The sequence below is a fragment of the Vipera ursinii genome (genome assembly GCF_947247035.1).
Source record: "Vipera ursinii genome assembly, chromosome: 14".
Classification (NCBI taxonomy): domain Eukaryota; kingdom Metazoa; phylum Chordata; class Lepidosauria; order Squamata; family Viperidae; genus Vipera; species Vipera ursinii.
Window position 1 is genome coordinate 11,157,106 of NC_139527.1, and position 503,192 is coordinate 11,660,297.

Sequence of the window (503,192 nt, forward strand, 5' to 3'; positions counted from 1 at the left end):
AAATATCTTTATTATATTTCATAAACATTAAAATATAAAGATAGAGATTATAGAAATAACAGGCAGATTAAAAAGTAACAAAAAATCAAATAAAAATAAAAGTGACCTTTTTCATATACAGATAATACAATAACCTCTCTATATGAAAATCCAATATCTTAAAATACTAATAGTCAGTGCTCTTGCAAAACATAATCTGACATCTGAATTAAAGTCTATTCTCTGATGATGATGCCGCAGTATGATATTTTATAAAACTTAAAGAGAAAGTATTAACGCATTAACCGCCTGTTTTGGAGATATTTCAAATTCAAAGATGCTTCAAGAGGCAACTGGACATGTTTTTCTTTGAAGACATTTCGCTTCTCACCCAAGAAGCTTCTTCAGCTCTGACTGGATGGTGGGGCGTGAAAGGATTTATACTCCTTGCAGGCAGCTGGGCATTTGCCTTCTTTTGGAGAGTTGTTGAGACCACCTGGAGGTTTACCTGTGACCTCAGGGTTACCTGAGTGGTGCAAATGGGTGTGCAGCCTTCTTGGAACGGCTCAGTGGCACAAGGGACTGCCATTTTTCTAATTAGCCTGGTCTCACAAACCCACAGGACTTCAAAATGCTAAGGTGTCAATTGCAAGATAGAATGGCTTAACTCCTCCATCCAATCACGGCTATGCCCACTAAGGTGGAGGTGTATCACTGTATAAGATGAATGATCATTACAGGTAGTCAGAATAATAGAGTTGGAAGGGATTTTGGAGGCCTTCTACTCCAACGCCCTGCTCAAACAGGAGACCCTATACCATTCTAGACAAATGGCCGTCCGATCTCTTCTTAAAGACCCCCAGTGATGGAGCACCCACAACTTCTGAAGGCAAGCCGTTCTATTGGTCAGTAGTTCACACTGTCAGGAAACTTCTCCTTAATTCCAGGTTGCTTCTCTCCTTGATTAGTTTCCATAAAGAGAGACATAGAATCAAAATCATATGAAATATTAGTACCGCTTTATAAAAGCTTAGTGAGGCCACATCTGGAATACTGCATCCAGTTTTGGTCACCATATTATAAAAATGCTGTTGAGGCTTTGGAAAAAGTGCAGAGAAGAGCAACTAAGAAGATTAAAGGCCTGGAGACAAAAACATATGAAGAATGGCTGCAGGATTTGGGTCTAGAGAAAAGGAGGACTAAGGGAGACGTGATAGCAGTGTTTCGGTATCTGAGAGGTTGTCACAGAGAGGAGGGAGTCAGGCTGTTTTCCAGAGCACCTGAAGGCAGGACAAGAAACAATGGATGGAAACTAATCAAGGAGAGAAGCAACCTGGAGCTAAGGAGAAACTTCCTAACAGTGAGGACGATTAACTATCCATTGCTTGATGTCCTGCCTTCAGGTGCTTTGAAGAAAAGGTTGACCCCTTCTGCTTTGTTGCAGCCCCTCAAATATTGGAACACTGCTGTAAGTTCTCAAGTTATAACCATTCATTTAGTGACTCTTTAAAATTATAACAGCAGTGAAAAAAATGACTTCTGACCATTTTTCACACTTAAAACCACTGCTGCATCCCCATGGTCGCGTGATCAAAATCTGGATGCTTGGCAACGGGCATGCACTTATGACGGTTGTATTATCCTGGGGTCATGGGATCACCATCTAGAACCTTCCCACCTGACTTCAGACAAGCAAAGTCAATGGGGAAAGCTGGATTCACTTAAGGAAGGCATGATTCACTTAACAACTGCAGAGATTCATTTAACAACAGTGGCAAAAAAAGGTTGTAAAATGAGCCATGACTCACTTAACAGTTGCCTTGCTTAGCATCAGAAATATTGGGCTCAAGGCAGACAGCAAAACTTGTCCCAGGCAGCCTCATGCTCACATAGTCATCTTTTTGGTCCCATTCCTCCCTTTTTGACTTTTATATTAGTAGTGTTGAAGGAAAAGTCTTCATCAGGGTCCAGTCCAAGGCGGGAATAAACAACATGGCGACTGCTTTAGAAAGAAGGTTGCAGTTTATTAAAGAGGAGAGCCGGACAGGAAGATGGCTCTGGAAGAAAAGAGACAGAGCACATGTAGGAAGTGGGGTTGAGGTTGTTTCCTGTTCCTGTTTGAGGCTTTGTATTTCCTGTGTCACGTATTTTGACCTAAGTCTGAGTGTGCCCCTTTGGCATCTGTGGGTGAATCCTATTGTGTCCTGTCTTAGAGTTTGGGTGGGGTATGTAGATTTTAGGTGTCTTCGTCTTCCTAAGGTTCTGCCTGGAGGGCTCCAACCTTCCTGAATGGATTATTATATCTGCATTTCTACAGGGCTAGTTTCTGGGGAAGGGAGATTATTAAGAAAAAACTGGGCATGCTTTTCTGCCTCTTTAAGATCCTTTGAGGAAATATAATATTCTGCCCTTTTAATATTTCCTTCTCTTGGGGGGGCTGATTTCCCACCATAGATTTTAGGGATATCGTATTTTCACTTTATGAAGAAAGGGAGAATGTGGTTTTCTGCAACAGGGAAACAGCAGGTGGCTCCCAAATTCAGTTCTTGTTGGCTGTTTCCATCATGAGGTTTCAAACTCAAAAATATCTGCCATTCCATAATCCCTGTCTAAAACTCACTAACTAAATCAGAGGTGTCCAACCTTAGCAACTTTAAGACTTGTGGACTTCAACTCCCAGGATTCTCTAGCCAGCTTTGCTTGGCTGAGGAATTCTGGGAGTTGAAGTCCACAAATCTTAATGTTGCAAAGGTTGGACATCCTTGGCCTAACCCAATATTGAATTCTCTCTTAAAACTTCTCTCTAGCGAAACCCAAGAATCAGCTCTCAAGTATGACATTAATCTGGAGCTCATGTCCAGCAGACCTTTATATAGACCTATTAGCCACTCCCCTTCTCCCTGCACCAATCAGGAGGCAGTCTTGGCCACGCCCTCCACCCAAAATTTACTCCCTGCCCCATATAAGCTTCCTGGTGGGCATTATAACTAGCCTGAGTGGGTGGATTCTCTGAAGGTTTTGGTTAGTCCTGGGACACCCGAATAGAGCCTAAAATATGTGAGAATTCTGATAATATGAAAATCATCCTTATGACTGGTTGCTTAGAGACTGTTTGACATTACGACAGACCCTCCCTCTTCAAAAAGCTACTTAAGACCCAACTCTGAAATTCCAATGGTGGGCCCTCCTCCCCCCCCCCCCCCCCGTGATGTGACTGCATAACTGGAGCTTGGCCACCAGCCTGCATTTACAACGGTTTGGGGTGTCCCATGATCACATTTTACAATGTTTTTGCTGAAAGCAGGCAGTTATTTCTGGTTTTCAGCAAAAGGGAACAATGGGTTTGTTTTACAGCCATGGGGTTCCTTTTATGACCGCTGCAAAAAAGGTTTTTAAAAATAGGTCGAATCATATTTGCAGCCATCGTGAGTTATAAGGACTAGGAGGGGACATGATACTAGTGTTCCAGTATCCGAGGGGCTGCCACAAAGAGGGAGTCAGCTTATTTTTCAAAGCACCCAAAGGCAAGACAAGAAACAGTGACGGAAGCTAAGGAGAGAAGCAACCTGGAACTAAAGAGAAATTTCCTGGTGGTGACAACAGTGGAACAGCTTCTCATCAGAGGTTGTGGGTGCTCCATCACCGGAGGTCTTTAGGAGGAGAGTGGACAGCCATTTGTCAGAAATGATACAGGGTCCTCTGCTTGAGCGGGGCGGAGGGGGGCTGGACTAGAAGACCTCCAAGATCCCTTCCAACTCTGTTATTCTATTATTCTTGTCAGGCTCTGTTACAGACATAAGTCAAGGACTACCTTGTAAATAAAATAACTTTTATTCATTGTTTTCTTTTTTCTTTTCTTTAGTAGGCGAAGGGAGGCTTATCAGTAAAATATCCCTTTTAGCCAAATGCCTCCTGGCAATTGATCGTTGCACAATTAATTGTTAACAATCGTAATCATAACATTCATTCTGAAGTCATTGTATAGATGCTTAGTAAGAGAAACTAGATCAAAAGAAAAACACAATTATTACACAATTCCAGCCAATGCTATTAGTTCACAAGTTAATAATCAACCTGTAAAACTAATATTTTGAACTAAAACAAATCGAACATGTCTTCTTACTAGCTCTCAAGGTGCCTTAGGACTATGTAATGTGTTTGTTGTTATTGTTGTTGCACCTCTAGGCTATCTTTGAGGACAATAAGAGCACAATTATGCAGTTCCATCTGCCACATTTTGTGAGAAAAAAGGTAGCTCAACCCCGGCTCCGTTTTTCGCAGACCTGGAATGGAGAGAACATGATTTTTCTATGACCCATGACAGAACTGGAATGAAGCATGGTCCAATGTTCTGTTGGCTGCAGTCCTTTTACCCTCATCCCTTATGTGTGGGCAGTGGTGGGATTCAAATATGTGAAGAACCGGTTCTCTGCGTGGATGCCGTGGTGCGAACCGGCTGAATCCCACCACTGTGTGGGGGGTTAAAACTCTTTCTTTGCCTTCCCCCAAAGAGGAAACGGATGTTCCTGCTGAAGTCTGGTTGCCAAAGAAGGAAAAAGACCAGCAAGTTCTGCGAAGCAGCCTTCAGCTCAAAGGAGAAGGTCCCATGGAGGAGGCAATCAAGAAAGTCACACCAAGCAGGCAGCAGAGTATGGGACATACTCCTTGTTGTGCTTCGTCCCAATGCCTGTCCTGCAACGGAGCCATGCTGGAGATGGCTCTCCCTTAACCTCGAGGAGAGGGGCTCTGGAGGGCCCATCTGAGATATCAACCTTCCATAGAGCTTATGGAGATTCTCAGTCATCCAGGTCATAGTTATCCCAAAGGTGCTTTTTCACGAGGCAACTGAACTTCCTTGTTTTTGTTTTTCTTTGAAGACGTTTCGCTTCTCGTCCAAGAAGCTTCAAAGAAAAACAAGAAAGTCCAGTTGCCTCGTGAAAAAGCACCTTTGGGATTCCATAGAGCTTCTTAGATGAGGTCCCTCAACTTCTCGCCTTGACTGGAAGCGCCTTTTCCCACAGATGGAAGAAGGTCTTGCTGGGAGGTCCTTGCGGGTCCCTGGGCCTTCTCTCCGCCAGCCTTCCTCCTCTCTCTTCCTCTCCCCCATTTTCGCCCTCCCTCCCTCCCTCCTAACGCACTTTGTGAACTGCTGTCGCAATGCCGAAGTCCAAAGTTCAGCTACTTGCCTAAGCACACAGATAAATATGAACCTTGGAGAATTTGCATTGCTCCAATGTAAACAGAGAGGCGAGGGTCCCTTTATCAGGACTGCCTCAGGACAGTGGTGGGGGGCCTAAGGCAGCTTTTTCCTTTTTTTTGGTCTTGGGGAAATTGGGGGGGGGTTGCCAAGAGAAGATCTGCGGCCATTTCTACTCTGCTGACGGCTGGACGGCTGACTTTGTAAGCATGATGTAGCCCCAAAAAGGCAAAGGGCATTGAACGTGTGGGTTCCAGACGAGGAGGACCGTCGGGACCATGGTCTCCAAACTGACCCATCTTCAGGTGGAGCTGCTGGGAGCCCTGCTGGAATCAGGGCTAAGCAAGGAGACCCTGATCAAGGCTCTGGCAGAGTCCGATCTGCACCGCAGGGAGAGCCATCAGCCTGGCAGAGCCCTCCAAATGGAGAAGGGGGAGCCTTGCGGTGAGATCCCGCTTCTCCCCAATGGAATGGGGGAGTCCAGGATGTCAGAGGAGGAGATTTCGGATGATGGGGAAGACTTCACTCCTCCAATCATGAAGGAATTGGAAAACCTGAGTCCTGAAGAAGCTGCTCACCAGAAAGCCGTGGTGGAGAGATTATTACAGTAAGAGCCTCTCTGCCTTCTTCCCGCCCTTCTCTCTCCCTTCGTCCATGGCTCTGTCTTCTTCCTCCTTCACTTGGGGACCCCTTCCCCCAAAAGGATCCCTCTGAAGGAGGCACTGGCTGGGGATGATGGAAGGTGCAGTCCAAAGTGTATGGAGAGGGGCCAGGTGAGAGAAAGAGGACCCCAGGTAGTTTAGGGATCCCAACTAACCTGAACTTCAGAGGTTTATCCCAAGGCCGACAATGAGATCCAACTTCTACCATTCCATGAAATCCCGAAAGAGGGTGGAGGGACCATGGACATTTCCAGCACATCTGGGAAAAAATCCTTTCTCGGTCAGAGCAGAAAAAACCTTCCCACATTCTGTTTTTTTTTTGGGGGGGGGGGGCGATTTCAAATTTTGCTCAGAGGGAACTGCATGCAGGAACCCCATTGAGCTAAACGGGGAGCAAACTGTTTATGAAGGTTGGGTGCTATGAAGAACTGTGTTCATGAAGTACTAATTGCAACCCCTGGCACAAGGTGAAGCGAGTTGCACAAACACACAACTTACAAATGATGTTATTCTGCTCCTAGCCGGCTTAAAAGCTGGTAGTTGAATTGTTGGAGTGGGAATAATTCTACACGATTAATTCAAGTCTTTGTATGAAGCCCCCCCCCTATTCTTAGGCAATGCATTTTGGGGAACACATTTTGCTGCCCGACATTAGCACTGTGACTGCTCCCCCACAGTGACGACTCCTGACAGTTTCTGTACAGGGTGGAAGACCCCCCGCCACATCAATGCCTCTTCCCCACTTACGCTGCTTTCATTTGCCTGGATCTTAATTCAGGGGCTGTTTTCTGACTCTGTTTTCTGCTGATTTTTTTATTCTTTTCTAAAGGGTTGAAGACGTGGCTAAAGGGTGGGTTGTAGGTCTGTCTGGACAAAAAGTGAGGAGTCTCCGGCTATGCCATTAATGAAAGGCTCCACTGGAAAATGTGAAGCCCACCTGAGCCCATCCAAGTCTCTTTCCACATGAGTGCAGATGCAGAGGCCCCTCTTCCAGAAGGAAGGCGGGATAGACACTGCAGGGCTCTAGAAGCTCTTCTGCCCTAGAGACTGAGGGAGCAAAAGAAAAGCGTGCCCTAGAGGGACCCTTACCTGTGGGGCGAAGCAGACGGGCTTCTGGGCTTCTTCCTCTCCCTCCTCGTCCTCTCTTGCAGCTAGGAAGACCTTCCCCACTCCTCTCCCTTTGCCAGTTCCCCTTCTGGGGTCCAGCTTCCAAGCTACCTGCCCTTCGGATGACCCCTTCTTCTCGTCCCCCAACTCGCCCTGACTCTGCGTGGAGATCTAGGGTCAGCTTGGTTTCCAACGTTTCAGGACTGGACTGGTTACTAATTATCCAGTGGCTTTATTATTTCTCTTTTGTCTTATACATTTATAAACGAAAAGGCTCAGATAAGCCTTTTGATCATTAACTTCTGATGATTTATCAGGTGTCTCTTCTTAGAGGACAGAGCAGAAGCCGGAGAACACCTGTCCTGCAAAGGGTCCTGGGAAACCTACAGAGCAGAAGGGGAGGGGAAGGGCGTGGGGGTCTCTGGCTGGGGTCAGCACTAGACTAGATGTTAACATATAGGAATACTTATTCTATTCTCATGAGCCAACGTATTTTAAAACATAACCTATAACTAACTCTTGAATTCCTCATATCTTACAACATTGATTTTGGAAAGTCCTTGACTTACAACCATTTGTTTAGAGACCTTTCAAAGTTACAACAGCACTGAAAAAAGTGGCTTATGATCATTTTTCACACTTACGACCATTGCAACATCCCTGTGGTCATGTGATCGGAATTTGGATGCTTGTCAACTGGCTCATGCATTGTCTGGGGTCAAGTGATCACCTTTTGTGACAAGCAAAGGCAGGTTCACTTAACAACCATGTTGCTTACTTAACCCTTGCAGTGATTCACTTAACAACTGTGGCAAGAAAGGTTGTAAAATGGGGCAAAACTCACTTAACAACTGTCTCACTTAGCAACAAAATTTTTGGGTTCCATTGTGGTCATAAAAGAACTTAAGTACTTATGTACATATTTCCTTCATTCATGTACCATAATATTATGTGCTTCTTTTATATATTTTTACTATATTATCTGTAAACTCTATGCCATATGATAGATAGATAGATAGATAGATAGATAGATAGATAGATAGATAGATAGATAGATAGATAGGTAGGTAGGTAGGAGGTAGTTGGATGGATGGATGGATAGATAGATAGATAGAGGATAGATAGATGATAGATGATTAAGATAGATAAATGATAAATAGATAGATAGATAGATAGATAGATAGATAGATAGATAGATAGATAGATAGATAGATAGATATAGGTAGATAGATAGATGATATATATGACAGATAAATAGATATAGATGATATATATGATAGATAGATAGATAGATAGATAGATAGATAGATAGATAGATAGATAGATGATAGATAGATAAATATAGATGATATATATGATAGATAGATAGACAGACAGACAGACATACAATCACTCAGACAGACAAACAGACAGAACTAAACTGGAGGTTCACCTGAACTGGGTGCCCAATCCCCAAGGAGAACATTCTGGCCAGTTTTGCAGAAATATGCCTCAGCTACAATATTGGCCCTCTGATCCGGCATTATTTCAGAATTCAGAACATCTCACGTACATTTACAGAATTAACTCATCTAGGATTTAGCTGGGTTATCATAAAGCCGTACAAGATGGCTCTGTGGCTTTATTAGAAAACCATAGTGATTGACTTCATCGGGTTTCCCCATAATCAAGTCAGATCCATGATAAGTTGGGACACGGAGTGCAGCAGCCAACCTCAGGGACCTCCCTTTAAAGGTGGGAAACCTGTCAGAGCCCATCATCTCCAACTGCTTTTGTTCTCTGCAGAGAAGATGAGGCTGTCCATAGCCTCCTCCAGGCCATAGCAACCATCTCTCTCCCTCCTTTTCAGAAAAAGCTCCAGAATTATGACACTCCAGAAGTTCTGGATGGGCCACCTAGAACATAGGTCAGAAAGTGTCTGGAAACACCTTTTAAATCGCTTCTCAACCTTGGCAACCTTAAGTATATGGATGTCAACTCCCAGAATTCCCCAGCCAGCTATGCCATGGTTAAGAACCACTATTTTGTTAGGAGCCACAAAATGCCTCATTGTAAAACCGATGAGCCTTAAAAGGCATTATTTGGGGCTACCAGAGGCTAAGGGGGCTCTTTTCCTACAACCTCTTAGAGCCAGCCTGTGGTTCTTCTACTCTCGGGATTCTTCCTAGGGAGGGCATTTCCTTATTATAAACCATCTGGCCACTTAGTTACAGGAAAAACCACTTTTTCCTTCACATACTTTCCATTCTGGGATATCTGTTATAGTTTTCCCAGAATCCAAATCACGATTCATCGCCTGGATTTTAGTCTTGGGTAGAGGGTTGGGAGGAATTAGCCAGGAATATGAAACTGTAAATGAAGTCACATCTAATACTAAACCATAGCTTGCTGCATCCAGGTTTGTTTAAAGAGCCACAATTACCTGGAGGACTCCTCATGTTAAATGAGGGATAGACAGCTAGTGGCCTGAGGGTCAGCTGAGCCCTTCAGCTAAGTTCTTCCGCCCCAGAGCCCCTGAGGCTGGGCTGCTGAAATTCAGCACCAACCAAGGAATCTGTTTTCAAAGGATCCCAGCGCTAGAAGAGACATTAGTGGTCCTTTAGTCCAGGGCTCTCCAAACTTGGCAACTTTAAGACATGTGGACTTCAGTTCTGAGAATTCCCCAGCCAGCATGGCTACCTGAGGAATTCTGGAAATTGAAATCCACAAGTCTCAAAAGTTGCCAAGGTTGAACACTCCTGATTTAATCCAACCCCTTGAAAACCTCCAATGAAGAGAAGATTTCTTCAGTGCTCCATCAAGAGAGAAGCCCACTATTAGGAAATAGCTTTTCACATTTAACCTGAATCTATTTTTCCAAAATTTCAGACTTGTGGGCAACAGAGAATAACACAAATTTGAAGACTGCTATCACATTTCCCATCAGCCGTCTCTTTTGCAGACCCTTTAACTGTGTGCATGTAGCTTCCAGGGCAAGATGAAAAGAACCCACAATATGAATCAGCTCCAAGGCTCCCTTGATTAACCGCTTGATCTGTAACCCACAAGGTGGGTCCACAGGGTACAGTCAGGAAAATCAAGATGGCAGCCATAATGGAATCACTGAGTCTCCGCTGGTCTTTATATGCAACAGCACAAAAACAGTTTCTATCATGCTATCCAAGCCACCATCTTTGCTACATTGACTACACCCTGTGGATACCCTGTATCCCGCCAAATCCAGCCACTTTGACCCCAAGCCACCATTTTGCATTTGGCTCATGGCCTAGCCCAGGGGTAGGCAACCTCGGCTCTTTTATGACTCATGGACTTCAACTCCCAGAATTCCTGAGTCAGCATAGCTGGGAGTTCTGGGAGTTGAAGTCCATGAGTCATGAAAGAGCTGAGGTTGCCTACCCCTGGCCTAGAAGCACACAGTGGAGTTTTACCCCAAGTATGTTCACACGATTCTATGCAAATCAGAATCTCTAATCTAGAAGTTGCTTTGCAGCTGACTGAGGAATTCTGGGAGTTGAAGTCCATGAGTTATAAAAAAGCCGAGGTTGCCTACCCCTGGCCTAGCCAATATTTTGCATCCACCTCTCCTAGAAATAATAGTAAAAACGACAGGACCCTTGTGCAACACCCAAAGCATTAATAGACTTGATATCCCTAATTTTGCAAAACACTATTCTATTTAGAGTAGCATACATTTTATGGCACTACATCAGTGGCTCTTCAGTTAGGTTAGGGTTAGGACCCCCCCTCCCCATAGATTAGATACTCATTTGGATGTTTAGAAAATCATAGAATAAAATAAATTCGATCCTGCAAGGATGAACTTGACCTTTTCCACTCTCTTGTCAGGTGACTGAAAATGTGGCATGCCAGGAATCTGATGCAAATCTAATCTGCTCTGATGAGTTAAAAATGTGTATTTAAGAGCCCCTTTTCAAAATTCTTGAGAGCAGCGGTGTCCAACTTTGGCAACTTGAAGACTTGTGGACTTCAACTCCCAGAATTCCCCAGTCAGCATGCAGGGAAGTTGAAATCCACAAGCCCACAAGTTGCCAAGATTGGACACCCCTGTTTTAGAGCAGCTGATTGCACTGATTTTCACTAGTTTACACATCTGTGCAGCTGCCACTGGCAATAGTACTCTTTCTTGGTGCCTGTTCTCAACCAAGGGAGATTCTGCCTAAAAGAACTGAAAGAAGAAGTTTCCCTTGCTCCTCTCCTCTTCCCCGACCATCTCAAGGTGGCTTCATAAACCACTCCTACTATCCTTTTCAGGACCGCCAGTGCTTTTTTTGTAAAAGAAAAAGGTGCAGGAACTCACATATGTTATACAACTTGCCTTGCCTACCTACCCTACAAGGTTCCATCCAAAAAAGGTGCCAGAACTCCCTTCTGAGCGTTCTATGAGGAAAAAAGCCCTGAGGACAGCAAATGACTTCTTACAGGAAGATTTTTCCAGTTCTCTGGAAAGTGGAAGTCTACATTCCCGGGTGCTTTTTTACCCAGGAACCAAATCTTAATTCTGTTTGCCTTCCTTGGCTAGTAAGGTGGTTACGGCCACTTTGGGGATGAGGGGAAGAGACCTTGAAATAACAGGCCTGGAGAGGGATGGAGGAGGAGCAGGGAAGACACCAGTGCAGTCAACAGAAGCTGCACCCCAAAAGTCTGGCCACCCTTTTGCCTCTGATGGCAGGATAGATTTGCCTTGTCTTGTTCCAGGGCCATTTTTGGACTACATCCAGGCCTTTTTATTGCCCTTCTGGGAACACATTGTGCTCTTTATCTTGTAAGGGAGGAGAGAGTAAACATGGTCTCTTGATAATTGTGGAAGCACTTTGGACTTTGGCCTTAGGAAAAATACTGGGGACTGCAAAGGCGTAGAAGATGAGGTGGCCCTTGCACAGCTGCACAGAAACTCTTCCAGCCAAGACAGAAAGAGAGAGAGAGAGAGAGAGAGAAAGAGAGAGAGAGAGAGAGAGAGAGAGAGAGAGAGAGAGAAAGGGCCCTTCCCTTGCTCCCAGGGCTGCTGTAGCTGCCCACAAATGTTCGACTGATAGGCAGAGGGCCTGGGTTGAGCATCAAGCCCTTCACTGTGGAAGCTGCTACTTCCTGAAAGAAAATTCCAAGCAAGAGAAGGAAGGCTGGGTGGGAATTGGAATTCCATTCCAAAAATAAGAAAACCCATTTCAGGCCACTAGACGCACGTTGTGTGAAAGGAAAGTCGGGTCCCTCGCTTCTTCCTCGCAGACATTTGGGCCCACGTCTGAAAATTGCAACATCTCTTGGTGTTGCCTCAGAGAGCGCAGAATCCAGCCTAAGCCAGGAAGGGCCAAATCCATCCAGAAGAATAAAACGCATCACTGCGCACCAGTCTTACCTTTTCTCCTGTCCGTCCCCACAAAGGCAAGAGAGAAGTGTGGTCCAGGGTCAAAGGACGGCAGGGATGGCAGCATCCTTGGCACGCGTGGCGATCCGGCCCCCCGCTCGGTCCTCGGCAGGGAGTCTCAGGGAGGTTTCCCAAGAATCCAAGGTCCTGGCTGACCTAGGCTAGACTGGCTTGGCTCAGCACTGGGGGAGGCAGGGCTGCAGGACGGGGGGCATCTGGACGTGGAGAATGAAAAAGAGAGAAGGAGGAACATGGAGTCATCCCCCCACCCTGAAAGTTGAATTCCCTGTTCTGAGGACTGGGCTTTCTTTTAATGCGAACAACTTGATATTTACTTTCCATTTAAATTTGAGATGCTGCTATAAATTATCAACCAGGCTCTTGTTCCCTTTGAGTTGATAACTAACTACCTGGGTTACTTATTGTTCAGGTAACAAAAGGGAGGCGAGGAATAACCTCAGGAGCGAGCAAGAGAGGAACTTGAACCCCAGGGGTGATCCCCATGGAGAAAAGCAGGACAGGCAGAGATCGGAGGTCAGGAACTGAAGCCCATGGGCAGAAGGGGGCCCAGGGACCCGTCCTCAGCTGTCCCACCCCCCAGAAGCCTCCTGCAGGGAGAGGCCACCAAAGCCTCCTCCTCCTGCCCCGGCCAGGGAGATTAGGGTGACCTTCTGAATGTCTAGGTTTCCTCATGCTTTTCTAAGGACCACCTTGGCGCCCCAACTCTGCCCCACATCAGAAGGCCCAGACCGGGCCTGGTCTGAGCGCTCCTTTCAGCCTCCCTTCAAGACATCGGAGAGGAAGCGGTTGCTCCAGGAAATGGTTACTCCCAAGAACCCCACATTTCTGGTTCTACCAAAGGAACTGAAATCATTCTGGGGACAGATGGCCAAATGTTATGTGTTCCCTTTCCTTCACTCAAACCTATTTCCAATTTTCTTCAATTGCGCTATGAGTCACTGAAATATTGGACATTTTTCCCAGAGCAAAATAAGCCATTGTGGCCACCTTAAATTCATTTGTCTCTTTATTTCTCATATGTATATGTTCACATAAATCTGAAATTACATAGTGTAAAATTAAGAAAAGAGATGGAAAAGAGAAAAGAGTAAGTAGAAAAAATAGTGAGGAAAAAGACTTCCAATATTCTTTACACAAAAAATGATTACATCTCTTCTCTCTTTAAAGTTACAACGTGGCTCTCTTCCTCCCACATTCAACCCTTTTTAAACAGCAAAACTATAAAATACCACTTCATTTTTTTCCATTTTCAACAAAAAGGCCATCAGGGATATCCAGTTTTCACAAACGTTCCGCTTGTCTTATCCCTGATCAAAGAGGTCAATTTCACTCTTTCTCAAATTCCGCCATGTTCACGATCCTTGCCTTTGCTGTAGCTTTTTCAGTTCCCCTCCCCCGCCCCATCTTTGTGCATCTAAAAGTCTCACTCTCTCTTTACTTCTTTTAAAAACAGGTTGTACAGCTGTGCCAGAATAAACAACACAATTCAAAGAAACTGTAAATTCCCCCTATGTGATGCCTTTCAGGGGCTTTTAATTGCTGCTGAGGAGATGAGTCCCTTTGTACCCCTCAAAATCCTCTTGAATCTTCATATTGTCATCTAAAACAATGTTTCTCAACCTTACCGACCCTAAGACGGATGGACTTCATCTCTGCTGGCTGGGGGATTCTGGGAGTTGAAGTCCACCCATTTTAAAGTTGCCGAGGTAGAGAAACACTGATCTAAACATAGCTAAATGTCTATGGAGATTCTCGGTCATCCAGGTCATGGTTGTCCCAAAGGTGCTTTGGGACTGATCTAAAGACTTGAGTTTTTCCACATCTTTGTTGTGTTGTTTGCAAATGCGACAACTGTATTTTCTAATCTTTCTTCCAAGTCACATATAAATATATTGAGTAGTAGTGTGGGAAGTCAGCTCCGCAGAGAAGGAACTATTAAAAGGGCAGAAAAACATATTTCCTAAAAAGATATTGAAGAACCAGGAAAGCACGCCCAGTTTTCTTCATAGTCTCAGGTCTCCTCCCCGCAAGCAGAAAACCAGTTCTGTAGACATGCAAATGTAAGCCATCAGGATGGTTGGAGCTAGAACATTAAGAAGACAAAGACACCTAAAATCCACCTACCCCAGCCCCACGGAAGCAGGACAGGACCTTTGGACATAGTAGGATTAACCCATCACCATCAGAATACCAGAAAGGCACACTCAGACTCAGGTCCAAAGTTCACGACACAGGAAATAGCCTCAAACAGGAACAGGAAGCAACTCCAAACAAAAGGATCCAGAGGGTATAGGAACCTACTCCCTACATGTGGTCAGCCCTTCTATTCTGCCAGCCACCTTCCTGTCTGGTTCTCCTCTTCAATAAACTACAACCTTCTTCCCAAAGCAGTTGCCATGTTTATTCCCAGCTTGGATGGAACCATGATGAAGACTTTCCTTCCAACAGTAGAAAATCTAGAAAGGATTCCTGCCCCTCCCTGCTTTACTCGCGGATCAAACCTACTGCTTAGTCATCGGTTCCAGAGTTTGGGCCAGGAATCATGTGGAGCTGGATGGTGCTTTGCTCTCTGTTCTCCCCCCCCTTTTGAAAGTGGGGCAGCTTTCGCCTTCTCTGAACCTCTGAGGTTCCGCCTTCCATGCTTCCTCAGAGGCCACCAAAAAGTCCTCCAAGACACACACACACACACACACACACACACACACAAAACCCGGTCCCTTTGTGCCTCCTGAATGGTCTGATTTTGCAGCCCTAAGGCCATTTGCGGCAGTGGGGCAGCCCTGCCTTTTCTTTACCACTCCCTCCTTTTGTCCGCCATCCTACTTTGAGCCCTTTGAATGCAATTTCCCCCCCCCCCAGAGGAGAAGCCGGAAGCCACGTAGGAATTGTGCCCCCTGCCCCCCTTGCCCTCCCCCCTTAGCAGCCGCCCACCCCTCCCTCACCCACCCCTCACCACCTTAGAGCCCAAGGGCGCTTTTGTGGCTTTCCCTTTGGAGCTCTGCTCCGACTTCCCGCATCAGCTGCTGCCTGACAGGCCTCCTTGGGATTTACACCCGTCTCCTTGTCCCTTTGGCCCTTCGGCACCTTGGCTGGTTCCTGAGCTGCCTGCTAGTTCCTCCCTGGCTGGTCGGCATCTTGGTTTTGAGAGCTTCTCTTGCGCTCCCTTTATCTGAGAAATTTTGTCCATGGGATTCTGCCTATCATTTCTCTAAGCTTGTTTTTTTTCCTCCTTAGTGTTTTTCCCACAAGTGCCTTTTGCTTGTTTGTTTGCTTGACCAGTCAAGTATTGATCCATTAGTTGAGTAAGGAGAGGATTGACTGGCCTGTCATCTGAGCCTGATGTCTTGGGCTGAGGGTCTGGCACAGAGTCACCCAACTGGCTAAGGCAGGACTAGGACGCCCATCTCCCGGTTTCTAGCTGTGTCCTTGACTGCTAGCTAGGGGTTGGCAACCAGGGCAACTTGACGACCTGTGGACTTCAGCTCCCAGAATTCCTGAGCCAGCGTGGCCAGTTAAAGTCACAAGTCTTAAAGTTGCCAAGCTTGGAGACTCCTGACCTTGAGGAACAGGAGGAAGAGTTGTCAACAAAACAATGGTCAGAGAAGAGAAATCTGGGCCGGAACAGAAACATGCAAAATGTCTCAGACAAGACCCTCCTTGGTTCTCTTGAACAGGGCTTTTCAATCTTTTCACCCATTGTACCACTTTTAGGATATGGCAACATCCGAGTGCCACCAGTCGCCTAGCTCCAGCCATCTCTCACTTAGGCTTGTGCGGTGCTGCCACCGGTTCAGCTCATTTCCCTCCCCCGCTACTTTTCTAGGATGGTTGCGTACCACCTGCCAGGTGCCAGTGTACCACAGGTGGTACCCGTACCACTTGTTGAAAAGCCCTGCTCTTGAAGATAATGGGAGGGAGGATTGAAAGAAGGGGCTTCAGACTTGCAGGATTCTCTTACTGTAACGTCAGAATAAAAGTAGTCTTAGCCTGCTTGATGGTGGCTTCCTAGTCTGGCCTAATTTGACATCACTGGGCTAAAACAGAGTTGTGAGCATGCAGCTGGTGTCTCCACACGTTCCAGGAATTAGAGAACCTACTGTTATCTCTAAGATTTACTCATTTGGAGGCAACACATTAGGTGAATCCAACAATTCTGGATTGTTTATCCTTGTAAGCTGCTTGGAGTCACCAAGAGTGAGTTGGGTGGCCGTGTACATTGTCTTAAATAAATAAATTGTGTCTCAAGATTCAGAGGGGGACAAGGACCCTTCTCTGAGGCATCCGCTTTCGGTCTCTTCCAGGGAGGATCCCTGGAGGGTGGCAAAGATGGTGAAGTCCTACCTCCAGCAGCACAACATCCCTCAACGGGAGGTGGTGGACACCACGGGCTTGAACCAGTCCCACCTCTCCCAGCACCTCAACAAGGGCACCCCCATGAAGACCCAGAAGAGAGCCGCCCTGTACACCTGGTACGTTCGCAAGCAGCGAGAGGTGGCCCAGCGTAAGTACAGCAAACCGGCAGCAGGTCTCTTCCCAAGACCCCTCCGTGTAGACCAGGGGCGGCTGGGACTCTGGGAGGTATCTCTGCCTCAAGATGCCCAGGTTGGGGGCATTCCTCCTCTGAGCAAAGTTTCCTAGCTCAGAGGTGAGAGATGGTGCCCTAGGCAGACCCCACCTGGGATCTGGGCAAGTCTTCCTCCTTCTGGGGCTGAGGGCTGCTGTGGGCAGAGGGCTGGGTGGGCCTGGGGGAGGCTCGTGCTTCAGGGCCATGAGATGCTCTGAGCCAGTTCTGAGGCTCAAGGGCTCTTTTCTGTTAGCTTCTCATTTCAGCAGGAAATGGCCAGATGTTAGCCACATCTGCTAATGGGTGGGGAGTGTATTATTATTGCCCCCTCCTGGATTGCAAGATGGGCAGAAAATGTTTCTTGTGGAAATGCAGTAACATGCCATCCTCTGGGTCTGAAATCCTGATCCTTGCAAACTTGGGGGGGATCTGCAAATGTCACTCCAGAAGTCTGTACCCCACAAAAAGATGATGGGGTCAAGACAGAGGAATAGGCAGCAAACCCACCACACTTAGGTTTAATTTGATTTAATCAAATTGTACATATACATGTAATTAATTTTTTAAAAGAGCTAACACGGGGACTCCATAAGCATTTGTTATGTCCTCACTGTCATGTGCGTAAAATTGCCTAGCGTCGCTCATACACCGCAAGTTGATGGATTATAGAGGCGGGATCTAAATCAGGGCTCCATCAGCTCCCATTATTCCCAATTTATTATTGGGGTGGGGTGAAATTGTGAATTTTAAATCCTGAATAATTAATATTGTGCACTGCCTGGAGTCTCTCTGTTGAGCTGGGCGGCTATAGAAACGTGCTTAATAAATAAATAATCATGAGCGAATTAGTCCCAGCCAGCAATAGCCTTTGGTCTTGGAGGGAGCAGATGGGGGGGAAGCTAGCTGGGAATAGAAGCAACTGGAAAATAAGATCTCAACTCTCCGGCTCAAGAAATCTGGCAAAGGAGCCGCTTCTGCTCTCTTCTCTCCCAGCCATCTTTTGTGCTCCAATCCTCCCCCATCCCTCCCTTCACAGGGTCCCTGAGGAGCCCAACCCTCTTTTTGCCTTTCCAGAATTCACTCACGCTGGCCAGAGTCTCATGGGGGAGGACCCGATGGGAGAGGAGCTGCCGGCCAAGAAGGGCCGGAGGAACCGCTTCAAGTGGGGCCCGGCCTCACAGCAGATCCTCTTCCAAGCCTACGAGAGGCAGAAGAATCCGAGCAAGGAAGAGAGGGAGGCGCTGGTGGAGGAATGCAACAGGTACTGGGGAGACGGACACGGCCTTGTGCCTGTCCTGCGGCCACCGGTCCCGGGAGAAGGCCTTGGGAGCCTCCCATAGGCCACCACTGGAAAGGCCCTGCCAGCCAATCGCCCCACAAGATGGAGTCTTTCCCTTTGTGGTCAGCAAGTGAATTCCTCCTCCGTACGCCACGTCCAGCAGTCTAGATACCAGCTGGGAGGGAGGGAGGGTTGAAGTGCCATTAATTCCCCTTAGTCGAGCAAGGCAATCTGCCCCACGAAAAGGGAGCGAACGCTCCTTCACGCTCCCGTCTCTCTTCTGCTCCAAATTCACCCTAAACAACCAACCAAACCTGAGCTTGAGGCAAAAAAGAAAAGGAGGACACTGGGAGATTCAGCACCATCGCAGTTAGATTACAATTAGCACAGTGCAGAATAAATACACAAGAGCTTCCCTGGGCTATTCGTGGCAAGACCCTTCAAACTTATTTGCTTTTATTTGTTTTTTTTTATATCCTGCTTTTATTATGTTTACAAATAACTCAAGGCGATGAACATATCCAATACACCTTCCTCTTCCAATTTTCCTCACAATAACAACCCTGTGAAGTGGATTGGACTGACAGGGACTGGCCCAAAGTCACCCAGCTGGCCTTTTTTTTTAATTGAAAAGTTTTAACATACATTTTATCTTTAACAATCCCCCCTCCCCCTCCCCTACCCATCCCTCCCCACCCCTCCCCCTCCCCCCCCCCCCCGACTTCCCAGAGCTAAGTACAAGGTATAAAAACAAAAAAAACAATCATGAACATCCATATGCTAACAACCATAAACTCTAAAATCTATCACTCTCTAGCTCGTATAGGATAACTACAAACACTATTAGTATTAAATATAAAAAAAGAGAAAAGAAAAAGAAAGAAGACTTATTCAAATGCTACATGAAACTTCTTGACCCTATACTTGTTCTGGATATACTCAATCCATTTTCTCCACTCCATAATGTAACGTTCTTGCGAGTGATCTTTCAAATAAGCCGAGATCTTTGCCATCTCTGCCAGGTCAGAAACCTTTAAAGTCCATTCTTCTATAGTCGGCAGTTCCTCCTTCTTCCAATATTGGCCTATTAAGAGTCTTGCTGCCGTAGTTAAATTCAACATCAACTTAGTGTCCACAACCGTAGCATCTGTAATTATACCCAACAAAAAAAGTTGCGGACAAAACTTTATCCTTTGCTTGAAAATCTTCTGCATATTCCACCAAATTTTTATCCAAAAGGCCTTAACCTTTTTACAAGTCCACCATATATGAAAATATGTTGCATCTTCATCGCCACACCTCCAGCACTTGGGCTGATAATTCGGATACATACTTGCAAGCTGGCCTTTATACTTCAGGCAGGACTAGAACTCCCAGTCGCCCGGTGAATGGCTCAAAGTCACCCAGTCAGCTTTCATGGCTAAGGCAAGATTTGAATTCATGGTTTCCTACTTTCTAGCCTGGTGTCTTAACCACTGGATCAAACTGGCTCTCTTCCTAACTTTGGAGAAACATTTCAATGACAATTTGTCTGTTCTGAAGACCCGAATCTTGCGAAATATGCTGGGCTCCTACCTGAGCATTTGGAGGTTCATCAGCACCTGTTCTGGCGCACAATACTCATCTGCAGTTGCACATTGGGCTGAATAAACCATCTTTTGGGATGGTGGTCACCATGATGTATATTCCTTTTGAGGACTCGTTTGAATAGTTTGCTAAAGTGAGGCACCATATGTCTTGAACCTGCTTCACTTATCAACTGAGCATAAAACTGTTTTCTGGGTTTGGTTTAATGTGCTATGTAAATCCAGCCATTGCAGCTGATTACTCGTAATTTATGGTTTAGCACAAGTGAGGAACCTCTGTTGAAGGAAGCCAATTGTTACAACCTGGGGTGTGCTTCGCCTGCTGTGAACTGTGATCCTTCTGCCTTGAGCACACCAAGGTTGCATGAGATACCAACCAAGTTATCAAGAGATAACCACCACATATTCTTGGAGGTCACTTTAGCTTTCCTAAACTTCATCATTATTTCTCAACCGTGGCTACTTGAAGATGTGTGGATTTCAATTCTCACAGTTCCACAACCACAACCTTTAAGGGGCCAAGGTTGAGAAGGTTGAGAAAATTCCCAGTCACTTGCTGATCCAGGAATTGTGTTTGGCCATATGGGGAACATGTCCGGGTGGGGAGGCCCCGTGGTTGCCCCCGACCTGACCAACTGTACCCTTCCTTGGCAGGGCAGAGTGCCTTCAGCGCGGCGTCTCTCCATCCCAGGCCCAGGGGCTGGGCTCCAACCTGGTGACTGAGGTGAGGGTTTACAACTGGTTTGCCAACCGCCGTAAAGAGGAAGCCTTCAGGCACAAGCTTGCCATGGACAGCTACAACGGCTCCCAGCCCAGCTCCATGCCCACCTTGGGCTCTCATGGCCCGTCCTCTCTCCAGCCAGCGACTCCTCTGTCCCCAGGCAAAGTCCACGGTGAGTGCCAGGTGGGGGGTGGCAAGGCAGAGGGAGATGTTCAGGGTCAGGGACATATGAAGAACATGGGTAGAATGGTTGCTGGAATTGGGTAAGTCTAATTTAATAAAAAGAAAGACTAGGGGGTGACATGATAGCGGCATTCCAGTATTTGAGGGGCTGCCCCAAACAGGAAGGGGGGGTCCACCTCTTCTCCAAAGCCCCTGAAGGCAGGACAGGAAGCCATGGATGGAAATTTAATCAGGGAGAGAATCAACCTAGAACTAAGGAGGAATTTCCTGACAGTTAGAACAATTAACCAGTGGAACAACCTGCCTCCAGAAGTGGTGAATTCTCCAACACTGGAAGTTTTTAAGAAGAGACTGGACAGCCATTTGTCTGAAATGGTATAGGGAGTTGTCTGGAATACCTGAACAGGGGTTGGACTAGATCTCCAAGGTCCCTTCCAAGTCTGTTATTCTGTTGTTAAGAAGTGGGTATAATATATACATATGTGGGTATGTATCTATATCAATGTATGTGTAGCCCTTGCCTTATTATCACAATTGGGACCAAAATTCCCATCGCTAAGCAATGTTCAATGAATTGAACGCTAAGTATGTTCAATGAATCACACCTCACTTTACAATCTTCTTTTTGCCATGCTTGGCCAGGGACAAAACCCCCTTTAAATTACTATAATGATCTTGTGGTTGCTAAGCGAATCTGGCTTCCCCCGTTGACTTTGCTCATTGGAAACTAGCCGGGAAGGTTGCAAACAGCCAGCACGTGGTCTTGGGACGCTGCAACGGTCATAAATGCATGCCGGTTGCTAAGTGTCTGAAATTGTTTTGATAATTTTTTATTTTATTTCCAAAGTCAACAACAAAAAAGAAAACAACAAAGCAAAAACTAAACAAGACCAAAACATGTGAATTAAAGTAATGCACATATATTATCCCCCTAGTTGAGTATTGATAAATATAAGTGTCTGAATTTTTATCACTTTTCTATCACCCATGTTACCACTGGGATACTGTGATGGTTACAAATGCGAGTAGTTCAGTTTTTCCACTTTCCTCAGTAACTAAATGAATGGCTGGCTGTAAGCCAAGGAGTCCCTATATATTCACGTGTAAAGTTCCATTTCTTAGCGAAGCGGGAAGATCCTGGAGCTTTGCTACCTTGGAGCATCCGCTTTGTAGCCTCGAGTTCTGCCAAGCTCTGTGGGGAGGGGAGAAGGAGGTGAAGGTCTCCTAAGACAGGTCCCCAACTGCCCAGTCTGTGGCCTGCTACCGGTCCGTGGCATGTTGGGAACTGGACCACGCAGGCAGCGGGCAAGAGAGCAAAGCTCAATTTGTGCAGGCACAGGATTAGGTTGCACACGTGAAACCATCCCCTCCCCCCACCGCCACCGCTGCCGGTCCGTGGAGCCAGAAAAGTTGTGGGCCGCTGCCCTAAGGGAATTAATAATAATAATAATAATAATAATAATAATAATAATAATAATAATAATAATAATAATAATAATAATAATAATAATAATTTTATTTATATACTTCCCATATAAAAAATTAAACATATTGAGCACCCCGGTGCTTAGTTTCCGAATACCGTTTGCTTTGGCGGAGCAAGAAGACACAGGTCAGCCAGCGTGCCGAAGCGCTATCCTGGGGACAGAAGCAAGTGGCAGGAAGCCCCCTCCCCAGTTCGCCTTCTGGGCAGAGGGGTTTCGTCCCCGGCCATGCTCACCAATGCACCGGTTGGATGAGGCTTTCTTGTTGGTGTTCTCCTTTCAGAACCTTCTCCTCTCCAGCAGCAGCAGCAGCAAGGACTCGCCTTCTCGGAGGTGGGCATGAGGTATGGCCAGCAGCCAGTCAGCGAGGCCAGTTCTTCCAACAGCAGCCAGCACAATCCCATCGCAACCACCCAGACCATCCTGCACCAAGCCTCCCCCACCAGCCTCTGCTCCACCGGGTCCAGCTCAGGACCAGACACCAAGCTGGTGAGTGAAAGGTGCCCGAGACCCTGGCTGGATTCTCAGAGCCGGCCAGTGGGAGAGAGGCTGCCCCCCCCCCCCCCGGGGAGGAAAGCTGGGAGGACGGACTGCAGTGAAGCAGCAGCTCCAGGGAAGGGGGGGGGGAGACAAGAGGCAGCCCAGCCCGGAGCTGAAGAGGAAGAGAGTCAGGATAGCCACTCCCTAGAATCTCCCAGGTACATCTGCTCCAGTGAGAGTATCAAGGTTTAGTCTGGCAAGAGTCTGTCTATTTGGTATGAGCAAATAAAAAAGCTGAACTCTGGCTGGATTGTTCAATGGATGCAAACTTATCAAGGAGAGGAGCAACCTCTATATCCATCCATCCATCTATCTCTATATATATCAATCATCTATCTATCTATCTCTATATCTATCTATCATCTATCTATCTATCTATCTATCTATCTATCTATCTATCTATCTATCTATCCACCCATCTATCTATCTCTATATCTATCTATCATCTATCTATCTCTATAACTATCTATCATCTATCTATCTATCTATCCATCTATCTATCTATCTTCTCTCCTTCTCTCCCTCTCCCCCCCTCTCTCACACTATCTATCTATCTATCTATCTATCTATCTATCTATCATCTATCTATCTATCTATCTATCTATCCATCTATCCATCCATCCATCCATCCATCCATCCATCTATCTATCCATCCATCCATCTATCTATCTATCCATCTATCTATCTCTATATCTATCTATCATCTATCTATCTATCTCTATATCTACCTACCTACCTACCTACCTACCTATCTATAAGATCTCCTGCTTGAGCAGGGGGTTGGACTAGAAGACCTCCCTTCCATTATTCTGTTATTCTTTTCCCACATCATTCTTGGGCTTAGCTTGATAGCCAGGAAGCCAAGGGGAGGGTCCTAAGCCAAGGAGAAGGACCCTTGCAGTTTCTGCCATCCTTTGTGGCCGCATCTTGAGGGCTCCCCTCCTGGGATGTGCCATTTACAAAGGGCAGATTATTAAAGGAGTATTACCTCTATGCTCTGATCACCCAGCACAGTTATGTCCAAGCCAGGTGTTGACTCTAGCGTGAGAGGAGAAGGGCCAGACGGATCAAGCAAAGGATGGCAGAGACCATTGACTCTGACCACTGAGCTCTCCGGGCACTACTGTGGCCCCCAGACACCTGCTGGGCTCCAAAGGGCCCTGAGACCTTCTGGCCTCCTTCCTGTCCCACAGATCTCTGCTCCAGGGGGCTCGCTCCCCCCCGTCAGTACCCTGACAGCGCTGCACAGCCTGGACCACAACCCACACGCTCTGAGCCATCAGACGCAGAACCTCATCATGGCCTCCCTCCCGGGGGTCATGGCCATTGGCCCTGGAGACACACCTTCGCTTGCACCAACATTCACCAACACGGGCGCCTCCACCTTAGTCATTGGTAAGTGAGGAGCCTTAGCTGTGGAGAAGGGGTTCAGCAGAGGCAGCATGAAAAGAGCTGGTCCCCGAGGGGGTGCAGGGCAGCTCCTTCTCCAGGAGCCAGGTCCTCTGCTGCCCAGCTGGGCATGTCCTTCTTACTGACAGGGGCTTCCCATAGCTTGAGGCCTTCCAGCCGAGAGGATATTTTTGGGTGGAAAATATTATGGCCAGAGGACCACTGAGCTCAACCTTTATCCAAAAGAACCAGTGAAATAGTCAAAGGTGCCGCATTGAGATTTGTGCCCCAGGTTAATAATAGGTTTGCATATGTGGGTGTCTTTTACATTCCATTAAGCCACGATTCATTTTAACCAGCGTTTGAGTATGTCCATGTGCATAACAGAATCCTATAAACCATGGCTTATCAATCAAGAGCATGGCACTCTATGAAAAGCCATGTGTTTCAGCTCCATGGCTAGACTCTCAAACTACACTAAGCCAATCTTCATGGTTGGTTGAACAAGCCATCATGTAGTCAATAAGCTAGTCATCCCATTTTGTGCAAAAGAATCTGCTAGGACAAAACCAAGCAGATTGGTTAGCTTAGGTTAGCATGATGACGAAGCCCCCCGATTGTGTGGCACTATGCATGAGGGCTGTGGGTTTGGGTCTAAGGAGGCGTCTCTGGGGGCTTGACCGCCAGGCGCCCGGGTGCTGCTGCCCAGCCTGAGCAACGCTCTCCTGTCTCCCAGGTCTTGCTTCCACCCAAGCGCAGAGCGTCCCTGTGATCAACAACGTGGGCAGCAGCCTCACCACCCTCCAGCCGGTCCAGTTCTCCCAGCAGCTGCACCCGTCCTATCAGCAGCCAATCATGCAGCAGGTCCAGGGTCACCTCAACCAGAGCCCCTTCATGGCCACCATGGCCCAGATCCAGGCTCCTCACGGTAGGTTCGGAATGGAGGATGGCCGTCCTGGGAAGGCTCCATGCCAGGCACCCTTCCTGCCCCTTGGAGCCGACGGGAAGGGGGGCTTTCCAGCCCGTCCCTCAAGTCCTCCGTTGCTCACGGTGCCTCCGTTATTCCCAGCTCTCTATAGCCACAAGCCAGAGGTGACCCAATATGCGCATACCAGCCTTCTACCCCAGACCATGGTGATCACAGACACGGCGAACCTCAGTACCTTGGCCAGCCTGACGCCATCAAAACAGGTGAGGGGGCACTGTGGGGGAGCACAGCTGAAGGGATCCCAAGGGGCCAACACCCAGGTGGCCCAAGCGGCAACAGAGAACAAGCTGAGCCGAATCACACGGAGTCTGCTTCTGCAACCCAGGCCCAAGAGCAGGGGTCCTCATACTCGGCCATTTCATGACTTGTGGACTTCAGCTCACAGAATTCCTCAGCCAGGTACGCGTGCCTAGCTGAGGAATTCTGGGAGTTGAAGTCCACTAGTCATAAAAGGACCAGGTTTGAAGACCCCTGCCCAAGAGGCAGGTATCTCCGGAGGGGGGGGGGAAACTAATCCTACGGTTTCTTCTGCTAAAGAAGAAACCAGTATGTGAACCGAGAGCAAACCCCATTCTCTTTTAGCACTGATAAAGTTACCTAGTTAGGTAACAAAACATCTGTGAGAAAACAAGCTGAGAAAGCACCAAAGTTCTAACAGTTCAACCCTGAGCTGCAAACACCCCCTTTTATAAGAAACTAGTGGTTTGCAAAAACAATTAGATAACACTGCTAGCCAAACACAAGTGTGAGTTTAACAACCTGAAATTAAATCTCTTGTTCCTGCAAAATTTTGCATCCCAAGTTTCAAATGGCAGAATTTCTGGTCATTTCTGGAGGGTTTTCTTAGGGGATGAAGCAGAAATGGAAGCATTTTCCCTCCACACAGACCCTGCTCTCTCCTTCCCACACTTAAGGTTAAACATCCTCCCCTCCCCCACATTGGTCCTGCTTTATCTGGCCAGATTGCTTTGTTCCTGCAAGGTATCCTACTATTCTTTGGTTGGCAAGGGGAGCAAGTTGTATTTTATTCGTGTATTCAATGTGTATGCTGCCCATCTGACTGTCAAGCCACTCTGCACTCAGCAGCCAAGAAAAGGTGGCCTACTCTTGCTTAAATGGCTTGTGTGAACCCAGGAAATTTGCCCAAGGCAGGTTTTCCTTGGCCATAAAAAGCTGAGATATTGCTAGATGGAAGGGAAGAGAAAACGGAGCCTCCTCACTAATGCCACCCGGTTACTTCCTGTCTTTAGAAGGTTTCAGAGCTTCCTCTTTCCTAGCTTTATGGCCAGCTTTGTCCCTTTGATCTTCTCCTCTCAAGTTTTAAGATCAAAGGCCAAGGTGGCAAAATTGCCGCTTTTTTTTACTGATTTTATGGTATTGTGAAGTTTAATTTGCTTTTTAGGTGGAATGCTATTTTAAGATCTGTGCACGCTTTCAAAAGGATGCAGAGGCCTTTGCAAGTGGAAGCAAAGCTCCTCCTGATTATTCATTCAGGCTGCAGTCAACTAGTTAATCTGAATGCAATTCTTTAAAGCAGGTGCTACTTTCCCTCCCCCCCCCACCAAGCTGAGGGAGGGGGGAGGCAGAGAACCCGGCTGCTTTAAAGAAGAGGAAGTTGCTGGATGAAGAAGCAGGAAATGTTAAGTGGAGCTTGCCTGCAAAGTTGGGGGCAACAATTTCCTGGCCAACCAAGGTGGGATTTCTAAAAGCAAATTGTAGATGCTAAAAGCATCTTGCGAATTGCAGAGGCACCAAAGGCCATTAATGGGAGCTCCAGCACCTCTTTGCCCTTCCAAGACACCCCAGGCTTCTCTTGCTGACCACTCGCTCCCGGGGAAGTCCAGCAAGGCAGCTTTCCTGGACTGCATGCCAAGCGATAAGTTTAGCTGAGGCGATGGAAGCAGCAGAAAAATGAATGGAAATGGACCGTTTAATGCTGGTTCCTGATTTTAACAAATAAATCTGAGCACAGGCAAATGTGCTTCTTGGGCTTTAATGAATTTGAACGTTGTTCAAAATAGAACAATGATAAATAGGACACGTAGCAGGAGAGAGAAATGGGAAGAGGACTTCGGGATGGACAGCTGCTCCTAGCGGAGGAGATTTTGAAAGTGCCGTTACAAATAAATCAAGTGAAGGAAATAGAAAACAAGAAGACAGCCCCACAAAAAGCCCGAGTGAAGATCTGAAGAGAAAAAAGACTTTCGGGAAATGGAGAGGCCGGCAATTCTCACGGAAGAGCTGAGCCGGGAAGCCTCCAACTTTAGAGAGAGGAAAGTGAATGCTCCAAATAAGATGAGCTTTAGTGAAGGACGAGAAGGACAAAAAAGGCCTGTTTGGGTATGTTGAAAATAAAGGAACCGGGTAAGAATAAATTTAACAGTTGCCCAGATGCTGGTCAACAATGAAAAGCTTTGGTTCGGTCTTTCTCGACAAACAGCTGCGTGGAAATCTGAGGAGCAGGAGGGGTTAAAAGGGGGCAGGAAGAAGTCCATAACCTAGAGAAATATAACCTGCTACAGGGCATGAGTTGCAGTCGCTGGGACCAAAGACGGTGCACCTCTGGATCCTGAACAGCAGAGGGGCTGTCACCCTGCAAGATTCAAAGCATTTCTTCTGAATGTTTGGGATCTATGTTAGTCTCTAAGCTAAGCTTGACTAAAACAATTTTGCGGTTTATCAAAAATTTCTTCTACTCTGCTGCACCTTGCGAGTAGCTTGGGCAAGCTTTGTCACTGCCGTTGCGTTGTTTCCCCCCCCCCAGATCTTCACGTCAGACGCAGAGACTCCCACGGAATCTGGGATCCCAACCAGCCAATCTTCGGTCCTCCTGCAGAACCAGGAAGGCTCCATCCAGGCGCACCTTCAGTCGGGCCCCCGCATGACCTCCAGCCCCTCGGGTAAGTGGCAGCTTCTGCTAGGGGACGTTCCATCCCTTAGTGCAGGGGGTCGGCAACCTCGGCTCTTTTATGACTCGTGGACTTCAACTCCCAGAATTCCTGAGCCAGCATAGCTGGCTCAGGAATTCTGGGAGTTGAAGTCCACGAGTCATAAAAGAGCCGAGGTTGCCGACCCCTGCCTTAGTGGATCCCAGGACATTTTATTCAAAGCCATTTGCACTTAGGACCGTAGGGTTCGGTTAATGACCCCTGCAAAAAAGTTATAAAATTGGGTTGACCCATTTTATGACCATTATGCTGTATGGCCATAATGGACAGCTTCGTTATGGTCATAACCCGAGGACTACCTGTGTCAGCAGTTTCTATTTCATAGGTGGTGAAAGGGTGCCCGAGCGCCAAAATATTTTCAAAACTCTGTTTCTGATCCCTTCTCAGTCGAACTTCACACCTTAAAGTGCAGTCATACAGCACAAAGGCCCAGCAGAGAAATGCTACATTTGGTTGTCTTTAGTCTTGGAAAATAAATTGTGGCTAACCAGGCGGAACCCCAGCCATCTGTGTGTGTGCACACGGCCACTCCGTCCTGGTCTTGACCGAGTGTGCAAATAAATATACGCAGACAGCTGGAGAAGGTCTGCGGAGATAAGGCATCCCCACCCCGGGTCGCTGGCAGCCCCCTCCCTTCGGAGTGCTCCCCACAGCACTAGAACAAATGAAAATGGGCAAGCTTTTGCCTTCAGCAGCCTGGGACGAATGATGGCGATGGGGACCCTCCCTCGTTCCTTGGGGAGCATCTTCTCCGAAGAGTCACCGTCACCTGCCAGAATGGGATGTTCAGCTTTTCTGATGCCACCAACAGTCAGCCATCAACTCTGCTAGGAATAAAACATGCTGTCCTTCACAGGGGTCTTAAAAAATAATCTGTGTTTTTTAATTAGCCAATTAAATGTGACTTGGATGCTTTGTGGGTAGGGAGTTATCAGCCCCTCTGGATTGTGCAGGAGTGAAAAGCTCCTTGTGCACCGAGTTCACGTACTTTTTCCGCTCCCCCTTACCCCCATTCTCGCCCCCAGTCTCCTCTGGCAGTTTGGTGCTTTACCAGAGCTCCGATTCCACCAACGGCCACTTGCTGCCCTCCACCCACGGCGTGATCGAGACCTTCATCTCCACCCAAATGGCTTCCTCCACACAATAACCTGGCTGGCCACTTGGACCTTCAGCAGCCCTTGCCTGAAGCTCGGAGGCCCTCTCCTGCAGCCGCTCCTGGGAGGGAAGGCCAGTCTGGGCCCCCCAGCTGCTTCCTCTGCCAGGATTTATATGCCTGTTTCCCCCCCCACACACACACACACACTGCAATTTCAGAACTCCAAGCAAAAATGTGCACCAAGCAAGGAGGCGGCAGAGATGGAGCTTTTGCGCTGCTGAGAAAAGCTAGAGAAAGCAGAGAGGAAGAGTCTGCAGTGGGCCACCTTCTTTGATCTGGCTGCAGAGGGAGGAGTGATGGCCGAGTAGAACATGGAGGCTCCTTCGGCTCTTCCGATGGGCAAGTAGAACATGGAGGCTCCTTCGGCTCTTCCGATGGGCTCCCAGAGCAAGTCTTGGAGGAAGGACAAAGCAGAATTGGAGCAAGGAGCGAAAAAAGAGAGCACTCCTCCTCCATGAAGGATGCAGAACAGGTGCACACCCGGGGCAGTGAGCCTTGGGGAACTTGCTCTCCAGCCAGACTCAAGATGGCTCTGGTTGCAGCGAGCTCCTGGCTGGTCCTTGGCCCACAAGCTGCCCCTCAGGGTCGGCCCCAGGTGGAAACGGCAAGAGCGGTCCCGTTGCCAAAGGTCTGAACCAGGCAGGCGATACAACAATGAATGAATGAACCTTTATTGTCAAAGTACAACCATGTATATATTGAGATTGGCTGAGCCTCCCTTCATGCCCACCCCCCGCAACTCACAGTGACAACAAACCCTCCATCCATGCTTGCGCATTAGTGCAAGGCCCTAGCAATCTGCTCTGGCAGCAATTGAGCACAACAGCTGCACCCCACCTCTAAGCCCCCATAAACAGAATACTGTTTTCAAATTTAAATTAAAAGACATAATAGAGGTAAGAGCCTAAGTAAAACATGGGCCTTCAGTTTAAATGCAGAAGGTATTGGCATGTACGACAGAGGTCCCCAACCTTTTGGGCACCAGGGACTGGTTCCATGGAGAGGGTTTTTTTGCCGACCGGAGGGTGCGTGGTTTTGTGCCGCCTCCATTCCGTGGATGGGGCTTTGCTTGTTTGTGCGGACCGGTTGCTGGCATGCCGTGGCCCAGTACTGGTCCATGGACTGGGAGTTACCCCTGATGTAAGAGACTCATCTCCCATTTTAGAGATGAGCAAACCAAGTAACTTGTCCTCGTGATGTTAGTAAAAATAACAATAAATCCTCAAAGAGGATGAACGTCGTTTCTATAAATTGCTTAGAAACAAAGGCTCTTGCTGCTACCCCTAGTCAAAGAATTTGAGACCACCTGCCTTCCATTAGCTTTTCTCCAACTGCATCTGATCTGCCTCAACCCTCCCTTCCTGGATTCAGAACCCCCCCACCCCCCCAGGTGCTAGGTTAGTTATGTAACACAGCCTCTGACTGGGCATAATTTGAACCAGTTGCAGAAACGGGCATTTCTTTTCACAGAGGGATTATTTTTGAAGCACAAAACAGTAGCTGTGAATGAATGAACCTTTATTGTCAAAGTACAACCATGTATACATTGAGATTGGCTGAGCCTCCCTTCGTGCCCCCACCCCCCAACTCAGTGACAACAAACCCTCTGTCTTATTACACCATGTGAGCTAATTGCACAACGCAACAGCCTCGCAAGTCAATCATACATAAAGTTTATAAAATTATTTCCCATTCAAGAGCCTAACAGCCCATGGATAAAAGCTGTTCTTCAGCCTGTTGGTGCGGCTGGCTATACTCCTGTATCTCCTACCGATTGCTCATCTGGGAAACAGACACTGGAGACAGCTGACCAGTGGCCAGAGGCAGATCTGCCATCACCCGCAACAACTAAGACAGCCAATTAGGCCACTTCTCAAAATGCACAATTCAAACTTCCTTCGTAGTGAATGTTAGGGGATCTTATACTTGGCCTCACTGGAGATCAGCGTCTCCACACAACACAGGCAAAGCCAAGATCTTTCTGTTGCTAGGAGAACCACAAATTGTTCACATGGAAGAAGCTAGGGGGGAAAAACCAGAGGGAAAAGGAAAATCAGAAATTAACTAGGCCTAAATCTAGTCTGCGCATCCACACTGCACTTAGTTGAGGCCCGAATACTATTTACTGAGCTTTTGAATCTTGTGGCTGGCATAAACGTAAACTGAGAAGAGGATTAAACCTACAAGAGAATGTTTTTCTCCTGCTATTCTATCCGCAGTTTGGATATTTAGCAGCGGTTAAGGAAAGCTTCTGCTTCTTTCATACTTGAATTTTATAGAAGTGTTTTGACAGAAACTTCTCTCTCAAATCAGGGTTTTTTGGCAACAGGTATTGCACACACATTGCTTTCTTAACCTTTGTTTAAGTTTAAAGTAGTAAAAGATAAAACAACCTATAGTCGGATCCTGTCCTGTGATCCTGGAAACCGTACATCGGAAGACGGTGGCTCTTTTGCTGCTCATCTCTGCTTCCTAGGTAACTGAATTTGGTCTGATTACAAAAAGTTTGTCGTGGGTAGGGAACGTCTTTAACTTCTGATTCCGGAATTTCGGTGCTCCCAGACGCAGGAGGGAATCGCTCAAGTCTCCTGGATTTCTTGGGGGGGGGGACTGTAAAGGGGTCAAAAGTCGCCCTAGAGGGGCGATGAGCGGGGCAGAGGCCTCTCCAGTCGGCAGTAGAAGGGCAGTGGCCCTCCCGTAGGCCTGGAGCTACTCTCTGAACTGAAGAAGAAAGGATCGGCCACTCCCATGGCCCATCATTTAGCCGCTTCCTGCCGGCCACAAGCACAACAAAGCACTTGAAAACTGGGTGAGAATTGCCTTCTTGTTTTACTAATTGTCTACTTTCCCTGCCAAAAGCTTCTCCCCGTGAGAAGAGGGGGAAGGGATTTTTTCCCCCACACACATTGCTTTCTTAACCTTTAAAGTAGTAAAAGATAAAACAACCTATAGTCGGATCCTGTCCTGTGATCCTGGAAACCGTACATCGGAAGACGGTGGCTCTTTTGCTGCTCATCTCTGCTTCCTAGGTAACTGAATTTGGTCTGATTACAAAAAGTTTGTCGTGGGTAGGGAAGGTCTTTAATTAGCATAGACAGGGCAGTCAGAAGCAGAGGTGCCTCCTTCAAAAGTTGCCTCATTCATCGCCTTCCGTGGACAGCCTGCAGCAGGCTTCGATGAAGGGTAAAGGCAGGCAAACCCACAACAGCTTTCACATTCTGAACTTGTCTGTGGAGCCTGCACAAATGCTGCAGCGGGAGAGTGTCATGGCTGTAATCAAGCCCTTAGATTTGCTGCTGCGTCAACTGTGGATCATGATTACATTGCCAGCTGATCATTATACAGTTGCGGCCTCTTCTGCAGAAGATGAGCTGGGGAGGGCAAAACACTCCCATCAGAAGTCGTAATTTGGGGTTTTGTTACAGAATGGAAATGAAGCATCCATTTGGATATTTTATGCTCCAGGTGCTGCTCTTAGGCCCCAGAGCACTCTGGAGATTTGACTTGCAGAATCAAGAACCTCGTCAGCTCTGTTTTGTACATATATTTAACTTTTGGTCAATCGAACAGGGGAGATGCTGTACCTAAAATATTGTCATGTATATTGGCTATTCACAAAATAACCATCTCATAGAAAATGGAACTATATCTGTAAAAGAGACTCATGTTATTCCTCAGACAGACGAGGTGAGGAAACAGAGAAGATCCTGTGGCTGCTCTCCAGGGGACCCACAAAAGTTGTCAACACTGGCCCCCCACATCCTGCAGCTGCAAGAGCTGCTGGGGCTCGCCTGAGAAAGCAGCCATCAGGGGCGTCCACTTTGATGGGACGCAAAGGATGCCAGCCCGCTCTTCCTCCCAATTTGTAATGCTACCCAGGAGCCCCAACAGCCCTCCCGATCCATCCCAGCCCCACCAGCTGCCCGGAGAACAGTGGTTGGAGCAGCTGTTTTCCATCACTGAGAAAGTCCCTTCATTTTCCCAGGGTGCACAGCCAAAACAGCCCCCCCCTGCTCTCTGTAAGTAACTCCCCCTGGCACATAAGTATGAGAGCAGGGGCGTCAAACTGCCTGCCCGCGGGCCACGTGTGTCATGGTGAAACTGCACCCACCCCATTGCCGGCAACGGAAAAAAAGACGCAATACGTCGCGACACGTCACGTGACATTGCAAGTTGCAAGTTTGACACCCGTGTGTTAGAGGGATGGTTGTTCTGTTCCTGCTGCTGTTTTCCTCCTCTTCGTCTTCCTCTTCCTCTTCCCCGTGTCCATCCAACTGACGGCCTCTGGACTGCTGGGACACGAGGGGTCCTTGTTCTGGCTATTATTTGCTGCTTCGGTGGCCTCTGGCTGGCCAGCCGCCTCACTTTTCCCTTTCTTCTTCTTCTTCTTCTTCTTCTTCTTCTTCTTCTTGACTTTTTTCCATCCGGCCTCTCTTGTACGGCCAGAGTCCTGGGCCACTGGTGGTGGCAAGCCACTTTGCTTCAGAATGTCTGCTGCCGTCACTGCAGCTTCCTGGCACCTCTGCCACTCTGGGTCACTTTCCAGGCCACTGGAAGAATCACAAGCAACGCTGGAGAAAAAAACAGAATTACGTTTTCTCCTGTGCTCAGCTAACCTATATAAATTTATTAAAGTTAAAAGTAAAGGTTCCCCCGCACATGCGTGCTAGTCGTTTCCGACTCTAGGGGCCGGTGCTCATCTCTGTTTCAAAGCCGAAGAGCCATCGCTTGTCCGAGGACGTCTCCGTGGTCATGTGGCCGGCATGACTGGACCCCAAAGGTGCACGGAACGCTGTTACCTTCCCACCGGAGTGGTCCCTATTTTTCTACTTGCATTTTTTACGTGCTTTCGAACTGCTAGGTTGGCAGAAGCTGGGACGAGTAACAGGCGCTCACTCTGTTATGCGGCCCTCGGGATTCGACCCACCAAACTGCCAACCTTCTGATCGACAAGCTCAGCGTCCTAACCCACTGAGCCACTGCGTCCCTCTGTATATATTTATTAATGGCTTACAATTGAAAAGGTACACTATTGTGAAAGATCCAGATATACACGGGGAGGGGGGGTATATTAATTAAACCATATTAACAGCTGGAAGACCAGCTGTTTCATTCCTTTATGAGTGAGTCATGCTGACATCTTTAATCAGGTTATTCAACCAATATTCTTTGTACAACACCTAAACTCATGCGCTGAGTTTGCACAATAAGCTTGGCTAAAATGTGCTTGTTATCCTGGGTGGACACAATCCTCCCATGCTGTGCTAAGCAAAGGTAACATCAGACTGGCATCAGTTAAAATCTACTGCCTTGGTTCACATCAGCCTCTAAGCCATGGCTTAAAAATGACCAAGGCTATCTCCATTCAGTTAAAGATTATTGCTTAACACAGCATATGACTCAGTTTGGTTTAGTGGTTAAGGCACCAGGCTAGAAACCAGGAGACAGTGAGTTCTAGCTCTATCTTAGGCACGAAAACCAGCGGGGCGACTTTGGGCCAATCATCAGCAGAGAATCCCTTCTTAGGCACGAAGGCCGCGTGGAGAACTTTCGACCGATCACCCAGAAGACAGCGACTTCTAGTCCTGCATGAAAGCCAGTCATTCGCTCTCAGCCCAACGCACCTCACAGAGGTGGTGGTTGTGTGGAAAACTGGAGGAGGAAGGAGTATTAGTATATCTGCCACCTTGAGTTGCATGAGATATAAACAAACAAACTAAAATGAAGCCAGGAGGGCAAGGTACTCTTCAGCTAGCAGGCTGCCTGAGCCAGCCTCAAAAACCGACTGAGGCCCATTTGCAAGCCAGAAGGCGTCAGTACATTGCAGCAGCCGTTGCCTCTTCCCCCCTCCCTCCCATTCCCATTCCCATTCCTCACCTGGAGCTGGAACGCTGCAAGGCAGGCCGTTTCTGGGGAGCAGATTCTGGCTCCCCACAGTCTCCCGGAACGGAGGAGGAAAAGAGGCGAAAGCCTGCGCCATTTCAGGAGGAAAAAGAGGGAAGGTGTTGTGTGAGTTGGCTGCTCAGTCTAGGCCGGGCAGCCCTATGGCTGCTTTCTAGAGTGAAAAGCTGCTGCTGCCTGAAGGAGGGGGAGCCGAGCCTCCTACAGCCCAGACTGCAAGCGTCAATCTCTGGGGTCTAAAGAAGCGCCCTTTGAAAGGGGGAGAACCCCTCAGGCCCCCAGCAATCCTGTGTGGCTCAAGCATCCCTCTGGAGCAGGAGTCTCCAACTCTGGCAATTTTAAGACCCGGGAACTTCAACTCCCAGAATCCCCCAGCCAGCACAGCTTCCCTGCTCTAGGCTAGAGCTCCTGACGCAGTAGGCCGAATGAGCAGGACAAGTTTACTCCGAGGGATTTTCTCTAGGCTAGCGGCTCACCACTGTCTTCTTCCGGGGAGGCTCCGTTCTCACGTCGCTGGAGTCGCAACGGGCACCTCGAGAGGGTGATCACACTGAAAGGAAAGGCAGGATCAGCGCAATGGAGGCAGAGAGGAGGAAGCCACGGCTGCCGTTGAGCTGGTGCCAAAAAAAGGCTAGCAGTGAGTTTTCTCGCAGCCCCTCCTGCAAACACAGGCTGAATCTGCAACCAGGTGCTTGCTGACCATTAACGCTCCCAGCTGGCCCGAGTTCCCAGAAGAGAAAAGGCCCAAAACCAGAGCTATGGGGCCAGGCCAGCAGAACGGAGTCTATCCAAATGGCTTCCAGGAAGCGCCGGTCAAGTCCCATTTTTCCCAGAGCAGGCATGCAGGTGGAAACAGGTAAGGAGCAAAGTCAGGGGCATCCAGGGATGTGTCCCCCTCCTCCCATACCGAGAGAGAAAGGCATGTAGAAATCTAGGACTTTGGCCCAGCTGATGGGAGAAGTAATGGACCTTTTCACCAAGACTGACGGTTATTTTGAAATCAGTTGTCACTTGGTTAGTTTCAAAGAAGGAAAGTCGGGTTAATAATCTCTTGTTTCGATACATCCATTCAGGCTACTTAACTGAATATTAAACTGCCCAGAGTCGCATACAAAATTTTCCCCCCCTTGATTACATTCATTCAGAATGTTGCATATTTTGCCCACAAATTCATCTTCTTCCATTATCCCGTCACTGAGGGGTAACATGCAAATACCTCCAGGCTGGGGACCCCTACTTTCCTCTGCAACCATCCCAACTTGGGGCCTGCTTTCTGGCCTGCATTTCAGCCTTCCTGTCCATAAGGAAAGCTCCGCCTTCACGCCATCAACTCTAGTCTGCAAGACCATCCCTTTCTTTCAGATTTGCCATATCTTGTTATTTTCTCTCAGCTTCACAGACCTGTGTTATATCTACAGGAAGTCCTCGTATAGTGACAACAATGGGGACCCAGAACTCAAGTTATTAGACAAAGTGGCCGCTAAGAGAAACTGCAACTGTGCTGATGGTTTCACTTCAGCTTTCCTACAACCTGCAAAGACGTAACTGCAAGGATGGGATGGAAAGTTACTGTTTCATCACCATCATAACTGCGAACAGTCACTAAGCAAGGCAGTTACTAAACAAGGACTATTTCTTTTCTTTCAGTTGTTCCTTCAAGGTGTCTGCCATTCTCTCCTCTTATGTGCCAAGTCGCCATCTCCCAAATGCCACTCTCATCATTAATCCAGATATTTATTTTAAACATTCATATAATTGCACGTTTTTACACACACACACACACAATTTATATATTGACCTCTGCTACCCATCGAGATTTTCAAGGAACATGCTGGTTCAAAAGAATGTATAAGTCAGACTACCAGCTTTGGTTTTAATGTGAAGCATTTCCTGCCAAGGACCAACCAGGTTGGCACAGTTAGGCCAGAACAGGGGTAGGCAACCTCGGCTCTTTTATGACTCATGGACTTCAACTCCCAGAATTCCTGAGTCAGCATAGCTGGGAGTTCTGGGAGTTGAAGTCCATGAGTCATAAAAGAGCTGAGGTTGCCTACCCCTGGCCTAGAAGCACACAGTGGAGTTTTACCCCAAGTATGTTCACACGATTCTATGCAAATCAGGATCTCTAATCTAGAAGTTGGTTTGCAAGCCAACCATACAGGTACCTGCGTATCTCCAACTAAGAGGTAAAGCCCTTAGGGTGGGAATGTAAAATGCACAATTCAGGAGCCATGGTGGCGCTGTGGTATGAATGCAGTATTGCAGGCTAATTCTGCCAACTGCCAGTAGTTTGATTCTCACCGGCTCAAGGTTGATTCAATCTTCCATCCTTCGGTAAAATGAGGACTCAGACTGTTGGGGGCAACATGCTGACTTGGTAAACCACTCAAAGAGGGATGCAAAGCACTGTGAAGCGGTATATAAATCTTAGTGCTTTTGCTATTCAGAATTCTCTAGGAAAAGTGCCCACCAGGCCATACCAAAGGGAAAGCGTTAATAAAATGCTTATGCCTACTTGTCCAAGATTGCGTCCAGTTTCTTTGCAATGTGTGCTCGAAATTCTGGTGTGGTCTGCAGTTCATTTCCATCCTGCTCATGGTGGCAGATCTTCTTTCTGTTTCAGGAGAATGAAGATTCAGTTATTCTCTGAGATTCCCTTCGCCATAGGAGTAATCTCTGGAAGACTTCAATCAATCACTTGCCATTCAGGTCATTCACCTTGAGCAGAATCATTTCAATGTATTTGGCGATGCCTGAGAATGCTGGCAAGTGCAGTTCACGTCACCCAGGGCATATCATTCGTATGAACTACGGCTTCCAGCATGCTCTGAAATGATTTTGCTGGCTAGGGTGCTGGGAGCTGAAGTCCACGCTCCTCAGCAGATGTCCCTGGAAAGCTGTGGGAGAAGAAACACCATACCGTGTTTGCTTCTTACGGCCTGGTATGGGATTCGCCTGCTTTCAGTGTAGTAGGTCTCTCATATCTAAATGAGGCTTGCAGGAAATGATCCCCAATTGAAGCAGCAGCCTCCTCCCGAGTAAGTCCTGCCTGCACCAAGAGCAGCCCTATGTCTCTTCAGGCGCTGTGCTCTCTCCCCCATCCTCCTTTTTGGAGGGGATTACAGCAAAGCAACGGCTGAACATTTTGATTCTTGCCTTTGAAAAGCTAGCATGTCAGGAGTCGAGGATTTCAGCCTACGCTGCTCAGCCTTCCTCATCCAGAAACATATGTTTCTCTTACTTGCGGAGGGAAGTTCTGACCCTCCATGAAGGGACGAGGTGCCACTGTTTAAGAATCGTATTTATGTCCAGTAGATGCAATTGGGGAAAGTTTAATTACCTGATGCTGGATTCCCCCGCTTGCTGGTTCTTTTTCAAAGAATTCTCTGAAAACAAAAATCCAAATTAAAAAAACCCCAAAAACCTTCAATGCGAATTCAAAACAGTTGTGACTAAAAAATATAGATGGCAGAACAAGGCCCATTCAGAATTTGACAGAAAGACGAGCTTAATTGACCACAGGGATGCAGTGCACACCCCCGCTTTGAACTTCATCCAAGCCCTTGACAAAGTCTCCCTTCAGAGCCCAGCAGAGCAAAACAGTTCCGTGAAAGGATGCCACCCCTAGACAGACACCCCTGGCTGAAGCACCGCAACCGAAGAACGTTTTGTGGCTGTGTGTTTTGCTGGAGGGAAGCATCCAGGGGCGGATGGGAAAGGCTCTGTCTGATAAATGGCTTTGACAAGGAACTGGGGAAATGGCTATCAATTTACCAGGGCTACCTTGAGCAAAACCCAGCAGGATGAATGCAAACAGAGACAAAAAGCAAGCTCCTATACCTAAATAAGAAAAATAAGGTGTATATATATAAAATACAGGATAGATGAACCAGACACATGCAAGGGGATCTGGATGTCTTGATGGATCACGAGCTGAATATAAGCCAACAGTGTGATAGTGAAGCAAAAAAGACAAATAACAGCTCGTCTTCCACTTACAACAGTTCAGTGATCATTTGAAGTTACAACAGCACTGAAAAAAGTGTCTCATGTCCATTTTTCACAATTACGTCCCTTTGCAGCGTCCCCAGGGTCACATGATTTACATTCAGATGCTTGACAACCGGTTCGTATTTGTGTGTGTGTGTGTGTGTGTGTGTCACGTGATCCCCTTTTGTGACCTTCTGACAAGCAAGGCCAACTGGGAAACCAGATTCACTAAGCAATTGTGTTGCTAATGTAACAACTTCAGTGATTCACTTCTTGCTACTTTGCTACTATAGGGATGCGATGGCTCAGTGGGTTAGGATGCTGAGCTTGTTGATCAGAAGGTCGGCAGTTTGGCGGGTCGAATCCCGAGTGCCGCGTAGCAGAGTGAGCACGTTACTCGTCCCAGCTTCTGCCAACCTAGCAGTTCGAAAGCACATAAAAATGCAAGTAGAAAAATAGGGATCACTACAGTGGGAAGGTAACAGTGTTCTGCGCGCCTTTGGCGTCTAGTCATGCCGACCACGGAGACGTCCTCGGACAAGCGCTGGCTCTTTGGCTTTGAAACAAAGATGAGCACCGGCCCCTAGAGTTGAAACAACTAGCACACATGTGCAGGGGAACCTTTACCTTTATACTTTCTTGTGGCAAGAAAGGTTGTAAAATGGGGCAAAACTCACTTAACAAATTTCTCACCTGTCCTGTGCTGATCAGATTGCTATTGGTATGTGGATTCTAGTCCTGGATACTGTACAGGTATCACAGCAGTCCTGAAAAAGAAGGCTTATAATTGCTTCTAGAAATTGTGGCTGTCACAGCATCTGTGCAGTCCAGGACCACCCTTGCAACCTTTACTGCCAGGTTCTGACAAGCAAAGACAATGGAAAGCTGGCAGGAAGTCACAAGTTGTGGTTCACAAAATGTCATGCTTAACTAACGACTGCAGACAATTAACAACCAGAGCTGGAACTGATGTTGTAAGTTGGTGCAGTCATTTGATGTCACCCTTTACAATCACATCACTTAACAACAGACTGTCCCAACTGCAGCCAGCAAGTGAGACTCCTTGTACTGCATTTGCCAAGTGGAGGCAATTAAGTACCCGGAAGGTGAGGAATAGAAGATTGGTGGTGGCTGTTGGTGTTTAGTCTGGAGAACTCTGACCCATTTCTTTCCACAATTTAATGCTGAATTCTTTGTTCTCAAGATCTTTTCCTGAGGCCTAAATGTCAGATCATACAACACGAAGACAGCCAAGGCCTGTTGGTGCTGGGTGAGGCTACAAGCTCTACAAAGGAATTTTTTCCGTTTGGGAGGCAACTCCCGTTTTTAAATCCCTCTGAAGCTACATTTACTTGCATTAGACTTGTTTCACAAAGATCTGCTCATGTGACACAGCTCTCCTCATGCTGTTAATTGATCCACTTTCATGAAGTGAGTGGTGGGAAGTACCTCCCAGAGAGCCCGGCTAAGTCATGGGTAGGCAACCTTGGCTCTTTTATGACTCGTGGACTTCAACTCCCAGAATTCCTGAGCCAGCCATGCTGGCTAAGTCCTTTGCACCAGCTCTGTCACAGAGAGGTGATGGGTTTTGAGTGCCCCTTCTTACATGACTCTGTTTGTAACACATATATTTTACGGTATATTACACAGAATTGTACATACACATACATACAGGTAGTTGATGATTTATGACGACAAAGCCCAAAATTTCCCTTACTAAGCAAGACAGTTAAAATGAGTTGTGCCCCATTTTGGTTCCTTTCTTGCCACAGTTAAGTGAGTCACTGCTGTTTGTTCAGTTCATAACACGGCTGTTAAGTGAATCTGGCTTCCCCATTGACTTTGCTTGTCAGAAGGTCACAAAAGACGATCCCATTAGCCCAGGATGCAGCAACCGTCATAAATAGGAACCAGTTTCCAAGTGTGTGACTCCTGACCACAGGGATGCCGCAACGGTCGTTAGGTGCGAAAAACGGTCCTGTCTTTTTCCAGCACCGTTGTAAAACGAACTGTTGTTAAGTCGAGGATTATCTGCACGTCTGTGTGTGTACCTGTGTACGTATATAAAAACATAGGCATATTTTATGATACACACACACCAGAGACTCCCAGGGCTCCTGAACCTCGGCCGCTTTAAGATCGGCGGACTTCAGCTTCCAGCTGGCTGAGGAATTCTGGCAGTCGAAGTCCGCCAGTCTTAAAGCGGCCGAGGTCGAGGACCATCCTGGCAGCTGCCTTTCGGGGCCGGCCAGGGCACTGAGCTCCCTGGGCAACCGGGGCGCCGTCGCCACCAGACGGATCGGCGCGCCCTCCCGGAGGCCGCCGAGGAGCCCCGGCCGCTCGGCCCTCGCGGGCCAGGAAGCCCTACCGCCTGCAGCCAGGGCGGCCGCGCGACCGAGCGCCGGATCCCAGGCCGCCTCCCGCAGGCGCCGCCAGGCCGCCGCGTCTTCCTCGCTGTCGCTGTCGCCGTCGCTCGCCTCGGGCCCGCGCGCCGCCATCCCCAAGCCGCGCCGGCCGCAGAGGGCTCTGGGAGTTGTAGTCCGGGGCCGCTGAGAGGGCGGGCGCCAGGCCCTCGCGGGATCTGGGTCGGGAAAGCCCGCTGCCCCGGGGGCCGCCTCCAGGCCGCGCGGACGGATCCACCGCGGCGGCGCAGGGGGAGGCGCTTCCGATGCAGGCCTCGCTTCCGGCCGGGGGAGGAGAGAAAGCTGCGCCGTCCGGGAAGAGCGGCGGCTGCGGCCCCTTCCGGTGAGCGGGGGGCCGGGCGGGCCGGGGGGGTCCGGAGTCGGGGTGGGGGGTCCGGGAGGGGCGGGGCGCTTGAGGGGGAGCCTCTGGGCAGAAAGAAGCCGCCTCTCCCCCCCACCCAGGCCGGCCCTGCGGGGGGGTCCTCTGCTGGGAAGGGCCCGGAAAGGGGGGGGGGGGTCTTTGGGGGCGGGATGGGGCAAGGGCGCCCCCAGAAGAGGGTTGGGGTCGATGGCTGGAGTCGGGGAAGGAGTCGGTGGGAAGACGGCGCATGCGCGGGACGCAGCTTATGATCTTTGCTTCATTCCTCGGACCTACGACGAGGAGGAGACGGTGGCAGTCAGTGGGTCAGCAGCCGGTGGATCCGGGAAAGAGAACCGACGCTGCCCCTTTTGTGGAAAATGTATTTCGGAATAGAGCTGGAAGGGACCGTGGAGGTCATCTAGTCCGGCCCTATGCTCGCGCAGGAGACCCTCTGTCATTTCAGACAAACGGTTCCCCAATTTCTTCTTAAAAACCTCCGGTGATGGAGCACCCACACGCACCCGCACAACGTCTCAAAAATGTTAGGAAGGAGATGATAATATAACATGTAATACGATAAAGTACCTTATATTCTCACTATATGTCTTACTGTTCAAGCGAGGGAACATTTCATTCCATCAGCCACAAGCCTAAATCCTGCTGAGAGCTGGTGAAAGTCCCTTTTCTAACCTTCTGGGACTCCTGGGGTTGTCTCACGGCCGATGGGCTCTTCCCTGCCTCAAGATGGGGCTTTGGAAGGGAATTTTCTGGATCTGTTTGGGACTGTTTGTCTTGACGGATGGCCGTGCACGGGCATGGCCATGGGCATCAGCTCCGGGTCAGACAGGCTTCGCGTGTTTTGGTGGGAAGTGGTTTATAGGCATTGTCTCATTACTGCTTAATTTTCCAGGTTAACATTTAGAATAATTTTGCGAGTGAACGTATTAGGATTTTTTTAGAATATAGTACAATTTATGACAAACTAGGATATTTGAATTTCTAGGATTCACTTTAAAAATCCAGTTGCTGTTCATGTAAATCATTGTTTTTTGCTTTCCTTTTTTGGAAACTACCCAGAGTCAGGTGGTGCCTAAATATTTGAGCACTATATATTTCCAGAATAAAAATTTTAGGTGCTTGTGTGCCATTCTAAGATTTTTCCAGTCTTATTCTGAAAGTTAGCTGGCTTGCTTCTAGTGAGTTGTACAGGGTTCACCTAATACAGACATGTCAAACTCGGGGGCCGGATGCGGCCCGCAAAGTGGTTTCATGCGTCCAGCGAAGCCATCCTGGAAACAGTGAGGGAACGGCCCCCCGCTGCCTTGGCCCTGGCCCAGAGACCCTCCTCCTGCCAGAGACCCTCAGATCTGTCCCACTCCTGCCCAGGCCCCCATAGGCACCTTTGATGCAAATAATGTAGAGCTGGCCATGCCCACCCAGTAGGCCACTCCCACCCAGGCCATAACCCCCCCCTCGCCAGGGCAACCACAATGCTGATGTGGCCCTCAATGAAATTGAGTTTGACACCCCTGACCTAATACAATGTTTTGCTGCTGGTAAACAAGTGATCGAATTACTGTACATCAATTACTGCTAATGTAAAGATTACATTTAAAGAATAATGCCGCTTGCCTCCTCTTGTTTTTTTTAAAAAACTAAGCTCCAATGAACAAATGGAATTTATTTCCAAATATATATCATAGGGTTGCATAGAAAATGATTTTAATACTCATTGCTTGAAGGGCTATAATTTATTTATTTATTCAGTTTCTATAGCTGCCCATCTCAGCCGAGGGACTTTGAATGGCTTGCAATAATTAATGTACCAGAGTCAAATAACAGTAACATAGGTGTAGAAATTTCACATTGGGAGCTTCGATCACAGAGACAAAACATTTAAATTAAATATGTAATTTTTTTAAAAAAATATCTCCCATATCTAAGGTTAGAGAATATTTTTCTGTGGAGAAGAAGCTCAAGATGTCATGAAAGTTGTTGCTAATGTTTGCCTACAGTATTGCCTTTTTTTCATTCAAATTGCATACTTGTGACGTCATTAAAGAGCTCAAAGCTGGGTCTGTTAGATGCTTGCTAGCAGACTGTGATATCCTTTGAGGGCACCCTGTTGCATGATGTAATTGAATGAAAAAAATCTGTTGAAATAGAGATCTTCTCTGGATGCTGTGGGCATGAAGTCTCCCTGGATTCCTTGTGGCTGTGTGTGAACATTTTTATCAGAGCTGAGAGAAGATACAGATGTCTTCTTTGCTATTTTTCTTTTTCTTGGAAATATTTGCATAGGAGGTGAGCAGAGACTGATTCAGGTGAGTCAGGTCAGAGGAGGGATTATTGTTATTACTGTATTTATTTGAATATATTAAGACAAGATGAAGGAAGTACTTCATATCCCCAAGTATTTTATGACTTTAAAAGGTTGTAGATTTAATTTGGATGTCACCTAACTAAGACTTGAGCAGCAGCCTTGTTTCAGGTGATGTAGCAAAGTCTGAGGACGCCCTTCTTTGACTAGGTTTTGATGTATTGTCGTAAGCCAGACTGGGAGTACATTTGTGTTCTCGAAGTGAAAACTAAATATATCTTGCAATAATTCTTGTACCAAGCAGGATTGCCTAATGCAATCTACGCATCAGAAGAGTAAAACCAACCTGTCTTACGACAGCCTAAACCCAGCTCACGTTTCCTATTAGTGAGTGGGTGAACAATCCAACTGTAGCTCTGTCCCAGCGATCCTTTACATTGTCATGCTGTTGAATTGAGAAACATAATATGAATCTAGTTTCTGAAATGCAGCTTTCCTCTGTAGACAGAGGAAGCAGTAGATTTAAGCAGTATTTTTTTTAAAAAAAAACCCTTTAGCAGCATTTTGGCTTTCTCATGAGGTGCTTTGTTTATTTATATAATTTATATGCTGCCCATCTCACTTACCGAGGGATGTGTTCCTGTGTGTTCTTGAGCATTTTTTGTACTTTCACATTTTATTAAAAGGCAGATGCTTGGTGAGCTGCAGCTTCATTAGAGGCATTGAGCGCGTAAGACGTTGGCGTTCTGTTATCAGTCAGCTGCCGTTTGGAAATGATGAAGGGAGATGCAGCTCGATCAAATTTTCTGCTTTTTAATTAGATGGGCTGCTTGGGAAAAGTGCTCCGAGGCCTCACCTGATTTCTTGATACAGGTAGTCCTCGACTTACAACAGTACATTTAGTGACTGTTCGAAGTTGCAGTGGCAGTGAAAAATTTGACTTATGACCGTTTTTCACTGTTGTCCCTTGCAGCATCCCCATGGTCATGTGATCAGAATTCAGGAGCTTGACACCTGGCTCACATTTAACAGAGTTGCAGTGTCCTGGGGTCATGCGATCACCTTTTGTGATCTTCTGACAAGCAGTGTGGAGTCCAGATTCATTTAACAACTGCAGCGATTCACTTAACAAGAATCGCAAGAAAGATAGTAAAATGAGGCAAAATGAGGCAAGAAAGACAGTAAAATGAGGCAAAACTCACTTAGCAAATGGCTTACTTAGCAGCAAAAATGTTGGGCTCAATTGTTGTAACTTGAGGACTACCTGTATTTGCCTTTATCTTAAGCCCCTGCCCTGAGATCATTGTGTAACAAAGCCTTTGTACCTGATCACTTGTAACACACTGGGGTGGCTTGCCAGAGTAAGATATATGGATATTGGCCTGGAAAAGTAAAAAAAAGTATTAATTAACTAAGGTTAATTAATTAAGTGAAGGGTCCTTAAAGTTATACTAAGTCTGTATCGAGGGCATTCTTGAGAATGCAGTGTTTCTAAGTGTAACAACTTCAGAAATAGTTATTTTATTATTCCGAGGTAGGTAAAATGAGGACCCAGATTGTTGGGGGCAATTAAGCTGACTTTGTAATAATGCCGCTTGGGGGTGTGTGAAAAAGCCCTAGTAAGCAGGCATATGCATAGAATGAAGGCTACTGCTAAGTTTGTAAGCCGCCCTGAGTCTTCGGAGAAGGGCGGGATATAAATGGAATTAAAATAAAAAAATAAAATAAATTATTAGAAAAATCTTGGCTTTCATCTTCTTTCAGTCCTTCTGTATGGAACTCAGATCTGTCAAATGCATCTGTCACTGTAGAAATCCCTATGAGGAATTTCCTCAATCCAGAAAAATACAAAGAAGGGTAGCCTATAATTTAGTGTCACGGTCTTCTCAATTTAGTCTATTTTCTCCTATTTAAAGATCTGTTTCCTGCTAGAAAAATGTTAAGACCTGACGGCTGTGTTCCAGCATAACTCTGTAAGAATTTATAATCATTCTAACATTCATCTTAGGTCAGGGGTAGGTAACCTCGGCTCTTTTATGACTCATGGACTTCAACTCCCAGAATTCCTGAGCCAGCCAAGCTTCCTTTTGTACAACTGATATTCCATCTCTGCTGTTTTCCCTTGCTGAATTAAAACAGAAAAGGTGGAGGGAAAAAACCCGATGCAGATGTTTGTCTAGTAGAAAATCAAAAGATTTCCTGAGCTACAGCTAGTACCGCTTGCAATTCTGTTCCGTCCCTGGAGCCGAGTGTGTTCCGGCTGCTCAGGTTTAGCATCCTGAAACTCCTTCAGGCCAGAGCATTTCAAAATGGAGACTGGCTTCATGACACTCCCGTGAGAGTCCAGTCCAGGCCGTTTTAGAAGGCAGGAGCCCTCTCTGGTTTCCTTCTATCTACCCTCGGGGCAAGCAGGGAATACAGAAGGGAGAGCCACCATAACTTTCCCAGTCTGCCGGGAGACAGATCTTTGGGAACCTAACAGTTTAACTGGCGTTGGCTCCTACCTATGCGAACTGTTCAGGATGGTGGAATTTGGGTTGTTCCTCCAGCACTCCAAGAGTCACCCCTAATGATCTGATGATCTGGGCTCCTTCCTGATCTCCTGCCGCCCTCCTCCTTTCAGCTGTTGACTGGGGTCCCTGCCTAACAAGTTGTTTACCTGACTCTTTCTCTAAAGATTTCTGCATATCTTACTGAATGCTAGGCATTTTAGAGAATTTATCTCTTTTTCACGCTGCTTTGTTAAATCTATATTTCAGCTGTGTTCTGTCACAGATAAGCTCTGCTGGGCTCTCTGGAAAGGGCAGCAGACGGATATGTAATTTTTATTATATATTTATATACCAGTAATGCAGGGACTCTTGATGCATACAACGAAATTTAATGAGCATTTAGAAACTGCTGTGTTCAGTGTTGTGGCAGAAATTACCTTGAATAAAAAGCATACACAAGATTCTTTTTTTAAAAAATCCCATTTATATCCTGCCCTTCTTCGGGCGGCTTCTCAGGGCGGCTTACAATCTAAGAAGCACAAACCAATGTGCTTAGCAATAGCCTTCATTCTATGTATATGCCTGCTTCTTAGGGCTTTCGCCCCCCCCCCCAAAGTGGCATTATTACAAAGTCAGCTTATTGCCCCCAACAATCTGGGTCCTTATTTTACCTACCTCGGAAGGATGGAAGGCTGAGTCAACCTTCTCACATTAAGACTTGATTGTTTCTTAATCTGTCAGGATTTCTCTTGCCTGTTCTAAAGTCACAAGATCTGTCATCAGTGCTCTTATTGCACAAGTATAACCATAATCCTTGCAGACATCTGGTCATTTGCATTCTTTTAGAGAGTAGTTGAAGCCACTCGGGGATTTGTCTGTGTCCTCAAGGTCACCTGAGTAGTGCAAATGGTGTGAAGCCTCCTTGGAACTGCAGAAAGGGCTGTGTTGTAAACTGGAGATAGATAATGTTGTATCCCTCCCCCTCTGTTGAGGGCTCTTCAGTTTTGACACAGATGGCCTCTTTGACCCCTCTTTCAAATCAACAATCTTCTCTGTCCAAAACATGGACTTTCCTGTCTTCGAAAGAGCGGCCTTTGTCTTTTAAATGCAGATGGACTGCTGACTCTTGTCCTGATGGGTTTGTTCTTCTGTGTTGTGCCGTGTGTTTATGAAGTGGCTGTTTTGTTTCCCCAATGTGCAGATCTGCACATGGCTCGCTGCATTGCACTGCATGTACCACGTTGCTCAGTTTGTGTCTGGGTGTTTTATCCATGGGGTGGACAAGCTTCTGCTTTGGTGTATTCTTGGGTTTAAATGCGCACATATGTTGTGTTGGCTGAAGATCCTTCTGAGCTTTTCAGATATTCCTGAAACGTATGAAATGACGACGTTGCTTCGTTTATTGTTCTGTTCTTTTTCTGTAAAGGTGCTTGAAAAAGCACCTTTGGGACAACCATGGCCTGGATGACTGAGAATCTCCATAGAGGTGATGCTCCAGATGTTTTGGGATTGCACCCAAGGCACTTATCACTTACTATCTTTGCTTTATTTTGCCACGGTGGTTCTTCTTTTTGCGGATCTTTGTATTTTGTTGGTTTCCCCCCCCCAGTCCTTTCTCCTTTATTCTGCTGTTTCCAGGTTACTGCCATGTCCATTAATAATATTAATATTATAGTCTGTTCACAACAAGCTGAAGCGACAGCTGCTACTTCATTCACTGATGTTGGCCTTTGTACACATCGAGTTCTTCCCAAGAATCTAGGATGTTACAATGAATTGGCATAGTACATCTGTGGATCCAGGGAGTGTGGCGTTTTGCAATTGACAGATGGAAATTTTGTCAGTGCACAGATTTTCTAAGTGCCGTCCAAGAGTTTGGCTATGGTACCACAGTGTGCCAATAATCACTGAAATCACCACAGCTGGTTTGTGCCACCATCTTTCAATTTCCATTTTCTATTTTCAGATCTTGATATATTGTGATCTTCTCCGGTCCTTTGTCTTTTATTCTACTTTCCTGTGGTATTGCCCCATCAATTACCCCCACTCGTTTTCTTTTCAAATATAGTTAACTCTGAACTGTTATGAGCTAAGATTTTAAGATTTTACAAAAACTGCACTTTGAATCATTTGATTTTTTTTTCCAGTTCTGGTTCTTACTCTTACTTATTATTACTATTTGCTTTGCCAGGATTCAGCTTCCCACCGACTTCCTAACTGGAAGCCAAAAATGGCCAGCAAAGGACCTGCAGCTTCAGCTTCCACAGAAAGCTCCAGTGCGGGTGGGACCAGTGGGAACAGCAGCAACGGAGACAGTACCGGTCAGGACAGCACATTTGAATGCAACATCTGTTTGGACACCGCCAAGGATGCTGTGATCAGTCTGTGTGGCCACCTCTTCTGGTCAGTATCACCCCAGTTTTCAGCAGCAAATACTTGCTTCTGCCTCACGCTTGCTTCTTCCTCCCCCATATCATCCTTACCAGGCAGGTGAGAATTGTAAAGCTCAAGTCTGAAGCTCATTATTGATTCTACATCAGGGACATCTAACCTTGCCCACTTTAAGCCTTGTAGACTTCATCTCCTAGAATTCCCCAGCTAGCATGGGGAATTCTGGGAGTTGAAGTCCACAAGCCTTAAAGTGGCCAGGGACGGACACCCCAAGCAGTCGACTTGCTTCCCATAGGGCTGATGACACCATTCAATCCTTGAGAATGCATCAAGGGTGGAGCTGTGAAAGGAATGGGCTAAGGAAAGAGAAACGATTTCTGGTATTAATCCCAGCTGTGGTTCTGGATGTAGCCCATTTGCCGTGTCCACAGAACCAGTGGAATTGTATCTCCATCCTAGCCCACCTTTTCGTCTTGGAATTGTTTTAAGGGTTGGATGCTATACAGTTCCTGGGAAACCATCCTGTTCAAGAACCCTTGAACACAGACCAGCAACTTTTGCTGCTTTGTCAGTTGCTGTAGAGAGAGCTTGGGCTGAAATGTGAGGATGTGGGGTAGGCACAGACATGTGCAGATGATAAACTTGCCCGTCCATGGCTAGAGGTGCTGCTTTGCTTCTAGGAGCCCCTGAACTCATCACATTCATCATCATCTAGTTCTCCAAGGCTCTGGGCAAATGGTGGCCTTCTGTTTGCAAAACCTGCATTTCCTCAGTGAGCTGTGAGCTGCCATCCTGTGCCCCTAATCTGTTAATTACTGGCTGGATGTTTATACTATGCCATAGCATAATGTGGCTTGATTGACTTTGGCTCAGCCTATTGTGCAAATCTAGCTGTTTGTAAACCATGTGTAAGCACAGCTAATTACTGTTCATGCAACCAGGGTTAAACTGTAGGTAAATTAACTATGAAATTGGGACAGCGTTGACAATAATGGGGTAGGTAATCCAGTAGTTGAAATTAGAAAAAGAGGGCTTCCTCCATTATTTATTTTATTTTTATTTATCAGATTTAGATTCTTGGCATTTTTTTGTCACATCCTCAGAAATAGCTTTGTTGGGAATCTGAATTTCAGATGTTGCTTAGTTGCAGCCAAGAGGCTTTTGACAGCATCCATACAATTGTGATTGCATTTATTCACTCTGAATTAATATTACAGTTTACATTTGTCTCTTATCTTTTCTAAAATAAAACTTGTTGAATTTAAAGCAGATGGAATGAACCATCTTGTCTTGTACCCCAGCTGCAAATCCAGCCACGAAATCTAGACTTTTTGGTTTTCTCTCGGTATAATGGCCCTGAGCTTCAGCCACAGTTATGAAAATGTGAAGAAGACAATGGGCCAAACTCTGGGTTACAAAACAGGAGTTCCTGGAGGGCATTTTTAATATGTGCATTTTCCACCAGGCCAGGGTATAACATTTCACATAAGTATAAAAACATCCTATCTTAAATAATCCTGGATTTCCATAAGTAGGACCTGCAGTTAACAGGGGTGGAAATATCTTAAGTGACATAAGTGGAACAGCTGTAGGTAATGTGAGAATGCATCCAAGAATCTGCCCAGCTGATGATTCAAGATTTGAGACCAACTGTCTTCTGAGACTTGGCAGAGCAAGAAATCCTGTCTTCTTTTTCTGTGTCTGCTGTCATTTTGTTATTCAGGCTGTGTCTCGCGCTGCATTTCCTGGGGATGGGACTTGTTCTTCAGTCACGTTCTTTTCTTTATTCCACAGAATTTAGTTAATTCAGAATTCAACTATGCGGAATTCAATTCATGCTTTCTGAGTAAGGGGAGTTCCATTTTAGAGTCCCTTAGCTCAAGAAATCTCTACGCTGGTTTGTGTACATCAGGGGTGTCAAACCGCCGGCCCATGGGCCGGACGTGTCATCCAGAAGCTACACCCACCCCATTGCCGGCAATGGCAAAACCGTCCCAATACGTTGCGTGACTTCACGTGATGTCACGAGTTTGACATGTCTGGTATACATGTAAAGACCAGCTATTAAAAAAAGCAGGAAAATCCGCTTTTGCTGCTGCCTTTTGAAATACTGTAGTATTGTCTGAGAGTCGAATCTGTATTGTCTGAGAGCTGGCTTCCAGGTTTCTGATTGTACACATCTAATTTGTGTGTGTGTCGATCTTTCTCCCCACTGCTACCTCTGTGGACGTTCTACTTTATGAACAAATCACTTTGGGAATCCCTGCAGTTGGCCTTGTTTACACCAGGTAAGTCTGATTCTGCTTTGCTTTGTCTTTCATCAGCTTTGGTTATTACCCAGTCCACCTTCTTGGTTTCCCAAGGGACTTTGAGAAGGTGCAATATGCCTCTCCATTTCTAAATGGATTGTGCGTCCTCCCCAAGGCAATTCTGTTTGGTAATTAGTGTTAACCGTGCAATTGTTGGCAATCTTCTGTTTGGGGGCTTGGTAGGAAAGGGATGAGTGGCAATGAGACCCATGGTTTAGTCACAGCAAGCATTCAAGATCCATACTGGCTATCCTTTCTGTCACTCTGTGAGGCAGGTTAGATTAATACCTCAGATGGCAGATTAGATGGTTTTAGGGGACTCCTTTTAGAATATATGGTGGGCTTAAGTCACATTTCCCAACCCCGGCAGATAACACAGTGTTTTGAAACATTGGATCTTTGATGAGATTTTGATGCTCTCACGTAAGGATCTTGTGAACTTTCAGGTAAGATAGGTGAGATACTGTGGTGGAGTGTGCCTATGGAGGGGGAGGGGGTGTGATGGCCTACAGTGAAGCAGCAGTTTCGCAGGAAGGAGGGAGGTAAGAAAAGAGCTCGGAGATGGATAGGAGGCGAGGAAGAATAGCCGCTCTTACCGTGTTTCCCCCAAAATAAGACCCGGTCTTATTTTCAGGCGTGTGGTGTGTGTGTCTTTTCCACTCCCCTCCAGCACCAACAGCCCCGCCCAGCCAGCCAGCCAGCCCACTTCTTCTGCAGCCGAAGGAGCAGCTTCATTCTGCAGCTGAGAATGGAGCTCCAGCCTGCATTACTCCATCAGGCCTTTCCGGAAGGCTTCTGCAGCTGAGAAACGAGGTATGGACTGAATCCGTAGTTTGGTTCTTGGCTGCAGAGGCCTGTCCGGAAAGGCCTCTGACTCTGAAATGCAGGTCTGGAGACGCTGCAGAAGACGTGGGCCGGTGAGGAGAGGCAGGCTGCAACGGTAAGCGGGTGCTAGGGCTTATTTTCGGGGTAAGTCTTATATTAGGCCCATCCACCCCCCACCCCACAAAAATCAAGCTAGGGCTTATTTTCGGGGTAGGTCTTACTTTCAGGGGAAACACGGTAGTAATGTCCCAGAATACTCGGGTGCGAGAGAGCAAAGATTTAGTCTGGCAAGATTCTGTCTATTTGGCATGAACAAAAACAGAACTTTGCCTGGATTTGTTTTATGTCGTTCCTGGGCTGGGCCTGACAGACATTGAGATAGTTGGTGTCTCTTGATATTCAATTTGAAATGTGGGAAAAGGTGCTGACCCATCTCCCATTGAACGGGTGAAAGGCTTGAGGACGAATCATCTCCATAATCCCAACAGTGTAAAATTGTGGAAGTGCCAAGCCTCTGTCCGGGATTATTTTACAGTGCTGGGAGCTCTGTGGGAGGGGAAAGAGCTGGACACTTTGGGCCCTGCAAATGGCCATTCAGTTGCAATGTAAAAGTAACTTTGTGACCAAAGCCCATATTTATGATCTCGGTCCCTGTTCACCATTACAGTCAGGTAACACCCATTGTCCTACGCCTGACCCTTTTTTTCCTTTCCCCCCACCCCCAGAGATTGTCTAAAGCAGCTCTCTCTTCTTGAGCTGCTTTTCTCTGCAGTGCAGCAAGTTAATAAGCTCAGCTCTCTGACCTGCAGCTGCAGCCTGAAATTGACAAGATCCTCCTCAGTTTCACACTAAAGGCTTTTGTTTGCCTCCTGAACACCAGTGCATTCCTTTCCACGTGCGTTTCTATTGTGTGCTGACTTAGTCTCTTGTAATCCCTTCCTCTGCATCAATTCTCTTCTTGCTACGTATCCCAGCACCGGGATGAGCCTTCCAAAGAATGGGGGAGTGAGAAAAAAAGGGCTTTAAGATTTGCCCTTTTCTCAGCCATTTGGGCTCACCCAGCTGTTTGAAATTGTATCTGATGCTATAAAGCAGAGGAAACCTGAAGTAACATCATAAAGGGCAGTCTTGCTTAAGGACCATGTTGCCGGTCCTAATTGTGCTCACTAAACAAGGATTACCTGTCAAGCCAATATCTTGGCATCTTTGCAGAACTCCATGTTTTATTTTTATTTTTTATTTAGTAAATTTAGAAGGTCCTGAATTCCAAAATGACTCTGGATGGCCCCTAAGTGATTATGCTTAAAATAGAAAAGTCAAGAAAAGTCACCCAGGTGTCCAGACAGGCCACACAACTAGCGACCATGCCAGAGTTCCACAGACTCCCTACCCCGAGGCCTGGGAGGCACAAGGCATTCTTCTGCTGTAGTCCAGGTTTTCACCAGATGCCGTTCCTCTCTTCTGCCTTTCAGTGGCTGGAGACCAGGCCAAACAGACAGGTGTGTCCTGTATGCAAAGCAGGAATCAGCCGTGATAAAGTTATACCACTTTATGGAAGGGGCAGCACCGGACAACAGGACCCCAGGTAAGACCCCAGATCTCTCCTGGGAACAGTCTTTTGCTTTCAAGGTCTACTCAAGTGGAATTCATGGAAGAAAACCTGTCTGCCGTCTCTTGACTCAGGTTTAGTCTTCAGGTTTCGGCAACCTTTTTTTCTTACCTGTAAGAATCTCACCATCCAAATGTTGGTTACTTGGGGGGGGGTGTCCTGTGCAGCTTCACATGATGCAGCTGGAGTTGGGAAATAGTGTTCCAGATCTTCATTTTGGTGTGTCTACCCAGGAGGCTCACAGGCCAAAAATCAACAAGCAAAGATTGATTCTGGGGATTTCTCCTCCCATCCTCTCCCTATCTTGGTAGGCTAGACAAGAAGGAATCTTAAGGATGGACAAATTTAGCATTACGTAAGCTTTACAGGTCATAGTCCAAGTCTGCCATAGGCAGCTGCATTACTGAATAGTGGAAGCCTTCTTTGGAACTTAGAAATAATAACTGAAAAAACTGGTATCCAGGAGGATTTTTCTCTTTTTAGGACTTTATTGGGATTCTTTCAGAAGACAGTCAGTAATGGCTTTTTTCTAGACATTACTCCTACGTAGCTCATACTAGCCTGTGTAGGGTTCTCATGACCGGGGTCTGTTGAAACATGGAGGGGTCTCCTGGCAGATGCTCCAGTAGGCTTGGAAGCTGCTTCTGCATCCCTGCAGTGAACTTTGCTGGGTTTCTGTACACCTCCAGGAAGAGCCTTTTCAGGACGTGGCTGTCTGCCTGTGACTGGCTCTGTGGCAGCCAGGTCTGCAACTCTCTTGAGGAACATTTGCATGTTCTTCTGCAAGGTATGCAGAATGTTGTAATGTTTGGGCCATTATTCAACAAATTACCTGCCTGGACAGGTTGCCATTCCCTACTCCGGGTGTTTCTGGAACAGCGAGAGGGTGATCTGGCGTGTCCGACCAGACATGTTGCTATTAGTCGATCAGCCACCTTCAGTGTGATAGTTCCCCATTCAGGCCCCAAGTCGACTGCTAAATGCCCTCACTGAGCCCCATAATGAATTGTATCTTGCAGGGAGAAAACGCCGCCTCGACCTCAAGGCCAGAGACCTGAGCCAGAAAATAGAGGGGTGAGTAACAGAATTTGGGAGAGGCTTCTCAGAATTACGGAGGGGAAAAATGCTGCGAGTCTGGAGCCCTTCAGGCTTGTCCACTGCAGGTCTTTGTAAGCCAAATTAAACCAGACCAATCTTGGATGACCATTTCTGTAGAGAGAGTGAAACCGCTGGTAGAAATAATGCTTTGGTGTTGATTTTGCAAACTTCCAGCTGCCGTGCAACTGCCCTTAAAACAAGGGTGTCCAGTTCTGGCAAATTTAAGACTTCTGGACTCTAACGCCCAGAATTCCCCAGGCAGCAAAGCAGTTCTGGGAGTTGGGAGTCCATAAATCTTAAAGCTGCTGAGGTAGGACACAGCTGATTTATGCAGAGACTTTTAGACAGGGATTTCAGAATCCTGGGAGTCTACAAGTTTTAAGGTTGCCAAGGTTGGAAACCCAGCCTTGAAATATGGTGGGTATCAAGTTACCCTGCAATTGCAGGAGGTGCAGCAAGTTGTGTCCAAAGAGACTGTGAATGCTGATTTTACAAATAGGAGACTCTGGAGAAAATGGGCCATTTTAACTTTTCGTAGCCCCAGGTTGGGGAAGAGTACCTGATGAAAGAGTTGCCTGTTTCCATGCAAGTCGGCGGGAGCCTCCAGAGGCTGCTCTCGGCTCTCTTTTCATCAAACCAGCAGCTCTGCTGGGGGTGATTAAGGAGCACTTTGTTCTTCTACTCCCCGGAGAGCCAGTGCCTTATTGAATCAGGTGCTGAAGGTGGAGGCTTTTTGGCATGGCTTCTGCCTGGAGCTCTCGTGGCAAAGTGCACAGGCTGCCTTGCCCAGCCTGGAGGTGATCTCTCATCCTCGGACTCTTTTTGCTATGGGGATAGGCTCATGCAGGTTTCGTGACCTGTGACCAGCCAAGAACTATCTTGCTCATCTCTTAAAATACTGGGCGAGCTAGCAGTCTGCCAACTTGCTAAATTTAAGTTGGAAACACGCTACACTCTTGCACCCAAAAGATCATACGGGGAATAAACTAACAAAGCCATGAAAATCAGAAGTCTGGTAGCACCTTTCACAGCTAACTAATTCTGTTAAAAGGCATAAACTTTCATGAGCTGCAGCTCAAGCATCAGGAGTGTGCAGCACCTTTTCTGAAGAACCCATTTAATGAAACAAAATTTAATAAAATATGTTGGTTGAAAAAGGGATTACACACTCCTAATGTTTTGCTACCGTGGACTAGCACAGCTCTCCTCCTACAAAGCCTTGAACGATTCTCCTGTCACTGTATTTCTGTGGAGGTTCTTTATCCAGAGACAATCTGTCTGGATAAAATCTCATCTCTGCAAGGCTACAGTGGAGGATGGCAGAAAAAAATGGCCGCTTGGCTGGAAGGAGGCAAGGCCAAAGAAGCACTGATGATGTTCCCTAGTTGGGCAATGAAATGTCTGCAAGCAAACCCCCGAGCTTGAAGAGCAGCAAGAACTCCACAGAGCTATATTTATTCCCTTCTGTTGGGAGGGAAACGGAGCCAGGTCCATAAAGTAGTCTGGTCTCGGGGTGCTGCTTTCAGCTCATCACGTTCTCACAGTGCACCGTTGGAGGTCCCTCTAATCTGCTGAAAGAGGCTGCAGCCAGTCAGGTTTTAGTTTGTGAACTAGGACATCTCTCTATGCAAGTTGATCAATTTTTGTTTCTAGGGTTTCCAGGGTTTTGGCTTTGGTGATGGAGGCTTCCAAATGTCATTTGGAATTGGAGCGTTTCCCTTTGGCATATTTGCTACAGCCTTCAATATAAATGATGGCCGGCCCCCTCCAGGTACGGAATTAAATAAAATTAGCCTGGCCAATCATCATTGCGCTGGCGTTGCATTCTGATCTGTTTTGCTTAACTATTGATCCCTGAATCAATGCTCATCTACTCATTTTGCCCAGTGAGCATCTCTGTTGTATGTGACCTTCTTCAGAGTCACCATCTGACAAGTCCCAGCAAGCTCTACAGAATGGGGACATCCCCTTTGGGAGATCTTTGCAAAACCTGAAGAATACAAAATAGAGATGGAAGGAACGTTGGAGGTCCTCTACTCCAACCTCCTGTCCAAGCTGGAGACGCTGTACCATTCTGGAGAAATGGCTGTCCATTCTCTCTTTAGAAACCTCCGGTGTTGGAGCACCCACACCTTCTGGAGGCAGGCTGTTCCACTGGTTGTTTTTACGACCTTCCTGAACAGCTAATGCACAAAAGCCTGGTCCTGCCGAAGTGCATCTGTTTCAAAGAAGACAAGACAGTTTTAGGGACTGTCCATTTTAAAGATTCTGGGAAGCTTTCTAATAAAAAAAGCTTTAGAGTCTGATTCCACACTTAGAGCGCCAAGTCTGGAAAAAGATAACATTCCATTTGTAAATTCTGACAGAAAGGTGATAACTGTGCCTTGTTTTTTTCTTTCCTTAGCTGTCCCAGGGACTCCTCAGTATGTGGACGAACAGTTTCTCTCTCGCCTCTTCCTGTTCGTGGCCCTGGTCATCATGTTCTGGCTCCTGATAGCTTAACTTTGCTCCATATCTTGCGGAGCTCTGAACCGGCCACAGACTGCTGCTTGTCTCCCTCTCGGTGTCCAATTCTGCAGCTAATGATGGGTTCCTGAAAGCCACTGGTGTCTTTGTGTGAGACGGAGTCTCTCTTATTTTTCCAGAACTATGGTGTTAATATTTTGGGAAGTTCTCTGAAGCTCAGCTGTATCTCACACAGCCAGGATCTGGCTGGAACTGCAACCCTAGCTTTGAGCTCTGTATCTCAGTGCGGAGTGTTTGAATCTTGTGCCAAATATCTGGAAGAGATGCTGCTCCAAAGGGAATTGGAAATGGTGGCTGGCAACGGAGCCCCTTGCCACATGCCCCACTATCTTGTCTCGAGCAGGGAGAGGAAGGAGAGCAGTGGACTTCAGAACCCAGCTGTACATCTTGCTCAAAAGCCAACTGACTCCAGGTAATATCTTCTATAAATAAGACATCTGGCTGAAGAGGATTGTGTCCCATTCCTGCTGTTACATACCCAAGTGATAAAAGACCATCTTTGTTTTTCCAGCAATCACAAAAATGAAAGGATAAAAGACTTTTTAACCTAAAACAGTAGCATATCTAAATTTACTGGAATTGGGCGGGGGTGGGGGGGTGGGGGGGTGAGAGGGAATCTCATCTCAGGGTTTTGGAGGGGCTGCTGGCTGTCATGCAGCACACTTCCTTGCTGATAAAAGCAGTGTTTTAAAGGGTTTGTAGCAGCTATCAACTTTTAATTTAGCTAGACATAATTTCAGCTGTTCTTATTTAGATGCATCTCCTCCTCGAAATGTACATTTTTTCCATATTTGGGATCGGTTAACTGGGAGGAGTGTAGGACAGTCTCTTACAGGGGTAATTCACTGAGTATTTGAGGTCTCCCCAACTCACAGTAATGATTATTACACAAATGGGAACACACCTGTACATTTTTTACAAGAACAAGGAATTCTGCTTAAACAGTTTGCATGTGGCCAAGGGGCCATTGGTGTGTGAGCTTTTTCAAATTACCAAAGACGTGATTTTTTGAAGGGTAATCATGGGCTTTAGCTACACAGCATCTCACAGGATGGTACTGGGTGCATTTGGAAAGCTCTTTACAGAAGCGGTGCAAGAGGAATCACGCTTTAAAAATGTTGTGGGCCCACAGGATGCAAACCTCTCACTTGAATGACTGCCAATATTCTTGTAAGGGTGCCTCTCAAGGACTTATTTTGCAATTCTTTTGATCTTCTGGATGTTACCGGAGACCACTGATGTTGAGGTTTTATTTTTCTGTAAGAGTGATGTGGGGGGTGAGGTTGGCAATCTCAAGAGCAAGATGCATGTCACCACCATTTCCTTTCACCGAAGTAAGATACCAAATGTGAATTTTCTTGTGGCCCAAATTCTGTCCTGGCTCTTGGTCTTTCAGTACAGGAGGCAGACCTAGCTTGACAAAGGGATGTGCTCTCTCTTATCAGCAAAATCAGACTTGTTAACAAGACTCCATCCCTTGAATGGAGATCAGCGCCACCTACTGTCAGCAAAAAAGCGTTCAGTTGCATTTTAATACAAATAACACTTTCTCCCTTTCCTAGAAACTGGAAAAGCTGTCTTTCTAAAATCAGTCTTATCCAAATGGTCAAATGGCTGGGATAGTGTTGAAATGTCAGGCATTGACTGTTGGATTGATTGTGCTGGCCAAGGTCCACTGTCTTTGGTGGTGGGGTTATTCCCGCCTTGTCTGCCTTTGGGGGGAACAGAATTGGTGGCATCTGAAAAACTTTTTGGCTGAACTGCAGCAGCTGATTCTGGGCTTCAGAGAGCCACTGGCCCCTCCAGTCATGGTTGCTTGATAAGCAGACCCACCCCGACTTCCTCTGGTCTTCCTGCCCACACTCTTTGTATCCCTTTTTCCCTCCACACCATCTATTCAGATTCCTCCTCGTTTGTGGTTAGCAAAAGTATGGTACCACTGTGCAACACTGCCGTTCACTAATTTTCACTGTTGTGAAAGTCAGAATAAACACCTTTTTACATTATCTTACTGCTGTGTGTAGAGTTAATTTCCTGCAAATTGGAGAGGTGCTGCCACCGTGAAAGTGGAGCCTCATCCCGTGGCTTGACTCCCTGATCATCGGGTGGACGCCCGGGCTTCCCATTGCCATTCACCTCGGACCTCCAGCCGAACCTGACTTCAGCCAGGCGGCTGGAGCGCAGAACCAGGTACGCCCCCCGACTGGATCGTCCAGGTTCCGCGGCGCTGCAACGCCGTCAGAGCTGAAGCGTCCCGGTCTGTCCCCTCGCCCCTTGCTTTCCGCCAGCCAAGCAGGGCCGTCGCAGCGACCGTTGCCCGCTTCACATTGCTTCATTCTTGGGCGGCGGAGGCGAAAGAAGCCGCTTCGTCGTGGCTGGGCACGCACCTGGGTTTGCGGGCTTCGCGAAGGCGCGAGAGCTGCTCAGCAGCCCCGCTGCCTCCCTCTCTCGCAAGCTCCGGGCAGCTGCCGAGCGTGTTCCCACGACAGGGTCTCTGGCAAACGCGAGTCGCACCCGGCGTCCCGTGGCTTCGCCCGAAGAATCTCCGCCACTGGAGCGAGCCTCGGGCTGGACGCTCCCTTCGGGGAAAGCCAACCGAGGCTCGCAGAGCCCTGCAGCCGGCGGCGCCTGAACCCGCATCGTGGGAACTCAAGCCGCCCGGAGCTTCCGCGCTCGCTCGCGAATTGCCGTCGGTCGCATCGCAGCCACGTGCGGCGGGAGGGGGGGGAACGGCAGGCGCCGATTGGCTCCCCGTCTGAACGAGGGGCGGGGACAGAACGGCGCAGGAAGAAGTTGAAGCGGAGGAGGCGGGCGGCCAGGGCTCATTCCGCGGCTCCATTGGTCGGAAGCGGTGGGCGTGGAAGCGGGGCGGGACCGGCCCGAGACCAATCCTTGGCCGCGCGCGGGCAGGGGCGGGGCGCGCCCGGAGGTCCAGGTGCGGCGTCGCTCGCGGTGTCCGCTGTGCTGGCGCGCGGCGTGGGCTGGGGGGGGGGGGGGCGAGGGTCCCTCCTTGGCCCTGGCGGTGACGTCACGCGCGCGCGCGCGGGGCGGCTGAGGCGGCGCTCGGAGGCCATGGACGGCGGGGGGGCCGCGGCGGCGGGTAAGGAGGCGGCGGCGGGGGAGCCGGCTGGCGCGGCGCCAGGGCTCGGGGAGGGGGGCGCGGTTTCCCCGGCGCCGCGTCCTCCGGTGGGATCCGGGCCCCGGCTCGGGACGCCCCTGGCTGGGTGGGGGCTCTCGGCTGCAAGCCAGCCTGGCCGGCGAGGGGGGAGTGGCGCGGAGGCCGCTTCTCTCCGGCGGGGGCCTCGGAGGGCGCCTTGGGAGCCCGCCCGGGAGCCTCTCGCCGGAGGGGCGAGGCGGGGAGGATTTCCCAACGGCAAAACCAGCGGCCTCCTGCAGGCGGTGGTGGGAGCCCGGGGGGGGGGTTTGGAGGCCCGGCTGAAGGCATGCTGGCCCCGCGAAGGCTGCTTTCTCCCCCTGGGCGACCGTAAGGCCCGGCAGGGGAATCTTGCGGGTTAAAGTCCGCACGTGTTTAAAAATCGCCGCTTCCTAGCGTAGCTCAGGCGAAACGGTTGGGTTCTTAAAGAGTAGACAAAATGATCTCGCTCTTAGGTTAAAAAAAAGATTATGTGGCCTCTGTGTTGCTCGTGGTTGTTCAGAGTTCTTTGGAAAGTAGCCGAGTGTTGATTGAACCCAGGGCTTTTTTTCTCCTTGAACGCTCAGAACGGAGTTCCGGCACCTTTTGGGGATGGAACCTTGTAGGGTAGGCAAGGCGGGTTGTATGACGTGTGTGAGTTCCGGCACCTTTTTCTTTTACAAAAAAAGCACTGATTGAAACTCTGAAATATTTTCATGCTCGGTAGGTCAACGCTGCTGACATTGGATGTTTTTGCATTGACAACAGATGGAAATGTAGCCATTTTCTTCCCTTGGCTTTCAGAGTTAGATGATGCTGGGGAGGGGGGGATGTGAATGAGAGTCCAGCTAGACTTAACAACACTGAACCTAGCCTGAGAATCAAGGTTGTTGAAATCAGAGCTGATAAAGAATTGGTGGGCTGGAGAGCTGGAGAGGAAGCCCGCGCTTCACACTAATTGGGGAATGTGATTTATGACTGTTCATTGGAGGAGGGAATTGTGCTTTGATACTACGTGCCCAGGGGAGGGGAATTCAGTTTTTGGCTTTGATTATGTAAGTGCCGATATTATGCTACTGGAATAAAAGATCCTTTAAGGTAAACAATGCCTTTCTTTTGAAGAATTTCGTCTGTCAGAACCATGAGGTAGTAATTGGATTTCACCTGATCTGGGTTCTTCACCGTTGGGTGCCTCTGAACCCAGGTGATCATTTTTACAGCTGTAGAGGGTGGGCTTTTGCCTCAGATTTCTTTAGAGAATTTAGAGGCTGGAAGTCTAATTTATTCTAGCCCCTTTCTAACATCTTGGTATTTTGTTCTGTTTGAGGTTTCGTGGTCTGTGAACCCTCCAGGAATGTGACTTAGCCAGCAAAGTGGGAGTACTAACAGAATTTAGTAGTTCGACAGAAGGAGTGCAGAAGAGTAACAAACAAGGACTGCGTGTTCTACTACTGGGGGAAAGCCCTCGTCTGGATATGATTGGGAAGGGGATACCTTGGAGCCCGTTTGATTGCCCACTGTGGGTGATTAAATGACTGCTTCCTGCTGAGGAAGCAGAGGCCGCTGGAAAGACTGCAAGGGGAATATAAAATAGCCCGTTTCCAAGAAATGAGCTCACCAAAGTGAGTGAATAAAAAAGCTTAAAAGGGTTTGGGCAGGAGAGGTTCAAAAGTATGTGTTCAGCTGATTTTCAAAGCTGAGAAGGAAGCAAGAAGAAATAAATATCTGTCTCCGGGTATACCTTAAGAAACTGAAATAACAATCAGGGAACATGACACATGATCTCTAATACTTATGCCATGTTTCTTTTCCTTCCTGAGTACAGTCTGGTATGAATCTTGCCGCAAATGCAACTTTATAGTAGTTTGTGAGCAAAAATAATACCAGGATTGGAACAATGAGCCAAGATTCATTTGGCCAAATAAAAACTCTGTACAGTTAGAGAGCAAATGATAGCTGATGGAGGAAACAACTCTCCCTAAGGTACACCAAGGAAAGAAAACATTTCTGTATTGGTGGAACCTAGAATTAATTCATGCAGAAAAGTTCATATGTGAAGGACAAGCTTTGGGTCTGTAGGGAAAGAAAAACCCTGAATAACATTTGCTCTTTGCAGAGCACAGGGCAGATTATTGTGTCGAGAGAAGATTTGTGATGTTAACAATTGACTACTGGGTCCCAGTCATATCATTGACTCATGAATTCATCCATGATCATGGATTAGGGATATTGCAGATAATGTCGAAGATGTAGCAAGTCCAGCAACAATTTTTCAGGTCGGCTAATCCATGGGAACAGATGATGTTACCAGAGCAGCTGGGGAATGCCTGCTCATTTTGAGCTCCCTTCCTTGCTTTTCCTGCCATGGAATCTTACTTATTGCTCTCAATTGACCAACAAATGCTTTCTTGGAGTACTTACAATGGTGTTACAAGATGGACAAGCTCTTTGGGCAGGACATTGGCTAACGGGTTTAACTTAGGGAAGGCAGATTTTTGACTGATTTGGGGGCAGGCTTTGGGAAGTCAGCAGCTGAGTCATCTTTTCTGACTGGTTTCAGCTCCAAGATGAGCATCTCTTGGAGATGCATTCATTTGAATTCCTTCTCTTTCAACTATCAGATTTCTTTCCAGGGAAGCAAGAAGGAATATATTCTGAAAATTTACATTTGCTTCTGTGGAGTTATGTCAAAATGTATGTTCAGGTATTCATACACATTTTAAATATTTCTGTCATATCACATAGCATTAGTCTCATACTTGAGGAGGAGAGAACAGAAAGTAGAGAATGTAACTAAAGGAAGAAAGAAATATTAATAATTACAGGGAAAAGACCACCCTGTGAAGGCTACCCTTTGGGTTGGACATTGAGATTGCGCTTAATCAGCATGCCCAGTGTTCTCATGAGTGACCCACTCGTGGGATCCCACCACACCTCCCATGATCTTGATGTCTTCCTGCTTTCCTCAAATCTCCCCTACCCCTTATTCTCCTGCTCTTGGTCAAGGCAGCCATTCACCCCAACTAATCACCCCAGTGCTCACCCCCCTCCCCCAGGCTTGCATCCCCCTGAGCCTTCTCTGTGGCCCAATGACCTGAAGCTGCACCTGCCCTTGGAACTCTGGCCCAAGGAGCAAAATCCAGCTACTGAAGAAGGTTCAGTGGTTGCAACTGAGCTTTCTCACTTTGGGGTAAGGCAGTAACATGGCCGAAGCCTCCAACCGCTGCTTCGGCAAGAGCTACGAGTCCCAGCGTTCTTGTCCCAGAAGAGGCTCTATTCATATGCACCCTGAGTAAAATCTCTAGATTGATTTGTTCTGTGACCCATTGTTTTCTTGGTTATCCATGGCATTCTCAGAAGTCTTGTCCAAAGCCAAAATTCAAAATGATCTGTGGCTGTTTCTCCAGAGATCCTTTCACCTCCATGAAATCTCACAAGGAAAACCACTGGCTGCAGGATTCCGATCTTTGTAAGCGTAGATATATCCTGGGATTTTCCCCGAGGCCTTTATTGTACTAAGTACTAGACTGTGACGTATTTTTTGACTGGTGATTCCTTTGATAGGCGATCCTACCAGACGAAGCTATCTGCCATTTCAGTGTTTTCATAGTTGGCGTTAAGTATTGGTCTTCTCTTTATTTAACCTTAGTCCCCGTTTTCCACCATGCTCCTGAAGTTTGTAGTTTTATTTGCCTTTTTAGCATCACATGGATTATTAATGGTTCTTCCTCCAGTTTTAAAAGCTACTCATCTTCCAATTCAGCCTCCTTCAGTAGGTTTTCAGCATATAATATGGAAGGTAACTCACACAGTATTGTAAGACCCTTTCCTTTGTATGTCTCCCCAATCTTTACCATCTCAGGATTCCTTTCAGCATGGTGATGATGATGATGATGATGATAGAGTTGGAAGAGATCCTGGAGATTTTCTAGTCCAACCCCCTGCTCAGGCAGGAAACCCTATACCATTTCAGACAAGTGGCTGGCCAGTCTCTTCTTAAAAACTTCCACTGTTGGAGCATTCACAACTTCTGGAGGCAGATTGTTCCACTGGTTAATTGTTCTAACTGTCAGGAAATTCCTTCTCCTTGATTACTTTCCATCTGTTGCTTCTTGTTTTGCCTTTTGACCAGACATTCAATAGTATCTCTCAAAATCTGATTTATCTCTAAGACTGGCTATTGCCATCTTGAGCAATTCTGCACAGGAATTGATCTTTCACTGTGTTAGATTGATATCCTCCTTGCTATAAAGAGGAATCTCTTCCAGTGAACCCTTCTCTAATTATGGATCCAGGATGTTCTGTGTCTCAGTAAGGTTTCTGTTATACTGACTATATCTATACATGCATTTGCAACTAAGCAACCAACTTCCTAATCTGAGACTTAAAGCAGTGATATGGCATCATTATCTTGATTGCAAGCCACCAAGATGTTATTGAACCTAAATCCTGCAGAAGAAAAGCCACCTTGGGATATTCAGTTACAAATTGGAACAAAATCGGAGACCGTGCCCTCTATAGCTAGTAATTTTCTCCAATTAGTTTCTGTTGGCTGCACAAAAATAGATCACATAAAGAGAAATGAACTTGCACATTTATGAAGCCAAAGTATGCAATATTAAAAAGAGGCCTATTGTGGGAGCTTCATTCACTGAATTCAATTTGGTTTTTCGTCAGAATACTCTGTTTCACAAGGCCAGCTTTCCAGTGTTACATAACAGCAGAGCTGTAGTATCAATGATAATTGGTCTGTAGCTTAAAGGAAGCTTGCATTTCCCTTTCTGAGAAATCGTCCACTAGTATTACAACTCTAGGGAAAATCTTTAGTTGAATTAATACTTGTATAATCCAGCCCTAATGGATAATGAGCTTTTAATATTGTATTGCAGAAATTTCTTCTGAAATTGTGCACGGGCTGATTTCTCACAGCTCCCTGTGGCACAGCCAGGGCTCGTCTGATGACTGCACAGCATAAGAAAGGATTTCATGGGGCTGCCTGCCTCACGGCTCTTCCTCCCGTTCGCTTTCATGCATGGCAGGAGATGGCCTGGAGGGAGCCCAGCAGAAGGCTTTTTTCTGAACCAGCAAAACAAGCTGGCATGATGAGAAATAATTGGTAGACACGGATCAGCAGATTAATCATTTATTGGCTGCAAGCAAATGAGAGGCATCTGCAGAGAAGTCCATTTTCAAAATCTTTTTGTCCCTCACTTCAACATTCTTGACAATGTTATTGAGCTCAAATAGTGCCCTGTGTTTATTTAATTATTTATTAGATTTGTATACCGCCCTTCTCCCGAAGGACTCAGGGCGGTATACAGGGCAATTAAAATATGACATACAAAAGTTAAAAATAGATTAAATTTAGCCCCAAACAAAATAAATTAAATTATGAAATTTAAAACCCCAGTCCCTCAGTCCAGGCCGGCAAGCTCGAATAACCAGGTTTTCAGGTCACGGCGAAGAGAGCGAAGGTCGGGAGCCATCCGGAGCTCCACAGGCAGCTGATTCCAGAGGGCATGCGCGCCCACAGAGAATGCCCTCCCCCTGGGGGCCGCCAGCCAGCACTCCCTGAGGAGACCCTCTCTGTGGGAGCGCACGAGGCAATGGGAAGTTGACGCTGGCAGCAGGTGGTCCGGTAAATTGTTGCGTTTCAGGGTTTAGTGACCATGGTTTAAAAAAACATTTCCTGGTGCTTCACTGGTAACCTTGGCTGGCATCTTCAGAGGGAGGAAATCTCTTCTCTAGACCACGGTCTTTAATACTCTGAAGTCCAACATTGCCCAACAGCTACTAGTCATGAAAACCACCATGGGTATAGTGTCCATAAAAACTGAGTAGGCTAAGAATGCAGCCAGTGCAGGAAAGTGACACTTTGGGAATCACAACTTTGATATCAGCAGTTTTATCAGCAATAATTTTCTTTTGGCAGTCTTGTGTTCTGTAGGGAGCTTTTAGTTCCAGCTGCTAACCATGGGCTAAAGTAGTTCAAGACTCTGGCCAAAGGTGATTTCCCCCACCCCCACGCTCTTAAGAGTATGTATGTATGTATGTATGTATGTATGTATGTATGTATGTATGTATTTATTTATTTATTTATTTATTTATTTTGATTTATATACCGCTCCTGATTAAGGAGGGAGCGAGTGACCCTAAACAGGGCGGCCGGGCGATTATCTGCAGAAGCGATGAGGGCAACGAAGTAGTTAGACTTCGCTGCCTCCATCGTGGCGAGATAAGACCTCGTTGAGGTTCTTAACCACAATCGATCGGATTCGGACCAGCTGGATCTCCAAGAGCTCTCCAGACCCTGTCTCCGGCGCTTCATCTCCACAGAAAACCATGGAGCCCAACAGGATCTGTGCCGGTTCAGGGGTTGGAAGGGTACAACACGGTTGAGCGCCTCGGTGGCCGCCCTTTCCCAGGCATCCACCAAGGTTTCAGCCGGGCGGTGAGTGAGGGAGATAGGTATAGACCCAAGCGCCGTCTGGAACCGTTCCACTGTTCCTCAGATAGTCGGGTGTGAGTCTCTCTTTTTGAGGTTTGGTTCGGGGGCGCAGTTGGGCTTGCTGCTGGTGTACATTTCGCCTAGTCACACAGCGGCAGCCCTGCCCGTGCTACTCGATGTCCTCTCCGGTTTGGTGATTGAGTTCCCCAAACTTTTAGTTTTGGGTGACTTCAATCTACCATCCCTGGGAGGGTCATCTGAGTTAGCTCGGGAGTTCATAGCTTCCATGACGGCCATGGACCTGACGCAGGTAATTTCTGAACCAACTCATGAGGGAGGCCACACCCTTGACTTGGTTTTTTTATCTGGACGGTGGTTGGATGATCTTGGTGGGGGCTCTCCATTTATTATGCCCCTGTCATGGACCGATCATCACCTCCTGCGGCTGGTCTTCCGTCTTGCCACCCCCCACTGTGGGGATGCGGAACCAACTAGATGGTACCGCCCCAGACGCTTAATGGACCCTCTCGGGTTCCAGGCAGCGCTGGGATCCCCACCTGCCTCCGTCGCTCACAGCTCGGCAGATGCCTTAGTGGAAGCCTGGGAAAGGGCAGCCACTGAGGCACTGGACCGAGTTGTACCCCTGCGGCCCCTGACCCGGTGCAGATCCCATCGAGCTCCATGGTTCTCCGCGGAGCTCCGGGAGATGAAGCGTCGGAAACGGGGCCTAGAGAGCTGCTGGAGGTCCAGCCGATCCGAATCCGACCGATTGCGGTTAAGAACCTATATTAGGTCTTATCTCGCAGCAATGAGGGCAGCGAGGTGCAATTACTTCTCTGCCCTCATCGCGTCCGCAGATAATCGCCCGGCCGCCCTGTTTAGGGTGACTCGCTCCCTCCTTAATCAGGAGGTGAGGGAGGATCCCTTGCAGGGTCGTGCCGAGGAGTTTGGTCAACATCTGTCAGATAAAATCGCTCGGATTCGGACCGGTTTGGACTCCAGCTGGGCAGAGTCTGACGATCAGGACACGGGCGGTCTTGTCAATGTTATCTGGGAGGAGTTTGATTCTGTGACCCCTGATGAAGTGGACAGGATTATGGGGAGGTTGAGCTCCACCACATGTTTATTGGATCCGTGCCCTTCCTGGCTGGTTTATGCAGCCAGGGAGAGGACACGAGGCTGGTTCCAGGCGGTGATATCTGCTTCCTTGAGTGAGGGTAATTTCCCCACCGTCTTGAAGGAGGCGGTGGTGAGACCTCTCCTCAAGAAGCCTGCCTTGGACCTAGCTGTTTTGAACAACTTTTGTCCAGTCTCCAACCTTCGCTTTCTTGCGAAGGTTGTTGAGAGTGTGGTGGCGCATCAGCTCCCTCTGGTCCTGGATGAAGCGGATTATCTGGACCCTTACCAATCGGGTTTCAGGCCTGGGTACAGCACGGAGACGGCATTGGTCGCTCTGGTGAATGATCTCTGGAGGGCCCGGGATAGGGGATATTCCTCTGTCCTGGTCCTATTAGACCTCTCGGCGGCTTTCGATACCATCGACCATGGTATCCTGCTGCGGCATCTCAGGGGATTGGGAGTGGGAGGCACAGTTCTTTGGTGGTTCTCCTCCTATCTCCTGGGACGTTCGCAGTCGGTGTTGGCAGGGGGGCAGAGATCGGCCCCTAGGTCTCTCGTTTGTGGAGTTCCTCAGGGTTCGGTTCTCTCGCCTCTCCTGTTCAACATCTACATGAAACCGCTGGGTGAGATCATTCGTGGTTTTGGAGTTGGGTATCATCAATATGCTGATGATACCCAACTTTTCATTTCGACCCCAAACCACCCCAGTGATGCCCTCGCTGTGATGTCCCGTTGCCTGGAGGCGGTTCGGGTCTGGATGGGGAGGAACAGACTTCAACTCAACCCTGACAAGACTGAGTGGCTGTACATTCCGGCATCCTGGGACATTCAAAATGTTCCATCTCTTTCTATGGGGGGTGAGTCTTTACCCCCCGTAGATAGGGCTCGCAACTTGGGAGTCCTCCTTGATGCACGGCTCACCTTAGAAGATCATGTAGTAGCCGTGACCAGGGGGGCTTTCGCACAGGTTCGCCTGGTGCGGCAGTTGCAGCCCTATCTAGACCGGGATGCCCTGTGTACGGTCACTCATGCGCTCGTGACCTCTCGTCTTGACTATTGCAATGCTCTCTACATGGGGCTTCCCTTGAAGACCACTCGGAGGCTCCAACTGGTACAGAATGCGGCCGCGAGAGTTGTCTTGGGAGTTTCCCGGTACTCCCATGTTACACCTTTGCTCCGTGAGCTGCATTGGTTACCAGTTGTCTTCCGGGTGAGGTTCAAGGTCTTAGTGATGGTTTTTAAGTCCTTACATGGCATGGGTCCGGAATACCTCGGGGACCACCTGCTGCCGGCGTCAACTCCCCTCCGCCCCGTGCGTTCCCACAGAGAGGGCCTCCTCAGGGTGCCTCCAGTCAGAGAATGTCGGCTGGTGGCCCCCAGGGGGAGGGCCTTCTCTGTGGGCGCTCCGGCTTTGTGGAACCAGCTGCCGGTTGAGCTCCGGATGGCACCGGATCTCCGCTCCTTCCGTCGCGGGTTAAAGACCCATTTATTTGAACAAGCTGGCCTGGCCTGATGGGGAATCACTTAGGGTTTTAATATTTATATATATTTTTATTGTTTTTATTGTGGGCAATAATTTAATTCTTTTTTTAATTTTTGTATTTTTGTAGTTTTAAGATATGCCCTGTTCACCGCCCTGAGTCCTTCGGGAGAAGGGCGGTATAAAAATTTAATAAATAATAATAATAATAATGATCGGTCCATGACAGGGGGACAATAGTTGGCGACCCCCCTCCCAGATCATCAAACCACTGCCGAGTGTGTGACCCCCTCCATGAGTCGGACCCTGAATTATTTGGTTCAGGTCCATGGCCGTCATGGAGGCCATGAACTCCCGAGCCAACTCTGACGACCCCCCCAGGGAAGGCAGGTTAAAGTCCCCCAGAACTATAAGTCTGGGAAACTCAACCGCCAACCCTGAGTGGGCGTCAAGAAGCTCGGGCAGGGCCGTTGCCACGCAGCTGGGCGCCTGGTACATTAGCAACAGGCCCAACTGAGCCCCAGGGCTGCACCTCAGGAAGAGTGACTCACACCCGACTATCTGAACGACGGCCTCCCGTGGACATAAGGTCTCCCGTATAACCACCGCCACCCCACCGCCCCTGCCCTGAGCCCGAGGCCGGTGAAGCACACGGAAACCTGGAGGGCAAAGTTCAGTCAGAGGGACACCTCCCTCTGCACCCAACCAGGTTTCCGTAATGCATGCCAGGTCCGTGCATTCCTCCTCGATCAGATCCCGAACGAAGGGAGCCTTATTCACAACGGACCTGGCGTTAAAGTACACCAGCCTGAGCTCAGGGGCCTGATCCCCCTCACTCCCGGATAAACGGGTCTTGACTGGAGGGTTGGAGCGCGCCACCGCTTGGAGACAGCGGGGGCGTACTCCCACATGTTGATGTGGCCCTCCGTGTAATCGCCTGCTGCCGTTCCCAATTGTCGGGATTTGAAACCCCACCCCGCTGCTAGGAAAAGAGTAGAGTTGACCAGGCACAAAAGTCTATGGGGATTTCAACTGAAGGGATTGCCAGTAGGTTGTGTGGGGAGAGACAATCCAAGTCATTGTCATGAGTGAAGCTTCTTGGCTATTTGCTGCTTCTGAAGAACCTGTGAAGCACCTCATTCATGGAGAAAGTCTTTTTTAGCTGCCCGATTGTTTAAGTAACTGTTTTACATCTCTTCATTGGGTTGCCTTGTGATGCAGCAGTGGTAGGGATAGGCTTTGGCCAAGTTCCTCAAATTCAAGGATTAGCCTATAATTTAGCCTATGCAGTTGTGCTCCTTGGAGACCCGGTTGTGGTGAATATTAGTTGTTAGAAATGGACTTCTTGCCCTCATCTCCTGCTTTTGGTCTTCCTAGACCTAGAAGCATCTGGCTGATTGTATAGGAAAGAGGTTGTAGAAGAGCCCCACATACAGTATTGGGGTTTTTCCTAAAGCCGGAATTTCTTGATATCCTGTTCCCATATATCTGCCAGTGAAAGAGCCTCTGCTAAAGTGTCCATTTTTTGTGTTCCATGAAGGTGAAGAAGACTGGAAGTGCCTGGGATGCGGCAATAGCATTGCAACTGGTCAACGCCTCTTCAAGACTCTTAATGAAACTTGGCACATTTCCTGTTTCCGGTAGGTCAAAGGGATCCCGTTGTCCCTTCTGGGTAGCCCAAGGCTGGAAATCTTGTACTGGACTATAGAAATTCAGAACATGCAGCTCATTAGATATGTTACAGCATCTGTCAATGTCTGTCTATCTGCCCATCTCATGTTACGTGACTCATGTGACAGACCTTAAAAGACTATTTTAAAAACTTATAAAAAGCACAAAAATTAATAATATCATGGAAGGGCTAATAGGGGGGTCAAATTATAAAAAGGGAGCCAGCTCATCAGGTTATCATTCCTCGAGACCCTCCCTCCCAGTATAGTCTGGGCTCCTCCCCCAGTAAAACAAGACCTCAGCTGAAAGAGGGAGATATCTGGTACATCTGAAGTTACGTCATCTTCGTAAATCCGGATAGTTTGCATAGTTTCATACTTGGCTATTTATGTCATGGGTTAATTTAAAACTTTTTTCAGTGGGGCACATGATGTAAAAATGCCAATTGCATAATTACAAATAGAGGCAAAGTCAATTATGTAATTATGGTATGCTGATGGTGTAAATGTCATTGTCCAGACAGCTTTGGAGACAAAAGAGCTATTGTTTGGTGGCGAAGCCTAGAGCAAATTATGTCTGTGGCTTCTGAAGTCTGGAGAATGGATTTTTATTATCTCCCTTTTTTTTCTCCGGGAAAAATGAAAGATAATCTAGACATTTATGGAGATTTTGGTTTTACTTTTCTGTTCCTTGTCCTTGCTCTGTGTTATTGTAGTTTATTCAATATATCTGAATTGCACTAATTCAGTACCGGTTCTGTTTGGAGAAAATTTAGTGCTTGCTGTTTTGATAAGTTTTCATTGCAAAGTGGGGGAAAAAATCACAGGATTTATTATTTATTTATCACTAAAGTCGACTGACCTTAAGCTGTGATGGTCTGGTCCCATCTTGAGTCCTATGTTTTTTTTTCTGGGTACCAATGTGTAAGAAGAATTCAGACCAACTGGCTTGAGTTTAGACAAGGGAAATAAGAACAATGGGGAAATAGAAGTGAAGCCTGGTAAAGAAAGATTGACAGAATAGATATATAGGCATGTCTGGTCTTGAAGAAAGACAGCTGGGTGGCGCTTGGTAAGGCTCAGGTATCTGAAGGTCAGGCCCTCTTCCCTGTCAAGCAAAGCTCCAGGATCTGGAAAACATTTTGAAGTTAGATGCAAAGCACAGCCTGATTAAATACCAAGAAAAAAAATCCCCATGCAACTAAGTCCTAGAGCAGGGGTAGGCAACCTCGGCTCTTTTACGACTCGTGGACTTCAACTCCCAGAATTCCTGAGCCAGCCAAGCTGGCTCAGGAATTCTGGGAGTTGAAGTCCACGAGTCGTAAAAGAGCCGAGGTTGCCTACCCCTGTCCTAGAGCCTCTGAGGCAGAGAGTTGCTGAGCTCCCTTCTCTGGGTGCTTTTGAGCAGAAGGCAGCGGGTGTTGCCAGGATGCCTGCCTGCATCTGGGCCGTGCCCTGAGGTGGCCTCTTCTGAGTCTGAATTGCAAAGCAGGACAAATGGGCAGAGAAGGGCCTGGCCGAGTCAGTCGAGCAAGCAATGGCCATGTTGTAGCCTTCCTCTCTGATGCTCACTGGACGCTGCCTTCAGGGCTTCTGCTTGGCCCAGCTGGGTTCCCCCGTTGGTGCCCAAAGCGATGGCTCTGAAAGCCATTTTGGCCTTCAAGGGTTTGGAAGCGGTAGAAATGAGAGTATCCGCAGGGCGCAGTCCCCCCAAACCTAAGATGGCAGCCACAAATGATCTTTGCTCCTGTGTTTCGTGCTGTAGCTATAAAGGGACAATTCAAAGGGCACTAGTAGTGACCTTGCTAGAGATTTACTCTTCGACCTGCACACGAGAGCTTGGAAGGAATTCCCAGGTGAATGGTTGGGATGCTTTGGGGAACTCTTTTGCTGCTCTGGGGAAGGGCTATCCCTGACAGAGGCTTTTTTTTCATCGGGAAATGGCTTCTTCCTGATACTCAGATCCGGTTATGTTTTTCTGGTTTTGTCCGTTGCTGTTTTAAGTAGATCCGGTTATGTTTTGCTGGTTTTGTCCGTTGCTGTTTTAAGTAGGATGTGTGTCGCCTCTAACATCTGGTGGATTAAAAGGCAGGAGGAGGAAGAAGGAGGTGACCCGGGGGCAGTGCAGGGGGCCAGAACTATTCAGGGGAGCCCCCCCCGGGTGACTTTGGGCCGGTCATCCTCAGCCCTGCCTAACTGACAGCACCGTGGGGAAGATTGGAGGAGGGAGCTCTAGGCAAGCTTCCCAGCACTCCAGGCAGCTGAGGTGGAGGGTGGCCTGTTTGCCAGGAGCTGATCTGTTTGGCTTGTCAGAGGAGCTGGAAGCGGCTTCATCTTCCCGGGTGTAAGGCGGCTCTGCCCTCTCGCTTGGAGGGAGGGAGGGAGGTTGAGTCCTGCACTGCCTGTGCTCCTTTGTGAAAATGGCTTGCGTTTTACTCTGCCAGCCGTTTACAGGTAGTCCTCGACTTACAATAGTTCATTTAGTGACTATTTGGAATGACAATGACACTGGGAAAAGTGACTTATGACCATTTCCCCCACTTACAACCGTTGCAGCATCCCCAGGGCCGTGGGGTTTACATTTGGATGCCTGGCAACTGGTTCACATGACGGTTGCAGGACAGGCAAAGTCAGTGGGGAAGCCAGATTCACTTAACAACTGTGGCAAGAAAGGTTGCTGAATGGAGCAAAGCTCACAACATATTTTTCACTTAAACAACATAAATTCTGGGTTCAATTGTGGTCGTAAGTCGAGGACTACCTGTATTGTGGAGGGACAGTATCCAGCCTCAGCTGAATTTAAAAAAAAAGAAAGAAACCTTGCACCCAAGGCTGGGGCCCTGCAGTTGGACCCCCCCAGTACTTGCTTTCTGGCCAGCTATCCGAGCCAGGACCACAACATTTCACATTTGCGGTTGAACCGATGTGTCACTCTACCTGCATTTTTCTTCCACAAGAAGCCCTCCTTTAAAAAAAACCAAACAGAAACCCAAAGCCCCCGGTTGCTTCTGTGCCAATTTTTTAGGAGGCCACTGTGGGTGGAGAACCTCTGGCTGCCGGTTCCAGCCATGTGAAGGCTGCTGACAGGCGTCCTGCGGATTAGCCGACTTCCTGGCCTGCTGGGTGACTGGCCATCCTCCAGGCAGGCTCTTTGCTCAGCCCGAGGCAGCACTCAGCCCTTGGACGGAATCTCCTGGCTTCTCCTTTTGGCCAGATTTTTCTCACTCTTGACACCCCTGAGGTTGAAACCCAGCACAGCCATTGTGTGAGGCCATTGCTGGGATCCTTCTGCTGCTCCTGTGAAGCTCTGAAGCTCCGTAACCTCGTGATTTGTCCACAGCAGGCAGTCCTGAGCCCTCCTTACGTTAAGTCTTGGGTGGAGGTTCACCATTACTCCACACCGGATGGGGCTGGCTGGAACAGGATCTGGCCTGGAGCCAGTAGCAGGACGGTTGCCAATTGACTGAGAGCTGGTGGAGGGCCATCAACACAGCCTGGGGTTGAAACGAGCAATAGCAGTAACAATTAGACATATATACCTCTTCACAGTGTTTTACAGCCCTCTCTAAGCGGTTTGCAGAGTCAGCCTCTTGCCCCAACCATCTGGGTCCTCATTTTACCCACCTCGGGACGGAAGGCAGAGTCAACCTTGAGCCGGTGAGAATCAAACTGCAGGCAGCGGGCAGTCAGCAGAAGTAGCCTGCATTCTAACCACTGTGCCACCAGAGATCTGTATGACGTGGTGACCGTCCCTAGCCTGATCCGAAGCGAGGTTCGTTCTCTCCACTCAGAGGGAGGAAAGAGGCACTTTAGAAGCATCATTTTGCTCTTGGGCAATGTAAGTGGGTTACAAACATGCCAAGGGACCAGTAATGCCCCAGGATTTGTTCTTCTGGGTGGGCTGCCCTCTGCTTGCCTCCCGTCACTCTGCGGGCACTCGCTGCGCCCTGATGAAGGATGTGCCCGGCAGAGCCCCTGGGCTTGGCTCTGCCCTTCACTTTTGCCTTCAAGCCTTCCCCTCCCCCGGGAAAAATGTTAGGACCCTATTTCTGTCTTTCAGGCCACTAAGCAGATGTGAAGAACATGGGAGCATAATCTCACACTGACAGGAGGGAAGTTCAGAGAGAATGTGAGAAAGTCTGACTTCACACGTGGAGGAGCGGAAGCTTGGAAACAGCTTCCAGCGGAAGATCTGGTTCAGTCATCAGCATTTGAGTTTAGAAGTGCTTGGGATAAACATGTGTCCATCATTTGACAAAAACTAAAAATGAAAAATTAATAACATGTAAAAATAATTAAAAATGTAAACAAACTCTAAGGGCAGATTTGGTGGACCGCTAGATCATCTTCTGCCGTCAGCTTTCTATGTCTGGCTTTAAACTGAAACTTGTCCCTTAAAAATTGGAAGTGCTTCCTAGAGACATCTCTATTCTTCTAGCGGAAAGTGAGGCAGAAGTGTTTGCGACACGTGATGGGGGAGAGAGTTTGTTTGTGGTCCGACTCCTGAGTGTCACTGTCTGGGATCTGGACCTGGGCCTGGACATAAGCTGGACCTCCACCTCTCTTGAGCCCCCTCGATGGCTTCCTTCCCTCTCTGTCCTCCCCCACGGCTGCTGCAGGCAGCAGGCTCCCTCCCAGGCGGGCGGCCCCTTCTCAGCAGTTAATGTGTCACCAGAGGCCTGCCAGGAATGTGGCTCAGGTCTCCGTGTCAGGCTTTCTTCGGGACCAGCCCTCTCCCAGGAGTGGCGCAACCTGCTTAATCTCAGTGACAGTCCCCGAAGAGGCACGTCGCCTTCCTCCCCCCTCCTTGGCCGAGCCCCGAGGGCAGGAAGGGCACGAAAAGGAAGACGCCTAGCTCCTGGTCTCTGCTGCCAAGCCCAGCCAAGCTCCAGGTTGGTTCTGTCTTGGGAGGATGTCATGATGCATGAAATCGGGTGCTTCTGAAGTGGCTGGGGAATTCTGGGAGTTGAAGTCCACAAGTCTTAAAATGCCGAGTTTGGAGACCCCGGCCTAGCACAAAGGTGTGCAACCCTTTTTGTGCCGAGCAGGGCCCTGAAGCTGCCTTGCAAATACCAAATTGGATTTCATTGCACTAAATTGTGTTTAAATGATTTGTTGTTGTTAGTTGCAGTCGTGTCCGACCCATTGCAACCCCATGGACAACGTTCCTCCAGGCCTTCCTGTCCTCTTACATCTTCTGGAGTCCATTTAGGCTCACGCTTGCTGCTTCAGTGACTCCATCCAGCCACCTCATTCTCTGCCATTCCCTTCTTCTCTTGCCCTCAACCTTTCCCAGCATTAGGCTCTTCTCCAGTGAGTCCTTCCTTCTCATTAGGTGGCCAAAGGATTTGAGTTTCCACTTCAGGATCTGGCCTTCTAAAGAGCAGTCAGAGTTGATCTCCTCTAGGACTGACCGGTTTGATCGCCTTGCAGTCCAAGGGACTCGCAAGAGTCTTCTCCAGCATTTAAATGATTATGCCCTACTATTTTTCCTCTTCCACTTCATAAGTGCTCACGTTGAATTCCTTTTGTATTCAAGTTCAGAGTCCAGCCCTTGCCAGGCTGGGTGGTCTCCAAATACATGGGCTTCTAGAATTCTCTGGAATGGCCAACCTGGCTGCTGGTTCTGAGAGCTGAAGTCTACATATCTGGTTGCACTGCTTGGAGAAGGGACCCAGTTCCCCCAGAGATGGTGGTATCCGAGAGAAGCAGTTGGTGGTATCCGAGAGAAGCAGTCTTTTCTGCTGTCCAGAAGTCTTTGGAAGAGACCCTTTGTGGTCCTTTGTAATAGGGAGGTTGCCTTTAAAAGGAGAATAGCATGGCATAGCCTTATCTTCCATTATGGATGGATGTCTTCTGAAGGGGTTGGTAGATATGTTTGTAAATACGTTAAATGCTCAACCACAGTTGTCCTGGAATCGAAGTGCACACCCCTGGAAGGGATCCACCTTGCGGAAGGCTGATTCAAACGTTCCATTGAAAAATTTGTGATTAGGCAAATGTCGACAGAGATTCTCAATCCTCCAGGTCCCGGTTGTTCCAAAAATGGTGTTCAAAAGGCAATTGGACTTTCTTGTTTTTGGTTTTGGTTTCTTGAAAATGTTTCGCATCTCATCCAAGGAGCTTCAGGCCAGCACTGAAGAAGCTTCTTGGATGAAAACCGAAACATTTTTACGGAAAAAAACAAGGAAGTCCAGTTCTCATCCCAGAAGCCTTTTGAACGGCACCTTTGGGATTGTGATTAGGCAGCCCCTCTGCCTGCCTGCCTGCCTGTCTCTGTCTATCTCACATTTCTACACTGTCGGCTTACCTAAGTGACTCTGGTCAGTTTACAACAGCAATAGCTCCTCTTGGTGGAGGAGCTTAAGAGAGCCAAATGGCTCAAACGTGAAGTATACTAAATCAGAGTCACTTTGTGACCAATTTAATAAATGCAGGTGTGTGAATCTCTCTTCTGGGCGGCATTTTATCAGGACTGCCGTATTCGTGGCTGAGCAGTGAAATTTTTCCCTTCAGTGCTGCAAAATATCTTCTGCTGGAAAGGATAACTTTTGTTGATTCCTTGCCAGACTCTAATTCAGAAGCAGACCTGGGTTTCACGAGAGGTTTCCTGTGTAAAAGAATATCCTAAATGCTTTGTTTGGCTTTAAAGGAGTGTCCGGATGGAATGCCTTAAGAGCGTTGGGCTTGGTGGGGCCCTTTGTACTTTTATGCTTCAAAGTTCCTTAATAATCTGGTGGAAAAGGCAAGGCAGCTCCGGAGGGGAGGGCTGAGAGCCGGTGCTTTATGGCATGAGGGAGGAATCCAGTTTGCCTGACTGATGTGTCCCACTGAGGAGGGCTGGCAGAGATTTAAAAAATCCCTCGTTGTTGGGGATGGGGGTTGGCTGAAAAGTTTTACCCTCCCCTTTATGTGTAGCCCTGCCCTGAAAATCCCTTGAAGACAAAAATAGGGTTTAAAAATAATGTTTCTATTGATATGAATGTAGCTTTTCTGACACTGAAAAAAAATAATGAAATTAATTAAATCCATAACACCACTTCCTCAGGGTGATTGACAGCAGAATCAGCCCTTTTTGTCCCCGCCCTCGGGGCAACAGCCAATGTGACAAAAGATAAACAAAACCAAACTTTTTTTAAAAAAAATGTAAGAACTCATTTTAATGTACCGGTAGGTGGTATTTATGTCCTCCAGCATTCTGTGTTGGAGAACGTAAATACCAAACTGTTCAGGTCATGGAGATATAGCAGTTTTAAAAGGGGATTCCAAAAGAAAATACAGTATTCCAGAGGGTCCATACAGTTGCAATAAAAGGTTCCAAAGTTTAGTCAAAATTGTATAAAAAACCGCTGAAGAGAAATTGACTCATGCACAATGTGAGATATGCATAACAGGCTAAACGCATACAGCTACTAATTTGCACAGAAAAATAGAAAAATTATGCACCCAAAGTTCTCCTGATCATCTTAAGTTAAAGTGTTGTTTTAGGAAAGATGGACAGAAATGTATGCTTTGAAATGATTAGCAGAAGTTGACATGTCTGAAAACCTGTGGGTGGAAATTACAACTGTTTGAAAACAGGCATTATATTGCGTCTCTGCGTCGTCCCTGTTAGCCGTCTGGCCACATTTTGAAATATCTGAATTTTGTGAAGCATCTGCAAAGGTCGCCTTTCCTAGAATGTCTTGCAGAAGTTAGTCTAAAGAGCACCAGTTGATGTGCCACTGCTTTGCGGCTCTTTTCTTCGAGAAATAGGCAGGGCTGTTGTAGTAGTCTCAACGGGTGAAAAGGCAAGGTGGCTGGCGTAGCTGTGCTTCCTAGAAGCAGTATAAGCCCACCCAGAATCGGAGCACCCATCCTCCTCCAAATCACCATCTTCACAATGAGCACTTTTGCTGGGATTGGATTCAGTTCTAATTTCTTACCTCCCATCAACCTCTCTTGGGACATGAAACTCTTCAGATTCTTAAAAATGCTTCAGAGGGGGCAGGGACCCTCAAATAGCCCCTGCCGCGCAACTCTGTAAAGTTGTTTCATCTTTTTCCTCAGAACATGTGGCTGTGCAGCTACTACACAATATTGGGAAAATGCTACAGTGTTCCCACACACACTGAAACTCCTTTTTGAATTGGAAGCACAGCCCTTCTGCTGTAGGTGTTGAAGATTACTTGAGGGGTAATAACATGGAAAATAAGTTAGTGTCGTTGGCATCTTGATAACACCAAGATGATCTCACTCGGCAGTTTCATATCGGTGACAAAGTGGAACCCAGAGGGACTTCATGTAAATTTTGAGGACTGACTGTGTCACCAAGCACCCATTGAGTTCTACCCGTAGGATAGGAATGGAACAGGGCAGAACTTCAGTTCCCCAATCCCTTAGTCCTCAAATCTAGAAGACACCTTCCAAGTCCAGAAGATACTATCTGGTATCAAAAGTTCTCAAGAGATGCAGAAAAACTCAACAATGATACTCTCTGGACTAGTCAAGGTTATCTGTCAGGCTGACCAAGGCTGTTTCAACCCCATAGCTGATTTTGGAGGCTGCTTAAAATGCATCTAGGTAAGCTGGTCTTCCAAAACACTTGAAGCTGTTTGCTACCACCTTCTCCGTCATCTCTCCCAACCAAGGGAAGTTGAAGACTGGCCTATAATTTTTCCTCATTGAGGAAACCAAGGTAGGTTTCTTAAAAAGAGACCCAAATGTTGCCAGCCGCCCTGCTGTTCCCCGGTGAGGCTTTGTGGAGCTCAGCAAGACCAGTTTCCATAGCAAGCTTGCACAATGAAAACAGTTGTGCTGGGCAACTGTCCAAAGAGCGGAATCAATACCAAAAGGACAATAGTCTTGCTGCAGCTCTTAAGCTCAGGAGTAGCAAATAACACCCAGTTGGTCAACACACCATTTCATATCTACTTCGTCTCTCCCCGCCATTGGAGGGTTCCTGCCAAAGCATACATTCCTCTAATTCTTCCTCTAATGGAAGCCGAAGCTTCCATTTCCTTTTAGAATACTACAAAATGTACCTTTGCATTCTTACTGGGAGGAGGGGTGGCTTGCCTGACGATGAATTTCTGCACTTTGAAGACTTAGATGTATTTTAAAGCAAGGGTGGCTCTTCTTCTTTTTTTACTGCTTGTGCCCAATATTTATCTGATGTTTTTAAATTACTCCCGTGCAAGGAGAATGGCAAAGCTCCTTTTCAAATTGAAGATTAACAGTCACCATCTTGCTTTCATGGTTGGGTCGGTCCATAAATCTTTAACGTGGCATTCTTGACCTCAGAATTCTTCATCATTCAGTAATGTAGAAACAGGGACAGGAAAGAACTGGAAATGCCAAAATTTGAGCAGATGTTTCGACTGTAAGGTTCGCAGTTGAAAATCTGCCTGAGAGTGGAAACAGTAGACTGGATGTTGTATAGCTGGTGGTAGGTGGTGTGTGTGTGCCAGATTCCTTGGCGAAAATGATGGGTTGCCACTGCAAGAACTTGAAGGCCATTCTACTATTCCTCCTGCCCTAAGGGATCTGCTGGCAGTCCTCTTTGCAGACAGTCCTTAACTTACAAGCACAATGGAGCCCAAAATTTCCCTTGCTAAGCAAAGCTATTGTTAAGTGAGTTTTGCCCCATTTTATGATCCTTTTTTGCCACAGTTGTGAAGTTGCCATTCAAATTGTTAAGTGAATCCAGCTTCCCTCGTTGCTTTTACTCGTTAGAAGCCAGCTGGGAAGGTCACCAGTGGAGATCACCTGATCCCAGAACAGTCTGACCGTTATAAATATGTGACAGTTGTGAAGTCCCTGAGTTTCGATCACATAACCTTGGGGATGCCGCAGTGGTCATAAATGTGAAAACTGGCCATAAATCCACTTTTTTCAGAGCTGCTGTAACTTCAGATGGTCACTAAACAGTTGTAAGCTGAGGACTACCCGGATTTACTTTCTCGGTTGTGTGTTGCCTTTTATAATAATAATAATAAGTTGGAAGGGACCTTGGAGGTCATCTAGTCCAACCCCCTGCTCAGGCAGGAAACCCTATACCATTTCAGGCAAATGGCTGTCCAGTCTCTTCTTAAGGAAGTTTGAGGAAGTTTTCAGTGACAACATAGACAGAGAAGTCTGACCCAGCCCGCACTGCGGTGCTGATATGTGGCATTGGTGCTGCACAGCAGAGCAACTTCTTCCCATCTCAGACGTGGAATGAGAAGAGAAGCAGGATCCAAATCCAGGGAGGATGTGCAAGCCAGCCTGATCCAGTTGTCTTCTGGAATAGCACAACCAGTACGGTCCAGGGTGAAAAATGCAGCATTTAATTATATCCCAGGACTGAGTTCTACATGGAACAATTGCCTAATTATACTGAAAAGCAGGAGAATCCGGGCAACAATAAGTCCTGATTCATGTATCCACACAGATAATCTCCTAAATCCATTCCAAAAGATGTTGTCGTGGCCACGGGTTTGGATGTCTTTTTAAAAAGGAAGGCTGATTTCTGGAAGATGAGACTGTTTGTAGCCACTGGTGGCTGCATTTTTCTTCCAGAATTGAAGGTAGCAGTTGAGAAGCTTGTGTTCAGAAGGGCTGTGTATTTGTGTTGGTATTTCCTGATTGGCCTCTGTGACTGGGCCAGGCATGAATTTGGACTGATGAATCAAGTACCTGCCCTGCGATGTGAAGTATAGACTACCTCCGCAATCATCCACCCCAGCAGTGGTCTGTCACTAAAAATTGAAAACCAGTTCCAAATATGATGCATTGCCATAGTCAAGATCGGAAATTCCCAACACATGGAGCATCAAAGCAATAATATAGCATCCCTGTCATAGGAGTGCTGTAGCTGGAATTTCCACCTATTATAATAAAGGCTTCTCATAATAAAGGCTCCTGCAGATGCTCCAAAAAGAAGGGCAAATCATGAGCACTTTATGTGCTTCTAGGAGATTGTTTTTCAAGAAGTGGGGTCTTCAGCCTTCCATAGACTTATCATCAGTTATTGGGCAAATAAGCTATCTATCAAATACTTTCTCCTCAAAGTATGAACACAAAGAAGTTAAACCATCGAATGCCACCTTCTGAAATTAACCATTCAAATAACATTGGAACCATCCAAAAGTATTTCCTATGGCCCCAACTTTCTTAACTTTAAAGGGGAATATTTGTAGCCCAGGGTTGAAATGAGGGCTCCTTGGTGCTTCAACCAATCAGAATAGAGCTGGAAGGGACCATGGAGGTCTTCTAGTCCAGCCCCATGCTCAAGCAGGAGTCACTGTATTATTTTAGGCAAATGGCTGTCCAGTCTCTTAAAAACCTTGAGTGAAGAAGCCCTCACAACTTCTGAAGGCAAGCTCTTCCACTTGGTGCTGTTTCTGCTACAGCAGTCTGTCTTCTTTGCCATTAACTTCATAGCCCTCTCGGTTACCTCACAGCACTGCAAATCAATCAGTCAATCAAAATAGAGTTGGAAGGGACTTTGGAGGTCTTCTAGTCCAGCCCCCTGCTCAAGCAGGAGATCTTATACCATTTCAGACAAGTGACTGTCCAGTCTCTTCTTAAAAACCTCTGAAGGCAAGCTGTTCCACTGGTTAATTGTCCTCATAGTTAGAAAGTTTCTCCTATTCCTGCCAGCTTAGTATCATTTGCAAATTTGATGAGTTCCCCTTCTATTCCCTCATCTAAGTCTTTGATGAAGATGTCAAAGAGTCCCAGGACTAAGACGGAACCTTGTGGTACCCCACTGCTTACTTCCCTCCATGTAGATGTAGTACCATTAAGGACGACTTGTCGAGTGCGACAAATCCATCCAGGAGGTGATGCTGTCTTTCCCACATTTTTCTACTTTACCAAGAAGTAGGTTGTAGTCTACTTTGTTGAATGCCTTGCTGAAGTCTTAAGTATACTGTGTCCACAGCATTTTGCTGGTCTACTAATTTAGTCACTTTGTCAAAGGGTTAAGCAACCTCAGTGTGCACCAAGAAGCCCTTCCTTAACTTTCCAGAAGGGTCTGATGGTTGATAGCGTCAAATGCTACTGAGATGCCCAAGGAGAGCTAGCAGGATTATGTTTCCTCTGTCTGCCTCCTAGCAACCGTTTCACCCTTGAGGCAACAAGAGTCAAAAAAGCTGCATGTGGAAAGCCAGTACCAGCTAAGGGTGCCGCAAACCATTTGCCCAAAACATGTTGAAGAAAAAATAACAGATGCGAAAGAGAATAACTCAGAAAAACTACAGGATAAAGAGATGAAGGAAACCGCATCTGATGCCAAAATATAAAGAAATACTGTTGAGAACATAAATATTGTTGAAATACTGAAAAAATAAAAATGGGGGAATTATAAGATAGGGATAGCAGTTAGTGGAAATATTAATGATAAGCCAGGAGAATGACCTGGGAAATGATTATATTCTGGATTTATGAAACAGGGCCGATAAATCCCAGAAGCTTTTTAAGTAACTGAGGAGAGATTGAATTCTATGATAGCACCTGAATAAAGATCAAGATTGCTAAAGCAAGAGAAAGGAGTAGAAAGTTGGTTTGTTTGGCCAAGCTTGAACTAGGACATGTTACTGTAAAATTCTGAGAACTCTTCTGGGCATTTTGCTGATATGAGAACGGCAATGGTAATGATATATGAGTTTGTATATGAATAAGAAGGGAGGCGGTGGCTCAGTGGGTTAGGACGCTGAGCTTGACCAGATGGTCAAGCGCCTGTTACTCGTCCCAGCTTCTGCCAACCTAGCAGTTTGAAAGCACGTAAAAATGCAAGTAGAAAAATAGGGACCGCTACGTAGGGAAGGTAACAGCGTTCCGTGCGCCAAAGGCCATTGCGTCTAGTCGTGCCGGCCACATGACCACGGAGACGTCCTCGGACAAGCGCTGGCTCTTCGGCTTTGAAACGGAGATGAGCACCGGCCCCTAGAGTCGGAAACGACTAGCACGCACGTGCGGGGGGAACCTCTACCTTTACCTTGATATGAGTAAGAGATAGGCTATGGAAGGAAGAGAGAGACTCGCATGTAACCTCTAGTGTGTCTGTCTGTGTTTTTATCAGAAGCACCTACAAAGTTACTAAATGTGTGCTTATTGTGAAGATTGAAAGCCACTTCTTTCTCTCTCTCATATTTTTTTGCTCTTTTCTTTGAGACTTTGTATTCTCTCTCTGTTTTTCTTGTCTTCCGAGTTTAGTTTGTATTGCCTTTTATTATTGTTTTCTTAAAGACTTTCAACAACATTAAAAAGAAAATAACGCTAGGTGTCATCTCTGCCAGGCGGCTTGATTCTGCACCTTTTCTCCCGGAGGCAGCTTTTCCCTTGTGCAAGAGCATGCTGCAGTTCCACCCAGTGCAGAGCAGTTGCTATCTCCTGATCATTCAGCCATCCACCTCTCTTCTGAAAAGGCTCCTCCTCTTCCACCCTCCCCGGAGAACTGCAAAGGGAGGAAACTCGGTGCCTCAGCCAGTCTGGATTTCCTTGGGTGGCCCCTCCGCAAGTACGATGGTCCTCCTGTACGATCCCTAGTTGAGGCGCCCTTTGGTCAGTTCCAGGGAAGGAGACCATGAGTGCTGGGTCAACTCCACCGAGGAACCCCTGCTGGCCTGGCGTCTGGCATTCCTGTGCTAACACCTGAAAGAGCAGGAACCGAAGGGCACCCTTGCTAGGGCTGAGTAGACGCAGTCGGACAGATTTGCTGCTGAGCTGGTTTGGCCAGTGCTCTGGAGATGGGAAGCTACTTGTCTGCCTCGGCTTATGTCGCTCCAAGGAAGCCCTTTTGGTAAGTCTGCCCTCCCATTTGCCTCGTCTGCCTAGTGGACCTTGTTTGCGAAGAGAGGCAACCATTTGGGAACCTAGAAGCCCTGCCCTCAACCAGTCTACCTTCTGCTTCGCTTGGAAGCTGGGTGATGGGAGGATGACCCCCCCTCCAGGAGTCTTTGCCTGTTTTGCTCTGAGATAGGATTTTCTGTCCATAGAGCAAAGGCAAAGTGGAAAGTAATAATTTATTACCTGAAGAGGCGGCTGAAACTTTATACGTGAACTCCATACTTGATTGAACTCAATATATGGTTGGAATATAGCACTGGTCCGTTATTCCTGGCCTGATGGTAGACATCAGTGGTCGGCGGTACGTAGCGTCTATGAATATTAGTATCCATAAATGCCCCCCTTTGTATTCCCCACGAGCCCCAGATTGTTAGAAGGTAAAATTGGGGGTAAACCCTCTTTCTTTCAAAGTTCTTCTAATAATCTGGAAAAAAGATAAAGGTGAATTGAGATGGTGCAGAGCATTTTTGGTACTGGAGCGGTGGTGAGCAGTTTTACTGGTTGACTTTGAGGTAACCATTTATTAATGATCTTTCCCACATGGCAGCCTTTCACTCTTATTCTCCAAATTCTGTCTGTTTTTGCCTAGCTCAAAAGGTGGCCTTTCTCTGCTGCAGGAAAGAATATAAGGAGCTTACAGGGAACTGCTGATCAATCAGCTAGTAAGCAACCACAAAAATATCCACTGATTCTCTTTAGGGGTAGAGTACTTCGAATCTGGCTTTGAAACTTAACGTGCTGTTTTGTCAGTTCTATGTAGCTTGCAAAATGCACAACATTTTGAATCAGTTCATGACACCTTCTAGACAGAAGTGATTTTCTCTTTTATGCAACAATAGAACCTTGTTTTAAAATAAATAAAAATTGTCACTGAGCATAAGGAAAAGTGACCTGGCCTGAGGCCCATTTCCAAAACACATTCCTTGGACCCCTCAGGTAAATTTAAAGCGATCTGAACAATGTGATGCCTCATGGAGTGAATTTGCTGTATCCTCCAGGAAGAACTGAAAGAAAGAGGCCAGTGGGAGCTATTTAGTGTGGGGCAGGATAATATTTTTTTTCCTCAGTGGAAATTCCAAAACTCACTCGTTAGGTACGTGGGAAACCGTGACGGTGAACTCACTTCAAAGACCACTTTAAAGGCCCCTCTCTCTGTTTGCCCTGAAACCTGGATCCGCATCCCAGTTCTTTGACCAGCCAGAGCCAAAAACAAAGGCAAAGTGTTTCGGAATGACAGACTTTCAATGGGGATCAGATTTCATGTTCGGTTGCACAATGAACAAGTCGGGTGGGTGGAGCTCTCTGTGCAAAAGCTCACCTAGTGAGTGAAGACCGTGTGGTCATCGCATGTTTTCTCTTGGGAAGGTGTCAAGAGTCTGTAGCTACAAGCCGAGGTACATCCTCCCATGCAACAAATAGGTCTCTGCTGCAAAGCTAATGAGTTTTGAGGGAGTTTTGAAATCTCGCCAAGGATCAGGTGCCAGTAGCGTTTATCACAAAGTGTTCAGAGTCACTGCAAGAATTTAATTTTTGTTTCCATTCTGGGGTTCTTTGGAATCTTCTTGCTCAGTGATACCTTAGAGTTTTCCAGCCTCTTTCCTTGCTGCTCAGGTGCAACTGTGGCTGCACAGACTCCAAGCTACTTTCATCGTGGCCCATCTTCCAAAAGATGCTTTTCGGTTCCCAGCAGATGGAAAGAAGCCTTGGCTGTTTCTGTGACGCCTCACTTTGCCTCTGGTCAACTCTAGCTTGAGTTTTCTTTTTGGATTCTCCTTCATCGTCTCTTTCCCAGGCTGAAGAGATGGAAATAGCCGCAGGCTTTCTCTATTAAAATCAAGCAACATTACTAATTAAATCAGTTTAGTACATAGGATTGTGTCTGTCTGTCTGTCTGTCTGTCTGTCTGTCTATCTATCTATCTATCTATCTATCTATCTATCTATCTATCTATCTATCTATCTCACTCCATCCATCCATCATATTTTGAAACTGCCCATCTCCCTCATAGAGGAATCATGGGTTGTATGTGCAAATAAAATGTTACAAATAAGAAATCTGAATGTAAAAATCTTAAAATAGAGCAAGAGTAGTTAAAAATCTGACTTTAAAAGTTACTTAAAAGACAGGGCTGGGCTTTCAGGCTGCTAACCAGCCCACAACTTTGTGCTCTTAAATCTTAATCTTCAGAGTAGCCAATCACCACAGATGGTTAGAGGTGAGTGAGCCTCGGCGTGGCTACACCGTGGCCTCTGATGAGCAGGAAGCCGCCTCTCTAGGGTCCTCTTTGTAGCTGTCTCAGAGCACTTGAAGGGCTGGAGAAAATGGACCGTCCCAAGGCTGGAGCCCTTAAACTTACCAAATATAGCTGAAATAGTCCACTCCATCCTCATAAGTTACTAGCCTATTTCTCTTTGGAGGAGCAGACTATACTGCCATAGTTTTGGAACAATAACGATGTCCTAGTTCTGATCTGAAAGAACCTGAAAAGATAGAAGAATCATAAAGCTGTAAAGAAATGCATAATTTCTTCCCTTTTCTACAAATTATAACTCTGTCCTCTTGCAGTTCATCTTCCGTTGAGGTTTCTCAGAAATAAAGCAAGATACCTTCAAAAATAGATTCTAGCTTGACTGTCGCATTTGAGCTGCTACTGTGTAGAGTCCCAGCTGTGACGGACGGAAGCAGCGATGCTGAGAACATTCTCTCTCCAATACCGCACAATAGTGAACTTCCATTTGAGGTGAAAAGCACACAGAGTGGCCTTGCTGCTCTCAGATGGCCACATGTGATGATGGGTTTTGAGGTTCTTTAGAAGAGCTCCAGGTTAGAGTTACTTCTCACCTGACTCAAGGAAGCAGTTCAGAAGCAGCTAGGTGTCATGAACTCCTAGCAATCCTCTAGTCCGGAGGTCCCCAACCTTTCGGGCACCGGGGACCGCTTCCGTGGAGAGAGGTTTTTCCGTGGGCCAGAGTGCGTGGTTTTGTGTGCTGCCTGCATCCCATGGATGGGGCTTTGTTTGTGTGGACTGGTTGCTGGCATGGCGCAGCCCGGTTCTGGTCCACGGACTGGGGGTTGGGGACCCCTGCTCTAGTCATTTCAGGACAGCTTGACCAGCTTGACCATTTTGTCATCACAGATAATAGCTAATACAGATAATCCCTGGGTCCCAGGGGTATTAACCTCTTGTCACTAAATCCTAGAAGGTCCAACAGCTTAATGACCACCGTTAAGGGTTTTTTCCCTATGCCTTGAATCAAAAGACAGGTTACGGTGACAGTTTTGGAAGCCACTGTTTGCCGGTCAGCTGTTCTTCAGGGCTTCTGGTCTGCCGGAGCCGCACTGCCGTATGGCTCTTTATCGGTTGCTGGCTCTTCCCTCTCCATTATTTCCTCTGTGATTTCTCTACGTTTGCTGATTAAACGGTGCCCATTGGGTAGCCGGCAAATAAAACATCCGGCCCTCTTTCTTTTTCCCTGCCAGCTGCTCCGAATGCCAGGACCTCCTCACCAACTGGTACTACGAGAAGGATGCCAAGCTGTACTGCCCCAAGGACTACTGGCGGAAGTTTGGGGAGTCTTGCCACGGCTGCTCGCTGCTGATGACGGGGCCCGTCATGGTAAGCCTCGCCCCGTGCTCTCCCTGGCCGTGGCCAGCTGGCATCCCGGGCTTCCCTCGGGGAGAGGCAAATTGCCTTTCTTCGCCACAGAGAGGGATCGCTGGGCTTCCCTGCCTGAAGGGCCATATAAGCACACGCCTTCCAGCAAGCAGGGTGCCGTCCTTCAGGGTGGAGCAGGTAAAACAGGAGAGGCGTCTGTTGAGATTCTCAGTCCTCACGGTTGTCTCCAAGGTGCCTTTGCAAAAAGCAAGCGGACTCTGGCTTCCTTGAGGAAGAAGAAGACGTCATCGATTGTCACCGAATGGTGAAGGATAGATTCTGACAGGGTGTGTGTGTTTGTGTGTGTGTAAGGATTGTATTTCTTTGCAGTCATCTGGTTGTTAGCGCTCTCTCTGAGAGCCGTAAATCACTAACCCTAACCGTGTCAGCACTGAATTTTAAAACCCCCAATTGCTTCATTTGATGAGCTACAGCTTCAGACGTTTGGCCCTTTCAAGGATTGGGTGAAGGGACACTTGGGGGTCCAGGAGGGACACACTAATTTCATCCCTTAAGCTAGTGTTTCTCAACCCTGGCAAGGTTAAGACTTCACCTCCCAGCATTCCTCAGCCTTGACCCCGCCCATTAAAAGCCAGAAGATTCTCTGGGCTTTTTAGTGTCCTGGAGTCAGGTTTCTTATTTGGTTGGGGGTGGAAGACCCTTCTTGGGGGGGGACACATGATGTCAGGGAGCGTGGCAAAGCCAGGTCGCCTGCATGGTGGGGGGCATGTTTTCTTATGTTTTCCTAGGCTTGGGAAAACTTTTAAATAACGCTAATCTCATCCGGGGGCTTTGGCTGTCGTTTTCAAGCGTCTCCAGTCTCAAAAGTGGTGAGAGACCTCAGGGGACCTCAAGGGGCCTGAATTCACGGAGGAGACTGGCTGAGGGCTGAAACCTGGCAGTGGCTGGGGGGAAGCCAGAGTTGGCTTCCACGCTGGCCTTGTGGCTTGAAGACAAGCTGCAATACGGAGGAAGCCCTCCTCGCTCTACATACAGCCGGTAGATGCTCTAGCTGGGTAGACAAATCTCCTGGCTTTATTGTTTCTTTCTTCAAAGTAACTGGAAGACGTGCAACAATTTCAGGCAGTTGAAAGATGGGGGGGCAGGGGGGAAGCTCCAAGTTCTCTCTCCCCCCCCCCCCCGGGTTTCCTATCTTTGCTTTGGTCCTGGGATGGAGGGCAGCTTCCCTACTGTCTTCCCAAGGGCACCTCCTGGAGACACAGTCTGGCAAGCAAGAAAGGCTTTCCTCCCAGATGCTAGCAGTCCGTAGGAGGCTATTTAGTGAGCAAGAAGCCAGATTAAAACCCAGCAGGGCCTGGCAAGGTGATTCCCCCCAGAGGGTGCCTGAGGTTTTCCTTCCTGGAATCCCCCACCCTTCCTTGGTTCTTGTGCTGGCTTGCCTCTGTTTCCCAAGCAGCAGCAGACGCCCCCGTGGCTTAGCTCCTCGTTTCCTGCTGTCAGCTGAGATGGCCCCTCCGCCTTAGCCCAGACTGTCCTTGCCAGCTGCCTTCCAGCCCCACCATGTGGAAGCAGAGGGAACCAAGCTGTCGCCAGCTGGCTCCTCGCTCTCTTCTGCCCTGGAAGCGTCTCTGTGCAAGAGCGCAGAAGGAGTCCCTGATCCTGAGACTCTCTGCGGCTGGGATTTCAGACTGGGACAAAATTCTGTATTCAGGAAAAAGTCAAAAACATCCCTGGGATTTCTAGAGCCTGCTCGTTTTCCTTCTTTACCGTCCTGCCCGTCCCTCTCCTTGGCAGGTGGCTGGGGAGTACAAGTATCACCCGGAGTGCTTCGCCTGCATGCAGTGCAAAGTGATCATTGAAGACGGCGACACCTACGCTTTGGTGCAGCACTCAGCTCTTTACTGGTAAGGAGCAGCGGCTCCCTCATAGGCTTGGATGGCTCTATGGGACAGGGTAGGCCTTCTGCTCTGTCCTGAATGGCAGGAAATGTTTGTGTTTTCCCCCACTCCACTCCCCAGAGAGGGGGGGGGACCGAGAGTGCGTTCTGGTCCTCAACCACTCTGGCTGGGCATCAGGAGCACGTGGAGTCAGTGGGTCTTCACGGCACCAGGTTAGGAAAGGCTGCATGAGATGAGATGGTTCCGCTTTTCTGCTCTTCAGACCTTCTTTCTTATCCACGTGCAAGGGTGGAACAGGCCCTGCCAAGGCCTGGGATTTGGGAACAGGAACCGGGAGACCTGTGCTATTTGTAGGAGACAATGGTTAATCCGTTGGCCAGCTGCCTTCAAGTGGTCGTGCAACCCAGATCTCCGAGTGACTACTAAAGGGGAAGACTGGGAGGGGATGTCTGTCCACGTGATGTCTTGGAATTTCTTCGGAAGAAAGTGGAACAAGGACCACATGTTTCCCCATTGGCCAGCCAAGCTGCCCTTTGGATCGCTAGCCTTGGAATCTTGATGCTTTCCTTCTCCCTAGCCACCATGGTCCTATGTGGGGAGATAACCCTGAGGGCAAGAGGGAATACCAAAAAGTGAAGGTTGGAAGCAAAGCCGTCTGAATATAGGCCTTGTCTTCGCAACCAGCAGCACTGTAGGGAAGGTCAAGGGTTTCGATGAGCTGCGTCCTAGCTGACAGCCTGGGCATGGGAAGCATACACGGCCTTTTCTGTCCTCCGGTCTCAACTAACAGCAGAATTCTGTTCTCCTTTTTCAGTGGCAAATGTCATAACCAGTTCGTGGTGACGCCAATGCTAGAAAGACTTTCAACAGAGCCTCTGTGTGAACAGCTGCCGTACACTTTGACGCTTCTATCCATCCCTGCCACCACCCAAGGCGAAAGGGGGTTTGCTGTGGCTGTGGCAGGGGGCTGCTCACCCTATGCTGCTACTGTTGAAGTGAAGGAGTGAGTATGAAGCTCTTGTAGCTATGAAATGCGTGGGGTTTTGCTCCCATCCAGGTATTTAGAGATCTAAAGTCATCGTCGTGTGGCTTTGCGTTTTCATTCAAGCTTTGGCATGGATATGGTTCCTGTCACCTCGAGCAATGATCTCCATTGAGAAAGTGGTCCCTTTTGATCCTCCTGTCTCTCTCTCAGTGGCATTAATGCCAGTGGCCAAAGTGTCTTTCTCTGTGTCTTGAAAATTGGAGGCATCGTGTTGAAATTGTTCTGTTTGCGAATTCTTCCGAAAGGAGCCCTCGAAAGGACTAAAGTACAATGCATTTTAACGCGTTGCCATTATTAATTGATATGGCACTTGTGATCTGTCTCACATGTAACCTGCATCTGCGTAATCTTTGCCTCATCCCAGTTTCAGTCTTGCATCACTCTGATACAGCAGATGTCATGCAGGAAGCGTCTACCTTTTAGAAAAAAAATCTTAGAAGAAGTGAAAGTTTCTTTCAACACATAAATAACATGGAAAAAAAGGCAAGGAAACAGTCAGTCCACTAAAGAGAGAAGATGGCAAGGAAGTAACAGGCAACAGAGAGAAAGAAGAACTGCTTAATTCATTCTTTACACCAGTCTTCACACAAAAAGAAACTATAGCCCAACCTACAAAAACCTAACTGTAAAAGACAGACTAGAAATAAAAATTAAAATAAACAAGAAAGTGGTTAGAGAACACCTGACTGACATTGAATATAAATCACCAAGACCTAATGAATTACCCCCCAGTGTTCTGAAGGACTAGCAGATGTTATCTCAGAACCATTTTACCATAAATTTCAAAGATCCTGGAACACCAGTGAAATACTAGAGGTTTGGAAAAAAGCTGATATGGTTCCCAACTTCAAAAAAAAAGGGGGGGGGAACCGACCCAGGAAACTATAGACCAGTCAGCCTAACCTCAAAACAGATCAGTGAACATATAGAAACAAAATTATAACTAGTAGCCAGCATGGGTTTGTTAAAATCAGATCATGCCAAACCAATCTTTCTGTATTCTTTGACAAAGTGACTACATTAGTAGACCAGCAAAATGCTGTGGACATAGTATACTTAGACTTCAGCAAGGCATTCCACAAAGTAGACTACAACCTACTTCTTGGTAAAGTAGAAAAATGTGGGAAAGACAGCATCACCACCAGATAGATTTGTAACTGGCTGACAAACCATACTCAACGAGTAGTCCTTAATGGTTCTACATCTACATGGAAAGAAATAAGCAGTGGGGCACCACAAGGTTATGTCTTAGGCCCAGTACTCTTCAATATCTTCATAATTGACTTAGATGAGGGAATAGAAGGGGAACTCATCATATTTGCAGATGACACTAAGCTGGCTGGAATAGCCAATAGCCCAGAAGACAAGCTCAGGATCCAAAAAGATCTTGACAGACTTGAACAATGGCCCTGTCCAACAACCTGAAATCTAATGTGGAGAAAAGCAAGGCTTTATATCTAGGCATGGAAAACCAAAGGTACAAATACAGATTAGGCAAAATCTGGCTCAAAAGAGGACAGTCACTTAAACGTGAGCCAGCTGTGTACAGCAGCAGCCAAAATAGCTAATGCAATCCTTGAATAAACAGGTATAGAATAAAAATCACACAAAGTATAAGTACCACTTTATAAAGAGGGACGCGGTGGCTCAGTGGGTTAGGACGCTGAGCTGGTCGATCAGAAGGTCGGCAGTTTGGCGGGTAGAATCCCGAGTGCCGCGTAACAGAGTGAGCGCCTGTTACTCGTCCCAGCTTCTGCCAACCTAGCAGTTCGAAAGCACGTAAAAATGCAAGTAGAAAAATAGGGACCGCTACGGTGGGAAGGTAACAGCGTTCCGTGCGCCTTTGGCGTCTAGTCACGCCGGCCACATGACCACGGAGACGTCCTCGGACAAGCGCTGGCTCTTCAGCTTTGAAACGGAGATGAGCACCGGCCCCTAGAGTCGGAAATGACTAGCACACATGTGCGGGGGAACCTTTACCTTTACCTTTACTTTATAAATCCTTAGTGAGGCCACATCTGAGATACTGGATTCACTTTTGGTCACCACATTACAAAAAAGATGTTGAGACTTTGGAAAAAGTGCAAAGAGCAATTAAGATGATTAAGGCCTGGAGACAAAATCGTATGAAGAACAGTTGCAGGAATTGAATATGCCTAGTCTAGAGAAAAGAAGGACTGGGGTGGTAGCGGTACATGATAGTAGTATTCCAGTATTTGAGGGGCTGCCACAAAGAAGAGGGGATCAACTTATTTTCCAAAGCACTAGAAGGCAAGGTGGGAAGCAATGGCTGGAAACTAATCAAGGAGAGAAGCAACCTGAAATTAAGGAGAATTTTTCTGACAGAATAATCAACCTGTGGAACAGCTTTGCCTTCAGAGGTTGTGGGTGCTCCATCACTGGAGGTTTTTAAGAAGAGACTGGACAGCCACTTGTCCAAAATGGTATAGGGGCTCCTGCTTGAGTTGGGGGTTGGACTAGAAGACCTTGAAGGTACCTTCCATCTCTTTTCTGATTGATTGATTGATTGATTGATTGATTAAGAATTCTGAAATTCTTGGTGAGGAATAAAATTGGATTTCTCTGCTGCTCGAGGAATTGGATTTGCTTGTCTCTGTGGTCACTTTCAACTCTGATTTTTGCAAAAGAGGAAAAAAGAGAGAAGCATGTGGTGGAGCATATTACAGCAGCCTATGTACACCAAGAAATCTTTTTCTATATCATCCAGAAGTGCAGAGGGCATGGTTAATTATGTAAATTATAAAAATTACAGTGCCTCTGTTGGTTGGTCTCATTTATTTCTTGTGACAATTTTGGAATTAAGAAGTTGCATTCTAGTTTTCTGACCAAAACATTTGCATATGATTTAATTTGGGTGCGGCAAACTTCCCAGAGAGATTGTCCACCTGTGTAACTGATTCTGTATAAATGCTCGTAGGATGGGATGAACTCCACCTGCCCACAGTCTCTGTTCCGCTTTGCATTCCTTCCACCTCCTTCATTGATCTTTTCTGGAAGTCAAGCATGCTTCCTTCTCAGCTGGAAGTCCTTGCAGGACCTAACTGCTGGAAACTGGGACTGTTGGAGAAATGTGAGAAAAACCTAGTGAAAAACTCCTGTGACTTTTCAACGTTGAACTGAGTGCAGTGGGAAATGAATGCAATAAATCAAATAAGTATGTTCTACAGTAAGGAGCTGTGGGACTTGGAGAAGCCACAGATGCTCCATCTTGCAGAAATGGAGGTGAAGATGGCAAATGTAAAACGGGGGGCTTCCTGGCAGACACCCGCAGCTTTTTGAGATGTCTGTTTAGAAGACCTGCAAAAGCGTAGCCCTTCTGGAGCAAGCAGAAACAGGCATCTCGCATCCCTAGCTTGGCTTTGGCTTCCATTTAGTGACCATTGGTTTCGTGACCATTTGACGTCTCAGTGGCATTGAATGAATGGTAGTTATGCACTGCCCCATTGGTCATGTGATCAAAATTTGGGTACTTGGTAGCTCACGCACATCTGTCTGTCTGTCTAGCTATCAAACTAGCGATCAGACTATCCAGCTATCACATTTATTTGCTCCCCATCTCGCTGTGGGGCTGATCTGGGTGGTTTACAACAATTTAAGACCACAGGATGCGCTTCACTTCCCCCTAGCCCCATCTCTCCTTCCACCTCTCCCCTTTGAGCTGTCCTGCACTCCATTGCCACCAACCCTGGCTGTCCCTTTCACCGTCACCGTCCCAGCTGCTCCAGCTGAGGCAGCTGCTGGCCCTCCCAGCAGCAGCAGCAGTGGGAGGGAGGGAGGGAGAAGATAACAAAAATCAGCTGGGGGTGGCAGGGGTAGGTGGTGATGGAGTGTGGGGTGTCCCGAAAGGCAAAGATAGGGAGAGAGGTAGGCAAGTAGTGGAGGGGCCTTGAAGCCCAGCCTGGGGTCATAAAGACAGAAGCACCCAAATGCTGGTCATTTGTGCCCAGGAGCTCTGCGACAGCCGTAACTGGGGGCTGCTCCTGACTACCATTCGTTCATCGCCACTGTCACTGAACAAAAGGTCATTAAACGAGGACTACCTGTACTTGTTCCTAGGAGGAAACGCTTGCTGGGGTGTCCTCCCCAGCTGGTACTTTTTCCTCTCCCCTTTGCTATGAGGCTCCTCATAGAGACTCATGGAGGAGGCAAATGTTTTTTTCTTCATTCAGAGTCGACCGGACGCACATCAGCCCTGACGTCCAAAATGCCATTCACCCAGGAGACAAAATCTTGGAGATCAACGGAAACCCAGTCCGCACACTACAAATCGAAGAGGTACATTCCTTCCTTGTTTCCTGACTTGAGGAGGAACCCAAGGCCTCTTGGGGCAGACGTTGGGTTTCTCTGAAAAGTGAAGAGCAGCTGAGAGAGAAGAGAAGAGCAGGCTGGCTGAAGGGCCCTGGGGGGGGGGGTTGTCAGAAGACCTGGCTGCTTCTTTAAGGTGGTATTTTAAAACAAAAGTAGGGGTTTCATATTCTTGTCTTCCTGAGTGCCAGTCGAAAAACGTGCACCTGTTATTTTGATTTTCATCGCAGATTCATATGACATCAACAAAGCAGCCCTAGATCAGGAAAAGTGGCTTAAACAGCCAAGACACGCTTTTAATTGAACTCAGCCCAGTTGCTTCTTAAGAAAATGAGCAGGCAAAGAAACGCCTCCTTCAGCTAACCCCCCCCCCACACACACACACCACATCCCAGGCTGATGGAGGAAGTCTGTGCATCTGTTCTTTTAGAAACCTTTCCCCAGCACGGCCCAATTCCCTGACTTCTTTCCTTCTCAGGTCAAAGAACTGATTCACAAGACAGACCAAACCCTTCAGCTGTTAATCGAGCATGACCCGGTCTCTCAGCGCTTGGACCGGTTGCGCCTGGACTCCCGCCTGTCCGGGGGCCGTAAGAAACCCTCCACCCCTTCTATTTCTGCCTTGGCGCTCAAGGAGAATCTGGAAGGGACCCTGCGGCGGCGCTCCCTCAGGTAACGTACCTGGACTCCAGAACGGCCTGCTCGGCTCCAGCTGGGCAGTGGAGCACCAGCAAGTGCTGCCCTCTGGCCGTAACACCAGTCCTTTGAGGTGGGCAAGCCAGGGAACTGACCAGGGCCGGTTTGGCTGGAATGCTGCTTAATTGACCCGGGTTCGAGTAAGAGAATCTCGAAAGCCTGACTGGGTTTGCCCTTCTCTCCCTCCTGCAGCGCAGGATGGGCTGGGTCCGAGTTTCTTGCTGGTGTTCATTTCCCAGGCTTCGGTCAGGTGGCTGAACACGTTGCTGGAACCGTCTCCACTGTGTAGTGCCTGCAAGGCCCTTCGCTGGCTCTCCGCAGGGCTGGCGCTTTCCCCGTCCACGTCTGCTGACCACGGCTCAGCCTGCTGTGGCTCCTCGCCTTTATTGTAAACTACCAGCCAGCCATAGACAGGCAGCCTTCGACTTACCACCCCAATCGGGATCAGAATTTTCGTTGCTAAGCAAGATGATTATTAAGTGAGTGGTGCCCAATTTTACAGCCTTGCCACGGTTGTTAAGCGAGTCACTGCAGTTGTTAAGTGAATCACATGACTGTTAAGAGAACTTGGATTACCACCATTGACTGCTTGTTGGAAGCTGGTCGGGAAGGTGGCGAATGGCCGCTGTGTGATGCCAGGGTGCTGCAGCCATTGTAAGTACATGCCCGTCGCCAGACTCCCAAAGTTTGCTCACATGACCTTGGGGATGCTGCAACGGATCAGTCATAAGTCGCTTTTTCAGTGCCTTTGTAACTTCAAATGGTGGCTGAACATGGTGGCAAGTTGAGGACTGCCTGTATAAAGCGTAAGAAATAAGTGAAATAGGCTAGATACCATCCCCTGAACCACGCGTTTCCTGACACAGCAGCTTTGCCCTGGTCGTCTCTCTGGTCGCTGAGCTACAAGGAGTAACATAGGAAGCTCAGAGGTTCTGTCCCTGAACCCTTGGCCTGCTCTCCAACTCTGGAATGCCTCCTTGTTGCTTCTGCCACCATCTGCCTCTGCCTGGTGCTTCTCCCTCTGATCCTGATGTGTGAGATCAGCACAAGCATCCTGCAGCCTCGGCACCTTACTGGCAAATGGAAGAAAAACAGATGAGAACAATGGGATCAAACATCTCAAGCATTACCCTTTAGTCCAGGGGTCCCCAACCCCCGGTCTGTGGACCGGTACCGGGCCACAGCATGCCAGGAACAAACAGGCAAAGCCCCATCTGCGGGATGCAGGCGGCGCACAAAACCGAGCACTCTCCGATCCACGGAAAAACCTCTTTCCACAGAAGTGGTCCCTGGTGCCCGAAAGGTTGGGGGCCTCTGCTTTAGTGCTCTGAGGGTTTGACCAGGAAAATCACCCCTCCCTACTTTGAGGGTTAGATCAGTCACGAGGTATAATTAAAATCAACATTGGGAAAGGGAAAATATATAACAGTTACTCTATTTGTATATAGTCACCTGTAAAAACAGTTGTTGGTAGAAGAAATAAAAAAAATGCTGTTTGAATCCCAAACCTGAACTTTAAGGGATTTCTTATAAACTTGGAGAGGTTTATAATCAGTGGTGAGATTCAAATATGTGAGTAACCGGTTCTCTGTATGGATGCCACTTCCGGAAGTCCGTTCTGGGCCTGGGCAACGAAAAATTAGCTACCAGTTCTGCCGAAGTGGTGCGAACCGACTGAATCCCACCACTGGTTATAATATGTGATAAATCTACTGCTCAGAGATCCCAAGAGGCATCAAACATACTTAGGACCTCATTTATAGTACACTTCAAAGACAATGAAGATCTTAATTAGCACATAGAAAATAAAGGATAATCTTAATGCAGTACTAGCTGGGCATTAACCGGTGTTCAATACAAACTCGGCAACTTTTAAATGTGTAAACTCCCAGAATTCCCCAGCCAGCATCCAAACCACCGCCATGCAGCTCAAATTTCTTTGGGTAGAACAGACTGAAGGCCAGAGACCTGAGTCATAACAGGGGAAGCCAAAATTACCTGAATACCCAGCAGGAATAGGTGGGCTATCGGAGTTAAGTGCGGGAATAAGACTAGGAAACTTCCAGTCCACCTTCACTCCTGCAAGCTCCATGGGGGACTCTGGGCCACTCAAAATCTTTCAGCTCAACTTGCCCCACTGGGTTATTGTAAAAAAAACCTCAGAAGAGGGATGCAGGAGACGAAATCCACAGCCATGTGGACTTCAACTCCAAGAATTCCTCAGCCAGCCAGATTGAGTTGAAGTCCACGAGTCTCCAAGTTGCCAAGGGTGGACACCCTTGCTGGGTAGAGCAGTTGGCTGTGCACAAAGCATATAGTTTGTGTATTATCTCATATACAGCACATCCCACTAAACAGATTAACAGAATACTATTGGTTGGTGGTCACCTACATCTCACAGCCCAAGCCACTCAAATCCATTAATGCTGCACCAGAGCCATACCCAACAATAACCCTGTAGCTTCATAGGCCCTAAGTGGCAGCACCTATAAAGACCACCACCCAGCCTGAAGCAGATTCTCACAAGCAACAAAAAACCACAGGACAGTGAGGCTAACAGGAGACCCTTCAATAAATCCAGCTCACTAGCGTGCCTCTTGGTGGAGCAGTGGACTAATGCCTCCTTAAGTAACACCAGCTGCCTGCAATTAGTGCAGGTTCGAGTCCCACCAGGCTCAAGGTTGACTCAGCCTTCCATCCTTCCCAGGTAGGTAAAATGAGGACCCAGATTGTTGGGGGCAATTAAGCTGACTTTGTAATAATGCCGCTTGGGGTGTGTGTGAAAGCCCTAATAAGCAGGCATATACATAGAATGAAGGCTACTGCTAAGCTTGTAAGCCACCCTGAGTCTTCGGAGAAGGGCGGGATATAAATGGAATTAAAATTAAAAAAAATAAAAAAAAATTTACACCGCCAGCAGCATATCAGACCTTGGCAACCTCACAAATAAGACTGGATGCACACAAGATCACGTGCTCTTCTAATGCCATCGTTTGCTGGCAGTTCTCCTTTGGGTTCTGTATAGGATGAACAGGCCCGCTATTTTGGAAACAGAAACTTTGTCAGCACAATGGACCACAAGGCCAGTGGATTCACAAACATCAATAAGTTTCGATCTATTTCAACAAACAATGATTTTTAACACTTCATATCTGTTAACTGTTCTTGTAATCTGTCTCGGATGCAATATGCCCAGCCATTCTCCCACTTTCCTCTACCTCACCCCAATGATGAAATGAGCTGCAGCTCATGAAAGTTTATACCTTTTAATAATAAATTTTGTTAATCTGAAAAGGTGCTACCAGATTTTCTGACGTTTGGCTAATGTGAACAAGGGAACAATAGAAAACCCTAAAGTAAATTGCCGTTCAGGAGCAAGACCCCTCCTAGTCTACTTTTTCTGGACTGATGGAGATATTTAGTAGTGCATTAATTGGATTAATTGGGTGTATATGTTTACTTTGTCATGTTCTCATCATATGCTAGACAAATAAATAATTGGATCTGTTCCTCCTGTAGAGGCCAATTTAGGGACAGGATTGGGCAAACTAACAGATATGCAAAGGGTTAAAAGGAGGGGGCATTGTTTGGTAGCCTGGATCCTGGTCTGGCTCATGAATGTTCAGCCTGACCCTGCATGGAGCCAGTTCTCGCTGTGGCTCCTCTTGGCCTCTTTCCTCAAAGGAAAGGGAGCACTAATGGCACCTGCAGTCCTGCCAGAGGCGGCACCTTCTGCATGTGTGTTGTATTCCAGGCGCAGCAACAGCATCTCCAAGTCCCCCGGGCCCAGCTCCCCCAAGGAACCACTCATCCTGAGCCGCGACATCAGCCGATCGGAATCCCTTCGCTCCTCCACCAGCGGTTCCCAGCAGATCTTCCGCCCCTGTGACCTGATCCACGGGGAGGTGCTGGGCAGAGGTTTCTTCGGCCAAGCAATCAAGGTGAGAGAGCCAGCTTGCCTGCCCCCTTCCTCAACACCCAGGCTTCACGTGTTAATTTCATCCCCCCCCCCACTCCAATCCTCAGGAGCCTTGGAGGTGACCATGAACTTGATGAATTGTAGAACTGAATACATAAGAGAGTTTGCCACTTCCACCCTTCTTCCTGTGCATCAGCAGAGTGCATCTGGAGGGCAATTAGCTCACATGGTGTAATAAGATGGAGGGTTTGTGTCACTGTAAGTTGGGGGCACGAAGGGAGGCTCAGCCAATGAAGGAATGAATGAACCTTTATTGTCAAAGTACAACCATGTATACATTGAGATTGGCTGAGCCTCCCTTCGTGCCCCCACCCCCAACACACAGTGACACAAACCCTCCATCTTATTACACCATTTGAGCTAATTGCACAACACACCAGCCTCACAAGTCAATTATACATAAAGTTTATAAAATTATTTCCCGTTCAAAAGCCTAACAGCCCATGGATAAAAGCTGTTCTTCAGCCTGTTGGTACGGCTGGCTATACTCCTGTATCTCCTACACGATGGTAGGAGAGTAAAGAGATACCGTCCAGGGTGTGAGTCGCCCCTGAGGATGTTCCTCACTCTTCCAAGGCAACGAGCCCTGGCAAGGTCATCCAGTGGTGTCAGGGAACAGCCCACAATGTCTTGTGCTGTGCTCACTACCCTCTGTAATACTTTCCTGTCCGCGGCTGTCAGACCAGCATACCAAATCACGATACAGCGCAAGAGGACGCTCTCTATAGTAGGCCGGTAAAAGAGGGTCATTAGCCGTTGTTCTACCCTGTTCTTCCGCAAGACCCTGAGAAAGTGAAGCCTCTGATGGGCCTTTCTGGCCACCTGGGTTGTATTAACTTTCCAGGTAAGATCTTCACAGAGGTAGACTCCCAGAAATTTAAAGGAGGAAACTCTCCACACAGTCCTCCCCAATGTAAAGTGGGGCAGGTTCCTCCTTTTTCCTCCGGAAGTCTAGCACCATCTCTTTCGTCTTGCCGATGTTCAGGTGCAAGTTGTTGTTACGACACCATATGGATAGTTTTTGTACCTCCGCCCTGTATGCTGTCTCATCCCCACCTGTAATAAGACCCAACACGGTAGTATCATCTGCGAACTTAATTATCGCAGTAGATGGGTCGGATGATACACAGTCATGTGTACAAAAAGTGCAGGTAGGGGCTAAGCACGCAGCCCTGTGGCGAGCCAGTGCAAAGCTTCAGGGGGGTGGACAAAGCAGACCTGACCCTCACTGTTTGAAACCGGTCCCTGAGAAAGTCTTGAATCCAATCGCAGATGGAGGGGGAGAATTTCAAGTCAGTCAGCTTCTCGATGAGAGTGCTCGGCAAAATGGTGTTGAAAGCCGAGCTATAATCAACAAAAAGCATCCTGACATAGCTTCCAGGTTTCTCAAGATGACTTGCTACAGATTATAAAGCAGTAGCTATGGCATCGTCTGTCGACCTGTTCCCCCTGTAGGCAAATTGATGTTTATCGAAATCTCAACGTATACATGGTTGTACTTTGACAATAAAGGTTCATTCATAGAATACAGGTAGTCCTTGACCTGTGACCATTTGTTTAATGATGATTCAAAGTTACAAAGTTCAGTGGCTGTGAAAAGGGACGCATCCTCAAAGTCACAGCCATTGTACATACCATTGCAATTCAGGCACTTGCATTTTACTGTGGTTGCAGCATTGTGTAGTCACATGACCACAATTTGCAACCTCAATTTTGAAGACCATATAGGAGCCGTGACCAGGGGGGCTTTTGCCCAGGTTCGCCTGGTGTGCCAGTTGCGACCCTATCTGGACCGAGATTCCCTACGCACAGTCACTCATGCGCTCGTGACCTCCCGTTTGGACTACTGCAACGCTCTCTACATGGGGCTGCACTTGAGGACCACTCGGAGGGCAGGATAGCAGTCTTCCAATATCGGAGGGGCTGCCAGAAAGAAGAGGGAGTCAGTCTATTTTTCAAATGATCTGAAGGCAGGACAAGAAGCAACGGATGAAAACCAATCAAAGAGAGAAGCAATCTAGAACTAAGGAGAAACTTCCTGACAGTTAGAACAATTAACCAGTAGAACAACCTGCCTCCAGAAGTGGTGAATGCTCCAACACTGGAAGTTTTTAAGAAGAGACTGGACAGCCATTTGTCCGAAATGATATAGGGTTTCCTGCCTGAGCAAGGTGTTGGATTAGATGACCTCCAAGGTCCCTTCCAACTCTATTATTTATTTTTGATGATGATGATGACTGGAAATGCCCTTAACCAAAGACTGCCTTCTTCCTTTCTTTGAAGCTCTGAGGTAACCTCTAGACCAGACATGTCAAAGTCGCGACGTCACGTGACGTTGCGCAACGTATCGGAGTCTTTTGCCATTGCCGGCAATGGGGTGGGCGCAGCTTCCGGATGATGCGTCTGGCCCGCGGGCTGACAGTTTGACAACCAAACCTGGCCACTTTAAGACTTGTGGACTTCAACTCCCGTGCTGGCTGAGGACTTCTTGTTCTCTGTGAAAACCCTTCAAGGACTGGATGAGGGTTAGCAGATCTCCCCTCAGTCTTCTTTTAGCCGTTCCTCATAGGATTTAGACCGCTTAACACCTTTGTTGTTCTTCTTTGCACTCTTTCTAGAGCCTCTTTATCTTTTTCCTATGATGATGATCAGAATTGGATGCAGAATTCCAAGTGTAACCAAATGCAGTACAGAGTGGTACTATCATTTCCCACTGTTTTGGTAATCTAGGACTGCATAGTTTTTTGGCAGCTGCAGCACTTTGCTGACTCATACTTAAGTGGTGATTCACTAGGACACCCAGATCTCTCTCACAGTACTACTGTTGAGCAAGAAACTGCTTATTCTATACCTGTGCATTTGGTTTTTCCTTGCCTAAGTGAGGACTTAATCTTTTCTTGTTGGATGGGGCCCAACATTCAGGTCTGACAAGAATCTTGAGTCTACCTTCCAAAATGTTAGCAATTCCCCCAGGCTTTGTGTTATCCTATCAGGCCCCAAACCAAGAATAAACTTCGCCTCACTTTGCATTTGCAGTCATTTCCTTGATTGTATTCCTTTACATGAATTGCACCCAGCTAATTGGTCTGCTGTAGAACATTCCACCCTGAAGTCTATGACAAGTGAAATTATGTTGTCAACCTGAGGCAAACAGATGTTATCACTTGTAGCTTGTAATCCAAATATAGCAGCCCCCAGTTCTAGAGAAGCTGTGTCAAAGCATGGTGGCTTATTTACCCTTGCTACCTCTTGTGCCTGTAAATCAGAGTCTTTATAATAAACACTTAGATAAGAAGGTTTCAACTGATAATTTCCCCAGAGGGTCTTCAATAAAACCTACAATATGAGGGTGATTTAATAAAGAGGTCATACCTAATTGTCTCGTCACAAATACTTTGTTCAAGCTGGCTTTCATGGTGAACTTTCATGCATGTTGAGTCCTCTGTTCTTTGTAAGGAATTTTGAGATGAGTTTAAACTCGTCTTCCTTGCCTGGAGTGGGTCCTAAACACGGGGTGTGACAAGAACATCCATCCACTTGCTGGCGTTAGGAGCAGTTCTTTGGGGTATCATGACTTGGGTCCCAATTTCCCCAAGGACCTTCCCCTTCCGTAGATCGGTGTTCACCTGAGAGGTTCGGCTTTCAAAGGCTCTTCTCACACCCCTGGCTGGCTTTGTTGAGATGGAGGGAATGAAAGTCTCCTGATCAGTAACCTTCCGCAAATTACTAGGGGGAAAGAGTCCTATAGCGACTGCTCGGAAACAGAAAGGTTAACTGGGGCAGTGCGTGTCAGTATTTTTTTTCTTTGAGATCTTGGATTTTTTTAATTAGCAGGGAGTGACTCAAGTTGGCAATTGTCTTTCCTTTTACTTTAAAAGTCCATTCTGGATTGACTCAAGAGTTATTTTGTGATCCTGTTAGAGTTGCCAAAGGTTTTGCTGACTCCCAAATCTGCAACGTTGCATGTCTGAGATTTTCTCTCCTGGATAATAAATACATCTTCTGTTTGCCTTTTGACATCTGGCTGTAGGAGGGTATCGATCCTGGCTCAAATGGACCAAGCACAGATTCTTCAGTCTGCAGCAAAAGTGGGGGGCGGGGGGGGCTGATTGGCATTTTCTATCTATTCCCTATTAGAGGTTTTGTGTAAATCCAGGAGAAAACCCCTTTTCTATTTGAGAGAATTCTCACATTGCATAGACTCACATAGGGATAATTCCAAAGAATCCCAGACAGATTCTCATCCTTAGTAAGGTTGTTGGAAGAGCCAGATGGTTAATCCTCTTTCTGCCTTTATAGCTGGGAACCCAGGTGGTTCTTTTACCGCCAGTCCCTTTGCAGTTGGTAATGAAGTTGGCTTAAATTAAGTTTAGCAGATACTAGCACTTCTTCTGTTACTTGCTGTGCACAGAACAGCTTGCTTGTGTTGATAGGCAGAGCACCATCTCTATTTTTGCCATTAAGCAATTTGGGTTAAAGTCAAATACAATGTTTTTTATAAGCCCATCAAAAAAACTCTTTAACTCTTCTATTTTTGTTGAAATTACATTTGGATTTTACTGTCTGGGCTGTTGGAAATAGTTTTTAGGCACTGTGTTAGGAGTTGTAATATTAGGAGATATATGGTTCGTCACACGGTCAGCCAGAGGTTCGGACTGGATTTGGCATTTTTGTCTGCCCCATCAAGTCCTTCCTAAGGACCTGGGAGAGGCAGATGTTGAAGTTTGGTGGTTTAAAAGCGTTGTTGCAGGACGGAAGAGTTGTACCCTTGCGGCCCCTGACCCGGTGCAGATCCCGTCGAGCTCCATGGTTCTCCGCAGAGCTCCGGGAGATGAAGCGTTGGAGACGGGGCCTAGAGAGCGGTTGGAGATCCAGCCGATCCGAATCCGACCGATTGCGACTAAGAGCCTATACTAGGTCTTATCTCGCTGCGATAAGGGAGGCGAGGTCTAACCACTTCGCTACCCTTATCGCGTCCGCAGATAATCGCCCGGCCGCCCTGTTTAGGGTGACTCGCTCCCTCCTGAATCAAGAGGTGAGGGAAGAACCCTTGCAGGGTCGTGCCGAGGAGTTTAACCAACATCTGTCGGACAAAATCGCTCGGATTTGGACCAGTCTGGACTCTGACTGGGCAGAGTCTGGCGATCAGGACGCGGGCGGTCTTGTCGATATTACCTGGGAGGAGTTTGACTCTGTGACTCCGGAGGAAGTGGACAGGATCATGGGGAAGCTGAGCTCCACCACATGTTTATTGGACCCGTGCCCTTCCTGGCTGGTTTATGCAGCCCGGGAGGGGACACGAGGCTGGTTCCAGGCGGTTATATCTGCTTCTCTGAGTGAGGGTAGTTTTCCCGCCGCCTTGAAAGAGGCGGTGGTAAGACCTCTCCTCAAGAAGCCTGCCTTGGACCCGGCTGTTTTGAATAACTTTCGTCCGGTCTCCAACCTTCGCTTTCTTGCGAAGGTTGTTGAGAGTGTGGTGGCGCATCAGCTCCCTCTGGTCCTGGATGAAGCAGATTATCTAGACCCGTACCAATCGGGTTTCAGGCCCGGGTACAGCACGGAGACGGCATTGGTCGCGCTGGTGAATGATCTCTGGAGGGCTCGGGACAGGGGACATTCCTCTGTTCTAGTCCTATTAGACCTCTCAGCGGCTTTCGATACCATCGACCATGGTATCTTGCTGCGGCCTCTCAGGGGATTGGGAGTGGGAGGCACGGTTTTACAGTGGTTCTCCTCCTACCTCCAGGGACGTTCGCAGTCGGTGTTGACAGGAGGGCAGAGGTCGACCGCGAGGTCTCTCGTTTGTGGAGTTCCTCAGGGGTCGGTTCTCTCGCCTCTCCTGTTCAACATCTACATGAAACCTCTGGGTGAGATCATTCGTGGTTTTGGAGTTGGGTATCATCAGTACGCTGATGATACCCAGCTTTTCCTTTCGACCCCAAACCACCCCAGTGATGCCCTCAACGTGATGTCCCATTGCCTGGAGGCGGTTCGGGTCTGGATGGGGAGGAACAGACTTCAACTCAACCCCGACAAGACTGAGTGGCTTTGCATACCTTCATCCCGGGTTTATTCGGATATTCCATCTCTCTCTATGGGGGGTGAACTATTACCCCCCGTAGATAGGGCTCGCAACTTGGGAGTCCTCCTAGATTCACGGCTCACCTTGGAAGATCACATAGGGGCTGTGACTAGGGGGGCTTTCGCCCAGGTTCGCCTGGTGCGCCAGTTGCGGCCCTATCTAAGCCGGGATGATCTATGCACGGTCACTCACGTGCTCGTGACCTCTCGACTAGACTACTGCAACGCTCTCTACATGGGGCTGCCCTTGAGGACCACCCGGAGGCTCCAACTGGTACAGAATGCAGCCGCGAGAGTTGTGTTGGGAGTCTCCCGATACTCCCATGTTACACCTCTGCTCCGTGAGCTGCATTGGTTACCAGTTGTCTTCCGGGTGAGATTCAAGGTACTAGTAATGGTGTTTAAGGCCCTACATGGCATGGGTCCGGAGTACCTTAGGGAACACCTGCTGCCGGCGTCAACTTCCCTTTGCCCTTTGCGTTCCCACAGAGAGGGACTCCTCAAGGTGCCACCGGTCAGAGAATGTCGATTGGTGGCCCCCAGGGGGAGATCCTTCTCTGTGGGCGCCCCGGAGCTATGGAATCAGCTACCGGTTGAGCTCCGGACGGCGCCCGATCTTCACTCCTTTCTCCGCGAGCTAAAAACATACTTTTTTGAACAAGCTGGCCTGGCCTGATGGGGGACTGGGGGGGTCGTTATTGTTATTTAATTGGGGTTTTTAAGATGTATTTTTAGCATATGGGCATGTATTTAATTATTTTTTAACTTTTGTAATCTTGTATTTTTATTCTTGCCCTGTTCACCGCCCTGAGTCCTTCGGGAGAAGGGCGGTATAGAAATATTATTAAATTAAATTAAAATTAAATGTGCTGGAAGGGCCTGGCTTGCAAGTTGCCAGGCTCGATTTCAGATAGGAAAGCACAACCGAACTGGCTAAATGTGTTTGTGGTCTGAGCAGTCTTCTTCTACTTTGTTGTAACTTGTGACAGTCTCTGAAGCAGTGCAGAAGCTTTTGCTCTCCACCAGCTTCACAGTTCCTAGGCCAAAAATGTCACTGTCGCTGTGGCTCGGGTTCCTTGGAAAGGCTCTCCTGCACACTTTCCCAGCGTGAGTTACCGCTATTTTTTAACATAAATAAATAAATAAGCGCGTAGCCAAACAGGCACTGTGGATGCAAATAACATTGGCAAAAAGCTACTGGATGAAAGGTCACAGACTTCTCTCCAAGTTCTAGGAAAATTCTTCTGGCTAATGAAATTTGTGGTGTGTCTTGGTGCATAAAGGTCCTTGAATCAAAGGCTTCTTTGAACGTAATTATTTCTGCACAATGCTCATTTGGAAAGCACTTGGCTTGCACAGGCTTCTGGGCGCAGGAGAGAGGGAGGGAAGCGAGCGCAGAGAACTGGAGTAGCCAGGCTTCCCTTCCATAGATTGTCAGGGCATTTTACAAAGGCTGCTTTCAAAAGGCAAATGCTGACTCTGCAGCTCCAGCTCCAGAACCAGCTGGAGCTTTCTGGCCGGTTTGGCCTCCCAGCTGAGCCACACCAGGCAACCCAACAGAAAAAGAGGAGCTCTTAGGCGAAACAATAATGCTTGAGGTATAAATTCTTTTCCACGCTCCTGTTATGAGTGCCACCGGTGCTAGTGTGAAAAGTGCCCCCGTGTGTGGATGGTAGATAGGGGAGTTTTTAAGCAGAAAGCAAATTATTTCTTTTTCTGTGGCCACCAAGGCATTTAAAAGTCTTCCAGTGCACCACACGAGCCCAGGAGCATCCTAGGCCTCCCTCCCTGTGCCCAGCGTGGTGGGGAGTTTCAGTGCAACACAGAGAGGCCAGTGCTTGCTGCCGAAGGCTTCCTGGAAGCAGGCGTAGAAGCTGTTTTATTTTCAGCTTGAAAAGCGTAAAGTCCTCTTTGCTCACTCAGAGCAACCTGCAGTTGCAGAGCAGAAAGGAAGAAGCTCTCCCCAGTGCCAGCCCACCCCGGATTTTCTTGGCCAGGTTCACGTTGAATCTCTCCCTTGCTTGTTGTTTTGCCTGCAGCCGTAGCAGCAGATCTTGACTCCACCAGGCAGCAGCGCTTTCAAATCTTGGAGGAGCAGAAGGCAACCTTGGTCACAGCTTAGCCGTTGATGGGAGGGAAGAACGTCCTCAGCTTCCAAGCTTGGCTTCCTTCCTTCCCCTCACCAGCCTGTGGACGGGCTTTTTCTCCAGGGCTCCCGGCAGAATTGCAGGGGATTAAAAGTGATTCAACTGGGCAAAGCTAGAAGAAGCCCTGTTCTCCTCCAGTTGGGCTTCTTAATGGATGTAACGCTCTTCTATTCATCAGGTGACTCACAAAGCCACCGGCACGGTGATGGTGATGAAGGAACTGATTCGTTGTGATGAAGAGACACAGAAGACCTTCCTAACCGAGGTGAGCACCGTTTCTGGAAAGGGCTGCACTTCCTTTCAGCAGCCTTGTGGCTTAAGGCCCCACCAGAGGAAAGTGACTTAGATCTTGGACATCAGCTGATATTTTTTTTGGCACATCAGTTATTTTGGTGTTACTTTGGTAGTAAAAGCAGGGTCCCTGAGGGAGAGGCTTCACTTTATTCCAAGCTCGGGAATTTCTCTCTCTTGCAGGTGAAAGTGATGCGCAGCCTAGAGCATCCCAATGTCCTGAAGTTCATCGGGGTCTTGTACAAGGACAAGAAGCTGAATCTTCTCACCGAGTACATTGAAGGGGGGACTCTGAAGGACTTCCTCCGGAATGCGGTGGGTGCCGTCTCTTGCAGCCCCCATAGGCTGGGCCAGGGGAAAGAAGGTCCTTGTGAAAGAAGCAGCCAAAACACCACGAAATGCAACCCCATCCCGTGGCTGGCTCATGAAAAAAGGGTTTTTGTATCTGGCTTAAACAGGGCAATGGTGACCTTTTCAACAAATCTTGGCTTAGCATGGTGTGTGAAGCCCACCAACACCTGATATCGCTTTGCTTCCTTTCAAATCATGCATTTTAGAACAAGGGTAGCCCTTCTGGACTGTGTGAAATTTGATAACAAATCCTGGACCTTTTACAAAACGGATGACATTGTCAGCATTAGTAATCACAAAATGCCCACTTACTAAAGGAAAACTGAGTCTCTTGCCCCCTTCACCAGCCCATTTGCTCTGGGCCTTCGGTGTGCCCTTAGGGAGACTAGGGAAGGTGGCCTTGGTGGGGCAGGACCTGCTGCCTGGGTAAAAGGGGCTGGATGGGGCCCGTTGGAAGTCCAGAACAACAGCACAACAGCCAGAAGTGGCTCAGGCGGACCCCTCTCTAGTTCATTGGCAAGGTCCTGTTACTGTAACCCATTTTGATAAAAAGCCCGTTTCCAAGGAGTTGATTTCCTGGCTGGCCTACCTGGTGGGATTGTCATCAGTCTTGCAGATCTGATTGGAGCTTCAGCACCTCCTTAAAATCCAGTGAATTGAGGAGACACCTGCCTGAACTGCTTTCAAATGTTGTTTTGCGCTTTTTAACTTTAAAAGAGCCTCGGTGGAGCAGTGGGCTAATGCCTCCTTAAGTAACACCAGCTGCCTGCAATTAGTGCAGGTTCGAGTCCCACCAGGCTCAAGGTTGACTCAGCCTTCCATCCTTCCCAGGTAGGTAAAATGAGGACCCAGATTGTTGGGGACAATAAGCTGACTTTGTAATAATGCCGCTTGGGGTGTGTGTGAAAGCCCTAATAAGCAGGCATATACATAGAATGAAGGCTATTGCTAAGCACATTGATTTGTGCTTCTTAGATTGTAAGCCGCCCTGAGTCTTCGGAGAAGGGCGGGATATAAATGGGATTAAAAAAAAACAAAACAAAACACTGTTCCAGCTCCTTTTACCTACATAATGGTTCCTGGGTTTTTTCATCAAGGTAATCTTGTTTTTCTAAAACACTCATTTGAGGGTTCGTTTGGAGCCCAGAAACATTCCTGGGGGGGGGGGGGGAATGACTCTGGACATACAGTTTTGCTCTGCAACCTGCCAGGTTATCATTAAGAAATTTCTTCAGTTAACAAAGGGAGACACGTTAACGAAGGGAGCCTTTTTTCCTTGCAGGATCCATTTCCTTGGGAGCAGAAGGTCAGCTTTGCCAAAGGAATTGCCTCTGGAATGGTGAGCCCCCTTCCCGGACCCCCTCCTGGCCTTGCGAAGGGGCAGTGGGTGAATTGCCCAGAGGAGAGAGTGCGGGCTCAGTCCACTCAGCTGCGGTTGGAAGGTTTGCTGAAACTGGTGTGGACTCACAGAATTTCCTGGGGGAGCATCTGAGGTTTTAGTGAGTCATGTGTTTCCCAAAGCGAGGGTGACACAAGAGTTGGTTGTTTGTGGCGCCTTTTTTGGAAGTTTAAAGCACAAAGAATGAGATCTGCCTGCATTTTAGCCCTACTGCAATCTGATAAGGAAGGTGAGGCCCAACCCACGGCTTCTCCCCCCAGCCCTTGGGGCTCCTCTTGGTGTAGGGCTGCTCCCTCCTCTGACTTGCCTGAAGGCCTCGGCCGCTCCCAGGGAAGGTCTCCAGGGGCCCAAGTTGCCCTTCGGTTGCTCAGCGGCAGCACCAAAGGCTCCCAGGACAGCAGCTGAGGCTGAGCACCGAGACTGATGGCGCCTCGTCTTCACCTCTGGCTTCTCCCACTTGCAGGCTTACCTGCACTCCATGCGCATCATTCACCGAGATTTGAACTCCCACAACTGCCTGATCAAACTGGTGAGTACTTGCATTGCTTGGAGTGTGCTTGGCCAGGTCTGCTTCCTGCTCGGCTGCCGAAGTCCTGGGCGGCTGGGGGGTCTTTGGGGGTCCCGCCTCTTTCCCCGGGAGGCACCTGCCTCAGGTTGGAGTTGCACAAAGATCTCACCGTTGGAAAACTCACCTAACAATGCACCAACCATTAGAGTGGCGCCCAGGAGAGTATTATTAATGTGTCAGCAGGTTGCAGCAACTCAACTCCTCTCCTGTTAATAGCAAAGAGCACCAAAGAATGGCCAACCCAGTTCTTGATTGGGGCTGAGCCCAAAATAAGCACTTGACCGTTGAGGAATTGTTTTATAACTGATAATGAATTTGGGGATCCCTGTCTCCAGAAAAGAAGAAATTCTTTAATAGGGCGCTTTAGTCTTTGAGAAGCATGAATGCCAGTCAGTCCGATCGTTACTATAACTAGTTTGATCATGGGTCCCACTTTGAATGGAGAATCGCAAACTCACCCGCAGTCACTTTCCTTGAGAATGTTGAATGTGAATCAAAGCCCGTTGGTTGGTTTAACAACTCAAGGAAGATATAAATCAGGGGTCTCCGACCTTGGCAACTTTCAGCCTTGTGGACTTCAACTCCCAGAATTCCTCCACCAACATAGCTCAGTACAGCTGACGGAGTAATTCTGGGGGTTGAAGTCTACAAGTCTTAAAGCTGCCAAGTTTGGAGAGCCCTGAAAAACGAGACCATCCTTTGCTACTTCAGGGTCCCAGATTTATATCCCCCTTTTATTTTGCTTTTTTAAGGCAAACAAAACTTGTAAAATTCTTTGAGGACCAATGAATGGAGGCGGCCTAAACTGGAGATTTTTCATTGTTTTATGTGTACTTGGATAAAACAAACCTAATTTCCATAGAGTTGAAAAACCTTCACGCCTGAGAGCCCGAGAAGCGCTGGCAGTTGGTGCAGGCCGGAAGGGCCAAGGGGAGCTGCCTGGAGAAGGGCGGGGGGAGCTCTTGTGCCCCTGGGCGGTGCTGGTGCCACGTGTACGAAATGGGTCCCCAGAACGTGGCACAGCGGTGTCTGCCCTCCCAAATGGCCTTCCCCGCAGGGCTTCCTAATTCTTGCGGGTTTTGCTTCGCCTTCCTTTGGCCCAGGACAACACGGTGGTGGTTGCTGACTTTGGCCTCTCTCGGCTGATTGTGGAGGAGAGGAAGAGGCCCCCCCTGGCCAAGAAGCGGACGCTGCGCAAGAGCGAGCGGAGGAAGCGCTACACTGTGGTCGGGAACCCGTATTGGATGGCCCCCGAGATGCTAAATGGTAGGAGCCCCCCTACTCCTGGCGCCACGGAGGAGCCTGCAAAACTCGCCATTGGGGAGCCCAGCCGCCGGGCTGAGGTCTCTTGGTTGTGTGCATTTGGCAGCGGTTGGTCTGTCCTATCATGGGCTCTGCGCAGGTAGTCCTTGCCCTAAGACCGGAGTGGAGCCTGAGATTGTGGTGGTCCTTAAGTGAACCTGTGGCTCGCTGTGGGTGCAGTTTTGCTGAAAAACTGGTGTTTGACAAAACTCTTGTGAAACTTAGGCACGTAAATGTGGAATGCTGCAAAGAACTGTAAATGTAAGCTGGTTGCCGAGTGCCCAAAGTTCACTCACATGGCTGGGGGTGGGGGGGGGGAACTGTTGGAACTTCAAATCCAGGTCATAAGTAGCCCCAAGGTCGGTCCGTCCTAACATGAAACAGTTGCTAAGGAATCGGTCATAAGTCGAGGACTGCCTAGTGGTATGCAGCAGTGATCTGCATACCAGACAGGAGGTAGAGCCACAGTCAGATGGCATCCGACAAGCGTTCTCTCAGCCCAAGGAAGGACTGGGGGCACAGCAGGCTTCTTGGAAGGGACCCCCCCCTCGTTCCTTGGAAGGGAAGAGTAAGGGAGGGGGACATGCTGTCACACTTGCAAGATTGTGTTACTGTCCTCTTACAGTGGAGGTCACTTTAGCGCTCATATGGGTCCTTCTTCACTGGACCACCTGACTGGCCTTGCCTCCCTTCTTCTCATTTCCCACCCCTCCCCGCTTGGTGGGGGAAGCACATCTGGCCTGATGTTCTTTGGGGGAGCACGACTTCCAGAAGGGGTACCCTGATACTGATGGGGAAGCTTTTTCTTTCCTCTCCCTCCCCTCACAGGCTGAGTGGGGATGCCCTGCGGAGGCTCGCGCGGCTCCTTGGCAGCTGGACACCAACAGGATACTTGCCCCCACCCCTCTTCTTCCATGCCCCCTTCTGTGTCTGGCTACCCACCCACCCCCCCACATGTTGGTTTTCATCCGTATTTTCTCTATTTGACTGACGTGCCCTCCCCTTCTGGCTGTTTTCAATTCTTGCAGGACAGAGTTACGATGAGAAGGTCGATATCTTCTCCTTTGGAATAGTGCTCTGCGAGGTAAGCTTAGCCCATTGAGGGGATTGGGGGGGGCTTGAGGATCAGTCCCGTTTTGGCAAATGCATCAATATAATTTTCTCTTACTGTGGGGAAAGGCGGAGACAATAACAGGCCTAGGAATTCAAATCTTTCAAGGTTGCCTCTCCCACTAAGTTCCGGTAGGGAAGTTGCCTGGCCTGAACGGTGCCTGTCAGGAGGGGCCCTTGTGGCAACCGATCTGCTTAGCAAAAGCCAAGCCGGCAGGAATACTGTGGCACCCAGTGAAGGTTGCCAAGAGGGGGTGTCGGGAGGGAGCCTGCTGCTTCCCCGCAAGTCTTGGGGTACCTGGAGGCGTGCAGTTGCCTCCTGCTTAGGCCTCCTTCCTGAGTCAGCAGAAGCAGCAGGTAGCTGAGCCAGGCGTCCTGCTTCAGGTGCCGGGGGGGGGGGGGGAATGATGGGCAGTTGCTCTGCTCCAGATCATAGGTCAAGTGTACGCTGACCCAGACTGCCTGCCTCGCACCCTGGACTTTGGCCTCAACGTGAAGCTGTTCTGGGAGAAGTTTGTCCCGGTGGACTGTCCTTCGGCCTTCTTCCCTCTGGCAGCCATCTGCTGCAGGCTGGAGCCAGAGAGCAGGTCAGTCTTCGGGGGAGGATGGGGGTGTCCCTTTCTGCCCCACTCCCTTGGGGGGGCTGAAAGCAAGCCATTTAGGAGAGGGGAGGGGAGGCAAGGCAGCCCCGTTGCTGCATGTGGCTGGCCCACCAGGTGCCCCTCGTTCTCTCGTGCATTCCCAGCAGAGCAGACCACTCAGGTTCGGGGCCTGATCCTCTGCTGTGTTTCTCAACAGCTTAAGAGGCTGGGGCAGGAGGGATCATTACCTCGGCAGAGAATGGAGTTTTAGGGCCAGCTCCGTTTTGGAAAAAGGCTTGCGGTGATGCTCGGAGGTCTGCTAATGGCTGCTGCTTTTGGGAGGGCCCCATTGCTACCTTTCCTTCTCCTGCGTTCCCTCCTAGGCCCCCGTTTTCCAAACTGGAGGATTCTTTTGAAGCCCTTTCTTTGTACCTGGGAGAACTGGGCATTCCTCTCCCTTCAGAGCTGGAGGAACTGGACCACAGCGTGAGCGTGCAGTTTGGCCTGATTCGGGACAAGCACTCTGGCAGTCTGACCTAGTCCCACCACTCAGCCATCGCTGCGCATCTTCTTTCCACGAATTTTTCCTGGAGGCAGCAGAAAAATCTCCGTCCCATCCTTTTGGTGACCACAGGAAGAAGTCCTCCTCCGCCTCGGTGCTTCTGTCCACCACGGCCACCTCCCGTGGGCTTGTGGCCCTTCCTGAAAGCACCAGCCTCTTCTGCACGCCACTCACTTCTCAGTGGAGATGCTCTGTCTTAGGAAACACGGTTCCCAGGATTCGGGGTGTGGACCTGCCTTCCAACACAATACACTACAGTTTGTGAAGGCTCCTGGTTGGGCTCACAAAGCAGAGACCAGCCAGGATACAAAGCTTGGGGTTGCCTTTCACTGGGACTCCCTGTTCTGCTAGACCAGGCAAGGGGAGGGCAACCTGGAACTCTTTATGTACTGCGTGGTATTTCATCTTCTCTGCCCCATTGGCCCAGGTGCTGCAGGACCACAGACTGGGCAGCTTCCCCATTTGAGGGAAGGGATTGGTGGAAGTGGTCCTCTTCCCAAACAATTTGTAGCTGACCAGGAGTGGAGCAATCAACCTGGGCACATTATAGAGTCACTACCTCTGTCCTCCATTTCAGGCCCCTCTCCTTTCAGAGAAACACCTGGCTGGGGCCACCTTTCCCCTCCCTCTTCCAGATGCAGAGAGGAAGCTGTGCTGGTTGCATCTCCCCCCTCTCTGCAAAATGCATTAAGAGCTGCTGAAAGGTGGGCAACATTTAGACCCCTGGATATTGAACATCTCCCAGCAGGCCTGGCCGCACGTCCCGAGATTGTGGAATGCTGTACATTGTAGTTCAGTGGTATCTGGAAGGTCTTCCATCCCTTTTTCACGCGCAAGAACTCAAAATGCCGGGCCCTGGTATGGCAGGTCTAGGCAACTCTGCCAAGCCCACCGCGTTTTAGACCAGATTTCATTTCATTCTGAAAAGGTGTGCGTACGCACACACACACACACGTGCTATAAATGGGCCAGCTGCAGGAAACCTGGATCATGTGTTCAAGAGATGTGACCCAACCGTTGTAAGCGCACATCAGATTTTTTTGTTTAAAAGTAATAAACTTTGTTCTAGGAAGATGAAAGTAGTTATTTCTTGAAGCCATGTTCGGAGCTGACCCCCAAGGGCTTTGGTGGGTTTGGTCCATATCCTACTCCGGGTTGACAGTACTTGCATTGCAAAGAACAAGAGCACTAAACTCCTGCAAGACAACTGTTGAGTTTGTGGTTGTGCTGCCAGGGCTTGTGTTGTTGCACAAATTCACTTGCTTTTCTTTGCAATGCCCACTGAGGGAAGCTGCTTTTAATAGGACATTAAAAAGGGGAATAAACAGACCTGCTCTTGAATAGGGAACTTGGGGTGGAGGCTTTCTTTGGTGTCTATAAAGGAGTCCGCCAGAACTCCAGAAGATCTGCTGAAGAGACTCTTGGGAGGACTGGGCAGTTGGTAGAGCAAATCCTAAGTATTGGCAACCTGAGAGCGGCCGAGCCTTGGACAGGAGGCAGCTGGAAAGAGAAGGGAGGCGGTACGTGCGCCCCCAGGTGCAGCGAGGTGAATCCCACCAAACAAGACACTTACAACCTGAAATAGTTTTATTTTTAGGTATGAGGTATTCAAAACACTTAGAAATAAACTGTATCCAAAGGCATTTAAAAGATTTTAAAAAACCTCCAAACCTGCATAAACAGAACTCGTAAGAAACCTTGGCTTTTGGCATCCAAGTCCCAGTTCCCTCCCTCGAGTGGTAAAAGGTAAAAAATAAAATAAAATAATAGCCTACCTGGAGTTTTCCTCGCTGGCACAAAAGACACCAACCCGCCACTTCAGCCCTGCCCAAAGCCCTTCCAAGCCTTCGGTGCTGCCCCCCAGCCTCTCCCCTCTGCTCAGACCGGCCTGGCCACCTCCGCCCCTGGGAGCAGGGAGGGGGTTTCTGTCTGGCCATGGCCACTTCCAAGGGTGTGCAGGATCAGATGCTTGCACAAACACTTTCAGTAAAGCTCCCCATTCCTGCATCGCCCTGCTCAGGCGACGGGCAGGCCCCACAACCAATAAAACGGAGGCGGCAGCAGACCCTCCCGAAGCCCGATCCGGCCCCTGGCCTCAAACAGGCCCCCTGCAGAGCCACTCCGGAGAGCTGGTGCTAGGCGCTTTTTCTGTCCGGCTGAGCTGTCTTCAAATGGAAAAGCAAAATACAAATGGATCCTGGGGGTAAATGGAGAGGCAAAGAGGCGTCCGCCTCAGAGGTCCGGTGGGGCGCGTCTCCCTCAAGCCCCCGGAGTGCCGGCCTGGCCCATGAGTGGAGTGTTGCCCTCCTGAATCTCCTCCACCGGAGTGGGGTTTGTGTGCACCACAATGACGTTCTCCTCCACCAGCTCGCAGGCCGGGTTGCTGAAAGCCGAGAGGGGCAAAGTGATCCGCTGCATTTCGCGCTCGTTGGCTTTCTGCTCCCGCTGCTCTTTTAGATCTTTGCCCCTGGAAGAGACCAAAGAGACGGGGGTGTCTGTGTGTGTGTGTGTGTGTGTGTGTGTGTGTGTGTGTACCTACAACTTCAGCAGGTGCTGTTTTTCTCAAGCCAGTGTAGGAAACCTGAACTGCCCCGTGGCACTGGTGCCCCAAGAAGCGCGTTCGGGTGCAGAACCATCGCAGATCCAACTGCTTCCCTGTCTGTAGCAAGTGCCAAAAGGGGGGAGGGGTGTTTGACCTTCGATGGCCCCCGAGAAACAGCAAAGGCTGCTGTTGGAGATCACAGGCTGAGTTGGGACAGACTTGCTGGACACATTTCAGGTTCTGAGTGCAGATTGCAGCTGCACTAGCAGAACTAAGGAGAGAAGCAAGAGAAATTCAGCCACTTGTCTGGAATGGTAGAGGCTCTTCTTGAGCAGGGGGTTGGACTAGAAGACCTCCAAGGTCCCTTCCAGCTCTGTTATTCTGTTAGTGACTGCAAGAGGAGTGGGTTTCTGACCAATTCCCAAAGGTCCTGCCTCAAGAGAGAACAAAAAAGCCCCCCCACCCGACTAAGTACCTGCCTAAAACCAAGCTCCGAAGCATGGAGGAGCATTAAGAAAAAGACCAAAGTGGGTCTGAGCCCCAACGCAAAACCTCAGAAAACTCAAGGAAACTATTTAACCAAAGGCAAGTATTGCACACAGGCACAACAGACCTTAAAACAGGGGGAAAAAAGACACACACCCTGTAACCCACACGCACTTCCTTTCCAGACAAGATGGATGCTGAAGCTGAAGTGTCCATTTATTAGGTGCCCCCCCATCCCAACCCCCTGGGAATAAAGGGCTGCTCCCCAGTACTTGCCTCTTGTACAGGTAGCCCACCACAATCCCCACTCCGATGCCAATGAGGACGACCACCATGATAATGCCCAACACGTAGCCTGTGGTGGAAAAGAGAAAGCAGCGAGGAGGTTAGTGCCTCCCAATCTGAGCCTGTGCACCTTCTCTAGGTCGTTCCCCTCCCCCGTCCCGCCCCAGAGGGCAAAATGGCTCCGCAGGACCCCCCAGGCGCGGCTTCCAGCAAATCCAGGACCTCGGAAAGCGCTCCCGAAGAAGACAGGAGCGCAGCAGAGCCTCACGGGGTCCCGGGAGCCGCTCCAGGGACGCCCCCCAAGCGCCCCGCTCACCCAGCGTGCCCAGGTCCTTCTTCTCGCTCGGCCTCATCTTGACCCTCTGGCTGATGCCCACCACCGGCTGCACCGCGCCCGCCCCGCCCCGCGCCGGCTCGAAGGCTTCCTGGGGCGGCTCCTGGGCGGCGGGCGTCCGGGCGGGCAGGGCCGGCGAGCCCGGCGGGGCGGCGGTGGCATCTGCCGAGGAATCATGGAAGAAGAAGGTCGGGAGGGGCCTGGGAGGTCGTCTAGTCCAGCCCCCTGCTCAGGGCGGGAGACCCTCGGCCCCGTCTGGCAAAGGGTGGCCCAGGGAGGGCGGAGGCGGCGGCGGGAGTCCCGCGGGGAAGCCCCGCGGCGCCCCGGCTCCCTTCAGCCGCGCGGGCAGCTGCCCCTCGGGCTGCCCGAGAAAGGCCCGCGACCCCCGGAGGAGCCCAACTCCGCGCCGGCGCTGCCCGGGCTCTTTCCAGGCGGCCGAACCGGGGAGGGAGGCCACCCGGTCCGCAGGGCGCCGCCCGGCTCGGCTCGGCTCGGCTCGGCGGGTCCCGGCTGGAGGTTCCGGGGCGGCCGGTCCAGGCACCTGGGCGGGGGGCGGGGCTTCGCCGCGGAGGCCCCGCCCCACAGGGCAGGCCACGTGCCGGGGGAGGGGCCAGGTTGTTTACTCCACGGAGCGCTGCGGCTACGATGACATCACCCCGAGGGGCCCGTCGCGAGGCCGAGGGCGGGCCTGGAAGCGGCGCGCCAATCCCGAGCCGAGGGGGCGGGGACTCGGGAGAAAAACAGGCACGTAATCCTGCCCACCCCGCCCCGTGCGGAGGGCCGCGCATGCGTATTCGGGAGCTTTCATCAGGGGCGGGGGGGGGTCGTCGTGTGCCTTCCGCGCGGGCTGCCTCTGGGCGCGTGCAGAGTGCACCCCGTTCTTTCCTGCGTCGCTCTGTCCGCCGCCCCGCGCCCAGAGCGCTACCCGCAAGTCAACCGCCCGGGCCCAGCAGCCCACCTGCCCACGAGAGCGCGTCTGGGAAGGCCACGCCGCGCCAACTGCCAGACCCGTGCAAAGCGCACGTGCGAATGGGGGAAGTGGCGCCCAACGCGGGCAAAAGCGCCAGCACGAAAGAAAGCCCGCGCCAGCTGGCCGCGTCCCGGCCCCGGAGCCCCCGCTCCGCCCGCCCTCCGGCCCGGCCCGGCTCCGCGCAAGCGACGCACCTTCGGCCGCGGAGCAGAGGCTCAGCAGCGCCAGCAGCAGCGCCAGCAGCCGGGCAGCCTCCATCGGGCGGCGAGGCGAGGCGAGGCGAGGCCGCTCGGCCAGCCCGCCCCGCGGCTCGTGCTCGTGTTCGGGAGTGCGCCGCCGCCGCGCAGCCGCCTCGACCCCCGCAGGCCGCCCTCCCGGCGCGCAGCAGGCAGCCGACTGGCGCGGACCTCGGCTCCCATCCTCCGCAGCCGGGCAGGGCCGGCCCATCTGGAACGGCGCCGCGGGCGGGGAGGCGCTCCGGACCAGCTCCGCCTCGTGCGGGGAGGGTGCTCGGGCGGGTGGGTGGGTGGGTTGGGCCCGCAGCGCCGCCGCCCGTCTCGGGGGGCGAGTTTACACACCCCGTGAGCTGCCGTGAAGTTTGACGTTATGCAATTTAGTTATTGCTTTGTTGCATTGAGCTGCTGACCGTGGTTCGTCAACTAGTTTCTAGCACAACGCTGTGTGCAGCTGACAGGTCTGTCCCTTCTGTAGGTGAAAACGGTGGGCTACTTCACAATTTTCCAGACTTGGTTTACAGGATCACAAGCTGCCTGGCTTCCCAGGAGTTATTCTTGTTTCTCCACATTGGCACACCAAGATGTGCGGTGAGCTGAATGGGAGAACTGAGAAGACCCCCTTCGGTGCTGCTGGGGCCAATGCTCGAGCCAAGCTTCTCAGCCCCAGGAAGAGGAGACCCGAGTGAGCGGCCGGGGCCATGGACCCTCCAGGATGTGCCAGGGTCGTAAGAACTGGAACTCTGCACGAACGTAACTTGGGGACCTCATGACCAGCCCAGGGATGCTACCGTTTCGGCTCGTGCTATTTTTTTCTGTGTGATTTGTGGGAGCTGCTTATGCCCCCCTCCTTGCGGGCACAAAGACGGAAGCGTCTTCAAGGCTGGACTCCATCTCGTCTCCAGCCCAAGATGGTTCAGATCTTCTAATGTGGAAATGTTTCCTTCTACCAGCACTTCCACCTTCGGTGTGGACCCTCCAGGGCCGTGGAAGAGGAGTCTGGGATGGTGTTTCTGGACAGCTCCGCAGGAACAATCCCTGGGTGCTGAGCCTGCTCTGCAGACTAGGAGGATCATGCTTGGTGCACTAGAAGTGATCACCACCAAGTTGGATGCCATTAGAAAAGGGGGTGCTGGACAAAGTCAAGACAGCTACTACAGTGTGGTAGCTACTTTCCACCTACACATCACTGCAGGACAACTGGCAGGAGGGTGTTCGCACCCATACCTTGCTGGGTGAAGATGCCAGGACTGATCATGGTCCAATCAGGATGTTCCTTCTTTAGTGCTTGGGGTGGGGAGGGGGCTCTGCATGACAGTCATCCATGCAGCTCAGGGGCTGGCATGGTCTGAACTGGCTGAGTGTAGCTAAAATTTCACTTCTCTGCCCATAAGTTCCATGGAGGTTATCAAATGCCTTTTTGGGCTGTCCTTGGAGGTAGCAGTAGAAAGTCGGGGGGGGGGGGGAGGAAGCAGGAGAGAGTCAAGGAGAAAGTGCCCCGTGACCCGTCTTTCTGCCAAGCCCCAACTGTGTGCACTCCCAGCTCTTGTTTGGATGCCCTGGAGGAGCGAGGCCTTGGCTCACCACACTAAAAGCCCAACCCACCCCCAAAGAGCTATTTTTTGAAAGCCGATGACAGATGCCTGAATGTCCACCCCATCTTGGCTGGTTGCTTCTGCCACAGAGACACAACTGCTCAGACAGCCTCCTTCTTGAAGCCAAATTTTGGCCTTGGGACTTCGCCAAGCTGGCGCTCTAAACAGAACTACCGCTCCTGTGCCAAGCAAGCTTTTAGCCTTTCAGTTTAGAGTAGCCACAGGGCTCTCTCCCCACCCTCCTTAGTGGCAGAACCCACCAAGCAGATGTTCTGCCATCTTTCTGGGGCTGCCAAGATCTGTGCAGGGTTTGGTAGTCACGACACCCCCCCCACCCCCAACCTTTTCCTATTCCTAGCTTAACTGGAGTCCTGACTTAAGTTTTCAGAGTTCCCCAAGATGTCCCACACCTTGAGGGCACAACAGGATGGAGCCTATAATAAATAATAATAATAATCCTTTATTGTCAAAGTACAACATCTGTACATTGAGATTAGCTGAGCCTGCCCCCCCCTGCTCTCTCCCCCCAACACACAGTGATAACAAACCGTCCATCCCACCACACTCTGTGAACCAACTACACCACACACACTATTTACAAGAAGGCACCCAGGCCAGCTGGCCAATGGGCTGGCAGGGGATTGCCTGCCTTAGGGCTCTTCCACCAGGCCTGTTTGGCCTGGCAGCAGCTCCCCCCCCCCCCAGCTGTTCTGAGGGCAAGAGAGCTGCCTCTCACTCTTCACCCCTGCAGATTGGCCTCTGCTGCCCTTTCTCCTTTGGGTGTTTTTTACTTCTCCTGCACAACTTGTGCAAATGTGCATTGGGGGAGGGGAGGAGGGGGCTCCTCCTTAAATCCCAGTTTGTTGGCAAGTCCAAGAAGCTAGAACCACACGTGCTTCCTAGAGGCATCTTTAATTCCAGTCAGGATAAAAATATTACCTTGAGAGGTGCAATAGATTTTGAGGCAGACTTACAGGGAGTTAATTGAGGCAACAACTCTGAAATGTTTCCTTTCTGTGTCCCAAGGCTGCTGGGCTCGACTGCTTCTTCTCACCCCTCTGAACCCAGCCTGCTCCCCACCATCTCTATGCACTACAGGAAGTCCCCCCCCCCTTGGTCCTTGGGTCCAGGGCCATTTGTCTTTGACAGCAAGAAATGGCAGGGACTCCCCCATGCCAGAAAGCCCTCCCTCTTGCTCCTCCGATCCACCTGGGGGTGCAGAAAGGGGGGGAATGGTTTTTTGGGGTGCCACTTTCTCCATAGAGTGGCCGAAAAGCATCTCGACGGCTTCACAAGGTCTACACTACAGGAACGGAATGGAACCTCTGGCAGATTTACGCCAAGGTAGAGCTGAGCCCTCTTCTCAGCGTCCGCCCGGTGCTGCCCTGGGATTCCTCTGGCGGAGTTCTCCGCGGGGTCCGGGAGATGCCGACGTGCCACCCTCCGTGCGGCCCTCCGGCCGGAGCAGCCGATGGGCCCGATCCCCGCCCGGCTCCCCCAGCAGCCCCGCCCGGAGGCGGCGGCGAGGGCTTCGGGGCGCCCGGCGCAGACGTGGCCGGAGCGAAGCGTCGGGATCTGCTTGCGGGGCGGCCACGGCACGGCCGAGAAGGGGCAGGTTCAGCAAAGGGCGCTTCCCCCCCCCCAAAGAGGAAAGCGGCGCCTGCCCCTCCCCGCCGCCTTGGCGGACGCCCGCCCCCCCCCGCCCCCCGCCAGCGTTGCCCCGGGGAGGCGGCTCCGCTCGCCCGCCACCCGAGCCGGTCCGGGCGGGGAGGCAGAAGGGGCTGGCACGGCTCGCGCGAGGAGCCCCCGGCTCGAAGGGCCGCCTTCTGGGCGCTCGGCAGCCTCCGGGGCCCGGGCGGGGCGAGCAGGGCCGGCCTTCGTGGAGCGACGGGACCCGCCGCAGGGAGGGAGAGCCGGCCTGAATCGGGGGGGGGGCGCTCCGCGCGTGAAGGGCCGCCCGGGGAGGCTGACTTGGCGGCGGAGCTCCGAGGCGAGGCGAGGCGAGGCGAAGGACGCCGGAACGGAGCCGGGCGAGGGGCAGACGGGGCGATCCCCGCCGAGAGGCCGCGACGCGGGTCTGTCTGGTCCGCGGCTCGACCAGCAGCGGGAGGGCGACCGCCGAGCAACGGGGCAGGAAGGCTTGGCCGTCGGGCGCGCTCGGCCCGCTCAGCGTTGCAAGGAGCAGCCTTTGCCCGACGAGGCCCCGCGGGGACCGAGCCGCAGCCGGGGGTGGCCCGCCTGCCTCGGCCTCCCCCGTGACGGGGCCAACCGCATCCCGCCTTTTGCAGAAACGGCACTCAAAAGCCGAGGGGCGGAGGAGGAGGGAAGCGCTCCAGCTGCTGCCTCCCAAGCCCCCCCCCCCGGTCTCTGCCCGGTCTCGGCTTCTGCGGGGTCTCCAACTTGCCCCCCTTTTCTTGCCCAACACAACGCCTCCCAGATCTCAGCTGTTAAGAGGAACACTTTATCCATGTTAGCAGCATCTGCCTTTTGAGATGGGGAAGCCCTTAAATGACCTGGACAGCCTTCCTGGCTTGTGCTTCCCGTTGCCCTCTGACCTCTTCCTGGGATGTCAGAGGAACCCACAACCAACCCCATTGCAAGGATCAGGTTGTGGGGAGACTCTCCTGAATGAACTCTAGAAATAATTTCCCAAATGAATGTTGGTGGCATCACCTGTACCTTTTTCCTGCTGAGGGATCATGCTGGATTTTGGGGCTACTGAGCACCCCGAGTCCATCAGGGAGGCCTTGGGGTCACCTGGCTGTGGAGAATGGAAGGGCTGCCCCCCCTTAAGATCCCCACTTGCAGCCAGTTTCATCAGTTCCCAAAAGAAGGGGGGGCTGCTATAGCTTCTGCAGAAGCCTTTTCTGATCGGCTTCTTTAATCTGTTTGAGGCAAGGGCTGTTAGCAGAACAGCATGGTCCACCCTGCACCCCATCTTCACAAGGGGAGCAGGGCAAGAGACCCCTCGCTTCCTTCTAAAATGGGAGATGAGTCACATTGCTACGCCAAGACTGTCTAACTTTGGGGCCTAAAGGAAGCTTTGCAGGCCTGTTGCATCTGGATTTCAGAGTGGCTAATTGCACGCACGCGCACATGCGCACGCGCGCACACACACACACACACACACACGCCAGTTCCAAAACTGACTAATTTGGGCTGGATTGCCTCTGCTGTCAAAGCATCAAAGAATGAATTCTAGATATACTTGATTTGGGTGTGACTTTTGATGTTTGGGATAAATGTACATTGAGCTTCCCTGGGAAATTAAATTCTGGAGTTAAAATGAAAACACTTGAGTTGCTCAGCAAATTATATTCACACAAACAAGCCCTGGATCTGAAAGTCATGGGAATGGATATGCTTGCAATACATCCCATCAGGATGAAGCCATAGGCTGACCAGAAGCCGACTGGAGGAACTAGTGGCCCCATCTTTAGCTCTGGGTGGGATGATGGTACCCAAGAAGGACCAGATGCACAAACTGTTGGGTTGGACTACCACAATTTGCTCTTCAAAAGACTGCCCTGGAAGAAGGTTCAGAAACCACCGTGGGTATAAAGTTCAGCAGCCTGCTTGCCAACAGATGGAAGGGCACTGATCCTGTGGGAGATGCTCCAGTTTCTGGTTGGCTTCTGGGCTCAGTTCAGGAAACGGGAAAAGTTGTTGATTGCTAGCTAGTTTATGCCTTGGTATAAAGAGGACTCTTTAATTTTGCAGGATTTACCTGTCTGAAAGATGGTTCAGCAAACAGGCTGGGCAACCCCATGGTGCCAGTGGCATACACCAACCAAAAGCTGGGATTGCTTCCACACCTCTCGTTCACACTTAATGAGGCAAAACCAGCAGCAACCTGGGCCACCATAATGTGGGCTCCACGATTGTCTTCTAGAAGATCCACATTCAGAGGGAGATGGGGTTGGGTCCCTATCCTGGCTGTTGGCACTGTTGCGCTGGTGTCATGTCTTTCCCTACCACCTGCCTGCAACCACAATCTCCCCACACTTCACAAGCTGCCATTGTCTCTGCTACTACCCGGCTTCACCAAGCTCAGCTCAAAAGAAGGGGTTGTGCCAAGGGGTCACATTTCCCGCTAGGAAATGGGAACCTGAACTCTCCGAGAGGACCCCAAGGTGCCGGGGGAGTGGCTGGTGGTGTTCCTCTGAGTCAGGGGTAGGCAACCTTGGCTCTTTTATGACTCATGGACCTCAACTCCCAGAATTCCTGAGTTAGCATGGCTCAGCTTGGAAACCTCTGGCTTTCCCCTCAGCATGGCTGACTCAGGAATTCTGGGAGTTGAAGTCCATGAGTCATAAAAGAGCCAAGGTTGCCTACCCCTGCTCTGAGTGAACAGGCCCCCCAACCTCTATCTGTCTCCTGGGGCCTCGCACAATTCTCCCCTTCCTTCTGCAGCAACATTACATTTCTAACGTGGCATCGCCTCTAGATGTGATTGGAAGTAGGCTTGCAAACCGTGGTTAAAGCTAACCCTGTTGCTGTTAGCCTCAATCAGTGACGTGGAAGGAAACCAGGTTAGGCGATCGAATTGCAGATGGCAACAAAGTCACTTTTGAAAGGAAGGTGGGCACACTGTTGGTGACCGGGCTCTTTGGGGCAACTAGTCTCAAGGGTGGCATATATTCTGTGGAATCACAGACCGTGGCATGGCGCCGTGGGGGAAGGGGGCAGCCGGGCCTCCAGGCTGATCTCAGGAGCCCTTGTGTTCCCCTAAGCATAGAGGGAGAGGGTGCAGCCCCAAAGGGGGGCGATCAGAAATGGCACCTTCCCACCAGGAGAATCTCTCTTCAGCAATCAAAGCGCAGAAACACCTTTCAATCCCTGCACCAAACAAATAAAAATAAACTAAAACATTTAAAAAAGACAAAAGAAAGTTTATAAAGTAACATTCTAACTTCTTTAATGCAGTCCAATCCAATAATTATTTTCTGCTTTGAAATCACTCTGTGAACTCTCTATTTGCACAGGAGGTTGGTGGTACAAAAAACGTTATCACCTAATTGAAAATGTTAAACTTCTGGGGGTCTTTATGCATCAACCAACCAAGAGTGCCCTCTTACCTTCTTTAAAAGTTTAAGCTTATTTCTCCCACCCCCAACTTTCTTTCACTTTGCATAACTATATTATCCCGTAGACTTAAAACAATCAACTAGGCAAGGTTTTAATTATGATACATCTAAAAAAAATGAATCCTATCCTAACATGACTGCTGCTTTAAGAGCTCTCTGTATAATTGCCCTGGAAGGCATCTCAGTAGCAAATCACTACAACAGGTCCTAAAATCATAAATGTAATAATAATAATAACCATAATTATAAGAGAGGAGAGAGAAGAGAGAGACAGGAAACCAATGGCCAAGTGTTGAGGATCAGAGAAACAAGCCAACCATGACTGAGGTGTCCCTGCACAGAGTCCTCTGGGAAGCCGCTGCCATGCCCTGCCCGTATGTGTGTGTGTGTGTGTGTGTGTGTCTGTCTGTCTGAGGCAGCCTTCTGGTCATCTCTTTGCTTCTTGCCAACTGCCCTGTCTTCTTTAAAGGAAAACCATGGCTGGCTTTGAGAAGTCGGCCTCCCGTGGATTTTCCCTTCCACGGAAACCATCATGCTACCTACCAGGTAACATGGGGGATGTGTGGATGAGTAGACAAGATGGCTAACGTGGGAATCCTGAGCAGAGAGAAAGGCCGAAGGGCAGAGGAGCACTGGACTTGTTGCCAGATGAAGCGGGACATCTCCAACCTCTGGATCCAGCTGTGGGGCATCTCTTTTGTTCACGGGGTCTCCCAGCCGGGTCTCTGCCAGCCTTCTGCTCAAGTTCCCCCATCCCCTACATATCCACCCTCAGGCGGGGACTCTGCAGATGGTCAGCTGAAAACTGTCTCCATCTGGGGAAGGGTTTGGAGAGAAAAGAAAGGGGAAGAAGGGTGGGCACCTCAAATGAATTTAAGTCAACCTCTCCCCACTCTAAAACTGCATCTGGTATCTCACGGCCATCTTCTATAGAGGAAAAAACCCACAGACTGCTGCTTCTGAAGAGCCAAGGGCCTCACTTTGCATCTGGCCCCATCGGTTGCTGGTCGGCTTCTGGATCCACCAGAGACGAGGCAAACGCAGACTGCACAATCTGAAACCCAAATGATTCCAGGAGAGACATGTTCTGTTGGGGGGAGAAGGGGGACCCCAAGGCAGAGGCCAAGTCCCCTAAGGGGACCCCCAAGGAGCGGACGTGAACTTTCTGTATGTGTTTGTTGAGATAGGACTTGGATCTGAAAAAGCTGCCACATTCAGGACAGGGGTACTTCCTATCCCCCTCTGACTCCAATTTGTTTTTGGCGACCACCATGTCACAGGAGAAGGAACCGTTGGCGTTCTGCTTCTCGGGCGTCTTGAGGTCGCTGGCATCAGAGAGGTCTCCGTAGGAATCTGAGCTCTCAATCTGGTCCGAATGTGAGCATTTCTGGCCTTCTAGGAGGAGAGAGAAAACAGCAGTTTTCAAATCCGACGGTGGCCACCCGTTTCCCAGGGACGCCCCTTCTGTTTCTTCTATCCCAGGCAGTGGGCAGTCTAGCTGACGAGTGCAAAGCATTAGGCCAGGGATGTCCAACCTTGGCAACGTTTAGGTCTTGTGGACTTCAACAATTCCCCAGACGGCACAGAGTTGAAGTCCACAAGTCTTCAGGTTGAGCACCCCTGCATTAGGCCCCAAGGGACACACAATGGCCCCAAGAGGCTGCCTGCTAAACTGGCCCGATTCAAGTCCAGGGCAAATTCCAAACCTGGGCTTATTGTCCTTCAAGGTGGCAATGCCATCAACGTGCAACAAAGCGTCCCACACCCCGTTTCAAAACGTTTGTGACGGTCTCATCCCCTGGACTTAGCCACTCCAGCTGCTGGCACCTTTATGGACAAGGAGGATGTGTTCGTGGTGTGGAAGTGCAACGGAAAACAAGAACATTCCCCCAAGTCACCACAGAGAAGCCGGTGTCTCCCAGAGAGGTGCAGCATCCCAGGCCAAGCCACGAGGAGAAGCCCTATGCGAGAACCTGCGAGCTGCAGAGGGGTGTTGCATGCAGACCCCCAAAAGCTCAGCCGCTTCTCTGGCCGGAAGTCAATCACACCGAGAGATGCAGCAGAAGGCGGACCACCCTCTGGGCTCCCCCCACTCCCCCCCCCACCTCTGTAACCCATAAAGTAGGAAACAGACCTACGAGCCCTTCCCGCCTACAACTGCATCCCTTTGTCATGTCAGGAAAGGTGTGGGTGGGCCCCCAGCCGGGAGGCTTGCTTCCCTCTGCCCAAGCTGATGGCTCCTCCACCCAGCCCTCTGGGCTCAGGAGTTGGCCTGTTTGGGATCCCGGCCACCCTCTCCGTATGCGGGGGCTGAAGCAGGCCATGCGGTCGAGTCTCCTGGAGTCTATTTCTTTGGGTACAGCACGTGATGTGTGAACGCAGCATCTCTCTTGTGTGAACTCTGGCTTAGGGCTTACCACGGTGAATGGGCATGGCCCAACTGGGAAGCGGCTAGCCTACGTTGCTGTGCCCCACGTGGGGGGCAGGGGCCCTGCAAGACTGTCCAGTGCCTGAGGGCAGAGCTGGCTCAGGAGCACATTTTTTGCACCCAAAGGAAAACATCGCACGTGAATGAAAGCTCACCACGCCATCAATCAGCCTCAAAACAGGTGGGGCTGTTGGGTAGCAATGCCATGACGGCCAGAGATGATTTGGAGGCCCGCTCCAGGTGGGGGACCCGGGAGGCAGTTGAGAAGGCGCAGAGTGGAGAAGAGGGTCCCTCAAGCAACAACTACTAACTGCTTTCCTCAGCAAGCAAAACCAGATTCCCCCAGCAGACCCACAACATGACAAAGGGGTGGGGAGGAAGGTCCACTCCCCCTCGGGATAAAAGCCCTGGTGGGCAACCAAGCCCGGAAGCTCCGATGGCCACTCCAAGCACGATGCAACCGTCTTCTCAGCCTGCAGAAGCCAGGACCTTACGCCCACTCCCACTGGGCATGACTGCCTTCAACTGCTAGCAGGACCTGCAGCCAGGAGCCTCCCTGCACACCAACATGAGATCAGCTGGAGCTGCACCGCCTCCCGGACATCCACGGCTGACCACCTCTCTGGGGGCCACCAAGCTGCCCATCCGAAGGCTAAGCTGTCCTCACGCTGAGTAGCCTCCCCACCTGCCCAGAGGGCTCTCCTATTTCCCTGCCATCCTGGGAAGGTTTGCCATGAGGTCTGAAGCACGCGTGAAGGGAGGAGGGGGAGAAGGAAGCCCCTCACCCATCCAGGAGGCAGCCTGAGCTTCCTTGGCTACCCTTCTGGGACAGGTGGGGAGCAGACACCCTCCCTTGCCTGGAAAATGTCAGTGGCTCACGGTGAGGAACACACTGATTTGAGGGTCAGAAGGAGAACATCGGAAGACGTGCTTCAAAAACTGCTCTCCATGCAACAAAACCTGTGGAACACAATTCTGGGGAATGGCCCCGAGCCCTGGGAGGACTGAGGAATGGGAGCAGCTGAGCTGTGTCTCTCCAGCATGACAGTGAGGCAGGACCCCCCCACACACACACTTAGAGACAGCAGTACCCCAGAACCCAGCGGGGCCTTCCTTCCCAGAGCCTCTGGGTGCCCCGGGCGGCCTTTGCTCTGTCCTGTCCTCAGCCATGCAAAGGGCCCCTGGCTGCCCCCCGCCCCCCGCCAGAGTCCTACACCAAGATCACGGGGGAGGGGTCGCTTGCCTTTGATGCCATAGGTCCTGACGCTGTGGAACGCCGCTCCCCCATTCGGAATGGGCTCCGGGTGCCTGGAGACCTGGGGAAGGGGAACACCGTGGTGGGTTTTAACATGGACCTTTAAGTAGGAGGCAGAGGAGAAACCTAAACAAGACAAAAGGAGATGAGATCCTGCCACCAGCACCGAGGCGCCTCTGCCTGTCTCCCCTCGGACCACTCTGGCCACTCCCAGGACTGGCGCGACGGGTCTTGGAAGAGGCAGCAACCTTTGTGCCCCTCCGGTGGGGGAAAACTGCCCAGGAATGATGAGGGCAGCCAATAAAGGAGAATATTTGTACTCAGGGCTGAAATGAGGATCCTTGGTGCTCTCTGAGCAATGTTGTTTTCTTGCAGACGTTTCATGACCCAACTAGGTAACGTCATCAACGTTAGCACTGATGTTACATTCATTACCACTTATGACCACAATGGAGCACAAAATCACCATTGCTAAGCAAAGCAGTTGTTAAGTGAGTTTTGCCCTATTTTACAATCATTTCTGCCACCGTTGTTAAGCAAATCAGTGCAAGGAAACAACCAAGCTCAGAGAGAGCTTCTAGGCCCAGCAGATGCTGCGGCAAGACAAGCCAGGACTCTAGAATCCATTCAAAGCTGCGTCCCTTCCAGAAAATCCCATGCCAGGAATACCTTTAAACACTTAAGTCTGCTCTGCTCTGGGGGGAACCTAGAATGTCTGGTTGGCAGTTCAGAACAGTCCAAAGTAAGAAACTTTGGCCAACACCTCAAGACCAAGGAGATGCCTTCTGGTAGAACAGAGGAAAAATCTCCTGTAGTTCTGCTAACCTGAATCCCACCAGACAGGGAGGACAACTTATCCGGAATTCCCCACCAGCAAAGCTGCAACTCCTGACACACCAGGGGTGTCAGGTGGGGAATGGCACGGAGAAGACCCCACCTTCTCCAGATGGCTGTTGGTCAAACACCACTAGACCCCCCAAGAAGAGCCAGGTGGTATTTGGAAACAAGAGTCGCCCTACACCCATCCACTCCCATCAACGGAGGACTCTGGTGACGTCTTGCTCGCATTTCCTGCCTTCCAGGGGGTCTCTTCTCTATGCCAACAACTTTAAGATGGGTGGACTTCAATTCCTGGAATTCCCTAGCCAGCAAAGCTGGAGTTGAAGTCCACCCATCTTAAAGTTGCCAAGGTTGAGGGACACTGCCCTGAGCCAAGAGGCTCACATGCCATTCTCAGGTCTTTATATTTAATTATTTGTTAGTGGAGAAAACCAGGCCGAGTCCTACATTTAGAAGATCAAGAAAATAGAGTCCCTCTTGTTTTCCTGAGAAAGAAAGCCACGCAACGTTACTTCGGATAGAGTGATTGTGGTAAAACTTTCGGGGCACCAGAAACCCCGACACCAGCTGTAGGGCTTCCGGATTAAATAAGACAGTATTACCTAGTAGTTTTTTACCCTGATTTCTGGCTCTGAAAAGCTGTGTCTGCACAGAAAGCCTCCAGACGGCTGCCGTTTCAGGGCCACGGGGTGGGACATGCCTGCAAAGGCTCCACTGTGCTAGGATCCCTGCAGAAACTCTGGCTTGGGCTGGACCTCTTTTAAGGAACGGATTCGGAACTCACCTTTGCAGGCGGTCCTCAACTTATGACCACAATGGAGCCCACTATTTCCATTGCTAAGCAAAGCAGTTACTGAGTTGTGCCTCATTTTACGACTATTCTTGCCAGTCACTAAGCGAATCCCTGCAGTTGTTAAATGAATCTGGCTTCCCCCATTGACTTGGATTGTTGGAAGCCGGCTGGAAAGTTTACCAACTGAGGTCGCAGGATCCCGGGACAGGGCAGCCATCGTGAATACGTGCCGGTTGCCAAGCAGCCGAATTTGGATTGTGTGACCACGGGAGGCGGCAACGGTCATAAGCAGGAAAACCAGTCACAAGAAGTCACTTTTTTCAGTGGCACCTAACTTTGAACGGTCACTAAACAAATGGTAGTGAGTTGAGGATTAGCTGTACTTTGAAGGCAAGGTAGAAAAATGGTGCCAAAGATGCAAATTGAAAGAGGATCATAAAGAAAAGGGGGGTCAAATTATTCCCCAAAGCCCCAGAGGGCAGGACTAGAAACAGTGGCTGGAAACTGACCAAAGAGAGAAGCAGCCCGGAATTAAGGAGAAAGTTCCTAACAGTGAGGACAATTAAGCAGTGGAACTGCTTGCCTTGGAAGCAATAGTTGGGGATGCCTTTGCTGAAGCGGTTCACATCCTGATGATTTTGCTAACCAGGCCTCCCTTTAGCTATTTGACCAAAGGCTCACAGGCCTTTGGGCCCCAGGAGAAACTGGATTATCCTGTGGTCTGTTCGATAATGGTGCCAGATAAAGGCCATGAATGTGGAAACTGGTCAAGACCAGCCCTTAGAAAGAGGTAGAGCAACTTAAGACAGGAGTAAAATCGTTTCGGAAGCAGATGAAGAGGGCTAAGCAGGGGTCTCCAGCAGAATAACTGCAGCCATGGGCGGTATCCGTGGAGAAGCGTTAAAACATGGATGAGGCTTGCATATGGAGCAGCCATGTCTTGCCTCAGAGGCCTGTGAAGGCTACTTCTGGGCTTGACACTGGAAGGAGGCTGGGGAATTCTGGGGGTTGAAGTGCACAAGTCTTAAAAGTTGCCACAGTTGGGGACTCCTGCCCTATATGAAAGAAGGGGGGAAGGGGGGGGCAATACGGAATGTGCAAGTGACGGGGACGTGTGTTTGGGTGATGAAAGGGGGCAAGAGATTTAAACCGGAGAGCCCGGTCACCAATAATGTGCCCCCCCTCTCCTTTTAAGTTGCCCTGAGAACTGCAGTTCCATCCCCTATCCTGGTTTCCTTCCACGTCACTCCTCGAGGCCAACAGCGGCAGGAGGAAGTTTGCACGGTGGCTTGCAAACCTGCTTCCAAGCGCTCCTAGCGGTGAAGCCACAATGTAAGTGGGCTGTCACTGGGGAGGGAAGGGGAGAATTGTGCGAGGCCCCAGGAGACAGACAGACAGAGGTTGGGGGACCTTGCTCTGCTTAAGGTTTGCTCTGGCCGGTCTTCCAGCTGACTCACGTCGAGGGCCTCCTGGCGGGAAGGTGCTTGTTCACTCAGAAGAACACCACTAGTCCCCCCCACCTGCCTCTGGAACTTTGGGGTCCTCTTGGAGAATCTAGGGGTGAAAGACTGGACCCCTCGCTACAACCTCTTCATTCTCTCCTTCAGGAGCCCAGATTTACGCCGTGGTGGTGGTGGTGGGGAGTCAACCAGATTGACGTGGACAGTCTGAAGAAAATGCGTAGGGGCAAATGGAACGTTCTGGGTTTGTAAGAGGGGGGGGGCGTCTGGAGAACGAAGAGAGGATCAGCCCAGAATGAAGGTCAGGACAGAAGCTGGGACAAAAGGAGAGCAGCGTGTTGGGCCGCCAAGCGGGAATGAACAAAGCCCAGCACATCTGTCACCGGAGGGGGCCTGAGATGGTTGTGGCGGCTGCAGGCGAGGAATTCCTGGCAGGGTTTTTGTGTGTGTGCTGTGCGCAGGACCCCTTTGCCCCCAGGCCCTGCTCTTTAATGGGACCGTCTTATCCACAGAAATGTCAGACAGTCCCATATTCCGGATGCTTTTCCCCTGTTTAAAATTGACCGGCTGCTTAATGTGGCTTGTGGAACAAGCTTTATGGTTCAAAGTAGCCTCGCATGCCTTTGCAAAATGTCGCTCCTTCAGATGCGCTAAATATAGCAAGCAAGATACTCCTTGACTTACGGCCAAAATTGAGCCCAAAATTTACGTTGCTAAGTGAGACAGTTGTTAAGTGAGTTTTATCCCATTTTACGACCTTTCTTGCCACGGTTGTTAAGTGAATCACCACACTTGTTAACAGTAATAAGGCTGTTAAGTGAATCCAGCTTCCCCATTGACAGAAGGTCGCAAAGGGGGATCCCATGACCCGGGACATGGCAACCGTCACAAATATGAATCAGTTGCCAAGGGCCTGAATTTTGATCACGGGACCGGCAACAGTTGTGTGAAAAACAGTCACTTTTTTCAGTGCCGTTGTAACCTCAGTCATTAAGTGAATGTACGTCGACTTAAAGAAATAAGCCGTTGCTTCTCACACTGAAAGAAAACCTGTTTTCTCTGCGAAGGCCCTGGTGCCCGCTCAATGCAGCTTTAGCCCTGGCACCCGGGGGGCACCTGCGACAAGAGCCTGGCCTTGCCCTGGGGGTGGGTGGGCCGGGGCCTTGGGGGTGGCAGAGGCCAGACCTGAGCCCACCCTCCGGAACGTGCAACTCCAGGAAACTCCAGCCACCGGTCCAGATGCAGCCGGAGGGGAAAGGCTGAATGCCGCAGGCTCCCCTCCCGTTCTGGGCCTGCAGAAGCAGCAAGAGTGCCTGCAAAACGTGTTCCTGAATGCGAGGGAAGAGCTGCGGAGCTGCCAACAGGTTGGGTGAGGCCAGTCACACCTCCGGGTGGGCCCAACTTCAGGGCATTTGAATGTTTTTTGTTTTTAACCACAACTTGCCTGTTTTAGGTCCTCCACTGCCGTGTTCCTGCATTCCTGAGCTTGAAATGGAGGGAAGCCATTGCAAGTTGCTTGCAAATGGGGGGTTGAGGGTTGCCAGGCCCAGATAACTGGCAGCCTCCCCTTTTTTCCAGGGCAGGTGGCTGGGCTCCAGCTCTGCCAGGATCCCCTCAGGGCCCCCTTGGCAGAATCCAAGTGGGTGAAGGTGGCGGGCACGGAAAGGGCCGGCTCTGACTGGGCTTCGAACGCAAAGGCTTTTTGTGCAATGCTACCCTAAACACACAATCTGGTGTGACTCGCAAGGCAAACACACCTGGCTCCTGAAATAGATCTGCCCCAGGTTTCTGGCCAAAAGTCTCCTTCAGAGGTCAGAGGTGGGGCATTTTCTCCTGCTGGGGAAGGAGAGCAAAGTAGCATCTGTGGGACAACCAGACACCCCCTCCCCCAAATTGGATCTCTGCCCAGGAAGCCTGTTAAGCTCAGTCAAAAGCAGGAGGGGCCCAGCTGGGGGGGGAGGTGGGGAGAGGAGACCATCCAGCCCAAGCGTAGAACAGCAGCTGAAGGAAGCTGGACTGGGGACTTGGCAGTCTTTGGACTGGTCCTGTCCCAACCAGGTGGTAGCAGGGGGTGCCAACTCATCCGTGGGGGGGGGGGGGGCTGGAAGAGGCACAGCAGAGGGAAATGGGGTGACCAGAGGGGCAATACCTAGACTGGAGCCTGTTCCTCAACCTAAGTGGCTCTGCAGTTGTCCCTTGGGGTGTTTGGCCCACAGGAGGGGGTCCAAGCTGGTAGGGCACCAAGGGGGCACCCCGAAGTACCAGCCTCAACCTTCCTCAACCAGAAAACCAGAGGGGCAAGAGGCTGGCCCTATTGAAAATGAGCAACGTGCTGTCTCTGCATGTCCACCAAGCAACCCACCCTGTCACTTGTGTCTCCGGGCAGCTTTTTCCACCCCAGATCAGCCTCCGGAAACCCCAGTTTAGCCACCGTTTCCTCCCTTCTCAGCCTCAGCCGCCTCCCCAGGTGGACTTCCATCTTGCTGCTTGCAAGTTAACCTCAAATAGCGAACACTATCAGCAAATCCAACCAGAAGATGCATCTGAAGACAAGGATGCCCAGCTTCACTCAGAGTGGTGGCTCTTGAATGCCTAGGAAGCTATTCCTGCAATCAGCCACAATCAGCTTCCCTGCAATTTCAGCCTATGAAGCAAGCTATGTCCTCTACAAAGCGGGGTCTCCAAACTTGGCAACTTTTAAGACTCTAGGACTTCAACTCCCAGAATTCCCCAGCATCAGCTCTACAATATGGCAAGGTTTCCTCTGCTTTTTAGTAGAGTGCTGTCCTTCTCCTTCTCTGGCATGTTTCCTCAAGGTTAATCATCCCCAATTCCTTCATTTTTCCCTCACAGGACTCCTGTTTTTGCCCCCTCCTCCTCATTTCCCTGGTCTTCTACTTCAATCCTCTGCTTCAGTGCAGGATCTCTGACAGAGAACCATCCAGTCTCTGTGTGAAAGCCTGCAGCAAGGACAACACACACTTGACAGAGCAGCCTGCCCTGCTGGATGATAGTTTGTACACTTAGGAGGAGCCTCTTGATGTCTAACCTCCTACCCTGGTTAGGTTCTGGTTCTGGTCTTCCTGCCGAGGGAACAAAATCTACTCACTCCTCTAAGTGACAATCCTTCAGATATTTCCAGACCTTCCCTCATCTTGGTAGCCTCCCTCTGAACCTGTTCCAATTTGCCAGGGTGCCCAGAACTGGAGACAATACTTCAAGTGGGATCTGACCAAGACTGGGTAGAAGAGAGCAGCTAGGCCCCACGGCCTTAGCTCTCTAATCCTACTAACACATCCCCTGTGCTTTTTTTTAGCATCTGCACCGCACTGCAGGATCACGTTAAATACTAGAATGCCCTGGATAGATCTTTTTGAATTGTTCTCTTTGATTTCTTTTATCCATCCCTCCCAGTTCTGCATCATCTACAAACTTGCAAGTTCTCCCATCCAAATCCATGATAAATGATAAAAGCACAGGGCCATCCCAAATGTCCCTCAACTGAAGGGGATCTATTAAGTACAATTATCTATGTCATAGTAGTATGGTCCAGTTCATACATTACCATTTTATTATGGAGAAAATTATGAGACTTTCTGGCTATTTTCCTAATCTCCTGGTATACTATGTCTACAGCATTCCCTCGATCTACTAAACTACAGATCTCTATTTTTCTTGCATATCACAGCCCCACAAATGGAGCAGGATTCTTGGAGAAAGATCATTTTGCCCTTCCGGGATATATTATCCACAGCTGATACCGCTGATATCACTCACAGTCTTTATTTGCGACATCCAAACCCAGCCATCTTAAGAATTAAACAGTTTTAGTCCTTAATAATTTCTCTTTTGGCTACGGCTGCAATCTTACGCGTGCTCACTGAAACCAGAGGGACTCCCCGTGGAAAAGGGTGGGGAAGGATGTTTAGAAACTTAGGTCATGGCCCTGAGGCTGCAATGTGGTCTGGGGAAAGATTCTTCAGGACTCAAGGGATGCCTTTCTGAGTAGAGAAAGACACACCTTGCAGAGCAAAACACCCATCCATTGCAAAACCTGGGAAGGGACTTTGCTGCTATGCCCTCCCTTGGCACAAGGGCTTGTTTGCCCTGCACACTGGGAGGAATGTGGGGTGCCTCTCCCCCATGCCAGCCCCCTTCACCTTCTTGGAAATGCTGTGCTCTGGGCCTCCTTGTGTTTCTGCTTGGAAGAATGGGGGCAGCTTCACCCAGAAAAAGTGAGAAGCCAGTGGCAGAGGCCCAGGTCCTCCTCTTTTGAGATGATTCAGAGAGCATGCATATGTGGCCCCTACTCTATACCCAGACACTTAATCTTTGACCCCTGGAGCCTGGAAGGCTGGAAGGAATGCTCAGAAGCACCAGGGCTGCAGCAATGGAAGAGGGGGTGCAGGGCCAAACCTGGGGCTCTCTTGTGCCTGAGAGTTAACAAACAACAAGCTCAAAAGGAACATCCTTTTGCTAAATGGAAGAGTTGCTTTCCTCCTCCTCTTCCTCCTCCTCCAGAGACATCAATCAGCTTGAATCAAGCCCCCCACGCCCCCACCCCCACGCCAGCAGCAGGAGATCCATTACCTCTGTTGCAGATGGTGCAGAAATTGCTTGGTCCTTCGCTGTGTTTCTTCAAATGATCCGCCATGTATGCAGCCCGCAAGTATTTCCCACAGACCTGGCAGGGAACTTTGTCTTCGTGGCAAGCCAGATGAGAACGCAGGCGGTCCCGGGTGGCAAAGGAAGCGTTGCAGGTCTGTGGACGGCAGCAAAGGGACATTAGCCAGGCAGGGGCAGAAAGGGACCAGGTTCTGCTGGGGTTGCTTGACCACAAGTTTTTGAGCAAGGCAGTTGGCTGGGCCCACACAGCCCCACAATGCCCAAACCCAAACTATGCCACAGCGCTGTTTCTGCCTCATCTGCCCAGGAGGCTCCAGGGTCCAAGCTCAGCAGACTCACCCACCACCCAACTGTTATGAGTCAAAGGATGACCAGGGCTGCCCTAAGCAAGTAGAACCAAGTCTGAGCAATGAGATCCGGCTGCATCACGGCTGACTCAATCAAAGCCCCATCAGGGAGCGCCCCTCCCTAGCGAGAGATTGTCACTCCATGGTCCACTTTTTTTCTTTTTCTGCTCAGAGAGGAAAGACACAGCTAGGGAAGCCAAGAAGCAGCTGGCCACGAAGGGAACATCTCCAAATCATTTCCCACAGGCACACGATCAACGGCCTCCTCTTTCTTGATTTCTTCCATAAAGCTGCCAAGAAGACAACTACGTATACTTGAAGGGAAGGATAACCTAACGTGTTCCCATTTGGGTGGCCACAGTGGCGATCCCTTTGCACTTGCTCAGGACTTTTCACCCCACCAACTGGGGTGGCCTCAACAATCCAAGGGGTTTTTGGAGGGGCCAAAGGACCGGCTGGGAAGCAACTTTCCTCACTTGAGATCCCCTTCTTCAAATCAAAAGGTCTCCCAGAACTTTTAGGGGTCTTTGTTGGGCAAACAATTCTGCCCCTGGAGGAGCTGCACTGCCAGCCAGGCTCATGTTGTGGCACACGATGCAAGGACACAAAGGGGGAGGGCTGTGCAGCAAAGCTGGTAGCCCAGCCTCAAAGGGAAGCCTTGGGATCTTCTGACGCTCAGCTGAGGGTGCTGCCCTGCTCCTGGAGAACCGAGGCCTATTAATAGCATTTGTGTCTGCAACACGGTGCAACCTAGACTGCTAATGTTGCACGAGGAAAGGATTCTGGGATTTCAAATGATGACACCCTTTTCAGGTAAGTGAAGGGAAGACATGGCGCTGAGCCAAAAAGCACACAGGCGAAAACATCAAGAGATCTCAGGAAAAATTCCGGGGGTTCTCAGGACCTATTAAAAGTGCCGTTTCACAATAGATGGAAGTGGAGCCCTTCAGATCTGAAGAAGAAACGGCTTTTGAGGGGGGGGGCATAGGGGTGTCCCCCCCCGAAAAAAAGCATCTCTCTTGATTTGCATGTGAAAGCTGCTCCTCCACATCGTGATGTCTTCCCACGCCAAGCAATGTCACCCATGAAAAATAAAAGGCGGTGATTCCAGTGGAAAGTTACCAGTCTGTTGGTCATTAAAAAAGGCCTATCAATTATACGTGGCAGAGCTGCATTATAGCTATCATCATGGCCATACGGGAAATCCTCAACTAACAACCACAATTGGAATGGGAAAATTAGTTGCTAAATGATGCCGTCACCAAATGACCGCATCCAATTTTACAGCTTTGTCTGCATGTCTACGGAGATTCTCAGTCATCCAGATCATCCCTGTGGTGCTTTTTCCACGAGGTAACTGGATTTCCTTGTTTTTCTTTGAATATGTTTCGCTTCTCATCCAGTCAGAGCTGAAGAAACCTCTTGGATGAGAAGCGTCTTCAAAGAAAAACAAGGAAGTCCAGTTGCCTGGTGAAAAAAGCACCACAGGGACGACTTTTTCTGCATACGCAAATCACCACCACTGTTAACCGAAGCATCACGTGATCATGATTTGTGACCTTTCCTGCTGGCCTCCCTATTGCCCAGGCTTGTCAAAGCCGCAAATGGAGATCAGGTGACCCAGGGATGCTGCAACCATCGTGAGTGCAAGCTCGTTGCAGGTGACCAGGGGGATGAAGCAACGGTGGCGGGGGCCAGGAGCCGTCATAAGTCACTTTTTCAGTGCCGCCCTAACTTCTAATAGTCATCAAACGAATGGTAGTACAGTATGTTGGGAACTACTTGCAAAGGGGAAAAAAGTATTGCTTTATTTAATTATTTATTTATTTATGTATTAAATTTATATGCTGCCCATCCCCCCACATGGTGACTCTTATCCTACACTTGTAAGCAATTCCATGATCTTGGGAGGGTTTGGGAGGTCTGCGTAAGTCCCACCCACTTATTTCCCTCTCTCCTTCCAGAGAAATTCCCAGTGACTAGTCCTTCAAACAACATTTGATTGGCTCATATCTCCTGATGCCAAATCACAGCTTATTCCCAGTCAAAATTAAATTTTAAGAGAAGCCAAAATATAAGATCCAAAATGCAGAGGTCAGCTATCAAGCAAGACCCAGAAAATTTAAAATAAACCATAAAACGTTAATGCCTTTTAAAGAAGAGAAAAGCATTACAGGAGATCACTGTTGTTAACAACAGTGGTAAATAAATAAAAGGTCCAGTAGTTTCCTGTCAAGCATGGCAAATAGAGTAAACAAAGAGAAGTGTGTTTATATTTAAATAATAAACAGTGTTTAAGAAATACCTCTTGAAGTTTCAACTGCTCTATGGATGTAGAGGTCTCTGAGTTTATCCCCTGGAAGCTGGAATTTTCCTGCTAACAGGCAGGAAGTAAGAGAGATTAGAAAATGAAGACTAATTCCTACATCAGCATCACTGGGGGAGACTATCAGTCCTCACAACCCACCCTCTCGAGTCTCCCCGTTGGCTAGAGGGGAAGAGGTGCGGGCGGAGGGCAGCGAGAGGGAGAAGACCGCCAACTGGGTCCCCATTTCTCTAGCCACTTCTGGGGGTTCCACCCTTCGATAGGTTTACCCCCCAAACAACACTTTTGCTGCAATGTCTGAACCAGACCCTCTAAGAAGCTTCTGCTCTCCAGTCAGCCGTGCTCGAAGGACCGAACTGTGACTGTGATCTGCGCACATCCATCAGTCACAACAGCCGGCTGCTCTGGGAACCGCTTGGCCTCTGAACAAGGGAGCGGCCAGATGGACAGAAAGCAAGCAGGAAACATCTCTGTTTCGATCTCAGCTCTTGTTAAAGGAAGCCTACTTTCCTAAGCTGTGGCTCTACTTTTCAGTCCTGTGGCATCTTTCCTGCAGAAGAGGATCAAACTGCAGCTGGACCTGAGATCAAGACAGTCCCCAGACAGAACGGGAACCGAGTCCTAATGACGATGCTACGTTTCTTTCCTAAGGTGCTGATTATCAGGCATAAAATATATCATCAGGCAGTTTAATATATTTGTCGCTTCTTAAGAGAAGCAAACTTGAGATTATTTCTTTTTTCGTTGTTGCTTCTTAAAGGAAGCAAACTTAATTATTTGTTAGCATATCTTGTTACACATACCAGAACAAGGTATTCTAGCAAAGAAGCAAAAAAAAAAGAATAAATATCACAAATATATATTTTTTTACCAATCATTCAGCCAAACTCTCAGCCACACTGTGAGACTCCCCAGGCGTGGCTATCCATGGCCATCTCGGTCTTTCCCAACCCAGCGACCTGCAGACCCAGCCCATCTGGTGCTGCCAGCCATGGCAAGGTTGCCCACCCTTGCTTCTCTGGCTGCTCTCCAAAGTCACAGGGGCCGGCTGATGAGCCAGGCAGGACGCTTGGAGGGGGGGTGCCTCCCAACATTTGGATGGGAGGCAAAAAGGGGGTCTGGTAAGGAGAGCTTATCCTTTGCTCATCAACAGAGCAAAGAACACAGAATAACAGAGCTGGAGGGGGCCTTGGAGATCTTCTAGTCCAACCCTTGCTCAAGCAGGAGATCCTATACCATTCTGGACCAATGGCTGTCCAGTCTCTTCTTTTTTTGTATAAATTTTATTAGTTTTTAATCGGGTTAGGAATAAGGTGGAGTCAGGGTTTGGATTTGGGTTAAGGTTGGGGTTTTTCCAAATAACATTCTCAATATTTGGCAAACAGCATAATCTCTGGGTTCATGTGTTTAACAATAATAGGTAATAGTTGATTATCATAAACAATGTTGATTAATCACTCAGTAGGCTTCTTCTTACTAATATATATTCAAGATTACGTACATGTCACATTCCTTTCTCTCTGACTCATTTTTCTAGCCATTGGTAAAAATTATCTCAAATTATCTCATGTACACTGAGTCTTCTTTCTCGTTACTCTCTGGTCAATCTATCCATTTCTGCACACACTAGAATTTTCTTAATACTTCTTCAGCTAGAAGGTTTTCATTTTTCCAATGTTGGGCAAATACAATTCTTGCTGCCGTTAGTATGTGTAGTATTAATTATCTGCAATCCTTCTCATAATTAGCTCCTATTATTCCTAACAAAAACAATTCTGGTTTAAAGTCTATTTGTTTTTTAGACATTTTCTCCAACCATAAATATATTTTAACCCAAAATCTTTTTGCTTTAGGGCATGTTCACCAGATATGATAATAAGTACCTGGTCTTTGTTTGCATTTCCAACAGTTATTTGAAGTATTGTTAAACATTTTTGCTAATCTCACTGGTGTCATATGCCATATGTAAAACATTTTATGTAAGTTTTCTTTATATGCCACTGCTTTAGTTAATTTAATATCTTTCCCATAACTTTTGCTAATCTTCTAATTCTATATTATATCCAAAGTTCTTTGCCCATGTTATCGTTTCTTTTACTTGTTCTTCTTCCATCTTTAAATTTAACATAAATCTAGTTTCTTAAACAACTTCACGTGTTTTTAGCAGTATCTGATCAAATTGTCTGTTCTTTATAAAATCTTTGTTTTAACATCTTTTTCATATCTCATTTGAATTTGCAGATATGGCCACCATACTAAATCAATACCTTCTCCTTGTAAATCTTGTCTGTCTTTCAATTTTCCTTCATTGTCCACAAAGTTGTGACTTTATAAGTCACAACTTTATCGTAGTTAATTAAATTTGGGTAAGCAAAAGCTTCCATTGTTGAAAGCCATTCAGGTATCTTAATATAATTTTTTCTTTTATTTTTCCCCATTCTGAAAGAAGTGCATTCCTTATAAAATGGTTTTGAAAGTATCTATGTATTTTATTCTTCCCATAACATAGAAAGGTATGCCAACCAATTTGTAGGTCATGCCCCTCTAGGTCTTTTGTCTCTTTTATCTCTAAGCATTATCCATTCTTTAAGCCATGTTAAAATAGTTGCTTGGTAGTATAACCTCCAGTCAGCCGTCCAAATCCTCCACTTTCTTTCGTTTCTTGTAGCATTTTCACTTTACTTTTAGCTTTTCTTCCTTGCCAGATAAAATTCAATATTATTGTATTTAGTTCATCAAAAAAGGCTTTTCTCAGCCTTACAGGAATCGTTTGAAATAAAAAGAGTATTTTTGGTAAGATATTCATTTTCACTGTTGCTATTCTCCCCAACATTGAAAGTTGGAAGTTTTCCACCTTTTCAAATCCAATTTAATTTGTTTTAGCAGTCTTACATAGTTATCTTCTTTTATTGTTACACATCTTGTTGTTAGATAAATTCCCAAATATTTAACTTTTTTAACTATTTGAAGATTTGTTTTTTGTTAGTTGATTTTGTTTTTGTTAGATTCTTTGTTAGCACTTTAGTCTTTTCTCTGTTTATTGTCAACCCTGCCACTTCTCCAGATTTTTCTATTTTCTCCTGAAGTTTGGGGCTTGTGGCCAATGGATCTTCCAATATAAAAACCAAATCACCTGCAAATGCTTGTAGTTTATATTTTTCATCTTTTATCTCCAGTCCTTTAATTTCTATATCTTGTCTAATATCTCTATTCAGTACTTCCAATGTTAGTATAAATAGTAATGGAGATAGTGGGCATCCCTGTCTTGTGCCCTTTTTAATATTGAAATTTTCTGTATGATCCCCATTTACAATGATTTTGGCTGTTGGTTTACAATAAATTGTTTTGATTACATTTATAAAGTTTTTTCCAAAGTCCATTTCTGCAAATTGCTGAAATGCTGTCCAGTCTCTTCTTAGAAACCTCCAGTGATGGAGCATCCACACACAACAGCCTAATAGCCAAAGAGGGTCCCTGCCAAAAGCAGGCAACAAGAGCCTTGTGAAGAAAACCTCCCTTTACTTGGAGAATCTCATGGCTGATCTCAAACATCCTATTGTATTTCTGGCTAAGTGACTGAGAATGCAGGGGCCCTATAGCTTCAGGGCACCTGAAGGACCATACAGCTGCTCCCTCAGGTAACTTGTGCTGGGATTTGAATGTGAGACTTCAGCTCTACCTGTTCTTGGACCTCCCAAGATTTCAGTCCCATCAAGCACGGTATCCTGCGTCTCAACCCCCTGGCAGTCTTGAGACCGGGGCAGTGTTTTAAAACCAGCCCATCTTTCCTGTTGGGTTACGATACCCCTACCGGAAATTGTTACCTAATTTTGCTCTGTGACGCTCCACCACCTTGTTTCCCGCATTTGTGAACATCTACACGAGACTAGTGGAGCCCTAAGGCCGAGTCCCAGTTGAATGGGGTGAGACCCAGCTGTGTTCCTGCTTCCCCACATCTGAAAGGAAGCAGCTGATTTTCCTGATGCTACCAAAGTCTGCCAGGGCTGAACAAAGGCAAATAAACTGAGGATAAGTCCAGACAAGATGGAGATGCTGCTAGGATTGTGGCTCAGCTTGTTTTGGACTTCCTCGAAAGAGCGGATCTGCATCAAGAGACCCCTTGGCTGTCGCTGAATTTACAGCTGATGACAATGGCAAGGAATAGCTTTTCCAGTTATGTCTAATGCATTGGTTGTGATTATTGGCAATTCCTAGAAACACTGAAATCGGCTAACCTGGAACAACAACTGCGCCTAGCCCTGACACCCCCACCCCAACCCCAAACAAGCAAGATGGTGGGCGTCCTCCAGCTCAACTCATGCCAGCTTCAGCATCTTTCAAGGCCAAACCCCATCCACAAAAAGCCCACTGCCCTTCCTGGGAAATGTTCACCACTTCCACCAAGTAAAAATCTGCAGACCATTCCCATGACAATTTCCTCCCCAAAACCCCCTGCTTACATTTAATGTTGTCAACCTCCTTGGAGCCAAATTAAAAGAATTTATCTATTTTCCATTGGCAGGGTGGCTGGGGGTGATTTCCTCTCTCCCTCATTCTTGGCTGATTCCAGAAGACTGACCGAGGCTGCGACATCAGATGGCTACAGCCCATTTCTAACAGAATATGCTACAAACCCCACAGCGGCTTAAAATAATTTCCCCTTTTCTAACTTTACTCTTTTTAGGCTCTTTTGAGACCCCCAAACCTGCAGCTTGTAGACCTTCCAATCTTGGTTTGGGATTTATTACAGGTAGTCCTCAATTTATGACAATTGGGACCAGCAATGTGGTTGCTAAGAAGGTCATCATGTAACTGGAACCAATTTTAGGACCGTTTCTTTACCATGGTCATTAAGTGAAGCTGCCTCCTCAGCTGACTTTGCTGGTTGGAAGCCTGGAAGGTCACAAATTGTGATAATGTGAGCACAGGACACTGCAACCCTTGTAAATGCCAAGCCAGTTGCCAAGCGCCCAAATTGCAATAACATGACCATGGGGGTGGTACAACCATCCTAACTCTGAGGACAGGGCATAAGTCACGTTTTTAAGGATTGTTGCAACTTCAGACCATTGTTAAACAAATGGTCATAAGTCAAGGACCACCTGCATTATTAATTCTGCCAACAAATCCCAAAACGCAACCCATTTTCAGAGGATGCTTAATCCCCTTTAACCCCACCAGAGTTCTGGGGCTCTACCAGCCTTCCCTCCCCAGCCGATGTGTGCCTTCCTCTCCCAAATTCTCAGCAGCAGCAACGCTGAAGCCCACCCTCCTGAGAGGATCCAGGCTGGAAATGGGTGTGTGTGTGTTTGCACAATTGTGGGCAAGAGAAAAAAGACCCCTGCAGCTGCAGTAAGGCCCTGGGGCATCCTGACAGCTGGACAAGAATTTCACCGTTTGTAAATTGCTTTGGTTTTAGCACAAAGGGGAAGGACGTTTTTTCCTTTAAATCCTATTAAATCAAAAGTACAACAAAGTTCTACTTTCAGTGGATTATCTCGGTGCTTTAAACTTCAATTGCAAAGAAGTTTAGGCCTCCGGAAGGAAAACTCTGCATATGCTTTGCCTGCTCCTGTTCTGCTTCGGCCACAAGAAGCCTCGAGAGAAAGCAAGGAAGAAGCAACCGACTCCCAACCCTCTGAAGGCTGTTTTTTTTTTGGGGGGGGGGGATATTTGAGAAATGGTGTTCAGGGGCTAGTTAGCGCTGCCCTCAAATTATGGCCAGTTCTTGGTGGACAGGCAGAAGAGACAAAGGAAGAGTGTCTAACTGGGAAAAGCCAAGCTGTAAAGGCTGGGGCGGGAGAAGGCAGCTGGAGAAGCCAAAGACAACATCAGGAAGCGGCCAGGAGGTCCAACAGCCTCTGGACTCTACGGCAAGAAACGGCCACACAGGGCCTCCACCTCCACTGCAAGCGCATGCTTTGTTTTATCCTTATGAACACCTCCGCCCCATCCCAGGATACCTACCTGACATTTGTGAGGTCTCTCTGAGGTGTGCACCTGCTTGATATGCCCATTCAGATGGTCAGGCCTTGGAAAGAAAAAAAAGGACAAGCGTGACTCAGTCTGCAAGCCTATTCCTTGGACACAAAGTTCAACCGCCACGCTCCAGAGGTGGGGAGGCACCACAGTTAGAGATCCTGCCCACCCGCCAACCTACTGAGGAGCAAGGAGGCCATCGCGCCCTGAGTGAACAGGAACTGCACAGGCTTCCAAGACACCAGTGGCTTCCAGGCAGGGCTGCAGCCAGAAATGGTCTACAGGAGACCTCTCGGCCACCTGAGCTGGGCCTGCATGACCAAAGACCAACGTGACAATGTAATGGTCCAGCCCGGGGTCCCTGACAGAACTCGGGTCCCCTCAATATCAGGCAGGACAACCTCATGGACAAAGCCCATCTGCCTTTGTGTGGTCCACTCTCATCCAGGCAGGAGGAGAATGGACGGCTGGGACACAGCCCTGCTGATCATCTGCCAGGCCAACAGCAGCGACTGAATCTCTGCAGGAGAACTGGCCCCAGCCCCCCCCCTCACCCAACTCCTCCGCATTAGAACCCCTTTTCTAATTTATGTTTATTTATTTGTAGTTTGTGTTCCTAGATCCCCCCATCTCCCTCAAGGAGGGGTTCTGGGTGTGTGTACAGTTTATTTCCACATCTAGAAATTGGTTATCTAAACATAGTTTTTTTTAACATCCATATCTTACTGTTTTTAATCTAGGTGAAATGCTAATATATGTTGAAACTCCATGCACGTTAGGCCCTAGGTTAAATAAATTCTACATCTAAGTGCAGAGATTGCACACCACCTTCAGGGAAGCACTTCCCCCCCCCCCCAAAAAAAAATCTTTCTCCGGACCTTAAAAAAAAAGTTGCTATTTTAACAGCTCATAGGCAGGTTTACGCACATTTTATCCATTAAAGATTTAATAAGTGACCATCCTTTGTATGTTTAAGCATCAAATGGCACCTTGAAGGGCTTTAAATACCTAAACCACGATTCACCTTCATTTGTGATTTAAAATACATCTCTATAATTATTGTTTAACATCTGAAATCTTCCGCAAACTGTCTTGAGTGCCATCGCTCTGAAGGAGCCCTCATGCCACTGCAGAATCCAGAAGAGCAGACAGAAGGTAGGATAAAATAGTGGCATTCTCTGGGATGCTTCCATGAAGATAAACAGCATGGAGAATCGTGTGGCTTGGAGAGTCACTCGGTGAAACAGAACTCGGTTATGGCAATTTGCTCCTGCAGGATCTGATGCATGGCTAGGAGGTGTGCATAGGATGGCCTCCTGAACAGACCACTCAGTGCTTGCAGATCCCATTCAGCAGGCAACACAACGCAACGCAACCACAAACAAGAGAAATGATCCTCTCCCCCTCCCGGCATTTCTGTCCTCCGCCATCGGCATGCAGCTCAGTGGAATTCACCCATGGGGCTTGCAGTTCAGCTGAGGCAAGGGCAGGTGGGCTACGGTCCTGGTACTGGGGAGGCCGTTTGGTCCTTCTAGTAGCCATTCCTGGACTCCGTGGCCTCCAAACCAAGCAGGTCTTCTTTTCATGCACCGGCACAAGGCAGAAACGGTTCTGGGAGATCTCAGTCAGAAAACACGTTCCTGGGAAAACCAGGGATGGTGGCCAGATGGCGCTCAACGAGTCTGAGACTGGTAGCCCCAAGGGTTTTCGCTTATTAGGATGAGATTTCACAACCATCGCCTGTATGTAGGGTTTGGGATTCTTCTCACACAGTGCAACTTTAATTACCAGGTTTAAAGGAAGATCTCCCTCTCTTCAGTGGAAGCTTACTCTCTTGTAGTTCCTTGGGACCAACATGATCAAAGCTGAGTGTGATCACTTTCTGCTGGGAGACAGACCTTCAGAGCGCCTTGGGGAAGGTGGTGGTGAAACACTTCTGTAAGTTCAGGAAATCTTCAAGGATTTTGCTTGTCATGGTCTTGCTGCTTCTTAAATTACACCTCATGTTCAAAGCTGATGAAGACCCCATCCTGTTCTGAGTTTGAGCTGCAAGACTGGGCCAGAAGACCCTTTGTGCTTGCCATAAAGGGGCAGACTTTGTGCAAAAGCACGAGGTCCAAAATTCTTTGGTCATGATGTATGATCTTGCCTGATGGAACGTAACACCTGAAGAGCTCGCTGTGGGAGACACTTTTGCAGCAGGAGTCTCCAACCTTGGCAACTTTAAAACTTGTGGACTTCAACTCCCAGCATGGTCATTAAATTACCAAAGTTGGAGACCCCTGCCGCAACAGTGTTCCCCACAGTGAGCTCTTCAGGTGCTGTGTGCCACAAGGCAAGATCACACATGGCACTGCAGAATAACATTCAGATTAAAGGCAGGAATCTCACCAACAAGATCTCAGGTAGACTCATGCAAAAAGGCCCAAACGAGAGGTCTCCAAAGCTGGCAATTTTAAGCCTTGTGAACTGCAACTCCCAGAATTCCCCAGCCAGTATAACTTAGCCAGAGTTGTTCACAAGTCTTAAAGTTGCCAAATTTGGAGACCCCTGGCCAAAATCACCCGAGCCCTGCCTATCGTGCAATATGGAAAGCTCAAGAGATGTGGTAACCTCCTACACATTCTACCCACTTCTGATTAAAAAAAGAAGCATGGTTGACATTTGGTGGGATTTTCTGGACTGCCGTAGGCACCTCAGCAGAGCTGCTGTACTCTGGCTAACGTCAACTACCCCCTTCCACCTTTCTTCTAAAGACAGCAACCCTCAGCCCACTTACCTGGGTGGAAGCTTTGCTAAACTCAGTGGCACTTACTTTCATCTATACCGCTGCCCCCAAGGAGGCCGATGCCAGAGCCTTCTTGTGGACACTGAGCAGCCCAAAACGAGCATTCCCTTTCTTCAGAGAGCTGCAAAGATGCCAGGCTACAAGGCACGGAGCTGCTCCCACCTCGGTTCTCCAACATGGGTGGCTCAAGAGTAGTGCCCCGTGCCAGGCTACGCCCCTTGCCACCGAGCTCTTGGGAGTGCCACTGCCGCATCTGAGGAAAGCAGGCCAAATCCAGGCTCACCAGAGGCCGTGCCCGATGCTCATTTGGCCAAAGGAAGGAAAAGGGGCCCCTCGCTCCGCAGAGGCAGGGGGGCTGCCAGGAAAGGAAGAAGACGTCCATCTCTGTGACTGTTGGGTCATGAAGGGAGGCCTGGCAAGAGAAGCTCCTCAGACTGAGGCCAGAGGGCTGCCAGGCACTTTTTGAGATGCTGAGGACTCTTCAGAAAGGGGAGCCTTGCATGTGCGGGTCACAGGGTGCCCCAGTTGCCATCTTTCCTCAAGCTCCTCTGTGCCAAGGCAGACCAGGCACGCCAGGAGGAAACACAGCGGCTGGGCCACCTGGAAAAGGTTCCTAAGGCCGCCGGCTGCCAAGCAGGGCTGTGGCACAGATTCTGACTGCCCGCTCCTAGGCAGATGCACACAAGGCTCTTGCCAGGCTCAACGAGGCTCTTTTGCCCCTAAAGGGGAGGGTCCTGAATGGGGGGCTTTGTTGCCCTGTCTGGACAGGTGGCGCTCAAAGGACTGTGGCTTTGGAGACCCTCTTTAATTAATGTCCTCCTCTCTTGCTTGATCTGAGTAGCTCACTTTGGTTGAAAGTGAGCTGCTCAGATCAAGCAAGATAGGAGGACATTAATTAAAGAGGGTCTCCAAAGCCACATTTTTAAAAGATCCACAACTGCCTAGATTTGGCCACCCCTTAACTTGTCAGCAGTCCTGACTCAGAGCTGTCTGGGGACTGGGCAAAGGGTCTGCTGTGGCCTGCTGCCCACCCCTCAACCTGAAGTGGAAGAAAATCGCACTATGATTGGTTGACTGCGTAACGCCATGCAAGCCCCAAATCCGATTAGGCTCAGTCTGAAATGTGAACTTGGCCAGAGTCATTTTCGCCCTTTAGACGCCAACAAAAGTCAGTCCTGCCAGGCTGGTCGTCTTGCCTGGATTTGCTCTCGTTACCTTAGCAGGGCTGAGAGGGCCCGGGAATCTCCCAAGCCTTCAAGCAGTAATTTAAAAGTAGGAACTCTTCCGTAAAAATACGATTCCCCCTAGCAGAGAGATCTGAATCTAAACTTTTACTCAGGAGAATCCATTGGGAAACGTGACCTTTGAGCCAATGTGCGCAAACCATAATAGTAGCCTTGGAAAAAGAGAAACAGGAAGGACAGGGGCCTGTTTTAGGGGGGACTGGTGGCAATGACAATTCCCCCCCCCTTTCCCAGTAAACCAGAGCTGTCCAACCTTGGCAACTTTAAGACTCCAAATTCCAAGCCTCCCAAAATTCCAAAGCTGGCTCGGGAATTCTGGGAATTGAAGTCCATAAGTCTTTAAATCACCAAGTTTGGACATCCCTGCAGTGGACTGTGGGCCATCCTCTTTAGGCTGCAACCCTGTGGAAGCCACTCACTGAAGAAGAGGCACCGTTTGAGGAGAGGGCAAAGCAGTGAGTTATCAAAGGCTTTTTGTGCAGGTGCCAGAAGCAGGCTGAGCTTTGGGGGCTCCTCTGAAAAGGGGCATTGTGGGGGGGGGGCAGGAGAGTCTCTCTCCAGGAACAGAATCCAAAGCATTAAATCCACAAGCCTGGCTGGACACAGGCCATAAAAAAGGGCCCAGGAGACACAAGCTGAGGTCCCCAAGCAGAGCAGGTCCCTGCACACCTGGATGGCTTCACCCCTCCTTGAAGAGGTGATAAAATGTGCCTTACTGGTGAGGGTGGATAGGTGTCCTACTGAGAATGTCGGGGGGGGGGGAACAGAGGTTGGGCCTCCAACTGCCTGCCTTTCTCCCTCAACCTGCCACCCCCGGGGCTGTGGGGTGCCCAGAGGGAGCCAGGTTGGGGGGGGGCTGGATCTCAGCATCTCTGAACCCAGCAGCGCCTCTCTCTTACCTAGAGAAACCTTTTCCACAGCTCTGGCAAATGTAAGGCTTCCCCACCGAACCGTCGTGGGAGCGGACGTGGTAGGACATGCGGTCTTTCCTCTTGAAGCGCAGCCCGCACACCGGGCACGAATAGGGCTTCTCGCCGGAGTGCGACAGCTTGTGTCGGTTCAGGTGGTAAACATCCCGGAAGATCTTGCCGCAGATCTCGCAGGCCACCTGCTTCCTCGTCCGGCTCCTCTTGCGGGGCGCCTCGGGGTCATCCAGACCGGGCATGCCGTTCTCGCTCAGCCGCGGCGGAGGCAGGTCGATGTAGCCCAGCTGCAGGCTGGTCACCCCGTGCTGGGCTTCGTGCTGCCGGAGCCGGTTGGCGTCGGTGAAGACCTTCCCGCAAAGGCCGCAGGGCAGGATCCCGGCATCGCGCAACCCCCCCGGGGCGCTGAACATGACCGAGTCCAGCAGGTTGGCCTTGCGGGGGCGCCCCCGGCCGCGCTTGCTGCCAAGCGAGGGGCCGGCGCCGCCTACGCTCTGGAAGGGCGAGGCCAGCAGGGGCGGCGAGAGGGGCCCGGCCACCATGGGCAGCCGGTCCACGCCCTGCAGCACAGGCAGCGAGGCCTGGGCGGCGGCGGAGAGCACGGCCCGCGTGGCCTCGTCCTCGGGCATGCCGGCGATCCCGTTGCCGTTGGGCGCCAGGCCGGCGCCGTTGGTCATGTCCAGCGGGAAGCCCAGGTCGGCAGCGGCGCCGGGGCGGAAGAGCATGACGTCGGGCCGGGCGGCGGGCGGCACCAGGATCTGCACGTTGGACTGCTTGATGACCTCCTGGCAGATGTCGATCACCGAGCGCATCAGCAGGAACTTGGCGGCCGTCATCAGCTCGGGGAAGCTCTCCAGCCGCACCACGATGCGCGACGTGTAGGCGAAGTCCAGGATGTCCCCGAAGACCTTGGAGCTGATGGTGTGCATCTCCAGCTCGCGCGCCCCGCCGCCGCCGCCGGGACCCCCGCCGGGGCCGCCCCCCGCCTCGCCGGCGCCCCCCTCCGGCGCCCCGGCCACGCCGCCCTCGCCGCCCAGCCCCTGCGCGCTGAAGACCGACTCGAAGTATTCGCTGCAGGCGGCCAGCACGGCTCGGTGCGCGGGGAAGCTCTCGTCGCCCACGCGCAGCAGCACGTCGCAGAAGCGCCCGCCGTTCTTGCGCTGCTGGTTCAGGCTGTGCAGCAGGTCGGCGCTGTGGCGGCTCACCTGGTAGGTGTAGCAGCTCGGCGGGGACGCGCCGCACGGGTTGTTGTTGGCGGCGGCGGCCGCCTCGCTCACCCGCTCCATCGGGGCGGCCGCGGCGCCGCGCTTACCTGCCTGCTATGCCCGGCGGCGGCCGGCAGGAGGCGCGCGCCCGCTCCCCCGTCGAGGGGCCGGCGCGCGCGCCCGTCAGGAGGCCGCCCGCGCGCCGCCCGCGCCCTCCAGCAGCCCCGGGCCCGGCGGGAGCGCGCGCGCGCCCGTCCCTCCGCCCGCCCTTCCGCGAGGCCGGCGGCGGCGGCGGCGGCGGCGGCCGCGAGGAGGAACAAAGGCCCGGCCGGCCGAGCGGCGGCAGCGAGGGCGGCGCGGGGGGGGGGCGCCAGCAGGCCCCGCCGGGCGGCTTCTCCTCGGGCCCGGGCGGCGCGGGGCGGGCGGCGGCGGCGGCGGCAGGCTCGGCCGGTGGCTCTCGTCGGCCGTCGGCGCGGCGGGCGCGGCGCGGGGGGGCTCCCTCCCTCCCCGGGTGTGCGTGCGTGCGTGCGAGTGTGTGTGTGTGTTTGCAGAGGAGGAAAGATGGCAGCGGCTGCACTTCCTCTTGCACTTTCACCCCTGGGGGGGAGGAAGGGGAGGGGGGGCCGTCCCCCACCCCCCCGCCGCGAAAGTAGGCCGGCCGCCTCCCCGGGGTCGTCCCCGGGCCGCCCCTCGCAGCCGCCGGGCCCCCCGCGCCCCCCGCGGAAAGCCCCCCCCCTCGCGAAGCGCCCCCCGTGCCGCCGCCGCCTCCCCGGCCTCCCGAGCGCTGCCCCCTCCTGGCTTCCTGCCCCCTCCCCTCCCGGCGCCTCCGCCAATGCCAGCGCGGCCACGGGCGCCGCCGCCCCCCCCCCGCCCGGCCCCTCGCCTGGCTCCCCGCGCCCCCCCCCCCGAGGTCCTGCTGGACTCCCCCGCCGGCCCTGCGGCAGAGCGCCCCTCGGCGGCACCAGGGCCCAGGCGGGGGCTCGTGCTCCCGGAACCCCCCAGGGCAGCCGCTTGGCCCCGGAGCCTGCTTGGTCGCCCAGAGACTGCGGGGGGGGGGGGAAACCTGGCGGGGCTTAAAGGTGGTATTTCAAACGGAGTAAAAGAGAGAACCCCCTCCCCCCTACCTGGGACCCCTTTCATATTCTTGTCCCCCCACCCAGACTGCCAGGTCGCCCCCAGTTTTGCTCACCTGATTTGGTTGCTTGCTTGCTTCCTTCCTCCTCCTTCCTCTTCCAGGGCATCTACTTAAAGCATCTGTTGCCATGGCACCAGCATCCACATTTCCAGCCTCCCTCTCTGAGAGCAGAGTGGAGGAGGCCGCCCCCAAAGTTGCCAGAGAGCACAGAGGGCCCAGGCCTCCCGGAAGCCTGGCCTGGCCTCTGGTGATGTTTGGACAGCTAAGGACCTGCCGGCATCCCTGGGGAAATCAGCCTCGGGGTGGATGTGCGTCCCTGGGGCTCCCAAGTGTTGGGGGGAGTGGGGGCTTTTGTGAAGGTTAAAAACAATGTATGCGCAAAGTTAGAAAACCCAAGTGGTGCTGCCCGTGGATGCTCTGCCAGGAGGGGGGCTGGTTTCCTTGCACCCCCAAATCATAGTGAGCCAGGACTGTCTCTGGGAGTGACCTTCAAGTAGCTGGTGATGTTCCCAGAGTTGCCATTTGCCCCTGGCAAATCCTGTCGGTGCAGCTCCCCCAACCCCAAGCACCTTCTCAACCCCAAGGATGTTGCACCGGGAGAAAAAAAGCTGCCTCGTGCAAAGGGGGACAGCGGGACAGTGGAGTCTCCCAGGGGGCTGAAGCCTTCGCAGGGGGGTCCCAGGAGCCCCCTCCCAAGGAATGGCAGCAGGAAGAGGGCCCAGATGAGCAGACACCAGCACCTGCCTGCCCCTCGTCCCTTGGGTCACAGGCCTTTTGACTGCCACGCTGCGTGCTTCTGGGCCATCAGTTGGTGAGAATATGTCCAATGAAATCAGATTAGTGGTACACAAATGGCTGAGTTTTGCATCACTTTAAGGCAGAAAGTGATTTATTGCCTCTTGGGTAAACATACCCATTGTGGTTTCTTAACCATAGTTTGTGGAGTAGTCTTTGGTACCTCTGAAGAAGGATTTTGCTGTGATTTCCTATTAAACATCTTTGAATTTTGACTATTTGTTTATTTTGCTTTATTATTTATTTATTATATGCCATCTGGAATTGCTGTTTAAGCTGGGTGCCCACAGTCTTTAAGTAAATTCCAAGCAACGCTCCAGCCTTCTTAGCAATATGTATAACACCAGCAGGGGTGTATCTGGAAATGCATCAGAATATAAATTATAATTCTCCCTCATTTCTAGTTGGACTGCTTGACTTGAGAGGGTTTGATATAGAAACCCAGGACTCCTGGATCCTGAATTGGGACATTTCCAGAGAAATGAACAATCAAATGACATCCAAAGTAGCTGGGAAGCTTTAAAAAGAGGCTTTTCCCTCCCTCCCTGAATTGTAAGCTTATTAGCGTTCTTTCTTTGTGTGCCTTTGAAATAAGGATTTTAACTGAATTATATCTGTTATTATTCTATTTGTTTAAAATATGCTGCTTTAGTATACAGGGTATACTCACGAACAGCAATGACCATTTTCAAAAGAACATCCTAAAGTCACTGGACTAAGCCAACTGACAGAAGCAACTTTCTCCGATGCTGGAAGCCTGTCCAGTTTTTCAGGTTTCCCTGAAAGCTCATTTCTGGAAGGAAGGAAGGAAGTGCCGTTGTTCCTGTGAGAAGGGGTGAAGTTGGGCACTCCGCTTGAGCAGTTTATTAAACAAGCGTGGAAATGGGACTCGGCTGGGGTTTGAAGGGAAGGCTGCGCCCCAGGCTGCGTGCTTACACTCGATTCCCTCCTCCAGGGAAGCCCTACCCTGAGCAGCCACCGCCGGCAGATCCCTCTCCCTTGGCCTCTGCTGATACTCGCGCCTGGAGGCCAACTGTCCAGCCACGCGGGCCTTGGTGCTCTTGGCAGGCGGGAGCTGGGTTGGGGCCGATGCGAATGGGTTCTTGCAGACGGAGCGGAGGAGCGCGCTCACACAAGAGGCTCCCGTCGGGCACTACGCCCTTTTCCCTCCCTCCCTGCCCCTGGCCACGGGGACGGGTCTGTCGCCCGGCTGTGAGCGGGCTCCAAGCTGCCACCGTCCGCTCCGGGGAAGCCAGCCCGGGGCCGCTTTGCGGGCTTCGTACAGAAGCCGCTCCGCTCGTTGGCGCTGCCAACCAGGCCCCGCATTCTGCCCCGGGAGGCGGCGCCCTCCGTCCCCGGGCTCGGCGGGCTGCAGCGGGAGCGAGCCAGCGCGGGGTCGGGGCTGGCGGCGAGTCGGAACGCCCGCGCTTGGCGGGGCTCGTTCCGCACGGCGCCCCCCGCGCTCCGCCCGCAGGGGAACTGGGGGCTGGGAAAGGACCCCGGGCGCTCCGCCGCCGCTCCAGCGCTCGGCTCCAGGGGGCGCCCTCGAGTGACGGAGGAGGAAGGAAGGCGCTGGAGGGACGCGTGCCGCTCTGGCCTCCGCGCTCTATGGCACCTTCGCGCCCTGCGTCAGGGGAGGAGCGCGGAGAAATCGCGCGCAAGCCCGGAGTGTCAATTCCCGTTCGTTTTTGCTCCTCCCCCGCAGGGCTTTTGTCGGAAGTCGCGCGAGGGTTGTGTTCCGCGCATGCGCGGCTGCAGCCTGAGGGGCCCAAACTCTGAAGCGCCGCCGCCGCCGCCGCCGCCATGGCTACGACGCTGGCCAAGATCGCCGAGATCGAGGCGGAGGTAACGGGGGGCCGAGGGGCCGCTTGCGCCCGGGCGGGGGCGGGGGGGAGCCGTGGCGTCGCGGTGGAACCTTCCGCACAGCGGCGGTCTACCGGGCGGGAGTCCGCCGGGCGGAGGCGAGGGCGGGCCTGCGGAACTCCCCGCCCGGCCTCCGGAAGGGCTCTGCGGCCTCGGGGCTCGTCAGCCGCGGGAGGCAGGCCGGATGACGACGAGCTGCGGCGGTTTTTACGGGGGAGCCCTCAAAAGAAGAGCCGAGCGACGGTGAAGATTCGCTTTTCATCCTTTCTTTTGCTGTCGGCTCCAGGCAGTGAATTGTCCCCACAACCACAACAACCCTGCGAGGTGGGCTGGCTCCGAATCCCTCAACCGGCTCTCGTGCCCGAGGCAGGACTAGAACCCAGACCCGCCTGGCTTCTCGGCCGGCAGCTTCACCGCAAGGCGAACTCGGTGCTTCCCTAGGCAGGAACGTGGGCGGAGACGCCCCCCTGGCGCTTTCCACCCGGCAGCGACGCGGCGTGGCTGGGCTGGCTCTGAGCTGGGGTGGGGGATGCATAAAAGGGGCAACTTTCCTGAACCCTCTCTGTACAGAATGTACCTGCTGCTCTCTTCTCTGATGACAAAACCCATTTTGGTTTGTTATCAGTAGGGCGGGACGAGAAACAAGGGTTGGAAAATGACCAAAGACAGAAGCAACCTGGAATTAAGGAAAAACTTCCTAACAGTGAGGACAATGAACCAGTGGAACAGATTGGCTTCAGACGTTGTGGGTGCTCCATCGCTGGAGGACTTTGAAAAGAGAGTGGACAGCCACTTGTCGGAAATGATATAGGGACTCCTGCTTGAGTGGACGGCTGGACTAGAAGACCTCCGAGGTCCCTTCCAGCTTTATTCTATTCATTTCTGCCATAAGAAGCGGGTCTGTCTTTCTGAAACCTCAGGTCACGAGGTTGGCCCTGCCATGTCTGCGCCAGTCCTGGAGCCGATGGATTTACCTGCTGGCCCTGATGTGTTTTTCCCCCCCTCTCTATTCCAGATGGCTCGCACCCAAAAGAATAAAGCCACAGCCCATCACTTGGGGCTGTTGAAGGCCCGCCTGGCCAAGCTGCGTCGAGAGTTGATTACCCCAAAAGGAGGCGGAGGGGGTGGAACCGGAGAAGGTGCGTGTGCCCTTTCAAAAGGATGGAGGAGGAGGAGAGTGGCGTCCCTTGCTGGGGACGGGAATACACTTTCAGAGTCCTTTTTGGTAGCCAGTGCAGAATCAGCACGGTGGCACCTGGGCAACCCCAGGAAATAGAAAGCAAGCCACATTTTGTGAGGTGGGCGCACCATGTTTCATCCTGCTCTCCATACCTTTTTTTTAAAAAAAAACCCAATAGAGACTAAACCAAAATAGAAGTAGTTGGTGGTCTATTGGAATAACTGCCCCTGCGGGGCAGCCAATTCTTTCTTTTTCAGTTGAATGTGTCAAAATGTCCTTTTTGTCCACATGTAAATACATTCAGATTCAGGTGTGTCGTGTCCATACAATCCTTTTGTCAGCTGAAGTGTGAAATTATTGCCAACGTTAATGCTAGTATAAATTGTAGCAACACATGTAAACTGTGTTGAGTATGTGCCTGTTGATTTATTTGAAAAACTTAAGGGTGTAGAATTTTAAATGAATTGGGTGTTGTACTTCTCTTCTGGCTTCAGCAGCTCAGCTGTCCTTTGGGTGTAGGTTTGAGAAGTGGGCCCCCAATATGCTGGAGGGAGGGATAGCTGTGGGCCTTCCTCTTGCCCAAGAGAATACCAAGGTGGAAGCTTCTCTCCTTTGACTTTGCTGCTAGAGGCCTTCTGGGGCCTATCAGTTACTCTGAATTAATGATCACTTCTTAGGTTTTGATGTGGCAAAGACTGGCGATGCCCGGATTGGTTTTGTGGGCTTCCCTTCGGTGGGGAAATCTACTCTGCTGAGTAATCTTGCTGGTGTTTACTCGGAAGTAGCTGCGTACGAGTTCACAACTCTAACCACAGTTCCAGGAGTGATCCGATACAAAGGAGCCAAAATACAGGTGAGGCCTATGAAGCCAAGACTTGTGCCTGAACCAGACTTAGCTATATTAAAAAGAAGGACAAAGCATGTTTGACAAATTGGTAGAAAAATTATTACAAAATCCCAAGAGTGTAGGGCAACCTGACTGTACAGTATCAGCCAGAACTGGTTGGAATCATGTGTAGGAATGTTTCCAAATGGAATTACAAGAAGTATCTCTCAGAAACTGAGAGCCTTTCAAATCTGGTCTAGTGGGTTTTGAATTGAATCCTGTGAAGAAAGAAGATCACCCTCCCCTATAAACAGTGGGATCCCTGGAAGTGCAAGAGGCAGGCAGAATGCAGAGGGACTAATAAGGGCTGGAAGGAATGGGTCACATGACCCATTCATAGGGTCTGCATGCAGATTAGAAAACCATCCTGATGCATAAGGAACTTTCCGTTGAGCTATGAATTAAAAGGGATGTTCTAGGAAAGAGAAGATGGGTGCAATCATGCAGAAAGTGAAGGTTCAAGCACAAAAGGAACTTAGGTTTTGGGCTGTCAGCAGAAAAGGAAGGAAAATTCAGTAGTCAGTGTTACTGCTAAGAGAAGATGGTGAAACAGGAACGGGGTGCATCAGTTTGTGAATCCTTCTAAATTTTCAATATTTCCAATAAATGTGGCCTAAAACATGATCTGTTGTCCACGCAAGTCCCAAAACTGGATAAAGAGAGTGCAATTAAATGAGTTAAAATATTGTACTTGTTTGTTAATTTATTAGGAAAAATGATCCAAAGCTACATATTTGTATGTGGCAAAAGTATGCAAACTTCTGCTTTCAGTAGCTCCTTTGCTCCCCTTGGGCAGCAATAACTGCAGCTAAATGTTTCTGATAATCGTTGTCCAGTCCTGTATATCAGCTTGGAGAAATTGTAGCCTCTTCCTTCTGCTCAGGGAGGTGGCTAGGCTTCCTCGCGTGAATTGCCCACTTCAGGTCCTTCCACGACGTTTCTCTTAAGGCTAAAGCTCGGCAATTTGACCTGGCCATTTCACAACATCAACTTCTGCTTTAAGCATTCTTTGGTCATGTGACTCTGTTTTGGATCTCTGCCTTGCTGCACATCCCACTTTCTCTTGTGCTTGAGTTCACGCCTTAATGTTTTCATTTAGAATTTACTGGTACAATTTGGAATTCATTGTTCCACCAATGATGGTACGCCGTCCAGAGGCAGCAGAATAGGCCCAAAGCATGATACCGTTACCACCGTATTTCACACAGATGAGATAAAGTTCTTATGCTGGAATGCTGCGCTGGCCTTGCCCAATGTAATACTTTTCATTCAAGGCAGAAAATTCTGTTTTAGTCTTGTCCATTCACAGAAAGTCTTCCAACAGCCTTCTGGGTTATTCATAGGGGCTTTCACAAACTAGATGGTAGCAGTGTTATTTTTGGAGAGTATAGATTTTGTGCACACAATCTGCCTGACAGCGGACTGTTGGAGTCCAAAACTTTTGGAAATAGATTTGTAATCTTTTCCAACCTGGTAAGTATCAATTGGTTTTGAAGGTCCTCTTATTCAAGCCGTAACATCCCTGTGTGGAGATCAGACATTTATATCCTGTTCTTTAGATAAGGCAGAGTTTTGCATATGTTTGCCATACACCAATATGTAGCTTTGGTTCACTTTCCTCAATAAGTCAATGAACAAATAGAATTTTTGGTCTCATTTCTTTAACTAGGTTCTCTATCTAGTTTTAGGATATGTGGAGGTCACATTTATGCAGAAATATTGAAAATTCAAAAGTTTCTGCAAATGTTTTAAGAACCACTGTAAGTGTAAGTGTTAAGAGAAAAGAAAAGTTATTGTTCCTGTGTTCTGCTGTGGTCAGAATATTGTGGCCAGTTCTGAGACCGCATTTTATACAAGACAATAAACTGAAGGTTGCCCAGAGGAAAGTAGCCAAGGTGAAAATCCTGGAAGGTAAAACTTAATAGGAACAGTTGGAAGTGGTGTGTTCTTTTAATTACTGGATTTAAAGAATGGGTTTAATCGATATTTGTCCCTTGCTTGGTTTGTTCATGTACATCTGTCAGATCCATGTGTCAAGCCCATTTTTAACAGCTTCAGGTGATCAGCTTTTTCATGGTATTCCAAAAATATTGAAGATCATCCAGCTCGTCAGTCCATCCAAGATGATTTGCTTTGGACAATACTAGAATGGAATTACTTTGTATTTACTCTCAGATCATCCCCAAAGCAGATCAATAGCTGTTGCAGTGAGGTTGTTGAGTAGAGTTTTGGAAGCCAATCCTGGGTGGAGAACAATGCAATGGATGCTGAAAGGATCCATAGGAGAAGAGGGCCAGAAATCCTGATGGTCAGCAAAGCATGGCTGAAGTCTCACAGGACACAGGGAGACAGGATAACAGCTAGTTGAGGTGTGCTGTCTGGCTTCTCCACATCTCTCTTTTCTGATTTGTTTTTTTCCACAAACTTTGCAGCTTCTTGATTTACCGGGAATTATCGAGGGTGCCAAAGACGGGAAAGGCAGAGGTCGCCAGGTCATTGCAGGTGAGTGCTGGTGGTCCCAGGGCAAAAGGGGAGATGAGGACTGGCTGGTGAAGTGAAGAGAGTAGAAGAGGTATGTGCTTGGTGCTGTTTTTGCCTCTGATCCCAAGAGTATTGCATCTAGGAAAAGCTTACTTTCAATAAAAGTGAGTGCGTGGCTTTTTCTTGCTTCCTTGACATAAATTTGATTAAAAATATGTTTTGTTTATTACTCCGGCTTGACCTAGGAGATTATATGACCGTGAAGTTTTTCGTTGTTGTTTAGATGCCAGTTGTTTATGTTTGGCTTTTTAGAAGAGACTTGATGGAAAATATTTTCAGATTTCACCCCCCCTCCCTTTTTTCCCACAGTTGCCCGAACCTGCAACCTTATCCTGATAGTTCTGGATGTTCTGAAGCCTTTGGGACATAAGAAGATAATTGAGAGTGAGCTGGAGGGCTTCGGGATACGTTTGAACAGCAAACCTCCCAATATTGGCTTTAAGAAAAAGGACAAAGGAGGCATTAACCTCACGGCAACAGTAAGTAGAGGTGTGGGTAGGATATTTCCTACCTTGCTGTGCGTAAGAAATCTGCCCTGCTGAATTTGCCAATTGCTGTAACTGAAGGAGTGTCTGAAAGGGCAACGCCCCGAGTCTCAGCAAGGGCTCCCTTTGAAGTATAGCTCAAAATTTGGGTTCATTCGTGACAGCAGTGAGACAGGAAGAGAAGCAGGCCATGCTGTTTGGTCAGGACACTCTTAGGGTTCTGGAAAGGGCTTCTGAGGACTTCTGTGCAGCATCCCTGCTCTCTGGCTGTGCTGTGGCCCTCTCCAGTCCTGACACGTGAAGCTCCATAGCAGCAGTTGCCAGTGGGCACATTAACCCCTTCCTGCCATATTGCTAAGCTACCAGCCCACGTGCTTCACTCCTGATCCAGTCCCTATTGTCTGTAGGGTTCTGTGTATCATACTATTTTGTTTGATCAGTGTCCACAGAGTGAGCTGGATATCGAAACCGTGAAGAGCATCTTGGCAGAATATAAAATCCACAATGCCGATGTCACCCTGAGGAGCGATGTGACTGCAGATGACCTCATTGATGTGGTTGAAGGAAACAGGTAGTTTTCATGGGCCGATAGAGGAGGGAGGGAGGGAGGGTCTGGGGGTTTTTCATGTTACATGGCAAAGAACTGGGGTGTCTTACAGCATGGCTGATTTTTTGGCAGAGGCCTTGCAGGAACAGCCTGTGCTCCTCATCCAAACCAAGTTCCTTGGTTTTTTTGCTCTTTTGATTGCTTCTAAGCACAAAGGATTGTTCAAGAAAGGGGTGTTAGCTGCAGTGAAGGTTGCAGAGGCTCTCTTGGCAGCTGATCAAATGCCAAACCTTTCTACTCATTAGGACTACAGTAAATAGGCTGGATGTATCTTACAGGGCAGTCTCTCTTGCTCTACCAACTTGATTACTGTAACTACGTAGAATTGGGAGGCTCCTACCTCTCAGCAAGATAGGAAGGAGCTCTGTCTCTCTTACATTTTTTGCTCGCTTCTTCATCCTTGCAGAGTTTACATCCCGTGCATTTATGTGTTGAACAAAATTGATCAAATCTCCATTGAGGAATTAGACATCATTTACAAAGTGCCCCACTGTGTTCCCATCTCGGCTCATCATCGGTGGAATTTTGATGACCTGCTGGAGAAAATCTGGGACTACCTTAAACTTGTGCGGATGTAAGTTTTGGCTTGTCAGAGCTCAAAGTCTGCGTCGTTTTGGGTCCTTTAAAAATGCTCCCTGGTCTCAATTTCCCCTCAACTCTGAAATCTCTTGCCCCTCCTCAATGTTCCTGGTGATTCTCTGGGGCCCAGAATTTTGGCAGTTTTTCAGACATGCAGGATTGTAATCAGAAAACAAATGTATGTTTTAGAATCATTCAGTTCCGTTCTGTAAAAAGGTCCATGGCATTTTTAGGACTCTGAATGATTTTTTCCATGAGATGTTGGAGGACGTGTTCCAGCACTTATTTGTATAGAGAGAGAGAATGGGTGTGTCAGAGAGAAGACCATCTCAAATCTTTTTCACTGACACAGAGTTGTCTATCAGGGAGGGGCCTTCCTTCCTGCTCCCTCCATTGTTGGGGTGTGCTTTGGGCGACCCCCTTTATTTGCAATAACAACTAATCAAGAAAAGTAATCTTGATTTGAAAGGGGGCTTGTCTGAAAGCATAAATGCTTTGTGTTTAATTGCAGTTATACTAAACCCAAAGGGCAGCTCCCAGATTATACTTCTCCCGTGGTCCTGCCTGACTCTCGGACTACCGTGGAGGATTTCTGCATGAAGATTCATAAAAACCTAATTAAGGATTTCAAATAGTAAGTGTGGTCTGCAAACAGCCAATTTAGCTCCTTTAGGACTGTAGTAGAGGTGGGAGCTGTAGTCCTGCTTTGGGGGGAGGAGGGGGAGGTGTTGTTATTTATTTTTATTATTATTATTTTATTAATTTAATTTATATACCGCCCTTCTCCCAGGGGACTCAGGGCGGTGAACAGGGCAATACATAAAAACTAGATACAAAAATTAAAATTATTAAAACATGATTAAACAATGCCCATAAAATTAATACAAATTTAAAATTAAAGTCGTTTATAAAAATCCCACCCCGTCCCATCAGGCCAGGCCAGCTTGTTTAAAGAGATGGGTTTTAAGATCGCGCCGGAAGGAGCGGAGATCGGGCGCCATCCGGAGCTCAACCGGAAGATGGTTCCATAAATCCGGTGCACCCACAGAGAAGGATCTTCCCCTGGGGGCCACCAGTCGGCATTCTTTGACCGGTGGCACCCTGAGGAGGCCCTCTCTGTGGGAGCATACTGGGCGGAGGGAAGTTGACGCCGGCTGCAGGTGCTCCCCAAGGTATTCCGGACCCATGCCATGAAGGGCTTTGTAGGTCATTACCAACACCTTGAACCTCACCTGGAAGACAACTGGTAGCCAATGCAGCTCGCGGAGCAAAGGTGTGACATGGGAGTATCGGGAAACTCCCAGTACAACTCTCGCGGCTGCATTCTGTACCAGTTGGAGCCTCCGAGTGGTCTTCAAGGGTAGCCCCATGTAGAGAGCGTTGCAGTAATCAAGACGAGAGGTCACGAGCGCATGAGTGACCGTACGTAAGGCATCCCGGTCTAGATAGGGCCGCAACTGGCGCACCAGGCGAACCTGGGCGAAGGCCCCCCTAGTCACAGCTACAATATGGTCTTCTAAGGAGAGTTGTGAATCTAGGAGGACTCCCAAGTTGCGAGCCCTATCTACAGGAGGTAATGACTCACCCCCCATAGTGAGGGGTGGGATATCCTGAATATCCCGAGATGCCGGTACGCACAGCCACTCAGTCTTGTCAGGGTTGAGTCGAAGCCTGTTCCTCCCCATCCAGACCCGGCCCGCCTCCAGGCACCGGGACATCACGTCGAGGGCATCACTGGGGTGGTTTGGGGTCGAAATGAAAAGTTGGGTATCATCAGCATACTGATGATACCCAACTCCAAAACCACGAATGATCTCACCCAGCGGTTTCATGTAGATGTTGAACAGGAGAGGCGAGAGGACCGACCCCTGAGGGACTCCACAAACGAGAGGCCTCGCGGTCGACCTCTGCCCCCCTGCCAACACCGACTGCGAGCGTCCCAGGAGATAGGAGGAGAACCACTGAAGAACCGTGCCTCCCACTCCCAATCCCCTGAGAGGCCGCAGCAGGATACCATGGTCGATGGTATCGAAAGCCGCTGAGAGGTCTAATAGGACTAGGACAGAGGAATATCCCTTGTCCCGAGCCCTCCAGAGATCATTCACCAGCGCGACCAATGCCGTCTCCATGCTGTACCCGGGCCTGAAGCCCGATTGGTACGGGTCTAGATAATCCGCTTCATCCAGGACCAGAGGGAGCTGATGCGCCACCACACTCTCAACAACCTTCGCAAGAAAGCGAAGGTTGGAGACCGGACAAAAGTTATTCAAAACAGCCGGGTCCAAGGCAGGCTTCTTGAGGAGAGGTCTTACCACCGCCTCTTTCAAGGCGGCGGGAAAACTACCCTCACTCAGAGAAGCAGATATAACCACCTGGAACCAGCCTCGTGTCCCCTCCCGGGCTGCATAAACCAGCCAGGAAGGGCACGGGTCCAATAAACATGTGGTGGAGCTCAGCCTCCCCATGATCCTGTCCACTTCCTCCGGAGTTACAGGATCGAACTCCTCCCAGGTGACATTGACAAGACTGCTCGTGTCCTGATCGTCCGATACTGCCCAGTCGGAGTCCAAACCGGTCCGAATCCGAGCGATTTTGTCCGACAGATGTTGACTAAATTCCTCGGCACGCCCCTGCAAGGGTTCCCCACTCACCTCCTGATTAAGGAGGGAGCGGGTCACCCTAAACAGGGCGGCCGGGCGATTATCTGCGGACGCGATGAGGGCAGCGAAGTAGTTAGACCTCGCTACCCTCATCGCTGCGAGATAAGACCTAATATGGGTTCTTAGTCACAATCGGTCGGATTCAGATCGGCTGGACCTCCAAACGCTCTCTAGGCCCCGTCTCCGACGCTTCATCTCCCGGAGCTCCGCGGAGAACCATGGAGCCCATTGGGATCTGCGCCGGGTCAGGGGCCGCAAGGGTACAACTTGGTCAAGTGCCTCCGTGGCCGTCCTTTCCCAGGCTTCCACTAAGGCATCTGCCGAGCTGTGAGCTGAGGAGGCAGGTGGGGACCCCAGTGCTGCCTGGAACCTCTCAGGGCCCATTAAGCGCCTGGGGCGGAACCATCTAGTTGGCTCAACAACCCCACGGTGGGGAGTGGCAAAACGGAAGACCAGCCGCAGGAGATGATGATCGGTCCATGACAGGGGCATAACAATTGGGGAGCCCCCACCAAGATCATCTAACCACCGACCAGATAAGAAAACCAAGTCAAGGGTGTGGCCTCCCTCATGAGTCGGTCCATGAATTACCTGCGTCAGGTCCATGGCCGTCATGGAAGCCATGAACTCCCGAGCTAACTCAGATGCTCCTCCCAGGGATGGTAGATTGAAGTCTCCCAAAACCATAAGTTTGGGAAACTCAATCACCAGCCCTGAGAGGATATCGAGAAGCTCAGGCAGGGCTGCTGCTGCGCGACTAGGCGAAAGGTATGCCAGCAGCAAGCCCAACTGCGCCCTAGGACCAAACCTCAATAAGAGAGATTCACACCCGACTATCTGAGGAACCGTGGCCTCCTGCGGGCATAAGGTCTCCCTCATAACCACAGTCACTCCCCCACCCCTACCCTGAGTCCGAGGCCGGTGTAGCACCCAGAAGCCTGGTGGGCAAAGATCAACCAGGGGGATACCACCCTCTGGGCCCAACCAGGTTTCCGTGATGCAGGCCAGGTCCGCATGCTCACCCTCGACCAGATCCCGGACGAGAGGAGCCTTGTTAGCAACGGACCTGGCATTCAGGTACACCAGCCGGAGCTCAGGTGGCTGCACATCCCCGCTCCCAGAACCTTGGGTCGAAGACAGAGGGTCGGAGCGCCTCACCGCTTGTAAATAGCGGAGAAGCCCTCCCGGAGGTCGATACGGCCCTCTGATCTTACACCTGCTGCCATTCCCTATCGTCGTGGGAATTGGCAATCCCACGACCCGCTCCAGAGCTCCGGAGATGACTGACCCCGGCTCCCCCTCAACGCGATCTGTCCTGGGCCTGGTCTGAACAACAGTTGGCGGATTACCCCCCATCTCCAACCAACCACAACCCTCCCCCCTCCCTAACCCTACAAAAAATTTGGCTAAAAAAGTAATCAGGGGCCTCTTATTAAATTTATATCTAAGGCCCCTGTTCCTTCCCGGCCATCTCTCAGGGTCCCAGCAATCGGGCCCGTCATCAAGAGGCAGATTAAAAGGTAAGGCGGGTCGCACCCAGGATGGGGGGGCACCCCTGAGGGCGAGTAAAACCGTGCTGGAGTGTCAGGAGAGGAGGGGGCAGCTTGGGCCAACTGCGATGCAGGAGGAGGTACTGAAAGCCGAGCCTGCCACCCAGATGCTTTATTTAAATCAAGATATAATTCATCTACAAATGTAGCGTCATTTTTTTCTTAACAGATCCATGGCATTAAATCTGTGCTAACTCTTTTCTTCCAGTGCTCTCGTGTGGGGTTTGTCCGTCAAGCACAACCCTCAGAAAGTAGGAAAAGATCACACTTTGGAGGATGAAGATGTCATTCAGATAGTCAAGAAATAAAAAAAAAAATCCATGTGGCCCATCAATCGTGATTCCTTTCAGAAAAGACTAATTATGGAACTTCCCAGCCTGCCAAATGGTTGAGTGGATGCGAACATAACTGTGCAAATTTGTGGACTAATTAAAATCTGTTTCCTGTGATGGGCATGAGAGCTTTGCCAAGACTTGGCTTTGCACCGCTGTTTCATTGAGTCCACATTTTTGGCCTGGGAAGAGTTCAGTCCACGGAGTTTTTGTGCTGCCGACATAAATTAGGATGCAAATGTAAAACTCTCCATTATCATTTGTGGATTTGTGTACGAAAGTGGTGGTCCTGTCCTTGTTACTGATGTAAATAAAGTCTCCAGGCAAAAGCTCGGAGAGGCCATTCTCGTCGAAAGGGCTTAGGTGATGCTTTGAAATAGGCAGGCTTGACAATTGAATTCTTTGAGCATGTTAAGATTCTGCAAGATTGCAGTTGACATCAAGAAAATCACTAAAAAGGTGATTTGAAAGGGATCGCTGAAAGGAAAATCGGTGTCAGATATTTCTGGATGACTAAGGAATTATTACAACGGATCAGAAGTTTCACCAAGTCTACCAGTTTACCAGCATTGGCTTTCTTACACAGTTTATCCAAACATGGAGAAAAATAACCCATGAACTTACTCAACAGAAATAGAGGATGTAAAAAAGGGCTGACTTGGTGTTATTAGCATCAAGAACTGTAAGAATTTGGTGAGAGGAAGATACAAATACTCCAGTAGAACTCATTTGCCCTCATTTGTCTTCTCTGCCACTGTGGAAAATAAGTGAGTTACCTTGATTGATACTTTCAAGACCTCCCAGCCACGGAGGCAAACGGTGATGACAAATGAAGTTAAGTCTTGGTGAGAAATTGAAACGAAACCAAGAAAATAAATGATCAGTCTTGATCTAAATATTCAGTTCTCAAAAAATAGATGCCTGAGAAATACACTTAAAAACCTAAACATCTTACATCTATTTTAAAACTAGGTTAAACACATTTTTATAATCTTTTGAATAGAATTGCAAAAACCTTTAAGACGGCTAAAAAGAAAGTTTGTCCTAATTTCAGGGAGGGAGGCTGCTTCTTAAAATGGAGACCGTAATTGAAAAGCAGCCTCTCTGGCCCTCACGCATTTGGAAACCACAAGCAGTTTCTTTTTAGAAGTTTATCTTAGATAGGTAATTCCAGCTGGAGAAGACCATCTTGCGAGTATTCAGGCATCGGGTTGTGCAGTTTTTACACTGATTTGCTGTTGGAAATTTCACAAAACTTGTAAAAACCACTTGCAGCACTGTATGATCTCCATTGCTGCATTTTGCACGGATGGTGATTTCTGAGCATGTGTCGGTGGCGGCCTTACATGGAGCCCCTCACGCTGGATGGTAAGGTAGCTATTGCAAGGACATCTTGCTCTCTGTAGGCCTGCAGCTGCTCCACCCCCCCACCCCCACCCCTCTGCATAGCCTGAATCCAGGAGGACCCTTGAGAGCCAACCGTAGAGCCAATGGAGAAGTCTAAATGCCATTTTGCCAGGGTCATCCCATCCAAGCCAACAGCCTCCACTTGCCTTGGCAGCATCTCCAAACTAGGCTGGGATGATGATACAACCAGTCTCTTGACCGGGATTGTGAGCTAGCAACTCCCGGCAGCCTTATGTAAGCATTAAGCAGCTAGTGGGGAGAATCCTGAACCCCACAGAACTCCACAAGGGAGTGAGTGACCAGCTGGCTCCTCTCCCTCCCTACACCCACCAATTGGGATGAGGTGCCAAGGAGCAAGTATGCTTGCAATCCCAAACCCTCATAAGTGGTCAGTGTCAAGGACTGGGAAGAGCTACAGTAGGACCAGAAGATGCGCAATGTCCCCCAATGGCTATTAGCCAGATTGATCTTTCCATCCCATCTCTGGGTTTGGGTAATCCACTTTTTCTTAGCTGCTAATCAACTGCCCTCCCTACAGCCTTCTTCTGAAAGACAAAGTTGGCACAGGCATCCTTCAAGACTTCTGGCATCAGCCCGTCCCACAGTGGGTTGGTTGGCATGGTGGGAGGGAAGAAACGGGCTAGTTAGGTGCTTTGTTCAGATTGATGGAATAACTGTGCTTGCGCACGCAAGGCATTTAACGGGCTGGTTCTTTAAACTCTTCCAATGCAATCCCGACTCTTGCAGCTTCCCAAGAAAGGAAAAAAAAGTCAGCCCCACTTATATAAACCAACTCTACAGGAATGCTAGAGCTATTGAACATCCCTCCCCCAACACCAAAATTCATGAGAGTTAGGTGTCTGCCTCAGCCATTTTCACATTCCTTCTGCTTGTTTGGAGGCTTCGCTGTGCTTTTCTTTGTTGCTTTGGTAATGGATCTGGCCCACCTCTGTCAAGGTCATCTTTCCTATTCTAATCAGAGTTACCAGGAATTAATTTGAAGCTAATCTTCCAGGAATGAAAAAACAGCCAGACACAAATAATATCTGTAGGATTAAAAGTGCAAGGAAACAGTTAAAAACCAATCTGTTGCAAATCTCAACCTATCTTAAACTGCACCTAGCTCTGTATTTTTTCAGGTAGCCATTCCTTCCAATTCTTCAGCCCCCACCAAGTTGGGATGCGTTTCCTAAGTGGTGGAGGTGAGGCTTGCAAAGCCACATTGCAGAACCAAGACCTAACGCCGCACCCATTCCTCAAATTCCCTGCTTCGTAGTCCAGGGAAACCTCCCTGCTCAAACTACGGTTCCTCGGCTTAAATTTGATTCTGATCTCAGAAGCTCTTTTCTTACAATGTTCTAGAGATAAAACTGTCAACATCTGCTGTCTTGAGGGAAAAAAATATCATGAAGCTTTTGATTCAGTATCAGCAAGACAACCTCAATCTATCAATGAACTGAAGCAATTCCCAAAAGCAGCAACCACATACCAGTATTTCCAAACCATCATTGCTGCTTAGAGAGGCACCATCAGATATATTTTTTTTACACATTTTCCAACAGTTTTTTTTTCTAAACCAATACCCATTGCACAGTTCTCAAATCCTCAAGAATTTTGAGTTATCCTGATAAAAGATGGATATTTCACAATGAATCTTGGAATTTCTCATGGGATTTTTTTTTGCTGAAGTCAAATTTAGTAAATATGCCCTTGCAAAGAGTATCCCTTTACACAGTGAGTCAGAAAGCTCATAGAATTGACTTTATTTACAGAAAGAATTCTGGGGAAATTTTCATTTTAAAAAAGTTATGTAACAACCTTACAGGGACAACACCATGACACTTGCACTGAGTAAGTTTATGTTACAAAATCTTTAAGTGTTCAGTCATTGATGGCCCACGTAGATGTCATGGCACAATTTACAGGTCATTTGTCCAAACTGTTCTGGGTCATCAATGCCAACACAGCATGTCACCAAGTGAAACAATTCAGGATTTGATTTGGACTGAAGATGTCTAATTTAAGACTGTTACTTCACAGCAGGGGAGAACAAATTACTATAACTGCTAGCAGTTGTAGACCCTCAAGAGTAGCTATGTCTGACTTTTTAGTGGACAGCAACACTGAAGATAAACCACGCTGCAGCAGAGTTGACAGGTGCAAGGTCTACGGTACCTAAATCTGTGTGTAATTATGGCCAGCATCTTGCAGCCCACTTTTCAGGCGCTTAAGATCCCAACCCAGCAATTTCCTTTCCTCTGGACTGCAAAAATATACAGCATGTACCTAGTGGCCTTTTCCCACTTTTGTGACTTGCCTAGAACAGAATGTAGAGGAGTAAGACTGGAGTACACAAGAGGCAAAGCAATGTCAATCTGGCTCACGCACAATTGACTTCTGCGGCACCTTTAATGCACATCCCACATGTACAGTGAATAGATCCAAACCAGAGGCACACAAACTAAAGCTTAACTTTTTACTAGCTACTCTTATGTACAGCTGTATAAGTTCAAAAAAGCTCTTCCGTGGATATATACAAAAAAAAGATGTTCATACATTGGTCTGTACATAGAATTTCCAGTGATGAACCCTTAAGGCTGATACCTCTGTCCCAAGAGGTCACCAGCACTTCATTCCTACATTTTTACAAAAAAAAAGAAAAAGAAAAAAAAAGCCAAAGAAAAAAGGTAGATGCTTCCAGAATTCTTCTGGTACTGTCTCGCATCCAAGTTTTTTCAGGGTTCACTATTCAATCTATAATAAATTCTTTCCATCTTGATGTAGACGCAGGCGCCGTGTGCTTTTAGCCACTCCAAAAAGAACTCTGCGCGAAGTGCTGAAACCAAAGCAGCCCAAAAGAAACAGGAGTGAAGCACGTTAAGAGGCAGCTGCCCGAGGAGACGCGGGTCTAGTCAAAACCAGCGCAGATCCCTGCTCTCCAACAAGGGTCCTCACTGCCGGTATTCCAGCTCGTCCACGCTGATCACTTTGGAAGGCATGGACGGGAGGGGCTGCTGCAAGACGTCGGAACCAAACCACTTTGCCAGGCCGACGGGAGAGCTGCTTCGCTGGGCAGCGGCACGATGGTCAAGCTGCGAGTGCACATGAGGCAGTCCGGTCCGAGAGGACACAGGGGGAGGAGTTGTTTGCACACCAACAGCAGATCCTTGTGTGCCAGCACCTGAAGGAGAGAGAGAGAGAGAGAGAGACCAACCACCTCGTGTTATAGATCTGGGATGATGGTGGTGCATGATGGGCCTTGGCAAAAAGAACTTTTAGGACTCTTCCAAGGGAGACCTGTTACCTGAGCGCTGTAGCTGCTGCTGCATCATTGCCAGCTGCAAAGGTGTCGCTGAACGAGGGTTCAAGAGAGGGTGGCCAGCCGTGGTTAGCGGGTAGCATGGTTGACCAAGGAGCGGAGCAGATACTCCCTGTAGGTGAGCGAGGTCAACTCCGGGAGGGATCATACCTGTTGAACGGGATCAGACCATTTTTAAGCAAGGAACCTCCACACACAGCACTTTCACACTGGAACCTCTCGGGGGCCCTTTGCTCCCCCCACGATGGAAGGATGAAAGGCAGCAGCCCTTGAGAACAAGCGTCTGTGAGCTGAGAACAGCAACATTCTTAACTGGTGGCCATTTCAGAGACAGGTAAACATGAATCATCCACAGTTGCTCAGGACCCTTAACTGCTCCCTGATGGTTATGAAAATCAGCATAGTATGCTCGCACTATTACACTCCCATCAGAAAGCATGGCACTCTAGTAGATAACGATAGAAAACATTGGGCTTCCTACCAGATGCAGCTGTTCAACTTTTATACAACTCAAACAATTTCCAGATATGTGTAAGGCTAAATGCAATAACTGCTCTTGTGAGAAAACAAATCCCTAACTTGCAGTTAGAATAAAAGACTGTGTGTGTGTGTGTGTGTGTGTGTGTGTGTGTGTGTGTGTGTGGGTGTGCGTGTCCATTTGTGAATGCTAATCTTTCAGTCTTTCAGCAATGCCTGAACAGCCCACATAGCAAATTTTGGGCCTAAATGAAGGGCTGACCGGTCAACCAGGAGTGAAAGTGAAACTTACCTGCTTGCAGCAGAGGAGGAAGGTGCTGTGGATGAAGGCCTTGTGCCAGCATCCTTTGGACCAATCCTGGGGGCAACTGATGAGCAGGTCGTACCATTGGAACATGAGGAACCAGAGGAACTTGGTGGATTGGACGGAGGAAAGTATTCCCTGCAACTGGAGAAGCCATTGTAGGAGTTTTTCTCCCAGTAGTTTTTGGCCTGTAGTCCTGCTCTTTGGTGCAACGGTTGGCTTGAGAAAGCGGGGTGGAACATGTGGAATGCTGCAGGGATGTTAGTTTGGTAGCTAGGGAGGGCGAGTTCTCCTGGTCAACATGATCTGTGGACCTGGATGGCAAAAGGCTCTCTGCAGGGGAACACAAAAGAAGTGGAGCTCAAACATCACACGCAATGATCTACCCTTCTGTCAGCTTGAAGAAACCTTCTTGGTAAAGGGAAAAGGTGAGGGACAGAAGCCAGCTCAAGAGCATAATGACTCCACGTGGTTGCAACCCTTCCTTGCCTGTAATTGCAGCTTGGCAAGAAGAAAAGCAGTTGTGCTTTTCCCTTACATTTCGTCTCTCTTCTCTGGCTGTAAGAAGATCTATTCCATGGACAATTGTCTTGTTGATGGAGCAGCCAGAGCGATAGCCTTGTTCCCAAGTCCAGGAATAATTTACCAGTATCTAATGCTTTTATCTAAGCATTCCTGCAAGCCTGTAGGGGGACTGCAAAAATCCACATGATATTTGTTTAGTCTCCCTAATCACTCTGGATCTTGATAAGAGTGGCCAAGTCTGCCAGCAGCTCTCCTCCTCTTAGATAAAAGCCAGAGACTCCTTAACTTTAGGAAGACCCGCAGTCAAGAGTTTTGTGCGAGCTCTTCCTTTCTGGTGCCTCTTAGGCATCATCTCTCTTTGCACAGATGTGGACAAACATACCTTCGGTTGTCCTCGGACCTTCTTCTCTCTCGCTCGATTTCAACTTGGCTGCATGGGGCTCATCTTTGCTCTTGTCTTTGCTTTCATACATCTTGCGTATTACTGAGGTAGGAGTAAAGGAAGGAGATAGCTGCAAAAGCATAAACCAACAATTAATATTTAATACATTTGCCCCCAAGTAACCAGTTTTGGTTACAAATGCAAAAATAATCTAAGACAAAAAACATCAATCATCGGGGTGATTTAGAACGGACAATCCTGCCAGTCCCCTCCCCCAAATCACACTAAAGTAAATCTGTCTTCTATTCATCTAAACTTTTCAAATTCATCTCGCATCTGTCACTCAGAACTTGAAAACAAAAAGCTCCCACATTTCCGCCACGGCCGGGTGCAACACTGACCATGCTAGTGATGGAAGCAGCAGTGGCGGGAGGAGAAGAGGCGTTCCCTCGGAGCCCCAGAGAGGCAGGAGACTGAGTCATGCGCGGCTGCCTATCAAACAGAAATTCACATTAGAGTATCTTTCTCTGCCTGCAAGGAAATAAAATCCTGGCTGAGGGTTTTCCAGCAAGGAATGGCAGATTTCTCCACTTGCTTCACTTTACTTTGAAGGTGGATAAACCGAAGGTAGGTGGGCAGGCAGTTTGACATTTCTTTAGTTTTCCAACTTTCAGCCTGAATTTTAAGCTCACCGGTTCCTGAAGCCATCTCGGTTTTTATCCATCTGTAGTTTGCCAAAACCTGGTTGGTAGAAATTTGGCACTTGCATAGCTAAGTCATGTGGAAGAGAGAGACCTTCTAACGCAGCTTGCTGCAACTCAAGAGGATTCATCTGAAATCAAGAAGGCATCAATCAGCCAAGATGCTAACCAAGAGGGTGTTTCACTACTTCTGTCGACTGTGACTGCGGACACCAGTCTTCTCTGCCTTCAGATTTCTGCTACTTCGCAGTATTCTTTTACGAAGGAGGCATGCCACTTGCTGCTAGTCTCTAGAGTGTGTCACGCTACACCACACTCTTGTCTCTCCTTTATTAACTTCATCTGGTGCACTGCAGGATTAACCTCCATTTAAAAGTAGACCCCCCATGTATATAGGTTAAACTAAACTAAAGGCTACTTCTCAGAGCTGTGGCACTGAGAATGCTATCAAATACACTCTAAATAAGTGTATTGCAATGTCACAAGCGTTTACATAGTCTACTGTAAAATATCTTCCCCCCCATTGTTTCACATTTCCTGGATCCCGTTAAATGTGGTTTTCCCCACTGTCACCATCCTCTTAAATAATCAAAAAAAAAAATGGTTACTGGTGTATGCCTAGCATTTTCCAAAACATTGGTCTCCCAGAGCAAAATGCTCTGACCTCCAGAATTAGGAAAGGCATGGCAAATTGTTCTGTATATAATTCAGGAGGAACATTTTAGCTGCAGAATTTTCACACTGAAAGTGCAACATTTTATTTAGTTGGATGGAAGTGTTCCCTCTAGAACACAAACTAAATGGTTTTGGCCTTGTGCTTCCAAGCTTAAGGCCAAGAGAGATGGAGAGGAGCTGGTTCCTTCCCTTACCTGAGCAGCAGTAGCAGCAGCTGGACTCACCGATTTCCGAATCCCCTGAAATGGATCAGTAAGTAACTGCTGCGCCCCTGATCCAAAACCTAGAAAGATAATGAGTCATTTCAATAATGGGACATGAACTCTTTTGTTCTATGGAAAATGCAGTTTCTGTATGATTTTGTTTTATAGAAAAGCATTTTTCACTGGAGTAGATCAGCACACTAGTCTGCTTAGCCGAGAAGAATAAGAGCTACCGATTGTAGGAAACAGAAAAGGAAGACATAGGACATTTTAGCAATTAATTCTGGTAAGGATGGCCCATTTGCTCAAGTGAACTCCTTTTAAACTATAGTTCTAATGCTTTAAAATGGTAAAAAAACACACCCTCTCCGCCAATCCCCTGAAAGCCACACACAGTGAGACCAGGCAAGGGGTTTCTTCTGCATTTGTGTTTAATGTTGATCTAGACATTGTTCAGAACCTGAGACCGGCTTATTCCAATCGGAATTTTTCAACTACTCTGGACCTGCAGCCTATCGGGATGCTACGGCAGCAGCAGCAGTTTGGGCGAGGGGCCGGATCAGATAAATGCCACGATCCCATCCATTCTATGACTTGGGCATGCTCCAAATACAAAAACTACCTGAGCAGGAACGTTTCTCACCCACTGGAGATGGGACCCGATGCCTCAAGTAGTCAGCTGAAGCAGCCCGAGTGGGAAACGTCTGTGAGATGGGAGGCTGTGGCGGAGAAGAGGCTCTCTGGGCAAGGAGGGAGGGAACAGGCTCCAAGCCCCCCATCAAGGTGCTGAGGACATTGGATGACGTCTGTCTGCAAGGGGAGGGCCCCAGTATCTCCTTGGGAAGAACACAGCTCTTTTAAACTTCCAGTTACGCAGTCGGCATTTTTCTGACAGTGTAATTACAATTCCTACAAATACTCTCTGCTTAGGGCATTGGAAACCTCTGTCAATAAACATGCAACAAAACAAACAGATATTAAGTTGAGGTGTGGGGTCTGTTGTAGACATTTCAAACTCCCAAGAATGACAGTTTGCTAACTGTGTTCTTTCGAGAGGTCTGTTGGTGGAGCCTGGATTAATTCTAACCTCTGCAAAAGCGGAAAGCGGGAGGTGTTCTAGCACCACTCAGTCACGTGCAGTCAGAGTCATTAAATCAGTCTCCAAATGCTGCATTCTTAATTTAAAGGTGTTACATGGTTATTTATGCATCTTGTAGACCATATAAAAAAGATTTTAGAATAATTAAAATGTTCTGTTGATGCTCTAACACTATAGTCAGAAATGTTTTTAACAGGAGTCTGAGCAAAATAACAGACTGTTATAATACCTGCAAGATATTCTTTGTAGCTGTCTGGCCCGGCATCTCAGAAGGTGGCATGAGTGGGTTTTCAGAAGTTTGCTGAAAGGAAAAGAACATGCTGCTGGTCTCTCTCTTTTGTCTGATCCAAACTCAACCAGTGTCCACGACCACATGCAAAGGGAAGCGCCCTTCAACCGATGATGTGCTAAGTGTCTATTTGGCCACCAGACTTAGGCAATCTAAAGGCCACGCGGCTGGGTTGCTCCCAAACGCACATTTGGACGATTTAATCCAAAGTAACAAACCAGAGTTATCATCATCAAAGTGTTTGGACAATATTTAATAGTTTCTGATATGCCTGATTTGGATCTTAATACTTTGTTTGCATATGTAAAATTACTAATCTGGTCTTTAATTTAATAAATTCTATTGATAACAAACCACAGAGGAAATAGCTCTGCAGCATTTGCGGCTGAAATTGCCTGCTCGCAAGAGTCCAGATTAAACATTAAGACGAGCCCTCCCTCCTGAGTTTTTGTTTTTTTAAAGAAAACATTCATATTCGTCCAAGGATTTTGACTGTGCAAAAGCAAATTATGTCATCCTTTTGTTTTGTACCATAGATTGTTCGATTATGTCAAGATGCAGACTTAAAATCCAGACAATTACAAGTTTATTGCCCATCACATTTTATAGCCAGACTCTTAGATCTGGGTGTCAACAGCCTTCAACACCAGGCAGACCTCATTCCTTCAAACAGTGAAAGATAACAAATTTATGTCATGCTAACAAATACATTTAAATCTGCCTCTTTTCTCTAGCCTAAGTAAAGAAATACTCAGCTAGTCTCCAACTTGAGCTTATGGCACATTTGGGATTTTGGAGTCGTATCACACATTTTCAATTGCAATATGTTTTCCTTGGTGGGTGCCGTCACAAGGACCTACTTCTCAGAAAAGCAAATGAGTGGGAATAATTTGCCCAAGAACCTCAATAAAAGGTAAAGGCAGGCCATGGGCTGGGATTGCTGTTTATTTGAATTTACCATACTTTTCACCACATGCTCCCACTACACATGATCCACTCTTCCAGGTACCTTCACTGTCTATTAGGGTCCATCCCTCTCTTCATTCTCCAACAGATATTCCACCCATGCCACCGGGCACCCCCAGTGGGAGATCCCTTCCCCGGATGTGTTCCAAAGCAGAACAGCTGGTGGGAGGCTCCACTAGGAGGCTGGATTTGATGACCTCAGTGACCCCTTGTCAGTGACTCCTATGACTGTAAGGTTACAGGTCCTGGTGACCTATGCGTTTGGAGGCCACCAACATTTTATTTAAGGAGACCACAGAAATATACCACACCTCTACCAGGATGCGAGATTTGCTTTTCTTGATGATTCAAGGTGCTAGTTGGCATGCCCAAAAAGGCGGCAGCCATTGCAGCTATGGGCACAATATTCTCTCAGCAGTTTCAGCCTGAACCTCTCCCTGACCTCTGCTCAACCCTCTCACAAAAGTTATCTTGAGTTCAAAGGATATTTATGTCCCTGGACTATTTTCAAAGGAGAGTTTTCTCCTCCTGAAGATCAGCCAGCCAAACAGCAAGCAAGCTGTTTCTGCAGGAGAACCCAGCGGGAGCTACAACTGAGGACATTTCTTTACAGAATATTGCATGGAATGAGACCTGCTCTTTTCAACAGACGTATCAACTGTAAACAGACTTCAGAGCTTATAAAAAGAGCACCATGAAGGGTACTAGAGAATTTTGTTCAATTTATGCATTATAGTCAACTCTTTTTTTTTACACGTGGTTTGTTGAGGAAGACACAGCTGCCTGCTTCCTGGCATCAACACTAAAGCATTAGCCATGGTTTACAAACCACTGTGGCTGGATTCATCTATCATACAAAACCGCCAAACCAAGAGTAGGGACAGCTTTGTGAGGTACAGTAGTGCACCAATGTCCTCAGACAGGACACATCTGAACTGTACCTGTAAAAGGGCAATGATGCTTTTTTCCCTGTCGTTCAAAACAGTCATCAGCAGAGTGATCCAAATTAGATCAAGCAAAAGTTCGATATACATTTTGGGCCACTTCCTAAGTGACACTTGCAGGACAAATTTTCCCCAGAATAAACACCTCACTCAGGTGCAGGCCTGAGAATGTGGGGCTCACCCTTGGAGTGGAGCATTTTTTAAATTGCCAAAATGGGCACTTTAATGCTAAGTTACATATCAACGCTGGTGCGCTAAAAAGGTGGTGCGTAGGGAAACCAAAAGTTTATTATATAGATTGAGCACGTTACACATCTGCACAATGTGGGGTTAGTCTAGTACAGCCCCAGACCAGGCGGGGTGGGGTTCAGAACCTGGGTCTCATTACTTACGTTGACTTTGGGTTGTGATGGTAGGGTTCCACTCGCCTTCATGGTACTGACTAACTTGTTGAAGGCAGACATATCCCCGTCTTTAAAGTGCCGTGAATCAGCTACGTTCAGGGGCTCCTCCACCCGCTCTGCCATCAAGGGGGCTGCGGTTTTCCCCTCCTGATCCACTTTCAGACCTTTCAGCCCAGCTTCTACTTCCTCCACTGAAAGGACGACCCCCGAGTGTGCTAAAAGAGAAGAGGGGGGGGGGGAGGATGGATAGTGAAGAACCAGGTGCAGATTTGGGACCTAGAGAGGCTGTCAGAAAGCAGCGGCCAGAGGATGGTTTAAGCAGGTTCCACCTTTATTCAGGAGGACTGTTGAAACAGCAGGAATTCCAAAGCCATGCTAGGAACTAACAACGTTCATGCTGCAACTCAATCTGAAGTAAATCGTCCAGGGCATCTAAACGGCAAAATAAGCAAATAAGGGATGGGTTCATGCAGACCAAGCAAATCAAGTGGATTTTCAGGATGCCAAAACTTCTGAATCTAAAGTGAAAAAAAGAAGGCAGCAAACAGGTTTGCACAATTTAATGCACACGCAAGGGAAGCAAAAAACAACCAGCTATACACGCTCATAAGTACACAAGCCTCACTGACGCAAGCACTTTCAAGTGTATCGTAGCCCCAAACATCAGACATTGTGAAATCTGCCAGTGGAGCAATGCACTTTTTGAACAATAATATCTTCCAAGAATTTTTTAACGGAAATTCAGTGCTGGTGTATCTGAATCATTGAGGCTTCTAATGTATGATGCACTGGGAGAGATTAAAGCAAAAACAGAAGCCTTACTGACACCGATTAAGCCTGCGTCCTCTCTCTTATTTCCACTTCTGAGCAGCTCACATTAGGAAGCAAACACTCTGTTGTGCCGTTTGCAATCATTTGGCTACAAAAACACTAACTAGGGTGCAATTAAACTGGGTCAGTATTTATTTAGCCATTTATATAGCGGCCCCTTTCCCCAAACAAGCAATTCTGGGCTGCATACTTGTGCCTTGCACATTTTGCTGCTAAGTAACACAATGGGAACCCACAAGGTCTTCATAGGCTTCAACACATTCCTTTCCACTGGCCAGACAGGCTCGCTTTGGAATGAAGAATGAAGTACACCATTGGAGTACGGTACTTCCCAGTCTGGCTTTGAAAGTCAGCTCTTCCATCCACGAGGCTTTTTCTATTCTTTCATCATTTCACTTGGGTATGATGTACAACAATCAGATGTGAGAAAGAGCTATTTCCTCTTGCAGAAGCAGCACTTGAATTATTCTCTAGCCATGGAGGACAGGCAGTGTCAAAACAGCTGCACAAGCATGCCATTCCAGAGTTCTGCTTACAGGACACAACAAGTCATGTCCGCTAGAGAGAACTGCCAGAGAAATCTGTTTGGAGGCACGGAAGTGGCTGGCAAATCCCAGCCAGAGAATCCCTAAAGAAAATCTCTTGCACTAAGAGCAGCTTGCCTTGGCCAGACAGCTCCAGGCAGCAGCAGGTGAAGGGACCCTGAAGCAGAAGGCCCCCTTGGGCTGGATTTCCTCACAGAAACCCTGGGACAGACAAAGCTGGTGGCTAAGGCGGCACACGAGAGGCACCAGCATCCACGCAAGGAGAGGCCTGGTCTCAATTTGCTTCCATTTGTCTTTCAAACACATTCAGCAATATTTCAGCAGGAAGCCTGAAGCCTGCAAAATAGGCTCGGGGTTTATTTAGGAAGACGCCCTGGTTGCAGGACCAAACCCTCAGTTTTCCAGCATGCACATTAGCCAAGCTGCGAAACAAAAAAAAAAAGTTCTGCTCTCCACGTAATTTGGATGCACAAAGCAAAAGATGCAAACGGGCGTTCAGCACCGGGCACACACCTGTATCCATTTCAAGAAGCCAACAAACTTTGTCCTGAAACCCAGCCGGGCTGCTTGGACGCCCATATGCCACATGCAGGTCTTCCATGCCAGTTGCTCACAGGTAAAGGTGGACCTCAATAATCAGCAGGATGGGATTCCAGCAGGAAGACTAAGAGCTTGTGCACTTCTCGTAAGTACGGCTTGCCACTTGTGCTAGATGGTTTCCCAATTTTTGAATTTTCCTGTTTTATAGCAGATCCAGAGATGCCTCTGGTAGCTGCCGAAGCTTTACTAAAACCGTTGAGGCAGTGGAGGCTGGAAGCAAGTTTGCAAAGCTTATTTTTTTATTTAGCACATGGTATTGGCAAGAGCTGCTCAAGAGGCAAGCATCCGAGTGCTTAGTAGTTTCATCATGGCCTTAGATGCCACTCAGGATCAGAGGGGAGCTTCACCCACACCAAAAGGCCCAGGTCAGGCAATTGCAAGTCAACAAATACCCCGGAGGACTCCAGAGGTGAGCCTTAGCGCTTCCTGCATGGAAAGGAAAACTTGGCCCTTGGCCCTGTTTTGGTCAGAGGTGCCCGAAGGCAGAGGTACAACAGCAGAACGGAAGACTTACTGCTCTCTCTCAGCTTCTCCTTGTTGGCTGAGAGACTCGAGAGGAGGGGCTTTAAGTCCACTTTAGCTTTCTGTAGCATCTCTAAGATGTCCACTTTGTTTTCAGAATGATCTTCCAAAGGAATAGGAGCAAAGTAGTTTCCAGAGTTCTGACCAGGGGACAGAATGCCTTGCTCTAGACCTGAAACAGTAAAAACCAGGACTGCCTTGTAAGTTTTGCGGCTAAGTAGCGCCACGGGAACCCAGCAAGACGTTCACAGGCTGCAAACAGCAATTTTCAAGACATTCCTTTCCATGGGCGAGATGCGACCGCTTTAAAAGGAAGAAGCAACCAGCAACATGAGAAGCTCACAATCCTACAGCTCTCTACAAGGCATGGAATGGCGGCTGAAAGGACAAGACACAGTTACCTGCCAGTCTCTCCAACTCTTCGTGGGGCGTAGATCTAAGACTACTTGAGCGGCTTCCAGATCGACTAGGATTAGAAAACCAGCGGCTGAACCTGCTGGCAGACACAGAGCCTTCCCCCAGCACATCTTCTATCATCTATAGCATGAGGGGAAAGGAATATTATTTCAGACAGTGGTAGAACAGAAGTCTGAGAATTGTGAGTAAGAGGTAGCACTTATTATAAGCTCTGCAAAATCCTTTCCCCTGTAGCAGATGGGTACTTCCTGAATTTGTGGCTCTCAACTGTCCTAAGCAAGTCTTTCTTGTCCTTCCGAAAGCTATTGTCTAAGATGGATCCCAGTCATGTCTCTTTTCTAAAGTTCTGTCCATTTATGTGCTTGATTCCAAAGGCACTTGGTTCAAGCAGCTTGCGTTTCATGTTTCAGCTGCAGAAACAGGACTTTTTTAGAAGTCCATGAAGGAGTGGAAACAGGATTTCAGTGCCATTTTCAGGATTTTCAAGCATACTACCTTAATTGAGGAAAGAAACGGGGGTCACTATGCTTCCCATTATATCTCATTACAGAGCTCTCGAGATTATAGTTGAGGCAAACAGTTAATATGGTTAGCTGTTCTCTACATCTTTTCTGGATGCTTCATCAACTATCCAAAATGAACTGCTAAACTATAGCACAACCAAGAGGCGTTACTGAGTCTACACAGGGACATCGAACCAAGGTTTGGTCACCTTCTTCTAAAGCCATTTTCCTTTAACAAGAACACAGACATCCCTGGCCTCTTACCCTGCTAAAGACTCACAAAAAAGAGAACCACGGAGACACGATCCTTACCTCTTAACTACCTTGTTTTTCTACAGGACAAGCAGCTGTTAGCCCAATGTGTAAACTTAAGTATTATTATCTTAGCTCTAGGTTTATATTATTTTAAGCTCCCGTTTTTCTTTTAAGCCAGATTGTTTAATTAAGGGGGAGGGGAGCAGAATTAACTGGAGAGGCTGTCATGCTGCTACCAAGTGAAGTTGTTGCATCCAGTGACAGGGTGAAGGGATTCTCAGAAAGTTAGAACGTGAGTGACTGCTTTTTAAAAATGTACCAACAAAGAAAAAACGAAACAGATCAGGCAAATGATAGGAAGCATCCTAGAGGGCTACACTTGGCAGAGGGCAGAGAGAGTTGGGAGGCTGCAGCACCAATTTTTATTATACATTTATTTTGTTGTACTTTTGATCCCTTCCCACCACTTTGAGCCTAACTTCTTAGCACTACCCTGCCTTTAAGCCAGGACTGTATTAATCACTGCAGATGTAGGATTTATTATTTTTTTTAAAAAAGGAAACCAGTTTTAGCTTTGCTATTCTGATCCACATAAGACTCAGCAACAACCAAGCTGTTGGAAAGCTTTTGACTTGAAATTCTGCAAACCAGCGACAGCTGTTCAGGGCCATCTGAGAAATGGATTGCTCAGTCTGAGCCCAGGGAAGGATCTAGTGCTCTGGGACCAGTCAGCAGAGAAGATTAGTCTGAAGCCAGCTTTTCATCACCTGTTAATTATTTAAAGGCAATTGGACCAGGAGTCCAGATAGGAAAATTATTTAAAATGGGACACTAACAATCAATTGGTTCCTGTTAAGTAGAATCCTTTCTGTCTAAAGGCAGAAACTCCTTGTGGTAATTTCCTGGAAACAAATTACACCATACTTCCCCCCACTCCTTTTTTGCTCTTTTAAACTCAAGCTGCACTCATTAATCAACAAGGAGCATTTCAGTCACATCAAATTAACAGCTTGGACCACGTATTAGTGATGTATTAAGTCTTAATCACAATTCACTTATGATATTATACCAAACCAGTTTATAAACCATAGTAGTTGAGTTCATACAGAAAGAAAACTAAATCACATTATAGTTTAGTGCAATACATGAAAGGATCTGAAGCTCTTTCACCAAAAACAAAACTAAAAAGGTTCTTTTTTTAATTTCAGTCATGTCAATTTTTTTTAATCCCATTTATATCCCGCCCTTCTCCGAAGACTCAGGGCGGCTTACAATTTAAAGCACGAATCAATGTGCTTAGCAATTTTAAATCCAGATTCACACTCCAGGTCCTAGACAAATAGCTGTCAACTTGGTTTCCACTGCATGTTATCACAAATCAGCTCCCTATAGATTTGCAACTAAGAAAATGTTTAAAATGCTTTGTAACTTCATTGAAACGTAGTTTTGATATTTGCAAGATTAATTGAGGCTGGTGAGGTCAACCTTCTCCTTGCTTAGCAACTGCAATCTGTTCCTTAAAACCTACGTGAAATGATTGCTAAGTAAACATGAGCAAGCCCTGGTGGCTGCTATCTTATTCAGATAAAGTTCTCTCTCTCACAGTGTCCTATGCCTAACCATTTTTTCTTTTATATTTTTGCTCCCTAATATGGGGGCTGGGGGGAAGAGATATTGCTTAGGTATCTCTTCCTCTTCCCTGCAAAGTGCAGACCACAAATTAACAAGCTCAGCTGGGACCATAATTTGATTGGAATTTTCACAAATGACAATCAGTTTCACACTAAAGGCTTCTATTGCCAAGCACACAAAATGTGTTTGCTGGAAAATCAATTTTTTAAAAAATTACTGATCTATTTGTAAATTGTTGCTAAATAAATTAGCCGCTAAATGAGAGGTTGAAGAACAAACTAGGTTTTTTAAAAGCAGTGGTGGCCACACCACCGTAGTTGGCGTGAAATCAGAAAGAGAAATAGCCTCTGGGGATAGTGTGCCTCCCAATATTTGCCTTTTTTTTTAAAGGGTCCCCCATGCCAATATTTGGGGAAGAATCTGTGTCCCAACATTCCTAATTCCATCCCATGCATCCTTACCAACCAGCCTAGGAGAGCACTGCTCTTTCGTTGGGAGAAGCCAGATTATCATTTTGGAGGAAAGGAATTTACTATCTAAGGCATAATTTTGGCCCTATAAGAACTAATGGTAATCCATCCTATAAAAACACTTTACGTGCTTGCGCTTTCTGGGTAAAAACTGAGACTTCTATTAAATTCAGCCCTTGAGAAAAAAAATGCCTGCAATTACAATGTCTCATAGCAGTATCCATCTTCTATCAGACAAGATTCCCTTTCGTGTCTCTCCACGTTCAGAGAACGGTAGTCAAATGTCTCTGATGTGCAGGTTAAAAGCATACTGCACGTTCAGTACAAATGAAAAATTTCTCTAGGTGAGGCCCTGGAAACTTCCCGTGAATTTTAATAAGTGGGATCTACACTGAAGAGTGGAAGACATATTTGCTTAGGGCAGGGATAGGCAACCTTGGCTCTTTTATGACTTGTGGACTTCAACTCCCAGAATTCCTGAGCCAGCTGGGAGTTGAAGTCCATAAGTCATAAAAGGGTCAAGACTGCCTACCCCTGGCTTAGGGTCTCAACCAGGCCTCCAAGCATGGCCTTTCATTCCATCCCTCCTTCCCACCTGCTCTTCTGCTTTCCAATTATCAACCTGCATTTTGAGTACTAAGCAGGCCGAGGTCTCAACAGGCCAACGTTAGGTTAGCTCTATATATCTAATTAAGGGACTTGGTGGTTCAGTGGGTTAGGACGCTGAGCTTGTCAATCAGAAGGTCGGCAGTTTGGTGGGTAGAATCCCGAGTGCCACGTAACAGAGTGAGCGCCTGTTACTCGTCCCAGCTTCTGCCAACCTAGCAGTTCAAAAGCACGTAAAAATGCAAGCAGAAAAATAGGGACCACTACGGCGGGAAGGTAACAGCGTTCCGTGCGCCTTTGGCGTCTAGTCATGCCGGCCACATGACCACGGAGACGTCCTCAGACAAGCGCTGGCTCTTCGGCTTTGAAAGGGAGATGAACACCGGCCCCTAGAGTCGGAAACGACTAGCACGCACGTGCGGGGGAACCTTTACCTTTACCTTTTATATATCTAATTAGGTTTTCTCCTGCAAATCTCAGCAAAATCTAGGACTGATTTTGGTTATAATTGTATAACCAAAACCAATTATGCATCCAATATATTTGGTTATATCTGCTAGTCAGATACAAATATTCTGTGGAGTCGCTTCCTTCCGCAGCCTTTCAAGAGAACACCAGTCGGTTTGCAAGGGTTTATGCGATTTCAACCACTAAGGGCAGAAATGAAGTTCAGTAAAACTCTTTCCTAGATGTTGATCGAAAAATCTATCAGAGCAAAGGACTGGTAACGTGTTACTGAAATGATTTAACATTCATGTTTTTAATAGGATTTTCAGTATTTATCCCTTTGCAGGATGTCTGTGTAACTGTCATCAAAAGGAGGAGGCCAAGAAAGGAAGTGAATTGCCCCAATAGCCAGAGAGGACATGCAACTGATCCAACCAAATAGGCTGTTCTGCAGTTTTAAAACTCCCTATCCCACTGACCAGTCTTACCCAAATTTTCTATGCAGCAAAAAGAACAAGCTAAGTTAGCTTCTTTCATCAGAGATAAAACATCTGGCTTTCAGACGTTCCCCACTGCAGTTGGTGCTGTTTTAGTACTCACTGAGGCCAAGCCTGGAACGCTCTTATCCAAGTTGAAGAACTCGTTGAAATCGAACTCTCCCGAGGCCGATTCTGGCAGGACCATTTCCCGGGGGACTTCCTGGTCAGCTGCCCTCTCCTGGCCGAGAGCCGTCTGCAGTTCTTCCTCCTCAGTTACTCCACCGTTGCATTCTATTCCTTGGAAGAGTAAACCCCAAATTAGTCTGGCCACAATGATTTTCAGGATCATCTCAAACCAAATATTTGGCACCAAATGGCTTAGCTGCTGGGTCTGAGAACTACAGTTCGGTTCATAAAAAGCTTCTCTCCATTAGCATATCATTGTTTCGAGGTAAAAGTTAAGAGCCCCTCCGCTGAATGTTCAGGAGGGAAACCAAAAAGCTACCTGCTAAAGGCTCTGTCCCAATTTTGGCGGTCTCAAGTGTTTTTTACTCCATACTTCAAAACTATTTTGTAGGAAGTCCTGAGACCTCTTAAGGCACATTCAGCCATTGGTTGGTGAGCACACAGTCTCTTGAAAGAGCCGGCTATGGGGAATGTAGTTCAACAGGCAAAAAATACAAAGCAAGCAAAGATCTTATTGGGAAAAATTAAACACATAGCCATTCCCCCCCCCCAGGATCATATTAAGAACTTGTGATATTTTCCTTCCATTCAGTATCTGATGAAGATCAAAATAGTTACTGTTATGAATTTATCTGTATGTGTGAGACTTATTATTTGGCTTACTGTTGTCCTACCACACTGGTGATCTAAAGTACCCAAGCCTGCTCATTTGTCTGCCCTTTGCATTAAATCCTATTTATCCTGGACCTCATTCTAGAGTACAAGAAAGGTAAACATCATAAGTAAAAGTAGAAAGTTGATTTTACAGCAGAAGAATTTCAGTCTAATTTTACTGGCTAACATAGCACCTTGGAAATGAAATTTCAGAAGATGAACAAACCCAAATGATAGTTTGGTTTAGCGGATAGGGAGCTTTTCTCCATGTAACCAAGACTGTGGTTTTCGGCATCAAGTACCTCCTTTTAAAGAGCCCGTGCGGCGCCTGGTTCGTTTCCGTCCTTTATGCTCCTCCTCTAGGATTTTATCATCAAAGCCGGTCAGTTCGATGGTTTCCGACTGACTTGTGGGGCCGGCAGAGAACCACTCGGGCTCTTCCTCGGTGTAGGAGTCGTTCCTTCGACGTTCCCCAAAGAGACGCTTGCTGTCCCCATATTCCCTCTGGGGGCACAGGGAAGGAAATCGAGTCACAAGAGATACCAGGTCTTCTCCAGTCTTATCCAGTCTTTGACTTGGTACTCAGCAAGGAAGAAATTAACAGGGGAAAAACTGAGAGGTGAGGATGTTTTTTTAAATTTTATTTTTATTTTAATTCCATTTATATCCCGCCCTTCTCCGAAGACTCAGGGCGGCTTTACAAACTTAGCAGTAGCCTTCATTCTATGTATATGCCTGCTTATTAGGGCTTTCACACACACCCCAAGCGGCATTTAAGGATGTTCCCTTAAAGAGGCCAAGACTACAACTAATTTTCCTTTTACATATTTTGAGTACGGTTTCTCTTAATAACCAACAGACTTGATCTGACAACCGAACAGAGAATTTACAAGGACGGAAAAGTGCGATGTTTATCCCCCCCTCAGAGGTTTTAGGGAAAGTGCGACGTGTTCCTATACTTAAAGGCAAATTCACCAACTCTTACGGCGGTCCGAGTCACTACCGTCTGTTTCCAACTAGAAAACAGAAATTGTAGTGTTTTAACAGGTTCAATAATTTGAGCGTCCCAAAGTTTGTGTCTGAAAAAACATTAGCATTATCTTATCCAAAGCCCAGGCTGCAAGTATTGCCAGCATTTGAAGATGCACAAGGAACCTGCAATTTGCAATTCCTGCATTAAAAAAAAAGGCTAACCCAGAAAATAAATACCAAATCCAAGCCACATTCCTACTTCACCCACTTTTGTACTAACCCTGAAGCGCTTGTCTTTGTATTCCCTCTCACGGTCTCTGTCTCTCACGTCTCTTGCATCCCGGGAGTCCTTTTCACTGCTTCGGTGGTCTTTATCGAAGTTTCGTGCAGAAATTATTCTTCCACTACCAATTCTACGCCCGCTAATGACACGGACACAGTCGTTTTCTTTCTCCAGGGGGCTCCCGGCTCGACGTGCACCAGGTGCTGCAGTAACGTGACAGCCTCCTCCAAAACTTCGCCTCTGAGGACTCAGCACTATATCCAATTCATCTTCTTTTACTCGTTCTCTGGGATCTGCAGGTTTGAAAAGAGATTTTAGCCACAGGCCGAGGTGGATGTAATAAATACAAGAAAAAAAACAGGAATAGTTCCTACCTGTTAAGCAATTCATTTGCATGCAAATGACAACTTAGTACTGTTTGCAAAACAGTAGATCCCCATTATAAATATCCAAAATGAGCACCACCCACAACAACGTTTGGACTACTGTAACGCTCTCTACATGGGGCTGCCCTTGAAGACCACTCGGAGGCTTCAACTGGTGCAGAATGCGGCCGCGCGAGTTGTAATGGGGGTCTCCCGATACTCCCATGTAACACCTCTACTCCGCGAGCTGCATTGGCTTCCGGTTGCCCTCCGGGTGAAATTCAAGGTGCTGGTTATCACCTATAAAGCCCTACATGGCCTGGGTCCGGGGTATTTGAGGGAACACCTGCTGCCGGCATCAAATGCCCTTCGCCCAGTGCGCTCCCACAGGGAGGGTCTGCTCAGGGTCCCGCCGGTAAGAGATTGCCGGCGGGTGACACCCAGGGATAGGGCCTTCTCAGTGGGGGCGCCTGCCCTCTGGAACCAGCTGCCAGTGGAGCTGAGGACTGCCCCCGACCTCCGATCATTCCGCCGGGGCCTGAAGACCTGGCTCTTTGAGCTCTCGGGCCCAGGCTGAGGAGACACTCATTTTAATTGGGGTTTTTAATAGTACAGGGTTGATTTAATATTTTTTAAATTGGGTTTTAACTTTTGTATGGTTGATTTTTAACTCCCTGTAAACCGCCCTGAGTCCTCAGGGAAAGGGCGGTATATAAATGCAATAAAATAAATAAATAAAATAAATAAACAAAAACAAGATCTGCATTGGTTTAGTGCTAATCCATTCTATTGAGGACAGAATCCAAAATTAGCACTTCGTGGCATTGAACATTTAAAATAGAAAATAGAATAGAATTAACTTTATTGTCACTTTAACTATACACTAATCAGCATACTTTAACTTGAAATTTTGTTGCATTCAGCTCTCAAAGGATAACCACCTCCAATATGCACTACTATATATACACTATATTTGCCATTCAGTTTGTAACTCGTAATGAGTATAATACTCACCCGCTATTCTCCGTATAAGGGCAGGCCGATCTGCGTCTAATTCCTTTTTTAGACTTTCCACCGGCGAAGTCTTTCCAGAATTTGGATACAGTGATGCATGCCATTTCTCGGGGTCCCATACCCCATCACTGCAATATTGCAAAGGCAGAATCACTTTACATTTCACCTGGCATTTGATAATCAGCGACAGACAGAGGTTAAGCCAAGACATGTTCCCGAAGACTCCATCAAAGCTATATAATCAATACCATTCAGTGTCAGAAAAGCTACTCTTTCCAACCCAAAACCAAACACAGAGGCAGACAAATGTAATGGGCGAGATATATAAAATTAAATAAATAAAACCCAGTAAAAACCCAATAAATCATGAATCTGTCCAAATCTGCTCAACGAATGCCTGCAGGTACAAAGATATCAAACACCAATTTTAAAACAGAACATTCAAAATGGATTCAAAAAGAACCCCTCTTCTTGAAAACAGGAAGACTTAATTGATGACCTGAGAGAAGAAGCAAATCCATTGGGAGAAATGCTGGAACTCTGCATTTTAAGGGAAATTAAAAATGAGTGAACTGTACATGAACAAGTATATTAGATTTTTTAAAAAGTGAATTAATAATCTCAGAGCAACAATAACTGAAATTCAATAGAACTTAATTAGAAAAGAAAATGGATTCAAAAAAGAGGTACTGAAAGCATGTCATAAATAAACAAACGGACAGATGCAAGCAGTGGAAAGAGGGAACAAGTCATGAAGGAGTACATATAGGATAAACTGCAGCTGGTGAAAAATGCTAGAATGTTTGAAATCAAATAAAAATAAGAAACAGTATACCAGTTCTTAACAAAGATACGAAAATAATAACAAAAGTAATAAAAAAGAATTAGAGCTTATTGAAACCTTATTAGGCCTTTACTTCTCCAACAATATTTATTCATCTAAATGTACATGTCCACCCATCTCACACTCCCAAGCGGGGGCATCCAAACCTGGCAATTTTAAGATTTATGGACTTCAGCTCTCAGAATTCCTCAGCCAGCCATGTTGTATTCTAGGAGTTGAAGTCTACAAGTCTTAAAAGTTGCTAAATTTGGAGAAATTTACAGTCAGATAGGAAAATGTGGGAAGATTCCAGAGCTAAATCATATGCAGTCAATCTGCAATCAACTTGAAAATAAATCAATTACCAGTAGTCAGCGTGTATTTGTCAGGAAGAGTCTTGTCAATAACTTCCTAAAGTTTCAAGTGAAGAGATACTGGGAGTCTTGACTTCAGCAAAGCATTAGATTCTTATTAGAACGTTACTTAATGTGAGCTAAGGCTCGATAACCACACTAAGAGAATGCTTACTAACTTCATCAACCGAAGAAAAGTACTCAGTGGGTTATCAAATGTTTGAACCTCAGCTGCAAACTCATCAACACTATATTGAAACTTGTTTATATTTAACATTTAATAACAAAATTCAAAATTCATTCAGTTTCCATAAATTGTAAGTTGCCAGTATTAGACCTATTAATAAGAGTAATAGCTTTAATTTTGGCAAATACTGTAGTTTGTGGAAACTATGAATTAATTTTGATTCCTAAATTCATATCTGGAAAAATTATGTTGATATCTTTCCAGATCTGAATTTAACTCAAAAGTTACCAATAAACTTCTTAATAAGAGCAACTGACTATGCTTTATTACGTATTTTTCAATAGATAAAGGTTTTATTTTGGCTTTTAGTGCCTGTCTTATTTGGAAGCAACAAGCCAGGAATCCCAGTTAGGAAAAATATGAACGAATCCTTGCTAAAGAATAATTCCAGCTGCCACTAGTAGGAAGAGTACAAGACTCATAAGCAATAGATAGGTTTAAGAACCAGAAGGATCTGGACAGACTGGAACACTGGGCGCTATCTAACAAAATGAAATTCAATGGTGAAAAAAGTAAGGTTCTACATTTAGGCAAGGAAAACCAAATGCACAGGTATAGTATAGGTGGTACCTTGCACAATACTAGCAACTGTGAGAGGGATCTTGGAGTCCTAGTGGACAATCACTTAAATAGGAGCCAGCCGTGTGCTGCAGCTGCCAAAAAAGCCAACACAATGCTAGGCTGCATTAACAGAGGGTTGATAACAGTCTTCCAATATCTCAGGGGTGGCCACAAAGAAGAGTCAAGCTATTCTCCAAAGCTCCTGAAGGCAGGACAAGAAGCATCAGATGGAAACTAACCAAAGAGAGAAGCAACCTAGAACTAAGGAAAAATTTCCTGACAGTGAGAACAATTAATCAGTGGAACAACCTGCCTCCAGAAGCTGTGAATGCACCAACACTGGAAGTTTTTAAAGAAAAGACTGGATAGCCATTTGTCTAAAATGGTATAGGGTTTCCTGCCTGAGCAGGGGGTTGGACTAGATGACCTCCAAGGTCCCTTCCAACTTTATTGTTGTTCTTGTTGTAGTAACTAGGCCAATGTTTTGTAACTTCTAAGATGCTCAGTGCTTTTGACCAAAGCAAACATTACACCCTCCTTAATTAAGTCCTAGCCTTGGAAAGTGTAGCATATCATCCTTAATTTCACAACAACTCTGAAGTGGTTCAATTGCTTTGGAAACGTGAATGCAGAAACACAAACATTTCAGAAACTTGACATTACAAGAAACTTTTTTCAATATAGCATTTCATATAAAACTTTGGTAGTCTTATTTCCATATGGTGCTTGGGGTTGCAAATTCCCACAGCAGGTTTAATTAGCAACCAAAAGATCAGAAAGATGATTTTGCCCCTTGAAACCCAGCATTCTGAATTTTGGATTACTACTGAAGCCAAGCCTAGTGGGGTTCAATAATAGAACATCAAACATGTTGATCAAGGTAATATTTTTGTTCTTTTAACAAAAATTAGTACTTTAATATCTGACTGGATCTTTTGTAAGTAACCCTGACCTAGCCTGGGGAAAAAGCCAGTTTTTTAAAGACTGTTTAAACAGGCCAGGTCAGGAGCCATCTGGATTTCTGGGAGGATGCTGTTCCAAGGGCAAGCAGTGTGATGGAAAACACCAACTTCCTGCTTCCCACCTGGTGACACTGTTTAATTAATGGAGCCTGTAGCGTGCCAACTCTGCCCGATGGTACCGGCCTGGGAGAGTCTACCAGAAGTGACAGGCACTCGGGAAGGAATGCTCCCGAACAGAAAGGTAAGAATCTTAGAACAAGAATCTTAAGAGACGCAGCCCTGCCTTGACAGTATGGACAGAGGAGTTTTATATAGATTTTTCAAATGAATTTTAAAATGACGACTTGGAAGGGAAATAAATACAAACTAGTAGAAGGAGCCATCAACAAAACTACACTTTGGAAACCAAGTACCTTTTCAGCCAGAACTGGGAAGGAAAATATGAGACAGCTATGCTTGCTTTCAGCAACATTGTTCTAATAGAAATAGTGAGTAGGGGAACACACTGAGCAGATCGTTAATGCTAGAGGAAGCCCTGGTTTTCTCTGCTGGTTTTCTCTACCAAAACATTTTTGTTTTTTAAAGGTGGGCTAAGGATAGCCTGCAGACATTTGTCTACTGTACAAAAGAAGCTCAGAGGAGGACTGCAGGGCCCTGCAATATATCTATCAAAATTTAAGTTAATCAACATGCAGGTTCAGAAAATGCATGGCTGAAATGGAGAGAAGAATCATAAGGACACTGAACAGGAAAACATTCTCCATTAATTAGGCAAGAACATATCCATACAGTCCCTCACATGGGCTAAAATGTGATGCAAAGCCAGAGGGCATTGGGCAATTTCCAGCACCAAGCAGCTCTCTGTGAGTCAGGCATATCTCAGCCCCTCTATTCCAAAATTCACACTTCCACAAATCCAGGAAGGTCTCTATATGTTGACACACCCAGTGGAAAAAAATGAAACTATCATTATCATCACCTCCTTGTACAGTTAAGCTGAAATGGATCACTGAAAAGGTTAACTATGGCGTTAAACAGAAAGCCTACTCAGAGACAGCCTCTGGACCATGGAGATGGCAAAGAGGCTGTCTCTGAGTAGGCTTTTCTGTTTGACGTCACAGATAACTTTTTCAGTGATCCATTTCAGCTAAACTGTACAAGAAGTGATGGAAATGGCCAAGACCAGCAACCACTGCAGGCGCCAGCAGTAGATGCAAGGTAACAATGCCAATCAACCAACCAAAACATCTCATCAATTTTGCAGGCTGCTCACAGGGAGGTGGAGTACCTGGGACTTCTACCTGTAATAAGTTGCTTGAGCAGTTAAGCAGGAAGGCTGTTGTTAAAATCTCTGTCATTTATACTTAGCTCCCACCTACAAAACCTTCCTTCAAAGTGTATACTTGGGTGTTACAATCTGCTAAAGTAGGAGTCCCCAACCCCCGGTCCATGGACCAGTACTGGGCTGCAGCATGCCAGCAACTGGGCCGCACAAACAAGCAAAGCCCCATCCGTGAGATGCAGGCAGCACACAAAACCAGGCCCCCTCCGGGCCGCAGAAAAACCTCTCTCCCTGGCGCCCAAAAGGGTGGGGACCTCTGTGTGCTAAAGAATAACTTCCAGGTCAGTCAGTCCTCCTTGTGTATATTGATAGGTTTATAGCTGCTATTGCATTAAGCCTCTGACATGCAAAGCAATGTTAATAAAAATCACACAGGTACTCTACTATTTGTACTGTTTAATATGTGCATTAAAAGTAATATAAACTAGCTGCATGAAAAATGTTACATCACTAACAATGCAAACAATGTTGCAATATTCACAAGCTGTCTGTTCAGAGTTCTACCCAATATTCAGAAGAAAATCAAATTTCTTTTGAGGGAAACAGAACTCCAGATAATCTGTAAATATATATAACGCAACCAAAATGTGCAGGACTCCTAAAATTGTCTGCTTCATTATGTCACAGCTGATGCGATCCCATTGTATGAGAAACTGTTTCCTCTACCGAGGATGTGATGACCTATGCTCCTCCCCATCACACACCCAAAACTCCTGCTTTTTTTCTTTTGTGAGTGACACCATCGTAGCAATCCTATCTGGTACAGGCCCCCTTGGCAACCACCACACGCTCTCCAGTAGCAAACATATAAACTGGCTTCAAAATTAGGACCTCTCACTAGTGCAGGAGTGTCAAACTCGCAACATCATGCGATGTGTTGAGAGATATCACGATTTTTCCATTGACGGCAATGTGGTTGGGCACAGTTTCGGCATGACGCATCCGGCCCGTAGGCCGGCAGTTTGACACCCTTGCATTAGTGCAACCTAGGGATAAAATACTGAATTTGAACCATTTCATTATTGTTTATAATTTGCAGTGAATTAGGCAAACAATGCTAATCAAGTTGGAGATCCCTAGAATAGAAAAAAATGGTTTTTGCTAATTAGCCTTATCAGTTTAATGGTCCCCACATATATTTTGTGTTATATTTAAATTGCATATTAGCTATTATCTTTATAGTCACCTTTTACTAACGGCTAGTCAATAAAACATCACAAAAAAAATTAAGATGCATTCGCTATTATTCCTAAGTGAAAAGTACAGACCTCTAGGCAGCTGCGTTAAACCCAAACTTTACTAATGTATAAAGTATAGTATGGAATGCATGCATTTCCTAGTTAGTAAACTGGGATGCCAACATTCAAACTGCCCCATGTTGTAGGCATAACAGAATTACCTGTCATATTTTTCAGAGAGACATGATGGCCTTTGTTTAGACTGAGGATGTTCTTTAATGTCCAGGAGCTCTTCCTGAAAAAGAAAAAAACAGTATCTAATTCACTATGACATTCAATATAAATATATTGCCTGAAAGTGTTCCAAAGAGTACAGTATTGTTAAAGTTGGGATATTCTGGAAAGAGAAATTGATCAAGCTATTTTGTAGGAAACTAAAGGATTTAAAACCATGTCAAACATTTCTTGCTCATTGGCCCAGGCTTGTACAACCCTTTACAAAGAGGGATGTACTTTCTTAAGCTTGTCTTAGGATTTGGGGGGAAAAAGCTACAGCGGTTAGTGAATTTTTATGAAATGTACTTTTACTTAAAAGCTTCTATACTTATTGCCTTACTTAACAAGTAAAATGATCTTACACAGCTCGGACAAAGAATCTGACTGAAGACCATTTTCATTTAACCCATTTTTATCCCCCTTTTATTATTTTTATAAATAACACAGTGAACGTACCCAATACACTTTCCTCATTCTATTTTACCCACACAACCACCCTAGGAGATGAGTTGGGTTGAGCAAAAGTACTGGCCCAAAGTCACGCAGCTGGCTTTCGTGCCTAAAGTGGGAAGGACTAGAACTTGCAGGGTCCTGGTTTCTATCTTAGCCACTAAACCAAACCACTTAAGTACACGGAATATGCCAAAGATCAGTGTAAATATTATTGGCGTCAATGGGACTTGACTGGGATAACAAAGATTCACAGGAATGCAAGAGCTGTATTCACAGCATGTATTCGGAGCCACTAACTTTTGAAATTCAGATGATTTCAATAGTCGAAAGCATTGTTTCCCAAAGATAACCTTTATTGTCACTTTTTTCATGAACACACTGGCACACATTAAAAAATGAAATTCTGATGCCCACTCTCAAAAGAACATATGGGTGTGTGTACATGTATGTGCATTTCATGTATGTGTGTATATATACATACATATATACATATATTCATACATACATACACATATAATCATAGCACTTTAAGATATGTAACAATTCACAGAAATCCATACTCCTTAAAGTTTCTGAGGTTAGGAAATGCTGGTTCAAAAAAGTATAGCAATCAAAGAGTAACAAGTATCCAGGTCTGTGACATTTGTCTATAGTACAAATTGTACATTTAGAGATTAGCCAGCACTGCACATAGTTCCATATCATAATTTGTCATGTAATTTTATATTACTGTACAGTATAACACTTGATGTCTATATTTCAATCTGAACAATTATACATTTACTCTAAATGTATAGAAATAAGAAAAGCAGCATAATTTAAATTGATAATCATTATTGTAAAAGTTGATTATGTTCACTATTCAAAACATTTAGTAAAATAAACTGACAGCAGTAATAATTACAAGAGTGTTTTGCAACTATGAACCAATTCATCTCTTTACATCATACATTACTGTGATGACCAATTGAAATTTACTGGGCCCAAGATGCTTGTTGTTCAGCATGGGGGGCATCAGTTTAAATGGCATTTCAGTAATGCCTTATTATAGGAAAAGGATGTGAAAATCAAGTTCCAAACAAGAAAAGCAGTTTCCAAATTAATTCTATACTTGCAGAAATAGTCTTGTTCTGAATACGGGCGAGACACATTGATGTCCATTTAGCTACACTTTAAAGCTCAGTAAAATTCTAGCTGCTTACTTTTGTGTAGCGATGAGGGAACTTCATTGTGCTGATTATGTTCACGTTAAGCGAGGCGTCTCCATTCACAGCTTCTGCCAATCCACCTCGTTTATCCATAGTTGAACTAGGAGGAGAAAAAGAACAGATACAAAATCCAACGTCGCAGCTTGTCTGAAAAACACATGCAACTAAGTTTCACTTCAAGTATCACAATGTGTGCAAGTTGAAAGGCTCTTTAATCCAAACCTCCCTGGGTGGCCCCTGACATTCCCAGTTGAGCAATTAAGGCCAGAAAATTCCTGCTACTAGTCAAACCTGAATCTCCTTTAAGCAGCGCAGCCTCCCGCTCCCTGGCCTGCCCTCGGCTCAACCCTTCCCTGGCCTGAGGGCTCCAGGAGAGCAGCCAGACCGAGAGCGGGCAGCTTCTGCAGACCCTTCGGGGGTGGGCAATGCTTCACCCGCTCCAAGGCCAGCCAAGGCAGCCGGGACCGCTCAGAGGCATCAGCTGGCCCGCTAGGACGCCTACATCCAGGCCCCCAAAGCCGGGCCACTCCGGACTCGGGCCGGCTTTGTGCGTGTCCCGGAAGGCGGCCCTTACGCCGGACATCAGCCAGCCTGCCGGATTTAGCCCCACCGTGGCTTCTGCTCCGAAGACCTAAGCGAGGCCGGGAGGGCCCTGGGTGGCAGGGAGAGCGCCGGACTCCAGCCGAGCCTTTCCAGCCACTCGGCTGCTCAGAGGGCGCTCGGGGGCTGCCTCCAGAGGGCCGAGGCGGGCGGGCGCCGCCGTTCCACGCAGGAGCGCCGGAGACGGAACTTGCCCGGGACGCCTGCCGGGGGGGGGAGGCGGAAGCGGCGCCCGGGCAGGGAGCGAGCCGAGGAGGGCCCGAAGGAAGCGGCTCCTTGGCCGGGGGACGCGCGGCAGAGACCCCCCTTCCCCCGGCCTGACAGGGGCCGTGGGCAACGCTCAACTCGCCGCGGCGGCCGGCCTACCTGGCAGGGGCGTTGTGAAGCTATCGCCGCGCGGGGCAGGCGAGGCGAGGCTGCGGGGCCGAGGCCGGCCCGACGGAAGGGGGTTTCCGGCGCTGCCGAGCGGGGAAGCAGGGAGGCGAGGCCTAGGCCGCCCGGAAGACGGAGCGCCGCCCGGCCGCTGACTCAGCGGGCGCCTCACCTGGGCCCGGCCGCCAAGCGCTCCCGCCGCCGCCGGGCTCGCTTCACGCGCTCCGGGGAGGCCGGCTCCGCTCGCCGGCCTTCGCCCCCTCAGGCTCGGGGACCGCGGCTGCTGCTGCTTCTGTAGTCGCTGCCGCTGCCGCCGCCGCGCACGACGCTCGTCCGCCCCTCCCGGGCCGCGCTGGGCTCGAGCCGTCCGTCCGTGCGCGGCTCCCGCTCCGCGTCTCCTCAGCCGCCGTAACCGGGGCCTCCGTTACCCGCCCCTCCCCCTTTATAGGCACGGCGCATGCGCCAGGCACGCGCCCCTTCCTCTCCCTCTCCGCCTTCCGCCGCGCGCGCGCGCAAGCGGCGCCCTTCTTCCGACACCCTGCGCAAGAGGAGGACCCCGCGCGCGCCTGACGGAAAAACTTGGCTTTCCGGCGATTGTCGGCTCAAAACGCGGAGCGCGACCGCGAGAAGCAGCGTTCGGCAGCTTTGTCGGCGTTGAGGTGTACGTGACAGTCGGCGGGCGGGCGTCCCGGCGAGGGGGCGCGGAACAGGTCCTTCAGGCGATTCGGAAGGCAGCCTGCTGAGGGCAATCAGAGAAGGCGGAGCCTCGCGCGGACGGACGGCGGCCGCGTTGGGACCGCGCTCCTCCGGCGCGAAGACGCCCGCGGAGACTCCCCGCGGGTCAGAGCCGCCTCCTCCTCCTCCTCCTCCTTCCCCGCAGCCCGGCGCGTCCCCCGGGCCGCCTGCAGGCGCTCGGCCGGCGGGGGAAGGTGGGCCGCCTCGGGCTGCTTCGCGCTGCGGGTCTTGCCCGGCGTGGCCCCCGGGCGTCTTGCCGGGGCGAATCAGGCGACCCTCCCGGGCGCACTCTGCGGACGCCCAGAGAGCTCTCGCCGCGCCAAGCCGGAACGGCCCTCTGGACGGACCTCCTCTTTCTCCCCGCGACCCTCTAGGAAACGGGCTCGGCCGGGACGGGAAGGGCGCCCGATGGAGAGGAGGGGCCGCGGCAGGTGCGCAGGAGGGGCCGGCTGCGCTCGCCTGGCTGGCGGGGAGGGACAGGCCGGGCGGGGGGAGGAGCGGCTGGCTATTGATTCTTCAGGGTCCCGAAAACGGCCGAATCGCGAAGGAAAGCGGGCTCGTGGGACAGAGCAGCCGGGCTGGGGGGAAGAAAGGCTGCCGCCGGCGAGGCCGGGCTTCGGTCCGGGCGTGGCGCGGAGGTTCAGCCGTGCGGGCAGCCCTTGCTTACCGGCCGCTCATTCTCTGACCGGTCAAAATTACCCCTGAGGGGAAAACAGAGATTTGCAGCCGGTGGTTGAGCTGGCCGCGGCTGGCCTCACCGTCATCCCCGCTTCGCAGCCGGTTTCCCGGTCAACGGAGAAGCTGGCAGGAAACCGAGATCAGAGGGGGTTGCCCTTAATTATTGGGCGACAACTGAAATCATTAGTAGAATGCCGTCACGTGGCTTAGTGACCAAATTGCGAGTCCAAATTGCAGTTGGTAAGCGAGGACCACCTGTAGTGATTTCATTGAAGAAAAGGTTGAGGGACTGATAGCTTTTACATTTGGCTTCTCCTGTTTTGTCTGTCAAACTCCCTCCTGCTCAACTATCTGAATGCATTTTTGCAGAATTGTACAAAATGTACAATTGTGTTGCATTTGTGTAATAATTGTTTTTGTATTGACTAAGTTGAGCCTTTGGTTCCACTCTCTTGTTGGCTCAGGAATTTTGGGAGTTGAAATTCACAGGTCATTAGGGGGCCGTAGTTGCCCGCTCTGCTTTAGAAACTTAGTAATATTTTCTAGGTTTGCATATTTTACTAAGCTATAGTGTGGTTTGCTTGGTTTTGGTTTGACTAATTTAGGCAACCCAGAGGTTGCATTCTATCTGCACTGGAGTACAAATGCCCTTTTTAATATCAAGAGACCCATTCCTTCTAAGGTAGTCCTTGACTTACAACTGGTCATTTATGACAGACCTACTTTGGGGCTAGTTACCGCCCAGATTCGAAGTTTGGATCCTCCCCATGGTCATGTGACCAAACATCAGGTTCATGGCAACAAGGCCTCATCCATTTGCAGTATCCCCTGGTCACATGATCATATTTTATTATGGTTTTGCCAAAACCTGGCACTTCTAGTGTTTGGCAAAACCACGCCCATAGTAAAACAGGTTTATTTAATGATCATAGCATTTGCTAATGACCTTAGCAAAACAGGCCATAAAGCAGGCCAGTCACTTGATCGACTTGTTTTAATGACTGTCATAAATGTGACCATGATGGACAGGCTCTATTGCAGTCATAAGCTGAGGAATACCTGTTATGTCTATCTTAGCATTAAATTATGTGGAGCCTGAATTTCAGGCAGGTTGGTTTAAAAAAGCCTGATTTTTCTGCAAATTCTGTCAACATTAGAAACAGGAAAATTTTGCTATTGTAGCAGAAAAGGTGCTGCGAAGAAATAACAGCAGAGTTGAAAGGGATGTTGGAGGTCATCTAGTTCAACCCCCTGCTCAGGCAGGAAACACTATACCATTTCAGACAAAAGGTTGTCCAATCTCTTCTTAAAAACTTCCAGTGTTGGAGCATCCAGACCTTCTGGAGGCAGGTTGTTCCACTGGTTATTCTGTCAGGACATTTTTCCTTACTTGTAGGTTAATTCTCTCCTTGATTAGTTTCCATCTGTTGTTCCTGCCTTTGGGTGTGGGATCTCTGAAAACATGGCTCATTTCTGAAATTATTGGTGTTTCTGTATCTGTATAAAATAGTGTTAAACTATATTTCTAATGAAAACAGTTATGTTTTTTGTTTTAAAGTTCAAAGTTTCACAAGGCACAGAAACCACAAAAAGAATGTGTGGGCTGTCGACCGATACCTTCTCATACAAACAGAAATTTGGGGCAAAGTGGGAGTTGTCGGATCTTATATCGTGTGACGTATACCTGGAACCGAGGTGGGAGGTTGAAAGAACTTCGTATTAGGTAAGAATGAAATTTGGGTTACAAGTATTTTTTGCTACCCTGAATGATCTATTAGAAATGGCATGTGTATGCAAGAATTAGGTCTTGAAGTGTGACTTTTGAAATGTGTCTCCTGCTTTGTCCACCTGGTTAGCATCTTTCAGTGATTTATGTTTCAAGCGTAAGTCACAGTAACAGGAATACATGGAAAAGTACATCCCAATAGCATAGGTTCAGAGAAAGTATGACTTAGAAGGGATCTTTTTGTATCTAAACCAGGGGTGTGCAACCTTGGTAACTTTAAGTCTTGTGAACTTCAACTCCCAGAATTCCCCAGCCAGCCATGGGAGTTGAAGTCTTAAAGATAACAAGGTTGAACACCCCTGATCTAAACCAACTTGTTGACTATGAAAGCATTCCTCAGTAAGTGACACAAATTGTTTTAGCAGATGTGAAGGGTATTTTGCGTTTGAAGGTTTCAAAACAAAGAGGAGTGTTGTTTAAAAAGACCTTTAAGCATCTTTTTGTACAAGCCAGACTTCCTGACAGTGAGGACAATTAACCAGTGGAACCGCTTGCCTCCAGAAATCATGGGCGCTCCAGCACTGCAGATTTTTAAGAAGAGGCTAGACCAAGGCTAGGCAACCTTGGTTCTTTTATGACTCGTGGACTTCAACTCCCAGAATTCCTGAGCCAGCTTGGTCTAGTCACTTGTCTGAGATTGTATAGGTTCTCCTGCTTGAGCAGTGGGCTGGACTAGAAGACCTCCAAGGTCCCTTCCAGCTATTCTATTATTCTATTCTAATGCACCCTGGTGGGATCCACTTACTGCAATCAACTGAAAGTGGTTTAACTACAGTTAGTTGTATATGTTATAGTCCAAAGCCAGCATGTTCAACCATGTTTTGTGTAATCAGGTACAGTTTAAATTAAGCCATTTCAATTACAAATCACAGTGAGTGGCTTCATATAAGATGCTAAGCAAATTAGTCAGTGCACAGTGCGAATCAGGTATCAGTTATATTGTCCTGCACCTCTGGAAGCAAAAGGAGTTTTATAATCAAGTAAAACTGTGCTTCCTTGTGCTGATCTTCCCAAAAGGATGCTTAAAACCACCACAGAAGAGAACTCCTATGGCCATCTCAGGGAGGTTTGTGATCTAAGGGGGTGGGGGGGGGAGAGTCTGATTCCGTTTAATCTGTTCTTATAAATAGATGGCACTTTTTAAAAATGGCTGTTGGCTTCTGTGATTTGACAGACTTGTTTAGCTTTCTTGAGCACCTGGATATGGAATGCCAAACTCAGAATGTTTTGAACAGGTAAAAATAAGCCATCTTGCAGCCAGGTTTCATGGAAACTCCATTTCCCACCCCCACTTCGTCTCTTCCCTGTAGCTGCCGTGACTCTGTTAGAGAAAATGGAATATCTTTAAAAATAGGCTTGACATGGAAAGCTGACAGGGTTTATTCAGGAAGGACCGGGCAAAGGTTCTTAGAGAAGGAAAGCCTCCCCGGAAGCATTGCGCTCTCCCTTTCTCTCCTAGGCACCTGGCAAGGAAATTTTTTTATCTCTGGAAGAAGAAGACGTTTGGAAGAGTCCTGCCGTCCAAGGCCAGGTAAGCTTTTGCCTCAAAGATATTTACATTTCTGCAGGGAGATACAAAAAACGTGGTCAGGAGTGATTATATGCTACTAAAAATCGCACTCCCATAACCTTTAACTGGGCGAAATGGCATGATGAGGGAAGCATTTCTGATCTGGGCTAACTTACAAAACGTGTCCAAAATTCCTGACCCATGAACCATGAATAGAAATTTGGCAATCGTAAAAACGTTGTATGACATAAACATCATAAAGCAGTTTATGACATAATACAACATCAAACATTTCCTGTGCTGATGTTTGTGCTGTTCAGTTCAGTACAGAGCCACCTCTGAAGGGCTCCTAACTCTCCTAGCGAAGGCAGGACGTTAGAAGTCCTATCGCTGTTGAAGGCTTTGAGGAATCCGGTAAGGAATACAGCAAAAGAAATAGCCCTTAGACTTATATACCGCTTCACAGTGCTTTACAGCTGTCTCTAAGCTAGACATGTCAAATTCGCAACATCACGTGACGTCGCACAACGTATCAGAGCTTTTTCGCCATTGCTGGCAATGGGGTGGGCACAGTTTTTTCATGACGCGTTTGAGACCCCTGCTCTAAGCAGTTTACAGAGTCAGCATATTTGCCCCCTAACAATCTGGGTCCTCATTTTACCGACCTCGGAAGGATGGAAGGCTGAGTAAACCTTGAGCCGGTCAGGATCGAACTGTCAACTGCTGGCAGCCGGCAGTCAGCAGAATTAAGCCTGCAGTGCTGCCTTACAACCACTGCGCCACCTGGGCTCTCTGAGAGGAGGACTCAGCGGGGCACAAGAGTCTAGTCTAGTCCTGAAGGCCTTGGTTGAAGTTGCTTTTTCCTCCTGATGTTGGCTGTTGTGTATTCAACACCTGCGGAATGTAAGTTTAGGGACAGCCTGGAAATCTTTCCAGCTGTTGAGAAAGAGCCCTGCTCTGGATCATGTAACTGAGAAGGAAGCCCCGGGAAGGGAGGGGGGCTTAGAATTTAGCGGCTGCTGACAGTCTGAGATGCTGCCCAACTGTAGCACACACACAAACACACACACACACACACACACACACAGACCAGGTGTGGTGGCTTCCTGGACTTCTTTTGCCCTTCAGTTTCCTGGCCCCACCCAGACTGTTTCCAGATTTCTTCTGCCAGCTTTTCCCCCACCAAATTTGCTCCACTTTTGGCAGAGCTTTTCTGCTGAAGGAGAGACCGGCAGAGTCCTGCATCCCTCTAGGGATCTTTTTTTTCCAAACAATCCCTCTGTAAGAACAAAAAGAAAGAACCTCATACTTTTTTGTACTCCCCCTGGTCCTGGCCTGGGGTTGGCTGGCTGCCCTTCCCCTCTTTAGCACAAGAGATCCAGGCCGGTCTGTGGAGGAGAGTCCCCAGTGTTGGTCTGAGAAAGGAGAGCTGCTTCTCGGCTCCCTCCCTCCAGTGAGCCAGCCCCCAAGGCCACGTTTTCCTAAAATGCATTTCTCTATTTCTGCCACTTCTGCTCCTGCAGGTGGACACATGTTAGATATTGTGTGTGCGGTGGAGCAGTGGGCTGGAGATCTGGATGAGGAGGGCTTTGGCAGGACCAGAGGGCTTCCTGGCTTAGCCGACTTTGGCTGCCCTCCAGGCCTTCCATTGGGCGAATGGGCTGATTGGAGGGTCCAGGAGATGTCAGGACCCACCTCAGTCCCACATCTTAAGAAAGCAGAACTCTTGGAAGTGATTTCTTCCAGCAGGAACTTTTATTAAGAGTAGTTGATAGCAGGCATAATAGACAGTATCTGAGATTTCCCACGCAGAGCGATAGATTAAAGTATCCCCAAACAAGGCCCCACCCCATAGTCCGTCCGCCCCGCCCGACGTGGGACAGCTGATCCCCAGGTGTTAAATCCATTGGGGGAAAAGGGGAAATAACATCGGCTGGTCTCCAGCTCACCCAGCTTCACACCTTCGTCTGAGAGCGTAGACATAAACCAGAAACTGAGGTTTCATTCCTAATTTCCTCCTTTGTTCTAGCCGACAGTTTAGGAAGATAGAGTTCAGAGGGAGAGATAACGCAGGAAGCAAATTGTTACATTGCAGCGGGCGGGTAGAGGACACAGAGGCAATAAAGGAAGCAAAAGGTTACATTGTAGCGAATAGAGGAAGCAAAGGCAATAACCCCGCAGGCACATCCCCCCTCCCCCTTGGGAGTATGGCAGAACCCAAGGAAATGTGAGATTTGATTTTGGGTCAGAGGGGATAGACAGAAGTGAAATAGGAATGGGTTCTGACAGGATGTGGGCAGTTCTCTGGAATGTCTGATTAGCTCCAGATGTCCTTTGGATGCCCCGGCACACACTATTACTATTTGGTGTGTTTTCATCATCTCTGTGTAGGGCCTTTTTTGTTCGGAAAACGCTGCAGAAAACCTTTGGAGCGTGGAAGGAGGAATGGTGGGTTCTTTGCAGAGAATGGAAGTTTACCGTCAGAGCTGACTGCCATTACAGGTCTGTGCAAGAGGCGTTCTGATGCCACCCTGTTCTCTGGGCCAGGAATCTATTTGAGGCTGTTAGAAAATTGCTTTCATTTCCCAAACTTATTTTGTCTTTCCTGCATCCTAGTTTTAAAAAAAAAAGAAAGAAATGGTTCTGTTCAGACTAAACCATGATGCATGAGAGCTATAATTTAGATCCTAAACTATCTTGAGCCAGGCAGACCAGCTCAGAGCTGTTTATCTGTGTTTAGTTTCCATCTATTTAACATTTATCTTCTGGATCTCTGAAGATAAAGCAAAATCTATATTCTACTAAGATTCTTGTTCATATAACCTTTAACAAGAAAAAATGGCATCGTTGGGCAACAATTTTTCAACCAAGATACCTCAAATGGGCTAACTTACAGAATGTGTCAAAAATCTGAGACCAGTGACTCCCGTGGAGTTGAAATTTGGCAAATTTTATAAAACACTTTATGACATAAAAATGATCATAAAGCAGTTTATGACATAATACAGCACATCATCAAACATTTCCTGTGCTGATGTTTGTGCTGCCCAGTTCAGCCATAAACTGTTTTCAAGCCAGATGCATCTTTGAATAGATCCCAATTTTTCCCTTAGAAGTCTTGTCATTGTTGAAGTTATTGAGGAATCTGGTAAGGAATATTTCTGAAAGAATGGCCAATATATCATGGGTTGTCTAGTATGAAATAATATTTTGAAATGTTAAACCATAGTTAGTGTCCAATCTCCAATGTTAAAATATTTTGTTTCATCCTGTATTAGTAAGTCAAATGTTAAGTGCTCTCCTTAAGTTATTTTAGTACCTTCTGGTTCCCGCTAGTGTCCAATCTTTAAAGTGCCTATCATTAAAAATTAAAACAAGGATATTTTCCCATGGCAAGTATTCTGATTAATTCCAAAATCTTTTCAAATTTATGTAGACCTTTAGTCCATTTGTAACTTTCTAAACCCAAAATTTTGATCACATTTTTGCTGTTTATTCCAGGAAAACAAATGGTCCTTGTATTTCAATTTTCTTTTGCTAGGGATTGAAGGAAACTGAGCAGGTGCTGAAAAATTGGTTGGTCTAAAGATTCCTAATAACTGAAAAATTAATTTCCAAAAGTGATGAAAAAAGCAAGCATCCAAACAAACCCTGTGTCCTTTAGAGGGTACTGACCACGTGAGCAAGAGCCCACAAGAGTCCGCTGTCTTACAGTCTCCTGATGGGGAACAGTTGTCTGGAGCACACGTGGGTGATCTCCAGGTCTCTCCTTGCCACTAGAATTACGACGAGGCTGCTTTTCATTCCACCACAGTCATCAGTTCCTTTTTTAGTGGAGCCACTTCGCCATTCTTTCCCTGGAAATCCGAGTTTCCTGTTCTTTCAAAAAAGGAAACCTGTTGGTTAAACTGTAACAGAGACCAAATTTATTTAAAAATATCCCTGTTCTCATTCCGCCTGGTTAAATGGAAAATCAGCCCCTTCCACGAAGGCTTCCTCCCGTTTGGCTTTGTCATCCTGTCATCCATTCCCTACGGCTAATTTTAGGGGCCTCAACTTCCAAAAAGTTGCCCACAAAGTTTCTTTGAAACAAGAAAGAAAAAGAAATACTCTGAGCGTTTTTACAAAGTATCTGAAGAGAGAGGAGAGAGACTTATATAAAATAGGGTTGTTTTTTTTTACCCAGAAGCGTTCAGTATGCAAGCATTTGCAGAAATCCCTTCAGCACCTACTGTGTTGTGCTGTAACCAGGCGTTCTCTTCTCCGTTGCTCAGGTATTTTCTCTACCACAAGGTCTTTCAGGCTTGGAGGTCCTACCTCCTCCAGCGACGCGCGAAGAAGCACGCCTACCGTGTTGCAGCGGCCCATGGTGAGAAGGGGGGGCTGGGCAGGGGGCTGGATTCTCAGAAGGAGCCTGGGGAGGGGGGGAGATGAGCTCAAGGCACCCACCCACCCGTTTGCCCCTTCATGCTTGTGCCCGCCCAGCTCCTTCTGGGCTGCTTTTTAAAAAATTCCTTTCATAAAAAAAAGGAAGGCTGGCCTGTGAACAAGCCGAGTGCAAATCTGGCGTTCTCACTGCAGAAAGGCTTGCGGAGCGCCAGGAGGCTGAGCAAGCCGCTTCCGGGCAGTTTGCCGTTGGGTGGGAAGATCTCCCCCGACGGGCTGCCTACCCAGAGCAGGGGCCCTGCTTGGTGGCTGCGCCCACGGAATCTCCCCCACCCTCTGGAAACGCTTCTGGGCCAGGGCAGTTTTCTCCTCCTGACTCACAACCGCTGCTGCTCTGCTGGGGTGGGGGCGATGGCATGGAAGGCGCGGGGCTTTCCCCAGGATTCTGAGGGTCTCCTGCCTTTCCTGGAAGTACCTCCGCTGCTTCAGGGAAAGACAGGGCAAGCGGAAACTCTTGCTCTTTAATTTTGGTTTTTATTTTGACTTGCAAATTTTGACTCTCTTTAATCTGTGCTTTTATCCATGTGCTTATATGATTTTATTACATTGCTGAAAACCGCCCGGAATGACTTAGATGAGATGGGCAGTGTAGAAATTTGGTGCAAAGCTGGCATCCAGTTTCCACACTGCATCTTCTGCCATGGTTGAGTTCTCCCCCGAAGTTCAGTGAGTTCCTTCTGCCCTTTCAGAACCCCAATTCAAGCGTTCAGCTGTTACGGAAACAGCTGGTGCAAAGAGCAGTGAAAGCAGAAAGACTTGAGGAGGAGTTTGGCTTCATTAGCATGCTGTATTAAGAAGAACCACGGTGTCTCTCTTCCTCCTTGCAAAAGAGTGACGGTCTTTGTGTATCGCCACTGGCTTCTCTGCTGCTGCTTTTCCCACCCCCTGCTTGAGGGGAAGGCTGAGATTCTTAATCAAACACCTTGTTGCTTCCAAAGACCCCCGTGATCCAGTAACTCTTTGTAGATCAGGAAACCTGGTGTGTGCATCTGGGTCGGGTTTGACCCTCGTTCTTCCCTGATGCTTCTGTTCTTCCCAAACGGGTCTCCCTCTGCAGCAACTGCCCTGGGTGCCAAGAACAGCCCCCCACCGCCCCTTCTGGTCCTCATCCGCTTCATCCAGTGTTTCTTCAGTTGGGAATGCTGGAGGTTCTGCCTCTTCCATGTCATCGGTTCACCAGCTGGGTTGTGCTCCTCCTAGGAGCGCGTTCTGCAAAGGAATGAAAAATCACATTTTATCAAAATATAGGCGGGCTTGACTTAACTAAACCATGATACCACTTGCTTGGCCTTGGCTTGTGTGTTTGGTGAGCCAGACTTTGTATTTGATTAGCAAACTCTGGTTAAAGCGTAGCTTAGCATAACGCACGAACCTAAGCAATATTCTGTGTTCTAACGACTTTGCCAACCATCTTGTGCAGCCACCAAGCAGAAAACCCTCCGGACCTGGCAGCGTTGGCTGAGCTACCTCCTGCTCTGCCGGATGAAGCACCGGATGCTCTGGGAGGCGCAGCAGTTCCGGCAGCAGAGCATCTTGCGGTGAGAACTCGGGGGCTGGATGTGGTGGACCGTAGACTGGATTCCCAGGAGGGAGGGGCTGCATTCCAGAGGCCCAAGAGACAGCCAAGTTTGGATACTGGTCGTCCTCAACTCACAGCCACAACTGAGCCCAAAGTTTCTGCTGCTAAGTGAGAGTTAAGTAGGTTTTGCCCCATTTTATGGCCTTTCTTGCCACAGCTGCAGCCGTTCAGTTAGTAACATGGTTGTGAAGGGAATCCGGCTTCCCCATTGACTTTGCTTGTCAGAGGGTCACAAAAAGTCATCACGTGATCCTGGGACACTGCAACGGTCATAAATGCCTGCCAGTTGCCAAGGATCCAAATTTTGGTCACCTGACCGTGGGGGTGCTGACTGGTCGTAAATGTGAAAAACGGTCATAAGTCACTCCAGTGCCGTTGTCACTCTGAAGGATCGACCGACGGGCCGTGGTAAGTGGAGGATTACCTGTAGTTTGGTTGGCAGGAAGAGGCGCAAGTCAGCCCCGTCCTAGGAGCTTCCAGACTTTGTCTTGACGATGGAAATTGTTTAGTTGAGTTTGGCAAGAAGAAAAGGGGCTTCATGGCCTAATGGAGCCCCCCCGGCCCCCTCCCCCCAGCTTTGTGAACTAACTTTGCGGCGCCCGTGACATTCGCCAATCTCTTCTCCGGGAGGGAAGCTACGTTCTGAGGCAGGCTGTGGCTCTTCTCTTTCAAGCAGGCTCTCGTGGGGATTGTGGCAGAAGCGATGGTGCCAGAGCCAGGTTTACCGTGGGATGGAGTCCCAGGCCCTCCGTCAGTGGGCGCACAGCGTGGAACGTGGCGTGAGTCCAGAACCCTCGTGGACTTTGGGCCCGCAAGGAAAGGCTGAGCCCCCACACCCTATGAAGCTGGGGTTTTGTGGACTGAGGGCAGTGGCCTGGTTGGTCAGCTTCTGTCTGACCTTCCCACCTCTCCGGTTACTCCTGTCGTCAGGCCTGGCTGCAATGGAAGGCCCTCTACGCACGACTCCAGCGGGAAATGGCCACAGCGGGCTGGGCAGCGAGGCGCCTGCGGCACTGGGCGATGCGGAAGGGCTTGAAGTCCTGGCTCCAGTACGTGGACCAGCGGAGGGAGAAGCAGCGCAGTGGCCGTGAGTGCCCCAAAATGAGGCCTTTCTCCGGCCTGGCAAGTGCGGGGGCGGGGTGTGTGAATACAAGGCATGGCCTGGTGGGCTGGGGCAGGTGACCCCTATAGAGGGGGGTTCTCCAGGCCAAGAACATTGATGGAGGTGTCAGTGGACGGGCTTGTGGAAGTGTATTGTCCCCACACAAGGACCTGAGGTCAGGCTGGACAATTGGTTGCGCGTTTTAGGGTTAAGTGGCCGCTCCAGGGCAGGTGATTCTTTTGAACAGTTGGCAGTGTGTTAAAGCTGCTTTTCACTCCAGGATTCATAGATGAACACATCCCTCCCCTGACTGGTGCAGGCAGTCCTCAAATTACAACAGTTCATTGAGTGACTGTCCAATGTTACAGCGCCACTGAAAATAGTGACTTACGACCATTTTTCACACTTACAACCATTGCAGCCTCCCCCTGGCCACATAATCAAAATTCGGATGCTTGGCAACTGGCTCATGTTTATGACGGTCGCCATGTCTTTGAATCAGGTGTTCCCCTTTTGCGACCCTCTGGCGAGCAAAGTCATTGGGGAACCCAGATTCACAATCACGTTACTAACTTAACAACTGCAGTGATTCACTTAACAGCTGTGGCAGGAAAGGTCGTAAAATGGGGCAAGCTTCACTTAACTATCTTACTTAACAACTGTCCCACTTAGTTTGGGCTCAGTTGTGGTAGCAACTCCAGGGCTTCCTGCCCCAGAACATCTCCCTCCAGCCTTTCCGCCGACCTGCCGTTCTCTTTTCCTAGGGCTGGCTTTGCAGCACCATCAGGCCCGGCTGCTCCGGTGGCACTTCTCGGCCTGGCAACTGGCGTGGAGACACAAGAAGCAGTCGGAGCATCTTGCCCAACGGGCAGCTGGCGCAGCTGTGCGAAGGGCTTTTGCCCAGTGGAAGCTCTGTATCCTGGGCTTTCTCGCTGCCGGGGGCCGCCCTGGGTGGGGAACAGAATCCCCACAAAGGCCCACATTTGTTTGTGAGCTACTTTTGAAAAGGAGGTCTGTGTTAATGGTCTACAGAAGAAAACAATCCTTCGGTTGAGTAGAAGAAACAAAGATTCATCTGCGTTATTTAGAAAAATTGGAAATTTATATTAGGGGTTAACCTTAATCCTTGTGGTGAGATGGGGGCAAATAAATCTAATAATAAAGGAGGAATGTACGGGAAGGAAAGTTGTATGCAAAGACGAGCACAAAGCCCATGGGGCTTGGCTCCAGAGAGCCTTCACAGAATCTGCTTGGTTAGTGCACACATGTGGGAGGCACATTGGAGGGTCTGGTCTGTGTGAGAAGCCCCCTTCGCCAGGTCTACCTGACACCTTCCCCGCTAGCCTTTCAGGGTGGGGCTGTTGGTGTGAGGGAGCGGGGGGGCCTTCGGAGATAAATCGTGTGATCTTACTGCTGCTTTTGTTTTTGGTGCAAATTACCTGGAGTCCTTTGTAATAATTAACATTAGAACAGTGGTCCCCAACCCCCAGTCTGCAGACCGCTATACCAGTCCACAGCCTGTTGGGAACCAGGCCGTGCACTTGGCAGGCGAGTGTGCAAAGCTTCATTTGCGCATGCACAAAATCTGGGTTGCATGCATGAAACCATCCCGCTGCCACTGCCACCAGGCCGTGGAGCCAGGAAGGTTGGGGACCGCTGCACTAGGAGTCTCAAGACGGATAGAGGGGACAGAAGGGCCACTGTCTCCTAACTCGGACAGTGACTGAGGCGTCCATCCTGTTTGGACGATGAGGATAAGATGAAACAATGCTTGAGCCACACCAATTAACGTTCTGAAACGTCGGATTCTTCCTTTGAGTGATAAACAACTGCAGGTTAGTCTGGTCTGCTGCATTTCTTAACCCATCCGCTAGATGTGGCATTGTGTGCCGAAGAAGCAGAGCGCTACCGGCTGGCTCAAAGCCACCATAACCACCACCTGCTGGTAAGAGCTTTGTGGTTTCTCCTGGAGAAGGCCAGAGGCTTCGGCATCCTGCTGGTGGCTTCTGAGCAGGAAGAGCTGCTTTGCCTGCTGCATCCTCGCTCTTGCCCAGGCAGCCGAAGGCCCAGGCTGGAAGAGCGCGGGTTCTACTCTGCAGGCCGTTATCCCACGGCTAGCAATCTAGAGCCTTGGTGGAGCAGTGGGCTAATGCCTCCTTAAGTAACACCAGCTGCCTGCATTTAGTGCAGGTTTGCATCCCACCAGGCTCAAGGTTGACTCAGCCTTCCATCCTTCCCAGGTAGGTAAAACGAGGACCCAGATTGTTGGGGGCAATTAAGCTGACTTTGTAATAATGTCGCTTGGGGTGTGTGTGAAAGCCCTAATAAGCAGGCATATACATAGAATGAAGGCTACTGCTAAGCTTGTAAGCCGCCCTGAGTCTTCGGAGAAGGGCGGGATATAAATGGGATTTAAAAAAAAATCTTGGGCACTTGCAGCTTGACTAAATTGGGAAGATTTCCCAGGCTCTGCACTCAGGACACACAGGCGCGCTCCGTTGCAATGTCTTGCCTGCTACTTTTGGCCTCACCAGTTGTGTTTTCACAAATGACGCAAAGGGAGGGCTGTTCCAGAGATGCACCTTCCCTACATCTGGAAGTCAGCTGTTCTTTCACTTTCCACAGAGTTGTGGGTTTCGGGTCTTGCGGAGGAACGTCCGGGAGGCTTCCCTCAAGCAAGTCAGAAGGAACTTGGCTTGTCAGCAGCACCGAGTCACGGTGAGCCTGCCTCGTTTCCCTGCTGCATCTGTGTTGGCCTCAGCCCTTACCCTTTTGTGGTGTTGAATTTCTTTTCTGCGATGCAAGAAACTTGGAAGGGCGGGGGGGGGGGACAAATTATAGATTGCAACTGATCTGTTAGGGGTTGTTATTAGAGACCATTTTTATGCATCTGTGTCAACAATGTTAACTTATTGGTGATGACAAATGAAAATGGTGGATAGTTTTGTCTTGGTGGGCTCAAAGGTAGCTGAAGATACGCAGGAAAAGTGAAAACAACTCGGGCACGTATCCTAAGCAGGTCATGCTCTAGGACAGGGGTCCCCAACCTACAGTCTGCGGCCCAGTACCGGGCTGTGACCTGTTGGCCACAGGGCCCTGTGAATACCTGGTGAGGCACCCCACCCCCCGCAGTAACACCGCCACATGGGTGCTAGCAGCCCCATTTGTGCATGCGCGGGGATGCTAACACTGCTGCCAGCGTCACACGGGCACCAACAGCCTGTTTGTGCATGCATGCAAGCACCAGCGTGCACGCCATGGGTGCATCAGCCCATTTGTGCATGCAAGCTGGTGCCAGCATGCGTGCCATGGGCGCACATGGCCTGCTTGCAGATGCATGCACACACACCTCCATTGTGCACACACCCATTTGTGCATGTGCGCACAGGGCCGCACGCGTATACATTTGCCTGCTGCTCCCTTTCCTTCCGAGCCACCAAGCCGGAGAGATTGGGGAGCTCTGCGCTAGGAGAAGGAGGATCCTTACCAGCAGGGAGGGAAGCAGGCAAAGGCGGGGAGAGGAGACAAGGCGGATGGATAGATGCAGTCGGAGAGCCCCTAGCCTTCACCGCTAGAGAAGGGCAATCAGGTTGAGCCCAACTTGATGGCACCTCACTAAGGGACTTTCCAAGAATTGGGGTACCTGATACCACCCAGGAGGGAAAAAAAGTTCATTATATGGAGGGTAGAGCTGGATGACCGGTAAATGTGGGATCCGTCACCGGCGGCTGTTGTTTGGTGGTGAGAAAGTGGGTGCCTGCTGTGGAACCCGCCCCTCCCCCCTGCATCTTGTGGATCGTGTCACTATTTATTTGCTTCTCTTCCAGCTGACATCCAGGTTCTGGACTTGCTGGAGGTCTCGTCTGGAGCAGAAGGAGGAAGAGCAGCACCGGCCCCTGATCCTGGCAGCCGTTTCTCACCACAGGTCCTTGCGGAGGGTCCCGTGGCTCCCTCGAGGGCGTGAAATGGGGGGTGGGTGGGCTGGGGCTGGGTTGGTTTCCCCCGCTTTGCTTACATGCTGCTGCTGTTGGAGCCTGCAGTGAGATGGAATAGAGTTCCTTGTGAAACTCCTGCGCAGCGTCAGAGATGGGAAGGCAGCACTGGAGGGGCGGGGCTGGACAGGCTCCTCTGGGTGGGGGTCACTCCCGCCCGGCGTGTCAGATTCGCCCTTGAGGGCACTGGCTTGTGCCCATCGTTTCTCCGCAGTGAGGCCCCCTCATGCAACAGGGCAGTAGAGTAAGCGGCAGGGATTTGTAGTAGATTGGCTAGAGTAGTTCCTAGTTCTTGTTGAAAATCCTAGGTGTGGGGTGTGGAAGGATTTTGGGATCCCAGTTCCAGCCAACTCTAGACTGAACCTGAATGCTTGCAGGCACCCCTTTTGTCTGCAACTCCAGCTGGTGAATTTTGGGGTGCTAGCAAAAGACAGAGATGCACAGCTTTGCCCTTGCAAGTTGGGGTTTGTTCGTCCTCTGCCATGCTGTGCCACTCAGTCTGGCCCAGGGGAAGCTTTTGCCGGCCCTCAGCGTCTAGAGCTAGCTACCGAGTGCTGAAGCTCCCCCTTTGCCTTCCAGCCAGAGGCTGCTGCAGAAGTCTCTGCGGACCTGGAGACAGCGGGCCTGTGGGGAAAGATGGCAGAAGGTGAGCCAAGAGAAACAAGCCCTGAGTGCCAGTCGCCACCTGGGGCCGAGGGACACCTGAACGTCACTTCAGGGCCCCCGTCTGACTGCTCCCTTCCTTCCTTGCCTTCATTTGGGCCCTACCCTTCTCTCTCAAAAGCCCACCGAGGAGGGCTTGTACTCAAAGCACTAAAAGCAAAGTGGTCTCCATCCTCAGACTTTGCAAGGTGCCCTAGGGGAGAAACAGGTTGGGGGAGGGGAGCTGGAGGCAAGGCTGCCTGGCTCCGCTTCCTCCTGTTTCCTGCTTGCCTCGAGGGAGGGCTGGGGTGGTGGCAGTGGGTCTGCTTCTGCCTCTGGACTGCCGCCTCAAGCAGCCAGGCCTGGGGAGGCCAAAGAGGGAGAGCCGTGAAGCCCCAGGTCCTTGTTCCCTGTGCTTGGGAGGGTTCAGCAGGGAGGGGCCCCACCCTCCCAAGTGCCACGAGTGGCCTGGTGGAGTCCACGGAGGATGTGGGGGGACCCGCAGCTTACATTGGAAGGCGCTAAGCCAGTGAAGACGAACGTTTTGGGATCTCTGTCAGAAGTTCAGAAAATGCCTCACTCGACATGCTGGTGTGTCATGTGCGCACACACACACACACACACACACACACACCATTAGACAAAAGAGAATTCATAACAAAAGAGTAATACATTATTTAAAATTAAGTGTATTATTAAATAAATAAATGTATTTTTCAAACTGCCTATCCCAGGCAGTTCAGGGTTTCATGCAGCCTGGGAACCTCAGGCAACGCTCTTCCATTCCAGCCTCCGGAATGAGCGGTGAAGCATGTGCCGTTCTCAGGTGTTTTTTGGAGGCTCCAGAGATTGCGTGAGAGCGGGACCCTCTTGCGCGGTTTCCAGAGGTCCCAGAAGCCTGGCACATCTCCCAAAATGGCACGATGTGTCGTCACCTGGGATGCCTGTTTCTTAGGCTCACCATCACTCTGCTAAGCAGTGCACCAGGGACACCTAAGGCAGCTGTTCCAAAGCAAGGAATTGCTAAGAGCCTTGGGGGGGGGGAGTTTAAGCCCTGAAAAAATGTACTTGGGGGGGTGTCTCCCACTTGAGTTACATGCACAGGTTCCCATTTTTGGTTGGCTGGTGATTCCTGCAAGGAGATTGTGGTGGAGGATCAAAAATTCCCATTAAGAGCCTCTTTTTGTCTTCAGTTCCAGAATGCCAAAGCCGACCAGCACCGCCAGGCCGCCCTCTCGTCTGCCACCTTTCAGGCCTGGAAGCTGTTCAGAGATCACCAGCTCCGGTGGAGGGAGATGAACCGGGTGGCCCTGGGCTGCCACAGGTGGGCTGGCTGGCAGCAGCCTCCGGGTTAGGGGCGAGGGAGCCCCTGCTTTCTCGGGAGGACGGGCCTGATGCGGATCTTGGCGCTGTCTTCCCTTGAAGCAAAGCTGGGCAAGGCTGGTAGCTTAGTCCTGAATGTCAGGGTGCTGAATCAGAGAAGCTGTTGAGAGGATCCATCGTTGAATCATGGCATCACAAGAGCTAGAAAGGGTCTCGGAGGTTGCAGAGTCCCTCTTACAAGTCTGTGTAAGATCTACTACAGCTTTTGAGAGAGATTCAATACAGTTTTACGGTTTGAACATCTTTCACTGAAAGGAATGCACCATTTCGCGAGACAGCTCATTCCTCTGTTACCTCTTTTACCATCCTATCTAAGCCGAATCCGCCCGTTTCGGTCTGTTGGTTCTGGCCTTAGATCTCTGAAGAGCGCTATGCTAACTCTCCCCGGCCTTCTGTGCTGCACGCTGCTTACTCGGTCCAGCTCTGGATTCCCTCATGCCGCTGCTTTGCCTTTTGAACTTCAGAATGTGGGATGTGGAGGCCCACAGAGGCCAGGCTGCTCTCTCAGGGGTCTCACGCAGCCCTCTTCCACAGGGAGACGTGGACCAGGCGGGTCTTTGAGTGGTGGCAGTTGAGGCAGTGCGAGCAACAGGAGGAACGGGCGGCAGAGATGACGGTAAGCGTGGCCAGGCCTGTCCGCGTGGAGGAGTGTCTGTGCGGCCATCGTTGGCTCCTCAGTCTGGAGGTTGTGGGAATTGAAACAGGGCCCGGATCTCAAAGGGAGGCTTAGTCTGGGGACACAGCAACCTGGGTTGTATCCTTCCTGGTCCTGAGCTTGGTCCTGCACCAGAGGCTTTCTTTGCTTGCTTGCTTGGGTCCCTGACAACCCCCCCCCTCAGCTTTTCGCCTCCTGAAGCAAGAGGCTGCCAAGGCAAGTGCCCCAGCCACAGCCCCCACCTCTGGCCTCTCCCTTTGCAGGCCACGATGCATGCTGAAGGGCGACTTTTGCACCAGTTCTGGGGCCGGTGGCACAGGGCCACCCTGGCCTGCCTGGAAGAGCGAGTGGGTGTCTCCTTGGCCGAGGGGCATCGCAGGCGTCGGCTCCTCTGGGCCACTTTGCACCTCTGGAGGGAGAATGTCCGGGAAACGAAGAGAGGGTAAGAAGCCAGAGTCCCAACGGCAGCTGCGTTCCCTGCTGCTCTGGGTCCCCGTCTTCGCCTTGGGGGGTCCTGATCTGACAGCAGTGCCCTGAAAGGGCCTCTCTGGAGGGGACTGGCTTGGCTGGAGGGCAGTGTTGTGGGTGCTGTCACAAAATGGCCGGTGGGTGGGGTGATACAGAACAAAGAAGTTTTCCCTCCCTCCCGCTCTCCCAGATTCCTCCCTGCAGTCCTGCTTAGAGGGCAGATCAGGCGCCTCATGTTTAATTTCTGAGAAAGTTTGCAGGGCCTCTTTGGAGCCCAGAGAGATTCTCGGCAACAGATGGACTTTGGGCTTTGAGTGAGGACACCCTGTGCCAAGAGCCGGGGGGGTGGGGTGACTCTCTCCTTGAGCTGCTTGGTGCTTCAGGGGAGGTTTGGGCCCCACCCTTGCTCAAGACTTCATGGAAGAGAGTTGCTGGTGGTGGAGGTTCCTCAAGCTGGGCCCATCCTGGAGCTTCCTGAGGTCTGCATCTTTGCAACCAAACAGAACAGGACTGCTTGAAGGTGGGGGGCGGGGGGGCTATATGCATTGCTGTCTTCCATAATGAAAGTGAGCCAAGAACAGAGGCGGGGGCAACACCACTGTTGCTCTAGGTGAGCTTCTGACAAGGATGAGCAGCCTGGGGGAGGCCCCAGGCCCGTCTTTAACTTCCCAGCGGAGTCTCCTGGAAGACGGAGGAGTCTGCTGCTTTTCCAGGGGTGAATCATTCAGAAGAGCAGAGTTGGAAGGGACCTAGGAAGGTCTTCCAGTCCAACCCTCTGCTCAAGCAAGAGATCCCATTTCAGACAGTTCAGTGGATCTCGGCTTTTCCTGGGCTAAAATCTGGGCTTCCTCCCTCGTGACAAGCCCGTATCTTGGCCAAGGACCTGCCGTCACCAAAGCCCGCGTGCCCTGTGCTTCTTTCAGGTGGGCGAAGGAGGCAGCGGCCTTGAACTTCCATTCTGAGAAGCTCCTGCGCTGTTCGTGGAGGAAATGGCGGCAGGTGAGAGCACCCATTGATGCCAATCCCATTGATGCCAATCCCTCGTGAGCAAGGGAGTGGTCTGGGTCGGCAAAAAGCTGACTGCTGGAATCGGGAACTTTTCCCTGCTGTTAAATATTCTACCAATATGGTTGAAACTCCTTAAGAGGCTTTGTTCTGGCCACAAAGGCCCTGCTGCCGCCTTCCTTTCTGGCTCTTTTTTTTAAAAAAAAAAAAGCTGAAAGCTGCGACTCTTACGATGCGCGTGTGAAATGCCCCAGGAGGCAGTTGGTGGAGCCAGGGAGGTTTCCAAAATTGTCTGCTGCTTTTTAAAAAGGAGATAAGATGAAAGGAATATTTAAAAAATGGGTGTTTTAATAATTAAATGATTTATTGATAGCCGGTTTATAGAGATGCCCTCTCTCCATATGCCTCGCTCCTACTTCTGTGCACCATGGTTCACCCTCCCCAGCCCTTGCCGTGTCTCCTTGCACCCCCCACGCCCCCTCCCCAAGCCTTGCCACACCTGCCTTGCCTCCTTGTGGACCCCTTTGCACCCTCCCCCACCTGAGGGCAGCCACTTACCTTCACATACACACACACACACACACACACACACACACACACACACACACACACACGAAACCATTTGCTCTGGGGAAATTCTGGGCTGTTTATCTTGATGGAGTTCTGTTCCCAGGCTGTCATTGTTTGACTGCCTTCGCCTTGGACATCAAGCATCAAGCATATTCCAGCTGAAAAGCCCAGCCGAGCAAAACACTAGAGGCTTGATGACTTCCAGTGTTAACTTTAACTTTAACAGTGTTAACTTTATTAGGCATAAAACAATCCGGCAAGTTTGAAGAAAAGCTAACTCTGAAACTATGGTGGGAAAGAGATAATTAAAAGAGTAAAACTTTCCGATCCCTCTCTAACAGTTCAGTCATTGTCCAATATACCTTCCCGTAATTATGATGAGAAGAAACTTTAGCTGCCAAAACAACTCCTCACCTCTCAGGTTGAAAAGGAACACCTGTGGATTCAAAGCTTTCCCCTCTTCCCCTCCTGCACTGTTGGCAAGCTGGAAGCAGGCAGCGGTCCCAGAGACAGGAGGCTTCGCTGCTTGACCCCTGGATGTGGAAGGAGCCACGTTCCAGGGGGGCTGGGGGGCTCCTTGCAGAAACTCCGCATTCAAAAGAGGAGCCCCAGGAGAGAGGGAGGGTGGCAGAAATCCCCGTGGCAGGGATGTGTCTTTGTGCACCTCCTGTAGGAGGAAGTCTGACCCAGTTTTCACCCACCCTCCCCGATGGCTACTTTGCAGAAAGCCCTCTGTGTGTGTGTGTGTGTGTGTGTTAGTGTGTTCTGGTTTCTGGACTGTCCCTGCAAGTCCTGCTCCAGGGTCCTTTTTCCTTGCAGTACCAGGTGCAGAGGTCTGAGAAGTGGAAGGAGACGGCCCGGGCCGAGGGCCACTACCAGCAGGCCTTGCTGGGCAGGGTCATGGCGGCTTGGAAGGTAGGCTGCCAGGCAGAACCGAGGGAGGGTCTTTCTCCCACTGTGAAGAGAAGGTGGGCCTGTCCCTGTCTCCCTAAGTCCTGGTTTGGAGGCTGGAGTATTGTTGGACGGTGAACGTTCCTTATACGTGAGGGTGTAGGTCTATACGTATGTTGTGTAGGTTGTGTTCTAGATGTGTGTTATGTATGTGTGCCCTTTGAGAGGAAGAAACTAATTTTCATTTTTAAGGTGTGCCTTTGGCCCCCCCGGGAAAAAGTGGCAGCAATGGCGATCTGATCTGATCTGATAAGGCTAGGCAGACCCAGCAGGGTGGGCGTCTAAGGGGCTTGGAAATCACTTCAAGCCTGGGAAGTTGAGACAAAGTGAAAGAGGGAATGAGGGAGGCACTGAGGGAGTTAGTCAAAAGAGGAAAAAATGGAAAAGAGAAAAAGAAAATGTTCATCAAACAATGGAGTGCGCTTACAAGTGGTTCTCAGTTAACGACCAGTTGTTCAGCCACCATTCAAACTTATAACGGTGCTGAGCTGGGCCTTGTCACAGCATCTGTAAGGACCCGCCTCCGTTTCTCTACCAAGAAAGCAGAACTCTTGAAACTGGCATCATTTGAAAAGGAACAGGTACAGAAAGCAGGAAAGCTAGGCGGGATCTGAGGGCTTCCCGCCCTAATCAGTAGGTTAAACCTGCAAAACAATAATCCTACCCCAGCTGTCCATCCGGTCAGTTCAAACAGGCCAATCCACAGGGGATGACGGTTGCCGGAAAGCAGCCAACAAAGTTGTGAGGTCTTCTCCAGTTCCTCCCTGTGCGCTGAGATAAGGCAGATGGCCCCGAGGCATTCCTTTCGCACCCCGTAGAGGATACATCAAAGCAGATGGAGGAAAGGGAGAATGGCAGAACACGAATAACCTGAGCCCAGAGAACTGCATGAGTAATAATAATTGAGGGTTCTGACGGCATCCCATGATCGCACATGCACCATTTGTGATCTTCCCTGTCAGCTTCACACAAAACAAAGTCAATGAGGAAGCCGGTGGGAAGTTGGAAGTTGCGATCCTGTCGGGTCCTTCTTAACAACAGTAACCAGGACTGCCAGAACTGCTGTCATTAAGTGGTGTAGTCCCGCAGTTTGTCAATGCACTGCACTGTTTTGATTAAAAGTTCTGGAGAACATGGAAGTTTGTGCACTCTTACGCCATTTAGTTGGACCAAGAAAAGTAAAGTTTATTTTTTTCTTGATGATCAGTTATGTCCTTAAGTGGCAAGGAGGGTCTCTGCCCAATAATAATTAAAAAGTTACACATTCAAGCCCTCCTTCATGCAAAGAAGACAAGAATTTTGGTCCTTCTCTCTTTCCAGACATACCAAAAGAACATTCGGTGCATCCTTCACCAGGTGGCCAAGAAGGAGAGAGACCATAATCGGGGGCTGCTACGGTAAAATCCCCAAGACTCAGAGTCATGCTGCTGGGGATCCCCCTTCCTCAGCTGGATAGGCTCCCCTGGGTCGCTGTGAAGTCTCCCCAAAGGTCAGGCCAGGCTGTGGGGAAGCCCTCCGGGCGCTTTGAGGCATCTGCTCCCCTCTGGTCCTCAGGCGGGCGCTGCGTTCCTGGAAGGAGAACACTGCTGACCTCAGGCAGGAAGCAAAGGCAGCCGGCCTGGCTGGGCATCACTGCAGACAAGTCCTTCTCTCCAAGGTAACCTCAGGCCAGGGGACTCTGCCACGGACCCAGCAGGGACCAAGCCGGGAGCCCTTGGCTTCCCGGCCCTCTGTGTTCTGTACCAGCCTGCTACCGGCCCTGCAGAAAAGGCAGAGACAACCCCTTTTACAAGAAGGCAAGAGGCTGGAATTACGCCTGCCAAATTTATTGCTACAAAAACAAATAGAACAAGACACAAACCAAGAAACAGGAGCTTTTCAAGCGGTTGCCTTCAGCAAACCAGCCCTCCCACGCATTCCCCCTTAAATACAGTTCAGGGCGTGGCTTCTCTCTGCCTCCTTCCGAGGAGTCCCATTGCCTTCCTCTGTTTACTCCTGATTGACTGCCTCCTGCCTCAGGCGTCCTTGAACAGGGCCAGCTGTGGGTCATCTTCATCCACACTGTCAGGCTCACACAGCTGGGTCTCCGTCGTGACCAGGTGGGAGGGGCCTGGCTGAGGGCTCTCATCAGCAAGCTCTTCAACACCCCCTTCCTCCTCCTCTGAGTCCTCCGACCCAACTGCCGAACCCACAGGCTGACCCTGAATCCCAACACTCTGCACGTGGGCTGGGTTTTGGGAAACTCAGTGAGCAGCTGTGGTGGGTGTCTTGGGGCGCTTTCTTGCTAGTAGATTAAAAGTCGCCCTGGAAATATTCAAGCCCCCCCCCCCCCCCCCGTTTTCTCAGTGCAGGTGTTGCTCCAGTGGAGGGAGGCGGCTGTGCTGCGTGCCGATCGCCGAGAAAAGGCGGCTGTGGCTGTGAAGGATGCCCAGAGGCACTTGCAGACAGGTGAGGGGGGAATTCTTTGGAGGGCTTTCAGCAGCCGTGGCACCTTTTTGGCAGCTGTGTCCTCTCTCTCACTTGCCCGCGGCAGAGGGGTGCCAATGCCTGGCACTTCCCCTCCAGCAATGAGCTTAAAGTCCATCATGATTGCAGCACAGTTTTTCTCCTGTGGAGAGGGACAGGATGTGGTGGCCGAAGGCAGAGCTGCTGGAGCCTCGGTCAATGCCTTTGCAGAATGAGAGTTGCTTCTCCATTCCAGTCCAGCTGGAATTTGGGGCTGTGTCTGGGTCTAGGGAGATTCTCAATCATCCGAGTCATGGTGGTCCCTAAGTGCTTTTCCAAAAGACACCCGGACTTCCTTAGTTTGATTCCTTGAAAATGTTTTGCTTGTCATCCAGGAAGCTTCTTGGAAGAGAAGCGAAACATTTTCAAGGGGAAAAATCCAAGAAAGTCCAGTTGCCTTTTGGAAAAGCACCTTTGGAACATCTGGGTCAAGAAAACACAGTTGCTGTGTTGGCCTAGTAGGAGACACTCCAGGAGTAAAACATCTGCCTTTCCAAAACAACCCGAGAACTTTTTTTAAACAATACTTTATTAGTTTTTTTATTTTACAATTAAGTATTTAAAAAGCAATGTGGTGGCTGGGTCAATCAATAGTTCAATAACATACATAAATTTTTAATACAAATCTCAAGTTACAACATCAGATATTTCCTTTCTTTTTCCCTTAATATCTATTATCTCAGGCTAATACAGTTTTTCTTGTTCTTCTTCTTATTATTATTATTTGGATTTATATACCGCCCATTTCCTGAAGGACTCAAGGCAGATTACAGGGCAATTAAAACAATACAATATACAAAGTTAAAATAAAATTACATTAAATAGCCCCAAAATAATTAAAAATTAAAACCTTAACCCAAAACCCTCAGTCCAGGCCGGCAAGCTCGAATAGCCAGGTTTTTAGGTCCCGGCGAAACGAGCGAAGGTCGGGGGCCATCCGGAGTTCCACAGGCAGTTGATTCCAAAGGGCAGGCGCGCCCACTGAGAATGCTCTCCCCTTGGGGGCCGCCAGCCGGCACTCCCTGACCGGTGGCACCCTGAGGAGGCCCTCCCTGTGGGAGCGCACAGGACGAAGGGAGCTTGATGCCGGCAGCAGGTGTTCCCTCAGATATCCCAGACCCAGGCCATTTAGGGCTCTATAGGTCATCACCAGCACCTTGAATCTCACCCGGAGGGCAACCGGAAGCCAATGCAGCTCGCGGAGTAGAGGTGTTACATGGGAGTGTCGGGAAACCCCCATCACAACTCATTATCAACTAAGTAACGTCATTATTACATTTATCAATATTTTTAGCTTATAGGTATCTTAATTGTGTTTACATTCAATCCTTATATAGAATCAATGACCGGTTATTGCTTTTTCCCCAAGCTTTAATTTCCCGTCAAGTTCAAATTAACATTTGATATTTAAAATATCCAAGCTTTAGGTAACCAAAGTTTCCCTTATCTCAACTTCTTTTTTCCCTTTTCATAACAAAATCTAATATTCTAAATAAACATCTTATCCATTTGAGTATAGTCTTGTTCTGTTTTCTAAAAGTTAACTTTTAGAAGCTTTTCTTTGGACCTTGACTGACAGCAAGGGGCAGAGGGCCGGGGGGCATCCATTGCATCATTTTCGTGCCAAGCTGACAGGTTCTGCCCGCTCTCATCTGTAACTGCCTTGTTCTCTGTAAAGTATTCTCTCGGAAAAAGAAATGAGCCAGGGGTCTTTCTTTGCTAATTAAACCAAGTGGGGTGGGTGACATTAGGCAGAACCCACCCAGCTGGCTAAACAGCCACTTGATCCTTTGCAAGCCCACCCCGGGGAGCGGAAGCTGCTCTGTGTTTGGCTTTCGCATGGATGAAGTTGTGGAGTGAAGGACCAGCTCACCGGCCCCCACTCGCTCTTCCTCTCACCCATATCTAAGTTGGCAGTGGGGTGACACCAGCGGGGCACAGGGCAGCGTCCTGGAAGCAGCCACCAAAGGCTTGCCACTCTGTTTCTAGAGCAGGGGTGTCCAAGACTGGTGGACTGGGAGTTGAACTCCACGAGTCTTAAAATTGCCAAGGTGGGTCCCTCCTGGTCTATGGGCCTCCCCAGCCGAACGGGCCAGGGGGCTGTCACAGCAGCCGCGTCATCCTTCCTCCCTGTAGCGAGGCTGCGGGGGCCGTTTCTCCGCTGGAGGGAGGCCTCTGCCAGCTCTTCCCGGCAGAGGGGACGGCTCACCGTGGCAGCCGAGCACCACCGGAGGCAGCTGCTCGGCCGGTGCCTGGAGAGGTGGAAGCAAGATCATCTCAGCCGCATCAGAGTCCTGGTGAGCCCCTCTGCCAGTTCCCCACCCGGGAGGAGATTCCCCTTTTTGGGGAGGGGCAGCATAGGTGGGAGGTCCTCTCTGGTCAAATGTGGCCTTTCCACTGGGTTAGGGTTCCACTGGGGGAACCCCTTGAAGCAGTGGAGCCATTTGGGGGTGCTGGGAGGGAATGAAGCGGAGGTTACTGTCTGCATTTGGGAAAAGCAGCTGCAGCAGGCAGAAGCAGCCCTCACCCACCCTCCAGGAGGGGAGGGGGCTTCAGATTGTGCTTTCCCCCCCATAGCTCCTGCGGAGACAAGGGGAGCAGCTGCTGGCCCGGAGACTTTCCGCAGCTGCCTTTGCCTCCTGGAAGGCCCAGGTGAGCTCGGCCGCCCCTTCCAAGCTGGACGGGGAGAGGCTGAGGCTGGACAGAACTGGAGGTTTCCTGGGGGGAGAAGAGAGGGCACCCTCCCCTTCGGTCTTGCCGCCACCAGAGGACTTCCTTTGCGGATGCTGGCAGTCCACGTGGCCTTCAACCCTCTTTCTGCACCTACAGCTGGCAGACAGACGGCGAGAGCGGCAGCAGAGCGTGCAGGCCCTCTGGCACTGGTCCCGGACTCTTCAGCGGAAGGTCAGTCTTGGCCCTGCAAGTGCCCACTCAGCTTTGGACTGCTGGCTGTGGAGCTCACCGGTGCCCACCTTCCGGTCCTCTTTCCAGCACCATTTGTGGCTCTGAGAGGCTGTGCCAAGGAGGTGGGGTGTCCGTTGGGCATTGTGCTTCAGACGTCCCCGGGCTGCTTCTCAAAAGGCGACTGGACTTTCTTGGTGTTTTTCTTTGAAAACGTTTAGTTCCTCATTCAAGAGGCTTCTCCAGTTCCAGAGAAGCTTCTTAGATGAGAAGCAAAATGTTTTCAGGAAAAAACAAAAAAAGTCCAGATACCTTTTGAAAAAAACACCTTAGGGGCAACTATGACCTGGATGATTGAGAACCTCTGTGGATTCCTGACTCAGAACCAGCCCAGAGTCCAGCTGGACCAGAATGGAGAAGCAGCTCTCATTCTCCTAACACGTCAGCTGAGGGTCCAGCAGCTCTGCCCACGGCCACCGCCTCTGGGTCTTGCCAAATGCTACATTTCATCATGCGGGGCAGTCTTGAGGCTGTTTGGCCCTCAGAGGGAGGAGAGGCAGCCCCCGCCACTCCCAACCCCGTCAGAGCCACCGAAGCCCTTGTTTAGTTGGATGCAGCTTTTCACTGTTAATGTTTCTTGAAACATTAGATATCGGTTTATTATACACTATATAAAGCTGCATGATTATGATATGCCGTCTGCATCAAAGAAGAGATCCAGATAAAGAAAGAAAATGGCAAAAATTTGGAACAGGAAACAGAAGACAAACCTTTAAAAAGCAACTAAGTAAAAGTTCTATCCAGTTCCAAATGTAAAAGAAAAAAAAACAGGATATTGAAATGATGTAACTGTTTGATCAGTTTCCATCTTGTTGATTACCATCTGTTGTGAATTTTGAAAAGATTTTCAAGTTCTTTTCCGTTAGGTTTTTAAACATTTTAAGCATTTAATATAGCATGTCCTTCACGGAGAGCTTTTCCTACATCCAGTGAGGCTGTAGGCAGATATTTATCAGCCTGCCAAACTCTTAGAAGGGTCTTGAAACGCTCTGTTACGAAACCAGGGGAAATAGGCCCCATAATCTTCTCACCTGGGTACCTTTCACCCTCTGAGCATCAGTGTTTTAACAGGTGAGAGCGACACGTACCAGGCCAGATCCTGTCCAGGGTTGTGGAGTAGCAGTTCCACAGCCAACGAGGGAAGGAGGGCAAAGTTAAGGAGAAGAGTTTATGCAGCAACGGATCTGCCCCGCAGGAGAGCCGAGACAGAGGCTCAATTAGACTCTTCCTCCTCCCTTTAAGCCTGTGACTTTGCTTACCGGCCTCTTGAACCCACAAAGGCTCCCTAGAAGGGCTTTTGCAACACTGACCGGCCACTTCTTCAGCCTCTCTGCTTAGGAAAAAGGGCATTTCCCCCTAAACCGTCTTTAAAATTACAGGGATGTGAAGCTAGTAGGATGTAATTCTTCTTCAGAAGCAGATTCTGTCCAGCGTAGGAACTTCCTTAGTTCTTCATTTCTAGAGTTGTTCCAGTTCTGCTGTCAGGGCTCAGTCAAGTTGCCTGAGGGCGCATCCAACGTCTCCCTGCCCAGAAGCTGCACCTGCATCTGCGAAACAGGCATTTGGAGGATGAAATCCAAAAAACAGGAGGAATGCCATTGCAATCACTCTTCCTAACAACTCCCAGAGCAAAGACACCGTTTCCCTTTGTTGCGCGCGGGAGAGGGCATCAGGTCAGGGGGATGCCGCTCTGTCTCGGCTGCAGGTGCTGAGTGCCTGGCGAGGCTTCGTGCAGGAGCAGCTGCGGAAGAAGGGCCGGCTCGCACGGGCGGCCGAGAGCTACCAGGCGGAGCTGCTGCGCGAGGGCCTCTGCCGCGTCCTGAGATTCGTGGCCGCCGTGAAGCAGCACCGAGGGCGTTTGCAAGCCCAGCATCAGCTGCAGGTGAAGCAGGAGCCCGGCTGGGAGACGTGTCTCTCGCCCCGTGAGGGTGCCAGTTGATTTGCATGCCAGCCTGATGATGCGGGGGGGCCTTCTGCTTGTGGCAGGCTTTTCATTGCTGGGTGGGATTCGGGGTCTGGGTGCCAGCGAGACCAGCCCCTCCTGCCCTGTGCTTGCTTGCAGGCTGCGTGTCAGCGCCACCACTTGGTCTACCGTTATGCCCTGATGTGGAAGCAGAAGGCTCTTTCCCGGAAGCCCAGCCTGGCACTTTCGGGCACTCCCGCCAAGAAGCACGTGACGTTTGAGGTGCCAAGGCTGGGCCACGTCCTTCCTGGTGGTCTCGGGGGACAGGCCAATCTTCCCAGGGTGCCAAGCGACTACCAGGCTGCTGGAGATTCCATCCTAACAGATTTGTGAGTCAGAATTTTAAATCAGAATGGAAGAGTTGGATGGGATCTCAGAGACCATCTAGTCCAACCCCTGTTCAATGTAGAATTCCACTCTTAGAGCATCCACGTTTCCTGCAAAAGAGAGTCTACCACCTCAGATCCGTCAAGGAGCAGCTCCCGCAGTGAGGCAGTAGAAACGGCCTCTTTCTAATTTAAAGCCATTGTCCTACCTTGCCTTGTCTGGACCAACCCTGAAGAGTTCTGCCCCGTCTTCCACGTGGCAGATGCTTCCCCATCTCCCTGCCATCCTCTTTATTCCAGGCTGAAGATCCTCAGGGCCTTCAGCTGCTCCTCGTTTTCCTCCCAGCCCCTTCTCATCACAGCTCCGGTTTGCCAGCTCCTTCCCAAATGGCCCTGCCCAGAACTGGATCCCGGATGCTACCTGCCACGTCCCCAGTGTAGACGGGAGAGGAGCTGTGCCTTCTTTTAGTTGAGATCCTTTACTTTGGTCAGTGCTGTCAAGGACTGGATTTGCTTTTTCTGCGGCTGCATCCAGCTTGGCTTGCAACGTGCTGCACTGGGTGCAGGTTTCCTTGCAGAGGAGGAGCGAGAGAAGAGCTGATGTCTGCAACAGAAAACGTCCCCCGGGCCCAGACTGTCGGAGCAGCCCTTTTCTCCGGCAGCCACTCTCTGAGAGGGGAGTCCTGCCCCATTTTGAGGCCTCCTGGATGCCTGGCCTGAGCGGTCGCCCGTGAATCGTTGGGCTGGCCGTGGGAAGGCTTGAGCTCAGAGGAGGCAGAAGGCCTGTTTGGCCACAAGGCGGCCCTTCGGAGGTGGCTCTCTCCACCGCCTTTCCTGAACCTGGGCTGGCCGTTGCCTTTTCTACTGGCCACCTGATGGCCTCTTTGCCCCCCCCCAATAGTCCTGGTTAAAGGGCCCGGGGGATAGAGGAGGAGAGCTTGGGCAGCCCATCAGCTTGTGCAAAGCCACTTTGCCTGTGTCCTGCTGGTGGCCTGCTGCCCCGTGTGTGTGTGTGTGTGTGTGTGTGTGGCAAGCAAACAGCATACTCCTGCCCACAGGTACGCTGCTCGCCAGGTGAGGCTGCAACCTCGTAGACCTGATTTCCTGATACCATTTCCTGAGAAAAGGGGGCTGCCCCACACAGAGAAGTGGTAAGTGGACCGCAAGAACAACAGAAAGAGTCAGGTCAGGTTGATTTGGGTCCAAAGTTCAGGTGTAGGCAAAGATTCGGGCATCCCAGTCAAACTATGTTTCGGGGAAAACTGCAAAGAGATTGTAATGGTATGTGGGAAAGACCTTGGCAGATGGGGTGAAGACATGTGAACAGTCAGATAAGGGAGGGCGCTGCCCACATCTGCACAAGGGGCAGAGAGAGAGGCTTGCAAGGGACCCTCCCTCATGAGGTAAAGGTGACCCCAGGAGATTTGTCCTTTCAGACTTGCAAATTCTGTTAAGGCAGCCTCACAAAAGAGTCGAGTTAGCTCAGCTGGTTTAGTTTCCTGTCTGGTCTGCCCGGTGAGGCAGCATCCCCTGCGTGGCAGAGGTTTAACGGGGCACCTTTTGCACCTGCCAGCTGGGCTCCCTCTTGACGTGCGGTTAGACTGACGGGTGGCCAGAGTGGCTTTGACTCGCCATCGCAAGATCAGTCTCCCAACGGAGCTCCGATCGTGACTAGTATCGTAGCCAAATTCAGCTATGCAAGCAAATTTGTTCCAACCTCCAGTTGCAGAATTTCAGCTTCCTTTTTAGATAAGCCACTTTATGATGGTTAAATAAGAACCTGTTAAAAAATAACCCACGAGCAAATAACAACCAGCTATGCTGCATCGCCCCTTTCAGGGACCAGCATCCCTGGCCGATTCCCAAGGAGGGTTTGTCAGTGGACAGAAGGCCTCGGGCCAGCGCTAGGCTTGGCCAAGGGAAGGGGATGGCTATCAGCATAGACCAGTGTGTGTGTGTGTGTGTGTGTGTGTGTGTGTGTGTGTGTGTGCTGTTTTGGGTGTGATGGCTTTGTTTCCAAGTTGCGGTAAAAAGACCTAGGAAAGACATTTGGATATATGGATAAAAGTTTAGGAAAAGCACTGAGTATTTATGCAAAAAGTAGCAAACATTCCTCTCCTTTCCCCCACAGGCTGGGAAGCTCTGCTGGTTTTGCTCAGCCAACGGCTGCGGGGCCCCCCTTGTCTGCCCTCCCCAGCATCGACCCTTCGCCGTCCCCTTTCAGTGGCCGCGGTTACTCCTCTGGTTCCTTTCCCAAATCTGGACTACCACCCAGCGGGAGTTCTTGGCTGCACGGCCCCACCAGTGCTGCCCCAGAGCTGCAGCCCCCCGCCTCCTTCACGCTGGGGGCAAAGAGGGCGAGTGTCGAGACGGTGAGCATCTGGAAAGCGGCACCTCCTGCTCTGCGGCTCCCCCCACCCAGCCTCTTGCCCGGGGCTGGATCGGGGTGTCCCATGGTCCAGAGGCCAATGGCTGAGGTGCTCAGCCCGGGGACGCCGGCGGCCTCCAGGGACCTTCAGGTGGGGCCAGCGAGCCCAGCCCAGAGCCACGGATGCAATGGTCTCTTTTGCCCTTCCCCAGCCCTCCCCCGGACCACCAGCTGCATCCCCTGGCAAGGCGAGGGGGCCTTTGCTCATTCCCGAAGATTTTACGAGGAGTCGGAGGAGTCCTCCTCTCTGCGGAAAAACAGGTAATGCTGGCATCCTGGGAGCCTTTCGGCAGGAACGTTTTCCTGGCCTGCTGCGTGGAAGCGACGTGTGGAGAATAGGGATAGGCAGGAATCCCGACCGAAGGAAAGAGGGTGGGAACATTCCTCAAGCCCTGTTTGGAAGCGACTCGGACAGACGTCTCCCTGGTTCACCGGGAGGGGCGCTAAAGCCAGTCAGGCTGGCAAGGCGCCGTCCCAGGAGCCAATCTCAACAGAGCCGAGTTCGAGTCTTCCTGCAAATTTTGAGTTTCTGATCTGACCTAGGATGCAGTTGCCTCTTGGGAGCTTCTTGGGTTGGAGCGGCTTTTGAATTGGGTTGGAGCAAAAGAGTGTGGTGTAGCCTTTGCTTCGCGGTATGGTCTTTGCTTCGTGGTATGGTCTCCCTCTGGCCGAGTGGTGCTTGTAACCGGCCTCATAGGTCACTCTAGAAGCATCCACACTCCCAAACCTGCGAGGAGGGCCAGCTGCAAGAGACTCCACATAGCAGGAGTAGCCTCGGTCTCCTCCAGTGTGATGAATGATTCTTGCCTGAATTCTTAGGATCTGAGCTTATCAAAAGGAAGAAGTGCTACTGAAGATTGACTGGACAAAGGTGGGATGCCACCTTATTGGAAATTCCTCTCTGGGGTTTTGGTCTTCCAGTAGCCGTGGTCCTAAGAGAGGAGAAGGGGAGGAGATTCTCAGGGGCACTTGGATGGCAGTCAAGCCCTTGTCTCTGACATGACAGGCTCTGGATACCTCTGTTTGAGGTCGAGTTGCAGAGGCAAGTTGGACGTCCACTCATGCACCAACGTGCTGCGTGGCAGAATCACTTTCTGGGATGCCAGAGTGGACTTCTGCCCTGGTGTTGGGAGCGTCCCTGGCAGATGGTGCTGGGCAGCTTCAACTTCCACACACTCTGAGAGAATTCCAGGAAGGGTTAGCAATTTATGATCGTCATGGTGCCAGCGGCATCCGAGCCGTTGGCCTGATCTGTACATCTTTACATACAGCTAGACATGTTCTTGGCCACATAAAGTTCATACATAACCATGAAGCTGTCTTCCGTTTCCCACCCTTACTACCTTGAGCAAAGAATACCTGGTGATTAGCCGTTGCCTGCTCTCTTCTGGGAGGTGAAAGTCGAGAGCTACTGGAGGGCTGCCTTGAGATATTTGTGCAATGTGTTGCTGATAAAAAATTGCACAAACTTGGGATTCTTTGTGGTTTGGAGATTCTGAGCGAGTGGGTGAAGCAGTCTGCAGAACGGACTCGGCAACCACTGGGCTAGGTGTATGCCTGTCCTGGCTTTTACCTGAGGTGGTGTGAAGGAAAAATCAGGAAAACTGTCAGCGCTTAAAGGGGCAGTTTCAGTGGTTGGTGCCAGAGTGGAAAGAGGTCACCCTGCTGGCTCCTTTGTGGGTCATCTCTCTCATCCTGCTCCTAAATGTGTCCAGGAAAACATTGAGTGGAGTCATTAGCTCGTTTGGACTGAAATGTTTTGTGACGGTGATGCCTACTAAGGCAGGAAAGCTTGGGAATCTTGACCCGGTGCCAGGAAGGTGTGTGGGAATGGATGGGAACGACGGAGTGAGTCCTGGCAAGGCAGAGGTAGTGCTTGTCCTGAAATTGGTCTTGTCCCCTTGTAGTTCTGGATGGAACTGTGCTCCCCCAGAGAAAATAGGCCTGTGACTTGGAGATAATCTAAGGCTACCCTTAAAGCAGGAGTCCCCAACCCCTGGTCAGTGGACCAGCACCGGGCCATGGCGTGCCAGAAAATGAGCTGCAGAAAGAAGCAAAGCCCCATCTGTGAGATGCTGGCAGCACACGAAACCAGGCCCCCTCCAGTCCACGGAAAATCCTCTCTCCACGGAACCGGTCCCTGGTGCCTGAAAGGTTGGGGGCTGCTGCCTTAGAGAGCCACCTGGAAGCCACAGCTAGGGGACAGCACTCGTCTCAAGCCCTTGCAGTCGTTACCCAGGGCCGTGGCACCTGTAGGGATGGGCTACTGCAGCATGCTGTATGTGGGGCCCATTTGGAAGCTGCAGTCAGATCGAACTCCTCCCCCCCAATTCATGAAGGAGAACCACTGAGTGTGGCACCAATGTTGCAGGAGCTGCCTTAGTTGCCAGTAAGCTTCCATAGATGGCTTGGCACCCGGGCACAGTTCAACCTAGGGAGACGGTGTGAGGAAGAACAAGGCAACAATGTCTGTGTGGTGCCCATCTTGTATGTGGAGTTTCTTGGGCCAGAATGGAACCCTCACTGCTGGTTTTGAGGTGGGTGGTCAAGAGGAGATTGGGCTGGAGACAGTCTGGGGCTTCGTGTCACCAAGTTTTCATCCCGGGGGGGGCTGTTTTAATTGGATAGACCATTGCATTTGAGGGGGTTATTGTTGGATTGTGTGTAAACCACTAGAGTCCATGTGGGATCAGCAGAATGCAAATGTTACAATTAGCTCCTTTATTCCCCCCCCCCCTTTTTTAGAAAAATGTACTTTCACGTGTCAGGGAATCTCAAGCCAATCCAGACTATTTAGGAAAGAAAGAAGCAGAAATTCTGAAGTGTTTTGAAAATAGGCCCTTGACCTAAGCGTGGCAAGAACTTGCGAAAGAAAACCTGTGTATTTGGGGCTGTTGGCTGTTGAGCCTTTCAAGCAAAAGACAGTGGAACCATCTAATCCTGTTTCGTCCTGGCAGTTCCTCTGCCTGCTGAACGAGACTGGGAAGAGATCAGTCTGCACAAATTTTGGCAAGTTCTAGAGATAATTTCTAGAAGAAAAGTGGATGGGAAGAATGTTCCAAACGCTAAGCAAGTTACTTCTTTTTTGTTTTAGAAACCAAACGAGGAGAGGCTGAAGTTCAGCATCTGCAGGATGAGCTCCAACTGATGGGGCAAAAAATGCAGCATTACTACAGCCAGCAGCAGGAACTGAAGTGTGTGCCAAGAATGCTTTTCTATTCCCATTCAGGGCTTGGTTTCTGCTTTGCAGCTTGTAGAAGAGTCTGAATCGGAAGAATTCCTCGGCTGTGGAGAATGGTCGTGAAGACCTCCTCCTTCTTCCCAGCACTGATGACGTTACCTAGTTTGGGCAATGAAAGGTCTGCATAAATGCAGCCAAGCTCAGAGAGCACCCAGGACCGCTGCAGAAGCCGGCCTGCCTGCTTTGCGCTACCTGCTCTCCTCTCCCTGCTCCTTCGGAGGTGCCCAGAGCATCCGTTGGACAGCGGTGCTCTGTGGGGAAGGAAGGGGCCAGATGGGGGCCTGGGGGGTGCTCTTTGGGGAGGGGGGGCAGGGGTTAGGATTCTCCAGGCTTGTTCTCCCAGGAGCCAGCCCCTCTTCCCCTCCCACGCTTCCTGTGGGGCGGTATTGAAACGGGGATAGTTGTCACCCGACTTCCTTGTGAAGCCAAGTTGGGGGTGGATGGATGCCATTCTCCAGGTGGGTATGGAAAGCAGTGGCTGTGTGGTCAGGCTGTCTAGTGGTCACAGCAGATTGGAAACCAAGACTGGTTTGAAGAAGGATGGCCTCTTCCGTTCTGTTCGTGGTGGCCCAGGAGCGTCAGTGTTTATTTTGGAAGAGGTTTCACTATCTAGCTTCCATTTTATATCTATTTCTTTTATTGTTTCTAATTAACGGATTGTTTTCAGTTGTTACTTTTGTTTAAAAAAATAAAATGATCACAATCAGCTGTAAAAGTGCAGTTGATGTGAGCTTTGGGCAGAGATCCGTTGCTTCTCTGGAAGCAAAATGAAGAGTTTTCACTTGCCTTTTAGGTTTTGCCAGCGACAGGAACGGCTTCTTGGCAAGTGGCTGGAATTGAGAGGAGGAGTCGGGGAATCCACCGATGCGCAGGAAATCCGCGAGAAGCTGGGCCAGGTATTAGCTGGAGGCTTCTGGGGTCACTGGTAGACAGGGTAGCCTTGGACAGGCCAGAGCAAATACTACAACATTTCAGCTTCTTCAAGAAGAGCGGAAATGAGCCTTGCAACCCCCCCACCCCCAAGATACTTTCTGGTTTTGGCAGGCTCTGAGTTTCTTTCTTGTCCTGTAGTTGTAGCACTGAGCGTGGAAACTGCCCTCATAGATTTTAAAGACAAGTCAGCAAAAATAACAGCTGGAAATTGGAACATTGTAGGAACAGGAGGAGCTGTTACTAGACAAAATTGCTTTGTGTCTTTCCCTATCACAACGGAATATCCTGATTTTCTTGAGTGTGCATATAACATATCCCCCAAGGTCTAGATTTTCAAGCAGAAGTCCCACCCCTCCACTCTGAACTTCATAATCCAGTCCTTCCGAATCCAGAAAATTGGCAGCTGCATCGTAATTCTCCGGTTGCTTAGCACCCTTCATATATCTTTCCATTTTATTTGCAAAGAAATAGAAGATAAATTATGAATGATTCTAGTTAGACACAAGCCCAAAGTTTAGACCAGTGTTTCTCAACTTTGGCAGCTTGAAGATATGTGGACTTCAACTCCCAGAATTCCCCAGCAAGCTTAAGAGTTGAAATCTGCTCATCTTAAAAGTACCAATGTTGAGAATCATTGGGTTCAGACCCATAAATTTGGAAGGAACATAAGTCCCATCCCTCCACTCTTGTCAAGGATTCGCTGGAACCTCAGACAGACGACCACTCAGCCTTTTCAAGACTTGCAGCAAGAGGAGACCAGGCTTGCTTCATCTGGCTCCTTGTCAGCACATACAATCCAGAGGTTTCTCCTGATGTCTATTTAGCCTTTAACCCTTGTTCTTCTTCTACCAGAGGTGGCCGTGGAAAAGAGAACAAGCCCATCTCTGTGTGTTACCTCCAGATATTTAAAGACTGCTGTCGTATCTGGTCTTCTGTAGATTAAACACAGGCGTATTCTTCAACTTCTCCTACTGTGCAGGGCTTGGGCTGTGGGCCCTTCACCATCTTGGTAGCCCTCTGAACTTGCCCCAGTTTGTCTGTCTCTCTTTTTTCACCTGAAAAAAAAGTGCCCAGAACTGGAGAAATATTCCAAGCAGTTCTCAATTAAGGCAAAGGAGAGGGGAACTGTGACTTCTCCCAACTTCTGTGCTCTCATTAACACACTCCAAAATAATATTGGTCTTCTTTTAGCAGAGGGATTACACTGCAGAGGGATTACACTGCTAACCCACATTTTGTTTGGGAATCTGCTTGGGGTAAATGAAGCTGCTCTTGCTTCCCCCAAATCCCTCTGAGAAGTAAACTTAGAATTGATCTGGCAGCTCAGGGGATTGAGGACGTGCAGTAAGCAGAAGCCGGGGTGCGAGAGTTGGTTGTTGCTCATGGGAAAATGTTTAGGAATAATAGTTTCAGAAAGGTACAGCATGCCATCTCTCTGTAGTTGAATCAGGCTGTCCCTCACCCACATGATTCTTCATGTTCCTGGTTTCTTTTTTCTTTTGCAGCTGAAGGTGCAGATTGGCTCACTTATAAGCACGTTGGAAGGAGAGCGGCAGCTGATGCAGAAATACGTGAACCGTGTCCAGGACATCCAAGCTGCTCTGAAGACCTAGGCATCTCCACCTCCTGCCTGCGTGATCACACAGCGAAGGACTCGCCCTTCTGTCCGTCCTTCTGCAGGGCCAGAGGAGCTGCGCCCACCAGCTTAGATAGTCCCGCACATTCCTCAAACTCAACCACCCCAGGAGAGGGGGGGGCTTGCTTTTAAGAACGCATCTACAGCATTTTCCAAAATAAAACACTTTAAAAGTCAAAGCTTGGTCAGTTCTTATTTTTATTTTAAAACATTTGCCATTAATGAGTTAATGTCTTAAGTTGTATATTTTGACATACAAAAATACTGTGCTACTGATACAGTTGAAAAATAAAAGGATTCTCCATGTTGGAGAAATTCACAGCGTCACCAAGAAACCCAATTTGTTTAGGGTTTGGGTGACCCCCTGAGCCCAGAGTTTCACAGGACCTGGTCCAGAACCACCTTCCGACGGAGACCAACTGAAGGGGCTCCTGTACAGCAGAACAGAGCAACAGGGAAGCGGAAGGCTCAGAGTCGGACTGCAAAGAGACTAGCAAAGAGAAGCAAGTAATTCCCCTCCTCTAATAGAGCGAGGCACGGCTGTCTGTCGTGTGGCTCCTGGTGACCTCCTGGGGCCGTATGCAGCAGGGCACGGGACGATGGAGGATTAAAAAGCTGTTTTCTGGTTAAGAACTTCGCTTCTGGCTTGTGGGAAAGGAAGGAAGGGGAGGAAGCGGCCATCACAAAGGTCCACTTTCTGCCTTTCATCCCTCACAGCCACAGATAAAGGCCCTTATCATAGGTATGCAGCGTCACACACAGGACTTGTCAGACCAAGTTCTGCTCTACATTTAGCTACAGCAAGTTGTCTCTGAAAACTACTGGCCATAGGAAAAAAAGGACAGACAACTCTCCTTTTTTTCTATGGCCATAACCCCAAAGTCTGAAGCCTATAAAAGATATTTTAGGGCAAAGTGGAGAATTTATAGTGATCAATTCTGATTCCTCCTCAGCCTCATCCTTGGAACAGCTCCAGCAGAGAACTGGAAGTTAATACATAGGAGAAGACATGAGAATTGTTCAATGTTCCTCATGGTGTTTCTTTAAGTAGTCCTGGGCAGAGGGAAGAGAAACGAACTCCGATCCTTCCTAGTGGGACTGGTGTGTGTTTTCACACGCCAGGTTCAAGAGAGGGGATCCGAGATCCCCTGTGCAAGACAGAAAAAGGGAAGGCCCAGCACAGCAGGACAGTTTGGGAAGTTGGAATGAGCCAGAGGAAGAGGTCAGCTGGGCTCCCCCGATCCGGGTGAAATGCTGAACACAGACAGTGTTGGAGGCTCAGACGGAGCACAAACCTCTGCTTTAAAGGGAGACGAGGAGATGTTTAGCAGGTTCCTTAGTCGGATTTCAAGCTGCGTTTTTTCTTTTGAGACCTCCCCCTTCTCCAGGATTGGAGTGGAACACTGGTGTAGATAAAGTGAATTTGAGGGTTAAGCAGGCCAGTTGGATCGTGTCCCTTTAAAGAAGAGAGCTTCCTTCTGCCTTTCCTCTTCTTCTCGGCGCAGAGCAGAGGAGCCGCACAAAGGCCAGCTGCGTGTGGAGCCAGAGGAAGAAACTTCAGAGCCCGGAAGGAAGAACCCCCCCCCCCCGGTCAACATCCTTGAAGGCCACAGTCCCCGACCCATCCGCAGCCCTCCCGGAGACCAGCCCGGCCCCCCCAGGTCAAGACCCAGGACTCGTTCTCTTCACTCAGGTCCCGCTGAGCAGCGCTTCACCACACAAACGGCTTCCATGTACGAACGGAGTCCCTGTCCACAGGAAAGCCCCTCCCCTCGGACCACGGAGACCCTAGAGGGACCCCAAAGCCTCCCCAAAGCGTATTTTCTGGCCGGGCTTCAAGTAGAAGTTAAAGTCTTTGGGCGCCTCAAAGATCAGAACAATTGTTGAGCCTAAATTAAATTCGCCTAAATGTTCTCCTTTCCTCATGGGAACGCCTTCCTCGTTCTTGCCGGTTACGAAGCTGAAGTCGTTGTAGGATCCTTTGCTGTAGCTGGGGTTGTTGGTCTGCAGCTTCTGCCAGGAGGGAGGAAGGGAGAAGGGGGTTGCCGGGCAGGTGAGGGAGATGCAGTGGGCCACTTTCACTCTTCGTCTATGGCCTGAACTCGCTCAGTGCGTTAAAGATGGGCGAGGCTGATGGGGAACCCAAGGGGGGGGGCCTCTGACGCTCCTGTGGAAGCCGTGCCGGCCTTAGCCCCAGGTGGGTGTATTCCTAGTGGCAGGAGCAGCTTTCGGGGTTCACAAACCACCTAAGCTGCCCCCTTGCCAACTCAATCACCTGGCGGCCCTCCAGCCACTCTGCAGCCTGGTCTCCTTGTGCCCCTGGGCAGGGGCCAGGACGCAGGGATGCTGGGGCTCGCCCACCTGACGGCCGCTCAAACAACCCAGCCTCCCTTTGAGGTTTCCTCACCTGATCGCAGTAAATGCGGATGGATCCCACGTTCTGAGCTCCCACTGCGGTCAAGGAAAAGAAGCCGTGTTTCCAGAAGCCCGACAGGACGACCCGCTCGTTATGACAGAAGAGTTCTTTGATCCAACGTGCCACGCCAGGGTTCACAGACATCAGGGCACCTGGGGAGACAGCAAGTCTCTGCCGTGGTTTTGGCTGATCCAGCTGCTGCTTCCAGAAGCTGGAAACAGAACTGAGGTCGTGGGAGGGGAGATGCCAGAAGACCTCTGAGGCCGTCTAATGTCTCCAGCAATGTTGGAAAGTAGTTCAGCAGGCGTTTGAAGACAATGTCTACCAGAGAAGGAGTCCCCTAACGTCCGTTGAACCTACTGCTCTGGTGGGGAGGGGTTAAAGTGTAGTACTGCAGGCTAACTCTGCCCACAGACTGGAGTTTGTTCCTGACTGGCTCGAGGTTGATTCGAGCCTTTCATCCTTCCAAGGTCGGTAAAATGAGGACCCTGATTGTTGGGGGCAAGAGGCTGACTCTGTACACCGCACAGAGAGGGCTGTAAAGCACTGCGGGGTGGTACGTACTGTTAGTGTAAGTGCTAGTGAAGAGAGAGGGCGAGAAGGCTTACCAGGGCAGGCTGAGAGAGAAAAACTAGAGGTGGGGACTTGATTCCTTCCCCCAGGAAGGGATCTGCTCCAAGGTTACATACAGCTCTGGGCCGCTGCTCTGTCTGAGCTGCTGTGGGGATAAGGAAGGTCTCCCAAGTGAGCTAAGGTGGGGACTCTTCTGGATCTTTGGGGGGGGGCAGAGGTGGTGGGAAAGTGCTTAAAGTCTTCCCCTCCCTTTTGGTCTCCTGATCCTAGTCACCTGCTGCTGTCAGTGGGGCTTCACAAGACTCCACCCAGCCCCATTTCTTGCTAGGATGCCCTGCGCCTCCCAGTCGTCCATGGAGGCATTTCAGGGAAGCAAAGAAGGCACTGGCCGAAGGACCCCGGCATTTGCTAAGCAAAGAAAGCTCCCTGCCTTGGAGCTGCGGGCCAATCTGGCTTTGGAACAGCCGGCTTTGATCGATCCCTGGACAAAGACTTTGTATCCCAAAATTATTTCCCGTTTGTCAGGTTTTCTTGTCTACCTGCAGAGGAGTGTGGGGAGAATCACCAACTCCTGAATTCTCTTAAGTGGGGAGAAGAACCTCTTGCGGAAATGTGCAGCATAAGTTAGCGAGTCTGGCCTCAATCAAGTAGGGAAGAGTGTGCGATGAGCCATCGGGCCTGGGGAACCCAGAGTGGGATGGAGCCTGTCAAGTGGCTCGTTAGATTTATTGCTGTCACGGGGTGGCGTGGGGCTGTTGCTTTTATATCAGGTTTTTATATCAGGTTTTTATTGTTTGTAAGCTGCCCAGAGTCACTGAGAGTGAGTGGGCAGCCATATTATCAAATAAACACAGAAGCAGTTTGTAGGCCACTGTGAGGAATGGATGCTCCTGAGCGTGTTCTACTTGTTCTTTGAGAAATGTCCGTGTGCAAAGAGCTGCTGCCTCTGGGTCTCCCACCTGTGGAAAGGAGACCTACCTGGGAAGTGACGCCGATGAGAGACCTTCCAGTCGGTGGGCGAGTGGAAGCAGTGGTAGTCCCCGGGGGCCAGGTAAATCACACAATGGAAGAGCTCGTTGGTGTCTTTTGTAACCAGCTGTTTTTGGAAGGAGTCACAACAGGAAGCTGGAACAGAGCAGCAGAGGAAAGGTTTTCTGAGAAAAGAACCGCAAAGCTGCCTGGTTGTTGATCCAGCAACTCAAATCACTCACTCCTTCACCTACTCCAAACAAAGCTAAAGGCATCACCTGCATGGAGAGCCCAACACAGAGCGGTAAGACCAAGAGGCAACTGGATGGGGAGGACACCTACAACAGCCATAGGTTTAAAAACAAGGTAAGTCTAAATGTCCCTTGAGACTTGGTGATGGGAATTAGCGTTTCCTTGGCAACTTTTTAGTTCCACAAAGCACCTACTGCTACATGTGGTCTTATTCGGGACATGGAGAAACTGAGAAGCAAAGCTGGAATGCCGATCTTGAGCTCTCTCATTCCAGATTCATGACCGATGAAAATCCAGAAGCGAACACAAGAGAAACGGCAGGGGCACACCGGCATGCATCTTCCCCCTGCGAATTTCACTGCATATATTGATATTAAATAGCCATCAGACTGAGTTACAGAATACCACTTATTCCTTGTGCGTGAGGGTTAGGAGCTGAACAGCCACTGGGGCGCCAAACACTGCAAACGTGGCTTCTGAAAAAACTACCCTGGAAATCATTGCATCTTCTGACAAGAGATCTCTGGAGATCTGCTCATCCTTGGCCAGAGAGCAGACCGTGAGGGCAGGGCAGTGATTGAACGCCTGCCCGAGACCTTCTCTCCGTCCAGCCCACCTTGTGGCAAAGATGTGGATGGAGTTTGCCTCCTTGGAGGACAGGCAGAGTGTACGAGCAATAAAGAGAAACCAAATAAAAGCCAGGCCTCCTCCTTGGAACGGCTTCTCTCACTCTCCTGGCTGCCCTGTGGTGCTGAGCCTCCTCCTCACTCCTCCCGCAGCACAGACAAGGCTGCCTCCCAACCTTTGCCTCTGGAGCCCGATGCTGCCTGTTCCGCTGAGCCGAAGCGAGGGGGAGGCAGTGCAGATGCGAAGCGCACCTGGTTCCTTAACTCTGGGCCGCCATTCCTCCTGATGTCTCTAGGGAGTGAGTGGAGACCGGCTGCCTCGTCTGCTGCAATTCATCCTTCTAAAGAGGCTTCAAAGACTGTCCAGGAAGGGGGAGAGGAATGCTACCTCTGCCCCGCTAGCCAACTGTCTGGAAAGAAGGATCCTGGAGCTCAAAGGGACGACTTACTTGGATTATTTTGGCAGTTGTCGTGATTGGCATGGGGACCCAGGAAGGACTCGAGAGAGTAAGTGATGCCTTTTACTTGTTCTACTTTACAGTTCTTCACTTGCCCAAAACTGAGGATCTTTCCATCCGAAGGGCTGACCTGTGGAGGAGAAAGAGCAAAAAGAAGCTGGATGCTATTTTCTCTTCCACTTCGATTAAACAACACCGATGGTTGCTCAAACTTACAGTAGTTTGTTCTATTTTCATTAAATGCAATAATAATATGGATGTAGTTAACCTACCCAAACAAGCAGCATTAAAACAATTTTAACTGAAATTTAAAAGGCTTTTCTACAACCTCCCTACCCAAAAATGGAAAAGGAGGAAGCAGGGCAGCTGCCCTTTGACCCGGAAACTGACCACGCTGTGCCGGTTGCAGACGGGCCGTGCCTGGGGTTTCAGCTTCCGTCGGAAGAATTCACTCAGGTTGCGGTAGTGATGGAGGTCCTCCACAGCCGCCTCCTTCATGTTCACCCCAAAGGTCCAGATGTAGAGGCTGAGGATGGGCTTCCGAAGCCAGGTGGGCAGCTCCATGCTGTTCAGCCGGCCCCACGCACGGGAGAGCAGGCGGGTTGGCACCGACTTGTACAAGGAGACCTAGAGAGAGATGGGGGGGGAGGGATTCAGCCGGACCGTCTGCAGTTTGAGGGGAAAAAGAGAAAAGTCCGCCCGGCAAAGTTTCACATCAGGAGTAGGGACCTGGGAAGCAGACGGGGGCACAGATCCTCTTTTGATTTAACGGGAACTGTGTCCAAGCAGTCTCCAAGAATTCCACATGACTGAATAGAAGACAAAAAAAGTCAGGGCAGGGAACCCACTATTAACACCCTTCCACATCCAGCACTGAGAAGGGGCAGGATGAGCAATCCACATGCACAAGGATGTCTCCCTTCAGGGCCCAAAGAGACATTTCCCCAGTTAGGCCAAGACCCTTTTGCAGAACCTGTTAAGGCAGCGGCCCCCAACCTTTTGGGTACCAGGGACCAGTTCTGTGGGAGAGGTTATTCCACGGACCGGGGGGGGGCTGGTTTTGCCTGCTGCCTGAATCCCGTGGATGGGGCTTCCGTTTGTTTGCATGGCCCGGTTTCTGGCATGCCGTGGACCGGTACCAGTCCACGAAACAGGGGGTTGGGGACCCATGTGAAGGTACCGCAAAGAGGAGCCATTTGCATCTCAGATGGGGTGACCTCCTTGCAGAGTGCTAATTGGATGCTTAATTGATTTTGATGGCAGAAGCCAAAAGCCACCTTCCATCAGCTACTCCTTCCCACCACCTTCCACAAAATCCATTCCAGAAGGAAACGTGGAAGTGCTCGGTGGCTGTTTTTCACTGTTCATCCCGGAGCGTCCTCCGTCCTCTCCCTTCACATAGTGATTTATGACTATATGAGGAAGCAGTCAGAGTGGAAATGAGCCCATTTTTAACCTGCACAAAGCAATGGAAACACTTTATCACAGATAGGCAAGAATTACAGCATCTTGTGGTAGGTCTGATTCAATTAATAGCTTTTTGTAATGCTGAATATGCAAACTAGGACTATTACTTACATTTCTGCCTCTGGATTTAGAACCAGAGACTGCAGAAGCTGACCAATTATCAGGAGTAAGAAATCAGCCCCTCTTTCGTGGCCAAGGCAATTCCCCTCCCCCAAAGGCTGGCCTACATAGCTCCATGGTCAAAAAAGGCCCACCCAGCTCAGCCTGCCTGTCCTCCAGACGGGTTCCCTCCACTGCTCCTGGATCAAGTGGCAACCGTGGGAGAGAAGAGGCCAGGACGTTTTTCAGGGCTCTGCTTCCTCCTTCCTGAAGGCCCAAATAGCTTTGCATCTCTGGCAAGGAAGGAACGCCTGGACATCCCAGAATAAAATGCAATGACCCCGGCCTTGAACTGATTTTGCAAGCCCAAACAACCAGACCCACAACTGCAGAGTTCAAACTAGCTACTTTATTCTTCGCTGCCAATAATACAGGAATCTCCCCAGACCGGCAGCTTTTCTCTTGGAACCATTAACTAAGGCTCAGAGGCAGTGTGTGTGTGTGTGTGTGTGTGTGTGTGTGTGTGTGTGTGTGTGTCACACTTTGCCTTCTTGCATTTACATAATGAGTCCAGGCTAATTCCCGGCTTGAGCCCTCCTGCTGACTGGGATGGTTGCTTCCAGTAAGATTCACAGCCCACAAGCCTTATGAAATTATGCTGCAAACACTCCATAGCTTCGGGCTGGGTTTTGGTAGAAAATAAAAAGTGTCAGCAGCCATAGTATAATATAACTAAAGGAAAGGAAAGAGGGGAGGAAGCATCTGAAAGTGCACATTTTGCCCCAATAAGGCAGAGTCAAGGTATAACGCTTGCCTACTGCGAGTTCGCCTGATGGACCAAGGCCAGAAGGAAGGCCTCTCAGTGTCCATTGGCTTTGGCCATCCTCCTCCGCAGTTACTGAGAAAAACCCATGGCAACCATAAGCCCGAATATTATTTCTTGATATTGGCGTATCATGATTCTGTTGTAGTGCTTCCTGTTGGTCTTATGGCTAGACTTGACCCAAACTCTTTATAGTTGCCTCAAGTGCCGATTCTCCCCTTCAACGAATGGCTTAATCCATCTTCAGTGTATCACTACAAGTATAAAGGATCACAGGAATTGGCAGCTGGCCCAAATGATCATTAACTCTGATTCACCCATCTTGGATCTGTAGAAAGGGATCATCAAAGGGGAATATATACACTGGGACAGATGTGGTGCCAGAATTACAGGTTACTTATTGTGTCTCCAAAACTGATAAAACATCTTTAAAAGAGATATCCAAACTAGCAGTGATGGCTTCTCTTAGATTGTCCGGGGCAAACCTGCCTGGCCAGACTCCCACTGAAAGGCCCCATCCTATCTAGATGGGAGACAGCAGTTTTACTGTTTTCAAAGTCACCTAGAAGATTCTGTAGTGTGTCATCAACACCGCTCTGTACTTCAGTTGAGCCCAGTATCTGATGACTCATATGGGGACCCTGACACCTTAAATTCTAATTAACACCTGCCTTTATGCAGAGATCTTTGGCATTCCTTATCCTTGGGGATAATTTTAGGCCCTTATAGAAGATTTTAGAAATTGTAGCTTCTGGGCCCAGTATTTAGATTCCTTGGGTTTTGAGATAACCAACGTGGAGCTAAAACAAGAGATATTGATTACAACTTTCCAAGAAGCTGGAATATTTTCCTCTTACTGTTACAAAGATGGTTTGTTTACAAGTTCCTTCACTTTTGCCAATTGTCATAAATATCCTGTTGTTCTCCACAAAAGAACTTTCTTCCCAGTAAGACTCAATGCTTCGCCCTCCGTGCTTTTTGAAGGGAGATCTAACACCCCTTCCTCTTTATCCTTGTCTGGAGAGGGTGACTGAGTCAATTTCTCAGGCTCGGTGCAGGCTGCTGTTGCCCCAGTCGGGTGCCTTTCACCCTCACTTCTGTTCTTCCCCAGGGCAGAGCTCCAGCCAGTCCTCTACACCAGGGGTCCCCAACCTTGGCCACTTTATGTCTTGTGGACTTCAACTCCCAGGATTCCTCAGCCAGCTCTGGGAGCTGAAATCCACAAGTCTCGAGGTTGCTGAGGCTGGAGGCCCCTGCTCTACACCGATGGCACAGCAGCCACCCCAACTCCCATGCAAAGCAGTCCAAAGCCGAGCCTTCACGCCCTCATTCTGCACTCAGGAAAAACTGGTCATCGGTTACCGAAGAGGAAGCTATCGGTGGTGCCGTCAAGAACCTTGCAAGTCGTTGGCATTGCTGGAGGCTCAATGGCATCTAGAAGCAGCAAATTAAGGCTTCTAAATATTTAGTAGCTATTTTTCAATCTTCTACTGAAAGAACAAGCTGTTGCTGCCCGGGGCCCCAAGATCCTGAAGGCTATCTTACATTTGCCCAAGACACACATATGAAGCCTATGTTCATGATGCTAGTTTTTTTAAAGGAGATGATCAGCCACCTTTATGATTCACAGATTTTTAAAGATAAAGACCTAAACCTCTAGAACTGGTACAGGCCAGATCTCTGCTTCAGGTTCCTCAGGGTTTCAATTCATTATTGCACATGGACCTCTAATCTGGATCTCTATGGGCCAAGCGCTCTAGCATATAAAATCCAGCTAAAACTGGTTTACGCTGGCGACCCCATCGTGGGAGGCCTTTAAGAAGAGAATGGACAGTCATTTGTCCCAAATGATATAGGGTCTCCTGCCTGAGCAGGGGGTTGGACTGGATGACCTCCAAGGTCCCTTCCAACTCTGTTATTCTGTAAGGGCTCTTTTGCCTCCTCTGCCCTTTAGGGGAAGCTCTCCGCTGTCTGGAAGAAATTGCTTTGTAGGGGAGTGCAAATATATTACTTCAAGCAGGAACCACATACTTCTTTCGGTTACTTTGAAGTCAGTGTCAACAATTTTTAGAACTCATTTACTATTCTGACCTCATGGGAATATAGATCTGAAATGAAGAATCTTGCTCTTTAGGGAGCATTAGCTCTCGTAATTCCAGAGGTTCTACTAGTCCAAAATAAGCTACTCCATCTGAAGACATTCAGCTTATGCAAATGAGAGCTATGTTTCTTTTGTAGGATCAGCAGATTGGTGAAAATGTGAGTAGGAATGGCAAAACAAGTATGTGCCTTGGTTGGCACAGACAGCTGCTGATCCTGGTGATCTCATCTCAATAATGGAGGATCCCAGTAGAGCAAGGGTCCCCAACCCCCGGTCCATGGACCAGTACCGGTCCATGGCATGCCAGCAACCAGTCCGCACAAACAAGCAAAGCCCCATCCGCAGGATGCAGGCAGCACACAAAACCACGCACACCCACACACACCCCGGTCTGTGGAAAAACCTCTTTCCACAGAACCGGTCCCTGGTGCCCAAAAGGTTGGGGGCCTCTGCAGTAGAATCCTCTGGAACCTCCCAAGATAAAGGGCTCCAAGGCCCAGAGAATCACCAGAGAATTGAGATTTAAACTGGGTTGGTTACAATCATACCACAGGTGGGAAGGACATGTAATATGTTTAGAGTGACCCACAGGCAACAAAGCCACAAATCAGGATAGGAATTAGAATCTTGTGGACTCTCGGTCCAGGATTAGATTGCACTGGACTTTGAGTGATCCAAAATGCCACAGAAACCACGTGTACCACAGGAAAGATCTGAGCTCAACCCAGCTGCCGTGGCAGGGGCTGCAGCCCTGGCTTCAGCCAATTATCTCGTGACATCTGTTTCCACAGAGAGCGTTTCCATTGGCCGTATGTGATGCTTTGCTCTCCGTTTATGGAAGGGAGCTATACCAACATCTCAATGAGAGTGTGTGGAGGTCTCTGCCAGCGGACAAAACAGCCAATGATGCCTTTACCAGGGCCTTGCCCATTTCACGCAGCCTGGCACACAGATTCAATAATGCCCCTTTATCCAATTGCCTTGAAGGCCAAATGAGGACATTCTCCTTTTTCTGGTGATTCATCTCCCGAACTCCCATCCCGCAGCTGCTCTTGTGATGGGATTTTAAGCTGCCGTAAGGCCACTGAGCTCAGTGCAAGCCCAGTTCCTAGTCTAAGAACCGTGGTCTCCATTCTCCCCACCTTTGCTGAGCTCCTGATTATGTGCAATGTGGAACTGAGACTGTCCTGGGAGAGCAGCTGAAAGCCGGGGGGGGGGGCATCCAGCAGCCTTCCTGTCCCCAAGCGGGGTGACCTACACAGCAGGCCAACATGGGCAGACCGGGCCTCTCCCAAGACTCCTGGGGAAGAAACGGCCGACTGCAGAGCAGAGCCCTTGAGCTTGGCCTACTGGAGCCAGCCGGGACACCGGCTCTTTGCAGCTCCTCCTCAGACAAAGGAGAAGGCTGGAGATTGCTCACAAGTGCTCTGCAGAGAGGCGTAATATTTTATCTTTGAAATAAATAAAAATTATTTTCCCCCCCCCCCTCCCAAAAAAAGGACTAAGACTCTAGAAAATTGGGATCAGATTTTGGAATTAGTTATAAAAATTCTTCCCATGAGAAAACTTGTTTTGAATTTTTTAAAAACGATAGAATGAACTTTGAAAGTTGGACAGCAGAGGGGACTAGAAGGAAGTAAACCTTACAATGAAAGGAGAGAAACACACATCTGACTAACCGGTACAGAACAGAGCATATATTGTAATATTTGACATACTGTGGATTTTGAAAAATGGATCCAGAAATTAGTTTTAAGAGTGTCTGCCTCTATAGATGTTATAGAAGAGGAAAAAGTTTTACTCTTGAAAACTAAGACCCATTTGAAAATGAATTTTAAAATGACAAGCTAAAAGAATGGTTTGGACTTACAAAAGAAACCGGCTGATGTCTTATTAATTGAAAGGGATATACAAGTAAAAAAAAGAGAGAATGACCTGGATAATGTTCTATTATAATAATACTATATTAATGAGGAGCCCTGGTGGCTCAGTGGTTAGAATGCAGCATTGCAGGTGAACTCTGCTGACTGCCAGCAGTTCAATCCTGAGTGTCATGGTTCTGATGAATGAGACAAATCAAACAAACTGCCGGCATATTATTCTTTCTCCTTTTTATTTGGAGCATATTTGGAAACGCTTTGGGTTGGCTTTAGCATCCTTTGTAAATGTCAGCCATTCAAAACGTTTATGGCCGTCCTGAGCCATCTTTCTTTCTTTCTTTCTCTTTTTTTCTGGACTGATCTATTTTGACGCTCAAATTTTCACTATGCCTTTTATGCAATCACACTGGCTGCCAATTGTTATCTTCAACTTTTCTGCCTGTTGCACCTGAGCAGCAGAAGAGACATTTTTAACGATGTAAGCACTGAGTCACTGAGAATTGGGCGGCATACAAATTTAAGAAAGTATGGTTGGTCACGCAGTCAGCCAGATGGTTAGGCTGGATTTGGCATTTTGGCCCACCTATCGGGTCTCGTCCAAGGAGCCGGCATAGGCAGATGTTGCTTAATGGGTGTTATTGTCACAGGATGGAAGTTGTTCCAAGGAAAGCTGCTTTTTGCAATTAGCTGATGGGGATTTTGTCAATGCCGATGATGGTCAAGCGGTGCTTGAGATGTTTTGGTGCTATCTTCACTTTCTTTAGCCAGGGTTGTTTTACTTTTATTTGTGGGACTTTGCATGTTGTGATTTTCTCCAGTTCTTTCTTCTCTTCTGCTGTTTCTGGGTAGTGCAAAAAAGAAACACTTTTTTGTCTTTCTTATCAACAGTTGTTAAGTCTGGGATGTTGTGTGGCAGATATGTTTGGATTCTAAAGTCCCAGAGCATTTTAGCCTCTTCATTTTCTATTATTGTCTATTTTGTGGTCCCACCAGTTCTGGCTTGCAGATCTTCCAATGCACCACTGTTGCTATTTTGCCATGCCGTTGCTTGCAGTCAGTCTGGGCAATCTTCCTGCAGCAGCTAACCAGGGGGTCCCCTGTTTCTTCAGCTTCTTTGCAGAGGTATCGCTTCTCTTTGCTGCTGTCTTCTCAATTCGGGCTTCGTGTGTATTTTTTCTTAAGGCTTGGTCTTGCGCAGCCAGAATTAGCCCCCCTGTCTATTTCTTCAACTTTCCTACTCTTAGCTATTGCAAGGTCTTTCTTGTTGTTATCTGCTTTGCCTTGCCACATCATAGACTCATAGGGCTGGAAGGGCCTTGGAGGTCTTCAGGTCCAACCCCCTGCCCAAGGCAAGAGTCCTTATCCCAGAAGGCACACGACTGCAATACCCTTCACTGAGCAAGGGCCTCAGGTGATCGTGCGTGGGACCTGAAAGTGCACCCCGGGCAAGCAGGCCACAGCTATGGGAAGATAGGCAGGTGCTGCAGACGGGCACTACCGATTGCGGGCAAGTACCGTGAGCAGCACTATGGAGTACAGGTGGGCTGGCACTGTGGGCCAGTGCTCCGAAATGCAAACAGGTGAGCAGGTGCTGTGGTTAGGCACTTTGGGGTCTGGAAGACACGATGGAGCACAAGTTCCTCATGTCACCAAGAGCCCAGTGGGAGAAAAAGCAGCAGGTATGACTTGTGACTTCCTGCTGACTTCCCCAGTAACTATGCTTGTTTCAAGCAAGGTCTCAAAACGATGATCATATGACAATGGGACACTGCAGCCATTGTCATTGCAAACCAGTTGCTGACAGCCTGAGTCACAATCACATGAGTGTGGGGACACTGAGACGGCTGCAGCTATGGGGACTGGTTGAAAGTCCTCCTGATTCAGTGCAGTCATAACTTTGAACACCTGCTGAACAAGTGGTTGTAATTCAAGGACTCCCTGTGTTTTTTCTGTCCTATTTGTACAGTATCCTTTGCTCTTTTGACAGGACCTGACTGCCAGAAGGTGCTGCAAGGTGATGGTCAACATTGACACTGGATAGTGAGCAGTAGTTTAAACTCTTAGTTCTGGATATCTACTCTTAAGAAGAGCAGGACAAACCACAGTGAAGCAAGCAAATGGAACAACTCTACAGCACAGGCAACTGCAAAGTCAGTTTATTAATCACAAGGATTATCCTAACTGTCCATCCCATTATTCCCTAGGCACTTTAAGGAGCATTTATTGCACAGCCAGTTTGCTCAGTGGTAGCATCTGATTCTAGAAGTCTGACTGGTGCATATTCCTAAGGAACGGATTTCTGGATATCTGTTCTAAATAACTGTTGCTTCAGGAACAGTGATCCTCATTCTGTGACAGAGCTTACTAGACACTCGTTCTGGAATCCTATTGGTGACTGCAGAGTGACAATTGCAAAATCTCTCTGCACAGCCAAATTACAGGCATGAGAATGTCAGAAGTTGAGGATTGTGTACTAGCAAACAGGGTCCATCAGGAGGAACCGTGATGTTTAGTATCACAAGAGACCGAACATTGTAAGTAGCTTAGCTCAAGTTTCATAAAGAGATCTTGAAGTCTCTGGAAAATAACAATTTGGCCATCTCTATAATCACATGCCCTGGCTCCGCTTCACCTGGTCTGCAGAAGAGGAGCTGCCACAAGTCATAGGAGGGGACGAAGGAGAAAGCAACCAGATAGTTCAGATATACCAGGTAGATGAGTCGGGGGGAGAGGAGGAGACGCAATTCTGACTGTCCTCTTGGCTTTCTTTGGGCCAGAGATGCACCTGAGGCAGATGTTCATTCAATAATGCATCTGCAGAATGGCCAAGAAAATAGAATTTTTGACCTCAAATAATTAGTCCTTTAAACAGTAGTTTATGTACCTGTAAAAGTTGTAAACGAAATAAAAATAGAAAATAAAAAGGAGAAATGTGCCCCAAATTCCTTCAGACCTCTTGTTGAATCATCTTTTACCTCTGGCCTTCTTCCACTCCAGAGTTTTCAAGAAACTTTGGGGGGGGGGTGTCCAGCCCCATGACCCACCTGGTAGATCAGTGTTCCTCAACCTTGGTGACTTTAAGATGTGTGGACAAAACCAGCTTTGCTGGCTGGGGAATTCTGGGAATTGAAGTCCACACATCTTAAAGTCACCAAGGTTGAGAAATACTGCAGGAGAGGATTTGAGGTACTTGCCTAAGTACATTTAGGGCCAGGTCAATCGTTGAGGTCAGGCTCTGGGACTGGAAGTCCTGAAAGAGACCACAGTGTTGCTCCTTACGCCTGATGAGAATTATCAGAAGCTGAGTGAATCTAACAGCTCCAACTCTGGCTTCCAGTTCTTACTATTCCTCCATGCAACCAGGCGTGCTGTACACCAGGAGTGACAAACAATGTTGTTCAAGACGTGGCTGAGCTGCAATTCACCACGCAGGCTACAACGGGGGACTTTTCTTGCAGCCCAAGGAGATTAAAAAAAAACTGTCCTGTTTTCCAAGTGTCAGTTTTCCGGGGAATGAAGCTTTTCTAAATAAGAAACTAACACGATTGGTTGTTTGCTATCATTGCATCCAACAGCCTTCTTGCTTGTTGGTGCAGCAACGGCAGGGTCAGAGCAATGCCTCTGTGCCCGGAGGGGGGAGATGCCCAGTTTCATTTGCCCAAGGGAGGTGCCAGGAACTGCCACATGACCCGAATTCCAGTCTATTGCCATCACAACGGCTGCCCTGAGAACAATACAGCCAGTCAGCTTCTATTATTTCCTATTGAGCATCCTGGTTTTAGAAAATCCCGGGGCCCCTCATTATGGGCTCCCTAACAGAAAACGGAATTTTTTTTTCTTGTGTTTGAAAACATGATCCCTTTTAAAACTCATTTATAAGAAAACACTGAGGGGAAAAATAAAAGCAGCAAGAGCGGTAGAGGCATACCAACCTCCATTATTTACCGGGCTCAGTCCAGCTTATTTTAAGCACTTACCCAGAGGACCGTTTTCTCTGCCAAGTTCCTGGCGCAGTGGGTGGAAGTGGCAGCTAAGCCCTCATGTGATAAACCAACATTTGTTCAACGGCTGCGTGCAAACTGCTCCGTTCTCTGTGGAGTCGGGTCTGCTTTAAAGCTTCTTAAATTCAAATGTGCCAAATGAACGGTGGCACACAGGCTGGGAGTTCTCAAGGCACCTCAAGGAAATCTCAAAAAGCATCATTCTCTACTCAATGTGGACCCAACTGCCCCCCCCGCCGGGGCCAGGGATGGCTTTTGTGGGAAAGGGGCGCGAGAATGTCAAGTATAATAAAAAAATGTACCCTCAAACAGCAGCAAAAAAACAGGGGCCAAATCTCAGAGCTCTACCGTGTGTGGAACTGCAAGAGAGCAAGAAAACCTCCCAGCCTCTTAATCGCTCGGTACGTCATCTCCAGCCAGAGCCCTCGGAGTCTTCCATCAGCCAGCCAGGCCACCAGGCCGGCTCTCCAGAAGGGAAGGCCGAAGGATCACAATTCCTCAGCAGGTGGTTGATAACAGTCAATGGGCAAAGCTCTAACTTGGGCAGCAACACAGATAGCAAACTCCGAGTCCCTGGAGGCCTCCACCGTGGGCTCAAGCCCGAAGTTCAAAAGATGGAAAATATATTGCACGGATCCCTAACTGGAACACTCTGATGACACTCTTCGCAGATCTCTGCATGCAGACGTAACCGGGAGTACTACTACTACTAATAAAGTTGGAAGGGACTTTGGAGGTCACCTAGTCCAACCCCCTGCTCAGGCAGGAAACCCTATACCATTTCAGACAAATGGCTGTGGAATCTCTTCTTAAAAACTTCCAGTGTTGGAGCATTCACAACTTCTGGAGGCAGGTTGTTCCACTGGTTAATTGTTGTAAGTGTCAGGAAGTTTCTCCTTAGTTCTAAGTTGCTTCTCTCCTTGACTAGTTTCCATCCGTTGCTTCTTGTCCTGCCTTCGGGCACTTTGGAAAATAAGTTGACCCCCTCTTCTTTGTGCTAACCCCTCAAATACTGGAATACTTCTATCATGATGTCACCCATAGTCCCTTCTTTTCTCTAGATTAGCCATACCCAATTCCAGCAACCGTTCCTTATATGTTTTAGCCTCCAGTCCCCTGATCATCTTTGTTGCTCTTCTCTGTACCCTTTCTAGAGTCTCAACATCTTTTTTACATTATGGTGACCAAAACTGGATGCAGTATGGCCTTACCAAGCCATTGTAAAGTGATATAAATACTTCACGTGATCTTGATTCTATCCCTCTGTTAATGCAGCCTAGCACTGTGTTGGCTTTTCTGGCAGGTGCAGCACACTGCTGGCTCGTATTGAAGTGATTGTCTACTAGGACTCCGAGATCTCTCTCAGAGTTGCTACTATTGAGTAAGGTACCACCTATGCTATACCTGTGCATTTAGTTTTTCCTGCCTAAATGTAGAACTTTTTTCACCACTGAATTTCTTGTTAGATAGTGCCCAGTGTTCGAGTCTGTCCAGATCCTTCTGTATCTTAAGCCTATCTTCTGGAGTATTGGCTGTTCCTGCCAGCTTGGTGTCATCTGCAAATTTGATGAGTTCCCCATCTATCCCCTCATCCAAATCATTGATGAAGATGTTGAAGAGCACTGGGCCCAGAACAGAGCCCTGGGGCACCCTACTACTCACTTCCCTCCATGTAGATGCAGTTCCATTGAGGACCACACACTGAGTACGGCCTATCAGCCAGCTACGAATCCATCTGGTGGTGATGCTGTCTAACCCACATTTTTCTATCTTAGCAAGTATAGGTTGTGATCTACTTTATCAAATGCCTTACTGAAGTCCAAGTAAATTATATCCACAGCATTCCTCTGATCCACTAACTCTTGTAATCGACACATGCACAAGTGTGCAATGAGTTCACACATGAATTACACCAACTCCAAAACAAGAAGAGACAAACACAGAAAGTGTAATATCATTGATACCAATCTCAATGTATACATGGTTGTACTTTGACAATAAAGGTTCATTCATTCATTCATTTTCCTCAACCTCTTCCCCCTCCCCAATGCATTCTAAAATGGGTAAGACTACTCAAATGTTGGTGTGAAATTATTAAGAAATTTAAACTGGTATGTGGTATTAGAGTTTGCTGACTGATATATTGTGCATTATTTCTTGGGAGTACTTCAGATTCTTTTTGTTAAAACTTTTGTCCTAATTTCTATTTCACAGATGAAACAGCAGCCCCCTAAAACAAACAAGGAAAGCTTTGGGAAGTCCGAAACAAAAGCAACAGCCAGCCATCACATCTGCTTTTCATGCGAATTATTTACCTAATACCAATATCTCTCCATAGGAAAAACGAACAAACTGAATAGCTGTGACCACAATGTCCTGCAGAGAAAACCCTTGACCCTACAGAGATGCCTTCAGAAGGAGAGTTCCCCACAAGGACGCAAAGCTGCATCCTCCCAAATAATATCCACGTGTCCAGGGCCACACGAAGAAAGCCCCAAGGGTGCTGAGAAAGGAGGGGGGGCCTCTGGACCCCTTTGCAGGCATGTCCTGCAGCTCCCAAAGCCAAGGCGTTTTACTTCTCCGTGGCGCAATTCTGAGCAGGCTAAAGACAGGCGGCAACCGTCTCTAGCTGCCCAGGACAAGGGACAGAGGCTGGCCTGACTTTCTCTCCCACTGTGCCAGTAGTTTCCAGGCAGAAGCAGTCCCTGGCGGTCCCTTTTGCAAAGAGATGATGGGGCCAGGCAAGGTGCAAGAGGAAAGGAAAAGACAGCCTCCTCAGGCACCCTCACCCTTCAGCGGCCATCTCTGCTTCAGCTCCTCTGGCCTGCCAGGAGCCCCCCCTCCCCCCACAACAACAAGGCACCACAAGCACAAGACAAACTCACAAGCACTTACCCGGCTCATATGCCTCCATCTCACTCTGGTCAAAGGTTTAAGAGCACCGAAAGGCAGGAGATAATAGAGAATAGTCAGAGGCCAAGAACGGAGTTTCAGAGCAGGCCTAGACATACAGCTCAGCTGGCCCAACCTCCGCCTCAGGGCCAGCTGGGGAAATTGCAACCTGTGGAATTACAGACACACAAGATGGTCAGCCAACCTGGTGTCCGGGGGTGGGGGTGGTTGGGGGGGGCTCTGTTTTGCCTCCTGAGGCTTTCCCCCCAAACAGGGCCACTCCCGCCAGAGACAAAGTTGGCCTAACGCCAGCAAAGCAGAACAGCCCAGTTCGCCGTGATTCAGACCGTCTTGCCCTCACAAAAGCCCCCCGAGAGTCCAGAAGAAGGAAGCAGGACCGGCTGGGAAGGACAATAGAAGCCCCTCCAAATATATCCCACGAGGACACTTTTGCCACCGTCTGCAGCAAAAACAAAGCTGCCGTCTTCCTGGGGAATTTCACCTACTCCGCTATAGGATGAAGTCAAAGCCTCTTTCCCTGTCGTTTTTTTTAAGAACTTACATTCCTGCTGGCCTTTGCAGGAATAATCGGGGAATGTTCCGTAGAACAAGAGTATGCATACCGGTCGGAGAGTTTGTCTCTTTTCCCCTGAAGAGCTGAAAACCTCACTAGGATATCCTGCAAGTTGCCAGCACCGTAAAGAGTCAGGTTGCAGCAAGGGTCCCCTAAAACCCACAAGAAACCCAGCAAGACTCAGGTGCCCACTTCCTCTCAGCAGGCAACAAGTTCCAGCAGAAAAAAGGAAGGGAGGTATTAAGCCATCCTGTAGGGACTACTAACAGCGCTGCTTTAAACCAGGAGAGTAGTTTAAAACCCTGATTCACACAGGGCTTCTGAAACCTCTGATCTCCGGATCAAACTCTTCATAACAAAAAGAGACAAAGGCTGGATTAAGCTGAAATTGGCCAAAACAAAGAGCACCGCTAGCAAATTCCACCCAGCTGTTCATTTTTATTTTATTTGGAAAGACAGAGCTCGCTCCTCTTCTAGCGTACATCAGTTACAAGTTAGAAGCAAGGCTGGCTCTGGACTTTGCGTTTCAAGCCTCAACGGCCGGCCGGCCCAGTTGCCCACCCAGGGCAGACTTGCAGAGAGAAAAATAACTCCTTCCGGAGACAAAACTTCTGGAAAGTGCAGCAGGGATCTGCCCCAAGAATAAACCCTGGAGAAGAGCCAATGGGCTTGCATCCCGGAGGACTCCAGCAGTATCCTCACCCACAGCTCACGGCCCCAGAGGGGGCCACTGTGTTTCAGCCCCCAAAGTGGAGGCGGCTGAAAGGGACCTTCTGCACGCTGCTCCTTCCTCCCTCTCCCCACCCCCCACGCTAGCCAGGCAGGAGACAATGGCAAGAGCGGAGAGGCAGGGCATCACGCTGGCTTTCTGGCTCCATCTTTCCCCCTTTCACTGCAGACAATGGCAGCCAATCCGTGCCGAGAGCTGCCTGGGAAAAAAGGGCCCGTGCTCTCCAGCAGGGCCTCGGTTCCCAGAGATCCCCCTCCATCCCCAGGTGAGGCCCAGCCCGTCTTGTTCCACCCCCCAAAGGGCCCGAGAGACCTGCGATGATGCCCCTCCTTCCTGTGCCAATCAAGTAAATCCAGAGGTTTGTCAACGCAATTAGGCCAAACAAAGGCTTGGGGGGCACCTGTCAGTCTTCCCTCCCTCCCTCCCTCCTCCTCGCAAAGCCGGAGACGCCAGACAGTACCTGAAACGGACTTTCCTATTTGGGATGCTCCCAGCTGGGACTGGGCTTTCCAGCTGTGGATGCTGCTTCCCGGCACAGCTGCCGCCGCCACCGCCGCCACCGCCACCGTTTCCTGAGCGCAACCTCCGGACATGAATTTTAACTTTGTGGAGGTTGCAGCAATAGGGAGGAGGGTTAGGTAAAGCTTTGCAGCATCTCACCATTTCCCCGACTGCAGCTCTGGTCCCTGCAGGGTGCTTGACTGACACATCCTGGGCTGTCAGGCTGAGACTCAGCTCCTCTCTCTCTCTCTCTCTCTCTCTCTCTTGCTTCTTTCCCCCCTGGCTCCGGCAGCGGGAAAGGAGGAGGAGGCAAGGAGGAGGCGCAGTCACGGTTCCCAAGTTCTCCTGCAGGTATGTCCTCCGACTGGCCCTGCCTCTTGCTCTTAGGATGGTCTCAGCTAATGCAAACAAACAGGCACCGGGTCACATCCTTCTGCAGAGACAAAGCAAACGCTCCTTTCCCACAGACACGTGCCACGGCCCCACTTCAGCCGGGGGCTGCCATGGGAGCTGGGCTGCTTCTCGGAAGAGTCTGGGGCAGCAGCTTAGCTCGAGACCAAAGCCCCACGGTCAGCAGGCATTTCTCCCCAGAAGCCAGGCTGAAGGCGAGTGAGGCTGGCCAGGAGGAGGGGAGACGGTTCTCGCCTCAACTCTGCACTGCAGTAATGACAGCCTGGCTGGTTCTGGGCAGGCGTGGAAGACCCGGCAATGCATGCAGCACTCCCAGGGCCAAAGAATCTCTCCTTGTCCAGCCGAGGCGGGCTGGAGGCCTGGGAGGGAGAGGGCATTCTCACGCCAGGCAGGCGGGCAGCGGGAAGGGCACCGTGAGGCCCGCCTGGCCCAGACCCACAGAATCATCCCCCTGCAAAGTTTTTCCAGCCACAGAATGAATGAGAATCAGCAGCACACTGATAGCCAAGCAGGGCAGGCAACAGCACAAAAGCTTTACATGGAGGACCATCGTCTCCCAAAGATTGCCGAAGTCATGGCAGATATCTGAGATGGTGCCAAATAAGGGGCCAAAAACCAGCCCGGAAGCCGGATGATAAAGGACGTCACTCTCCAGAAAGCCGCTGCTGAGTTTGGGTGAAGAAAATAATGAGTTGGTTTCTGGTCGCCAAACATTGCCGGCAGCATTCAAGGGCACGGATGTTTCGGAAGGAAGGGAGCCCGGAGAGAAGCAGCAGGCCGAGAACGAACTCTACTTCCTTTAACAAAGTCAACTGGGCATATACAGGTAGTCCTCGACTTATGACCACAAGCCGAGCCCAAAATTACTGTTGCTAAGCGACAGTTGTTAAGTGAGTTTTGCCTCATTTTATAACCTTTCTTGCCACAATTGTTAAGGGAGTCGCTGCAGTTGTTAGGTTAGTAACTTGGTTGTTAACCAAGTCTGGCTTCCCGACTGACTTTGCTTGTCAGAAGGTCGCAAAGAGGATCATATGATTCTGGGATGTTGCAGCCATCATAAAGGCACGCCAAACATCTGGATTTTGATCACGGGACCATGGGGATGCTCCAACATTCGTAAGGATGAAAAATGGTCATAACTCACTTGTTTCAGTGCCACTGTTACTTCAGTCACTAAATGAATGGTTATAAGTTGAGGACTACAGGTAATCCCTGAGTTACGAGCATTCACTTAACGCTCGTTCAGAGTTACGTGATGAGCGCCCCCTAGTGCTTACGAGCAAGTCCCAAAATTATGAATATTGCGGCACCACGGCAGTCGTTCGCCCTTCCGAGCGACCGCAGAGGCTCTGCAACATTCACCCTGGTTATTCCCTCCCTCCCCGGCCCGGCCCGGGCCTCCTCAGGCACCAGGCCTTCAACCGAGATCCTTCACTTTCTTGGCTGCTCCAGGCCTTCGGAGGCCTAAAGTAACGTGAGATCACACGAGATCAGTGGGGCGAGATCTCACGCTATTGATCTCGTGTGATCTCATGGTACTTTAGGCCTCTGTTCTCTGCAACAGAGAACGGAACCGAAGCCGGGGGACGCTTCCACATGCATCCGGAGGCCTTTTCCAGGCCGCTGCCACCCAGATCTGAGGCCGGGGACACTTACATAGCCCTCCGGGGGCCTGTTTCCGGGCGGCAGCAACCTGGAAAATGCTCTGGAGCCCGGATTGGGCCTCAGGGGGAGCGCGGAAACGTTCCCCGGACTGAGATCCAGGCGGCAGCAGGATGGATCTTTTCCAGGTGAGTCTGGCATGGCAGGAGAGGAGAGGGAAGCAGGAGGGATCTTAGTGCAGGGGTCCGCAACCCCCAGTCGTGGACCAGTACTGGGCCGCAGCATGCCAGCAAGCAGGCCGCACAAACAAGCAAAGCCCCATCCATGAGATGCGGGCAGCACATAAAACCAGGCCCCCTCCGGTCTGTGGAAAAACCTCTCTCCATGTAACCGGTCCCTGGTGCCCAAAAGGTTGGGGGCCTCTGTCTCAGTGGGTGAGGGAGGCCTTGGGGGCCTGTTCCATCGCTAGCCCCCCATGGCCTTCCCCACCCTGAGATACTGCATGTGCACTTAACCAGCCGTATGCGTTTTAATGAGCAAGGGATTGATCTTGTTCCAAGGTAGGCGATTCACTCCGGAATGGGCAGGCTCCGTAACTAGAAGACTACCTGCACCTGTACCTATTGTAACATATTTCTTCCAAACCCAAAGACACATTTCAGCAAATCTCCTGCTTCTATCAGTATCCTCACATGAAGTGGAGGGCAGTTCTGTCGAGCCCCACCAAGAAATGGAGGACAGGAGGATCACATCTGGGAGGGCTTTTTCCTCTGGCCTTCCAGGTACCCTGGGGCTGCTGCCCTGGGGGGCTCTTCAGTCGCCTCCTGCTAACCTTCTCTTTCAGAAGGAAACCCAGTGCAAACACGCGTGCCGAGGACATTTCGCTTTGGAGGGCCCAAAACTCACTTCTTAGGTCTTCTGCTGTCATGGGGCCACGTCTAGGTCAGGGTTTCTCAACCATGGCAAGTTGAAGATGGGTGGACTTCAACTCCCAGAATTCCCCCATCATACCCCACTCCCAATTCTGTGCTTGACTGCAAATTTGATTAACATTTGTCCCTCTTCTTGCTACTAATTGAAATCTTGAAGAAGGGAGAAGCCAGGAATGGGGAATTTGGGGAGTTGAAGTTCAGATATCTTAACACCGTTAAGACTGAGAAACATTGATGGAGATGGACAACCCCTCTCTTCCTCAACCTCACGTATCATTTTAGAAACAATTTTTTTTGAAAAAGGAACATAATCATAAAGTTTTATTTACATATGTATTTTGTTATTAATTCTGAGGTCCTTGGCTATGTTTTCTTTTGTTTTACATTTACAAATTCAGAGCTGGCAAGGGTAAATTTGGGGTTTTGCTGGCACTGGGGATTTGAGTTTTCCCTCCCCCTCCAGATGACATTTAAGTATATATGCATTCATCCCCTGGTTCACACTGTAATCATGTGGGAATTTTTTTTTTAATTACATTTATATCCCGCCCTTCTCCGAAGACTCAGGGCGGCTTACAAGCTTAGCAGTAGCCTTCATTCTATGTATAGGCCTGCTTGTTAGGGCTTTCACACACACCCCCAAGCAGCATTATTACAAAGTCAGCTTATTGCCCCCAACAATCTGGGTCCTCATTTTACCTACCTCGGAAGGATGGAAGGCTGAGTCAACCTTGAGCCTGGTGGGACTCAAACCTGCACTAATTGCAGGCAGCTGGTGTTACTTAAGGAGGCATTAGCCCACTGCTCCACCAAGGCTCTCTATAGAGTTGCTCTCTATATAAGAAATAACTTTATATATTTGTATCCTGCCTTTTATTATTTTTAAAAATGACTCAGTGGCAAACGTATCCAACACACTTTCCTCCTCCTATTTTCCCTATTTTCCCTACAACAATCCTGTGAGGTGGATTGGCTTGAGTGACAGTGACTGGTCCAAAGTCCCCCAGCGGGCATTCATGGCTAAGGCGGAACTAGAACTCACGGTCTCCTGTTTTCTAGTCCGGTGCCTTAACCACTAGGCCAAACTGGCTCCTGAACTGTCTCTGGATGGGTAAATGTTATTATCTTCCAGAGCAGGAAAGAGATAACTACCCTTTTTTCCCTCCTGATAAAAAGCACAATAGCTCAGGGCTTAACTTGCTGAGCTTGTCAACCGGAAGGCTGGCAGTTTGAGACCCAAGTACCGTGTGACAGAGTGAGCTCCGGTTCCTTGCTCCAGCTCCTGCCCACCTAGCAGTTCGAAAGCGTGCAAATGTGAGTAGCTAAATAGGTACCGTGCCCTAGAGTCAGGAACAATTGGACAGGGGAAACCTTCCCATTTACCTTGTCCTCATTGGTTGTGGTTGCACAATGTGCTTACTTGTGGTTAATTAAATACAGTTTATTCAGTTTACTTTTGAGTTTTCAGAACAGACTCAACCTCAAATAAAGCACAGAGTTCATACAACAAAACAATCTAAAATAGCAGTGGTATGTCCAGGGTGGCAGCGGAGGTGCCCCGATTCTGCTTTTCTCCCCTGGACCCTACAGACAGCATCTCACGATGAGGTCAGTCTGTTCTGTTCCGTTCCATTCCCAGCTTGAATGATACTCAGATCCTTCACTTGAGTAACTGCTTTCACCTAGCATTGCCTAGGATCTGAATAAAAGCAGAAGATGATAATCAGCCTCTAAATAGCACCCATAAATAAAACTGCAAAGCCGTCTATCTGAGGTGCTTCAGCACTTCCTGCTCTAAGAGGCTGGACTAATGACCTCTATCCCTTTCAGCTCTATGGTTCTATGACAAGCTACGGTACACTGATCTAACACATTTCATTTTAATGTGTTAATGAGAAGTCCACATTTCCACATTCTTCCTGTCGTTTAAATTTCTTCTATCAATTTCCTCCCTTCATCTTATATTCAGCCTAATAAACTATAATATTACCAGCTGAATGATCCATAGGATACAAGGTCTCAGGGACTTTGGAAGCAGAAGCATCAGATGCTAGAATATCAGGTTGAACCTCACGAACTTGACATCTAGAACTGATAGAGTTCACCAAATTTATTTTTGTCTTTCCTTCTGAGAGTAGACGCGATTCCAGAATTGGAGTCTGAGAGAAGACTGGAAGGAACAGAAATCCCTCTGTTACCCAGGCTCATTATTATATTCTGTGGCTTTTATTTAAACTTATTTTGATGTTGTGTTTTACGTGCAAGAATCCCACTGGCTTGACTAAGACAGGAGGACTCTTTGTACCTCTAAAATAAACTGATCACAATTTACTTTAGGCACACTAGGGATTTTCCAGCTTTCTGATCATTAGCACTTAATTACGATGCTGATAAATCAGGATAATCAATTAGCTAATCAGATTTTAATTATCCAAGTAAGAGATCTGCACTCGAAGAGAAAGGCTAAAACGTTCTTATAGGAGGGCAGATTACAGGAGGAATTGTTCCCCAGAGCACTGTGTGCTTCTTTGGGGATTCAGCCTGCAAAGCCTTGGCTGGTTAACCCTAACTGGGGCAAATCTGCACCCACAGCCTGAGGCCGCTCATGTCATTCAGGCCCAGAGGACGGAGGGGAGAAGGCTTCAGAATGAAAAGCTTCCCTTCATACCCAAACAAAGAAATGAGCAAATAAACCTGGCACGTCAGGAAGGAGTTCTGCATTTCTTGGTGCTGCACAAAAGCTCCGTCCATCACACGAGGCAGGCCCCTCCCCAGGCTTTTTGTATCTTGACCACTTTCTTTCACAACCGGCTGCTTCTCTTTTAAATCCTCCCCGCTACCTCTTGGGACCGCTCTTTCTTTTCCAGAAACTTTTGAAGGCTGCTAACCCTTGCCGAACAATAGAGACCGAAAGCCTGCCGCTGACTGGCTGCCGCTCGGCTCACGCCATGTTCAAGAAACAGCCCCCTTCCTTTCAAAGCAGGGATCTCCTGCACTGGACCAATCAATGAAAGGAGACATTTTTCAACTAATGCTCTGTAGTACTTTCCAACAGCTCACCGGAATAAAACAAAACAAAACATGTTATCATCCAACACCCAGAAGCCCCCAGCCCCTCATCCTGAGCAGGGGGCGGGGGGGGGGGAAGCATCTTCCTGAGGAACTGCCCAAGAGGCCGGGGCCGGTTCAGGTTTCGCTGCCATGACAGGAACCCCCTGAAAAGTTACTCCCTTTTGGGGGTGTCTGTATAGTGTGCTCAAAAAAGGCAAGATGGCAGCTAGGGTGGTTCAACCGAAGCTATGCCCGTTTTTTGTATGCATTGCACACTCTGCTTCCATAATTTAAAAATGGGGAAGAATTAGGATGGCCGTATTCTCCTTCCAAGCTCTCCGAGACACGGAAGACACGGGTCCCGGGGTCTGAACGTAGGAAGCACCTTTATGATGCCTACTAAGCAGTCCTCAACAAGAAAGTCAATTTATGAACTTTTTTTTATGGAAAGAGAGGTCTTTGCCAATCCCAGCCTGCGCAGCCATTCTGCTGGGTTATTCTGGCTTGAGCAAAACCTCTCCTTTATCAAAGCCAGACAGGTAAGGCTGGTACGTATTGAGGAGCCACACTGGATCACAGTTAAAAGAATCCCCCCCCCCCCGTTTTGCCACATACCTTTCAAGGCAGAGGCAAACCCTGGCCATCCTACCACTGGAACCGTAACACTGCGCAATGTACCTGGGATCACACACTTCCCTATTCAAACTCTCGGAGGAAAAATTTGCATTTACAATCGGGAGAAAAAGTAAGTTAGCAGGAGAGTTATTTCGCCATACCCTTGACAGTGAGGAGGAGGAGGACGACAACGGCGACAACGATGACAAAGAAGAAGAAAAGCAGTGCGGGAGACCCAAAGAGGCCTCAAAAATAAGATCCCCGGTTCTTACGAAGCGCACCCTCAGCACACCATCAGCACACACTTTTTCTTTAAGAAAGCAGCTCAGGGGAGTAGTAAAGCTGGCTCAGACTCCAGTGATTCCCTCTTAAGGACGCCCCACCGTCTGAGAGGGAGAGATGGCTTTTCAGCAAATCACAGAGCCGGGCTGCTTTAAGAGAGGCACAACAGGCAGCCGAGCAGGAGGAGCGAGCGATGGGCCTCATGACGAGGCTTGTTCACTTCCCCCAGGCTTCCTGCCAGCTCCAGAGCCCGCCGGCCACTGCCGGCAGCATGTGCCAAAAGCCACAGCCTCCGAAGAGAGGGCTGGGGTGGGTCACCAGAGTCACCAGCCAGCGGGAGAAGCTGCACTTTGCAACTGGCTGAGATGCTTCAGGCAGGGAGCCGCTGAGACTGCAGCAGCCGCTGAGCAGACAAAAGCCTGGCACTGATTTATAAACCAATTAACTCCCACAAAAGGTTGGAACAGCAGCAGGCTCGGGATCATCTTCCTGAACAGAGAAAAATATAAATGGAGGTCGGAAAAACAGCAATAGAAAATGTTAGGCACCAAAAGCCCACTGGAACAGACCCAGTCGAATTGCATCCACTCTTTTGTTTCAATGCTCTAAGTCTCAACTTTTTCTTCAGCACAGAGCCCCTTTAAATGCCTTTTGTGGCCGCAGACCCTGGCCATGGACCCAAGATCCAATATTTAAATTATAACATCACTTCAAGCCTTTGCAGACTCCCTGTGATGACATCACGCCACCCCAGGGGTCCGCAGACCACAGGTTGATGAGAGCCGCTGCTGTGAGCCATTCTGGAAAGACCCCGAGCTGAAGGATGACTAGGACACGGGTGAAATGCAGGGCATCTAAACAAAACTTCATTCTCAGAGAAAAGCAGGTTCAGGTTAGCCACGACACCCACTGTCTTAATGAGAGACGCGGGAATGAAAACAGCCTACATGCCAAGAGATTTAGGTACCCGATCGACCGATATCCAGAGTATCCAAGTGCTTTCACCAAGCGAGAGGGTGGACCCTGAAGGCTGGGGGGACTCCTGCAGCCAGGCTTTGCTTTCCTACAGGAAAAAGCACCGCTTCCCCACGACTTTATAAGTCACAGAAGGGAGGGGAGGGGGAGGAGCCCCTCCTTCTCTCCAAGTTATTCTCTCGTGTCCTTTGCAACTCCCAAACGTTAGTGACAGGAACAGACCTCCAGATCTTCCATCCACACCTTCTCCTCAGCAAGACATTTAAGACCTAGGAGCACCCACGGACGGTCAATACGGACTTGCATCGGGGCAATGCTGCTGCCAAACATTTCTCCTGACCTACCGTGAAAGTCCTTTGAAGGCTGTCTAAAATGACAAGACTTTGTATTGCTCTGTCTGTGCTGTAAGCATTTATTGCCCATACACGAATTCCATAGTAATAATGTTTTCTTTTGTTTTGTTGTAAGCCTTCTTGCACCTGCTGTTTTGTAACTAAAAGTGTAAAATAAGCCAAATGTGCAAACTAAAGTAAATAACTCAATGTTTCATATTCTCAATTTAAATGCGCAGAATGATCTATCTCACGGTTTCACACATTGTATTTTTTATCCTCTAGGGCAGGGGTAGGCAACCTCGGCTCTTTCATGACTCATGGACTTCAACCCCCAGAATTCCTCAGGAATTCTGGGAGTTGAAGTCCATGAGTCATGAAAGAGCCGAGGTTGCCTACCCCTGCTCTAGGGCTATGATTACAATTCTACATTTGCTTACTTGAGAGAAAATCCATTTAACTTTAATGACTTACTGCACACAGGTGCACACACACACACACACACACACACACACACACACACACAAATACACACACACACACACAAATTAAAGACTATTAGCCATTTATGTGAACCATGAAGCAGGTTACAATAACAGTAATATAAAAACAATGGATGAAATGAAATTGACCATGGGACCATGATGGACATAGTATGTCTTTTTTTCATAAAAGCATTCAAACAAATCTCCTTTCAGATCCAAGCAACATGTGGATGACAGTACTATTAACGGGTTACAGATTTGATTGAACAATTATATCTGGCAACTGTATCAGTCATACCACATTAAGTTGGAAAGTGGGGTTAATACCAGAGATTTCTGATTTAGACCTTATACTGTTCAATGTTTTTACAAATGACTTGGTTGAAGGTTTAGAAAATATGAGTGTCAAATTGTGGATGGCATATGAAGTTAGGAAAGACAGCAAACAGCTTAAAGGACAGTATCAAAATTCAGGAGGAATCTGATACATTAGAACAATGGGCAAAAGTCAGCAAAATTGTTTGGGACAAAAATAAAGTTCCATGTTTGAGTAAGAAAAATTGAGGACATGAGTATGGGATGGTTGAAATCACACTGGGTAGCAGAACATCAAAAAATATTTAGTTGTCTTGATGGACCACAATCTGAACATGATCTAATAGTGTGATTAAGTTGAAAAAAAGGAAATGCAATTACGGTCACCATCAAATGTTAAGCTCAAGACAACTCTTCCTTCCTTTCAATCCTGAACTGGTCCAATCACACTTAAAATATTGTGCCAGGTCTGCACATCACATTTTAGGAAGCTAGTTGACAAAATATAGAGTTCCCAGAAGAGAGTAACCTAGATGATAAAGAGTCTTGAAGGAATACTGTTTAAGGAACAGTTGGAGACATGGATATGATTAGCTTAGAGAAGACAAGACAGATGAGAGAAATGTTAGGTGTCAAGAGAAGTCAGGACAAGTTAAAAGGAAGTTGACTTCAGATGAACAAAAGGAAAAACAGCCTACAGCAGCAGACATTCAGTGTCTTGGGAGATGGTGGAGGTGTTTAAACAAAGGCTAGATGCCATCTCTCAAGTACGGTATCTCTGTCAAAACATCCTTGCCTTGGACAAATCATTCCACAGGACAGATGCCACCACGGGGAAGATCTGCTTCAGTAGGGCCCACTTGCAAGCCACAAGCCTTAGCATGTTCAGACCTGGCTAGAATAAGAGCTAAAACTGGTGAAGAATGTCAGCTTCGTCTCCTGAGAATTGTACTGCATAAGTTTCAGCTGCTGGAAGCAGACCCTTTATAGATTAAAGCTCAAGCACTAGAGACATGAAACCAGGCCTGGAGCTTGCGAAGCCACACAATCTCCTTTGTGCACTGTACATTCGAGCAAGGGAGGGGATTGGGAAGAACTGCCATGGTAAGAGGGTTTTTTGTGTTTACTCACTACTTTTTCCTTAATAAGTGTTCTCTGCTCTCCATCATCTCAACAAATTTGTGGGAATATGCCTACTGCCAATACCCCATTTTCTTCAGCAACCACCTTCCCCATCTCCTTCTCTATATCTGGTCCCAAAACTCTTCATCACAACAGTAAAAAAAAGAGCAAGGATTGTGCACTCCTAATTTCCCAGCTGCATGTAGATTCAATTTTTATTTTTTTTATTTTTGCAATCCACCAAATTCTCACCAACAGACCTCACGGCCACTTGAGGCTCATGAAGCCATTTCAGTCTTCCCACATTGGAATTCTCTTGTTTTGAACCTGTTTGCCTGCTCCAGAAACATCTAACAAGTAATGATAACAATGATAACCAAGAGTTATATCAACTAACATCAAGCAGAGCAAATTACAAACAACTCTTTATAATATCTAGTGGTTAGAAAGGCCTGACATGATTCATATTCATTCCTGAAAACTATTATAAATTATACAAGCTGAATTTCAAAATATTATTGCCCATAAAAGGGAAAAGGCCTAAAGACAACAAAAGCACACTCCTCTTGGGTTTGACTGGTCTAGAGAAAAGGAGGACTGGGGGGGATAGGATAGCAGGATTACAGGATTTGCCACAAAGAGGAGGGGCTCAACTTATTTCCCAAAGCCCCAGAAGGCAAGACAAGAAACAATGAACGGGAACTTAATCAAGAAGAGAAGCAACCTGGAACTAAGGAGAGGACAATTAACTAGTGGAACAGCTTGCCACAAGAAGCCGTGGGTGCTTCATCACTGGAGGCTTTTAAGAAGACACTGGACGGTCACTTGCCTGAAATGGTATGGGGACTCCTGCTTCAGCAGAGGGTTGGACTAGAAGACCTCCGAGGTCCCTTCCAGCTCTATTCTGATTGATATCCTATTAAGTGATCTGCAATACTCATCCCACCAGGGTCTTTAACCTACAAGGGAAGGAATTTCATACTTCCAAATTAGTTGGACCCCCAAACGCTCCAGTGAGTAAGGGGTGCCAATTATGCTGGTATAAAGATAGTTTTCATGGAACGGGAATAGTAAGCATAACATCTCCCAGCTGGCTTTGTGCAAAGACCTTTGTGGCTCCCAGCTTCTCACCTGGAGCCTTCAACCGCCACACCAAACTGACCCTTGAATCTACATTTTAGGGACACATAAGCCAATGCAAATGTTGGAGTGTATAGGTCATACCCAAACTCTCATTCTCTAGGTAAAAAAAGGTAAAGGTTCCCCCGCACATGCGTGCTAGTCGTTTCCAACTCTAGGGGCCGGTGCTCATCTCCGTTTCAAAGCCGAAGAGCCAGCGCTTGTCCGAGGACGTCTCCGTGGTCATGTGGCCGGCATGACTAGACGCCAAAGGTGCACGGAACGCTGTTACCTTCCCACCGTAGTGGTCCCTATTTTTCTACTTGCGTTTTTTACGTGCTTTTGAACTGCTAGGTTGGCAGAAGCTGGGACGAGTAACAGGCGCTCACTCTGTTACGCGGCACTCGGGATTTGACCCGCCAAACTGCCGACCTTCTGATCGACAAGCTCAGCGTCCTAACCCACTGAGCCACCGTGTCCCTTTTCTCATTCTCTAACGTCCTGATTTACCACGATATACAACATTCAGAACTATTTAATCACCCGAGAGAGATCTTTATGTATTTTCAGCCCAGCATGAGCTCTTGTCTCTGGACAGAGCTAGCAAGACAAAAGCTGATTTGTGGAAAATGGTAGCCCCTAATAGCCTTCAGATCAGATTTAGTCCAAGTTATAGTATATACAAAAAGCTTATCATTCCCACAGAAATGTTGATTCACGGGAGCCCTTTGGATTAAAACACATTCCCCTATTTAATAATAGCGCTGAACATTCCAGTGTTCTCAAGGGATCAAATTCCGTAGTCTTTGTGTCACGGGACCACTACGGCCTTGTCCTCCTCCGGACAGAGGGTCAGGGGTTACATTCCCCCCCCCAGGAAGGCTCCCCTCTGCTCTGGCCTCTTCCCCTGCCCTTTCGCCCTCGGCAAACCCAGTGCCCTCTGGGCCCGGCCTGCAAGGGGCTGCTTGTCAACACCGGCCCTGCCCCTCTGCCGAGCCTGGCTGGCCAATCCCGGCTGGGGGCCTCCGGGTTCCTCCTGAGCCGCACAGGTGTTGAGCTCAGCCGGAGTGCCAGGCAGCACCAGCCTCCCGGGACAGGATGTACTCCATGAAGTGGGGCCAAAGGGCGCTGGGTTCGGGGGACGTGTGCTGCTCCTCTGCCAGACTTTAGACAGCTCTGCTGCCAGCTACTCCGTCTCTTTTGACAACGTAATCCGTGCTCTCTATTCAAAGGAAAACAGACAACAGACCAGGGGGGGGAGCACCAGTGAGTCACCCTGGCCTTTGTAGCCTGATTATATGCAGGACATGGGAGAAAAATCTACTGGCCTTCTTTCAAGGGAGGCACTCATCTGGCAACAGTTGTGATAGTTTTTCAATTCATTACTATTTATTAAGAAATTTTAAACGGCCCACCAACTGACTCACGGCGACTCTGGGCAAATCACAGAAATAAAACCCCAATACAAAACCGAATAATCCCCTCGCCCCCTTCGTGGGTACAATCCAACAAATTGCGTGATCGGCTCCACGTCACCCTGGGGTCCGTGGGGCAAGATCACGTCTCCAGGGTTTTTCAAAAGAGTATCAGGGCCAACCTTTCCTATGCAGAGATGATATTCCCCAGGGAGGGAGCCACCACAGAAAAGGCCCTTTTTCGTGGTCCCACTATATGGACCTCCCTGAGAGAGGGGACATTCTCTGTCTCCCTGCTCTGGTGGGGCAGGTAGATGTGACTGGGGAAAAAATAAGTCATTTTCAAAGCTACATATTTCAAGAGATTTGGAAATGTATGAAGGGGGGGTGGGGGATGCTCAGCACTGCACTAGTAGCTCCAACACTCCCCCTGGAATGGGCAGGGGTGAATATTTCAGATGCTTCTTATAATAAATAATAATAATAAAGTTGGAAGTGACCTTGGAGGTCATCTAGTCCAACCCCCTGCTCAGGCAGGAAACCTTATTCCATTTCAGACCAATGGCTGTCCAGTCTCTTCTTAAAAACCTCCAGTGTTGGAGCATTCACCACCTCTGGAGGCAGGTTGTTCCACTGGTTAATTGTTCTAACTGTCAGGAAGTTTCTCCTTAGTTCTAGGTTGCTTCTCTCCTTGATTAGTTTCAATCCGTTGCTTCTTGTCTTGCTTTCAGGTGCTTTGGAGAATAGCTTGACTGCCTCTTCTTTGTGGCAGCCCCTGATATTGGAACACTGCTATCATGTCACCCCTCACCCTTCTCTTCATTAAACTACACAAACCCAATTCCAGCAACCGTTCCCTATATGTTTTTGCCTCCAGTCCCCCGATCATCTTTGTTGCTCTTCTCTGTACCCTTTCTAGAGTCTCGACATCTTTTTTACATCGTGGTGACCAAAACTGGATGCAGTATTCCAGGTGTGGCCTTACCAAGGCATTGTAAAGTGGTATTAGTACTTCTTGATTCTATCCCTCTGTTAATGCAGCCTAGCACTGTGTTGGCTTTTTTGGCAGCTGCAGCACACGGCTGGCTCATATTGAGGTGACTGTCTTCTTCAATGTGTTTTTGTCAGAATCCATTTATATTTCATTTCTAACTCCCTCTCTGTGCAAGCCCAAATCTCACACACACCCCTTACTGGATTCTGCCATTCCCAAGGAGGAAGGAGAAGACAGGGGTCTTTATTGCCCCATCTCTTTCCCTTAGATGTAACCTTTTGTTTATTCAGCCGGCCTGTCGGCCATCGGCCATCGCAAAAAGACGGAGGAAAGGAACCCCCTCCCTTCGGACAACTAAGAAAGGGGGTGGGGAGAATTCTGGTTCTGGCCGATGAAAGGAAATCCTCTCCCTCTCTGATTTTCCAGCAGCTAAGAAAGGGGGTGGGGGAATTCTGGCTTGCATCTCCGGATGGAATGTGAAGGGGAGGGAGGGAGGGACTGTGCTACGAATGGACTGAGGGTTGGTTCTCCCTTTCCCACAAGGATTTGGACACCTGAGACTTGACTGATCAGGAACTGACCAAATAGACTGAGCGGTGGCGTTTTTGCGCGAGGACACTTTAAAAATATCGATCTGTGAGACAGTTTCCAGATCCTGTCTATTATATCCTCTGTCATCTATGTCTTAGTAAAAGTTCCTGCTTGGGCAATCTTGCCTCCAAGAGTCTTTCTTTCATAAGCTGTGGATTGGAGTGGGTTCTGACAGTTTTAATTGTTTATTGATCATGTTTATTTATTATTTATTCCATCTTGCTGTTTGGGGTTACTCTAGGCCAGACATGTCAAACACAAGGCCCGGGGGCCGGATGCTGTTTCAGTGAGGGAACGGCCCCTGCTGTCTTGGCCCCAGCCCAGGCTGGCCGGGAGCTAATGTACAATTTTGTGGTGGTCATCTATGCTGAAATACATTCAGTCTTAGCTCCACAAGGCCATCTGGAAACAGCGAGGGACCGGCCCGTGCTGTGTCGGCACTTCCCCCTTGGCACATGCTGGGGAGGTATCACCCTTTGTGAGGAATGAAGAAATGCACCATCGCTTGGAAGTGGCCAACACATGGCCCTGCCTACTTCAGGCAGGCTAGGGGTTGGGCAGCGTTGTCCTTCTCTTCAGATTCATGCCACCCGGCTCAGACTCTTGGAACTGTGAGTAGAGTACCCCGCTACCTGCCAAAGCCAGGCAGGCTAGGGGCTGGGCAGCATTGCGTAGGTAACAACAACTCTCATGCTGCTCATGGCATCCCCTCCCCCAGAGCCCACCAAGCTGGATATGTGAAGTAGGCGAGGGCCATGTGCTGGCCATTTCCAGGCAATGGTGCAATTCTTCATTCCTCACGAGGGATGACACTTCCCCAGCTGTGTTTCTTGCCTGTTTTTCTCCCTCCCTCCCTCATCTCAAATATTTTCCCACCACTCTGTTCTTTGGAAGGAAGGAAGGAAGGAGAGGGAAGGTCTGAGGGAAGTCCTACCTTAGTTCTGCCCTGCTGCCCTTTCACCATCCCCTTGCCCCCTCCTCCTGGTCTATGCTGGGGGGTCTCCCTATTGCTATGGAAGCTTTGGATACAAAGCCAGGTCTTATCACATGGAGAGGGAATGGGCCTCCCTCTCGATTTTGCCCTCGTACCCATCATGAGCAGCCTGGCTAAGGAGAACAAGCACAGCAGCAGCAGCCTTGAGGAGGAGGTAAATGCAGCTGGGCACCCCCTTGGGGAAGTGGGGCTGGGCTTAGTGCCGTGGGTGCTTGAGAGCTGGGCTAGGCATTTGATCTCCGCACCACCGTCCAGTCCCCCCCATGGCCTGAGAGGAACAGTGAGGCTCCTCCGGTGGACCATGCCTTGGCACTTCCCTGGTCCCATCTCCTTCTGCCAGAGACCCTCAGATCTGTCCCACTCCTGCCCAGGCCCCCATAGGTACCCTTGACACAAATGATGTAGAGCTGGCTATGCCCACCCAGTAGGCCATGCCCACCCTGGCCACACCCAGCCGGCCCCCCGAGGGCAACTGCAATGCTGATGCGGCCCTCAATGAAATTGAGTTTGACACCCCTGCTCTAGGCAGTTTGGGGATATGAATGGCTGCCGTATACTTTGCACAGCCCCTCTTGATGAATTAAGCATATTTTCCTATTTTAACAGTGTTTAAGGCAGACATGTCAAACACAAGGCCCGGGGGCCGGATCCGGCCCGCGAAGTGGTTTCATCTGGCCCGCAAAGCCATCCTGGAAACAGTGAGGGAACGGCCCCCACTGCCTTGGCCCTGGCCCAGAGACCCTCCTCCTGCCAGAGACCCTCAAGATCTGTCCCACTCCAGCCCAGGCCCCCACAGGCACCCTTGATGCAAACGATGTAGAGCTGGCCATGCCCACCCAGTAGGCCATACGCACTCCAGCTGCACCCACCCAGTAGGCCACGCCCATCCTGGCCTCACCCACCCGGCCCCCTGAGGGCAACCACAATGCTGATGTGGCCCTCAATGAAATTGAGTTTGACACCCCTGGTTTAAGGTATCCATTTTGCTGCTTAACAAGCAACCCCCCCAAATATGCAACACCAGACTGAAAGCATATCCCTCCCCCAGCTTCTATCCCACAGATGTCCCAGCAGCATCAGCAGCTCTGCCACTGCCAGCCCCAGGCAGAACACAAAGACAAGGCATCCCAGGCCAGGAGACAACAGCAACATTCAGTACAAGGTGCAAGCTACCCCATGAAATAAAATGGGAGGCTGCTTTTACAAGTATTAAAATGCACACTTAAATGCAAAAATGGAATGCCTCATTTGTATTACAACACTTTAAAAGAAAGCTTTCCACTTGATGCCAAAATAATAAAATGCAAGGGGGCATTCCAAAATTAGGGCCCCACCAGAGAACAGTCCTCTTCCTTCTGGGTATCAAACAAGCTCATTTTCAAAGAAAAACAGATATTATCTGCACAGGGAAAGAAGGAAGCTCCTTCAGAAATTTAGGGATAGATGAAGGGCAGGCCGTGAGACCCAACAGGAAGCACACCATCTCAAAACAAACAGCAGATATTCTGAAACTCTACGCAGTTCAGGAGTGAGTAATCTCAGGGCTAAACCCACTTTTTTGAATCCCTCCCAAAATGTATTTACCCCCAGCTGACAGCAATGGGAAATTGAATGTGGAATCTTAGACAAACCGTGCCATACAAGTAGCAAGGACAACTGGTACACCCCAACAAAGGCAGCAATGAGAGTAAAATTCTTGCCCACCCCTCCTTCTAATGCAGCGGTCTCCAAACTTGGCAACGGAGGAATTCTGAGAGCTAAAGTCCACAAGTCTTGGTGGAGCAGTGGGCTAATGCCTCCTTAAGTAACACCAGCTGCCTGCAATTAGTGCAGGTTCGAGTCCCACCAGGCTCAAGGTTGACTCAGCCTTCCATCCTTCCGAGGTAGGTAAAATGGGGACCCAGATTGTTGGGGGCAATAAGCTGACTTTGTAATAATGCCGCTTGGGGTGTGTGTGAAAGCCCTAATAAGCAGGCATATACATAGAATGAAGGCTACTGCTAAGCTTGTAAGCCGCCCTGAGTCTTTGGAGAAGGGCGGGATATAAATGGAATTAAAAAAAAAAGTCTTGCCAAGTCTGAAGACCCCTTTTCGAGTAGTATCAAGACGCCACAGCTGCCCACCCAAAAACTCAGAAAGGAATTCCCAGAATGAGCTTCCGCTTTTCTTCAAGGCAGTTAATTAATACACTGTGTAAGGCAACCAGGATTGTGGGGAAGGTCACTAAAGCATGTATGGCTGTGGCTCCTCTTCTGACCTTTGGCAAACCGAGGGAAGATGGAAGAAAGGCCTGAGCCAGGCCAGCCATTAGAGCAGGATTATCCACCACAGGCCCAACGACATTCAACTCCCGGGCTTGCTTATTCAGAGAGACCTCTTTGGGGAAATAAATTGTGCTCCCACTGTCTTTTTATCTTCATTGTTATTGCTTTAAAACTTAGTTATCATAACTGGCATAACGGATGTCAAAACTCTTAATTAAGAACAGAATTTGCACAGGACAGAGTGAAACACAGTAAAATATACAAAATATTTATATCAAAACCATCCTCTCCTAATCTTAAACCCCTGGACTCAGCCAGGGTAGCAGAACTGCTCCGGGAGGCCTCAGATCCTGCCGTTTGCCCAAGAGGTCAATGAGGCAATCCCGCCCCTTGCTCACCTCTAATGAATTAAAGGACACGATCCCCCACAGTGCAGTGTAAGAGATCCGGTTACTGGAAATTTACCCTCAACAGAAAAGTACACAAATAGCGCCACGGCAGTCAAAACAAACCTTTTCCTTTTCAGAAATGAATTAACGCATTTAGCCAACATTGCACAGGGACTGTTTGCCAACAGGATGGGACCTGTAAGCATTAACTTTCAGCACTACAGGATTTGTTAAAGGAGCAGTGATTTAAAACAAAAAAGAAAAACCTTCTACTACAGATTGTGCTCATCGGCTCTTATACTTAGCAAAGCTCAAGAATTTTGTCCAATCCACATTTTTAACCACCTTACATGATTCCCATTCTAACATGTGAATCAAAATGCAATTAGTCTCTAGATCTCACATTGCTCTGAATTAAAATATTAAAATCAACTTTGATGTTAAAATATATACATTGCATGTTTTAGGTTTAAAAAGTTTAAAGTGAATTGTTTAAAGTAACACACATGGTTCATGAATTTTTTCATCCAGTTTTGATCCAGATCAGCAGTGGAAGCATGGCTTTAACTGGCTGAGTTGAAGAAATACTACTAGATAAGCCAAATTCAGCTTCTTAAACAACACACTACAATACTTGTTTGGTCTTATGTTTCTTTGGAAGGATTTGGAATTTAAGAACAAGTTACAGAATGCTTAATTATTATATTATTTGGCTTTAAGGACAAATTACAAAATGCTTAATAACTTACTTCCCATTCACTTGCAATTTTGGGGGCCACCTCCACACCCAACTTTTCAAGATTCTTCTCCTGGTGCTTCTCATATTGCTTGTATCCCACATATCCTGTTCCAGTCGCCACAAAAAGATGCAATGGACGGATGCGCAGCACCACATTCAGAGGTCCCGTGTGCAGGGGTCTCTGCCCTGGAACAAAAGGGATCCACTCTTTAGAAAATCAAAGCAGGCAAGATGCTAAAGCCCAGCGGGAGGTTCAAGTCAAAGGCCTAAGATGACAGGGCTTCAGAATGGCAAAATTTGTATCCAAAAGGATAAAAAGACTAGCTTGCTGCCATGCAGGTCTGTGACTTGTAGATAGATTGGCTTGCAACTCAAAATTGTCAGACATAAGGCACTTCAGAAAAACCACAACCCTAAACTATTGGCAAACCAGAACACTGAGTAAGAGTTAACAGTAATAAGGCATCTTCTTTGCCTCTTCCAAATGAAATTAGATTTAGTATTACACCCTTTTTTCTTATCTGAGAACTATGATAGTCTACTGAACTTAGTCCACGGTGTGTGGGACATCAAAATATATTTAAAGTTTATCAAATGCCAAGAGGTTGCCAGATCTAGCAAGATTTAAGGTGGGAACCCCGAAATCTGAATTTGGTGGCTTTTTACTTAAAAATAATGATGACGTTACCTAGGTTGGACCATGAAACGTCTGCAAGAAAACCACCAAACTCAGGGAGCACCAAGGTCCCCTCATGTCAACCCTGAGTTACAAACATTCTCCTTTATCAGTAATGAAGAAGTGGGAGAAGTGGGTGGAGGAGCACAGTAGCTAAGTTCTTGCTGATTGGACCCTCTTTGCTGATTGGACCCTCTTTGCTGATTGGACCCTCTTTGCTTTTAAACTGCCAGAGGCTGCTGGGAAAAGCTACAAAACTGTGAGTTAAGGAGAAGTGGGTGGAGGAGCACAGTAGCGGCCCGTGTGCCTAACGGCGCGCGAATCGTGTAACAAAATCAAAAATAGTGTTGGTACATTCAGGGCAAGTGCATCTGAGATTCCTTTCATCTCAGCATGTCTGGCTTAGTTCAGTGCAACACTTGTTTTGCAGCTGTCTTTTGCAGCACTCTTTTCAAACTGGGAAACTGTCCTATCTGTACACAAATTACTAGTCTACGAGGACAGATTATTCATCTAGGGTCTGTAATCTGCGCTCTTCAGGCAGAAATCAGGTGTTCAGTTCAGCCCTCCTACTCTACTGAGCCTCCATGCTATCAGCCCCCTCTACCGCAAAGATCCTGCAGGAGAAGGGCAGCGTGGACAACCGTGGGATCTGGCAGGGTGAGAGCTGTGAACCATAAATCCAAAGCTTTAGCTGTGTCCCTGCATAACATATACAGTGCCCTTGCTGACCTTAACAGGGACATTAAGGAAACAGGTCAAGGTAATTGTGATGATAACTCAAATAAGCAGGGGACCATGGTCTGAGATGAACTTGTTTTTGACAGGGAGAAGTGCGAATCAGGTATTACACATCAGTCATGCAAGAAAAGAAAGGTACCCAAAAAGAGAAGCCACCTTCTGGCTGGTGATTCAATTATAAGGGATGTAAATTTAGGAAAGGATACAGAGGTTTCGAAAGAGGTCAGGTGTCTTCCAGGTGCTACTGCCAGTAGGGACAAGAAGCGTATTTTCAAAATAGCCAAAAATGCCAGCAAAGACTGTGATGTGGATGCCATTGTACATCTTGGCACTAACGATCTGTCCCAAAACAATGTACTCTCTGTGCAGAATGATTTCCAGAGCTTGGGGCAGGAACTCAGCAGAATAGGCTGTAGGCTCACTTTTTCAGAGGTATTACCTGTGTATAAGGAGCAAAATGGAAAAGGCCAGCGTATAGCAGAATTTAATATGTGGCTAAAGGAGTGGTGTAAAGGAGAAGGCTTTGGTTATATTAGTCACGATGTCTGTAGCTGGTCCAATGAAAAAATGTACAAAAGAGATGGTCTGCATCCATCCAAGAAAGGGACTGAGTTACTTGGCAATAAATTCACAGCTTTTCTGGAGGAATATTTAAACTAAATAATGGGGATAGTGAGTTAATTGATACAGTACATCACTGTCCCCGGCAATCTAAGAAAATAGGGGAAGCCAGGCACCACACAGGTTATGCAGCAAGTAAACACAGCGTCAGTCATAAAGGACTCAAATGTCTATACACTAATGCACAGAGTATGAACAGTAAGCAGGGTGAACTAGAAATTCAGGTAAATGAGCGCGGATATGATATTGTTGCCATTACAGAAACATGGTGGGATGAAACCCACAAATGGAACACACAGCTAGCGGGATTTAAATTATTTAAAAGAAACAGACTAAACAAAAGAGGAGGTGGAGTTTTATTTTTTATTTATTTTTTATTTTAATTCCATTTATATCCCGCCCTTCTCCGAAGACTCAGGGCGGCTTACAAGCTTAGCAGTAGCCTTCATTCTATGTATATGCCTGCTTATTAGGGCTTTCACACACCCCCAAGCGGCATTATTACAAAGTCAGCTTATTGCCCCCAACAATCTGGGTCCTCATTTTACCTACCTCGGAAGGATGGAAGGCTGAGTCAACCTTGAGCCTGGTGGGATGCGAACCTGCACTAATTGCAGGCAGCTGGTGTTACTTAAGGTGGCGTTAGCCCACTGCTCCACCAAGGCTCTCTATAGAGTTGCTCTCTATATAAGAAATAACTTTATCTCTACAGAAATAGAGCACAACAATGATGAAAACTGTAAACCTGAATGTATTTGGGTCAATATAAAAGGGGGGGAAATGACATTGCCATAGGTGTATACTATAGGCCGCCCAACCAAGCAGAGGAAATAGATGAACCTTTTGCTAGTCAGTTAACTAAGGTATGTAGGAAGTGCATCACAATAGTAATGGGGGACTTTAATTACCCTGATATCAAGTGGGAGACAAATTCTGCAGCAAGTGGAAGATCTAACAGATTCCTGACAAACCTAGCAGACAACTTTCTCTCCCAAAAAGTAGAGAAGGGAACTAGGGGATTAGCCATATTGGATTTAATTCTCACTAACAGTGAGATGAAATGATAGAAAGTGTCGAAGCCACAGGAACCTTGGGGGGAAGTGATCATGCAATATTGGAATTCAACATTATGGAAGCACAAGCAATAGAACACAGCCAAGCTAGAGTCTTGGACTTTAAAAGAGCTAATTTCAATAAACTTAGAGAGACCTTGGGAAGAATTCCATGGATGAGAATCCTAAAGGGGAAAACAACTCAAGAAGCTTGGGAAATTTTGAAAAGTGAGATAATAAAGGCCCAGTCTAGCACAATACCAACAAAGAAGAAAAATAACAGCTTTCAAAAGAAACCAGCATGGCTGCATAAAGAACTCTCTGATAAACTGAAAGATAAAAAGGACAAGTATAAGAATTGGAAAGAGGGGCACATAACTAAGGCAGAATATCAGCAAACAGCCCATGCCTGCAAAGATAAAGTGAGAGAAGCTAAGGCTCAAAATGAACTAAGGCTTGCGACCAAAGTCAAAAATAACAAAAAAGCTTTCAACATATAAGAAACAAGAAAAAAGTTAAGGAAATGATTGGTCCATTAGTGAGGGAAAGTGGCAAGAAGGTGACAAGCAACAGGGAGAAAGCAGAACTATTTAACTCAGTTTTTGCATCTGTCTTTACACAAAGGGAAAAAACAATCCAACCTACCAAAACCAGTGCCATAAAAAACAGAATAGAAACGCAAGTTAAGATAGGCAAGAAAATGCTAAGTGAGCACCTGTCCAGCCTAGACGAGTTCAAATCACCAGGCCCAGATGGATTACACCCCAAGGTTCTCAAGGAACTGGAAGACGTGATCTCAGAACCATTGAACTATATTTTTCAAAGATCCTGGAGCACTGGGGAACTACCAGAGGACTGGAAGAGAGCTGATGCAGTTCCCATCTTCAAAAAAGGGAAAACATAGATCCAGGAAACTACAGACCTATCAGCCTGACTTCAATACCTGGGAAGATTCTGGAAAAGATAATCAAACAACAAATCAGCGAACACCTTGATGCGAACAAAGTTATCACTAAAAGCCAACATTGGTTTGTCAAAAACAGATCGTGCCAGACAAATCTTATTGCATTCTTTGACCAAGTGACAAAACTAGTGGACCAGAGGAATACTGTAGATATAATTTACTTGGACTTCAGTAAGGCATTTGATAAAGTAGATCACAACCTACTACTTGATAAGATAGAAAAATGTGGGTTAGACAGCATCACCACCAGATGGATTCGTAGCTGGCTGACAGGCCGTACTCAGCGTGTGGTCCTCAATGGAACTGCATCTACATGGAAGGAAGTGTGTAGTGGGGTGCCCCAGGGCTCTGTTCTGGGCCCAGTGCTCTTCAACATCTTCATCAATGATTTGGACGAGGGGATAGATGGGGAACTCATCAAATTTGCAGATGACACCAAGCTGGCAGGAATAGCCAACACTCCAGAAGATAGGCTTAAGATACAGGAGGATCTGGACAGACTCGAACACTGGGCACTATCTAACAAAATGAAATTCAATTGTGAAAAAAGTAAGGTTCTACATTTAGGCAGGAAAAATCAAATGCACAGGTATAGTATAGATGGTACCTTGCTCGATAGTATTAACTGTGAGAGAGATCTCGGAGTCCTAGTGGACAATCACTTAAATATGAGTCAGCAGTGTGCTGCAGCTGCCAAAAAAGCCAACACAGTGCTAGGCTGCATTAACAGAGGGATAGAATCAAGATCATGTGAAGTACTAATACCACTTTACAACGCCTTGGTAAGGCCACACCTGGAATACTGCATCTTGTTTTGGTCACCACGATGTAAAAAAGTTGTCGAGACTCTAGAAAGGGTACAGAGAAGAGCAACAAAGATGATTAGGGGGCTGGAGGCTAAAACATATAGGGAACGGTTGCTGGAATTGGGTATGTGTAGTTTAATGAAGGTAAGGGGTGACATGATAGCAGTGTTCCAGTATCTCAGGGGCTGCCCCAAAGAAGTGGGAGCCAAGCTATTCTCCAAAGCACCTGAAAGCAGGACAAGAAGCAACGAATGGAAACTAGTCAAGGAGAGAAGCAACCTAGAACTAAGGAGAAATTCCCTGACAGTTAGAACAATTAACCAGTAGAACAGCTTTGCCTCCAGAGGTGGTGAATGCTCCAACACTGGAGGTTTTTAAGAAGAGACTGGCCAGCCACTTGTCTGAAATGGTATGGTTTCCTGCCTGAGCAGGGGGTTGGACTAGATGACCTCCAAGGTCCCTTCCAACTTATTATTATTATTATTGAACGACAAATGAAGGAATGCAGACTGAACATAAAATCAGTTCACCAGTATAAAACAGTACGTGCAAGCGCTTTGGTCCATTTTAAAGAAGAATGTGTTTGTCTTTAAGGTGTCCTTAAATCTCAGCCCCTTACATCTTTTGTGCAGTTTGGCTACCATGGAAATTGCCAACCGTGCAAATATCTAACCCAAAAACCCAGCCTACCTTCTGCTCTTTGCAAAGGGGAGGAATTGCCATGCCACCTCTCTCATTAAGGCTTCAGAATAACCTCCTTTGGCTCTGCTGCCTCCTGCTGGACAGTTCCTGCTATGGAACTGTTCGCTAACAGCATTTCAGAACTTGGGACACGCAGCTGAATGTGAATTTCCTTCAGCATCCAGAGCCCAGTTGAGATGCGCTGACTGAGCTGAAGAGAAAGACAGTCTGATTGATTGGCCAATGGCAACAGAGCACAATGGAGCTGGGCCTGGTCCATGGAAGCTCCCTGCAGGATTCTGAGCCATTCTCTGTCTCTCAGCCCAGCTCCACCACAGGGAGATTCCCATAAGCTGCCTTACGCCCGCAGAGCAGGCGAGAGACAAATCTAACAAATATCCCGTCACTTCTTCACCGAGATGGTGCAGGAGGAGAGCCATGTTAGTCCACGATGGCCAAAAAATTGGGAGTCCAGCGGCCCCTTTTCTGAGTAGCAATTTTTATTAAAAAGGTATCAGTTTTCTTAAGCTGCAACTTAAGTCGTCAGAGGCGCGGAATGACTAGTCTGGTGTAGCATTTAAATTGGGGGAAGGTGGCAGGGAGGACAGGGAAAATGGGTTGGTTGTGCAGAAGCAGGTTTTGTGTGAGACTGATTGTAAGCAAATGAACAATTAAAAACTGTAACGTGTTAAAATTGCCTTGTTTGTTGAGGTCTTTTAAGACTGCTTGAATCCTTTTGATCTGTTTTTAACAGAGCCTCCCTGAGAATTCATTGGGCTCCATGGATTTGTTTGTAGATTTCACTGAAGGGGTAATTTAGTTTCCTGAACACCTGCTTCCATCTCTGTCAAGCAGACCAGAAGAAATGTGCTTTTAGCAGAGAGCTTGGTCAGAGATGAGAGACTTGCTGGTGCCTGCTGGGTGAAAGCTGGAAGCATACAGCACCCGTGGCATTCTGCAGTTGATGTGTCATTATGGCATTGCACAGGGGCATCAAGGATGTTCTGCACTTCGGTTTAGGCTCAAGGTGATGATGGGTGAGGTGGAAGTTTTTGATGTCCTTATGGAATTGGATTATTATACAGATGATAATACCACTCTAATGGCAGAAAGTGAAGAAGAACTAAAGAGCCTCTTGTTGCGGGTGAAGAAGGAGAGTGCAAAAGTTGGGTTGAAACTTAACATTAAGAAAACCAAGATCATGGCATCCGGCCCTCTCAATTCCTGGCAAATAGATGGGGAAGAAATGGAGGTAGTGACAGATTTTATTTTCCTGGGCTCCAAGATCACTGCAGATGGGGACTGTAGCCAAGAAATTAAAAGATGCTTGCTCCTGGGGAGGAAAGCCATGGCAAATCTAGGCAGCACACTAAAAAGCAGAGACATCACCCTGTCAACAAAAGTGCGTATAGTCAAGGCTATGGTCTTCCCAGTTGCAATGTATGGCAGTGAAAGCTGGACCATAAGAAAGGCTGAGCGCCAAAGAATTGAGGCCTTTGAACTGTGGTGCTGGAGAAGACTCCTGCGAGTCCCTTGGACTGCAAGGCGATCAAACTGGTCAGTCCTAGAGGAGATCAACCCTGACTGCTCTTTAGAAGGCCAGATCCTGAAGCTGAAACTCAAATCCTTTGGCCACCTAATGAGAAGGAAGGACTCACTGGAGAAGAGCCTAATGCTGGGAAAGATGGAGGCCAAGAGAAGAAGGGGACGACAGAGAATGAGGTGGCTGGATGGAGTCACTGAAGCAGGAGGCGTGAGCTTAAATGGACTCCAGAAGATGGTAGAGGACAGGAAGGCCTGGAGGAACGTTGTCCATGGGGTCGCGATGGGTTGGACACGACTTCGCAGCTAACAGCAACACAGATGATGAAAATGTCATCAATTAATCTCAAGTAAAAAAGTAATCTCAATATGAACCGCACCTCATATATATATATGCCACGGAAGAAGAACCACTGAAACTACAAATGAACAGAAGTGAGAGATCCAAGGTAACATCATGGAAACTGCTGGGAAGTATGTTCATGCCAGAAACAAAAGGGGTAAGAAAGTTAGACAGGCATGCATTTTATCACCATTTTTGTTCAACCCATATGCTGAAGTGATTGTGTGGAAATTAGATCTGGAACTGACTGATGTTGTTGGGGAAAGAACCATAAATAATGTAATGTATGCAGATGATGCAACACTATTTGCTGAAACTAAGCAAGACCTGGAAAAAAATGATCTGGAAAATCAAGGATGAAAGTAGAAAAATAGGATTCATTCTTAACTTCAGGAAAACAAAGATAACGACAGCAGCTGCAAAGGGACATGAGATGTTTAAAATCAACGAGGAAATGAAATTAGTTCGAGAATTTATCTTCCTTGGATCAAAAATTGTTCACGATGGCAGTTGTACATCTGAAAGTAAACGCAGGATAACCTTAGGCTGCACTGCAATAGTTAACACGAACAAGATCTGGAAAAGCAGAGATACTGATACAGATACAAAAAGCAGGTTACTTAGAGCATCTATCTTCCCTTTAATGATGTACAGGTGTGAGAGTTGGACACTAAGAATGGCTGATCAAAGAAGAATTGAGGCCTTTGAAGTGTGGTGTTGGCGTAAATCATTATGTATACCATGGAGAGCCAGAACAGCCAACGCGGAGCTGCTGAATCATATGTAAAACATCACTAGAAGCCAAAATCACAAGACTACATCCGATTTACTTTGGCCACGTCATGGTGCAAATTCATGGGAAAAGTCAATGATGCTAGGGTTGGTTAGTGGGTCAAGAAGCAGGGTCAAGGAAAGAGCTGGCTGGCCATCAAAGCTGATACAAAGATGAACATCCAACAACTGAAAGAAGCTGTGCTTGACAGGGCATCAAGTCCAAAGAGTCAGATACAACTGAGTGGTTAAAACTACTATTAAAGGAGGAGCTTCAGAGGGGAAAAACCTCTGCCATGAATATGTTGCCATACAGGTAGTCCTCAGATTAAAGCCACTAATTGAGCCTGCAATTGTGGTCGTAAATTCTGGCGGTCGTTAAGAGAGTAAACACATGACCATGCCCGATTTTATTACTTTTTTTGTAGCGATTATAAAGTGAATACTGTGGTTGTTAAGCAAACCAGTTTTCTTCAATAGACATTTTTGATGGACCCCAGAAGTAAATGCCAGAAACTGAGATGAAATGCCAAAAATTGCAGTCACAAGAATTTAGGATGCTGCAAATGGCAGTAAATAAAAGCCAGCTGCCAAATACCCAAAATATGATCACATGACTGGAGGGAAAGAAACCTGACCATCCAACTGTAGAATCAGGTCACAATTAGCTCTGGGGAGCCTGTCCCAAATTTTGCCAATGGCTCTGCCACATATTTGTGTGTACATGTAAATGCCGAAGGTGAAATAGTATGGGTAAATTACAGTCTCGTGGCAAGATGTGCTGTTTTGGCAACAATGATCATGCTTTTTTCTTTTCTTTAAATGTATTGGCCTGTCACCTCCAGTGGATGATGCCTTGAAATCCATGTCTGCAGAAAATATATATAATGCCTCAAAATCCACGAATGGTAAAATTAGGAAGATTGCTTATGGAGATATTTCTTAGGATGTCTTTTCTAGCCGGGAATGTCACTGGCATAAGCTCCGAGAAGTCCATGAAATTCGATTTTGCAGTTGTGATAGTGCTAATGCTTGAGACAATGGGACAGCCCAGATTCTGTATTGCCTGACTGAAGTGCCTGGGATGTTTCCATAGAAACATGGACTTGCAGAACTGGGAGCCAGCAGTGAAGGAAACGGGTGACCCACGGACTCCCAGGTTCAGTGACATTAGATTGTGCACCCAAAAACACACAGCAACTAGTGCAGCCCCTGAAATAGGAGTGGCAGTACATTTTGTAGCAGGTAAAAAATGCCCTGTAGTATCTAAGGGCAGCTTCATATAATGTTGTTTTGTTGTTCAGTCACTAGGTTGTGTCTGAGTCTTTTTTTATTGAAAAGTTTTAAAATACAGTTTTCCTTTAGAAAACCCCCCTTCCCCCTCCCTCCTCCCCTCCCTACCTCCCCCTATCTCCCCCCCTCCCCCTCTCCCTCCTCCCTCCCCTGCCTCCCCCCCCTACTTCCCCTCCTCCCCCCCTCCCCCCCCCCCGACTTCCCAGAGCAAAATACAAGGTATATATCTAAAAAGCAATCATAAACAATCATATACTAACAATTATAAACTCTAAAATCCATCACTCTCTAGCTTGTATAGAGTAAACCAATCCTTAATAATACTAAATATGTATAAAGAACTAAAATAAAAGAAAACTAGCGTCATTCCCATCTATGTTCTTCCACAATTCACTATTACCTAAACATATTCTCATTTACACATCACAAGCACCTATCCCTATTAACCTCTCTAGCCAAAATAGGCTATAATAGATAGTTCTTACACAAATTAACCCGCATTAACCCACAAAACTTTCTTCTTCTTCCTCTGTAGTAAATTGTCCATTAATTCCAAATTGAAGATTCTGTTACCATACATATCATCCCAAAACTCTTAAAAACACAACTACCACTTGACTGTAAGTATATTGTGGAAGTTCCATAGATTTCTACTGGTCTTATTTTTTTATCTTTTTTGAGCGTTTTAAGGCAGCACGCGTCACCCTCTGTTCTCTAGGATCATCCAAAAGAGTTGCAGCTTGATCTCCTCCTGTACCATTCTCGTCTATCTGTCCATCTTCATCCTCTTGATGTTCTCCTTCTCCAGATCCCTCTGCAGCTTCCAAAAGTGTTGATGGGGTTGCTTTTAAGACATTGTTGTAAAAATCATGCGCTTGCTTCACAGTACCCAAACAGTACCTTTTGCCATCATACATGAAGCTCAACCCAGCTGGGATCTCCCATCTGAACCTTATATCTCTTTGCTTGAGCTCTTGCACAAGAAATATAAAGTCCTTCCTTCTCTTTAAAATCTTTGGAGGAATTTCTTTTAGAACCAAAACTTCTTGACCAGCAATCACAACTTTAGTATCATAGGCAGCTTGTATAACTTCATCTCTAATTTCCCTTTTTACAAAATAAACCACCACATCTCTAGGCAACTTTCTCTGTTTAGCAATCCACGAGTTCACACGAAACACTTTGTCCATGCCTTGTTTTATTTCAGATGCTGGATGGTTCAATACCACCTCAAAAGCCTCAGAAACCAGCTGCTTTAAATCTTCCTTAATATTCTCTTTTAGGCCTCTAATTCTAACAGCAAACTGCATCTGGTAAAATTGAGCCAGACTCAGTTCGCTATCCATTTTGTCTTTTAAATCTTCAATTTCCAATACTTTTGCTTCTAATATAGCATTCTTTTGAGTCAAATCTTCCACTTTGTCATCCAGCACCTCCACACATTTAGCTACTTTATGCACTGAGGACAAAATGTCTACCTTCATCTCTCTGAGTTTCTGTTCCATCCTTTCTTCCATTCTCTGCTCCAATTTCTCCAATTTCTCCTCCATCTGTACAAATTTAACACCCATTGACTCCAAAATTAACTGGGTATGTTTTTCAAGATCCTTCGATGTCAATACATCGGGAGAATGCAACGCCTGCAGTAATGATTGTTGTTGCACCGGAGAATTTCCAGCACTCCGAAAAGTTCTGGGGGGAGGTTTAGCCGCCATCTTTTACTTACAATTGTGACGCACTTTCACTTTAAGTTTTAAACAAAGTCCATCAAGCTCGAGAGTAAAATAAAATAATCCTCTTCATCTCTTCATCTTTCCCTCTTGTACTGCTCTGCCTGCTCTTTTCCTTTCATAGTCTCTCCTTCAAGCAGGGATGGTCGCAGATGCCTGGCTCTGCTCCATAAAGTCCGGAACAGAGACGCTAGCCAGCTGGGAGCAGCCCAGGCTACGGGGGAGTTCAATCCTTCAGCCGCCCAAGCTCCAAGCTCAGGCGGCCCCGGAGAACTCGACCCCTACCTGGGGGCTCACCCCCTCCTCTTCTCCCGAGGAGGGGGCTTCAAATTCGCCCGAACAGCTGATCGGCGCTGTTTCGGGCGAAAAATCACACAGCTGAGCCGCGGGCAGCCCAGGAAGGCTGTCTCCGGCGCCGCGGAGCCACCGGAAGTCCGGTTGTGTCTGAGTCTTGATAGCATGCCAGGCCCCCCTGTCCTCCGCCGTCTCCCAGAATTTGCCCAGAGCCATGTTCACAGCGTTGATGACGCTATCTAACCATCTCGTCCTCTGCTGTCCCCTTCTGCTTTGGCCTTCCATTTTCCCCAACAACAAGGAATCCTCTTTTCTCATTTGGTGGCCAAAGTATTTGAGCTTCAGCTTCAGTATCTGCCCTTCTAAAGGACAGTCAGGGTTGATTTCCTTTAGGATTGACTGATTTGATCTCCTTGTACTCCAAGGGACTCTCCAGTGTCTTCCAACACCACAATTAGAATGATCACACGTAACAAAACACAGTAATTCAAATGAGGGATGACAGGGTGGAGTCACTGCAGAGCACTGTCTCTTGACTTCCACCCCTTCCGAGTGGCCCAACAAGATGCGCAGTCAACGGTATTGAAGGCTGTTGAGAGAACCAGCAGGAGAAGTCAACCAGGATGTCCTAAGGGTCCTTTTTTCACGAGGCAACTGGACTTTCTTGTTTTTCTTTGAAGACGTTTTGCTTCTCACCCCTTCCTGGATGATTCTCATTCCTATTTCAAGGGCTGCATTAGTTGCTGTGTGTTTTTGGGCACACAACCTAACGTCACTGAACCTGGGGGTCCGCGGGTCACCCGTTTCCTCCACGGCTGGCTCCCAGCTCCAGGGCACTGGCTCTCCACCTACAGCCACACACCTCAGACTGCTTTCCAGACTGCTCAGTGGGGAAACAGGTCTTGTATCCCTACTGAAAATCAAAACAGGAACCTGCCTTCTTGCCCAAGATCAAATTATCATAAGCCTGATGTTTTAAGCAAGGGTGGGGGCGGAATTATTGACTGATGAACTAGGTCTGGCCTTGATGACACATTCTCACATGGTCTGTGGCAACTCCCCTTCAGACCCAGCCTGGGTAGCTAAGACTGCCTCACTTCAGACTCCTCCTCCCCAAACAGGGACCAGGAATTAGGTCCACAGCTGCTTCTGCTATACGATACTGACATATTGTGCCAAGGCACCAGGTGATGTTTTTGATTTTAGGTTAGCCTGCTGGATAACCTAACCACTGTGACTTGAAAGTGACTTAAAACTGTTCCTTATTCAACAAACCACAATTCAACAAAGCATGGCCTTACAAAATATGAGGTCAACTGTGGTTTTAAAGCCTATAGTACCACAGCTATCCAACGTTTGCAGCACTGTCCCTGAAACCACTATGTTCAAGTTCCCTCATATTCCATTGTGCAAGGCTGACAGGTAACAATTTATTCCATAATCATTCTAATTTTGAGGAAATAATTCAAATTAAGTATATGAAAGATGGACTGCTTCTTTTCAGATATACTAGAGGAAGGTTCCCCTTCATGGATTACTGCCTTGTTGTGGTGAAGGGGCTTGCGTAATTCAATGAAGCTATGAGCTATGGCATGCAGAGCCACCCAAAACGGACAGAGAGTTCTGACAAAACGTGATCCACTGGAGAAGGAAATGGCAACCCACTCCAGTATCTTTGCCATGAAAACCCCATGGACAGTACCAAAAGGCAAAACGATATTACTCTGGAAGATGAGCCCCTCAGGTTGGAAGGCGTCCAATATGCTACTGGGGAAGAGCAGAGGGCTAGTACTAGTAGTGCCAGAAAGAACGAAGCGACTGGGCCAAAGCCAAAAGGACGCTCAGCTGTGGATGTGTCTGGTGGTGAAAGGAAAGTCCGATGCTGTAAAGATTTTTTCTCCATAGGAACCTGGAATGTAATATCCATGAATCAAGGAAAGCTGGACGTGGTCAAACAAGAGATGACAAGACTAAACATCGACATCTTAGGAATCAGCAAACTAAAATGGACAGGAATGGGTGAATTTAATTCAGACGGTCATCAGGTATACTACTGCGGGCAAGAATCCCTCAGAAGAAATGGAGTAGCCTTCATAGTCAATAAAAGAGTAGGAAAAGCAATACTGGGATACAATCCTCAAAATGACAGAATGATCTCAGTTCGAATCCAAGGCAAACCATTCAATATCACAGTAGTCCACGTCTATGCCCCAACCACCGGTGCTGAAGAGGATGAAATTGACCGGTTCTATGAAGCCCTACAGCACCTTATAGAACTAACACCAAAAAATGATGTCCTTATCATCATGGGGGATTGGAATGCTAAAGTAGGAAGCCAAAAGATAACCAGAATAACAGGCAAGTTTGGCCTTGGAGTACAAAATGAAGCAGGGCACAGGCTGATAGAATTTTGTCAAGAGAATACGATGGTCATAGCAAACACTCTTTTCCAACAACCCAAGAGACGGCTCTACACATGGACATCACCAGACGGTGAACACAGAAATCAGATTGACTATGTGCTCTGCAGCCAAAGATGGAGAAGCTCTATACAGTCAGTAAAAATAAGACCAGGAGCTGACTGTGGCTCAGACCATGAGCTTCTCGTTGCAAAATTTAGGCTTAAACTGAAGAAAGTAGGGAAAACCACTAGGCCACTCAGGTATGAACTAAATTATATCCCTGGCAAATATACAGTAGAGGTGACAAATAGATTTAAGGAATTAAATCTGATAGAGTGCCTGAAGAACTATGGACAGAGGTTTGCAACATTGTACAAGAGGTAGCAACTAAAACCATCCCGAAGAAAAAGAAATGCAAGAAAGCAAAATGGCTGTCTGAGGAAGCTTTGCAAATGGCTGAGGACAGGAGGGAAGCGAAAGGCAAGGGAGAAAAAGAAAGATACGCCAAATTGAATGCAGAATTCCAGAGAATAGTTAGAAGAGATAAGAATGCCTTCTTAAATGAACTGTGCAAAGAAATAGAAGAAAACAATAGAATAGGGAGGACCAGAGATCTTTTCAAGAAAATTCGAGATGAAGGGAACATTTCATGCAAAAATGGGCATGATAAAGGACCAAAATGGCAGGGACCTAACAGAGGCAGATTAAGAAGAGGTGGAAAAATTACACAGAACTATACAAGAATGAGCTTAACGTCCCTGATAATCACAATGAGGTGGTCACTGACCTCGAGCCAGACATCCTAGAATGTGAAGTGAAGTAGGCCCTAGGAAAGCTGAGCGACAACAAAGCTAGTGGAGGAGACAGTATTCCAGCTGAGCTATTCAAAATCTTAAAAGACGATGCAGTAAAAGTGCTACACTCAATTTGCCAGCAAATTTGGAAAACTCAACAGTGGCCACAGGATTGGAAAAGACAATTACATTCCGATTCCAAAGAAAGGCAGTGCCAAAGAATGTTCAAACTATCGCACCATTGCACTCATTTCACATGCTAGTAAAGCTATGCTTAAAATGCTACAAGCTAGACTCCAGCAGTATGTGGATCGAGAACTACCAGAAGTACAGGCAGGATTTCGAAGAGGCAGAGGAACTAGAGATCAAATTGCCAACATAGGCTGGATCACGGAGAAAGCTAGGGAGTTCCAGAAAAACACCCACTTCTGCTTCATTGACTATGCTAAAGCATTTGATTGTGTGGATAACAACAAACTGGCAAGTTCTTAAAGAGATGGAAGTACCAGACCATCTTATTTGTCTCTTGAGAAACCTATACGCGGGTCAAGAAGCAACAGTGACAACTGGACACAGAACCATTGATAGATTCAAAATTGGGAAAGGAGTCCGGCAAGGCTGTATACTAAGATATGCAGATGATACCACTCTAATGGCAGAAAGTGAAGAGGAACTAAAGAGCCTCTTGTTGCGAGTGAAGGAGAGTGCAAAAGTTGGGTTGAAACTAAACATTAAGAAAAGCAAGATCATGGCATCCGGCCCTCTCAATTCCTGGCAAATAGATGGGGAAGAAATAGAGGTAGTGACAGATTTTATTTTCCTGGGCTCCAAGATCACTGCAGATGGGGACTGCAGCCAAGAAATTAAAAGACGCTTGCTCCTGGGGAGGAAAGCCATGGCAAATCTAGAGCAGCACACTAAAAAGCAGAGACATCACCCTGCCAACAAAAGTGCGTATAGTCAAGGCTATGGTCTTCCCAGTAGCAATGTATGGCAGTGAAAGCTGGACCATAAGAAAGGCTGAGCGCCAAAGAATTGAAGCCTTTGAACTATGGTGCTGGAGAAGACTCCTGTGAGTCCCTTGGACTGCAAGGTGATCAAACCGGTCAGTCCTAGAGGAGATCAACCCTGACTACTCTTTAGAAGGCCAGATCCTGAAGTTGAAACTCAAATACTTTGGCCACCTAATGAGAAGGAAGGACTCACTGGAGAAGAACCTAATGCTGGGAAAGGTTGAGGGCAAGAGAAGAAGGGGACGACAGAGAATGAGGTGGCTGGATGGAGTCACTGAAGCAGGAGGCGTGAGCCTAAAGGGACTCCAGAAGATGATAGAGGACAGGAAGGCCTGGAGGAACGTTGTCCATGGGGTCGCGATGGGTCGGACACGACTTCACAACTAACAACAACAGAGGAAGGTTTAAAATTTAGTTATAGTTTAAATATCTAATACAAAAGAAGTCTGATATGACTAATAATAAAAGCAAGAAGTGTGGAAAGGAAGTAATTTAAATGTGTATTTTCAGAGAAATTGGAAGTTTACACATATAAATGAACAAGAATGTAAAGTTAAGGAAAATGTTTTCGTTTCTATTTTTCTTAAACGTGCCTGACTGCTATATGCATCATACACATGTGTGTGCACATGCAAATATAAATAATGAGTTAAATGAATTAAGTCATAATGTGAATTGTCTGGTTATGTGTTGGGTGAATCCAGTTATTCTGGTTTATTGGATAAACCCTGGATAAACAAACTATAGCTTAGCATAATGGGAGCACTCAAGTCAGTATATGGGGAAAAGGGCTGAACTTTCCAACCACCATTGGTTATCTGCAAGAATTCCGTCAAGGACTCTGCCACCACGTTGAGGTTTGGCTTTCGGCTTCTTTTTCATTTCATAGCATGAGTTTGCTATGGTCTCTGAATCCTCCATGTCTTCCCAATACAGATCCAAACAAAAGCTTCAAGGAGACTTACCTGCAAGGAAGACCTGGGAAACGGTCTGCTTCCAAAATAATGTCTTCTTCACGGGGAGGGTCCCATGCCACAAGACAATTCTGTTGAATAGAAAAACATCAAATACGCGTCAAATTATACGTAATATTGATACAATATTCTGTACTGATGTTCCCTAGATCAACCAAACATATAAAACTCAAAAGTTTGAGGTTTCAGTTATCTAAAGTTATAATCATCCATGTAACTCCACCCTTCAATGTAATGTAACTGAAAGCAGTTGATTATATTAAGATTTATTCTATCGTATTAGATAAATTGTTGCCTGCAATGAGATGCTTGTGAAAAGATAAAAGAGCCACATGGAAGTAAAACATTTCAAGGATATAGAAACACCAAAGTGAATTTAAAACCTTGGCCTAAATCTAATTACATCTGAAACCTGATTTACACAATATAATTTTGCCCTAAATTGTTTCCATGCCTTAACAAGTGTAATTTGTGGGAAGGTAATTCAAACAAACTATTCAGAAAATAGTATCTGAAATTACAATTTATTTTAGGGGTGAAACACTCAGATATAATCATATTTTAAAGATATATTGCATTAAATTGAACTTTGCACACTTGGACTAGATTCAAGTTTTAAAGATGTTTCTGAATGATGGAATCATATATATTAATTTATTAGAATTATATCACAATTTTCATTCAAGAACTCAAGGCAGCAAAGATAGTATTCCCTTCTCCTACGTGTTTATAACAACTACCCTGTAAGGCGGGCTGGGCTGAAACACTGTGACTCGCCCAGGGAGCCTCTGTGGCTGGGTGGGGCCTTGAACCTGGAGATTACTGCACTACCCCATCCTGGTTTCCAAAGAAGTTGCAGTCTTTTTTCCAAAGAGCAGATCATCTTCTTTCTAACCCAAGCACAAGAGAATATTGCTCTGTATCTAAGAACATCGGCCCACCTGTCACTCTGGTCTGTATAAACAAGTTGCCATCTTTTCTCCATTTAATCATATACAGATAGTCCTCGACTTACGGCAATTCATTTAGTGACCGTCCAAAGTTACAACGGCACTGGAAAAAGTGGCTTATGACCACTGCAGCATTCCCACCGTCACATGATCAAAATTCAGATGCTTGGCAAGTGGTTCGTATTTATTACAGCTGCAGTGTCCTGGGATCATGTGATCAGTTTTTGAGACCATCTGACAAGCAAAGTCAAGGGGGAATCCAGATTCATTTAACAACCGGGTTATTAATTTGACAAATGCAATGATTCACTTAACAGAAGTGGCAAGAAAAGCCGTACAATGGGGCAAACTCACAACAAATGTTTTACTTAGCAACATAAGTTTTGAGCTCAATTGTGGTCGAAACTCAAGGATTATCTGTACTTCAACAGCCTCCAGCTGCTCTGTAGGGTACTAAATATTTAGTCACTAAACAAAGCTAGGAACCCAAATTTTGTCAGATTAAAATCTTTCTCATGAAGCAGGTCCCACCCATTGTTCCAAGGACTAGATGAAGGGCAGGCAATAGTTGAAGAACTGATTCTCACCCTAAGGCATATACTGTATGGCAGCGCTCTTCAGCCTTGGCAACTTGAAAATATGTGGACTTCAACTCCCAGAATTCCCCAGCCAGCCAAGATAAGAAATACTGCTGTAGGCAGTGTTTCTTATACTTGGTCTCTACAATCTCCTAAACCAGTGGTGGCGAACCTATGGCACGGGTGCCAGAGGGGCACTGAGAGCTCTCTCTGTGGGCACCCGTGCCATGCCCCAGAGGTGGCAACTCTCCCTCTGCAACCAGCCGCCTGCTAATTCGCTGAGGTCCCACGTGGCTGAATGCATCCCGGCACGGCTGGTTTTTTGTTTTTTTATCCCATTTATATCCCGCCCTTCTCCGAAGACTCAGGGCGGCTTACAATCTAAGAAGCACAAATCAATGTGCTTAGCAATAGCCTTCATTCTATGTATATGCCTGCTTATTAGGGCTTTCGGGGGGCCCCAAGTGGCATTTTTACAAAGTCAGCTTTTGGCCCCCACACATCCCATCCCTCCTGGCCTCGCATGCTCTCCTTTTCCCGGGCACGATCCACTGCATTGCGTCCTCAGCTGTCGGCCGGCCATCCATCTCAGAGGGGGCTTCCTTGAACTGCTGGCAATGGGCTGCGGAGCACCAGAGTGCACCTGTCGAGGGGCCGGCAGGCTGTGGCTACTGACGGACACCATCAGCCCCCATGTGCTCGCTGGCCTCTGTGTGCGGGGGCCGATGGTGTCAGGCAGCAGTTGCCACAGCCCTTGCCTTGCCCCATCACAATGGTACCCCCACCCTGCCTCGCCTCACCCTGCAGGATGAGTACCTCCTGTAGCTCCCTCAACCCTGCCCACCCCCCACAGGTGTCCCTCCCCACGAGCAACATTGAGGTGACCACATCCACCTTGGCCACACCCACCCAATCTGCCATGACCACCACGGCCATGCCCATCTGGCACCCAGCGATAAATAAGTGGGTTTTGGGTTGCAGTTTGGGCACTTGGACTCTAAAAGGTTCGCCACCACTGTCCTAAAGCATAATATGAGACAATACTAGCGCCAGAAGGAGCAACTGAGTCTGTTCAGCAGACCCCCAACAGATGGAAATGTTTGAGTTGACCTGCCACGTATTCACACAGATGATTTCCCTTGCAAGGATGGCCAGAGGTGTGTGTGTCACTTTCCCTTTTGGCATCTCCCCCCACCAACTGGCAGCACTGGGTGTTCAGAATGCCTAGAGAGCCAATCCTCCTGTCCTGGTGAAGGACCCTCCCCTCCATGCAGCCCTGCTCACCTGGGAGGAGATGAGACAATGGAGGACAGCTTGGACACCCAGATAAAAAACCCACATTAGGTCCACAGATAATATATAAAGTATATGATAGTACGTGAATGTATATACATATGCACACACAGGAGGACGATCTGAATGTTCCTCTTACACTCTGAAGCACCTATATACCTTATTATGCCCATCTTCCTACAGAAAAGAAAATATGTAGCCTCCCTCCAAAAAATAAGCAAGGCAATGTTAAAACAGAAGTATAACATGCTGGAATAACATAGCCTTCAATGGCCTTAGTAGTCCAGCTGGGGAGGCACAAAGGAGCTACAAATATTCTCCTTTATTGGTACTTCAGCCCTTTCCCTCATACTCCAAACAAGAAAGGCAGGTCTTCTCATGTGCCACAGGTGTGCCTTCAAACAGTCTTGGGCTGTCCACGTCTTCCAAACCTAAAGCTTATAAAAAGCCTATAAATCTTGTTCATATTCCAGAAGCCTAAGATTTGGGCTGAAGAGATAGGAGTGATTGTGGCAGGGGCTTTCTCAGGCTGCATTCGCTCATTTCTGGCTGACATTTTGACTGAGACACATGAATGCATCAAGAGGAAGGCATTTAAAGAGGCACAAGGTTTCCAGGTGGCGTAGCTCTGTACAAGAGACTGTTCTGCCAGTACAATCACAACTCAGGGCACTGCAGTTCAAAGCTGAGTCACACCCCCTCCTCTAATTCAGACTAGTCCCACCTTGTACCCAGAATTTTTTTCCTCCCAGTCACATCTGGATCAGGGATGAAAAGTCCAACTTAGTTCTCCTGGACCTTTCAGTGACTGGCATGTTGTACGGCTCCCCCCCACCACCACCACACCACACACACACACCACACACCCGCTATTTAGCAAACCAGGTGAAACTAGTAGCGGATATAATTTGGAGATCTGCCCTGAAATTCCAACAGTACCCAAATTGCAGTCGGATTCTTGAGTATCCTGACTTCTCAAGTAGTCAGTATCCTTAAAGACATCTGTTTGGAAATGGGTGAATAAAGGAAGACGAACTGCAATTAGGTTTAATTGCATTTAAACTGAATTGAATCACTTGACTGAGGTTTTTCTGGGGAGCCAAAAACTGGCCTCTAAGGTTAGTAGTTCATTAACTTTACTTAAGGTGATTGCGTTCTGCCCAAACAATATAGCTTTCCATGGGAACATGCCTCCTGGGCTTTCAGCTTTTGCTGACTTGCACAATTATATATGTCCTGTGTCAGCTGTGACCACGGCTAAACTACTTGGATTTGGCAACAGACGTTCACAATCCAATATGCTCTACATGGGACCGTCTTGAAAAAGAGTCCAGAAATGGCGGTTGATGCCAATGAAGCAGATAGATTACTAACATATGCTAGATATGGGGTTTGTATGAGACCCACCTGGAAAGATCTGCCCCATTTGCCAATTACTTTCCAGGTACCCCTTTAAGTGTTGACGCTGATTTTTAAAGCCCAGCCTGATGAGGAGCCTGCTATGGATCTGTCTAGCCAGGAAGACCTGCAGGAGATGCTGCTTTGAAGATCCCACTCTCCCAGCAACAGATCTTTCTCGGGGAGCGAATTTTTTCTGCTGCTTTGCTGTCTGGCAAGTTCTGTTTGCCTCTATCCCAACTTTGATGTTTAGAACATTACAAAAACTTTCAAGTCTTTTGGTTTTAGTATTGATGTTAAATATCAGCTGCTGTCTTTTAAACAAGAAAACCTACAGAGTAAACAGCCTTGGTGGAGCAGTGAGCTAATGCCTCCTTAAGTAACACCAGCTGCCTGCAATTAGTGCAGGTTCGCGTCCCACCAGGCTCAAGGTTGACTCAGCCTTCCATCCTTCCGAGGTAGGTAAAATGAGGACCCAGATTGTTGGGGGCAATTAAGCTGACTTTGTAATAATGCCGCTTGGGGTGTGTGTGAAAGCCCTAATAAGCAGGCATATACATAGAATGAAGGCTACTGCTAAGCTTGTAAACCGCCCTGAGTCTTCGGAGAAGGGCGGGATATAAATGGAATTAAAATAAAAAAATAAAAATAATAAAATAAAATAAACCAGAAATTGGTCTAAGAGCCAGTTTAAGGCACCGATCTGGTAGCACGGGGACCATCAGTTCTAGTCCTTCCTTAGGCATGATAGCCAGCTGGGTGACCTTGGGTAGTCCCTCAGCCCTAGGAAGGAGGCAATGGCAAACCACGACTACTGAAAACTCGCCCAGAAAACCCCAGGAACTACAGTAGCTCAGGCAGTGGCCAGGAATCAACATCAAAAATCTAGCAAAACAGAATTTGACCTCATTCAGAGAAACGAAGTCACTTTTGGCAACTAACCAGCACCTATATGTAGAAGGGGGTCAAGTAGGCCCGATGTGTAATTAAAAGGGGGGTTCTAAGATGTGTGTCATTGGCACAGCAAAATGTTGTTTTCAATTCTTGCCACAAGCCAGAAAAGCAGGAGGTGTAAAGACTAAAGAAACAGATAAAATCAGAGGCCATTTGCCAAGTCTCAAGGTAACCTCACCAGCAGGCAAGACCCGCTTGTAAGTTTCATTTGCATAAAGTGGCACCTTGGCCAGGTGTATCCACGGAAAAGAGGGCAGCCCCACCACACAGTCCGGGCCCTGGCTTCTCTGACATGCCTGCCACCCGCTACAAGAATAGAATAGAGCTGGAAGGGGCCATGGAGGTCTTCTAGTCCAGCCCCCTACTCAAGCAGGAGAACCTATATCATTTCAGACAAGTGACAAAGAATAATCGAGCTGTGTTCAGTTTTCATTCTTTGAAGGCCTAGGGCAGGGAAAGGCAACCTTGGCTCTTTTATGACTAGTGGACTTCAACACCCAGAATTTCTGAGCCAGCCAAGCTGAGGGGAAAGGCAGAGGTTTCCAAGCTGACCCATGCTGGCTCAGGAATTCTGGGAGTTGAGGTCCGCAAAAGAGCCAAGGTTGCCTACCACTGGCCTAGGGCTAACTGGGCAAATTTGTTGAAAAACTTTGGCTACTTTCAGGCTGGTGGACTTCAACTCCCAGAATTCTTCATCAGGCTACAGTGGCAAGAGAATTCTGGGAGTTGAAGTCCACTCGAATGGAAGTAGCCAAGGTTGAAGGAGGCGGCTTTCCTTCGGGCGTCCCCCGAGCCGGGAAGGAAGCCACGCCGCCGCTCCTCTCCGGCAGGTCCCTCGCGTGCTGCCGGTCCTTACGGAGAGTCTGAAAGGCAGGGCCCGCCCGGAGTCGGAGGGTCGGCTCTAGGGATGCCCCACCGGACGAGGACTCGCCGGCTCCGCCGTCGCGCTGGTTCTCCGAGGGCCAAGCCCGGGGCCAGGCGGGCGAAGTCAGCCCCTCTAGCGACCCGACGCGTCCTCGGCGGAGCCCGAGACCCCGCTGCTATTTTCCCCACCCCAAGGCCGGCTTCCCACGACCTGCGCCCGAGCCGGGCTTCCTCACGCCGCCGGGCCCTCCGCCCCGAGCAGCCCCCGGTACCTGCTGCCGGCCGCCCGCGCCGCCGCCGCCGCCGCCGCCATCTTGCCACCGCTGAGGAGCCCGCGACCTCTCGCGCCGCCGCCGCCGCCGCCGCCAGTGCCAGGCTGAGGGTGGCCGCGCTCCGGGCGCCGCCGCCGCCGCCTCCTCACGCCCGCCCCGTGGGGTAGGCCGCGCCGAAGAGGGCCGCCGCGGCTGGAGCCACGCCCCTCGCCGCCGGATCACAACGCCCATCTTCCTCAGCCTGAGGGGCTGCGGTGTGGAAGGGCCCCCTTCCTGCCCGTCGCTAAAACACACACACACACACACACACACACACACACAGAGTTAGTTATATGGTTATGGCTACACACGCACAGACATAAATATATATATATATGAGATAGTTATTTATGACATAGTTATAAATATGTCATAAATAACGTGTGTGATGTGAGGGCCTCTTTGAAGTAAGTGAGGGCCTCTGCTGATAGATAACCATGTCCCCAATTACGTTTTTTAAAATATATATATATATATACAGTTTTAGTGCTTTTTCACACAGATCCACCTGCAAATGGGATGCTGGTAGGACCCCATTTATTTATGTATTTATTACATTATTTTATTCGTGTATATCCCCTCTTTATTATTTTTATAAATCACTCAAGCCTTCAGGGCCTGCTGCTGTTGGAAAGAAGAAGAGGAATGGACCACCAGTCAAAAAACCATAAAGCAGTCATGAAGGCCTTCGAAAAGATATTCAAAGGTTGGGATGCCTCTACTTACAGAATCACAGATGCTGTGGTATTCCCTGTGACGCTGTAAAAGTGACAGTTGGACTTTGACTAAGCAGGAAGAAAAGGATATTGAAGCTTTTCATGTTGGAAAACGCTCCTGAGAATACTCTGGACAGAGAAGAAAACCAACGGATGGATCATCAAACAAATGGACCCTGTGTTTTCCCTCAAACCACACATGGCCAGACATCTTATGCGAGGACCCATCACTCTGGAAAGGGTGAAAAGAAAGAAAAGAAGAGGGCAACCGGTAGCAAGGAGGATGGGCTTGGTTCCAGTGGCCATGAGGTCACCTTGGAAGAGAAAAAGCATTAGGTCCGCCTGGTGAAAATATAACTCTGGTTGCTAAAGAGTTGATAACAATTTGATGATACATAATCAGTGTTAATATGATAATAAGTACAAGGGCAATCAGAAATAAATCCCCCTTGGGTTATCAATGACAGACACTCAGATACAGAACTTTTATTATACACATTAGAAAACTACATTACATTACTTTTCGACATAATCGCCATTCAAATTGAGGTACTTGTCGTAACGTCTTGCAAAGTTTGAAATTCCTTAGTAGTAGTCGCTCAGCGCCAAATCTGGGCTGGTGGGAGGTATGATAAAAAACATCCCAACGGAACTGCTTCAAAAGTTCTTGGGTGCGTGTAGCAGTGTGCGGGCGAATATTATCGTAAACCAACACCACACCAGAGGTGGTGCCATAGAAAATCTTGGCAAATGTGAAGATGCCAAAGGAGTAACTGCTAGTGAAGTTCATGGAGCGTGGTTCGACCATCAGTTCAGAAGTCTAATGTGAAGCGTTAGGAAAACTGAGACGAGCCGTCCATAACAAGCGTCAGGGCCTGCTGACTTCCGTTGTGTTGGTTCACGATAATGCTCGCCCGCACACCGCTAGACACACCCAAGAACTTTTGAAGCAGTTCCGTTGGGATGTTTTTGATCACCTCCCCATAGCCCAGATTTGGCATCAAGTGACTAGTATTAAGACATTTCAAACTTTGTAAGATGTTACGACAAGTGCCTCAATTTGAATGGCGGTTATGTCAAAAAGTAATGTAATGTAGTTTTCTAATGTGTATAATAAAAAGTTCTGTATCTACGAGTGTCTGTCATTGATAACTCAAGGGGGGTTTATTTCCGAATTGCCCTTGTATAAGATAAAGATCTAGACATCGTACTAAGCCAGCCTTGTTATGATTAGATGCAAAATGTGAACCAAGGACAACAGAGATGGAGAGGGTGCAGGTTAGTTTCACCTGTATTTTTTAAAAATCAGAAAAGAGTGGTTTTATGTCTTTACAATAAAATGAGTTAGTTGAAAAAGATGCAACTGGACTCCTGATTTTTCACTATCATAAATGACTTCTACAGTGTCTTCATTTGTCAAAATGCTGGTGTGTGGGATGCCTCACTAGGCTAGTCTAACTCTAACCCTGGCCAGTGTTGTCTTAAATGTAGAATGTGCTTTTGAACCATCCCAGAGGAGTTGGAAGAGAAAAGCAAAAGGTTTGCAATCCTTTATTTTGCCTGGCTGAGGTTTTGCATTGTAAAATTTCCCATCGGCACGCAAGGATTGGCCTTCTTTCCTGCCCATCCCATCACTTTCACTTCCAGCCCACGCAGCTGCTGCATCAGGCATTTTCGGTCTCCCCCCCCTGCCCCCCTCCCTGTCACTGCTTTGGAATCTTTGAAATGAGGGAAGGGGAAGACCACGATGATTTGTGCCTCTGCCATCATGAAGTTGTTTCCTGCGGCTGTTCTCCTTGTCTTGTCTGTTGTTGCTCCTCTGGCCTCAGGTAAGGGTGATGGAAGGGGAGGGCATCCAGTTCAAACATCTGTTTTGCTTCTGCTCTCCCTGGAGGTTAGAGGTTCCCCAGCTCAAAGCGGACAGAGCTAAGAAAGCGTAGCACGCTAAGTGGACGTGACCCTGGGGCTTTCAGTTGTGGTCATTTGGAGATGAGCCAGGTGGGTGGCTCTATTGCTGTCAGCTATTTAGCTTGAAAGGACAGTGCTGTTTAGCCTCCTATGTGCTTGCAGGGAAGAAGCTCCGCTGGTGCACGCTTTCCCCCCTGGAGCAGAAGAAGTGCTCTGAACTCTCCAAAGCGCTTCTGTCTACTTTGCCGCCCCTCTCCAGCAGTTCTTTGAAGAGGATTTCTTGCATCCTAGCCCACAACACTTACGACTGTATCAATAAGATTCGGGTGAGTCTCTCGAAATTCCAGGAAACACCCACCTCACCAGTTCAGCTTTTGGTGCCCAGTGGACAGGGCAGAGCTCCATACTGTAATTGGGGCATTCTCACCGAGAAGCCCATATTCCTGGACTAAACTTCCTGGGGAACCTGGACTTGTGAACCTGGGATGCCTCTGTCCAGGCACGGAAGCCAAACGTGGGCTTCTTGGGCACTGAGACATCTCAAGACCATCTGATTATCCCAAAGATGCTTTTTCACGAGGCAACTGGACTTTCTTGTTTTTCTTTGAAGATGTTTTTCTTCTCATGCAAGAAGAGCTGAAGAAGCTTCTTGGATGAGAAGGGAAACATCTTCAAAGAAAAACAAGGAAGTCCAGTTGCCTCATGAAAAAGCATCTTTGGGATAACTGACCTGGATGATTGAGAAACTCCTTAGACAAGACATTCTGGTTAGTTTGCAATCTTGAAACCTATATTACATTTATACCTCACCTTTCTATTTGCATAAGTGCTCAGGTTAGCTTAAAATGGTTAACTATTTAATCCTCAACTAGCTAGGACAGGGGTGTCAAACTCGATTTCATTGAGGGTCGCATCGGCATTGCGGTTGCCCTCAGGGGGCCGGGTGGGTGTGGCCTGGGTGGGCGTGGCCTACTGGGTGGGTGTGGCTAGAATGCGTATGGCCTACTGGGTGGGCATGGCCAGCTCTACATCGTTGGCATCAAGGGTGCCTATGGGGGCCTGGGCAGGAGTGGGACAGATCTGAGGGTCTCTGGCAGAAGGAGGGTCTCTGGGCCAGGGCCAAGGCAGTGGGGGCCGTTCCCTCACTGTTTCCAGGATGGCTTCGCGGGCCACATGAAACCACTTCACGGGCCGGATCCGGCCCCCGAGCCTTGTGTTTGACATGTCTGAGCTAGGAGAACAATTAAAGGGGATACAAAATTGGTGTGAAAACCATTCTAGGAGAGTTTTTCGTCACATTACTACAAGGATGAGACCAGGTCCTTTACTTTTCACAATTTTCATTGAACGCTTGGATGAAGAGGCAGAGGAACTGCTCTACCGATGTGCTGATCACACAGGTTTCTTTGGGGTGGGGAGGGTTACAGGCAGAATAATTTCAAAATCAAACTTGAAAAGCAGAAGAGCTCCCAAGAGCAGCCAGGAGAAGAGCAGCACAAATTAGTATTTACTTCTTTGGAGAAATAAACAACTTTATCAGATCATTCCTGAACATTAGAATTGCCGAACAGATGACATAAATACTCTGAGGAGTAACTCATTTAGTTGGGGGTTCCACCCTTTTGAACATGGTATTAATCAGTGACTTGGCATCTGTCATTACACTGGGATGGCAAGGTGGATGTGTTGTGAGTTGTGACCCCAGCATGCGGTCACCGTCTTTTCCCCAGGGCTTTTCCTCACAGCTCTGTGTTAGGAATCCAGGAAAGAAGCACAAGCACTTCATTTTTTTAAGGCGCTCAGTACTGATTTTTTTGTTATCTGAGCATAACATAACAAAACCCTCAGCCAAATAACCTAGGTGTTTCTAAAAAGTTTAAATTATGGCCTGAGCAGCTGAATAAACTCAACATTCCATAATGGTGAGGTGGCCTGATCACTCGGAAAACATGTAACCTGTTATTATATAAGTGTTCGTGCTTCATTTGCAAAGGATTAATGTCCGTATATTGTTGGGTACTGATTAACCTTGGCAAAACATTGTTATCTGATGCTCAGATAACAAAAAAAAAATCAGCACTGAGCATCTTAAAAAACTGAAATGTTTGTGTGTTTTCTGGATTCCTGATGCTAACCGTTCTGAGGAAAAGACAGCCAACATTCACGGCCTCCTCTGGTCACAAGGCACAAGACATCCACCCTGGAAGGTTGAGGAATTCTGGGAGTTGAAGTCCACACTGCCAAGGCTGAAAAACACTGAACTATTGCATCATGCAAATGACATTCTTCTGTAATTAGATGCAAGATGCTAGATGGACCAGAAGGGTGGTAGAGAAGAAACTAAAAACGTTTTAAATCTCTCCCAGGAGAATAAAGCTGATGCAGTTTCCTTGGATGCCGGAGATGTATATTCTGCTGTAAAGCTTTATGGCTTGACTGTGGTTGCCAAGGAGATCTATTTGGAAGGTCAGTTACCTTGTGCCCAGAGCCAATCTCCTTTTTTCGTGTCAGAAGCATCATTACTAAGATTTTATGGGTGGGCATGTACACACATAAGAACATAACATTTAAAATGTGCAAAAGACTAATTTAGGATGTTCTGGCTGATGTTCTGGCCAGGCCTGGTGCTGGAGGAAAAGATCAGAAAAGAAGGCCTGTTTGTGCTTGCAGAAAGATCTCTGACAAACTGAAAGAGAAAAAGGACAAATACAAAAAATGGAAAGAGGGGCACGTAACTAAGGCCGATTATCGGCAGACAGACAGAACATGCAAAGATGAAGTCAGGAAAGTCAGAACGAACAAAGACTTGCAACAGAAATCATGGATAATAAAAAGTTTCTTTCAACGTATTAACAAGAAAAAAAAATCAAGGAAACTGTAGGCCCATTAAAGAGAAAAGATGGCAAGGAAATAACAGACAATACAGAGAAAACAGAACTGCTTAATTCATACTTTGCATCAGTCTTCACACAAAAAGAAGCATACAAAAAAAACATTGCAAAAGACATACTAGAAACAAAAATTAAAATAAGCAAAAAAAATGGCAAGAGAACACCTATCTGACCTTGACAAATTACATCCCAGAGTTCTGAAAGAGCTGGCAGATGTTATGTCAGAACCATTGCACCATATCTTTCATAAATCCTGGAGCATGGGCCGGGGGGGGGGGAATACCAGGGGATTGGAAAAGGGCTGATGTGGTTCCCATCTTCAAGAAAGGTGTGTGTGGGGGGGGAACAGACCCAGGAAACTACAGACCAATCACTCTAACATCAATACCTGGGAAGATCCTAGAAAAGATAATGTAGTGTATATTGGAGGTGGTGACTCTTTGAGAGCTGTATGCAACGAAATTCATTTTAATGTGTGCCGATTAGTGTATATTCAAAGTGACAATAAAGTTATTATTCTATTCTATTCTATCATATTTCAAATATTAAATATTTCAAATTTATTTGGTCCCTTTGTTTGCTTCAAGCTTTCCTGGATTAAATTCTTACCTAGTTTTTTTTGCCATTTACTTAAATTATTAATTATTTTTTCCCTGCTTTCTAGAACAAAGGATCACTCACTACATGGTTTTTCAGACTCGTGGCTGGGAAGACCTCTTTTAACTTTAATATACCGGTAGTTATATTCCAAATGTGCTTAGAAAACGAGGCTTACCCACATATGCTCTGCCGCAGTTGAGAGCATAATGGCTTCCCTCATCTCCTACCCCTCAAATCCATGAGCTGACTGCTGTCAGGTGGTCTCCTCATGAGGAGCAGCCATCTGGAGCACAAGTGGGCAATCACTTGTTCTCTCCTTGTCCAGAGAGGTTCCGTTGGACTGGCCTTCTTGAAGGCTGATTTAGAGTTTCTGTAAATACAAAGAAAAGCAATTGAGCAGAGCCTACCAGCGCTTTATTTTCAAGAACTGGGAAAGAGAGACTCTTCTATAAGGAAAGAGTGTTAAAAGCTTTTGACCTCTGAAGTTAACAGGAGGAGCAGTATATTTAGATTCTTCCATCTATTGTAGGTAAAGAACTATTCTAGTAAGGCCAAGATTTATTGTTTTATTTACACTTTCACCTAAAAAAATGCATTGGACAAAAGCCATGGCATTAGTCATTCTGCTGGAGATGCATCTCCGGTATCACATGACTCGGAATAACTTCTTTTGGATTGAATTTAAACTAAGGAAATAAAATACTGCAGAACACAATGTTTCAAAATGTTTTTGGGTCAGGCTCCTTGTCAATCAGGAGTACCATGTTTGATGCCAAAGATTCAGTTTTATTCTCCAGGGGTGAATGGTTTTTCCACTGTGTCTCTGTCTTAGGTAGCTGTGTATTTGCAGTGGCTGTGGCCAAGCGTGGGATGCTGGATCTCCAAAGGCTCAAAGGAGTCCGAAGTTGCCATAATGGAGCTAGGTGGACTTCAGGCTGGAGCATTCCCATGGGCTTCCTCTTAGCCAGGAGTGATCTGATGTGGGTCTCAGGCCAGCCCCTCAGCCGAGGTGAGTGGACAAGAGTTGCCACTGTGTCTGAATCTAGGATTATATCTCAGTAGGTACTTGATTCTAATAGATCAGGGGTGTCAAATTGCCGGCCCGCGGGCCGGAGCATCACGGAGAAACCGTGCCCATCCCATTTTCGGCAATGGGAAAAAGTTCCGATACGTCACACGACGTCACGCGAGTTTGACATGCCTGTAATAGATGAATGGTGAGCTATAAGATGGGAACAAATATATTTGAACTTGACACTATACCATACTGGACTCCTGAAAATGGCTGAATCATATATGATATGTGGTATATCGTATATATATATATATATATATATATATATATATATATATATATATATATATATATATATGTTTCAAATGTTAACTATTTAGATTACCTTGCTAGGCCCCAAACATGGGGCAAATCTTTATTTCCTGTTTTCAGCCTATCTTGAAGGCTATCGAACAGGCAGTAGTCACACCGGACAATTCATATATTTGTGTAAATTACTAACAAAGAATTAAAGGGAAACTGAGATGCATTTCTGACTTGTTAGTCGTCATCAGCCAGCTATACCCATCTGAGATTCGAACCAGGGCTGATTGCATATGAGGCAGTGTTATTTGCCTCTAAGCCACAAGGTCTCTCTCGCTCTGTTAGCTTTTTTTCTGGCTTAGAGGCAAATATATATATATATATATATATATATATATATATATATATATATATATATAATTTTATTATTATTATATTATATATCATATATATCATATTGTAATTGTGTCTGACCATTGTGAATGACCATTGCCTGAACATATTGGGTCATTCCATAATGCCATAAGAAGGCCTCACAGTTCATGACATTCACACTATGGCTGGGTTCACACAATACACTATAATTTAAACCAGTCATTCCCTAACAGTATGACCGTATTTGATGGCAATGCCAAAATAAAAGAAAGAAATAAAATACTCAAAATCTCACAGTTGGCTAAACATAAAACTTTGGACCAAAATATTAACATTTTTTAGTATAAGTAGTTGGGGGGACTTGAGCTATACTGTTCAGCTTTAATACTTTATAAACAGCTGGGTGCCGTGTCAGATGCGTTTCTTGGAAGGTTTTAGTGATGACACGATAATCTGCATAAAGGACATTGTGTGCCCTTGCCAGAAATGACAGTCTGCAACCACAGTGATTGGGTTCACATTTCAGAAACAAATCATGTTGCATTAGTTTCCAAAGTGAATTATCCCTCCTAGTAAGATTTCTGGCCTTCGCATAGGGCTGAGACACGCCTGGGTCACTCCGAGGCTTGCCTCAGAACCTGGGGGAATGTTCCCCTCCTGGCCCAGTTAGACCTCTTGGTGATGTTTGACTCTGCTCTCTTGTAGACACCTGCAAGGGCTAGAAAGAAGGGAAATACAGAGTGGTTCTACTTTCTCCTAGGTGGGCAGTTCTAGTTGATATTCATGGGGGAGGAACATTTGAGTACATGTCTTCTCCAGTGTGGGGTGCTACAGGTAGTCCTCTACTTATGACCACAATTGAGCCCAAAATTTATGTTGCTAAGCAAAACAGTTGTTAAGTATTTTTTGCCCCATTTTATGACCTATCTTGCCTCAGTTGTTAAGTGAATCACTGTAGTTGTTAAGTTAGTAGCATGGTTGTTAAGTGAATCTGGCTTCCGCATAGACTTTGCTTGTCTGAAGGTCACAAAAGGAGGATCACGTGACCTGGCCACCATCATAAATATGAACCGGTTGCCAAGTGTCCGAATTTTGATCACATGACCATGGAGATGCTGCAACGGTTATAAGTGTGAAAAACAGTCATAGGTCACTTTTTTCAGGCATGTTGTAATTTCAAAAGGTCACTAGATGAACTGTTGTAAGTCAAGGATTCCCTGTATTGACTTAGCTCTACATTTACAGGAAACACTTGTCAATCTGAGGTGAGAAAGCCATATGATGTGTGCTGCTGTCCCAGGCAGAGAGGCTGCGGTGGTCCTTTTTAGGTATCTGGAAGGCTGAGATTGGATAAAACAGCCTCACACTGAATCCCAGCAAAATGGAGATGCTGTTCTAGATAACCAATCTGGTTCGACTTCAGTACTGACTTCAGGCCTAGATAAGATTGCACTTCCCAAAGCAGCAAGTCTGTGATTTGGGGGTTCTCCTGGACTCCTGCCTTTACCTTTCTTTGGCTGGTACATTAGACCAGGGGTCCCCAACCCCCAGTCTGTGGACCAGTACCAGGCCGCAGCGTGCCAGCAATTGGTCCGCACAAAGAAGCAAAGCCCCATCCGCGAGATGCAGGCAGTACACAAAACCAGACCCCCTCTGGGCCACAGAAGACCTCTCTCCACAGAACTGGTTCCTGGTGCCCAAAAGGTTGGGGACTTCTGCATTAGATATCGGCCTGTTTTGACTGGAAAGCCCTTACAGAGTGATCTTAGGGCTCAGATAAATTTTTCATTTATTCATAATTTCAGTTTCTACGGCAGAGTCATGCATAATTCTGGATGGCTAACAAAGATGAGAGACTATGCAACAATTAAAACGAATAAAATGGCCATTCTTGTGCATATTTTTAATGATACAAGTAGTTTGCTTTAATTTAGCAAAATATCTGTGTGTAGGTGAAGAACAATAAAGGAAACGGCTTTGAAGTAACTCAGAATGGGTTCTGAGGCCTGACAGATGGGCTATTTAGAGAACAGTATCAGGAAGATGGATTGTACCCCAGTGTGTTGTGTGCCTCATGAGTAAGTCAGACAATTCTGGATAAATTGTTTATGTAGACTGGTCCTTAAGATGCAGCCTCAGGTACATTTTGTTGAAATAAGTCCACAAATCCCGTTAGTTCAGGCTGCCCTCTGTGCAAACATACACTCCCTGTACTAGACGTGCCCATCATGCGTATCTGCTTTTCATTCTGCTCTTCTTCTGTTGCCAGCCATCAGTGGTTACTTCAATGCCAGCTGCATCCCTGGCATCGGAGCTACCTATCCTAAGCTCTGCGCTCTCTGCCAAGGCCCGAAGTCGTACATCTGGGACAAGAACCACTTCTGCGAGGCCAGCCGTCGCGAACCCTTCTATGGCTCCGAGGGGGCCTTCAGGTGGTCTCGTGTTCCTCTCATGGAATTAGGAGCGAGGCAGAGGAGCTCATCAGCTGACCTCCCTCTCCCCTGTGCAGGTGCCTGACGTTGGGGCTGGCGGACGTGGCGTTTGTGGATCACCTCACAGTCATGAGTGCTACAGGTAAACGTTTGGCCCAGGACATGGCCTGACTTTTGTAGTCTGTTGTTACTCAATCAATCGCCTCCATTGCGCTGATCCCCCACTGGGGCCCCCAGTCGAATGGCAGAGCCATGTCTTTAGGTCCTTATGACATGGTGGGAGGGTTGGGGCCCTCTTCATAGCTGAGTAAGCTGTGGTCCTTCCGTCCTGTGGCGAGGTGGAGATGGGGAGGGGGGGTCTTCTGCTCTGTGGGCTCAGCTTGTGAAGCTCTCTTTTTCCTCTTCCAAAGAGTTGGAACGGGAAGAGTACGAGCTGCTCTGTCCTGATGGATCCGCTGCGCCTTTGACGGCCTACTCGACCTGCAACCTGGGCAACGGACCAGGCCGCGCTATTGTCACACGCCGCAACTTGCAGAAGATAGTTAAGCAATCTCTCAAGGTCATTCAGGTATTTCCTGTCAAATAGGGGGAGATTCTGATTCTCAAGTAGGGAGCTGATTTGGGGCTGGTGCCTGAAGTCCATTCACACAACAGCTGGGAATTCTGTACATTGAAGTCCAGGTATCTTCAAGCTGCTAACCAGTTGAAAGACTGGTTTACATCATCCCCCCACAGCTCCAAGCGTTTGATGCAAATTTATTTCCTGTTGCTTAGCTGATGGAAGTGACTCTTTGACACCATTTTCCCCATTGCGAGGTTTTACAGGAAATCTTCCTCAGTCACACCCCCTGGCGAACTTTGTAGGTGCTTCTCCTCTTGCAATCTCAGATGTCTCCGAGCAGCCTCACTGCCCCCTGGGGGAAGGCCGCTTCCTTTGGGAGGTGCATGTCAGCCGAAAGGCATTTGAGAGGATGTGACTGTTGAGGAGGAAAAAACAAGGCTCCAAGAGAGGCAAAACGTGCTGTAATTGATATAAGATGTTAAGCCATGATTCAGAATTAAGAACAGGGGGGTGGCTGTTAGATCGATTGCAAACTCCACTCTCCCCCACATTCCCTGCTTCCCCCCCTCATCTTTTAATCTCATTACTGCATTTTCATTGTTTATTTCATTGTTTAATTTGCTCTTTCAATATTTTGCTACTGTTTAGTTTACACTTCTTGTCATTTCTTTATTTTTACTGTTGCAAGTCGCCAAAAGTAGCCCCACAGCGAGATAGACAGCAAATAAATTTAACAGATAATAAATAACTGAGGAGAAAGGAGCCTGCAGAGAGCCTGTGGAGACAAGGATTCTTCCTCGCTACCTCATAGCTGGGTAGAAGGAGAAATATGTTACAACTTAGTTTTATTTTAGAAGATTCTTAGCCAGAAATGTTGGCTTAAAATAAATTAAGCTAAACAAGGCATGTGTCCTTCCATTTTTAGCAAACAGGACATAAATGTGGACACTTGCCTTGGCCTAATTTAGCTAGCCTGTTATTATAACTGGAAATGAGGTAAAACATCTCTGGAGCATCTTATGCAAGTGATGTGTTGTGATGGAGCTCTGAGGCAGTGCCCCAAGAATGTCACACAAAATTTGCTGTGTGCTCTCCTACTGGCAGGAAAAGAGAAGGTGTAAATGTTGGTGACTGGTAGCCTGGCAGTGGCAGGCTCCAGTTGCTGTGGGGATGTTTTCAAGTCTTTCTTGCCTGCCCACATGCAGATCACCATTCCATCGTTCCTGAGCATCCCCAGAACCGACCTCCTGGGAGAAGATTTTTGAAATACGTAGTACTGAGGAGCACACAGAAATCCCAGTTGCCCAGAACCAGGTGGCAATGTAGCCAGAAAGAAAAACATAGTTTGGAGGGCATCAGGAGGGTGGTTGGGCACATGTCCTATCCGAGGATGATTCTGCCCCAGAAACCTTTTCCAGCTAAATTAAACCCCCTTTTCATCTTCCTGCTGCTAGTTTTGGTGATCAGGTGAGCGCCTCCATTTGCACCGTGTGGCGGTTCTGGGAGCTTGTGGGTGGTGTGGCTCTTGGCAGATGCATCCCTGCCCCCCGCCCTGGGCAGGGCCCGCTTGCTGCCTGGAACAAGGACTTGTGATCCCTGGCTTTGGTTCCCAGCACCTGTTTGGAAGGAGCGGAAAAGAAAAGGGCAGGTTTGAGCTCTTTGCGTCTGCACCGTTCAGAGGGAGGGACCTGCTGTTCCACGATGCCACTCAGCACCTGCGGCTGCTGGCAGAAGAGACCGAGATCACCCAGGTTCTTGGCCTCGACTATGTCACCCTCCTGCAGAGCTTGGGACACGAAGGTGAGGGAACGGGCATTCTCCAGCACCCAGCAACTGGGCAAGGCAGCTTCTCCTCGCACCTCTGACTGCCCTTTTCCTGCTGCCCCAGGGAGCTCTCTGTCCAACAGCCTGGTGCGCTGGTGCTGCATCAGCGACCTGGAGCTCCGTAAATGTGAGGAGTGGGCTCTGAATGCCAGGTCTGACCCGCTGGTCTGTGTCCAGGCAGACTCCATGATCAGCTGCATTGAGCTCATCAAGGCGAGTGGCTTCTTCAAGAGACCCTATTTCCTGTGAAAGAAAATGGGTTAAAATGGAGGTGGGAGGGAGAGAGCCAAGCTTTTCCCCAACAGAGCTATGGCCTAATTTGGCTTTCCCCCCATATATTTATTTAAGGAAATTTATATGACGGCCCAACCCACTCTCAGTGACTCTGGGCAGCTTACAAAGAATAAAACCCCTGTACAGAAAGCAATTACCCCACCGCTCCCCTGGTGACAATAATCAGTCGGTCTCCGTATCGTCCTGGGGTCTCCAGGCCCACGGACAGTAGCCCGTCTTCAGGGCCTTGCAAAAGAGTGTCAAATCGGGGCCCAATCCTGTCTGCAGGGATGATGTTCAACAGGTAGGGAGCCCCGTGGAGAAGGGCCTTCTTTTTGGTCCTCCTAAATGCAAAGGGGAAGGCAGGGGGGACCCCTCACATTCCCCGCCTCCCCACTCCAGAGGGTTGGGCAGATATGACTGGGGAAATAGCCCGGTCCGGAGTCATGCAGGGCTTTTGTCAAAATTGCATGGAGGGTGTGTGTGAGGGATACCTCTGGACTCAAAGTAGGTGCCTATACGTAGGATTGGAACTCTGAGTCCACCTCCCTGCCTGAGAGACTGGCTCACAGGATCCTGCTAGGATTAGTTGATCCAGACATGCAATGAATTGTGGGTTTTAAGCGATGGGAGGAAAGATAAGCACCCGCTCAGCTTACTACGCAGCTTTCAGTCCTGGGCATTTTAGAAGCAGAAAGCTGCTCTCAGCAGCCAGGCAGCCCCTTGTGCAGAGACACTGGAGGAGCAGGAAGGAGCTGAAACCTTGACCCAGGCATGACACTAACTCAGCAGGGGACCCACTGAGTGGAACTGCACCAGCCATAAGTGCAGAGCTGGGTTGGGAAGAGTGAAGTTGGAGGTCCTCTTCACTTTTCACTGGAGACGCTTATTTTATGGCTCACACAATAATTGACTCGAACCTTCCCCATCAACATGGCGGAAAACATTTATTCAATGATCATATTTGGGGAGGTCAGTGAGCTGAAAAAAGAGGGGCCCTTGGGGAACATGGCCAGCGGTGGGATTCAACTGTGTGAACAACCGGTTCTCTGTGCAGATGCCACTACCGGAAGTCCACTCTAGGCCTGGGCAACAAAAAAATTAGCTAACGGTTCTGTCAAAGTGGTGTAAACGGCTGAATCCCACCACTGAACATGGCCCTCTGCGCTAAGCTGTTGGGTGATTTGTTTGAGGCATAGCATAATATTAGTCCAACAATTATGGCTTGTGAACCCAGCCAATTCTGGTTTATTTAAATAAATCATGCTTAAATAAACCATGACTTAAAATATATACATATCCTGCCCAAGAAATGACATGACATTCTAAGATTCTGCAAGCAATTTTGGGTTCCCATTTCACTTTCTCAGATCCGTTATTTTTTTACTCCAATCTGGCCAGAAAAGGCTGTGGTCCCAGCCAGACCATCACACCTGGCCAGAGCAGTTTTTCCCCTGAAAAGAGCAGGCATCTCGCAGCCGACCTAGTGGTTCTTCCCCTGACAGAAAAACGAGGCAGATGCTGTCACGCTGGATGCCACCCATGCCTACTTTGCGGAGACCTGCACGCTCGCCCCTGTTGCGGCAGAATGTTACGGTAAGATCTGATTTTCATTAAAATCATAAACAGAAAAATGGAACACCAGGCACGCCCTTAGAAATGTTCTGGTCCAGGAGACGGGGAAAGCCCATTGGAGCATCTGGGGAGGTGCTGGTTTTCTAACAAAATGGCTCTTGAGGAGCAACAATCTGGATGACATACAAAATGTCTAGTCTTTCAAAGCATCAGTTAGAAACACAATGACAGTTTAAAGAGTGGAGTGGTGGTGGGTTGCCCAAACTAAAAAGTCGAGGCCGGCAAAGGAAGACTGGCTGGAGAGGATGTGAACTGTAACACAAAGCAGCTACGCAGCACTGTTCTGTCACAGGCTACTTCGGTTGCCTTGTGCTTCTAAAGGAGAGAGAGGCCAGATTTCTCAAATCCTGGGCCAGAAGATCCCAGTCCAGTCATTGTGAGGGAGAAGGCCATTTCCTGCCTGAGAGCAAACTTGTGGCGTGGTCAGTTTTTTAGCCCACTGCTTTTGTCTGGTGAGCCCTGGAGAGCAGCTCTTCAGCCTTCTGTCTCTTCTGCACAGGAGAAGGATGTGCTCCCACCAGGGTGGAACCGGAGACGTTGACCCACGTTGGGGGTAAGTGGGAGTGAGCACCAACAGAGGAAGTGCTGTGGGTGCTGTCCTGTTCCTCAAGCATCGCTTTGGCACGTGGCTTGTCCTGCTCTAATGCTCTCTTGCTGTAGGCTGATTAACATATTTCAGAATTAAGGAAAATGACACTTAATGGCCAGCAGCAGAAAATCTGCTCTCTGCTCAATAGTTGTTTATTTAAGCCACCGTGAAAGCCTGACATGAGGCCACCTTGGAGGAGAGGGCAGACTCGTATGTAAGACCCAGTTCCTGGGTCTCTGTTCCCACAAAGACTCTCCATCCTGAGATAGTGGCATCGAGGTCCATTTGCCCCTTGTAGAGTTTTAAAAGACTTCCCAGTCTAGTTTTTTAAGGATTGCTTTTAACGGCTTGTTACTGATTCCAAAGGTATGTTTTCTTTATGCTTTTTTCATTTGTGCTGAAAATTAATGTTCCCTGAATGACATAAAATAAACAGAGTAAATGTGATATATGGAAAAGTAGTGCAGTTCTTTTTGAGAGACAGGCCACGCAGAATTTCTCTGTCCTCTTCTGCCACGAGCAGAGCTGCCCTGGGCAACATTGGTGGTCACGGCAAGTGAAAACATTTTCTAGACTTGCAAAACTACGGCTGTTCTAAAGTAATATGTGAATAACCTCTCTGTCTCTTCAGTAAAAGCAGGTAAGTGCTGGGGAGGTGTAAAATAGCCACACCAGACAGGCCAAACAGAGAACCAACTCCTCAAGAAGATTAAGGCTGTTTTTATTGAGAGTGGCCCTAATAATAGAATCTTGCAAGTGTAGTTGCACCACACCTTGTCCTCCTTTAATACTCTGCTATTGAATATGGTCAGGAATATGGAATATGGGGCAAAGAGATCCCGAAGCTTGGAATGTCTGGTAGATTGGAAGAGAGTAACGACCGATCCTCCCTAGCAATTCAACAGGTAATTGGTTTAGTTTGGCACGATTCTTGTCCGTAGGCAAAGAATAAACTAAATTAGTCAGAAGTAACGCCACATGTCAGTCTTGGTTCTTTGAGCCTGATGGGTAAATTAGGGAGTAGGTCTGTCTTAGCTTTTCTCATTTTTTTCCTGTCTGCTGTTGACTTCATATGTTTCACCCCTCTTTGCTTTGGTAACAGATCTCTCGTATCTCCCTCCCTCACTCTCTCCAGAAACGGACTGTGCCAATCCAGTTTCCTCCAGCTATATGGGACTTCAGCTTCTAGCACTTTGCCTGGGAATTTTGGGAGTTGAATAAAGCTCTCTCTTGCCATGGCAAAGTTTCCGTGTCCTCCAGTGTTAGTACTGCTTTATACTGCCTTGCTCAGACCACACTTGGAATCCTGCATCCAGTTTTGGTGGTGACAGTATAAAAAAGATGTTGACAGAGTGCAGAGAAGAGCAACAAAGATGATTAGGGGGCTGGAGGCTAAACCATTTGATGAATGGGTAAGGGAACTAGATATGAGTAGCCTAACAAAGGAAAGGATTAGCATTTTCTAACATTGAAGGGGTTGCCGCAAAGACAAGGGGGGTCAACCTATTCTCCAAAGCACCAGAAGTAACAGATGAAACTGAAGAAAAAGACATCTGACCCAGAACTAAGGAGAAATTTCCTGATGGTTAGAACAATAATCAGTGGAATGGCGCATCTCCAGAAGTTGTGGGTATTCCATCACTGGAGTTTTTCAAAAAGAAATTGGACAACCATTTGTCTGAAATGGTATAGAGTCCCCTGCTTGAGGTTGGACTTGAAGACCTCCAAGGTCCCTTCCAATTTGTTATTCTGTTCTGTTCTGTGCTGTTTTGTTATTTCTGTTCTGTTCTGTTCTGTTATTTCTACTCTACTCTACTCTACTCTACACTACTCTACTCTACTCTATTCTACATTCTATTCTATTCTATTGCCTCATGGTAACGGTGTGTTCTCACCATGCAGGTCATCCTCCACTCTCCATCGTCGCCCTGGTGAGAAAGGCTAACCAGCAAGTAAACCGATACACCCTGAGGGGAAAGCGCTCCTGCCACAGCCACGTGTACAGCCCAGGAGGGTGGCTGCTGCTTTCACAGTACACCATCGGGGCCCTAGAGAATGGCAGCTCCAGCTGCAACCTCACCTCTGGTAAGCATTCCCATCTGCCTAGTGAAGAGCTTGGTTCACGAAGAGACCTGGGCTGCTCTTTGTTCTGGGTAGGAATAAACTATTTTGAAGGTGTCAGGATGGGGGTAGAAGGGTTCACAAACCACAATAGGCACAATGGGAGCTCAAGGAGGCAGCATCTGTTCACTCTTGTTCTCCAGCAGCTGCTCGGCAGAGGTTATGCTGCCTGCAAACCGAGGGGCATTGAGCACTTACCCAACTTGTAGGAATGATGCTGTTCTGTACACTGCCTCCCACTGTTAGATGATTAGTGCCAGCAATTTGGCAGTTCCCCAAAAGGGTCATCAGATGGAGGCAAAGAGGCTTCTTTGCTTCCACTGATGAGCCAAGGGTCTCAGACCCCGACAGCCCCATTGGCGAGAGAGTTTTATGGTCAGGGAGGGACCAAGACCCCCCATAAATACCTCTGCACGAGGGGCTGCTCTTTGTTCTACTTCTAGTTCCAGTTCTCCTCTCCTAGCTCTTAGTCCTTCTTTTAGTCATGTAATGCTAGCTTGTTTTATTTTATTTCTCTCTCACATGCAGGCATGAATGTTTTCATGCCAAGTATTTCTTTCTCTTTGATCTATCATGAATAAAGCTAATATGACTGCATCTCTGCGTGATGCCTTTGCTTGGAAGCTTCTTTAACGGTTCATCGTGAGACCATCTCACACCCACCCCTCCCTGATTTTGCACTGTAACCAGAACACTGGAGAAAGCCCCCTCTACTAATATTCTAAGAAACCAAAGTTCATTTTTTCATTTTGCAGTGCTACCCACATTGGGTGGCTGGTTTGTCTATGTGCAGTGTGCAGTAAATGAAAAACCAGCTGTTAAATAGCGGGTTCTTTGGCACAGGAATAAAGACGCGTAACTGAGTACAGGGTAACTCATAGTTTATTTTGTGCAGAAACTGTACTAGGGAAATGGCTGCAACTAGCCGCAATATATAGTCTAGCCCCTAGGAGGCAGCCAATAGGTTTGAATCAACATTGCCGCCTGGAGATAGCCAATTGCAGCACAGGAAACTTGTAGTCTGGGTTGCTGGAGAGCTGTTAGCTGCTCCAGCAACCCACGTGGTAATCCTCAAAAGCCCAGTACATAACACCAGCATTGCTTGATTCCACTGAGTAACCACTGCCCTTTTTCCTTCTCAAAGCATACCAGGATTTTTTTTGGAAAGGCTGCATGCCAGGAGCCAGTGGGAATCTGTGCAAAGTGTGCATTGGACAAGAGGGGAGAGGCAAGGGGTCCTCCAGGTGTGCAGCTAATCATCATGAACGGTACTATGGCAATCTGGGGGCCCTCAGGTGAGTCACCCTGGTGAAAAAGTTTCACTTCTTAGTAAAACATTACTATGAGGCCATGCATTAAGGGCTAGGGGGTCTCCTGACTTTGGGACTTGCGATTTTGTCTGGGGTTTTCAAAATTCCTTTGTATATAAGCACAAAGAGAAGCACTTGGGCAGAGTGATTTAAAGTACCAGCTTAGGAACCGGGAGACTGTGAATTCTAGTCCTGCTTTAGTACAAAGCCTGCTGGATGACCTTGGGCCAGCCCCTGTCTCTCAGCCCTGGGATGGCAAGGAAAAACCACTTCCAAAAATCCTGCTGAGAAATTTGCAGCGATTAGCCCAGGAAATTGCCAAGTGGAATGGGACAACTCGCGATGGCCAAATCGCTGCAGGACAATTTAACAAATAAAAAAGTTAAATTAATACATTTAGGCAAGAAAAACCAAATGCACAGGTACAGTATAGGTCAGGGGTAGGCAACCTTGGCTCTTTTATGTCTCGTGGACTTCAACTCCCAGAATTCCTGAGCCAGCTGGCCTACCCCTAGTATAGGTGGTACCTTGCTCAATAGTAGTAACTGTGAGAGGGATCTCAGAGTCCTAGTGGACAATCACTTCAATGTGAGCCAGCAGTGTGCTGCAGCTGCCAAAAAAGCCAACACAGTCCTGGGCTGCATTAACAGAGGGATAGATTCAAGATCACGTGAAGTACTAATACCACTTTACAATGCCTGGGTAAGGCCACACTTGGAATACTGCATCCAGTTTTGGTCACCACGGTGTAAAAAAGATTTTGAGACTCTAGAAAGGGTACAGAGAAGAAGAACAAAGATGATTAGGGGACTGGAGGCTAAAACATATAAGGAACGGTTGCTGGGATTGGTTATGTGTAGTTTAATGAAGGACTAGGGGTGACATGATGGCAATATTCCAATATCTGAGGAGCTACCAGAAAGAACAGGGGGTTAGCTTTATTCTCCAAAGCACCTGAAGGCAGGACAAGGATGGAAACTAACCAAAGAGAGAAGCAACCTACAGCTAAGAAAAAATGTCCTGACAGAACAATTAATTGGCAGAACAACTTGCCTTCAGAAGTTGTGAATGCTCCAACACTGGAGGTTTTTAAGAAGAGATTGGACACCCATTTGTTAGAAATGGTATAGGGTTTCCTGCCTGAGCAAGTTGGACTAGAAGACCTCCAAGGTTCTTTCCAACCCTGTTATTCTGTTCTGTCCCATGGCGAGCTGGCCATGGCGATTTGTCATAGACCTTTGCAAAGAGTCAACACTGACTTAAAGACACACACACACAAAGAGAGAGAGAGAGAGAGAGAGAGAGAGAGAGAGAGAGAACCATATGTAGGCACAAGCTGGCTGTTATACTTTTCTCACACACACATGAACAAGAAAGAGGAAGAAGGGCTGACAGAGAAAGCTGATCATATTTGCTCCCTCTAAATTAGGTTAAAATCATGTGACCAGTAAACATAGTGAATTTCAACATATTTTTGGAACTTCTGATGCTAATCAAAAGATACAGAGCTGGAAGTTGACTGCTGGATGCAGGAAGAGTAATACATGATGGAAATAAATAATGTACATGAATAAATGAAATCCTTAGAAACCAAAGTAAGAAGGACGTATGATATCTTCATAGTTATTTAATGTATTTATGGACAATTGCATGGAGAGTCCCTGCAGTGATCCTGGATATAAGTTGATCGGGGATGTACAGCAAATTTCCAGCTTTTCTAGTATGCAGAGAATGCTGCCTTTTTGGTGAGAACCCAAATTATTTACAGCGAATTTTAGATTCCCTGATGCTGTGAAGAGAATTGATCTGAAAATGAATAAATCAAAGACCAAGGTAGTTCTATACAGAGGAAATACTGTATACCTAATTACCGTATTTTCCGGCGTATAAGACGACTGGGTGTATAAGACAACCCCTGACTTTTGAGAACATTTTCATGGGTTAAAAAGTCGTCTTATACGCCGGAAAATACGGTATACATAAATTGTGAAAATCTAGAGCAAGTAGATGAAGTTAGGTATCTTGGTGAAGATGGGGAAATAGATGGAATAATTTCAAATTGTGCAAATACTACTAATTTTAAATAATGCAACAAATTAAATGTGTGTGTGTGTGAGAGAGAGAGAGAGAGAGTGATTGTGCTTCTGCTCATTTTCTTATCTTGAAATAAGAGTTGGATATGTCAGAAGAAACAACAATGGAAGGAGGTGAAGGGGGATATTCAAGAAGTAAGTGGGCTAAAATAGGGTCCTACCTGAAAGTGGACTTTATCGAGACGTAGGTTTAATAGGAAAGAAGTACATTTGAGGTAATTTGGTCATATAGAGAGAAGGAATGACAACCAAAAAGCAAAGCAATTACCTACAATTACCTTATTAAGGGTTGAACGGAAGGATGAAAAAGTTATGGTTGGATGGAGTTGATAAGATCCTCCAGAAGAGAGAGGTGAGAAATTTCAAGGCAAAAGTAGTTTATAAATGTGGTGGATATAGAGAATGGTGATGGATATTCAGTACCATGATGACGATGATGGAAGATAGATGTATTCCAGTATTTGAGAGGGTGTCACAAAGAAGAGTGGGGTCAACCTATTCTCCAAAGCCCCTGAAGGCAGGACAAGAAACAAGGGTTGGAAACTGATCAAGGAGAGAAGCAACCTGGAATTAAGGAGAAACTTCCTGACAGGGAGGACAATCAACCAGTGGAACAGAAGTTGCCTCTAGAAGTTGTGGGTGCTCCATCACTGGAGGCTTTTAAGAAGAGACCGGACAGACACTTGCCCGAAACGGTGTAGGATCTTCCGCTGGAGAGCAAGCTTGGAGTGAGAAGACCTCAAGATCCAACAACAGTTGGATGAACAACAGTTCATTTAGTGACCATTCGAAGTTACAACAGCATTGAAAAAAGCGACTTATGATCATCTTTCACACTTATGATGGTTGCAGCATCCCCATGCGCACGTGATCAAAATTCAGATGCTTGGCAACTGACTCACATTTATGACGGTCGCAGCATCCGGGGGAGGGTCATGTGATCTCCCTTTGCGATCTTCTAACAAGCAAAGCCAATGGCAAAGCCAGATTCGCTTAACAACCATGTTACTAACTTAAAAAACTGTGGAAAGAAAGGTCGTAAAATGGGCCAAAATTCACTTAATAAATATCTTGCTTAACAACAAAAATTTTGGGCTCAGTTGAGGACTGCCTGCAGTGGTATATCCCGTTATTTCTTTATTTCAGGACTTTGGTTTCTTTTGGCTAATATTTTTTATTTTTCCTCCTCCCCTTGTCTTTTCCATTCCGTTAAAGCCCCTTTAACTCTTGAACCTCCGCAAAGCGAAGCCACAGGCTCCGGCTTGCAGGGTTCCAGCAGCTTCAAAGGACTGAAGTCAAATCTCGCTCACAAGAATCTCGATATAAGGCTGGACTGGAAGGCAGGAGTTTCAGACTAAATTCTTTTTAATTGGCTAAAAGCTACACTGAAATCCATTCAGTCCCTTTTGCTGCTGGGGTTCACTCTTTCTTCATCTTCCAGATGCCTCTTGGGGGATCCCGCTGGGAGAAGCCTGGGTGATGTGGCTCTCGTGGAACATCATAATCTACTTCAGAACATTGACTGTAAGATATTTCGTATTATCTTTTCAGACTTTGGTAAATTGCCATATGATAATTTTTAGGTTAAATTTCCTCCAGATGTTATTGTCAAACCTTGGCAACTTTAGGACTTGTGAACTTCAACTCCCAGAATTCCCCAACCAGCTCCATCAACACTGTTCATTATAGATGCCCAACTGGAAGAATTGAGGCAGGGGAGAAACTACAACCTGTCTTCTCCCATCTCACCTTTCCCAAAGAGCCAATTGGAACCCAGTAGGGGAGAGCCCTAGTAAGAGATCAGGGGCTGGGCTTTTACTGTGGGGCTCCTGGACCTATAGCCAGTAGCAACGCCAGGGATGGTCCCAGCAGCACTTGCAAATCAACAAGCACAAAGCCAGCAAATATCCAGCTAGATGGGGAGACCTCGGCTTAGAATGAATCCTGCCAAGAGCAGCTGCCGACTCAGAAGCTGACGGAGTCCAGAGAGAATCTGCCTTTGACTCCGGATGGCATAGAGCTGGTCTGCAGCTTGAGGGTCCCCCTGGATTCACCATTTCTGCTTTTTTTCACACCTCCGTTGGTTTTGGGCTAGGACCCCTTTCTGTCCTCGGCACTTCAAGTTCAGCGCTCAGAAAATCAGCAATGATCATATCCTTATTTGGTGAGATTTGCAGAAAATGTTGTGATGCTAAATAGTTCAAGCTGGTTACTTTGTTCCTTGCAGACCTGAATAGCTCAGGATGGGCCACCGGCTACACTCCCAGGGTTTTTGAACTCCTTTGCCCAGACGGGAGCCGAGCCGCCATAACGGCCTGGAGGACCTGCAACCTGGGCTCTGTTCCTCCCAGTGTTGTGGTGACCCGGCCAGTTACTGTCACTAAGGTCCATGACTTCCTGGCAAAGTCCCAGGTAAGCTTGACAGCTGTCTGAAGGCGCGCCAGGATTATTATTTGTCAGAACAGGAAGCTGGACATAGGGGACAATGTCTGCAGGCAGGTCTGTTTGCCTTACTGCACTTTTATTTCCATCAAGTGGGTGTCAAACTGTTCTCCAGAGCACCAGAGGGTAGAACAAGAAACAATGGTTGGAAACTGACCAAAGAGAGAAGTAACCTGGAATTAAGGAAAAACTTCCTGACGGTGAGGACAATTAACCAGTGGAACAGCTTGCCTTCAGAAATCGGGAGCTCTCCATCACTGGAGGTTTTTAAGAGGAGACTGGACAGTCACTTGTCTGGAATGGTGTAGGTTCACCTGCTTGAGCAGGAGGTTGGACTAGAAGACCTCCAAGGCCCCTTCCAGCTCTGTTCTGTTCTATTCTAAAGTGCATCCTCTGAAGGGGGCAGAAGCAGCCATCTTTGGGGTCCCTTCTTGGCTGCAGCGACGGAATGGAGGGAAGCCAGAAAGTCCGCTTCCAATGTGTTGGAGGTTTCAATGTGGGCTGAGCCGGTGCCTGCAGGCTTTCTTGTCTCAGCCCTTCTCTCCCGACCAGGGTTGAGTTGTCCTTCTCCGGAGGCTCTTCTCCAGGGACAGCACCTGGAGAGAGGCAGGAGGTGGCGCTACTTGGCACTCCAGTTGTGTTAGCCAGAGGCTTCTTTTCATTGTCCCCACATGCATTTCCAAGCAGAGCGAATGTTTGGTCTTATGGATGTCACTGTTTTAATAAACATTTTGAAGGACTCTAACTGGGCACCTCAACTGCAAAGGAAAATGGTTGGGTCTTACAGCTAAGTCCTCAACCTATGACCACAGTTGGGACTGGAATTCCAGATATTAGGCATTAATGGTTGTTAAGCGAGTCACCACATGGCAGGACCTGATTTTTATCTCAGTCATTAAGTGAATCACCATTAAGCAGATCATGTTGCCATTAAGTGAGTACATGGTCATTGAATGACTCTGGCTTCTCCTGTTGCTGGTTGGAAGCTGGCTGGGAAGGTCACAGATTGCAGCTGTGTGACTGCAGGGGCTGCAACCATAAATGCAAGTTGGCGACCAGCAGCCCAAATTGCAATCGTGGGACTGTGGGATGACGCTGCCCTCGTAGCCTTGAAGACAGACCATAATTCACTTTTTTCAGGGCAGAATCTGTCGGCTTGGCCCAAAAACGATGCAATGAACGTCCCCTTGTTCCCTGGCCATCTCCCCCTGCTGTCGGTCAAGGTCCAATGGAAAGTTCTCTGGTTGTTTTGGAAACAGACCCTGCCTTCCCGCCTTGCCCATCTCCACCTTCCTTTTGCTGACCTTGTGCCCAGCCCCCCCTCCAATCTCTGCCCCTCCCATCATTGCCGATGTCAGGCTGGCAAAAGAGGCAATGCGAAGCAAGCAGCAGAATGACAGCTGTGACAGCCACCACCTGCAATCGCCCTGTTCGCCTCCTCTCCTCCCCCCATCAACAGGCTTTGCTGGCAGCTCTTCAGTTTGGCCTCTTTCCTTTCAGGAATCAATCAAGAACAGCCATTTTCAGCTCTTTGAGTCGCTGAGATATGGAGGAAGTGACCTGCTCTTTAAGGACGCTACTCAAGGCCTCGTCTTCACAGGCCAGTTGGACTTCAAGTCGATCCTTGGGCAGTCTTTCTTTCAGCTTGCCCAATCCGCCTTCAGTTGTGCCTCTGCAGGTAAGCTGTCCTTGTGAAGGAGACGGATGCCAGGCCGGGCCCTCAGCTCAAACTTCCCTTTTCTCTCTTGCCTGTGTATTGTTGATGCATTGAAAGACACCAAAGATTTCTAGAATCAAATCATTCATCTATTCCAGGTTGAATATTTTTTTAAAGGACACTACTGTGGGAGGCAATAGGAAAAAGAACCTTTTTCCTGACCCACTTTTTGAGGCTGCAGCTCCTACCACACTTAACTCAGCGAGAGCCCCTGTGTCCCACAGCCTCAGCAGAACCACAGCGCCCTGCCCTCTTCCATCCCATGCCGGAGAAGAATCTGAGGTCCTGAATTAAAGTGCTGAGATTGCATTGAAATTAGATGCAAGGTGAAACACTGAGAATTGAATTCTGCACTCTGATAAAATGCTTTTTCAAGTAGCTGAGATTTTGAGAAATTTAAATGATGCACAGATGTATTTCTCTGCTTAATCTAGTGCGTACTTAATCATTGTTGTGGGGGACACAAATTCTGCCCTTGTGTAAGTTTAAGGGCCCTCTTGGATGCCACGGTGGGCACATTTCCCTTGGAGACATTGAATACTGCTATTCTTGGTTTTCAGGAATCCTAGACTTTTGCAAACTGGATACTTGCACCTCTTCCACACAGCCTTGAGGTTATCCAGAGATGCTCCCTCCAACTCTGTCAGCTAAAGAAAGGGGGAGACAGTTATTCAAGCTTTTACTGTCACCAAAGTTCCCCCCATAATGATTCTGCTCTATGGCAATTTTCCCATTTTCTCATCCAGCAGCAGCTTTTGGAAAATCCATTTTTGAATGTATCCTACTGGTATGTTAGCCAACGGAAGGCATCCGTGCAATGGATTCACTCTCACTGCCCCCTCCCTCCCATCTCCAGGATGCGCAGGCAAGTCCCAGCCAGGTTTGGGCTGCACCTGCCACCTTGTCAGCTCTAGCCTGTCTGTTCTCTGCCTTCCATCAGGACAGAGAGAAGCTCGTTTGGTTTGGATGCTTCCCATTCCTTCTCCGTTCAGAATTGATCGGTCCACCTTCAATGAGTCAAAGTTCTGTCTGAACTGAAAGGAAGTTGGTTGAGACAATGTCACAGCTCCAATTTCCCCAGTCCCTGACAAGAAGCAGCCATCTTGGAACCAAAGAAATTTTGTTTCTCTGGCTGGATGTAAGAGCCGGGACCCTCCCCCTAATTCTTCTCTTGACCCAAGCAACTTCCGAAGTTTACTCCAAGGACTCTAAAGCTGTTTGTTGCCCAGCTGCTCTAAACACAAAAGCGCCTGCCTCGGTAATGCGCATCCCCAGGTTACTAGCAGCTTTATGGCCGCGACATCTGCTCAGCAACCGTGTGGGCACCGCTTTTCCTAGGCCACTTGGTAACAGTGGGGTTTCTTGGAGGTTTCCCTTCCTGAGATCAGTGAAGGTCATGTAACATTGCCGTAATTGCACAGGGTATTTTATAGCGCTGTCCCCCTTCACCTGAAAAAAGAACTCTCCAAAGACCCAGATCTGCTCCCAGCCTTTTCTGGCCTCTGCACCTGGCGTGATAGCTCAGCTAAATAAGCAAGGCTATCTCCAGAGCACTGCACAGCCAAGGATTTGGCCGAGAGGTTCCTGAATGAACCTTTATTGTCAAAGTACAACCATGTATACATTGAGATTGACTGAGCCTCCCTTTGTGCCCCCACCCACAACTCACAGTGACAACAAACCCTCCGTCTTATTACACCATGTGAGCTAATTGCACAATGCACCGGCCTCGCAAGTCAATCATGCATAAAGTTTATAAAATTATTTCCCGTTCAAAAGCCTAACAGCCCATGGATAAAAGCTGTTCTTCAGCCTGTTGGTACGGCTGGCTACCTACTCCTATATCTCCTACCTCTGCCGGCCAGCAGAGGCTACGGGGTCTGGTGTTTTCATCTCGTAGCGAGCGAAGAAGATATTCAGCTCCTCTGCCAACGAGGCATCGGTGTTAACCGTGCTCCTCGTACTACCCTTATGGTTGGTTAAGTGCTGCAGTCCCTGCCACACTTGCCTCGGATTGTTGTCTGCTAGGTGGTTCTCCACCTGGTGTTTGTATTGCTCTTTCGCCATCCTAATGCTTCTTCTGAGGTTTGCCCTGGCCTCTCTGTGTCCCTGTCCCCTGCCTTAAAGGCAGAATCCCGGGCTCTCAGGAGTGTTCGTACCTCTGCAGTCATCCAGGGTTTGCAATTCCCATAAACTCTAATGCACTTTTCTGTTGTTACACTGTCAGTGCATGTTTTAATATAAGAGTACGGCATCCATGTATACATTCAGGTCTTGATCTTCAAATACACTCGTCAGTGGTTTCAAAGCAGTCCTGCAACTGACTGAGAGCACCCGCTAGCCAGGTTTTGACCTTTTTCGTGACTGCCTGAGTTCTTTTCCTGAGAGGGACATACTTTGGGCACAACAGGAGTGAAAGATGGTCGGATGTACCCAGATGGGTGAGAGGGAATGCTCTGTATGCCTGTTTCAGATTAGAGTACACGTGGTCTAAAGTGTTCCTGGAACATCAGAGGGATGAGATTTCTGTGGTAACTTACATGAGCTAAAGGGTTCCATAATAAAAGTTTGCAGAAATGGTACCTGTACTTTACAAGGAGAACTATCAAGGTGATAGCAGTGCTCATGAAGGTGCTCTTGCTAAGTGACACGGCCATCATTACTCCTGTAACATTCAGAGGTGGAATTAAGGCTGTGAGCCACAAATCCCCAAAGAAACATCTTTCCAAACGAAGGGGAACCGAGAAACTGCAATTGACAAATACACAGAGGTGAGGAAAGTATTCACGCACTAAGCAGGATCTATTCCCAGAAAGTCAGGAATGTCGGCAGCAGAGCCATGGATATCCTCTACTGCAGAGGCCCCCAACCTTTTGGGCACCCAGGGATCACTGGTTCTGTGGAGAGAGGTTTTTGCGTGGACCGGAGTGGGTGGGCCTGGTTTTGTGTGCTGCCTGCATCTTGCGGATGGGGCTGCTTGTTTGTGGCTGGTTGCTGGCATGCCGCGGCTCGGTACTGGTCCACGGACCGGGGGTTGGGGACCACTGCTCTACAAGGGGACATTGCCACTTATGCAGTATCAACAGAAACATCGTTTGCATGTCCACTAAAGTTAATTTGGGGCTTCAGACTTCATAACAGTGTACAGGATTACACTCACAGTTTAGCGTACTTAACAGTTTTGCTTATATTAAAACAATTGGAACAAAGACTATTTTGTTTACATTTGTCCTTTTCGCTTTGTATATTTTTGAAATGTTTAATAAAGGTAACTTGTAAAAAAAACATCAGCACTTATTTAAATTTTTTATTTCCATAATTTAAACACTAGAAAAAGTGAATTTGAAACTCAAAGAGATTACAGGAATAAACAAAAACCATGTGATAATGGCACAGAACAGCCACCAGTACAGAAGTGTGCAAATTCCCATTTGGTTTGGATTACGAGAAGGCTAACCAAGCGGTCTTCCTTTCCAGCTGCTCCCATGACGGGTCTGACCTTGGCCCCATGAGGACACCTACACCAAGACTGGACCCCCGCACCCTGACTGGATTTCTCCGAGAGGCACAGCCCTCCCCAAATTAGATTTTAGCAAATATCAGCCTACTCCCCCCTCCCTCCAAAAATCACATCCTTGGTTGCCTCCGCATTTTCCTGAGAAGAGATTTCTGTCAAGTGCTCTTAGTAGAAGCTTTTTCATGATTGTACTGAAAGTCAGGTAAGCATTTGGTCCCTGCCTGGGGAGGGGGCTGCTTGAAGGCGGCAGTGGTGGCCTCTGGCAGGCCTGCTCCGAGGGCCCTTCAGCAGCAGCCCCCCTGCGGCCCCTCCGAGGTGCAGCTTCCTTGAGGCAGCCTTGGTGGACCCCAGAGCCCAATGGTCACTTCAGTGGCTGTTTTCTTCTGCTGGGGTCTCCAACCTTGGTGACGTTAAGACTTCAGCTCCCAGAATTCCTCAGCCAGCTATGCTGGGAGTTGAAGTCCACAGGCTTAAAGTCGCCCCGGTTGGAGACCCCTGTTCTTCAGGACAGCTGCAGCAGCAAAACCACGCTGGGGATCCTTGCATTCACACCAATGTAACTTCAGACACGAAGCACCGAGGAAACAGACGAGGCATGCCAACTGCCATTTTAAGGTCGCCAGAAGAGGAGTGCCACGTAGTCGCCTGCCCACCTGCCGAGTCAGAGCAGCAGTCCCACCTCGGAACCAGAATTTCCACATCGGCATCTGTACTGGCGTGTCATGTCGTCAAATCCCACGATGGGAAAAAAGGATACTTCTAGTAAATGATTCGACTCAGCTCACCCAAAACGTGGAGATTACAGACAATCGGGGACCTTCAACAATGATCCAAAGTACGAAGGGAGAATCTCCGGTCTCAACAATTTGCATGCAGCAGCAAACACATAATGTCACAGTCACACAGGAAACCAGCTCTGGGTCGCAACTATTAAAAAGTATTCCCATTCTCTTTTTCCCAGTGGGAAAACAATATGGAGCAGAAACACTACATTTCTACTGCCAGGCACATGTGTGGCTGGGCCCCTCTACTACCCCGGTTTTAAGGCCCTCTTGTCATCTACCAGGCCGATTTTGCCTGTTCAGGTATGGAAAGTGAGGTCAAGGAACAGGCCACTATTTTCATCCCTGTCTGGCATACCGTCATTTGCCCCCAGAGCCCCCTCCAGAGGTAATAGGAAGTGTCCACATGAGCCTTAGGGTACCAAAAGTGCAAATTTTAGATGAGAGGAAGCAAAAGGCAAACCCTTTGAATGATTCAGCCATTAAATCTGGCCCAAATTACAGGCACTATAGACAGCGAACAGCTGTGGATCATCATGTAAAGTTTTCATCTAAGATAAATATTTAAGTTTCCTAAGCACCCCTAAGGAAAAGTACAAGTCTAAAATTTCCTCTGTGTGGCTTTGCACAGCTGCTACTTCTTCCAGGATCCAGTAACACGCTGCTACTCGCGCTCCCAACCAGCTTCTTGTTGCATTTGTACAGACCACTCCATGCGGGCCCCAAACAAGTCACAATCAGGAAACGGGAATTATCGAGAGGTGCTTAGCGACAGTCCAGGTAGTAGAAGGAAAACACACAAAAAACGGAGGACTGTTGAGGTCTCATTGGCATTCTGGCATCCCATCACAATTAAAATCTCCCACAACAAATTCGCTGGCCCCAATTCCAAGAAATCACCCAGAGAGGCAGCCTGCAGAACAGATGGCGATAAAGGCGGAACAGAGTAAAGCCACTTCCTAGGGATCCTGCATCTCCTAGTGCAGGAACTGGAAGTGAACCTCTGCACTGGGTCCTCATACAGTGAAACAAAGTGCCACAACTAGCTATGTCTGCCGCAGAACACAATTTGGATGCCAGTTTCTCTTTTTGCAAAACATGCTTGCTGATGGACATCGTGGGTCCTGCTGCCCAACGATGCAAACTAAGGAGACTTGCTAAAAACAAACAAAACAAAACACCCCCCCCAAAAAAAATCCTTCGTCCCAGCTGCCACATTACTAGGGTTCAAGAACAAGAAGAGCAGCAGAGGCAAATCCATGGCTAACTTTGGGAAGTCTTTACAATCCTAATGTCTCTGAAGGTGCTGTAGCCTTTGTTCTGCCCTACACTTTTAGCCAAATCTTTTTTCAAAAAACCCACAGTTGGTAATTCTTAGTGATAATGGAGGCTAAAGACAGGGCTGTTTCATAAGGTTAACAGAAATTAATTTTCCTCCTCCAACATGTAGGAAAATATCACTATCTGGTTCAGTCAGGTAGGCTGATCCAACCTTGGGAAAACAAGATTCCCTTTCCAGGCGCACCAGATCATCGAAACGCCACAAGCTCTTCCAGCAGATCAACCCAAACTCAACTACACAATGAAGCTTGTTCCTTTGTCTCCTCCTTGGCAAAGAACGTCTCAAGGTCGGTCAGTTTCTGAATGAGAAGGATGTCGAGTTCTCTTCCTTCCGTGGCTGCCTTCTGCGCCCGAGTGTAGCCCCCCATCACTCGGACTCTGCTGCGAGCCCTCCTCTTCCGGGGAACGGTGAAGTCCTGGAACTCCAAAATCCGTTTTCTCTTCTGCTGGCTGATAGAGATTAAAGACCCATTTTTCTCTTTTGGCTCTTCAAAAATGGTTTCCAGGCACCTGAAGAAAAAAAAAACAGAAGGAGTGAACTTAGGGCATCCTCATTATAATCTGAGAAGGGACCCAAAGCCCTTCCACACAATCAGCAACTGGACTCAAAGGCAAATTATTTATTTTATTTATTTTTTTATATTTTAATTCCATTTATATCCCGCCCTTCTCCAAAGACTCAGGGCGGCTTACAAGCTTAGCAGTAGTATGTTTTTTCAAGCCACGAAACAAACTTTGCAACCATGCATCAGATTTAGAAAGCAGATCCGTTTAAGGAGGTTTCCCAAAACATTTTTCCCTGCAAATCACAGAATCCTCCATTCCAATACTATGTTGTCTGTCACCAACCTGGTTGCCGGGGGAGATTTGTAATTCTGATTGGTATATATTTCCTCCAAGCTGAATTCAGTCTTCTTTAACCTGGAAGGCAAAAGGAGGCAGCAACTCACTATCAACACATCTTCTTAATTAATAACATCACATTCAAATAGCAGTTACCATTTTTCAGTCAGAGAAGACTATTAACTTTGTACCAAAGTTACTTTATCATGATTGGGTGAAGCAAGACAACTCAGGCTGGGAGTCTTCGTTCCACCGGCAAAGGCTTCAAATTGCTGCAGATGTTAGCAGCGTCATCATACCGGCCTACAACCACAGGATCCCTTGGACCAACAACTTCTGTTAATGGAAGGGGACAGCTGGGGCAAGAACGCCTTCAGCTAGCCCTGGGGCAATCACCAGGAGGCACCAAGGATGGTCACTCATGCCCTTGTCATCTCCTGGATACACCACTACCACTTGCTGTTTGAGTGTCCTCCAGCTACAGCTGGCACGGAAGATGGTGCCCATTTGCTGACTTGGTTCGGCTAAATGACAGCTGGGTGTTGCAGGGGTCTAGATCCAATGTGAGATGCAGTCGGCTACTCGTGCAGCTTGGCCCCTTGGTACTTCTGGGGCTCTTTCCCAAAGAGAACCCGCCTCACCATGGAGTCAGCGCCCGGACTCGGGGGAGCCCAGAACAGCTGCCTGCCCCAAGGCGCCCTCAGCCCTCTGGCCAGGCCATTTACACTCAGGGCTCTATTGGGAAAGATCATCCTAGGGCAGAGGTAGGCAACCTCGGCTCTTTTATGACTCGTGGACTTCAACTCCCAGAATTCCTGAGTCAGCTCTGACTCAGGAATTCTGGGAGTTGAAGTCCATGAGTCATAAAAGAGCCGAGGTTGCCTACCCCTGTCCTAGGGGCACCAATACATCTTCTGAGCAAGATTAAATAAGGCTGTTTCTTAATTCTTTTATAGTATGCTTATGTACATTGCTTTTGGGGTTGCGAGAAACAGTGGCATGTTACTTTTATTATTTTATTGCTTCACTGTTTTATTTTTCTTTTACTTATTGCTTTCAGTGTTACTAGCGGGAGCCATCCAGCGTTGCTTCAGATTGGCAGCCATAGAAATCATAACTGCAAACGGGACCAAGCAGATCAACGCCTCATCTCAAAAGAGTTCTGCCCCCTCAGCTTCCAAGTCCGAGGGACCCCCCCCAAGCACTGCGAGCTCACAAGAGGGGCGCTGGTTAGGGTGCTGGGAGCCACACTGCAAGGCTAGCGCTCTCCCCGCCGCAGAGCTCCTCCTGACTGGCTCCATCCGCAAACTGCATGGCCTTCTGTCGGGATACCTCGCATGCAGGTGGGGGGAAAGGTGTCTACGCTGAAGCTCAGGAAAAGAGGGATGTCTACTGCAGACCCTCTCCCTCCACTCTCCTGCTTCTTGTCCGGTACTGTAGCTGGCTGTGGGCAGAACCTTGATGAAGAGCTGCAGCTCTCGGCCCGAAGCAGGAACGAGTCTTCAGACTGGACCTTCCTCATGCTCCACTGGGATAAAGGCAAGGGATGGGGCGAGTGCTTTCAGATGTGTGTCTGTCCCTGCAACCCTGTAATAAGTTTCAGTATTCCTAACTTTGGCATTCACACCTGGTCTACCTTGAAGGGCTGACTGTTATGTTGATCCTGGGTTTTTCAACCTGTGGGCTGCTTTCAAAGAAGTAGCACCACCGACCACCTGTCTTTCCGCCTCTCTAGTTAGATATGCCGATCCTTCCCAAACCTGGGCAGCTCCTAGGACTTCACAGGTGCCAAGTGAGTTGGCAGATGAAGGCAACGGTCCTACCTCTTTGGTCTGGGAAGCCCCATGGGGGTGAGGTTGGGGTCTGGCTTAGGAATCGTCTTCCGAATGCGGATCTGAGAGACTTTCTTTGGCCTGTTCTCGGACTCGTCCTTGGGGAACAAGAGAGACGTACATTTCCAGCATTAGTCCGGCGGTTACACCACCTCTCCCTGTTTGTCCCTCTGGTCCATGGGAAGGATGATCTCAGCTTCTCCTCACTCAAGTCCTTAAATGACTCAGCTGAGAGAACGCCAGGACCAGATGCTGACAGGACAGTTCCCTTCACGGTGGCCTTCCCAACTCTTACGCTGAACCCCACGCCAGCTCTCCCGGTGGCCCTCAGTGGCAGCTGAGATGAGGAGATACTGATGCTCACTGAGAGTAACCCCCAACTACATTCCCTTCAGCTCCAGCAGGGTTTCCTCATCACACACTTACTCTTCTTCCACCCCCGGTAACTTACTCTAAACAAGACAAACATGGTCCCCATGCAGCAATGAGCAGCATGCGACGGCCAGCGTGGGCGCGCATGAGGCCTCGCTTACTTTTTCAGGCTGAGCTCCAGTCTTAGGCAATGCCAGGACAGAAGCTTTGTGTCCATCTCTGGATCCAAGAGCTGGGAACCCTAAAGGGGGGCGAGACGGTTCTGGAGCTTGGCAAGACGTTGGCAACAGCACAGACAAGATGGGTTCCAACCTGGCAAAGTGGCAAAGGAGAGGAAAGGCAGTTGAGCTCCGGAGTTGGGACAGAGTGACAGTAAAGTCAACCATGGCAAGGAAACGAAGAGGGTCAAGCCACGATATCAGGAAATCCAGGCGGTTCAAATACATGTAAAGATTTATTCCAAGCTTAAGCTCTCTGCAAGAATCTGAACTGCTAACAGTCAAAGCAAATTGGCGGAAGATGAGTCAACGGAATTCGAGGTGGGCTGGGCCAGGTGTCTTGTGGGTGCGAATGGACCCCAGACTGAGAACGCCCAGCCTGGTCCTCTCCTACATCAGAGCTGGTGGGGCCCTGAGCAACCTAAAGCACAGGCCCCCAACCTTTTGGGCACCCAGGGATCACCGGTTCCGTGGAGAGAGGTTTTTCCCCAGACCAGAAGAGGCCTGGTTTTGTGTGCTGCCTGCATCCCGCGGATGGGGCTTTGCTTGTGTGTGTGGCCGGTTGCTGGCATGCCGTGGCCAGGTACTGGTCCACGGACTGGGGGTTGGGGACCCTTGACCTAAAGGACAAAATCGGTCGCAAAATGAACCTTGCCCACCCCGGCTGACCTGAATGAAGAGAGGCAGATACTGTGGGAACCTCTGCAGACTCGCTTCATCAACCAGAAGAGAAGCCACTTCCCAGTGGAATATTTAAAGGAGGGCAGTTCTCCACTCAGGACCTCCCGTTTGGGAAGGACGCTCTGCAAAGCAACCTTGAGTGGAGAGCCCCCCCACCCCCATCAAAGCGTGTCTTCCTGACAGCTCAACACAGCTGCATTATGTGAACGGCCCAGAGACATTTAGGTAAAATGGGTGGTGTCGAAGTAAAAAATCAAGGCTGAGAGGGAGAGCTCTCTTCCACTTCCTTTGGTATCCAAGCATGTTTTGGGGGCAGAGGAGGGCACTGACCTCACGTCGTTCTTCACAGCCCTGGAAGGGTCACATGGCAGGCTGGGCACCAGGGGCAGCATGCATAAGCTGGTTTAAAGAGGGGGGTGGAATCACAGAAAACAAACATTAGAACGTAACACAGAATGAGACGACATTCATTGAATCTGTATCCCAAGGAAGACTGAGCAGGCCTATTTGTCTAGGTCAGGGCTTTCCAAATTTGGCAACTTTAAGACTTGCGGACTTCAGCTCCCAGAATTCCCCAGCCAGCCAGCGTGAATTTAAGTCCACAAGTCTCAAAGTTGCCACATCCGGAGAGCGCTGGCCTAGGAAGCAGAAGTTGTGCTGAAGGCAAAAACAAACACCTGAGCTCCCTCTGGCAGCAGCTCATCTCCAAGAGAAGGGAAAGCTTATCCCTGCCGCCACCCAGCCGCCGGGCTGCCATCCTCCTTCCCGCTCTGCCGGCATTCCTAGCAGGAGCCGGACAGAAGGGAGGAAGGCAGGCTGGTCTCCGACCAATGCAAATTCATTTATTGAGCACACAGGGCCAGGAATTCTGCCAGGACGCCCTGGAGAGCTTGATCGGGTTCTGAGCTCCCACTCCAACAGGCCTTCAGATGGACAAAGGACCAGTCCACTTGCAGGCGACAACATTTGGCCTGGGGGGGGCATCGCTTCCTGCCTCCCAGCTCTGAGCCTTAGGGGCCAAGAGGGCCTCCCTGGACAGCCTTTCCTTGAAGCTTCGGCTTTGTGGAAAAGCCATTCAGATGCCACCTTTGCTTCTGCAAAGCAGCAGGTCGATTCTACGTGAGAGAGGATTAAAAGGCGGAAACCCCACCTTGACCTGAGACTGAAGCCTCCCGAGGGGGCTAGAGGCTAAAACATACGAAGAACGATTGCAGGAATTGGATTTGTCCAGTTGAGTGAAAAGGAGGACTGGGGGGGGGAGTGGCATGATAGCAGCGTTCCAATATCTCAGGGGTTGCCCCAAAGAAGAGGGAGTCAAGCTATTCTCCAAAGCACCTGAAGGCAGGACAAGAAGCAACGGATGGAAACTAACCAAGGAGAGAAACAACCTAGAACTAAGGAAAAACTTCCTGACAGTTAGAACAATTAACCAGTGGAACTACCTGCCTCCAGAAGCGGTGAATGCTCCAACACTGGAAGTTTTTAAGAAGACACCGGACAACCATTTGCTGAAATGGTATAGGGTTTCCTGCCTGAGCAGGGGGTTGGACTAGATGACCTCCAAGGTCCCTTCCAACTCTGTAAAGCACTTGGCTCTAGCCCAGAAATAAAGAAAGCTTGCAGACTTACAGGAAATCCACTGGGACAGCCCCGGGAGTTCAGATGCCTGCTTGCACCTGCCTCCTTCCTAACTCCACTTCTTCAAAGGTCGTACAGTTAGTTCTCAAGTTACGACCATAAAGGAGCCTATGTAATGGTAGTAATGTAATGGCCGTAAATTGGGTCACCCACGTGACCGACCACAAACGGGGAGGGTCACCTTCTGAAAGGTTCAGCCACCCAGCGAAGAGCAAAGGGATCCCTTTTGCTTTGTCCATCTTTTAGGAGGTTTGGCATTTTTCACTCCAAAGCAGCAGTTATACATAAAAAGCAAAGCTCTTTTGGTTTGGAGCTTCACTTCAGCTTTGTTTGGCCAAGAAAAGGGATTTTGTCTGTACGGAAGCTGAGTCCTCAGAGTCTACCAAGGCTGCTCTAAGGTAAAGGTAAAGGTTCACCCGCACATGCGTGCTAGTCGTTTCCAACTCTAGGGGCCGGTGCTCACCTCCGTTTCAAAGCCGAAGAGCCAGCGCTTGTCCGAGGACGTCTCCGTGACGCCAAAGGCGCACGGAACGCTGTTGCCTTCCCACCGTAGCGGTCCCTATTTTTCTACTTGCATTTTTACGTGCTTTCGAACTGCTAGGTTGGCAGAAGCTGGGACAAGTAACAGGCGCTCACTCTGCTACGCGGCCCTCGGAATTCGACCCGCCAAACTGCCGACCTTCTGATCGACAAGCTCAGCGTCTGCTCTAGGACACTTTAAAAAAGGCCAGCAGCCTTATTGACCTAGGCCGCAGATTACCCAGCAATTATTACCTTTGCAAATTTTCCTGACTTTGCCACAAAGATGGTAAACTAGTGAAGGTGAGCAGCTGGACACTGAATGAAGGAGTCAGCGTTGGATGTGGATGGAAGGAGAGGACTCTCTCTGCACACCGAAAGGATGCCCAAAGCTTGACCATCAGCACTTGCGAGGAGACTCACCGCTCAATGGTCCAGACCAAACTGGCCCTGGCCTTGTTTAAGCCAAGATGGAGGGGGGATCTTAGGCAGCCCCTGCACCCAACAGTACAATGGGGGTAAAATAGCTCTACCTTAGGGATGTCCAACCGTGGCAACTTTAAGACCTGTGGACTTCAACGTCCAGAATTCTCCAGCCAGCTGTGCTATGCTATGCTGGCTGGGAATTCTGAGAACTGAAGTCCACAGATCTTAAAGTCACCAAGTCTGGACACCCCTGCTCTAGTCTGGATAACTGCACAGCTCATTTATACACGTACGGAAGCAAAGCAAGAATTTTATGTGGGGAGAAGCAGGTAATTACCTAATTTCTAAATGATTTTCCCAGTTACGTTTAGTAACACTTAACCTGTATTAGTATTTTTATTGCTTTTTCCCCCTTGTTATCACCTGTCCAGCATAAACAGGGCATGTTTTGTTAACTGGTAGTTACACCTGTCAATACTCGCAAAGGGAGAAAAGAAAGGGAATGTTTACAGAATGCAAGTCCGGCCTAGAAATTAAAGCCCTCAACTGCTCTACGTCAATCACTCTCCCCACCTTGCCAAACTGAGCCTGGGGGAGAGGAGGGGGCCAGGGCGAACGTTCCTCCCAGCAGCCAGCCCCTTCTCTGCTGCCCCTCCGCCGCCTGCCTAAAGCCACTTTGGAGAGCCCAAAGGCCGGCCGGATCCCCCAGCCTCTCCTCCTCAGGATCCAGGGCTCGGCTCCCAGGCGCTTTTCTGCAGCCTCGCTCCTGGCCCCGGCGCGGTGCGTGTGGCTGTGAGGATGTGAAGATGAGCTTGCTGTCTGCCCTTGTAAAAAGTGGCTGCAGCCAGGCAGAAGCACTTGCCGAGGCTCAGCTCAGCCCTTTCCCCAAAGGGCAGTAAAATCTGCCACTACAGAAATCTGAGATCAGAGGAGCTCATTCACACACACACCTCCATCTGCTGGGAGAAACGGTGCGGCCTCTGGGCCAGCATCCCAACTATCTAGCAAACCGAGCCATGCCCGGATGTTTCCAGGAACGTGCCCACATGCACAGGCAGCCTCTCCCCACCCAGGCCCTTAACCCATAAAAGGGAAGGCTAGCACAGTGTGTGTGTGTGGATACCAGAAGTCAATAAGCGAGGAGGAAGCAGGGGGTAATGTCTGGGCATTCACAACCGTTGTAGGCAGGCAAGAGTGCTGTCATTCAACTGCTAGGACCAGGTCTTCCAGGAAGCAGCCCGTTGGGGTAGGATTCTGACTGGGCTTAGCGCTCAGCCTGGCCTGGAGTTCGCCAGCAGTCACAGAGGGAGCCACCAGACTGAGACGGCACCTAATCCCAACAAGTATAAGAACTTTTACAGGGAGTTGGAGGCTCTACGCCCCTTTATGAAGTATAAGACTTTGACCAGCTGTTAATGACTCAGCATCAAAGACTCACTTTTGTGGGTACATCTACTTGTAAATCCTAGCACTGTGGGGTTAATCCAGAGCAACAGCTTACGGCTGGGAAAGGTGTGTGCTACAAGAAAGCACTGGGTCCAGTTCTGTTCTCTGCTGCGGAGTGTCCTTGGACAAAGAACCAGCCTCACAGTGGCTGGGAGGGAGAGAAGCAGTCAGCGGCCTTTGAGAACGGCAGTGGGCCCTGACCGGGCCCCCCCTGAACAAGCAGATTTACACACCAAACCTGAGAAGGGAGCTGGGAGATCTCCCACCCCGAGAGAAAGAGAGAGTTGCTGATTTCCCAGAGGGGACAGGCTTTACCTGGTTCTGTGGCTCAGGCCTGCCGCTGCAGGGTGGGCTGCTTGTCCCTTGCTGGGACCGGAATGGAGAGCAGTGGATTCGGAGAGATGGGTGGACGGTCCATGCTGGCTCCACGTGCCCAACAAACAGGGCAAGGAAGAGAAGAGGTCATCGGACACAGAAGGGCAACCCTTCAGCCCCTTTAAGCCCCGAGCAAACCGCAGCAGGGTCAGCCGCTGGACCGCAGGGATTCGACGACCGAGATGCCTTCTTCTCGCCCAAACACGACAGCAGCCGGGGGAAAACAAAGCCAAGGCTGTAGGGAGGCCGTGGGTCAGGCAGCCTGTACTCCGAGCAACGGCCTCTCTCTCTTTGGGGGCTGAGGCGGAACCGGGCTCAGCGTCTTTCTGGACTGGCATGATACCCGGGCGGCTCTGAGGCAGAAGGAAAGAGAGGCTCCGCCTGGGGGGCTGCTGAGGCTGTGGACTCCCCGAAGCAAATCTGGAGACGAGGCTCGGGGACCTGGTCTCGGGGAGCTTCCTGATGGGGCCACCGTCCGTTTGGTTACGGAAAGGCTCTGGGAAGACTGGAGTGCTGCGCACACAGGCACTGCTACTACTCAGCTCAAAGAAGCACAGGATCGTCGACTCAACGGAGTAAACGGGCAGAGTCTGGGAGCCCGCTATCTTGAAGCAGCCGTCGCTGCTGCTGTTGAGCCACTGAGGAGAGTTTAACTTTAAACGGACAAAGGAGAAGATTTCCAGCAGCCGCCTCCTGCGAAGCGGGCCCCACGCAGCAGAGGAAGGAAGCAGCGCCCCGCCAGGCTTTGGGAAGGGCTGACTTGTGGGGGCCAGCAATTTCTCAGCTAACGAGGAGAGCCTCATCAACAAGATGGCATCTTTGGGCTGGTCGGTGAGCCAGGAGGCGGCCAGCGAGCTTCTCTGGCGGCCTTGCTGCTTCGCTGGGGGGTCCCAAAGGATGGCCTCTGGGGAGTGGGGGGCTGCTGGTTTGGTGGCTAACTGTGCAGAAAAAACAAGATCCCCATTTTCCGCAGGGACCATCTCAGGGGGACCCTTCGATGCCAGAGGTTTTGGTGCCCTGAGCCGGCGTGGCATGCCAACTTTTATGCAGGCTGTTCTGGGCAGTTTCCTGAATGCTGGAAAAGGTCTTTGCAGGTGCAGATATCCAAAGGCGCCGGAGCTTCTGCTCCGATCACAGCCGACTGCTTGAGGCAAACTGCCGGAAGCTCCGGTGGAGTCAGGCCAGCTGTTGGCCAGCTGGCTATGATTCTGGAAGTGAAGATGCAGGCTTGCGGCCTCTCCACAACTCTGGCCTCTCTTTTGCCTTTTTGACTCACTCCGCATGTGGCAAGGGGGTTCCTGCTGCCTCTTCTGCACGGCCCCTCCCAGAGAAGCCAAAGTGCGCCGTGCCCGATCTCCCCCCTTCGCCTCAGGAAGGGGGGCTGGGGGCTCTCCAGCAGCAAGCCTTCTTCCCACTTGGGGCTTCTCCGTTGGTGGTGGCGGCTGAGCTCCCCTCCGGATGCTCTTGTCCACCAAGTGCCTGTCCAGTCCTTCCTCTGGGCCTCCCGCCAGCTCCTGGCCGTTCTCTAGCCTCAGCGAATGTCCTTCTTTAGTGCTGGGCCATCCGGGGAAGCTCGCTAACCTCCCACCTTTTAGGCGAGAAGTTGGCGATGCCGGTTTCCTAGGGGAAGACGAAGGTTTAGCCTGCAGCACACAACTCGGGCTTGCTCCATGCCCCCACGTGACTGATGGCTCTGGGGAATCTTTGGCTCTTCTGGAATCAGAGTCTGAAACGTCTTCAGGCAGGCGAAGAGGAGGTGCTGTGTGTATCGCACGCTGGAATGAAAATGTGACCTTCCCGCCCCTGAAGGCATGGACTGAACTTTCCAGGAGGGCTTCTGAAGACTGCTCAGTGTCAGAAAGGACGCAAACTGGAAATCCTTCCGTCACCCCAGCTGGGCAGCCGGCCTCTCTCTGGCCAGCGTCCAAATCCTGCTCTGCCTCCAGGGACTGCTCTAGAGGATACTGGGATACAACTGCTTCTGCTCTGGACCTCCTCCTGCCAGCCAGAGGGCGAGCTGCAGTCGCCTCTGCCCGGCTTTCCAAACCGAAGGGCCCGCTCTGGCCGCTGGCTCCTCGGCGGGGCTGCTTGGCAAGGGGAGAGGCACGAGCTTTCAAAGGAGGGAACGTTAACGCTTCCTCTTTTGGAAATAAGAACATTTTTTTATTTTGAGGAAACTGCAAGCCTAAGCCTGTAGATATCAAACGAGATATTTTTCTTTTTCTGTACGATTTTAAAAGTACTCCTTTCCTTCTTTCTTGACCTTTAACCTTAGCAGAAATTGTAGGGCCTGTTTGAAAAGGTGTCTGAGCCAATTTACTGGCAGACAATAATCCATTTTTAAAACTGAACTTCTCCGACGGACTTTTGTGGACTGATTCAGAGGCAGAACCGAAATCATCGGCCGCTGACTGAGGACCCGGCCTCTTCACAAAACCATTCCGGGTCAGTAACTCAGAAGTAGATCCTGAGCATCTGAATAGCGTCCTGGGACTTTGTGACTCTAAAGAGTCTTCATTCAGTAGATTGCCAGTAAATTCTGACTCATTATTATTGGATGATTCAGTGATGACTTCTTGAAGTGTCCCTTGATGATATTCCGTTAGAAGTGCAGTGGCTGATGGAGTTACCTTGAGCTCCATCTTTGAATGCAATGGTTCATTTTTATGACACAGGACACATTTTATAGCCGAACTGATGACAGTTTGCAAATCACGATAATTTAGTTCCTTGCAGAAAATTAAGGAAGGCTGCTGGCATTCTAGAAACTCTGTCTTTGGTGAATCGTTTTTCTGTTTGAAAAAGGTGCAACTATCAAGGAAGTAACATGGATAAAGAAATATCTTCATCTGATAAATGGGTTCCCTCTGCCACACGGTAAGTTGAGAAAATAAAGAAGAGTCTTTTTTAAGTAAATCAGAGAGATTACAAGCCAAGAAAGAGGGGTGAATCTGGTATTTTTCCTCTTCTAGGCACTGACCTTTTCTAGAAGTGGCTCTGCAGAGGAGGAAAGTCTTGCTTAAGTCTTCATCAAATGCCAGCTGAAGAAACAGTCTAGTGTTGTTACATACTATTGCCTTTCCTATGGTTTTCATTCCACCAGCACCAGCTCTCTCACAGGGAGGAAAAATACGGCTCTTCCCCTCCAGAATTCCTTCCGAACCATCACAAGCATCCCCACCGTCAACGCTCCAGTTTTCAGCTTCTGCCTTTGACAGATTAGAGCCGGGAACCTCCAGAGGATAAACTGAGTCCAAGGGGCTTCCGGCCCTATCCAGCTTCGCGGACTTATTTCTGTAGGGAGAGAAGAAATTTTGTAGAGAAACGAATCTCCCGCTGGATCTCGAAAGGGCTGGGCTTATTCCCAAGCTGGTGGCCGTCCTTCTTCTGCCTTTTAGTAGATTTCTGCAATCTAAGAGGAGATTTCTTGCCAGGGCGCAGATCTCCTCTGGAGCAGAAGAAAGATCATTCACGGTCCGGTCACTAAGACGGAATGCTTTTCTCCAGAAGGGTTGCACAGCAGCCTCCCCATTTTCTGCCCCTCTCAGCACCCAGCTGCCCATCTCCCCGGCCCCTTCGTTCATTACAGCCCGGAGTCTGCCACTGGCCTTCTTGTGGTGAAGCCAGACACCAGGGCTTCGCATCACAATGACTCCCTCTGGGGACAGGCTGTCCATGGTCCCTCCCTGACCTAAGCTTGGGTCAGCCTTCTGGGAGAATGGAGAGGGGCCACGGAGTCGAGGGCCTTTAAGGCTTTTCTCATCAGCAAAAGCGCCGATCCCTCCGACACAGAAAGAACTGGCAGCACCAGGAGGCAGAGCTAGATCGCAGAGCAGGAGGGCTGTCCCCGGATTATCCATGGGCTCCGCTCGTGGCAAGCTGTTTCCCCCCAAATCCAGCTGATGAGCCAAGCAGCTGAGAAGCGCAGAAATATACTTTATACTGCAATTGTTCTGAAAGAACCCAAAGTTATTTCTTTTAAACAAAAGAGCTCCTTTTTCTTTTCCCAAAGTGATCAAATTTTCATGGCGGAGAAAAGAACCTTTATATTCTTGGACCCTGCTGGCCTCTGAAGAGCTCACTCTGAGGTCCGATGCTGCTTGGACAACATCACAAATGGTGGAGAAGCCAATTTCAGAATGCCGGTCTTTTGACACTGTTAGTTGTTCAGCTGGACTTAGACATCTGCCATGTTCTGAAGGAAAATGTTCGCCACCTTCTTTCCAGCTGTTGTGCACAGATGATCCTTTCTGGATTTCAATCGCTCCCTTACACACGTGGCTAGAAGAAAGATCCATCCTATCATCCCCTTTGTTCTCCATGCTGGGCAGGTCTCCTTCAGGCCTCCTTGTCTGCAACAGGGCCTCAGCCATTCTCAGCTCAGAGGCTTCTTCCAGATGCTCCATCCTTCCACAGCTCTGACTGCTCTTTAAGCTTTCCTCATGTACTTCACAAGCAACCTGAGAGAGATCCATGCGGACACCCCAAGGTGTTCTTCCAAATGAGCTACCCGGGCCTGGTAGGCAAGTATCCAAAGCCAGAGCAAGGCTGCGGTTATTGGGCGTGCCAAGCGTTTCTTGCTGAACTGACGGACTGTTAAAAATGGCAATAGTTTCTTGGCCTGGGTTCTGCAACGTCTCTCCCCCAGCCTGCCAGGCACAGGCTGAAAGTCCTTTACATTCTTCTTCTTCAGATGAGGCAGGACTCAAAGGCTCCTGAGAGACTAAGCTGTCATTTCCTGAAACTGCAACTGAGCACTGACTGGTCTCAAGCAGCACACCTGTCCTCGCTTGGGCCCCGGGCTCTCCTGGGTTACCATACAGCCCAGGCCCATCAGCCTTCATACCTGGCGCTTCTTTCAGGAGGTTTGGTTGCTTTTCAGATGCCACTTGCACTTTTGCTGGGCTTTCTTCTAGAAACACAAAAACAAAAGAAAAACACGACTAAGATGGGGCCATCCTCTTTCCCTTAGCGCATTAAAATAACCCTAACCCCAATCGTCCTCATAGCGCCCATACTGCAGGAGAGGCTCCTGGGCCTAATGCTCTGTCTCTCCGCAGGGCCCGTGTTCACACCCCTCAAATGAAGTAAGTCCACAACCGCCCCCCCACCCCCGGCTTTTTAGAAAGGTCCCCTTTGCAAATCCTTCCTAAACATCCACAAAAAGCCCTTTAAGGACTCGGTGTCATCATCCACTCAGCAGGTGACCCGGAGGCAAAAACCGGAAAAAAGCCACACTTGATAAGCCAGAGAAACGAAGTTAGAATTTTTTATCACTACCTGCCTGGTTTTCACAAAGAGGATTCTCTGTAAATGTGCAGCAGAGGGTTCATGGCAGCCAAGTCTTAATTTGACAACCTGAGTTTTGCCCAGCAAGGTTCCCACGCGCAAGACCTGTGATCAGCAGGGCACCATCTGTTCGGTGGGCATACTAGAACTCGAATAAGGTTCTAGAATTTGGCAAGTGCTACGGAGATGTTTATGATGAAAGCCGGAGGAACCGCTTCAGATGTCACTGACTCAGAGCAGGAGGTTCCAAGGAATAAAGGGCAGAACTCACAACTCATCCTGGCCAAACTCGAGCATCCTTTCCGATCAAAAGAGCTCAGAGCAGGCTGTTCACAGAGGTTTCAGTGAGGGAGGGACACTCTGCACTTGTCATCTTTTAACTTTTCCTTTTGTTTTATTGTCACTGTTTGGAGTTGTCTAGTTGGGAGTTGGGTGGAGTACAAGTTAATAAACTAGTACTTGATTTCTCATTAATAGATGATACACATTTTTAAAAGAAAAAAAAATCCTAGATCTCTCTGCTGCTGAACTGGAGAAATTCATTAACACCTGGCCACCTTTTGCCCGGGGAGGGGCAACGGAAGCTTCAGCGGAGGGCAGCCGTTATGCTAGGCCAAGTGTAAGCAACCTTGGCTCTTTTGTGACTCGTGGACTTCAACTCCCAGAATTCCTGAGCCAGCTTAGCTTAGCTGGCTCAGGAATTCTGGGAGTTGAAGTCCACGAGTCACAAAAGAGCCAAGGTTACCTACCCCTGTGCTAGGCAAAAGGGGAAAATGGCCAGGTCAGAAGGGGAAAACTTCGCTAGCAACTTGACATGCCCAATGTATTCAATAAAAAGAGGTCATCCACATTTTTAGTTAAGGATCTAAGGGTAGCATCTTGCTAGATGTTGGCTGGGGAACTCTGGGCATTGAAGTCCACTCATTTTAAAGCTGCTGTGGTTGAGAAATACTGAATTACATCACTTTGATGGTTCTCTTTCATTAGCCCAACTGTCATATCCCTGCTTAGGTACACTAAAGATGTAGCCAAAGAGGTTAATCTGCTGGAAATCTTTTGCATTTATATGCAAAGCAGGGAACGACAGGCACCGCTAAGCAAAATGCTTGCAAAACCAACCCTCAGAACAGAGTGAAGACAGGTACACAGAACAGACACACACAGAGTTATAGAGCCAATTTGGTGTAGGGGTACAGGCAACAGTCCAGAAACTACCGGTAGGACACTGTACTTCTCATCCGGCCTTAAACACTGGAAGACCTTGGGTCAACCCCTTTTGGTAGTGGAATACATGGACTGCCTAGGAAAACGTCAGAAAAGAGAGGTGGTTAACCTCAAACTTAGGAAGGAGCCATCCTATCGGTCCAGCAGTTAAAAGGGGTGGAGGAAAGGTTGCATTTTCAGACTTGCAAGAATCTGTTAATGTAGCCTTACAATAAAATAGACTTAGCTCATCCAGCCACATTTTCTATCAGGTTCACTCAGGAAGGCCAACATTAATCTTGCAAGTCTTCCGCTTTCTTCCGAAGAGAGGAATTTCAAGGATGGCTTTGGATCCTCCAGCAATTCCACTGACCGCTGAGCATCTGGCAGCCGTGTTGTTGCATCAGCAAGCAGATACACAGAGGACTAACTTCCAGAATGGCACGCAACCATTCACACAGCAACCGGGGCACAGCTTGCCCAACCAGAGGCCGCACAGGCACTTCTGCGTTCCCATGGGAGCTTGCCAGAAATGTCTGAAGGGGACGTTGAGATAACGGGATGCAGGGATGATCCTGAGAAGTGGGGAGAGAAGGTGCTGCCTTGGAAACCATCAGGCAAGAGGGGAAGGGGCACCTATAGGCTTAATGGGCAGAGAAATAAGCCTAGGAAGGACCCGCCCTAATTCATCAGACAGAAAGTTTCTACTTTCAAGAATCTGTTAATGTTTCCGCACTATAAAGTAGATTTAGGCTGTCTAATCATGTTTCCTGTCTGGTTTACTCAGGAAGGCTCAACCGAAGGAAGCAACAGACAACCACTCTTGAAAAATCTTGCCAAGAAAACTGAAGGCACTATGTATGTACGGACGCGTGCATGATGTATATATATATATATATACATGCACATATATATTCATATTCATATGTATATATTATATACATACACGGAACGTACACACGCAGAGAGGTGCCTCTCAGTCAGAGTGAAGTGGGGAGCAGAGTTCCCCCCCCCACAAATGGCCCTTACCAGAGAGCAGCAACATTTGCTTTTGCAAAGTAAAACTGTGGCAGAGCCCTGAAAACGAGATATGACCATACCTGGATTCTGCAGCAAGCCATTTATTTCAAGGCAGGAAGGACTTGAAGTAGGTTCTCTTCCCATCTGGATTAGTTGAAACTCCTGAAATGGAAGCATGGATGTCACCAACGAAGATCGGAACTTCCTAAATGCCTCTCCAGGCAGCGCAACGGCATCCCAGACCATCTATGCTTGGAGGCATATTTGCTAGAGCAGGGGTCCCCAACCTCTCCAGCTTTGTCGATCAGCAGGGGTGGGTGGAAGAGGGGATGGTTCCGTGCACACAGCTCCATCTGTGCAAGCGGCGGGCATGTGTGCCTGCCACTTGCATAAATGGAGCTCCGTGTGCAAGCGTGCGTTCGCCCACTGCTTGTGCAAGTGGAGCTGTGCACATGCTGGCCCGCTGCTTCCACGGCCTGGTTCCGAATGAGCTGCTGACTCCTGGGTTAGAGAGTCACAAGCTGCCTTCTAAAAGCAACTGACCTCCAACTTCCAACAAGAGGGTCTGAAAATATTACCACCCACCAACAGTTGGAGAGCCACAGTCTTCTCACAAAAATGCATCTCTGGGGAGCTTTCAGTTTTCTAATATTGAGAGAACAATTTTTTGCTGTTTTCAAGGAGTGCTGCCCGTGTTACTTTCTCACAGCAACAAAGAGCAAAAAGCTCCTTAAATTCCAACAGATTTATTACTAGAGCATAGCAGCTTTGTTGGGCGAGAGCCCCGCTCAAATGCATGAGATGGCACCTAATTGGCAAATATATGCACGCAAAGGAGTGCAGAGAACAAAAACACATTGAACGACGGGATTAGCTACTGGCTGTCCTGCAGGACGGAGAAGAGAAATGCTGGGACATGCATCTCAGGGGCCTGAAAAGTGTGATGTATATACATTCTGCGCATTAAGGGACCTTTTAAGCCATTCAACACTGGCTTAAACTCTCTGCATACCAGGCTGACAACTTTTAACGGGAGAGCAGAATCAGCCTTTCTCAGTTTTGGGGAGGGAGGCTGGAGCAAGCTGCTTTTCGGTGGGGGTGCCCTGGCCCCTTCCCGGTGGGTCTTTCGGAAACTCTTAGAAACAGAATTGTTTCGGAAGGGCCTTCCCCGAGTCTGTTCTTGGTGCCATCTTGGTTTTTCTGCTTTAGCCTCCCTTTCTCCTCGTTTTCTGCCCTCCAGTTTCTGTCTGGTTGTGTCGTTTTAATCCCGCTCCCTCCACGGACGTTTTATTTTTTGTGCCTGTGACTGAGGCGGCCTAAAGGTATTATCAATAAATGCGTCGGGAGCCGGAGATGATGTTGAGAGCGAGGGCCCCACGGGCAGCCTTTCCTCGAGGCGGCCCCTCCGCTTCTTACCTCTTCCGGGCGGGCAGCTTCCCTCGGGCCTGGCCTCTCCCGCGGCGGCTCCTTCTCCGGGCGGCGCCGGGGCCACTCGCGGGCGGCAGAGGCGGGCGGGGCGCCCCCGGGGCCGGCGGCCTGCAGCTCCCGCCCCGCCGAAGACATGCCGCCTCAGTGCGCGCTCGCTCGGGCGGAGCCGTGGCCGCGCCTGGAAGGAGAGGCGCCCGCGAGGCGGGGACGCGGCGGCCCGGCCTCCCTCGGGGCCCAGCCGGGGCCTCCGGAGCCGCGCCGAGAAAGGCGGCTAGCTGGGCGGGCGGGAGGCCGCGGCCCAGTGCGCCGGCTCCGGCATCGCGCCGCTCTGGCTCTCGGCTGGGGCTGCTGCTCTATGGTCGCGTCCTTCCTCATCCGGGCGCTGCCCGGGACCATAGAGAGCCGAGGGGCGCTTCCCGGGCCCGGACTTCCGGAGGAGCCCCAGGCCGAGGCCGCGCCGGGTGAGTTGCCGAGCCTCCCGCCGCCCCGCGCGCCCGCCCCGATCTCGGAGGCCGGGGTCGGCGCCCCCGCGAGTAGGAGGCGAGCCCGGCGGCTTTTCCGCCCGCGGGGAGGGCCGGTCGCGCGCCCCGGCTCTGCCCTCCGCTGCCCGCAGTAGAAGCGGGGCTGCCTGGCGCGACGCTCCGGGACGGGAAGCGAGGACGAGGCTGGTGGAAGCCGCCACGCGGGCTCCAGGCCCGACTCCGGGGCCGCGCTTTGCACCCCGTGGGACACTCGGGGGGCTCAGCTTCAGGCTCCCGGAGAGAAGGCCGGAGCTCCCGCGGCGTCTCGATCCGGGCCGGCCTTGTGCCGCAGGCAGCTGGTGGGCTTTTCCCGGGGGAGAGGACTAACAGGCGAGCCACACACCCCGCCCTCTGGTCAGGAAAGCGGGTCCCTTCAAGGCCGGGAGAGCGTTGTCTTCAGGGGGCCTCCCCGTGGAGGGGTCTGGAGTGAGGTTAGAGCTGTGGGTTATTTAGGCCAGGGCTTTTCAACTTTTTCACCCATTGTGTCACTTTTAGGATATGGCAGCATCCGAGTACCACCAGTCACCTAGCAAGGTGTCAAAAACTTGACCAAAAAAAAAGGAAAACACTGATGGTACAGGTAGTCCTCGACTTACAATAGTTTGCTTAGTGACTGTTCAAACTTACAATGCCACTGAAAAAAGTGTCCCCCAAGCCACAGCCGAGCAAGACACCTGCCTGCCCGCCCACCCGCCCAGCGGCGCTCTTCCTCCTGTCCGAGGTTTTCATTGTTGTGAGCATTTCTGTTGAGGATTGGCAGCGGGGGTGGGGTGGGGGGTGTTCTCCCCGTGTGTTGGGTGGTTGCAGCAGGTCTTGGTCACTTCACATGACCCTGGGACACTGTGACCGTCATAAATATGAATCAGTTGCCAAGCATCTGAATATAAATCACAAGACCCTGGAGATGCTGCAACATTCCAGCTGATCGGCGCTTCTTCTGGGCTCAGCAGAAGCACCGGGATCAGCACTGAGCTCCAGCTGGAGCCTGGTGCTGATCCTGGCGCTTCCGCTGAGCCCTGACAGCACCAAAGAACCGCCGATCAGCTGGAAAGTGGCACTGATCCTGGCGCTTCCGCTGAGTCCTGACAGCCCTGCAGCTCCAGTGGTCTCTTGCTCAGGCTTGTGTGGTGCTGCCACCAGTTCAGCTCATTCCCCTCCCCCGCTACCACTTCTCTAGGATGGTCACGTACCACCCACCAGGAGCCAACGTACCACAGGTGGTACCTGTGCCACTGGTTGAAAAGTGCTGATTTAGGCGACCCTCTTCCCTGAAGGTCATTCCCCGCCAAGGGGAATCCTGGGGGGCAGAAGCTTCCTTTTCCTTCAGAATAAGCTGTTTATCACAAAGTGCTCTTTGCAGCCTGGCCCAGGAAAACCAGATGTGGATTTCCAAGAGGGGCTGCTGTGCTGTCTAAAGGCAACATCATAAAAGTCTGGACTGAGATCAAGCCGAGGATCTTAAACTTTTACATGCAGAGGGTTGCCTCATAGTTCCGCCTTCGCGAGTGAGGGATCTGTTGGTCACCTCTCCCAAAAACTTTTCCTAACTCTTGGGCCCTCATGGATAAGGGCGCTTCCTTACACTGGGCCATGTAAATGACCTGTCCTGAGATTCAGTAATATCCCTGCTCAGATTTATTTGGGATACATTCGGATATTGAAATTGAACCAGTTGCACATGTGCAGTTGAATTGCCCAGAATATCATTGTTGGAAGTTGGAGCTGATCTATCTAACTGTAAAACGTTTGAGTTCATTCTAATGGGCGGGTAAAACTTCACTATTGTAAAGTTTCCAGAAAAGCAATCAAATTTTCTACTTGTGGAAATTGCTGTTAGAAGCCATTTGATCTGAACAAAATCCAGTTAGGCATATCTGTTAGGAAAAGGGTTTTTATAGTGGATGCTTTGTATTTTAATTATTTTTTCTAGTCTGTGACCATGCATAAATAAACAATATATAAAGCTGTTGTCACCTGTGGTTCTGTTTTGCTTTGCTTTGGCTTCCTCACAGCATTCGGTGGAAGATGAGCGGCTTCTCATTTATTACTTGCTTTTCTGTGGAAAATGGAAAGTTGTCTAAGGCCTGATTTCTGATAACCAAGAAGAACAAAAATTTGGAAATCAAGATGAGAACCAACAAAGTTTACAAGCTTGTCATACACAAGAAAGGCTTCGGAAGCAGCGGTTAGTAGCCTCATTGAAGGTAGCTGGCCTTGGGGTGCCCACTAAACTTTTGTCCTTTGGGAGCAGAATCTTCCAGGATGTGCAATATCTGGACTGCAACAAGGCCTTGTAGGGCAAATTTGAGGCTCCCAGCTTAATGATAAAGATGTTTACTTATAAAGCAGGCGCTTAAGGTAGCACATTTTTATTTGGAAAGAAATTGCAGTCTGTTAGGTGGGACATTATCCCTAATAATTTACTTAAGATGTTAAAATCATTTGTGTTTACAACTGACCAACTTTAAAATGTGTCCCAGCATATGCAGGGAGGCTAAGACAGGCCTGCTTAGTTTATTGTTAGGATGAGGTTTGGGTTTGAAGTGAACTCCAAACTTTCTCAGTTTAAAAACTCTGTCATGGCTGCATCTTTCCTATCCAAGCTTCGTGAGCTGACAGCCTGACGTTAGCAAGGGGGAGGGGGGGAGGGAAAGTTTGGAATATAAGGAAGAGGGGGTGGGATGGAAGCCCAACTGAGCCGGGTGAGAAGCTTCAGCCAGCCAAGATCAGCTACGGATATGCAGAGCTGGGAACTGAGAACCTGTTTCCTAAACAGTATGCAAGCACCTGATTGGACATTACAGATAACCAGGGGATGGGGGTGGGGGGGGAGGAAAATTTATTTTGTTTTGCTTGCATGGGAAAATCTCAGATTTAGCTTACAGTTCTGTAACTACCTAAGCTTCAGTAAAGTATATTCATGGCAAAAGCAAATGGCCAGGAGTCTTTCTTTGCTTGATGACTGAGTGGGACAGTTGCCACTGTCTAGGTTTTCAGTGTATTTCCCTCACCCTGGCGCTCATCCCATCCCAGGCTTCTCAGCTTTAGTGGCATTGAGGATAACTATGGAACTGCTATGAAAGTTGCTCTAAACTACAAACATCTACAAGGGTTCTTTTCCAACTTTCCTTTTCAGATGACGAACTTGTGGTGAATCCCAAAGTATTTCTTCAGATCAAGTTGGGAGATATAGTGGAAATAGCGCACCCCAATGATGAATATAGGTGATTCTCCTGACGAATAGATCTGCTTTGGGACATAATGCACGATGGGGGTGGGGGGAGTCCCAGAACTTTGCAGATAGAAAGGAGGGCTGCCACAACACCACAAGGTAAACTGGAATTTTGCTTTAGCTGGAGAAAAGTGGAAGCAGTTGGAAAGCCAGGGGGAGCCAGTCAGACAGAGACCTTCTGATTGTTGCTTTGTTTCAAAAAGCAGATGTTGCCTGCTTCCATTTGGGGTTCTTGGTGGTATAGAAAACATCACTGTGTAATAATGTATCTATGAACAAATGTAGAAAACAACAACATACAGTGAAAATCCTAAAAAGCTTGAGGGAAACAAAATGTTCCTACATGGTTACCAGTGGGACTGCTTTGGGAGCTTGGCCAGAGGCAGGAGAATTTTGAAATTCTTGAGGATTTTCTTGGCTGTGATGCTTTTCAGTTGCTGGAGAGATCCTGATTGTCACTCTTGCTTTTCAGTCCGCTCCTCCTGCAAGTGAAGTCACTCAAGGAAGACCTACAGAAAGGTGGGATTTTCTCTCTGTTTTGAAAACTATTAGCGGTGCTCTAACAACTGCCAGTTCTCATTAACCAACAGCTAATAATTGGCTAACCAGAGAGAGTGATTTATTATATATTCATTTGATTTGTATCCCCCCTTTTCTGCAGCAGCTCGAAATAAAGCACATGCGCTTTCCTTTCACATTTTAGTGCACAGTGTTGAGCCTACTGATGGAATTCAAGACTGTGTGTAGAGGATTGTTCATAAGCAAATAGAAGGCTGGTCTGTGCCATAAGCTTAACGCCAAGATTGGTCCTTAGGTGCTTTGCACAAATTCCCAAGTCAGTGGGAATTACTAGGAAGGTGCTCTTAAGAGCACTTGAAAGAAATCTCTTCTCGGGGAAGAGCAGAGGCAGCCGAGGATATAATTCAGTTCTAAGGGTCTACATCAGGCATGTCCAGCCCGTGGTCTGTGGGCCACATGTGGCCACAGGCGGCTAGTAATGCGGCCCTACAAGATCATAAGGTTTTAACACGGTTATGTGATTTATATACATTAACTGTATTATATATTTTATATGCGGTCCAAGAAAACTGCTCTTCACTCAGTGGGGGCCAGGTAAGCCAAAAGGTTGGATAGCTGTGGTACAAAGTAAAATATTTGCTAAGATTTGGTTTTGGGAGATCTGGAAGAAATTAGAGGGGTTTTTTCCCCCCAGTCCTCATGCAGGTATCACAATGAGTCCAAGAGTGGCTCTGAGCTCCCGTGGCCGGTCTTTGATTCCTGGTCAGTTGCTTGCAGGGAGACTTGAGCCTCTTAAGGGTCAATCCTTGGGTATAGCTTGAAAGGAATACTGCTGGGTTAGCCTTCTTATAACTCAAGCCAGATGGGAATTTGCACAGTTCTGTATGGAAGAATCTTGAATCTCCGATCACTGCAGAGTTTAGACGTGACTGGCAACATTTATGCCAGACTTCACTCCCAAATAGCGGGCAAAGCTGGTTATTTCTGGAACACTCTTGAAATTTATGCCATTTTCATCTTGCATTGGGGACGGCTCTCAAGCCATCTTCATAGGATGATGGATTTCTGGTGTGTCATCCTCCTTTTGGATCAAGATCAGAAGCCAGGCTTTGCTGATCCTTTGCCTGAGAGTTGGACTGGGGGGGAGGGGGGCTGTCAGAATCCATTTATATCCCATTCCTAAATCCCTATCTGTGTACCCCTAAATCTCACCCCTCACTGGATTCTGCCATTTCCAAGGAGGAGAAGAGAAGATGTTAATTGGCCATCCCTATCCATTAGATGCAAGGTTGTTTATTCAGCCTGCCTGGAGGCCATCATCAAAGACCAGGGAAAGAACCTTTGAACTGAGAAGAACAAAGAAAGGGAGGAGGGCAGAGATCTGGTTTCTATCTCCGATTAGAATCTGAAAGGGAGGAAGTAAATGTCGTAAAGGCATGGAAGATCCCTCTTCCCATGGAAGGTTTTGACACCTGAACCTTAATTGATCCGGGACTGACCAAATGGACTGAGGGGAGGGGTTTTTTACTCGGGGACACTTTAAAAGTATCAATCTGCAACACAGTTTCCAGATCCTGACTAGATTTTCCACTGACAATCATGTTTTAGTAAAAGTTCCTGCTTAGACAATCCTGTCTCCCAGAGTTCTTCTTTCCTAAGATGTGGATTGGGGTGGGTCCTGACGGGCACACTGGGAATAGTTGGATCGTGTTGGGGAGAGCCCTGCCATCCAAAAGCATCATTTCACCAGTTGCTGTCTGGGGATTCCTTGCCTTTTATTCTCTTTTTCTGGAGCACGTGGGGGGGGGGGAGGTTTCTGAAACACTTCTCTGGATTGGAACCAGCCACTGTTTGCAATTTCCAAGGAAGTATCAGAATGACTGAAATGGAAGCAGGTGACGCTGGAGGCTGTTGCTTTGCTCTGCTTAGGCCAAAAAAGAGGAGTAAGGTGAACAGGGAGCAAGGCAGAGCCCAAAGGAGGCACCTGTGGGCCCAGCATCACCCCTTGAGGAGGACCCTAGAGAGGCGTCACTGTTTTTACCACGGAGCGTTGCTTTGGTTTCTTGCTCCTAACTGTCAATCATATTGGTTGGTGGACCAGCTCTTGATTCCCTGATGCAAGGTTTCTCAACCCTCGCAAGTTTAAGATGTGTGGAACTCCCAGAATTCCACAGTCTGGAATTGGGGAGGGGAATTCTGGGAGTTGAAGTTCTCCCATCTTAAACTTGCCAAGGTTAAGAAACACTGCTCTGGGGTCACTGCTGGAGTGACTCCACCGAAAGCCTCCTCCAATTCTCCCAACTTTCCCTCCTTTCTTTGCACAGAAACCATCAGTGTTGAGCAGACCGTTGCTCAGGTGTTTCGACTGAGGCCCTACCAGGATGTCCATGTCAATGTTGTGGACGCCAAGGTAGGTGAGCTTTTGCTCCCCTTCAGCTGTAGGCCACCACAAGCATGAATTTCTTTTTCCCATCCTAGCTGTCAATCCTTTTCCTCCTGTCTGTTTCTGATGTGTGTTTTGGTATTTTGCCGTCTGTGACAGATATGTTCACTCCATTCAACCGTCCTCTACTTTTGCTTCTGGAGATTGCCAAGAAGTTAAGATGGCTAAATTTATGAAATTGGTAAAATCCTCTGGTGCTCAGTAATACGGGATTTCCCAATCTTGCCAACTCCTACAGCAGGATCGTCTTCCTGCTGTAGGAGATGACCAGGCTGAGCCTGAGGGAGGCCCGATGTCTCATCAGTCCTAGTCCCTTCGCTCTCAGCAGAGATCTAAGTCCAGCTCACCTTGAATCCCTTCTATTCTTAACTCCCGCAAATTTCCCTAGACCAGGGGTCAGCAACCTGAAACAGCCACTCGGAACCGGTTCCCTCACAAAAGGAAAAACTGGGAGCCGCAAAAAATGTGTGCGCATGCGCGTACATGCGCGCATGCGCAGAACAGGGTTTGACTGAAGAGTGGAGCCAAGGCGAGATATGCACCTACCCTGCATATTTGAATTGATTGAACTTTATTAGTCCCACTTTTTTTTTTTTGGACTGCACGTGGCAGAGGACCGGGAGCCGCAGGAGATGGCTGAAAGAGCCGCATGCGGGTTGCAGACCTGAGCCCTAGAATGACAGTAGTTCAGATTCTTGTAGAGAACTTAAGCTTACAATAAATATACCCATTTGAACTGCTTGGATCTCCTGATTTCCCTGATGCTTGACACCTCTAGAACCTTCTGATGACCACAGCGGTTCTAAGAGTAGTAGAGTCTGGGCTGGTTCTTTGCTGTAGGCCACCACAAGCATGAATTTCTTTTTCCCATCCTAGCTGTCAATCCTTTTCCTCCTGTCTGCTTCTGATGTGTGTTTTGGTATTTTGCCGTCTGTGACAGATATGTTCACCCCATTCAACCGTCCTCTACTTTTGCTTCTGGAGATTGCCAAGAAGTTAAGATGGCTAAATTTATGAAATTGGTAAAATCCTCTGGTGCTCAGTAATACGGGATTTCCCAATCTTGCCAACTTTGATGTGTGGACCTGAACCCAGAATTCTGGGAGTTGACGTCCAAGTATCTTAAAGTTGGCAAGGTTGAGCAACCCTGCGGTAACAGGTAAGGAATTGTTGTTAGTTAACAAATGATTGAGTGCTTTTGGTATTTATGTCCTGAATGTTTTAAAAGGGAAGTAATATGCACATAGTTTGAAGGCTTGGAATAACTTCATCCAGGGGTATGAGCAGAAACAGAATGGTGGAGGCAGAAATCTCTCATCTCATGTTCCTTTTTAGGATGTGACTCTGGATTTAGTGGAGCTGACATTCAAGGACCAGTACATCGGACGCGGAGATATGTGGCGGCTTAAGAAAAGCTTGGTGAGGATCACAGTTGTTGTGAAAGATTTAAACTGGATTTCTGTATGGAGTGAGGGTCAGACTGGATGATCTAATGGTTACCCTCCAACTTGGAATTGAGTTGAATCTGTAGAGAAATTTAGTTCCGGCCTTGAGAAGTTCCGGCCTTGCTGCTTACTTCTGGGAAAGTAGAAAATAGTGGCGAATATCTGTAGCTCGGGTGTAGGATGAGGATGAAGGTTTGTTCTCCGAGCTTGTGGGTTGGTTTCCAAATGTTTCGTTGCCAGGTTAGGTAGCCTCTTCAGCGGCGTTTAGGGGAGGTCAGCGTCTGTGTTCCTTCATGTGTGGGTGTGTCAAGTGAGGGTCTTGTGATGGATCAGAGTTGTCCAGAATTTTGGTTGGATAGTGGGCAGAGCTATGGATTTGAGTTGTTGCATGACTGCTTCTGCTATTAGGCCTGATATGGGTACCTTGTACTTGCTTGCACATTTTCCCTTTGAACTGGAAGTAAGTAATAGCAGAAGCAATCATGCAACGACTCGAATCCATAGCTCTGCCCACCAAAATTCTGGACACGCTATGTCGATGGTACCTTCATCATCATCAAATGCTCCCAAATTGAAGAAACACACCACCCACTCAATAACGTTCCCTGGGATCGAATTCTCATGTGAAGAGGAAACAGACAACAGACTGACATTCCTCCACATTGACATGAGGAGACCGGACAATGAAGAACTGGAAGCCCCCGTCTACCGCAACCCCACGCACACGGGCCAGATCCTCAGCTTCGCAAGCAACCACCCCATCGCACACAAAAGAAGCTGTGTCCATTCCCTCTTCAGAAGGGCCTTGCAGCACCACAACACTAAGAAAAGCGGAGGAGAAACGGCTGCTTGGCGTCTTCCTCCACAACGGTTATCGGAAAAAGTTTGCCTCGCACCTGACCCATTCCAAGACCCTCAGTCAACACCCCGTGCCTGAAGCCCTTCTGAACCTCCCCTAAGCTCCGCTGAAGAGGTTACCTAGCTTGGTGTGAAATGTTCGGAAAGCAACCCACAAGCTCGGAGAACGAACCCAGAACAACCACACCCTGTCCTTAAAAGTGTGGCAGTGATGGTTTTGGACAGGGTTTCAACCTAGAACTAAGGAGAAACTTCATGACCATTAGAACAATTAATAAGTGGAACAATCTGCCTCCAGAAGTTGTGAATGCTCCAGCACTGGAAGTTTTTAAGAAGAGACTGGCCAGCCATTTGTCTGGAAATGGTATACGGTTTCCTGCCTGTGCAGGGGGTTGGACTAGATGACCTTACAACAACAACAATATTATTATTATTATTATTATTATTATTATTATTATTATTATTATTATTATTATTATTATTATTATTATTATTATTCTTCATTGCACACAGCCATATATTCAGACTGGATTTGGCATTTTTTTTCTACCTATTGAGTCCTTACCAAGGACCTGGGATAGGCAGATGTGGATGTTTGATGGTACAGATATCATCGCAGGATGGAAGCTGTTTATAATAATAACATAATAATAATAATAATAATAATAATAATAATAATAATAATAATAATAATAATAATAATATAATAATAATAATAATAATAATAATAATAATAATAATAATAATAATAAAGCTAATACACTCCACATCAATAAAGTAGTAGTTAAGGTAGTCCTTGACTTATGACTTACGTGGAAAAGGCGAGTTGTGACCCAGCCATTTGTAGCATCTTGTGATACAAGATTTTTTCTGAAAATTGGAAGTTGTTCCTGGTTTTCAACAAAACATGCCATCTTGAACGATGGCTTTGCTTAAGGATCACAGTGAAGCAAAGAGTCTGGAAAATCAGGCTGGCCACGTGCCTGGGGTTGCCTGTATTGCAGGAGCCCCTCTGGGGTCTGTTTCTTGACTTGGCCTACCTTACAAGGCCGACAGACCTTGCCGCTCTGTTCAGGAAACAATGCTGAGTCCTCCCATCTTTCGACGTGGTCTTGCAAAATTGAAGTGTAAGGTTGGCGGGTGGGTGCTGCACACCTGGATTTCTGGTAGAGACGTTGGCCAGAGGCCTGAACTGAACTGGGACAGTGGAGACCAAAGGCAGAGCTGGTGTTGTTGTTAGGGACTGCCCGGCTCCGGTGGAAACAACCGTCTCTCAGAAGCCCTGGCTTCTGGCCTTTAGCCAAAGTGATCTGAATATTTTCCGACTAGGAATGTCGTGCCAGCTAGAAATGGACTTGCTTCTTAAATCGTTGTTTCTCTTCTGCAAGTGCAAGTCCTCTTGTGTGCCAATTGTCCCCTTTCTCTTTTTCCTTTCATTGTCACCTCAGGTTGGCACCTGTGCTTATATCACTCAGAAAGTTGAATATGCGGGTATTCGGTGAGTAAGCCGCTGTGCCTTCCTCGGTAAACTTCCCTCTCGGTGCTCACGGAGGAAGCTGAGTTTTATCAGGAATGAATGTCTGTCTCCAAATAATCAAGTCTCACCTTGGAGGACAGAGTTTGGCTGTTTCCGTTACCAGGGTACTTTTTGTGGTCCCCAGCTTTCTCCTCTTAGCCAAGTTCAGACCCCAAATCACCCCTTGCTTTGCCCAGGGTGGCACAGCTTGGCCCTTCAGTCTTTCAGTTGACTGCGGCCAACATCCGGGCATCTTAGCACTGTAGTCACTGAGTAAGCCGGCCAGGATGAATGGCAGCTAAGGAGCTCCTTGGGAACGGGAGTTTTGATTGAACCCTTGAATTTATTTTCTGTTTAAATAAGGCACCATGTTGAGATTTTGATAATGAGCCAAGGCACATGTAGCAAATCAGATTGATGAATTTAAACATTGATTGCCAGTCATAGGAAAATACATTTGGACAGGCCCGCCTGCAGTGGGGTCAAGGGGCTTAGGCTGATGAAAGCAACCGTGTCACAGTGCAAATCCCTCCCCTTTCTACACATCTCACAAGGTCAAGCAAGTTGAAAAAGAGGGCATCTTTGTCCTCTTGACAAAAGCAGCGGGAGCCCACGAAGGCCCTGGATTTGGGATTTGGACAAAGCTGCTCCCAGAGGGAGAAGAAACTGCAGTTTACAAATTCACCTCTTGCTTCGCTTTTGTTATCGGCCGTTTGGCCAGCAGTTCTTCAGCTTTCACATCCAGCTTTCACAGCAAGGTTTCCCCCATTTCCACTCCTCTCTCTTGGTTTGCTTTCAGGGCTCAGGTAGGTGAACTGTGGGTCAAAAGCGAGAAAGTCACCTGTGGCTACATCAGCGAAGATACTCGGGTAGGTCTCTGACTTGGGACATTTCCTTTCCATTTCTCAAATGCTGAGCTTCAGAATCCCTGCAGTTAATAACCAGGGTAGCCGCTTCCCAGTTTTCCTTACGTTTGAAGGGTTACCTGGGGGCAGGGAGGGTGCTAAGGGGCCCCCTTCAGTTCCCGTGGCCTGCTTGGGGGACACGTGGCCATGGCTCAGCCTTGTTGGGCAAATGTTGCTGTATTTCCATGATCTCCTAGTAGGAATCAGCTCTCAGACTAAACTGCTCCTACCTTTGTCCTTGACATTAAGCTCATTCTGCTCTGGGCCCTCAGAGGGCCTGATGGGAAATTGCCCTCTTCCAATCCAAGGGCAGGCCGAGATCTCTGGCCTGTGGCCAGTCTTTGCTCTGCATTCTGTAAAGGGAGAGGAATTGTGCCTCCATTCGATAGAGCAGGGCTTTTCAACCTTTTCACCCACTGTACCACTTTTAGGATATGGCAACATCCGAGAGCCACCAGCTGCCTAGCAAGGTGTAAAAAACTTGACCAAAAAAAAAAGGAAAAAAGTGATGAAGTACAAGTAGTCCTCGACTTACAACAGTTCGCTTAGTGACTGTTCGAAGTTACAATGCCACTGAAAAAAGTGCCCCCCAAGCCACAGCCGAGCAAGACGCCTGCCTGCCCGCCCGGCGGCGCTCTTCCTCCTATCCAAGGTTTTCATTGTTGTGAGCATTTCTGTTGAGGATTGGCAGCGGGGGTGTGTTTGGTTGAAAAGCCCTGCGATAGAGAAGGGAGACCTGAGAATTAGGAAATCGTGTGGCAATACCGGGGGGGGGGCAAGTTTGAGATGACGGCATTTCTCCTTTCTCCTCCTCTGCCCGCCAACTCCATTTTCCCACCCTTCCTGCCAGCCACCTTTCATGGCGTGGCAGAAGAACCAGAAGGGGAGCCTTTCCAGTGGTGGCACCATTGGTGGGCCTATCCAGTCGCTTGCAAGCCTCCCGAGGAGTCTCGTGGCTGAGGGCTAAGGTGCCGGCAGAGAGAGAGAGAGAGAGAGAGATTTGACTACAGAGCGTCTCTCTCCTTTGGAGCTCCATGGGCGAGAGCCAACATAAGCACTGCTGGCCTTCAGAATATGAGAAGGAATCCCCCAGGCAGCAGGGGAGCCAGCAGATTCTTTTGGAGCCAGGAAACAACCTGCCATTAAGGCCAATCTTAAACAGGAAAAACATTTGGAACAAGGATTTTGCTCTCCCAGTTGTGAGTGTTGGTCTTCTTGCGGCAGCCACTGCAGGCCCACCGCTAGCTTCCGGCTTCTGAATCCAGCAGGCCCCAGAACAAATCAGATTTGGTCCTGCTGGTTCAGAGGAAACCAGATCGGATCCAAATAGAGCTTGGAGGTCTTATAGTTTGGCCCCCTACTCAAGCGGGAGACCCTAGCCCATCCAGTGAGGTGGGTCTCACCCTCTTCCCTTCTGGGCGCCCCGCAGGTGGTGTTCCGCTCGACCTCCGCCATGGTTTACATCTTCATCCAGATGAGCTGTGAAATGTGGGACTTTGACATCTACGGTGAGGATCCCTCGGCTCTTGCCCGCCTCAGTCTGGCCTCGGGTAGCCTGGCAACTGATCCAGCCCAGCCAGCAGCATCTTCGCTCTCCTTGGATGGAGGGAGGGGGCAGTCTCCTTTCTTGGAGACTTCAGCGGTTAAGAGGAACACCTGCTGGCGTAGTTTCATTTGTCTACCTGAAGAGGGTTGGGTGTTTTTTGCTTTGTTTTTGCTTTTTAAAAGCAACCTAAATTACAAGGCAGTTAAAAATGGCATGAAGGAATCACAAAGGAAAGCAGGGAGCTGTTTTCTTGGTGGATAATTAACCAGAGATTCAGGCAGACTCGGATCTCCGCTTTGCCCACAGATGCCACCCGTTGAGGCCTCTGCAAAACAAGCGGGAGCTCTGCCACTGGGCTCCAGTGGGCCAATCTGGGTCGGGCTCAGGGCTTTGGCTGCAAAAGCAGCTCCACTGCAGGTGAAAAGGGGCAGGGGGGCCTACTGGCACAAGAAGACCCCCAACGCCAGGTAGAGTAGCTTGAGTCCGAAGGGTCCAAGAGAGGAGCCCCACTGGCCACCCCCAAAGAGGCCAACCCACAGCCAGGCTCTGCCACTAAGGGGGCTTGGATTGGGCAGAAGGACGGGGTCAGGTGGAAGGAAGCTGCCCCTCACAGGCCGGGCCTGGGGCCTTAGGAGGGCTTGAGGGAGCCAGGAGTGAGCAGGAATTGATGCCCCTCTCCGGCACTGGGGCTCTGCTGGGGGGGGGGCGACCTGGCTTCCCCTCTTACGCTTGGTTCTCTTTCCTCCGCAGGAGACCTCTACTTCGAGAAGGCCGTGAACGGCTTCCTTGCCGACCTTTTCACCAAGTGGAAGGTGGGAGCCAAGCGGAGCTTGTGGCTGGCCTGAAGGGGGCCTGCAGATGGGCAGGGCTTGCGTTCCTTCCTCCGGACAAGCCCTGGAGGCTCAGAGGCCAAGCCAGCAGGGCTCTCGGGTTGGGGCCGGGGAGGGGGCCCTGGCGGAGCCCCAGCAACCTCTGTCCTGCTCACTGGGGAATCAGATGGGCAGGAGGAGGAGTATTTCTTCCCCCTTGCTGCGGTCAGAAGGAAGAATCTTGTGCTGGTTCTTCCTTTGAGTTGGGGGATCTCAAAGAGGCCCCCCCAGCCATCTCTGAAGAGGGGGGAATCCCCCCCCACGTCCTCCCCACTGAGGGCAGGAACTGAGAAGCATCTGGGCGTGTCAGAGGTGCAGTCTGTGTGGATGGAATCTCTGGTGCCCGTCAAGGGTGGATCCCCAGTGTCTTGATCTACTTGCTCTCGTCCCAACAGGAGAAGAACTGTAGCCATGAAGTGACGGTGGTTCTCTTTTCTCGGACCTTCTACAACGCCAAGTCATTAAGTGAGTTGCCCCACGCCTGCCTCCTCCCGTCTGGAGAGGCGCCTGCCTCTTTCTCGCTGCCTCCTTGGGAAGCTTAAAGCAGCAGCCGAGAGCAGCTTCCTCTTACACTTGGTTTGTTCCAGATGAATTTCCAGAGATGCATCGTTGCTCAGTCCAACAGGACCACGAAGGCCGCTTCTACGAAGACTTTTACAAGTAGGTGTCCCTGTGGCTGAGCCTTCTCTCTGGAAGAGCCGGCCCATCCATGAAAGGGGGCAACGTCTCCTCAGTGTGCACGTCAGGTGCTCTGTGAGAAATCTGTAGTGGAGAGCCCTTTGCCTCTCTGGGGAATGGACAGTTTGCATTGTTTCATAAGGCAGCTTCATCTACGTAGTCCTCTGTTTAGAACTGGTTGCTCAGCAACTCTGCAAAATTATAATGGATCCCCCCAGCTACATGACCCCTGAGTTACGAGCGCTTGCTTAACACTCGTTCAGAGTTACATGATGAGCGCCCCCTAGTGCTTATGAGCAAGTCCCAAAATTATGAATATTGCGGCACCACAGCAGTCGTTCGCCCTTCCAAGCAACCGCAGAGGCTCTGCAACATTCACCCTGGTTATTCCCTCCCTCCCCGGCCCGGCCCGGGCCTCCTCAGGCACCAGGCCTTCAGTCGAGATCCTTCGCTTTCTTAGCTGCTCCAGGCCTTCAGTGCGTTCGCAGAGAACAGAGGCCTAAAGTAACGTGAGATCACGCGAGATCAGTGGGTCAAGATCTCATGCTATTGATCTTGTGTGATCTCATGGTACTTGAAAAGGATGTGCAAAGCTACTCTTAAAAAAACACAAGAGTTTGCACGGAAAAACAGAATTGTGAGAGTAATGAATTGTGTACAGCAACCACACATACACTGAGTTGTGTAAAGAGTTTACTTGTAGGATAAAGTAATAGCACAGTGCAAGAAACAGTCCAGGTCATACACAGATACTTAAAGTATAGCCGATAGCAACAGTCCAAGGATTATCCACTACAGGGTCGTCTTACCAGGCAGTAAGTCAAAACACATTAATCACAGTTCTTCAGGTTCTGCATACAGTAGCAAAGCAAACCACAAACCACAACAAATAGTAATCAATAGCAGAGAGACATGAATTGTAACAGAGAGAGAAGCCGTGTCTCTAGCTCCCTCTTATGGCCATTAGGGACATTGCTGACCAATCAGCAGAAAGTATAGTGCAGTGCATTCACTATTAAAGGTATACATTACAGCTTTAACTGCAACCATACAGTCTTGGTTTATATATTGCCAACCCAACCAGTTAGGCAATAGACATAAGACCGTACTGTGAGAAATAGGTTCATAAGTAAATAAATACATTCACAATTTGTCTCCCAATGAAATGGGCAGAGATGTTTTCCATCTTTACTAACCGGGTTAGCTGCTTTCCTAAGTGACCAGAGATGTGTATCCAGGTGGCCAAGGAAGCGGATTTTCTCTTGGCTCTGAATATACTATTATATCACTGACCCAGGTATCCTTCTGGGTAGCTGCAAGGGTTGGGAATGGAGGGATGGGTTTACAGCAGTTCTCCTTCCTAAATGGATGGTGCCAGTCAGTCCTAGCAGAGGAGGGGGATTTGACAGTTCCAAAGGGGTGGGGGGAAATCTCGGAGGGATCCTCTACTTTGGCTCATTTATTTAAGATGGCATGAAACAACTTCATACAGAATGCTACTTGTAACCCTTCTTAAAGCAGGAAAGCTTAGAAGCAATTCCTCAACATCATTATTTAGATATTGAATTAGTGCAGTCTACTCGGAGGTGCTCTAGAAAAATTCCAAGAAAATCCAGGCAGCGCAGAATGCAGCAACCGGTTCCAGGGTAGGCGGGAGCCGTTGCAGCAGGGCTGTATCAATATCTCCACTCCAGTCTGTTTTTATTTCTACCGGTTATTGCCTGTGAAGTCACAGGTAGTAGAGGACCCGGCTACTCACCAGATCATCTCTTTCAGAGGAATCTACCCGTACTGTTCAACTATTAAGGGATGCTCTGGCCTCATTCCCCCCAGAATGAAGAGGGCTGGACCCAGAAACTGCCCCTTTCCCCCGGGGGATATTATGCCCTCCAAAGTCTATATCCGTGCCACTATTTTCCCACCGAATAAAAAGGTTCCACCTTTCTGAGAGAGCATTTGGAGATGGAGAGTGCTCGCAGAGGTTGCTTCAATGGTCTGACGGGTTTTTGTCATGTCTGACTTATTGTTGCTATATTTGTTTCATTATTTTGTGATTTTTATTTAGTTGTTAAATATTTAGAGTCTTCGGGACTGGGCAAAATTTAGTGCAGGTGGGTTGGTGATGCCAGCCAAGCCTCTCTAGGTATCTGCTGCAACTGGACATTTACAAAGACGACTGAAAACACTGTAATTGGAAAACTTACCTAAATTTTACATATCTTGATGTTTTCATGGGAGCAGTGCTATTTTGTCATCTTATGGTTTTTTATTTTAGAGTCGTGACCGCTAGAAAGTTGTTCTGAGAAAGGCAAGCATTTTTCTCTTGCAGATTCTGAATTTTAAGCGGCTTGAAGATTTCTGTTACCCCCCTATAATTTTCCCCCTTCGCCTGGCCCGCTCCTGCTCTGCCTCAGCCTGCCCATTCTTTGTGACTCACCCACACTGTTGGTTGCAGGGTTGTGGTTCAAAATGAACGACGGGAGGAGTGGACTTCTCTGCTTGTGACTATTAAGAAGCTCTTCATCCAGTACCCGGTTTTGGTGCGCTTAGAGAAAGCAGGTGAGATGTGATGGGCAGCACGTTCATTTAACCCCCATTGGAAGTTACGATGGCACTGGGAAAAAGCGGATTATGGCCGGTCGTCAGACTTCCAAGCGTTGCAGCCTCCCCGTGATCCTGCAATCAGAATTTGGGCGCTTGGCAGCTGGGATGTATCGGCCCCTGTTGCCGTATCCCGTGGTTACGGGATCGCTATGCGCGACCTTCCCAGCCAGGCTCCATCAGGCAGAATGGGGGAAGCCGGATTTGTTTAACGACCGTATGATTCACTTAAAAATTGCAGCCTGGACGAAAAAAGGTTGCAATTTGGTGTGATTCACTTACCAAGTACCTTCCTTAGCAGTGGAAATTCTAGTCCCAGTTGTGGTTGTGGGTCAAGGACTACCAGTGGCTGCCTCCTGCTGCTGCTGCTGAGAAGTTGGCACAGCAGAGAGTTACGCAGCAGGAGCAAGAAAAGCCGAGCTTCTCTGGCTAAGAAGCTGCAGGCTGCCCTTTGCGGTGCAAGCTTGTGTGGCTGGCCCGGCAGGTGCAGGGAAGGAAGGGGCTTGGCAAGCGTGAAGGGCCTTGTCCCCTTCCCCCTCTGGTGCCTCTTTGCTGGAGCACCGCCCTTGCAAGGGTCCTCTGGCCTGCGGGGAGCTGCCCATGAAAAGCCTTGCTCGCCATCTCACTTCGAACATAGAATAACGGAGTTCAAAGGGACCTTGGAGGTCTTCTAGTCCAACCCTATACCATTTCTGACAACTGGTTGTCTGAAGGCCACTTGCCACAAGGTCCATAAAGACTGTTCCCCCCCCCCCCGGCTTCTTAACCTCAGTCTTTGGGCTTGCTTTTGTGCTCATATTGTTTATGTGCATCATTGTTAAAACTTTGAGCAATGGGTAAAATAATAATAAAGAATCCTTGGTTTATCTTCTTTGCTTCTTCCTCCCTCTGTTCTGGATGGTGAACACTTAGAAAATTTTCCACCGGGATACAACGCCACCTCTGCTCAAGGAAATTATTTGGAGGCCATAAACCTCTCCTTCAATGGTGAGTTTGGTAAATTCTTGTCTTGCCCTGGGATGCTTTTGAATCAGAAAGGACCCCCATCACCTCACTGTCTTATTTTACTTATTTGTATCCTGCCTTTATTACTCTTAACAAGTATCCAGCACACCTTCCCCGTCCTATTTCCCCCCCCCAACAACCCTGCGAGGTGGGCTGGGCTGAGAGAGAAGAACTGGCCTAAAGTCACCCAGCCGGCTTTCATGGCTAAGGTGGGACTTGAACTCACGGTCTCCCACTTTCTACCCTGGTGCCTTCACCACCAGACCAAATTGGCTCTCTTGAAGAAGAGACCCTGCAGGACAGGCTGGTCTGTGCAAGATTCCTCAGCAACATCCAGTATTTCTTTCTTTGGGGAATTCCATGCTGGTTTTTCTTCAAAGGAAGTTCCAAACTGTTGCAAAAGATTCTGGGGATGTTTCTGATGCTTTGCTGCCGTTGGGCCTGGCCGGGCCAGTAGTGTTCTAAATCACAGCGAATGCAAACGTGTTTTCTCCCCTTGGTAAGGCCTGGAGGACTGATTGGAAATGGCGTCAGTGTTTTAGATCGGGTGTCCCCAACACCCAGGCCACGGCCCATTCAGAACTGGGCCACACGCCTGCCACTCACATGGAACCACCCCCTCCCTCTGGGCTGTCAAGCTGGAAAGGTTGCTTTTTTAGATGACTGTCTTTGTTAAGTGCAGGGGATGCTCTTTATAAAGCCCTGGGCGCCCTTTTAATTTGTGCTCCTGTTTGTTCCTTTTTAGTGTTTGACAAACATTACATCAACCGGAATTTTGACCGGACAGGGCAGATGTCTGTGGTCATCACGCCGGGGGTGGGGGTCTTTGAAGTGGATCGGCTACTCATGATCTTGACCAAGCAACGGATGATAGACAATGGTAAAATAATGTAATTAACAACTGGTTAAAATCCAATTGTTTATAGTTTTTCCCTTAGTTCTGGGGACTGGGGTTAGGGATAGGGGTTCCCTTCTTCCCACATTCCTCTCCGTGCAAACACCCAGATATGGAGAGAGCCAGCAGGTGATTCCTCAGAGTTGGCTGACTTGTTTTTCTGGCCACCACCATCATGGAAGTACTTTGAAACAACCCGGTCAACTTTGATAAGTGAATCTTGTGCTCTACAGCCAAACATCTTCCGTTTCTGGACAGGCTTGTACTCTTGACCGCAGAGTTACTTTAACTCTGGTCTGGATGGGGAGAAACAGGCTTCGTCTCAATCCTGCCAAGACTGAGTGGCTGTGCATACCGGCATCTCGGGTTAACCAGACTATTCCATCTTTAACAATGGGGGGTGAGGTGTTACCCCCCCGTTGATAGAGCTTGCAACTTGGGCGTCCTCCTTGACTCCCGGCTCAATTTTGAAGATCATATAGGAGCCGTGACCAGGGGAGCTTTTGCCCAGGTTCGCCTGGTGCGCCAGTTGCGACCCTACCTGGACCGAGATGCTCTACGCACAGTCATTCATGCGCTCGTGAACTCCCGTTTAGACTACTGCAACGCTCTCTACATGGGGCTGCCCTTGAGGACCACTTGGAGGCTTCAGCTGGTGCAGAATGTGGCCGCGTGAGTTGTGATGGGGGTTTCCCGATACTCCCATGTAACACCTCTACTCCGCGAGCTGCATTGGCTTCCAGTTGCCCTCTGGGTGAGATTCAAGGTGCTGGTGATGACCTATAAAGCCCTAAATGGCTTGGGTCTGGGATATCTGAGGGAACACCTGCTGCCGGCATCAAGTTCCCTTCATCCAATGCGCTCCCACAGGGAGGGCCTTCTCAGGGTGCTGCCGGTTAAAGATTGCTGGTGGGTAACACCCAGGGGGAGGGCCTTCTCTGTGGGTGCGCCTGCCCTCTGGAACCAGCTGCCCACGGAGCTTAGGACCGCCCCCGACCTTCGTTCATTTTGCCGGGACCTGAAGACCTGGCTCTTCGAGCTTTCCGGCTCAGGCTGAAAGTTTTTAATTGGGTTTTTTAATATTTTTTTCAGGGATTAAATTTAATTCTTTTTAATTGTTTTTAATTTTTCTATCAATGTTTTAAGTACCCTGTAAATCTCCCTGAGTCCTTCGGGAAAGGGCGGTATATAAGTTCAATAAAATAAATAAATAAATCAATAAATCTCTTTAATATAATTTAATTTAATCTTTAATGCTGAGGGCAGCCTCAGTGCACCCTTGTCTTTCAGCTGTTCTGAGAAGAGCCTTATCTGAAAGCCCGTCTTCTCTCATAACCCAGAGTGTGGAGCGGCTCTGCTGCCCACCACAATGTGCCTCTTTTCTTGACGAGTTCTGGGCCGGGGGCATCACGGAAAACCGACACAAGAGCTTTGAAGCTGGAGGAGACCAAAGAGGCATGCAAAGGCTGATTAGGCCATCTCCTGTGTTGGGGTACTTAATAGTAGAGATGTGCAGCACTTCAGTAGGCAGTGTTCTTGGGCACCTCCTTCAGGAAACTGCGCCTGGCTAGGTTGTGATCCCAGGAAGTACATCTTTGATTGTGGTGGGATGTGACAGGGTGCTTCAGAGTAGGCGGTGTGGGCTCTCTCTCTGGGTCTCTTTGATGGCATAGCTATTTTTATTTTATTTTTATTTATTTTTTTTATTCCATTTATATCCCGCCCTTCTCCGAAGACTCAGGGCGGCTTACAAGCTTAGCAATAGCCTTCATTCTATGTATATGCCTGCTTATTAGGGCTTTCACACACACACCCAAGCGGCATTATTACAAAGTCAGCTTATTGCCCCCAACAATCTGGGTCCTCATTTTACCTACCTGGGAAGGATGGAAGGCTGAGTCAACCTTGTTCTGCAGTCCAAGGGAGGTGCTGGCATGTAGGGCTTTTCTCAATCTGCACATCCTTTGTACCTCATTGTTGTTACCTCCTTAGTAGTCCTTGGTGGCCTATTTCCATCTTCACTATAAGTAAGGGATAAGAATTGGGCCTTTCGGAAAGTCAGATCTTACAATCATTAAAATAAAGTGAAATAAAAGGCCTTTTTTGTTTGCTTATGAGACATCAATCAAAGATACAAGCATCATATATTATCAGCAGAATGAAGGTTTTTCATTGTGAGTGAGGAACTGTGAAGCTGGACAGTCCCTTCCCTCTTCCCATCAGACTTTTCATCCATGCTTTGAAAGATAGCCCTGGTAGATTTCTCCACTCCGAACAAGAGACTGTCTTCACACACAAGGCCATGATGTGAATGCTGGTCCAAGGTCCGACCTTTTCCCATCAGTCTCGGGGGTTTGATGTCGTTCGAAGGTTTGCTCACAAACAAAAGCATTTTAAACCTGAACCGCTTTGATCCAGTTCTTTAGCAGTGAGAACATTAGCTTTTCCCCCTCCTTCTCATGGCTGCCTTTGGGATTCTTCTCTTTGCAGGGATCGGGGTTGATCTGGTGTGCATGGGAGAGCAGCCCCTCCACGCGGTGCCGCTTTTTAAGGTAAGGCCTCCTGGCTTGGCCCCTCTCCTTCAGCCTTCCCCCCATGCCCACCTCAAGGCAAAGGGTCAACTGTGGCTACTGGCTCTTTCGCCAGCATGGTCACCCAATTCCTCTGCCAGAATAAAGCTTCTGGATGAAATTTTTTAAAATGTGCCTGTATGGTTGTGTTTCTACCGTACTTGACATTCACGCAAGCAGCATGGGGTTGCAGACATTATCAGTCTACCTTCGGAATGGAATGGAATAGGAATAGGAACAGGAAGAATATAACCTTGGAGGTCTTCTAGTCCAGCCCCCTGCTCAAGCAGGAGAACCTATACCATCTTAGACAGGTGACTCTCTAGTCTCCTTAAAAACCTCCAGTGATGGAGCGCCCACAATTTCTGGAGGCAAGCTGTTCCACTGGTTAATTGTCCTCACTGCCAGGAAGCTTCTCCTTAATTCTAGGTTGCTTCTCTCCTTGATCAGTTTCCAACCATTGTTTCTTGTCCTTCCCTGTGGTGCTTTGGTGAATAATGTGACCCCATCTTCTTTGTGGCAGCCCCTTAAGTACTGGAACACTGCTATCATGTCTCCCCTATTTCTTCTTTTCTTTAGACTAGCCAGACCCAAGTCCCGTAGCCGTTCTTTGTATGTTTTAGTCTCCAGGCCTTTGATCATCCTAGTTGCTCTTCTATGAATTTTTTCCAAACTCTCAACATCTTTTTTTTGACATGGTGACAAAATTGGCTGCAGTATTCCAGGTGTGGTCTTACTGGGATTTTATAAACTTTGCGTGATCTTGATTCTATGCCTCTGTTTATACAACTCAGGATTGTATTGGCTTTTTTGGCAGCTGCTGCACACTGCTGGCTCATGGAAACGTGATCATCCACTAGGACTCCAAGGTCCCTCTCACAGTTACTGTTTTTGAGCCAGGTCTCGGCCAATCTATACTTGTACCTTTGATTTTTCCTGCCTACATGTAAAACTTTGCTTTTCTCCACATTGAAACTCATTTTGTTGGACAGGATCCATTGTTCAAGTCTGTCAGTTTGTCATTTTTTTGGATCCTGAGTTTGTCTTCTGGGGTGTTGGCTACTCCTGCCAGTTTGGTGTCATCTGCACATTTGATGAGTTCCCTTCAATTCCCTCATCTAAGTCACTGATGAAGACATTGAAGAGTACTGGGCCTAAGATGGAACCTTGTGGTACCCCCTGCTTACTTCTCTCCATGTGAATGTAGTGCCATTGAGGACTACTCGTTGAGTACGGTTTGTTAGCCAGCTACAGATCCATCTGGTGGTGATATTGTCTATTCCATCTTTTCCAGCTTACCAAGGAATAGGTTGTGGTCTACCTTATCAAATGCCTTACTGAAGTCTAAGCGTACTACGTCCACAGCATTTCGCTGGTCTACTAGTTTAGTCACTTAATTGAAGAATGAAATAAGATTGGTTTGGCATGATCTGTTTTTGATGAAGCCGTGCTGGCTACTAGTTATAACGTTGTTTGCTTCGAGTTGTTCACAGATCTGTTTCTTCCCTGGTATTGATGTTAGACTGATTGGTCCGTAGTTTCCGGGTCTGTTTCCCCTCCCCCCCTTTCTTGAAGATGGGAACCACATCAGCCCTTTTCTTCTATTGCTGTTGCTTCCGTAGGTTTTCTTCTTCCTTACCGAATAAATTGGTTAAGGAGGGAAAGACTTGAGTCCTCGGTGCTTACAGCTCCATCTTCCTCATTGGCAGAAGCCTGCTTGTTTTCAGTTTGCTTCTGAGCACCTAACATTGAGGACTAGGAACAGTCTTCTTTTAAACCTGGGCAGGCCATCTCAAGCCTTCTTGTTCATCGCCTCTCAGCCTCAGCTAGCACTAACACGATTGGGACCGTTGTAGTCCAACAGTATTCAGTATTCCAAGGATCACAGGCTGCTTGGGCGAAGTGTCTCTGGATTAATTCCTTGCCCACAAAGCATCTCTTTTGGTTCTCCAGACACCTCACAGCTGTCTGATTCCTGGTTTCTCCTTCTCACCTCTTAGCTACACAATCGCTGCAGTTCTGGGGATCCACGCTTGGGAGATGACTACAATATACCCCACTGGATCAACCACAGGTGCGCATCTGTAATCCAGACTGACAGGAGCAGGCAGTGTCCGTGTGGGGCTATCTCCCCATTGCAGCTTTGCTTTTGGAAGACAATCAGCCTGACTTTCCCAAGGCCTGCAAACACCTCTGGCTTTGTGGTTTGCGATATCGTTTTTCTGCTTAGGAGGCAGAAAGTGGGTTTGGGAGGAAGCAAACATGCTAATGCATCTTTTATTTTGGATCAGTTATTTTTTTCCTTTTTCCAGAAAAGATGCTGCTTCAGATATTTTCCCCAACGTGTGCTTTTGCCTCATCTTTCTGCTTCCCTCTCTTTATAGTTTCTACACTTCCAAAAGTCAACTTCAGTGTAACAGTTTCACCCCACGGATCAAACTGGCAGCTCGGAAGGTAAGTGGACGGGCCTAACTGTGGAGCGCAGCCATAGCGGTGCAGATGCACCAGCTCAGATTTGCAACCACAGGAATAATCACCACTAGCTATTTTTAAGGACAGACATTAACAATGATTGAAGGAAAAAAGCGAATTAAAAATTCTCCCTCCAGAGCAGGCCCGCACAACTCGTAGAGAGGAAGGGCTGCATGAATAGGTGAAAAATAATTGTGACCCACAAGTAACGGTTGTGCCGGTTGGCTTTGGGGAGCTAACGATCTGGCAGCAGCTATGGAGCTGGCAGTGTTCCCCGAAGCCCGGTGGTGTCGGGGGCGCCCAGGAGCCTGTCTTGGGGGGCAGAGGTGGCTGCACATAAAAACCTACTTGGGGCAGCGGATCTTTCTTAGCAGCAGCAAATTTTGGTGGCCACAGATTGGTTATTTCAGATAATGCCACAGGAGGCTGCTTGGTGGGCCAGATTGAGTAGTCTGCTCTAGAATTTGTAAAGACCCATTTCAGTTTTTCTTTTTTGCATGTTGAATTTCAGCCACAGAGTGAAAAAGCCAAAAGTAGCAGGGAATCTTGTGAGTAACTCTTCTCCATTATTGCATTGTTCTTTTGTAAAGATGAGAATGAGAGTTTTACGTCCAGCCCTTCCACTGTGCAGCTGGCGAGTTCATGATGAAACTGGAGGGATTTTTTCCCCATTAACTCCAAAGCCCCCTCCCTGTTCCCTTTTCTCCCCACGCCCACGTTTCCCCTCTGGTCTTGCTCCCCTTCCCTTCTCCCTCGTTCCCTCCTCCCTCTGCCTCCTTCCTCTTTCCCCCCTCCCTCTCTTTTCTGTATGGAAGAGAAAGCAGTGGCGGTATCTCCCTTTGTAACTAGCCCTTCTACTGCACCAGCAATTTCCTGCATTCGTGGCTTTAAAAAGGACCCTAAATAGACTCAGAAAAATCGCCTCCGTTCTGTGCCACACACAATAGTTGTTCTGAAGGAAAATGACTCGCCCTCTGGACGGCCAGTACATTTTACAAGTAAATAAAATAAAACAGGCACGTCAAAGATTAGTGCGGGGAGGACAGCTTGAGCCCCCCTCCACGCCTTGAGCCCCCCCTTGGAGCGTTCCAGCTTCTCACCATCCAAACTCGACAGCACATTTTTCAGGCAAATGAAGTGAAATCGTAGAGGCCGATTGTGTCAAGCCTGGCGCTGCAGGCCGTCGGACAGGCCTGGGGTGAGAAAGCGTCATGGAACCCCCAAGGACTGCAGCCAAAGGCCTCCAAGAGACTCCACACAGGATCCCCTTGTGGGTTTTGTCTCTGCGGTGCTGACCTTTGTAGGCAAGGAATCCTGTCAGGCAGAGGACGGGGGGAGAAGCGGGAGACGACCCTCTGCCAATCAGTTGGGCCACACGGTCCTTGTTCAAGTTGACAAAGGATTTGCCCACAGCCTGGGACCCAGTTGTTAGAAGTCACAGGCTGCTCTGCTTGTGTTCCAGCCTTGGGAGCTCCTAAAGAGACCGAGAACGCGCTTCCCATTCAGGTTGACTACGATGCCTACGATGCCCAGGTTTTCCATCTGCCCGGCCCCTCCAGAGCCCCACGTTACACCAGCTTTAGGTAAGCAAGCGTGTTGCCAAGCTTAGGAGGTTGCACTGGGGAAAAGAGAGGCAAAGTTCTGTATTTGGGCACAAGGAATGAAAAATACTGTGCAAGATTGGAGAGTCATAGATCTGGGGAGCAGTAATGAGGGAGATGCCTTAGTGCACAACAGAAACCTGCTGTGCTGCACCCTTGCTGAACGAAAACGTCTGGTCACATCTGCAGCGCCCTCGCAGTCCCACCTGGCCTACTGGCTGCAGTTTCCGGGCAGAATTGCAGGACAGATGTTGATCAACAGGATGTGTCTGGGAAGGCAGGTCACAGTGTGTAGGGTGGAAGAACAGAGGGGTGGGTTTATCTACACTGGAGGTGATTAAGGGATGCAGACTCTGACCTTCGGGTACCGCCAGGGGGAAGGGACTCTTCTAAATTCCAGGAGAAACATCCCAACAGGGATAGCAGTCCAGTCTGGAACAGAGTTCCTTCAGAGCTGCTAGGCTCTCCCTCATCAGAGATGATTTAAGCAAAGGATGGAACGGGGGAATTTGGTAACCGCATCGGGAGGGGAGCCGGAGACAATCTTTGAGGTGGAATCCAGGTTGCGGTTTACTATGTGGCGCCATCGGAACCCTGCCCGTCTCCTTGATCTGCACCCTAAGCTGCCTGAACTGCTCCTTGTGGGTCCCCCAGCAGGTCTGTGCGGGAGAGAGAGGGTCGGCCTTGGAAGACCTCCAGCTCCTACGATGCCTCCTCCAGCCCCTCCCTGCAGAGTCGGCCCCTGCCCCCCGAAGAGGTTCGGAGCCAGGCTTCAGATGACAGCTCTCTGGGGAAGATCTCGGACATCCTTATGATCCCACGGCCCCACCTGCACCTGCAGTACGAAGTCAGCAGCTCTCTGGGCTACACCAGCGGCCGAGGTCAGCACAGGGCTCAGGGCATTAGAGCCTTCTTTGGAGCTGGTGTTTGGTCAGCCTTTCAGAGTTACTAGCTTTTTAAAAAAAACATTCAGAGTCCCGAAAGTCTACTTCCACAGTGCAAATTACAACTCACTCACAAGCCAGACAAAATACCCAACAGCAGTCATGGATTCCTTCCCAGAGGACACTGGTTTACCTTTTCCTTTCATTTCCTTTTGGGCTGGTTTCATTTCCCCAGCCCAGAATTTAAAACTAAACAGAATTCCAGTCCTCCTAGAACTCTTCTTGGGCGTCACCTTCACTGTCTTATCTTAGAAATGTCACTCTGTCTGAGCCCCGGGGATTGGTTTGACACAGCGCGCTGGACGTGGGTTGGAGCATTGTGGAAACTCAACCTTTGTTGTACATGCTGCATGAACCAACAAGTAATTCTAGGGTCAATTGAGAAGATCTTAGGTGAGGAGAGCAGTGGTGCTCTGTTAAGCCAAGGTTAGGATTGAGCCTGTTGTGGTGGGTCCTTGGTGCTCTCTGAGCTTGGTTGTTTTCTTGCAGACATTTCATCACCAAACTAGATAACATCATCAGTGCTGTCCATGAACCTGTTGCACAGCACAACCACTGAGAGCACTTCATTCTTCTGGGAAGCAGCTCCTTCCTCTCCTTGTCTTGATCCATGTCCTCCTCCTCTTCCTCCTCTCTCTGGCCTTTGCTGCCTCCTCTTCCTCTGGATTGTCTCTTGCTCTTTGGCACTTGGGAAGCCATGATCTCCTCCTGGGGTTCTCCGCTCAGGCCTTCTGTGGCTTCCTGTGCACTATCTCCACAGGGTTTTCAACTCTTGCTCCACCTGCTCAGCCAGGGGAAATATCTGGCCAGATTGTCCTCTGCAGTAGCGTTTGACATTCTTCCATTGAAGTTTCACTGCTAAGGAAGGACTGGATGGAGAGATGGGGGTTCTGGTTTGACTAGGACTGCGTATCCCTGAATAAGTTATTTCTGCTGTAAAAATGTAGAATGATTCTGTGGGCTAAACACTAAGGGTCATTAACAATGTAGAAACATGCAAGGCTGTTCCAAGCTATGTTGGATCCCCCCAAACTGCTTACAACCTGATTTTGAAATTATAACAGCCGCTGTGAGACCTGCCACCACTTGAACCTCTAAATAGAAATGATCCTTGGCTCCATTTGTTGAGAAAGGTAGAGCTTATTAGAGATCATGTGGATTGCAGTATTGCAAAATCAGAACTGAAAACTGTGGGTCAAAACCCCCAAGTTCTTTTTCCTCCCTTAACTCTCTCATTGTTCATGGCAATGCAACTACTCTGGTTGAGGCAAGATGTTTCCCTAACAAGTCAGTCCAAGCGCATTTTGGTATGCAGCTCCCTCCTTCTTCCAGGTGGGTGACCTTGAGGCAGCTCCTCGAGGAGATACAGAACTACTTTCATTTCCACCCAATCCTTTCGCCCTTCATTCTCCCTCCCCACATGTGGTTCATGAGAGTCTATTACCACCTAGTAGTAAAGAGAGCACAAAAGAGCATAAGGTGGCAGCTGACGGCCACACCCCCATCACCAGCCCCATGCAGTCACACAATTGCATTTTGGGCTCTTTGCAGCCAGCTCGCCTTTATGACCGTTTGCAATGACCTGCGATCACATGACTATGATTTCCAATGTTTTTTTCCAGGGTTCTGGCGTTTCCAGTGGCAAACGCCCCGTGGATAATATGGATTTGCTTAATGAGCACTGCATTCATTTTACAACTGCCACATTCATTTAACGGCCATGACAAAAAAGATAAAATTTGGTCTGGTCAAATGGTGATCTGCTTAATGACCATAGTGACTTACAACCAGGACTCTGGGCTTGATTATTGTCATAAATTGAGGACTACCTACATGCTTAATCCTAGAAACACCGCACTGAGTTGGCCTAGTCTAGGTCCCTGCTCTGTGCAGAATTTAAAATGCAATGTGTGCCCTAGCCTGCCTGATTAGAATGGAATTGGAAATGGAATGGAATGGAAATGGCAATGGAAATAGAATTGGGAATGAAAATGGAATAGGAATGGAATGGATTGAAATGGAATAGGAATGGAAATGGGACGGGATGGAACAGAACAGAATACTTTGTTTGGCCAAGTGTGATTAGACACACATGGAATTTGTCCCTGGTACAGAAGCTCTCAGTATACATACAGACAACAGAGTGATAAATCATAAGATACAAACACAGAGAGGCATTTTTCATTTTTCACCATTAACTACGTGGAAACAGTAACAGTGTACAAGCAAAAAGTAGGAAGAATCTGCAGAGATGGGTTCCTGGAAACCTTTCCAGCTGCTGAAAAAGAGCCCTGCTCTGGGTCACGTGACTGGGAAGGAAGCCCCCCCCCCCGCTTGTTTTGGTCTGGTCTTCCTTCTGCCTGCTTCCCCCCCCCCCCAACACACCAAATTTGGTCCAGTTTGGGGAGAGCTTTTCTGTTGCAGGAGAGACTGGCAGAGTCCGGAGTTTCTCTGGGGGTCTTTTCCCCCTCCATTCCATCCGGCTGGAAAGAATGACAAGGACCTCTCTGGGCTCTACAATTCTATGATATTTGGGAAAACAGTATACAGAATCTGCATGCCTGGGAAAATTGCACAGAAAGGAAACTAAGAGGAAAAAGTTGTGTTGGGTAGGTGTGTTCAGAGCCTTGAGTTATTTGTAAAAAATAATAAAGGCAGGATAGAAGTAAAATAATTAAAAAATAAAAACGGACTCACCCTGAACAGTTACTCAGTGTCTTCGGAAGTGAGGTAACTGTGTATCCTTCACTAACCAGTAGATACTGGTGCTGTGGTAACAGTTCTCTGCCTATGAATTAAGTTTCTGTTCCCAAATGCTGGAACCAAGGAGACAGTCTTTTTTTTTTGTTTTTGTTTTAAATGTTCTCAGTTCTCACCCAGCAAACATATTTGGATGTTTGAAAGAGAAAATGCAACTAGCAACTCTCCCAATCTAATAATATGGGGTGGAGGCCTTTTGGGAATCCTTGGCGCGTCCTCTTGAGCCCTCACATACTGACTGGAACGTCCTATTTTGTGCCTTGGAAGAGTTTCTGGCAGGGACCTTGCTTGAAAGCAGGGCCGGATCTTATTGAAGATGAGTTTTTACTCCACACAGATCACCTTGACAACATATTGGAGTCTCAGCAGCGAGACTTGAGCGCCCCTGGAAGATTTCACGTGGGGAGTGCCGAGTCCCGGCTGCACATCCGTTCTGCCGGGGGATACACACCACAGCGGGCGCTGATCAACCCCTTCGCCCCTTCCCGGATGCCCATGAAGCTCACATCCAACAGGAGGCGCTGGATGCACACCTTCCCCGTGGGTAAGGAACTTCTCTTTGGCCTTTGTTGGTGTCGTAGATGTGTAATATGCAACTTGTTCTTTTGGGGAGCTTCTGCCACCTATAGAGGTTATGTCACCAACTTTTGCTTGGTTTGCTTTTTGTTCTGTTGTTAGAGTTGCTTCTGTTGTCAAATTCTTTGAGAGCCATAGCCCAGTCAGGAAAGCTTGAGTTCATTGACTGATTGATTGACTGTGTGCCATCAAGCTGTTGTCCGCTGTTAGCAAGCACAAAGGTAGGTTTTCTCCATGATGCTATCCCCCCAATCTGTTCTTTTAGATCTTCCAAAGGTGCCCCCATCGCCTCTATAACAGTCCACCCATCTTGCTGCTTGTCATCTTCTTCATCTCTTTCCTTCCATTTTTCCCAGCTTTGGAGCGTTTTCCAGAGAGCTAGATCTTGCACACGTGTCGTCTGAAATAGAATATCTGAGCCTGGTTGTCATGGTTCCAAAAGATGAAACCCTTCAAAAGAACTTCGAGGCATTGTTTACCTTAAAGAATCTTTTATTCGGGAAACAAAGTTGAACTACATAGTTGAACCCAAAACTAAATTCCCCTCCCCTGGATACAAAGTTTCAAAGTACACTTCCCACCCTCAATGACCTGACATATAAGCACATCCCCCAATTAGCTTATAACACGGACTTTCTCCCCAGCTCTCCAGCCTGCCAGAACGTTATTAGCTCCGGACCCAGTTTGTCCTTGAGTTCCCACGGCAAGAGTTATTATTATGGCTAACTAAGCTCGCATCCCGATTCCCCCTCCCTGCACCAACTAATTCTAGAAGCAGGAAAAAGTAAAAAGAGAAAATGGCTGCTTGTTCAAAATCTGTTGTCAAAGCAAGGACATCCGATGTTAGCAGCGTTGACACTGGTCTTTTGTCCCTTGTGTCAGAACCCACTCCAATCCACAGCTTAAGAAAGAAAGACTCTTGGAGGCAAGATTGCCCAAGCAGGAACTTTTTTACTTAGACATAGATGACAGAGGATATACTGTAATAGACAGGATCTGGAAACTGTCTCACAGATCGATATTTTTAAAGTGTCCCCGAGCAAAAACGCCACCCCTCAGTCCATTTGGTCAGTTCCTGATCAGTCAAGTCTCAGGTGTCCAAATCCTTGTGGGAAAGGGAGAACCAACCCTCAGTCCATTCGTAGCACAGTCCCTCCCTCTCTCCCCTTCACATTCCATCCGGAGATGCAAGCCAGAATTCCCCCACCCCCTTTCTTAGCTGCTGGAAAATCAGAGAGGGAGAGGATTTCCTTTCATTGGTCAGGGTGAATAAACAAAAGGTTACATCTAAGGGAAAGAGATGGGGCAATAAAGACCCCTGTCTTCTCTTTTGTCTTCTCTTTCCTCCTTGGGAATGGCAGAATCCAGTAAGGGGCGGGTGAGATTTGGGTTTGCACAGAGAGGGAGTTAGAAATGAAATATAAATGGATTCTGACACCTTGAGTCAAAACTCTGGGTTGATTTGTTTAAAGAGCCATCAGCTGTTTCCTTGGCTGGCCATATTCTTCCCAGGAATCTTCTCCAAAAACAAAGTTGAAAAATGTCAATTCTCTTCCTATCCTGCTTCTTCAAGGTCCAGCTTTCACTTCTGTAGGGTGTCACTGGGAATGCCATGGCTTAGTCCACGTCTGATCTTTTTAGATATAGAGACATCGTAGCATTTAAATATCTTTCCCAAGACCTTTTCCAAAACATACTGAGTATGCTTCTACAGTTTGACTGCTTCTTGGTTTAGTGTCGAAGGTTTATCTTCAGCATCTTCATTGTCAATTCTAAGGTTGATTGTTCTGCCTGTTGTCATTAGTTTGGTCTTTATATTTAATTTCAGTCCCATTTTTCACTGTGCTGTTTTGGCCCAAGATGGCTGCCGTAAGACAGCTCTCTCAGTGAGCTCCTCGTCCTTTTATATGGTTGCAAACCAGTTCATTTTCATTTAATTTTTATCTAATATTAACTATTATCTAGGAAAGTTAAGATTTTTTTTACTAGGAGTTGTAGTTTTATGATTTTAAATTTATGATTAGATAGGATTAGGTTTTAGACTACGAGTTCTGAAATTTGTCAGCTTCAAGCATTTGTCAATGAAGTAGAAGTATGTTTTAAAATCCCAAGGATGCCAAAACAAAAGGTAACAGTAAAAGCAAAAAGGGACTCTAAAGGAAAGCCTAAAAGGGGGCATAAATTGGATATAGTCAGGAGGAAACCCTAATTACAACATGGTGGCAACAACACCCAAACAACCAAAGATAAAGGACTTATTTCAGATAATGGACACTGCAAGTAAGTCTCCTTTTTTCTCTTTGCCCCTTGTAACTGTTTTAAATAAGCCCTACTCCTTACTGGATTGGGAGGAGGATGACCGTCTTTGTGTGGAAATAGAGGCTTCATTAGGAGACAAAGTGGAGAATAAGGATAATATTAAGAGCAATTTTAAGGGATACTTGGACTTGGTTGCCAAGAATTGCCTCTTGACAGCACAAAGAGTTATTGCTATATTTGATCAGCTCTTGGAAGCAAATAAAAAGATTGAAGAATTAAAGTCTGTAATGGGAAATTATATCTCTAAATTGGATAAGGAAGTAAATAGCAACGCCCATGCTCCAAAGCTTACTTTGAGTTCACGGACAGCTTACATGGACTGGGGGCCTCAAGGTAGAGAAGACACAGAGGAGAGGCTGGTTCTACAGAGACATAGGATACTACTCCAAGTTGAGGATGTTCCCTTGAACAGGGACAGGTGGCATAACAGACAAGTAATACTGAATTCTCTTTCCCAACTTTTACACTGCAGGGTACATTCTAATGAACTAACAGAGATTTCATGGCTCCCCAGTAGACATGGTTGTAAAAGAATATTTTAACCATATTCTTTTACAACCATGTCTACTGGGGAGCCATGAAATCTCTGGGCAGATCGTTCTTCCATCAGTGTTGCTTAGGCGTGAAGGCTTTCTAACCAAATACTGTATTTGGGTATTTTATACCACCCAAATCCAGCCTTTGCTAAAGTCTGGGCAGAGAGCCAAGTTAGGGAGGGAGATTGACTCCAACCTTGAAAATTCCAAAACATTAACGTCCAAGCAGAGAATCCCTCTATTAACGAGGATAGAATAAGATAAGGATAATAAAAAGAGAACTCATATCTACTGAATGGAAAATTACAGTTCATGGATGATGAAGAAGAATTCATCAATTTGCCACCCTTTGCCCAAGAGATCAACAGTTGATTTTAAAGAAAATTGGAATAATTAGTTCAGTTTTGAAATTGGCAACTAATGCAACAGAAAATCTGACCACTGCTCTCCACTAGCTGCTCTCCTGTGGAACTATTATCAAGCTGGGTTTCTGAAAGCACCAAATCCCCAACAAATAAAAAGAGAAGGTGTGCCAATCCAAAGCAAAAAGTAAAGGAAAAGTTACTCAATTAATTAACTAACTAACTGTGCTGTTTGACATTTAGAACTAGGCTTGCAAAACCCCTGCATTCTGGGCTCTCAAGAGTAGTATCAACACAGCACAGTTTATTGGTGTTTCTTACTCCACATCTTGGAGTCCTTGAGCTTTAAAAAAGATCTTTCTGCGCCTGAATATGCTGTATGTTAGAAGGCTGTGTGTGTGTCTCATAATTGGTGGGATGTGAGCAACAGTATATTGGCTTGCAAAGTAGTGTCTGGATTATATATTCTGGTTTACATAAAACAGTGTTAGCAATCTTGGAATAAAACTGGACTTTTATTGTGTTTCTGTTATATTAAAAAGTACTATGTGAAACCCTTGATTGACTACTTACTGGGTGGTGGAAGTCACTATCCAGAGGCCTACTTGATAAGTACGTCATACGGAAACTTGCAATTTTGAATGTAAGGTGATTTTGACAAGTTATTCAGGCCAGTTCTCCAATGAGCATCATTTTGTCAGGATTGTCTGGCCAGTAACCAGCTTGTTTGGGTTCTGTGAGCTCATGCTTATCTCATTAGGGGTCATGTCTAGCCAATTTGTCTTCTGTTTGCCTCTTTAATTGCCTGTAGTTTTCCCAAGATCTGACTCTTGCCTTGCATTGTGTCTCCAAAATATTTAATAATTATTAGTGGTGCTTCCACAACATAATAATACCTAAATCTATTAAAGCCATAAACATTAAAAACCTGGTAGCAAAGACAAGCTTCCACGTGCAATCCTTTGTTAAATCCTCTTCTACGCTCCACCCTGTCCCAGCACTTGGCAGAAATAAGTTTTTGCCCAGCACTGTGGATCTTCGCTCCACTCCCAATTTTTTCTGGGTATAACAACTGGCTGACCAGTCTGTAGTTACCTTGGCCTCTATTCCCCCTTTTAGAAATGGGATTTATGCATTAGAATTTATGCGTGTATACACACACACGTAGGGATGCGGTGGCTCAGTGGGTTAGGACATTGAGCTTGTCGATCAGAAGGTCGGCAGTTTGGCGGGTCGAATCCCGAGTGCCGCGTAACAGAGTGAGTACCTGTTACTCGTCCCAGCTTCTGCCAACCTAGCAGTTTGAAAGCACATAAAAATGCAAGTAGAAAAATAGGGACCACTCCGGTGGAAAGGTCACAGCGTTCCGTGTGCCTTTGGCGTCTAGTCACGCCGGCCACAGGACCACAGAGACGTCCTCGGACAAGCGCTGGCTCTTCGGCTTTGAAACGGAGATGAGCACCGGCCCCAAGAGTCAGAAATGACTAGCACGCATGTGCGGGGGAACCTTTACCTTTACCTTTTTACACACGCACACACACACACACACCATACGTACCCAAGAGTACTTCAGTCAGCTTTGATTAGGGAGATTAACGAAACAGCCAAACGTGTGATTGGACAGGTCCTTCTGGAGAAGCCATCCAGATCCACCACCAGACCCGCCAGAACATGGCCGAAATGCAGGGCAGTGGGCAGCGGGACTGGACTCACTCCTCAGCTGAGCTGTTGGAACTTGCTTATCACGAGGCGGCTGGCAGGTAAGGGCATTTAACGAGGGGATCCTGAACTCACTGGGCCCCCTGCCGTAGCAAGACCCCTTCCCCACTCAGGAGAAACTTTTCCGAAACTTTTTACATGGATAAAATATTTATAGCTTGGAGTTGAACTGTGGGGTCCTTTGTACTCTTTGAGCTTGGTTGTTTGCTTATAGACATTTCATTATCCAACTAGGTAATATTATCGGTGCCTTAATCCATGCACTGACGACATTACCTAGCTGGATCGTGAAACACCTGGAAGAAAACACCAACTTCAGAGAGCACCAAGGAACCCACAAAAATATCTGTTCCTGTCATTTGATTTCCACTTTAGCTGGGTGCTTCCATTGCTCAGTCTTTTTACATATGTCCACTGAGGTTATTTTGTTTTAATTACCTTTTGATTTTCTTTTCTGGGCATGGAGAACCCGCATGATAACAACTGAATAGGATATGCACGGGGAGGATGTTTATCATCCGTTGTAAAAGCATCATGTGGGTGGCCCACGTTGCCTCCTCTGCTTCACCTGACTTGCGGAATGCTTGCTGAGCACATGGGGAACGGCTGCTGGTCTTGCTTTTGTTGGGGTCCCTCGGTGGGCATGGAGTTGGGGGTCTGGCCCCAAGCAGAGATGCCTCGGCCTAAAGTGGCTCCCTTTCTTCTCTGCAGGCATGGCATTTCTAGACAGTCGGAGGACAGAACTTCTTGCTTGAGCTTCAGAGACACGAAAGATTATCCAAACCAGCTGATGGGCAGCCAAGCTCCAGGTAATCAAGCTGACATGGGGTGTTGCTTTCTGGCTGACATGGGGTGTTGCTTCTCCAGCTGGCTTGACTCGCACCCACAACACACACACACACACACACACACACACACACAAACACACACACACACACCACACACCACACCACACCACCCCGGCTTTGGATGCTTTAATGTAGCTGCGAAGAGCTGATCCCCTGAACCATTTTGAGCCATTTTTCTGCTGCTAGGATTTCATGGGCACTCAAAACTGAACGGCTGCTGGAGTTGGCAACTTGTATAGCAGAATAGCAGAATTGGAAAGGACCCTGAGGTCTTCTAGTCCAGCCCTCTGCTCAAGCAGGAGAGCCCAGCCTTTCAGTCAAACGACTGTCCAGTCTCTTCTTCGTTTTTAAAAAAAATATATTTGATTAACTTTTTACAATAACAATCTTTAATGCTTCGTTCATATACTCAAAACAATCAATTACAGTTTAATTTCTCCACTTAATATCTTAGTTGGTAATATATTTCTTGATCCTCTCTTCTTCCAATAATAACCTCCTTTTGTCTACATTAAACAAATATAATTCTTAATATTTTCAGTACATACCAGGTTGAATATAAACAGTTTTTTTGAATTTATGTGTACAATAACATCAACATATAACGTATTTTTTAATCAGCTTATGTTTCCATTATATTTATAAAAGTCATCTTATGAAGTCATTATATGTCCTGTTTTCAAACTTTTTATTAAAGCTTAGTTTCCCCTCAGTATTCAGACCACTCTTATCATTCGTACTTTTCTCAAAAGTCATTACTTTTAAACATCCAAACTTTTCATATATTCTAGAAGTATTATACTACTTATATATCTTATTTCTCTTACTATAGGGCCCCTTTACAAATTTTATCTATTCTTTTGGCCATGTTCCAACAATGTTTAATCTTATACTACACCATCTAATAATCTTACTCCAGGGCCTCTTTATAAGTTTAGCTTGCCAGGTTGTATTTTTGTGAGTGTTGTTGGGGACAAAAAAGTCAAGCCAAGTAAAATATCATTTTTTGTCTCCCACGTGATGATTCTTTGTTCTTTAATCCATTTTATTTTTATTTTTTATCCTCCAATTTGTTTCAAAATCCTGGAGGATAAAATATCTTTTTCTCTTCTTTATGACAGTGAGGTTTTCCAGATTTTTTTTTGTTTCTACTAAATTGTAGTTTTCTTCATTTAAATAGCTTTTCTATTTAAATCACTTTCATTTAATTTATGCTCTGTTGTCTGATTTATTTGTTCATTCTTTGTTGTCATTTTTTGAGTGTTATTCACTTGTAGATTTAAGTTAGAGATATGTTCATTTATATTGTCAAGCTTATTTCTAATCTCGTCGTGGTTTGAAACAATTATCATTGTCGCAGCATTGTATACATTTTTTCCTGGGGTGTATTTGTTTTGTCTTGAGTCATCCGTTCCTTCAGATTTCTGAAACTCCAAACCGGGGTCTTCAGGAGAAGGTGTTGAGTATAGTTTTCTATCACTTTTAGATAGGTATAGAACGTCCATTTTATCTCTCCCCTTTTAGTAATTTTTCTTTGGTGTCGTAGCCTTTTAATTGGCTTTATCAAGCCAGCCCACCTTAAGTTCCAAACAATCAATTCTTACCTAGTTCTTACCTTTATATAATAGTTTCCGATTGTCCAGGCCCCACTGAAAACAATGTTTTGTAACAGTTCTTCTTTTCAGGGGTCATGTAATTTTTTTTAATATAAATTTTTATTGCTTTTATATAAACATATATTTAAACAAAAAAAATATATACATATAAAAAAACAAGACATAACATAAACAATACAATCAACAAAAATACAACAAGAATACTTAGCTTCCATTATTCCTAATCTTACTAATCATTTTCGGGTGACTTCCTCGAGCCCCCCCTATCTGCGTTTCTTCATTAATCATCATTAGCAATTTCTATTTCATAATTTTAAATCGTATTTAATATCTATCTATATTTAATTTCTTATCATTTAACAATCATCATTTCATATTGTCCTTAATATTAAACATTAAACTCTAAAACTACAACTTATAAACAGGGGGTCATGTAATTATCAGCCAGTCAGGATTCAATCCAAAATATTTAACCATCTAAAAGTTTTCTAGTAATTTCTCCTTTAGAAGATTAGCCAAAGGCCAAGATTTTTTTTTCTTCTCTGCAAACAATTCTTCAGTTTAAACATGCAGTTCAGTAGGTTTATAATCCCAGAAGGTCAGCATTTTTAAAACAAATGTAGTTTCACTCAGTAAGAGATAACTGGGCGCTTTGTTCCCAGCTGTTTCTAGGCGTCTTGCCAAATTCTGAGTCAACACAGTTGTAGTTTCCTCTAATCTTCCACTAGATGTCACTGTTCATATTCCAACTTTTTTTTTGTTCTTTATATAATATATATTTTGTGTGTGTGTAGAAATTCCATCAATAATTTTTCAGGTATAAAGTTTTAGCAGTTTTCTTAGTTTTCAAATTTATCCAATCTGTGATATTTTGTATTTTTTTCCCCATCTGAGTTTATAGTCCCCTCCCTTCTCATTTTGGGAGGCTTTTTTGCTTCTTGGGATCTTTTCCAGGAAATTAGGTATAAAATAGGAGAGAGAAGATCAAATTCCTCACCCAGTTTCAAGCACACTGTTCACTTTTGTGCTGGTTAGTGCCTGTGGAGTACAGCTGCAAGTAGCTTGGGCTGGTCAGTGAAGGCTTAGAAGGCTTTCCCCGAATCGAACAGAACGCCGTCATTCCAGAATCGCCGGGGCATCCTTAATTGTTCCCCTTAGTTCTAGGTTGCTTCTCGCCTTGGTTAGTTCCCATCCGTTGCTTCTTGTCTTACCTTCTGGTGCTTGGGAAAATAGGGTGACCCCCTCTTCTTTGTGGCAGCCCCTCAAATATTGGAACACTGCTATCATGTCATCCCTAGCCCTTCTTTTCACTAGACTAGACATACCCAATTCCTACAACCCTTCTCCAGGGCCCTAATCATCTTTGATGCTCCTTTCTGCGCTCTTTCCAAAGTCTCAACATCTTTTTTATAATCTGGTGACCAAAACTGGATGCAGTATTCTAAGTGAGGTCTTACTAAGGCTTTCTAAAGGGGTACGAGTATTCATGTGATCTTGATTCTATCCCAGTGTTGATGCAGCCCAGGACAAGAATGTTGTCTGTTGTTCTCCCGTTGCAGCCAAGTTCCTTCTGCGTTGCCATTCTCTGTGTGGGAGGTGATGCTCACGGGATTAGGGCTCCCTCCCTTCGAAGAGGCTGGGGCAAGAGAACTCTGCTTTGGGTTGGTTGGTAAGAAGCGTGTAACCCCCTTGATGATTGGAAGCCTCAAAGATCTTTACAGCATAAAAATAACAATAAACCCAAGCTGTAGCTTGTAAAATTTAAAAGCAGGTCAGCTCTGAGGCAAATCAAGGGACTGATTTTCTGTGTGTAGGTGGTAGTGGTGATTATATTATTTGTTTGGCTTGCATGTGATCCTTTGGAATCTGATGCCGTTCCTTGAAGGCCCTCCATATCCCCTTCTCTTTCAGCAACGGCAGGAATCAATGCCCAGACACCCAACAAGGAGCTGCCGGGTGGCTCACCGGATCCAAGTAAGCACTGGGAAGGGTGGGTGGGGGGAGTTTGGAGTGCATAAACCCAGTGATTTCGAGAGCTTGGACCTGTGAGTGTCTCTTGCATGGAACTCCTTCCCAGATGCCACGGAAGGCAGGCAGACTCTCTCCCCCTCTCTCTGGGAGGGCTTTGGGGTTCCCGCTGCTGGAATTGCACCCCTGTGCCAGGTACCCACGAGGGCAGGGCTTCATCCTTGAAAATGTTGTCTTCTGAGATCCTAACCCATAAAAGAAAAAACAAAAGCAAGAAGCAAGCATGTGTCGGATGGATTCTTTAGATTTTTGGCTTGTGGTTTTTGTCAGCCTTCCTCCAATCAGGATGGAGAGAGCAGCTAATAAACCTTCTGATTCAAGGAGAGCTCCTGGATTCAGTAGGGAACACCCAGCGGGAGAGAAGAGAAAAGGTGCCATCCATGCTGGATCTCTCCCTCCAAAGGGATAACAGCCTTTCCCCCACAGTTAGGCAGCAATAAGAAACAGAATGCAAGCTCTTATTTTAAGGAACGGTGCAAATGGGAAACCCCATTTTAAGCCCCTTCTTCTCTTCTCCCTCATGGCCCAGAGGGAAAGCTTCTTCCAAATGTCCCTGCTCTGAGGCAGTGAAATCAGATTTTGTACTTTGATTTGGCTTTTGGAGGTGCAGAATTACGATGGGATTGTGGATCCCACGTGAGTGATTCCTTCAAGAATGGGGAAGCAACCTGGATCAGTTTTTAAGAAGGAAGGGCCGCCTTAGGCCAGCGATCCATTGAAAGCCCAAAGGAGATCACTCCTAAGCAGCCCTTGCCTTGGGGTGGAGGTGAGTTTGAATGCTTTCCCATCTCCCTTCCGGACAGCCCTCCTGACCGGAGAGTAGAGCCCTTCCCTCCTTACAAAAGAAGGTAAGAGAAACACCCGCAAAGCTGGGCAGGCTCACCCCGCCATCGAGGCCTTTCCGCGCATCCCAGGAATGACCAAGGGAGCCACCTGGAGCCTGAAGGGAAGGGCCGATTTTGGGAGGCATAGTCCCGCCAACGTCCCTTCTTGAAGCCAAAGAAGATGCTTTAAATCAGTATCAAAATGTGTTTGCTTCTGTGTGTGTGTGTGCGTGCGTGCGTATGTTAAACATACAGGTAATCCTCGACTTACAAACACAATTGAGCCCAACATTTCTGTTGTTAAGTGAGACATTTGTTAAGTGAGTTTTGCCCCATTTTACGACTTTTCTTGCTTCAGTTGTTAATAACTGCAATTGATAAGTTGGTAACTTGGTTGTTAAGTGAATCTGGCTTTCCCATTGACTTTTCTTGTCAGAAGGTCACAAAAAGTGATCACGTGACCTTGGGACACAGCAACAGTCATAATAAATAGGAACCGTTTGCCAAGCGTTTGAATTTTGATCACATGATCACGGGGAGGCTGCAAAGGTCGTAACTGAAAAATGTTCATAAGTCACTTTTTTCAGTGCAGTTGTAACTTTGACCATTCACTAAATGAACTTTTGTAAGTCAAGGACAAGGGACGCGGTGGCTCAGTGGGTTGGGACGCTGAGCTTGTCGATCAGAAGGTCGGCAGTTTGGCGGGTCGAATCCCGAGTGCCGCGTAACAGAGTGAGCGCCTGTTACTCATCCCAGCTTCTGCCAACCTAGCAGTTTGAAAGCATGTAAAATTGCAAGTAGAAAAATAGGGACCACTCTGGTGGGAAGGTAACAGCATTCTGTGCACCTTTGGCGTCTAGTCACGCCGGCCACATGACCACGGAGACGTCCTCAGACAAGCGCCGGCTGTTCAGCTTTGAAACGGAGATGAGCACCGGCCCCTAGAGTTGGAAACGACTAGCACGCACGTGCGGGGGAACCTTTACCTTTACCTTTAAGTCGAGGATTATCTTTATACGCATCCCAGCAACTGGATGGAAATGAATGAGAAGTGCTAGAAATGAAATATCTTCGCTGGGTTTTGGAGCCTTGGTTGATCAGCACTGGGACGTAACTGATGCCGCCATTTTGCTGTCTCTTTCCTGAAGCCGAGCAGGAGCGCTTCCAGGCCAGAGGCTTCTGGACCCTCACCCCCCCTTTCTGCCCCCCTGCCCCCCTCCTCCAGCGCATCTCCCTGCCTCCCCCGAGGAGACCCTGTCAGAATCCAGCTCCAGCCCTCACTGGGGCCTGTTCCTTTGCTCTCCATTTAAGACCAGCCCTTCACAGTTTACTCAGGCGTGTTTGATAGGGGCTCTTCGCCAAGAGAGGTATGAAAATGCCAGTATCTAGTGCCGATCAGGTGGCTTCCCAGCCTTCCCAGGAATCCTGAAAGATCCCTCAGACAGATCCCTTCCGTCCCGAAAGAGGGGAGGGGGTGGGGGCGGCTGGGTCTCACTCAGTGGGGAGGGAAAGTGGCTCTGCTCTCGAGGGTCTCTCTCTCTCTGGGCCTCTGGGGAGAGGCCCACCACACCACTTTCCCCTGAATTCCCTTCCCCCGTTTCCGCTTTTCCCTGTCCTTGGTTTTCTTCCCTTTTGTGTTTCTTTTTGAACCGTGGGAATGCCCCCCCCTCCGGTTGTCTCTCTCCACTGTGGCTGCCATGCTGACGTGCCTGTCTGCCGACACAGGCGCTTCCCCCCTTCCTGCCCTTTCTCTCGCACTGACACAAGAGGAGGACCTGGTTTAATTCGCTGGACTGGGCTTCGAATCCTGGTGCTGTTCTGTGTTTTGTGCGCCTCGTTGTGCTTGAGAGTGACGTTAATTCTGCAGTGGCTGGTTTGGCTTGGATTCCAAATCACTGGGCAAGGGAAGCATATTAACTTTTCAACCCCAGTTGCATGATGGGAATGAGCTGGCATGGGCACACTGCACTGTTTAACCAACTCTGTCTTTCTTTCCCCCCCTTCCTCTCACCATCCCCCCCCCTTTGGATTTCATGCCTTCCACCCCTTGTGTGTCTGTTTCTCTCCACTGGCTTCTGTGGCACCTCCCACCACTTCCTGGCTCCTGGTTTTCCTCCTCCTCCTCCTCCTCCTCTCCCTCTGTACACAACACGCGACAGTTCTGACGCTGTCTGCTCCCCCCATAGTGCCAGGCTTCTGTTGTACTGTTGGGGTGGACTGGAAGTCTCTCACCACTCCGGCCTGTCTTCCTCTGACCACGGACTATTTCCCGGACCGCCAGAGCCTGCGGAACGATTACACTGAGGGCTGCTACGATCTTCTTCCTGAAGCGGACCCGGAGAGGTGCGTCCGCCTGGGGATCCACTGGCTCTCAGGTGACCAAGTCACGCTGGCTGTTGACTCAGCCCCAAGCGTGGCTAGGAGGAGGAGCACCTAGTGTTGTCCTCTCTGCTCTGGCCTGACCCCAGGGGCCGCCGGTCAGCTTGTCCTTGCAAAAAGCGTGATGGCTCTTTCCCCCCCACTTGGGCTTCGTCGCTGAATGACCCCCTGAGAGGAGCCAGGCTGGGCCTGGCTTTTGACGCACCTGTTCAGAAAAGCTGCATGCTACAGATTGAGCTCCCTCCGGAGCGTTCACTCAGCCAAGGGGCTCTTTTCCATCCAGTCTGCCCAGTCTCGCTTGCTTGCTTGAACCTGTCCTCCCCCTGCCCTCCACTGGGACATTCATGGGAGCTTTTGTGCTTCTGAATTTGGAGCTTTTGGTCCCAGCAATAGCATCTCTGCAGTTCTCAAGCAGGGAAGTTTGCGGTGTCCTCCTCCTCCTCCTCCTCCTTGGCTGGGCTTATGGGTGGTCATTTCTTGGGGTGCCTCTGCAGAAGAGTACCAGGTGACTTCCCTTGATCAGAAGCCCAGGGCTCTGTCCAAAATATTTCTGGGGAGGAGGGGAGCAATCTTAGGGGGAGCTGATTTGCCAGTGCACGCAATAGTGGTGGAGGGGGCACTTGAGCTGACTAAAAGGGTGCGGTCATCCCCGGAGCAGTGCCAGAGCAAGGGGCACCCCAAGAGTGGCACCGGCCAGTCTTAAGGACACCTAAAAGGAGGGGAACCGAAGCAGCAACGGAGGCGGCAGCTGCAGCTTTGATTTACTCATTTGATTACGCAGCTGCCCATCTCACATTTGTGACTCTAGGCGAGAAATGAAATAGATAAAATACACAATATAAAGAATAAAACCCATAGCAGCCTGGCATCATCCAAACAACAATCAACATAGGAGATAGCCATGGCATACAGGTAGTCCTCAATGTACAACCATAATGGAGCCATCCTATGTCATGATGGTTGTAAGTCGAGGCACACACGTGACCGACACCATTTTAGGATTTTTTTTGGAGTGATCCTTATGCAAACGCTGCAGTCATTAAGTGAACCTGTTTTCTGTAATAGTCATTTTTTGCCAGAAACCAGGCCAATTCCCAGCAAAAATCATCAGCAAGTAGTTGATCATAATTTCCGTGTTGTGCAGCCTCCGGAAACTCCCTCTTTCTGCTTCCCCTGAGCTTGGAGCAGGGCCTGTGGCTGAAACCGTTGGTGCCAGGTTCTTGGGCCCCCGCCCCTTGTTCCTCATCTGCTCCGGGGAAGAGGGAGTAATGGATGGGGAGGCTCCCCGGTGGTGCTCTGCCTCCCTGTGACGACCCCCCTCTCCCCCCCTTTCTGTCTCAGGAGGGATGAGGAAGGCCTGCAGATGACAGCCCAGCAGGTCTTTGAGGAATTCATCTGCCAGCGCCTCATGCAGGGCTATCAGCTCATTGTGCAGAGCAAGCCCCAGAAGCCGGCAGCGGTCCAGCCCCCCCTCAGCAGCAGCCCCCTATACAGCAGAGGTGAGTCCCTACGTTGAAAGAGCAGCTTGGACAGGGGCAGCCAAGGGCAGCTGGAGCAGGGAGGGGCAGAAGGTGACCAGCCATTGACTTATTGGAGCGTGATACGTAATGGAACTAATGAATTGTACGATGCGCCCAGTCTGATGAACACACCGCTGCTTGGAAGCGAAAAGGATCTTGGGATGCTAGTGATCTACCACGGACCAGGTGAAGATCAAAGAGTGATGGATGGCTAAAAGTTCTAAGAGTAGGACATGGGTTTTCCTGATCAAGAACTACCCAGTGACAGATAGACCCTCCCCCAATTATAGCAATGGTCCATGTGTGATTGCTCATTTAAATAACTTCTCTGCTTACATTCCTTGGGGAAATTATCCACGTGTTTTCTCTGCCCAGGCCTTGTGTCACGCAGTCGACCTGAGGAGGATGACCAGTACTGGCTGAGCATGGGCCGGACCTTCCATAAAGCGACTCTGAAGGACAAAATTATCACGGTCACTCGGTATCTGCCAAAGTGAGCGTCTGTTCCTGTCCATTCTTTTGAGTAGAGAAAGTCAGGAAACGGGAGTCATTGGGAAGCTTGCAGGGTCTTCACTGCCTTTTAGGGCAGGGTCTCCATCCTTGGCAATGTTAAGACTTGTGGACTTTGACTTTGAGCGTGGCTGACTGGGGGATTCTCGGAGTTGAAGTCCACAAGTCTCAGAATTGCCAAAGTTGGGGAGTCCGGCTATAGAGTATTGGAAGGGAATCCTGCCCAGCACAGACGACGCTCCTGGTAGCCAGACTCCGCGGTTTTATATTCCACGGGAAATCAAGAGGGCCATTCATAATTAGCGAGGGTCATCCGGTTTCACTGTCTTGTGCAGGAGAGTAGGAAAGCCGGGAGGCAAAAGTCATTCGTCGGCCACTTTTACCTTAAAAGAAAAGACATTCCCCCGTGGCACCTCTGATTTGAAAAGGCTTGTTTTGATATTTCTGTTCTTTTTAGGTACCCCTATGAATCTGCCCAGATCAATTACACTTACAGTCTGTGTCCTTCCCACTCAGACTCAGAGTTTGTCTCTTGCTGGGTGGAGTTCTCCCACGAGAGGCTAGAGGAATATAAGTGGAATTACCTGGATCAGTACATCTGCTCGGCTGGTTCGGAAGATTTCAGGTAAGCGGAGGGCCCCGGGCCTCCCACTCTTTGAATGGGCGTCTAGGGAGCGCCCGGTTCTTCGCAAGGGTGCCCTTGTGAGCAGCCCCAGAGGCAGGGAGGCCGGTCTAGGTGAGCTAATTCTGGCTTATTGTAAGGCTCGTTGACCGAAACTTGCAAGTCTGAAAGTACAAACCGCTTCCAACTTCTAACTGATCCATTAGTGTGGGTCCTTTTTAAATGTCTTCCTCTGTCTGTTAAGCCATCGGGGCTCCGGCCTCTCTTGCCTGGTTGCTTCCTGGGCAGCTTGTCTTCCCCTCGTCCCCCAAGGTCACTCACACAGCCCATTACAGAACATTGGGGAGAAATCAAGTTTTTTGCTCATCTTTCTTGCGCTTCACAGGGAACCTGGCTTTAATAATAATCACAGCTGCGCCAGCAATGTGCATTCTCAAATTCGAAGGTCCTGTAGTCTCAGCTAAAGGGAAAAGGCTCTCTTTCAGTCATCGACCCCCTGGATTCCTACATGTGGGAAGTGCCATCCCCAGATCAGGGAAGAACCCTCCAGTGCGAGGGATAGCAGGATTGGTACCAATAAAAGAGGATGTTTGTAGCTCAGGGTTGAATTGAGGGGCCCTTCGTGCTCTCTGAGCCTGGTGGTTTTCTGACAGACGTTTCATTACCCAAACTAGGTAACGTCATCAGTACTAGCGATGCTAGCTACTTAGTGCTAGTGATCAGAGCTAGTGCTAGCACTGATGATGTTACCTAGTTTGGGTGACGAAACGTCTGCAAGGAAACAAGCAAGCTCAGAGGGCAGCCAGGAGCCCTCCTAGCAGGGTTGGGCCAGGAGGGCAGGACCTCTGACCCGGAGTAACAGGTTATCTTTGCTCTTGGATGTGTCAGAGGTTAAGGGAGTTAAATGTTGGGAAGGGGTTGATGAGAGGCCATGGGGAATTAGAGGAGAGGGGCATCCTTCTGCAGAAATAAGCGTGAAATACGGGGTCTGTTAGAGCTTCCACATAGGTCTCTCTCTAGCTCTTCGGAATGAGCCAGGAGAGAGATGGGCAGCTTGAACTGGTTCCAGTCTTGTGGAGAGAAAAAAACTGGAAATCATTTCTGTATAAATAGGGTACATTTCCAGTTGCCCTTTAAGAAAAGATGCTGTGGACCTCCTCTTGGGCTGGCTGCTGGCTGGAGTCGTGTGTGGGAAGCCAGAGGCTGGAAGCCCAGGTGCCCACCTGGAACTGGATCCACGGCCTGGGGGAGAGACGGGCAGGAAGCGCTCCAGGCCGTGGCTTCGTTTTTCCCTGCAGTGATCAATGTGCTGCTGTGACAGATTCCATGACTTGCCATCTGCAAGGCTCTTCTTTCCATTTTGGTTATTGTTTTCCTATGTGAATGAACACAACTATACAGGCCCCAGGATAATGTTGCAGGATCCAGTCTGAGTCTGTCACTGGGGCCAAAGCTTTCAGGCTCGTGGTGGAACCGGTCATCAGGGAAATTCTCTCTCTCCAGAATACCTGGAAAGAAATACTGACCGATTCTAGAGAGCGAGGTTCCCTGAGGACGGATGGAGACCAGCACGAGCCCCAAAAGTTGGAAGAAGAAACCTTTGGTCCCGGTGACCAAATCAGACGGGATCCCGCATTTTTAATACTACTGTGACTTTCCTGATCTGTATCTCTTAATAGTTCAAGATATGGAATAGATTTAGTAAATTCAGCACTTGTACCTATATTGGACAATCATTTGTCTGAAATAGTATAGGGCAGTGATGGCAAACCTTTTAGAGACCGAGTACCCAAACTGCAACACAGAACCCACTTATGTATCGTCGGGTGCCGGGTGGGCTTTGGCCCACTGGGTGGGCGTGGCTGTGGTGGCAATGGCAGACTGGGTGGGACTAAAAAGTTCAATCAATTCCAACTTTGTGAGATCTTTTTTTCCCTGTGAGTTGAAATTAATTGATTGACTGAACCTTTTTTTTTCACATGGCAGCAGAGGCCTAAAGCAAAAAGGTTTTATAAAACCCAGCTGAAAGCCTAGGACTGGGGCGACGGTGCGCGTGCCCACAGAGAGGGCTCTGCGTGCCACCTGTGGTATATAGGGTTTCCTGCCTAAGCAGGGGGTTGGATTAGAAGACCTCCAAGGACCCTTCCAGCTCTGTCCTGTCCTATCCTATCCTATCCTATCCTATCCTATCCTATCCTATCCTATCCTATCCTACCCTATCCTATCCTATCCTATCCTAGTTGGGGCAGAAGGAAAACCCTGTTTTGAACTCTTATCCTTCCAGACAGGCCAGTGGGGAAGGTTTTTAATGGTTAGGGATTTAAATTGAAGGTTGCGAGGATATATTTGTAAGAGAGGGAGGAGATGGGTTTTGAAACAGTCACTGGGAAAAGTCAGTGTCTGATGACAGCATGTGACAGCACCATGGAGGAATTCACTGCCTTGATCTCACCCGCTTGGCTGCCACTTTCTCTCCACACAGCCTGATCGAATCGCTCAAATTCTGGCGGACACGTTTCCTGCTCCTCCCGGCCTGCATCAGTGCCACCAAGCGCATCATGGAAGGCGAAGCGCACTGCGACATCTACGGCGGCAAGGCTCGCTCTGACGAAGAGGAGTGGCAGCTTTTGGACGGCTTCATTCGCTTCGTGGAAGGGCTGAACCGCATCCGCAGGCGGCACCGTTCGGACCGGATCATCCGGGTAAGTCGGGACACCCAGTCCAGGAGCTTCAAGGGCTTGCGGTTCCCCACCAACCTCTGGTTGCAGAGCAGAACTCGGCTGGTCCTCTATTGTAGAAGGAACACAAGACTCTCTCAGCCTCCTGATGAATGGAGGATTTTTAAAAAGGAGGATGAAAAGTTCCCCACATGAAGGAAGTAAGACTTTATTTACTTACCATGTCAAAATACGATAAGAAAACATCCCATTCAGATCAGGGGTCCCCAACCCCCAGTCCGTGGCATGCCAAGAACCGGTCCGCGCAAACAAGCCAAGCCCCATCAATAGGATGCAGGAAGCCCCCTCCAGTCTGCGGAAAAACCTCTCCGTGGAACCGGTTCCTGGTGCCCAGAAGGTTGGGGGACCTGAGATTCAGATGACCGGCATTGGAAGATTATGCCGCTCCTCTGCTTTCAAGAAAGGGATAGAACAAATTCTCTTGGGAGATAAAAGGGAGAAAGCTCTGTGGCTTTCCTGTACCTCCGGTTCCCAGAATCCTTTGGGAAAATCCAAGGCTATCCTAAAACTGACCACCCTCAGGTCCCCATGAGCATCTCTCCTCTTTTTCTTCTGTCGCTGACTCTTCGCTGTCTTCCTCCTGTCCAGAAAGGTCCTGCAATGAAAGGCCTGCAGATCACCAGCCCTCTTCCTGCCCCCTCTCTGGAACCTCCAGGGCCGCCTCCGCTGGCCAAGAAGGGGACCTCTGCTCTCTCGGCTCTCTTGGAGATGGAGGCCAGCCAAAGGTGAGTTCCCAGAGAAGCACACCTGCGCAGGATTGTGTCACTCTCTCCCCACGTACATCCACACATCTGTTTCTCAGTTTAGGAACCTGCTTGCTTCATATCTGCCTGACACTGAATTGGTTCAGCTGATCAATAAGTTGGATCTCTTTGGAAGAACCTCTGAGTGCATAGGATCTACTTCACGTACACACGCTTAATAACCCTCTCTGGAGTCTTCCACCCTTTGCATGCCTTGGTACCCTGCCAGTCAAATCTGGGTCGTAGATAGCAAGGATCAGACAGGGCCTTTGAGATCATCAAAGCGTGGGCAGCTGTGGCCCCTTTACCACCTGTGGACCTTAACTCCCAGAATTCCTGACCCAGCTGACAACTCCCAGAATTAGAAGTAAGGACCAACACCTTGAATGGAATCCAGAAGCAAATTAGCAACCAGTGCAGCTCGTGCAACAGCAGTGTTACACGTGTCGCCCAAGGGGCCTCCAGAACTGTCCATAGTGCTGCGTTCTATACCACCTGTGGCTTCTGAATATTCTTCAAGGATAGCCCCAGGTAGAGCACATTGTAGTAATCCATCCAAGAGATGCACACTTTTCCTTTTGAAATAATCATATGGGTCCAATTTTGTTTGAGGTGTTTGTTTGTTTATTTAATTAATTTTGTTTGCTGCCCATCTCATCACAAGAAGACTAGGTGGCTTACAATGTTAAAAAGAATAAAACAGTGTAACAATATGTATACAATAAAAGTAAAACACTATAAGAATTCAAACTATCAGCTATAACTAAAAGGTGGAGAGGGAGGGAGGAGATGGGCAGGGGAGGAGGTGGGATCTCTGTTCATCTACGGTGTCGACCACCTCAGGCCTGACGCTTCCCCCTCGGAGACCCTGCGGGTAGAGGGCGTTCAGTGCAGTCCTGCTTGTGCCTCTCTGTGTGCTCCTTGCCCAGAATCAAAACCTCCGATGGGAGCTGGCATGGTCCTCCTGGCATGGAGACCGGGCATTTCCTTCTCTCCGAAGACTGACCGATTTTTCACTGACTCCTCTCACTTGTTCCTAGGATATTGGGGGAACAACAAGCCGCAGTCCTCGCTGGGAAGACCTCTGTCCAACCAGCAGAGAGTGGCAGCATCGCCATGACACCTACGTACATGGACAGTCCACGGAAGGTGAGGGCAGAAACTTAAAAGACAATAACACACTCATGCATGTGGCTCTGTGCACGTGGCTTGCATGTGCCCTCCGTTAACCGCTGACAGGATCACCAAGTCTCGACACCAGACCAGGTGGATGAGGCGTGTGTGAAAGAGGTCGGACGCTGGCTGGGAAATTCTGGGAGTTAAAGTCCACCCATCTTGAAGTGGCCAAGTTGAGAAACGCTGAACTTCACAGTTAGCGAGTCTTTCATCTTTTGGGGGGTCTTCGGGGGCAGTGTTCAGCTGAGGTCCTTGCATTCTTCCAAGGTGAAAACGTGTGTGTGTGTGTGTGTGTGCGCGCGCGCGCGTGTGTTTTGAAATGCTTGACCCACAGGGCAGTTCTGTTTTGATTGTTTTGGATCCCAGATGGGTGCAAAAGCCCAACTGCAAGATGCTTGCCCTAATGATGTCTCCCTTTGGCACTTCAAAATACAACCCTGGTATTCCAGGCCCTCCTGGTTGGGTTCGGGCTCAAGGTGAAGGCTGGCTCAGCCAGGGCATTTCAACCTCCAGGCTTAGTTCCAGTGCTTGAAATGTGCTGTGGCTGACCAGCTGCAGGGCGCATTCTGCTTCCCTGAGACGGTCCGAGCCAGAGGGCATTTCAAGAGGTTGGACTTTGAAGGGTGTGGCAGGGCCAACACTTCCATTTCTGCTATGACATAGGTTTGACTCAGCTTGTCATTCCCATCTGTAAAATGGGCAGCAGAGTGACTGCCTCCTGTAGGGCAGCTGCCCTGCCTTTCCTATTAAGTGTTGGGAGAAGATTAGACGATGGTACATTAGCACAGATTGGTGCCAGGTTTTTGTTTGTTTTCTGTTTGAACTGGTTGTGTTTTACAGCTTTTTTAATCGCTATCATCATCATCAGCATTCTAGCCATTGTCTATCCACTGCAGGATGAAGGCCTCTTTCACAGGTTTCCAACCAGTACAGTCCTGGGCTTTCTTTTGCCAGTTGGGCCTATAATACTTGCTGATGTCGTCGATCCGTCTTGCTTTAGGCCTCTTTCGTGGATGCTTTTTATCAAATGGGATCCACTCTAGGACCACCTTGGTCCACCTGCCCTCAGTTCTTGCTACGTGACCAGCCCATTTCCATTTCAGTTCTTTTACTGTCCTGATTTTTTTAAATTTTAATTCCATTTATATCCTGCCCTTCTCCGAAGACTCAGGGCGGCTTACAAGCTTAGCAGTAGCCTTCATTCTATGTATATGCCTGCTTATTAGGGCTTTCACACACACCCCAAGCCGCATTATTACAAAGTCAGCTTAATTGTCCCCAACAATCTGGGTCCTCATTTTACCTACCTGGGAAGGATGGAAGGCTGAGTCAACCTTGAGTCAACCAATATCACATCATTTGTTCTCTAATCCAGAGCTCCCCAACCTTTACAGCTTGACAGCCTGGAAGCAAAGGGAGGAGTAGGGAAATGTGTGTGTGCACAGCCTGCGCATGCGCAAGAGGGCCACCTGCACCTGCGGTGGCATGCTGTTGCCTGCGCATGCGCAAATGGGCTGCTAGCCATGTTGTGCTGGTGGCAGTGCTAGAGCCCCTGTGCATGCGCAAACAGGGCTGCTAGCACCCACATGGCGGCGCTACCGCAAGTGGGGAGGGCTCACCAGCTATTCCCACAGCCTGGTGGCCAAGAAACCATGGCCCGGTAACTGGCTGCAGACCATAGGTTGGGGAGCTCTGCTCTAATCCATGGGCAGGTCTGTCTATCCTGTTTTGTAATGGCGAGCTTGTATCTTTCCTTGGCTCTTTGCATCACTTGTAGCTTTTGCACTGGTGGTGAGGTTAGTGTCCATGTTTCACCAACATACGTTAGAACAGGTAGCACACACTGATTGAAAGCATTTCTCTTCAGGCGTAGGGGGAGAAAGCTTCTTGAAAATTATGCTTAGCTGGCTGAATGCCTGCCAACCACATTTACGGTAACACTCCGTTCAATTTCCTTTATTGTATCACCTTCCGTTGAGATCCATTGGCCAAGATATATGTAGTGGTCTTCTCCAGATATAATTTTTTTCCTTTCTTTGGTGAATTTATTAAACACAGCCTGGCTCTTTCCCAGTTTTATTTTTAAGCCGAATGTTTCTCCTGCTTTGTGCAGCTCTTGTATGGGTCCTTGTAGCTCTTCTGGGTCTTGTGAGAAGAGAACGACATCATCTGCAAATCTTCAGTGATTTAAATAGGCACCATTGATTTTTATTCCATCTTTTGCCCAGTCTAGTTTGCGAAATACTTCTTCAGAGCAGGCTGACAAAAGGACAGGTGATATTGCCTTGCCTTGCCATAGACCTCGTTCTATGTGGATTTCCACTTTAAGATTGTTAAGGCCAATCGATATTGATTGTAGTAAGTTTAGGTAAGCAATGTCTACACCTTGGTTGAGCAATGCATTAATTATTGCTTGCTGGAATGCTGAGTCAAACGCCTTTTCTTAATCAATGAAAGCCACGCACAGAAGCATGGTGTACTCGCTCTGCCCTTCAATGACTTGCTGAACAACCTGGTTGTGATCCATTGTGCTGTAGCCACTTCTGAACCCGGCCTGCTCCTTTGGCTGTGCATCATTTAATGTTCTCAATATTCTTTTGTTATTATCTTGGTGAAAACCTTGTAGATGACTGAAAGAAGGCTTATTGGGCGAGTTTTTTTTAAATTATCTTGGGCCCCTTTCTTGTGTATAAGGATCACTTCAGCGTTTTTCCACGTATCGGGTATTTTTTTCTTCTCTGAGGCATCTCGAGAATAATTTTGCTAGTATCTGGCCTAAACTGTGACCACCAGCTTTTAGCATTTCAACTGTAACATGGTCATTTCTTGAAGCTTTGCCACTTTTCATTGATTTTATGGCACAGTACTGCCTCCACTAGGATATCTGGCATTTCCTTTTTCTTGGGTGCTATTACTTTTGGTGATCTTGATCTTTGTATAGGTCTGAATAGAATTTTCCAATTATTTCTAACATTTCCTGTTTTGTTCTACACAGAGAGCATCTTAACATTTTAATGCAAAAACCTTCTTTCTTGTATTTATCTGCTTGCATTTTGCTCTGTTAATCCCTTTGCTTTCTTCATTTGCCTTTTTTACAAGCTTCACATTAAGCTGATGCATTTCTTCTTGGATACACTTTATTATTCAGCACAGTTCAACGTACTCCAATTTATTTATGAAACTTCCAGTATTCTTCATTGTCTGTTGGTTTTTCATTCAGTCAGTAGTTTCATCAAAAACTTTTGACTGTACAAAGTGTTTTTCCGGTGGTGCTATAGATGTAGCAGATTAAAGCATGTTTTTGACTATTTGTTCATTTTGGTCTGTGATGTTCATCTCTTCCAAATCTTGCAATAGAGCAAACCGATTTGATAGATTAATCTCAAAATCGTTGTTCTCCTCTAATAGCTCATTGCTCCATTTTTGTTTTTTTGTGAATATCATTTTCATACATTCTTTTTATCAGTCTATCTTCACTGTACCATTCTGTGGTCACTTCCAGTGTTAAAACGATTGATGAGAGTACAATTGCAGAATATGGTTTTATCACTTGACGTATAGTCAATTTTGCTTGTGTACCCAAATGGACTCTTCCATGTTCATTTTTTCTTTCTTGTGAAATGAGCTCATGATATAAATTTCCTGTCCTTCGGCAAAAACTACAAATCTGTCACCTCTATTTCACTACTTCCATACGAGCCAGTCGCTTTTTCTCCAGCTATTGTTCTTCCTGTTCTTGCATTAAAGTCACCCATTAGTATTTTGTATCGGCATTTTCCTTTGTCTTGAAGGTGGGCCACGTTGTCGTGAAACTCTTCAGCCTCATCATCACTATAGCTTATTGTTGGCACATAAGCTTGGATGATTGGAAGCTTGCACTATTTGTTCAACTGAATGATGCGTTGAGCTACTCTGCCTGATATACTTTCAATTTTTTCTGCAGAGTCTTTCAACTTTTGATTGATGAGAAAACGAATCCCGCCACATCTTCAGTACCTCTAGTGTAGAGTAAATGCCCAGACCTATCCAGTTCAACTATAAACTTTCACCTTTTCGTCATGTTTCACATAATTCAGTGATATCCCAATGCATATTGTTGAGTTCAATTAGCAATTCTTCTAGTTGAGCATCTGTTTTCATTGTTCGGATGTTGACTGTTTCTATGTCCAAATTCCAAAAGCAACCTGATTTAACCCGGTGATTCTTAGCACCCTCTGCCTTCGGGCAGGTCTTCCCGCTGCTGTGGGTGTTTGCCCCAGGGCCTCCGGGGAATGAGGGCCGTGTTTGAGGTTGTATTGGCACGTGGAAGGAATAATCTGCCACGCTTGGCCGATGTGGGTTGGCAGATGTGATCATTGTTAGTCTGGGGTGAAAACATATATAAAATCACTTTATATGTTTTTAACTCTTTGATTGGAAGCCACCCAGAATTGGCTAAGAGAAGGGCAACTATATAAAAGTTTTAAACACATAAATAAATGCAAGCGCATGAAAGAGACGCATGAAAGGCCTGGCTGCCTCTCAGCCCCAGGAGCCCAGAGCAGCGGTCGCTCCGCTCCGTCCTCCATGCTCAGATGCCTTTGCGAAAGAAATGCATTGATCTGAAGAGCCCCAAGTTGTTATCTTGGGAGGCAACCCAAATAAATGCAAAGTGTGGAAGAGACAACATCGGCTCCAGCTTCTCGGGGCAGCCTGGGTGGGAGCAGACGCCTGGCTCTCCTGCTTGCATGCTGGGAATGCTTCCTCCTCTCACCTCATGCCGCCTCCCCCCCCCCCCCGGCACCGTTTTCGTGCCCTGTTGCCCTTCCCCCTGGAGTGGCAGATCTGCACAATGTGTCTCCCCCCCTCCCTTCTTTCTGTTGCTGCCTTTGCTGTTTCCTGGTGCTTCAGGATGGGACCTTCTTTATGGAGTTTGTTCGAAGCCCTCGCACAGCACCTCTCGTCCACACACAGGTCAGTTTTTGACAGGCCAAACGCTTTTTGTGCCCATGCTACACAACGTACGTGGGGTCCACATTCCCCCGTGGGGAAGGCTGAGTCTGTCAGCCTTCCCAGGAAGACCAACAAGAAACACGACCAAAGGAATTGATTCTACTTTATTGTCAAGCTGCATTAACAGAAGCTTGCAAGTCTGAAAGCACAAATCTCTCACCTTTACAGACCAAGAAAATTGGGACCGTCCCTGCTGAGTCCCATTTTGCAGCTGAGGGCTGTTTCCCTAAGCAAAATCTCTTCACCCTGTTTTTCAAGGTCTTTCCCACAAACCGTTGCAGAGTCTGCATGAGTTACAAGGATGTGGTTGGGTTGAGGAGGCAAATGCTGTTTCTGGACTGTTCAGTTTCCTTTAGAAAGGAACCAAGCCAAAATCTCCTCTCCCTGCAGAGACAGGAGAAAAGTCTGTGGGAGCTGGATCCCCCTCTGCCTTCAGCATCCTGCCTAGTTGGTGCAAAGGTCTGGAGATGGCTTAATGTTAAGGTTACGATCAACAAGACCAAATAAATCAGAACTCAGCAGCAAGAAAGTTCCTCAAAGAACATGCTTATTGGATACTTAATATCAGCAGGTTCAAAAGTGAATCCAGATCTAAATTTTCTCTCCAAGAATCAAAGTAATACAATGTAACAGTTCCTACCCAATAGAACCCCTTGGCTGGCTCCTCCTCGCCTCCAGCGTGGGAATGACCTTGGTTCCCACAAGAGTTGCTCATGTTTAGACTTCCAGAAGTACCGTCTCCCCCTCCCCTTTCTTGTGGCAACCTAGAACGAAAAAAATGGCTGCAGCCAGGTGCGTTGTAGAGTTGACACTTCCAAGTTCTTGGCAACTGGGTATATGTTGTGCTTGACGTTTGAGAGACCTGCATTCCGCATTAGAGCAAAAGGAGCTTCCATATAACAGCCCCGTCTTCTCACTCCCTCACCTCAGACTGGGACTGTGCTGCTACAGCTTGGCCGAATGACAGTGTGGCTCTGCTGCTGACCGGACTGAGAGCTGAAAGTCATTGTTGTGTGTAAGGGCTGTAAATTAAAGAGGAGGGGCTGGCCCGTGGGTGGCGCTCTCTGTGCCAGATCTTACGGATATTCTGCCCCAGTTGGCTTGCACTGCTGCTTGAGGTTTGGCTGGGCAGACCTGGGTCCAGGTGGGACCTTCCCCGAGGGCGGGGGGCCTAGCCGAGGAGGAAGATTGGCTCGCACACCTTCAGTTTGGCAAAGTTGAGAGAGCTAAGATGCCATGATTGAGAAACCTCTGCTCCAGAACCAGTTCAGATTGGTTGCACTGTTGCTCATTCTGCAGGGCAGGACTAGATGGGGCCGCAGTGAGATTATTGCAATGAATTCAGGACAGAGCCATCTCTGATGGTGGGGAAGCCTGCTGGCCCTCTGCTTCAAGTGAGTGGGGGACATGAAAGGCACCTGACACCAGGAAAGAACCAAAGCCTCCCTGGCTCCCTTCTCAGCCCTCTGGATATTACTTGATAGAAAGGCAAAAATGGAAAATGGGGGTTTTCTTTTATGGGCAAGAAAGTAAATTGTATTTTGAGCAATTTCTCCCTGGCATGAATTGGTATTGCTTCTAACTAAAAAAACCAGGACAAATCAATACTTTATGGAAGATTTAGGAACCGACAGAGGAATTCCCCATTTCCAGTAAAAGAGGTAAAACTTCCTTTAATTCATAGATGCTGAAAAGAATCTTCTCTTTCTTAGCACAGAATTAGCAGTTGGAGATGTTACCCTTGACGGGTGGCTGTTTTCTCACGGGTTCTTCTGCAGATGTTTTATTTTTTTATTTTAATTCCATTTATACCCCGCCCTTCTCCGAAGACTCAGGGCGGCTTACAAGCTTAGCAGTAGCCTTCATTCTACGTATATGCCTGCTTATTAGGGCTTTCACACACACCCCAAGCGGCATTATTACAAAGTCAGCTTAATTGCCCCCAACAATCTGGGTCCTCATTTTACCTATCTAGGAAGGATGGAAGGCTCAGTCAACCTTGAGCCTGGTGGGACTCGAACCTGCACTAATTGCAGGCAGCTGGTGTTACTTAAGGAGGCATTAGCCCACTGCTCCACCAAGGCTCTGTTGCTTCAGGGCAGATGGGAATTGGCCTTTCTGGGGCCTGATCTTTCTAGACGTTTGTGGCAGTCCTTTGTTCTTTGGGTGGAGTTGCAAGACTATCCATTTCTCAGGCTGAAATCATTTCATAGCCTTCGATGTCCTCAACCAGAGGCCATTTTTAGAATAAACCGAGGCACCCTCCCACCCTTGCCTTCCCTTAATGAACTGGGGAAATGGAAGCACATTTGCCACACACGGACAGAGAACACACTCTGAGGTTCCAGATCAGTCATGGAACGTAGGCAGGTAGATGCTCTTGAACCTACGGACCTTCTCATGTCAGAGCAGTTTCTGCAAGAACACTTTCTGTTGAACTGGCCTTTGGCCCAAGTTCATCCGTCTCCTATGTGGCCAGTCACTTCAGCCTGCAACTTGATGAAGTTGCTCTCCCTGGCCCGCCCTGGTAGGACTGCAGTGACTTTGTCTGCATGGACTTTGTCTGCGTGTTCCCTCTCCCTCCCCCCCCCCTCGTCATCCAGTCCTTGGTCCCCAGCGAGCTCCTCTGCAGCTCCAGATGTGGAAAGGGGTCCATGGAAACATCAGGTTATTCACGGGGAGAGATGCAAACTTGAACAAACTGCAGGGCTCTTTGTGATCCTGATCTGGGAGCCTCAAGGAAATTCCAGGCCACACAGATTATGCATCTGTCTTAACTAGTTCTGAGCGCCCCACCAATTCTCATTTTCAGGACCACAATGGATGCTTTCATTATTGAAGCATTTGGATGCTCGTGAGCATGAGCCTGAAACGCCCAAGCAGTACAGTTAGGGCCAGCTGAATGTTCCTCTGTGCCCCTGCAGGGCTGCTGCTTTCAGGCTGACGCCCTCTGTGGTGATCGCTGCTTCCCTTTTCCCAGGTCTCCGTCGATCAGTCAGTCCCAGCCACGCTGGAAGGCAGCGCTGCCATCGGCGCAGCCCAGCCTGCAGACCGCAGCGGCATTCAAGCCGGCTCTCTTCACGGAGGGGACCAGACTTCAGCCGCCGCTGGCCCTGTGGAAAATAGGTAAGAAGGACCAGGTGGGGGTTTTGTTGTAGCCGAAGTAACTGGGTCATCAAGGAACAGTTCGTGCGAAATCTTCCCGAAGTGAGTAGATGCCTCCTGCCTTTGTGGCCATCCTCTCTTGAGCGCCCTTCCTCTTTGTGGCTCTGCAGCACTTTCCCCACTCGGAGCTTCTTTTCCTCCACCTCTGCAGCTCCCAGCCGTCCTCCGCCAGCTGCCTGACCTCGTCGTCTACTTTGCTAGAAATCCTTGAAGCGATGAAACATCCCAGGTAGGTTCCTCCAGCTCTCCTTGTCTCCCGGCAGCCCCCTCCTGGAAGCGAGTGGGGCAAGTGGAGTCCGGCCATTGGGGAGGCAGAGGGGGGGATGGGTGGGGAGACTGCGGGGGTCCTTCACCTGTGCCTTGCTTGGCTTTCAGCACAGGGATCCAGCTGCTCTCTGAGCAGAAAGGCCTCTCCCCGTCCTGCTTCATCAGTGCCGAAGTCGTGCACTGGCTGGTGAACATGGTGGAAGGGGTGCAGACACAGGCCATGGCCATCGACATCATGCAGGTGAGGAGGTGGGAACTGGGCAGCGTGGACAAGAGTCCTCCCTCCTACCCTAAGGGAGGCCGGACGTCACTTGAGGAGGCCAGTGGAGAGGGAGGGGGGCTTCAAGCGGCATTGGGACCATTCCTTGCTCCTGGAACAGGATCCGTTCCAGCCCGCTTCTCCCTATGGACTAAATCAGTTGGAGATGAGCCGTTTCTGAAGGCAGCAGAAATCCTAGCTGTGGCGCAGGATTTTTCCCCTTTGGCCTGCCTGGCTACTGGCTGTCCTTCTAGCTGAAGCCATTCCTCATTTCCCCTTCTCTAGAAAATGCTGGAGGAGCAGCTGATCATCCACGCTTCCGGAGAGGCCCTTCGCACCTTTATTTATGGGTTTTATTTCTACAAGATGGTGGAAGACAAGGAGCAAGAGCGAGGTCAGGCTCAGGGCGGTTTGGGCCACCCTTGTCCCTCCAGGAGCACTTGGCAGCCTCCCCGCTTGGCTGGCCCTTCGCAGTGCTGCAGAGCGGACAAGGTGATGCAAAAGAGGCCTGCGGAAAAGGAACGAAAATCCCCTCCTGTGCCAAACCCCCAGAGATGAAAAGCAACAGCTTGTGTCCTCCCCTGCTCTGAAGAGCCACAGGAGGCACAGCCTCTTGGAGTAGCAGCTCCTGGACTGGGGAGGGGGACAGATGGGTCTAACCTTGAGAGACCACCCTGGCATTCCTCTGCCCAAGTGCAAAAGTCAGCTGACACCCCCCCCCCCCCGCCCACCTAACTTCCCCTGATCTCCTCTCTCAGCAAGAGGCTCTGCGGAGATTGCAGCCAAGACTGACTCCTGAGCAGGAAGCGGGGGGCTCCCCGTCTCCCGCGGGGTTGGGCAGGGGGACCTTCCCCAGGCTCCGATAGCTTCCTCCCCCTCTTCTGCAGGAGGGATCCAGCAGCCAGCCCTGTGGCACACGGCCAAGGACGAGTTCTCTGCCTTCCAGCGAAAGTGGTTTGAGGTGGCTTTTGTGGCGGAGGAGCTCCCCCATTCGGACATCCCGGCCTTCCTCTTGCCGTGGCTGCCCAGCCGCCCGGCCTCCTACGCGAGCAGGCACAGCTCCTTCAGCCGCAGCTTTGGAGGACGGAGCCAGGCGGCGGCATTACTGGGTAACTGGGGTGCAGAGGGTGGCTTAGGACTCTATCCCAAAATGTGGGGTTTCTGTTCCTCCAAATTAGGAGGGACCTGACCAGGAAGATTTGGGGGGGGGAGAAATGCATCAACTGAAAAGTGGAGAAGGGGGATGACGGTGATCTGGAAATGTTGCATTGGCTCCCATATTAGGCCTTTTAAAGCCAGGGCTCTCCAACCGTGGCAACTTTAAGACTTGTGGACTTCAACTCCCAGCTTTGCTGGCTGGGAAATTATGAGAGTTGAAGTCCATAAGTCTTAAAGTTGCCACGGTTGGAGACTTCTGCTTTAGGCCATGATGGGCATTCCTGTTCCAAAATCATCTGAGAGGTAAATCTCAGGTCAATCAATAAATCAAAATAGAGCTGGAAGGGACCCTGGAGGTCTTCTAGTCCAGCCCCCTGCTCAAGCAGGAGACCCTAAACCATTCCAGACAAGTGTCTGTCCAGTCCCTTCTTAAAAACCTCCAGTCATGGAGCACCCACAACTTCTGAAGGGAAAGCTGTTCCACTGGTTAATTCTCCTCACTGTCAGGAAGTTTCTCCTTAACTCCAGGTTGCTTCTCTCCTTGATCAGTTTCCATCCATTGTTTCTTGTCTTTTGCCTTCTGGTGCTTTGGAGGCAGCCCCTCAAATACTGGAATACTGCTATCATGTCACTCCTAGTCCTTCTTTTTCCAAGACTGGCCATTCCCAAATCCTGCAACAATTCTTCATATATTTTAGTCTCCAGGCCTTTAATCATCTTAGCTGCTCTTCCTTGTACTTTCCCCCAAAGTCTCAACATCTTTTTTGTAATGTGACCAAAACTGGATCCAGTACTCCATATGTGGCTTTACTAAGGCTTTATAAAGCAGTACTAATACTTCATGTGATTTTGATTCTGTGTTTCTGTTTATACAACCAAGGATTGTATTAGCTTTTTTGGCTGCTGCCGCATATTGCTGGCTCATGTTTAAGTGATCGTCCGCTAGGACTCCAAGGTCCCTTTCACGGTTACTGTGAGCCAGGTCTCACCTAATCGGTACTTATACCTTTGGTTTTCCTACCTAAATGTAAAACTTTGCTTTTCTCCACATTAAAATTCATGTTGTTGGATAGGGCCCATTGTTCAAGTCTGTCTAGGTCTTTCTGGATCCTGAGCTTGTCTTCTGGGGTCTTGGCTCTTCCTGCCAGCTTGGTGTCATCTGCAGATTTGATGAGTTCCCCTTCAATTCCCTCATCTAAGTCTTTACGGAGATATTGGGGAGTCCTGGGCCTAATATGGAACCCTGTGACACCCCCGTTTACTTCCCTCCATGTGGATGTAGTGCCGTTGAAGACTACTCATTGAGTACAGTTTGTCAGCCAGTTACACATTCATCTGGTGGTGATGCTGTCTATCCCACATTTTTCTAGCTTATCAAGAAATAGGTTGTGGTCTACCTATTGAATGCCTTACTGAAGTCTAAGTGTACTACATCCACAGCATTTTGCTGGTCTACTAAGTTAGTCACTTTGTCAAAGAATGAAAGAAAATTGGTTTGGCATGATCTGTTTTTAACAAATCCATGCTGGCTACTAGTTATAACTTTATTTGTTTCTAGATGTTCGCAGATCTGTTTTTTGATTATCTTTTCCAGTTTCTTCCCAGATAGTGATGTTAGACTGATTGATCTATAATTTCCTGGGTCTGTTTTTTTCCACCCCCTTTTTTGAAGATGGGAACCACATCAGCTCTTTTCCAATCCTCAGGTAATTCCCGGGTGTTCCAGGATTTTTGAAAGATATGGTGCAGTGGTTCTGAGATAACATCTGCCAGTTCCTTCAGAACTCTGGGATGTAATCCATCAGGCCCCGGTGATTTATATTTGTCAAGATCAAATGGAATCTTTTTCAGTGGTATTGTGTTAGATTGGGCTTTTATGATCATATTTTCCAGAGTTTCCCACGCTTCTTGAGTTGTTTTCCCCTTTACAATTTTCATCCATGGAATTTTTCTTAGGCTTTCTCTGAGTTACTTAAAATCAGCTCTTTTAAACTTTAAGACACTGGCTGGATTATATTCTGTTGCTTGTGTTTGCATTATATTGAATTTCAACATGACGTGATCACTCTCGCCCATAGTTCCAGCAACTTCAACTCCCTCTCTCACTTCTCTGTTAGTAAGAATTACCGTATTTTTCGGACCATAAGACGCACCCAGTTTTTAGAGCAGGAAAACAAGAAAAAAAATTCTTTCTCCTTCTCTCTCTCTCTTTCTCTCCCTCCCTCTCCCATTGTCCCTTCCTTCCTTCCTTCCCTCCTTCCTTCCCTCCCTCCCTCCCTCCCTCTTTGTCCTTCCCTCTCTGCATTAGAGCAGTACCCTCGGAGGTGGCCCTGCAGCCCGGCTTTCTCTTGCAGAAAGCAAGCTGAAACGGAGTGAGGGAGATTGCCAGAAATGCGAATCCGCCGATCTCGCGCTCCTGCAAACTCCCTCGCTCGGTTTCAGCTTCCCTTGCTACAAGAGAAAACAGGCTGAAACGAGGCAGATTGCAGCAGCGCGAGATCAGCCGATTCGCATTCCTGGCAATCTCCCTCACTCCGTTTCAGCCTGCTTTCTCTTGTAGCAAGGGAAGCTGAAACCGAGCGAGGGAGAGTGCAGGAGCGTGAGATCGGCCTTTCTCAGCACGTGCCGATTCGTGCTCCTGGCAATCTCCCTTGCTTTCCACTTGCGGAGGTTGGGGCTGGCCATACGGATCACCTTCGGACCATAAGACGCACCCTCGTTTCCCCCCACACTTTTGGGGGGAAAAAGTGCGTCTTATGGTCCGAAAAATACGGTAGGTCCAGTTAGCTTTACGTCTAGTTCCCTCCTCCACCTTTTGGATGATAAAGCTGTCAGCTAAGTTGGTTAGGAATCTGTTCGATTTCCCACGCTGCAGAGTTTGTCTCCCAGTTGATATCAGACGTTTCATGACCCAGCGAGGTACCATCAGTGCTAATCCCAGAGAGTAAACCGCATTCCCATTTAGCACTGATGGTATTCCCTGGTTGGGTCGTGAAACATCTGCAAGAAAACCACCAAGCCCAGAGAGCACCAAGGACCCCACAATCCTCCTCCTCCTCTCCATAAACCCCACTCCCTTCTAGCACTGCTGATGTTACTTAGATGGGTCATGAAACGTCTGCAAGAAAAGCCAAGCTCAGAAAGCACCAAGATTCTCTTCCGTTGAAAGCTGTGAGGAAGCAGCTGATAAGAACTGTGTTTGGGTCGAGGTGTTTGGCCTTTGTGTCCGAGTGGGACTGAGTCCCTCCCTTCAGGGGTGTTGAAAGGGCAGAGCATCTAGAGCCGTAGAAGAGGCCCCGCACAAACCTGGGCCAGGGCTTCAGGCTTCCTTGACCCTTGAAGGACTTTCTGTTACCTGCCCTCCGATATTACAGCGGGGAAGCTCTTTAGGGCGCAGCAGAGGTGAGATGGAATGGCGACATAGCAGGACGAGATGAGTTCTGGCCTAGTCCCCGTCCTCCCCCCCCGAGTCATCAGTAACCCCCAGATGCATTCCATAAACTCCTTGGCAGGCTTCTGCTCCGACTTTCTCTAAAGTTAAAAGCAAGAGAAACTGGCAGTGGGAGGAGACCCTGGAGACAGCCAAAATGTTTGTCTTCCATCATGAAGGGAATGAGAGGCCAGTGAATGGCTGATGAAGGAAAACGTAACCAGTAGCTGCAGCTCTTTGCTCATTTCCTTATTCCCGGGGGCTTGAAAACAGCCCCAAAACAGGGCTGCAGAGTCTCTGGAGCAGCCTGCATGCTGGGGAATTCAAGTTTCTGCAAGAAGGGCTGATCCTGCCACCCAACGTGGAGGCGCTCGGCTGCTTGCAGTAATGCCGGTAAGCCAGAAAGTTGCCAGATGGCTAACACTATCTCCCATTTGCTCTCCCTCCCTCCCCTTGTGCTCTTCGGTTCCTCTCCGGGCAGCTGCCACAGTGCCAGAACAGCGGACAGTGACCCTGGATGTGGACATAAACAACCGCACAGACCGGCTGGAGTGGTGCAGCTGTTATTACCATGGCAACTTCTCCCTCAGTGCTGCCTTTGAAATCAAACTGCACTGGATGGCCGTGACGGCGGCTGTTCTCTTCGAGATGGTGAGCTCGGGCAGGCGGGCGGGCCTTCGGGCTGGGCAATCAGAACGGTCTCTTACAGGCCAGGTCTGCCGGTTTCCAAGGCCGTGCTTGGTCATCATTTGAACCTGGTACTCCTAAAGGCGGGCCTGCAGACAAGGCGAAGCCACCTACCAGCCTCTTTCCACAGGTCCAAGGCTGGCATCGCAAAGCCACTTCCTGTGGATTCCTGCTGGTCCCGGTCCTGGAAGGCCCATTTGCCCTGCCCAGTTACTTGTACGGAGACCCCCTTCGGGCCCAGCTTTTCATCCCGCTCAGCATCAGCTGCCTGCTGAAAGAGGGCAGCGAACACCTCTTTGACGGTGAGGAGGGAGCTTGCTTTTAACCAGCTTGCCGATCAAGCAAGGACATCTTACTCCCTTATCCCAGAGGCAACTCTGTTCGTTTGCTAAAATTTATATGCTGCCTGTCAAGTGACTCTTACAATATCATAAGAGCGGACGTAAAAACATTAAATGTTAAACTAAGTCAAAAACCAGTCCGCTAATCATCCCAGTAGGGAACCTCCCATCAGGCCCCAGGCCAATCAGCAGCTCCTGCCTTCCTAATTGTTGTGATTCAGGGTCAGCCTGTGGGTTCGGCAGTTGGGTCGGACGACTCAGAGGAGGAGGAGGAGGGGGGTGTTGAAGAGCTTGCTGAGGGGGTTGGACAGCTTGATGAGAGCCCTCAGCCAGGCCCCTCTCATCTGGTCAAGACGCAGACCCAGCTGTGTGAGCCTGACAGCGTGGATGAAGATGACCCACCGCTGGCCCTGTTCAAGGACGCCCGAGGCAGGAGGCAGTCAATCAGGAGTAAACAGAGGAAGGCAATGGGGCTCCTCGGAAGGAGGCAGAGAGAAGCCACGCCCTGAACTGTATTTAAGGGGGAATGCGTGGGAGGGCTGGTTTGCTGAAGGCAACCGCTTGAAAAGCTCCTGTTTCTTGGTTCGTGTCTTGTTCTATTTGTTTTTGTAGCAATAAATTTGGCAGGTGTAATTCCAGCCTCTTGCCTTCTTGTAAAAGGGGTTGTCCCTGCCTTTTCTGCAGGGCCGGTAGCAGGCTGGTACAGAACACTAATCAGTAGGTGAGCTCTTTCTCTACCTGAACCTCTTAGGAGGAGGATATTTGGGAAAGAGAGGCGGGGAAGTGAGGTCCAAGGAAGGGGAGAAGGAAGAAAGCCATGAGACCGACAACTCCCTTGCTAGGCCAGGGCAGGCAATTCCAGCGGTGGCAGGGCAGAGACTGGGCAGGGAAGGACCTTTTTTTACCAAGCATCGCTTGACCCTCAGAACTACACCTGGACGGGGGAGGCTGAATCACCTGGGGCTTTGGGGAGACAAGATCAGTGCTTTCTTGAGACCAAACAAGGTAATATAGGAGCATCTCCCAACTGCGCAATTCTCCAGAAAGCTTCGCAGGACCTGCCTGAGAAATCTTGGGATCTTGACAGCAACCGGAACCTGCCTCCGCTTTCTCTTGCAGGCTTTGAGCCAGAAACCTATTGGGACCGGATGCACCTTCTGCAGGAGGCCATTGCACACAGGTGAGCTGGGGAGGTGCTGTTGGCAGGGGTGTGTGTATGGGTGTGGCTGTGTGTGTGTGTGCAGTGGGTGACACAAGGTGTAGGAAGGAGGCTGAAAAGTCCACAGCGCTTCTTCTGCAAGGCTGGGCGTTTATTCTACTTTTCCTTCCTCTGCTCCGAATCCAAAGGGGAACTGGATGAGGACATTTTCGTGGGGCCATGAAGCTTCTGGCAGACTAGGCTCCCGAGGGACTTGCCCCACAGGATAGGCTTCTCCTCGCGCGCTCAACAAGAGCTGTGCTTTGCTCCCAGCAGGTTTGGATTCGTACAGGATAAATACTCGGCCTCTGCCTTCAACTTCCCTGCAGAGAACAAGCCCCAGTACATCCATGTTACCGGTGAGCTCTCTCCCCCTTCAGGAGTGGGGATGGTGGGCCCTGCATCGTCCGTCTTGCTTCTGGGCAGGGGGGGCTGCAGTCCTTGTCTCTGGCAGTTCCAGGACCGCAGGCAGCAAGGAGCAAGAAGAGCCTCCCTCCTGTGCCCACAAAGCCCTGCCCTGCCCTTTCTGCCGCTGGGCCAGGAGAAAGAGGGCTAGCCCTGATGGCCCAGCCCAGACTGGCTGGCTGACGGACTCTGGTACTCCGACGCCCAGCCAGCTTCTGTGAGGCTCCTCGCCTCTCCTCCTTCCCACCCGAAACTGAACTTTGGCTTCAGAACTCTGCTTTGCTCAGGAGGAGCTCCTGGCTCCTGGCCGGACAGCTTTGCGCGAAAGCAGAGAACTCTGTAAAGTTCAGCTTCACAAGAGCGGCCCACCTCCGAGACTTCATGCTGGCTCAGGAATTCTGGGAGTTGAAGTCCGTAATTCATAAAAGGGCCATCGTTCCCCACCCCTCTTCTAGAGAAAACCCTCCCAGGTTGAGGTAGGCCCAGAAAGCTCCTGTCCTCTGAAACCCCCCCCCCTTCTCCCCACTCAGGCACGGTCTTCCTCCAGCTGCCCTACTCCAAGAGGAAGTTTTCCGGGCAGCAACGCCGCCGCCGCAACTCCACCAGCTCCGCCAACCAGAACGTCTTCTGCGAGGAGCGCATTGGCTACCACTGGGCCTACAACACCATGCTAACCAAAACCTGGCGATCCAGTGCCACCGGCGACGAGAAGTTTGCCGACCGGCTGCTGAAAGACTTCACGGACTTCTGCTGCAACAAAGATGGTCGTCTCGTCTCCTTCTGGGCGGGCTGTCTGGAGAAGATGCACGCCAGCGCGCCCTGAGGACCGGCTTCCGCAACCAAACTTAGGCGGGAGCAGCCGAAGCCTTGTGGCACGCCGGGCCTCTGGGCGCGCAATAAGGCCCTGCGAGGATCAGACTGGGAGGAAAGAAGATTTGAGGAGCTGAAAAATGGCAGGCAGAAATTTGCTAGGTGTGCCGGAAGGCTTGTGCCTGCTCATGTGTGCCAGATGCTATGTATAAATATGTAAATATATACAGTATAAATATGGAATTTAAAATGTAATCAATAGGAAAGAACATGCTTTCCTCCTGTTCTTTGCATTTTGATAAGCCTGCAGCATATTTAAAAGGTAGGTAATTAGGAGAAGAGCAGAAATGGCCACGGTGAAAAGATCCTGGTCGAAAGGGAGAGTTTAAAGATGCTGGGTGGGAACAAGCCAGAAATCCAGAGAGCAAGACGGAGTCGTTTGAGCTGAAAGGGTCGAGGAAGCAGCAGCAGCTTTCGAAGGAGAAGAACGATGGGATCCCTGCCGAAAGGTGAAGCTTGGCTCAAATCAAGCACATAAGAGGGGACAGAAGGATGTTTGGCCTAGTAGTTAAAGCACCAGGTTAGAAACCAGGAGCCATGAGTTCAAGTCCTTCCTTAGGCAAGAAAACCAGCTGGGTGCCTTTGGGCCAATCACCAGGAGACGGTGAGTTCTAGTCCCGCTTTAGGCGACTCAGCCCAACCCATCTCAAAGGGTTGTTGTGGAGAAAACGGGGCATGCACACACAGACTGCATTCCCACAGCACCTTCACTTGGGCAAACGGAACCGATGCCCAGGCAGCCGATGCCCAGAGTCACCTGTAGAGAGATTGGCGGCATACAAATTTCATAGCTAAATAAGTAGGAGGCCTCCTTGGCCAAATTCTCCGACTCGGCCCTTACCAGGGCCCGTGAGTGTCCTTGTCTGCCTCTGCACGCAGACTCCGGACCTCCTCCTCTTCCTCACTCCTGGCTGGCCACTCCAGGCTCCCCACAATCTGTGTGCCTCCCTGGCAAACAAGGAATTTTCTCCCATTGGTTGGTCTGCAGCTCCGCTTCCTTGGACGTGGAGATGAGCCTGAAGCTGCTGGCAGGCCCCTAAGCCGGGGGGGGGGCAAAATCAGGCATCCATGGCAAAGATCCTTCTGGAGATCAGGAGGTCAAACACCTGAACCAGACACAGGAAGCAGGGCCTGAGCACGGGCGAGACCCCTCCCTAAGCCCCATCGACAGGGCAAAAGGCAAGAGCTTGTGAATCAATGCAAAGATATGGGGAGATAAAAAGGGGTCCCAGAGCCCACTCGAAGTCGCCTTTGCAGCTCCTGCCCCTTGCCAGCCCGGTGTGTGGCCCGAGGGTACACGTCTGAACAAAGCAGAAACCCCACTTGCAAGCGGTCAAGCTTGGTTGCCACCGCCTTTCTTGGCTGGTTCCCGCTGGCCAGCCGAGCCTCAATAGCCAGGCCAAGGCACCCCCCCCATCACCTGGCCATTGGAGCCGGAGGCCAAGCTTTGCTCTGACGAACTCATGCAAAGGGGGGGGGCCTGCGGAATAGAATAGAAAATATGGAAAGGAATAGAATAAGAATAGAATAGAATAGAACACAATAGAATCTGTAAGGGACCTTGGAGGTCTATCCAACTCCCTGCTCAAGCAGGAGAACCTAGACCATCTCAGACAAGTGACTGACTAGTCTCTTCTTAAAAACCTCCCGTGATGGAGCGCCCACACTTTGTGGAGGCAAGCTGTTCCACTGTTAGGAAGTTTCTCAATTCCAGGTTGCTTCTCTCTTTGATCAGCTTCCAACTGTTGTTTCTCGTCCTTCCCTCTGGTGCTCTGGTGAACAACCTGGCCCCCTCTTCTTTGTGGCTGCCCCTCAAGTAGTGGAATACTGCTGTCATGTCTCCCCTATTTCTTCTTTTCTTTAGACTAGCCAGACCCATGTCTTGCCTGAAACCCAACTGGCCTGAACGGCATCATGGAAACAATGCAGAAATGGATTGGCAAGAATCAGTTTTGCAGGATTCACCTTAAATCCTCTTACCTAGTAATTTGACAGTGGGAGTCCTCTAGGGTTAATATGGTATAACTTGATTTTAGCAAAGCATTTGACAGTGTGCCCTGCAGCATCCAAATGAGCAAGATATGGATTGGATGGATCAAGGGGATAGAAAACCTTAACCATGGGAGGCTCAATCTCGAATCCTTCCTTTTTAATAAGAGCCCTGGTGGTGCAATGTAGTATTGCAGGCTGCCCACTAACGTGTTCAATCTTGTCTGGCTCAAGGTTGACTCGAGGTGGTTAAATTGGGGGGGGGGGGGCAAAATGCTGACTTTCTAAACTGCTCCGAGAGTGCTGTAAAGCACTATGAAGCGGTATATAAGTGCTATCCCCTTCATGGATTACTCCCTTGTCGTGGCGAAGGGGCTTGCGTTATTCAATGAAGCTATGAGCTATGCCGTGCAGGGCCACCCAAGACGGAAAGGTCATAGCAGAGAGTTCTGACAAAACGTGATCCACTGGAGAAGGAAATGGCAAACCACTCCAGTATCTTTGCCATGAAAACCCTATGGACAGTACCAAAAGGCAAAACGGACACGGAACCACTGATTGGTTCAAAATTGGGAAAGGAGTCCGGCAAGGCTGTATACTGTCGCCCTGCCTATTTAACTTATATACAGAGCACATCATGAGAAAGGCAGGTCTAGATGAATCAAAAGTTGGAATTAAGATTGCCGGAAGAAACATCAACAACCTAAGATATGCAGATGATACCACTCTAATGGCAGAAAGTGAAGAAGAACTAAAGAGCCTCTTGTTGTGGGTGAAGGAGAGTGCAAAACTTGGGTTGAAACTAAACATTAAGAAAACCAAGATCATGGCATCCGGCCCTCTCAATTCCTGGCAAATAGATGGGGAAGAAATGGAGGTAGTGACAGATTTTATTTTCCTGGGCTCCAAGATCACTGCAGATGGGGACTGTAGTCAAGAAATTAAAAGACGCTTGCTCCTTGGGAGGAAAGCCATGGCAAATCTAGGCAGCACACTAAAAAGCAGAGACATCACCCTGTCAACAAAAGTGCGTATAGTCAAGGCTATGGTCTTCCCAGTTGCAATGTATGGCAGTGAAAGTTGGACCATAAGAAAGGCTGAGCGCAAAAGAATTGAGGCCTTTGAACTCTGGTGCTGGAGAAGACTCCTGCGAGTCCCTTGGACTGCAAGGCGATCAAACCGGTCAGTCCTAGAGGAGATCAACCCTGACTGCTCTTTAGAAGGCCAGATCCTGAAGCTAAAACTCAAATACTTTGGCCACCTAATGAGAAGGAAGGACTCACTGGAGAAGAGCCTAATGCTAGGAAAGATTGAGGGCAATAGAAGAAGGGGACGACAGAGAATGAGGTGGCTGGATGGAGTCACTGAAGCAGTAGGCGTGAGCCTAGATGGACTCCAGAAGATGGTAGAGGACAGGAAGGCCTGGAGGAACATTGTCCATAGGGTCGCGATGGGTCGGACACGACTTCGCAACTAACAACAACAACATAAGTGCTATTGCTATTTGTTAACAGGAATAGTATTCTCCAATGACACAAAATTGGTTGAAGTAGATAATAAGCACTTTTGTCCACTTAGGTTGTCCATTGATAAATGCAGCAACATCCTAGTATGAGATAGATGGTAGAGAATAAACATGGTGACCTTGACAGAGAAATGCAAAAAACAGGACCTTGGCAAAAGAGGGCAAAGCATTTTTAAATCCCAAACAATGAGATAACTTGGAAGTGACTCATGCCCTAATTAACCAAAGGAGAAGGTGCAACACAGTCGGACTGGCCAGATTCTATTACCATGGGCCATCTCAATAAAATACTTCTAGCCTTTCTGTAGAGTTGACATTCTGGTCTGTTTAGTGTAGCTGACAATAGGGCTGACATTTAAAAGGATTTAAATTCAGATTAGGAAGAACTTCTTAGTAAGGTCAGCCAAGAGACTGGATAGTCCTCTATTAGGGATGGGATAGTGATTCCTGCAGTGTGCAGGGAATTGAATTTGATGATCTCTTAGGTTACTTCCAACTGATCATGGTTCTCCGATCTGTGCAGTAACATTTAAGTGAATTTGGTTTGGATTTACTCCAATAGAGGCTCAGGAAAAGATCTTTTCAAACATGAGGAAGATAAAATAACATTGGTTGGACTTCAGATTGCAAGTCTGCATTTTAACAGGGCATTTGAAAGATAAGACATTTTACATGTCAAAAGAGTAGCCTATAAATGTTTCTCCACATACATTTTTCAAGAATTTAGATGCTCCATATCTGTAGAAACGAGACTTTGTAATACAACTGAGAAGGGTAAAACAGATAGTAACCTAGGAACTACAAGGATGGGATGACAGCCCTACATTAAACCCACAAATCATATTACACACAGTGTGATAAGAACAATAAATGCGTGCAAAGTCATCTGTCAATTAAATTCCCAAGACTGAGCAACTCTAGAGGCAAAAGATTGTTGGGGGCAATTAAGCTGACTTTGTAATAATGCCGCTTGGGGGTGTGTGAAAGCCCTAATAAGCAGGCATATACATAGAATGAAGGCTACTGCTAAGCTTGTAAACCGCCCTGAGTCTTCGGAGAAGGGCGGGATATATAATAAAAATAAAATAAAATAAATAAAATAAAAGGAGAGATGGGAAATAAGATCAAGCTGGAGCAGGATCTCCATGGCTTCTCCGTATTCAGCCTAAGGCAGTGGGAAGGCATCCAGGGGATAAAATGCCAATAAGGCACTGGATCACATAGCTGAACACCTGTTTCGGGATTAGTATTACCAGCATAACAATGGCATTGATCCTGTATCCATAATAAAGAAAGGAGGATCTGAGATTGATCCCCGTGGGATACTTACTATAAGGGGAAATTTATTGGTGGGAAAAAGAACAAGACAACAACAAAGACATTTTTTTAACCAAACAAGGGCCCACCCAACGATACAAGGTGTTTCTGTTACCCAAGTAAAGTCTTGAGAAAGTGCCTTCTCAGTGGACTGCACTGGCCAACATCCAGACTGAGATGGACCCAGAAGGCTTTTAGGAGATAAAAGAAGAATCAGGTGTGAGAGACGAACTCAGGTTTTAAATAAAGGAAGCGCACCGAAGGATCTAAGGAGGGCTTCTTGACAAAAGGATGAAATGCATGTTTATAAAAGTCTAGGTGACTATTTGTGATTAAAGAAGCAAATAATATAGGCAAGAAAAAGAAATAAAACAGTAGGATGAAGAACAGAATAGAATAGAATCTGAAAGGGACCTTGGAGGTCTGCTAGTCCAGCCCCCTGCTCAAGCAGGAGGATCTATACCATCTCAGACAAGTGGCAGTCCAGTCTCTTCTTAAAAACCTCCAGTGATGGAGCACCCTAGATTTCTAGTGGCAAGCTGTTCCACTGGTTAATTGTCCTCACTGTTAGGAAGTTTCTCCTTAATTCCTTGTTGCTTCTCTCCTTGATCAGTTTCCAACCGTTGTTTCTCATCCTGCCCTCTGGTGCTTTGTTGAGCTTCACTCTCCTTCAAATATGGAGGCAGTAGGAAGCATAGCAGAGGACGGCTAGGGGAAGAAAAAGGATGGACATTATTGGTCACCTGATTGGAGAAAAGTCCTCCCAAGCCCTGAACTGAAAAAGACACCCTGGAGGGTTACCTGTTTCCTTGGCAGAGGGGGGCATGAGGCGAACGGGGAACGAAAGCTGGGAAAAAGCTGATGAGGAGTCCAGCCTCAAAGCAAGCCTGGTTTTGTCTCTGGCAGTTGAGAAAAGGGATCGCCCAAAGCACCAAGTGTCTCTCTCTGTGTGTGTCTCTCTGTGTGTGTGTCTCTCCGTGTGTGTGTTTGTTCACAAGGTACCTGGTGGAGAGGACTTGGCTCTTAGTAGTAGTTTATAACCAGGAGCAAGCTACTCCAGAGATACCTTGGTGATAGTACTGAACAAGTCACCCACTGTTTTTTATAGAAGATCAAGCTGCTAAACCACAAAAGAGGATGAGCAAAATGGACTGAGGGATTGAGGCTAAATCCCAGCAAGGCAGAACGACCCCAGTTCCATGGATGTTCCATTTATTGCTCCAAAGCAGTTCTACTGATAACTCCTTCTGGAAAAGCCTGGGGGAAGCTGTGGCCAGGAATGCTGGTTTACCTAAGAGCCCAGGCTGTCTTTCCCAGTAGACTCTGCTCATCTTGCGGGGACCAGGAGGCGGCAATGCGGCAGGTGCCCAGCATGAGAGACTGAGGGAGAAGACTCCCAGAAAACGGGCTTCTCAGTTGCAGCGTGCCCAGGAGTTCAAGGTTGCCCATCCTTCTCACGTTCCCTTTTCTCCTTCAGCAAAAGGGCATCACTTAAATTGGACAGCAACCGACTCTACTTAAGGTTGACTGTTTTATGGCTGTTTTGATCTGTATACCTTTAAACCACTGTGGGAAGAATCCAGAGAAAGAAATATTTTGGGAAATATTAAAAAGGCAGAATATATTTCCCCAAAGGAACAATGAAAAAGATCTTTTAAAAGGCAGAAGCCAGCTCCCAGAAATCAGCCCCAGCTCCTAGGCAGAGGCCAGCTTTCAGAAATGCAAATTCAATAATCCATTCAGGAAGGTTGGGGCCAGGAGGCTAGAAGATGATGAGATTAGGAAGACAAAGACCCCTAAAATCTACATTCCCCACCCAAACTCTTAAGACATGACCTTTGGGGACATAAGAGGATTAACCCACCAAGGGCACACTCGAAGCTCAGGTCAAAGTCCATGACACAGGAAATACAAAGCCACAAACAGGAACAGAAAACAACCTCAGGAGCCCAAGAAGGTATAAAAACCCACCACTCCCAGCAACATGTGGTCAGTTTTCCGAGAGCCACGTTTTTGTCTGGCTCTGCCCTTCAATAAACTACAACCTTCTTTCTAAAGCAGTCTCCATTTTGTTTATTCCCAGCTTGGACTGGACCTGATGAAGACTTTTCTTTCAACACCACCATGAGTTGCTGGTGTAATTGTTGGTAATAAATACATTCCACTACTCGACAGCTGATTTACAGTATTTGTAGCTATAAAATTGTAATCTATTATTACAGCCGTAAGGTACAAACTTGTAGGTTTGGGTTTGTGTGGGATATTTTTAGAGATGGTTTTTGTCCTCTGAAACTGTTTTAACAATTTGGTGTGCATTTTGCAGCTTACTGAGCTGAATGAGCCTCTTTCGGATGGAGAGAGGAGCCTGTTATCTAGCCTAGGAGAATGCCAGTGCCAGGCAATCCTTCTGGTGACTCACCAGGCAGCATTGAGTGGAAAGCCCGAGTTGATGGGAAAACTGAAAGCACAGGAGGAGAGGAGAGAACGCCGTGATGTCTTGGCTCCCCAAGAACTCGGGTGACATTCCGTGGGAACCAGAACTCTAAGGAGGAAAGAGGATTATTGCTGCTAGTTGGCTAAAGTACTCCAGAGGCGAAGAAGAGCAGCGTGGTGGGTGCATCAGAGGTTACGAGGAAGGCTGTGAAATGAGCTGCTTTCTAGCCAAATAAATCTTGGGTGAGGGTATCCTAGAGTCGGGCAGGTGGAATGAGGAAGACCACCTCACCCCGAAGGTCAACCGGCCGGAAGAGGAAGCCAGGGAGGGCACCGCCTGAAGAACCTTTGAATCCCAGCTCTCCATCCATTGTCACCTCACTGCAATCCCACAGCGGCCCTTTGCCCTGGTCCCATCACGCAGCCGGGGCATAAGTGTGTGGTTGGCCAAACGTGCTGCTGCAGGGACAGAGCTGTATGGCTTAGCACAGTGGCATATTTTTATATAATTTTATTAAGCCTATCAATATATGAAACACAGGCAAAGATAAAGGTAATGGTGGAAGGCAAAAACAGGAAAAGAAGTGTGGATTAAAGGGGGGAAAAGGAAAAAAAGCATTAACTTCCAACTCTTTTCAGCACAGTAAAATAAAGGTAATAATGTTACAGCTGCGACTTTCTACTTTTGCGTTCCTAGTGTCAACTAGCTGTTTCTGTAACAACAGACCTATCTAATCAGCGAATCCCAGAGTCAAACTTGCATTTTTCTTTCCTGCCTGAGAACAAAATCTAGAAGGAGTTTGCAAGTAGAAACAAAAGTAGAGGTTTTTTTTTAATTAAAGCAGCTAATATGCCCTTGTCTTCTGGCTCCATCAGTTTTCAAGCCATTCTTTCCATTGTGGAAGTTGAACTATTTCTCCTTGAACTAAGAAGAAACTTCCTGACAGTGAGGACAATTAACCAGTGGAACCACCTGCCTCCAGAAGCTGTGAATGCTCCAATACTGGAAGTCTTTAAGAAGAGACCGGACAGCCATTTGTCTGAAATGTATAGGGTTTCCTGCCTGAGCAGGGGGTTGGACTAGATGACCTTCAAGATCCTTTACAACATTATTGTTGTTGTTGTTGTTGTATCTTTCCATTTTTGCACACAAAGCATTTTTGTTGTGGTCAGCATATACAACAACAAAGTTCCCAATTTTTTTCAAGTTCCTTGTCCACTCACTTTCTTGTTTACATTTCCAACATGCATTTTAAATATCTTTATGTATCTTTGACAATTTCTTAGGTATTAAACACCAAAATATTTTATTAAAAATTCTTTTAAGTTATAATTCAGTGTAATTTTAAACCCTTCATCCATATGTTTTTCCATTGATCAAGCATTATATTATGCCCAAAGTTCTCCACCCATTGAATCATACAAACTTTCACATATTCACTTTCCAAGTTCAAATTCAGTAACTCTAAACCTTGGCAATAACATGGTCATCATTACCACACAATATAATTTCAAATTCAGTTTTACAGAGTCAAACCTGTAACTTTTCTGGTCCAGCTTGAATCTTTCCTTTAGTTGTAAATAGGGTAACAGTTACCCGGTAACCAGTGACAGACATGCCCTCCTGGCTCCAGCTCTTCTCTGGACTTGAGATTAGGTTCACCTTGATCAAAAAATATTTGACCAGAAGTCTGGCCTCATCTCCAATTCTTTTCTTAAAAAAAAAGTGATACCCACAAAGAGAACCTTGTTTTATGTTCATTCCAAACCTTTAGGATGATCTGGAAGTGGCCCGTGGTCCTTCCTTGACTGTCCCAGCGGCCACAAAAGAGCCGCTTCCCTCTCTGCTCCCTACCGCTTTCGGCATCAAAGACAAATGCTGGAAGAAGAACTCATTTCACCTCTGCCCCTCTTTAACCTTCCCTACACATCTGGATGTGGCCGCGGGAGAGGAAAACAAGCGGCTGCAGAAAACGGCTTTCTAGGACATTTTTGATCACCAACATCGGAAGGAACCATAAATCCTTCTGGTCTGTTTGCACATGGGGATTCATTCAGACAGTCAATGCCTCACCTTTCCAGGGTTGTAATGAAAAGCTAATATTCAGAAGTACTTAAGTGAGGGGTCTGTTTCCACGTAGAGCTCATTCCAGAAAAAGGAGCCACCATGGATCTGAGACACTTGTTAGGCTGCTCAGCAGGACTTCAGGGGGATTCTCCATTCAGTCCAACATGGTCTTTGTCTGGCCACCTTCTAAGCTTTGGTGAGACGGGTTCCCGTGCTTAGACCTGCTTGCCTGTGTCTATTTGCTCCATCAGAGTACCAATCCTTCCTTGCTTCTGAGTACTTTCCTCCTGGTTTTCATGGCATATAGCCCTAGTAGTGCCATGATGTCATTGCCCAAGCAATGGTTGCCATGGGGACTGGATGACGTGTCATGTAGAAAGTTGCTAGGGATACAGAGCTGGCTTGGAGAGGGGGGAGACAAAACCTCTGCAAAGATTCTTTGTCATCATAGGAGAAGAGACACAATAACAATTTAATTTCCTGGATTTTGAATGTCAGACAGATCTCACGTGTCAACCGCTCAAATTAATTCCAAGGCAGGAGCTAATAGGGGAAGAGTCGAGGGGTGGGGGGAGCTTCTCCAAAGAGTCCTAAAAGGATAATTTTGAAGACTCACAATGATGGGGGGGGAACGTGGAGGGGAGAGAAAGAGAGCAGAAGCCACCTTGGCTGCACAAAATCCTTTGTGAAATGGACTCCTGTGGCAAGTGGAAGGAGGTCACCACGGAAATATGAACAGAAATACCTGCCTTTGTAGACAGAGAGCCAGGAAAGCTAAAAATAAACTGAGATTAGTGAAGGCTGCTCAGGACAATACAAAGAATGTCTTCAGAAACTCAAAAGGAAACCATAAACCAGCTGCTTAGTGAAGGAGGAGAGAGGGGATCAAAGCAGAAGAAAAGTCAGAGTGGCTTAACTCGAGTGATGGAGCAGATCCTAAGGGACTCCTTCCAGGTCTGTGCTCCTATGAGGTCCAGATTCATTAATGTTACAGAACAACCCACAAAGAACCCCAAAGAAGACACCTTAGGCCAAAGACCTTTGGCTCTTTGAGAACCCTTTCCCTTTCCAGAGTAGCCAAACCTTTGTCTTGTTGGCGTGGTAAGTACCCATTTGTGAAATTTCAACTTCCTTGTCCTCTTCTTAGGAGGGCAGGAATGTGGCTGAGAAAACTCCACCTGCCTTTCTGTAATGACTGTGCAGGAGGCAGAGCAGCCCAAGGGATGGGGTGGCGGCAGTGGCACAGATGCTCCTCTCCAGGATGAGGGCAGGGCAGAATAATTTAATTTCCCCACTGAACCATTTTACTTCCTCCATTTGTTGGCACAAGTAAATATGGGTAATGTGTTTGGTGCAAGCCTGTGGCTTTTGCATCTTTCCTGTGGTGCAACTTAAGCCCCTCTGCTCCTTTGAGGCTCAGCAGATTTTCTCTCAGCTGTCTGGATCTTCCCAAAGGATCTTGAGGGTGGTGCTCCAACACTGCCCTCCCCCAGCTACTAAAGGATCACCACTCAAGAACAAGGATATCTGGGAACAGAGCCACAGTAGCCCCAGATGAGAAGAGCTTTTTCCAACCAACCAATTTTATTAAAAGGCAGAAGATTTTGTGAGCTAGGCTGATGTTGTGTATCAACTGCAATCCGTCCTACATCAACCTAGCCTGCCCCAGTCTAGACCCTCAGTGAAACTGGTTGGTCAGAGAAGGGGGCTTCAGAGCCACTCCTGATTATCTGCCATCTACAAAAGTGTGCCTCAGTGCTTAATACTGGATTTAGTCCTACTTAAGAGACCTGTTTCAAATTCTAATTCAGCCATGTTTCTTTGGCTAGTCACTGTCAGCTGAATCTACCTGACAAGGTGGCTGTGAGTGTCACATGGGAGGGGGAGAGATCTATTGGGCTTATGCACCTGGAAGAGTGTCGGGAGAGAAATGTGTGCAATAAATAATTCAATGTCTTCCACGCTCTGCTCAGAAAGGTCTAACAAGGAAAACTCTACACTTTCCCAGTTACTAAACAGTTTTATTGATTCATGTAAGTAAGCAACTGCTTCCTTTATTGATAACAACTGAAAACAGTATCAAAGAACAGAGCAAACAGTTTAAAATACAAGACAGATTACATAGTAATTAATTGATTTAAAGCCAACATTTAAAAGCCAAGCATTCTCTCTCTCTCTCTCTCTCTCTCTCTCTCTCTCTCTCTCTCTCTTTCTCTCTCTCTCTCTCTCTCTCACACACACACACACACACACACACACACACTCAGACTCTTGCAAGAGGCTTCAAAAGGACAAGGTCCCAGGCAGAGGGCTGCTCCAGGTGAGACTCTGACCATGGCTGTTCTGCAGATCTTAGCAGTTGCAGAAGAACCACGGAGAGGAGGCTGTGCCTGTAGCTCCATCTGAAATAATGGCTAAGGGGAGGCAGCAAATGCCTGGCCAGGAGTCCCCCCCCCACTGCAGAAGAGAGAATCCTTCTGGGTTGAGAAGGAGGAGAGTCCCCAGCACCCACACTGCCATCTCAGCAGGAGGTTTTCAGGGGATGAACTCGGGGGGGGGGCATTGTCCTGTTTGGAAAAGTTGACCCTCCCCCAAGTGCTCGAAGAGCCCCTCCAGAATTATCGGCCCCTTCTGGCAGAGGGAATGCAGCCCCACTGAGAACAGGCAGGCTCCCCACAACCCTTATTCAGGGCCCTTCGGTCTGCTGAAACTTCACCTAATCAAGAACTGTCATTTATTTGGGCTGAAACTGGCAGAAACTTGGGGGGGGGTCTGGGGAGCACAAGCGCACATGATTCACAGGTTGTGTAAAGGGGGCTATTGGCTGTCGAGTGCTGGGAAAGTGACCCTTCTGGTGGGGAACATGGCCCGTCTGGTGCCGCTGGGAAGAGCCAGTGTCTTGGCAAAATCCCTTGGCACAGTAAATGCAAGGCTGCCAACCATTTCTGTACTGATTTTTTCTGCAGCTTTCAGACAGAAGGCTCTTCCCAGTGCTGCCAATTAAGGATGTGGCATAATTGTTCGCTCTTCCCCTCCTTAATGCATTTTCTGTGGGAAGCAAAATTGTGGCAGACCGAAGAGAAGAACTGTGGCAGGCTGAGTGCCTTCCCCTCAAAGAGCTGGGGCAACAGAGGACCCCCACAAGGATGGAGTAGAGCCACCTCCAGGGGCCTCTGCAAAGCCTCCTAATATGCTGACGCTGAACTGCAGCCTCAGGCCACGGCGTGGAAGTCAGGTCTGCCCTTTGGAGCCAAAGCACCAATTAGCAACGCAGCCTTTTTCCTAGCACTCAAGAACGCCTCTGCAATAAGTATTTTGATAAGCTCAGCAATAGATAAACCATCGAGTTCTTAGGAGGATCCCTGACCCACTGGGGAAGGCTTGGGAGCATCCACTTGGGAGCTTTCAGATGGGGGGACCTCAACTCCCAGAATTCCCCACCCAGCCCGTGCAAGTCGGCTCATCTTAAAGCCCTCAAGGTGGTCAAAGGAGAGCAGCCGGAGTGACGGAGGGCTTGGAAGAAAAAGCTGATAAGTAGAAGGTGGCGGTCTGGGAAGATGGAGCCTGGAGGAGGGAAGACTACACGATAAAGATCTTTATTTATTCGTTAATTAAATTTATATGCTGCCCATCTCACTGTCAAGCCACTCTGGGTGGCTTTGAGAGAAAATGGAGAAGACCGGAGAAGGAGCAAGAGGCTCCCCTTACGTGGAAGTGGATTTAAGAAGGGAAGAGGGTCTCCTTCGTGGGGGGAGGATGGATGACCCTGCAGGAATAGAATGGATTCCTGTGAACAAGATGGGTGGTCTCTAAATTTGATACATACATAAATAAAAATAAATACCTTCTGGCTCTGGGCCAGGGGTGGAGCAGAGGAACTCCAAAGTTGGCTGCAATGTCACCGTCTTATCATTCTTTGGTTCTGCAGCAAATAATGACACGGCTAGTTTTATATTGGTGGACTTTAAGCTTCTAATTGCATTAAACCAGGGGTAGGCAACGTTGGCTCTTTTATGACTCGTGGACTTCAACTCCCAGAATTCCTGAGCCAGCCACGCTGAGGGGAAAGGGAGAAGTTTCCATGCTGAGCCATGCTGGCTCAGGAATTCTGGGAGTTGAAGTCCACCAGTCATAAAAGAGCCAAGGTTGCCTACCCCTGCATTAAACCTATAAGCAAAAAAACCTGGTGGACTTTGACATGCAAATATGAACCTCGTCAAAACTTCAGTGGGACCAGCAGGATTTTGAAAGATCCCTTTGCTTTCGGTGCTGCATCTCTCAGATATGGGTCCAGATCCACAGAGGGAGAGCAACTTATACCGAGTGGTCTTGACCTCAGGCACGGACAGTTGCCTCAGTTGTCCAGGGTTCATCTACACAGCTAGTTGTGGGCCCCCTGACTCTTCTTGACCCTGGGAGGCTCACAACCATCAAATAAAGAAATATTTATTTATTTATTTATTTATTTATTTATTTATTTATTTATTTATTAAACAAATGTGTATGGCCACCAAATTCTTACACAGGTGACTCTGGGCAGCTTACAATATGAAAAATCCACAACATAAAATTTATACACTCGTGTACACACACACACACAGCAGCAGCAGCAGCAGCAGCAACACAACCAGATCAACCACTTGATGGGCTCCTTTCTCAAGCCCTTGGACAAAACCACGTCTTCAGGGCCTTTTGGAAAAGCAACAGTCTGGGGATAACTATACCTCTGGGGGAATCGTGCTCCATAGGGAAGGCCCTTTTTCATGGTCCCATCAGATGCACGTCCCTCATCGGTGGAACCCACAGCGTTCCCTAACCTTCCCACCACTGCCATGACTGGTTTGAGTTGCGTTGATCTGCTGTGTTTGCGTTCCCAGGGTTTTTCTGAGGGAGGAACAAGTGAAATGGTGGAGCATCCTTGGGTATATCCATTTAATGATAGTCCTCGACCTACAACTGGTTGCTTAGCAACTGTTCAAAGTTATGCCAGACCTGCCTTGAGGCTACGTACGACCCAGGTTTGAAGTTTCAGTGGTTGCCCACTCCATGATCTTGTTTTTATTGAAAACTAGCACTTACATTAGGTTTTTGACCAATTGCACCCATAGCGAACCATTGGTTTATTTAACAACTACAGATTTGCTTAACAAGTGTGGTGATTCACTTAATGACTGACACAAAAAAGGCAATCATATCAGGCTGGACATGCTGCCGACTGGTTTTAGGACCTTCATAGCTTACATCCATGATGGGCAGTCTCCATTACGGTTGTAAATCAAAACCTGCCTGTAATTGTTTCAGAATGGTCATGGCTCCGTCGCCTGGTTGTCCTGTTGACCATTAGCTGGCAGCAAAGAGTTGGAAGCCTCGGTCCTCTGGGCTGCCATCTGTGGCCAACTGGACTTGTGAAGCTGAGATGCAACTGCCAGATAGCACAGGAGAGACCTGTTCAAGGGCTGGCCTTGAGAAAGAATCTTCACTATGCGCAGGTTGGCTTGTGAGCTGATCTCTCCTTCAAACAAGTCTACAAAGCTGTTGTGGGGTCCTTCCTGCTCTTCTCCCTGCCAGAGCAAAGAGAGAACCAGGGAAGTTTGTCTGCTGGCTTCTGACCCCCTGGACTACTTGCCCAGTATGGCATTCTAGAACCAAAGGGCTTTGTTGGAGGAGAGGAGGGATCATCCACTGTAGCTAAAGACCAGGAGGCGTCTGGGAGCCCCCTTTGCAACTCACAGATGTTGTTAAAAAGGCGAAAGCTTCAGTGAGTTGCTGCTCTCTGCAATAGATGCATTGAGTAGCTAAACTAAGGTAGGTGGGTGAGTTGTGCTCCCTGCTCATCTGTTGGGGGCTTTGGGCTGCAGGGTCTTGTTCTGTCCCAGCCTACACGAGTCCTTGTTATGCTCACAAGGAACTGCAAGAAAAACCAACCCTTTTATTCTCACAGACCTGAGTCAGTGTCCAAGGCAAACAAACACAGTCCGCGGGAACTCGATCCCCAGGGGAGGGGATGCCTTTCCTTTGATGCAGCAAGCTCCTCCTCAGAAGGTCTGGAGCTGGCAAACACCCCAACATGACACTGCTGGCCCAGGAACAAAGCCCGCTCTGCCCTCCCCAGATCCACCCTGCTAGGAATTACGCTTAACTGACTTCCCCATTCCTTGGTGCGGCAACCCTGTTCTTTCGTTGCCAGAGCTTCCCTCCTTCCTGGCTCCCACGTCTTGCCCATCCTCTCCAGGCTCCTGCTGAGGGCTCCTGCTTTTACCTGTCAAGTTCCCCCGGAGGTCAGCTGGTGGAAACCAGCGAGCAGAAGCTTGTGCTCCGAGGAGCAAAGAGGTCCTCTGGCCTCTCTGTGTCCCCGTTTTACCTCTGGGGATTTTGGAGACATTGCAAGTGCACACCTGGCTGACCTCACAGGCGGCTCCTTCTTCCTGGAAGGAAAGTCTTGGAGGTGAGCAACTCGGGTGTTTCAGGCCATGACTAATCCCTGTGGATTTGGGATGAGATTTCAGCAAAGGAGCCTTCCATCGAGCGCTGCCATCAGCAAGAATAGCCGGTTTCTTTATAAAAACAACTAAGCAGGCTGTCAAACGAACAGTTATACAGGCAAGGGTTCTGCTGGCACGTGAGCTTAAACTTCGGCAGGTGAGTGGTTTAGAAAAAGGAAGGAAAGACGAAAAGTAGCACCGAGTGTCAGATCTGATTGAGCACCTGAAAGTTTCTGCCTTTTAGTGAAATTGGTCAATCAGAAAAGGAGCTTTCAGCCTCTGGCTTTCTGCCATTCCTTCAACATCTGGGCAGCTGGCATAGCCTAAAACTCAAACGCACATATAAAAACAGTAAAAAAGGCCCCCACAATCTCAATAAAAGACACAAGAGAAAAATAATCAACTCCTCACTAAAACCCTGAAGAACAAAATGCTCTTTCCTGCGCTCACCTCTTGGCCTTAAATTCCCAGAGAAGGGCCCATTTTTAACGCCTTGCAGAAGGCCGGCTGGATCAGGGCCGGCCAGCCTCCGTTTGAGCACCCCCAGACAAGAAACATCCCATCCCCTGAGCAGCCTCTTCTTCTGCTCAAAGAGGATCTCCGTAGCTCAGGACTGAACTGGGGGTTCCCTGGTGCTCTCTGAGCTTGGGGGTTCTCATGTGGATGTTTCATGACCCAATCAGGGAATATCCTCAGTGCTAGAAGCCCTGCCCGTCCGTGTCGGCATGCTGCAGACCCTTCAGTCGAGGAGTTTCAACTGACAGCCTCCAGAAGAAGAGTCAGTTCTGCCGTTGCTCCCCCCCCTCGGAACATCGTGCCCCCTGAGGGGAGATCCACACCCACCCTTTTGCTCCTCCAAAAGGCCTTGAGACATGGCTGTGCCAGCCAGCCTGGGGCCCCAGTGGGGGTGTGGGATTCTTGGGGTGGCTAATGGAGTAGAGAACGCCCCACCTCCTCCCTATGCGCACTTTGCTCCACAGAGGGAGGGAGCAAACTCTGCCAGAGTTTTGCTGGCATTGATGCCAAGCTAACATCGATCTGTGGTTACCCAGGTCCTCCCCCCCCTTTATCCTAAGCTTTACCCTCTGGCTTAATGAAGCTGCTGGCAGGATGCCTGTATTGTCACATACTTTGCACATTTCTTTCCATCATCAAAATGTTTTTCTTTTATCTCCGGCTTCTTGCCTTTTACCCATTCACCCCCCCACCCCACCCCATGTCTTGCTCCACTGCCCTGTTCCAGTTCGCCTCCCAGGAAGACCACAAGGAGCCAAGCGGGAAGTCTGCAGGAGACCTGCAAGCAGACCAAAGAACAAGAGGAGTTGGTGAGCTGATCTGCCCTGGTGGGTCCCCTTTGCTTGTTGGGTGGCCCTTCCTTCGCGGTTCTGGAGGTCCCTGCCCTCCCTCTTGTGGACAGGAGGAGCATCCTCAGCTCAGGTTGAAGGTTGCTTCCTAAAACCTCTGATGCCCTCCTGAGCTATCGGTGCCTCCCAAGGTCTGACCTCTCGCAACAAGATCCTGTGGAGATTAAAGGCACATCCTGCAGCCTTACCAGCATGGACTGGAGGTCCCCCATCCCGAGGAGCCTAGACAGAGGTTCCCTTTCTTGCCTCAATCTCCCGTGCTCAGCTACTGCTTCCTCTTCCACTTCATTGCACAGGTGAGCAACCTCACCTGAGGCTTTGCCTGCAGTTGCTTCATTCAAAATCCATAAAAGATGTACAGTATGTACATTATTTGCTAATTTACTGTTTTTGGAAATAAGTCTTTTTCATCTATTTTCCAAAAAAGGAAATACGAGATTATTTACCAAAAGTGATCAAAAAAGTGATGTTGATGTCCACATTCATGTGATCAAGCCCCAACACCATTCTACTTGTGCCGGAACACTCCTGCAAGATAACAAAGTAATCAATATCTTAAAAATTCAGAAAGACATAACCCCCCACCAAAAATACGTTAAAAATAATTTTAAGACCTGAACAAGCAGTCTGTATTTACAGAAGCAATCTTACAAGCCAATATTCACTCCAGCACCATTTTCGAAGAGCTTTTTATACACAATGCTTGGACAGCTGATCTTCTTTGGGCTGCACCTAAGGAGGCTCAGCGGTGATGGCGGTGGGGCTTCCATATGTGGAGGTTCATCAGCATGAAAGCCGCCTCTCCCGACCACTCGGCTTCTGGGGACGTAGATCACCTGAGCCTTCTTCTGAAGCTAAAGTCGGCTGTTTGCCTTAGGCTCCAAAAGGAAGCAGAAAATGGTGAGATGTTAATCTTCTATCCAAAGCCTGAAGATCTGTTGCCCTGGACCACAGGCAAGGTGGCTCTTCTTGTGACTGTGGATCACTTGAAGCCACCAACAGCTTGACAATGGCCAAAGAGGTGATCTTTGGAGACCCTCACAACAGAGCAAACTGTCAATGCTGCAAACATTGACATGTTTTTGCACTGTCAATATAAGAGGCAGCCTTTTGCTTTAACTGTTTGGTTTTGAATCACAAAAACGTGGGTGGAATACAACCCAGATGTTTTGGCAAGATAAGGGATAGCCGCTTCAGAAGGGAAGTGAAACTTCATGTGTTAAATTAATTGGTAAATGTGATTCATGACATGTAAATAAGGGAGGGGAATTCTGTATGATGTGGTGTGTCAAGGGGAGGAGAATTCAGATTCTGGCATCCATCCATTAGTGCTGATGTTCCGTTCTGCTCATTGTAGACTTTTTTAGAATAAATAATCATGCAGTGCTCTTTGATGTGTCTTTTTAATTGGAACCATGACATAAACTGTGAGACTCCTGGGGAGAGCAGTGACCCCAAGGAGGACAGGAGAAGAAGGAACTGCAGAGAAGGTTTTGATTTTTGCCTGCTCAGCTGTGCTAGGAACTATTTATTACCTTCACCAAAATGGACCTTTTGAGGACAGCTTGAGAATTTAAAGTGATGAAGAATATGAAATATCGGAATCCTTCAAACAGACGGAGTCCCCTTTAAATCCTAGAGAGAACAACAACAAAAGTGATGATTTCTCTAGGAAAGGAATCCCCTTCAGGGAAAAAGGTTCAAATAATGCTTTAATCACCATTAGGCAGGAATTAAACAAACTGTAAAAATGAGCCACCAAAAGGTAGAACTGATTAAATTATGCACTGGATTATCTAAACTTCACTTTGCTGGCTGCTTTGCAAAACTGACCAACAATTCACAGACATGCAGCAGGAAACTCCTGACAATGAACTAGGATTAGAAAGGTTTCACAAGGACCCACTGAGAGTAATCTTGTACTAAATACGACAAATACATGAGAGAGAGTTCAGTTTCACGACAAATGTAATCAACCAAGTGTGAATGCCAACCTCGTGAAAAAAAGTCACATAAATTGACATGTTGTAAATAACAAAGGAACTTTCTGTATATTTGAGCCAGCTTTTACTCAGGGCAATTCATGTGGACCTCAGTCCCAAGTGTGAGGATCTCTATTTCTGCAGGAATAAGCAGCTGGAACATGGCCGTCCTCATTCCAGCAGGGTTTATTGGCCATTCCAGCCAGGAAAATATCAAGTCAGCTGAGGGTCCAGCCAACCATTTTCTCCAAGGCCAACCAAGAGAATTCCATGGCTAATCTGTCTGGGGCCCTCAGAGGGGTGTCCTGGATGCTCCGTGGACCAGAGGAGAGTCTTGTACCCAACGCTGCTCTGCTCCACTCTGTCCGACTCTTCTTGAGCCAGGAACTGGAATCCTGCTAAAGAGGCCCATGGACCATGGACCAGCCTGATCAAAAAAGGTTGCAGGGCTGAGGCTGGGTCTCCCTTCTCCAAGGAGAGCCCAGAGTTGCTCTTATGCTGGCATCTGCTTTGGATGTCAGCAAGCCCTGCCCCCTCTCTTCCACAACCCTGCAGACCCCTGCTCTTTTGCTTTTTGTGGTTTTGGGGGGATGCCCTGAGCATGCACATCACACCTTCAGAAAGAGGCACTCCACATTTTTACAAGAGGCCACAACATTTGGCTACCAGGATTCTGTTAATTTTTGTAAAAAAGATCAGAAATTCATTTCAATCAAATAGTTTGCAACATATTATAACAGAGCTCAATGGAAACAAGAATACATTTTCTGTACTCTTATTCTCCTCCCACAGATGACCAGGCAGAAGCCTCTTCCCTTCTCCATTGTGCTGGAAAAAGCCTTCTATCACATTGTCTGCTAGATGAAGATGTAATTAGTTTTATTATTTATTAAAAGTTTCATTATTTATTATTCTTGTATTATACAGGACTGATTTAATTTGGGGGGCACATAAACGGAGAAACCGCATTGCATGTGACAGCAGTGTGAACAAGAACTTCCTCTACAAAGTTAGACTAAGGACCATCTAGCTCAAGAACTAGTTCAGGGGTCTCCAAACCTGGCAACTTTAAGACTTGTGGACTTCCGCTCCAAGAATTCCCCAGCCAACACATCCATTGGGCTGTATCATAATATGCTGCAATCTTATTTGATTGAAATGAATTAATGATCTTTTAATTTTTTTAAGAGTCCTGGTAACCAAATTGTTATGTATTGGGCTTAATTGTAACACCACGTGGTAAGCTGGAGCAGCTAACGGCTCTCCAGCAACCCAGACTCCAGGTCTCCAGTGCTGCTATTGGCTGCCCCTAGGTGGCAATGGGTTGCTTTAAACCTATTAGCTGCCGCCTAGGGGCCAGGCTATAAATTGCTGCAAGCTGCAGCCCAATTCTCAGTTCAGATCCTGCAAGCAATAAACCATGAGCTTTGTTGAACTCACTTGCCTCGTCTCCTTTCCTGCGCGAAGAACTCACTACACAACACTGGCGACAAGGATGGGATCCTGCTTCTCCAAATGAGCTGAAGTTCACTAGGGGAGAGGCAGCTCATGCCTGGAGGAAAAAGGCATTTCCCCCCCTCCCACGGTCAGCAAGCCAGCCATGCTAGCAACCACATGCTCAGCGGATTCAGTCCCTGGGCCTTGGAGAAGCAGGATCGAAAACTAGCTGAAGACAGAATGCCGAAGGTCGGAAGACTACGCGAATTCGATGTCAAGCATCCAGAGGGATGGCCTTCCTACTTGTCCCAGGTAGTAAACTATCTCCGGTCAAACCAAGTCACAGAAGATGGATTGAAGGCCGCCACACTGCTCTGCGTGTACGGCCCAGCCACATTTGACCTGGCCAAAAACCTCTTCGCCCCGATGTCACTGGAGTCAGTTTCCTACATGGACTTCAAGAAAAAGCTGGGAGAGCATTTCCAGCCGAAGATGTCAGTGATTGCTTGGCGTTTCAAGTTTGAACAGCAAATGCAGCAGCCTGGCAAAACAGCATCAGAATACATCGTGGCCTTGAGGCAGGCCACACGCCTCTGTAAATTTTCCAACATAGAGGAGCAACTGCGAGACTGGCTCGTCTGCGGCCTATGGAACTGAACGCTCCAGCAAAAACTTTTTGCCAGACCGAATTTAACCTTCATCGAAGCCCAAGATGAAGTAATGGCAGACGAAGCTGCCAGGGGGGCAGTCCAAACAGCCCAGCCCGCCAAAACGAAACAAGATGAAACAGTCCACCACGAGGACACCAAACGCTCAGAAGAATCTTTGGAGGAAGAAGATCCTGAAGTCAACAAGCTTCACAAGCAACCCGACGCACAGCACCGCAGCAGCAAACAACAAGAGAACACTTACAAGGTAGTTCTCTTACCTAGATGTAAAGGTTGCAGCGGCAGCCACCAACGCGCTGATTGCAGATTCCGGTCAGCCATGAGCAGGGCCTGTGGCAAAACAGGCCACATCACAGTGGTTTGTAGAGCTCACCAGAGGGATCGGCCACCCAAACACCAGTCAGAAGATCCGACCAGGAGAGGTACCAGGGCCCAGGGTCCATTTAGTGTGGGGTTTTGTAGAAGCTGTAGAAGTGTATGCTGCATCGGGGCCCGACGCCCCCTCAAACCTAAACTCAAACTGCAGGTAGAGCTTACAAGGAGTTCCTTGTAAAATGGACTTGGACTCTGGCTCTGCTGTCTCCATTATTTCCCTGGACACCTTCAATTTTGTGTGCAGTCACAGTAGAAAATGGGCCAAGCTAAGGCCCTCCGACATAATTTTAACTGACTTTCAAAATGCTTAAGTCAAAGTTAAGGGGGAAGCCACCTTGTCCGTAAAATTTAAGGGGTTTCATGGGCACCTGGATGTCATAGTAGTAGGGGCCAGAGAACAAGTCTCATAGGACTCAATTGGTTTGATGCTTTAGGTATTCAAATAACTGGTATCAACCAGACACAAGCTGCAAACCTTTCGTCAGTTTGTGAGGACTTTGCAGATGTTTTTGATTCAGCCCTAGGAACATACACAGGCCCGCCTATCTCATTCAAGCTAGATCCCCACATAGTTCCCATTAGGGTTAAGCCTCAAAGGGTCCCTTTTGCCCTCAAACATAAAATTGACTCAGAAATAGACAAGCTTGTAGAACAGGGCATTTTAAAACCAGTTGTTGGTGGGGAGTGGGAAGCTCCTATAGTTAAGGCCAATGGAGAAATCAGAATATGTGCAGACTATAAATGTACAATTAAAAAGCCCTTAAACAACACGCTTACCCTGTTCCAGTGGTGAACCACATTTTAGCTTCTTTGCAAGGGGGCACTATTTTCGCTAAATTAGATTTAGCACAGGCCTATCAGCAATTGCAGGTTGATGAGGCCACAGCCATGGCTCAGAAGATTGTGACTCACAGGGGGGCTTTCAAAGTAAAGCATTTACAATTTGGAGTTAGCGTTGCTCCAGGCATTTTTCAGGAAATCATGGAATGCACACTTAAAGGCATTCAGGGTGTTTGCCCTTATTTTGATGATGTACTTATTGCTGGGGAATCTACAGAAGTGTTAGCCAGCAGGCTCAAGGCTGTCTTACAGAGGTTTCGAGAAGCAGGCCTCAAATTAAAGAAGAGTAAATGTAGTATTGGGGTTCCTTCAACGGAATTTCTAGGTTTTCAAATTGATGCTAACGGTATTCACCCTGCTGAATCCAAAGTGAAGGCCATTCAATCCAAAGGAGAGCTACAAGCATTCTTGGACCTCCTCAACTTCTACCATGCCTTCCTGCCTAAAAAGGCTGCATTGGAAGAGCCTCTTCACAGGCTCTTAGATAAGAAAGCTCCATGGAAATGGACCAGCATTCATGAAAAAAGCTTCCAGGACTTAAAGGAACTATTGTCAGTTAAATCCACTGTAACTCATTTTAGAAAGTCTAAACCAGTCTGTTTAGCATGTGATGCATCTCCGTATGGGGTGGGGGCAGTCTTGAGTCATTTAGAAAAGAATGGAACACAAGTCCCTATTGCATTTTATTCAAGGACACTGTCCTCTGCTGAACGTAACTACACTCAAATTGACAAAGAGGCCCTAGCCATTGTAGCTGGAATAAAAAAAATCCATGACTATTTATATGGCAGGGACTTCACGGTCTTTACAGACCACAAACCACTGTTGGGACTCTTCATAACAGACAAACAAACCCCCCACATACTTTCCCCAAGAATGTTGAGATGGTCTATTTTCTTATCTGCATACACGTTTAAATTGGTTCACAATTAGTCCACTGCCACTAACGGAACAAGACCCAGCCTCTGCTGCCAGAATTCTGTCCATTCAGGACCTACCAGAATTTCCCCTCCATGCTGGGGACATTGCTGCAGAAACATCCACAGATAGAACACTTAGTAGAGTGCTTTCATGGGTACACACGGGGTGGTTAGATAAAAGCCCAGGCTCTGAGTTTCAGAAGACATGAGCTATCAGCTCACAAGGGGTGCATCCTATGGGGAAACAGAGTCATAATCCCCTCTTCACTGAGAGACAGGATTTTACAGTCATTACATGAGGGCCATCCAGGCATTGTCAGAATGAAAGCTTTAGCAAGAAGCTACCTTTGGTGGCCTGGCCTTGAGAAGGACATTGAGGCACAGGTACGTGGTTGTTATACATGCCAGCAATCTAGGCCAGAGATGCCACATGCCCCAGTGCACACTCCCTGGTCTAGAATTCACATAGACTACGCTGGGCCCTTTCAGGGACAGCTCTTCCTCATAGTGGTGGACAGCCACTCTAAATGGCTGGAAGCAATCCCAGTTGCTAACATGACTACTGCTAGGACTATCCAGGTGCTGAGAAAACTCTTTGTCACACATGGGTTGCCAGATGTCTTAGTTTCAGACAATGGAGCCCAATTCACTGCTTCTGAATTTCAGGCCTTCCTAAGAGCAAATCTTATCAGACATGAAACGTCTGCCCCTTTTCACCCATCCTCTAATGGCCAAGCTGAACAAATGGTGAGGACCACGAAGGAATCACTCAAACGCATCGTAACATGTGACTGGCATCACAGACTGGCAGATTTTTTACTCTGCCAACATTCTACGCCCTGCACTGCTACAGGCAAAAGTCCTGCAGAACTTCATTGGGGAAGGCGACTGATCACTAAACTGGACAGGTTGCATCCAGATAGAGTGGCAGCAGAAGCCTCTCGACCAAAACCCCCAAGGGGGCTGCAAGTGGGCAATTGGGTATGGGCCAGAAACTATGGACATGGGAATCTGTGGGTCCCTGGTAAAATTACCAAATCATCTGGTCCCCTTTCTTATGAAGTGGGGCTGGAGGGAGGGCGAGTTGTCAGACGCCACATTGATCAACTCAGAAAACGGTTTCCAAAATGGCCACTAAGCGAGGACTGCGTCATAAGTCCCTCCCAAAGTCTCCAAGTTGGCAGCCAGGCCAGCCCATACATGGACTCTCAAGACTTTCTTTTTAAGCAATGAGGAACTGGGCATAGAGGAGGGGAGTCCAGAAGTGCAACATGGATCCCCTGAAGGAGCAAGCCAACCAGACTTTAACAACCGCTGTGCCAACTCTGCTGATCAGTATGACTCTGGGGTGGGCCAACCTGGAGAGGCCAGCCAGAGAGCATCTAATTCCTTTGACTCAAGTGCATCAAGGGACATTGGTCTACCTGGCCCGATGGGTAAGCTGGTAGACCAGAAAGTGACTGGAACCCCAAGGCGTTCCACAAGGGCACGCAAGCCTCCTTCTTATCTAGCTGATTATGTTGTAGAATAAAGCAACTATAAAGTTGTCTGTAATGTAACTTGGACTGTTTTACAAAAGTTGCTATGATGTTAAGTTTTGTAACTTGTATTATTTGCCAATTATTGCTATGAAGTTTGTCTGATCTAAGAGGGGAGGGGTGTTATGTATTGGGCTCAATTGTAACACCACGTGGTAAGCTGGAGCAGCTAACGGCTCTCCAGCAACCCAGACTCCAGGTCTCCAGTGCTGCTATTGGCTGCCCCTAGGCAGCAATGGGTTGCTTTAAACCTATTGGCTGCCGCCTAGGGACCAGGCTATAAATTGCTGCAAGCTGCAGCCCAATTCTCAGTTCAGATCCTGCAAGCAGTAAACCATGAGCTTTGTTGTTGTGCCCTCTTGTGAAAATTTGAAGTGTCCCTTTGTGAATGTGTGATTTGCATACTCAGTGCATCCCAGAAAAAATTCTGGGAGTTGAAGTCCACAAGTCTTAAAGTTGCCAACTTTGGAGACCCTTGAACTAGAAGAAGCTGTCTAAGATTTCAGACTGTTTAGGGATTTGGGGAGGGGGGAATATGGATTTCTGCAAAGGAAACCCACTGAGCAGATGCAGTTCAGGCTGAAGACTCGACCAAACCACAGACCTAAACAGAAATGAAAGGGATACCAACGAAACACAGGAGTGCCTGACGGGGATGGGAATTTCCCTTGACCCTGTTCAAACATGTTAGTCCTGGCCAGATGCCTCCTCTTCGTGAAACCAAACCCTTCCTCACACTTTCTCGTGAAATTGAGGCAGCTGGTTTCCAAATTTTGGCATTTCCAGAAACTCTCTTCCCAACAAACTTTTTGTGTGACACATATTTGGAGAAAGCAGCACGACTCTGTCAAGGCGTAAAGTAAATGCATCCTGAACCTTTAGGCAATTGAGCTCTTTGGACTGTTTTTCTTGGAAATGTTTAGAGCAAAATCTCCTGATGATCAAAGCATGGCCAAAATAGCTCTCCCTATGCCTGAAACCAAATCTATGGGGAACTCAGTGACCATCACACTGCTCAGCACATGGAAAGGGCATCTTCTGGCCCAAAGATGCCCATCCTCTGTCTTCACCTGCCCCTTCCATCCCACCTCCAGAAGGGCAGAGCCCAGGTGACCTGGCCTGGTAGGAGAGTCCTCAGCAAGTGCTTGGAAGGGAGGAGCGGCAAGCTGGGACCAGGTCTTCAGAGGAAAGGGGAGGGGGAGAGGAACTGATAAAACGGGGAGGGGGAATCTAAGGAATTGCTGATGCCTTTTGTTGAAGGTGATGGGAGGGCCATGTGAGGACAGAGAGGTGAGAAACCTTGGGCAAGGGGCAAGGGGCAAGAGCCGGCTTGGGAAATGAAAAGGCTGACTCAGGAATTTGGAGAGAGGCATGCTGGGTATCAAGAATCCCAGCCCTGGCACCAATGTCTGGTGCCAGAAAAGCACACAGAGTATCCATGACAACCAAGAAGAAGAAGAAGGAGTTCAGAGGTTCAAGATCCATTTCTCTAGACAACAGGGATCAACGGGGAGCGTCGGGAAGATGGGAAAGAAAACAGGCTCGGAAGAGGATGTCTGGGCTGCAAGTTTCAGGTCAGCCAAGGCCAGCAAGATCTCTCCCTGGGCAGCTTCTAAAAGTCAGGGTGAAGAGGACTCTGCCTGCTGGCACCTGCTCGGGCTCTCACGGAGGAAGCCCAGAGGGCAGCTGCCAGAGCTAACCAGGACGGGTTGCCAGAAGGTGGTGATGGGATAAACTGCCAGTCTCTGGGCTGATCGCTGGAGATCTCTTCCGAATCCCCTGGCCCAGCAGCCCATTAATCCATTTTGGCCTTCAGGATCTGAACAGAACGTTTTAGCCCTGATGTCTTATAAATACAGATGGGCGGGAGTGAGTCTCTCCTCCTGAGGTGTGGCCCTGGGGCTCAGTTGGGCTTGTTGCTGACATACCTGGCACCCAGCAGTGTAGCAACGGCCCTGCCCAGGCTTCTCGACGCCCTTTCAGGGTTGGTGGTTGAGTTTCCCAAACTTATAGTTTTGGGTGACTTTAACCTTCCTTCCCTGGGGGGATCGTCAGAGTTAGCTCGTGGGTTCATGGCCTCCATGACGGCCATGGACCTGACCCAAGTAATTCAGGGTCCGACTCATGAAGGGGGTCACACTCTCGACCTAGTTTTTCTATCTGGACAGTGGTCTGATGATCTGGGAGGGGGCTCACCAACTGTTGTCCCCCTGTCATGGTCTGATCATCACCTCCTGCAGTTGGTCTTCCACTTTGCCACCCCTCGCTGTTGGGCTGCGGAACCGACCAGGTGGTTCTGCCCCAGGAGCCTAATGGATCCGGATCGGTTCCAGACGGCGCTTGGGTCTATACCTACCTCCCTCACTCACAGCTCGGCTGACCCCTTGGTGGAGGCCTGGGAGAGGGCTGCCACCGAGGTGCTCGACCATGTTGTACCCTTGTGACCCCTGATCCGGCGCAGATCCTGGTGGGCTCCATGGTTTTCTGTGGAGCTCCGGGAGATGAAGCGTCAGAGACGGGGTCTGGAGAGCTGTTGGAGATCCAGCCGATCCAAATCTGACCGATTGCGGTTGAGAGCCGCTACGAGGTCTTACCTCGCGGCGATGAGGATGGCGAAGTCTAATTACTTCGCTGCCCTCATTGCGTCCACAGATAATCGCCTGGCCGCCCTGTTTAGGGTGACTCGCTTCCTCCTTAATTGAGAGGTGAGGGAGGAGCCCTTGCAGGGGTGGGCCAAGGAGTTTAGTCATCATCTTGCAGACAAAATCGCTCAGATTCGGGCCGGTCTGGACTCTGACTGGGCAGAGACTGATGGGGAGGAAACGAGCAGTCTTGAGAATGTCATTTGGAGTGAATTCGATCCTGTGACACCAGATGAGGTGAACAGGACCATGAGGAGACTGAGCTCCACCACGTGTTTATTGGACCCGTGCCCCTCCTGGCTGGTGTATTCAGCTCGGGAGGAGACACGAGACTGGTTCCAGGCAGTAATAACTGCTTCTTTGAGAGAGGGTACCTTCCCTACTGCCTTGAAAGAGGTGGTAGTGAGGCCCCTTCTCAAGAAGCCTGCTCTGGACCCGGCTATTTTGAATAACTATCGTCCGGTCTCCAACCTTCGCTTTATAGCGAAGGTTGTTGAGAGTGTGGTGGCGCATCAGCTTCCTTTGTTCCTGGAGGAAACTGATTATCTAGACCCGTACCAATCGGGCTTCAGGCCCGGGTACAGCACGGAGACGGCATTGGTCGTGCTGGTGAATGATCTCTGGTGGGCTCGGGACAGGGGATGTTCCTCTGTCCTAGTCCTGTTAGATGTCTCAGCGGCTTTTGATACCATCGACCATGGTATCCTATTGCGGTGTCTCAGGTGGTTGGGAGTGGGGGGCACTGGTTTACGGTGGTTCTCCTCCTACCTCCTGGGCCGCTCACAGTCGGTGTTGATGGGAGGGCAGAGATCCGCCCCGAGGCCTCTTGTTTGTGGAGTTCCTCAGGGGTCGGTTCTCTCTCCCCTCTTGTTCAACATCTATATGAAGCCACTGGGTGAGCTCATTTGTGGTTTCGGGGTGGGGTATCATCAGTATGCTGATGATACCCAGCTTTTTCTTTCCACCCCGAACCAACCCAGTGATGCCCTCGACGTGATGTTCCGTTGCCTGGAGGTGGTCCGGGTTTGGATGGGGAGAAACAGGCTTCGACTCAATCCCGCCAAGACTGAGTGGCTGTGCATACCGGCATACCGGATAGAATCAAGATCAAGTGAAGTACTAATACCACTTTACAATGCCTTGGTAAGGCCACACCTGGAATACTGCATCCAGTTTTGGTCACCACGATGTAAAAAAGATGTTGAGACTCTAGAAAGGGTACAGAGAAGAGCAACAAAGATGATCAGGGGACTGGAGGCAAAAACATATAGGGAACGGTTGCTGGAATTGGGAATGTCCAGTTTAATGAAGAGAAGGGTGAGGGGTGATATGATAGCAGTGTTCCAATATCTCAGGGGCTACCACAAAGAAGAGGGAGTCAAGCTATTCTCCAAAGCACCTGAAAGCAGGACAAGAAGCAATGGATGGAAACTAGTCAAGGAGAGAAGCAACCTAGAACTAAGGAGAAACTTCCTGACAGTTAGAACAATTAACCAGTGGAACAACCTGCCTCCAGAGGTGGTGAATGCTCCAACACTGGAGGTTTTTAAGAAGAGACTGGACAGCCATTTGCCTGAAATGGTATAGGGTTTCCTGCCTGAGCAGGGGGTTGGACTAGATTCTTCATTCTTCATTCTTCCAACTTTATATTATTATTATTATTATTATTATTATTATTATTATTATTATTATTATTATTATCTCGGGAGAACCAGTTTTGTCCATCGTTAACTATGGGGGGGTGAGGTGTTACCCCCCCATTGATAGGGCTCGCAACTTGGGTGTCCTCCTGGATTCACGGCTCAATTTGGAAGATCATATAGGAGCCATGACCAGGGGGGCTTTTGCCCAGGTTCGCCTGGTGCGCCAGTTGCAACCCTATCTGGACCGAGATGCCCGACGCACAGTCACTCATGTGCTCGTGACCTCCCGTTTAGACTACTGCAACGCTCTCTACATGGGGCTGCCCTTGAGGACCACTCGGAGGCTTCAGCTGGTGCAGAATGCAGCCACGCGAGTTGTGATGGGAGTCTCCCGATACTCCCATGTAACACCTCTTCTCTGCGAGCTGCATTGGCTTCCAGTTGCCCTCCGGGTGAGATTCAAGGTGCTGGTGATGACCTATAAAGCCCTAAATGGCTTGGGTCCAGACTATCTAAGGGAATACCTGCTGCCGGCATCAACTTCCCATCATCCTGTGTGCTCCCATAGGGAGGGCCTCCTTAGGGTGCCGCCGGTCAGAGAATGCCGGCGGGTGATCCCCAGAGGGAGGGCATTCTCTGTGGGTGTGCCTGCCCTTTGCAATGGTTTACCTGTGGAACTCCGGTCTGCCCCCGACCTGCGCTCGTTTCTCCGGGACCTGAAAACCTGGCTTTTCGATCTATCTGGCCTGGACTGAGGGGATTTTTAGTTTTAACATTGTTTTATTGTTGGGCTATTATTAATTTAATTCTTTTTAATTCTATTTTTATCTTAATTTATATTGTCTTTTAAATATTGCCCTGTAAACCGCCCTGAGTCCTTCGGGAATAGGGCGGTATAGAAAACTAATTAAATAAATAAATAAATAAATAAAATGGTTCTGCTGCTTTAGTGCAATCATCAACTGGCATGGCTGACTGGGGAATTCTGGGAGTCGGTCTACATGTCTTAAAGTTGCCACGGTTGAGCAACATTGGTCTAGAGAAAAGAACAGGGTCTCTTGGGGGCTCGGAAATAAAACTGATTGAAACTTTGGCTCAAGTGTGAAAGTCATTGATATCGCACTAAAGATGTTTTGCTGTACTAACCACATTCTATTTTATGATATACCATTTTTTTACATGGTTGGGATTTGCTTCTTGCAGAACATGCCACTATTCCTCCCCCCCAGTCCATTTCAAAGGCTCCAACTTCTTCAAAGCTGTTTGTCATGAGCTCTTCTTTATTCCAGGAGGTTGAGAGACAATTTGAGCCCTTGAGGATCTACAGTGTGTCCAAGACTCACTGGGACATTAAAATATTAACAAGGCCCAAATCCTTCCTCTTGCAGCTTTTCCTGCCCTTCTTGTAGCCATATATTAACTTCCTTCCTGTCTTGCTTTCATGGTGACCACAGGCTCTACCAGACTACTCTGCTCTCCATCTAGCAGCTTCGGCAGGGGACAGGGATGGGGTCTCAAGAGGCATTGGCTGGCGTGAGGTGAAAAGGCGGAGGGCTGCAGGAGAATCCTCTTTGGCCCAGAAGGGAAGATCTGGGGCACTGGCCATACAAGAGGCACCCAGATAAGTTATCCATAGCCGGGACTGCTTGCCAGGCTAAGCTAAAATGGACCCCCTCTCAGGTGCTGGATTGTTCCACGGTGCTTGGCTGGGGATGGTGGAGCCTGTATTTTAGGGCTCTGTGTTGGGAAAATCAGCTCTGAGTAGTTTGCAGGGAGAGGACATGCTGGAGAAGATCCTCCAAGAAGTTGGCTCCTTACCGGATTCTCAAGGTGGACTTAAGCTTCCCAGCAGCCCCCCTCTTTGCCCCCTCCAGTCTTGAGGTGTCCCTGATTGTCCAGGAGACGAAGAGCTAAAGGAAGGGAAATAATGCTGGCTGTGGAGCTCCAGCAAGTTTACACTCTGGTCAGAATGTAAATATTCAACCTGAGCAGGAAGTTTTGCTAAGAGCAACCCCCACCCCATTATCTCAAGATATGCTGTGCAAATGAAGGTGTTTAGAAAGATTAGGAACTGGTCAGCCCTTGCATGAGGCTTTCAGGCTCACCGACATAACAAGAGTCTTCACCAAGCAATGATTAAGAGAAGGAAGAAGGCTCAAGTCTTGATAGAAAAAGTCTTTAATTTATATCTCCAGGGACAGGTGGACTTCACCCTAGGAGAAGTCCTGACTTCAGAAGGCCTCTGCCTGAAGCAAACATGGGCTATGGCCGCGTTCCTCAACCTTGGCAAACTGGAAATGGGTGACTTCAAGAATTCACCAGCCAGGCAACTGGGGAATTCTGGGTGCTGAAGTCCACCCATTTTCAATTTGCCAAGGTTGAACTGAGTCAGTTTAACACAGTCTGGACAGTGACTGATACACAGCTGTGTCCAGTTGGCTAGTCTCCCTAGGTGTTGGCGGTCATTAAGGGCAGAAGAGAGGGAGGGCAAGGTGCTGGTACGATGGAGGTAGGTGAGATCCTGGCCAGAGAAAGGCCAAGCTGAAAACTGCTGAGGGTGCAGAGAGAGCAAGGGGCCTGCCCATTCTGTGGTGGCCCAAATTTTGTTTTGGCCCAAACCCAACACAAGTAAAATGTTCTAGACTCCAGTTCTGATCTTGAAGAGTTAGGCAGAGTTTTCAGAATGCCAAGGCTTGTTCTGGAGTCAAGACAACTGGTCTTCCATTTTATGTACATCTCTACCTTCCAGACTCCTGCAGGAACTTACCTGATGACATGGCCAAGTTTAGTGCATAATCTTGGTGAAATTCTGCAGAAAGGATAAAGGGCCAGGCAAATTGAGGAAAGCAAAGGCTATCACTGTGTTCAAAAAGGTGAAAAACGAAGACCGATAATTCTGATAACGTTACTTGAGAAAGTGTCTATGGAGATTCTCAGCCATCCAGGTCATGGTTGTCCCAAGGGTGCTTTTTCAAGAGGCAACTGGACTTTCTCCTTTTTCTTTGAAGAAGTTTCGCTTCTCATCCAAGAAGCTTCTTCAGCTCTGACTGGATGGTGGATATCCAGTCATTGCTGAAGAAGCTTCTTGGATGAGAAGCGAAATGTCATCAAAGAAAAAGAAGAAAGTCCAGTTGCCTCTTGAAAAAGCATCTTTGGGTTACTTGAAAAAATCCTTCTGAGTGATTTAAAGAAACTGATCGTAGGTCATGAACTTTCATTCCCTGTTTCGGGTCCTGCCCTTAGGGCAGCAGAGAATGGCTCCCTCTTCTGTATGCTGCACCCACAGGTGAGCTCCAGTTTAACTTGTGCTTGACAAGAACTCCCCACCGCCTTTTACATGTACAAGCCACACCTTCCCAGACTATACTTGCACCTTACGTTTTTCCTACCCAATGCAACTTTACAATTTCCCCAGTTAATTTCAATCCCATTAATTTATCTGTCAAAAATATCCACAGGGTATGGCCAAAAATGTCAAGATGCCATCCGTAACAGTAGAAGCAAAGCTCTGCTTGCATTTTATGTAGAATATGTTGCAAAAAAAGCAGAGATTCAACTGCACTGTCATGTCCACCATGTTGACTTTCTCTTTACCAAAAACTCCTGATCACCCAACCTCACCTAGATAGTCTGGAATCTCTACAATGCGAAGCATTAGCCACCTTCTCTGCTTTGTCTCTTGGGAAGGCCCTCACCTGAGATCTCAATCAAAGTGTTGAACAGCTCAGAGCCCATGGCAGGCCACCTCTGATGGTGCTCAGTCCATAATTTCCTTCCAAGCTCCAAAGGAGTCATCAACCAGTACCTGAAATGCTAGAACGCTGGAACCGCTCCCCTACTCCTTGATTAGCTGAGCTTGGCTATGGATGGGGTGGATGAGTCCCCTTGTCAGAACCCATATCTTTCCTGGGGGGATCTAATTCATTTGTTTTCCTTTCTTCCTATGGGTTCTGCCATTCTCCTGGGCGGGGGGGGGGGAAGGTCCTTGAGAGTTGCTTTTTGCTTTACTACAATGTATCCTCTCTGCTGTTTCTAAATACTTGCTCTTTGAACTGTTTCTCCCTTGCTGTCAGTCTGGGGTGAGAAAGGAATGTGCTTATCTCTCACTGCAGAAGAGAGGAGAGTGAAGACCCAACAACCTCTTCACAGGCATGGGAACGGACTCCGTTATCAGCTCCGTTCCCACAGCAGACTTAACACCTGGGGATTGTCCCATTTGAACTGACCGGACGAGCTATTGGGGTGGAGTTTGCTTGGGGCTCTTTTAACCTATTGATCTAAGCGGGAAACCCTCAGATCCTGCCTTCTATGCCTGCTATCAGCTTCTTCTAATAAAAGTTCCTTTTGGAATGAAATGGTTCCAAGAGTCCTGCTTTCTTGGGATGGGGTTTTGAAGTGGGCCCTGACACACCTGCTCTGCAACCAGGTGCCCCCCTTGTCAATGTTGCCCTTGTGGTGAGAACCTCAGCCGACCACAAGCCACAAGCCCTAGGACACTTCCACACAGCTCAGGCGGGCCTGGCCTGGGGTTCTCCTGAAGATTTATTTCAACAAAGGCTGATGGCTGCCAGGAAGCTTGGTCCATGGCTGCAAAAAGGGCTTGCCTAGCAAGTGACCAAGGACAGGGGGCTTCCCGCCCTTCGCTTGCAGCCTCCGAGTTCAGGCACCCCGAGTTTGGCGTGGAGCTGATAAGAACTGGATCCCTGAATCAGAGAGAAAGTTTCGCTTTTGCAAAGGGGCTTCTCTACCCACCTGAAAATAGGACTCACCAAGGAATTCAGGCAAAGCAAAAAGCATTAATTAATCGGGGGGGGGGCATGTTTTTATGAAGTACAGAAACAAATGATACATACATTTGATATATGTGATAAAACATAAAGCAAACGATCAAACCATAAATTGATTACATGTGAAAGTTGAACAGTAGAAACATTTAGTAGAATTCTAAATAACATTCCATAAGTAGCCAATTTATGGGTTACGTGACTTTTTCACGGTTGGTTTTGTATCTTTCTTAAAACCTTCAAGGACTTCAGAATATGCTGTCAGTTGCGTAAATGTCTATGGAGATTCTCAGTCATCCAGTTCATGGCTGTCCCAAAGGTGCTTTTTCCAAAAGGCAACTGGACTTTCTTGTTTTTTTCCTTGACAAGTTTCACTTCTCATCCAAGAAGCATCTTCAGTTCTTTAGAAACTTCTTGAATGAGAAGCAAAACAATGTTTAAAAAAAAAACCAAGAAAATCTCCACTGTGTAGTTGCTGAAAAGCAAGTTCTCACATACCAAAAGAAATGGCCTTGGCCAAGAAGAAAAAAAATGCTTTTCTGAAGTTAAAAAGAGGTGCAAGCTGCCACGTCAAGAGAACTAGTATCAGCTTTTCGGATGCTAATCACGAAGCTCAAACTTCCAGGTAACCCAGCCGGGGTGTGGGGAGCTTCTCAGCCTGAAGGAGCCCTTTTTGTGTTGGGATGGGGGGGATTTGCCTGCACATACCTTGCACCGGGTACCCCCATTTTGACCTCTGGGTGATTTTTTTGCCCCCTAGAAGGATGGATCTGCTGCCTGGGCTCCATTTTTGTGCGGATGCTCCCACGTTTTTCCCTCGCCTGCATTCCCTCATTTAACCCTGGGACCCTGCAATCATTACCAACTTTATTCAGACAGAGGAGAAGGTGGATAGCTAACCATCCCCAGAGATTAGGAGATATCTAAGAGTAGCCCCAGGGTGAGAAGACAGCAAATAAATTTAACAAATATGTAATGTATTGGGCCTAGTTTTGCTTAAACTGTACCACGTGGGTTTTGAATGCTGTGAGATTGCTTAAGCAAGGAGTTGGGTAACGGTCGCTGGCTCCTCAGACAGACCGTCTCCAGGACCACCTTTGGTTGGTTCTAGGGTGGCAATAAAGGTAAAGGTTCCCCCGCACATGCGTGCTAGTCATTTCCAACTCTAGGGGCCGGTGCTCATCTCCGTTTCAAAGCTGAAGAGCCAGCGCTTGTCCGAGGACGTCTCCGTGGTCATGTGGCCAGCATGACTAGATGCCAAAGGCGCACAGAACACTGTTACCTTCCCACCGTTGTGGTCCCTATTTTTCTACTTGCATTTTTACGTGCTTTTGAACTGCTAGGTTGGCAGAAGCTGGGATGAGTAACAGGCACTCACTCTGTTACGCGGCACTCGGGATTCGACTCGCCAAACTGCCGACCTTCTGATCGACAAGCTCAGCGTCCTAACCCACTGAGCCACCACGTAGGTTCCTTTAAACCTATTGGAGTATAAATAGCTGCGTAGCAGCCTTGGTTCTCAGTTCAGTTCCTGCATTCAATAAAGCATGTACCTGCCTGAACTCTCTCGCCTCGTCTCCTGCTTCCAGCAAAGAACCCAGTACACAACAAAATAAATTTTAAAAATGAAGTTTTCTTCTCTGAGGAATGGAGAGCCTCTCTGTCCATCTTCTTCCCTTCTATTGCACTCCAGTTCCATCCTTCTCTCCTCTCCTCTGCTGTAACAAAGAGAAGGCTTAGGGGTGACATGATAGCAGTCTCCCAATATTTGAGGAGCTGTCACAGAGATGAGGGGGTCAACCTATTCTCCAAAGCACCGGAAGGCAAGGCAAGAAACAATGGATGGAAACTCATTGAAGAGAGGTTCAACCTGGAACTAAGGAAAAACTTCCTGACTGTGAAAATAATCAACCAGTGGAACAGGTGGCCTCCAAAAGTTGTAGGTACTTCATCATTGCAGCTTTTAAAGAAAAGACTGCACAGCCACTTGTCTGAAATGGTATAGGGCAGGGGTAGGCAACCTTGGCTCTTTTATGACTTGTGGACTTCAACTCCCAGAATTCCTGAGCCAGCCATGCTGAGGGGAAGAGAGAGGTTTCCAAGCTGAGCCATGTTGGCTCAGGAATTCTGGGAGTTGAAGTCCACCAGTCATAAAAGAGCCAAGGTTGCCTGGTATAGGATCTCCTGCTTGAGCATGGGGGTTGGACTAGAAGACCTCCAAAGTCCCTTCCAACTCTGTTATTCTGTACTCTATTCCTCCTACTCTGCAATGTTTTGTATCTTCCCTCCTTTCTCTCTTCCTGCTTTCCCTGTAGTCTTTCTCGGTAAGAAAATGAGGCGGGGCCTCCAATACTTTGTGATTAATGCTCCTCACCAGCTACTTTGGGGTGCAAAGTACAGAGTACTTTTGCACCATCCCAAGCAATCCACCTGTCCCCGAACAGCCTGGACATTGTTACCAAATAACAGCAACTCTGGAGTGTTGACACACTACTTAGGACAGAGAAGAAATTCCTTTCAAAAAGAATGTCATTATTTTTAAAAAGCTATGCAAAGAAAGAAGGCAATATTCTTTTGCTTTCATCTCCCCTTCCTCCCCCTGTGCGTAGGGCACGTCCCTTCCCTCCCCTCTCCAGAAACACTCCTGGAAGGGGCACCATGACTTTCCAGCTGCTGCAGGACTGAAACCTAAAACATCTGGACAGTAGGCAATCCAGAAAGGCTGTTAAGGGCACCCACTCAGTGGGAGAGGCTGGGTTTCCAAGTCTTGCTAGCAGGGCATCTATTTTTTTACATAAACCCTTTCTTCAAAAGAGACTCCTTGAATGTTTGTTTTTAATCCGTGAAAGGTAATTTATCAGGGAGAAAAATCAGTGAAGCTGTCGAATAGAATCAGGGGTCCCCAACCTTGGGAACCTTAAGACTTGTGGACTTCAACTTCCAGAATCCTCAGCCAGCTGTGCTGACTGACGAATTCTGGGCGTTGAAGTCCACAAGTCTTAAAGTTCCCAAAGTTGGGGATCCCTGGAGTAGATGGAAGAGAGAGAGAAGGAAGTTGGTGCTCTTTCGTGGAGGAGGCAGAGAGCTCAGACTGGACTTTCTGGTGCAGAAAACAGGAGGGTCTTTGGGATGGAGCCCTCTCCTCAAGGGGCCGAGGCTCAGCTCCACTGAGGCCTCCTCCTCCTCCTGCCCTCGGGGCAGCGGCCTCCAACTCAGCTTGGCCTTCTGGAAGGGCCCATTTCTTCCTGATGGGCCCCCTCCTAGGATGACCACCCTCCAGACAATGGGCCTTTTCCTTGGGCAGGCCAAAACTGATGGGTCAGGCAGGCAGATGTCCCCACAGCCCCCACTGTCACTGGAGCAGCCCTCACCATGCCGGGTTTGGGCACCGTTATGCTGGCTGCTCGTGGTTTGGCCAGCTGGCTTGAAAGACCCAGCCTGGCTTGAGTCTGTAATGCAAGCGGTGGGTCGCTGGGTCGTGGGGTGGGGTGGGGTGGGTGTTGTACAGAAAAGTACCTGCAAACATTTGTTTTTAGAAGGTCGAGTTCCAGCTTTTTCATAGTTAGGCTCCAGTAAACAGTTGAAAAGTTGTCAGCCCTTGTCCCAATTAAGGTTAATAACTTGCTTTCTGGCAAAGGTTCATTGATCTTTAACAGATGCATGAAGCAGCCAAACACATTCTTTCTCTCTCTCTCTCTCTCTCTCTCTCTCTCTCTCTCTCTCTCTCTCTCTCTCTGTGTGTGTGTGTGTGTGTGTGTGTGTGAGTGAGTGAGTGAAGAAGAAGAAATTGGACAGCCATTTGTGTGAAATGGTGTAGGGTCTCTTGCTTGAGCGCAGGATTGGACTAGAAGACCTCCAAGGTCCCTTCCAACTCTTCTTCTATCTGGCACGAGGTGAAAGGAAAGGAGAATCCTAGGACGGGCATCTTCCTGCAAGCCCCCAGTCGGCAGGGCTGCCCCATGTGGGTTGCAGGGCCAGAGGGGTGGAGGAGAGGAGGCATTTTCTCTCTCCTTTGCTAGTGGTAGTTTAATCATCGCGCTTTGCCCAGGTATTTCTTGTTTAACCACCAGATTAAGTGTATCCTTGCCAAAGTAAGCAAACTGTCAAGAATGCTGCTAACCCCCGTTTACACGTTGCTCACGGACAGGGAAAAGGTTCCTTCAAAACAAGAAGAATTGAGAGACACGGCGGGTCTGAACCCTTTCAGATCTGTTCAGCCATCTTCTTTGGGAGTGAGAGTTTCTGCCATGGCTGCTATTCTTCTGCTTCTCTGCTAATAAACTTAAGTGAGATGGATGCCAGATTCATTTAGGGACATTGGGGGCTTTGTGCCCCATTTGCACAAATTTAATTTGGGGTCACAGCATAGTTTTTAATGCCCTGGATCAGAAAATCACTCCTGTGAGCTTGGGTGTCTCTCACAAAGCCATCAGCATCCAATGGTGAACCTCTAAACAGCTGACTTGATGGAATGGCTGTCTTCTCAGCTGGTCTTCATTCACTTTAACATTTTGTTGGAATCATTTAGAGCAAGGGTGTCCAACCTTGGCAACTTTAGGACTTGTGGACTTCAACTTCCAGAAGTCCCCAGCCAACCTAGCTAGTTGGGGGATTCTGGGAGTTGAAGTCCACAAATCCTAAAATTGCCAAAGTTGGACACTCATGAATTAGAAGGAGCCGTCCACCTAAAATGAAAATCGGCACACATTGGTCCTTCTAGCAACCTGTCTTCCCCCATGTACAACCCAGAGCTGCCTTCTATTCAGGCATGTGTGTTGCAGAGTCCCTTACAAATGTTGCAGAGGCTCCTTTGGCGCAAGCTTTGGCTTGTGAGAAGTCCATTCTCCATTCAAACCAGTTTTGACTATATCATTGGGGAGCCCTTGTGCCATATTCCCACTTTCAGGCGTTCATTTAATAAGCAGTCCACGGCTAAGCCAGGCCCTTTGTGAGACCAGGGCCTTGGTTCGGGAAGAGCAGGGTTTTGAGTAGCTTTGTGCCTCTGAAGCCCCGCTCCTTCCTTCTCCTTGACTCCTGAAGGGCTTTGGGCATCTTCTGGTCTCCAGGTTGGCAAATAGATGAGACACCCTGGTAAGAATGCCAGGCCTACCTTCCCGGGGAGTTCCCAGCCCCATGTGTCAAGTTGCCGAGTGAATGGGAGTTCTTGCGTATTAGGAACGGAACTGGCCAGGCAGGCTCCAGAGCAGAGAGCTCCTTCTCTCGCTGAGCCCGGCCCCTCCTTCCTCAGCGTCTCCTGCCAAGTCACCTGCTGCAGGACTACAAAAACCTGTCACAGCCACTGCTGCCGGGCATGTGCCGCTGGGCTTCCCCCCTACGGCATCTCCGGAGAGAAGCTGCATCCGCCAGAGCACCTGCTGGGACTTAGACATCCTCCCTGGATAAGGAACGGGCTCTCCAGGTTACACATTACTCTGAAGGGAAGGGGAAACATTTATCATTAACTGGGCAACTTGGCTGGTAGGTATAAGAAGAAGCAGATCAGCCCAGATCTGGAGGCCCTGAAGCTGCCAGGATGGCCACCCCAGCGACTACCACGGTGCTGACCCAACAGGAGCCGACCTCCTCTCACCTCGCAATTGCAAATGCAGCCGACATCTCGGTCATTGTCATCTACTTCCTCGTTGTCCTGGTGGTCGGCCTGTGGGTAAGTGGCAGCTTTCTTTGCCATCGCTGGTGGGGTCCAGGTGGAAGTAGCTTTTCTGGGAGATTTGGGCCCAGGAACCAAATCCAGGAGGGCCAGGGAGACCTAAGGAAGGGCCAAGGGCCCGGCATCCCAGGGTTGCTGAGCAGGAAATGGGGAGGTGCAGCAGCAACGGAAGGGTCAGTGAGAGAGAGGGGGGCGTATTGCTGAGGACCTGAACTGGCAAGGGGTGGGTGTGGAGGGCATGGAAGGGAAAAGCCTTGCCAATGCCCTGCCCCAGAGGTGTGTGTGTATGTGTCTGTGTGTGTGTTTGTGTGTGTTGGGGGGTGGGGTAGCTCTCACTACTTTTCCCGCTGCTTCTTCCCCCTTTGGATAGGAAATTCCCACCTGGGAGGGAAGGTGCAAAGGCCACCAGGCACCTTCCCATCTGAGGAGGGACAACCTTGGCAGGCAGGAGGAGGAGCTGCAGGCCTCCGTCTGACCAATGGAATCTGAGCACGGACCAGAAATGGAGAGCCTGTCTCAGAAGGGGCATCTACTGTATCCCTAAGCGATGTGGTCGTAAGGTGTGGCATCACACGGCCATGCCACTTAGGGACGGCACTTCTGGTTGTGAGTCCATGCCGTTGTTAAGCGCAGGATTTGCACTCCATTCCCATTGACAACCTCCTGTGGCTTCCTCGTTGGTTTCGCTCGTGGGAAGCTGGCGGGGAAAGTCACAAATGGTGATCCCATGACCGCGGAGATGCTGCAACTGTCGTAAGAAGACCAGGTGTAAGTACCACTCATTCAGCAGCATCGTAAGTGTGAACAGGTGCTGAATGAGTGGTCATTAAGCAAGTTCTACCTATAAAGGCAGGGTGCTTTGAGACTTTCAAGTTTCTGTTACTGCAACTTTCATAAAGGTGGCATTTGCATTCTTGATTGCGATGCCCTGTCTGTACTACCTAGAAGGCTGGCAAGGAGCGCCCCTTGCAAGCTGTGGGTGTCGGCTGGGCCATCTTCCTAAGAGTGGCCAGGAGTCCCAAGGAGCCACACATTCTCCCAGGAAATGGACCAACGTGCCTAGGATCTGGGTCGTTGCAGCCCCCTTTAGCGTCAAGGTATGATATTGACAATGAAGAATTGCAGGAAGGGAACACAAGGGGGCTGTCAACCCTTCAGCAGAGGGGCACTGACATTCTGCACATGCCTAGAAGAACTCTCCTCTGCCTGTTCACATTCCCATAGGGGTTCCTGATTTAAAGCAGGCTGAGAATTCGATTCTGTTCCAGCCATGCAGTCCTTTGCCAAAGCCCAGCTGCCAAGATCTGGGGAGAAGCTTTTCCCCATGCTGGCTGGGGAATCCTGGGAGTTGAAGTCCACGCATCTTAAAGTTGCCAAGATGGGAAGATGCTCGTGTGGGCAACGTCTCCTGTGCCTCCTCACATGGTGAAATTGCCCAAATGAATGAAGCCTGGAAATCCCCAGAAGAGAATCTACTGCCAGCTCAGAGGGAGAGAGCAAGGGATTCCACCCCCCCACCCCCCACATCCCACACACCCCCTGGGCAGACAGACGGGCCCAGAAACACAAGCCAGGCAGGATGAGGGGGGACAGCAGGAGGGGCTCAATTCAAAGCCTGGAGGGACTGCGGGGGGGGGGAGTCTTTCCCAGGATGGAGACAGGTGGGAAGGCCAAGGGATGCCAGTCTAAAGCAGAGACCAGACAGGGTGGTGGTGGGCAACAATCCCCCCACAGGCAGGTTGCCAGGACCCATGGACAGCCGTGGGTAGCACAGCAAAGTCCTCACACTGGGGAGACATTCTTGCTTCCACTTGTGATGAAGCCCAGCCTCCCACAGAGAAGGCCAGGGAGAAGGCTGCTTGGCCCTCGCTTGGACAGCTGGAGCAGGGAAGGAGGTCTTGAGGGAGGCAAGGAGGAAGATCAAGTTATTTTGCTATATGAAGAGCAGATCTCCCAGCCCATTGATCCCACCGCTGGCAGAAAGCAACCCCAGTGGCCGCTTAGGGAACAAGGGATCAAAGACTTTCCTAAGCACCAGGCCAACTTCTCAAGAGAGGCACCTTGTTCCACTCAAACAATCCCGTGGACTTGGCAGGAGTGCTGGGCAGCCTCTTACCAGTGTAAGAGCCTTTGCACTTCTGAAGGCTGCAAGCCCAGAGAGGACTTGATTTCTTTCTTCTTAGCAGGACCTACAAGGAGTGAAGGGCTTTGTGGCTCTCTTAGACTCCACAAGGGCTGTGTGCAGCCTTGCTCCCTTCAGACAAACCAGGAACTCCCCAGTGCTGAACCAGAAAGCTAAACCTCGTCTCCCCCAATGCTGGGTGTCACTGAGTTTCATGAGTGCAGACCCCTGCCATGTCCTTTTCCTGCTTGGAGCTGCAGAGCAAGAATTGGCCTCCATGGACCTTGGCCAGCTCCCTTCTGAGTGGCGAGTGGTTCCACAGGCTTTGATTTCCCTGTCTGGGCTGAATTGCTTATATGCCCTGCTTAGGCTTGCCTTTTATCTGGAGCAGCTGAGATTAAGCAATGCTGCTCCTGCATTTGAAAATCAGTGAGAACTAATAAAGGCAATGAAATGGATCCCTTGTCTCACCACTCGGGTTGCAAAAAAAGGAGAACTTTCTAGTCCCGTCTCAAGAAAAGGCCTGGGCATCATGTGCCCAAGAGCTTGCCAAGGGGATGGGACTGCTCATCCCGGCCAACTGTTCCTTGGCATCCTCCCAGATACTCCCTGGAGTAGGGCAAGCCAGCAAGCCAGGTTTCCTGGGCAGGCTGAAGGCCTGATGTGGGAAAGGGCTCTCCTTGGGCCCCCAAACATTTCATGCTCCAACTGGCCTTTAATCAGCTTGAAGGGGAGCATCTTCAGCAGCCACCCTCTGGCTCACTGCCCACTCCAGCCCTTCCTCTTTGGCTGCACGGAGGGCAGTTGCCTGGCCAGGTGAGCAAGGAGCGCAGAAGAGACGGGCCCTCGGTTCCCTTCCACGTGGGGTCAACTAGCCGGTGTGGCTCATCCCTGGAATAGAGGGTAGGCCCAGAGCAAAGAAGGGTGCCAGGACAGGCCTGGTGCTGGGCTGATCTCAGAGGCATCATCCCTGCCCCTGCTGACCTGGTGCCCGAGAGCAGGACCCAAGGAGGAACTCTGGGGGAATCCTGAGGAAGTGCCGAGTTGGGTGTGCAGATGCGGTGACTGTTTCTCTGTTCTTTAGACTTACACCAGCTGTTCTTGCAGGGGATTCTCTGTATTGGCTGGAGCAGCTAAATCTAGGTCCAAGCCAGGGTTTCTCAGCCGTGGCAACTGTCAGATGGGCAGACTTCACTCGTAGCTGGGGAATTCGGAGAGCCGATGTCCACCTGGCTGAGAAACCCTGGCCTCAGCTGCACTGGAGCTGCGCTGGAGGGGAACCCCGTCCAGATTGCCCTCTTTGGCAAGTTGGCTGCAGAGCAAAACCACTTTTCGTAGTCGCTTCTTTCTCTTTTCAGGTTGTAAAAAAAATCTGACTCTTTTGGGGAGGGGAGATTCAAACTTGGCTCCTGGTGAAGATCAGTGCAGACTTTCAGAAAGGGGGAGGAACATCCCTGCTCCAGCTGCCCCTCCCCTCCCTGCTGGGACTCTGTTTTCTGCAATTTGTGTCAATCAATGGCCAGGAATTATTTGCCTGCCTAATGACTTGTTGTTGAAGTCTGCGTGGGAGAGTTTAACCAGGAAGGCCCTTTCTGCACAGAGTGCTCTGAGGTGGGGCACGGGGTGGCGGCGGTAGCAACTGCTGCTGTGGCATTAACTCTAATGGATCCCTTAAGAGCAGCGCAGAGTTTTCAGAATGCTTGGAAAAGAGCCCTCTGGCTGAAAAGGCCTGGTCTTTAGAAGCACAGCTTGGGAACAAATGCGACCACCGCCTCTCCTGCTCCCAGGCTGGGCCAGCAGGTGACTTCTAGTCTTCAGTTACCTGAGTTAGGTGGACCTGTTGGCATAAATCTCCACCGAGGAAATTCCATCTGGGCAGCCGTTTCGCTCAGTTGCAGCAAAGACAATAAAATCGGTCCTGGTCCAATGATAAATCATGGCTCTTCCGCTCTTTTGCAACAAACCCTGGAGGCCTCGCCCGGTGGAATCGTTACTGCCCATTTGTAATGGCCACAGTTGCCCTCCGCCTCGCCACGCAATTAGCGCAACGGATGGCTGGCAAGCATCTGAGGGATCGTGCAAAAGGCAAGGGACAAAATGACACATTCTTGCCTTGCTGCTTACACCCAGGCTTCTTCCGGTCGAAGCCACAAGGACTCAGAATACAGAATAACAGAATTGGAAGGGACCTCGGAGGTCTTCTAGTCCAACCCTCTGCTCAGGCAGGAATCCCTGTCCCATTTCTGACAAACAGTTCTCCCACCTCTTCTTAAAACTTCCATTGTTGGGGTGGAAAGGCTGGATCCTAATGAAGCACCTTGACTTGAAGGCAGCCCATTAAAAAGCCCCCCCACACACACCATGTATCACCTGAAGAATTTGGATGGTGTCCAGGAAGAACGTGGAGCAGGGAAATGCTTTGAAATCAGATGATCTACTCTCGTTTTCCTTACTGATGCCGACGCAGAACCTCTGGCGAGACCATCAGAAAGAGAAAACGGAGTAGCCAAATGGCTGAATGAAGCATCAGTGCCAGATATGCTGAGAAGCCTATTTGGAGGGCTGGAAGAAAAGATGATTAAATCTCTTGGAGGAAGTGAAGTTCACTACAAAAAAAGGATGCAGGAGTGTGTCACCTGCTAGCCTCAACCCCCATGCAAAACAGACTGGAGAAACTGAAGGAGGAACCGTTTCCACCTCAGCTGTAATATCCGCAGGAATGGTGTCTGTTGCCAGGAAATAATAATAAACACAGGGTATGGCCCTTTCAGTGGTATTATAGTATTGCCTTTATTTAAAATGTTTACATGTAGGAAGAAAACGGTTTTACTATGCTTAAAAAGTCATTCACATATGAATCATACGATAAACAGAATCAATGCAACCAACACCCATATACACAGGGATTAACACCAGACAGACAATCCAGCAGAAAACAATATCCTAATCAAGGAAGTACCAAGGGGAAATCCACACCCACACCCCACACACCAATTCTCTACAGGGAGCAAACCTCACTTGCACTGATGATGTTGCCTAGTTGGGTAAGGAGACATCTGCAAGCCAAAAACCCAGCTCAAGAACGCCAAATACTGCTCAAATTTGACTTTCCTTTTGGAAGTAACTAGAATCATTCTTTTGTTTTATCTATAGGACACATCATGATTTTTTTCCTCCTCCAGATGTCAAATACCACAGAGGTTTTAGACCAATTTGTGTGTGTGTGTATGTGTGTGTGTGTGTGTGTGTGTGTGTGTTTGCATGCATATGCCCCTGAAGTGGGTCCTGGCCGAGTCTCTGCAGGGTTCTTGCCAAGACTTTGGGTGGGCTTGGCTCTGTCTCTGCTTCCTGGGCTGGGAGGTGTGCTGGCCAGCCGGCTTTGTGCCCAAGGTGGGATGAGTCTCACCACTCCTGGTCCAGCACCAAACTGGTCCTCAGACTGATTTTGTGTTGCCTTCTTCCTCAACCAAAATCAGAATGTGTGTGTGTGTGTGTGTGTGTGTGTGTGCAGGCTCAAGACGGAGACAGAGGGAGGGAGAGACGCTCAGTTCTACTGCCTCCGTGGACCGTCCCTCCCCTACAGCTGTGGGATTCCCTGGTGCTCCCCAAGCTGCCCAAGGCCAACCCAGGGGGGCTGGTGGAGATCAGCTGCAACTGGGATGGTGCTGCACTGGAGAGAAAATATGTCCCCACCCCCACCCTGTTGAAGGCAATTCCTCCATGACCTATTTCTCTGCTTTCTTTGCCTTCAGGCCATGTACTCAACCAACCGTGGAACCGTCGGAGGATTCTTCTTGGCTGGCCGGAGCATGGTGTGGTGGCCGGTGAGTTTCACCAAGGAAGCCCTTTCTTCCCACCGGTGTCCCTCTCTGGAAAGGCGCCATCTTTGCTTTGCACTTCCTACAGGGGATGGGGGGGGGGAAACAGGTGTTCTGGCTTTGTAGCAAGAGGGGCTTCTGCACTGCAAGCAGGAAGCTTCCAAGGAGCCCGGCAGCCTTTTTTCCACCCTGTTCTCCTGACAGTCCCCTCATTTGTGGTCCTCAGCTGTTCCCAGTTGACTTGTTCACTTTTTCCGCTTCTTCAGACTCGACTTTTCCTCTGGATGCTCCCAACTGTCCTCAAATTGCTGGGTGAGGAGTGGGATCTGTCCACTCCTACTGGCTGCTTTGGGCTGTGATGGGAACCCCCTTTGTTGGGCATTGCTATCCATGGGTATTTTGCTTGGGCCTCAGGCAGACTGGGCGCCTAGATTCCACGAAGCTTCCTTTAGCACCTCTCAAGTCTTATGGCTCCTGTGCTCTTTCAGAAGACCATTAAGTCTGCACAGAAGGGCAACGTAAGCCAGGACAGGCTTTGGACTAGCCAATATTGGATGTATTGCAGGTTCTCTGCTACTTTTGCCAACCTAAGTTTGGTTTCCAATCAGCGGTTCAGCCTTGAGGGATGAGTCTCTGCGTCTCCTTGGCAGGGAGGCCCTTGGAGACGGGCAGCAAAGACACAGCTCAGCTGCTTCTGGCTCCTTAGCCCAGAAGCTTCTGTAAGGCTGGTATTTTGTTCTGTGGCTCACTCTCTGGCCACACGAAAGAGACCTCCAAGCCAGGGAACTCCAGAAGGCCTGGCCAGAGCCTCTTGCAGGCAGCTCAGCCAGGCCTGCAGCTGCATCGCATCGATAAGTGAATCCCGTCTTCTCTGGAACAACAGCCCTGGAAGACCGTTGCCATGTTCCCCCAATCCTTCTCTTCCTTAGCTTAGATGTACCCAATTCCCGCCACCGTTCTTAGCCTCCGGCCCCCTAATCGTCTTTGTTGCTCTTCTCTGTACTCTTTTTGGAGTCTCAGCATCTTTTTTTTTTTTGGTATCGTGGTGACCAAAACTGCCTGCAGTATTCCAAGTGTGGCCTTACCAAGGCATTATAAAGCAGTACTAACACTTCACGTGCTCTTGATTCCATCCCTCTGTTGATGCAAGCCTGGGACTGTGTTGGCTTTTTTGGCAGCTGCAGCACATGGCTGGCTCATGCTTAAGATGAGTAGCCCCTGTTTTGAGCCCCTTAGCCAAGTGATGGGACATTCCTCCTAGCCTTTCCTGGCAGTTCCGTGAGGCTTACAAATAGCCCTCGACTTACAACCAAAACTGAGACCAAAATTTCTGTTGTTAAACAAGACAATTGTTGTCAGTTTTGCCCCATTTTATAACTTTCCTTGCCAGAATTGTTAAGTGAACCATTACAGTTGTTAAGTTAGTAACACGGGTGTTGTGGCTTCCCCACTGACTTTCCTTGTCAAAGAATCACAAAAGGGGATCACATGACCCCGGACTCCGCAACCATCCTAAGCCTGGGTCAGCTGCCAGACGTCTGGATTTCGATCATGTGACTGTGGGGATGCCGTGGGGGTTTTAAGTGTGACGAACGGTCATAAGTCTCATTTCTCAGTGCTGTTGTTACTTTGAACAGTCACTAAACAAATGTTTTAAGTTGAGGACTATCTGTACTTCTGGCTGAAGCTTTGTGGGCTGGAAGGAGCCTTGGTGGAGCAGTGGGCTAATGCCTCCTTAAGTAACACCAGCTGCCTGCCATTAGTGCAGGTTCGCATCCCACCAGGCTCAAGGTTGACTCAGCCTTCCATCCTTCCGAGGTAGGTAAAATGAGGACCCAGATTGTTGGGGGCAATTAAGCTGACTTTGTAATAATGCCGCTTGGGGGGGGGAAGCCCTAATAAGCAGGCATATACATAGAATGAAGGCTACTGCTAAGCACGTTGATTTGTGCTTAGATTGTAAGCCGCCCTGAGTCTTCGGAGAAGGGCGGGATATAAATGGGATTTAAAAAAAGGCCGTGGGAGCCCCTGAAACGCTCCACCTTTTGTGGCCTCTCGGAGCCTCTGACTCACGCCTGCCTCCCTTTCCCCTCCAGATCGGGGCCTCCCTGTTTGCAAGTAATATCGGCAGCGGCCACTTTGTGGGGCTGGCAGGGACGGGGGCGGCTGCAGGAATTGCCATTGGAGGCTTTGAGTGGAACGTAAGTACTTTCCCCTTCTGTCGGTCCTGGGTGCGAATCTCAGCTGGAAATCTCCTCCTGAGCCCGTCTCCAGCTGAGCTGCAGAGCCCTGGCCCCCACTACCTGGATGCCCTGGAGGAGGGGGGGCAGGTTGGCAAAATACCACTCCAGCCCTGTGGATGCCCCACCTGGAAGAGGCACTTGCTTGCACGTGATGGGGCTGGGCTGGGCTGCTTTGCTGGGCAGGGGGGGGCTTCCCCTCCCCGCCTGGCCCTGTGGGAGAGACAGAGGCAACCCCTCTTCCCCCTACCCCTTCTAGGCCCTGGTGATCGTGGTGATCCTCGGCTGGGTGTTTGTGCCCATCTACATCAAGGCTGGGGTGAGTAGATGACTCGGTGATTCTGCTGGCTGCTTCTGGGGAGGGTCCCCCCCAAGGGACGTGGGCTGCAGCACAATCTATCGGATCGCCACAGAAATGTTAGACCCAGATTAAGAGAGAGAAGGAGGTTCTGCAAAATGACAGCAGAGAGAAATAGAGGCAAGTAAAGGAAGATGGGAACTAAGATATTCATGTGGTTTCAGATCTCTCAGACCAGGGGTAGACAACTTTGGCTCTTTTATGACTCGTGGACTTCAACTCCCAGAATTCCTGAGCCAGCTATGCTGGGAGTTGAAGTCCACGAGTCATAAAAGAGCCAAGGTTGCCTATCCCTGTCCCAGATAGTCGATTTAGTCTCATAAACCTCATTAATTAATACCCCACTTAAGCACTAAAATGCTATTTAATGTACCATCTTAATACATTAAATGTATTTTGAAAGTGTAAAACATTAAAATATTTAAGATAAAAACTTTTCAATTGACGAGCTACTGGATTAGGATCACAAGTCAGTGCCCCTAATTGGCCTCCACGAGTTCAGGAATACAGCCTAGCCTAGCAAAAAATCCTTTCCGGCTGTATTCAGTGTTTCTATAGTCAGCCTGCTTTAAGCAGAGTTTTGCTACTTGCCAGGTAATGTTGGATCCTTATGTTCAAGTAAATATTTTACATAAATACCATCTGGGGCAGGGAGGGTTTTTTCTTCAAAGGAGCGAGAAAGGTTCTGCCAACATCCGTGCAGAAGAATGTGGGCAAACCTTTCAGCTGCTCTGCCTGGGGCTGATCCGATCTTAGACCTGGGATGGGGGGGACAGTCAAGTGAGCGTGGGAGAAACTCTGCAAAACTTGGTTGCTTGTGAATAGACACAATACACTGGCAACTCCTTGCCACAACTCTCATTGATCTTTCTGCCTGCCCAAATCAGTCACTCTCCATTGCAAGCCCTCTCCTGGGCGGCTGTGTCTCTGTTCCAGGAACAGCTTCTCTGTTCCAGACTAACTTTCCAGGTGCCTGGAGTGCCTGCATCTATGGGGCCAAGCCTGGTGTCAGGAAATTCAGCCTTGGCTAGATGTGACGTCTCTTCAGCCAAGCACTGGTCCAGGAGTGTCCAGTCTTGACAATTTTAAGACTTCTGGATGTCAACTCCCAGGATAAGAAGGAGGGAATTGCCCCCTCCAAGGGCTCTAGAGGCGCCCCCTGGCCCTTCCCCACCCTCCGAGGATGTGCCTGGGCTACAGGGAGCTCCATGAAGGTCCTGAATATGAGGTTCTTCCATGAGCCTGGAGAAGACTCAGCTCCTAAACTCACCAGCATCTTCCTGAAGGTATACAGCTTTGCCAGCTGGGAATTCTGGGAGTTGAAGTCCACAAGTCTTAAAGTTGCCAAGACTGGACAGCCCTGCTCTACTCACCATTGGGCAGTCCTGCATCCAGCTGGAACGCTGCACTCCATTCACAACACACCCCTGGGTAGATCTTGGACTGATGGACTCAAGGAACAACGTCTGACCTCCTGGCCACCGTTCAGCTCTGAGAAGGGCCACAAGGACCTTAGCAGCAGCTGGAACATCTTTGGGCCCCTCTTATATACAAGAATGCCCAAATACCTCTACCAGCTTTTCTGGAGATTTCGGATTCTCAATTGGCCAAAAAATGTTGGTAAAGCCAACCATCTGGCCACACTTCCACCCACCCGACTGACATCTACTTCAAACTTTGAGGTTTTCTTCGAGACCATCCTAATCTTTGCTTGGCTGCCATTCAGTTATAAGTGCTCAAAAAGGACGGACAGGAGACTTGGGCCCATTGGAGTCATAATAGAACTATTGCGTTACCTGATTTGCACAGGGAAACAATTTGTCTGCCTGCAGCGTTCGGGGTGGGGTTCAGACAAAAGCAATGGAATGTCTATAAAAACTGAATAATAAAGAAGTAACAGTGCTGCCTTGTTTCACTCCTCCCCTGCCTGGGCCAGGCCCACATAGGGCCCCAGAAGAGGTTTAGCAAGAAGGTCTTTCAGTTCAGAGGCTTCTTTAGGAAAGAGCATCTCTGGCCCTGTTGCCCTTCCAGGTGATCATTTACCTGCAAGGATGCTGTTGACATGGGCCAGGTTTCTCAGCAGGTTGGCCCCAGATCCAGGGCTCCGTAGATCTTTTCTTTTTGTAACTTAAACACATTCAGCAGAATTGCTCCTGTGGCCCTTCCTCCCCATTCTCAAGAGAAGAAGCAAAGCGAAGGGTGATGCTTCGTTCTGCACGGATGTCAGCTCTGAGAAGGAGAAAGGAAAGCCAAAGGGAGAGGGAAGGAAGGTGCCAGCCACCTTTTCCTGGTTAGTCACTGAACAGCCTTTTTTGCAGAGTTGGGTTTCTAAGCCCTGGAAAATTTAAGACGTGTGGACTTCAACTCTCAGAATTCCTCAGCCAGCAATGCTTCTGGGAGTTGAAGTCCACACATCTTAAAGTTCCCAAGGTTGAAAAACCCTGTCTTAGAGGTTGCTTTTGCATGGTGGGCCAAAATTTGCATCCCTCTTTTTTTCAATCCATGCTTCTGCAGTTCTTGGGATCCTTCCCACCAGATGTCCCCACCCCCAACAGCACCTTTTCCTCCCCCACAGGTGGTCACCATGCCAGAGTATCTGAAGAAGCGCTTCGGAGGGAAACGGATTCAGATCTACCTGTCAATCCTTTCTCTGCTCCTGTATATCTTCACGAAGATCTCAGTGAGTTTAGGAGCTGAATCCTCTCCAGGATCGTGGTGGGGACCTTCATGGCATGTCCTGTATCTCAGGGGGTAGGGAAGGGCCAAGGGATGCCTCTAGGGCTTTTGAGGGGGCATCAAGCGTGGAGGGGCAGGTAAAGGAGGGTCTCTTCCAATGGGTTGGTAGCCATGCAATGGGCCCAGTGACTTGGGGAACCTTCCCATCACAAGGGCTGGATATTCCCACATCACAACCTCTGGGCTGGATAGCTCACAAAAGCCAGTCCCAGACACCCGAGCCCCCATCTTCCCATGGACCTCTGAGGGCCACAGTCCAGAAGGAAATCCCTCAGCTCCCAAGGAAATGGCTGCCTGAATTCATTTCCAAAGCAGATGGCTTCCTACGAGCCCTTCTTTTCAAGAGTGAGGGCTGTAAGAAGCCCTGGGGGGGGGACTAGTGAGTCCAAGGGGGGTTTCTCTCTCTCTCTCTCTCTCTCTCTCTCTCTCTCTCTCTCTCTCTCTCTCTCTCTCTTCTCTCAGGCCAGGGCACTGTACCCCATGATGCTACTCTTTGCCCGGTGAACAAAGGGCAGAAGTTAATTGTGCCCATTAACCCAAGGCCCCTGCCTTCTCTCACTAGCTGGCAATAAATGATCTCTATCAGGGTTATTGATTAAACTCTAATGGGATGGGAAGGGCACACGCCCCCAAGAGGCAGGGGACACAATGGGAGAGGGAGAGATACGGACGGTTCTGCCTTGAAGGACAAAGAGAGCAGTGCTGGGGCCCTTTGGCTGCAGGCTGCCTCCTCGAGTGGCAGGGAGAGGCAGACCCTCCCTCTCGTGCCAGGCAGGCAGTGCCAAAGCAACGGAAAGAGTGCCGTGCTCTGTTAGAGTGCAGGCTCTCTTAGAGCCCCACCATCTTTTTGCAAACTAGCACAGCCGTCCCTTCCCAGGAGACCTGGGTCAGCCCTGCCACAGCAGGTTGCATGAGGCCATGCAGGAGGAGGTGCAGGTGCTGGGAGAGAGTGGGGACGCTGCAGTTCCCGTAAGCAGCGCCTTCAAGAAGCCGCACCTTTTACTCCACACCTGTAATTACCTCTTGGGCGCTGGATGAGTCAGATGGAAGGGCAGAGGAAGGCAGGGCTGAGACCGGCCTCCTGGTGGGGCCCCGTTAGTGGATGCTCAGATGCCGAGCCCCCACCCCGCTTTGTTGCATGTAAAGGAGGAGGGGGCACTCGCAGTCCATTGCAGGAGCAGGCTGGAGTCCATGTCCTCAGGAGGAGGACGACACCGGGCTCCAGTGAACTTCCAGAGTCTGGAGGACCCACTCTCCCTGCACCCCCATTTAATTCTGACTACTTAAATCAGAAAGACCACAGTGGTGGCTCCTCCCTGGGCAGGGGCTGGACTAGATGGCCTCTAAGGTTATTGTCGGCCATTATCCTCTCTGCTTCCAGGGAGCAGAGACTGGTGGCAGTGGAGACGGCTGATCCAGGACCAGCAGCCTCCCCTCCTCCTGCCCCACTCCTCCCCTCCTGCTCCTCTGGGGCACCCCTGTGACAAGGCCCACACAAAGGGAAGCCCTCCCCACGTCTTTGTGCAGCAGAGGCCTTCCGGGTGGGGAGGATGACGAGGCCCCTTGAGGCACCGCTGCCGCTCTGCATGGGGTTCTGTCAAACGTCCCTGGGGCTTAATGGGCCAATTCTTCCTTTCCACCACAGGCAGATATATTTTCTGGAGCCATATTTATCCAAATTGCAATGGGACTGAATATTTATGTGGCCATTATCATACTGCTGACCATCACTGCCCTGTACACCATCACAGGTGAGTCCCGCTTGCAGGTGGGCCTTGATGTCAGCTGCTGGAGCAGGCTCAGCCTCCAAACCTTTGGGGGCCCTGGTGCCTGGGCAGCCTCCCCGTCTCCCCCCTGTCCATTTCCCTACAGGAGGAGAAGCCCAAGGATTTCCTTTGGGGAGGGGGGATGTGGCCCTGGGCTCCTCTCTCCCTTTATCCCAGCCTTCAGCTTCCCTCGCTCTGCCTGGCAGGAGGACTTGCCGCCGTGATCTACACAGACACGCTGCAGACCTGCATCATGTTGGTGGGATCCATCATCCTGACCGTCTTTGGTAAGCCTGAGTTCAAACCCAGCCCTGAAAGTGCCTTTCCGCCAGGTACACCATGGCTAGAATTAAGGGGAGACCTCCCAAAGGCCCTGAAAGATTTTAGCTGGGTACCCGGGAGTTGCTTTCAAGAAGGCCGAACGGAGCCCAGAAGCGCCTGAATCACAGAATCACAGCGTTGGAAAAGACCTCGGTGTTCATCCAGCCCAACCCCTTGTTCTGTGCAGGATCTGCTAAAGCATTTGAGACAGATGGTGGTGCCCCCTTGGTCTGAAGAACCTCAATGCTCTACTTCTCGAAGCTGATTAATAAATCCTCCCTGTAGGATGTTTTTCCTCATACCTGACTGAAGTTCTAGCCTCTTGGTTATGGGTGCCAAAGAACTCGGAGGCTTCAACTGGTGCAGAATGCGGCCGCGCGAGTTGTGATGGGGGCTTCCCGATACTCCCATGTAACACCTCTACTCCGCGAGCTGCATTGGCTTCCGGTTGCCCTTCGGGTGAGATTCAAGGTGCTGGTGATGACCTATAAAGCCTTAAATGGCTTGGGTCCGGATTATCTAAGGGAACACCTGCTGCCAGCGTCAATTTCCCATCGTCCTGTGCGCTCCCACAGGGAAGGCCTTCTCAGGATACTGCCGGTTAGGGAATGCTGGCGGGTTATTCCTAGGGGAAGAGCGTTCTCTGTGGGCACGCCGGCCCCATGGAACCAGCTCCCCATGGAACTTAGGACTGCCCCCGACCTTCGCTCATTCCGCAGGGACCTGAAAACTTGGCTCTTTGAGCTGTCTGGCCCAGGCTGAGGGGTTTTAATTTTTTATTAGGCTTTAGTTTTAAATTTCAGGGACTTTACTTAATTAATTGTTTTAATCAGATTTTAATTTTTGTATGTTTGTTTTAATTTTCCCTGTACATCACCCTGAGTCCTCTGGGAATAGGGCGGTATATAAATTTAAATAAATAAATAAATAAATAAATAAATAAATAAATAAATAAATAAATAAATAAATAAATAAATAAATAAATAAATAAATAAATAAATAAAACATGCCCACCCCCTCACTGTGTGGCCACCCCTTGAGGAAGGGTCTAGGGATTTAGGCAGCTCTAAATATGGTGGGCTGGCTCTGATCTACCTTAATTTTCAACATACATGAGAAATCGTCCCGCAGCACAGGGTGTGGGATCACTGGTGTGGATTCCTGTAGCTTTCTGTCTGTCCTGTGTTCTGTCCATGATAACTGTGGCTGAGCCCTTGTCTGTTGGGAGGATGGTGATGGTTGGACCTTCTCTGGGTCTTTGAGACTCTAGTTAGAGCTGCTTCTGTGTCTGTGCTCTTCTGGTCTGTGTGTCATTGTTGGCGTTGCGGCAGGTGGTTTTAAACCCTGCTTCCAAGGCTGCAGAGTACTCTAACTGACTTGTATCATCCATGTTTGTTCTGAGGGATGTGGTGTTCTGCGGTGGTCAGTGGGCAGAGGAACATGTTGACAACCCAGTTAGTTTCAGGTGCCTCTTTGCTTATGGGGTTCAGCTAGAGAAGTTGGATTTGGAATTTTGTTCTGCTTTTTTCAACTTGTCTTAGCGATGGGGGTTGCCAGAGTCTATGTGTGTTCTGGCTTCTTCCAGCTAAAGTTATCTATGGTGTGTTGGCATTTATTTAATCTAGCATCTCTGACCATTAGCAGCATCGCTCTTTGGCTGCTTTGTTGAAATAATGAAATCTTGAGTTTTAACATTAAATTTTGCAGCAGTTGTAAAAATTACATCTATTTTTTCTTCTTTATTTCCCCTTTGCTTTTCCTTTGTTTTTGTAAATCTAATAAGTAAACAATGCACACTAGTTTTAAAAAATGATGGTGGTTAACATGCTGCGTGAACCCAGCTTGTGGGGGTCAGTGTTTGGCCCTGTACATTGTGTGAACTGAGAAAATGGTTCACTTAATCTCAGAGTAAGCATGTTGCACGAACACAACCATGCACCTTCAACTGAACATGCAAGCCCAGTTTTCTCCTGTAGCAGCGTAAGGATCGGAGGTGTTCTTTTTAAAGCAGAACTGAATCTCCCAAAGTACCAGACTCAGCTGTGGCCAGAACTGATCAGGTTCCAGGGATGGATCTTCTAGGAAATGGCCCAATTCTCCCTTTACAACAGTCACCTGAGGTGACGTGTGTCCAACCACATGGGTTTGCGGGAGAGGAGAACTCTTCAGCTTTGTCATAGACTTGCTTGCCCTGACGGATCGTGTAATTTTCTTCAGCATTTAAAGAAGTCGGAGGATATGAGGGCTTGCTGGAGTCGTACATGAAAGCTATCCCATCCAACATCTCCTACGATAATGTGACCATCCCCGAAAAGTGCTACACTCCCCGTCCAGATGCCTTCCACATTTTTCGGGACCCCGTGGACGGCGACCTCCCTTGGCCTGGACTCATCTTTGGCTTGAGCATTCTGGCATTGTGGTATTGGTGCACTGACCAGGTAGGGTCATGATGCTCTTGGTATTTTTGATGTTCCCCACCCACAGGTCTTCCCCGTGGGATCGCCCTGATCCTATGCTTGGAGACCTAAAGAGACCACCTCGGCTTTGAGAACCAGGACATTAAGAACTGAAGTGGGCCCAGATCACTGCCCTAGCGACACTTTTCAAGGTGGGCTTCTAAAGCCGAGGGTGGCCTTGGGCTGGGCAGAGGCAGGCTGATTATCATTTTGGTCTTTGGATGGCAGCTGGGAGGACATCACTGGTCCCAATTCTTATTCTCTGGCTGGCATTTAAATTAATTGATTAAATAAATAAATATTCCAGACATTCAGAGAATCTGCTCCCAAACTACGGTTGATTGCACGTTGTTGAGTAAGTTAACTGAATGGTGACTTATGGAATGAAACTGATTTTCAGGATACACTGAACTGTAAATGAATTGATACAACCAGAAGTTGAAACTCTACTTGACTACTTTGTGGCTCAGTGTGTCATGTGAATCTAGCCTGAGTGTCTTATGTAAAAAGCCGCGCCAACCACGGGCTCTGCCACGGTCCTGCTGGGGTGGGCCTATAGAACCCAAAGATCTTCCCCATTGTATATAGCGTGTTTAACTGTGTGTTACGTATGTGCACACTTTTGAGAGCAAGCAGCTAGATTTCATTTTTAATGTGTGCCAATGTGCCCACAGTAAAAAATGACAATAAAGGTTAGTGGCTCAGTGGGTTAGGACGCTGAGCTTGTCAATCAGAAGGTCGGCATCCCGAGTGCTGCATAACAGAGTGAGCACCTGTTACTCGTCCCAGCTTCTGCCAACCTAGCAGTTCGAAAGCACGTAAAAATGCAAGTAGAAAAATAGGGACCGCTACGGCGGGAAGGTAACAGCATTCTGTGCGCCTTTGGCGTCTAGTCATGACGGCCACATGACCACGGAGACATCCTCGGACAAGCGCTGGCTCTTCGGCTTTGAAACGGAGATGAGCACTGGCCCCTAGAGTTGGAAATGACTAGCACGCATGTGCGGGCGAACCTTTACCCTTTACCTTATCTGTCTATCTAAAAGCTAAGCGACCTTGCCACAAGAGTGAGGAAAGCCACACCGCGCCAAGTGATGTCTGAATCTGGAACAACCTTTCCCCCAGGACCAACCCTTGTGGGAAAATCACAGCACAGAGCAGAGGTCATTTCCATGGCGTGTTCCGAAGTATGGCCTTGTCCCAATGACTGGACAGCCATTTGTATGGAATGACATAGTCGGGTCTCCTGCTTGAGCAGATGGGTAGATTAATGACCTCCAAGGTCCCTTCCAACCCTATTATTCCATGTTCCATCTCGGTGCTTGTTCATTTGCCCCTCTCTTGGGCAGGTCATTGTCCAGCGATGCCTCTCGGGGAAAAATATGTCCCATGTCAAGGCGGGCTGCATCATGTGCGGCTACTTGAAGTTGCTGCCCATGTTTCTGATGGTGATGCCAGGCATGATCAGCCGCATTCTGTACAAAGGTGAGGGCTGCTCCACCCAGGAGGCCGAGGGCAGACCGGGGCCAGCCTGCTCAGCTCACTCACGAGGGCCACGGTTTCCCTTCTTCCCACAGATAGAGTGGCGTGTGTCGTTCCCTCGGTGTGCAAGGCCGCCTGTGGGACAGAGGTTGGCTGTTCAAACATCGCCTACCCAACAATGGTGGTGGAGCTCATGCCAGACGGTGAGAGGAGGCCGAGGGGCTGGGTTATCTATGCCTTGGACTGCCATGCTGGCTAAGGTCTGTGCCAAAGGGTTTCGACAGGCCTTCCGGCTGCCTTCTGCCCACAGTCTGCCCTAAAAAGGTGGCCCGTGCATGAATCCCAGGTGGATCCTAAAGCGATTGTGATGCCTAGTGGCCTTTTTAGGTCACATTGGTGCATGCAGGAAGTGCTTCTTCTGGCATGACGAGTTCACCCCTGGATCACACAGCCTTTTCCCACCTATGCTCCTGGCATTGGGTTGCTAGGCCAGACAGTTGAGTTCTCACCCGTGTGGCTGCGCAGTAAGCCAGCTTTTGCTGCAACCCACAAGAGGAGCTGCTCACACCAAACCTTTGCCTATTCACACCTTCCTTGCTTTATTTTTCAGGGCTACGAGGCCTGATGCTCTCTGTGATGCTGGCCTCGCTGATGAGTTCCCTCACTTCCATCTTTAATAGTGCCAGCACCCTCTTCACCATGGACATCTACACCAAAATACGCTCCACGGCCAAGGAGAAGGAGCTCATGATTGTCGGCAGGTAAAAGTGCTTGGCGGCAGTGGCAGCAGCGAAGGCTCAGCAAAGGGGAGATTGCAAGAAAGGTCAGCTGGAGCCCAAGATCAGGGCAGCCAAATGCCTTAGGGACCCTTTTGGCATAACCTGTGGTGGTCACCTTCCCAAAATGGCTGCAGTGCTTCCCTTTTCCTTTTGTGGGCCTCCAACCAGCCTGCTGAAGGAAGCTTCCAGGCTTTGGAAATGAAAACGTTGATCAACGCAAGTCACCAACGGGCAAATAATCTGACTATGGAGCCCCTGGTGCCATGTTTATGTTTACGTTTACGTTTTATTTAATTTATATACCGCCCTTCTCCCTAGGGACTCAGGGCGGTTCACAGGGCATATAAATAAAAATACAGTACTATACAAAAGTTAAAACAAAGATTAAATCAGTGCCCAAATTAAAAAACAATAATGCAATCTAAAATGACAATTTAAAACCCAGCTCCCCCATCAGGCCAGACCAGCCAATTCAAACAAATGGGTCTTCAGGCCACGATGGAAAGTTCGGAGGTCCGATGCCGTCCGGAGCTCCACCGGCAGTTGGTTCCACAAAGCCGGGGCACCCACAGAGAAGGCTCTCCCCCTGGGGGCCGCCAGTCGGCATTCCCTGACCGGAGGCACCCTGAGGAGGCCCTCTCTGTGGGAACGCACAGGGCGGAGGGGAGTTGAAGCCGGCAGCAGGTGGTCCCCGAGGTAACCCGGACCCATGCCATGTAGGGACTTAAAGATCATAACCAAGACCTTGAACCACACCCGGAAGACAACTGGCAACCAATGCAGCTCGCGGAGCAAAGGTGTAACATGGGAGTACCGGGAAACTCCCAAGACAACTCTCGCGGCCGCATTCTGTACCAGTTGGAGCCTCCGAGTGGTCTTCAAGGGAAGCCCCATGTAGAGAGCATTACAGTAGTCAAGGCGAGAGGTCACGAGCGCATGAGTGACCATGCACAGGGCATCCCGGTCCAGATAGGGCCACAACTGGCGCACCAGGCGAACCTGGGCAAAAGCCCCCCTAGTCACGGCCACTACATGATCTTCTAGGGTAAGCCGTGAATCTAGGAGGACTCCCAAGTTGCGAGCCCTATCCACGGGGGGTAAGAGCTCACCCCCCATAGAAAGAGATGGAACATTTTGAATGTCCTGGGATGCCGGAATGCACAGCCACTCAGTCTTGTCAGGGTTGAGCTGAAGTCTGTTCCTCCCCATCCAGACCCGAACCGCCTCCAGGCAACGGGACATCACAGCGAGGGCATCACTGGGGTGGTTTGGGGTCAAAAAGAAAAGTTGGGTATCATCGGCATATTGATGATACCCAACTCCAAAACCACGAATGATCTCACCCAGCGGTTTCATGTAGATGTTGAACAGGAGAGGCGAGAGAACCGACCCCTGAGGAACTCCACAAACGAGAGACCTAGGGGCCGATCTCTGCCCCCCTGCCGACACCGACTGCGAACGTCCCAGGAGATAGGAGGAGAACCACCGAAGAACTGTGCCTCCCACTCCCAATCCCCTGAGACGCCGCAGCAAGATACCATGGTCGATGGTATCGAAAGCCGCCGAGAGGTCTAATAGGACTAGGACAGAGGAATATCCCCTGTCCCGAGCCCTCCAGAGATCATTCACCAGAGCGACCAATGCCGTCTCCATGCTGTACCCGGGCCTGAAACCCGATTGGTAAGGGTCCAGATAATCCGCTTCATCCAGGACCAGAGGGAGCTGATGCGCCACCACACTCTCAACAACCTTCGCAAGAAAGCGAAGGTTGGAGACTGGACGAAAGTTGTTCAATACAGCTGGGTCCAAGGCAGGCTTCTTGAGGAGAGGTCTCACCACCGCCTCCTTCAAGACGGTGGGGAAATAACCCTCACTCAAAGAAGCAGATATAACCGCCTGGAGCCAGCCTCGTGTCCTCTCCCTAGCTGCATAAACCAGCCAGGAAGGGCACGGATCCAACAAACATGTGGAGGAGCTCAGCCTCCCCATAATCCTGTCCACTTCATCAGGGGTCACAGAATCAAACTCTTCCCAGATAACATTGACAAGACCGCCCGTGTCCTGATCGCCTGACTCTGCCCAGCTGGAGTCCAAACCGGTCCGAATCCGAGCGATTTTATCCGACAGATGTTGACTAAATTCCTCGGCACGACCCTGCAAGGGATCCTCCCTCACCTCCTGATTAAGAAGTGAGCGAGTCACCCTAAACAGGGCGGCCGGGCGATTATCTGCGGACGCAATGAGGGTAGAGAAGTAATTACACCTCGCCACCCTCATCGCTGCGAGATAAGACCTAATATAGGTTCTTAACCGCAACCGGTCGGGTTCGGATCGGCTCGACCTCCAACAGCTCTCTAGGCCCCGTTTCCGACGCTTCATCTCCCGGAGCTCCGCGGAGAACCATGGAGCTCGCTGGGATCTGCGCCGGGTCAGGGGCCGCAAGGGTACAACCCGGTCAAGTGCCTCAGTGGCTGCCCTTTCCCAGGTTTCCACTAAGGCATCCGCCGAGCTGTGAGCAATGGAGGCAGGTGGGGACCCCAGCGCCGCTTGGAATCTATCAGGATCCATTAAGCGTCTGGGGCGGTACCATCTAATTGGCTCCGTATCCCCACGGCGGGGGTGGCAAAACGGAAGACCATCTGCAGGAGATGATGATCGGTCCATGACAGGGGCATAATAAATGGAGAGCCCCCACCAAGATCATCCAACCACCGTCTAGATAAAAAAATCAGGTCAAGAGTGTGGCCTCCCTCATGAGTTGGTTCAGAAATTACTTGCGTCAGGTCCATGGCCGTCATGGAAGCCATGAACTCCCGAGCTAGCTCAGATGAGCCTCCCAGGGATGGTAGATTGAAGTCTCCCAAAACTATAAGTTTGGGAAACTCAACCACCAACCCTGAGAGGATATCGAGCAGCTCGGGCAGGGCTGCCGCTGTACGACTAGGCGAAATGTACGTCAGCAGCAAACCCAACTGCACCCCAGAACCAAATCTCACAAAGAGAGACTCACACCCGACTATCTGAGAAACGGTGGTCTCCCGCGGACATAAGGTCTCCCTAATAATAACCGCCACTCCCCCACCCCTACCTTGAGCTCGTGGCCGGTGCAGCACCCGGAAGCCTGGTGGGCAGAGGTCAACCAAAGGGACCCCACCCTCTGGGCCCAACCAGGTCTCCGTGATGCAGGCCAGGTCCGCATGCTCACCCTCAACTAAATCCCTAACGAGGGGAGCTTTGTTAACCACGGACCTGGCATTCAGATACACCAGCCAGAGCTCAGGAGGCTGCACATCCTCGCTCCCGGAACCTCGGGGAAGAAGCAGAGGGTCGGAGCGCCTCACCGCTTGCAAGTAGCGGAGATGGCCCTCCCGGTAGCGATACGGCCCCCTGTCTATCCGCCTGCTGCCATTCCCCGTCGTGGGAATTGGTAATCCCACGACCCGCTCGTGAGCTCCGGAGACAGCGACACCCCGTTCTCCCGTCGCGCGGTCAGACCCAAGTCCGGCCTGAACCATGGTTGATTGGCCACCCCCCAAGGCCAGACAACCCTTATCACCCACCCCGCTCCCTAACCCTATAAAAAATCTAGATAAAAAAATGATCAGAGGCCTTCTATTAACTTTATATATATGTGGGAGACCTTTGCCTAGCAAGGAATGGCTTTTATCTTTCCTCTGCATACCGTTCTTCACCTGAAAATTACAGGTTGAGGGCCACTCCACCAGCTGTTCTGCACAGCCTCCCATCTAAAGTCCACAAGAACCGAGATGGCCACTCTTGAGCCAGAGAGCTCCCTGGCATGGGCAGTTCTGCAGCGCCCCCTGGAGGGCATCTGGCATTATTATTATTATTATTATTATTATTATTATTATTATTATTATTATTATTATTATTATTATTATTATTATTATTATTATTAATTTTATTTGTATACCGCCCTTCTCCTGGAGGACTCAGGGCGGTGAACAGGGCAATACATATTAAAAAACAAGATACAAAAATTAAAAACGATTAAACAAATGCCCATGAATAAGTTAAAACACATTAAAAAATAGATTAAAACAGATTAATACAACCCAACCCCATCCCATCAGGCCAGGCCAGCTTGTTCAAAAAGGAAGGTTTTGAGATCGCGCCGGAAGGAGCGGAGGTCAGGCGCCATCCGGAGCTCGACCGGAAGATGGTTCCATAAATCCGGCGCGCCCACATAGAACGCCCTCCCCCTGGGGGCCGCCAGTCGGCATTCTTTGACCGGTGGCACCCTGAGGAGGCCCTCTCTGTGGGAGCGCACTGGGCGGTGGGAAGTTGACGCCGGCCGCAGGTGCTCCCCAAGGAGGGCGGACCTTGCAGACTTGATAAGAAGGATGACCGACTTTCCTGTCTCCTCTTTGCGAAGGAGCTGCTTGACAGGAGGCACAACCCGCCAAGTGACTCAGTTGATCTGACTGTTTATTGAAATTTAGGTTTATCTGCCCCTTTAAACAACTGAAGGAGTGGTCAACAAAATCAAACTGCCCCCCCATTTTCTCTGTGCGATGCAGATACAAAATGGGCAGAGCTTCATTTGCACGGCCACAGCCACACTCTCTCTGCTCTTTTTGCAATTAACTAAAGACAAAAAACAAAGAAAAGGAACACACAATATTGATAGAAGACAAAAGCTGGAAAAAGAAACAAAAACATACAAACACGCACAGCGTCTCCTTACAGGCAGCCACCTATGAATAAATGTAAATATAGTAGCGGCCCCTGAAACAAATGTGAGTGAGCTCAGCTCCATCTGCCAAGGTAGCTCTCGGGCAGCTTTGTGGCTCAGTGACTGGGCTGGCGCAGGGCAGCGTCCCCCAATGCCCCTCTCTGCCACCTTCTCCTCCCAGGCTTTTCATCCTGGTCCTGATTGGCATCAGCATCGCCTGGGTGCCCGTGATCCAGTCTGCGCAAGGTGGGCAGCTCTTTGACTACATCCAATCCATCACCAGCTACCTGGGACCGCCAATTGCCGCCGTCTTCTTCCTGGCCATCTTCTGCAAGAGAGTCAACGAGCAGGTGAGCAGTTGGCCCTTTCTTTGAGGGGGGGGCAACCCCTTGCCAAGCCTGCCAGGGGGACCCTTTCTTCCTCTGCCTCCCCAGCTGGGAGGGAGCCAAAGGGAAGCTGGAGGTCACCTGTTGGCTTCAGGACTGGAGGGTCTTCTAGCCCCTAGAAGTTCTGCGGTCCAACCCCCTCAGAAAAGGAGGGGTGTTTGTGCCCAGGACGTGCAAAGGCAGCTGCATGGCGTGGTTTCCGTGCCACAAGAGGAGGAACAAGTGGGAGGAGCCTGGGAAAGGGGAATATCCCATCTCACAGGCTGCAGTCTTTCCATTGGCTGAGGCAGGTGTTCATCTTAATTTTGATTTAAGAGCTTTGCTTACCTGTCACGAGACTTTTTATCTGATTAACGCATGTGTTGGTCAGTGTAATTATTTTGGTTGCAGCCAGATTTATTACACTGAAAAGATCAATTGGCCGGAGCCATTACTTAACCGAGCTCTCCTGAGCAATCATGCCCTGGGAGGCTCCTAGCCCTGGTGCTAAGGCAGACCGACCGCCTGCCAGGCGGGGGGGGGGGCAGGATGGTGTTTCTCCTCTTTTGGGCTGCCGGCATCTTCCTGGTGCTGCTTTCAAAAGCAAAATGGCTGCCCAGATCCTGGCTTTCCAAAGGATTTCCAGACTTCTCTGGGAGGGGCTGATCTGATGCCACCTGCGATCTCCATCCTTCCCCCCCCCCGGGCAGCCTCCCTCTTTACCCTCTGAGTCCACCAGAGCTCCTGCCTCCCGCTGAGGCTCTCCTGGGGCCATGGGGGGGTCAGTGCAATGAGCCCCCTGAAATTGACCAGGTGCCCAGGTGCCTCTCTGCCTCCAACCCCCTCAGCCAGTTCTGGTATCTCACAACAATTGCAACTCTTCTGAGGACATCCTGGCAATCTCTTCGGATCTCACCCACTCCCCCCCATTTCTGCTCTCTCCTCTTTTTACCTGTTCCTCAGCCTGGTCAGGCGCCCTCTTTTTTGTAACCCATCATCTCCTTGCATCAAAGAAGCTGAGTTGCTGAGCATCGCCTCAAGGGATTGTTCATTATGCATTTAACGACTCAGCCCAGACCCAAACTAAAGACCCAGATGGAAGCAAACTAAACCCGAAGGCAGCTTTTAGGATGCAGCCTAGAGTCACCTTAGCCGAGATGGGCATGCTTAAGTTAAACAAACAAACGAACAAACGAACAAATCAGGGCTAGTTGGCAAGCTATGCCAACTCCATGCCTCCAAGGGATTTTTTAAAGCAACCTCCTGCGTCTCATTGCAAGCCGCTGCTTGAGTTTTAAGTGATCTGACTACAAGAACGGGCAAGTGACCGTGGGGACGCTGCAACGGTCGTAAGTGTGAAAAATGGCCATAGGTCACTTTTTCTAGTGCTGTTGCAATTTTGAACAGTCACTAAATGACCTGTTGAAAGTCAAGGACTCTTTATATAATCCTTGTGCTGGTTTCTTCTGAGACAACAGAGTCAAGTGAGGAAAGGCTCCAGAACGTAAGCTAGAAACTGGTGGGGTCAAGAGATCCAGTCCTCCCTCCCTCCCTCCCTCCCACATTCTTTTAGTTTGTAGTTATAATTAAAGCTATCAGCTTAATAATCAACATTAATCAATTAAAATGTCCTGAATTCAGTTCACGGAAGGAAACCTCTTGGATGTTTGGTACCTGTTGGTGCAATTTGCCTTCCTTTCTCAGGCCCCACAGCCTTGAAGACTGGAAGAGGCCGGTTCTCACACCTCTGGCTTCTGTCAAACCTGTCAGCCCCCTCCCCCTCCCCCCACCCCAATCATCTCTACCCTCTACGTGCCTATTTCCTCTCCCCCCTCCAACAAATGATGGCAGGATGCCAGCCAGGTACCAAGCTGAAGACAGCAGATCTAACACTCTCCTGTTCAAGCGGGGTGGGGGTGGGGTTTGGACTAGATGACCTCTAAGGTCCCTTTTAACTGTGTTATTATCTATCTATCTATCTATCTATCTATCTATCTATCTATCTATCTATCTATCTATCTATCACAATACTACGTGCACAGTTGTGAGTCCAAAGAATCCCTCAGGATTGAGGAGTAGGACCGCAGGGGCGTGAGGGGCTCCTGAGCGCGTTTCGCTGTCTTTTGCAGGGGGCCTTCTGGGGCCTGATGGTGGGACTGGTAATCGGGCTGTGTCGAATGTTTGCAGAATTCGCCTATGGAACCGGCAGCTGTGCTGTGCCCAGTGAATGCCCAGCGTTCATCTGTAAAGTTCACTACCTCTATTTTGCTATCATCCTTTTTGCTATCTCCATCACCATCATTCTGATCGTCTCGTTCCTGACCAAGCCGATTGATGACGTCCATGTAAGCAGCCTCCCTCCTCCCCACCTCAATTCCCCCTTCCCTGAGATTGGTGGGTAACAACGTACAGTGGCTCACCGGCTCTCAGTCCCTGAGCCGATCGTGAATGCCCAAGAAGAGCCGTTTTCCTTTCCCTTCGTGTCCGCCTCTGGGGCTCTCAGACCTGAGGCAGCCACACCTCCAGTTCGGCAGAAGTGAAAGCCAGCAAGGTGGGTGGAAACCGGCTTGAAGCCATGTTAGACAGGATGCCTCCTGAGGCCGCATCTCCCCACTTCCATCTTCTTGGGAAGTTCGACACCACATGAGCAGTTGTATAAAATGTTGTGTAGTTCTGCCAGAGGTATTGGGTACAGAGGGAGTAGGAGTAGTGGAGTTATCAGGGCACTTCCCTTTTGAAGCAAGGCCGAGGCCTGGTCCTGCCCTCCTTCAAGGTCATGTCAGCTGCTCCTGCTTCATTGTGGTTATCTTTGTTTCCTGGACAGCTTTATCGTCTTTGCTGGTCTCTGCGCAACAGTAAAGAGCAGCGTGTGGATCTGGATGCAGGGGCGATGGTGCAGGGAGTGGAGGACTATGACGAAGAACCAGGTGAGGTCACCTTTACTGTGAGATTTTGAGTTATTTCAAGTCTAGGACAAACCAGGCTGGACCTCTCCTAACCTCTCCGACCTAGATAGCAGAATTTTGGCCAATATGCTCCTTAGAGAACCATCACTTTTTGGGCAATCAAATTTAGGTTGGGATGCTCAAAAAAAAAAATATAAATAAAAAAATGCCAGGAGGAATTTTGATGGCCCTCAAGAAGACTGAATAGTTCAAATATGCACTTATCTCCATATTAGTTAAGGATTCTGCAGCAGATGTTCAGAGCATGCCTGAATTGCTGTTTTTGCACCTTAAAATTCCCCTGTTAAACTTGAAAAGGAATGTAGTCATTTAAAAAAAATAGAAATGTAGAAAATGTCACGTCCCAGTTTGTAGTGGAATTCTGACTTTACAGGGGAGTCCTGGAGAGTTTGAGTGGATGGCAATAAAATGCCCTGTTGCCCCTCAGCCTGTTGTGAATAAAATAGCAGCAGCAAATGAAGAGGGGAAGAAAAAGGGATAGTATGATATTATTATATGGTAATAATGGTATATTTTTGACAGTACAGTTTTGTGTACTGGTTAAAGCACCAGGCTAGAAAGGGGGCGACTCTGAGTTCTAGTTCCGCCTTGGGCACAAAGCCAGTGAGTGACCTTGGGCCAGTCATTTTCTGTCAGCCCTAGGAAGGAGGCAATGGCAAACCACTTGGAATCTTGCCAAGAAAACTGTCCGGACTTGTCCAGGGATTCGCCAAGAATCTGACTTTAAGGCACAAATTGCACACATAAATGTGTAAACAGAGCCTTGGTGGAGCAGTGGGCTAATGCCTCCTTAAGTAACACCAGCTGCCTGCAATTAGTGCAGGTTCGCATCCCACCAGGCTCAAGGTTGACTCAGCCTTCCATCCTTCCGAGGTAGGTAAAATGAGGACCCAGATTGTTGGGGGCAATAAGCTGACTTTGTAATAATGCCGCTGGGGTGTGTGTGAAAGCCCTAACAAGCAGGCATATACATAGAATGAAGGCTACTGCTAAGCTTGTAAGCCGCCCTGAGTCTTCGGAGAAGGGCGGGATATAAATGGAATTAAAATAAATAAAAATAAATAAAATACTGTTAAAAGACAATGATGTAGTATAATAGTAATAATTATATCAATATTGAAGTTCTGTAATTGGAGCTATTTACAGATGACTTCTCAGCACGTTCAGATAGTTGCCAGAAGATTTCCTTGGAGGAAATAAGGTCAGATGGAAAACCAACATATTTTGTATATCTAGATCCTTCCACTGGAAATAAAAATCAAATGCACTCATATAGAAAGAGCATCCTGGGTTTATTAATGATCATTATAAGAAAGACCTTGAAATATCACAGTGATTTGATGGTTGCAAGTAAGGGAAATGCAAAGCTAGGTAGTGTCAATCTTTTTCAAATCATGGCTATAACTGTTCCTTGTTCTCTGGCTTGGTACTCTGAATTACCCAGTCAGAGAATTGTTCCAGTCACTAAGCATGAAGATGCTTTAGTGAAGGGATCAAAGAAGGGCTGTGATCAGGGGACTAGAACGTAAGTGAGATGAAGAGGCTGAAGACGAGAAGCAGATTGAGTCTGGAGAAAAGGAGAATATAGCAGCCCTCTTCAAAGACCAAGAAAGGGCCTCTCAGAAGAAAATCAGAAGTTCTTTTCTAGGCAGTTCTCCTGCAGTTCAAAACATGGAATAATGGTCTTTGTTGTTGTTAGTTGCGAAGTCGTGTCTGACCCATCGCAACATTCCTCCAGGCCTTCCTGTCCTCTACCATCTTCTGGAGTCCATCTAAGCTCACGCCTCCTGCTTCAGTGACTCCATCCAGCCACCTCATTCTCTCTCGTCCCCTTCTTCTCTCGCCCTCAACCTTTGCCAGCATTAGGCTCTTCTCTAGTGAGTCCTTCCTTCTCATTAGGTGCCCAAAGGATTTGACTTTTAGCTTCAGGATCTGGCCTTCTAAAGAGCAGTCAGGGTTGATCTCCTCTAGGACTGACCGGTTTGATCGCCTTGCAGTCCAAGGGACTCACAGGAGTCTTCTCCAGCACCATAATTCAAAGGCCTCAATTCTTTGGCACTCAGCCTTTCTTATGGTCCAGCTTTCACTGCCATACATTGCAACTGGGAAGACCATAGCCTTGACTATACGCACTTTTGTTGACAGGGTGATGTCTCTGCTTTTTAGTGTGCTGTCTAGATTTGCCATGGCTTTCCTCCCCAGGAGCAAGTGTCTTTTAATTTCTTGGCTGCAGTCCCCATCTGCAGTGATCTTGGAGCCCAGGAAAATAAAATCTGTCACTACCTCCATTTCTTCCCCATCTATTTCCCAGGAATTGAGAGGGCCAGATGCCATGATCTTGGTTTTCTTAATGTTTAGTTTCAACCCAACTTTTGCACTCTCCTTCTTCACCCGCAACAAGAGGCTCTTTAGTTCCTCTTCACTTTCTGCCATTAGAGTGGTATCATCTGCATATCTTAGGTTCCAACCTTAATTCCAACTTTTGATTCCTCTAACCCTGCCTTTCTCATGATGTGCTCTGCATATAAGTTAAATAAACAGGGCGACAGTATACAGCCTTGCTGGACTCCTTTCCCAATTTTGAACCAATCAGTGGTTCCGTGTCCAATTCTCACTGTTGCATCTTGACCCGCATATAGGTTTCTCAAGAGACAAATGAGATGGTCTGGTACTCCCATCTCTTTAAGAACTTCCCCAGTTTGTTGTGATCCACACAATCAAATGCTTTAGCATAGTCAATGAAGCAGAAGTAGATGTTTTTCGGGAACTCCCTAGCTTTCTCCATGATCCAGCGTATGTTGACAATTTGATCTCTAGTTCCTCTGTCTCTTCAAACTCCTGCCTGTACTTCTGACAGTTCTTGATCCACATACTGCTGGAGTCTAGCTTGTAGGATTTTAAGCATAACTTTACTAGCATGTGAAATGAGTGCAATGGTGCGATAGTTTGAACATTCTTTGGCACTGCCTTTCTTTGGAATCGGAATGTAAACTGATCTTTTCCAATCCTGTGGCCACTGTTGAGTTTTCCAAATTTGCTAGCAGATTGAGTGTAGCCCTTTTACTGCATCGTCTTTTAAGATTTTGAATAGCTCAGCTGGAATACTGTCACAATCACTAGCTTTGTTGTTGCTCAGCTTTCCTAAGGCCCACTTCACTTCACATTCTAGGATGTCTGGCTCAAGGTCAGTGACCACCTCATCGTGGTTATCAGGGATGTTAAGCTTGTTTTTGTATAGTTCTTCTGTGTATCTCTTCTGCCTCTGTTAGGTTCCTGCCATTTTGGTCCTTTATCATGCCCATTTTTGCATGAAACGTTCCCTTCATCTCTCCAATTTTCTTGAAGAGATCTCTGGTCCTCCCTATTATATTGTTTTCTTCTATTTCTTTGCATTGTTCATTTAAGAAGGCATTCTTATCTCTTCTAGCTATTCTCTGGAATTCTGCATTCAGTTATGTGTATCTTTCTTTTTCTCCCTTGCCTTTTGCTTCCCTCCTTTCCTCAGCTATTTGCAAAGCTTCCTCAGACATTTTGCTTTCTTGCATTTCTTTTTCTTTGGGATGGTTTTAGTTGCTACCTCTTGTACAATGTTGCGGACATCCGTCCATAGTTCTTCAGGCACTCCGTCTATCAGATCTAATTCCTTAAATCTATTTGTCACCTCTACTGTATATTCGTCAGGGATATGATTTAGTTCATACCTGAGTGGCCTAGTGCTTTTCCCTACTTTCTTCAGTTTAAGCCTAAATTTTGCAACGAGAAGCTCATGTTCTGAGCCACAGTCAGCTCCTGGTCTAGTTTTTACTGACTGTATAGAGCTTCTCCATCTTTGGCTGCAGAGCACATAGTCAATCTGATTTCTGTGTTGACCGTCTGGTGATGTCCACGTATAGAGCCGTCTCTTGGGTTGTTGGAAGAGAGTGTTTGCTATGACCATCGTATTCTCTTGGCAAAATTCTGTCAGCCTGTGCCCTGCTTCATTTTGTACTCCAAGGCCAAACTTGCCTGTTATTCCGGTTATCTTTTGGCTTCCTACTTTAGCATTCCAATCCCCCATGATGATAAGGACATCATTTTTGGGTGTTAGTTCTATAGGACTTCATAGAACCGGTCAATTTTATCCTCTTCAGCACTGGTGGTTGGGGGATAGACTTGGACTACTGTGATATTGAATGATTTGCCTTGGATTCGAACTGAGATCATTCTGTCATTTTGGGGATTGTATCCCAGTATTGCTTTTCCTACTCTTTTATTGACTATGAAGGCTACTCCATTTCTTCTGAGGGATTCTTGCCCTGATGGTTATCTGAATTAAATTCACCCATTCCTGTCCATTTTAGTTCGCTGATTCCTAAGATGTCAGTGTTCAGCCTTGTCATCTCTTGTTTGACTATGTCCAGCTTTCCTTGATTCATGGATCTTACATTCCAGGTTCCTATGAAGAAAAAATCTTTACAGCATCGGACTTTCCTTTCACACCAGACATATCCACAGCTGAGCGTCCTTTCGGCTTTGGCCCAGTCGCTTCATTCTTTCTGGCACTACTAGTACTAGCCCTCTGCTCTTCCCCAGTAGCAGATTGGACACCTTCCGACCTGAGGGGCTCATCTTCCAGCGTCATATCATTTTGCCTTTTGGTACTGTCCATAGGGTTTCCATGGCAAAGATACTGGAGTGGTTTGCCATTTCCTTCTCCAGTGGATCACGTTTTGTCAGAACTCTCTGCTATGACCTGTCCGTCTTGGGTGGCCCTGCATGGCATAGCTCATAGATTCATTGAATTACGCAAGCCCCTTCGCCATGACAAGGCAGTAATCCATGAAGGGGATAATGGCCTTAATTTATGGAAAACAGATTCTCATGGAATGATAGAAAGAAATTTCCTAATAACAAGCAAGAGCCTTGGTGGAGCAGCTAATGCCTCCTTAAGTAACACCAGCTGCCTGCAATTAGTGCAGGTTCGAGTCCCACCAGGCTCAAGGTTGACTCAGCCTTCCATCCTTCCGAGGTAGGTCAAATGAGGACCCAGATTGTTGGGGGCAATTAGCTGACTTTGTAAAAATGCCACTTGGGGGGGGCGAAAGCCCTAATAAGCAGGCATATACATAGAACGAAGGCTATTGCTAAACACACTGATTTGCTAAGCACATTGATTTGTGCTTTAGATTGTAAGCCGCCCTGAGTCTTCGGAGAAGGGCAAGATATAAATGGGATTAAAAAAAAAGTAGGCAGGCTCAGCAGTGGGATCAAGGACCTAGAGGACCTAGAAGAGGACACCCCTTCCCTGGACGTGTCCACGTAGAGGTTGGACAGTCATCTGTCTGGAATGCTCTGATCTTTAAGGACCTCCTGGAAGTCCCAGGAGGCTGAAGAAAAGCAATTGTGACCCCATATTCAAGGGGAAAGGAAATGACAGACCTGTCAACTTAGTTTCTGTACTGAGCGAGATCCTTGAATAGATAGTGAAGTGGTATGATTGTGAGCTCTTGAATAGAGGCAACAATTAACAGGAATCTGCTTGGGTTGGTTGTGACATCCTCCTTCCTAAAATAGTAAAATGTGGACAACGTGATATGGTAGTTAGATGGACTTCAGTTGGATGATTGACGGCACCCAAAGAATGTTCAGGAATGGTCCCACCGCAGCTTGGGAGAAGGGATAAATGGAGGGCTCCAGAGCTCTGTCCTGGGCCTCGGGCCGTCCAATTTTTTTTCCAGACATGTAGATGACACCAGGCAAGGAGAAATGGTTAAGAGAGAGAGAAGAATCTTTTTTTAAAAAAAAACCTGGAGAGGCTGAAGCAGTGGGCTGAAATGAATTAGATGACATTTAGCACAGAGAAATGTAAAATTCTGCAGTTGGGTACATAAACGTAACATGATGCAGTGCAATTGCTAAAAAGACAAACGTGATCTTGGGATGCATTAACATCCGATGGCTCCCTTCTACTTTGTCTGGCTTAGACCCCGTTTGGTGTCCAGTTCTGGGCATCCCAGTTCAAAAAGGGCAGTGACAGATTGGAGCAGGTCCCTATGAGAGCCACCAAGGGACATAACTCTAAAGCCCCACTGGGAGCATTCAAGGGCTCTGGGCATGTTTGGCCTGCAATGGTCCTCAACTTACAACCATGATTGGAACCAGAATTTCCATCATAAGTCATTGCAGTTGTAAGTCAAGTCAGACTCAGTTTTATGACCATTTTTACAGTGGTTGTCCTTGGTGGAGCAGTGGGCTAATGCCTCCTTAAGTAACACCAGCTGCCTGCAATTAGTGCAGGTTCGAGTCCCACCAGGCTCAAGGTTGACTCAGCCTTCCATCCTTCCGAGGTAGGTAAAATGGGGACCCAGATTGTTGGGGGCAATAAGCTGACTTTGTAATAATGCCGCTTGGGGGGGTGAAAGCCCTAATAAGCAGGCATATACATAGAATGAAGGCTACTGCTAAGCTTGTAAGCCGCCCTGAGTCTTCGGAGAAGGGCGGGATATAAATGGAATTAAAATAAAAAATAAAAAATAAATAAAGTCAGCCTCCCCAGTGGGTGGCTATTGCCAGAAATTGGCAAAAAGAAGGTCATAAATCATGATCACATGACCACTGACTGCTGCGACTGGTCCTAAAAGAGAGCCGGTTGCCAAATGTTGGGGTTGCGATCACCTGTCTACCATGAGGGGCATGACAGCCATAAGTACAGGTGCAGGTCATATGTCGCTTTTTCCCAGGGCATTGTAACTTTGCACCATTGGTAAACAAAGGGTTGTTTACCCATAACTGTCTTCAAATAGCTCAAGAGTTGTCAGGATGGTGGACTTGATGGGCGTAGGTGAGATCCGTTAACAAAGCAGTGAGTGAGAGGGGAATCCAGAAGACCCCCACAGGCAGAAAGTTCACAGAAGAGGCTCTGACAAGCATCTCCCTAAGTCACATGGGTAGAATAATAATAATAAACCTTTATTGTCAAAGTACAACATGTGTACATTGAGATTAGCTGAGCCTCCCCCCCCCATGCTCTCTCCCCCCAACACACAGTGACAACAAACGGAGAGGAGGAGCAAGAGTGCAATCTGACTTGCAAGGTTCTTACATAGGAGGTGAATCTTCTAAAGAAAATGTATTAAAGAACGTTACAACTAGAAGTAAGAGGAAATGGACAGTAGTGAGCTGTCTTTCACTGGATGTGTTCAGTTAAGGCTAGAGCATTATCAGTGATATTTCACAGAGAGAAGGAAATATTCTGGCTGATCTAAATGGATCAATAAAATCCTGGAGTTGGAAGGGAGATCTTGTCCAGCCTGTCCAGGACAGGAATCCTTAGACCATCCCAGACAAATGGCTGCCAACCTTTGCTTGAAAAACTCCAGTGATGGAAACTTCCTGATTTCGGGAGACTGTTTAGTGGATCTTCTGGCCAGGAAATTCCCGCTTATTTCACATTTGAATCCTTCTCTGTAAAGCTTCCGCCCATTGGTTTTTCTCCTACCCTTAAGAGCTGTGAAGGATACATCCAGACCCTCTTTCTTGTGGTGTTCCTTCAATTATTAGAAGATCTCCCCTTAGCCTTTTTTCTTTAAGCTAAACATACCCAGTTCTGTAACTGGTCTTCATAGTTTTAATCCCTAAACCCAAACTTCATTTCCTTTGTTCTTTGAACTCCTTCCAATTCTGCAGTCCCCTTCTTTTACTGTGGTGAGAAAAACTGGACACGGTATGCCAGGTATATTTGAGCAGTGCATGGTAACAATCACTTCAGTGATCTCAATGTTCTATCTCTATTCAAGCAGCCCAAGATTGTATAGCTAGTTTTACCGCTGCAACACTCTGTTGGCTCATGCCAGGATATTCAGACCCTTTTCACCACGTCAAGGGCCACATCTTGACCCTGTGCACCTGCTGGTTCCATCTAAGGTCAGAACTTTATCTTTCTCTATTTAAAAAGGCTAACAATAACTAGAAATTAAGTAGTTCCAGCTTCTCCCTGTTGCTTGTCATAATTTCCCCCTATTTTCCTAGCAGTGGTTAAAAATGATCCTTATTCTTTGATATTCTACTCTTGTAATATCCCTCTTTTCATTTTTTAAAATTTGTCCTTTTTGTTTCTTCTTGATAGAGAATTATTTATGCACCCTTGGTGGCTTCATCAGGGCACTCCCATGTTTAACTTTTTTCTTTAGTATTGTTTGCATTGGGCCTTAATAAGAATAATCAGAAGAGAGCTGAAAGGGACCTTGGAGGTCTTCTAACCCAACCCTTTGCTCAAGCGGGAGACCCCGTGCCATTTCACACAAGTGTCTGTCCAGCCTCTTCTTAAAAGCCTCCAGCGATGGAGCACCCACAACTTCTGGAGGCAAAGCTGTTCCACTGGTCAATTGTCCTCACCGTCAGGAAGTTTCTCCTTAATTCCAGGTTGCTTCTCTCCTTGGTCAGTTTCCAACCATTGTTTCTCGTCTTTCCTTCTGGTGCTTTGGAAAATAAATTCACCCCCTCCTCTTTGTGGAGAAAGATTCTCCTTTTTGAGAGTGTCCCAACCTTCTGGAGGATTCCTTTAGGATCCTTCCTACTTTTTCCCTTAGTTGCTCAAATCAGATCTCCTGAAATGTAGAATAGTAACCAGACAACTTTGGGGTTTGTTTGCCTACAGGGTGAATTCCAGGAAGTCGCGGTCATTCACTCTCACCATTCTCGCTTTCCTACTCCACCATTTGTTCCCTGTTAGTAAGCATGAAGCCCAACATGGCTAGTTCTCTGGTCTTTGGGTGTCGAAGTCCTCTACAGCAGAGGCCACAAACCTTTGGGGCATCACCAGGGACCTGTTCCATGGAGAGAGGCTTTTCCATGGACCGGAGGGTGCGTGCTTTTGTGTGCTGCCTGCATCTTGCGGATGCAGCTTTGCTTGTTTGTGCGGACTGGTTGCTGGCATGCTGCGGCCCAGTACTGGTCCACGGACTAGGGGTTGGGGACCCCTGCTCTACAGTCTACAAGACACAGTCAGAACCTGTAGAATCTCCCACTTGCCGCTTCAGTTGATTCCCAGTCGATGATCAAGTAGTTGAAGTCCCCCCTGGCACAGTGATATGTTTCCTGGACACTCAAAGATCTAATCTGCAAAGATTTCAGCCATACTTCCTGCTTGGTTGGTGGTCTGCAAAGCATTGCCACACCTGCATCATTTTTTGTTTTGCTTTTTTCTTTCATTTCCACTCAGACACTTTCGGCAAGATTTTCACCCTTGAAGTCCTGAATTCCTTTAAAGGTGTTGAAATTCTTCATATATGACACCTTTTCCCCCTCCCCTTTTTTCTTGTCAAGAAATTATATCCTTCTAGTTTTATATTACAATCACATGATATATTCCACCAACTTTTAGAAATAATAAAAATAATGCCACCTTTCCTCCCTGTACTAAGTCTTTTGTGTTCTCCCTGTTTGTTCCTCATTCTCTGAGCACTGATGTACAAAAAGCATCTGACTCTCAGCACTGGCCTCCTTAGCTTTGCCTCCTGCATCTCCTGATATATTCTGGGCACCCCTCCTTCTTACCACTTCCTCTCTTGATCTCAAGGTCTCTTACCTTTGGACAGAAACTTTGGCTGCCTTCTGATTTCTTTCCCACTCCAGGTTTAGTTTAAAATCTGCCACATGGCCTCAGTAAAATAAAATGTACTTGTTCTTGCCAGTCTTTGGGAGGTGCAATGTATCTCTTGGCTTGCCCTACCTATAGAGGGCACAGTTGTGGTCCAGGAATGCAAAGTTTTCTTGGGTGCTCCATCCCTGAGCCAACAGTTCCCCCCCCCCAAAAAAACCCCTCCATTCCTTCTTCAGGCCAAATCCTTTAATTGGAGGCATGGATGAAAACCCCACCTCTGCTCGAAACTCTTTTGCCTTTCTGCCTAACTCCTCGTGGTCCTTTGAGATTCTTTCCAGTCTCTTTTTGGCAGTGTTATTTGTCTCAACATGAAACAGAATGAATAATGGTCACTAGATTTGATAATGGGACCATTTCAGCTCTATGGTACTAGACATATTGGGACATATAAGCAAAATGTATGAGAATAGGGTGGTGGCACCTTAGGAGGATGTTCTGGGCACGAAAGGGTCAGTTTGGCTGCTTCATCTAATGCCCAGCAATGGTGTTGTCCTTGTAGCCCCAGAGAAAGAGACCAACTGTTGCAAGAAAGCCTACAACTGGTTCTGCGGCCTGGAGCAGACGGGCCCCAAGCTGAGCAAGGAAGAGGAGGAAGCCCTGCAGCACAAGCTGATGGACACCACAGAGGAGCCATTCTGGAGGCGCGTGGTCAACATCAATGCCATCATCCTGCTGTCGGTGGCTGTCTTTTGCCATGGATTTTTTGCATAGGTCAAACGTTTTATTTGAGAATGAAGTTCTTGATTGCTAAATTATACTGTGACATCATAATCTGTAAATTGCACCTTATTCAACTTGAAACTTATTTGTCAGGAGAATCATTTAACTCATCAAGTTAACTGAAAATACAACCGGCTGTGAATGCCGTTGATTGGGAGGGACCATGAGGGTCTGCAGACTCTCCTCAAAGGGGACAGTCCTCACTGTTTTTGTCCCTGTTTTTGGATTGTGTTACCAAAGTGTGTGTGTGTGTGTGTGTCAGAAATTCAGATTTCCAGTTGTTTCCCCCCGGTTTTTTTAAGTGTATGATTTGCACAGGAAAAGTTCAGCTGCCTCAGTTGGCTGACTTTCATATTGTTTTGGAGGCAAACTCTTCTCATCTTCTCATCTTGCCCTTTATTTAATGGTCATGCAGAACTGTTTCTCCCTGTATTAACTTTGGAACTGGAAGTATTTGAATTGAATTGTTAATATCTAGTTCAGCTAGAATCAGCTTGAAGTGGTTTGAAGGTGGTTTGAAAAATTTTCCCTGGGACCACATATGCTGATGTTGTTATCATCCTTTGTAAATTGGATTTACTGTATGACTGTAAAATACATATATATTTTTAAAAATAACTGTGTCTTCTTGAAAAAAAACACCAAAATGAAGCAAAACTCTTGCCTTGCCCGCTGACACTGAGGTATCTATTGCAAGACTCACACCAGGTCATCCCTATCTCTTTCTGCCAGAGGCCGTTTCAGTAACTGGGGGAAAAGCAGAGATGGTGATGCAAAAGGGGGATAATTATCAGGATCTGGTTAGAATAGATGGAATAGATAACCTTTATTGTCATTTTTTTTACTGTGGGCACATGGGCATCCATTAAAAATGAAATTTTTGTTGCTTGCTCTCAAAAGTGTACATATACATAACTCACACTTAATATGCTATATACAACATATGTATAAACCTACACCCTTACATTTAACTAACATATAAATATTAATCACTGTCCATCTTGAATACACAGCAGAAAGAGAAACTATGGTTGATGCCAAGATTGCCTTGAAGAAAACAGCTTTTGACTTAGGAGCCGGCTGGGTGTAGGGGGGCGTCTAGGATCAAGAGCCTTCTCAACTGCAGCCTAACCTCAACCTTCTGAGACTCTTCCCAATAGAAAGAGTTGGACCCACAAGCAAGAGCTGGTAGGGCATGTCTAAGCAGCTGCCTTTGCAGGACCACGGAGAGCTCCCAGTGTAGATCACTACAGAGGCCCAGCACTTCTCTGTCTGAATCTCCTTGAATGAGCCAATAGGTGAGAATATTTGGAATTAAGCTAAGGGTTGAAATGAGGGTCCTTGGTGCTCTCCGAGGTTGGTGGTTTTGTGGCACACATTTCATGACCCAACTTTAGCAGTGCTGAATTGGGTAATGAAACATCTTTAAGAAAACCACCAAGCCCAAAAGACTTTGCAGTTCCATTCACCAGTCGGTTCTCTCAGGGTCCAGAGTCAGCCAGGAGCCTTCAGAGGCCCATAAACAGAAGGGACCCCTGGACTGAGATAGAGCCATCATGGTAAGCAGCCACTGACAGCTTTTCTGTGCCTTCGGTTTAGAAAGCTATTCATTTAATTTGTTCACTGCAGGTGCTCTAGGGAAGATACTGTTGTACCTGTGAGGAGCAACAGCTGGCAGCCCCTTTCAGGCTGAAGATGCTCTTGTGTGTCATGGCTCCCCTCAGAAAGAGCCTTTAATGTGTGTCTGTGTGTGTGTGTGTGTGTGTGTGTGTGTGTGTGTACATAATGGTACTTATTTATTTTCAGTCCCTTGGAAATGATGCCAACATGCAGTTTGTTTTCTCCAGTGGGGTCTGCCATTTGCCGTAACGAAAGGGAGGCTGGAGGTACGGACCTCCCTGGAGAGACTCGGAGGCCTCCCCTTTGGGCTGTGCTGATCTTGCTCCAAAGAACTCAGCCTGCAGGAGGGACCCCCTTCCCCGAGCCAAGCTCCCAAAATGTAAGGAAGAGGCCCATGGAAACCTTTTCACTTGCTGCCCCCTCGGAGTCTCCCTGCTCAGAAATTGCCCCCACCGACCTCCCAGCAGCAGGAGAGCGCCTGGTGCAGGGAGACTGAAGGCCAAGCTCTGGGCGAGGCCTGCCCCTGCTGTGCTCCGGGGTGCCCCTGCGCCAAGAGCACTGGTGGGCTTGCCCCCCCCCGAGCCTTTGGTCCTGCCTCCACAGATTGCCACGTACCCCTCGTGCACCGAGTCTCCTTGCCAAAGGATGGGAGCCTCGCTCTTGAGGCTGCTCAATGCCAGCTGTGCTAATGGCAGCGTGACGTGGGCTGCTGCAGGGGCAAAGAGAGAGGCAGGGTCGCAGCACAGGCTGCCGGGTGTCACTGCAGGCCCAGCAGGGCTTGGGCAGCTGCAGGCAGAGGCAGGATGAGCCCCTTTTAAGAACCTTCCATTTAATTGCCGGGACGAAGGTGTCAGGTGCCGACAGATTAATTGCTGCATTTTCCTCTTGACAAGACAAACTCCCCCCCCTCCCCCGCCGCCAACTCACCTCCCGGGTTTCTGGGTGACTAAGTTGTTTGCCGTTCAAAGCCCTAGATAAACCCAGCTGAAAAATTACAGTTGCTTCAAATTTGTTATGAAAAACTAAACCAGCTCTCTCTGATGAGCACAGACTGAAGTTGAGCTAAGCTGTTCGACTAATGATATTTAATTGTTACAATATAGGCTACAGACAGGGACCTGTCAGCAGTCCAGGTAAACTTCTTGTCACTGTGATCTCAGCTAATCGCTAATCTTCAAGTTCAGCCCTGATCTGCATGCATTCAGTTCTTCTGTCTGTCCCGGATGGGACCCTGGCAAGTCTTCACTGTGATGCCTGTCAGTCTGTCAGTACTTCTGATCCTGTAGACTTCTTGGCCTGATTGTTGCTGCTCTTCTAAGGTGTGGTGGTCACATGCTATCATGGGTGCCGGAGCTCCACTTTTGGGAGGGAGCCCAAGGCCGGAGCAGAGGGAGGACTTGCAAAAGGACCTGCTCTAAGCTGCACTGCAATAATTGTTGTGCAGCTGTTAAGATTGGCTTATCAAGGTAACAAGCAGAAGTGTCTGGTGGGGGGGTTGGTTAAAAAGAAAAAGTGGAGGTCGCAGGCACAGTGATGTGCCCAAATCGCACCTGATTTGTATGTGCAAGGCAGATAAAATGGAAACGCAGATAAAAGCCAGAGGGATCTTTGAACACACCATCGGTGGGTGTCTGTTTGGACCCCTACAGACTTTTGTGCCAGCCAGTTAGGATTTTTCCCCACTTCGGTCGTACCAAATTCAGCCAAGATGTCCAAAATCCTTGATTGTTGCATGGATGAGATTTGTTGAACATTTTTCAAATCCTTCCTCTTTAAATGGGAAAAAAACCAGTTATTCCAAGCCAATGAACTGATTGATGGAAGAGTTCAGCATTTGCAACTTTAAGGGTGAAAGAGGACGCAGGCTTTATTAACACCAAGGAGCAGATCTTCCATCTTTGTTGTTGTTAGTTGCAAAGTCGTGTCCGACCCATCGCGACCCTATGGACAATGTTCCTCCAGGCCTTCCTGTCCTTGCAGACAGCTGGTCACATCCTGCCGTTCCCCACACCATCCAGTCAGAGCTGAAGAAGCTTCTAGCATCAGAAGCGAAACGTCTTCAAGAAAAGCCAGAAAGTCCAGTTGCCTCTTGAGAAAAGCAGCTTTGGGAGACCGGGGACCTGGAGGAGGGAGCACCTCCACAGAGATCCGCTCCAGTTCCTTGTTAAACTGAGAGGTGAAGACTGACGTGTGAACGCAGCCATCGGAGTTCCGAATGGAACCCTAGCTGGGTTTTATGATCCTTTTAAAGTATTTATTTGAAAAGCCAGGATAAAAACGTGTACAGATAATCCTTGATTTGCTACCACCGGTACAATTGAGCCCTCCACGTCTGTTTTTAACCGAGACAGTTAGAAGGAGGGGCGGGGGGGGAGCCTGGCAGGGCGGGAGACCGGAGCCTCGCCTCGCCTCGCGGAGGGTGGGAGGGGTTCCGCGCTCGTCAGCACGCGCCCCACCTGCGCGTGAAAGGCGGAGGGAGCCCTAGCAGTGAGGTGCAGGGCGAGTGGATCCCCTCTGCTTCCTCCTTCTCCTCCTCCTCCCCCTCCCCCCCGGGGGGAGCCTCTGCCTCTCGGCCCGGCAGCAGCCTTCCTGGAGCAGCCGAGGGGAGATCGCGCCAAGCCTGCGGGCGGCAGCCGCCACGGGCCGGCATGGAGGCGGCCGGCCGAGACTCTCCATGCCCGCCTCTGCGCGCCCCGCTTTGGCCGCGGCTCTGCTGCCCGCTGCTCCCGCGGCCGCGCAGCGCCACCTCAACCCACGCAGGTAGGAGACCTGACGGGCACCCCGCATTCAAGGAAGCGAGGAGGACCGGGCGAAGCCGCAGGGAAGAACGGCCGGCCTGGCTCCAGTGGCGTAGCGTGGGTTGTCAGCACCCAGGGCAAGGCAAGTAATTTGCGCCCCCCTAACCCGCTGGGCGGCCGCTGCACTGTCCCTCCCCCAGATAGTCCCTCGCTCTCTCTCCGCACTGCACCGCACACCTGGCACCCCCCCCCGGTCCACAGTGGGCGGCGACCCGGCGGCTCGGATCGGATTCGCACAGCCAGCGCTGCTGTGAGAGAGAGTGAGCCAGGCAGGGGCAGAGAGCTGCGAGTGCGAGCGCGCCCCCCAAGATGTTGCGCCCGGTGCGGCCGGCCCCCCCTGCACCCCCCACGCTACGCCACTGCCTGGCTCTCGTCCTCCCCGCGGTGCAGGAGCTACAGGTATGATGCTCCTGAAGGAGGAGGCTCCGTTAGCGCAGGCAGAACTGCTGCCCTGATTTCTTCGCAGCTGGGTTCGTGGCGGAACCGGTGGAGCGAGGCTGCTTTTCCAAAGCCCGTTCTCACGACCCGTTGCGAGCCGACTGCATGCCGGGCCAGCGTGTTGTGGGAATGCAGCCTGCGAGAAATGGGTGTTATAAATCGGGATTCGGTTAACCCTGTAGGAGTGCTCTGTGTGTGAATGCAGCGCTGTTTAGGGAAACGGTAGTTTGGATTGCTCAGAATCTTGCATCTCAGTTTATGGAAGAAGCCATCTGCCTTTTGTGGGGGTGGCTGCGTGGGCTGGGGAGTCCGCGTCACAACCAAAACAGCTCAAGAAACTATCATTACGGCATATAAGGCTGCCTGAATCCAGATGTAGTTCAGAACTCAAGGAGTCTGCAGCCCTATTTTTCGAGCAAAATCTAGTTGCAGTGAGTCCCATGGGCTCAGGATGTTTTGTACGGCCTGGGTGTTTGCTAGTTCTGAACTCCCACATTGACAGCCCACATCTTTTCCCTCAGTGGCTAAACTGCAATTTAATCTGGTGTCTAAGGGGTTGGATGGATCTGCTTTGGTTCAGTCTTTTGCCTGTTGGGTGGAGCAGTCGGTTTAATTTTCTAGTGACAAGCAGGTTTTGCTAGGCTAATTAAAAACTTTTTTTGATTTCCCACCTGAACGTTGTGTGATCTCCTGGATTGACAGTACACGGCTGTTCTTTCTCCCCGGAGTGTTTGAGAGAAACCACAGCGTGCAAATCCATTGACACTTATTTGTGCTTCCCTACACAGAATATTTTCCAGATGGAAAGTGTCAGACCTGCCACAGCGAGGGCCCTAGGAAAGAAAGACCCTGGACTCCATTGGGCTGAAGTGATAGGCTCTTTTACTAAGGAATAGTGGTTGCAGCCAAAGCAAGGCTAAGTCTAAGGTTTCCATGCAAAGTTCCAAGTTTTTCCCCTGTTTGTGGTCCTCCCCCTGACTGGACTATCAGTGTCCAATAGCATCCTGTTTTGATTTTGAATCCAAAGACTGAGTTTTTCCCCCCTTCTAAATTAGTTCCTAGTACTGTTCCTATCCTTCACAATATGCCCCTTTTTTAAAAACAACAACCTCTTCCCCCCCCCCGCCAGTCATAATTAGGGGACCTGCTTATGGGATCGTAATTCAAAAGGACCACAGATAATCTCCCGAGATCACAACTTGTTTCTTTACATTGTAGAACATAAACTTTATTACACTACATTAAACCAACCCCTCAGCAACATATAATACATTGTCATATTCAATATACTGTATTAACATGTAACCCCTCAAGCAAGAATGTACACATTTAATTTCCCTCACGTTTACTTCTGTTTTGTAAGACAGGTATCAGAATAGAATAAAATATATTAAAAATAATCACGGTGCCCTGAACAACATGGGCCATAACAAACCTATTAAAAGTGCTACTTGAAAAACTATTTGATACGCTAGCCTAAAAATGTCTTTAAAAGGTATTTAGTCCGTGATTTTATTCACATCTGGCTTCCCTCTTAGGTCCTTGCTCTGCTGCCTCATCCTGGTGTTCCCGGAGGCGAGGAGGAAAGGAAAACAAACAGGGGATGCCAATATATACAAACCCAGCAGGTCCCAGGGCAAAAAGGTCATCCTAGGTGAGCAGTAGCCTTCAGGATCTGCCCCATTTGAAAAAGAAGCCCTTGTGGTGCCCTTGAGGCAGGGAGTTCCATCTCCTCCGTGGGAATTTTTTTGCAAGTGGGCGTAGGGCTCCATCAGGAGATGGAGATTACGCCCTTCCAGGTTTCTGCAATCCCAGTTTTTGGATATCACCTCTGTGGAGCAGGCCTCAGGCTTTGGCCAGCTGCATCGAGACGAGGAACTGCTCAGTTGAGGACGGGGGGGCTTCTGCAGAGAAGCTCCTGGCAGGAGGTGTCATGTGTCCATATCGCAGCTGTCCAAGGGACTTCCAGCCTTGGCAGCTGCAGAATCATCTTCTTCCGACTGGGCTCTGGATGCTGACGCTCTCTGCATACCTGCTTCCATATGATTAATTTTGCCCCTTAAAAAGTTGAATTTGGTGTTCTGGCCCGTCCCATTTGCCCTTCTAAATGTTGCACAGTGGCCTCCTGGACTTCCTCCACTTCTTCCAGTCTGTTTTCCGGGCTCTCCTGCTGCCTGGACAGGGGGTTCTCCTCTCTGAAAAGGGCCCCCAGACCTTGAGGCTCGAGCTGCTGGGCCCTTTCCTGCAGCTGCAGGCTGAGGCCCGTCAGCTGGAGGACCATGTGCTCCAGCCACCGCTGCAGCTCTGCGGGCGTCCCCGGCCGGGCTCCGTCGCGCAGGGAGGATGAGGGCCCCGGTGACGAGGCGGCAGGGGCTGCTCTGGCACGCAGCCCACTGTCTGAAAGGTTGCCCTGTAGGGCTGGTGCTGTCCCCTGTACCAGGCCGTTCCCAAGTGACCGGGCGGGGAGAGGGCTGGCTGGACAGTGGCTCAGACAGTCTAGTGGCCGAGGTTGGAAGGGCGGTGTGCGGCTGGCAGGGCGGGCAGGGGTGGGGGGCAGTGCAAGATGGAAATTTAGAGTGTAATACAGGGAGGCCTTTTGCACATAGTAAGAATTGTTTGTGAGTGAGTGATGAGTTTGGTGCTCCACATTCATCTGCCAGCATGTCTACTTTCTATGGAGCGGATCAGATCAGGTCTGTTTTTGTTTTTGTTTTAGTTAGACTGTATCTGGCCATACAGGATTTGTTCAGCTGGAAATGTAAATGCCTCACATTACATAGTGCACTTGTTTGCTCTCCTGAGTTTCCTCTTTGTTTTTACTTATTTACTGATCCACACCCAATTGAAGATCGTGCTCAGTATTCTTGTGTGGAACAGTTGTCTGCCGTGATTTTTTTCCTTGCTAAATATTTGCAGGAAGCTGCACCTGTTGGATGGGGCCAGCCTGGGTCTGTGTGAAAGCATAGACAGGTCTTTTTCAAGTGTATTGTCCAACTACACCAGTGTTTCGGTCCAGAACCCGACTTCGTCATTCCAGACTGCAGGCTGCAGATCCACCTGACTCTGTTGGGACTGTTCCAGCTGTGACAGACGTCCTGGGTCTACGGCTGCTGTTTAATAGAACCAAATGGCTGGACAGAAGTTTGTATTCTGTTTCTGCTTACTTTTTCTTTTCAGGACATTGTGTGTTATGGAGGACTTTCTCTCTGAACTGTGCTATTTGAGAGAAACGTGGACTGACACCTGAAACCATAGGGACCGTGGACAATCCAGAAAGTACCCTCCACGAATTAAATTAAAGAAGTGACAGCTGATGATAGTGTCTTGGCATTTTGGGGTAACTTGGGGTTTGTTAACTGCACTTGGAATTCTAATTCTCTACTGTTTCAGGAAATAAATATCTTGTGTGTTTGGAAGAAAGAAGTCGGAAGAAACATCATTTCATGATGTGTGTCTTTTGTGATTGTAATTGCATCGCTGATTGTTGTTGCTGTTATCATTGTGTTAACTTATCATAGTTAATATTCCTTGCTTAGAGAAAGATGGGGATATTGCTGTTGTTATTGTGTGGCCTACTTCTCAACCCAATCCTGACACTTCCAACGGATTCCAGAATGTGATGTAAATGCAACTCAGAAGTTAAAGGTAAGGTACCAATTTCTCTAGTTTTCAGTCAACAATTAGTTAATAGTTTGAGAAAACAGTGGCCTCCTCAGAGCATATATTAATGTATATTGCATCAATAGATTGCATCAATAGTGTGAAGTGATTATTACTACCAGCAATAAATTGAAGCAGCAGGTTAAGGTCTGCATCCAGATGAAGGGTGGAGATCACAATAAATTAAAAATGCTTTGCAAGCCGCTCCTGCTCCTTCTGCCATACCTGCTATGGATGTTATAGGTATGTCCCTGATTGGTGCATCAGAGGAAATTTAACCACTGGAGATGACTGGTGTGGAAATACTGTAGTCAGTGTCACCATGACTCCGGGCACCTTTGATAAGTTCAATGTTCAAAGTATCACCAGAAATTTCTTCCAATCATCCAAGAATAAATCTTTGTATGAGACTTATCTGAACCGGACTGGAGATGATCTGCCACATCAGTGGTTCCACGCTTTGGAGGCTGTGAACAATGCCAGGATGCAGGATCAGAAAGACACAACGGTGTTGCTAATGCCTAGCACGGGAAATGACATTCATTATTCTTTTGAAAACAAATGTTTCCAATATATGAACATGAGTTTGTGCCAGTGATGGAGGTGCAGGATGAGACACGTGTATTCACACCAGAACATCCCAGGTATTTGTTAAATGGAAGAAAAAAACATAACTTGTTTGAAGCTGAGGACAGATGGTGGACTTTAGCCCTTTCATTTACAGGATGAGGATGGGAAATAATGGAAAGAATAATTACACCAATATTATGGATGAAATAATAAACATAACTCAAAGTGATATAATGTTACTAAGTGAAGATTTAAAAATAGTGAGGACTACATTGTTAACAGTTACAAACAGAGTTTAGCAGCTGCTGTGAGTGGACTATGTGCAGAGTGAATTGATTGTAGTTGTTGCACTTGGATACATAATACTAGTGAAGAAGTACCTGATTATTCCGAACTAATTGAGAAACATCATGAACAAGTAAATAAATTACAAGAAACAGCTGGGGCCATAAGGAGGGATGGTTGGAATCCCCTGAAGACTCAGCGATTGGATCCCTAACTTGGCTGGATGGTTAAAACAATAATGTTGGAAATTTTAATACTGATAACTGGAATGATGGTTTGTTGTTGTATGCAGCTTGGACCAATGATGATGATGTGTTGTAAAGATAGCTTGGTTGGATGGAAAATGAAACTGAAGAAGTTGAAAGAATGTTGAGACAATTTGAGAAATATGAGTGTAAAAATCAATATTGATTGTGAAAAGAAAAAGGAGGGATTGTGGGAAAAAGAGTTTATTAGTTTTACAGAACTGTGAGAGGACATGCTAGCCTGTGGAGCAAATACATTGCATACATTTTAATCTCATGAGCCTAGCTTGAAGATTGAGAATTGTAACTAGGAAGGTCTCTGCTTCACTGAAAACTGGTCCTAACCAGAATTTACTGATATGATAGCAACTCTAGAGACAACCCCTAGGAACTAACAGTCATAAAAGGTCATTCGTAAATAAGGGCAGGGGGCAATCAAATTAGAGTAATGGGGTGGCGATAAGGTATTCACTTTAGAAGCTTTGGATAGGTTGTGACGGCATAATTACAGTATGATTACTAAGCCAATGAAGAAGAGGTGGGAGGTAAATTTGTAACGGTAATGGAGAATATGAAGAATGAATACTGAAGATTTAGGATGTGTCCACTGTGTGCTTGCATGCACAAGGAGCACCCCCTTTGCAAAGGAGTACAAATAAATTACCATGGTTTTCTCCTGGAAGTTTTACCTGGTGATTGTTTATTTCAAGTAGACAACGAATCCCACCCCTTCCTTCTTGCCCGCTGGAGGCCCAGGATTGCAGCCGCCTTCCCCCTCCCCAGCCCTGCAGGTTCATGAGTCATCTACATCCCCGTGCAGTGATGGGATTCGGGATTGAGTTGGGGGGAGCGGGTGGGCTGTGAACCAGCCCTTGTTTGGGGCGCCACGGGTGCAAATGTGGCGTGAGCCTCACCAGGGAGATGCCGGTCCTCCAGTTCTTTGTCCCAAAGGTGCTTTTTTTCAAGAGGCAACTGGATTTTCTGGTTTTTCTTTGAAGACGTTTCATTTCTCATGCATTACAACCAAAACAAATCAAGAAACTGTCATTATGGCATATCAGGCTGCCTGAATCCAGCTGTAGTACAGAATTCAAGGAATCTGTGCCATATTTTAAAGCAAAATCTAGTTGCAGTCAGTTCCATGGGGTCAGGATGCTTTGTATGGCCTGGGTGTTTGCTAGTTCTGAATTCCCATGTTAAGCATGCTTTTGTATCCACAATCGGGACAGAGTGTGAAATCTGCATGCCTAACTTTTCCTTAGGTGCCCAAGGTGTTTCTCAACCTTGGGCAATTCTAAGTGGTGTGCACTTCAACTGGGCTGCCTTGGGAATTCTGGGAAGTGGGAAAAAACGTGCAGATTCTGTTGATCCAGGAACAAAGCAGTCACAGCTGTGCTGGACCCTCAACGGCAAAAAGGGCACTGGGGATCCCTTTCACAGGATCCCCAGCACCAGCCCTCCTCGCTTGGCTGGTGTGACAGGGAGGGTCTTTCCAGCTTGAGAGTGACCCCACATCTTGGGTCTAGGGCCAGCATTTTGCAAGCCAAATGATAGTTTGATCTGGAGAGATCTCTCAACCTACAAGGAGCCCATCTGAAGACCAACCAGAGCCTTCTCCTGGACTTCCTGTCTCAAAACAGCAGGACACAGAATCCGCAACTTTTGGTGGGTTTTGGAAGCCTGGCCCAAGATGGATCTAAGGGCCTGGTTTGGGGGCTTCGTGGTAGCCCCCTTAACTTTCCCAAGCCAGCCAGCCAGCCAGCATCTTCTTCATCAAGGCTCAGAGAAGCTGCTTGGCTGGTAGAACACTGGATTTTTTTCTTTACTCCACCAACAGAGTAAACCAGGCTCCATCCAAGGGCATTGCTGACATGTTGTGACAGTAAGCCATGTATATGTATACATTTGAAGTAGACTGTGATGTTTCTCTGTGTGTATGTGGGTATGAGCGCCACTAAGTGCATCTCCCCAGTGCACTGTTTTGTTTCCCATCATGCACTGGGGTAGAAACATCTGAGATGATGGCTGGTGCTCCCTTTGATGTACTTTTCTGCCAGTCTCTAAACCCTGCCCCCCACTTTGTCCCCCCACTCTTTTGCTTCCCCATTTGTCCCCTGGACTGTTCGCTCCAGTCCTTGATGGCATATTTGCTCCTGGAGAACATTAGTCCATCTCCTGCCTGGGGTAAGAATCCATTAAATACCATTTTAGTCCATACAACGGTCTCCCTGACAGATGGCCATCCCAGCTTTGTTTAAACAGCTCCATAAAGGAAGAGCTCCGTGTTGCCTGAGGCGGCCTGTTCCATTGCTGAGCAGCTCTTAATGTTAGGAAATGTTTCCTGATATCAAGCAGAAAGCTACTTCATGGTTACTCGAGCCCATTGTGTCTTGCCCCATCTTATGGGGAAGGGACAGGAAGCAGTAAGCATTGTCCTCCTTTGGTCATCAGAGGAATAGGGAAGCAATACAGTCACCGAATAAGGAAATCACAGGCTTGAAAGTGTCCACAGAGGACTTCTAGTCCAACACCCTGCCCAGAGTAGGAACTGTTGAACCATCCGAGACAGATGCCTCTCCAACCTCCGCTGGACTTCAAGGAATGGAGCACCCATAACTCAAGACTGTTCTACTACTCAATACTCACACCGGGAAATTTCTCCTTATTTCCTTCCTCTACGAAGCTCCTTTGGGAACTCTGGAAATAGCTTCACAGCCACTTCCTTGTGATAAACTTTCAAGGAAAGAACCAGGCTACGTTCCTCTTTTGAGAAATGATGGAAAGACCCCAAAAGCCCACCAAGAGAATTGTAGATCTGGAGAATGGAGATCAGCCAAGGGCGACGGTTGCGTGCTTAGGGTGAGAGACCCAGAAGTGGGTTAGCTAGTCAGAGCAGCTGAGGGAGGCCCCTTTGGGAGTGTGTGTTTGTGTGTGTGTGCTTGTTTGCTGAGTTGGGGGTGAGGGGGCTGCTGACCCTCTCCCTGAGAGGATATTATTGATTATTATGGGAAGTCCTTTGCCTTACATTTTAATTAAATCTAGGTAACTGTAACCTATGCCCATCCTTACTACTCTTAGTTTCTGGGACAGTGAAAACTATTTCCTGGCCATCTTCCCTGAAGCACCATTTTATCTAACTATCCCTCTGTCTGGTTTTTTCCAGCCTGAGCATCCCTGGATTCTTCAGCCTCTCCTCCTGGGCCACATTCTCAAGCCTTTATATTAACTTTGTAATTTCTTTCTGGATATCTGCCCGTATCTTTCTGGAAATGTGCTGCCCAGAATCATACACAGTACTCCATCTGTTATATCCTGAATACGTATTGAGAAAGAAAAATTGAATTAAAATTAAATATACTGTGAACAAGCCTCACAGCGGATCATGAGATATTGAAATGGTGGGTAGTCTCTGTCTTTTAGGATTGACCATCCTCGTCCAAGCAACCAGCAGCCAAGCCAGGGGCCACAGAGTAACTCAGGAGAAGCAGTGAAGGCATAGTAGGTGAAGACCCAGCCTTCTTGAAGTCTACAGCCCTGAGAATAGGATGGAGAAGATCAGCAATGAGGTGGATGGACTGTGGCAGCAACATCTGCACCTTTGAAGGGCCAGGTTGGAGATAGGTCATCTCGAGGAAGGTCTATGTCGTCACTAAAAGGTGATGCTGAGTTGATGGCAAATACTGATAGTCCTTAGTTAATTACCACAACTGGGATGGGCAACTCAGGCATTAAACAAAGGGGTTGCTAGGTGGAATTGTGGTTGTGTTTATAATCAATTGCTCCAGCTGTGTCTCACCAGCATAGAACAGGGGGAAATCTTCCCCTTTGAAGCACCGTCTTCTGATCCATGCCAGATTCACATGAGGTGTATATCATAATGCTGGCTAACATCTGGTTTGCTGTCAGCGGTCTTAGCTACGTCCTCCTCAGATGCTGCAGGGTTTCCAGGCCGCAAATCCCCCACCTTGTCCGTGTCCCACCTTTTCCTCCCCTGCACTTCTCCCTCCCAGTCCAGTCTTCCAGCCTGTCCAAATTAAACTGCAGTTTCATCCTGTCATCCTGCGTGTTGGGTAGATCTCCCAATTCCGTGCCATCTGCAGATTTGATCAGCAGCCCACCAATCCTTTTGGACAGGTCATTAATCAAAGTGTTGAATAACACTGGCGCCAAGATAGATTGCTGTAAACTCTCACTTGGGAACAAGCGACACAAATGCCACGCAGCTTCGCCTCTTGCCAGGGCCTCTTCCCTTTCATGAAGAAACCAACCTGTTCCCATCAGGAACATCTGCATCGCCTGCTCTCCCTGTCCAGCATCCTCTCTCTTCCCAGGCCCTCTCTTTCGTTTCTTGAAGCAAATTGTTTCAACGGTGAAGAAAATCTTACCTCTGCCCCAGCTCGTTCATCCCCCTGCCAGTGATTTTCGTAGTCCTTTACAGTCTTTATCACTTATTCCTGCAGGGATCATTTAGGAGAGACAGCTGTCTTCCCATCCCAGGCTTCCCAAGCATTTTCCTCATGTCGGCACGTTCTTCTTCACGGGCTGTTGGACCGACAGATTCCTGCCTCAGCCCCCCTTGGTAGAGACCCCCGATCTCTACCCCACGTCCTTCCACCCCATCAGAGCAGAGGCCAGGACACCTCCCCACCCTTCCTGGTACGGACTCTGCTGTGAAGGTCCAGAGAACAAGTCTGCTTCTTGACAGGCGTCCTGCCTCTTTCCCAAGAATTCTTTAGCTGTCTTGGTGAATTTGGACCGTGGGCAGATTTGCTTCTTGCCTCTAGACCTTCTCTCCCAGGAGGCCATCAGAAATGGGCGCTTCAGAAATGTGAAATATAAATAAATGTAAGTAATATCCCTGCCAGCCTCCCTCACCAATCTGCATATGCTCTTTACTTGCTCATTTCTCCTGACAGACACAAGGTCAGAATTCTGTCATTTCAGCAGGGTTGGCCTGTTGGTCAAATCTCTGCATTCCCCGATTTATTTATTTAATTAGTTAAATAAATTTGCCTCCTATCTCACCGTGGGGCTACTCTAGGCGGCTTACAAGACTAAAAAGGAAGAAACGAAAAGAGTGTAAACAGATCAGGAACAATAAAACATAGAAAAAGAACACAATCAGAATAGATCAATATGTTAACCAAAAAGCTGGATGGGTAGAGAGCAGAGAGCAATGGGGGGGAGATGGAGTCTCAATCCAGCAGCCCCCTCCCCTTTGGGCCCCAGGCCGACCAGCAGGGCCAGGTCTTCAGGCTCCTGCAGTAG

At 48.4% G+C, this 503,192-nt stretch overlaps 14 protein-coding genes and 1 long non-coding RNA gene across 58 annotated transcripts; 8 read left to right on the forward strand and 7 right to left on the reverse strand.

Moving 5' to 3' along the window:
- Positions 1-5,454: 5,454 nt before the first annotated feature.
- HNF1A (HNF1 homeobox A) lies at positions 5,455-29,178 on the forward strand (the record flags this gene model as incomplete). The annotated part of the gene is made up of 10 exons (XM_083373347.1): positions 5,455-5,783; positions 16,651-16,850; positions 17,988-18,174; positions 20,433-20,671; positions 22,450-22,655; positions 23,900-24,101; positions 24,832-25,023; positions 25,165-25,286; positions 27,848-27,983; positions 29,057-29,178. The coding sequence occupies 10 exons, from the start codon at positions 5,455-5,457 to the stop codon at positions 29,176-29,178; spliced, it is 1,935 nt and encodes a 644-aa protein (XP_083229473.1).
- Positions 29,179-30,569: 1,391 nt separating this feature from the next.
- LOC310646753 (protein CUSTOS) lies at positions 30,570-44,819 on the reverse strand (the record flags this gene model as incomplete). The annotated part of the gene is made up of 7 exons (XM_083373418.1): positions 30,570-33,758; positions 35,065-35,158; positions 35,565-35,638; positions 37,604-37,702; positions 38,429-38,474; positions 41,447-41,967; positions 44,788-44,819. 7 exons carry the CDS (start codon positions 44,817-44,819, stop codon positions 33,383-33,385), a joined length of 1,242 nt encoding a protein of 413 aa, XP_083229544.1. The 3' UTR covers positions 30,570-33,382.
- RNF185 (ring finger protein 185) lies at positions 41,676-59,417 on the forward strand. 4 transcript variants are annotated; one of them, XM_083373702.1, is made up of 7 exons: positions 41,676-41,823; positions 48,845-49,056; positions 51,314-51,332; positions 53,651-53,763; positions 54,807-54,861; positions 56,539-56,656; positions 57,290-57,766. In XM_083373702.1, the coding sequence occupies exons 2-7, from the start codon at positions 48,884-48,886 to the stop codon at positions 57,385-57,387; spliced, it is 576 nt and encodes a 191-aa protein (XP_083229828.1). In that variant the 5' UTR covers positions 41,676-41,823; positions 48,845-48,883; the 3' UTR covers positions 57,388-57,766. The 4 variants fall into 4 exon arrangements, with proteins under 4 accessions (XP_083229828.1, XP_083229825.1, XP_083229827.1 ...); XM_083373699.1 differs by lacking the exon at positions 56,539-56,656 and having other exon boundaries at positions 57,531-59,417; XM_083373701.1 differs by lacking the exons at positions 41,676-41,823; positions 56,539-56,656 and adding an exon at positions 44,083-44,165 and having other exon boundaries at positions 57,531-59,417.
- A 956-nt stretch (positions 59,418-60,373) lies between these two features.
- LIMK2 (LIM domain kinase 2) lies at positions 60,374-116,098 on the forward strand. Of its 2 annotated transcripts, XM_083373703.1 has the most exons (16): positions 60,374-60,511; positions 71,132-71,231; positions 88,554-88,689; positions 90,484-90,593; positions 91,402-91,590; positions 95,823-95,928; positions 96,437-96,630; positions 100,409-100,595; positions 109,040-109,126; positions 109,336-109,467; positions 110,786-110,842; positions 111,366-111,431; positions 112,574-112,736; positions 113,801-113,856; positions 114,312-114,469; positions 114,847-116,098. In XM_083373703.1, exons 1-16 carry the CDS (start codon positions 60,484-60,486, stop codon positions 115,001-115,003), a joined length of 1,926 nt encoding a protein of 641 aa, XP_083229829.1. In that variant the 5' UTR covers positions 60,374-60,483; the 3' UTR covers positions 115,004-116,098. The 2 variants fall into 2 exon arrangements, with proteins under 2 accessions (XP_083229829.1, XP_083229830.1); XM_083373704.1 differs by lacking the exons at positions 60,374-60,511; positions 71,132-71,231 and adding an exon at positions 84,132-85,026.
- LOC310646898 lies at positions 85,336-93,368 on the reverse strand. Its single transcript, XR_014493784.1, has 3 exons — positions 93,254-93,368; positions 87,430-87,553; positions 85,336-86,897 (listed from the first exon to the last, which is right to left on the reverse strand). It is a non-coding gene; the product is annotated as an uncharacterized lncRNA (long non-coding RNA).
- Positions 116,099-116,594: 496 nt separating the features above from the next.
- Positions 116,595-120,142, reverse strand: PIK3IP1 (phosphoinositide-3-kinase interacting protein 1). The gene is made up of 4 exons (XM_083373721.1): positions 119,837-120,142; positions 118,655-118,834; positions 118,330-118,408; positions 116,595-117,492 (listed from the first exon to the last, which is right to left on the reverse strand). Exons 1-4 carry the CDS (start codon positions 120,087-120,089, stop codon positions 117,285-117,287), a joined length of 720 nt encoding a protein of 239 aa, XP_083229847.1. The 5' UTR covers positions 120,090-120,142; the 3' UTR covers positions 116,595-117,284.
- Positions 120,143-126,371: 6,229 nt separating this feature from the next.
- On the reverse strand, positions 126,372-152,975 carry PATZ1 (POZ/BTB and AT hook containing zinc finger 1). Of its 10 annotated transcripts, XM_083373822.1 has the most exons (7): positions 151,543-152,975; positions 146,600-146,663; positions 140,612-140,683; positions 137,924-138,095; positions 130,229-130,301; positions 128,264-128,384; positions 127,853-127,952 (listed from the first exon to the last, which is right to left on the reverse strand). In XM_083373822.1, the coding sequence occupies exons 1-6, from the start codon at positions 152,850-152,852 to the stop codon at positions 128,297-128,299; spliced, it is 1,779 nt and encodes a 592-aa protein (XP_083229948.1). In that variant the 5' UTR covers positions 152,853-152,975; the 3' UTR covers positions 127,853-127,952; positions 128,264-128,296. The 10 variants fall into 10 exon arrangements, with proteins under 10 accessions (XP_083229941.1, XP_083229942.1, XP_083229939.1 ...); XM_083373815.1 differs by lacking the exon at positions 128,264-128,384 and having other exon boundaries at positions 126,372-127,952; positions 130,229-130,366; positions 140,612-140,680; XM_083373816.1 differs by lacking the exon at positions 128,264-128,384 and having other exon boundaries at positions 126,372-127,949; positions 130,229-130,366.
- Positions 152,976-156,233: 3,258 nt separating this feature from the next.
- Positions 156,234-167,524, forward strand: DRG1 (developmentally regulated GTP binding protein 1). 2 transcript variants are annotated; one of them, XM_083373663.1, is made up of 9 exons: positions 156,234-156,546; positions 157,580-157,703; positions 158,422-158,597; positions 161,063-161,132; positions 161,481-161,650; positions 162,097-162,227; positions 162,670-162,837; positions 163,354-163,476; positions 167,261-167,524. In XM_083373663.1, the coding sequence occupies exons 1-9, from the start codon at positions 156,505-156,507 to the stop codon at positions 167,358-167,360; spliced, it is 1,104 nt and encodes a 367-aa protein (XP_083229789.1). In that variant the 5' UTR covers positions 156,234-156,504; the 3' UTR covers positions 167,361-167,524. The 2 variants fall into 2 exon arrangements, with proteins under 2 accessions (XP_083229789.1, XP_083229788.1); XM_083373662.1 differs by lacking the exon at positions 156,234-156,546 and having other exon boundaries at positions 157,083-157,703.
- Positions 167,525-171,165: 3,641 nt separating this feature from the next.
- EIF4ENIF1 (eukaryotic translation initiation factor 4E nuclear import factor 1) lies at positions 171,166-198,613 on the reverse strand. 6 transcript variants are annotated; one of them, XM_083373914.1, is made up of 19 exons: positions 198,408-198,613; positions 197,258-197,363; positions 195,548-195,621; positions 189,861-189,988; positions 188,479-188,774; positions 187,529-187,730; positions 186,508-186,683; positions 181,979-182,114; positions 181,570-181,749; positions 179,068-179,294; positions 176,706-176,777; positions 176,000-176,213; positions 175,369-175,457; positions 174,491-174,630; positions 174,200-174,290; positions 173,799-173,928; positions 172,880-173,224; positions 172,096-172,260; positions 171,166-171,972 (listed from the first exon to the last, which is right to left on the reverse strand). In XM_083373914.1, exons 2-19 carry the CDS (start codon positions 197,354-197,356, stop codon positions 171,743-171,745), a joined length of 2,994 nt encoding a protein of 997 aa, XP_083230040.1. In that variant the 5' UTR covers positions 197,357-197,363; positions 198,408-198,613; the 3' UTR covers positions 171,166-171,742. The 6 variants fall into 6 exon arrangements, with proteins under 6 accessions (XP_083230040.1, XP_083230041.1, XP_083230042.1 ...); XM_083373915.1 differs by having other exon boundaries at positions 186,508-186,677; positions 198,230-198,607; XM_083373916.1 differs by having other exon boundaries at positions 176,021-176,213; positions 198,230-198,607.
- Positions 198,614-199,005: 392 nt separating this feature from the next.
- SFI1 (SFI1 centrin binding protein) lies at positions 199,006-235,909 on the forward strand. 10 transcript variants are annotated; one of them, XM_083373908.1, is made up of 34 exons: positions 199,006-199,075; positions 199,116-199,401; positions 201,207-201,371; positions 202,894-202,965; positions 205,336-205,446; positions 207,219-207,313; positions 208,811-208,928; positions 209,646-209,748; positions 209,900-210,056; positions 210,836-210,985; positions 211,946-212,016; positions 212,697-212,789; positions 213,899-213,996; positions 214,643-214,709; positions 215,899-216,029; positions 216,623-216,704; positions 217,007-217,185; positions 218,135-218,210; positions 219,606-219,701; positions 221,058-221,134; positions 221,292-221,394; positions 222,089-222,185; positions 224,379-224,539; positions 224,820-224,894; positions 225,072-225,146; positions 226,909-227,085; positions 227,266-227,495; positions 228,551-228,643; positions 229,624-229,864; positions 230,073-230,181; positions 233,015-233,114; positions 233,955-234,057; positions 234,789-234,896; positions 235,600-235,909. In XM_083373908.1, exons 2-34 carry the CDS (start codon positions 199,379-199,381, stop codon positions 235,705-235,707), a joined length of 3,744 nt encoding a protein of 1,247 aa, XP_083230034.1. In that variant the 5' UTR covers positions 199,006-199,075; positions 199,116-199,378; the 3' UTR covers positions 235,708-235,909. The 10 variants fall into 10 exon arrangements, 7 of the variants coding, with proteins under 7 accessions (XP_083230034.1, XP_083230030.1, XP_083230032.1 ...); XR_014493809.1 differs by lacking the exons at positions 199,006-199,075; positions 234,789-234,896 and having other exon boundaries at positions 199,077-199,401; positions 228,551-228,566; positions 229,717-229,864; XM_083373904.1 differs by lacking the exons at positions 199,006-199,075; positions 228,551-228,643 and having other exon boundaries at positions 199,077-199,401.
- Positions 235,910-235,911: 2 nt separating this feature from the next.
- On the reverse strand, positions 235,912-297,887 carry PISD (phosphatidylserine decarboxylase). 3 transcript variants are annotated; one of them, XM_083373918.1, is made up of 8 exons: positions 297,726-297,887; positions 291,408-291,487; positions 274,730-274,905; positions 241,415-241,651; positions 241,016-241,154; positions 239,698-239,844; positions 238,138-238,298; positions 235,912-237,743 (listed from the first exon to the last, which is right to left on the reverse strand). In XM_083373918.1, exons 1-8 carry the CDS (start codon positions 297,764-297,766, stop codon positions 237,519-237,521), a joined length of 1,206 nt encoding a protein of 401 aa, XP_083230044.1. In that variant the 5' UTR covers positions 297,767-297,887; the 3' UTR covers positions 235,912-237,518. The 3 variants fall into 3 exon arrangements, with proteins under 3 accessions (XP_083230044.1, XP_083230046.1, XP_083230045.1); XM_083373920.1 differs by lacking the exons at positions 291,408-291,487; positions 297,726-297,887 and adding exons at positions 254,291-254,456; positions 256,252-256,490 and having other exon boundaries at positions 274,730-274,838; XM_083373919.1 differs by lacking the exons at positions 274,730-274,905; positions 291,408-291,487; positions 297,726-297,887 and adding exons at positions 254,291-254,456; positions 256,252-256,490; positions 262,865-263,198.
- Positions 297,888-300,248: 2,361 nt separating this feature from the next.
- On the forward strand, positions 300,249-323,676 carry LOC310646962 (lactotransferrin-like; the record flags this gene model as incomplete). The annotated part of the gene is made up of 17 exons (XM_083373850.1): positions 300,249-300,309; positions 300,551-300,714; positions 302,755-302,858; positions 304,716-304,888; positions 307,842-308,004; positions 308,082-308,146; positions 308,313-308,572; positions 310,180-310,366; positions 310,455-310,603; positions 312,169-312,259; positions 312,798-312,851; positions 314,790-314,972; positions 316,153-316,303; positions 319,853-319,935; positions 320,639-320,823; positions 322,354-322,531; positions 323,131-323,676. 17 exons carry the CDS (start codon positions 300,249-300,251, stop codon positions 323,181-323,183), a joined length of 2,304 nt encoding a protein of 767 aa, XP_083229976.1. The 3' UTR covers positions 323,184-323,676.
- A 2,187-nt stretch (positions 323,677-325,863) lies between these two features.
- On the reverse strand, positions 325,864-345,635 carry PRR14L (proline rich 14 like; the record flags this gene model as incomplete). The annotated part of the gene is made up of 8 exons (XM_083373419.1): positions 325,864-328,720; positions 329,060-329,131; positions 330,877-330,983; positions 331,419-331,569; positions 332,487-332,555; positions 336,501-341,472; positions 344,153-344,234; positions 345,489-345,635. 8 exons carry the CDS (start codon positions 345,633-345,635, stop codon positions 328,441-328,443), a joined length of 5,880 nt encoding a protein of 1,959 aa, XP_083229545.1. The 3' UTR covers positions 325,864-328,440.
- A 143-nt stretch (positions 345,636-345,778) lies between these two features.
- DEPDC5 (DEP domain containing 5, GATOR1 subcomplex subunit) lies at positions 345,779-420,175 on the forward strand. 14 transcript variants are annotated; one of them, XR_014493797.1, is made up of 46 exons: positions 345,784-345,961; positions 348,034-348,206; positions 349,158-349,245; positions 349,726-349,772; positions 352,097-352,182; positions 353,551-353,634; positions 355,967-356,016; positions 356,834-356,903; positions 358,369-358,447; positions 359,236-359,297; positions 359,750-359,819; positions 359,942-360,014; positions 362,488-362,591; positions 363,546-363,620; positions 364,384-364,518; positions 367,024-367,085; positions 369,104-369,177; positions 369,488-369,557; positions 370,087-370,123; positions 371,038-371,158; positions 371,831-372,057; positions 375,218-375,424; positions 380,298-380,433; positions 381,104-381,201; positions 384,768-384,830; positions 387,868-388,051; positions 389,429-389,586; positions 389,983-390,100; positions 390,575-390,742; positions 393,222-393,441; positions 394,066-394,202; positions 395,261-395,369; positions 400,287-400,349; positions 403,369-403,514; positions 403,705-403,782; positions 403,929-404,061; positions 404,365-404,473; positions 404,967-405,188; positions 409,149-409,318; positions 409,485-409,656; positions 410,815-410,875; positions 411,167-411,252; positions 411,829-412,324; positions 414,033-414,187; positions 419,083-419,146; positions 419,323-420,175. XR_014493797.1 is itself a non-coding variant. In XM_083373848.1 (43 exons), exons 2-43 carry the CDS (start codon positions 348,149-348,151, stop codon positions 412,119-412,121), a joined length of 4,800 nt encoding a protein of 1,599 aa, XP_083229974.1. In that variant the 5' UTR covers positions 345,784-345,961; positions 348,034-348,148; the 3' UTR covers positions 412,122-413,247. The 14 variants fall into 14 exon arrangements, 10 of the variants coding, with proteins under 10 accessions (XP_083229969.1, XP_083229968.1, XP_083229970.1 ...); XR_014493798.1 differs by having other exon boundaries at positions 414,033-414,151; XR_014493799.1 differs by lacking the exon at positions 414,033-414,187 and adding an exon at positions 418,108-418,362.
- A 31,350-nt stretch (positions 420,176-451,525) lies between these two features.
- Positions 451,526-488,892, forward strand: SLC5A1 (solute carrier family 5 member 1). Its single transcript, XM_083373436.1, has 15 exons — positions 451,526-451,840; positions 457,718-457,789; positions 459,880-459,984; positions 460,283-460,342; positions 462,957-463,061; positions 464,763-464,868; positions 465,090-465,170; positions 467,422-467,642; positions 469,010-469,145; positions 469,238-469,345; positions 469,753-469,903; positions 474,799-474,967; positions 477,112-477,327; positions 477,807-477,909; positions 488,088-488,892. The coding sequence occupies exons 1-15, from the start codon at positions 451,709-451,711 to the stop codon at positions 488,297-488,299; spliced, it is 1,977 nt and encodes a 658-aa protein (XP_083229562.1). The 5' UTR covers positions 451,526-451,708; the 3' UTR covers positions 488,300-488,892.
- The last annotated feature ends 14,300 nt before the right edge of the window (positions 488,893-503,192 follow it).

Bases quoted from the DNA above. Each gene is read 5' to 3' on its own strand.
- DRG1 (XM_083373662.1), top strand. From the start codon at position 157,505: ATGTCTGCGCCAGTCCTGGAGCCGATGGATTTACCTGCTGGCCCTGAT. The intron at 162,228-162,669 runs GTAGTTTTCATG...TCATCCTTGCAG, and splicing joins GATGTGGTTGAAGGAAACAG to AGTTTACATCCCGTGCATTT. The intron at 162,838-163,353 runs GTAAGTTTTGGC...GTTTAATTGCAG, and splicing joins TACCTTAAACTTGTGCGGAT to TTATACTAAACCCAAAGGGC.
- EIF4ENIF1 (XM_083373914.1), bottom strand. From the start codon at position 197,356: ATGGATAAACGAGGTGGATTGGCAGAAGCTGTGAATGGAGACGCCTCG. The intron at 175,458-175,999 runs GTAGTTTTTGTA...TTATCTTTCTAG, and splicing joins TGAGAAACGTTCCTGCTCAG to GTTTTGGATCAGGGGCGCAG. The intron at 173,225-173,798 runs GTATGTTTGTCC...GTTCCCCTGCAG, and splicing joins AGGTCCGAGGACAACCGAAG to AGAGCCTTTTGCCATCCAGG.
- SLC5A1 (XM_083373436.1), top strand. From the start codon at position 451,709: ATGGCCACCCCAGCGACTACCACGGTGCTGACCCAACAGGAGCCGACC. The intron at 451,841-457,717 runs GTAAGTGGCAGC...CTTTGCCTTCAG, and splicing joins TCCTGGTGGTCGGCCTGTGG to GCCATGTACTCAACCAACCG. The intron at 460,343-462,956 runs GTGAGTAGATGA...CCTCCCCCACAG, and splicing joins CCATCTACATCAAGGCTGGG to GTGGTCACCATGCCAGAGTA.
- PATZ1 (XM_083373813.1), bottom strand. From the start codon at position 152,852: ATGGAGCGGGTGAGCGAGGCGGCCGCCGCCGCCAACAACAACCCGTGC. The intron at 146,664-151,542 runs GTAAGAGAGAGG...TTTCTTTCCAAG, and splicing joins TGTGGAAAAGGTTTCTCTAG to GCCTGACCATCTGAATGGGC. The intron at 138,096-140,611 runs GTATTTCTTAAA...TGCCGTCCACAG, and splicing joins AGCAGTTGAAACTTCAAGAG to ACCTGCAACGCTTCCTTTGC.
- SFI1 (XM_083373908.1), top strand. From the start codon at position 199,379: ATGGAGAGGAGGGGCCGCGGCAG. The intron at 214,710-215,898 runs GTGAGCCAAGAG...TTTTGTCTTCAG, and splicing joins GTGGGGAAAGATGGCAGAAG to TTCCAGAATGCCAAAGCCGA. The intron at 217,186-218,134 runs GTAAGAAGCCAG...TGCTTCTTTCAG, and splicing joins GTCCGGGAAACGAAGAGAGG to GTGGGCGAAGGAGGCAGCGG.
- PIK3IP1 (XM_083373721.1), bottom strand. From the start codon at position 120,089: ATGGGCCGGCCCTGCCCGGCTGCGGAGGATGGGAGCCGAGGTCCGCGC. The intron at 118,409-118,654 runs GTGAGCGGGGCG...TTTCCACCACAG, and splicing joins GAAGGACCTGGGCACGCTGG to GCTACGTGTTGGGCATTATC. The intron at 117,493-118,329 runs GCAAGTACTGGG...GGTCTCTTCCAG, and splicing joins GTGGGCTACCTGTACAAGAG to GGGCAAAGATCTAAAAGAGC.
- LIMK2 (XM_083373703.1), top strand. From the start codon at position 60,484: ATGGACGGCGGGGGGGCCGCGGCGGCGG. The intron at 100,596-109,039 runs GTGAGAGAGCCA...TCTATTCATCAG, and splicing joins TCTTCGGCCAAGCAATCAAG to GTGACTCACAAAGCCACCGG. The intron at 109,127-109,335 runs GTGAGCACCGTT...TCTCTCTTGCAG, and splicing joins AGAAGACCTTCCTAACCGAG to GTGAAAGTGATGCGCAGCCT.
- PISD (XM_083373918.1), bottom strand. From the start codon at position 297,766: ATGGCGGCGGCGGCGGCGGCGGCGCGGGCGGCCGGCAGCAG. The intron at 291,488-297,725 runs GTACCGGGGGCT...TCTATTCAACAG, and splicing joins GCGCGGGCGGCCGGCAGCAG to AATTGTCTTGTGGCATGGGA. The intron at 237,744-238,137 runs GTGAGGAAACCT...CCCTCCTGGCAG, and splicing joins TCCGCATTTACTGCGATCAG to AAGCTGCAGACCAACAACCC.
- DEPDC5 (XM_083373840.1), top strand. From the start codon at position 348,149: ATGAGAACCAACAAAGTTTACAAGCTTGTCATACACAAGAAAGGCTTC. The intron at 356,017-356,833 runs GTGAGTAAGCCG...GTTTGCTTTCAG, and splicing joins GTTGAATATGCGGGTATTCG to GGCTCAGGTAGGTGAACTGT. The intron at 380,434-381,103 runs GTAAGGGCATTT...TCTTCTCTGCAG, and splicing joins TATCACGAGGCGGCTGGCAG to GCATGGCATTTCTAGACAGT.
- RNF185 (XM_083373699.1), top strand. From the start codon at position 48,884: ATGGCCAGCAAAGGACCTGCAGCTTCAGCTTCCACAGAAAGCTCCAGT. The intron at 53,764-54,806 runs GTAAGACCCCAG...TGTATCTTGCAG, and splicing joins ACCGGACAACAGGACCCCAG to GGAGAAAACGCCGCCTCGAC. The intron at 54,862-57,530 runs GTGAGTAACAGA...TTATTTTTCCAG, and splicing joins CTGAGCCAGAAAATAGAGGG to AACTATGGTGTTAATATTTT.